Below are 475,264 nucleotides of genomic sequence, written 5' to 3' on the forward strand. Positions count from 1 at the left end.
TAATTTTCACTGGCAGTCCTTAATCCTTGTCCCCACTTCTGGGAACAGATGCTACAGATCCTCTCACTTCTAGATCAACCTATACTCCCACTGTCTCTGAAGAGATGGTATAGCCTCTTCTCGTGAGCCTCTACTTGACCAACTTTATTATGAGCAGATTCTTTCTTACTAGGCTTCTTTTGAAATGTAGGCCCATTTTTTTGTTCTCTGCTCAAAAGCTATATACACCCCTATGGTTCCACTCCCCATAACTGCTTTGTCCCAAGCCAGCCTACACCCTTCCAAGGAACAACTCCCTGATTTAGGAAATCAGATCCTCTGCACAAACTGGCCCTGCTGTTAATGCCCCTGTGGGCACAGGTTAAATGCTTCTGCTAATATCACTGTCAAGAAATCATGTTTGAGACCTAGAGACCTGGGTTGAGAAATAGGTATCAAGATCTACAGCTGCAGGCCTGTACCTCTAGACCAAGATTAGCAGGGCCACAAAGTTCAACATCCAATCAAGGATCCACTGGTCTTCCAATTCCTAAAAGAGACTGAGAAAAGTAAATAGGCTTGGAGAACTGCCTGGAGAACTGCCTGGACATTACTGTTGAATACCAACATCTAAGCCCCTTTTAATTATTTCTAACAAATAGATAAAAATCTAAACAAATCTCAAGTGAGCAAGGGGACTACTATCTTGAGTTCTCTGGAAAGCATTCAAGCTGTGAAGTTACTGGGGCATGCTGGACCAGAGACAGAGAGCTCTTGGAGGCCAGTGAGCAGGCCATGCCTGCAGGGCCATCCGACCCATACAGAACACCAAACTGACTCTCAGGAGACAGTATAGAGCTGGACCCCTTCAGTGTACCTTCCTCAGAGGACAGTGGCTAAACATTTGCATGAACAGCATATGCCATTGGAGGATCCCAGCACAAGATAATTTGTGCCTATGTTCTTTATTGACTTATCGCAATAAGCATTTCCTTCTGACTTACTACTAATATGTTAGCAAGTCCCCCATCCTACTAGCTTCCATTCAGAAGTTAGTATTCTCAATTTTAATCAATTATTCCAAATATTATTCTAAATAAGAATTATTTAATCTAACAAAAATTATGTTTATACCATTTTTTAACCTAGCACAATAAAGGATACCGGTGTTACATATATAGGTCTCTAGAACAAAGACATTCTGTAAGTTTCATCAACTTATGGTCTAGAGGTCACAGAGGCTGAACAAAAGCATCCAATCATATCAGTTTTTATATATACCCTTCCAATTTTCCTTCGAACACATACGTTTATACAGGCATGGCACTATTATCTATGAAATAAAAAAACTGTAAGCAACCTAAATGTCCAAAATTAGGAAAAATTTTTATCTAACTATACTATGGCCAATTGCTGAAATATTATGTAGCTGTTCCAACAATCCTTATAAATGTTATACAACAATGTTGGAAAAGAACTTTAATATACATTTAAGTGAATATGCAGATGAAGCAACCTATGTAAAAAGAAATGCACATGGTGGGGAGGAGGGTACTGGAAGGGTAGACACAAACCTGCTAATAGTTGATGTTTTAGGTAATATGCTAATAGATCATTTTCTCTTTATTTAAAAACAATGTTCATAATGTTGCTACATTGGCTTTACACAAAATTAAGCATATTATACACATACACATGTGTGCCTCTTTCAAGACAGTTCAGAACTGTGCTAGGCCTTGGATTTTAATATTATGTCTTAGAAATACAAGTAATAAAAGATTTTATGCAAACTGGATTAAACCTGAGAGAATGTATGAAACTGTATCACTGGAAAGTTCAGACTGTGGACCACTCTCAGGGTGAACTGTTCCAGAGATTCGTGGGGTCCTCAGTGCTGTGGCTCCCTTCCTCTTGACACTGCCTTCCTGCTTTTGTCACACTTCTTTCCTTGTGGTAGAAAAATGACTGCAGCAGCTCCATATTGGTTAGAGAAAGAACAAGATCAAGTCTTCTGCCATCATCAGACAACAGTCTCTGCTTCCCTCTGTTTGGACCAATGTAGATCAATTGCCAAGGCCAAGGAACTATTACATGGGCTTCAGGTTAAGTGATGCCATCCACACATCAATCTGTTCCTGTTCACAAATATTTGGCTGGCCCTCCCTATCAGAGGACACTACTTCTCTACCTCACTGACATCAGGTTTAGCTGTAACTTGCTCTGGCTATTGAAATACAAAATACCATTGTTCAACAACGAAATGCAACATAGTTGTTCAGCAGCACTATTGGCTTCACTAAAGCGGTTTTGTTCCTTCTCTCAGGTACTATACAAGCATTCAGAGCCAGTGTGTGGTTTTCTGTGCTCCCCTTCCCCTCTGCTACAACTCCAGACAGACAGAGGCTTCACTGTCAGCCTGAATTCTAAAGTGAATCTGTAATTGAGTGGAACCACAGTCCACCAACAATGCACACACAGCGTGAGCTACACCTTCGTTATTATAAGTTGCTGAGATTTGAGAGTCGTTTGTTACTGTACCATAACTTAGCCTATCCTTACTGGACTGAAGTCCCTGCTTAACCATTTCCTAACTTTATGACCTTGGGAAATTTTCATTTCTCTGAACTTTAGTTTCTTTATTGGTAAAATAAAGATAATGTGTAAAATTCCTGGTATATACTCAAAAATGACAATTACTATTTATTAATGCTAAGAATTATAATTCTCACTGCAATGGGGGAATTTTCTTCTAATTTATCTTCTGAAAGAGGAGGTATATTATATTGCTTTTTACTAAGGCAAAGTTACAGACTCAAAGTCTCGGTATATTCACTGATCATCTGTAGATAGAAAAAGAATTCTTCCCCACGATATGAATCTTAGTACCTTGGAATGCTCTTTTTTTTTAAGAAATAAAAAAGATTAACCTAAAATTTCATAAGGAAAAACTGCTTTTTCACGCTCAATACCAAAATGTGATATAGCTATTCAACATTACAGTTGACTTCACTGAAGTAATTTTGTTCCTTCTCTGAATTATCTATTATTGAAGATAGTCAAGCACAGATATTGAAATAGATGATTTTTCTATTCCATTGTGAAAACCTTTGTGTTCCCTGTACCCCTTCCCATAAAGTGATGAATTCTATAATGTGAGATAGAGAGTGACAGAGAAAGGGATTATAGTCAGAGAAATGCAATTTAAAAGTAAAAATTCCACTTTCTCTTTTAATTGAAATTGTAATTATATTTAGACTTGAATCTAACGTGGCTTGATTTCATAATCAATAATGTTTTTACATTATGCAACACATTTTCTATCTTAAACATCCATCATTGATGTCTAATACCTAGTAAACCCTTTCAGATATTGTAGGTTTTATCTTGCTTAGTTTTCTGGTATCCAGTATTTAAGATATGAGACAGTTGTTTGTCCCTTTAGATGAAAAATGTGTGCCTGAAAAAATTAGCACAAGCTAAATCATGTTTTAAATACATTACAGCAGTAGTTCCCACACAATGTTATGCAACAGAACAACCTGGAACTTTACACATACACCCACACACATTCTCTCTCTCTCTTCTGGGCCCTGCCCCAGGATATATGTATTACAATCTCCCAAAGCAGAACTCAAAACATTTTTTCCTAAAAAGCTCCTGAGACACCAAGATCTTGGTTTCTAAATACCATTGCCAAGATGGGCACGGTGGCTCACACCTGTAATCCCAGCACTTTGGGAGGCTGAGGCAGGAGGACTGTTTAAGCCCAGGAGTTCAAGACCAGCCTGGGCAACACAGGGAGACCCAGTGTCTACAAAAAAAAAAAAAAAAAAAAAAAAACCACTATTGCCCACTAAAAGAATTCAGTGACTCCTTAGTGAAATGGGGCTGAGGTGGGAAAAACCTGACCTTAGAACATTTTTTTGTGCCAGAAAGTAAAAAAAATCCTCAAAAAGATGGAGAACATGTCAAAGGAAACAGAAGCAAGCAGATTTTTGCAGGCCAGCTGTAGCAAAATTTGATCATGAAAATAAAACTAATAATAGGTGATAACCCAGTGAATAAAATGAGAATCAACACATCTATATTGTTAAGACAAAAGGATGAAGGAAGGAAGGAAAGCAGGAAGGGAGAGAAGCTCTTAAAACAAAATGCTAACTAATAAATTTAGAAGGAATGATGAAATTAGAAAATCACCAGTTGAGTTAGAATTATCAATAAATACTAAAACTAATGGGTGAGAATTGTGATGAGGAATGAAATATGTACATAGTCTTCCCACAAATTACTTTTTAATGCCAAAGAGAAAATAATAACTTGACAGTGAAACAAGCTGGCAGCCACCAAATGTACTAGCTTGAATGGTGACCCCCAAAAGATACGTCCACGTATTAATTGCCAGGACCTGGGATGTGACCTTATTTGAAAAAAAAAAAAAAAAGGTGGTGGCGGCGGGGCGGGGGGGTCTTTGCAGATGTAATTAAACTAAGGATCTTGAGATCAGATCAGTTGGGATTACTCAGATGAACCCTAAATCAATGACAAACATCCTGATAAGAGACAGAAGAGAAGACATGGACAAAGAGAAGGAGGGGACGACCACGCAGAGATGGAGGCAGTAATGAAGTGATGCAGCCACAGGAATGCTGGCAGTCACAGAAACTGGGAGGCACAAAAAGGATTCTCCCCTAGACCCTCCAGAGGGAGCAGGGTCTAGCAACACCTTGATTTTTGGACTTCTGCCCTCCAGACTGCGAGAGAACTTTCTACCTTTTATAAATGATCCAGTTTGTGATGATTTGTTATGGCAGCCCTAGGAAACTAATATACATCCTAACAAATGATCAGCGTTAACCTCACCAATAAAGGGATTTACCTTCCTCAAGTGGCCCCTGAGGAGATGCACTGAGAAGTTTACAGCATTACTCACTAATGTTTGTGCTAAAATTGCATAACACGAATCTAATCATGAGGAAACATCAGACAAACTCAAATCGAGAACCATTCTACAAAATAATTAGCCTGTACACTTGAAAAATGTTGAGGTTATAAAAAAACAATGAAAGGCTAAGAAACTATTCTAAATTAAAGGAGACTCAAGAGATACAACAATAAAATACCATGTGCATCCTTTATTGAATTGTGGACAGTGACGAAGTAGTCACAAGGGACATTTTGGGATAACTGGCAAACCCTGAATATGAACTGTGGATTAGATAATATTGTAGTAATCTTAAATTTCCTGTTTTTGCTAATCCTACTGGGATTATGTATGAGAATGTCCTTGTTCTTAGGAAATAAACACTGAATATTAAGGGGCAAGGGAGCATCCTGTATCCAACTTATTCCCAAATGAGTCACAGTAAAATATTTATGCATATATTTAGAGAAAGAATGAAAAGCACATCTGGCAAATGCTAACAATTGGTATATGAGAGTTCTGTGTATTATTATTGCAATTTTTCAGTAATTTTGAAATTATCTCAAAATAAGACTTTTAAAAAAGGCTTACTACATTATTATAATGTGTAACTAGTTATGAAAAACACTGTATTAGAACTCCCCTCATAAGGCAGTCATTCTCAAATGGGATGATTTTTGCCTCCCAGAGGACATTTGGCAACAGCTGAAGACATTTTTGATTGTCATGACCGCACAGGGTAAGAAGAGAAGGGTCTGGGGATGTGCTACTGGCATCTAACTTGCAGGGGCCAGGGATGCTGAACATGCACAGACAGCTCCCCACAGCAAGTAATTAGCTCAAAATGTCAATAGTGCCACTGTTAAGAAACCTTGCTTTAAGGAAATTATACATCTTCACTAATATAATCAGATTCTAAATACCCATGGGAAATAACACCAAGTTTGTATAGATTCAGATTATTACTACAGCAAAATTTTATGTCAACAAAAGATTCCCACTTTGTAGGTAAAAATACATTTGCATTTCAAGACTTAGCAATCACAAACAGAATGCATACAGAAAATCATGTCACCCCATACATCAGACAAGAGTAGTAGAGGATTGGAGAAGCATACTAGTTCAGCTCATTCATTTTAACAGCAACCAAGTGTCTTTTACACAATTGGACAATAAATCCACAGAAAATGTGATTTCAAGGCTTTAGAACAGCTCTGTGAAAAAGATGAATAGACTTTTCTCAAACTTATGACTGTACTCATAAAGCAGTATAAATATGTTACATTTACAGGTTACCTGGGGTAATCCATATCACTTCTTTCAAAACCTAATGAGATTTCCAGTTTTTATATTATTAGTATAGGAGGGCTACACAAATCTCACCATAGCTAATAAGGGATGAATTCGACAGTATTAGTCAAGTTTTTGCATAACAGATAACCCCCAAATCTTAGTGACTCTCAACAGCAGACCTTCATTTCTCACTCATGGGTCTGCACACCTGCTGGGTTGATTCGGCTTCAAGTTCAGGTCTGCTCTGCATGTCTGTCACTCTAGGACCAATGGTTACCAGAACAGATGGCTGCTACCTCATGGCAGCTAACAGAAGCTCAGGAACCGAGGCCAAACTCTGCAAGCACATTTAAAGCCTCACTCACATCACATCTGTTAATGTTCCACTGGCCAAAGCATATCATGACCCATCTAAAGACATCAGAGCAGGGATGCATACTTTGTAGAATACTACTGGATGACACTGCAATGTCATATCCACATGGCTATAAATGTATAATCCTGTTACACAGAAGCAGAGAGGACTTGAGAACAACAATATAATCTATCATATACTACTAAAGGTACAATAGTGGACACTTTTAATGAGACCTTTCTGATGCTACTTACACTTATTATGTTCAGGGGCTGGCAAACTTTTTTAGTAGGAAACTGACTAGTAATTATTTTCGGCTTTATGGGACATACAGTCTTTGTTAAAACTCTAATGTTGGAGCATGAAAGCAACCATAGACAATATGTAAATAAATGTACCTGCACTCCAATGAGACTTTGTATATGGGCAATGAAACTTGAATTTCATATAATTTTTATGTGTTACAAGATGTTATTTTTTTCAGTCATCTAAAAATGTAAAAACCAGTCTTAGCTGGAGGGCTATACAAAAACAAATGGTTCACCAAATTTGATCCATGAGCTGTAGTTTGGCAGCTCCTGAATTATACCATCAACCAGCAAAGCACTTGATGTTTATTCATCACAGAAGATAGTACAATAGAAGGAAAATGCAAGAACCAAGGAATTTACAATATCATTGAGGATATAGAATACACACATATACAAACTATTTTGAAATCTTTGAAAAATAATATATATGGTAACACAAGTCCTAAGCCACAAATCATAAGAGGCATGGTGCCAAGAAGAAGTTATTCACATATAGTAAGTAAGACAGAATTCCTTGCAAAACTACGTTTGTAGATGAGGACATGGATTCATTGAAAGTTTACTCAATTATTTCTTCATATACAGAGAAAAACACTTTTAGAAATAATAAGTTCCAATAGTATAGTCTATCTTATTTTATGAATTTTTCTTAAATATAAAGTATTTGACAAAAACTGTATATATTTTAAATGTACAATGTGATTTGATATGTGAATACATTGCAAAATGATTACAACAATCAAATTAACACATCACCACATATAATTACGTGTGGCAGGGGGGCAGTTGTTTTCTACTCTCTTAGAAAGTTTCAACCTAAATAAAACGTTGTTAAAGTTGTTAATATTGCAAAGTAATCAGTGTAATACCAAAATGTTGAAAATAGAAAGTCACGCTATCGTCTCACTACCCAAACATATCCTCTGTTAACAGCAGTATATATAATTTTAGTTTTCTCTATACATACACATACATATTTGATTGTTGCTTATTAAACTATTTCATTATACCTAGTGTTTCACAATTTGCCTTTTTTTTTTCCTAAAAACGGGATCTTGCTCTGTCACAAAGGCCAGAGTGCACTGGCACAAACACAGTTCAGTGCAGCCTCAACCTCCCAGGCTCAAGCAATCTTCCAGCCTCAGCCTCCCAAGTAGCGGGGACTACAGGTGCGCACCACCAAATCCAGCTAATTTTTATAGTTTTTGTAGAGACAGGGTTTCACCATGTTGCTCAGGCTGGTCTTGAACACCTGAGCCCAGCAATTTGCCTACCTCAGCCCCCTAAAGTGCCAGATTACAGGCGTAAGTCAGGGTGTCTGGCCTGCTTTTTTTGTTCATTTAGCAATATATCCTGAACATCTTGCCATGTCAGTATGAATAGATTTACCTAATTTTAATTGTTGCATATTATTTTGTAGCACATGATACCATCATTTATTAAGTCCCTTATTGAAGTATATGTAGGTTATTTCTAATTTTCCCCTATAATATGTAAAGTTGTGATAAACATCCTTGTGACTAAATCTTCAAATTAACTATTAATTTCTAAGGAAAAATATCTAAAGGTGGAATTTCTGGGTCAAAGCATATAACACATTCTTTTCAAAAGGTTTTTCTTACTGTTAACTGGTATTAAAATCAAGGTCGTTGGCCAAGCGCAGTGGTTCATGCCTGTAATCCCAGCACTTTGAGAGGCCAAGGCAGGTGAATCACAAGGTCAGGAGTTCAAGAGCAGCCTGGCCAATATGGTGAAACCCCATCTCTACTAAAAATACAAAAAATTAGCCGGGCATGGTGGCAGGAGAATAGCTTGAACCTGGGAGGCACAGGTTGCAGTGAGCCGAGATAGTGCCACTGCACTCCAGCCTGGGCGACACATGGGACTGTGTCTCAATAAATAAATAAATAAATAAATAAATAAATAAATAAAATCAAGGTAGTCACTGTTAGGCAGTCAGTTGGGGATAAGGGGATTTGCAATATTGACCACATAGAACATAAGTAATATAGTAATTAATGTATGTGGTTTATATGTGTATATAAATAGGGATGGGAGGGGACAAGATGGGAACAGAGATAAGAGAGGGAAAAAGAGAAGTGAGGAAAAAGAGGGGAAAAGAGATATATTGCTGCATTCTGAAACATTAAATCCAGTGTAGAGCACTACTCAGATGTTACAAAGACTTACTTGTGGAAGTGGAAGAACACTTTCTGAACAGCAAGTTTTACTCTTATTGATTTGTAAATAAAATAAAAAGCCAAACCCTCTCAAATCAGAAGCTCTCTCAGTGTTGTACAAACTTAGGTAGTGATTTCTATAAGATGCACAAATATACAGCTAGTGTTGTAGGGCTTTATAATTTTTAGCTGAACTTTATGAATGTTACTTATTTCCTTTTCTCAATAAATCATTACGAGCAGTGGTTCTCAACAGGGGTGGTGGCTGTTACAGTTTGTTGTATTTGCTATGTAATAAATCACCCCAAAAACTCAGTGGCTGAAAACAACCATTTATTATTACTGCTCTTCCTTGTGTGGGTCAGCTGGGCTAGAATGGGCTCTTCTATCCAGCTGCAGTCAGACATTATCTGAGGTCAAAGCAAAGGCCTCACTGGAATGAATGACCAGGATGGCTCTCTCCCACGGCTCTGGCAGTGGGTGTTAGTTGTTGGCTATGAGCTCTGAGTGTGCCAACCAGAGGGGCCACATGTGACCTCTCTTTGCAGCTTGTGACCCTAACAGGATGGCAGCTGTGTGGTAAGAGGGTGTGTCCCAAGAGCAAGCACCCCAAAACTCCCAGGTGGAAACCACAAGGCTTCTTATGATCTAATCTTGGAGGTCCTAGAAAATTTCTTCTACTGCATTCTTTCAGTTCGGCAAATCACTCAGGAATGCCCAGAAGCGAGAGGAAAAAACTTAGACTCTACCTCTTGGTGGGAGAGCAGCAAATCCCATGGCAGAAGAGCATGTGGGATGGGAGCTGTTGTTGTGGCTGTCTTCAGAAGATACCATCTGCCACAGTGGGAGAGTTGACAGGAGCCCTCTGAAATTGTGGACTAATTTTTCTCATGTTTACATCTGTTTCAGAAGGGAACCCTGACATTAATAAGATTCTCAAGCGGATCTGGGGAAGGGCAGAGGGAGGAAGAGGGAACGAGAGAAGGAGAAGAAACAATCACTGATCTAGGTAGATTATAGGCTATTACATAATTAAATTTAATTTATACACTAATATTCCTCTTAAGGTTTAAGGATATTTAACCTCTGCCACTTACTTGGAATTGCTCCACATCTACCTATTCACTAAGAAACTCAACCAATTAAAATTTTAAACAAATCAGAATAATTCTGACAGTGTGACTATAATAGTTAAATGAACCTGGATGGGTACACACACACACACATATAAATGTCCCAGATTTTTAAACGGGGGCCTGAGGGTGCTGATTAAGTGGGATTTGTATCACATTTTGGACCACGATTCCCATTAGAACTACCTACATTTGATAGAAAGAGAGCTGTAATCAAGTATTAGTATTCTGCACACAGTTAGGGTGAAATTTTTTAGACCCCTGAAGCACAATCTTGCACAGTGCAGAAATGGATTTCCATCATAGAGGATGAGATTTGATGACTTTTGTCTCAGCATGTGCAACTATAAGCATTGTTATTACTCACAAACATTATCTGGTGTATGTTATAACATTGGACTCTGTGATGCCCAGAATATATGACTACCTCAGACAAGCTCTATTTTGAGTTAGAACTGTTACCAGAAAGGGGTCCTGATCCAGAACCCAAGAGAAGGTTCTTGGATCTTATGCAAGAAAGAATTCAGGGTGAGTCCCTAAAGTGAAAGCAACTTTGTTAAGAAAGTAAAGGAATAAAAGGGCTGCTGGTTGCCCATTTTTATGGCTATTTCTTGATGATATGCTAAACAAGGGGTGGATTATTCATGTCTCCCCTTTTTAGGCCATATAAGGTAACTTCCTGATGTTGCCATGGCATTTGTAAACTGCCATGGCACTGGTGGGAGTGTAGCAGTGATGATGAACAGACGTCACTCTTGTGGCCATCTTGGTTTTACGTGAGTTTTGACCAGATTCTCTATTGTAAACTGTTTTTATCAGCAAGGTCTTTATGACCTGTATCTTGTGCTGACCTCCTATCTCATCCTGTGACTTAGAATGCCTTCAATGTCTGGGAATGCAACCCAGTAGGTTTTTTTACCCAGCCCCTATCCAAGATGGAGTTGCTCTAGTTCAAACACCTCTGACAGAACTATTTCTGTTTATACCCCTATACTTGCTATTAGTTTCATGAACTTCAATGCAGGTGAGAAGGAGAGGGCAGAGAATTTGGGAAGGAGTGCAGGAATCACAAGCTAGCTGCATTCTTCACAAGAGGTCAGTAGAAACACTAAGCACTCAACGTACTAACCACATTCTTTTGCTAGAATACATATGTACATGTGCACATTCAAGACACAGAAATAACTAGGAAGGTGGACGGTTTCTTTTGCTGTAGTTGAGGTTGCTCTTAAGTGTTTTTTGTCATGAGACAAAAGAGGTCATGCCTCGTGATAACCACAAGGCATGATCATGTTCCCAACTGCCGCTTATTCAAGCAGTGGCTTTTTTAAACAGACTGGGTAGCTGTCCCAGAAAATTCTGGATTCTGCAGATTTCTTTTCAATCTGTTTCCATGCCCTATAACCTATAAGTTACATATGAAGGCTTGGTTAGATTCAGGGCTAAAATTTGTGGCATGGGTGCTTCCAGGTGGTACTGTGTGCTTCATATTACATCCCATCAGAAAGTAAATAATACCCATTTGCCCTGCTTTCAATGGTGCTAAGACTTATCAACAGATTCAGGTGGTGACTGCCTGATCCCTGGTTGTAAAGTTGTTGTATGACCCTTTGGCACCCTCGGAATGTCCAGCTCCTCATTAATATTTTACTTTTTAGTCTTAGCAGCCATTGATATTCATTTCCTAAATCAGTGATTTCACTGCATGTTGTAAAATGGTGATTTTTCTGTCATTCTTTCTACATTTATTTGAATACTTCTGTCAGAACAGCTCTCTCTCATCAACTATTTTGTGACTTACAAATAGAGTTTTCACAGAAAATGCAGATCAAGACCTAATTTTTTCCTCTTAATTATTAATTTTCAGAGTACGAAGTTGATGGACTACCTCCAGCTGTGACAAATGAGTCGTGTTTGTTACTTTGGCTTTCTCTTTGGGGTATTATAAATTCATGAATTTTTATTTAATTAGTGAGTTTCAATAAATTGCCATCATTATTCTTTTTGATGGTGAAATTGCCCACCATTGGCCAGTGGTCAGCTTCCTTACTTCCCAGCATAATAAGGTGATTCATTTTCGGTTTGTCATTTCCCACGCCACCCCTGGAACCAGTTATTTCCCCCAGAACTCCTTGTTTTTAGTAGAGAATAGTATTCAGAGCCCATTGTGTAGGTATTAACACTCTCGTGTTACTGTGTTCTTACTGTTTCTGGGTTTTTTAAAAAACATTTTAAAGACATTAAGAACTTATATTTATATCCCAAATTCAAATATTCAAATATGTTTGAATATTTTATATATCAAATTCAAGTTTCAATTTCAATATTCAATTAGTTCACTTTCAAATTTAATAAAAAATAACCCAAGTTTTTCTTTTAAATTTTATACTCGTGGCCAGGTGCAGTGGCTCACGCTTGTAATCCCAGCACTTTGGGAGGCTGGGTCAGGCGGATCACCAGGTCAAGAGATCGAGACCATCCTGGCCAACATGGTGAAACCCCGTCTCTACTAAAAGTACAAAAATTAGCTGGGTGCAGTGGCGTGTGCCTGTAGTCCCAGCTACTCGGGAGGCTGAGGCAGGAAAATCACTTGAACCCGGGAGGCGGAGGTTGCAGTCAGCTGAGATCACACCACTGCACTCCAGCCTAGCAACAGAGCGAGACTCCATCTCAAAAAAAAAAAAAAAGGAAGAAGAAGAAGAATTTAGGCTGGGCACAGTGGCTCATGCCTGTAATCTCAGCACTTTGGGAGGCCAAGGACGGCGGATCATGAAGTCAGGAGATCGAGACCATCCTGGCTAACACAGTGAAACCCCATCTCTACTAAAAATACAAAAAATTAGCCGGGCATGGTGGCGGGTGCCTGTAGTCCCAGCTACTTGGGAGACTGAGGCAGGAGAATGGCGTGAACCTGGGAGGCAGAGCTTGCATTGAGCTGAGATCACGCCACTGCACTCCAGCCTGGGAGACAGAGCAAGACTCTGTCTCAAAAGAAAAAAAAAATGAAATTTATACTCATTATCTCCTTTCTCTTACAGTGAAAATTACGATTTCTAAAAATATCAACATTAATTTTTTATTTATAAGTATAGTATACATGTCTCAAAATAGAAATATAATATGGTTTATTAAAATATATAGATAATAATATTACTACTAACAAAAATTTGTGTTTTTGTCAGATTTTATTCCATTAATGATATGTAATATAACCTATATTCTAAAATACCCAGTGGACCTGACTAACTGCAGGTAGAAGCCTTTCCCTTGAGGAAGAGGAAAGGTCTGGCTAGGACAATGGTCAAGATGGCTTCAGTTACCTCATCTCCCCTCTCCCCAAAAACCCTGAGAAGAGAGGAAGGGCTAAGGTGAGCAGTGTGTGGGGATGTGTTAGCCTGTTGACAGGTAGCCCGAGAAGCTCTGAGTCCCACCCTCCAGGATAGTTGGGTGATGGTGGCAGCCCAGGAGATATGCCTGAAGACATGTTGAACAAAGACAGATGAAATAGGAGATGTGTGTTTATCTGTGCACAGCGTCTGTGCAGCGACTGCAACCATGAGATAGCCAGACATTTCACCACAGTGATGAAAATGTTTTGTTGCAGTTTGGCACTTAAAGATAGAATAAACTGCATAAATAAAAAGTATATACTCCTATCCCCACCCCTAGATCATCCAAAATATTTTACTGGACAGCATGTGGCACCAGCCTGACATTTTTGGGTGCATCACATGGCTCATTGCTATTATTTATCTTGTTCTTCTCAAGTTGACATTTAAGCACCTTATCACCACACATGAGAGAAAAGATCCCATTTCTTTGGACTGTGTTTTTTCAGCCTGTGATTCAGAAGCACTGATATGCTGCTCTTTTAATTTTGAACCGTACTCCCATTTGTGCTGGGAGGCAGCAACGTGGAAAATAACAGGTGAGGCTTGCGGCCTTCAGGGAAATAGCAGGTGGGAAGAGTGATCAGGAAAAGCAAGGAAGGCTTTGGTTTTCTTTAAACTGAAATGTTTCTGCCTCTTTGAGACACCATGAGCTGACAGAGGCTTGTTTTCTTCTCTTCGCACCTTCTCCCCTTCTGTTTTGCCCACACCCTTCTTTTCAGGCTCAGAGAGGTGAAGTAACTTGCTCAAGTCTGATTCTCTATCTCTAATTAATTAAGCCTGACCCCTAAGAGCCTGCTGCTTCACCTCACACAGTCTGCCCCCTGTTGTAATGCATCAACATTAATTACTGGGAGCAATTTGGACATTTTGTTTCCCATTTTTCTAGCCCTTTCCTTAACCCTTTATATTCATAAAAACTTGCTTAAAGAAGTAGTGTCAATTAATAATGTTCAGAAGCATCCTAAAGAGGGAGGTTGCTAGAAATAGCGGGTCCTCTCTCTTGTATTTAAATTCTGATCTGATCAGCTCAGATCTAGTAGTGGAGCTCTAGTGGTGCTAATGAAGGAGATCCAAGGTTTGCACCTCAAGGAACAATGGCTTGAATATTAAGTCTTAAAGTATGACGAGTGGAGAAAATAGCTAAAGGATAACTCTTAGATCCTGTCTACGCTCTCACTCAACTGGGGAAACCTCAGCAGTACATAGCAAATTTGTATGTACCTTGTACATTAGATTACTACTCAGAAGTAGAAAGGAATGAACCACTGGTACACACAACAGGGTTGAATCTCAAAAGCATTACACTGAGCCGAAGAAGCCAGACACAAAGGAGAGCATACAGAGAGAAAACAGATCAATGGTTATTTGAGGAAGGGAGAGTGTCTGATGGGAATGGAGTTTGAGGGAACTTTCTGGGAGATGAAAATGTCTGTCTTGATTGACGATGGTGTATATCACAGGAGTGCACGGCTTTGTCAAAAATAGATCTAATCGTACATTTATGATCTATGTACATCATCATAAGCAAATAATACATTAATAAGTGTTTTATGTTGAATTATATGGGGTAATGATAATTTTTTTACCAATTTTTATCTTTTAAAAGTACATAACAGGCCAAAAAAGAAAACTTACACATTAGAAAAAGATCTAATACAGTGCTGCGCACATGGTAAGCACTCAATAAAAATGTTATTTATGATGAATAGCTTTGCAAGAGTAGTTCATTACGAAGAGTTCTTTCTTACAAGATGTCTCCTTTCAGCCCAGCAATATAGTCCAATTCTGCACCGTTTACAAGATTAAAGTTTCCCAGCCCTATATAAATATTTCCAGTAATCCTCTATTCCATCAATCCAGTTATACAGCCTTTTCATGGGAGTACAATAAATAAAATCAATACATTTTATTACTTCACCACCAGCAACTGTTACTACACCCAGATTCAAAGGCATAAGGCTGTCTGCAATGTTGATCCAAACTTTAGGGAGTTCTTTCTGAGGAAAGTGCACTGCTATAATTTTGTATGAATAAGAAAAGCTATCCTTAAATCTTAAGGATTTCTTAGGTTGAAAATATATATATAAGGGCTATCAATCTCTATGCAGATCTCTACTGGATAAATATAGTGAGGGGAGGGGACACCAGCTAGTCTTCCAAAGAAGCACATTTTCTGAAAATATATAGTGGATGAATTTTATATTTCTATAATAAAAAAGTGTCCACTACCAAGTCTCAGGCAAATTGGACAAATCACTTAGTAGTACTTACTTTTCTTAATTGTGCTGTTTCTAGCAGTGACTGAGGTCATAATGTATCTGTGACTATCTTCCTTTATTTTTAATATTTTTACTCACTTTAAAGAGTATGACAAAGAAAATTAACTAACCAAAAAATCAAAAATGCAAACCAAATTGTAAGCTTCAGGTTAAGAGAAAATAATTTACTGTTAGGTTATATCTCCACAATGCTAAGTATGAGTCTGAAAACATTCTTTATCAACAAGAACTCCCCCAACATTTTCAATTGCTTTGTCTCTAGGGAATTCACATATAGAGAAGAAATAAGCAACAAAGCATTATAGGGCAGCTATTACAGGAAAAATATGATTTTCTGTTTCAATTTCTAGAATATAAATTCCTTTTTATTATTATACTTTAAGTTCTGGGGTACATGTGCAGAATGTGCAGGTTTGTTACATAGGTATACACATGCCATGGTGGTTTACTGCACGAAGATAAAATTTTTAAAGGAAAAAAATTGAAATGATGAAAAAGTAAGGGCAACTCAAAAACTGGGGAAAGTTTTAAATCCCGTGACCACATAGAAACATTTCCATTTTTTGGCCGGATGTGGTGGCTCACCACCTGTGATCCCAACACTTTGGGAGACTGAGGCAGGCGGATCACTGGAGGTCAGGAGTTTGAGACCAGCCTGACCAACATGGTGAAACTCCATCTTTACTAAAGATACAAAAATTAGCCAGGCATGGTGGTGCAAGCCTATAATCCCAACTACTTGGGAGTCTGAGGCAGTAGAATCACTTGAACCTGGGAAGCAGAGATTGCAGTGAGCCAAAATCGTGCCCCTGCACTCCAGCCTGGGCAACAGAGTGAGACTCCGTCTCAAAATAAAAAAATAAAAGAAAAAAGAAACATTTCCATTTTGTAATAAAAGAATTAGAACTTTCACAATTCAAACTTTATTTATTCCAGGAATCTCAAAATGGGATCTCCTGCACCAGCAGCACCCAGAGACTTGTCAGAATTGCACATCTCAGGCCTCACCCAGTCCGACTGAGTCAGAAATTCTAGGGGTGGGACCCAGCATCTGTGTTGCAACAAGCCCTCCAGGTGATGCTGATGCAGAGTAAAGTCCGAGAACCACTGACTCATTCGGAAAACATTTGTTGGGTGCCCACTGTGTGCCAGCCTCTGAAAAAAGAATTAGAGATACAAAATGGAGATTTATTACGATCTATAGTTTAATCGGTCACCAAAAAAGGAATATTTGCTCATCATTTTTTGAATACAGGAGAGTTGCCTGGGCACAGCTGGATCAGGTAGGACCACCAAGGATCCTGAGGCTGCTATGGAGGTTGTGGCAGTGGTGCTTAGTCAGAATCCCCTGGAAGGATTTTTTCACCAGCATAAGCCTTGTCTCTCCCCAGGCCTCTGGAATCACAGTCTCTGGGAGTGGGGCTCAGGAAAGCGGTATTTTGTTAATTCCCCCCAGTAACTCTGATGTCCACGCTGAGTCCACCCTGAGTTAATCATGCTGCTGCTGTAAAGTTGTGTGGGTTCTGTGGTTTTTTTCATCACTGCCCTCCCGTCAGCTTCTGTAGGTATGCTCTAGGGCTCACCTGAACTGAGTCACCTATGGCAGCACTGCTAGGGACAGGGGAATGGGTGTTTGCACATACATAAGGCACCATCCGCCCATTTGAACCATGGATCTACTGAATCTGAATCAGAATCTTCGAAGGGAGGACTCCGGAACATGTATTTTTTAAACAAACCTCCTGGAGGTTTTTTGTTTGTTTGTTTTGTTTTGTTTTGTTTTTTTCAGAGTCTCACTCTGTCACCCAGGCTGGAGTGCAGTGGCGCTATCTTGGCTCACTGCAACCTCTGTCTCCCTGGTTCAAGCAATTCTCCTACCTCAGCCTCCTGAGTAGCTGGGATTACAGGCAAGTGCCACCGTGCCCGGCCAATTTTTGTATTTCTGGTAGAGACAGGGTTTCACCATATTGGTCAGGCTGGTCTTGAACTCCTGACCTCATGATCTGCCCGCCTTGGTCTCCCAAAGTGCTGGGATTACAGGCATGAGCCACCGCACCCAGCCACCCCCTGGAGATTTTTAAACACACAACAATTTGAAGTGTACTGCTTTGTCAAGCCCTCTAAGGAGCTACTTTAACTGTCCATTACAGTCTAGTCCCCAGGAGTCTCTCAGAGAACATTCCCTTTGTCTCTTTATACATGTGGTAGGAAATAATAGCCCCCAACAAAGATGTCCACATCCTAATTCCCTGAATCTGTAAATGTTATCTTATGTGGCAAAAAGGACTTGACAGACAAGATTAAGAATTTGTGGTGGGCCTGAGCGTGGTGGCTCACGCCTGTAATCCCAGCATTTTGGGAGGCCGAGGCAGGTGGATCACCGGAGGTCATGAGTTCGACACCAGTCTAGTCAACATGGTAAAACCCCGTCTCTACTAAAAATACAAAAATTAGCCAGGCATGGTGCCACATGCCTGTAATCCCAGCTACTAGGGAGGTTGAGGCAGGAGAATCACTTGAACCTGGGAGGCAGAGGTTGCAGTGAGCCAAGATTGCACCATTGCACTCCCGCCTGGGCAACAAAGTGAGACTCCATCTTAAAAAAAAAAAAAAAAAAATTGTGGTGGATGGTTGATTCTTTGGATCATCTGGGTGTGCCAGATGTAGTGAGAAAGATCCTTATAAGAGGAGGCTCACAGGTTAGGGTCAGCACTTTGAAGATGTTCCAGTGCTGGCTTTAAAGATGGAGCAAGAGGCCACAAGCCAAAGAATGCAGGCAGCCTCAAGAAGCTTAGAAAGGCAAGAAAACAGTCTCCCCTAGAGCCTCCTGAAGGAATGATAACCTTGCTAACACCTTCTTTGGTGTTAAACGCTTTTTGGGTTTCTGACCCAGGTTTGTGGTAACATATTATACCAGCTGTTGTTCCAAACCCCATTGACTCCAGTGGGGGAAGGTACCAGATTCAAGAGGCCCAAGAAGAGACCCAGAGCCACCAAAGGAGACATGGGGTCTTACTGGGACCTTACATACAGAATAAAGAGTCCAATGGTGGTGGGCTGAACAGATCCGCAACTGCTTGCAAAAGGAATGCAGTTTATATAACATTTTTCTCCCCCTGGCAACCTTCACTTAACCCAAAACAATCCCCTGCATGGCTTGCATTCCATGGCCTGGGGTGGGTGCAGAGCAGAGAGGGGGGTGCTCAGATATTTCTTATTGAAAAGGAGTGAATCTCCCAGTTGGCCAGTCCCTGATCCCTTAGCTTGGAACTCCGAACACACATTCATGTGCGTTGCCATACAGGGTCATTCTCAGGAAATGCTTAAGCTATTGCTATCAAGTGCATTTACCATACCCCAGCAACAGGGAAATAATACAATATGTAGAAGATATAGAAGGGAAAATAATTTAGAGACAAGTAGTGCTATTAACTGAAGAAACTTACCTCGTTTGGAGATTCTAACACATAAGAGATGGCATCTTTAGTGTTCCCTTGGGATTTATATTTATTAAGCAATTTCTTTGACTAGAAGTCTTAACTATATCTGTAGTTACAGTAATCATAAAAAATTACAGAACCTTAAAAAAAAGAACCTAAGTTACTTGACAACAGTTCGTTTCCGATTCATTTCACCTTCACAACACTGTCAGATGATACAGAATACCATCTACTGTGTATAGCTAATGACACCATTTTCACTAGTGTCTACTCCCCCAAGAGCTGACAAGTCTAAAAATATTAATTTGGAGGAAGAATCAGGAAACTCATTCATAATGGACATATTTGGTGTGATGTCATCAGTTACCCAGTAAAACCTGTGAAAGAACATAGCACAGGGAAACAGCATTCAAATCCCTTTGTTTGGAATATTTAAAAATAGGTGAACAATTGCCACCTTCTCCCACTCACCTTTGCTTCACTCTTACCAGTCAAGGGTTCATTCCTCTAAGCTGTGGTTCTCATTCTGAGTGTGCATCAGAATCACCTGGAGGGCTTGTTAACCCACAGATGGCTGGGCCCCACCCCAGGGTTTCTCAGGCAGTAGGTCTAGGGGCAGAGCCTAAGAAGGTGCATTTCTAACATGTTCCATGGTGCCGCCCTGCTGCCTGTCCCGGGATCATGCTCTGAAAATTGCAGACCACAGTAGTGGCTCTCAACATTAGCTGTAGGTGAGCATCACTTGAGCACGTGTAGGAGCCTTAGTATCCAAGCCACACTGAGGCCAATTAAGTCAGACTTCCTGGCACTGAGATTCAGAAATCACTATTTTAAACTCCCCAGGTGATGCCAATGTGCGGCCAAAGTTGCTAACCACTGTTCTCAAAGTCAAAATAACAGTGAATGCCTGGCACGGTGGCTCATGTCTGTAATCCCAGCACTTTGGGAGGCCAGAGTGGGTGGATCACCTGAGCTCAGGAGTTCAAGACCAGCCTGACCAACATGGCAAAACCTGGTCTCTACTAAAAATACAAAAATTAGCTAGGTTTGGTGGTGCGTGCCTGTATAATTCCAGCTACTTGAGAGGCTGAGGCAGGAGAATTGCTTGAACCCAGGAGGCGGAGGTTGCAGTAAGCTGAGATTATACCACTGCACTCCAACCTGGGCAGCATAGGAAGACTCCATCTCTAAATAAATGAATGAATAAATAAATAAATAAAACAGTGAAGAAGGGGAGCAGGTAAATGTTAGGGAGAAGAAGCAGCAACACTGCCAGTGAGATGCCCAACCCCTCGGCTGCCCCTTGAGCCTAGGATGCCCTGCCATGCAGATGTTTCTCCTGCCTCACAGTCTAAGTTTAAAAACATCTGATCTCAAGGAATAAGAATATGATGCTACAACATACTGCCCAGTCAAAGGATATGACAGGGGAAAATGGTAACCTGTTGAAACAAATAATACAATTCTAAACACTGTCTATATAAAAATTTAGAATTGTTTCAAATTTTAAGAAAAGTCTTTAATCTTTACAGAAGGACTCAAAGGAACCAGTTTCTTAAATGAAATAAAAGTTCAGTGCTTTATCTCCCAAATAGCCTCCTTATTTTCGGTTTTTCAGGCAATTAATGTCCCGTGCCTCACATCCAAGTGTTTCTCTCCTTCTTACAAACACACACCCTATTTTTATTGTCATGAATAGTCATTGGTTCCAAACAATGTCTAATTACCAATTTGTCAGTAACCTGTCAATTCAGGTTTTGTTCATTTAAATTCATCGTTTTCTGTGGATATCTACCTGACCTAGAATTTAGGTCATGCTGCATGTAGAATATGCTACTTTTGCTCCTTTTTGAAATAACTGCAAGGTGGTACTACTTTCTAGCACAGTTTTCTCCTGCTGCCAATGCTGAAGAAGCTCGAAAAATAATTGCCTTTTGAGGGGCTTTTTCTTATCTGCCCCCTAAGAGTGGCTCCAATCTATTCATAAAAGTTTGATACATGAGCTGATATATGTACTCATTTTTATCCTAAATTTGATTGATCTATGTACAGAAAGATACTCTGGATTTTAGCATCTATCAACAAATATCATAAATCCCTCAAGCAAATACGTTTGTAACATACTGTGAGAAATAGGTGTTTAGAGTCACATTTATTTCTCCCAGTGTATTTGATGTATAAATTTCTTAAATATTTACTTATATGAAAGAAATTTACAAATTCTTTCTGCCTTTCCTTCATGGTAGGAATCAAGTTCTAAATGCCCTCTTTTCAGTTTTCTTTAGGTGATTGTGAAGGATAAGCTTGAAGGACTGACCTTTACTTCAAACCACACCTATTTTAGCCCATTTTTTTAAAAGATACTATGATCCTATGTCTTGTGTCACAGAGTTGAATCTTCTGCAGAACACAGACCAGATTTTATTTATGGTACTAACTGATTAATATAAATCAGTTCACAGGACAAACTAAACAAAGGTGAATTATAAGATTTAATTCATCAATGCCAAATTAAAATGTGAAAATGTATGTCAAATGGATTATTTAATATCAAATGTATTACACACATGCAAACAAATTTAACTATTTTCACACTTGTTTCCAAAGTATATATGTCTTTGTTGCTATTTGCCTGATAATAGGTAATGGCTAAAAGGAATTCACTGATTTCAGGAAAAGTAAAAGTTGGAACCTCTACTCTTATACCCTGTCTTAGTAAATTTGGGCCGCTATAACAAAATACTATAAATGAGTGTCTCATAAACAACAAACATTTATTTCTCACAGTTCTGAAGGCTGGGAAGTCCAAGATCAAGGTGCTGGCAGATCCAGTGTTTGGTAGGGCCTGCCTCCTGGTTCATAGAAAGGACAGCTTCTCCATATGTCCTCACATGGAGAAAGGTCAAGGCAGCTCTCTGGAGCCTCATTTATAAGGGCACTAATCCCATTCATGAGGGGCTCCACTCTCCCTCTTGACCACTCCCCCCAACCTCCCAAAGGCCCTACCTCCTAATATCATAACATTGGTGATTGGGTTTCAACATATGAATTTTGGGGGGATGTAAGCATTCATGTCATAGCATACACACTATGTTTTGGTAAACATATATAGGTCCATACCATAAACACCATACTTGAACTGCATTGTTGTTGTTGTTGTTGTTGTTGTTAGATAGTTCTCCATGTAACTACAGTAAGATTTCCATGGAAAGACTTGTAGACTATTTCTATGTTTGGATAGATCCTATTGTGATTTAACTAATCCCTTATTGATTGACATTTATTTCTATTATTCAATATTGTAAACAACTTTACAAGAAACAACCTTGTATCACATATCCATTTCCTTACAATAAATTCCTAGAAGTGGAATTGCTAGGAAAGACAACATAAATATTTGAAATATGAATAGGTTTTACTAGATGTCCCCAAAGATGTTACACCAAGTTTCATGCTTACCAAGTGCTTATTTTCCTCTGTGATCACTAGCACAGGTTTTTTAAAATTTTTTTTATTTTTCTTTCGAGGGAGACCAGAGTTTTATTATTACTCAAATCAGTGTCCCCAAACATTTGGGGAGCAGTATTTTGTTGTTGTTGTTTTGTTTTGTTTTAAGAGGGAGTCTTGCTCCCTCGCCAGGCTAGAGTGCAGTGGTGTGATCTCGGCTCACTGGAACCTCCGCCTCCCAAGTTCAAATGATTCTCTTACCTCAGCCTCCCAAGTAGCTGGGACTATAGGCATGCACCACCACACCAAGCTAATTTTTGTATTTTTAGTAGAGACAGGATTTCACCATGTTGGCCAGGATGGTCTTGATCTTTTGACCTTGTGATCCACGCACCTCGGCCTCCCAAAGTGCTGGGATTACAGGCGTGAGCCACTGGGCCTGGCCTGGGAGCAGAGTTTTGAAGGATAACTTGGTGGGTGGGGGGAAGCCAGTGAGCCAGGAGTGCTGATTGTTCAGGGATAAAATCACAGGGAGTTGAAGCTGTCTTCTTGTGCTGAGTCAATTCCTGGGTGGGGGCCACAAGATCAGATGAGCCAGTTTATCGATCTGGGTGGGGTCAGCTGATCCATCAAGTGCAGGGTCTGCAAAATGTCTCAAGCACTGATCTTAGGAGCAGTTTAGGGGTGGTCAGAATCTTGTTGCCTCTCCCTGCATGACTCCTAAGCCATAATTTCTAATCTTGTGGCTGTTAGTCCTACAAAGTCAATCTAGTCTGTTTGACCTTAAAGCATATAGCAAATCTGATATCTGACCTTAATTTAGACCAAATGTCTACATTTTCAAGGCTTTTTTTTTTTTTGAGACCAAGTCCCACGATGGAATCTCTGCTCACTGCAACCTCTGCCTCCGGGGTTCACTTGAACTGCCTCAGCTTCCTGAATAGCTGGGGTTGCATGCACCCACCACCACGCCCAGCTAATTTTTGTATTTTTAGTAGAGATGGGGTTTTGCCATGTTGGCCAGGTTTGTCTCAAACACCTGACCTCAGGTGATCCGCCTGCCTTGGCCTCCCAAAGTTCTGGGATTACAGGCGTGAGCCACTGTGCCCAGCCATTACCAATAATCTTTAAAACTCATTATTTCCAAAAGATTGCTAAAGTCACATGAACAAAAAGGCATTAAATTTTCTATTTTTCTGACAAAATATTTGATTTAAGTGCTTAGTTTTCAAAGCCAATTAATCAGAGTTCTTTTATATATAAACATAACACAGACACCCAACACATATAAATACAGACAGACAGAAGATTTGGCACTTGTAAGAGTTTTCATTTGCCGGTTTCTTAATTGGATTACTGGCTTCAGAGTGGAGCCCTTGGAGGAACAGAGCCAGGAAAGCATGCATTTCTAGGGCCAAATAAGCAGTAAATAAGCAGCTGAAGGCAAAAACATATCCCCAAAATTAAGCTTGCCATATTATACTGGATTCTGGATCCCCAGAAGGAAGGAAATACTACTGAAGAAGACAGTGCAGTGCTTTTACCATACATTTCATTGCAAGATAACCCAAAGCCAATCAACCTGTTTTGTCATCAGTCCATCCCCCATGGGGATCTTATCTTCCAGTGCAGGGTGGAGATGTTTCCTTATCTTCCAGGTGGACAGTAGCGTGCTTCTCTGATCCAAGTGTGCAAAGGGTCAAGTATCCCTCCACAACTATTATTAGCCATCCCTTAAAGCATATTTCCTACCTAGTTATTACACACCAAAGCTCTCTCACAATGCAAAGTAATTTCTGATACCCCTAAAACTCAAAACCATCAGATAACACAATGCAAAACAGAACAGAGACTTTGATTTTGAGAGGGATCTATCCGTTTTTAATTCCTGGGGTTTCATGAGGAAAATGGAGGTTTTTCCCAAAACGGGGTCTGTGGTGCCTTCTCCTTTTTCCCAATGAGTCCCAGGCTACCAGAAGAGCCTGTTGTGTGTGCATTAAAAGTGGACAAAGAAAGAAAATGGAGAAAAATAATTCCATCAACTGAGAAGAAAAAGACTTTTTTCCAGAAAAACAAGTTCCAAGAAGAGAAAAACATAGAGGCCTTTTAAATATGCCTATAGCTTGTTTATCCACTTTTAATTAAGCTGACTTTTAACCATAGCACTCTTTAAAAAAAGTTCTTTAAAATTTTTTTATTACCCAACTCTAGCCATGCCAAGTGGCCAATATTTTTGACTTTTGAATTCTACCACAGGTAACTTCCTACAAGAAATTAATCAGTTATAACTAAGGTTATAATTTAACCAGGGACACAGGTGTCTCAAAGACGTAGTAAGCAGTTTCTTTTTTTGCAAGATTTAGAATCTTCCCCAGGGTCGTTCAGAGAAAGGAAAATTCAAGACGGGAAATCAGAAACTATCCATGGGGGGAAAAAACCTCAATAAATGGCAAAGTTACATAAATAAAAAAACAGAAAGGAGTCACTTCAGAAGCCAAGGATAGAAGCCAGGCTGCCATTGTCAAAAAGCAAAGCTTTAGCTAATGACTTATAGCAATGAGCAGTTTCTATTGCTCTTCCCAGAAGGAGCCTAGAGAAGCAAATTTGAAGCTTGCAAAGGCTTTTAACTGCCCAAGGAAATTTTTAGGGTTAACTATGAGATGAACCTCAAAATTCCTGTCCTCTGATGGTGGAAACCAAGAGAAAGTATCCCCACTTGGTCACAAGGTTAAGCTCTTAAGGAAACAAAACAAGAGAGAGAAATTTCATACAGTATTGGTTTCAGAGACCTGTAGCAAAGTTTGTGACTCACAAGCCTGATGAGCTGACTTGAAAAGCAGGCTTAGAAGGGTCCTAAACCCATATTCTATCCTGTGATACTCCTTTCTCCATTACAGAATACAGAAAGACAAATTCTTAGCACAAAGTACACCAGATTTGCTACCGCTTAAGACTAGTCTCACAAATCCTTTTTCTTAATCAAATCTTTGTAGAGAGACAAATAGTGACGTTTACCATTTACCCAGAGAGAGAGAGAGAGAGAGAGAGAGACCAGGAACTTGGCTGGTAAGAATTTCTTATCATTTTTGCCGGTATACCAGGCTTCCGGGCTCCCTTTCTCTGCAGCTTCCAGAAGAACAGAGTGGCTTCTGCTGACCCTGCTCACTGCGCCATAGCTGTGGGGTTCAAGCCACTTTTCAAGAAAAAATCACCCTTTCCTGTTTTATGGAACCATAAGCAAGATTCTTACTTTGCCAGATGCTACCCAACAGGCGGTATGGGAAACTGAATTATCATTTCCCATCCCAGCAATACACACATCAGAACAAACATAGCACCTCCTTCAGCACCCAGTATCAACCTGGCAAAGCTCAAACTTTTTCCCATTGGTCCCTTTTGCCTTTGATCCATTGCAGGTGGGGATGGGCGACCTCCGAATGGTAATTCACATGGGGTCTCTGGGTAAAGTGAAGAGCAGAGACAGGCCCCAAGAGACAGGCCTGTTGAGCTTTCTTTAGGGCTCACTGAATGTGACCAGACAAATAAGGAGGGTTCTCTGAGTTAGGCCAGCTGGACTTCCATCAGCAACCCCTTCTGAGATCCCTTCCACATATGCGAACACACACAAAGACGAGATGGACAGAAGGCCTTCCAAATCAGATTCCCAACCAAGAACTCCAAGAGTATCCCTTCCAAACTATCCTCCTTTTCTCCGTCTGAGAAACCTCCTCGAAATCGTCCTGATGGAGAAGAAGTCTCCCAAACCAGGACTCTTCCTACCAGTTAGAAAGAGCCAACCTACTAGTTAGAAAGAGCCAAGACCTCCCAAGAGCCAAACAGACACCCAGCAATGAGGCTATAGACACCGACACCCCATGGTGAAGCTACAAAAAGACATCAGGCAATGGGGCTACAGACACCCTGTGACAGGGCTACAGTTAAGGGACATCTCCCCATGACTGTTTCTCCATTGCAATTAAATCCATGCACATTGGATCAGCAACACCCCGCCAGTGGAGAGAGTACCAGAGTTAGCTACCAGTCCAAGAGAAGTAGGCGGCCGCTTGGGCCGGCTTCTGGATCCATCCCAGCACAGGTTTTTATCTTAAAATGTTGTTTTGAGATGTAATTAACATATCGTAAAATTTACTTATTTGAACTATACAATTCAATGATTTTTAGTAAATTCACACAGTTGTACAACTCTCACCACCATCCAGCTTTAGAATATTTCCAGTACCCTGCAAAGGCCCCTCATGCCCGTTTGTAACTCCCACCCTAATGCCGAGGAACTACTAATCTACTTCCTGCTTCCATAGATGTACCTTTTTTGAATATTTCATGTAAATGGAATCATTCGTGAATCCCGAAGGCCCTACTTGAGAGTGAATGAGTGCTTTTCCTCGACCCTGATTCTGCTTTTGATAAGAAACTTTTCTGTCTGTTGGGGGGGCTCAGGGATGATTTTTTTTTTTTTTTTTTTTTTTTTTTTTTTGAGACGGAGTCTCGCTGTGTCTCCCAGGCTGAAGTGCAGTGGCACGATCTCGGCTCACTGCAAGCTCCGCCTCCCTTGTTTAGGCCATTCTGCAGCCTCAGCCTCCGGAGTAGCTGCTACTACAGGTGCCCGCCACCACCCCTGGTTAATTTGTGTATTTTTAGTAGAGATGGGGTTTCACTGTGGTCTCCATCTCCTGACCTCGTGATCCGCCCGCCTCAGCCTCCCAAAGTGCTGGGATTACAGGCGTGAGCCACCGCGACCGGCCTCAAGGGTGATTATAAGGCTCAGGCAGTCAATGGCTTTTTAAGTCTAGGCTTATGTGGAACCCTACCCAAAGTTCTTTCATAAACATAACTATTATCCGTTATTTCTTTCCTTGCTTCCTCAGCTTCATGCCTCTCTCACATGCACCCAATTTGATGCCAGCATCCCTGAAGTCACACGGTTTGGGAGAAAAAAACTACACCTTTAATTGTATTTCCTATTGTTTGGAATCTAAAAACAGTTGGTGTTTCAATCTCTTCGATGCCCCAGATTTCTTCTCTCTCTCTATTTATTTTTATTTCTGCTTGGAACCTGTCAAGCTATTTACTGATTCATTTTCTTTTTCTTCTAATACCTTCCTAATGAAAGCCAGTAACCACCAACACGTATCCCAAAATTCTGTTTTCCAATCTCTTTCCCTAGAGCTACAGGCTCTATAAGTACCTGGCTGCCTTTCTGCTATTTCCGGTGACAGTTTTAACGCAGATTTTATCTTCCATACTTCTTTTTTAACTTTTATTTTAGGTTTGGGGGTACATGTGCACATTTGTTATTATAGGTAAACTCATGTCATGGGATTTGTTGTACAGATTAATTCATCACCCAGGTATTAAGCCCAGTACCCAATAGTCATCTTTTCTGCTCCTCTCCTTCCTCCCACCCTCCACCCTCAAGTAGACCCTGGTGTCTGTTGCTTCCTTCTTTGTGTCCATGAGTTCTTATCATTTAGCTCCCACTTGTACGTGAGAACATGTGGTATTTGGTTTTCCAGTTAGCTCCATTCATGTTCCTGCAAAAGACTATGAGCTCATACTTTTCCATGGCTGCATGGTATTCCATGGTGTATATGTACCACATTTTCTTTAACCAATCTGTCAATGATGGGCATTTAGGCTGACTCCATGTCTTTGCTATTGTGAGTAGTTAACACATATTTTACCACTGTATTACATGAGTCTCCATCTTCCTATCCTCTGATATTAATGTCCTCACTACCCGATGCTGATTCCACATATTTTAGGTTTTTATTACAGAGTAGTACCTCAGTTTCAATGCTAATATCTCTATTAGTTAAGATTATGCTAGCACTAAAATGAATAATCCCCAAATCTCAGTATCTTAACATAATAGAATTTTATTTCTCAATCTGATATCAGTTCAAGCCAGTGGGAATGAAGGGTATGCTGCCCCACAGTTCTTCAGAAACAGCCTGACAAATGCTCTGCTGTCTTTCACAAGTGCCTTCCAAGCTCACCCTGCATTGACACACCATCAGCAAATAAGGAAGGAGAGAGCCTTGAGAATTGTGTAAGAGGTAATTTTAGGCCAGACCTGGAAGCATTGTGCATGATTGTATCACTTCTGCCACATTCCTTTGGGAAGAATTCATTCTCATGTCCTTACCTCACTTCCAGGGAGGCTGAGAAATGTAGCCTATCTCTGTACTCAGAAGAAAAATCAAGCAAGTTTGGCAAACAGCTAGCCAGTATTTACCAGAGCTTCATGTTAAACATTTAGCCTTTGACTCAATAATTCCAGTTGTAAAGATCTTTGCTAAAAAATATTCTGAAATACAAACATGTTAATTCTTAGGTCATTTAAAGTCACAAAAATAAATATATAAATAAATAGAACACTAAATATAGAGCTCATTTATGTAATGGAATATTACATAGCAATTAAAACTTATGTTTCTCACCAGGTATGGTGGCTCACGCCTGTAATCCCAGCACTTTGGGAGGCCAAGGCGGACAGATCACTTGAGGTCAGGAGTTCAAGAACAGCCTGGCCAACATGGTGAAACCCCATCTCTACTAAACAAATACAAAACTTAGCAGGGCGTGGTGGTATGTGCCTATAGTCCCAACTACTTGGGAGGCTGAGGCATGAGAATCGCTTGAACCCGGGAGGCAGAGGTTGCAGTGAGCCGAGATCGTGCCACTGTGCTCTTCACTCCAGCCTGGGTGACAGAAAGAGACTCTGCTTAAAAAAAAAAGTTTATTAAAAATTTTAATCACATAGGAAAATGTTGCTGATATAAAATTAAGAAAACCCCCAGAAACAAATGTATACATATAATATGTATATATTTTCTAAATAGAGCAGTAAAATTATTAGAAGGAAACATGCCAGAATGATGACACCTATAATCTCACCTACCATGTATGGTAGGAGTGCAGATTTGTCTGTTTTTTTGTGTGATTCTTATGATCCAAATTCGTTACAATGTAGTGCCATTATAATCAGAGAGAAAATAAATATTATTCTAAAACATAATAAATTTATAGCCAGATCTATGCCTTTTAGTACTCTAACCATCTCAAATGTCAATATCTTCTGTAATGAATTCAGCAAAGTAACAAAATAATAAAATAATGTATCTTTAAATAGAAGTCAATATTATCATTATTTAATTACATACATCAGAAAAATACTTTGAGGTGAATAAAACTAATACAATTTCCTCAGAGATGACAGTACTTTAGGAATGCAATTTTGACTTATATTTCCCTACAATATGCCTTCTGTGTTTTATGTTTTAATTTCATTTACAAAAAAATCCACAAATATTTATGAAAATATCTTCTAATAGTCTCTCTCTCTCCCTCTCTCACTACAATATACAACCTGTCAAAGTACACTTCACCAGCTGCTGGCAGATGGCCTTTATCACTCATCAAGGTTTTTAGTAGAAGTTTATTTTCTGTATGTCCATTAGCTTCTGCACTTGGGACAAACAGACAAAAAAGACCAAAATCACCAGATTATTATCACATTGTTTCTCAGAATATAGAATGGATGGTGGCCACATTTCATGAACAGTTTCTATCAACACTTATTTTCAATCTTAGACTCTTCATAACCAGATATTCCCAAATCCCTTATACTTACCTGAAATGAAGCTATTATTCTCACCTATGTATCAGTACTGTGAATCTATCGATTATCAGTATTTAAGAGCTGTTGATTTTTCTGATCACATTTGAGGGTTATGTGTATGTTAGAATAAATGATGCTCATCTTTTTCAGCCATTGTGGAAATAGGACTACTTATCTGAATTTTTGGCCACTTAACCTCCATGACTCATGCATAGCCATTCAAATGTGCTCCCATGGGACTTATTGTGCATGTGTGTGTGTGTGTGTGTGTAATATACATATATACACATAAGACATTGTGAAAATAAATCAGGGGATAGTATATAAAATGGTATGTTCATGCTTTGTTAATAAAGTACTTTGCACTTAATTTTTTTCTGTTTAAAAATGAATTCATATCGTTCTGTCACCTCACTCATACCCTAGTATTTAGATTGTTCTCTGTTGTGTTTTATTTATTTTTTCTTTTATTTGAGAAAAGACAAAACTTTAAAATCCATATATCTTATTAAATCTTTTTTTATTATTTCCATTTATGAATATATTTTTTATTTCTGACAATGCTTAATGTACAATGGGTAACTATGAATAGTAAAAGTTATATGGAACTACTAACACAATTCTGAAATCTAATCTTTAATATTTTGCCAGGGATTATGCAGAAACTTATAATTATGTTTTACTTTGGATTTACCCCATCTTTACTTTATCTCACATTAAAATGTAATCAAATCAGCCTGTTTCCAATCGGTTGCAAATCCCCTTCTTAAAGCATCTATTCAAAAGTTTCCCCAATTTTCATTTTCTCTGTCTTTTCTTATTATATTAAATCCTGATATCTGAAAATTGAACCATATAGTAGCATTGCCATATTCCTTTAGAAATACAGATCATATCTATTATTCCTGTATTTTCATATTATAACTGTGGTTTTTTAATCCTTGACAGGTTGCAATTAGATTTCTAGTATGCCATTGTATTACAGTAAATACCATTATTATGGTAGAAATAATTCACTTTGTTTAGTGCACTGTTCAGATAGTCTACTGAGATGACTCTGATACCAAATGTCATTTTCATTCTTTAATTATAATTTTTAATCTTTTCTAGTTTACCATTCTTTCAGTAGATTATTTTTATTCTAAACTTCAGAAATTGTCTGAGTTTAATAATGTTTATTAATAAGAATTATAATATCCTATTGCTTTTTTTCCCCCTGCAGAACAGTAGGAGTAATTTTGTTATTCTCCAACTCTCTGACTGCAATATACTGGAGCATTGTGTGGAAGAACAACCCTCAGATGCATTTAGTAGTTGAATGCATTTCTGAGCGTAGTTGTTACTTGCATTCCAAATAGTTAGCAGTTACCACCTGAAAAGTCACTCCATCAGGAACAAAGTTCCCTTTGTCTAGGGCTGTTGTTTATATACACAGTGTATAATTAGGCCAAATTCTGACATCACAAACAAAATTTAAAGCATGTATATATTAAACACATCCATAATAAGATTAGATGCCCTGTGAGGACAGGGACAATGTCTATCATGCTTAATCATTAAATCCCTAGGACATACTACAATGCACTGGCACATAGTAGGTGCTCATTAAAGATGACTTGGCTGAGTAAGCATGCACATGAATGACCCTCATCGAATTATGTGTTCAGTTGTTGTCTCTCTTGCTGCATGCATGGATATATCTTTATCTAAAAAGTTCAATTCAATCTAAGCAAATCATGTCAGTGAGCAATGCAGTGTAATGGAAGAGGATACACTCTACAGTCTCTTTAGAGCTAATTCTCCTTCTATTTCTCCTAGTGGTGTGATTCAGTCCAAGTTGTTTTTATCTCTCTTAGCCTTGATTGCTTTATCTATACAATAGAAAAAATAATGTCTACCTCCCATATTTGTTGTGAGAATTAAATGAAGCATTCTTTGAAAATTGTCTACTACTTTGGCTAATTTGAGCATTCATGATCATTAGGTTTGGGGGATAAATACTAGCAGCCTTGAATACCAGTCAGTGATTGTCGCATATCAAACAACCACCCAGCTGATTTCATCTGAGTGATTCTAAGCTGCAGTTGAGATCCAAGTCTGCTCCATATGTTTCTCATCTTTCTTGGACCAGAAGGGCACTTAGAACATATTTCTATCATGGTCTTAGCAGAGATGCAAGAGGGCAAGCCTACTGAACAAGCCCATTTTTAACCCCTGTCTTCGTCACAACATCACATTGGCTAAAGCATGCTCTGTGGTCATCCTAAAGTCAAAGCGTGAGGAAGTGTTCTTTATACACAGTACTTTTAAACAATAATCCAATGTAACACACTTTTCATAACCCTAGGTAGATGAGAGCCATAGGTCTTTTCTTCTAAATCCTGGCCACCAGACAGAATGATACAATGGAAAGAAGTCTCAGATGGCATGCTGCCACACATACAGATAAGTAGGCACAAAAGCAGTCATAGAATCTGTTCTGTAAGCTTGAGGAGGTCCCAGATCTCTACCTTTTTATGTGCTCTGATGACTCCTTGAATGAAAAGGTTTATTATAGTGGCAGGATTTACCTAATTTTTTAATAGAAATGGTCAGATTTTTCAAATCAAATAGAAATGATCTACTGGTTCAGTCAGAAGTCAGGAGTACCATTCTGAAAGCTATCAAGTATTGGGACTTTAAAAATATTATGTCCTATGCAAGAAAAATAGGAATTTCTGTGTAATATTTTCAGAAAATCCACATTTCCTTATCGTTACTAATTTTATCAATACAGAAATAATTTCTAATAAACAGAAACATATTTCTAATAATTTAGCCATTAACAAAATCTCTGGTGTTGATCAAAACTTAAGAAGAAAACTTGCTGAAGTGTCTCTGACTCATGTCTCTCCAGTGTTGCATAACCATTCCCAGTATTCCCAATTAGGATATATTCCCAATCAGGGTACTCCAAATGGTAACCAGCCTTCGCCTGAATAGACTTGTACGCTAACACTGTACACTAAAACTAAATCACTATGTTAAAGTATTTTAAAAGTAAATTACAGACAACACAATTAGATATCCAAAAACCAATGTTTGCTGGGTGATTTCCATACCTGCCATCTTACATTCAAAACTGTAAATTACTGTTAAGTTGTGTCTCTGTGATTCTAGAAAAGAAAATTAAATATGCAATAATCACTTGTTGTTGATCTAAGTATTTGGCAAAACATCATGTTGATCTTTTAGTTGCACTGAATTCATTCTTTTTACATCACAAAACCAAGGATGTAAAATTGGGCTAATAATTAATGAAAACAGCCATTTTGAAATCGTATCACACTTCATGACCACGAGATTTAATTTAGCTTTCACTTGAGAACAAAGTACTCAAAATAGCATTAGCATTTCACATTCTTAAGACTTTTGGCCAGAAAACTGAGATGAGGACAGTAAATCTATCTTGGGGACTCTTCTGTAGCTGTCAGGTTGTTCTGCTTAGATTGTCTAGATAGAGCTGGCGTGAAACTCCCCAGAATGTCCCTGTCATACAAATCTCAGGTGATTATAACTGTCCTTGATTATCCATTTATTTTAAAATACAGAAGAGAGATGGCAGCTGTCTTTAAACATCTGAAAGGTTGTCAGGCCAAAAAGAGAGAAGAATTATTCTATGTTTTCCAGAGGACAAAACCAGCACCCATCAAATCTAAGAAAGGTAGTTCTGCTCAGTGTGAGGTAAAGCATTCTAACAATTAGAGCAGTGTAAATTGTAAATACTGCCTTGAGTAGAAGTAAACCTGTGACCACTATCTACAATACAGTTGAGGAACAGGAATTAGGTGATCTCTATGGAACCTCTGCTGCTACGTTCTACGAGTCCATGATTTGTAATCGAGTATTTCGAAAAGAATCGAAAAGAATCGAGTATTCTCACTGGGTTTGTTATCTTTCCTTTGCCCTGTTTCCTCATCTTCCCTCCTTTCTTCTTCCCATATGAGTAAAATTTTCTGGCCAAGAGCCTCTTCCATTGTTCAGTGTCATACCTAACTCAGACTTGGGCAGCTATGTGACATTTTCTGACTCTATTTGAAGAGAAATCTCAATCCCAAATGGCTACCTTTTAGTTATTACGTGTGTGTGTGTGTGTGGGTGTGTGTCTCAATATACATATTGGAGACAGGATCTTGCTCTGTCACTCAGTGCACTGGTGTGATCCTAGCAACTGTAGCCTCAAACTTCTGGGTTCAACTAATCCTCTGGCCTCAGCCTTCTGATGAGCCAGGACTACAGGTGCATGCCACCACACATGGCTACATGTTGATTTAGGAAGATAACTCCAATAAAAATTTTTGACAAGTTTTCTATTTCTGGTTAGTCTTTAATTCCTTTACCAAAAATAGAGAGAAAATCAGATTTAGCTAAAAGTTACAGACAGGTTGCTAACGTTTCACAATCTTTGCTTGTATTCTTCCCTAAAACCAACACATTTCCCTCATTTATGAAAGCTACTTTCTCTTCCGCATGCAAATTGTAATCTTGGAAACATAAAATGTTTTAGTTAGAGAATTTTACTCTTATTATACATTTATAATACTTCCATGGTCTCTCTTCAATAAATTCCCTTCATTTTTTGCAATAAAATATGGACACTTTCCGAAGCATAAACCCAGTGGTGACTTGATGATATACAGAACCAGCAGCACTATTAAATTACTAGAACTGATCCCTTTTGTGGTTTCTCAATCCATGAAATACTGTTGTAACAGGTTTAATAAATTGGATTTTTGAAATTATTATTTTTCCAATAATAACTATTATTTGAATTATCAAGAATGCTATTTATTTGAAGAAGCAAATATCAAATAACAATTATGCCTTAGTCCTCCAATTTTGAAGTAGCAGTTAGTATCAGTTCTAAATCACCAGAAAGTCTGTCTCCCCCACATCCAGAGGGGTGTGTGTGTGTGTGTGTGTGTGTGTGTGTAAAAGTCTCACTCCAAGGCAGATGCCATAATGTTTAATGATGGGAACAGGCAACATTCTGATCAGGCAATGATGTTCTGTGACGTGTGGGACCCAGGACGAATGAGCTCTACGCTGAGAACTCCTCTGAAGGAACTGGAATTGGGTGGCTGGGCTTGTCAGATTCCCAGAAGTTTTCATGCAACAGTGGTGGGACATGAGAGTCAATACATATGTCCAACACCCATCTTTTCATTAGTGAAAAATTATTTTTACATCTCTTATGCTAATTATCAAGTCCTTCTGAGCAGATTTCCATGGCAATATTTGAAGTGCTTGGTAATCATGCCTGAAGTGTGTATTCCTGATCAGGATACTTCAAATACTAACTGCTGCTAGGATATAAAGGAAAAAGTAATTTTGTTCATAAATCACACTGTTTATCTCAAAGTATTCTGAAAGTAAAATTTTACAAAGGCATAGAATAATCTAAGGCCCAACTCAGGAATAGCTGTAACCTTTATCTATTTGCATGTGGGCTAGTTGAAAAACATTGACAGCATTCTTGTAAATCTCAAGGCTGGGTTAATATGAGACAAAATGGGGAAGTCAAGTTCTGCTTCCTTTATCCCCCACCTTAAACTCAGTGTCTAAAACTAAATGAGAAAACCAGCATCTCCTCAAATATTTCCTCTTCTAGGTATTTGCCACCACAATCTTACCATCTGTTCTGACCAGAGATTTGGGATTCATCCTTATTAGAACTCCTTAATCAAACAAATACATTCATGTGGTCACTGTGGTGAGTTAAATGGTACCCTCCATGTCCTAATCCCAAACTTGTTAATAGAACCTTATTTGGGAAAAGGGTCATTGAGTTAAAGATCTTGGGATGAGATCATTCTGGATTATCTGGATAGTCCCTAAATCCAGTGACAAGCATCCTTATAAGAGAAAGACAGAAAGAGATTTCACATGGAAAGAAGACAGAGAAAAGGAGAAGGTCATGTGAAGAAAGACAGGGCAAAGGTTGGAGTTACTCAGCTATAAGCCAAGGCAGACTTAGAGTCTCACAGGAAGCTGAAGAGTCGAGAAAGGATTCTCACCCAGGTCCTTTAAAGGAGCATGGCTTTGCTCACACCTTGATTTCAGATTTCTGGCTTCCAGAACTAGGAAAGAATAAATTCCTGTTGTTTTAGGCCCCATGTTTGGGGTAATTTGTTGTGACAGCACTGGGAAACTAACATAGTCACCAAATCCTCCTGAGACTACCTTTTTAATACCTCTGAATCCATCCTTTTCCCCTCGCTTTTATGCCACTGATATGACTCAGAATACCATTACATTCCACACACATTTTAATTGATAGAAAAGGAAGTTGATAGGTAGAGCCAAGACAACCTTCTGATCTGAGTTTTATGAGGGCCTGGTCTTAATTACTCTATGCTTTGGATCCACTATCTGTTCACACTGAGCACTTCTAGAAATGGGGAAATAATGACATACTTCATTATTATCATCAACTAACTTCTGCTCCACACCTGACAATTATACCTTGCAGCAGAAACATACATAGTTACATTTTCCAGAGTTTGAAAAACTGCAGCTATTTCTCATCTACCCCTGAAGAAGGAAAACAAGTTGCTTCATTTTTGCACACGTATTTCTGATACTGCAGCAGTGTGCTGGAGAACACAGACCTCTCACGAATCTAAATATTTCTTCCTTCTCCTTGGACTAAGGAAAAGCTATGGCAGAAAAAGAACTCCATTGCTCTGTGGGATTAACCAGATTAAACCCTGAGCTGACTGATTGGAAGGAGACGTCAACAAAGGCTTTCGGGCAGAGACAGCAATAATTCCGTCTGTAAGATTGATAAATAGTTGTTCAGTACCTGGAGGAATGTTTTTGAATTATTCTAAGCTTTAATGCCTACAAAAAAAATTTCTCTTTCCACTAAGGCAGGTGCCCATCGGCAGATGTTCCAGCAACTGTACCATTCTACAAAGTATAGAGATCCAGTCCCCTGGGGCTAATGAGGTTATTGATTCCTAAGAACTATCTGGCTTCAGGCAAACTACCTACTCCCAGAGACTGAAATCTATGCCAATGTGAATATTGTAGTCTGTTTTCTCACTGGTGTACTGCAATTTCAATAGTCGTAACCTATAACGTAGGAATTTAACAAATACCATATCAATGGGTTGCTAATTACAGATTATAGACAACAATGCCAAGAATAAACTCCTTAAACCTTCCCTAAGCACTAGGACGCTCAAAATTTCCCTTGATGGCTGTTTACACACTTTTAGAGTCTAATACTCTATCTCTTCCTCTCAATATGATTCATCTCCACCCTGACACTATAATAATAAGACTAAAAATATTACAGCATATCAAATTTGGAGAGAGGCAGTGAGAAAATCTGGGAGAATTTTCCGCTCGAAGCCTCTTCTGTTCATGTCTATCACAGCTTCTCATTACCTGAGAACGGAAATCACAATGAATGTTTCTGCTGTGAAGAAGTGCAAGAAATAACAAACTGGATTGTAAAAAACACAGTGTTTTTGATTATATATAATTTGGGTGAGTATAGAAATAGACCATGGAGGAGCATGTAGATGTGCATAAACATAGACATACATTTTGGCAAAATTAAATTGCATTGTCACAGAAGTGTGACCATAAAGTAATAAGATTAGTTTCCTTGTCAAACTTGTGGAAATCATTTGTCATTCTGTATATGTATCTATTCTATAATTGTGTTTCAAACGTAGCAACCCTTAAGTACCTGGTCTCACAAATACACTGGAGTCTCTTCTCAATTCCACATTGACCCAGTTGGATTTATGACTCTCATAAATAATCCAAAGATTCAGGGTCCATGATTAGAATGGACCCATAGACAAATTAGGTAGACATGAGGCATTAGGGCAAAACACATAGGCCCACCCTAATTGAGTAGGCAGCTACCACTCTCCATTCTGATGAGCCAGTTTCAGTTGTACTAGAAAAGTCCTCTTCTCAATAGGAGAAGTCCCAAAATTTCCATCATCTGCACGTCTGACATCTGCATGGCCGACATGCCTTTAACTACCATTTATGGACCAGGTACTTTATATCCCTAATCTCTAATCCCTATAGCCACTCACAAATGTGCATATTACTATCATCATTACTATTTAACACACGAGAAAATAGACTCATAAAGGTTAAATGACTCGCCTAAGGGCCCACAAGTGATGAGTGGATGAACACAGATTAGAACTTCTAATTACCAATCTTCTGTCTTATTTCCAAGCCTTGTGACTCAAAGACAAAGCTTGTCATGCCACAATTAATGTTCAAATGCAAATGTAGACAGCATAGGATAGTAAGACTCGGTGTAACTCACACTAAGGATCCAATGAGGAGAGCAGTGGAGCCCCCATACCTGGTAAGAGTATGGAAAGAAAAGGTTGCAGAGAAGTGAGTCTGAGGGTCTTAGGGACACAGTGTGCCTTCTCACAATTCTACCCAGGGGGCCGACTGAATTCTCAAAGTGTTGTCTTCTTTTATCTCATGAGGCAAAAGCTCACTTTCATTCTGGGCTTCAAAGGTAGCCAGCACATTTGAACTACCCAATTTGTCATAAAAATATTGTTAGGAAAATGCCAAAACTGTCAAAGATGAATTAAATTTTTCTGACAGCTTGAGTTGGACTCATGTCCCTTCTTTCATTTGACATGTTACTGCTTGGTTTTTCACAATCTTGATATCCTTACTTAGAAACAACATTCTCGGACACCAGATATCAACGAAGGGTTCAGGCCCTACTGCCTGAGTTCAAATTTTCAGAGTTTGGAGGAAGGCAGCCCAAGGGTCACTGGAATTATAATAACTAAAGGGAAAAAAATATATACCAAGTTAGGCTTATGGCTTCCTCCCTAACTACCCAAGGGAAAGAGATAGGGAGTAAGATAACTAGATGACATTTTTTGTCATTGTTCTTCCTAAAGGTCAACATTTCTTCAGCACTGGTTAAATTTTCAGCATTCTTACCTCTGCATGTTCTGTCCAGCCCCTCCTATTGCTATAATTTTGAGGAAGTCACTGAGAGAAAGTGCTGACTCATAAAATCAGTGACTGGAAGCCAGTAAGTGACAGCACTTACAGGCAAGGTTGTATTAAAAAATGTAATGAAGTCAAGAAATTTCTCTGGGGGCTTTGGTTTTTTATTGAAGTAAAATAATTTTCCCACACCTTTGTTGTCTCACTTTGTTGCTTTTCATATCTGCAACTTTGATGACCAGAAAAAAAAAAACCACAAAAAACCCAAAACAAAAACAAGCAGAGGAAGAAAGAAGGGAGGAGAGAGGGGGTGGGGAGAGAGAGAAAGAGAAAGAAATACGAGCATTAAAGAAAGGATTTGTTATCAGTGCCCTCTTCTGGAAACACATGAAAGTAGCTTGGAATCAAGCTGTAGCATTTCTTTGATGAGAAGGCAAAGAGATTTATGCTGGCAGACAGTGTCAGGCTTCCATGTGTCTGATGTTATTTGGGGTTGACATAATGAGGTAGAAAAAGCCCTAAACTTAGAAATCAAAAATTGTGGATTTAAATCCAGCCTTTGCTCCTAACCTTCTACGACCTCAATATTTAAATCATTTGGTATTTTAAGTAGGGTAGACCATATATCTGGATTAGAATCACCAGAGGCTTTTGCTAAAAGTGCAGAATCCCAGGATTCACTCCATCATTGGAATCAAATGGCAGGAAGAGGTATGAATCTCAATTTTAAACAATTTCCAGGGAAATTCTTAAGTAGTGTTCTGGCTTCGGTTATCTAATCTGTAGGTCAATAACTACAGATAACTGATGATTTTCTTAGATTAAGTGACATATAATGCCCCTTACACATCTAACGCTTCATGATCTTATACAACAAAACAGAAGGAATGATTCCTCAATGGATTAACAAATTGTGATAGGCCCATACTTTTACTCCTTAGGAATAAAAAGGAATAAAAAGGACCATGCAGCAACATGCATGAATCTCAAAATATTTATGCTAGGTGAAAGAAATCAGACCAGAAAAAATGATTCCATTTTCATAAAATCCTAGAAACTGCAGAGTAATTTATAGTCACAGAAAGCAGACTGGGGATAGGGGCAAAAAGAAGGAGGTTTCACAAAGGGGGCAACTATGAAACTTTAGGAGTGAAGGAAATGTTCATTATCTTGACTGAGGTGGTGGTTTCCTGGGTAAGTACATACATCAAAACTTGTGAAACTATACACTAAATCTCTGCCATTTACTATAAATCACTTACCTCAATAAAGTTGAAGAAGAAAGAAAGAAAAGAGAAGAAGGAAGGGAAAGAGAAAGAAAGAAAGAAAGAAAGAAAGAAAGAAAAGAAAGAAAGAAAGAAAGAAAGAAAAGAAAGAAGAAAGAAAGAAAGAAGAAGAAAGAAAGAGAAAGAAAGAAAGAGAGAGAGAAGAGAGAGAGAAAGAGAGAAAGGAGAAGGAAGGAAGGGAAGGAAGGAGGGAAGGGAAGGAAAGGGAAGGGAAGGAAAGGGAGGAAATGGACTAGGATCTTGGGGAAGTTCGGATATCCATCTTCCTGGATATCCAAGAAGATTTCCTTTCCACCTATAGCAGACAGGAATCTTTCCTGAGTTAGAGGACAGGAAGAGTGAGCGTCCCTGGACAGAGAGCAGGGAGGCTTTGTTAAACAGGGAAGGATCTGCGGGCATCCTAAATCGCTCCACTTCAAAGGCGGGAGAAGCAATTTGGAAGCTGTAAGAGCAGAGCTTGTGCAGTGGTCTGCATAAGCTGCAAGCCAGAAGCCTCTGCCTGCCGCCCAATCCATCCACAGCATTGTGAATACTCCCCACCTGTCTCCCTGTTTTGTTGCAGAGCTGGGTAGTGCCAGGATCAGTCCTCATGCTCATCACATTCAGCCCAGGCTGGCATCAGGGCTTTGGAGGCTGTATCATTGGGAAGGCAGTGTCTGCTTAAAATTACCTTGCTAGGCCAGGCACGGCAGCTCACTCTTGTAATCCCAGCACTTTGGGAGGCTGAGATGGGAGGTTCACTTGAAGCCAAGAGTTCAAGACCAGTCTGGTCAACAGAATGAGACCCCCCCCATCTCTACAAAAACACAAAAATAAAAACAAATTAGCTGGACCTGGTGGTACACACAGGTAGTCCCAGCTTCTCAGGAGGCTGAAGCGGGAGGATTGATTGAGCCCAAGAGTTCAAGGCTGTAGTGGGCTGTGAGGGTGCCACCGCACTCCAGCCTGGGCAACAGAGCAAGATCCCATCTCTTAAATATATATATATATATATATATATATATATATATATAGTACCTTGCTAGCCCAGAGGAGTCTCGAACTGGCGTCAAGTTGAGGACTTGCTCCAGGCTCTTCCAGAAGAATGTTCCCAGCTCCCCACTGCCACCTCAGCTGAAACTGGGATTGCAGTCTCTATCCACACACTCCCTTCTCTTATCCTCCCAATTGGTTTCCCCTCTCCCCCTCCCACAGAGCCCACTTTCTGAGCTCTGAGCTCTGCTTTCTGCAAGCTTGAAAGAAGTTTACTGGAAGCTCTGGCAGAAAGTTAAATTGAATAAAGATCAAAGTTAATAAATTTCCTGGTAAACCCACAGATGGTCCACTTTAAAGGCAATAGTCCCATTCACTTCTGATCAAAATAAAAATTGTCTGTAAGAAAACTTCCTAGAACAAAGTTGAATGATGGAACTATATTAAGAGAGCAGTTCATTACCCTTAAGTGAAAAATGCACAAAGTCGTCATTCAGAGGCAGTCATGGAGTGGTGATGGTAAAGAGGTAATTAAAGGGACAACCTACATTTAGCTGAACAATTTGGGAAATCCTCCAGGGCACTAGAAATAGAACAGTCTCCCCAAAATGCATACTATCTTCAGGCTACCTAGATGATCAGATTGGTGTCACATTTTATGCGTAAGTCCAGTTACCTTTGAGTACCAGAGTGCAAACATTAGAATCAAGTTCTGCCTATGGTCATTAGTTTGGTTTCTCTGTTTTTGGAGAAAGCATTTACTTGTATCCATTTCCTCATCTCCTAATATTTATCCCCATTAGCAGGTGCATGTTACCTGACCAATCTCAGGGGGGTATGTACTTGAATAATCACCTTTCTCCTCCCTACCCCCAGGGCCACCTCGCATTTTCCAACTTCAGAAACAATGAACTTGGTAGAATCTTAACAATTTTATTAAAGAATAGAAATGTACTGTTAATTACACAAAAATTGGTGGCAACATTAATTAGACTCTGGATCATTGATACTCCTCATTCCTTCCCCTTTTCTTTCCATGTCAATGGAGCATGCAACTTTATTTACACCAAAGACTTTCTTAGGAAAAGTATAAATTACAACATTCTATTTCTAAATTCCTCGGCCACAGACTCTTCTGTAAATCTTGGTGGGTCCACTTGTTTAGAAAAGATGAAAATCTCCAAGATTAACTGGAAATTTGTAGACAAACTTTGGTCCAGCTCTCCTGTGCTCTCTGCATTTTTTTTTTTTAGATGGAGTCTCGCTTTATCGCCCAGGCTGGAGTGCAGTGGCTGCAATCTCGGCTCACTGCAACCTCCACTACCTCCAGGGTTCAAGCAATTCTCCTTCCTCAACCTCCTGAGTATCTGGGACTACAGGAGCACGAACCACGCTTGGCTAATTTTTGTATTTTAGTAGAGACAGAGTTTCACCATGTTGGCCAGGCTGGTCTTGAACTCCTCACTTCAGATGATCCACCAGCTTCGGCCTCCCAAAATGCTGGGATTACAGGAATGAGCCACCGTGCCCCACCTGCTCTCTGCATTTTAGAAATGGAAAGTGCTAACTGTGGAGGTCAAGTATTTCATGAATATATGCAGATACAGCAAAGACAAGTCGAACCTGTATAGTGATAGTATGCTTTAGATTGTATGGCCAAAGCTAATTTTAACTAAACAAAAAAGGCCACCCAAATCTCCAAATTCTTATTTTAATTGCTGCTGACTTAGAATGATCCTGGGGAGGTCAATTACCATCCTCTCAACTCTGTTTTCTTCTGACACTGTCTATCAGGTTCCACTAAGTGTATCAAAAATTAACAAAAAAACTCTTTGACTTCCTTAAATGGGAAGGAATCCAGGCAGATTAATAGGACACAGTATTGCAATTCTTAATCATTGAGATTTCTGAAGGCTGGCAGGTGTAATTAAACAGTCATCAGCCCATAAACTGCAGGGTGAGAGTTCAGTGTCCATGTGTCAAATTGAACAAAGTTAACCAGAGGGCTCACCTGAGGAATGAAACTGGGAGACACTCAAGCTTTAGAGTGCCCCATTAGAATCAGGCAGTAATTAGAAAACAGGATTCACGGAGAGCTCTTTCAAATTCCAGTGAAGAGCTCAATTCTGAAGCCATTTGTTAAGTTATTGCAGCCGACTATTGCCATTGCTGCAATCGCTTTTGCAGAGCCAAAAAAGAAACTAATTTTAGCTACGTCTTCTTCTACCGCTTACCTTTCCTAGGAAAGAATTTTCTTCAGAGAATCTGAAAGTTGAATCTTCTAGTAATAAACACTTTAGAAGATAGAAAGCAAGAAAAATCTCAGTCGAAAATCTTTTCACAAAGTAACTAAAGAGGCATTATTGGAAACAAGCGGAAAGGAATGGCAAACTGTCACAGCTGTGGCTGCCTGCTCTTAAAAGTAGGAATGCAGTGGAAAGAAAATCCTTGTGGAAAAGTTAAAATGACTGTGGATGGTAGGGATGCTGGTGCTACCCCTGGGCCTGGGAGTAATCACCCACTCCAACCAGCATAAACTCCAGGGAGCATGAGATGTGGCTCCCCTTAGAGCTCATCAGACACTTCTGGGGACCCACAGAAAAAGGCGTTGCCCATCTGGGTGTATGATAGTGTTGTTTCGGTGGGGAAGCTTCTTCATTATTCAGGAACACGGTGAATAATTGAAACTTACTCCAACGCTTGGGGGCAAGCAATTTATGATGAACCTCCACACGTGGTTTTTAAAAATCACCTTAAAATTAATGCCTTCTATAGCCCAGAAGAAGGTGGTGGAGGAGACGTGAGGAAAAGTTGGATCTGGCTATAAACGGACCCTTGGGGTGAGAAACCTGGGGAACCTCCGATAGGATTGTGGAAGTGACTGCGCTGCCCCCATGTGGACAAAATGGTTCTCTTCATGGCTTTGCTCCTTTGACTCTGGGTTGAAGGTCACAGAGTACAGGATTAAAGAATATTCTGGGATCTGCTGGGAACAGAAACAAACATTGCTTCAGTGTTCACACCAACACAAGGCTGGCTTTGCCATATAACCTGGACCTGCTGGCATTCTGCAGTCTTCTTTTTTTTTTTTTTTTTTTTTTTTTTTAATTACTCGCCTCTTGCCACACGTATTTGTTGAGTTCTGGTCATGGGACCATGATAAGCTCCTGGGATGGTCAAAAGCCCGAGGTGCAGTCCTTGCTCAATAAGCAGATAAGATAACCCTCACATCTCTGAATGCGAGCTGATAAGGTGGCAAAGAGAACAGGGAAGCAAAGCTCTGTGAGCGCAGAAAGAATAGAGAAGGATTTATTCCTCCAGAGAAGGCTCAAAGAAGGCCTCGGGGAAGAAGAGAACTTTGGAACATGTTTTGAAATCCAGGAGGATGTCCCCGTGTGGCGGAATAGGAGGAAAGTGCTGTGAACAGAAGGAACAACATAAACCGTGGCACAGGGACCTCACTCCTCTCGGCAAAGTCCAGTAACCCTTCTGGCTAAAATGAGAGGTGACTGGGTAAAGGAAGGAGGACTCAGCATGAGACCACACAAGGAGATTGTGGGCAAAACAGGAAGTGTTTTACAAATGCTTGAACTTTATCCTATAGACAGCAGGAGCCACTGAAGTCCTAGAGCAGATAAGATGTGATCAAAGTAGTACTTTTAAACAGTCACTCTGGCAGCATTGTGGAGAATGAATTTTGGAGTTGGTGTAGAACCTAGAAGAAGGAAAGAAGAACAAAGGCTACTGTAGTATTGGCCAGGGGAGAAATGAGGAGGTCTGGGTGGGGTCATGAAGTGGCAGGTTTTAAAGCAATATTTCTGATAGACAAGTGGTAGGCTTGGAGATTTATTGGATGTAGAGGTTGAGTGAAAGGGAAACAAAGGATGATTCCCAGGTTTCTAGCTTGTATCTAGACTAGAGGAATGTTACTGCCATTAACCATGGGAGGAATTATTGAGAGAGGAAAAGATGGTGCAAGGGGGATATTGGGCATTTGCTTTTGGTCACATTGGGCTCATAGCCAGGGCTGCACCATGGGGAACTGCAAATGTAGGTCTGGACTTCAAGTATTTATGACCCATTTTTATATGGGTCATAATATGACTCTGGAATGTTGATGTGTCCAAAGATTCCTAATAGGTGGTGATGTTTAGCCATCCTTGTGTCTCTGGTTTTAGCATAGTACCAGAAATGAATAAATGCCATGCTGTTATCTGAAAGCCAGAAAAGAGACAGATGGCAGAACCTGGAAAACACCAGATTCCAAGGACAGTCCAAAGAAGATTGAGCCAGTAAGAAGGACTGAGAAAAAGCAAAACCCAGGAATGAGAATTCCAAGGAAGAGGAAGAGATTCACATGTCAATGCCTCAGAACTCAGAAGAATGTAAATGGGATATCTGAGGTCATTTTTTACCTTTAGTAGAGAGGTGAATATGCAAGCTGGTTTGGAAATGATTTGGGAAAGAGTGAAAGGTGAAGCCATAGGAAAAAAGATCAGACTAGACTTCTGGTGAATTTAGACTTCAAGATAAGGAGAGGAAGTAAAAGAGTTGTGAATTGGCAGAAGGATTTCTGGGCTAGATGGATGGTTGCTTTTAAAGAAAAATTAGATTTGAGTATGTTTATGGGCAGAGAAAAAGCTCCCATGGACAAAGAGAAGCCAGTGATAAAAGTCAGTGGAATACATGAGGATGGGCTAAAGAGAATAGGTGATGGGGTAACCTTACAAAGGAGCATTTACATCTAATCCTCCAAAACAGGAGGGGAGAAGAAAACACAAACAAGGAACCTCTCCTTAAAAATATCAGCTTCTAGGCTGTGGTTATTTCTTGATTACACATCCTGAATTTCTCCAGAAGTGCCTGATTAGAAGAATCTTCCATAGTACCCACTGCAATTGATGTTGAAAAGCCAGAAGTCCAGTTTTTCTATTTTATTTGGCATAGGGAAAATAGAGTTTTTACTTGCATTTTCTGGTTTTTATTTTGAGCTATTTCAGCTGCAGTCAACAATGGAAAATGTCAGACCAAAAAGGACATAAAAGGAAAGGCCTTCCATTTCACCATTAACTAGCCTTCCAGGAAATACCTACACTTAATAGCCACAATAGGCTGCACCGCAGCCCCTCCCCTCAACTCTTCATCTCTTAAGTTACCCTGGACAAGTGAGGTACCATTGACATTCCCCACAACGGAGTTCAAAACTGTACAATTGACATTACAGACAGTAAAATATCAATTGGTATCTATTCCTCATTTCACATTAGAGTCCTCTCCCTGAATATGATCCTCTAAAGCAGAGTGAGAATTCTGAGGTCTTTGGTCTTCACACTTTCAGTTTTATTATACAGTCCAATCAACGACAGTTCTAAACTTTACACACAGTTTCAAATGGCAAAGCAGCTCAGGATTTTGACTAAATTTATTTCTCTAATTTTATAATAATTACCCTACTTCCTTTGTTCCATGTACTATTTATATCCTGAGAAGATATCAGATCTGAGAGGTTCTACATAACTGAAGCTTTAGTTTGGATTTTGTCAAAATGGGGAAGAAATGCAAAGGATTTATTTTTCTGAAAGCACCTTTCCTCTTAACACTATGGAGGTTTGATAAATGTTGCATATACCACCTTCTGCGCCCCACTCCCACTATCCCCAAATGTACCTGACAAAGTTTTGCAAATGGCAAGTGATGAATGGTACAAAGACCATCTGCCTTTGGCTGGAAGAGCCAAGTCCAGGTCTTAACATGAAACACTTACTTTAGTGCTGATGTTCTCAATAGATATGACTTTATGACTACAGGGTATACTAAGCCACACTGCAAACTGCATCGGGATTCCTTTGCGACCAACCACACCACATCAAACTGCACTCTATTCCTGCTCTATCTACAAGTCTTCCCAAACTTACCTTCTTTTCTTGCTAAACTTCTATTTCAATTTTTTTATCTCCCCCCCCGCCTTTATATATCAGCATTCTCTAGAAGAAACTAGAGCATTTTAGGTGGAAAATGTAGCCTTTATGTAACAAAAAGAAATTTCAAAATTGCATCTCTTCCCCAAATCTTTCTAGGTCATATATTGTGTCACGAAGATAGCAGGCTAACGTCACCCTCTAATGGAAGAGTGTTTTCAGGCATTTAACTGCTCAAATGGACCATCCTTAAGGTCATTCAACTTTTTGTTCCGATACTATTTCACCAATCACCTTCTTAAAAAGAATTTTTTTGACTTCAAATTCAATTCTAGCTCAATTTTCTCTTATAAACCAGTTTCCCATTTTGACTTCTTTATATTTCATTTCTAACAGTTTTCTAATAAAATTAATATATGTTGGCGGAGCGCTGTGGCTCACGCCTGTAATCCCAGCACTTTGGGAGGCCGAGGCGGGCGGATCACTTGAAGTCAGGAGTTCAAGGCCAGCCTGGCCAACATGGCGAAACCCCATCTCTACTAAAAGTACAGAAATTAGCCAGGGATGGTGGTACATGCCTGTAATCCCAGCTACTTGAGAGGTTGAGTCAGGAGAATCGCTTGAACCTGGGAGGCAGAGGTTGTAGTGAGCTGAGATCGTGCCACTGTACTCCAGCCTGGGTGACAGAGCAACTACACTAATTATGCATTGTTCATATATAACTATTCCTCTAAAATAAATGTTTAAAGTCTTTGGATTCTAGCATATTAAGATACCACTGTTTATTTCATCAATCTCTTACTATCAAATATGTAAGTTGTACCCAATTTTTTCAAGTTATCAGAAATATTGCTATTAAAATCCAGCTATATTATTTAGTGAATCTTACTATTTCCTCAGACTGATTTCCTAGAACTGGAGGCAGACTGTTTGGATGGAATACTAGATTTATTCCTTTCTATTAGTGTGACTCTAGACAAGTTGTTGAGTCTTTCTATGCCTCGGTTTATCTGCAAAATGGAGATTATGATAACACATAATTCACAGGATTGTTGAAAAATTAAACTTAGTAAAAGTGCCGAATAAGTATTTGCTGTTGTTATAAAAACTGTTAAAGTTTTCAATGCATATACAACATTTTAGGATGTTAAAACTAAAGTTTGACCCTGCCACTTGGAAACAATAGACTCCAGAACCCACACTCTTAACTGCTATGCTTACTAACACTCATGAGCATAACAATTCCAGTTCTAGGAATTTAGGCTGAGGAAATACTTGACAGACACACACAAAGTAAAATACATGCAATAGATGTTCCACACCGAAGGTAGGTGCCTGAACACAATGTTCAAAAGACAGACAAAAAAGCTAGGCTTTCTACTTTAGATCACTCAGGCAAAGACTAAACAAGTGCTGAGTGTGGAAGAAGTGGATTTGGGAGGTGATGTCTTCAGCTAAGCTGTGCCTTGAGGGCCTGCCCACCACCGGGGAGAGGGGAGCTTGGTATCTCCCACCACAGGCTTAGTGACCTCTTCCATTGCTGTGTCCCATCCTCTGAGAGGCCAGAAGATTCAATTAACAAGTAGCAAGAGGGAAAGAGAGGAGTGAGAGAAGGTGACCAAAACCACCGTGCAAAGAGTAGGTGCCCCAGCAAACACAGACCTCAGGTGGGAGAAGTAAAGGAAACGTCTTACCTGTGAAATAAAAGACCGAAGTTTGATTAATAGCTTGGATTGTATACTGTTATTTCTGAATCAAGCCAGCATTTGTGGCTTAGACCATAGGCCAATCTATTCCCCAAGAGCAAGCAGAACAGAGGGGCATCCAAGTTCTCAGCCAGCGCATAGGGGAAACTTCCACACCAAATCAATTTTTAAGTAATGATAGGAAACGCAAATGAAGAACCCATCATGCTTGTCCAGTGGAAAGGCTCCACGTAATAATAAAACATTGCCACCCAGAAAACGTGTCTCAATGTATATTCCAATGAGCAGTGCACAGGAGTCTCTTCTTCCCTCACTACGAAATATATAATTTATAATTCGGTTTCCCAAATAGATTTTTTTTTTTGAGAGTCTTGCTCTGTTGCACAGGCTGGAGTGCAGTGGCACAATCTCAGCTCACTACAACCTCCACCTCCCGGGCTCAATCCATCCTCCCACCTCAGCCTCCCGAGTAGCTGGGACTACAGGCACCCGGCACCACGCCCAGCTAGCTTTTTGTTGTTGTTGTTGTTTAATATTTTTAGTAGACACTGGGTTTCACCGTGTTGGCCAAGCTGGTCTCGAACTCCTGATCCACCCACCTCAGCCTCCCAAAGTGCTGGGATTACAGGCGTGAGCCACCCTGCCCGGCCCCAAATAGGTTTTATTTGTGTGAAGAGAACAAACTAAATGGCTGACACAGATATATTGCTTAGCAAGTATATTTCTAATAGTAAATAAATAAATTGGCATTTTAATTTATCAGCCAGCCAGTGTTTTAAGAGATTAGTTAATACAAATAAGCTCCCTAGAATGAAGTCACTTCTCACAGAGATGACAATTCAAGTTCCCACCCGTGCCCAGCCGAGCAGGTCTCCAGCAGCCCCAGCGCAGGCGGCCTCCAAGGTCCTCCGGGAAGCCAGCTGGCTGGCAGGTTGGCCTGTCTTTAGCACCATTTAAACTGCAACAAGCAGAACAGCAGGCTTGGAGGAGTGAGGACATGAAATGTCCTCCGGGGACCAAGAAACTGGATGTTCACTGATCCAGTTTCTAATTGCAAAGCAGCTAATCGTAGAGCATCTAATTGAGAGGGAGCATTTGAACAAAGAGCAGAAATAACCCTGCCACCAATCAGTACGGAATGAGACCGGGGCCTCTCAATGAACAACTCCTTCCAACAAAAATAGCAAGTCTGCGGTGCCTAAATAGCAGTAAAGGTGCTGGCAATGGGGTGTGTGCACATTACTGTGACAGGCAAACACAGCATCAAGAAAACACTGAATCTTCCTGTTTATCCCCAGAAGGACTAATAACCAGAGTGAGAGGGAGAGCTGCATTCTTCTTCATTTAGAAACGAGCTCCCACTAATGCCTGGCTCTCCAAGTTTATAGACCAAATACCTGCTCGCACTAAAACTGCCACATATTGTAAACCTCACCAAGGAAGTGAATCCATCACGTTCTTGCTCCCTTAAGAATAGTTTTTCCCTGGAGTACATAACCCATTACTGCATATCTTGTAGAAATCAAATGCAGACTCTATCTTCCACCACAGAACAAATCGGTTTTGCAGAAAAATGCACAAATCATGACATTTTGTTTTTCTTTCGCTTTAAGGCTTTTATTTCATTATGGTTATTGTTTTCTTCTTTTTCTTTGTTTTCAGGCGGCAATTCCTAAGGCATCACTACACTTGAATTAGAGCCACAGCTAGGGAGGGGATGCCAATCCCCACTTAGTCTCTAGCCACAGGGATGGTACCGTGGCCCACTCCGGACCACATTGAGAAGCAGATTTAGGAGCCTGCAAACCCCGGTGATTTACTTTGAACCCTTTTCTGACTCTTTGTCTCCCACTCTTTCCTACATGTTCCTGATTTGATCCCTCCAATCAGGAGACATTTCTCTGTTATGTCACTAACACTGTCAGTCACCAGACTTGTTCTTTGGGTTCAAGGATTTATTATTCACCCTGTACCCCTAGGGCTGGTGCTGGATGTGGCACATGGTAAGTCATCAATGAATATTTGGAGATGCCAGGCACGGTGGCTCACACCCGTAATGCCAGCACTTTGGGAGGCCAAGGTGGATGGATCACTTGAGCTTGGGAGTTCAAGACGAGCATGGCCAACATGGTGAAACCCTGTCTCTACAGAAAAAAGATTAGCCAGGCCTGGTGGTGCATGCCTGTCATCCCAGCTACTCGGGAGGCTGAGGCAGAAGAATCGCTTGAACCCAGGAGGCAGAGGTTGCAGTGAGCCAAGATCACACCACTACACTCCAGCCTGGGTGACACAGCAAGACTCTGTCTCAAAAAAAAAAAAAAAAAGGAATGAAAGAATGAACTACATATATTTAAGGAGGACTAAATAAAGAATCCAAAGACTGACCCTAATGCTGGATTTTAAGGAAATTTATATTTGTTGAATGCCTACTGTGTATCAGTGATAGACAAGGCACTTAAAACTCTCATTTAATCCCTACACCCTCCATATCATACCACAAGTTCAGCAGTTTCTGTATATATCTGGGCTTACCTCTATGAAGACAAGCTATTTCTAGATATTGAGCTATTTTTATAAGAAATTAGAAACACAAAGAATGACTTTAAGAAATAAGGATCACAGTAGTTTCTTCAATCAACTTCTTCTTTGTATTAATATCAACGCCCAACTAAATATCTCTATCGTTATCTATCTATCCAACTATCATTATCTACCTACCTTTTTTTTTTTTTTTGAGATGGAGTCTCACTCTGTTGCCCAGGCTGGAGTGCAGTGGCTCAATCTCAGCACACTGCAATCTCCACCCCAATGGTTCAAGAGACTGTGCTGCCTCAACCTCCTGTATAGCTGGGACTACAGGCACGTGCCACCACACCTGGCTAATTTTTGTATTTTATGTTTATTAATAGTAGAGTTGGGGTTTCACTATGTTGGCCAGGCTGGTCTCGAACTCCTGCCCTCAAGTGTGATCCACCCGCCTCCGTGTCCCATAGTGCTGAGATTTACAGGTATGAACCACCACACCCGGCCTATCTTTTTTTTTAAAGGTAAGTTCGGTAGGGAAGAAAGGAGGAGTCAAAGGCCATGTTTTATCAGGGAAAACTATACACCTAAAGATTATTTTAAATACCTAGAGCTCATTATGGGTACTTAATATAGGATGATCGGAGATGGTTAGAGTCAGGAAAGCATGTGATACAAGTAGGAGAATGACACTGTATGCAATTTAATCTCTGAGCATGCACAAGTACTCCAAGTTTCTGCAGTGCTTTGGGACACTGCCAAGGATGTCACAAAATTGACATTATCTTCAGAATGGGCATTTAAGTCAAGGTGATCCCATTCTGTTCTGATGTATCCCTCCTAATGAACAACCTTAATTATCTCTTTCTCTTAAAGATAGAGTTTGGGGAGAAGGAATTATCTTGTTCTTCTGGTTGGTTAAATGTGGATAAACAAGAGTTTAGAATGCTTTACTTCAATAAACAAATAATGCATCATTCAGGCTGAAGGCCCTGTGTAGGAACAGCGCAGCCCTTTCTCAGGCCAAATTTTGTCAGGTGGACATCTTAAGATTATTTCAAATTTTCCAACCTTTGGAAAGCCATATTTCCTTTCAAGAAAAGTAGATTTTCTTCTCCTAATTTTCCTTCCCTTGTCACATTCAGGATGCTACAATGGTAAGCAGGGCCAACCATTGGAGTCTCTGATGGAGAACTTGAGTGCATGTCTGAGCAGTGGGGAGCTGGCAGTTGTAGCTGAAACCTCATGCAAGATAAGCCATTATCTCTCACTTCCATGGTTCTTCTCTGAAGCATAGCTGAGCCTTGCTCATTTCGGTCCAAGAAAGAAAACTTGATGTGCATAAGAAACCTTTTACATATTTGTTTTCAAAGGAATTACTCAAAACCTGCCTACCATTTCCAGTTTATGAGTAATTAGTTAACCATTTTAATGATATCAAAAACTCATGGTCAGCCAGGCTCAGTGGCTCATGCCTGTAATCCCAGCTCTTTGAGAGGCTAAGATATGCAGATGGCTTGAGCCTGGGACCAGCCTGGGCAACATGGTGAAACTCTGTTCCCCCAAAAAAAAAAAAAAATTAGCCAGGCATGGTGGTGCACATCTGTAGTCCCAGCTACTTGGGAGGCTGAGGCACAGGGATCGCTTGAGTCCAGGTGGTAGAGGCTGCAGTAAGCCGGGATTGTGCCACTGCATTACAACCTGGGCAACAGAGTGAGACCCTGTTCCACAAAAAAGAAAGAACAACAACTCATGGTCAAGCAAATTTAAGAGAATCCCCAAAGTAATTGTTTAACACAAAGTAATGTCAGGTTTTCAGTCTAGGTTCTTAGAAGAGCTTATGCTGAGAACTTCAACCTGTCAGTTCAGATGCAAATGGAGCACTGGGAGCTTTCCTCCTAGAAATCTGGTCTCCTTCTTAATGTTGTTACACAGATACCCAGAGATTCCATGGACCCCACTTCAAAATCTGCTTCAATATCTTATCATGTTCATGTTTTCTTTTTCTCTCTTTTAAAGTTTTTTTTTTAAGAGACAGAGTCTCACTCTCTTCCTCAGGCTGGAGTGCAGTGGTGCAATCAGAGCTCATGGCAGCCTAGAATTCCTGGACTCAAGCGATCCTCCCACTTCAGCCTCCTGAGTAGCTGGGACTACATGCGTGCACCACCATGCCCAGCCAGTTTATTTTATTTCATTTTTTGTGGAGATGGGGTCTCACTTTGTTGCTCAGGTTGGTATCAAACTCCTGGCTTCAAGTAATCCTCCCACCTTGGCCTCCCAAAATGTTGGGATTACAGGCATGAGCCACCACACCCAGCCTTGTTTTTTTTTTTCTTTTTTTTAATGCTAGATTGGATCCCTATGTACATCTTTTTGTCCTTCTCTATCTATCCTTTAAAACCTGAATCAGAGGAACAAATCTTTCATGGGCTAATCTTCTCAGGTTTTCTCTCAAATGTCTATCTTACCATGTTAACTAGCTGACAAGATGGCCCCACTGTTCCTCAGAGCCTCAGACATACACACTGGAAAAGCACATAGACTCCGCTGAACACAGCCCTCAGGTTTTACAGTCTAGGAGACTGAGGCCCAGTATAAAAGACGAAACAAACTAGGAAAGGGAATGCCTCCTTCCTTCAGGTCTTCATTGACCCTTTCTGACTTTCAGCAACCTCCCCATTCAAATCTGCACTTTCATCCGTCCCAACTCAGGATTCCACAGCTCAGAAATGTTCTTTGTGCCCTAAATGGAAGGCAAAGTTGGGTTGTGCCGTTTTATTTTTATCTATGTATGTATGTATGTATTTTGAGACAGAGTCTTGCTCTGTTGCCCAGGCTGGAGTGCAGTGCACCATCTCGGCTCACTGCAACTTCTGCCTCCCAGGTTCAAGCAATTCTCCAGCCTCAGCCTCCCAAGTAGGTAAGGCTACAGGTGCCTGCCACCGCACTCAACTAATTTTTGTATTTTTGGTAGAGACAGGCTGGTTAGCCAGGCTGGTCTTGAACTCCTGACCTCAAGTGATCCTCTCATCTCAGCCTCCCGGAGTGCTGGGATTACAGGTGTGAGCCACCACACCCAGCCTATCATGCAGTTTTAAATACCTTATTTCAATTATCTACTAGTTCAGTGCATTTCAAGTATTGGTGGGATATTTAATATGCCTATGTGAAGTCAGATTTTCTTTTCTAGAGCATTAGTGTATTGTTACTGCTTTTCGTATCTTTTGAAGGTTCTGTAAAGATTTCCCTTTCTCATCTCTAATGTTCCCCTCTCTTTACTGGTCACACACACACTTGGGCAGGTTCCCATTTTCACCCATGCCCCGTTCCCATACATCTCTTAGAGCCCATCAACAGCATTTGTGTCACTGGAGATGCATCCTCTCCACTCTCACCCCACAAAGCTTTGAAAAGGAACCCTATCTCTTCCCGAGGCTCCTTCTCCAACAACGCAAAATGACCTCATTTTTTTAGACATGAATATGCCTCAAGGGTTCCTTGAGGGTGAGCTATGTACACCTAATTCCTGATTGAATGATAATGACGCTAGCAGACATCCCAGAGGCTTCTCAGGGGCCTGGCAATGTGCTTAGCTCCCTGCAGAGGCTAACTCACCTAACCTTTATAATTCTCTCACAGCCTAAGTGCTAGTGAATTATCCTCATTTCACAGAGGGGACATCTGAGGCTCAGGGGACACCAGAGTTGGAGGGAGTTTAAGCAGAGTGACCCAGTGTGACTCAGCTAGTTTTTTTTTTTTTTTTTTGAGACGGAGTCTCGCTCTGTCGCCTGGGCTGGAGTGCAGTGGCCGGATCTCAGCTCACTGCAAGCTCTGCCTCCCGGGTTTACGCCATTCTCCTACCTCAGCCTCCCGAGTAGCTGGGACTACAGGCGCCCACCACCTCGCCCGGCTAGCTTTTTCTATTTTTTAGTAGAGACGGGGTTTCACTGTGTTAGCCAGGATGGTCTCGATCTCCTGACCTCGTGATCCGCCCGTCTCGGCCTCCCAAAGTGCTGGGATTACAGGCGTGAGCCACCGCGCCCGGCCGACTCAGCTAGTTAGTAGCAGAGGCAGGATGTGAACCCACGCAGTCAGGCCCTCAGAGCCACATTCTGACCACGGAACAGTCCTCTCCACACGTGCAAAGACAGACAAAGCCCTGTGGGCTACTTCACCCAGCAGGCCGAGGAATAATTACATATCCACCCAGGTATTATTGAGAGGAAAATTCAGCAAATATTTTGGTCTGAGCATTTTTCAATTCTAACCATTTAAAAGTAACTTTCGTTCTATGAGCAGAAGAATCACAGATTTCTATGCTGTAAACAGCAAAGGATCGGTCATACACGTAAAACCTTAACCATTTTCTTTATTTTATAGAGGAGAAAAGGAGTTTTCTTACGCTCATAGGCATTTTCTCTGTGCGTTAAGGAGTCTTTCCTTAGGCACACAGATGGGCCTTACGACAGCTTTAAGACTACTGGAAGACTTAATTTTCTGAATCATGCTCAAAGACTAGTACTCATTCTAGGCCCCACACAGTTTCTCATAAAACATTTTGCTTCTAAGTGAATTGTGAAAATGGGACTCACAAAATGATGACAGAAATACTGCTTTAAAAACGTTTCCAGAAGGTTTCATGGAAATACAATAGAATATATGAGAAGAAAATGTCTAGTTGTTATTACAAAGGTGTAAAGGAAATGAGAGAGGGTTACTTTTTACTGGAAACAGCCAGAAAGATTCACTTAAGACCATAATTTACTCATATAATCTGTTTTATTTAAAAATAATATTGAAATAGTACTAAAATAATTTTAATAGAAATTATGCCAGCCACAACTAACATTAATTCTAGTGATTTGTAGTAGATAAAAATAAGGAATTACTATGAGCTATTAAGAGAGAAATTAAAGGAACATTTTCATCATGAAATTTCAATCAAAGAGAATAACAAGAAGACATCTCAGTCATGCAAACCCTTGGAAAATATACTCCCTGACCACTATTTCTGAAATTATTAAGGATGTTCAACAAAACACATAGACAAATCCAATTAAGGAGGAAACTTATAAAGATATAACAAAGAGGGAAGCCAGCCAAGTGCAAACAAAGCCCACGGTGACAGATGGAGAGCAAACAGACAAGCAGTCCACACTGCACCATTCAATAGATAGTATGGTCAAGAGGGCATATCCTAGTGATATGACAAATGAGGCCTATTTTCCTCTAACAATTGATATAAAGTAAGGCCAATACGACCTTTAAAGAAAACGAAAATGTTTGCAAGAAAGCCATGTACAGATACAAATAAACCAATCATCGCCTGATCTTGAGCATGTTAGAGAACAGGATGCATTTGACCTTGACGACTGTCCTTATAAGGACGTGAAGTTAGTCACAGAGGATGACATGTCTTTCCTGCTGATCAATCACACCGCTCAGTTCTTCACTAAGTACTTTGTTTAATTATACCATCACAGCTCTTATTTACAGTTACAGGACTGAATGTAAATTACTAACTGTGACAACATAAAAATAGGGTTTACCCAGCCCAAATTGGGAAATTATGGAGAAAAGAGGTGCGGGAAAGTATGGGAAGATAATTTCTTCGTCTCATCTAATGAGAGGGAAGACATACTATTAAAAAGTAGAGACTTCAGTGTATTATTTAATTATGAAGGCAACAAGTATAGAGCAACGTCCCAAATTTAATAAAAATTTCCCCCGACACTTTACATGACTTAAAATTTGTCATTTACTTCAGGTTCATATTATCTTAGAAAAATAAGTGTTCTGGTTGGGCACAGTGGCTCACACCTGTAATCCCACTGCTTTGAGAGTCTGAAGCAGGAGGATCGGATCGCTTGAGCCTAGGAGTTCAAGACCAGCCAGGGCAACACAGAGAGACCCTGACTCTACAAGGAATACAAAAAAAATAAGCTGGGTGTGGTGGTACACGTCTGTTGTCCCAGCTACTTGGGAGGCTGAGATGGAAGGATCACTTGAGCCCAGAAGCTCAAGGCTGCAGTAAGCCATGATCATGCCACTGCACTCTGGCCTGGACCATAGAGTGAGACCCTGTCTCAAAAGAAAAAAGAGAAATAAGCATTCTGTCCCCTCTTCAGAGCATGATTCTCTCTCTGATTAAGACTCCTCTAATTTCGCCGGGTGCGGTGGCTCAAGCCTGTCATCCCAGCACTTTGGGAGGCCGAGACGGTCGGATCACGAGGTCAGGAGATCGAGACCATCCTGGCTAACACGGTGAAACCCCGTCTCTACTAAAAAAATACAAAAAACTAGCCGGGCGCGGTGGCGGGCGCCTGTAGTCCCAGCTACCCGGAGGCTGAGGCAGGAGAATGGCGTAAACCCGGGAGGCGGAGCTTGCAGTGAGCTGACTGAGATCCGGCCACTGCACTCCAGCCCGGGCGACAGAGCGAGACTCCGTCTCAAAAAAAAAAAAAAAAAAAAAAAGACTCCTCTAATTTCAAGAAGCTCTTCCTGATTATTCAAGATGGTTCAAATTTAGAAAGCACCCTTGATCCTCTTACTTTTTTGTGACTAGCGCAAGTACTGGGACATAAAACAGAAGGTCCTCAAAGAATAACCATATTCCCTCCCTATCAAAATCCTGCCATTCGACTGATCAGTCCCACCCCCCACACACCAAAGCATGCTGTGGTTCAATTCTAAGACTTTTGACTGGTGTCTGATACTTTTAAATGCCTCTGTTACCTACTTCTCTGAGACATCAGACAAGTCTGAACCTTGAGTTTCAGTCAAGTCTGAACAACTTGAGCTTCCCCCTGGTAAATTAGAGGCATTGGGATCCATCCCACAAGGTTGTATTGATAATCAAATGAGGTAACATGCAAAGCGCTCAGCACATTGCAGATGTTACAACTTCTTTTCTTCCCCTCAATGGATTAAATATGTTGCGTGAACTACGAAGTGTTCTTAATATGTTTTGTTCTTTTTTCTCCGTTTAAACATCTGTAGTTGTCAGAACTTTTGAGAAAGGTTCTTTCATGTCTAAACGTCCACGATTCTATGGCCAGTACACTAATCAAAGGAGAAGAACCATCCTAGTTCTGCCTCGCCCAGGCTAGACCAAAAAGTGGATTGCTGCTGCCACCTGGTGGCTACAAGATAATTTGAGGCAGCATTTCACAGAAGCGAGTGCTAAACTCCCAACCCCCACACACAATTAGTGGGGAGCCTGGGAAAGGGAGGACGCCCCCACTTGTTTTCTGTCTTTCTTTCTTTCTCTTTCTTTCTTTCCTTTCTTGTCGTCTTCCTCCCTCTCTCTCTCTCTCTCTCTCTCACAGGGTCTCGCTCTGTCACCCAGGCTGCAGTGCAGGGGCGCTATTTTGCCTCAGGGCAACCTCCGCCTACCAGAGTCAAGCGGTTCTCGTGCCTCAGCCACCCGAGTAGTTAGGATTCCAGGCACGCGCCACCACGCCTGGCTAATTTTTGTATTTTTAGTAGAGACGGGGGTCTCACTATGTTGCCCAGGCTGGTCTCGAATTCCCAGGCTCAAGCGATCCTCTTGTCTCAGCCTCTCAAAGTGCTGGGATTACAGGCACGAGCCACTGCGCCGGGCTGACCCCAGTTATTTTCTAAACGACGGTGTCAGTGAGGGGTGAAGAATATACACTGTTTTGTTTCCATCTTTCGGAATGTAAATCAAGGTTAAGACTGACCTTGGACAAAAATGTGAAGTTGGCCAATGCTGACTCTGAGATTCTTTCCTGTTCCTCTCCTCCACACCTTCTTTGGCTTCCCTAGTCCTCATGACATTTACTCTCCTTGTTCTTCCTCAGATCAAAAGCTGTTCAGAAAATTTTTTTGATAAAATGATTCACTCTAGGTATAAGTAACCAAGATAATTCATGGAGAGGCCATTAGCCTGAGCCAGCTCCAGGACCCTGGGTTCCTAGAGAAGCAAACTGAAACCCCAGTATCAATGGTCATATTCTAGGAAAATGCAACTTCAGCTTTAAAACTCAAGAGCCGCAAATTAACCCCTTTATAGCCTTCTCCTCTTACCCTCTTGGTGGAGCCTCGAGCCACCTGAAGTCTGATGCTGCCTGATTTATGAATCGTTTGCTCAAATAAACTCATTAATATTTTAATGTGCCTCAGTTTATCTTTTAACATTCATGAGGATTAATATGACTTCTCTCTGTAATGTTTGCCTTTTTAATTACTCTCTTTTTAAATAGAAGAATTATGTGTATATGACACATATTATAAAAGGTCTTCCAGCAGCTATCCAGAATATTCATACAGCTATTTCTTTTTATGGTTTAAAAAAGGCACATGCTATACCAGCTGTTCTGCACCTTGTTCTTTTTACCCAATGTCTTGTTTTTGTTTGTTTTGGTTGGTTTTGTTTGATTGATTCCTTTTTCTTCTTGATCAGGTTCATCATATTCAAACCTAATGTATTTTGCATATTATGCCATTGTATTTGCACTTTCACAGAAATATAAACTCCATCTTCCTCAGATAAAAAGAATAAATCTTTCTTTGTGGAAGTTGAGGAATCTTCAAGCAGAGATAGAGGAAGTTTCAGGTGGTGGATTTTAAGCTTTAAAGAGGATGTGGATCACCTGCAGAACTCGCAAAACGAAGTGAAGTCCTATTTCTGATTCAATAGATCTGGGGTGGAGCTGAAAACCAAATATTTAATAAGGAAAGTGAGTAACCCTAATGCAAGCTCTGTAATCATACTTTTAGAATCACTATATAACAGCAGAAGTTATCAGCCCTGGTTGCATATGAGAGTCACCTGGGGAACTAAAAAAAATCTGATTCTGATTAACTTGGTCTGGGCCCCCAGGTCAATCTAATATGTCACCAAGATACAGAATGCAGCAATTCTTAAACTTGGCTGCTTACTGCAATCATTTAGGCATTATTAAAAAATAACGATACCTGGGTCACACCTGCCCCCAATGACGATAATGATATAACTGGTGTGGAGTGTGGCTGGAGTACAAGGAGCTTCCAGAGCTCCCCATGATTCAGACGAGCAACCGAGGCTGAGAGGCTGTGGTTTAAGTAGATAGGCTTACTGTGAATTCCAGAGTCAAGTCAGGTGAAGCTGACAGATCCAGGAATGTGTTTGTCTTCACGCCACTCTATTACAGACACAGGAAAGCAGGAGAAAGATAACGTGTGGTCCTCCTCTGTTCTTTGTTAATAAACAGTTTGTGCTGTTCAAATAATTTGTTGAATCAGGACTTATTTTCTGTCATTAGTATGGAAGCAAGAGAATGACAACTAACTGTCCATCCTTGATCAATAAGATTGATCAAATGAGTTAAATCTGAAGAGAGGACCAAGCCCCCCCCCCCCCCGCCGCCATTTCCACCAAAAAACAAAAACAGATTTTGGCCAGTTGCTGACATGAAGGAGAGTTCCTGTTTTCTGGCTCAGTGCGTTCTCTTTTTGGTTTTTTGTTTTGTTTTAAACAAGAGTCTCACTCTGTTGCCCAGGCTGGAGTGCAGTGGCACGACCTCAGCTCACTATAACCTCCACCTCCTGGAGGAGGCGATTCTGCTACCTCAGCCTCCCAAGTAGCTGGGACTACAGGCATGTGCCATCACTCCTGGCTAATTTTTTTTTTTTTTTAAGTAGACATGGGGTTTCACTATGTTAGCCAGGCTGGTCTTGAACCCCTGACCTCCGGTGATTCACCCACCTCAGCCTCCCAAAGTGCTGGGATTACAGGTGTGAGCCACCACACCTGGCACAGTGAGTTATCTAGCTGAGAACTCTAACTTCTGCTATCTTTTCTGTGGCATTCCAAATGAAAGTATTACTTTATCGGCTTCCACTGGTCAGAAGGCATTGTCTTCATTCGTCTGGGCATTGATAATTTGGCAACATTGTGACAGGGGAACTATAAACCAGCTTTCCTGAAACTCTTCTGTAATGAGGTCCCCATCAAAAGAAGTAGTTTCCATATTTAGCTCCATTAGCTGCTTTCTACAAAGACCAGCTTAGAGCTGTAGAGCCGGTTTTCAGTTTCCAACTTCCAAAATAAGTTGACAGTTTTTTGTTTTTGTTTTTGTTTTTTGCAACCATCCTTTCTAATGACCTCTCTGGATGGCAAACGGATTACTTTCTTGTTTTTAACTTGATCAGGCATAAGAACAAGAACTGTTAACATTTCACCACTGTACGCTTTGGCAACATACCAGCTTAGGCTGTTTAATTTACAGCAAGATGGTTGCAGGCAAGTCAGCCTAATGATAGAGACTAAAGATTTAGAGTTAAATATTAAATTCATCTTAGTCTTTATTTTTTGCTGTTCCAACCAATAATAATAATAAAAAAAATGCCTCTGGGGTATTCGAGCATGAACACATCTAGCTTGTGGTGCCTTCTGTAGAGCCAGAAAGACATTTAACTCCATATTACACAGACGGCAGCCACAATATTTGTTTCTTCTTCGTTTTATTTTGGTAGTATAACCTATGCTGGTTGCGGACACATTATACTAGCAAACAGCTCACATCTAAAGTAGCTTGGCCTAGGTTTTCCTTTGCGGTTTTATTGATCATCTTTCTCTCTCAAGAATTTACTATAAACTGGGGCACTGGGTTAGAGAACCATCTGTGATGCAGGAGAGGTACTCTGATGAAATCTTTTTCTGATTCTTGAATTTTGCTGATCAAATGTAAGTTCATAGTTGACGAGTAAGTCTCAGTGTTACAATCAAAGAAGTTGGGCAGGGCATTCCCTTCCTTCTTACCTATTCAGTCACTAAAGCACCACAAACTCAATCCTGCCCTTAAGACTCTGGTGAAAGAACGCTCCCTAAAGATTCCCAATGAATTGAAGATGTGTTTTCGTCTCCAACCTTATCTCATTTAACTCGCCACCTGCTCTGGGTCCTGTGGACTGCTAAGTTCCCCTGGAGACCTGGCTTCTCTAACCTCCTCAGTTCCGATGGATAAATATTGGAGGACTTTCCCAACAAGGCACAATAGCGGGGCTCAAGCTTAATACTTTACCACCATTTCTCACACCTTCCCATGTTCTTGCTGTGCCAAACTCTTTCCATTACCTGAAACACTGTTCAATGTTATTCAAAAAACATTTACTGAGCATCTGTTATACCTCGAACTCTGAGCTCCTGCCAGAAATGCAATGGGAATGCAACATCTTCGTCAACTGTTCGTACTCCTGCTTCTATGGTGTGGTTTTCTTTTTCTTTTTCTTCATCCTTTTTGCATGATTATAATTATTTTGATGTATTTCGCCTGACTGGAATCTCTTGGTAATAAAGTAAAATGTGGATAACCAAATCTGTCAAATCTACTGAGGCTGGGCATGGTGCCTTGCGTCTGTAATCCCAGCACCTTGGGAGGCTGTGGCAGGTGGATCACTTGAGATCAGGAGTTCGAGACCTGCCTGGCCAACACGGTGAAACTCCATCTCTACTGAAAATACAAAAATTAGCCAGGTATGATGGCATGCACCTGTAGTCCCAGCTACTTGGAAGGCTGAGGCAGGAGAATCGCTTGAACCCGGAAAGCAGAGGTTGCAGTGAGCCAAGATCGTGCCACTGCACTCCAGCCTGGGTGACAGAGTGAGACTCCATCTCAAAAACTAAAAAAATTAAAAATAAATATTAAAAAATCTACTGAATGCGTTGAACACCATGTGATCCAAGGCCAAGGTGCCCTTGCACAGGCTGTTCTCATTTCTTAAAGTACCTTTGCCAGCAGTTAACCTTCCTTTCTGGTTCTCTCCCTTCTAGCCACTTCCACATACCTGGTGAATTCCTGCATGGAGGAGAAGAGCCAGGCAGTGGGTTGCTACTGAGAAGGAGGGCCATGCTAGCTGACCTTGACTGAGCACTGACTACCCGTCAGGTTCCGTGTCAAGTGCACTAAGCTCTTCGTTTCACTGAAGCCTCTCAGCAACCCTCTGAGGCAAGTTTTCATTGTATTATTATTTTACAGATGAGGAAACTGAGGCTTAGAGAGGTAAAGTGACTTTCCGGGCAGTTTAGTCCCACCACTGACACTAATGCCAACCCTTCACTACCTCCCACTCATAACAGGTGACAGATGAGCACAACCATATAAAACGTGCATAAGAAAGGAGACTGGTGACACCACGAAGGTTACAATAGTGGTTGTGTGAGGTGGTAGGGGTATTGAGCACACACTCCTCCTGCAGCTGAAATGTCAGCGGCTTGTCTGTCAAGATTGTCTGGTTTCCCCACCCCACAGGAAAGGTTGCCTACTGTGTTCTGGTGGCACTTTTCATGCAGCTCTACCACAGCACTTCTGAGGCGTTTTTTTGGTTTTTTTTTTAGACAGTTTTACTCTTGTTGCCCAGGCTGGAGTACGATGGCGTGAGGCATGATCTTGGCTCACCACAACCTCTGCCTCCCGGGTTCAAGCAATTCTCCTGCCTCAGCCTCCTGAGTAGCTGGGATTGTAGGCATGTGCCACCAAGCCCGTCTAATTTTGTACTTTTAGTAGAGACGGGATTTTTCCATGTTGATCAGGCTGGTCTCAAACTCCCAACCTCAGGTGATCCACCTTCCTCAGCCTCCCAAAGTGCCGGGATTGCAGATGTGAACCACCGCGCCCGGTTTTGAAGCACTTTTTACATTCACCGTGTTTCACCTGATAGATAGATCTCCCCAAGAGAAGAGGCTTTCTTCTGTATCTTTTGACCTCCTATGCTCTGCAGAGTGCCTGGTGCACAAAAGTGCCACATGGGTATTTGATGAATGACTGAAGGAAAGGTCTCTATTTTCAGCTCTGTGGGCCATGTTATATCTGTAGCAACTACTCAACTCTGCCTTTGTCATGCAAAATGAATCATAGACAATATGTAAATGAATAAGCAAGGGCATGTACCAGTAACATTTATGTACAATAAAATCTGAATTTCATATCATTTTCACATTATGAAAATTCTTTTTTCATTTTTTTCAACTATTTAAAAATGTAGAAACCATTCTAATAGTAGACTGTATAAAAACAAGATGTGTGTCAAGACCATCCTGGCTAACATGGTGAAACTCCGTCTCTGCCAAAAATACAAAAAATTAGCCGGGCGTGATCGCGGGTGCCTGTAGTCCCAGCTACTTGGGAAGCTGAGGCAGGAGAATTGCTTGAACCCAGGAGGTGGAGGGTGCAGTGAGCCGAGATCGTGCCATTGCACTCCAGCCTGGGTGACAGAGTGAGACTCCGTCTCAAAAAAAAACAAAAACAAACAAATAAAAAACAAGAAGTGTGACCAGGTGTGATGGTTCACGCTTGTAGTCCCAGCACTTTGGGAGAGCGAAGTAGGGACGGATAGTTTGGGCCCAGGAGTTCAAGACCAGCCTGGGCAATATAGTGAGACCCTGTTTCTTTTTTTTTTTTTTTTTTTTTTTGATACAGAGTTTCGCTCTTGTTGTCCAGGCTGAAGTGCAATGGCACGTGATCTCGGCTCACCACAACCTCTGCCTCCTGGGTTCAAGCAGTTCTCCCACCTCAGCCTCCCGAGTAGCTGGGATTACAGGCATGCACCACCACACCCAGTTAATTTTGTGTTTTTAGTAGAGACGGGGTTTCTCCATGTTGGTCAGTCTGGTCTCCAACTCCCAACCTCAGGTGATCTGCCTGCCTCTGCCTCCCAAAGTGCTAGGATTACAGGCGTGAGCTCCATGCACAATGTGAGACCATGTTTCTACCAAAAAATAAAAATAAAAAATTAGCCAGGTGCAATGGCACATGCCTGTGGTCCCAGCTCATTGGGAGGCTGAGGCAGGAGGCTGAGGTGAAAGGATTGCTTGAGCCTGGGAGGTAGAGGCTGCAGTGAGCTGTGATTGTGCCACTGTGCTCCAGTCTGGACAACAGAGCAAGACCCCATCTCAGTAAATAAAAATAAAAAGTAATCAGGAGGTGGCAGATTTGGTCCGAGGACCGTAGTTTACCAACCCTTGCTGCAAGCCCTTCAAATCACCCATCACAGTTCTTGGTCTCGGCTGTTCCACTGTCTGATCTGTAAAAACAGTTGTAAAGATGAGGTTATGGATGCAGCCCCCCACCTAAACGATGCAGCTTGCGGGTGCTCTAGGATGGTTTTGCAGGAATCTGAGTGGAAGTGACTGTTAGAGATACCCCACTCCACGGCATAAAGCAACCTGGTCTCACAAAAATACATTTCAAATGTATTTTTTTATGAAACCCTCATCTTTACTAAAAATATAAAATTAGCTGGGTGTGGTGGCACATGCCTGTAATCCCAGCTACTCGGGAGGCTGAGGTGGGAGAACTGCTTGAACCCAGGAGGCAGAGGTTGTGGTGAGCCGAGATCGCGTCATTGCACTTTAGCCCGGGCAACAAGAGCGAAACTCCATATCAAAAAATAAATAAAAGAAAAGAAACAGGGTCTCACTATATTGCCCAGGCTGGTCTTGAACTCCTGGGCCCAAACTATCCTTCCCTTTTATGAATAGAAAACCGTCTCTCTATTCAATGACAAAGTTACCAATTAATCTCTCTCTCTCTCTTTTTTTTTTTTTTTTGAGACAGAGTCTCACTCTGTCACCCAGGCTTGAGTGCAGTGGCACTATCTCGGCTAACTGCACCCTCTGCCTCCTGGGTTCAAGCAATTCTCCTGCCTCAGCCTCCCAAGTAGCTGCGACTACAGGTACCCGCCACCACACCCAGCCAATATTTGTATTTTTTAAGTAGAAACAGGGTTTCACCATATTAGTCAGGCTGGTCTCGAACTCCTGACCTCAGGTGATCCACCCGCCTCACCCTCCCAAAGTGCTGGGATCACAGGCATGAGTCACCGCACCTGGCCCCAATTAATCTCTTACAGACAGAATCTGAAAAGTCTGTGAATAGGTTTGCTATTTTAAACTGGGGGCAGTGGGCAGACCGTGAGTGGTTATCTGGGAAATACGCGAATGTGTGCATTAGGGAAGACTGAAAGATCCATCAAAGAGCCTGCATCCAAATGCAGGGTGTGTGCCAGATAGCTTTTGATCTGTTACAAATAAAGGCATTTAAAATTCCCAAACAAAGCAAAACTCCAGAGGATAATGTCAAGATAATGGGATTATAGCACTGAAAACAGGTCAATGGAAAGACACCTGCCTTTTAGATCACACAAATAGCTCAGAAGTGCTGGGCTGCTGCTTCTCTTAATCTAGAAATGTTTCTGGAGCTGGCTGGAAGGCCACTTTCTACATAAAACTTGTCTTTTCTTTTGAAAAGAGGCATTAGCTGCTTCTTGAGTATCTCTCAGAGAGGTCACTAGGGGAATCTGCCAGACTTCAAAGCAGGGGAAAGGAAAAGCTTTGTAATAACACACTCTGGCATCTGTATAAATATGTCAACTGCCCCATGGATCCCATGTTTATCTCATACTCTCTAGGGTCCTGAAAAGCTGAAGAAAGTGAATGCTGACATTTTAGGAGAGTTCAGTAGATGGTGCACTAGCAACAGCTGACTGCCACTGGCTATACTGTGGGACCACCCTTTGATTTCCTTATGCCTCAGTGTACTCAAAAAAAAAAAAAAAAGTGACAAAAAGACATGATAACATAAAACTATTGGGGTATTCGGAGTGATTTGACTAGGGACTATATGGTAAATAACATCTATGATATATAACTATATGTTATATATAATAGTGGTATTGTGGTTATATAAGAGAATGTTATTCTTAGGAAATACAAGCTGAAATGTTTAGCAGTAGTGTCATGGTGTCTGCAACTTACTTTCAAATGGTTCAGAGTAAAAAAGTGTGTGTGTGTGTGTGTGTGTGTGTATGTAGTGAAAAAGATAAAGCACATGTGGTAAAATGTTGGCAACTGGTGAACACAGAAGAAGGGTGTAAAATCTTCCATTGTGCTAGTCTATCCACTTTTCTGTGGGTTTGAAATTTTCTAAAATTAAATGTTGGGAGGAAGAAAAATCACGTGTGAGTCTTCCTATCAGGGCAGGAATAGAAGAAAACCGGGGGGAAGAGCGTTGTTTTCTTTGGGAGACGTTGAGATCTTGGACACATACTCAAAGAAAAATGAGGCCGGGCGCGGTGGCTCAAGCCTGTAATCCCAGCACTTTGGGAGGCCGAGGCGGGTGGATCACGAGGTCAGGAGATGGAGACCATCCTGGCTAACAGGCCGAAACCCCGTCTCTACTAAAAATACAAAAAAATTAGCCGGGTGTGTTGGTGGGTGCCTGTAGTCCCAGCTTCTTGGGAGGCTGAGGCAGGAGAATGGCGTGAACCTGGGAGGCGGAGCTTGCAGTGAGTTGAGATTGTGCCACTGCACTCCAGCCTGGGCGACAGAATGAGACTCCATATCAAAAAGAAAGAAAGATAAATGAGATCTTGGAGCCTGGGCTAGACAGATAAGAAGGTCAGAGGAATATTTTCACAGGTCCCACCATTCTCAGAGATGAGACTAGAAAAGAGGGTTTCTTGGGGCCCAAAGAGAGCTGAAAAGGAAGCCACATTTCTGGAGCTGACTAGAGTAACCCCCCATGGGGCAAAGGACTCAGGACCCTGGAAAACACTCATGAGGCCCTCTTGAAGCTGCAAGTGACATCCATAATTGGAGTGATTGGGACACACCTTGAAAATTGGAGTAATTCCTGTGTAAGGAGGATCTGGACAGATTTGATCAGGAAAGGTCAAAAGGTCACTGTGGCCCATTTGAAGCATCACTGGATTCGCTCTGAAATGACTGAGTTCCTGAGAGAGGGGATTGGAGTGACCCAAAGAACATGGCTGGCTAGGATGCTAAGGAAAGACAAGAAGCCAGTTACGACAGAAGTAAGTAGAGTCCAGGCCTGGGTGGACAGTAGTCCAATGGGAACCCCTGCCAGATGGGATCCTCCTCCTCAGCCTAGTGAGTCACTAGACAAGACTGACTGGACAATGCATGCTTTTGACACATAATAGTCCTTGACTTTATGTATGTCACTGCTATGGGCTTCACAGGACAAATCTTAGAGATGTTAGGAAAAAAGTCTGAATCTAAAAACATAGAGCAATAGTTCTTACACGTTTGTGAGCACTGGAATCACTGGGAGGGCTTTTAAAACCCAGCTGGGCCCCACCTAAGAGTTTCTGATTCACTAGATGTGGGATGTGACCCAAGTATGGGCATATTTAACAAATTCCCAAGTGATAAAGATGCTGCTGTTTGGGACCACACTTTGGGAACTGACATCGGGGAAAGAAAATGAAAGCAAACTGTACAAGATAGAGAAAGCACTTGGCTGAATCTTCAACAAAGGAGAACAATGAAGCAACAATGGGAAACATTCCCATTACAGCAAATGTTCCCCTGCTGTAAAGAGTAAGAACTCTTACTTCAGAGGTAGAATTGAAAAGTGAGGGAAGATAGCACCATGAGGGGTAGTCAGCTGAAGTCTTCTTTCTCAGCAGGCCCCAAAGGACTGGGCTTCAGCTAAGGAATCTGCTGAAGGCAATTCTCCAATAGAAACCTACAAACTACCTTTAGGAGATAAGATTTAAAGGTCTGAGCTGTGACTACCTCCCTCAGCCAATGAGACCAACCCCCTCAGGCAGAATGGCCTATTTCCTAAGAATTTCCATGACACCTGTACCAGGTAACTACCAGCTAAATAGCAAGTGAGTAAATCAATATCTCACTGGCTTCTACTACCATTTTCATTATACTAAGAGCTACTATTTATTAGATGTTAACTAAGTGCTAGGCCCTATGCCAAGTGCTTTACAAGCATTACACTTAATGCTCATCATCTCCTCATAAACTACATCATTACATTTATTCTACACATAAGAAATCTGACACTTGGACAGGTTGAGTATCTTGCTCAAGGTCACACAGCGAGTAAGAATTCAGGTAACAAGTGCCTCTTCATTTTTCCTCCTGGAGAGAGGAAGTTCCATCCAGGAAACAAGAGGGGTAGAGACATAAACAAAAAGAACAAAGAAGAAATGAGGAGTGGTAAAGAACAACAGGTGCCTACTGCAAAAAACAAGCTTCAGCATTCATGAAAACCTAGTTTCTTCTGAAACCAGCTTACGAGAAAATCTCACATCCACAAACTGACCTATTTTCACCTTGGTCTTCTAAGTAGAAATTCCTCATAATGTAAAGTAAATAAAGCAGAATTCCTCACTTTCATATTTCTCTTAAGCCTAACCAACAAGGCTGAGTCTTCAGTTCCAGTCGGTTTTCACTGCACAATGCCAACAGCTGAACCCCAAACTCTTCAACTGCTGGTGACCCTGTGAAGGCAAGAGCGAGGCGTGTGGGTGGATGCAACTGAGGGCTGAGTGGTGTGCTTTGGTTGGGCAAAGCAGGCAGGCATCACAAATACGCATAAAAGCCTGCAGCATGAGCTTAAAGAGCTTTGATCTGTTTGTAAAGCTGGTAAAAACTGCTCCACAGGAGCCAAAGCCAAATCCAATACTGTAGAGGAACATTTACTAGAGAGCAACTTTCCTCCAGGGTACACATTTGCATGAGGTGTAAAACTGCTACATATCTGAGGAATAACAGATCTGGGAATCTTAACTAAGAGTCACACTAATGCCCCAAGCCAACGTTAAAACAACAATGACTTCAGATCTCTACAATGACCTCGAGTATTGCCACTGTGAGAACTTATTTATTTTTGCCTTCTCTAGATTATTTCATCCTTTTGAGCAAAAGCAAAAGATTTATGTGTCAACTTTGGAAGGGAAATTTACTTCCTTCAGACCCTTTTGTGATGTTAAAAAACAAAAAGTAGAAATGCATCCCAACTTTTTACAATTCGGCAACAATACTTTATCTTGAATGCTTACCTTCTAAATGATTGGTTTCTTCTCAGGACACTGTAGGTCCTGGGCAAAATAACGAGAAAATACTAAAGAGCTATAAAGGGGTAAATGTCAATCAAACTAGCAAAGTACGAAGGGTGAGCACCTAGGAAGAGGGGCCTTTAATTTACATGGTACTTTCTAAAAAAATAAATGTCATGAAAAGATGTTTTGTCTATCACGCTGAGTTTCCTAATCAGGGAGATCATTTGATCTCAAGAGAAGTAGGAAGAAACTGCTGGCCACTGGAGTTTCACGAAAAGCAATAGGTAATCAACTCAAAATGAATAAAAGCAAGTTTTCTATTTTATGTCTTATTTTAATACTCTTTGCTGTATGTAGTATAATGATTAAAATCTATGTAGGCCAGGTGTGGTGGCTCACACCTGTAATCCTACCTAGCTCTTTGGGAGGCTGAGGTGGGTGGACTGCTTGAGCCCAGGAGTTTGAGACCAGCCTGAGCCACATGGTGAAACCCTGTCTCTGCAAAAAATACAAAAAATTAGCCAACTGTGGTGGCAGGTGCCTGTAGTCTTAGCTACTCAGGAGACTAAGGTGGAAGGATAACCTGAGCCCAGGAGGTTGAGGCTGTAGTGAGCCATGATCACACCACTGCACCCCAGATGGGGCAACAGAGTGAGACAGTAATTTCTCATTAGTCTATCAGTTGATGACATGCTATGGAGGAGTTGAAGCAAGTGGTAGACCGCAAGTTGCTGTAAAAATAGTATAAAGCCCTTGATGGAAGCAGGCAGAAGGAGAGTGTCATGGCTGGAAAAAGGACCTAAAATTGTATTATTACAGAGCACAAACCATTAGAAAGAGATTGTTATTTTTAAAATATTTTGCTTACAGTTGCAGGACAAAACTATGCAGACTGGGCTACATATGGTTCTTAAAGACATTAGGTAACTATTGCTTTCATTTTATGTTTTTTCTGGGGTAGAGTCTCGCTCTGTTTCCCAGGCTGGAGGGCAGTGGCAACATCTCAGCTCACTGCAACCGTCGCCTCCCAGATTCAAACAATTCTCCTGCTGTTAGCCTAATGAGTAGCTGGGTTTACAGGTGCACACCACCACACCTGGCTAACTTCTGTATTTTTAGGAGAGACGGGGTTTCACCATGTTGCCCAGGCTGGTCTCGAACTCTTGACTTCAGGTGATCCACTGGCCTCAGCCTCCCAAAGTGTTGGGATTACAGGTGTAAGCCATTGTGCCCAACCAGGTAACTATTGCTTTCAAAGTTTCTTCCAAGTCTTTTAGTAAGATATGACTTTTTTTTGTTGTTTGAGACGGAATCTCGCTCTGTCGCCTAGGCTGGAGTGCAGTGGTGCAATCTTGGCTCACTGCAAACTCCGCCTCCGAGTTCACACCATTCTCCTGCCTCAGCCTCCCGAGTAGCTGGGACTACAGGCACCACCACACGCCTGGCTAATTTTTATTTTATTTATTTATTTATTTTGTATTTTTAGTAGAGACGGGGGTTTCACTGTGCTAGCCAGGATGGAAGATATGATTTAAAGATCACTGCTGGAATTTCCGGAGAGGGAAAAAATTTTCCACCCCTAGAACAGTCACGCCCTGCCCCTCTGCACTTACTGCTACAAAGGAGTAATGGATCTCACCAATGAACTTGGGAAAAAGACCCAGTCGTGCTCAGCACTGCACTTCTCAGCCTTTGGAAGCAGCCTTCCTTCTGCTGCCTGCTACTTGGACATTTTGTGGCCTCCAGCCTGCTAGACGGGGGTGAGAAAGAGTCATTCAAGTAAGAAAATATTGGGGAGCCCACTGAGCAACAGATCTACACTTTGTTTACTGGTCAGCATTGTCTGTACAGGACGGAGCCTGGAGGGGTAAGAAAAGGAGTAGGTTTTAGGCCTAAGGAATATGAAAGGTCGCGATTCTAAAATTACCTTTGTCTGGCCAGGCGCAGTGGCTCACGCCTGTGATCCCAGCACTTTGGGAGACAGAGGCAGGTGGATCACCTGAGGTCAGGAGTTCAAGACCAGCCTGGCCAACATGGCGAAACCCTGTCTCCACTAAAAATACAAAATTAGCTGGACGTGGTGGCGGGTGCCTGTAGTCCCAGCTACTCAGGAGGCTGAGGCAGAAGAATCACTTGAATCCAGGAGGCAGAGGTTGCAGTAAGCTGAGATCGCACCACTGCCCTCCAGCCTGGGCAACAGAGCAAGACTCCATCTCAAAATAAAATAAAATAAAATAAAATAACATTACGTGTTCAACATAGGGAGTTAGAGCATATTTTATCTACCAACTTGTAAACCTGATACTGATTTTGTAACATGTAGGCGTATGGTATGTGGGCCGCCCATTTTTTTTCTTGCCCTGGACCCTGCACATGTTAGGAGCAAGCCTGATGCTCTGGCCCCTCACCAATGGGCACTTGGAAATTGTTTCTTTGTATTAGATCCCTCTTTAGTCACTGTAGCAGATTCTCTGTGTCCGCAGGTGCTCACAGTTCAGATTTTATCTATCGTCTTCATCAACTGTATTCGCTTTCCTCTAATGCCCCTCATAAATGCCTGGCGCTTATCACTTACTGTGGATTTGTATATGTCCAGGGGTTTAGAGTTTAGTACTTCGTTTTTTTGTTTTTGTTTTTTTGTTTTTTGTTTGTTTTTGGTGCGGGGATGCTTTCTATATTCTGCTCAGTCTTCTTAGTGAGAAGTGCAATTTCCAAATTGCGGAGAAGTCTCCAAAGTCACAGAGATATGTTCTGTGGAGCACTATCAGCTGCCCCTTGTAGGCTGAGGCAGGCTGTGCCTCAGTGTTAAACCACTTCACACCTATTCCCTGGCCCTCTGCTACCCACAGTGTTACGGGATGGCAGCGGAGGCCCTGACTACGCATACCTGGGGATCAAGGAAGGAGGAAGAATTGAAGCTTAGAATTGCAGGAATGTCTCTACATGTTGGGGAGTCCTCAGATTATATCCAGAATACATGAGGCACTAGATAGATTAATTATAAGCACAAGCAGAAAAAAAAGTCACATATGAATTTGCACTGAGGCAGGGTACGGTGGCTCACTCCTGTAGTCCTAGCACTTTGGGAGGCCAAGGCAGGTGGATCATTTGAGCTCTGGAGACCTGCCTGGGCCACATGGCGAAACCGCATCTCTACAAAAAAAATACAACAAATTAGCTGGGCATAGTGGTGCATGCCTGTAGTCCCCACCACTCAGGAAGCTGAAGTGAGAGAATGACCTGAGCCCTGGAGGTCGAGGCTGCAGTGAGCCAAGATCAGACCACTGAACTCCAGCCTGGGCAATGGGGTGAGACCCTGTCTCAAATAAATAAATAAAATTTACACTAGGGAACCTAACATATAGCCAAAGATTTTAATACGTGGTACAGAGTTGTAAGCTGTCTCTCTGAGTGCTGGCTCCTACATAGCAGAGAGAGTAAAGATACATTAATCGATAAAGCACTGAAAAACAAGAAATGATTTGTTCCTAGCAACATCCCTGTGGCTATGTCATATTCTTGGTGATAAAGATGATTCACTAAGAGATTAAGTTAGAGACAAGACAATTGTGGAATTCGGGTTATGGTGGCACTCACACATTTTGCATCCCCTAGTCCCTGTATAACCCAGAAAGAAGATAGTCCTGTTTCTAAATCTGTATGCAAATTTTTCCTCCATGGAAGTATAATATCTGAAAGCAAAATTGGTCCATTGAGTTAATCACTAAATAGGGCACTTCAGGGTGCTCTAGTTCTGACATCTAATCAGCAATACAGCTGCATTTAAATACTGAAGACTTAAAGGATTTTGGCTTCTGAAGCAAGGGATTTTCTAGATAATCTTGCCTATAAGATCCTTGACTTGTGCCGTCAAATACTGCCAACTGTGATTTGCAGGAAATCAGGAAATAACAGTGAGGTCTGTTTTTCTCCTGTGTACTGTGTAAGGTTGGGAGTTTTTCATTATAATTACCATTTGCTAGTGAAAAACTCATTTCTCAATTTTGCTGTTGATTGGATAGAAACCAAATTTACCAGAGATATGTGAGCACGTCCTCCTGTCCTCCGCAATGAACTCCAACACCAAGCAAGGCACAGTGTCACATGTGTCCTTAGAATAAGTCAGAAGCTTCTGCTCAAAAACCTCCAGGACTTGAGCTTGGGCCAAGATTTTGCGGTTTTTTTTGTTTGTTTGTTTGTTTGTTTTTTTTTTGGTAATCTCTTTGTTCTCTGAACAGGAAGAATCTAACAGAGCAAAAACCAAAATTTGAAATTATGCTAAAATAAAAATGCTTGTAGGTTATTGCAGTGTAGATTATGCAAAAAAAGAATCATTAGGATAGGGCAATCAGCTTCCATTAAATAAGCCTAAAAGAAGCAGCTTGGGGATTAAAAAAAAAAAAAAGAAGAAGAAGAAAAGAAAAAAGAAAAAGACACACTGAGACTTTGCCTTCGGTGCCCCCTGCTGGAACAACGGTAATTATGCTTGTTAGAATATTTAGCATAATTAGTCTTTAGCTGCCCATTTCAGTTTTGCTCAAGATATAAATGTCAAGTCAAAGCTATTAAAAACCCTGTTCTTGAGAAACAGATACTCAGAAGGAGAATTGCCCAGGTAGCAAATGCTCTGCTGGAAATCACAAATGCCACTGAATATTTGTATTGTTGTGCTGGCTGGATGCACTAATTACTATAATTTTTTTAAAGCATATGAACTCTAGGCTGTTTGATAATCACAATAAAATTAATTTTTATGTTAATTAGCCTCCCATTGAAGTGCAAACTAAAGTCACAAACTTCTCTGCCCTTCCTTCATGTGGGTTATTTCCTCTCAGGAGGCTGGTCAGCATACCCTAGGTCCGTGTTTCCTGCTAAGCGGCAGGGTTCCCTTGGCCTGGAGCTACTGTACACCAGGAATGAGATTTACTGTCTATCAACTCAGATAAAAATAGATCTTCCCCCCAGCCAGTGCCCCAGGCAGCATGAGTATCACTGGCTAGGGTCAACAGAAAGAACGGTCTGGTGTCACCAGCTGAGCAGAGGGCCCTTGTGCCTGTTTTGCATTTATCATGGTTGCTTCCCTTGAGGACAATAAGAAGAGTGAGGCAAGTGTCCCCCTCCCCTAGCAAGGAGACTGTCGTTGCCCTATCAGCTTTCTGAGCAGCTTTTATCTGAGACTAGTGTTGGGAATAGAGACTCAGAGGCTGGATGAAGAAAACAACCTGGGGAAGGGGATCCCTCCTCCAGGCAGTGTCGAGAAGAGGTTCCCTCTGAACAGGATGGGATCTACTGTGGATGAGGTACAGGGTTTTCAGACTCATAGCAGCTCGAAGGGCCTTTCCCTCTCCTTCATTTTACAGGTAAGAAAATGGAGATAAAGGAGGGCAGGAGACTTCCAACATCGTGCAATGAGTTGGTGGCAGAGTTGATGGGATGTCTGTGCAGGGCTCTTTCTGTTATGTCCCAGTTCACAAAAGTAAGAAAGGATGAGATCTGCTTTGATGAGATTGATAGTCAAGTAAACATGCCTATTTAAAATAATAATGCTTTTTAAATATGCAAATGGCACTTGAGAATAGTATGCAGATGCGAGCATGAATAAATGTGGCTCTATAAGTAGGGTGGATGAAAATATGTGAATGAGCAGGCCAGATCAGACATCTGGCACATTTTTCAAGCAGAGCTGCACCTTTTGGTTGTCTAATAATTCTTTCAGTGACTTACATGAGGAGGTTCCACAAGCCTTGTTTAAGGTGCAGGGAACCTGCCCACCTCCAGGCTCAGAAGCAATGGGTGACTGAAGGTCCCGACTGAACTTAAAAGATGAGAACTTTCTGGAATTGCTGAGGCGAGAAGAGTCATACTGCCCAACTCTGCAAGTGGAGCCCTGGGTCCTTGTCTGGTCACAAACCAATTTTGTTAAGTGCTACTGAAATTGCTTTTTATCATCCAGATAAGAAGCAGTTCACAAGTAAAATGCAAGGCTTGACACATAAAAGCTTATTGGTAAGCCTGGGCCTAGTGACTTAATAGTCATCTTAAGACCCACAGAACACATTTGTGAGTTGGAAATAAGTTGTCAAAGAGTAGGAGGGCTCTGGGAGATCACGGATATTAGAACTGCATAACAGCTCCTCAGCCTCCATAAAATCGTTTGGAATTACCAATTGCAGTTCTCTAATAATTCCACTGATGCCTGTGTCTACTTCTATCAAAGGAACTGATTCTAATCTGAATGTCTGGGCCACATTCCATGGTGAGGTCCAGCCTCAGCTGGATGAAAAACAAGATTTCCTCCAACCTAGAACAACTAGCTATTCGTTGTTTTTTTCTGCCTAAAATCTCCACTTCCTCGGGGGAATTGCTCCCCACACACCCTGACCATGTAGGAAATGATTCTGATTGGCTCCTTCTGAGTACTATGGTGCCATGCTCCCCTGGCCATAGGAATGGATTCTCACTCAGTTTTCCACAGATATCTATTGAGCGCATTGTCTTGGCACCGGGGCTTCAGCAGTGAGCAAGACCGGCAGCCTCTCTGCCTACGCAGAGCTTAGATTCTGCTGGAAGAGGTGGACAATAACCACAGAGTGAAAAGTAGATACTATAATTTTTAACAATGAGTAACAGGAATAAAATAAAGCAAGATGGCAGCTGTAAACCACCTGTGGGATACTGAAGCAGTGATAGTGGAGCAGAGACCCGAACGATGGGAACAATCCTGGCATGGAAATACCTGGAAAGGAGCATGTGACTGCAACCAGCCCCAACAATCGTTTCCTACACAGCAATTAGCCCAAAACTGGGCATGCCACCCAAGCCAGGCCAATCAAAATTTGAAGTCAAAGAGAAGAGCCTTATCTTTCAGTTGGGGAAAGACTGCCAAAATGCATCTTCTTCAAAGGTTGCAGAAAGCCCATCCTGCACTCAGACAGAATGAAACCAAGAGGGGTGAGTCCCTAGATACAGCACACCTGAAGTCAGACCACCCTGTAACAGACATGGAGTCAGATCCCTCTTCAAGAAAGGATATGCTTTCCATCTATGAGGAGTGTGCTTGGCTGTAGTTACTAAAGACAGCCTCCAGCTATTAGCTTCATGGGCCACCAGCCTTTAGACTGAGGTCACGCTCTTCTGAGGCTGCCCCAGCCCATGACTGACCAAGGCTCTGATAACCAAGGTCCGATTCTTTTCCAGGGTCCCAAGAAACAAGGCCTAGTCCAGAGATCCTCAAACTTTCTCAGTTCATGGCACTGTTAGTGCTCAGTAATTTTTTCATGGCACCCCAGAAGTCAAAAGAAATGCCTCTAGTTCCCTTTTTTACATAGTTAGGTCCAAACGAGTAAACAGTAGTAGTTTGTGCAGTGCCTGATATACGTTACTGTGTTTCCCTGGAAAATTAAAAACACCCTGCAGTGCCCCTGAGTGTTTTCCCTGGCACCCTGGAAAGTTGGGCTGTGCAGTTCAGGAATCACAGTCCTAGCCATTCCCACCCAATGCAGGGCTCCTCCAGAGCCCCATGTGGTGCTAGCAGAGGCTGTGGGATCTGTTTTGCAGACTGATGGCCTCTTCTGCCCACTCTGCTTCCTCCCTTTTCCTTTCACTAGTGTTACTACCCAAGAAAACTTCTGCACTCCTAATGCCATCTGTGTATCTGCTTCTAGAAGAAACCAACCTGCAACGTCCTTCTTGACTTCCAAATTTTTTGAGAAACAAATTCCCTTTTTAAAAAAAGATTTAAACTATTCAGAGTTGGATTACTGTCAAGGATTGTCAAAAGGGCCCTAACAATATGCCAAGACAAGTGTATGGCTTTAGTTTCTCCTAATGACAAATCTCAAAAGTGAGTAGAATCGAGAGAATCCAATAGTCATTATAATGAAGAGAAAAACAAGATAGTTCTGAGCATTTTCTCTTAGCAAATCCTCCAAAATTTAGCAGTCCTTATAACTTCTAACTAAGCCCATCCTTAAGACAAAGGATGTAGTAGACTATGTGCTCATTTTGAGCAACGGGAGAGAACAGACATGCAAGCTATACTGATATACAATAGCAATCATTTTATTGAAGGAAAGTTGAAAGTTCGCTTTCTCGAGATACTGTTTGTGGTAGTAGAATTGGCAGAAAATGTAGACCTTGGACCCCTTAGCCCAACTGGGTTATGCAATGCATAAGGAGATTGAAATTGGAAAGTAATGAATAGTCAATATTCATAATATTAAATAAGCTGCCCCACCAAAGCAGGGTTGCCAGGCCATTTTGACAGATATTCACCTCTGTATTTGATAGTGAAAACAACATCAGTGGGATAATTTATTTTGAGCAAAGTTCTCAGTAATCACTGTGTTACATCTGTGGCTTGTCCTTACACTCCAATACTTTAGCCAAGACACTTTCATTAAATCAACTCCCCACACCTCAAACTAACTGGTTCTTAATGAACATGAGCCTACTTTAGTACCTTGCTTCCTTGTTATTGATGCCTTTGTAAACCCCCAGAACCTTACCCTTTTAACTAAACTGATGTAAAGGTTTACTTGCATTAAGCCCAGCCCCAGTTCCTTATCTGTAGCAACTTAGTTTTTCATTCCAATTCTGCAGTCTAGGCTCCCAGCACCTCTTTTATAGAGGGCTAGAAAACGTTGCTATCCTCAGTCTCTCTCCCCTCCACAATGTACAGCCCCCTTACCACCATACTTTTCCTTCCACACATAAGAACTTCATTTCCCTGCTTAAAATCCTCTGGAATATTCCTCAAAGTGGCTGTTCCCGCTGTTCCCAGTTGACTTCTCTGCCCTCATGCCCAACCATTAACCGCCATGAATTCATTGATCTGGCCACACAGAGTCTCCCACTGTTTTCTAAACAGTCCATGCCTTTTCTTGCCTCAAGTTCTTCCCTTTTTGCTGTTCCCTCTGCTCGGCTTGCCCATTTCTCTCTTTGTTGCTCACACTCAACGTTTGAAGCTGACTTCAAATGGCCCCTCATCTCAAGAGCTCTCTCTAGGCAGCACATATCACCTGACTTCATCTGTGCTCCCTTCGTTCTTGGTGCTTAAGCTATTTCATATAACTTATTGTTTGCATGACTCTCTACCTCAAGTAACTCCTGAAGAAGACCATATGTTCTTTCACATCGTATCACTGCTTCTAGCACAAAGGTGGTTCAACAGCAGTTTGCGGAATTCAATTGAATGAGTTTGTATACGGGTCATATATGCTGTAATAGCTAAAAGGCTCAATGTATAAAGGCCGACAGTTACCTACAACAATGTAAGAGCATTTCATGAAATCTCTTCCCCAGGTCACATTTAATGAACATATTCCAAAAATGATTGAACGGATCATCTTACCAGATCAGATCTCCTTCTACTCCCACTTCCTTGTGACCATCTTATTCTCCTTGTACTGCCAGCCCCCAGCACACTGCTGGTCATAGAGAAAGTGCTCCATAATTGTTGATGAGATATTTGAGAAATGAATAAATCATGTACAAAAATACACACACATTCTTTATCAGCATTTTAATCAGTCTTAAATAAAAGTAATACAGCTACAATACGTTCAATTATTCTCTTCACCTTGGATTCACCTGAATCTTCAAAGAGTTCTACCTATCAATTATATTTTTCTCTCTAAAACTATGTTATAAATTGGCAGCAAACTTTCAGGCTGAAAATAAGAATTCAGGAAGGAAGCTATTTCTCTATCAAGTGAGTATTGCATCATTGACACTGAATGTAGTCGGCCTCATCAGTAAGATGAATAATAAGTAGACTGAGTTTCTTAAATATGTAAAAAACCCAAGTGAGTTTCATAACCCAATCATTAGTGGATGAAGCCAACCTTGAACACACAACTAGACAAGAAGTTATGTTTATGCTCTGTACTGTTTATCTCCAGGCACTTTACTGCCATATTTAATATACATTACAATAAACACTAAAAAAAAGTCTAAGAAAAAGAGCATTTAATGAAGGTGGGCCCAAATCAGGACAGAAAAATTTCCAAAAAGAGAAACATTTAATTATTTTTACAGAGAACTAAACCTGAGATAAAGTACCTCAAGCATTCCCCCAAATATGCATCATTGTACAAGCAAGGGATTTCTCTCCATCAGGGTAGATGTGAGAAAGGGATTGATTTGATTTGGACCCCCGTTCCTACCAGTTAGACTCACCTTCCTGACACTCCTCTTTCTTATTTAGAAGCAGCATGCATCCCCTAATAGAGAGAGTCCTTGTTATAAGTCAACCCAAACTGCACTTCTGTTAGTGCTAAATGCTCTTTTCAAGTTAAAAGAAACACAGTAGACAAAGCTCCCGGAACTCAGTCCTATAGTTCTCTTCCCTTTGGAGCCTTACCCGCAGGCAGCCGGGGAGAGCTACCGTACCATCATGGTCTTATTTAACGCTTCAGTCATTTTTCACTCTCTTCTGAAGCAACTCTAGGCTCTAGCTCAGGTGTATCCCCAGGTGCCCTGGGACTTTACACCTGCTGTGATGGAAGACATAAACACAAGTTAATTAAGTCTATTGTTCAAACAATTTGTTTCTCACTGAGGCTGACTCACTTGCAACTACATCTGCACAATTTTATTTCCAGAAGTAGCCTTCCACTTTCATTCTGGGTGTGAGGACTCTCTCTTTAGAAATTCACTTTATTTCTGAGACTCTTGGGTCACTGACAGAATAACACTTAACCAAAAAAAAAAATCGGCCGGGCGCGGTGGCTCAAGCCTGTAATCCCAGCACTTTGGGAGGCCGAGACGGGCGGATCACGAGGTCAGGAGATCGAGGCCATCCTGGCTAACACGGTGAAACCCCGTCTCTACTAAAAAGTACAAAAAACTAGCCGGGCGAGGTGGCGGCGCCTGTAGTCCCAGCTACTCGGGAGGCTGAGGCAGGAGAATGGCGTAAACCCGGGAGGCGGAGCTTGCAGTGAGCTGAGATCCGGCCACTGTACTCCAGCCTGGGCGACAGAGCAAGACTCCGTCTCAAAAAAAAAAAAAATCAGCAATTTAATCAGCATTTTAATGTATATATATATAGCTAATGGATGACAAGCTGTTTTTGTTTGTGTTTTTGTTTTTGGTTTAAAAAAAAGTATGTGATACTTGGGCTGGGCGCAGTGGCTCATGCCTGTAATCCCAGCACTTTAGTAGGCCAAGGTGGGTGGATCACTTGAGGTCAGGAGTTCGAGACCAGCCTGACCAACATGGTGAAACCCTGTCTCTACTAAAAATACAAAAATTAGCCGGGCGTGGTGAACAATGCCTGTAATCCCAGCTACTTGGGAGGCTGAGGCAGGAGAATTGCTTGACCTTGGGAGGCAGAGGTTGCAGTGAGCCAAGATGGTGCCATTTCACTCCAGCCTGGGCAACAGAACGAAACTCTGTCTCAAAAAAAAAAAAAAATATGTGATACTTGTAATTTTTTTTTCCTAGCCATAAAGTTCCTCAGGGTGACATCACTAAGGGGAAACTGGAATAAGTAGAATGTTGAAGATTTAGTATAGTGTAGCATTCTTACTCAAAGTCAGGACTGAAAACTACTTTTGAAAGGCTTTCATAGTCTCTTTGGCAGAGTGAAGCATAGAAAATGAATGGAAGGTTGAGTCTGAGGAGAAAAATATAGGCAAGACATACACAGAGGGAGGTTTGAAGCATGCTGCTTTGTTTTTGTACAAAAGGATCAAAGGACATTTCTCACATTAATTGCTTCTATTTTTACTTGCATCCTTATTGTGCTTCCATTCATCTCTCTAACTGATGTCCTGGACACTCTTTTTGTCCTTGTTCCTCTCTTGTCACATGCCACATAATTTCATAATTTCTGCCTTGGATCATCCACCCCCTCCTCTTCCCTCTCTCCCTCTCTTCTTTCTCTCTCTCTATCTCTCTCCCTCTCTTCTTTCTCTCTATCTCTCTCCCTCTCTTCTTTCTCTCTCCCTCTCTTCTTTCTCTCTCTCTCTTTCTCTCATTAGGTTCTGTATTCTAGAGCAGCAGGAAGTCCAGCTGCCACCCATATGCTGCCCTTCCGTGTTGTAAAGATGTCCCTGGGCAGCAGCTAACCAGCCAGAGCCCTCATTTCCCAGCCTCCCTTGCAGTAGGTTGAAGCGAAGTGACTGAATTCTTCCCAGTGGAAAGTGAGAGGAAGAGTGCACCCTCTCTCCAGGCCTCTATGCAATCTTCTGTGCAATGTATCATCTGTGGAATCTTCCACGCTCTCACTTTCTGCTTCAGACACCTGACGCTGATGCCCACCCATGGTCATATTGGAAGCCATCCGCTGAAGATGGCAGAACCTCTGTCAGCCTAGGACCCTCATTGATTTCCCCTTCCATCTACCTTCCTCCCACGGGTGGACTGTCTATAAGCAAGAAACAGATTTCATTTGTATTATGTCATCGAGATTGAAACAGCTAGCAGTATCTTAACTAATACATGAGGGCAATGAAAGAAATCAAAGCCTACTACAGCAATCAATCATTCATGCCACAAATATTTATGGAGCACCTACTAATATCCAGGGCCCCATACTAAGGTTGGGGCCTAGACAGTCATAGTCCAGCACTGACATAGCTTACACAGAAGAAGTCCTTAATTTCTAAATCATCTTGTTCTCCCTAAGAGCGCCTATTCTGCTGCATTTCACCTGACATCTCTGAAGTAGGAAAGCAATTTATGCCTATTTTACACATGAGGAAGCTACAGCCCAAGCAGAATGTGGCATTTGAGTAAGCCAAATCCATCTTTCTTCCTAACAGAGCTTCCTATACAGCATGGTCTGGAGAACCACCAAGTAAAGTAGAACTGGCTTCTTGATACAGTTTAGATATCTGAAGCCCAAATCTCATGTTGAGTTGTAATCCCCACTGCTGGAGGTGGGGCCTGGTGGGAGGTGTTTGGATCATGGGAGTGGATCCTTCATGGCTTGGTGCTGTCTTCATGATAGTGAATGAGTTCTCATGAGATCTGGTCATTTAAAAGTGTGAGGCACCTCCTCCCCCAACTCTCACTCTCTTGCTCCTGCTCTGGCCATGTGACAAGCCTGCTCCTCCTTCACCTTCTGCCACATTGTAACCTTCTTGGGGCCTCCCTAGCAGTTAAGCAGATGCCAGCACCATGCTTTCTATAAAGCCTGCAGAACCATGAGCCAATTAAACCTCTTTTCTTTATAAATTAGCCAGTCTCAGATATTTCTTTACAGCAATGCAAGAACAGACTAACACACTTCTCCATGAGCCCTACCAAGTCAAGAACATGAACCATATTTTCCAGCCACTAAACACACGCGACCTCAACTGCTCAGTGAAACACTGTGGTTTGAAGCAAAAAAGGGTAAGAAAAAAACAGATAACTAGAGGTTTTTTGGGTTTTTTTTTTTTAAGATAGATGATACAGAAATCCAGGGTTTTCTTTCTTGCTATCTCTTTATAGAACTTGAAGAAATAACTCATTTTACAAATCATCTGCTTTTAACCACTTGTGTATGCATTTTTAAAATAGCCTATATAAAGAAGTGAGATGTAGCTAACTAACTCAGGCAAGGGTGAAACCGAAAACCTATACATTTTTGAAGACTCCTTTTAAGGAAAATAATATGAAATTACAAAAGCAAAATTTGATACAGGGCCTGGAAAGGGCTCTGGCAAATGAAGCTTTTGTGTCACTGGTTTTATGGCAAATCCACACACGAGCTGAAATCTTAAAAATTAAGGGATGAATTAAAATAAGGGTTGAGAATTTTCTAGATATAATCTCACTTTGCTCCATGGCCCAATTAATTGTGAATCAGCTGTCTATAACCAGATATAGCAACAATCCATCAAAACTGTGTTTTTCAATTCTTATGTTCTGAACCGTGTATCATGTTGCATACTCCTGCTTTGAATATATTCGTATCTGCTTATATAAGAGAGGACAACAATAATTTCTTATTGAGAACACAAATAGGGATACTGCAACATAAAATAATGATGGCAGAAGTCTTGCCTTCAATTTAGAAAACTTATTTTAATGCTAATTGAAAAAAAATTATTTCTTCTCATTGATGGTTAGACCTAAGGAAAACCACCATGCCATTGTGTGTTAGTCAATATAGTGATTAGATAATGAGTTCATTTGGCCAGGTGCATTGGTTCACACCTGTAATCCCAGCACTTTGGGAGGCCGAGGCAGGTGGATCACAAGGTCAGGAGTTCAAAACCAGCCTGGCCAAGATGGTGAAACCCCGTCTCTACTAAAAATACAAAACATTAGCCAGGTGTGGTGGCAGGCGCCTGTAATCCCAGCTGTTCGAGAGACTGAGGCAGAGAATTGCTTGAACCTGGAGGTGGAGGTTGCAGAGAGCCAAGATCGTACCACTGCTCTCCAGCCTGAGCGACAGAGCAGGACTCCATCTCAAAAAAAAAAGAAAGAAAGAAAAAGAAAAAGATAAAAAGCTCATTTGGGCCCTGATCTCTAGCCACTTCCAACAAATAAGACTTCATTAAATAGATGTGCCATCTTCTGAGAACTAGTGACCTTAGCTTTGTTGACTTGGGAAAACTCAGTTGCCAAATGAGAATTGTCTACAATGAACTGTTGACTTCCATATCTGAAGATTACAACCCAGAGACCAATTAACAGGAGCTCACGGCTTATCTTTGCCACCAAAGGGCCTGTGGAAGCCCAGACCTGCAAGTCTTCACCTTGAGTTATCCTCAAGAGTAAATTTGTAACCTAGTTAGAAAGCAGACATATTTCTGCAAATGTTAAATGCTGTCCTATTAAACTTCAGCCACAACTTTGAGTTAACATTAAGGCAAAATTTTATTCTAAGATCCCAAAAAGTGAAGGGCTACCAAGGTATTTATTTTCTTGGTTATAACTTTCAATTTAGTTCAGGCAAAGCTATATATTCTACCATTACAAACTTACAAATTCTCACCATGCCTAAAAGTTTGAAACCATCTGTTCTATATGGTCAGCATATAGGAAACCATTATTGTTAGATCATCCTACCCTTAACCCCACCCCAAAGAACCTGGAACTACATTTTCTCTTAAAGAATCAACACATGATGAACATGGTTATCAATCTACAGAAGTAATCAGCCTACTTCTGTGGTCAGCATACCAGAAGAGCAGAACCAAGAAATTGAGTAACGGAGGCTTTGTAAAGGAGATTTGCAGATCTGAAGAAAGATCAGGTAAACTGAAAAGAAAAAAGAAAAAAAAGGTCCACTTCAAGCCTGGAACTTTCAGCAAGAAAGAATTCTGGGAGTTTAACCACTTTTGTTTATACCATATATAAAAATCTACTCAAAATCAATCATAGACCTAAATGTACAAGCTAAAATGATACAACTTTCCAAAGAAAACATAAGCGTAAATTTTTGTGACCTTAGATTAGGCAATGATTTCTTAGAACAATACTAAAAGTACAAGCAACAGTAGAAAAAACTTAATTAGGCCGGGCGCGGTGGCTCAAGCCTGTAATCCCAGCACTTTGGGAGGCCGAGACGGGCGGATCATGAGGTCAGGAGATCGAGACCATCCTGGCTAACATGGTGAAACCCCGTCTCTACTAAAAAAATACAAAAATTAGCCGGGCGAGATGGCGGGCGCCTGTAGTCCCAGCTACTCGGGAGGCTGAGGCGAGAGAATGGCGTAAACCCGGGAGGCGGAGCTTGCAGTGAGCTGAGATCCGGCCACTGCACTCCAGCCTGGGCGACAGAGCGAGACTCCGTCTCAACAAAAAAAAAAAAAAAAAAAGAAAAAACTTAATTAATTTGACATCATCGAAATTTAAAACTTTCATGCTTCAAAGGATACCACCAAGAAAGTGAAAGGACAATGCATAAGATGGGGGAAAGTATTTGCAATCATATATTCAATAACACATTCAGAATATATAAAGAACACTTACAACTCAACAATAAAAAGACAAATAATCCAACCACAAAGTGGATGAAGGATTTTTTTTTTTTTTTTTTTTTTGAGACAGAGTCTTGCACTGTCGCTCAGGCTGGAGTGCAATGGCACAATCTCGGCTCACTGCAAGCTCCGCCTCTCGGGTTCAAGTGATTCTCCTGCCTCAGCCTCCCAAGTAGCTGGGATTACACGTGCCCACCACCATATCCAGCTAAGTTTTTGTATTTTTAGTAGATACGGGGTTTCACTCTGTTGGCCGGACTGGCCTCAAACTCCTGACCTTATGATCCACCTGCCTCGGCCTCCCAAAGTACTGGGATTACAGGCGTGAGTCACCACACCTGGCCAAGGATGAAGGATTTAATAGTTATTTTTTCAAAGAAGATGTAAGTGGCCAATAATCACATGAAAAGGTGTGCAATGCCATTAGTTATTAGAGAAATGTAAATTAAAACCACGATACATGCCTACTAAGGATGGCTGAAATTAAAAAGATAATAACAAGTAGTGAAGAGTATATGGTGGCTGGGCGAGGTGGCTCATGCCTGTAATCCAAGCACTTTGGGAGTCCGAGGTGGGCGGATCACTTGCGGTCAGGAGTTTGAGACCAGCCTGGCTAATATGGTGAAACCCCATCTCTACTAAAAATACAAAAATTAGCTGGGCATGGTGGCACATGCCTGTAATCCCAGCTACTTGGGAGGCTGAGGCAGGAGTATTGCTTGAACCTGGGAGGCAGAGGTTGCAGTGAGAGGAGATCATGCCATTGCACTCCAGCTTGGGTGGCAAGAGCGAGACTCTGTCCCCTCCCCGCCAAAAAAAAAGTATATGAAGAAATTGGACATTCATACATTGCTGATGGGATTGTAAGAAGATGTACTCACTCTACAAAACAGTCTGACAGTTCCTCAAAAAGTAAAACATAGTTAAATATGACCCAGCAATTCCATGTCTAGAAATGAAATGAAAATACGTGACCACACAAAAACTCATATGTGAATGAATGTTCATAGCAGCACTATTCATGGTAGTTGAAAAGTGGAAACAACTCAAATGTCCACCAACTCAAGAGTGGATAAACAAAATGCAGTATGTCAATATGATGGAATACTACATAGGAATAAATAGAAATGAGTACTGATTCATGCTGCAACATGAATGAATCTGGAACACATTATGCTAAGTTCAAAAAGAAGCCAGACAAAAAACAACATATACTTATACAATTTTGTTTATATGGAATGTTCAAAATAGGCAAATCCATAGAGACAAGAAGTAGATTAGTAGTTGCCAAGGACTGAGGGCAAGGGCAAATAAGAAGCAACTGCCAAGGGGTAATTTTTGGGGTGATGAAAACGTTCTGGAATTAGAGAGTGGTGATGGGTGTGTTACTTTGTGAATATACAAAAACCACTGAATTGTACAATTTAAAGGGGTAGATTGTGTAGTATGTAAATAAAGCTGTTATTTAAAAACAAAACAAAAACACATTTATGTTCAGGAAAGAGGGTGGCTGATCACAATCCCTCTTAGCAGAAATGGTCAAGGAGACAGATGGCATCATTGTGTGGTGCACAGTATCTTCCAAATAACCTTCTTTGCTCTGAATCTGAATGTAATCTGGTTTCCCACTTAGGTTTTCCCACAGAAAATACACTTTTTATCAGTGTAAAAGTATAGTTTTTTCAGCATTTTAGTTCCCTTTTATTCATGCATTTGATACATATCTTTGGGCCTCCAGTGTGCTGTGCACTGCAATATGCACATGGTGTAGAGCAGTGAGTAAGACAGACATGGTCCCTGAGCTCACTATTCCCAAAGTGTAGTGGGAAGCACATAAAAAGGAAACAAACAAGGAAATAGCATTATTTTTCATTATTTATTGTCTCAAAACAACATCTCTCCTTACCCAAAACCCTACCCTGACCTCACACAAGTTATTATATCTACATAATCCTTGTATCTCTGTGTAATAATCTAATATATATACAGTCATATATATCAATATAGATACATATATAGTCTATTAATTGAGATAATATCTGTAAGCACTTAGACTATGCCAGGCACATAGCAAGTGTTCAGTGACTATTATGATGATGGTCATTGCATGATTTTCTCCCGAAGAAGTGTTTGTATGAACGGTGTTGTACGTAAAGATGACTTTAGGTCTTGGTTAGGCTGGTCTAACCAAGGGAGGGAGGGAGCCTTCTGGTGTCAGTCATCACAGAAAGAGGAAGGTGTCTATTAGGAGACTGGGTATGTCTTAGGCAGGGATGGTGGTGTTGCAGGGGACACCATTGCTCTCTCCCCGCTCTGTCCCTTGACCTCACTCTTTCAGTCCTGGATTTCAAGGTCTTTAACTTGTGTTTCCACAATCTAGTTGCTCTGAATCCTTGGGGGAGCTTTAATTTTTTTTCCATAGGTTATTGGGGTACAGATGGTATTTGGTTACATAAGTAAGTTCTTCAGTGGTGATTTGTGAGATTTTGGTACACCCATCACCCAGGCAGTATACACTGTACCCTATTTGTAGTCTTTTATAGCCCCCCTTCCACCCTTGCCACCAAGTCCCCAAAGTCCATTGTATCATTCTTATGCTTTTGCATCCTCATGGCTTTGCTCCCACATATCAGCGAGAAGATACGATGTTTGGTTTTCCATTCCTAAGTTATTTCACTTAGAATAATAATCTCTTGGCCAGGCACAGAGGCTCACGCCTATAATCCTAGCACTTTGGGAGGCTCAGGCAAGTAGATCACCTGAGGTCAGGAATTCGAGACCAGCCTGGCCAACATGGCAAAACCCCATCTCTACTAAAAAATATAAAAATTAGCCAGGCATGGTGGCACCTGCAATCCCAGCTACTCGGGAGGCTGAGGCTGGAGAATCACTTGAACCTGGGAGGTGGAGGTTGCAGTGAACTGAGATTGCGCCACTGCACTCCAACCTGGGTGACAGAGTGAGATTCTGTCTCAAAAATAATAATAATGATAATAATCTCTTAGGGAAGCTTTTAAATAAAGATACTTGAACCCAAACCCAGGGAGTTCCTAATACAATAAGCCTGGGGTTAGAGTGCTTAGAGTACTCCTGAGTGGTAAGGGTTAAAGAAAGTTGAACAAAGAGACAAGCCCAGACTGAATCTACACCACATTCCTGCTGATGGCTCCAAGTTCAAGCATGCAAACAGTATCTGGCAAGCCACATTATGCAACTCATGTTACTCTCCACAGCGTTGCTAAAGCTAATCAAAGATTGGGATCCATAGCCAGTCTGGCCAGAATAAAGGACTGAGAAGTTACAACAGTGACAGGGAAGCAGTCACTGGCCTTCCAGTAGTGAAGGAAGATTCAGGGCTGCCTTTTCCCAAACAGTTATATCCCATGACTTATCAAGAGGCAGAGAGAGTCACTGAACTGGGGCTTCACATTAATGAAGTCGATTTTTGGGTTTGTAGTCATAGAGACACACTGAGAAGACTGGATATTTAAGCTAAACTACAATTTTTGTAACCTTGAATTGGTATTTCTTTTTCTCTTACTATATTGAAAGTATTTCTTAAAATGTCTTTATTGTAATACCTAAATTCTATTCTTTTTATTATAAGATTGGCATTCTTGTTTTTATTTCAGTATAGCTGTGTAATTTAGAACTAATTATTTAACCATTCTGAACTTCAGTTTCTTCTTCTATAAAAATGAGAGCAATGATGGTCGGGAGTGGTGGCTCACGCCTGTAATCCCAGCACTTTGGGAGGCCAAGGTGGGCGGATCACTTGAGGTCGGGAGTTTGAGACCAGCCTGACCAACATGGGGAAACCCCATCTCTACTAAAAATACAAAATTAGCCAGGTGTGGTAGAACATGCCTGTAATCCCAACTACTTGGGAGGCTGAGGCGGGAGAATTGCTTGAACCTGGGAGGCGGCGGTTGCAGTGAGCCAAGATCATGCCATTGCACTCCAGCCTGGACAACAAGAGTGAAACTCCATCTCAAAAATAAAAATAAAAAAAGGAGAGCAATGATAAAATTGATCACAGGAAGTTAGTTGTTGTGAGGATAAAATAAGGTAATAGATTTAAGACACTGAGCCTGGCAGATTATTAAACCACTAATAAATGGTACCTATTAGGTGGGCATTGTGGCTCACATCTGTAGTCCCAGCATTTTGGGAGGCCGAGGCAGGAGAATCACTTGAGGCCAGGAGTTCATGACCAGTCTGGGTAACCATAGTGAGACCCCATCTCTACAAATAGTTTTTTAAAAATTAGTCAGGCATGGTAGCATGGACCTGTGGTCCCAGCTATTCAGGAGGCTGAGGTAGGAGGATCACTTGAGCCCAGGAATTCAAGGTTACAGTGAGCTACAATCACACCGCTGCCCTCTAGTCTGGGTGGCAGAGCGAGACCCTGTCTCAAAAAAAAAAAAAAAAAACCAAGCAAAAACCTATTATTGGTAGTAATAGCAGAAGAGCAAATGTTTGAGGTAGTAGTAACATCAGCAGTTGAGCCACAAAATCCAGGATCTGAATCTGTCAAGCTGAGGGCCAGACCTCAAACCACAGTGACTTCATCCATGCCAGTCAGGCAGCAGGCATCCTTCTTAAACTTCTTTGTTGAGTCTTTAGCTAAAGACTTTAGTAAGTTGTTTGTTTGTTTGTTTGAGATGGAGTCTCACTCTGTCACCCACGCTGGAGTGCAGTGGAGCGATCTCAGCTCACTGCAACCGCTGCCTCCTGGGTTCAAACGATTCTCTGGCCTCAGCCTCCTAACTAGCTGAAATTATAGGCTTAAGATACTACACCCAGCTAATTTTTGTATTTTTAGTAGAGTCAAGGTTTCACCCTGCTGGCAAGGCTGGTCTCAAACTTCTGAGCTCAAGCTATCTGCCCGCCTCGGCCTCCCAAAGTGCTGGAATTACAGGCGTGAGCCACTGCACCCGGCCAGTGTTAAGTTCTTTCTTTATAAAAAATGAAGCCATTCATATTAGTTCTCACAAATTTCAGAGTAGTCTTTTTTCTAGATATAAGGATGGATGGATGGATGGATGGACGGATGGATGGACAGACGGACAGACAAAAGATAGATAATCAATAGTGGAAAGTTTAAAATATTACAATTTGAATAGTTTTGGTTTATCATGCCAAATTTCACTATCCAGTCCCCCGACAAATATTTATTGAATGCTTATTACATGCCAGACATTTTGCTAGGTGCAGTGAATTTGATAGTGGGCAAAGCCAGGGATGCCCTCTGCCCTCATGAACCTTCGAAAACAGAACATCCCAATGTCATTTGCAGGGCTGTAATATATCAAGGCAGTGACCTGTATGATGCATTCCTTTTTCAATGTTTAAATCCTTTAAGGTCCTCCAAGAACTAGCATCAAATGATTGCTAGTCCTAATTTTCCTGGGCATAAATCACTCCAAGAGTAAATTTCCCATGTTTTGGAGATCACATGTTCAGGTTTTGCTGGGTGTCATTCATCAGTGCCCTGCGGTGGGAAATTTATAAAAGCATATTCTGGGTCACAGACTCCTCGTGTCAAAAATCACTTACAAGGTCATTTAGGCTACCCTCGCTCTCCATGAGGGAATGCTCCCATTATGTCTGAAAGTATTCTTCCAGCTTCAGATAAATACATTTACCTGCAAAAAAAAATCATTGCTCTCAAAAAGTAGCTTTTCCCTGATGGCATCATGCTAATTACTTGGAATGGCTTTCCTTTAGTGAACATATTGTCATAAAATGATAAATTCCCTGAGGCTAACATTTATCATTTTCCAAACCCTAGTCATGGACCTCACCGGGCTTCCTCAGTCAACTGTACTAAACAAATAAAATTACATTCATGACATTTGAAAAGACAGCATGATTACAGTCATCACTTAGAAGACAATGGGGCAAAAAACCGCTAAAAAAATTAAAAAACAATGAAATCGACAAGTCTAGACTCCAGCCAATCCAAAAGATTTAAAATGAGACATGTAAGGTATATGTGTATGTGTGTGTATATGTATATGTATATGTGTATATATGTATATGTATGTGTATATATAGGTGTGTGTATATATACACACACACACACATATGTAAATTGCAAACTAAATTGAAACAAAAAACATTAAGAAAATTTTAACTCTGGTTTCATTTTAAATCAAGAGAGAGAAAGCGTTGGAAGAAACAATCAAGTTCAAGCATTTGGGGAATGTTTGCTAGGATTACAGAATTCCAAAATGAGCCAAAGCCCTGATTCAGGGCCTAATTGCTCCTGATGGCTACACTAGACCATCACTAAATTCTCCTTCGTCAAAACCTCTAGTGAAGAGTCTTAAGTAAGAACATGTAGGGGGGAAATGAAGCGAACTTTTCAGTACCGAATGATTTCACTTTAAAAGAAATCTCCAAGTGCACTTTTAAAAACATAGTCTCCATCCTGTCAGCATAAATATGTGTTCTATAAACCTGCAGTTTGTGTTGTTAGAAAGCACTGATTTTTATCAAGTCATTTGAATTTTTTATCCACTCACAATCTTGGTAGGGCAGATAATTATTAGACCAAACATAAAGTTAAAGGGACCTTCCCAAGTGCAAAAAGCTATTAACTTTTTGCATTTGATCTGGGGTTCTCATTTTAACCCATGCAATGTAGACATTTAAACACCAGAGGACAGTGTGTGAATGAAAGCAAAGTTCAGTTGCTATTCATCTAATTCATTTACTTACTACATCAAAGTAAAATCTTAATTTTAAGTGCTTTTCCCCCCAAAGACATTTTGTGTCATTTCATGCTTCAGAAATTAAAAGTAGAGGTTGATAGAAATGTGAATCATGAGACCAACTAATCAAGTTAATTTGAATCATAATGGAAATTAGAAAGATTAATTTCATAAGCAATCATTAATAATGGAAGCTCTCATGTACGAATAATCAAAGCTCTGAGTATTATATGGTAATTAATTCATTACTATGGGTTACATATTTTAAAATAGCTCAAATCTTCCTTGCTTTGGTGTGCTTTTTAATAGCAATCCTTAGGGAAGAAAAGCTAAAAGGTTTCCTTATAAAAGTTTTCTGTATGTGTTTCTTAACGGACAAACAAGAAAGCTGAATTAAATTCTACAATAAATAGGCTTGCTCGTTTGGTAACAGGCCTTCTTTAACCATGGAATAAGTCAACTGTCAGCCCTTGATGAAAGAGTAGAAAATTATGCTATTGACAAAGAGATAGCCTAAGGTGGAAGACTAATTATATAATTTTGTTGTCCAACATTGAAACTAGTATTTTGTATATGTTCAATTTCATTTAAAAAGGTATTTGACTTGGGGCTTGATTTGGAAAGTGGTCTCGTATGCTCTCACCATTTACAGCAGCACTCATTCAAAGGTTAGCTGAATAGTTACATTTCTTATTTGCAATGTCCCTGTACTTTTCCCACATTCAAATTTGTACGCAAAATACTTGTTATTATGAGTCATCTATGCAAAAATCAAGGCACAAATGGACTTAGAATGTACTTTTAAATATTACCTCTTCTCATCTTAAGGAATGTTTTAGTATTATCATTAAGAATTATGAAAATTGTTAGTATATTGTTTCTTATGATAACATAATCTCTAGAATATAATGGATTCCTATCATATTAAAACATATCTTCTGTATAAATCTTCTCATATATATATATAGATCTGACCTTGTTTTCTACATCTCCTTCCATTTTTCTCAGTTTTCTAGGTGATCTGGATTTGCCCTGGTCTTGATAATACTTTGACTATATTTGACTTCCACAATGCTAATTTTATTCATTCCTCTAACCAACAAGCACTGATGTCCCCCACATACTTTTTTTTTTTTTTTTTTAAGACAGAATTTTCTTCTTGTTGCCCAGGCTGGAGTGCAATGGCATGATCTCAGCTCACCACAGCCTCTGCCTCCCGGGTTCAAGCAATTCTCCTGCCTCAGCCTCCCAAGTAGCTGGGATTACAGGCATGCACCACCATGTGTGGCTAATTTTGTATTTTTAGTAGAGATAGGGTTTCTCCACATTGGTCAGGCTGATCTTGAACTCCTGACCTCAGGTGATCCACCCATCTCACCCTCCCAAAGTGCTGGGATTACAGGGTGAGCCACCGCACCCGGCCTGGTGTCCCCCACATTCTAGCTGCTCTTTCTGGTACTCGAGATGCTATGGCAAATAAGACAGACTAGATCTGGAGAAAGTTCTACGAAGAGGCTTGCAAACGCTCTGTGCTTCTCTAAGAATCTAAAAGAAGGCTATTACAACTGACTCACTGAAGTGAATAAAGGAGAAAGTGACAGATGGCTGTCAGATACCACAGGGTCTTGGCAGACCGGGTAAGGGGCTTAGAATTTACTCTGACTGTGATAGGAAGCCACTGGAGTTTTTTAAGCAGGGAAATGGTCTGAACTGATTCCCCTTTTAAAGTATCCCTCTGCCAAGGAGGCAAGTGCAAAGGCAATGGCAGAGATAAAATGGTAGTTGGACTAGGATTGTAGCAGTGGAAATGATGGGAAGCAGGTAGACTCCGCGCATATTTGAAGGTTGGAATGACAGGGACTTCTTTCTTGATGGACTGGCCATAGCGTGTGAAGGACAGAGCAGAGTCAGTGATGGCTCCTGGGTTTTCAACCGAGGAGTCTGTGGGAGAGGCAGGTTTGCTGGGGTGAGGAGTTGTTTGGGCCATGATAAATTTGAGGTGATTATTAAATATCCAAGTAGAAAAGTTAAGTTGGCAGCTGGATGTAGAAATATGAAGCTCAGGCTGGACATGGTGGCTCACGTCTGTAATTCTAGCACTTTGGGAGGCCAAGGCGGGCGGATCACCTGAGGTCGGGAGTTCCAGACCAGCCTGACCAATATGGAGAAACTCTGTCTCTACGAAAAATACAAAATTAGCCGGGCGTGGTGGCAGTCCCATGTAATCCCAGCTACTCAGGAGGCTGAGGCAGGAGAATCGTTGAACTCGGGAGGGGGAGGTTGCAGTGAGCCAAGATTGCACCATTGCATTCCAGCCTGGGCAACAAGAACAAAACTCTGTCTCAAAAAAAAAGAAAAGAAAAGAAAAATGAAGCTCAGAGAGAGATATAGAGCCTCATGAAACTTATCAACTAACTGGAGAAGAGAGAGTTAAGCAAATAGTATGAGTAATAATTCTTTTCTAAAAAAGAGAGTACATCTGACACACAAGAAAGAAAAAAAAAAGAGCACAATGGGAGGAAAGCCATATTTAAATTGAAGAATTCAAGACAGTCTCTTTGAGAGTGAAAACTCTGAAGACTTCTTTAGCAGCATTGTATTTAAGAGTTAATGACCTCAGATTACAGACCAGACCTTTACCTGTAAAATGATAATTGCTCAGGGAAATAGATCCCTAATTACATGCACTTTCTAATTCATAGCAGCACCCTAGATCATTTTCCTACCAATTACAAATATCCTTCATAAATATTATATGGAGCATATGCTCGCACAATGGAATATGACCAAGTGGCTCAGCCCTGGTTGTCAGTTCTTTGATTTTTCTCTTGTTTGTAACTCTTTGTAGAGAAAAGAGGGGAACAACAGCATCAATGAATAAGGAATGATATATATTGAAGTAGCCTGTATCATATGCTTAAACTCTCCATTCCACACCTCTCAAAATTCCAAGTTTTCTTTTCTGTTTGGAATACCTATTATTATCACAAGTTAAAGCCAGTATCTCAAAATTCATTTTCCAATTTCTCTTTCTTTCTTTCTTTGGGAGACTTTAGCCAAGTTCTTTGTGTAGTCTGTCAGACTGTTCACAGGTAACAGCACTCTCCTGTGGCAGGAACTGCAGAACAGCTTGCTGTAAGTCTCATCTGTCACATAGTTCATTATCAGAAAGTTTAATATTTTTCCTCGGGAACAAGAAGTTGTACTTCAGGAAAAAAAAAATAGAATAACCTCCCAAATAATGGTTCATAATCTTCTTAAAAAGCCAACCTTGGTGAGGCTAACATTGCCATTTTCAGACTGATTTATTCTACCTAAGCTCCTCACCCAGAAATTACCGAACACACACACACACAGACACACAAATACAAAAATGTTCATAAAACAGACTAAATGGTATGCATGTATTTTTATGTTTTGCTTTATGCTGCCCTTAGATGCTGTCACAGAGGATCTAGTTGAACAATAAAAATATTAGAGATGCAGTTATTTTTACTGAGTTGATTGGAGCAAGCAGTTTGTAGCCTCAGAATGTAGCAAAGCTACCTAGATACTGTCGAGCTGGTAATCAAATACTTTTTTATTAACATCTTAGTTTCTAAACCATAAAACTTGACTACCGACAGTTTCTTTCATTTCTGTTTCAATGGATTATATCCTATTTGGACTGGATCATTCCCACTGAGCCTCTGACTTCACCCTTTTGTTTGCTCTCCAGCCTCCATACCCACTTCCTGACAATCCTTCTGCCCAGCTGCACCAGATTAAGATTCCTAAATGATCTCTTTGATCATGTCACCTTCCTGTTCAAAAATATTGATGGCTCAGTATTTCTCCATGAAGTCCAAACCGCTCAGTGTAACACCAGCTGACATCCCACTTCTCTCATACACACCCTCTGCAGCCCAGCTGAATGGAGGTATCCACCACTGCTGTGCCTCATTTGAGAAGAACTTGCCCTCCACATCTTTGTTGAAGTTTTAAGCTTCCTTTAAGGTCCAACTGAAATGCTGTCTTCAAGACATAACAGTGCCATTGAGGTTATCTAGGATAACGTGGTTAGGAGATCTCTCTGATCATTAATTCTTCAAAAATAGCTTATACTATCTGTAGCTATCAGTAGAGGGCCCCAAAGTGACACCTATTAAGTGCCTGTACTCTTGCATTATGGCTCCTGCATTTGCATCATTGTTGTTTGTTGGTGTTTTAATCTTTCCCAGCAGAGTGTAAGGTCCTTACATTGAAGCCAGCCTCTGTCTCCTTGTTTATCACTATATACCCATGGTATAGCACAGTATCCAGCACAATAAATGTTTCTTGGCCCAAATTACAAAGTTGTCTGAAACTTTAATAGTGACGTTAATTTTAGCCTGATCTGAAGAATCAGTTTTTAGAATATTTACATTGACAACAAATCTTATTTCCTCTCTTACTACATTTTTTGTTAATTAAAATTTTTGTGGTTTATGCTGTGCATTTTGTTTGCTTACTGTTGTCATGTATTCCATGAGAACAAGCAGGTTGTCTGTTTTACTTATTTATTTATTTTTATTTTATTTTTAGATGGAGTCTCACTCTGTTACCCAGGCTGGTGTGCAGTGGTGTGATCTCAGCTACTGCAACCTCCACTGCCTGGGTTCAAGCAATTCTCCTGCCTCAGCCTCCCTAGTAGCTGGGATTACAGGCACACACCACTATGCCAGGTTAATTTTTGTATTTTTAGGAGAGAGAGGGTTTCACCATGTTGGCCAGACTGGTCTTGAACTCCCAACCTCGATTGATCCAACTGCCTCAGCCTCCCAAAGTGCTGGGATTATAGGCGTGAGCCACCGCACCTGACCTATCTGTTTTACTTTTAAAAAGAACCATGCTTGACAGGTTTTTAGATTGATCCCCAGCCCTACTACCCAGTAAACCAATGGTTCAGCAATGGTGACATAGAGACTTTCAGCTTTTCAGCCTAAGGCTTTCAATTTTTACCCGCTACAAGACTTAGCTTGAGCCATGAGAAGAATTTAGCTTAGTTTTCTTAAGGGTCTCTAGCCAATAATGTTATCCATATGTCTTTTTAAAGCCTTAAATGGAATCGATGCAAATTCACTAGCATCCATTTATTTCAGTTCAGCAAAACCAAATTAGTAGAGCCATGGCAGCCAAGGTCATACTGTTTATTCCAGAGACTTCTTTCCCCTGTGTGCCTTTTCAAGCTCCCACAAAGGACTAGCAGTGTCATATTTGCCCAAAGTGAAAGCACAACATGAGGTTCTTGTGGTAATCTGTGCTCTCCTCCCTCTCTCTTTCCTTTCCCCACTTCCCCATTCCCCATTCTCTACCCATCCACTCAGCCATCAATGAGTTCCGTTCTGTCCCCACTCTAATAACTATAAATGACACCAATGCCCAGCAAGAAGCAAAGGTCAAACAGCTCTCCTGTATTCTTTATTTTTCTACCAAGATTGCAGGATTTATGTGGCAACAAAGGATAAAGAACTGGGCAGCAAATACAAATTGGTAAATTTTAAGAACAGAGGGATTAAAACACGGTGCCCATTGGGAAAAATATACATATATGATCATTGTTTCAAGTCTTGAAAAAGAAGTAATCTTTGCTGTGGTGAACAGGCAAATAACAACAACAGATTCCTGAGGGAATGTGATAGGCTTTGAATCAAATGAGTACAGGTCATGGATTTCCAAATATTTTTCTAGTGTGTCCATTACTTTCCGAAAGATCCATCTCTCTGCTGTTGCTGTTGCCACAGCTACCAGGTTCTCTAAGCAGAAGGAGGGAGAAAGGCTCCTGCAGCTTCCCCAGGGCAATCGACCCCTCCACCCACACACCTTCACAAAACATCCAGAAACCTCTCTGCTCAATTATATGTGCATATACCACTGCACAATAACTCTCCTGGCCACATGTTATCCCAAATAACCTCAATGGCATTGTCATGACAGACTACAAACAAGGCATGGGGACTCAGCCAGGATTGTGTCATAGGGTTTTGGCAATAAAGAGGGTTTTGGCCTGTCTTGAAGCCAGGAGTGATTATTTCTACTAATAATAGCTATCATTTATTAAATTCCCACCAGGTGCCAGCTGCTTGATATATGAAATAATGATGAGAGGTGGTAACATTTATTGAGTTGCTCATTATATGCTAGGTACTGTTACAGATTTGTAACATGTATTTTCTCATTTAATGCCTACTCCCCCCAACTACCCTAAGGGCTATATATTAATTTTTTAGCACCAGTAAATAGATGAGGAAACTGAGGTGCAGACAGTTTAAATAACCTGCCAAGGTCACACAAGTAGTAAATGCTGGAGCTGGGACATGAAGCCTGGAAGCCCAACTCCAAAACCACACCCTTAACCATCATGTTAAATTATCTTCCTGGTTCAGTTACTTTTAATCCTCATCAAAGCTCTACTTGATACCCAGTTCAGATGGGAAGCTGAGGTTCAGAGTTGTTAATTAATGTGGGTAGTAGCTGGGGTTCTGTTCAGGCTCATGAGACACCAAAGCCTGGGGATGCGAGGTACAGAGCTCTATCACCCCAGAAGCTTCTGTGGCTGTCTAGCCTTGGACAAAGGAGTTAAGTCACTGAAGTTTTCTTCAAGAGCTTCCACCTTCTATCCTTCCCATGTCTGATCACCTTTCCATCTCTGAACTCTCCCCAAGGCCCATCTCCCGCTGCCACCACCCCTACCCTCCCATTATAAAACTCTTCTTTGTCTCCTTCCTGAAGGGGTCTCTATAAAGGAACTCATAAATTAGCCCTTCCTAATTTTTCATGGTATAATTGCTGCTGAAAATGCAAATCTCAGGCCACACAGACATAGTGGTCCTGACTCAGCAGAGCTGGGTGGGCCCAAGGATCTGCGTTTTTCAGTAAGCACCCCATGATTCAGATGTGGACAGCCCAACTTGATTGACTCTAGTCCAGTGTGTCCACACCTTCTGACAGAAGATTTGCATCAGAGAAAGGGACTTTATGTTGGGAATTTCAGGCCAGGGCAAGTGGGGCCTTTGGGTTTTGTTTTTGTTTGTTTGTTTGTTTTGGGTTTTTTTCTTTTTTTCTTTTTTTTTTTTTTTTGAGATGAAGTCTCGCTCACCCAGGCTGTAGTGCAGTAGCGCAGTCTCGGTTCACTGCAACCTCCACCTCCCAGGTTCAGGCGATTCTCCTGCCTCAGCCTCCCAAGTAGCTGGGACTACAGACGTGTGCCACCACACCAGGCTATTTTTGTATTTTTAGTGGAGATGGGGTTTCACCATGTTGGCCAGGCTGGTCTCAAACTCCTGACCTCAGGTGATCTGCCCACCTCAGCCTCCCAAAGTGCTGGAATTACAGGCATAAGCCACCACACCTGGCCAGCTTTTGGGTTTTGTTTTCCTCTGGCTATCATATTGGTCAAATTTGGGTATACATTTTACTTATGTAAATTTTAAATTGAAGGCCTTTCAAATACTCTTCTCTTAAATTTAAATAATTGGTCTTTTAAAAAGATAGAATAGGCCGGACGCGGTGGCTCAAGCCTGTAATCCCAGCACTTTGGGAGGCCGAGACGGGCGGATCACGAGGTCAGGAGATCAAGACCATCCTGGCTAACACGGTGAAACCCCGTCTCTACTAAAAAATACAAAAAACTAGCCGGGAGAGGTGGCGGGCGCCTGTAGTCCCAGCTACTTGGGAGGCTGAGGCAGGAGAATGGCGTAAACCCAGGAAGTGGAGCTTGCAGTGAGCTAAGATCCGGCCACTGCACTCCAGCCTAGGCGACAGAGCGAGACTCCGTCTCAAAAAAAAAAAAAAAAAAAAGATAGAATAAAATTAAAACCTCCAGTGTATTACCACAAAGCTTACTAAATAATAACTTTTCCTTTATTTGGTCATTAAGTAGATGCATACACCACACAGGTGAAATAAACAGTGTTGGAATTCCTTTCATGCTGAAACCAGGCTTCTTTCCAGGTGTTTCAAAGGGTATGTCCTGAGGAATAATGTATAGTTTTTAAAGACACAATTTCTTGTGTGTGTGTGTGTGTGTCTCGCCCTGTTGCCCAGGGTGGAGTTCAATGGTGCGATCTTGGCTCACTGCAACCTCCACCTCCCGGGTTCAAACAATTCTCCTGCCTTAGCCTCCCAAGTAGCTGGGATTACAGGCACCTGCTACTACGTCCAGCTAATTTTTGTATTTTTAGTAGAGACGGGGTTTCACCATGTTGGTCAGGCTGGTCTCGAACTCCTGACCTCGTGATCTGACTGCCTCAGTCTCCCCAAAAGACACAATTTCTTTACCAATACCTTAAAAGTTATGTTTTGAAAAAATTGAGCATTTTTCTCTGTAGTATTTCCATGAACTTTCTTCCAATAAGATTTAGCATGAGAAAGTTAAAAATACTAATGATAAGAAAATATATAGAAAGTAGAAAAAATAGAGGATTTTTTTTAAGCCTCAGAAGGTTGAACACGAAGCGTTGTGAACCATTAGACACCACACAAAGGATGAAGAGTCCTACCCCAAGGGAACTTAACAGTTGGCAAAGACAACCATAATGTCATAAATAAATTAAGCTAGAATAAATATGAATGCATGCCCTACCTCTTTTATTTTAAGTGCAGAGCTTTCTTGCAAAATTCTTATTAGTAATAAATTCCCTTTGCTACCATGGTGACCTTATAGTTTAAAATGTTCAGTTCTTTTTTCCAGCCAACTTTGGATGTGTTCTGAAGGTTTTATCTGAACTTTTTTTCCAGATACTGTACTCTTCTGGTTGGCATTTGCATAGTCATTTGCATAATGTTATTCCTGATAAAGCTCTGGTTCTCTGAAGAAGAAAATTAGCAATTATTATTTTGCCATGGAATGAATGATAGCTCAGAATGTAAGCTACCAACCTCGTTTAAAAACTTTTGAAATAGGGCATAAAAATAATATGAAGACACACACGTAGGATTAAAAAAATTACCATCTCACCAAGCACGGCACAGGCTGCTCTTGCAGTGATTAAGGGTGTCCACGGAAGGTCTGGAGGCAGGGGTGGAGGGGCCAAGTTGTCAGTTGCTAGAACGGCAAAAAGAGCAGGCAAATTATTGGGAGCAAACCATTTAATGAAGGCTTTGTTAGCATATAGGACTGCCATGCTATATGACAGCTGGCACTTAAGAGTCTCATTATTAAGGCAATGTAATTCTGTCCACCTGCAAGCTTGGGAAAAGGGCAGTAATGGCTCACTATCGCCCAGAGCAACAGTGGCTCTAATTACGATTTTCCCTAGTGAAAGACACAGCACATACATGCTCCCCACACCCGTAAAGGCACCCATTTTTGTTTAGAGTAAGGGAGGATGTTTCTTTATCTCCACACTTCTCTCAGATGACTCCACATCTTCTTACAGCCATTAGGGAAGGCCGCTCTTGTTCCTGAGAAAGAAGTGCCCAGCTGCGCTTTCTCCCCAGGGTTATGGTAACAGCACATCAAGTCACATCATTAACAGGACTGACACAGAAGACAGGGTGAGGGAGAGGGCTTCCAGCAAAAGCTCATCAGTGTCATCTCACACATCCAAAATATTAAACAACCTTAGCATTTTTTAGTGGGTTGAAAAGGTCAAAGGTCAGGAACACTGATTTATTTATAGGATAATAGCAAAGTCTTTCATAAGAGGGCCCTTAAAATTTAAATTGTACCTTATAACTGAAATTATAGAACAGTTAGAACATGAAAATAAATGAAAAGAAAAAACCTTTACTTCTACTACCCAGAGACAATACCCTTATGACATTCTTTTATTCTATGTGATATATATATATAATACACACACACACATTTGTTGGGTATCTACCAATAAATGCCGTGATACTGATTTATAACCTGCTTTTTTCCATAAATAATATTCTGCTAACATGTTTTCCTTGTTTTTTGATATTTGACCCTACAACATAATTTTTAATGGCTGCCTAATATTTCAATTATAAAAATGTACTTTTTTTTTTGAGACAAGAATTTCACTCTTGTCTCAAAAAGAAAAAAAAAAAAAGTCTCACTCTTGTCACCCAGGCTGGAGTGTAGTGGCGCCATCTCGGCTCACTGCAACCTCTGCCTCCCGGGTTCAAGTAACTCACCTCCCTCAGCCTCCTGAGTAGCTGGGATTACAGGCACCTGCCACCACACCTGGCTAATTTTTGTATTTTTAGTAGAGACGGGATTTTACTCAGCTGGCCAGGCTGGTCTCGAACTCCTGATCTCAGGTGATCCACCCTCCTTGGCCTCCCAAAGTGCTGGGATTACAGGTGTGAACCACTTTGCCCAGCCAAAAATGCATACTCTTTCATGTACTGGCCCCCACTGTTAGGCTTTTAGGTTCTTTCTTTCTTTCTTTCTTTTTTGCTATTATATGAACATTTATTGGTTTCTGTTTGTTTGTTTGTTTTTGAGACAAGGTCTTCTTCTGTTGCCCACGCTGGAGAGAAATGGTGTGATCATATCACATTATAACCTCAAACTCCTAGGCTCAAGTGATCCTCCTGCCTCAGGCTCCAGAGTAGCTGGGACTGTAGGTGCATTCTGCCAAGCCCAGCTAATTTTTAATTTATTGTAGGTGGCAGCAGAGTGGCAGAGGAGAGTGGGTCTTGTTTTGTGGTCCAGGTCTTGGTCCTGGTCTTGAACTCCTAGGCTCAAGTTATCCTCCCACCTTAGCCTCCCGAAGTGCCAGGATTACAGGCGTGAGCCACTGTGCCCCGCTCCTTTCTTAAACATAAAAAGAGATTATCACAGCCACATAGTAATAGTTATATTTCTAGTATTTCACTGACTGAAGAAATTTCTAGAAACAAACAGCTACTATTAATTTAGCAATACATTTCAATGAATTTTTATTTCATTAATTACAATAGCATCTATACATATTTAACAGGTAGTCCTACATACACACAACTACAAAACCTATTTGATTCCCATATAATTCCCTGACATGCTATACCTTCTAGAGACTCTCTGGGGCCCTCTAACCCACAGGTGGGAGACATTTGGTTACAACACTTATCTGGGAAGGATCTTCCAAGTGTAGATGCAGAGGCCGGCATTAACATCTCCTTAGATTTTAGAATCACAGTAATATTGGCCCCTTAAAAGTCAAGTGTTAGGCCAGGTACGGTGGCTCACACCTGTAATCCCAGCACTTTGGAAGGCTGAGGCAAGTGGATCACCTGAGGTCAGGAGTTCGAGACCAGCCTGGCCAACATGGAAAAACCCCCGTCTCTACTAAAAATACAATTAGCTGGGCATGACAGCACATGCCTGTAATCCCAGCTACTCAGGAGGCTGAGGCAGGAGAATCACTTGAAACCGGGAGGCGGAGGTGGCAGTGAGCCGAGATTGTGCCACTGTACTCCAGCCTAGGCAAGCCTGAGCAGCAGAGTGAGACTCTGACTCAAAAAAACAACAAAAAAAAGTCAAGCGTTAATTTGTTTTCAGTTGTCCGTATTTGTTCTTTATGAAGTTTAAGAAAATTCCTTAAATCTCAAAGTCAGAAAAATTGCAATTTCGAACTGGACATGTCAGAAGAGGTCATGGGAAAGAAGGAAAGGGAGAAGCAAGTCTTCAGCTCCTGGTTAAGAGCCAAGTGCTCTGCTTGATGCTTTCACACCTGGTATCACAGGTCCATGCATCTGCTTGTATTAACAGCTGATATTCACGATCAGTATTTTGTCTTAAAAACAAATGAAGAGTTTTTATGTGCCAGGAAAATCCATCCATACTCAGTTTTGAAAAAACAAAGAAGTAAGCTAGATACCCCATTGACCCTGATGTGATTATTACATGATTATTACACATTGTATGCCTGTATCAAAATCTCTCATATCCATAAATGTATACACCCACTGTGTACCCATAAAAACTGTTTTAAATAAAAAATTAAAATAAACAAAGAAGTAAACTAGCCTCATGGCATAAGGAAGACTCAGTCTGTGTCTTCACCCTTACATCCAAGAGCTGAAGAATAGTGCAGGAGTAAGAGGAAAATCAATTTTGAAAAAGGAAAACAACCACACGAATCTGTTTGAATTGTCCACATCATTTAAACTCAGCACATTACATTTATTTTGAGGTTTTGGCACATTTTATGCAGCTTTACTACTTAAAATTTAAGAGGACAACTCATTGGCTATTTCATCATTTAGTTATTCATAGGTACACAATAAAAATTAAATATTTGTCCAAACCTACCCAAATGAATTTATAACAACTGCACAAATATCTTCCATTATCATCCAAAGTAGCAGACCTATAAAATTTCATTTTATGTCTTTGAATGGGAATAGGATATAAATCATAGCACAGTTTTTAAGAATTCAGATTTAGATAGAGTATATTTTCAAAAACATGAAAATGCTTATGATATGTGGGGGGAAGTACATAAAGCTGCACAGTGACATGGTATTTATTTTTCATTGTATCAATGCAGCCCAGGTGTCAGCTGATGCCTCCTGCCTTTAAGATTTAAATACGGCCGGACGCGGTGGCTCAAGCCTGTAATCCCAGCACTTTGGGAGGCCGAGACGGGCGGATCACGAGGTCAGGAGATCGAGACCATCCTGGCTAACACGGTGAAACCCCGTCTCTACTAAAAATACAAAAACTAGCCGGGCGAGGTGGCGGGCGCCTGTAGTCCCAGCTACTCGGGAGGCTGAGGCAGGAGAATGGCGTAAACCCAGGAGGCGGAGCTTGCAGTGAGCTGAGATCTGGCCACTGCACTCCAGTCCGGGCGACAGAGCGAGACTCCGCCTCAAAAAAAAAAAAAAAGATTTAAATACAATTGTTTTCACGTCTTTCCAAATTTCATGGGGAGCTTGAGGTTGTCTCCAAAATTCCTGTGCATCCTGGGATGTACTTTGTCACTGTCACTTGTGGTACCAGGTTTCTTCTATTAAACTTGACCTCATGAAAACGTCATCATCCATGGCACTTCTCAACCCCCTTCTTCCACCTTGACGCAGGCGTGGAATTCAGCCACTTTTATTTTCCCAAAACTCATGAAACCTTAGGGTATGAGGCTAGACAACACAGAGTTGGGGTATCCAAGAAGATCACATATCAGGAACACAAGTTCAAATGAAATGGTTTGTAAAAGTTCTCTAACTGCCCTACTGTAGGACTCTCTCCTATTGAATTCAGGCAATAGCTTTCTGGCTGGCTGCTCTGCTCTCCTCTCCTCTCATTGTCTCTCTTTCCTCCCTTCTCTTCTCTTCCCAAAGCTACACTCTTATTCATTTCACATGGAAGGCAATTTCACTGTCTCTACTGTTTCCTTCTAAATGTTCCCTGGAGCCTCCTTGTCTGTATATTAGAGACTTACTAAGCACTTTTCCTAAACAATATACCATCTTCTTCCCCTACTTTGTCCTCTCCCCCACTTCCTGTGCCACCTTCTCCCTTCCTCTCTCTCTCCACACACCACACATGCATAAATGCACACATACGTAGTGTGATAAATTTTCATTTTTTGGATTACATAAAATTGCTTTTATAGTTAGAGAACATTATTTAAAACACATATTTTGGAATAAAGATGTAATGGGCTTTCTTCTCTTTTTTGGTCTAGAGACTGCTAGCAAAGTTGCTTAGGGAAGGCCCATTGTTAGAATGAATGTAAAGTGTCAGTAATAAACACTGTTTATTCTTTATAATTTCCTAATGCCAAGAAAGTTGTACTCTTATGAGGTTTGTTTCTTTTCTTTCTATCTTTTTTTTTTTTTTTTAAACTAAGAGGTGTTTCATTCAAAGTTCCTATAGGTGTTGCGGGTGGTTATTTCTGCCAAGTTACATTCCAAATTGTTGAGAAGGGGTCTAGATTTTAAATAGAATACCCAAAAGAAATGACCTTTCAAAAACAAAAACATATGTACATGTACTCACATATTCCAAACCATATAACAGGTACTTTTGATTGCCAACACAATGGCCATCCCCTACTCCGCTCCTTTTTAAAAATAATGTCAGAGGTCTTATTTTATTCCTGAGGCTACTCTCCTCTCATGTGACTCAGGGATTCATCTTGATTGGTCTAAGCCAATTGTGGTGGTGTAATTTTCCTTGCTGGCACATTTTAAGCATGTTCATGTGATCCGGTTCTGACCAATAGGCTATGAGCAAATATTTGCTCGGGGTTGGGGGTGGGGGTTAAAAAGTGGTTTCTTTACTCTTGAAAAGAAAAAAAAAAAGCTCAAAGAAGAGAGACTCCCTTGGCCGGGCGCGGTGGCTCAAGCCTGTAATCCCAGCACTTTGGGAGGCCGAGATGGGCGGATCACGAGGTCAGGAGATCAAGACCATCCTGGCTAACACGGTGAAACCCCGTCTCTACTAAAAATACAAAAACTAGCCGGGCGAGGTGGCGGGCGCCTGTAGTCCCAGCTACTCGGGAGGCTGAGGCAGGAGAATGGCGTAAACCCGGGAGGCGGAGCTTGCAGTGAGCTGAGATCTGGCCACTGCACTCCAGTCCGGGCGACAGAGCGAGACTCCGCCTCAAAAAAAAAAAAAAGAAGAGAGACTCCCTTCTTCTTCTAGACGTTTTCACGTCTGCACATAACACCTGGTGCTGTGCCAGCTGTCTTGTGTCTATGAGTATGGGAAGTGAGGGGATGACACTGCCAAGAGGAAATGGCAGAGTGAACACACAGAAAAAAAAAATGGAATCCTTCATGACATCCTTTCACCTCTGAATTAAACAACCGAGCTGCCTGAGCACTTATTTTTTCTTAGGAAAAATAAATTGCCCTTGCCCTTCTTATTAAACCAGGTGAGTTTGGATTTTTTGTTTCTTGTGCCAAAAGCATCCTCCTGATATGCTGTGTTCAAGCCTATTGACTAAAACTAAACCCCTTTAACACAGTATTTATACTGAATCGATGTGAACTTCTATCTCAGGGATGCCATTTTCTTTTTTTTTTTCTTTTTTTTTTCTTTTTTGAGATAGAGTCTCACTCTATTGCCCAGGCTAGAGTGCAGTGGTGCCATCTCAGTTCAGTGTAACCTCCGTCTCCCAGGTTCAAGCAATTCTCTTGCCTCAGCCTCCCGAGTAGCTGGGATTGTAGGCACATGCCACCACCTCACCCGGCTAATTTTTTTGTGCTTTTAGTAGAGATGAGATTTCACCAAGTTGGCCAGGCTGGTCTCAAACTCCTGACCTCAAGTGATCCACCCACCTCAGCCTCCCAAAGTGCTGGGCTTACAGGTGCGAGCCACTGCACCTGGCCGAGGCTGTCATTTTCATCTACATGCTTAAAGATGCCTCTTTCACCAACCCCTCTGGAATTGCTCTGTTTATGTTGCCTTCCTGGCAATTAATAACAGCTATTTTGGCTCAGAAAAATCAACAACTGGACCCTGTGTTTTCTTCTTCATTGTACCAAACAGTCTCCAGAAGAAGAGTCCTATAGAGAAGACGAGTTGGTGATGTCACAGGAATGGCTCCCTTTGACTCACAGCCAAATTTATGGGAAAAAGAATCACCAAAGCAGTCAAGGTTTCACAGTCCGATGGAGGTCACTAACAGCATCTATTTATTCTGTCTTATATGCAGACCTAAATTTGGTTCAAAGATAACAGAAAGACATTTTATAGGAAATTGACAAAGACGCCATAGTAAATATTTAAAAGACGGACTTGTTTCAAATGTGCCTCTGTTACCCTATCCTTTCTTGTTGTCCAGCCCCAGGGGTTTTAGGATCAGCAATGCGGCTTTGTCACGTCCTGATCATGCTGGTTTGTAATATCTGTCTTACTAGCAACCAGCACCCAATGGCATGGGTGTGGTTAGAAGCAGTAATGGAACAATCCTGACAAGAGGCACTTTCCACACCTCCTAACAGGGGAGTCCCAACGCTCGTCTTGTAGCATGAGTAATTTCTCTGTGTTATCCAAAGTATTCTGTTTAAATGTTTAATTTAACCTTGCAAATAATTATGAAATATAAGCCACCCCACATACAGGCTGATTATCTTTCAAAATATCACAGAGGGAAAAAAAAAAAAAAAAAAAACCCTATGGATTATTTACATCTCTCTCAGTTCATCTCCTGAAGGCCAGAATTTGAGAGAGCAATTTATTATGTGCTTCTGCTATTCTTTGTTCCTAAGTCTCCATTTAGGATCATTGATATTAATCCAACTTAAACCTCAGCAATTGCTTATGTGACCTCAAGCAAGTTGCTTAACCTCTTTAAGCCTCAGTTTCCTAGTAAAATTAGACTAGTAATTTTATTGCAAAAAGTAAGATAATGTTGTAGGAGTTATTAAGAAATTATTTTAGGCAAATAGAGAGGAAAAGGGGTCCTTGGAAAGTTTTCATTTTTTAAAGCATCTTCGGAAAAGTCTCTTGTAAAGCCCCAGCTCTTATAGCCAGGCCAGCAACCTTTGATATAAAAATGCTGGCCATCAGAAAGGGTCCACCCAACATGGTCAGGCTGGCAACCTTCAATAAGCAAATGCCAGCCGTTAGAAATTGGGCCCACCCAACATGGTGACTCCTGCAGCCTTCTTGCCCTTGCCCCACATGTGCCTGGCAACATGGCTGCCCCCACATATCCCCACGTGTGTAGAACATGGTGGTGCCCTGCATTTGCATATTAAAAGGCTAGGGTAGGAGGGCCATTTTTTTCACGGGCTACGTGAATCACATGCCTTGTCAAACCAACCCCCTGAGCCCTACGCAAATCAAACATCGCCTCCTCCAGCCTCTTCATATACCTGATTGGTTTCCGTGGCAGGTGGGGCTCCCTTTCTTGGCTTTGGAGTCCCCCTCCTTCTGTCTCTGTACAGGGGAGCTTCTTCCTTCTCCCTTCCTTCTTAATCCTTCTTGCCTATTAAATTCTCCGCTCCTTAAAACCGCTCCATGTGTGTCTTATCTAATTCAATGTGAGACAAGAGCCCTGGTGTTCCTCCACTCACCAGAGCCTTATCCATAATTTAGGTGAAGTGCTTGGCCTAATGCTTTGCACAAAGCAAATGATAATAAATATCAGCTTGTTACTGCTGGAAGTTATCCACGTTACGGGTGGCAAATCCCTGTGGGTCTGTAGCAACCTCAATTCTTGACTCCTCAAAAGAAAGAATTCAACTGAGGGGCACAAGGCAGAAAAAGAGACTGAAGCAACTTTCAGAGCAGGAGCGGAAGTTTACTAAAAAGCTTTAGAGAAGAAAGGAAAGTACACTTGGAAGAGACCAAAGCGGCAACTTGGAGGTCAACTGACCCATTTGACCTTGAACCTAGGATTTCATACGCATTTCACTTCTGGCGTTGTGAGCCCCTTTTCCCTTGATTCTTCCCTTAAGGTGAGCTGCCCACATGCGAGGTAGCCTGCTGGCGCCTACGAGGTGAGCACGTGGCGTGTTTACTGGAGTTGTATGCATGCTCACCCTAGGCTTTCCTCCCTTTTCCAGTGGAAAGCCGGGAAGGTGGTACTCCAGCATTTTGCTTCTTAACGTGCATGCTGGAGACCAGTGCCCAATTGCCGAAAGCTGCCCATGACCAGTTTCAGGGGTTTTTATGTACAGGGAAACTGCCTCTCCCTGCAGCGCTGGCTGCAACCAATTATTATATTAAAAAGGTGGTGTTACAACTGCCTGAACATCATCCGATGGTCACCTGACATTCCTGATGAGTGGAGATGCCCCGTCCTGCCCTGCTGATGCCCGACTAAGCTACCTTCTGTAACAAGCTGTTGTTGTCTTGTATCATTGTTGCTAACAATTCTGCAAAGAACTTTGGAGTTTGGCTGAGGAAAAATAAATTTAGTTTTGGGCCGGGCGCGGTGGCTCAAGCCTGTAATCCCAGCACTTTGGGAGGCCGAGACGGGCGGATCACGAGGTCAGGAGATCGAGACCATCCTGGCTAACATGGTGAAACCCCGTCTCTACTAAAAAATACAAAAAACTAGCCGGGCGACGTGGCGGGCGCCTGTAGTCCCAGCTGCTTGGGAGGCTGAGGCAGGAGAATGGCGTAAACCCAGGAGGCGGAGCTTGCAGTGAGCTGAGACCCGGCCACTGCACTCCAGCCTGGGCGGGGCAGAGCGAGACTCCGTCTCAAAAAAAAAAATAAATAAATAAATAAATTTAGTTTTGTCATGGCCCTTCTTTTACCTTCCTTATGTAAACCAAAAATAAAATTATAAGCCCCCCCGCCCCCAACCATCTGAATGGACTTCCTTCCCGCCCAGGGTGCTGTTAAAATTTAACCTGAGAGACTGGTTCAGGCCAGGACAGGAAGTGGGGGCTGGACAGCATTCATTATAGCTCACCGGCATCAACATCAACTCAGACCTTAAGTCTGGTAAGAAGCATTTACAGGCCAGGCACGGTGGCTCACACCTGTCATCCCAGCACTTTGGGAGGCTGAAGCAGGTGGATCACAAGGTCAGGCGCTCAAGACCAGCCTGGCCAACATAGTGAAACCCTGCCTCTACTAAAAATACAAAAAAAAAATTAGCCGGGCATGGTGGCTTTCTCCTGTAGTACCAGCTACTCGGGAGGCTGAGGCAGGAGAATCGCTTGAACCGGGGAGGCAGAGGTTGTGGTGAGCCCAGATCTGGCCACTGCACTCCAGCCTGGGCGACAGAGTAAGACTGTCTCAAAAAAATTAAAAGCATTTACAATTCATTCTCTCTGAAGCCGGCTGCCTGGAGGCTTCATCTGCATGATAAAACTTTGATCTCCACAACCTCTTATTACAACCCAGACATTTCCTTTCTATTGATCCCAGGTCTAGATAAGCTCAACCAATTGTCAACCAGAAAATTTTAAAATCTACCTATTAACTGGACTCCCCCTCGCCCCCCACGCCCCGCCCCACACACCCGCCGCAAACCCCCACCACCTTTGAGTTGTTCCGCCTTTCTGGACCAAACCAATGTATTTCTTAAATGTGTTTGATTGGTCTCTTGCCTCCCAGAAAATGTATGAAACCCAAGCTGCACCCCGACAACCTTGGGCACACGTTCTCAGGACCTCCTGAGGGCTGTCATGGGCCATGGTCACTCATATTTGACTCAGAATAAATGTCTTCAAATATTTTACAGAATTTGACTCTTTTTGTTGACACTTAACCATAAAATGGAGAGGATATTCTGTCTAACGTTGAAGAATTAAGTAAAACTAAATCTTTAAGCACTAGATTTTACAGGCAGAATTTTGGTACTATAAAGTGTTAGATTAAAAGTTTATTTCTAAATACTTGTTCATTTCAGAAAAGTAAAATTTTTTCTTTGATAATTACAATACTGCTGTCTTTTCTTGCACAAAGAAAGACAATGAAGAGATAAGGTAACAAGAAGTCCCCATAAGTTTTCCTTTTATTTTAGTAAACTCTGTACAACCAAGAGGCAAAATTAATTCCACAAGAGGGAGACAGGTCCATGCTGAATTTCCTCAGGGAAAGAAAAAATAAAAATGAAACTATGATTCTGTTCAAGGACTTCTTGAAATTTCCAAAGACATTTTAGGTTTTGTCATATTTTTAAAGGGGTCATTTGTGTGCTCTTTCCTTTTTCTCTCATGTTTCAATGAGCTATTAGAGAAACGGGTCCTGTCTAAAGAGAGCCAGAAATTGAAACCTGGCTCCCAGGCAGACCTTTCAACAAGGGCCACAGCCATCTCCCAACTGGCCTTTGCTCCTCCAACTTGACATATGACACCAGTCCCACCAACCATCGCTTTCTGTGGCAACCAGCTTCCGTTTCTTCCCTTCGTTTTCTGGTCTCTCCCATGGCCAGCCCCCTCTCCTTCACCCTGGGGCCGGACGGGAAGGCAGGGAGGGAAGACCTGAAGCTGCGGCTGCTCTGGTGTGTTTCTACCAGACGCCTGGCAGCCTGTGGGCCTCCCAGCTGGCACACGGGTGAGGAGACCCGGAGCTCGGCGTGCGGAGGACAAGAGACCTACACGCAATGGGATTCCAGGAGATGAGCAATAACCCCACTTCTGGCTCAGTCAGCGTGTTTGGCCTGTTCCTCAACAGCTATAATTTGTTTTGTTTCTGTGCCAGAGTGGGCTTCCCCAGCATGGGAAAGGATTCATTTTTGGTTCATCCCCACAGTATCCAGAAGCCTCCCTACTTCAAGCTGCTGCAGCGTATGCATCTCTACTGAAGGATAATAAAGTTGTCTTTGGAAGGAGCATTCCTGACTCAGCCACTTCCTACCTGTGGGGCTTTGGCCTCAGATTCACCTTTCGTTGTGTGGGGATGATAACAGTCTGCAGAGTATCAGGATTAAAAGAGACTAGACAATTCTGTGATTTTCAAATTGTGCCCTGAGGAGCCCTAAGGTTCTGGAGGACATATCTAAAAAAAAAAAAAAAAAAAAAAGCTGCTCTGGCAATGCAGGGGAGCTCCAGCAGTTCGATATCACGCCCTTCACGCGCGCGCACACACACACACACACTTACTTTAATCACAATAGCTGGTTGGCCTTGCCTAGAAGAGCTTGACCCTCTCCAGATTACAATCCTCCTCTTCTTCCCTGTGCTTTAGAGCTGGCATTTCTAATCACTAGCCTTATGCAGCTATTTTCAAATGGGGCTTCCCTGGAGCTGCACTGGGGTTTGGATCCACAGCCTCATATCTACCCTGCTCCCGCCCCTTAACCCCACAGGGCAGCTCCGCTTTTCTCTGTTTTATGTAATGCACTGTGGTTCTGAGTAGCATTGGTAGGGAGGCAGCAGCCTAATGCTCTCAGTCTGAGAAGCCCCTGGTGGAGGGCATCTGGAAGCACTCAGGGGAGCAGTAGTGATGAGGCATGATGCCAAAAAGCATGGGGACTGTAAGCAAGAATTGGTGGGGCTGGGGCTGCCTCAATGCAATTGGCTTGCCAGCACAAAGTCTGCAAATACTTCTCAGTCCCAATACTTACTACTTGCCAACTGCCTGAGACTGCTTTCTTTCTTGGTTTCTGCCAGTTTCAACAAGAAGGAAGAAGGAGGCTGTTTGGCTTAAGCCAGAACATCACATGTTGTGGGAGCAGCGGCCCAAGAAGGAGTGGATATAGAAGCCCAGGTGGCAGAGTGCAGCTGCCACCCACAGCCAGCCCTGCCCCTGACAGGGGATACAGCCGGATGGCGTGAATGGTCCATGCCACCGTGCCATGTGAGGGACAAGGAGACTCCTCCTCAACTGTAAAACACACAACACACCACACTCACGTATGTGACACACGTTTTATTTTTGCCTCTATAACTTTCCTGTCATTTTACTTTATTTTTCTTTGAATTGTTTAATTTTGTCACCCAAAATGTGAAATTATGTCACCCAAAAGGAAGAAGCAGTCCAAGTGTCTGTCAACAGGTAAACGGATAAACAAAATCTGTTTATGCATATACATTCAATGCTACATTATTCATCCTTAAGAAGGAAACAAATTCTAACACATGATACAACGAGGATGAACCTTGAGGATATTATGCTAAGTGAATAAAACGGTCACAAAAGGACAAATATAGTATGATTCCACTTATTCGAGATATGCAGAGTAGTTGAATTCATACAGACACAAAGTAGAATGGTTGTTGTCAGTGTCTGGAAAGAGGGAGGAATGGGGAACGTATTAGTCCGTTTTCACACTGCTGATAAAGACATAACTGAGACTGCGCAATTTACAAAAGAAAGAGGTTTATTGGACTTACAGTTCCACGTGGCTAGGGAGGCCTCACAATCATGGTGGAAGGCAAGGAGGAGCACATCACATCTTACATGGAGGCAGCAGGCAAAGAGAGCTTGTGCGGGGAAACTTCTGCTTTTAAAAACCATCAGATTTTGTGAGACTCACTCACTGTCATGCGAATAGCACAAGGAAGAGCCACCCTTGTGATTTAATTATCTCCCACTGGGTCCCTCCCACAACACTTTAGAATTGTGGGAGCTACAAGATGAGAGGTGGGTGGGGACACAGAGTCAAACCATATCAAGGAGATAGTGTTGAATGGATGCAGAGATTTAGTTTAGGAGATGAAAGGAGCTCTGGAGATGGATCATAGTGATGGCACACAACAATGTGAATGTGTTTTAACGCGACCGAACTGCACACTTAAAATGGTTAAAATGGTAACTTTCATATTATGTATATTTTGCCACAGAAAAAAGAAGTTTTTAATGTTTGATTATGAAATATTTTAATCATACAGAAAAATACATAAAATATCAGCTACTTGTGTAAGTCCTTGGATTTAATAGGCACATTTTGTCATGTTTGTTTCTTTTTTTTAAGAAATAAATCATCACGGGTGCAGCTAAACCTTCCCTCCTCGTTCCAGTTGCATTCATCTTTTTCCTCCTTTCCTTGTATATTTTAATGTTTTACTGTATAATAATACACTATTTTGTGGGATGTTTTAATCAGACAAATAATAATGTATCTTCCACTTACTTTTTGTTGTATTTTTGGAAATCGTTCCACATTGACCTATGTAGTCCATTCATTTTTAACCTCTGAATGTTATTCTGTTGTTCAAATCCCCCTCTGATGGACATTTAGGTTGCTTCCACTTTTTTGCTAGCACTACAAGTGCTGCAGTGAATACCCTGTGCATGTCACCCTGAGTGCATGTGTAAGAGTTTCTCTGGTGCACAGTCCTGCAGTAGAAATTTTGGGTGGTAGAGGACCTGTGTTTTCCACTTCACTAATATTGTCAAGTTGATCTTTGAAGTGGTTGCACTATTTGAATTCCTACCTTCACTGAAAAAGATCTCGTTTCCACCATTGCCCTCAACAAACTTTGGAATTATTACCTTTTTTCCCATGCTAATGGATGTGAAGTGATATCTCACTGTGAGTTTAATTTGCATCCACCCTACCACAAACATCAGTGAGAGTGAGCAGGTTTTCACAAGCTTACTGGACATTCCAGTTTCTTCTTTGAAAAATTGCTTGCTTCCTAAACAGTAATGTCCAGACAGCCAAGGATAGTCTGTGTTATTTATAGTTGTATGTTCATTACCTAGCACAATGCCTGGCACATGATAGGTAGGCATCATTATCTACTGAATGAATGAATTGCCAGGCATACTGATAGGTGCTAGGTAAAAATATTATTTAAAAAACATTAATGACAGTAGGTGCTATAAATACTCCCGACCTTGAAGTTCATAGAAGTTAAATAATTTGCCCAGGCCACGCAGCTATTACACGGTGGAACCTGGACTCTAACCCTGCTCTGTCTCATGCCAGAGCTCACACCCTTAATACTACAACATCCTGCCTCCCCTCGAAACTCAGATGGAAGACAAAAGAATAAAAAACAAATATATGAAGGACCTTTAATGCTGTTAACAATTCTTTGTTATAATTTAGTTCCTTTATCTTGATTAGATCTCTCAAAATACAAATCAATTTCAATGTCTGAAAGTACAGTTGCTTTTGGAAAGTATCAGATGATTTTCTTAGTTTGGAGGCCTTGTACCAGGCAGAAAAAAAAAAAAAAAAATGCTTCTCTCATTTAAAAGAAAAGTTGGCACCAACTGCTACTGTCTCTAGATCATTTATATCTGTAACCCATACTTTTCACCCACATAGTAAGCTTACCCAACAGCCTATAAGATACCTCTTAGCTTGCCTCTCCAAAATTGAACTCTAGTCACCATCTCCCCCAAATCTGTTCCAGTCATAGCTTTCCCATCCCAGCCAATGACAGTTGTTGACAGCCCCACCCTTTCAGTTGCTCACAACAAAAACCTGTGCTCTTTCCTTCCCAGCTCACATCCCTTCCCTCAGCGGATCTGCTGGCTCTGCCTTAACAACACATGCAAAACTCAACCACGGCTTGCCACCCTCCACTTTCTCTCCCTGGTCCTATCATCTTTGTCTCTGTATTCATTTCCTAATAGGTGCCCCTGTTTCTTCCCTTGCCTCCAACCATCTATTGGCAACACAGCAGTCAGAGTGATCCTCTTAACATTCAGATTATGTTCCTGTTCTGCTCAAAAGCCTGCAGTGACTCTCCATTGCATTCAGTTTAGAAACTAAAGTCCTTCAAAGATCCTCAGGCCCCACTTAATCCTGCTCCTCACTCCTTCCCTGAGCTCATCTCCTATCACTCTCCCCTCATTTGCTCCTCTCTAGCTACAATGACCTCTTTCTTGTCCCTTTCATATGCCACAGCACTCCTCCCGTAGGGCCTTCAAGAGAGCCCAGAGAGCTGCTCCTCACATAGTCATGCGGCTCTCTTCCTTTCCTCCTTCAAGCCTTCGCTGAGATCTCACGTTTCAAGAAGTCCTTAATAGATTGATTCTTCCTCCATCTCCAACCCCTATACTTCCAATCCCCTTCTCTAATATTTCTCTTTTCCAAATCATTTATCACATTCTAGCATGACATGTTATCAATACCATATACTTCATCAATAATGTCTGTCGCGCCCCGCCCCCCCCACCCCGACACACACACAACTAGAATATAAGCTCCTTCAGGGCAAGAATATTTTCATTTTGTTTGCTGATGTATTCCAAACAACTAGAACAGTGTCTGGCATTGTTAGCACCCAGTTATTTGAATTTAACAAACAGTTTTTGCATATCCAATAACCTTCCTCTTCATCCCTTTCTTACTAAGAAAATTTCAGGTTTTTGTTTTTTTTTTGAAAGTCTCACTCTGTCACCCAGACTGGAGTGCAGTGGCGTGATCTCGGCTCACTGCAACATCTACCTCCCGGGTTCAAGCGATTCTCGTGCCTCAGCCTCCCAAGTAGCTGGGACTACAAGTATGTGCCACTATATCTAGCTAATATATTTGTATTTTTAGTAGACATGGGATTTTGCCATGTTGGCCAGCTGGTCTCAAACTCCTGGCCTCAAGTGATCTGCTCTCCTCTGCCTCCCAAAATGCTGGCATTACAGGCATGATCCACGGCAACCGGACAAGAAATTTCAGTTTTGATGGACAGAAAATATCAACCCTTAAGAACGAATCACAACCTTTGCCAGTAACTGGTCCTGAGGTAAGCATGTGGCCCCACTTTCAAAACTCTAAAAGTTACATTTCAAAAATTCTATTGCAGCCAGGCTAGAGGCATATGACCTTGGTTTGATCAAGTAGATTTAATGGTGTTAGACTTGGATTGTATATGTGATCACTATGGCTGATATCCTGGCATCCACGGGGATGAAAGAGTCTGGTTCTTAGGAATCAGCTCAGGTGGGGCTCTGGAATTATAGCTGCTGCAAGGTAGGTGGTAATCATAGGCGCACTACGTCAATAATGGCCCTGTAGTTTCATTGCGCATTGTCCTCTAGAGGCAGTTGCCCTAATTGCATTGTTCCTGGTTAAAAAGACTGTTTCCTGGCTTTCCAAGAAACTCTATGAACTATTTACTATACTTTAATAGGTCCTTTCCTTCTTAAATTAACTACAGTGAATTTGAATGTGTGCATCTAAGAAATGTGACTCCAAGTTAGTGCCATTGAGGACATCATTCATTAAGTCTTCAAATTAACCCTGGGACTCATTTCCTCCAGATTTCTTACAAGATAATCAGTGTCATAGTGATTTAGTAAAGAGTTAGTGTATTTTCTTACACTTTCAGTCGAACACAAACTGTTGTAAGCTGTACATGGTTCTTTACTCCTATAAAAGATCTTCATGTGCTCTTGTTTTATCCTGTTTTGTTTTTTGGTTAAGAAAAGTGAGGACACCTAACCATGGATGGCCTGGAATGTGTGAGAATGAAACAGAAAGAGAGCCGAAATTCTCTGCCTAATGGAATCAGAAGGACTTGCATTTCTGTCAAGAGCTTGAAGTAAGAAGTGAAAGATGTGTGTAGGTTACAAAGAGAGAAAGAATAAGGCACTTCTACCTAGTTTATAGAAAGCTGGGAAGAGCATCACTCCATATCAACAAGAAACAAGTGCAAAAGCAACAAAATAATAATTTTCTTGAACCTCGTTGAGAGCATAGGGAAACCAATTAACCTAAAATGTAAGGAAAAACAGGCCCTTCAAGAAGATGGGATGCAAGCATTGGCTCAAGACACAGCAAGGAAAAGGAACTGGTTGCCATCCACACAGGTAAGCTAAAGTGTTTAATAACCTGCTAAATGCCAATTCTGAGAATTCCCAGGAATTCCACTGACTCATGGTAAGATGGTAGCCCCACACAGGCTCCTCTCCACAAACCTCCACCTCACACCGGGCACTCAGAGAAAGGTTGGGGGCAGGGTGGGAGACCTAGCAAATCTCATTTTGTGGTGCATGTCTAAAGGAGAGGAGTGGTGGCCACAGCGGGAAAATCCACAAACCCTGTCTGGAGCCATCGCCCCTATGGAAAGAAAGCCTTAAGTTTCTAGGTGAGTGGGAGGAGCCCAGTCAATCCCAAGATGCAGATGAAACCCACTGGGGTGGCAGAAGGTAAGAGACACCCTCAATATAGCATATATTAGAGGACTTCTATCACTGGGGAAGTGGCAGGAAATTAGAGGACTTCTATCACTGGGGAAGTGGCAGGAAATTTTTTCCCTCATAATTCCTTTCAAAAATGCAAGGCAGTTTGGCTGCCGGTGGTAAAGAGGCAGGAGCATGAAAAAAATTTTTGACTCCCAAGATCCAGTGAAACAGGTTTTACCTAAGACTGAGGTTGGATGAAGGCAATATAGGACCACTCCCTGATCCCCTCCACCATCAGGCTAACAAGCACTGAGTAGTAAGCACAGCCATTTGCTGATGTGGCAAAGACAGGGTATGAAGAGACATCCACGCTGAGGTGTAGATATATGAAGAAGATATAAGCTGAAGGTAGAAAAAGAGCATTGAGAAAATCTCTCTAATAAAGACAGGAGACAGGGAAATAATGGGTAGAAGAGGGTGGTTCCCTGGCAAAGGCCCCACCCTCAAGCCTGGAAACCTGCAGCCCTAAATGGGAATAGGCATTTCTACCTTCATGCCCAAATGTGCCTTTTGGCCCACCACGTCCCCCTATCTTGTACCCATATAAACCCCAAACCCCAGGTTCCATGAGCAGACAAGTGGAAGAGCAGCACAGCAGAGAAGAAGAGAAGAAAAGGAGCACCTGAATGTTGAGAGGAGTTCAGATGGGGATGGTCGGAGAGGAGATCAGCTGCAAGACAACTGAACTCCAGGGGAAGAGTATCTTCCCATTCTATCTCCTTTCCAACTCCCCATCCATCCTGCAGTGAGCCACCTCCATCCAGCAATAAAATCCCTCGCATTTACCATCCTTCAATTTGCCTGTGTGACCTGATTCTTCCTGGACGCCGGACAAGAACCTGGGTACCAAGAGGGCACTGAGCTGGTTAACACTTAGGCTGTCTGCAGATGGCAGAGCTAAAAGAGCATTGTAACATACCCAGTGGGGCTTTGGGAACCACAAGCACCCACCCCTAGATGCTACCATGGGGTCGGAGCTCCAAAAGCACTCACCCCAGCTTCTGCACCTGCCTGTCTGTATGCTCCCCATCCCATAAGGGGTTTGAGTGCATGGTGACCAAACAGACGAGCCACATCCCTGTCAGACATCCTGCGAGGGGATCAGGGAACTCTCCCATTTCATCTCCAGCCACCCAGTCTCTACCCTAAACACAAGATAATACTAAAGGAATTTAAAGTTGGTGGTACACTAAGGTAATCACAGCAACAATAAAACCCAACCGAGCTCAAACTCTTAGATTGATTCAACTCCCCATGTGAATGGCCTGCCAGTTGACGAGGCATGCTCATTTTTAGGCATAAATTCCATTTAACTCAGTCTTTCCCATTCTATATGTCATATCCAAAATTCAAAAAACAAAGTTACAAGAGAAAACAAACCATGAGATAAAATAATTAACAAAACCAGGCACACAATATCAGACAGGAAATTTAAAATAACTATGAAAAGAAATTCAGATACTGTCACCAAAACAAAAAACTGGCCATCAATGAATAGCTCTGACAGAATGCTAATTCAGGGATTCAAGCATGGATGGAAGTTGGAAAAAAATAATGAATTAGTGTAACAAAGTTTTAGGACACAAAGTCAATACAGAAAAATCAGATTTATTTCTATATAATAACAGTAAATAATTAGAAGTTGAATTTTTTAAATGTACCGTGCATAGTAGTATTAAAAACATAAAATACTTAGCCATAAATCTAATAAAATATATGGAATATTTGTATACTGAAAACTAAAAATCATTGGTGAAAGTAACCAAAGAAGACTTAAGTAAATGGAGAGATTTGCTGTGCTCATAGATTCAAAGACTGAATGTTGCTACTAATTCTCCACAAATTAATCTAACAATTCAACTTAAATCAAAATCACAACAGGATATTTTACAGAAACATACAAGTTGATACTAAAATGTATATGGAAAAACCAAGAAAGTAGAATAGCCAAAACTATTTTGAAAAAGGACAAAGTTGTAAGGTCTTACATTACTTGATTTTTAAGACTTCCTATAAAACAACATTAATCTAAACTATGTTATATTAGTAAAAGGAGAGAACACTGGAACAGAAGAGAGAGTCCAGAAATAGAGCCACATATACATGGTCAATTGATTGTCATTGACCATAGTAATTTCATAAAGAAAGAATGAGGCATGGACTGGGAAAAATAGCTATAAAATACATGTCTGATGAAATGTTTAAACCTAAAATTTACAAAAAAATCTTCAAACCTCAATAATAAGAAAACAAAGCACCCAATTTATTTTAAAAATGGGCAAAAGATTTGAACAACTGTGGTATAGTCCTACAATAAAATACTATTCAGCAATAAGAATGAACAAACAGCTGGGCGCGGTGGCTCACGCCTGTAATCCCAGCACTTTGGGAGGCTGAGGCAGGTGGATCACAAGGTCAGGAGATTGAGACCATCCTGGCTAACACGGTGAAACCCCATCTCTACTAAAAAAACACAAAAAATCAGCTGGGCGTGGTGGCGGGCGCCTGTAGTCCCAGCTACTCGGGAGGCTGAGGCAGGAGAATGGCGTGAACCCGGGAGGCGGAGCTTATAGTGAGCCGAGATGGCGCCACTGCACTCCAGCCTGGGCGACAGAGCAAGACTCTGTCTCAAAAAAAAAAAAAAAAAAAAAAAAATGAATGAACAAACCACCAATGCGTGCAACATGACAGGAGTCTCAAATTCATTATGCTTAGGAAATAAAGCTATGTAATATATGATTCCTTGTTAACTCCTTTTTTATGAGTTAAAAATAATGTTTTTATTAAATTCTCAAAAGGGCAAATAGTAGGGATGGAAAACAGATCGGGGTGGCCAAGGGCTGGGGATAAGATAAGGGCTGCTAGAAAGGAGCACAAGGGAATTTGAGGGGGGCGGCAGGAACGGTGACAGAAATATTCTGTCTTGATTGCAGTGATGGTTATTCAAATGGAGCATTTGTCAAAATTCATAAAGCTGCTGTACACTAAAAAGTGAATTTTAACCATATATAAATAATACTTCAATATACCTGATTTTATTTTATTTTATTTTATTTTTTTTTTTTTTTGAGGCGGAGTCTCGCTCTGTCGCCCGGACTGGAGTGCAGTGGCCGGATCTCAGCTTACTGCAAGCTCCGCCTCCCGGGTTCACGCCATTCTCCTGCCTCAGCCTCCCGAGTAGCTGGGACTACAGGCGCCCGCCACTTCGCCCGGCTAGTTTTTGTATTTTTAGTAGAGATGGGGTTTCACCGTGTTAGCCAGGATGGTCTCGATCTCCTGACCTCGTGATCCGCCCGTCTCGGCCTCCCAAAGTGCTGGGATTACAGGCTTGAGCCACCGCGCCCGGCCCTACCTGATTTTAAAAAGAAAGAGTGGGAGAAGGACAGAGAGAGAGAGGAAGAGACAGAGAGAGAGAGGAAGAAAAAGAAGAGGAGGAAGAGGACAATGATGACACAGGTAATCCGGGACTTTGAGGAGATTAGATGTTCTCCATAAAGAAATGACTAAGACATTTTAAGAGAATAATGACTAAATTTCATTTCCATCCCTGGTTACCCTAATCCTTTAAAAAAAAATTAAAAAGTGTCTTTTACCCCAGAGAGCATAGTGGAAAATCCAGGATCTGAATGAATTTCTTTTTTTTTTTTGAGACAGAGTCTTGCTCTGTTGCCCAGGCTGGAGTGCAATGGTGCAATCTCAGCTCACTGCAACCTCTACCTCCTGGGTTCAAGTAATTCTCCTGCCTCAGCCTCCTGAGTACCTGGGACTACAGGTGCCCACCACCTCGCCCGGCTAATTTTTTTGTATTTTTAGTAGAGACAGGATTTTACCATGTTGGTTAGGCTGCTCTTCAACTCCTGACCTCAGTTGATCTGCCCGCCTCGGCCTCCCAAAGTGCTGGGATTACAGCCGTGAGTCATCACGCCTGGCCTAAGGATCTGAATGAAATTGAACATGGCAGCCTTTCCTTTATTGCCACTCTGCTCAAGATGGTAATAATAGCTGCATACTATTCAGGAAGGATATCGGAATCTACGGGGGTCCCAGGACTCAGGTGAGTGGGGGTATGAGTAAGAGGCAAAGCCAGGGGACACCAGAGAAGTGGGCAGGTTTGGACTGACCCTGGGGTAGAAATGGGACAAGCTCCCCTTCTTTTCAAAGCTACCAGAGATGATAATCCTTGAATAGACATAGGCAAACACTTGGATTATCATTCCCAAAAAACAATCCAGAAACTCCGATGTTCCTCTACTGCATACTATCAAGTTGTAATTAATCCACCTTTCATGATAGAATATAGAAGCATAAACACAGCCCTAATTCAAGAATTATCTCATTGTTTTACAGCTTTGCGAATTATCAGCACTACAGTAGATACATTAAGCATTTGTCCTACTTAGTTACAAGAATATAAAAATCCATCTTTGCAGATTGCTAATTGCATAGATTGCTAACAAATACGTCACTGCTCTTAGCTCATTTTATGTAAAATGAATGACATCTTTGATTGTATTTTTTAAAATGATGTAGGATTCAACTCAGACAAGAGTTCTAACGCTGCTCTTTAGAAATGCTTTCTTATAAATTAGTTAGGTTCAGGATTTTATTTGAATTAGGTCAACTTTTCATAAACAGATACCCTAAGAATAACTTGTTCTACTTGTAAGCTTGAAAAAAGAGAGAAGAAGCTTGGCAAATAAATCAGTTTGGAAAATGTGGCACAGCATTTCCCCTTGGTATTTACAATTCACATCAGTATGTTAGATGCTCTCAGGAATCTTGCAGTAAGGAAGCTTGTTTAGCTGTGTTCTAGTAGACTGTGAGCCTCATGTGGACTGGGACTAGCTGTATTTTGTTCAGTGCCCTGCAAAGCTCCTGAGACAAGAGGGCACTCTGTAACTCTTTTTCGAACAAAGCCGGTATTTCCCACACTTTATTTGATCAGAGAATTTTTTCTTGCTGTAACATCTGTTTAACAGCCTGCATGTCATATCAGGGTTCTTGGGAATTGCTGACTTCGCTATTCAAAAACATAAAAATCAATGCACAATTTAAAAGGAAAATTTGCATTGCCCAAAAAGAAGGAAAGAGGGAAATTTTTATTTAAAAAGCAAAAAGTGATGTTCCAACTGTCAGATGTAGTTGTATCCTTCCTCAACCATTTAGAGTTCAGCCGAATCTGGGGGCTTTTTTCCCTTGGGCATTGGGAAGTTCATTCAAATGATATTCTAACTTTTTACCACTGTCAGTTCATGTTTTTAAATGATGTGTGTGGGGGTGCGGGGTGGAAAATAATGTGAGAAGCTACAAATCATATATTTTATAGGGGTTAAAAAAGTTCAGTTAATCATAGTCCTTTCAAGATTGATTTTCACAACTAGTCTGGTCCCAGAAGGGACTGGAAATAGGAACTGTCAAAATAGATTAAGGAAGCCAGTCTTCAGCTCTGCAGATCAATTAGACAAAAAGTGCCAAAAATCTTATGGTACAGTTCATTTCTTTTGTGGGAGGTGAGGAGTGGGAGAGGACTTCGGATGGAGGGCCATTGCAAAGGCTTAGGAAAGGTTTGGGATGACAGAAGCATTGTCTTGTGGGCAGGCCCGCTAGAATACACCGCTCTCAGGTTTTCCCCAGCCCCCTTGACTGCCCTTTGCTGTCAGAATCGGAAACATTCTTTGTTCACCTGAGGAATCTTCCAGGGAGGTGCTGACAACACATATTACCTGCACATAGAGAGAACACTTCCTCGTTCCTCCTTTGACACATCGGTTTCGTATGAATTGCCAAATTCAGGGAGAGGTAAGTGAATTAGACTGCCCCGGGCTCACTATTCCTGGAGATCCAGCATGAATCATCAGGGGTCATTTAGGGGAGCAGAGTTACTACACCAAAGTGCTGTAGGATAAAGGACTTCTTAAAGGAATTAGACCTTTCACACCTGTGAGGGGAACTGAGCAAGTATAGGTGTGTAAGGGCGAGTTGGAGAATGAGGGAGTCATGAACCAGTCACAAAGAGGAGTTAGTCACATTCCAGTGACTAAAGTAGGACAGTGAAGTGGGGATTCATGGTGAGGTCTAAAATCATTGTATCAGCAGCTCCCAGTCTGCCACTAGAGCTGGCTTACAGTATCTAGTGGTACAGCCCAATATCTAGTGGCAGGCTTGGAGCTGCTATTGTTCAGCAGGGCCAGCAGTCTGGAAGAACTGGACGCAGAGCGGAATTTGGACAATTTTGTCTGTCACCACATAAGACCCTGAAAAGATTTTCAGAAAGTAACAGCCACTGGCTCTCTTTTGCCTTTCAAATCTCATGCAAATTCCATTCTGACCATCTCTAACCGGACTCCCGCAAGGAAGAGGACTTCGGAAAACAGTCCCCAGCTTAGATACTTTGACAGCACAATCTTCCACACAGAGTACTTGGCAGACTGAAAACATGAAATATGTGTGGAGCCCCTCTGGCCAGCATGACCAGTCAAGCCTACGCTCTGTACAGCTCCACAGGCTCCTCAGCTCACTGGTCTTTGATCTCCTGTTTTTATCCAAAATGCCATGAAGACATTGTCTTTCCCAATAGCTATGGTTATCAGAATGTGGCAAACCTCAAAAGGAGTGTGAATACAGTGTCATTCACAAAAGAATCTTCTGTCCTCTCCAATTACTCTACTTCAGACTACCAGAAGGCCCACGGAGACACCCTTATAGCTTCCATGGCAAAAACGCTGGATTCAGAAACACAGTACAGGCCTTAATTGGCAAATTATGTAAAATCAAGTGTTACCTGGTCTCTCTGCCTCAGTTTCCCTATATACAAGTTGAGAAGATGGAGGAGATGATTTCTAGGGAACTTTCTAGTTTGAACATTACATAATTCTACATCTGTGGCAACTTTATGTCTGGGGAGATGAGTCTGCCATTTCATGCAGAAAATGAAACTCCACCAAAGAAAACCTCTGGTATGTGGAAAAGAAAAGGCAGTAGTCATCTTTTCTCATTAGCAGCACTAGATTCTGCTACCTCAGCTGGATGCTGTTTAGTCATCTGCAGTAATAACCTCCATTCCCAGCTCCAAGCTGCTGCCTGGGCCTAGACTGAAGTCTCTGTGGTTATGAGTCACAAGCCCATTAAAGCCAGGAATTGACACGAGACCTTGAAAGGCAATTTGCCTTCCATACCTGGCTTCCTAGGAACTGGTTTCTTCCCAAAGAGAAAATAGTATATGTGGTTTATGAAATATTAAATAGTATTTCCTCATAAGCTCATGGCTCTAGAAATGAATTCCTAATTCTCCAATTGGAAACACCTAGATTTTTGATTTTAGCTGTTATTATCAGTTGTTGGATCCACAGCTCCTCATGGGATGTTAAGTCTAGTGAATGCAGTGCTGAACAGAATACAGTCATTGAACTTTGGGAGGCCGAGACGGGCAGATCACGAGGTCAGGAGATAGAGACTATCCTGGCTAACATGGTGAAACCCCGTCTCTACTAAAAAATACAAAAAACTACCCGGGTGAGGTGGCGGGCACCTGTAGTCCCAGCTACTCGGGAGGCTGAGGCAGGAGAATGGTGTAAACCTGGGAGGTGGAGCTTGCAGTGAGCTGAGATCCGGCCACTGCACTCCAGCCTGGGTGACAGAGCGAGACTCCGTCTCAAAAAAAAAAAAAAAGAATACAGTCATTGATACAATCTGCTTTTATCTGGAAAGTCTGCTGAAGCTACTTGTCCTTTTGGCATTTTCCCTTTGCTAAATGTTAAGGTATGGGTTCAAAGCAAGGCTTTGCAATATCAGCAAACCTCTAAGGGCAGTCCTTCATCCCCACAGGTGTGCTCACCTTAGCTCCTTGCTGGACTACTAGATGTCTAATAGATATTCACTGATAGTCCCCTCCCTGCTGCTACCACATGATAAATCAGGAAGGCGGTGGTGCCAGCCCTACTCTCAAAGTACTACAACCAGGTCAGCCTACACTCCCTAATTTCAAAGCCTGAGAAGAAGCAACACAATTTGCAGACTATAAAAAGAGCTTTGGGGATTGGATAGAAATGAAAACCCAAGTGGTATCTTCTGCGGAGCAAGCACAATGGGCCCGGGGGAATGGAGGGAAGTGGCTGCATGGACAGTGTTATTACTAAAATTTGGCCAAGGGAGATAAAGGGCAAGGCTGAGGGTGGGAGCATGATCCTGGGAATCCAAAATTAGTGCCTGAGAGGATAGAAGCACCAAAAAGAATGACAGTGAGGGCGAAAGAGAAGTGAGGAAGACCACAAAGATGCTGTATGGAATTTAAATACACAGCAAGATGTTAAAGATGTCTTTATCTAAGACATCCCAAGGGAAATGGAGAGGAGTGGGAAGGTTTTCTCAGAGTATCCATTTTCCTTCCAATTTCCCAGGAGAGGTGACTTTTGTGCTGGTATTAAGGACTGAGTTGGTGTGAGTTAGTGATGCTACACAGGCTATGAAGCCAGAGTCTGGGACCAAGCAGGGCCCTACTCTTTACTAGTTGCATCATTTTAGGCCAACTGTGCCTCAGTTTCTTTATCCATAAAGTTCATTCATTTGAAAAATCTTTGCTGACCATTACAATATACCACACAGCATTATGGTGAATAAAACAGATAAAAATTCCTTTTTCCTGTAGCTTGCTTTCTAATGGATGAGAATACTACTATTACTACTAGTAATACCCATCTCATAATGTTGTCATGAAGATTAATCAGTGCATACACATCAAGCACAGAAAACTGTGACAGCCCATAATTAATGCTCAATAAATGCTGGCTATTATTATCACTATGAGGTGGGCAAGCAAGCTGAGGCCATTTCAATAAGAGATGGAAAAGGATGTAGTAAGTGTGGAAATAGCAAGAAGTTAATTATGGTCATGTGGTGGGCACTTAAGGTAAAGATAAATTTGGACACTTGATTTGGGAGCAACTCTTCCCTGGCCCTTGAGCCATTTCTTTTATATCTTGAGAGGCAGAAGGGTTCAGGCTTTGGGGAGTGAATCTCAGCTCAATTACTCACTAACTTACATCACAGGTGACTCTACATAAGTAACTGGAGCTTTTTGTGCCTGTTTCCTTATTGGTAAAATGTTGAGATCTACTTCACAAAATCAAAGGGAAGATTAAGTGGGTTAATATTTGTGAAGCTCTTAGAACCCTGATGTCATAATTCAGGAAACATTTGATAAATCTAAGCTGCAATTAATTACCCTCATTAGTAGTATTTCTATCATCTTCCTCTACTCTCTAGTTTGGCAGCATGTACTATCATAATGTGTTATTCTTGTTCTTTGCCTTTCCTGCTATTCCCAAAATAAGTTGCCAGGAATTTCTGCTTCTTCCTTGCACTGAGTCTTTCCAATACTTCCTTTCTCTCCTAGGGCTCCTTTGCTAGTCTAGGCCCTTACTCTTTGTCCTAAGGATACAGCAACAGTTTCCCAGTTGGCCTTTTTTCGTAAGCCATCCTTAACCCAGTCTGTTTTTCACAAAGCTGCCAGAATAATCTTTCTCAAAGAGTGTCATCCACATGTGCATCAATCTGTCTTACCTATTGTACATCTTAGTCTTATTCTGGCATTCAGAACCATTTTATTAGCTCTACCATTCCCAACCATCACCACCACTATTCTACAACCTCCCTCTACCACTCGCAGGATGGCTAGTTCAAGTGCGAAGTAGAAAAAGGCACCTTGTCCTCAAGATATTTGACTGCCATCTGCAGCAGAATTGTTGCTATCAGCCAGGGTCTCATCAGGAAACAGATGGTGTGTTCAAATTGGGTAATTTAAGGACAGTTTAATAAAAGAACTACTTACAAAGCTATGGGCAGGATTTAGAGAAAGAAATCATGGGGATTATAGTACCTCAGGACTTGTAACAGCTGGAAACCATTATCACCCACTAGGCATTAAGGTTCAAGGTCAGGGCACAGTCACCACAATCCAGAGAAAGGTAACTCTAAGAAAAGGGCTATTTGACAAGAACTATGACGTTAAGTAGAAGGATGTGGCCAAACCATGGTGACCCAGCAAAGAGAAAATTAGGGGGAGAAATACTCCCATCTCAAATTTCTTTTGCCCTCTGATCTCTGAATCCAACCAGAAGTCAGAGAGCAAGACAGCCCATGGAGACAGTTCATACAAGGGCAACTTCTTGAGAAACAAAGAAGGGTAGAAAAGTGTAGAAGTGGATCAGGAGGAGTAAACAGGAGACATTCAGCATAATTGTAATAATAAATATAAATCTATGATGACCCTATAGTTTCACAACTGCACAACCAAACATAGCAGCCCTACCACTGACCTACGGCCATGCCTACCTCCACCTCCAACCAGTGTTACATTCCCATCCCCCTAACCTTCACCACCAGGGCCAAGACTTGCGCCAAGGGAGGTTTTGTGCAATAGAAAAAGACAGGTCTTTCCTCAGGATACCTGACTTTCATTTGATGGAAAATTATTGGAACATACTGTGTTTGTTAGAATAAGCCATCTTACAGCCATCTACCATAAAGCATTTATAATTATCAACATACAAATCTACTTTGCCTACAATGTGAATGTGGCCCATGACTTCAGTATGGCAGCAAGAGGAGTGCCGTAGACTCACTCCCCAAAGAAACAAGCAAAATTGGAGGGACCTATTTAAAAATAACAACATTTAAAGTCTCTGGAAGTTGTCCTATAAGCATATAGCAAATGAAGAAATATTTAGGAAAACCTACTACAATTTAAATTCAAGAACATAGAGATTCTATGACATTTTGTAGTAGCTTTGCCAATGCCCCACAATGTTTCAGTTTTGTTGTTTGAAGTAGGAACCGGAGTTCTTTGTCTCATGACCAAGAAAATTAAGGAGTGAGAACGCAACGGTGAGGTTGGATCTACAGTTTAATAAAGCAAAAGGAAAAAACTCTCCACAGCGAAGAGGGGGCCAAAACGAGGGTTGCTGTTCTACAGTCAAATACAAGGGCTTTTATAAATAGGATTATAGGGCAAGATATTTCATTTACATAAGGTGCAAAAAACTAGTTAGGACTAGTGTTTGGTTTACATCAGGTGCAAATTCCTGAAAGCTCCTCCGTGTCCTTTTAGTGCACATGTGGACTCTTATTAGGTTACTCCATTACTGTACATGTGTAAGGGGGTAGGAGTCTCCATTGCAGACATGCCTGGTTCTGTGTTACTCCTCTTAGTCATGTTTCAAGCAAACCTCCCTGCACGCCTGTGCAAACTCCCTTATCTAAGTATATCCAAAAAAGGAAAGGAATGGACTCACTGAAGCCTACCATGTATACGTGACCCTTGCTGGTTACACAGAAGGCATCTTTATGGTAGACCTTGCCTCCTTATCTTTGCTTGCAACCTGATCTTTCAGGCTGTTCCTATGTTAGAAAAAAATGAGTTCTACCACGGACTTGTCCTAGCTATCTGCCTAACTGGTTCCTTTCTCACTTTTCCCTCAATTTGAAGCATAGCCAACTCCCTCTCACAACCAGCATTATACTCCCTCTCCCCATCCTTCCCCTTATAGCTCAGTTGATGAAAGCTTTCCTCTGGAAGGTGTGGCCAAGAAGATGGAGCTCCCTCTCCCCTCGGCTCCCCATCAGAGCTGCCATATATCACCAGGAGAGGAAGGTCACCTGCATTTCTTATCTCTTCTTACCCTGGATTAAAGAAACTAAATTCCTGATGAGTGCAGCTGAGACACTGGGGACTGTTTTCTGTCAGTCACAGGACAGAGGTTCTATCTCAAGCATGGAAGGCCAGGAATACTGAGACCTGATTTCTCTCAATTCAGCTCACTTATAGGGAACATGGGTGTTCTATCCTGGAACATGCAAGCCAAGAAGATAAGAGGCTGTTGCCCCACTCAGCACCCAGAATATTTGCTTAGAGATTTTGACCAGGGGAAGAGGAAGTCCATAAAAAAAAAAGGGGTCTATCGCTCTTCCCAAAGAACTGGACTTTAAATGAAACAAAATGTAGCAAGTTTAAGTCTAAGGGTGCTCTTGAAAACAATAGCTCTTTTCAATATAGAGCAACAAGCTAAACAATAGACCACCTAGCTCACCAAGGAAAGAGACAGCTAAGGAGAGCCTTCTTGGGATCATTTTAAAAAACTTAAAACTATTCCTGCCAAAGAGCCTGAATTTAATTGAATCAGACTGCTGAGCAATTTATGCTCCAAAGGATTGTCATAAAACAATAGCACAATCAGCCAGTAATTAATGTAACCTAACAGTTGAGTGTGACACCAATTGAGGCAGACAGGTTAACAGAAAGATCAGGAAAAAAGACAAAGAAGGTCCTGCTAGAACCACTGTCATCCCAAGGTGATTGTGTACACATCCAAGCCTGCACCATCTGAGGAACATCACCAAAGGCTTCACACTCTGGCGGAAATAGACTACCCTAAAACAATCTAACCAAGTCACTAAACAAATAAATAAGCAAACAACAAAAGCAAGCTCCAGAGATGAGTGAAGGGAATCAACACCCAGAGTTGTTACAGTTTATTACCTAAAATAATTTTCAACAAAAAATTACAAGACAGGCAAAGAAAGAGGAAAGAGTGACTCATACAAAGGGAAAAAAAAGCAGGCAATAGGAACTGCCTGTGATAGGGCCCAGATGTTGGACTTAACAGATGAAGACTTCAAAGCAACCATTATAAAGACATTCAAAGAACTAAAGGAAGCCATGCTTAAAGAAGTGAAGGAAGATACGATGACAATGTCTCATCAAATCAAGAATATCAATAAGAGATATAAATTATTTAAAAAGAACTAAATGAAAATTCTGGAGTTGAAAAGTACAATAAGTAAAACAAAACATTGACGAGAGACAGCAGTAGATTTGAGCCAGTAGAAGAAATAATCATCACACTAGATGGATAGTGACTGTATAATACGAAGAACAGAGATTGAACAAAGAGAAATGAACAGAGCACCGACATATGTATAATGGGTGTGCCAGAAAGAGAAGAGAAAGAAAAGAGCAGAAAATTATATTCTAAGAAATAATGAGGCTGGGCACAGTGGCTCATGCTTGTAATCTCAACACTTTAGGAGGTTGAGGTGGAGAATTACTTGAGGCAATGAGTTCAAGATCAGCCTGGACAACATAGCAAGGTCCCATCTCTTCAAAACATACCAAAATTAGCCAGGCACAGAAGTACATGACTGTAGTCCCAGCTACTCAGGAGGCCGAGACAGGAGGATTGTGTGATCCCAGGTGTTAGAGGCTGCAGTGAGTTATGATTACCACTGCATTCCAGCCTGGGTGACAGAGTGAGATCCTGTCTCATTAAAAAGGAAGAAAAAGAAACAATGGCTGAAGACTTTCCAATGTCAATGACACCACTTTCTATGTTAAGCTTTTTGTGTAGCAAGAAGCATCAACACGCAACGTATACAGCTATACATGGCAGTCCTGAGTTCATCACAACAACCACCACCATCACCGTCCCTGAATCTTTTTTTCTTTTTCAAAAGAGCAGTTGTGCTCTAGCCAGGTCAGTCTTCATACTGTCACCTAAACTTGCCTTAATCATTCTAGTCTACATGTCTTTCCTTTGACATCTTTTACTTCTGGATTACCCTTTTGGTTTCTTTTTATCAACACAAACCCATCATTTTCCCCAAGCCTCCTTAGTCCCTGTATTTTTATCTTTTTTTTTTTTTTTTTTTGAGACGGAGTCTCGCTCTGTCGCCTAGGCTAGAGTGCAGTGGCGCGATCTCGGCTCACTGCAAGCTCCGCCTCCCGGGTTTACGCCATTCTCCTGCCTCAGCCTCCCGAGTAGCTGGGACTACAGGCGCCCGCCATCTCGCCCGGCTAGTTTTTTGTATTTTTTTAGTAGAGACGGGGTTTCACCATGTAGACCAGGATGGTCTCGATCTCCTAACCTCGTGATCCACCCATCTCGGCCTCCCAAAGTGCTGGGATTATAGGCTTGAGCCACCGCGCCCGGCCAGTCCCTGTATTTTTATCTAATTGCTCATATTGCTCATATGTTTTTTGGTGGTTGTTCTGTCATTTCCTTTAAATATCCCAACAATACTTATTGAATGTGTATTACATTTCAGGCATTGTACTGGGAATTAGCAAAGAACAAGACAGAGACTCTGCCCTAATTATTCTACACACAAGCAAATGAATAAGTAGCATAATTTTAGATAGCAATGGGTGCTCTGTAGAATGTAAAGCAGCGTGACCGAAATTACATGGAAGAAGAGGGCTATTTTAGATAGTGACCAGGGCAGGCTGTGCTGATATGAAAGCAGAGACTGTATGAGAACAAGGCGCCAGCCAGGTGAGCGTATGGAGAAAGGACTTCGCAGGCAGAGAAGGGACTTTCCAGGCAGGGGAAACAGCACAGGTGAAGGCCTTGAGGCAGGAACATTCACAGAGGTTCTAGAGAAGAGCAAATAGGACAATGTGATTGCAGAGTAGTAAGCCAGTAGGAAAAGGGTGGGAGAGTTTGAGAGGTGGTGGGGGCCTCTATCATGTAAGGCCATATTGGTGTGCCTTGTTTCTCCCTGAGATGTCAGTCTGGGAGTGCCAGGCACTGGTCATTTCCTGAAATACCCAAATCCTACCTTCTTCCCTACCCAGGGTCTATCTGCCCAGGGAAAGCAAGGCAATTTCCATACCCAGGGCTCAGAATCCTTGTTCTTAAAACTGAGCACTCGTAGAGTCAAGATTGAGTATCAGATTCACCAGGGAAGCAGGGAGAATGTTAGCTATGGGATAGAGACCAGCAATGGATGATGGAGAATGATAGGACCCCAGTAAGACAACAGCATACATTTATTGTAATATTATTTACTACACCCTTAATCTGTGTCAAGTCCTTTCTATACACAATGCCATTTAAATTTGACCACGATGCTGTGAAGGCAAGGCAGGGAAAAGCAAGGGATGGGATGAAATGGGAAGTCCCCTCAGGGTGCTGAGAATTCCCCAAACTGCAGAATCTTAACTGAAGTGCATCTGACAGGAAAGCCCAAACACGTCTAGAGTCTTGAACCCCTTGATCAGAGGCGTTTCTGAAAACTGCCCCTCCCGCTGGCTGCCCAACGTGTGGCGAGTTGAGAAGCCTTATTAAAGGCCTTTCTAAAAGGCTCCAGTCGAAAAGCATCTGCTCCTAGTGTGTGAAAGATTACACAATGAGTGATCTTGGCCAGGGAGACCTAGCCAGCTCCAGGCTCTGCTGGGAAGACAAGATTTCAAAAGGCAGCCGCTCAATTAGGGAAACAGCCTTTCCTGGCTGTGCCTCTGAATTTCATTTCCAGCACAGGCTCCTCTGGTTAATGATAAGAAGCCCGAGATAAGAGCCTGCTTGTCGCCTGAATGGCTTCCTTCCTGAGGGAGGGGAAAAAAGGAAAGAAAAAGATTAGCACAAGCATCAGAGTCCTGATTTAGCTTTCCTTCTGAAATAATAAGTAAACAATAAAGAGCTTTTTACCATCAGAGGCTGTGTGGATTTCTCTTCTTGCACTGCCCCATTCAGGTTGTGTTTTATTTTCTAAGGTTGACCCTCTGCGTTGTGGGGCATTGTGTTCTCTTTCTATAGGAGGCACTTAATGGATTAAATTTGCAAAGAGTCAATGGCAATCAGCCATCCATTAGAAAGGTCTATTTACATGCAGTCGCTCCTGTAGTTTTTGAAGAGCATAGAATTAAAAGAAAAAAATTGCTGGAAAATACAATTATTAGAATCTTTTGTCCCTCTTGGCTCCACCTGTTTATAACCTTCCATCTGCTAAGGGGGAAGGGAAGGCGCTGTGTAATGATGTATGGACAGATGCTTGAAGGCTGGGCGTGGCTTCTGGGTTAAAAAGGAGAATCAGTATCGGTGCAGTGTATGAGCCTCCTGGTTCTTAGAGTTTTCTGTTCAGCTGCCGGTGTTAACCTTGTGAGTGCATGGAAACTGTTTCACGTGTCCGTGTGAAGAGACCCCCCCAAACAGGCTTTGTGTCAGCAACATGGCTGTTTATTTCACCTGGGTGCGGGCGGGCTGAGTCCGAAAAGAGAGTCAGCAAAGGGTGGTGGGATTATCATTAGTTCCTATAGGTTTTGGGATAGGTGGTGGAGTTAAGAGCAATGTTTTGGAGGGAGGGGGTGGATCTCACAAAGTACATTCTCAAGGGTGGGGGAGATTATAAAGAACCTTCTTAAGGGTGGGGGAGATTACAAAGTACATTGATCAGTTACGGTGGGGAAGAAACAAATGTCATTAAGGCTATTTTCACTTTTGTGGATCTTCAGTTGCTTCAGGCCATCTGGATGTACACCTGCAGGTCACTGAGGATATGATGCCTTAGCTTGGGCTAGAGGCCTGACAGAAACCACCCTGAACAATCCAATTTAGAACAGCTTTTAAAATTCTTCACAAAAACCAAGATGGCCTCAATTAAAATTTGAGCTTCAAGCCTGTCAACGTGGTCACACTTTCCAAGTGGTTCAGAGAATTTTACATCTCCTATTCCATGTAGGATTTGCACTGGTGAAACGTTCAATGAAATGACCATGTTATTATTTGTAATGTTTGAAAATCTGCACATTAAAGATTCTGTGTTTTGCTTTTAGTGTGCTTTGTGACCTTTATATTTAACACTGTTATTAGCAGGACATAACTTATTAATGGAGAAAGCTGGTGGCAAACCTCAGGTCAATGCCTTTTCTAGGTCACATTCATTATGGTACAGAAATAAGATATTTGATTTGTGGAAATCACACAGCTGAGAGGGAATGCTGAATCAAGGTTCTTATCTCAAATCACTTTTTAGAGTAGAAAGATTTAAGTATTATAAAATATTAAATTAATACAAATTAGAAAGCTTTTCTAAAGTTGTATTGACAGCCCAAAGCAAAACGAAAATCTATTCAATTCAACAAATATTTACTGACTATGCTAGATACTTCTGAGAATATTAAGATAAATTTTACATGAACAAGTATCAGGTCTTCCATTTAGGTTCAATCAATTGCATAAACTTACAATGAAGCCGCTATGTTGTCTGGGGTATATAACTTGGGCTTTGTCTTTGCGTGCCAGGAAAATTTAGGACACGGACATACACAAGGAGTGGGTTTAGAAGCAGGAAGTTTAATAGACAAAGAAGAAGAGAGAGAGAGAGAGAGAAAGCTTACACATGCTGAGAAAGCAGGTTGCCCAAGAGAGGTCTCCAAGTGGAAAGGGCCTGCTGATGGCCAATGTGCCAAGTTTTATAGTCCAGTTTGAGCAGGCAGTGTCTGATTTTCATAGGGCTCGTAGATTAGTTTGATTAGGTATGACGTTTACACAGCACACAGGGAAGGCTAGTTGCCCCACCCTAATCTTCCTATGCAAGTTGATCAGTTCCATCTTGTCTGCTCCTTACAGCATACCGGACTGGCAGAGAGGGAAGATGGAGCCGCCATCTTGAAAATGTCTGCTCCTGGCGGAGCGCGGTGGTTCACGCCTGTAATCCCAGCACTTTGGGAGGCCAAGGCAGGCACATCACGAGACCAGGAGATGGAGAGCGTCCTGGCTAACATGGTGAAACCCCGTCTCAACTAAAAATACAAAAAAAAAAAAAAAAAAAAATAACCAGGCATGGTGGCGGGCACCTGTAGTCCCAGCTACTCGGAAGACTGAGGCAGGAGAATGGCGTGAACCCGGGAGGCAGAGCTTGCAGTGAGCTGAGATCGCGCCACTGCACTCCAGCCTGGGTGACAAAGCAAGACTCTGTCTCAAAAAAAAAAAAAAAAGAAAGAAAAAAGAAAGAAAATGTCTAGTCCTTTGTTGCTGCCAGCATTCGTCCATGCAAGCTCCGGCTTGCAGGCTGTTCTTTGTTAAAAATGATTTGGGGCTGCATTTCATTAAAAAGAAAAGACTTACTGAGGACTCACATGCCCTTGCAACCTGCCTAAGTAATTCCTTCTTAGCTCCTGTATAAACAATACATGGGATAGATTAATTAGCATTACATGGATAGATTAATTAAGAGTTCATGCAAACAAGGCCTTGAACCTATGGTGTGACTGGAAAACAACTCATGAAGCCTTGTGCTTTACCAATTGAAGTACAATATCCAGGTAAAGGATATTGCCTCAGAGTCTCCCCTCTGGTGGGAGCATGTCTGGAGTATTACATTCATTCTGGGTATCACAGTGCTCTATGCTATGTTTTGAAGTGCACGTTGACAAAGTAGAATCCACGCAACGGAAGGCACATGGGTGGTACATAATCTTGGAAAACATCGTATGAGGAATAGTTGAGGGAGTGGAGACTACTTAACCTTCAGAGGATCACATTTAGGGAAGACCTAGCATTACAGAATTGAAGAGTGAGAATAACCTACTCTACATCTCTTACCTAACCTCTATTTTTTACAGATGAGAAAACAGGCCCAAAAAAGGCAATGCCATGCTGGTCTCCATCTACAGTCTTGCTTAAGCCTGGTGGTTTTATTCCTGTAGTACCAGTATGCACTACACAGCTCAGTTTATGCTCTGGTCAGCTGTTGATTCCAGTTATCAGAAGGATGGACCTTTTCTGCCCTCAAAACGATCTGAGTGTTGGAAAGAAGAGCAGGCCAAGAGGCTAGTTCTTTTTCCTTTATCTATTGCCTGGCAAATCCCTGCTTATCCGTCAAGGCAGCTCAAATGTCACCTCATCCCTGAGCCCTCTGTAAAAAGTGAAGTAGGCCGGGTGCGGTGGCTCAAGCCTGTAATCCCAGCACTTTGGGAGGCCGAGACCGGCAGATCACGAGGTCAGGAGATCGAGACCATCCTGGCTAACACAGTGAAACCCCGTCTCTACTAAAAAAATACAAAAAACTAGCCGGGCATGGTGGTGTGCGCCTGTAGTCCCAGCTGCTTGGGAGGCTGAGGCAGGAGAATGGCGTGAACCCGGGAGGCGGAGCTTGCAGTGAGCTGAGATCTGGCCACTGCACTCCAGCCTGGGCGACAGAGTGAGACTCCATCTCAAAAAAAAAAAAAAAAGTAAAGTAGAGGTTCCTCTTCAAAGAGACTTTCCTCCCCATCTAATTAAGAACAAATGTAAATTATCTTAGAAGCAAAATTTATTCAAAGACCTGTGCTAACATTCTTAAATATCTGCTAGCCGTAATAAAAAAATCAATATACTTTGTGTTCTTAACTCCCACAATGTAGCCTAAATATTTGCCCTGGCATGCTTATACTGGTCCAAGCAAGCCTTAGGTCATAGCCTATTCCTCTTCCTTATTTGGAGGTGTTTTTACTTTCTAACACCTCACAGTCCTCTTTGAAAATTAATTGCATTCTCCCATCATTTCCCACAACTTTCTGGAAACATCTCATTGTAGCATCTATCACTTGAATTGTAATTGTTTACTTATACATCCATCTTTCCACTAGATTTTGAGCATCTGGTCCAGCATGGCTAAAGACTAGGCCTGGCTGATACTATGACTGGGCATCCACATATGACCTCTCCATTTGACAAGGGCTTCCTCACAGCATGGCTGCCTCAGGGTAGTCAGGACCTATGAACAAGTGTTTCTGTGCACAAGGCAGATGCTGCATGGCCCCTTACGGCATTTCCTTGGAAGTGTTGTCATTCCTACCACGCTGCCAAGATTCAAGCGAAGGGGCCATAGAAGTTACCTCTCCATGAAAGAATTGTCGAAGAATCTGCAGTCATGTTTTAAAACTGCCACCAGTTGACTGAAAACAAACAAACAAATACATAAAATAATATATGTAATATGTTTAGTGGTGATACACGTTATAAAGAAGAATAAAGTAATACTGGAAATAGAAAGGACTGTGACTTGGGGAACTAGAGTTGTGATTCTAAATAGGGTAGTCAGAGAAGGCTTTATTGACAAACTTGTGTTTGGGCAAAAGTTGAAGGAGGTGAACGGACTATGCTGATCCCTGGGCATGACCACACCAGTGAGAAGGAACAGCAGTGCAGTGGCTCTGGGGCAGCACTGAACCTGGCATGTTCACAAAGTACCAAGAGGGCCAGTGGGGTAGGGGCAGAAGAAAGCAGCAGTTGAGGGATGGAAGGTGATAAAGCGGGAGACACAGATCCTGTCGGGCCTTATAGGCCACTAAAAGGACTCTGGGCTTGACCTTGGGTGACATGGAAGCCACTGGAAGGTTCTGAGCAGAGGATTGAGTGTATGCCAACTGTTAACAACATCACCAGATCAGATATAGCTGAAGGGTAAAGCGAGGAGACTTTAGAAGGCCAGTGTGATGTTCTCAAGAGAGTTCATGGTGGCTAGGGGGATGTTGTAGAGGGAGTGAGGGAAAAAAGGCCAGATTCTGCATGTATTTTAAAAATAGAGCCTGTAGGATTATATTGCTAGAATGGATATAGGTTTAAGAGAAAAATACAACTCCAAGATAACTCCAAAGCTTTTGGTCTGAGCAACTGTTTGAAGTTGTTATGTTAACTGAGCTGAGGAACGTTTTAGGGAAAAGATTAGGAATGTAGTTTAGGATATACAGTCAGTTCTGCTATAGTGCGTGCTCCTAAATATTACCACAAAATTACACAATAAAAATCACCAGGCTGATGAAGGAAAAAAATGGTATTGAGGGCATAATACTCAAAAATGTCCTCAGTGATGCGTTTAAAAAAGAAAGAAACCTAATGCAAATAGAAATACAGTTTTACACATACTAAATGGTTAAGATATGCATAAATACTACAGTCAGTGAGTGAAGTACATCACCTTATAAAGATCTGAAGTTTGTGTGTGGAAGTAGGCTGCAGGGATGTTATTGTGAAGTGGTGAAATTGGGTTATCTGAAAAATAATAGGAAGTTTTTTTCAGTAACACCAGATGTGGATGGGTGTGGCCTCTTAGTCCTTTGTTCAAATTGGCATTGAACATCACAGTTAAGTGAGCTCTCTCAGGCTGGAATCCTGGTACAAGTTGTTCTTCCTTTGAGATGTAGGTCCTCAAACGTATGCATTTATAATAGTTACCTGTTTCATCAAAATTGCAAATTTGGTCCAACTTATAACTGTCTACTTTAACTTCTGCATTGCTGGAAATTTTTCTGCAAATTCTTCATATGCCTGATAGCTGGAGGCTTTGGAAATGGCAGCAATGTCCGAAATCTTGCAACCAGGCATCAATAGCATGAAAAGACGTCACTTCTGCAGGATTTGAGGATTGGAGATTTCCTTTCGAGTTTTTTGTGTATAGATAGTGCCTTCTCATGAGAAAGATTTTTCCTGTACTTTTAACTATTTGGTCCTTATACATTCAATTATCTTTCCATTTATTTTGTATTTCTAGTCTTTGTTCTTACTGTCAAAGTTGTCCTAAGCATGGGTTTTTTTAAATTTCATTTTTGTGGCGTTGTCTGTCATTGTCTACAATGTGAATTCCCTTATGCCTATTGCTTGGGAGATATCACATAGAGCCAGTCCTGCATGACGCTGTGTTAACAGAAACATGTATCAGAACTTTGTTCATACTAAGATTTGCCAACTACAAAGGGAGCACATCATTCCTTCCAATCTGCATGGGTTTCAATGAACTTGGTGCTGTGCAAAACGAAGATTGCTTATATCCTCCCAATTTTTTTTGTTGTTGTTGTTGAGACGGAGTCTCGCTCTGTCGCCCAGGCTGGAGTGCAGTGGCCGGATCTCAGCTCACTGCAAGCTCCGCCTCCCGGGTTTACGCCATTCTCTCGCCTCAGCCTCCCGAGTAGCTGGGACTACAGGCGCCCGCCATCTCTCCCGGCTAATTTTTTTGTATTTTTTTTTTAGTAGAGACGGGGTTTCACCGTGTTAGCCAGGATGGTCTCGATCTCCTGACCTCGTGATCCGCCCGTCTCGGCCTCCCAAAGTGCTGGGATTACAGGCTTGAGCCACCGCGCCCGGCCAACCCCAATTTTTTTTTTAAACCCACATTGCTATTTCAAGCATCTCCCTGATACTTAAATATTTCTCCAGGCTGGGTGTGGTGGCTCATGCCTGTAATCTCAGCACTTTGGGAGGCTGAGATGGGCGGATCACTCGAGGTCAGGAATTTGAGACCAGCCTGGCCAACATGGTGAAATCCTGTGTCCACTAAAAATACAAAAATTCACCAGGCATGGTGGCACATGCCTGTAATCCCAGCTACTCAGGAGGCTGAGGCAGGAGAATCACTTGAACCTGGGAGGTTGGGAGAAAGAGTCTGCAGTGAGCTGAGATCATGCCATTGCACTCCAGCCTGCGTGACAGAGTAAGACACCACCTCAAAGAAAAAAAAAATTATCCTCTTGTATGCACTGCTTGGTGTTTTTGAGCCAGGACACTTAGATCTATGTTTGGGATATAGAATGAGAGCTTTTTTTTGTTTTTGTTTTTATGTAGAAAAGTTCATGAAGGCAAAAGAATAGCCAGACATAACTTAGTGGGATAACACAATTTGAGGTGAGGTGGCTGATAGATGGTGCATGCATGTGTGCATTTTGTGTATTCCTATGTGGCTCAGCTGGATGTAGTTTTCTGCATTCACCTAGAATTTCTCACAGACAAAATTGCACATAAGCAAAGGTGAAATTGGTGTTATGCTCAAATTATACCCTAGTGTATCAGTCACGTTGGAAGAAATTAACAATTTTAAAATGTTAGAGCAGAACTGGCTGTATTGAGCTTGAGATGCTTATTGTCATGCAAATAGAGATAATGAATAGACATTTGTCTAGAATTCAAGGAAGGAATCAAAACTGGAGAGATAAATGAAGGCACCATCATTTTAAACATATATTTAAATCTATGAAATCATCCAGTGATTGAGTATGGATAGAGAAGTGATGCAGACTGAGGTCCTCTAACGTCTAAGGATTAGAGAGAGAAGGAGCAACTGGCAAAGGAACCTAAGAAAGAACAGACGGTGATGAAGGAGCAAAACTGAAGACGGTTCTAGACACAAAGAGATTAATATGTTTTAAGGAGGAAGGAATGACTAGCATTGTTAAATGCCGCTGGTAAGTCAAACAAGACAAAGACAGAGAATTGACAGCTGGATTTAGTCATGCAAAGTTTATTGGTTACCTTGAAAATAAAGGTTATGTGGAGTAATGGGAGAGAAAGCCCAGTTACAGAGGGTTTGAGAGAGAAAGGAAAGAAAGGAAAGAAACTAAAGGGTATGAATGACTCCATCAAGAAGAGCCAAGAATTGGGAAAAAAATTGGTATGGGATATGGGCTCCAAAAAAATTTTTTTTAGGGTTTTAAAAACATTTTGGTATAGTAAAAAGTATAGCAGATGTGTATGCTGATGGAAATGGTAAGAAGAAAGGGGAAAAAATGATGATGCTCTGAGGAGAGGAAATAATTGTAGGAGGTCAATCTTTCAGCATGTGGCAGGGAAGGATGGGATCCAGAACCCAAGTAGAGGAGCTGGCCACAGACAGGGGTGCAGGCAGTTGGTTCATGGAAGCAAGAGGGAAGTCAGAGAACAGAGGTACAGGTACGGGTAGGTATGTACACCAGGTGACAGGAGCTCTTCTCAAAGCTGTGTTTTCCTCAGTGAAACAGGAAGCAAATTCATCAGCATAAGGACTTGGGGGCTAGGGAGATTGAGGAGAGGTATAAAGTTACGAAACAGTTTTCCAGGAAATAGGAATAAACTAGGAAAATGTAGTAAGGTGGCTGGGCAGTGGTAAGGGGCCCAGCGGAAACTAGTGTTCATGAGAGGATAATGGAGGGGTAATCCTGTAAAGGACTTGGAACAGTGCCTGGCACATCATAACAGCTCAATCATTGATAGCCATATATTATTATCATTATACTACACTCTTCACTCTTAATAAATTTTTTTTTTTTTAGACAGAGTCTAGCTGGAGTGCAGTGGCGCCTTCTTGGCTCACTGCAAGCTCGCCTCCCAGGTTCACGCCATTCTCCTGCCTCAGCCTCCCGAGTAGCTGGGACTGCAGGCGCCCGCCACCACGCCCGGCTAATTTTTTGTAATTTTTTAATAGAGACGGGGTTTCACCGTGTTAGCCAGGATGGTCTCGATTTTTTGACCTTGTGATCCGCCCACCTTGGCCTCCCAAAGTGCTCGAATTACAGGCATGAGCCACCGCACCTGGCCACTCTTAAGAAATTTTAAGCAATCTTAAAAGGGTGGAAGGAAATTTAATACTGAACGAATGTAGCATGTTACAAGACTCTTTCATTACCATTTCCCACTACAAGCCCCTGCTTTTAACTAGATCAGAGCGTGTATACTGCTTGAGAGACATACTCTAGGGCTACTATGTAGACTGCACAAGCTGTGCTGTGTACAACTCTGGGGGTGACATTCACAGTGTGGCCCACGTTGAGCTTCCATAGCACCCTGCATCCCTGGTAACAGGGGTCAATCTTATGGTAGACATATGGGCCAATCAGATTATTTTGGTACATTGGTGTAAAGAGTTGGGAGAGAGAGTTTTCTTTCTCTCGGGTTGCTGAAGCTGGGAGATGCTGTATACCATTGTCCCGCAGATGCTTTCAACTGAGTTTCGACATACATCCAACTGATGCTCTCCATTCCTTCTTTAGAACATACTACATGATGCTAACAGTACTTGGAATATTTGCTCACTGCTTCTAGTTTACTCTCTTGTTTTGTTACGTCTGCTCTTACTGGTTGAGTTATGTCCTACATTCCCAAACCTGTTTATGATTCTGTTCTTTACTATAATTTTATAGTATAATGTATGCTGTATAAATCAATAATACATGAATATGTAACTTTTATTTTCTGGGTAGCCAATAACCTCTTCATGGCTAAATCCAATTATAATTGCTCTGTCCTCATCTTATTTGACTTATCCTCAGAGTTGTACCTGTGAAAATGAAGTAAAATGCTTTGGAAATACTTGATGAAGGCAAAGTATTGCACAAAATAAAGTTGTGATCAATTTAAGTGTGGAAAAGAAAACTTTACAAGATTGAAAAAAATCATAAAAATTTAAATTTAAAAGCATATGTAAGTTCTCCCTCCACTGTAAAGAAACCAAAACTAAAAATTATAGACAATGCACTATGGAGTGGTTTATGCAAGAAAGATAACTCAGAACTGTAATCGGAGAGAACTTGGTCTTTCATCAAACAATCGGTGAATAAATGTACATTAAAATGTTTTTAAGTAAAATAAAATGTTTAAGATATGTACATATCATTTTTATAATTTTGTGCTTTAATCAACTTTTTTTTTCTTCTTTGAGACAGAGTCTTGCTCTGTTGCCCAGGCTGGAGTGCAGTGGTGCAATCTTGGCTCACTGCAACCTCCACCTCCTGGATTCAAGCAATTCTCCTGCCTCACCCTCCTGCGTAGCTGGGATTACAGGCATACACCACCATGCCCGGCTAACTCTTTGTATTTTTAGTAAAGGCAGGGTTTCACCATGTTGGCCAGGCTGGTCTTGAACTCCAGACCTCAGGTGATCTGCCCACCTTGTGGTGGGATTACAGTCATGAGCCACCATGCCCGACCTAACTTTGTAATTTACCTATCAACTCCCAATCCTGACCTCATAGGATAAGAATGATTCTACAGCAGCTCTTAATAGCTGTATGTTCCAAATTCACTAGGAGGCAAGATATGGACAGTAGAAGGTCCCATAAGTGTCACACCAGCGCAGGCATTGAATGGGAAGGTAAGGCTTAAGTCAAGGTCTGACCAGGAGTGTAGTTTATATTGTTGATGGAGAGTGTTCCCTGATGCTTCTGTAGATCTAAAATGGAAAGAAAAATATTGAGGACTTTTAACTAAAACAGGAGGGTTGGTGTTTCCAGGCACAGTATGTAGATATGGGAGGTAAGACAGGCAAATAATTCTAAAGTTAGAATTCACTAGTCACGCAGACAAACAGCCACAGGTGACCACTGATTCTGGGGGAAAGACTTTCTGCTGTCTGCCTCATTTCATGCTGCTAATAAGACCTGAGTAGCCTCAGGCTCTAAGCTGCTACCCAGAGGCAGAAGGATATAAAAAGGCCTCAAGGTGAATCTTGACCCAATTCCAGAAAGCACGAGAGATGCTGAGATTAGTTCACATTGTGAAAGATCATAACATTCATTTTTAGCATGTAGCTTAGTCTTGTTGAACAAAATTATTTGAAAGTAGGAAAGCAAAATACTCTCTATTTTAGAATAATTATTTCAGGCCTGATTCATGACCTAGATTTTTCTGTATTCAAAACCAAGTCCATGTATACTCAACGCCAGCAGGCCTAGGAAAAGGTTTTCATTCCTATTCAAATGCCACATGAAAAAAGCAAGCTTTACATACCCACCTTGCACTTAATCATTGTATAATCATAGTCTTTCAAGTCCTCATCAGTTTTACTAAATGTCAGAGGCCTATTTTATGTATTTTGAGAATTATGCCATAAAGCTAGTTTGATCACTGATACAATAGAAGTCTAACTTGAATTCTTTGCTATATTCAGGATTAACTCTCCAGAGTTTTATGAGGTTTTCTCAGGCAATTTGACTACTACTTAGGTATAATTATACTTGGCAATCAACTGTTACTTTTCTAAAGACATCCACTTGCTATGCAGCAGAATTAAATAGTAACCATGGAATCTGAATATCTTTTTATTTCAACAAGAAATTTTGCAATCACATATGTTCCATTTGCTTGGACAGATACTAACCTGCTAGGCATCCCATGTTATTAACACCTATTTAGAGCAATGGCTAATATTTGTTTAAGGCTCTATGAAATCATTGCTCCATCTACAGAAGAAAGTGATTGTAATAAATATATAGAAGGAACTGGAGGTGTAACAGACTAAGTTCCTCCAAACATTTGGGGGATTTGCTCCTCAGTGGGAATCTGACTACACAGCTCCAAGGACAAGCAAGAAGTTCAATCAAGGAAGCTTCCTAATGATTTTAAAATTGCAAGTGAACATTTTCAGAACAGTTAAGTTATAACCTTTCATTTGTTTATTAGTTTTCTGTCTTCAACATCAAACATATTTGAAGGTTTTCTGAGGCAAGTGTAAAGATAAGATAGGACATGCTTATATGGAACTTAGAACGAGAGTTCAATTACACTATTAAAAAAAAGAAGCAGGCCGGCGGCTGGGTGTGGTGGCTCACACCTGTAATCCCAGCACTTTGGGAGGCCGAGGCAGGTGGATCACAAGGTCAGGAGATTGAGACCATCCTACCATCCTGGCCAACATGGTGAAAGCTGGTCTCCAGTAAAATACAAAAATTAGTTGGGTGTGATGGCACACACCTATATTCCCAGCTACTCAGGAGGCTGAGACAGGAGAATCGCTTGAACCCAGGAGGTGGAGGTTGCAGTGAGCCAAGATCATGCCACTCCACTCCAGCCTAGTGACAGAGCAAGACTCCATCTCAAAAAAAAAAAAAAAGAAGCAGGCTGGGCCCAGTGGCTTACGCCTATAATCCCAGCACTTTGGGAGGCCGAGGGGAGAGAATCACAAGGTCAGGAGTTCAAGACCAGCCTGGCCGACATGGTGAAACCCCGTCTGTAGTAAAAATACAAAAATTAGCTGGGTGTGGTGGCATGCACCTGTGTTCCCAGCTACTCGGGAGACTGAGACAGGAAAATCGCTTGAACCCGTGAGGTGGAAGTTGTGGTGAACCCAGATTGTGCCACTGCACTACAGCCTGGGCAACAGAGTGAGATTCTGTCTCAAAAAAAACTAACTAAATAAATAAATAAAATAAAAAAATTAAAAAGCAACAAGGCAGTCCAATTCTAATTGCTGGTTGAGAGGTGCCCGACAATAAGTGTCATGAATTACAGGGAGGAATGAATCTTCCTAAGTTACCGTGCAGGACGGCATACAGGAAAAGCTAGGACTTCAGCATGGTCCTGAAGGGAACACTAGAATAACCTGGGTAAAATGCATAGGATGAATGAGGAAAAGGAGAGAACAAGACAAGGGGATGGAAATGATGATGCTTGTTTAGAGAGCATTGACTCATCCAGGCTGCCTGTGACAGAGGGCTTGAGAAAGGAAGTTAATGACTAAATTGGTTTGCATGTGGTTGGTACTTAATATGTTTTTGTTTAATTTAACTGAAGGCACACTGGAGGAGAGTCTTGAATGCCAGCCTTCAGGTGATGGAAAGTCTCTGAAGTCTGTTGAGCAGGGGCCTGGCAAAATGAAATGACATCAGGAATTCCTGCTGTAGTTCAGGAATAACATAACAAAGGCCTGGACTGGGCCAGTCAGTGCATTAGCCACAGAGATTGGTTCAGGAAAGTGGAAATATGTATCAAATGTATCCATGCAGAGTGAATCCCTAGATTTTTGTGAGATGTTTAGGAGAAAAAAAATTGGCCTCCGTGTGACAAAATTCTGGGCAATGAGATATTAATTTGAAGTTTTAGAGTGGGACTTCCAGGGAAACTCCTTAAAAAGTTAAGTTCCACAGGTATGCACCATTTTTGCTCTTTTTGCTTTTTCCCTCATTCCTGAAAAGTGGAAGTGCTGACTGGAGCCATGAAAGAAGGGCCAGGAGACTTACTGAGACCTTGGTCTTGATGCTGAGCCACCCAACCAATACTAGCAAATATCTTTCCGCCTCGTACTTACTACATGAGAAAAACTAATGCCTATCTTACTAAAGCCACTGTTATTTGGATTTTCAGTTACAGATAGCAAATCAGCTTCTGCTCACTTCTTGACCTTAATTTTCCAGTCTCTTCTCCCTCATTCCATTCCCTTATCCTTCGTTTACACTTTCTGCTGTAGCAACAGCAAACTACTTTCAGTCCCACCAAGAGCCATGTCTTCTTGCTTACAGGCCTTTTATTAACTATATACTATTCCCTGAGCTCCCCTCTCAATCTCACACTCTTCTCCTGGTTAATTGCTCTTCAACCTCTAGGTCTCACTCGAGATGGCACTTCTTCCTTAGAGATGTCACTTTCCTAACCCCTACCACCACCACCATTTCACCTGTTTTCTGGATGTAAAGCCTTTCCTATGTATTCTAAAGCATGTGTTACTCTCCATGAGAAAAGTTATACATCAAAGGGTTCTTCTGAGAATGCCATGCCTTCAATATGCTCAACATATGGGAAAAGCACAGTGGGGTAGGAAGGTGTACACATCCAGGTTAGTGGTGTAGTTTCAGTCTTTCCCAGAGAGTCTTTCCCATGCTGCCTGATGACCTGTCAGAGAACTGCTGGATTCCATTACTCCCAAGAGATGATCTTTTACCCAATAGAGTGGAGAACAAAAAACGGAGCAGCTTTGTTCTTATTCTTGACCATATTGTTCTGACAGTCCACTTAAATCATAGGCAGGCTCAGCCTATCCTTTCCCTCTGGAAATTTAATCTTTAGTTCACTTTAACATTCTGTGATGTAAAAGAGCCAACAGCATCTATTGTCAGTTTTATTCTTGTTTCAACCTTTATAGCAATATATTTTATATTTAAAAATAGCATTGTGTGGTTGAATAATTTTCTCTACCTTGTATTCCTTCCTTTTGCTTCTCTCTTTTCAAAGTGTGGGTCAGTCCTACTCTCATGGTCTCCAAAAGCATTTGTAGCAGGTCTGGAACAGTTGAGGAAGTTCTGGCTGTGTCCTGCAAAAGTCTGAGCCCTTAAGGAAATGCTTCTTTGCCCCTTTTTTCTCTCTCTGTAGACCAGAAGAGGATTACCTGTCCCATTTGTGGGGAGAAAAAGCAGAATGTGAGAGAGAGAAAGCAAGTGAGAGTGAGAGGTGGAAACAGAGTTGAGGTCTGAGAGGGTGAGAACCAGGAGCAGAGGGCACCAGTGCAGCCCTTTCCAGAAGGCCAAGGGAAAATAGCTGCACAGTGCATCTGGGGAAGGACCACATACTTCTGAGCAAACATTTCACTGGCGCACATGAGGCATGGAAACAGCAGAGAGGCAGTCTTTACACAGACAAGCAAGATGGATGTCACCATGGTGACGCGTATGAACAAGCAGAAGTTGTTCTTCTGCTCTCTCACCACCCCTTCTTGAGGTCTGGGAACTTCTGGAACAGAGTTCAATGTCCAAGAACTCTGGCACCTACACTGGGAGGAAGGGGGAGAAGCCCAGGGAAGATCAATGTTGTCAGGGTGACTGACATCACCCTGTGTTGTGTTGGTTGTGTCCTACACAAAAGTGCCTGGCCAAGGGATGGGGGTAGAGGACGGGTAAAATCCAGTGTACTCTGCAGCCCGAGCACTGCACCTAGAGGAAGAGGCTTTGTAATTTGCCCACCCAAGGTGTGTTTTGTGATTCTACTATCTGGAAGAGGTGCTTTCTGGAAATTATGTGCTTGTGGAGCCCTGAAAGTTAACTACTCCCACCCACCCAGAGTCAGAAATTAATGTAAGTTATAGAGAAGTTCCATTTTCCACTCCTGAATTGTGAGTTCCATATTTGTCATATAATGTTTGCCAGGCCTACATGATGAATTGCTGAGAAAATCAAAGGAGATAACATATGTGAAGAAATTGTTTTAAAACTGATGAAATGCACACAAATTTAAAGCATTATCATCAACAGCTTTGAGCTTTGGGGCCAGAACACTTCCTTTTGGTTCTTGTTATCAATATAAAACATTAAATTTTTCTTTGTATTTTACTTGGAAGTGGGAAGGGCTCTGCCTACAAAATTGCACATGCATTTTATTTATGTCATTGCAATTTGCTATGGAATTGTCATTCTAGGCCCTTAGATCATTTATTTATTTAACAAGCACAACACATGTTCTATGTACTATTAAATGAACACTGATGACACTAAAATTAAAAAATACAAAGTACCATGAAACTATTATATTGTTCTCAAAGGAATCAGAAAAGCAAACTGTCACAATGCCAAAATAATTTCCTCTTTTAGAACATCAGAACAAGTTTAAAAGGAAAATATTGTTTGTACATAAAACTAACTGGTTTTGCCCTACATTGCCACAATAAGTTGAATCATATCCATAGAGCTGTACACAGGAACTCTATTTTTGGAATGGAATCCAATAAAACTTCTATCTTGGCTTTATAAAGGTCTTTCTCTCTTTTCCATTCCTAGCTCATTTTATTTTTTAAGCTCTAACTAAAATTACTTAGTAAATTATTTTTCGAGATGTGAATTCATTTAAAAAGTTGGTCTGCTGTAAAGTATCTTTTTGCCATCAAAGTTGAATGAGCTTCCCATATTTTTTTGTTTAAAAATGATGGAAACTGGTAGGAGAGAGAACTTGGTGGGGGGAATGTTCGGAGCCTTCAGTACAGCGTGTGACAGGAAGTCCCAATGGAGTAATCCACAGTTACAGGAAGTGAGGAGCCTTTCTTCCCAGAGTCTTCTGCAGCTGTGTGGATCGAGGAGGCCACATTCTTGATTTGACCTCCACTTAATGACTCTGACTAACAAGGCCTCAAACTTTGTCCCAAAGTTGTAAGACTATTAAGTAATTAATTAATTGATTTTTTTTTTTTTTTTTTCCAGACAGAGTCTAGCTCTATCGCCCAGGCTGGAGTGCAGTGGCACAATCTCAGCTCACTGCAACCTCTGCCTCATGGATTCAAGCAATTCCTCTGCTTTGGCCTCCCAAGATGCTGGGATTACAGGCACATGCCACCACACCCAGCTAAGTTTTTTGTATTTTTGGTAGAGACAGAGTTTCACCATGTTGGCCAGGCTGGTCTGCCGGTGTGGGCCTTCCAAAGTGCTGGGGTTACAGGCCTATTTTTTGATTTAAAGAAAAGTTTTAACCTGGGTATGGTGGCTCATGCCTGTAATATAATATCATATGATTATATGTTGATATCATATATGTTATATATTATAATATCATATATATATGTTATATATCATATAATTTTTATTTATAATTTTATAAATGTAAAATTTTATGAATTTTATAAATAATTTAAATGTAATAATATTATAATTTAAAATTTTATAAAATCATATATATAATTATATATTTTATATATATAATGACTTTTCTAATACCCAGGGTGGGATAAAATGTCCCAACAAGATACATTTACTTTTGACCTTCAGAGAAAAAAAAGGGATTTCAAGCCTTTTAAAATAGAGGTACCTTTAAACAAAAGGAAACATATTAAAGTTGAGAGAAAAATTTTCAGTGATAGAAATGAGATATTCTGAAATGATTGCCTTTGTTTCCAACATCACAGTGCTCAATGGCCAAATAAATTAGGACCTTTGGGGAAACCATAAAAGCTCATCATTTAAATGTACATTAATTCTTCTAGATCCCTGGGTGTCATTAAGTAAATTACCATCCCAAGACACCTTAGGGTCTTTGGGGCCTGAAAATATATATGCTTATATGCTTTTCTCAAAGAAGGACCAGACCCCAGAATGGTTGGCCTGCCTGCCCTTCTCCCTGGGAATATCAAAATCAATCTATTTTAAACTCACGTTTAATTCTAGGAGGTTGCTGTATATCAGTGCCAGGAAGCAGCTTTTGCTGAATTGTAATTGTGTGCTTTATAAAGGTTTGATACAATTGACTCTTCACCATGAAAGTTTCCTAACACTAGACCAGTGTTTCTCAACATTATAAATTATTGTTCTGATAAGGAGTCCCTCTAGGCATTTATTTTTCTAATTGCCACTGATAAAGACAGAAGGCAGGGAAATATGGGTAGAAGAGGGTGGTTCCCTGGCAAAGGCCCCACCCACAGCCCTAAATGAAAACTTCACATCCCTGTTTTCCTGCCTGAATGTTGCTTTTTTCAAAACCACCCTGGCCTGCCACACCCCTGATCCTATACCCATAAAAACCCTAAACTCCTCTGGCAGACGAACAGAGTGGCATGGCAGAGAGAGACAGAAGAGAAGAAGTGTCTGAATATAGAAGAGGGAGCTGGATGGTCAGAGCAGAGTTTGACTGGGGACAGCAGAATTCCAGGGAAAGATTATCTTCCCACTCCATCCCCTTTCCAGCTCCGCATTCCACTGAGAGCCACCATCATCACTCAATAAAACCTCCGCATTCACCATCCTTCAAGTCCATGGGTCCTGATTCTTCCTGGATGCTGGACAAGGACCCAGGTACCAAAAGGGCAGGGTGTAAAAGGCTGTCACCTTGACTCTCCACTGAGCTGTTAATACTTAGCTGTCCATGGATAGCAGTTGCTAAAATAGCATTAATTGTAACACATCCCTAGACACTACCGTGGGGCTGGAGCCACAAAGCACTCACCCTGGCCCTGGCACCCATTCACTTGTGTGCTCCCCCTCTCATAAGTTTGAGTGCTGCGGCCAAGTAGGTGAGCCACACACCTGTCACAAGTCCTATAAGGGGTCCAGGGAACTCTCCCATCTCACCACCCCATCTCCAGAAAATAAATACTGGAAAATAAGATTCTGTCGGGTAGGTGGAGCCATATTTAAGTTACTATCCCTGTTGAGAATATATGCATGAGAGCAGGATTTCTCAATCTTGTCACTTATCGACATCTGGGGCCAGATAATTCTTTGTTGTAGGGGCTGACCCACGTATAGTAAGATGTTCATAGTAGGATGCTTAGAGCATCCTTGGCCTTTGCCCACTAGATGCCAGTAGTACCCTCTCCCTGCAAGTTGTGACAAACAAAAATATCTCCAGACATTGCCAAATGTCCCCTAAGAGACAAAACTACTCCCACACTGCATCAGACATGTAAACAAGAAGAAGGTACATAAAAGTATAAGAAAAGTCAGAACTGCATTTTTGGCAAAGTGCAGACAAAACTATTTTTTAAATGTGAACTAAGGAAAAGGCTAGGTAAGAGAAGGTGAAAGGCAGAAGACAATACTATAGCAAGAAAAGTGAAGTGGGAAAGGCAAGGCTGTGTGGGGACAGGGGTAAGAGAATGCTTGGGAAACCAGATCATTTATTATTTGTCCTGGAGGGCAGGCAGCTGACCTCACTCTGCTCACCTATCCTGCCCCCTCTGTCCTCAGGGCTCCCAGCACATTAAGGGCCTGATGGCAGTTTGTTTGCTTATGTTTTATTTATAACTCTGTGGATTGGTTTCTTGACTTTTAATCATTAGCTCTGCCTCTTTTACTGAAAGATTCTTAGGGAAATATTGGCAGGGTTTGTCCTGACTGGGTTGAGTTGCCAGGCAACCAGGCCTCAGGTATAGCTGGAGTTATCCAAGTGAATGAGAACTTTGACTTCCTTGCCAATCCCTTTTCGTGATCAGTAGCACTCATCCCTTCCTAACTGATTCTCAACAAGTTAAGAGATGATCTAGACCAGTCTTTTGCAAAGAGCTCCACCTCCACAAAATTTTGCTTTAATCTGTTTGGTGCATATCTGTAAGATTTTATTTGAAAAAAAAATTCCTCCATTTAAAATAAAAACATTGATCTTTTAGGGACTGTTAATGACATCCTAGGCCCTAACTTTGCATGCAGTGCTGATAAAAGGGCTAAAGGTATTACAGCAAACACACATAAAATAAGCTACACGTACCTTACTACATCTTATCGCAAGGAATCCTGTGAATCTGAGGGACCTCATTTGAAACCAGCAATCAAAATGGTTTCATTAGGAAATCCCTATGCTGATGACAGGCCCACCCAAGAATGGACATCAGTAGCTTAGCATCATCAGTAACAGCCCTACTTAGATTGGTATGAGTAGATTTAATCTCTACCTGTAAGAGCTGGATAATACTAAGGACATTTAGGAAAAGTATAGCAGAAATGTGTAAAAGGTAGGAACCAGAAGAAAAGGATTAAATAATGTTAGTTTGTTTTCTTGAAAGGGAAAGGCCAAGAGATAATTTAATACACAAAAGGGATAAAGATGGTTATTAGTTTACATGTTTTTAGATGTCATGAATCTTACATTTAATCTTTACAGTAAACTAGAGTGGAAGGTTACCATTTGGCCCCTAATAGTCATTCTACCCTTTCTTGCATGGTAATAAAATTTTCAGCTGCCCTGATGGCCACGCAAAACAAACACTAACTTTTCCAGCCATCATGTATGTGGCCATTTATCTAAGTTCTGGTTGTTAGATGAATGTATTGTGATAGACTTTGAGACCCTTTATTCTCTGTTTCTTTCCTCCTGGCTGCTGGCTGGAGAGTAAGCATAGTAGCTCAACCAGAAGCAACTATATTGGACTTTGGGGGACTTTGGAATTGAGGGCCACTAAGGGCAGAATCACAAGATGAAAGGAGCCATGGTCCCTAAAGGCATGGAGTGCTGTACTGACTCTGGACCAGCCTCCAGACATACAGATAAGTGTCTATCTTCTTTGAACCACTGTTATTTGGGATTTTTCTGTCACTCCTAACTTAACCTAATCTTAACTCATAAACCTGGATAATGGCCGTTATCCTCCTCTCCAGATAAGGAAATAGAGGCTCGGAGTTGTTAAATAACTCAAAGCCAGGTAGCTAATAAAGTTCAGAGTGCTTTGTACTACACTGTGTTTAAATTATTGTATAAATTTAGAGCTAGATGGTAGAATGAAGCTTATTATTGCTGTTTGCTATTTCTGGTACAAACAGGACATAGGTTTATCTTACAGTAAGAATTTGGTAAATCTTTCTTATCACCCAGTCCCCAATTAGGAGAAATCAAGCTCCATTAGTAAATTTGTATCTATGGTTTAAATGTAGACCTGCCTAACAAAGAGGGGTGATCCAAATTTACTCAATTTTCTTTGCACAAATGTTCAATGAGTATCTTCTAACTGCAAGGCACTGTTCTGGCACTGGAGATAAAAATGAACAAAATAGAAAAAACTCTTGCCCTTACACAGCTCTTTTTTTTCAGTAAAAGTAAACATATGATACATAAAATAATAGTCAACTGATAATATTTTAGGCGGTGGTATAAGTGTTGTGAAAAAAACTAAAGCATGGAAGGGAGATAAGGAATGTCATTTTTAGTAGTGATGGTAGTGGGGTGTGTTTGTGGAGGGATGGGGGAATGCATTTTTAAAAAAATATTCAGGGAAGGCCTCACTGAGGTGACATTTGAACCAAGACACAATTTTGGTAAAAGAGTGAACAAGGTGACTATCTGTAGGAAGAGCATTTTAGGCAGGTGAAACAGTCAGGACTAACACTCTGAGGTAGGAGCATGCCTGCTATGTGTTAGCATTGCAAGGAAGCAGAGTATGAAATATGAGATATGGTCAGAGAGATGATTGCAAAGAGCTTTGTGGGTCATTGCAAATAATTTGACTTTTACTCTGAAGGGGGTGAGAAATAAATAGAGGGATCTGATCAGAAGAGTTAATGATTGTGCTTAAATATTAAAAGGAGACTGCCATGTAGAAAATGGACTAAAGAGGTAAGAGAGGCAGCAGGAAGAACAACAGGAGGCTACAAGAGTACTCTAGGTGAGAAATGATGGCAGATTCTGGTTCCAGGAATGGCAGAATAACAAGTATCAGATTAAACCTCTCACAGATAACAAGTATAAACTCTGAAAATTTTTTTTTTTTTTTTTTTTTGAGGCGGAGTCTCGCTCTGTCGCCCGGACCGGAGTGCAGTGGCCGGATCTCAGCTCACTGCAAGCTCTGCCTCCCGGGTTTACGCCATTCTCCTGCCTCAGCCTCCCGAGTAGCTGGGACTACAGGCGCCCGCCACCTCGCCCGGCTAGTTTTTGTATTTTTAGTAGAGACGGGGTTTCACTGTGTTAGCCAGGATGGTCTCGATCTCCTGACCTCGTGATCCGCCCGTCTCGGCCTCCCAAAGTGCTGGGATTACAGGCTTGAGCCACCGCGCCCGGCCTGAAAATTTTTTTTTAATTTTAAGGCACATAAAGTGACTCAACCAGGCAGAAATGGCAGTGAATTCAACCCTTAAAACAAGGGAACCGTGCTAGGCGAAATTGTGGATTTTCACTGGGCAGCAGGGTCTAATCTATATGATACCTAGCACTCACTCAGAAAGCATAGTCTTACTGACCTAGGGAGACAGAAGACAGAGTTTAGGGGTTGTAAAAGCAACTGAAACATGAGCAGATAAATGTCAGAAAAAAAAACACAGAGTAGAGGACCTAAAAATCTGCGTATAAATTCCATGCGAGTCTTTGGATGATCTCTGAACTGCAGCAAGTGGACCCCATGGAAAACAATAGATTTAAAAACATAAAAACTGACTAGAGATTTTAACTAATTTGAAGTTTAAGTTCAGGTAAGTTAATTGCCTACTAGAAAAACTGGATAACAGAATCCAAGAATCTCTGTAACAGATCATCCACAATGTCTAGCACACAATCCAAATTACTAGACATGTAAAGAAACAGAAAAATGTGATTTAGTTTAGAAAAAAGTAATCAATAGAAACTAATCCTAAGATGACCAGATATTAAAATTAACAGACAAGAACTTTAAAGCAGCTATTAGAAATATGCTCAGGGACTTAAAGGAAAATGTAGTCATAATTATTGTGAATCTCAGCAGTGAAATGGAAATGATAAAAAAGTGAAAGTTTTAGAATTGAAAAGTATCTCTCAAATGAAAAATTCACTAAGATGGGGTTAACAGTAAACTGGAGACAAAAGCAGAAAATTCAGTGACATTCAAGATAGATCAATAGAAATAATCTAATCCATGGAACAGATAGAAAAAAAAAAACACATGAAAAAAGTTTTGCCTTTTTTTTTTTTACTTACTAGAGTTTAAGTGACATATGGGAACAATATCAAACAGTGCAGTATCTATGTAGTTAAAGTTACAGAAGAAGAGAGAGAGTACAGACCTGTACTACTAAAATAACAAGAGAAGACTTTTTTTCAAACTGAAGGGAAGTAACACCAGATAAAACCATAGACTTTCAGGAAAGAATGAAAAGTACTAAAATGGTAAACATGTGAGTAAAAGCATTTTTAAAATCTTTTTTATTTATTTAAAAATTTTCTCACTTTTTAAAGCAAATAATATTGTATTATTAAATTATGGAGTTTATAACATACATAAATATAAAATACATGTGATGGATGACACAAAGATAGCAGAAGGTAAATGTTGGAAGGCTCTTACATTTTACCTAAAGTTGAATAATATATACATATTTCTAAATTAATAAGTTAAGGATACATATTGTAATCACCAGAGTAACCTCTAAAAAAACAATTGCAAAGACGTGTAACCAAAGAGCCAATAGAAGTATTAAATGGGAATACTAAAATATATCTGATTAACCACTCTCCTCCCTCCAAAAATGACAGGAATACTAGAAATGGGGGGTGGGGGTGAATAAGAGACATAGATTACAGGAAAAAACAACTAGCAAAAATGGTAGTCCTAAGTTCAACTGTATCAATAAATACATTAAATGTAAAAAGGTATAAACACTCCAATAAAAGGGCAGATATAATCAGACTGGAAAAAAAGTAAAGACTGCCCTATATGTTGTCTACAAGAGATACATATTAACTATAAAGACACAGATAAGTTGAAAGTAGAAGGGTAGGCCGGGCACAGTGGCTCACGCTTGTAATCCCAGCACTTTGGGAGGCCGAGGCGGATGAATCACGAGGTCAGGACATCGAGACCATCCTAGCTAACACAGTGAAACCCCGTCTCTACTAAAAATACAGAAAAATTAGCTGGGCGTGGTAGCAGGTGCCTGTAGTCCCAGTTACTTTGGGAGGCTGAGGCAGGAGAATGGCGTGAACCGGGAGGTGGAGCTTGCAGTGAGCCAAGATCGTGCCACTGCACTCCAGCCTGAGTGACAGAGCGAGACTCCTTCTCAAAAAAAAAAAAGAAAAAAAAAAAAAAACAGAAAGTAGAAGGGTAGAAAAAGGCATACTATGCAAGCTGGAAGCATAAGAAAACTGGAGTGGCTGTATTAATATAACACATTGTGGTCTTCTAGACAAGAACTATTACCAGAGATGAAGACTTTTCATAAAGACAAAACAAAGTCATCAGAACGACATAATCATAAATGAGGATGAGTATGCACTTAATAATGGAGCTCCAAAATGCATGAAGCAAAAACTTACAGAACTAAAGGAAGAAATAGAAAAATCTTCAGAGTTGGGAATTTAACACTCCCTTTCCAGTAACTGCAGAGCAGATAAACTAAAAGAAAATTAATAAGGGTATAGAAGACCTGAACAACCCTATCAACCACCTAAGCTCATTGATATTTATAGAACACTACATCTAACAATTCTAGAATACACATTTTTCTCAAATGTACATGGAACACTCAGCAAGACAGACCTTATGCTGGGCCATAAGATAAACCTCAGTATACTTCACAGCACTTAAATCTTACAAAGTATATTTGCTGATCACATGTAGCTAAATTAGAAATCAATAACAATAAGATACTTAGAAAAATTCCAAATACTAGGAATATTTAATATTCCATATAATAAAATTCAACATAAATTCCATATAATAAACATGAGTCTTACAAGATATTACAAGGGAAATTAGAACATTTCAAACTGAGTGATAAGAAAATACATCATATTTATGACATACAGCTAAGTCAGTTCTTAAAGAGAAATTTATCACTACAAATGCTTATATTTTATAAAGATAAAAGATGGCCAGGGGCGGTGGCTCACACCTGTAATCCCAGCACTTTGGGAGGCTGAGGCGGGTGGATAATGAGGTCAGGAGTTCGAGACCAGCCTGACCAACATGCTGAAACCCTATCTCTACTAAAAATACAAAAATTAGCCAGGTGTGGTGACGCGTGCCTATAATCCCAGCTACTCAGGAGGCTGAGGCAGGAGAATCGCTTAAAACTGAAGCAGAGGTTGCAGTGAGCTGAGATTGCGCCAGTGCACTCCAGCCTGGGTGACAGAGTGAGACTCCATCTCAAAAAAAAAAAAAAAAAAAGATAAAAGATTTAAAAATCAATGATCTAAGTTCTACATTAAGAAGATGGGGGGGTAGGGAGAGCAAATTAAACCCAAAGTAAGGTAAAGGAAATAATAAAGAGTAAAACTAACCTAATATAAAATAGATTAAGAATAAAGAAAATCCACAAAGCCAAAAGGTGATTCTTTGAAAGAATTGAGGAGGTTTTTGAAATGCTTTGCAAAAATGATTAAGAAAAGAAAGGGAGCAAACAGGAATTACCAGTATCCATACTGAAATATACCTTTCAGGCATTAAGGGATAAGGGCATATTATGAACAACTCTATGCCAATAATCTCAACAATTTGAATGACATGGAAGTGACACAAGTAAAATGGAACATAGCCTACATATATTGAAGAAAATATGTTGATGCATTATCAAAAGAATTCCCACAACAGAGACTGCATGCCTAGGTGGTTTTACAAGCAAAGTCAACTAAACATTTAAGGAATAAATAATACCGGTCCAACACAAGCTCCTACAGAAACTAGAGGAAGAGAGAACACTCATTTTATGAGGCCAGTATCACCCTGATAACAAAACATCAAAAGAAGAGAAAATTGCTGGGTGCAGTGCTCATTCCCATAATCCCAGAACTCTGGGAGGCGAAGGCGGGTGGATCACAAGGTCAAGAGATCCAGACCATCCTGGCCAACATGGTGAAATCCCGTCTCTACTAAAAATACAAAAATTAGCTGGGCATGGTGGTGCATGCCTGTAATCCCAGCTACTTGGGAGGCTGAGGCAGGAGAATTGCTTGAACCCGGGAGGCAGAGGTTGCAGTGAGCTGAGATTGTGCCCCTACACTCTGGCCTGGCGACAGAGCGAGACTTCGTCTAAAAAAAAAAAAAAAGAGAGAGAGAGAAAAAATTACAGAACAATATCCTTCATGAACACATTTTTACAAAATCGTAGAAAATCAAATCCAGTAATATGTAAAAAGAGTAATATTTCATGACTGAGCAGGATCTATCTCAAGAAAAAGAAGTTGGTTTAACATTCAAAAATCATGTGATACAATTACCAGGATTAATAATTAGAATTAAGGAGAAAAAATATATTATCTTAATCAATACAAAAAAAGCCTCATAATTTCAAAACCAACTCATGATTTTAAACAAACTAGGAATATAAGGAATTTTCTCAATTTGATAAAGGGCATCTATGACAAACCTACAGGTATTAATACCATCATGCCTTAATGATGACATATTACACCTTTTGCCCTAAAGAGCAAGAACAAGGCAAAGATACTCACTCTTGCTTCTAGTTAACATTGACTAGAGGGGTTAGCCAGTGCAATCAGGGAAATAAATGACATAAATGTTGAAAATTCAGAAGTAAAACTCTGTTCACAGACAATATGATTATTTATGTAGAAAATCCTAAGGAAACTGTGGCAGACACACCCTAAAGCAGGGGTCTCCAAGCCCCAGACCAGGAACCAGTACCAGTCAGCAGGAGGTGAATGGCTGGCGGGCAAACATTACCACTTGAACCTCCTATCAGATCATTAGCAGCATTAGATTCTCAGAGTAGCATGAACCCTATTGTGAATTGTGCATGTGAGGGGTCTAGGTTGTGTGCTTCTTATAAGAATCTAATGCCCGATGATCTAAGGTGGAACAGTTTCATCCTGAAATTATTCCCCACCTCCATCTGTGAAAAAATTGTCTTCCATGAAACCAGTCCCTGGTGCCAAAAACACTGGGGACAGCTGTGCTAAGGGACCCCAGTGAGTTATACCTTTATATAATCCCCTCTTCTTCAGTGTGCAGAACCTGTGACTTGCTTCTAGTCAATAGCATATGACTAAGGTGATGAATTGTTTCCATGATTATGTTACCTTAGGTAAGACTCTGTCTCAGCAGACTGGAGAGACAGATTCTCCGGCTGGCCTTGAAATAAACCACTGTGTTGTGAGAGGTCTATAAGGTTCCACGGAAGTATTATTGGGCCAAGGTCATTCTGTCTGTGCACAGCAAGCCAATTGTTGTGATGACGGGTTTTGCACAAAAGTAAGAGTTTATTCACAAAGTAGCCAAGTGAGGAAGCAGGAGAACAAGTCACAAGTCAGCCTCCCTGAAGATGGGGTTTTAGGAATATTTATGGAATGGAGGAGCAAGGTGATCCAAGGTGTGGGAAAGGTGATTGGCGGACAGGAAATGTGAGATAATTGGGGTTTCTGCGCAAGTGTAATTAAGCTACATGGCTCTTCATATGATGCATGTTCATAAAATGGTGGTGTCAGCATGATCTGAGGGTGGGGTTTTGGCTCTCTGACGTCAAAAGGTCACTCTTCGGTCACCCATACAGACCCGGAGTGGAAGGGTGGGTGGTCTCAAGCAGCTTGAGTCGGAAAGATCTGCTGCCTAGTTTCTGAAAAACAGCTTTAAGCACCTGTTGCTATAGTGACCCACCGTCAGAGATGTTATCAATGAGGAAGCTAGTGGGAGTTATGTATTGTTTGGCTTGCTAGTGGGAGTTTTAAGATCATCTAGAAGTAAGTGATTAAAAGCAAGCAAGGCCAGTATCCTTGACTGCATCCTGTAACCTTGCAAATTTTACATATTAATTATCATAGCTGCTGTGTGAATTTTCTACTGTTGCAAAACAACCACAAAATTAGTAGCTTATAATTGTATTTTAGCTTACGGTTTCCATGGTTCAGCCTCTGGGCATGGCTTACCTGAGCCCTCGGCTCAGGGTCTCACAGGTTGCACTCCAGGTGTCAGTTGAGCTGCATTTCTCTCTGGAGATCAGGGTCCTCTTCTGAACTTCTGCTGGTGTTGAGAGAATTCAGTCCCTGTGGTTGTAGGGCTGGGGCCTCTTGTTTTCCTGCTCAGCTGACATTTTGAGTGCAACCTGAGAGACCATGCCCAGAGGGCTCAGGTAAGCCATGCCCAGAAGGCTGAACCATGGGAACCATGAACTAAAACACAGTTATAAGCTACTAATTTTGTGGTTACTTGTTTTACAACAGTAGAAAATTCACATAGTAACTATGATAATTAATACGTAAATTTTGCAAGGTTACAGGATACAGTAAATACACAAAAATTAATTGTATTTCTGTATACTAGTTGCAAATAACCGAAAAAATAGAATTTTAAGAATTCCACTTAAAATATCTTCAAAAACTACACAATTATTAGGAAAAAAAAAAATATATATATATATATAATGTATTTTAGACGGAGTCTCACTCTGTCGCCCAGGCTGCAGTACAGTGGCATGATCTCAACCCACTGCAAACTCTGCCTCCCTGGCTCAAGTGATTCTCCTGCCTCAGCCTCCCGAGTAGCTGGAACTACAAGCACACGCCACCATGCCTGGCTAATTTTTGTATTTTTAGTAGAGAAGAGGTTTCACCACGTTGGCCAGGCAGGTCTTGAACTCCTGACCTCCAGTGATTCGCCCACCTTGGCCTCCCAAAATGCTGGGATTACAGGCATGATCCACCAAGCCCAGCTATAAGTAATTTTTTAAAAAAGAACATGCAAGATTTCTACACCAAAAATTACAAAACATGGCAGGGAAAACTTGAAGACCTAAGTAAATGGAGAAATATACCATGCTGACAGAAATATACCATGGTTGAAAGAAAATAAAGTCATAGCCCCCTTCCTTTAAGGTGGAACAATTCTGAAGGGCCATCTCAGCTTCAGAGCTCTCTATAGAATGGATGGAGGCCCTTGTTGCAACTGTGTTGCAGTTCAACTTCCCCCTCTGCCTAATCCTTCTTTCCTCAGGCCTCACAGGTATTGTTCATAAAAGCACTAGGTAATAAACTGCCTGGTTGTAAATAACAGAGTCTTAGCGTCTGTTTCCTGGGAACCTCATATAATAAAATACCTACATTGATCCATAGATTTAAATGCAATTCCAATCAAAATTGCTCTAGATTGTTTTCTAGAAATAGGTAAGTTGATTATTAAGTGTATAGGAAATGTGAAAGACCTAGAAAAGCCAAAATAATCTTTAAAAATAAAAGCAAAAATAGAGGACACACACAATCTAATTTCTAATCTAACTCTAAAACAAAAGAATCAAGAAAGTATGATATTGGCTTAAGATAAATATGGAATAGAACAGAATAGAGAATCCAGAAATAAACCCAATTTGGCAAATTGATTTTTGACATGGGACCAATATGCCAATTTAATGGAAAAAGGAAAGTCTTTTCAACACATAGTTCTGGTACAACTGAATAAATATATAGAAAAAAATTAGTTTCAACTTCTACTTTATACCATACACAATAATTAATTTGGGATGAATTATGGACCTACATGTAAGGGTTAATACTGAAAAGTTTTTAGAAAAAAACAAAATAGAATATCTTTGCAAACTTAGAGTAGGTAAAGATATGTTAGAGAGGATATAAAATGCAATAAACATAAAAGAAAAACTGATAAATTGAATTTCATTAAAGTTAAAAACTTCTCACCAAAAAAATAGCATTAAGAAAATAAAAAAACGGCCGGGCACGGTGGCTCAAGCCTGTAATCCCAGCACTTTGGGAGGCCGAGGCGGGCGGATCACGAGGTCAGGAGATCGAGACCATCCTGGCTAACACTGTGAAACCCCGTCTCTACTAAAAAATACAAAAAAACTAGCCGGGCGAGGTGGCGGGCGCCTGTAGTCCCAGCTACTCGGAGGCTGAGGCAGGAGAATGGCGGTAAACCCGGGAGGCGGAGCTTGCAGTGAGCTGAGATCTGGCCACTGCACTCCAGCCCGGGCGACAGAGCGAGACTCCGTCTCAAAAAAAAAAAAAAAAAAAGAAAATAAAAAAACAAGTCATCAAAGAGAAAACATTTGTAATACATACATCCAACGAAGGACTTGTATCCAGAATATACAGAAGCTTCTACAGATCAATAATAAAAACACACACAACTCAGTAAAAATAGTGGGCAAAATATCTGAACAGACCATTATAAAAATATACCAATGGCCAACAGGCACATGAAAAGATGATTAACAGCATTTGTCATCAGAGCCATACTCATTTAAACCACAATGAGACATGTATCCTACTAAAGTTAAAACACTAAAGTGGCTTATGGGCCAGGCATGGTGACTCATGCCTGTAATCCCAGCACTTTGGGAGGCTGAGGTGGGTGGATTGCCTAAGGTCATGGGTTCAAGACCAGCCTGGCCAAAATGGCAAAACCCCCATCTCTACTATAAATACAAAAATATTAGCCAGGCGGGTGGCAGGTGCCTATAATCCCAGCTACTCTGGAGGCTGAAGCAGGAGAATTGCTTGAACCTGGGAGGTGGAGGTTGCAGTGAGCCAAGATTGTGCCATTGTACTCCAGCTTGGGCAAAAGAGTGAGACTCTGTCTCAAAAAAAAAAAAAAAAAAAATGCTTAAGTTAAGTGCTGATAAGGAAGAACAATTGGAATTCACATACATGACTATGGGAATGAAAAATGGTACAAAAACTTGGGGAAAACTGACAGCTTATTAAAAGTTAAACCTACCTCTACCCTATACTTTCCTAGTTATAGAGTAACTTTCTAAAATAAACTACTTATACATGCAACAACATGGATGCACCACAAAAACATGGTGCTGAACAACAACAAAACAGACACAGAAGAATACATACTTCATGATTCCATTTTTTTAATGTTCAAGAACAGGTAAACTAACTTATGATGATAGACATCAGCACAGTTGCTTATGGAAAAGGTGAGCATTGACTAAAAGTTATTAGTTATTAGTTCATTTTCATACTGCTATGAAGAAGTACCTGAGACTGGATAATTAATAAAGAAAAAGAGGTTTAATGGACTCACAGTTCCACATGGCTAGGGAGCCCTCACAATCACAATGGAAGGTGAAGGAGCAGCAAAGGCACGTTTTACATGGCGGCAGGTAAGAGAGCATGTGTCGCGGAATTGCCCTTTATAAAACCATCAGATCTTGTGAGACTTATTCACTATCATGAGAACAGCATGGGAAAAAACCCACCCCCATGGTTCAATTACCTCCCACTGGGTCCCTCCCATGACATGTGGGGATTATGGGAGCTACAACTCAAGATGAGATTTGGGTGGGGACACAGCCAAATCATATCAGGGTCATTGGGAACCTTCTGGGGTGATAAAAATATTCTGTATCTTGAGTTGGTTGATAATATATACATTTATCAGAACTCATTAAATTATAGAATTAAGACCACTTAATCTCACTGTATATAAAGTGAGATTACCTTTAAAAAATCCATAAAAAATGCTGAATCCAGCAAGCACATATTCTTTTTACAGCAAGTATGAGTTAGCAATTCTGAAATTATTTTATTTGTGAGCAAATGAACATTTTATGTGTGAGCAAATGAATGAGTGAGCAAATATGTGAGCAAATGAATTATGTGTGAGCAAATTAGCATATGAGTTAACAATTCTGAAATTATATGTGAGCAAATGAACATGAATATATATATATATATTCACTTATGTATATAGAGGATGGTGGGAGCCAGGTTTCTCACTGCTAGAGAAGGCAGTTTCAAATCTGGACAATGGAAAGACTTGAATGGATCCTGCAGCATTGAATTAGAATTGGGAGTATCTGTATGAACTTACGTTTTTAAAGATAGGTACATAAGTACATGATAAAGGTAGGTAGATAGATGATAGATTACATGATTGATGGATAGATAGATAGATAGATAGATAGATAGATACAAGAGAGATGTTTTCTAATTTATGCCTACTGAGAAGGCCTAGAAGCAATAGCTCCTGTAACAATGAGCACACAAAGAGCCTATAGCTTTGTTTCTAAATACTTTTCCCTACTTGAAGGAACCAGGGCTCTTTGCAGAAGTAGCTGATTCCAAGGCTGGGGCAGGAAAAAGACAAAATGAGCCTGGAACATCATGCCAGAAAGTAAGGAGGAGCTTCAAGATAAACAGGAACATAGCAAAAGGACATAGGAGCCGGTTTAAAAAGGCTATCACTAGCCAAATCTGGCTCAAGAGAGAATCAAAATGTATTGGAAAATGTAAGGACTATAATATGCTGAATAAGATGAGTCATTAAGTATACATGGATATAAATAAATATGCGATACATAAATAAATGGGAGAGAAAGGAAAACTCTTCTGTACAGAATAATAGCAACGGATAAGTGTAGAAGAAATACTGGAATTTGAAAATCACCAATGGAAGCTAAAATTAGTGGTTGAGAATTTCATGAGGAACAGCATATTTATATAGTCCTTAAGAATCTTCTCACAAAGTATTTGTTAATTATAAAGGGATGGTAGCTCACGCCTATAATCCCAGCACTTTGGGAGGCTGAAGCAGGTGGATCACCTGAGGTCAGTAGTTTGAGACTAGCCTGGCCAACATGACGAAACCCCGTCTCTACTAAAAATACAAAAAAATTAGCTGGGTGTGGTGGTGCACGCTTATAATCCCAGCTACTCGGGAGGCTGAGGAAGGAGAATCCCTTAAACCTGGGAGGCAGAGGTTGTAGTGAGCCAAGATCATGCAACTGAACTCTAGCCTGAGTGACAGAACAAGACTATCTCCAAAAAAAACGAAAAAACAAAAAAATTATAAAGGGAGAAAAAAATAACAACACTGAAGAACCAGGCAGGTACCACTTTAATCAAATAATCAAGGTTCAGAATTAAGTATATATATGTGTGTTTATGTGTATATCTGTGTGTATGTGAGGGGATAAGTATATGAGAGAAGGAAGAAAAAAGAGGTGAGAGGGAATGATGAAGCAACTAAAGCAAAATATAGAACATTGATACATCTAGGCAATAGGTATATGGAAATTCTTTGTACTATTTTGGCAACTTTTTAATACATTTACAATTATATTGAAATAAAAGAAAATGATGGCTGCTTGAACCACAGTGGTAGGGGTGCATGTCATAAGAAACAGTCAGATTTCTGAACATATTTCAAAAATAGAGCCCAAAGGATTTGCTGACAGCTTGGCTTTGTGGTGTGAAAAACAGAGAGGCATCAAAGAGGACTCCAAGGTTTGGAACTAAAGCAAATGGAAGGTAGAAGTAAACATTTATTTAGATGGGAAAACAGTGGGTGGAGAAAGTGTGCGGAGGTGGGAATCAGGATGATCTAGGACCTAGGATGTTTGAGCCCTCTATCAGCCATCCAAGTAGAGCTGTTCAGTAAGCCATTGAAATACGTATCTGGAATTTGGGGGAGAAGTCTGAGCTGCAAATATAAAGTTGGTAGTCATCAGTTTATTTAAGGCCATGAGATGATTTAGGAAATTAACATAGAACACTAGATTGAGACATTCTTGATAAAGACCTGCCTACTCTCAATCTATAAATAGTATGTAAACCCACAGTCTGTATTTACTATTTGCATCCTCATAGAGGAGTTCAATATCTTCCCCTAATTTATTCACTTACATTTTCTAAAACAAGTATTTATTATTTTCAGTATGCAAGGCACCATTTCCATATGCTTATTATGCAAGCACCAACATGTCTATAAGATTCCACCTAGGTGATATGAATTAGTAGGTAGCAAGAACAAACAATCTAGAGTCATATATCTTTTCATTCTGCCTATGCTGCTTAACTGTCTCATAAAAATTTATTGCCCTGATAAACTACAAATATGTTTTAGGTAATATTGTGCAATGCCTTTGCAAGAGAAAACACATAACTCTATTTTCTCACCACTTCTGGGAGAGCAAGGGACAAAGCTTATCACTATTTTGTTCACTTGTTTTTTAAAAATAAATCTACTGCTCATGAAAGGTTACAATAAATTGGAGAAAACTTAACCCAAAGTCCCCTAGAAGTGAGTTTTCTATGTCAAATCAACCCATGACCTCTGTGAGGCATTGCCTTCCCAAACTAAACAGTTATAGAAAAATTTATTCAACCCTTTGGTTGTTTTGGGTTCTTTTTTTTTTTTTTTCTCACCTTTCCTTTTACATTTTATTGTAAAATTAAACACGAATACAGAAAACCACACTTTTCAAATGTGTAGCTAACTGAATTATTATAAGACAAACACCTCCAAGGTCATGAAACAGAACTTCACCACTTGGCTTGGAAACCCCCTCAGTGTGCCCAGCCCAATCACAGTCTCTCCCTTCTCCATAAATAACCACTATCCTGACTTGTTCCTCTGGTCTCTGTATTTCCTGCCAATAGGAAGCTGAACAACAACAGGGTCCGACTCAGGTTCTATTCGCTTGACAAATTTATAGGCAGTGTTTTTGAAGACTATAGAGGCACATTGTATTTGGTTGTCTCTGTGATTTTAGAAACTGTTGATACTTAAAGCCTATAGCCACTCATTAGAGGTTGCAAAATGGTGATATTCTAGTTCTATCATTTCTTAGTTAGAATACTTTCATAAAGTGACACTTCCTTTTATCCACTATTTGTTTACAGAGTAAAACGTTTCATATAGGAAATGAAGGATGAATGTTTGGTTTTTTGGCTCTATTTACCAAGATAATGATTTCATTTCTTATCATCCTCCAAAACTAATAATTGCTTTTTTATATTATCATGAAATCATAGATTTAAACTTATCTGATGAATTTTAATCCATTGCAAATATCATTACTAACTCAAAATTTTCCATCTTTGGCAATGGTAGCCTCTTCAAGTTGACTCCTGAGTCCTTTAGACATGACCCTTGTTGTCTTGGACAGCTCCCTTACCATCTGGTATGACAAGATGTTCCAGGGTCTTCTTGTTCATCTCCTGAATTACACCTGGAATCAGCAATGTCTCCAAAGAGACCTGGTCCCTTGCAGTGAGGAATGGTATTGCAAAACCACAATATAGATGCTAGAGATGTTTTTGTTTTTTTTTGTTTTTTTTTTTTTTTTTTTTTTTTGAGACGGAGTCTTGCTCTGCCGCCCGGGCTGGAGTGCAGTGGCCGGCTCTCAGCTCACTGCAAGCTCCGCCTCGCGGGTTCACGCCATTCTCCTGCCTCAGCCTCCCGAGTAGCTGGGACTACAGGCGCCCGCCTCGTCGCCCGGCTAGTTTTTTGTATTTTTTAGTAGAGACGGGGTTTCACCGTATTAGCCAGGATGGTCTCGATCTCCTGACCTCGTGATCCGCCCGTCTCGGCCTCCCAAAGTGCTGGGATTACAGGCTTGAGCCACCGCGCCCGGCCAGATGCTAGAGATGTTCACTGCTGCTGTGTAGTTGTTGTCTCTAGGTCTTTTCCTTTTCTTTTTCTTTTTTCTTTCTTTCTTTCTTTTTTTTTTTCTGAGACAGAGTTTTGGTCTTGTTACCCAGGCTGGAGTGCAATGGTGCAATCTTGCCTCACGGCAACCTCCACCTCCCTAGTTCAAGCTATTCTCCTGCCTCAGCCTCCCGCGTAGCTGGGATTACAGGCATGCAACACCACGCCTGGCTAATTTTGTATTTTTAGTAGAGACGGGGTTTTTCCATGTTGGTCAGGTTGGTCTCAAACTCCCAGCCTCAGGTGATCTGCCCGCCTCGGCCTCCCAAAGTGCTGGGATTACTGGCATGAGCCACCACGCCCAGCTTCTAGGTCTTTCCAGTGGACATATCTGGGAATAAAATAAGACCAAGAATCTCATAGGTTTATACTGATACCTTCACTGAGGTTTTATTTAATCTCTTCTCTACTTTAGTATCACTTTTCTTCCATATCAAGGAAGAATCTTGGTTCTCAAGGATAAAGGAGATGATAGATTTAATATCTCAGAATTATTCATTTGTTTTATTCCATCTTATACACAGTCTCAGAATGGCAATAGTAAGACTAATACCAATAAAATCAATGAAATTTTTCCCTCTCTCCATTTTGAACAGTTGATTAGCATTCTTTCTTGGCCCTCAGTTAGTCTTCATTGTAGGGACCCATGTCCTCAATGCTCACCAACAGTCCGTATAGTACTCAATATTTGTCTAGTTATTTTATCTGAACCTCATTTTTGAAAAGATTTTTCAGGAAGGGCTCATGAGAATAATATTCCCGGAGTTCTGTTGGTGCCTATTATATTTGAAAGCCATGCTAGATATAGAATTCACACTTGTTTCCATGAGGATCTTAAATATCTTAATCCATATATTTTTGCATACAGCATTAGTGTTAAAAAGTATAATAATCTAATTTCTTTTCCTTACAAACAATGTGCTCATTTTTTCTTTTTTTTTTGACACAGAGTCTCACTCTGTCGCGCAGCCTGGAGTGCAGTGGTGCGATCTCAGCTCACTGCAACCTCCACCTTCCGGGTTCAAGCGATTTTCCTGCCTCAGCCTCCCGAGCAGCTGGGACTACAGGCGGTTGCCACCACACCCGGCTAATTTTTTGTGTTTTTTGTGTTTAGACACGGGGTTTCACTGTGTTAGCCAGGACAGTCCGATCTCCTGGCCTCGTGATCCACCTGTTTCGGCCTCCCAAAGTGCTGGGATTACAGGCATGAGCCACTGCTCCCAGCCAGCAACGCGCTCATTTTTTCTAGATACTCAAAGGATATCTTCTTTTTTTTTTTTGGCAGAATCTCACTCTGTAGCCCAGGCTGGAGTGCAGTGGTGCAATCTCAGCTCACTGCAACCTCCACCTGCCGGGTTCAAGAGATTCTCCTGCCTCAGCCTCCCGAGCAGCTGGGATTACAGGTTCACTTCACCACGCCTAGCTACTTTTTGTATTTTTAGTAGAGACGAGGTTTGCCATGTTGGCCAGGCTGCTCTCGAACTCCTGACCTCAGGTGATCCGCATGCCTGGGCCTCCCAAAGTGCTAGGATTATAGGCATGAGTCACTGCACCCAGCTACTCATTTTTTGCTTTTAATTTTTAAATATTTTATATTTAAAAATTTTTTTCGTTTGGAAGTAACTTCATATTGGCAGAGAAAGTTGTAAAATATAGGACAAAAATTTCTATCTACTGTTTACCTATTCCTCAAATGTTAATATCTTACATGCTTATAGTACAATTATCAAAATCAGGAAATTAACACTAATATAACTCTAATGTGTAATGTACAGACCTTACTCAAATTTTATCAATTGTTCCATGATGGTCCTCTTCTTCATCAGAATTCAGTCCAGCATCACACATGGCATTTAGTTACCTCTCACCTTATTTTCTTTTAACTTTGAACAGTTGCTCCATCTTTGCTTGTCTGTATTTTTGAAAAGTGTAGGCCAGTTCTTTTGTAGACTGTCCCCCACTTTGGGTTTATCTGATATTTCCTCATGATTAAATATCAGTCGGGATTTTTCAGCTTTGGTGCTATTGATATTTTGGGCCAGATAATTCTCTGTTATAGGAGGCTGTGCTCTGCATTGTGTTTATTGTATGTTTAACAGCATCCTTGGCCTTTACTCACTCAGTACCAGTAGTATTTTTCCAGTCTTGACAATCAAAAAGTCTCCAAACATTTTCAGATGTCTCCTGAATGTGAGAGGAAATTAATCCCAGCTGAGAGCCACTAATTTAAGTTATGTATTTTTGGCAGCCAATATATTCGACTGATTGGATGAGGTCCATTCACATTATGGAGGGGAATGTGCTTTACTCAAAGTTCACTGATTAAAATGTTAATCTCATCCAAAAATGCCCCTACAGAAACATCCAGAATAATGTTTGACCAAATACCTGGGAACCATGGTCCAGCCACGTTGACATACAAACTTCACTATATTTCAGGTTTATGTGATTTACAGCCAAAATCATTCCTGATACATAGTGCTATTTGAAATTTATGAAATTACTTTGATATTCCAAACATTTCTTATCCTAGTTCACCTTAGCCACAACCACAGAAAGTACTTCCCTGATCTGTTTTTACTTATTCTTCATCACCTACATTCTCAACCAAGATCGATGATTCTGAAAATCTTACCTCTCTATTGTATATCAAAGGCACTAGGAAACACTCATAAATATTTACCTATCTCTAGACAGAGGATTTCTTTCCTCACTTTTATTCAATAATTTGCTGTGGTATAGACCTGTAATATCTAATATGATACCTACTAGCCACCGGTGGCAACTGAGCATTTTAAATGTGACTAGTTTGATGTGAGGTGTGCTGCAAATGTAAAATACACAATGAATTTTGAGCGATTAATGCAAGAAAAAATGTAAACCATCTCAATATGTTTTTACATTGATTTCATGTTGAAATGATAATATTTTGGATATAGAGGATCAAATATTATAAAACATTAAATATTAAAATTAATTTCACTTGATTCTTTTTACTTTTTTAATGTGGCTGTTAGAAAATTTAAAATTACAGGCTGGGTGCGGTGGTTCACGCCTGTAATCCCAGCACTTTGGGAGGCGGAGGTGGGCGGATCACGAGGTCAGGAGATCGAGACCGTCCTGGCTAACATGGTGAAACCCCGTCTCTACTAAAAATACAAAAAAAAAAAAAAAATTGTTGGGCGTGGTGACGGGCGCCACGCAGGAGGCTGAGGCAGGAGAATGGCGAGAACCCGGAAGGCGGAGCTTGCAGTGAGCCGAGATTGCGCCATTGTACTCCAGCCTGGGCGACAGAGCGAGACTCCGTCTCAAGAAAAAAGAAAGAAAATTTGAAATTACATGTGTAGATTGCATTTGTGGCACACATATTTCTATTGGACAGTGTTAGTATATACATAGAAATAATTTTTTGTAATTAATCTGTCAATATTTTATGTACATTTTATTGGCTTTTACAAATTCATTCAAAAATATAAGTTGATTTGTTTTATTTTTATTCTTTTAAAAGGGCTATCTGGAGCATTGTTAGCAGTTCAGAAAAACAAAAATCACAATGAAAAATCAAATGGGTAAGGAAAGGGTTATACGAACAGGGACTCGACTCAGCACTTCGTGTTCAAGAAGCTTAGCAATTTTCCCAGCTCACTGAATTGTGGGAACTCAGCTTTTCCAGGGAGTAAATACGCTATTTTTAACAATTTTATTATACAATTTGTCACAGGCTGTCTCATGAGAGTATCAACAATCAGTTTCAAATAGAATCCAACCACAAACACTTCTCCACATGGGACTCGGAACATCTGGCCTGCTGGAGTGCCCTCTGCCTCAGGCGGTGCCCGCGGTCTGACTTTGATTCTCACTCTCCTGGAAGGCTTTGTCATACTTCCCACACTGGAAATAAAAAGGGAGGAAACCGTCTTTCAGAGGCCAGTCTTCAGCAGGTCTGAGAGCTAGGCTTCTATTCCCCCCGACTTAGGACGGCAGGCCCTTCCAAAGGAGGCACGTGCTGCATTCCACAGATATCACTGACTTGACGATTTATGTGGCATTTTCCCTAATGGTCGAGATGACAGCTTTGGTCTAGGAAAAGAATCAGCCAGCTTCTCCAAGCTGAAGAGATTTTTATATCTGCCCTGAGCAGAACGCTTCATATAGGAGGCTCAAATTTGTAACAGGCATAGGGCTGCTGCGTTGCCCACACCTTCACATGAGGCAGAAAAGGCTCATGACTGGAAAAATGAAGCAAGTAAATGTACTCATTCATCCAGGGGCACCAAAGCAGTGAAAGACACTGAAAGAGGGTGATCTAGGGAAACATGGGAATTATGTAAAGAGACCCCAGGTGTCTTACCTCTTCAGCAATATCACCCTGAAAAGTTAGAAACTGAACATTAAAAACTCACTGATGTGGTTGGCTACGTGGAAACGCCCCACAGAACCAGGCTGGGTGTTTCAGGCCTCACGGAAGGGTGTGATCTCAGCATTTTGGGAGGCTGAGGCAGGAGGAGAATTGCTTAGCCCGGAAAGTTGAGGCTGCAGTGAGCAAACATTGTGCCACTGCACTTCAACCTGGGCAACAGACACCCTGTCTCAAAAAAAACAAAACAAAACAAAACAAAAAAAACAGAAAGGAAAAGAGAAGGAAAAGGGCCGCAGTGGCTCATGCCTGTAATCCCAGCACTTTGGGGGCCAAGGTGGGTGGATCACTTGAGGTCAGGAGTTCGAGACTAGCCTGGCCAACACAGTGAAACCCTGTCTCTACCAAAAAAAAAAAAAATTTTTCTGGGCATGATGGCACACACCTATAATCCCAGCTACTCCAGAGGCTGAGGCAGGAGAATCACTTGAACCCAGGAGGCCAAGGTTGCAGTGAGCTGAGATTATGCTACTGTACTCCAGCCTGGGTGACAGAGCAAGACTCTGTCTCAAAAGAAAAAGAAAAAAAAAAAAGAAAGAAAGAAAAGAAAAGAAAAAAAAAAAAGGAAATGACCCATGATACGTTTCTTCCTAGTGGGAAGAAATCTTTAAGGAAGCAAAAACTGTCCAGAAATCATATTTTCCAAGTACAGGTCTCAATACAAATGTGCCTTTAAATGAGACATGTAGAAGAGTCTGGCATGACGCTTTGGCTCACCCGTATTCAGTTGTTCCACGCGCTCTCACTATCCTGTGATTCACATGGGTATACCACACTTAGGTGTTCTCAGCAACGATAACAACACTCACAAGAAAGCATTTGCCTCAGCGGAAAACAGATTTTGTCTTTCATGGAAAGAGTCATTATCAAAGTATTTGAAAATATTTAAGCAGAATTGATGTGAATAAAAATTTACTAGAAGATTAAATATATTTGAATGAATATATGCCATTCCATCTTAAATATTAATACACCTTTTGCTTTCTGCCACACTTATAATTATATAAAATAAGTGACAGAGAAGATAGTGAGAGTTTCGACTTGTTAGGTTCAATTTAGAGTCACTGCTACCATAACTAAAGTCTTTTAACTGCAATGACAATGTAACATGCAGCATATGTACATATTCTGTACACAAGGCACAATTTTGCTTTCCAGGCTTTTGGGGGGAGTATTATACACTTTTATGTTGTTATATAGTTTTCACAATATTCCTTTCTATGAATATTTGATGGATAAATGAATGAATGAAAGGGAAGCAATAATACAGGAAGATAAAGAAAATAAATGCAATTTTGCAAAAGCAAAATAGTGGCCGGGCACAGTGGCTCACACCTGTAATCCCAGCACTCTGGGAAGCAGAGGTGGGTGGATCACCTGGGGTCAGGAGTTCGAGACCATTCAGCCTGATCAACATGGTGAAACCCCTTCTCTACTAAAAACACAAAAATTAGCTGGGCATATGGTGGCGCATGCCTGTAATTCCAGCTACTTGGGAGGCTGAGGCAGGAGAATTGCTTGAACCTCGGAGGCAGAGGTTGCAGTGAGCATCACGCCATTGCACTCCAGCTTGGGCAACAAAAGTGAAACTCTGGCTTGAAAAAAAAAAAAAGCAAAATAGTATTTATATTGGAAGGAAGTTCTTACAATATGCCTTTTAACTTTAATACCTCACAAGAATTCATGTGATTTGCTGAAAAGTTTTGCCTACCTTTTCTAGTTGGCAAATAGTCTTCCCACATCAATAGAGGTGACAGCTATTTTGTTTGTTTGTTTTATTCCCTTTGAAATGGGAGAAGCCTGTGCGATGGGCCCTCAGCTGGGAAGGAGATAGCACTAACACATTGCAGGACCATGATTGAGTTCTCCCTCTTGATAATGATGTTGGGCGAAATGAGTAGATGAAATATTTACGTCTTTTATTTTTTAAGAGCCAAGTTATTAACACTCCGCAATTCCTCTTTCAACAGTTCACGGTGTTTTGCCTGTGCTGAAATTCCCTCTCACCTTAGATAGACTGTATTTCCAAAGTTAACTTAGTGCATTGTTAGAGACCATGAATATCTTTTGCCATAAAAGCTGTTCTAAAAGATGGTTGGGTTCCCTTGCTCATCTCAGATTTATCCATATACTGTGGCTGAAACATCTCATGTTTGCAATGATATGTAGTTGAAAATAATAATATTAGTAATTGAAAGAGAAAAATAATGAAGTAAAATAAGAAATATTTCCAATTGAAAGCTTAGGGAGAGGCTGTTTTTTTTTTTTTTTTTTTTTTTTTGAGACGGAGTTTTGCTCTTGTTGCCCAGGCTAGAGTGTAATGGTGCAATCTCGGCTCACTGCAACCTCTGCCTCCTGGGTTCAAGTGATTCTCCTGCCTTGGCCTCTTGAGTTGCTGGGATTACAGGTGTGTGCCACCACGCCCAACTAATTCTATATTTTTAGTAGAGATGGGGTTTCGTCATGTTGGTCAGGCTGGTCTTGAACTCCTGACCTCAGGTGACCCGTCCATCTTACCCTCCCAAAGTGCTGGGATTACAGGTGTGAGCCACTGCGCCTGGCTGGGAGAAGCTTTAACTAGAAAAATTGAGGAGATATAATTTTATATGTATTTTCAAGTATTTTAGAGGTTGATCATACTGGTTTTATTATGTTTATTTTCAGTTAAAATGCTTTTTCTTTTATTTAGAGGAGGATAATTTAATCTATTCATCGATTAGAATGTAAGCTTCAGGAGCAGCCCAGGGACTTGTCAATTTTATTTGCCATATGTCCCCGGCACCTTACATAGAGAGAAGTTCAATAAATATTAGGTTGGTGCAAAAGTAATTGTGGTTTTTGCCATTACTTTTAATATTTATTGCATTCATTCATTAATTCAGTAAATATTTATTGAGCGTCTGCCATGTGCCTGCCACTATAAAGAAGCTGGGAAATAGCAAAAAAGAAGTTGAGCGAAACTGAAGCTGTCTCCACCTTCATGGAGTTACCTTCTTATAGGGGAGAGAGAAACTCATAGAAGAATCACATGAATGAATGTAAACCTGATTTAAAGTTAACTAAGTGCTCAAAAAGAGAGTTACTTCACCATGATTGGCGCATATTTTTGGTTCAAAGATTTTAATGAAATTGAGGAAGAAATATCACTCTTTCGAGGAAACCGACAGGCTAAGGAGCAAGAAGGAAGGAGATCATAAGAATGTGTGCATGCAGAAGAGAATGAACTCTCCAGACAGGCAGTGAGCTGAGCTAAGAGAGGAGAAAGCAGAGATGGAGTGCGGAGCACAGCCGAATACAACACCCCTAGGAGGGATGGGGAGAAAGGAAGCAGAGAGGACATGTCCTCCCCGGGCATGCAGCAATGCTGTCCAGAGTGGGTCAGTGGGAATGGAATGGGGGTGGGGTGTGGGGAGACAGCACACAACTTCATCCAAATACACAGGATGTTTCATGATTTAGAAAGTTCCCATGCTGATTTAAAAAAAAAAGCAAAACAAAACCCAAAATCATGTCCTTTGCAGCAACATGGACTGAGCTGGAGGCCATTATCCTGAGAGAACTAATGCAGAAACTGAAAACCAAATACCATATGTTCTCACTTTTAAGTAGGAGCTAACTATTGAGTACACATAGACCTAAAGATGGGAACAATAGACACTGGGGCCCACTTGAGGTGGGAAAGTGGAAGAGGAGGATTGAAAAACTACCTATCAGGTACTGAGGCAGGAGAATAGAGTTTGGAGACAAGGAACATAAGGTCTTCGTGGAACTAAATCAAATGGAAACACTTCAGCTATAACAGAAGGTATCCTCCCCATTGACATAGGGCGTACAACAGTAAATGACTTTGTAACTTTACTTCATCCTCTTCATTTACATGGAGCATACACTGAGTAACCAGTGGAAACCTCTAGAGGGTATTTAAACCACAGAAAATTCTGTAACAGTGCACTTGAGCTCCTGTGCTCAGGCCCACTCCTACCATGTGGAGTGTCCTCTCATTTTCAATAAATCTCTCTTTTTGTTGCTTCATTCTTTCCTTGCTTTGTTTGTGCGTTTTGTCCAATTCTTTGTTCAAGACACTAAGAACCTGGACACACTCCACTGGTAACAGTACTATGCTCATTACCTGGGTGACAAAACAATCTGTACACCAAACCTCTGTGACACACAATACCCATGTAACAAGCCTGCACATTTGCCCTCAGAACCTAAAATAAAAGTTGGAAGGAAAAGAAAAGTTCCCATGTTGACTCTTTCTGAAAAGTTAATTGTATGATTTAGATAAGTAACTTTACATTTAATAATAAAATAATCATTTTTCATAATTGTTCTAGCAGACTAATGGGAAGGATAAATTTTAGCATGTAATTGAACACTTTATTAATTAGATAGTATGTTAAGGCATCCAATTTGAACAACCTTTTTGCCATTGCAGAATATTTCCTCCCACTTGTAATCTCCAGTCCTTTAAACCCCCATCCTTAGTTCTGCCTTGCCTGCTGCTCTTTCACACAGCTTGGGCGTGTCCCTCTCTCCATGATATCATCATCAGTTCTGCTATCTCTCTCACCCTACTTCACCATGAATCTGTCATAATGGTCTATAGCCACAAGGCTAATGCTAGTCCATGCCACAGAATAGAAATGGAGAATTTTCCCCATGGCATGAAAGGAAGTTAAATTTTTCCAGTAGTGGGGAAGGAATTAACAGTGACCTCTTGGGGCCTGACATCTGGGACTTTGGATGAGTAGGGTGGATACAGTCCAAATTGGCATCATGGAATTGTGTTTTGCTTTTTTCAAATGTTAACCCAAGTGTCATGGTATTTGAGGGACAGGACATATTTTTAAGGAAGGCAGAAAGACACAGCCTTATGTTGCAAAAGAGTTACAAAAATAACTTTAGTACTTCCTGATTAGACACATCACAGATGAGATCTGCCTGTTTGCAAGTGAAGTTAAAGTTCAAGGAAACCAGCACATAGCGAGATTTTCTGTTTTCCTTCTTTGTAAATATATATCCATGTGCATATGTACACAGGCGTGCACACACACACACCATGTTTGGAGCTAAGGATTTTGGACACTTTTTATTTTAAGTAACACGTTAGCCTCAAGAGACTATAATATAGTTTTACAGAATAAAATATATTTGATTGTTTTAAATATCCATCCATCAGTCATAAGCACATGGAAATCTTAGAAACAGTACTGCTAAGTCAAGAAAGGTCCCCCCTACCCCCGCCCGGATATAACATTTAAATGCAAATAAGGCTTCCCATGTTGCAAAAGTGCCAGAATAGAAGGAGTAAGACTCTATATAGTAGGCAGCTGAACCCCAAGAGTTTAAAAGGGAACAGTAAATTGTTCTCTTACAAATCTTAAATGAAACACATGTAAAACTCTGCAGATGCAATTATTTCTCTTTATGGTCCAAAGCATCAGCTGTGTAGGTTCAAAGCCATCTGGGGCTCAGACAGCAGTTTGCCAGTCTACCTCATCTCTACCAGCTGTCATTTACCCCAAGTGCTGAAGGACAAGCTTAAGATGCTCACACCACTGCTCTCCTAGTTGAAACTCCAGTCGCTGAAAAAATATTTTCAACTTGTGGCCATTTTTGTTTGTAAAAAACATATCTGATCATATTATTCTAATTTTCCTCTGTAACGTAATTTTATTAGAGAGTCTAGAAAACAAGAGGAAAGCAACAGAGAAAGTAATAGCCTGCTTAAAGAACCAACAAACCACGTGTTATACAGAATACATTTCTCAGCAACCAAATCTATCCCCAGTGGCATAATACAGACATGCCTTTCTTAGGCATGTTCTGAAAGTGTATCATTTTTGTAGATTTTATTGCTCATCATTTTACTTCCCTGCAATAGCTTGTGTTTTTGTTTTTCTTTAACTGGAAATGGCTTCAAACATGTCGGCTCTTTCAGAAGTGAGGAACTTCAGGTTGTCACCCTGATGAGCATTGTTTTGTTCTGGAGGCCGCATTTTAGAAGGGACACCAGTTGCCTTGCATGCAGGCCAGCTGGGGCCGGGATTCATACCATAAAAGAGCAGAGAATTGGGAGGTATGAAGCTGATGCTTCTTGTGGGAGGAAACGATGCTGCTGTCACGTGGAAGAAAGCAGAACTCCAGAGTTGCTTCGGAAGACAAGGAGGAAGGTAGTTTTCATACAGTCATTCTTCAATCAAATTTTCATCTGTGATACATTTTGCTGTGTGTCATTTTCATCAATTTAATTTTGAGTTACTAATTTTTCATGAGAAAATTGTGAGCAACTCGCCTCACATGTCTGACTGCTTCCGGGCCAAATACCAAGGCCAATCATTTGAGTTCCTGCTTTGCATCTGTCCTGAGAAGGTTCGGGGGTGGAGAGAGAAGAGAGATTAAAGAGGTTGAGAAAACCGAGAAGAACGGGGCAAAGTGAGCATTAAGAATTGTCATTGAAAAATAAGCTTCTACAGAAGTGCATGCTACAAAAGCTCTGGGGCGCGTGTGTGTGTGTGTGTGTGTGTGTGTGTGTGTTTATAAACCAAGATTAAGATCTAATGAAGCCAACTCTAGACAGAACTACCAATCTACTCTAAAATGTTCTCCCCCCAAAATTAAAGATGTTAGGGCTCTCGAGTCTCAGCAGCATATATCTGTGCAAAATCCCACCATGATTTTGCCTATCAGAAGTAGCTAATATTGGCTCAATTTAGCCTCATGATAATCAATTTCGCTTACCCTTCCTATTAAGTAAATGATTGGGTTGCAAGCAGCCACAATTTTTCTATAAACAAAGGTAAGGACCTCATTCTCATACAGACTTAAAATTTATTTCTTTATACATGAACACTATCAACTTAAAAATAACCATTAGGAAACTAAGAGCAGAAGTATCTAAATGCCCAATGTCTCTTTAGGCAGCCAGAGGTCTCTGTTCTTTCCTGTTTCCTTTGGGAAAAATTAGGAGTATCACTTTGACTTGTCTGAAAGAGTGCTGACTCCAGGAAGGAGCCATCTGAAATGCAGTTTGCCTAACAAACCTACTCTTCAGGTGTTTAAATAAGCGTAAGGCCATTAGCCTGAGGTTATGTCCATACTTTGAGATTCTACCTAACAAACTGCAACCTCTCTTAGGAGTATAACAAACAGCTGTTTCAGCCAATCACAGGCGGTCAGCTCATCAAACCATACCCAGATAAGGCAGAGGCCTAGCTATAGTCAATCAGGTGATTCCTCTACTTTGCTTCTGTGTCCAGCCTATAAAATCTCACTGCTCACACTCCTGGGTGTAGCTCTCCATACCTCTTCTGGTTCTGAGTACTGCCCTATTCATCAATCATTCTTTGCTCAAATAAACTCTGTTAAAATTTGTCTGAAGTTCTTCTTTTAACACATGCGGCCGGGCGCGGTGGCTCAAGCCTGTAATCCCAGCACTTTGGGAGGCCGAGACGGGCGGATCACGAGGTCAGGAGATCGAGACCATCCTGGCTAACACTGTGAAACCCCGTCTCTACTAAAAAATACAAAAAAACTAGCTGGGCGAGCAAATGTGTTTGTGAAATGGGTGTTCGTACTGCAGGTTAGTTTATACTTATGATGTAGATACAATTTTGTTTTGGAATATGCACCATCTTAAATAGCTTAGAGATAACTCCTATTATACAGGGAAAAAGAAAAGACCAAGGAAAAATTTATGTAATTGTTCATATCAATATTACTTTACTTAGGACAGATTGGTAAAGAGGACATCTACTTGTGCCCACTTCCTGCCAGAGGGATGGTCCACAGGAACCGAAGATCAGCCCCTTAAACTGATATTACAGAAAGCTATAGGGGTGGGGAGGGTAGAGGGGAGTGGAAGTTAAACTACCATAAATAATTATATTTGGGAAAAGCAGGCCTGAACATTCAATTGGACAACTTGAGTGAACAAGGACAATGAGAGCTTCATGTTTTAAAAAAACCAGAATGATTAGGAAAGTAGAGGGTTAGATATGGGAAAGAAGTTATGCTTCTGTCTGCTCCATTTATTGAACAAGATGTGCCAGGCACTGCCAGTTTTGGCTTCCACATTGGGGTCCCATTTTTCCTGTACTTAAAGTCAGCATCTTCCATTGATATCCATCACCTATAATTTCCTAATTGAAACAAGTGTTTGGGCATCTTTTCCTAATCCTCCTTGGGGAGCCTATAGGAGTGGAAAACCGGAAGACATGAATTGTAGTCTAGTTCTTCCAGTAACCACAAAACCTTGGACCAATCACTGCATCTCTCTGGACCCTGATTTTTATTTTGTTTATTTGTTTTATTCGAGACAGTTTCACTCTTTTGCCCAGGCTAGAGTGCTGTGGCGTGATCTCCGCTCACTGCAAGCTTCGCCTCCTGGGTTCACGCCATTCTCCTGCCTCAGCCTCCCGAGTAGCTGGGACTACAGGCACCTGCCACTGTGCCCGGCTAATTTTTTGTATTTTTAGTAGAGACAGGGTTTCACCGTGTTAGCCAGGATGGTCTCGATCTCCTGACTTTGTGATCCACTACCTCCCAAAGTGCTGAGATTACAGGTGTGAGCCACTGCGCCTGGCCTGGGCCCTGATTTTTCTTCTCTGCAAAGTGAAGGGATTGGAGGTTACAGTTCAGCAACTTCCAGCCTTTGGAGTTTTGATAAAGGATCTGTAAGTTCACATGAACCAAGTATTGTTTGTTGACTATATTAAATAAGACCTGTAAACACATGTAATGACATTTTCCAAACATATTTAAGTGTGCTATAATTAAGAAAATGCAAATTTACTTGTCTTGAACTTACACAAATTATATATTTGGCCCAATCAAAAGATGCTAAAAGCATGACTACCATTATGCAGGTGTTCGTGAAGACATTAAAAAATGGTCTTCGTAGTAGAAAATGTTGGGAAACATCTAACTGGATGACATAATTTATTAATATTTTGTTTTTAATATTTTGATATTCTTGAAACCCAATGTATACAGGGAAAATACTTTTTAGAAAAAAGTGCTTTCCTTCACTATCACAATCCTCAGCATCCATATTCTAAATCAAGGTGGCTACCTTCGAGACATTAATGTACTTTCATTTGAACAGTAGTGTAGGGTTTCTGCCAAGCCATCAGCTGGCATTTCTGGCTAATGACACAGATTTGGCAAGACTGGTTGAGGTGAACTCTAAGAGCAAAATTGCTCATTTCAGGGATCTAATTTCAGTCTAAATGCATTTTATTAGATCCATGGAAAGAACAAATAGTGATGCAGTTATTGGAAAGTGACTGACTTGCTCAACCAAAGTAAGACTTAATGGCATGATGTAAGAATGTAAATTTCTACACTCAATACAAACCAGTTCCCATTACTAGAATGTACCATGTCTCAGCAGAAAATATAATAAAATCCCAGTGTTGCCCCAAAGATGGTACAAAGATGGGTTTGTTTTGGGAGGCAAGTGGCAACCATGTGACCGATGCTGACTTACTGCAATCCAGGAGAGTAGAGAAGAACCATACCAATCTCCCTTGTCACATGTGCTCTTCAGAGATGACAAGGATATGTCACATGTGCTCTTCAGAGATGACAAGGATATGAATAGTGTGTCTGCATCTACACTATCAAATCACACTTCTGAAATGGACTTTTTCAAACAAAATTTGCCCATGTGCCTGGTGTGGTTTGAGGACAGTTCAAGACACAACACAGGGCATCTTCATCTGTGGGGCTTTTTTTTCTAGTGGAAAGAACAAATTGGTGGGTGAATTTCCTTCCCTTTTAGTAGTGTTTCTGTAACAGCTCCCAAGTACTTTCCATTTAATGCTACCAGTTCCCATTTCTTTTTGAGATCCAAGTCCGATTTGTGCTAGGAAGTAAAGAGTTACCAAATAGTCTCCAAGATGAGCAGAGAGACTAGATTCCAACTACTGCCGTTTCCTGGATCTTCACACTCATTCATTCATATTAATACTGAGACACAAACATTTCTGCCCCATTTAAATTCAAAGCCACAGTAAAGTGAAGGTATTTTCCAACAAAAACACGTAGATATCTATAAATAGCTTCCTATTTTTGTTTATAGTCATCCACATGCTACAAAATAATGCTCAAGGTGGGAGTAAGTTTTCTCCCCTTCTCTGTAAATGGTATGGCCATCTGAATAGAAACTTACTTGATTTCCCCCTATCAGAAAGTATTAGGTAGTTTTATTTGACAGTGTTGAGTCCAATCTAGTAGGATACAATCCTAACCTCTAAGAGCAGCTGTCCCCAGCCTTTTTGGCACTAAGGTCCAGTTTCGTGGAAGACAATTTTTCCATGGACAGTTGGTGGGGTGGGGGGCATTTCTTAGAGATGAAACTGTTTTACCTCAGATCATCAGGCAATAGATTCTCATAAGGAACGTGCAACCTAGATCCCTAGCATGCACAGCTCACAATGGGATTCGCCCTTCTGTGAGAATCTAATGCTGCAGCTGATCTGACAGGAGGCGGAGCTCAGCAGTAATGCTAGTGCTCCTTACCTCTTGCCGCGTGGCTGGGTTCCTAACAGGTCGTAGACCGGTACCGATTCGCGGCCTGGGGATTGGGGACCTTAAGAGCTTCTATTCTAAAAGCTGCTGTTTTCAAACTTCAGGAAATGCATTTCAGTCATTTTGGAGACAATATCACAGATAATTAGTCTTGATGGCTGCTCTGCTTAAATACAGCATTATTCTATTCTAGAAGTTACGATTTAAGAGACAACAGAATGGAAATATTACCATATCAGTTACATTGCTGAATAAAGAAAGAGGGTGAATTTGTAGTATACTGCAGCTAAAAGACTACTTTCAGGTTTCTGAAGGATGGAGGAAAATGTTTGTTTTCTGCTATGCAATGCCTCAACAACCTTCCACTTCCTTTCAGTATATGAATTTAGACAGACACAAAACTTATTCATTTCCTATTTGACTTTCTCAAGCAATTGATTCTTATTGGTATACATAAAACGACTAAGTTAAATATGTTTTCCTTTGACTATAATTTGCTTCTCATGAAAAAATAAATGACGCATATGTCTTTACTGCTACTAACAACAGTTACTCTGCCTTTTTGGTACTGCTCCTCTCTGTCAACTAAAATCCCAATTTCAGGAAAGCTGAGCTGGCAGAGATTATTTTTAAAAAGGCAATTCTGAATTTAACTAGCTCAGAATTGCACACAAGAGATGGATTACTGGGAAATGAGTTAGGAAAATCTCTTTAAAAAAAAGGGTGGGAGTATTTAAAAAGCCAAACAGAGATACGAACTCCACTTCTGGAACCATCTGGCCTCATCTATAAACTATTATCATTGCACAAGATAACTGACTATAATATTTAAAGAATTAGAAAAACCTCAGAGGTCTCTCGTTACCCAATACTAAAGGAAGAGGGAAACATGCAGCCTCACCTAAAAACAAGAGAAAACATTCACATGCATTTATATAAGACAGTAATTTTAGGAAGACTTTAGGGAAAACTTTAAATGAAGATGACTAGTAATATGGCTAGAAACCACTGAGTCAATGGAAATCCAAAATATCGCATAAAATTAGAAACTGTTAATTTACTTCAAGGAAACATCTCATATTTTCCCCATACAATTCCATTAGGAACTCCCATGCTCAAATCCCTGTGGCAAAAGGAAAGGGCTTTATGTTCATATTTTTAAAACTCTGATGAACTATCATTACTTCCTATACCTGAAAAAGTAAATTTATTAGTTTTAATGCCTTTTTCCCCTGCCTAGCACCCAGAGCTTAGGACCTGTCACTAAGAATTACGAATTTCACTTTTCAATGACTATGCCAACATATTTCAAAGCCGTACTAATGAACACAGTGTAATGTTGATACAAATAAACAATGTAATAGAAAAGAAAATTTAGAAACAATGCAGTGAAAAGGCAGGCCTTTTCAATAAAAGGTGTTGGGTCCACTAGATATGGGGAAAAAATGAATCTTGACCCCCTACATCATTAAAAAAAACTTTAAAAGAATGAATTAGGTTTAGGGCTAGAGTTGGCTCAAGGTGGTCAAGTTATAATTAAATCTTCCAGGTGTAAGCTGGATGCTTTCAGGTGGACTGAAATTCTAAATGCGATGGGTAAAACAATAGAGATTCTAGAAGAAAACATAGACAAATATTTTCATAATATTGGGTAAGCAAGTATTTCATAAACAGAAAAGAAAAAGTACTCACTATAAAGGAAAGAATTGATAAACTTGATTATATACACCACAACAGAGTTTCTGTTAATCAAAAGACACTGGTAGAAGAAAAAGGTAACCACAAACCATGAGAAAATACATATCACATACATAAAGAGCTCATATTCAAAATATATATACAACTGCAAATAAAAAAAACTAGACAGAAAAATTGGCAAAATACTTGAACAGGCACTTTGCAAGTGCTGATATCCAAATGGCCAATACTGAAAAGGTAATTGAGCTCATTAGTCATAAGGAAATGAAAATTAAGGCTAAGATCCATTAAGAAGAATCTTTAAAAGATGGACAGTACCACCTACAGCAAGCATGTAGAGCAACTGTAACCCTCATGCACTGCTGGTGGGAGTGTAAACTGGTATAGCTCCTTTAGAAGTCAGTTTGACAATCTACTCAAGCTGTACATATGCTTACCCTATAATACAGCAGTTCTACTCCTAGGTATATATTCAGCAATGTGTAGGCATATTCACCAACAGACGCGTACAAGAACGTCTGCAGCAGCACTATGTACAACAGCCAAATGGCCATCAACAGTAAAATGGACCACAAAATTGCAGTGTAACAACATGAATTATATATTCAACAACTTAGCTACGTGCAAAAAATACAAATGAAATAAGCCAGGCAGAAGACTATATATTGTATGATTCAATTTATATAAAGCTTTAAAATGGGCACAATTAATAAATGTACTATAAAATGAGTTACTTTTGTGGAAGGATTATGACTAGAATGCAGAAGGGGGCCCCTGGGTGCTGTCTTTGGGGTGCTTGTTTTGGGTGCTAGTCACATGGATGCATTTCTGATGTATATATTATTAAAATGTATATTTTTAAAGGGAATATGACAATTCTGTTACTCAGTGGGCCCCCTCCCCCACCAGAAAAAAAAAAGTTGGGGTGAATATAAAATAACTGAAATAAGATAGCTAGTGATCTTTCCCTTAGTACTGCCAGGCCTCTGGGTGAATATGGAATTAAATTCTGTTCCCTATTCCTCCTTGAAATACTGAGAAGCTGAGACTATTTTCCTTGGTTATAAAGTTAGAGATTTTTGTTGAATTTCATGGAACTGACCAGAGGTGATCTAGCAACCATGCCAGAAAAAAAGTTAATGAGGAAGAGATTGTGGCTTATGCTGTACTGTGATTAACTCCAGATTTTGAAAATGATCTTCAAACCAAAGAAAATGAGGCAAACATTCCATGATTTGGAGGAAACCAACTCAAAACAATTAATTTTCTCCTGTGTGGCAAATGAAATAAAAGCTGAGGAGACCAGAAAGCATGTGCCACCTCATCAAGGTCACGGCTTCCTAGGGTTTAGCTAACAAAAAGCTAAGAATCAAAGAGCACATAACAGAATTATTAAAGTAAGACTCAAAGTGCTCCTACAATAATAACCCAACAGAAACTCTTCAAATGTATGATGAAAACTTACAGCTGTTTTTCTCAACAGGAGGAAAGAAAAGCAAAACTACTGCCCTTCTTTCTCTTCCATTCTACTGTTTTAGTGAACTTGAGTACCACAATATTCATGGAAAAACAATGCCCAGCTTAAAAACAAAAGCTCTTAATATGATGCATTCTGGTTAAAAGTCATTGTGAGAACAGACACATTAATGAACTGACTAAATTCTTCCCCAGCAACTTACACCATTTTAGAGTACTTGCTATTTCAAGATTTCAATGAGTCTAAGAAATACCTTCCCAAATAACAGATAAGAAGTTTTGCCTTTTATATTTGGCCTAAAAGAATTTTGAACCATGCTCTAATTATCATAATTATACTCAATTACATGAACTTGAGAGTTCTCAGCATACTGACACGGCATAATAATCAAACAGTTCATTCTCTTAGATTTCTGCCAAATCCATAATACTGAAGATATCCCTATGATTCTCAGAACTCTTGGCCTGCTTCTTTGCCATTACAGACACACCCCCATCACCCCTGGGTATGAGCAAAGGTTTTCAAACTTGAGCTGAAGGCCTTACATTTGAGTTCTGGGTCCAAGTTATTATTGCAAGAGTGTACAATACAAAACTGCAATCAAGTTATTAGAGAATAACTATTCCCATACTCCCTTCTTGTCCTGTGGCAGATGGAAATCAAAGTCAAGAGTAGCTGCATCAACTACACTGCATACCTTGGCAACTACCATGGTCTATTTGGTATCCATTACCTATTTACTTTTTTGAAGCCCATCAGTTAGTCACCCCAGGGTCTGGCCACTCCTAGTCACTACTGGACTAGATCTAAGAATCTAGGTCCTAGGTGACTAGGTCTAGTCACTCCACTCACTCCTAGAAGTCACCGCAGAGGCCAGGCAACCTTCTAAGTTATGGGCGGGCACAAGTAAGGGCTGTGAGGCCAGGCCAGAATACACAGGAATTCTGGAGTGTCACCAATGCTTTAACTTTCCATTGCAGGACAGTGACAGAAACTGAGATAAAAAAGTATCAGTTTCTTGCTCATTGTAATACAGTGATGCCACAGTTATCAGTAACCTCTAGTCAGGCACTAGGGTTGGCAGTATTGGCAGGCACGGCTCACTGGGCCACATGCAGCCAGAGGGAAGCTTTAGACTAGTGGTTCTCATATTTGGGTGGCAATCAGGGTCACCAAAAGAGGACTTTTTAAAGGCATAGACGGCTGTGTGTAGCTATAGAGAAGCTCTAGTATTTCCCTTGGTGGTTCTCAAACTTCAATGTGTGTGAGTCATCTGGAGATTTTTCTTTTTTGAGACAGACTGTCGCCTGGGCTGGAATGCATCTGGAGATTTTCTTTAAAATGTCTGTTTTCAAACTCTATTCGAGATCCTGATTCGGTTAGTATAGGGTATGGCCCAGGAACTGGCATGGGTTTTTGTTTTTTGTTTTTTAAAAACGAGCTTTCTAGCCGGGTGCGGCGGCTCACGCCTGTAATCCCAGCACTTTGGGAGGCCAAGGCAGGTGGTTCACTCGAGGTCATGAGTTTTTGAGACCAGCCTGGCCAACATGGTGAAACCCTGTCTCTTCTAAAAATACAAAAAGTAGCCGGGCATAGTGGTGTGTGCCTGTGGTCCCAGCTACTCAGGAGGCTGAGGTAGGGAAATCGCCTGAACCCAAGAAGTGCAGGTAGCAGTGAGTCAAGAACATGCCACTGCACTCCAGCCTGGGTGTCACAGCGAGATTCTTGTCTCAAAAAAAAAACAAAAAACAAAAAACAAAAAACTTTCCTTGTGGTGTTGACCCAGACTGACACGCAGTGCCATTTTGGGAAACACTGCTCTATGGTGGGTTACCTGGGCCGCAGTGGCACTCTCGTTTGCAGTGTGCTCAAGTTATTATTGCTCTTCCCAATGGGGAATGTGAAGGGCTTTCACCTTGGTACATAAGGAAGCTTTCTGGCTGCAGTTCAGCAAATATTTCCCAACACGTCAAATCACAACCCATGCAGAATGGGTTCCATGACCAAAACTTACTGAATACTTCAGTGACAAGACTGATTGAATAATCTGCAAATAAGGTATTTGGAACAATCTAACAAGTAGACCCATGGGATATTTCTCCTTTCCATCCTAGTCTTCCATTCTCAAGTTCCATTTAGGAAGCAACCCCATGATAATGAGTAGGAGACCAGGTAAATCCACCACAGCACATCCATACAACAGAATAATGAGCAGCTCTTCATGATATTTTGCTAGGTGAAAAAGGCAAGATAAAGAACAATGGCTACAATATAATATACTAGCTTTTGTCTACTAACGCAGAAGAACGTAAGAATCTATTTTGATTTCCTCTTGCAAACATATGGACAAAGTAATACAAAAGCAACTAACAACAATGGTTAATGTTTCAGGGAGGGTGGGAACTAAGCAGACAGGTGGTTGACAGGATGGAGAATTTGTAATGTATTTCTTTTAATACTTACTTATATGCTGAGCAATGTGAACACATTGCATATTATTTAAAACAACACACCCTCTCATTTCCAAATTTCTACTCACCAGTATCAGGAACTACTAATCTACCACTTTAGGCACACATCAAGAAGAATCTAAGTAATTACATCCTCTACCTGCACCAATAAACACAAAGACTTCTGAGAATTTCTTTATGTGAGCAATTTTTAAAAATACAAAAGTTGAGAGAAAATCCCCAGAAAATATTTTCAATTAATGTTTCTGGTTTATAAGAGATAAGTGAAATTCAGTTACACAGAGAACATATAATGTTTGGATTGTAAAGCCTTTCTGAGAGATGATACATTGACACACAACATATGAAAATAGCTTGAGATACAAAAATACAGTTGTGATTCAGCAAATGGCACCAAATTAGAACAATTTTATTATTTAACATAATACCAATGTATATACATTATCCTCCCAAATAAGAAACAATTGGATTCCAAAGTTTAAAATGTAGTTTCCAAAATGAACCCTTATAAATTTGAAGGAATAGAAAGCCCTGCAAATTACATAAATTTAATTTTGATCCATGACTAAAATAGGCACCCTGTACCAATCACCTTTCTCATACAAAAATGTGTATTATAAATAAAACTTTCAAAAAAGATCTTGGATGTTTTATTGCACATCATACAGAATGTTTACTGCTATCCGAATGGCTTTTAGCCCTTTACTTTGTTAGGTGTTTAAAATATCTACTCAAATTTGGGTGAAAACAATATTCTGGAGATATTATCATTTCGAGGATCATATATGACATTTACCAGAAACAGAAACATATAATCTTACTGGACTGCTTCTGTCACTTTTTCTAAAATAAGAATGACTTCTATTTTCTACTGTTACAAGTAATTACCAGAGGTTTAAACAAATTAAAAGTCTGTTCAAATGTCAGTTTTCTTTTTTTCAAACAGAAACCACATGTAGAGGGATTTAACCCTGTTGTTCATCTCTGCCCCCTCTTAGGACCAGCCCTTCTTGAAGCCTATATTGTTAAATATCATACTACAGGGTTCCTAATAATGCTGTCCATCATTAACAGTTATTGTTTTGGTCTCAACATTTCTAAACCTTCTTAGATGTTGTTAAACCAGCACACATCAGCCAGAATGCAATGGTCTCAAAAACAAAAAGGTTCCTAATAAGTTTTCATACCATCTAGCACAGGGCTCAGCATAGAGTAGGCATGGAATAAATATTTGATGAATGAATGCAGTATCTTTTAAGACCATTTCCTATACTTATATGAATTAATGATTTATGAGTAATATGCTGATTTAGGGTACACAGATTTAACATGATGACTAAACGAAGAACACATCAGACATGAAAATAGACACTGTTAGTTTCTACAATCCTGCTCCAGGACAGAACATGTATTTGAAAGGTTAAAACTATTCCGATAATAAAAATTGATTAGTCAAATATTTTTATTTTGCCAAAGAACTCTAAAAGTCTTTGGTGATTCCCAAACATACAATGAACCCCAAATAAAACAAAACCAAATTGCACTATTACAAAGAAACAAGTCCATGAAAGTAGAGAGGAGGCGCCAGTTAAGGGACAGCAACTTCAAGGAGACGGTTGTTTTTTCGTTTACATGTTGGGACACTCCCATTTTTCTGGTTTCCCTGAATAAACTTCACACATACTTTGTCTTGTCTGAACTGTACCAGGAACCTAGGCGAAAAGAATAAAACAAATTAATGTATACACAAAACAGCTCATGATTATAGTAACACTTGCTTTTGTATTTTAATGGATACTGATCTTGGCGAGTATAGGCTGCGCATCCCTAACCTAATCCAAAAATCTGAAATGCTCCAAACTCTGAAATTTTCAAAACACTGATATGATGCTCAAAGGAAATGCTTGTTGGAATATTTCAGATTTTAGATTTTCAGATTAAGACTGAAACGTTAAGTATAATGCAAATACAGTCTATGTGCTACCTAACAACGTTTCAGTGAACAATGAACCACATACATGATGGTGGTCCTGTAAGAACAGAAAAATTCCTATGGCTTAGCGACGTCATAGCTCTCCTAATGTAGGGCAATACACTACTCACGTTTGTGGTGACTGATGTAAACATACCTAATTCACTGTCAGTCATATACGATGGGGGTCCCATAAGATTATGATGGAGCTGGCCTATACAGTCGTACCATTTTTTGTTTTTTTATACTGTAGTTTTACTGTACTTTTTCTGTTTAGACAGACAACTATTTACCATTGTGTTATAATTGCCTACAGTATTCAGTACAGTAACAAGCTATGAGCAGTTGGCTATACTATAATATATAGCCTAGGTGTGTAGTAGGCTATACCATCTATGTTTGTGTAAGTACACACTCTGACGTTTGCACAAAATCACTTAGTGACGCACTTCTTAGTACATATCCCCATGTACATGACTGCATTCCAAAACCAGAAACTGGAAACACTTCTTGTCCCAAGCATTTTGAATAAGGGAGAATCAACCTGTATCACTTCTTCCCATGAGCACTTCTTACACAGAATTGTATCAATGCAATTTACCTCCAGTAGTCTTCATTTAGCCCTAAGAAAACTAAAGTTCATTAACTCATCATATTCTAGTAAGGTAGAAAGGCTAAGAATTATTTCTGTGTTTCAAATGGAAAGACCAACATGTTATATTTCCATTTTTCCATGGCAAAAATATTGGAGGGGGCTCCTATTATCAACAAATTGGCTGGGCGCGGTGGTTCACGCCTGTAATCCCAGCACTTTGGGAGGCCGATGCGGGTGGATCACGAGGTCAGGAGACTGAAACCATCTGGCTAACACAGTGAAACCGCATCTCTAATAAAAACACAAAAATTAGCTGGGCGTGGTGGCGGGCTCCTGTAGTCCTAGCTACTTGGGAGGCTGAGGCAGGAGAATGGCGTGAACCCAGGAGGCGGAGCTTGCACTGAGCCGAGATAGTGCCACTGCACTCCAGCCTGGGCGACAGAGCGAAACTCCGTCCCCCCCCAAAAAAAAAAAAAAATCAACAAATTGAGGAAATGAGGTAAAGAATTTCACAAAAGGAAGAGGCCTGGCAACCCTCTAGTCTATGGCTTCTAAACACCGGTTACTCACATATGTCCTACACAGTTTTTGTCATATATGCATAGTATGCTAATAGCTATTGCTAACTTAGATGTCTTTCAAAATAATAGTGACCTACAGAATATGGATAAAATCATGTGTTTGATCTACCACATATATCTTTAATACCCATTAAAATATTTATATACAAATTATAAACATTTAGAATATCCATTAGTGTTTAGAAATTAATTAATGGATTAAAAAGTCCATGAGTGTATTTTTCCCTCAGTGTATCATGTGGGCCACTGCTGGGATAACAGACGACTTTAGATGTACAACTGAGCATCCACAGAGTGTTCTTCACACCGTCCCTGTGCTGGTGCAACTGTATATGATGAGATCCCTGAACTGGGGACAGCGTCACTGGGGGACATGAGAGCTGCATCATTGGGCCAGAAACCAAGTCTTCCAGTGGCAAAACCAGTCATCTCTTCTCTCCACCATCATCATTAGCATAGCATTATGACATTTTCCATATTCTCAGGGATGGTTTTCTCAGTCAATGGCACATTATTAAAGTGAGTCAACCTAACAACCACTGACCACTTACTGACATCGCCCAGCGATGTGAGGATCCACAGCTCTACTCTGTAAACATTAGTTTCAGTGTCAAGGTCTAAAGAGGCCACATTTTGCAAACATTATCTGCTAGAGTGAAACAAGGCAAATGTGCTTCTAATTTATCAGTTGTTTTATAAGAATAGTGCTTCTGATCTTTTAAATGGGTTCTTTCTTTTCAACTTGAAAGCAATGAGGAAAGGACAGCTATAGTTTCAGATTCAACTATCTGAGATATATCTCTGGTATATATACTTATACATATGTGTCTCAAAAAAGAATCTTTCAGGTTTATTGAAAATTCATACATTTAAATAAATCAAACACTTTTACACTTTTATTTTCAAAGACCACTTGTGGCCGAGCACAGTGGCTCATGCCTGTAATCCCAGAACTTTGGGAGGCCAAGGCAGGCAGGCAACTTGAGGCCAGGAGTTCGAGACTAGCCTGGCCAACTTGGCAAACCCACGTTTTTACTAAAAATACAAAAATTAGCCAGGCATGGTGATGCATGCCTGTAATTCCAGCTACTTGGGAAGCTGAGGCAGGGGAATCGTTTGCAGCTGGGAGGCGGAGGAGGCTGCACTGAGCCAGAATCACACCACTGCACTCTGACCTGGGTGACAATGGGAGACTGTCTCAAAATAAATAAAAAAGACCACTTGTAAGTGTAATAAATGTATAGGAACTTATTTCCCCAATAATCTTGGCATACATTAACTGTTTCCATGTCTATAATTCATGATTAAGCTTCACACTAGAGGCCAGGCACGGTGGCTCATGACAGTAATCTCAGCACTTTGGGAAGCTGAGGTGGTCGGATCACCTGAGGTCAGGAGTTTGAGACCAGCCTGGCCAACATGGTGAAACCCCATCTCTACTAAAAATACAAAAAATTAGCAGGGCATGGTGGTGCACGCCTGTAACCTCAACTACTTGGGGGACTGAGGCAGGAGAATCCCTTGAACCCAGGACGCAGAGGTTGCAGTGAGTCGATATCTGGCCACTGCACTCCAGCCTGGGTGACAGAGCGAGACAATGTCTCAAAAAAAAAAAAAAAAAAAAAAAAAAAAAGATTCACACTAGAAATAACAATAGAAAAGATATACTGAGGATTTGCTACATACCACACTGTTCTTGGCCATTTACTATGTTATTAGATCAGGCTTTAGGACAATCCTAGGAGGTAAGCACCATTATTTATCTTCATCTCATAGAAAAGAGAACCAATTGTATAACTTAAATGATATATGTGTGTGTATCTATTGTATGCACCTGTATACATATATGTATATACACACATATATATTTGAAATGTTTAATGAAACAAATTCACTTTAGTTTTTACTCTATTTGGGAACTTAATTTTAGAAATATAGTCATGGATCATCTAATAAAAGGGATGCATTCTGAGAAATGCATCATGAGGTGATTTTGTCATTGTGCAAACATAGAGTGAGTGCACTTACCTAAACCTAGATGCTACAGCGTGTTATTGTACTGTAGGTAACTGTAACACAATGGTATTTGTATATGTAAACTTAGTAAACATAGAAAAGGTACAGTAAGAATATAGTATAAAAGATAAAAATTAGTGTTCTTGTCTAGGGCCCTTACCATGAATGGGGCTTGCAGGCCTGGAAGTAGCTCTGGATGAGTCACTGAGTGAGTTGTTAGTGAATGTGAAGGCCTAGGACATTACATTACTGTATACTTTATGAGTAATTTTTTCTTTCTTCAGTAATAAATTAACCTTTGTTTAATGTAACTTTCTGCCTTATAAACTTTACAATTTTAAAAACATTTTTGACTCTTTTGTTTTTGAGACAGGGTCTTGATCTACCTCCCAGGCTGGAGTTCACTGGAGCAATCATGGCTCAGGGCAGCCTTGATCTTCCCAGGATCAGATGATTCTCCCACCTCAGCCTCCTGAGAAGCTGGGACTACAGTTGCATGCCACCATGCACGACTGGCTGATTTTTAAATTTTCTGTTGAGAAAGGGTTTCGTCATGTCACCCAGCCCGGTCTTGAACTCCTAAGATCAAGCAATCCACCGCCGTTGGCCTCCCAAAGTGCCAAGATTACAGGCGTGAGCCACTGGGCCCGGCTGTTTTGAGCTCTTTTGTAGTAACACTTAACTTAAAACACAACACTTTGTACAGCTGCACAAAAATATTTTCCTTCTATGTAACCTTATTCTATAAGCTTTTCTCTATTTTTAAAATTTTAATGTTTTTATTTTTACTTTTTAAACTTCTTGTTAAAAACTAAGATACAAACACATTAGCCTAGGCCTACACAGGGTCAGGAGCATCAATTTCACTGTCTTCTATCTCCATGTCTTGTCCCACTGGAAAGTCTTCAGGGGTAATAATATGCATGGAGCTGTCATCTCCTAAGATAACAATGCCTTCTGAAATACCCCCTTTAGGACCTGCCTGAGGCTGTTTTACAATTAACTTTTTTTTTTCTCCTCTTTTTTTGAGATGGAGTCTCACTCAGTAGCCCAGGCTGGAGTGCAGTGGCGCCATCTCGGCTCACCGCAAGCTCTGCCTCCCTGGTTCACGCCATTCTCCTGCCTTAGCCCCCCGAGTAGCTGGGACTACAGGTGCCCACCACCTCGCCCGGCTAATTTTTTGTTTTTTCAGTAGAGATGGGGTTTCACCACGTTAGCTAGGATGGTCTTGATCTCCTGACCTCGTGATACACCCGCCTCAGCCTCCCAAAGTGCTGGGGTTACAGGTGTGAGCCACTGCGCCTGGCCTACAATTAACTTTTTAAATATGTAAGCATACTCTCTAAAATAAAGATAAAAAGTATAGTATAGGCTGGGCATGGTGGCTCACACCTGTAATCCCAGCACTTTGGGAGGTCAAGGCAGGCGGATCACAAGGTCAGGAGATTGAGACCATCCTGGCTAACATGGTGAAACCCCATCTCTACTGAAAATATAAAAAAATTAGCAGGGCATGGTGGCGGGCACCAGTAGTCCCAGCTACTCAGGAGGCTGAGGCAGGAGAATGGTGTGAACCCGGGAGGCAGAGCTTGCAGTGAGCCAAGATCACACCACTGCACTCCAGCCTGAGCAACAGTGCAAGACTCCATCTCAAAAAAAAAAAAAAAAGTATAATATAGTAAATACATAAACCAGTAACATCATTTATTATCATTTTCAAGAGTTACATATTGTACATAATTGTATGTGCTTTTACTCATATACAACTGGTGGTGAAGTAGGTTTGTTTACACCAGCAGCACCACAAAGATGTGAGTAGTACCTTGCACTATAACATTACAACAGCTGTGACATCAATAGAGAGAAGAATTTTTCAGCTCCATGACAATCTCAGGGGACCACCGTCATCTGTGTGATCCACTGCTGACCAAAATGTCATTATGCGGTGCATGACTGTATTACACATCTTGCAGGTTATCCTAAAAATGCAATCTATTGACACACTGAACAGCTGGGAAGTTCAAGGACTAGAAATTATAAGGCAGATGAATCTCTCAATGAATTCAATTCTCACCTCTATATGTGCACGTTTAAATTCCACTGGAGGCTGGGTGCGGTGGCTCACGCCTGTAATCCCAGAACTTTGGGAGGTCAAGGCAGGTGAATCACTTGAGGTCAGGAGCTCAAGACCAGCCCGACCAACAGGGAGAAACCCCGTCTCTACTAAAAATACAAAATTAGCCAGGCGTGGTGGTGCATGCCTATAATCCCAGCTACTCAAGAGGCTGAGGCAGGAGAATTGCTTGAACCCAGGAGGTAGAGGTTGCTGTGAGCCAAGATCACGCCATTGCACTCCAGCCTGGGCAACAAGCGTGAAACTCCGTCTTCAAATAATAATAATAATAATAATAATAATAATCCACTAAAGAGTTAATAGGACTTTGATTCTCTTTCCATAAACTGACATCCACTTATCCATAACGATTACAGAATCTGGGTTTGTTAGAGTAACTACTTCTACTTCTGGGAAGGATAAAGGAAGGAAGGGCTTAGTCACTAAACTGCATATGGTTTTCAACACTGGTTCTACAGAGCTGGTGAAGCCACTTAGGGCTATAAAGGAATAGGAGCCCCTGCCTATGACTTTGAACATTTTTGTTTAAATTTAAAATGCTCCCTAAGGAGATTTATGATCCTTACCTACAAACTTCCTCTCCAGGCTTCCTGTGCCACCTGGGGAAGGGACCCATGGGTGCTACGTAGAGTCCTATGAACTGTTTTATTTATTTTTATGAGACCAATCAATAATGAGGCATTGGAGAAGGAAAGGCATTATAATGCTACCCAACGTTTGTTTTCTTCATGTGGCCACACTATAAATCTTGGCTCAGACAACTATGTTTACTGAAAGCTTATGGCATCCAGAACATCACACGCCCTCTGTGACAGGGCAGGACCCTTGCTGCCCAAAAGCGAACTGTCCCCCTTTCCCAGATGGCATCCCTTTGCACACAAGCTGTGAGAGCTGCTGCAGGGGCTCTGCGGTTGGCTACGTTTAGGAATCACACCACACGCTATCCCCGCAAAGCTCCTCAGGAGAATCACAACAGGATTTCAGGGGCTCTGAGAAGTGATGTAGTGAAGAAAGATTTTAAATTTCCATCAGATAACAATTTCTTCACAGTACATCATTATTAGTGTCCTGTATGAGCAATGTTCCTAGAATCCTGGTTTGGGAAATGCTTAAAAGTAGCAGTCCTTTGTGGTCTGGATGTTGGTGTGATTTCCCTTCTGTGTAAAGATGAGTTTATTCACGTTGTGGGACAACTAGGAGACTGCTTCGTCTGTACACTGAGGAGCTTCTGCTGTCTGGGATACATACGATCTTCCATGATGAGTGGGAATTAGCAGCCCGACGAAGCCCATTCTCCCAGATTATGAGAAACTTCAACTATTATAAAGGGATTTTAAAGCTCTAATAGGCCCTAACATGTTAAATCCTTAACTGAAACACACCAACTATTATCTTTTTTCCTAATATTCTTTGTTTTATGAGAAAGGTCTCATTAACAAGAAAAGTTGTTTAGTCCAAACAACAATTTCCAATATAGAGTATAAAGCCCAACCTCCCACCCAAATCTAAACACTTCAATGAGAACTTAAGAAAAGCCCGCAGCATGCAAAATCCTAACATATCAAAGAGAGTCTGATGTAATACAAATGGGCAGAAATGGTGTAAATTTATTTTAGAAAGACTTTTAGGAAGAGTTGAAACAGAATAGACTAGAAATTCTTAATTAGAAAAGAATAAAATTTCCTGAGCAATCTAGATATGCAAAGAAGTATATAAGCAGGTAAACAATCTATTGAAAGGTAATCAATTAAGTATAATCAACATAGTAACTCAGATTTGTCCAAAAAACTTACAGACAGATTACATAGACAGATTCAGTAAATGAGGGGATGCCCCAACGTGTATGCAAATAACCAGCTTCTATAATCAGAACCCTAATGAGAAACTGAAGAAGCAAATTTCAAATTGATACCGGTCTCAGATGTCACCACATCAAAGAGGCCTCCCTCACTTCCCTAACAAAAATACTCTCTGACGCTTTTTTTTTTTTTTGAGATGGAGTCTCACACTGTCACCTGCGCTAGAGTGCAGTGGCATGATCTTGGCTCACTGCAATCTCCGCCTCCCGGGTTCAAGAGATTCTCCTTCCTCAGCCTCCTGAGTAGCTGGGATTACAGGCACCCGCCACCATGCCCAGCTAATCCTTTGTATTTTAAGTACAGACAGGGTTTCACCATGTTGGCCAGGCTGGTCTCAAACTCCTGACCTCGTGATTCGCCTGCCTTGGCCTCCCAACGTGCTGGGATTACAGGTGTGAGCCACTGCGCCTGGCCTACTCTCTGACTCTTACCCCCTTTTTTCCTCCATAAACATTTGTTGTTAGCTGAAATCTTATCAACTATTTCATCATTTTATTTGTACATAGTGGTCTCTTCCACTAGGATGTCAGGTACATGAGGTTGAAGACTTGGTCCAGTGTCATTCACTGCCCATTTATCATGTGGAACAACTACTAGATACATACTTGGTACTTAGTGAGAGGTTGTATTAATGAATGAGATCAGAGAGCAGAACTAAAACAAGAAAGCTGAAAGAGAAAAAGCGTTTTCAAACAATACATGAACGTACTCATCGGAAATCTCAATATTGAGCTTCTGTTTGGTTTGGCTGAGAGTTGTGCGATAGAGCTTGGTGGCCATTTCAATCAGGTGATCACTGCTGAAGAGAAAATCTCCTTTACTAGCTGCTTCTGAGCCCTGCAAGGACAAACCAAGAGTCGGTCATAATTAAAGATACCTCAGGAGGTCAATATTTACAGGCTTGGCTGAAAACATATTTACAGTCTTCTTAAAACATCAGATCCTGGAATCCATTCTCCCAAGGTAAACAATAATGACAAAAGCAGTGTTTCTTCCAACTTGCTCAGAGCACTTTAGTAAGGTTACTTAACCCCCCTCCTACCCAAAGTCAGTGGATGCAGCAGAAGCACCATCTGCATCACTTGGAGCTTGCTAGAAAAGCAGAATCTGAGGCCCTACCACAGCTCCAGTGAATATGAAACCACAACCCTACCTCCAGGTATGGGTTCACACATTCAGGTTTGAGGAGCATGGACCTAACCTGCAACTCTTCTGAAGGACTTGATTAAAAAACTTTTCAGTGATTTGGTTAAAACCCTAACGACAACACTTCTAACAAATATCCCAGGACAGTGGCTCTCAGCCTTAGCTGTGCAAGGGAATCATCTGGGTTTATTTAAAAAAAAAAAAAAAAAAGAAAAAAGGAAAAAAGAAAAAAAAAAGATGCTTGTGCCCCCTTCTGAGAAATTCTAATTTGATTGCACGGGGGTATGGCCTGGGCATCAGCATTTTTAAAGTTCCCAAGCTGTTTAGATGTGTCACTGAGGTTGAGAATCACTGTCCTAGCATTTGATATGCCCCCTTTAAGTTAAGATCCAAAACAGGGTAAACAGGCTAAGGAAAGCTTTGGGGAGTTTTCTAAGCTTAGGGTCGGCCAGAGAGTAATATTATCAGCTAGACACACGCTCCTACATATGATCAGTATTTGGTAGCTTTTGTTTACTCAGTGACTATGTGTTATGTGACAGGCCCTGTTCCTCCAGTGTCTCAATTAATCCTTACAACAATGCTATATGAAGTAGGCACTCTTACTATCCCCATTTTAAAGATGACAAAAAGTAGGTAGGCACACACAAGTTAAATGCCTTGGCCAAAATCATCATAAAGTGAGTGAGACCAACTCCAGAACCTACACGTAACCACTGCATCCAAGCCAGGAGTCCTGGTTAAGCTAAAGGCACAGAGCACTACAAATTATTTAGGTTAAAAATTAACTGGCAGCTATTTTATTTTAGTTGTATCCTTTAATATAAACCCCCAGATTAGAGATGAACATTAAGACATTTACTAAGTTCATACATAGAAGAAAAAACAGGAGAAAACAAAATTTAAAGCATCTTGATATTCCTATGTATTAGTCTCAAAAAGTGAAGTAAACTGGTCAATAAAAGTGATTAACTTTATTCAGTTACTGAAAAACCGAGCCCGAGATTTTATATAGGGGCGAATATCCAAAATTTGCAAATCAGCAAGGCAGATATATAAACTGCCATAGGATTAGTCAGATATGGAAATTTTTAAAATCAATGGCTGAGAGAGAGATGAAGTGCAGAAATCTTTTGTTGAACCTTTACCTCTTTGAGGTGGACGGCGAAGAAGCCATCATTTTGTGAGCTCATTGATACCTTGGTCACATCCACCAAGGGAACCTCTGACTTGATTTGTCCAGACTTTTGGTCAGCAAGAAGGAGATTATTATTTGTTAAGAGGAAAATCCGAGATGTACTCTAAAACAAAATAAAAAATAGTAAAAATCCAATGATCAAAACTACTCAAAAATGGTCTATGAGTTAAGGCATTATTTGCAAAAATGCATGTTTTATTCCAATAGCCTTCAACAAACATACCTATGTAAACCAAGAACACAGTAAGGAACATAAATAATATGTGTTATTTCATAAAAATGTCAGAGAACAAGCAAAATTCCATCTAAGCTTAAAGGCGAGGGGAAATAGCTCCCTTCACAGTTAACTCTACTGAGAACATGGAATGCAATTTTTACATTCAGAAAACAGGGTGACTATCCCAAGTAATAAGTACTTCTTTTTTTTTTTTTTTTTTGAGACGGAGTCTCGCTCTGTCGCCCAGGCTGGAGTGCAGTGGCCGGATCTCAGCTCACTGCAAGCTCCGCCTCCCGGGTTTACGCCATTCTCCTGCCTCAGCCTCCCGAGTAGCTGGGACTACAGGCGCCCGCCACCTCGCCGGCTGATTTTTTGTATTTTTAGTAGAGACGAGGTTTCACCATGTTCGCCAGGATGGTCTCGATCTCCTGACCTCGTGATCCGCCCGTCTCGGCCTCCCAAAGTGCTGGGATTACAGGCTTGAGCCACCGCGCCCGGCCGTAATAAGTACTTCTTATCAGTCTTCAAGGTTAGCATTTTTACCTTCCCATTAGCACGGTTAATTTTGTTCACGACTTCAGCAATGATAATCTTTTCTTCAATGGCATCTTTGAGTTTCTTATACTTGGGGTTCTTGTTGATTTCCAGGTAAGCCCCTTGGAATGGTTGCCCAACACTAAAGGAAAAAAATTCCTGCACATTAGAAATAGTTTCAAATGAAAGTTCTACTAAAAAAAGGAAACCAGATCACTTGATTCTAAGGAATAGCTGATAACTTCATAAAAGTTTATTTCAATTTATTTTATATATTACACTTCCATCTGTCCTAAATATAAGTTGGAAATGAAACCTTAAACCTATTTCAAATATATTTTTGAGGTGATCATGGCATTTGGTAGGCAGGACTTTGATAACAATCTTATCATATGGAACAACCAAGATAGAAATCACTCATAAGAATAATAGCTAAGACTCAAGTACATGGTCTCATGTGAAGGAAAAGGCAATTTCTTCTAATCTGTTAATATAAAGTTAACAGCTGCTCACAAAGGATTTACTAACGCCTTCAAACAATATGTGGCAGTGAAAAAAGAGCTGAAATCATTACCGTCACCTGCTCTAGAAAAATTTCATTTCTTGCAGAGAATAAGAAAATCAAAAGATCTTCTGGGAAAGAGTAGATCCAGGGCAATCACTTTAGAAGAAAACTATAGAACACTTAATATTAACATGTAACTGTGGTTCTAAGTAGGCAAATACAGATGGTCCCTGACTTCGTTTGACTTAGGGTTTTTCAACTTTACAATGGTGCTCATACAACCATTCTGTTTTTCACTTTCAGTACAGTGGTCAATAAACCATATGAGATATCCAACACTTTATTATAAAACAGGCTTTGTGTTAGATGATTTTGTAGGCTGCAGATGATTTTGTAGCCAACTGTAGGCTAATGTAAGTGTGCTGAGCATGGTTAAGGTAGGTTAGGCTAAGTGATTGTGTTCAGTAGGTTAGGTGTATTAAATGCATTTTCAACTTATATTTTCAACTTCATATGACATATGACAACTTCATAAAAACTGGTTTCAATTTATTTTGTACATTACACTTGTATCTGTCCTAAATGTAAGTTGGGAATGAAACCTTAAACCTATTTCAAATATATTTTTGAGGTGATCATGGCATTTGGTGGGCAGGACTTTGATAATAATCTTACCACATGGAACAATCAACACAGAAATCACTCATAACCCATATGATGTGTGTAATTGCATCATAAGTTAAGCAGCATCTGTATATGAAAGGAGAATCAAGCCTCTTCTCCTCGAATATGCATTTAAATGGACAGACGTAACCAAAGCAAACATTCAGAATAAGGGCAATTTTTTTTCTTCCGAATAAATTTTTGTAAGAGGTTAACAGTACACTTATCACTAAGATGTCAATTTCCCTAAAGACTTGCCGGGGGACTCTTTCAGGACAGCTTCATCAAAGGCACTAAGGAAAAACTGCTGCTTCAAGGGATCTACAAGCTTCATTTTGAGCTACAAAGTTCTGGCAATTTGCAAATACAACTTTAAATGCTTATGTTGTGGGTGGAGGATCAGGGAAGAAAAATCCACGTAGGTGGTCAGCGTTTCACAGCTCTCAGGATATAAAAGGCCAACTCCCATAAGAGCTGCCACTTCGCAGGGTGGTGGGAGGCTAAGTTATTCCACCTCTCTCACTGCTGTGGGGTGAGTGTGCCACTATCCCTGAAAACTGATAAGACTACCCAAAAAGGACTTGGCTTGAAGTTAACTTTTTTTGGTTCCTATTCAAATGTGTTTTAAATTATAAAAATGCTAACAGGCTTTTAAATTGTTTCCTCAAAGATGTATTTTCCAGCCTGTAGTTTCTGAAGAGTCAGCCACAGGAAATGCTCATTAAGAAGGTTACTCTCTAATTTAAAAATGTATAAATAAAAGCTGAATAAAATTAGTTGCTGAAGTAAGCATACAGACAAATTCTCCTGTTTGAAAATGCTTTATATAACAGGCACTTTAGGCCGGGCGCGGTGGCTCAAGCCTGTAATCCCAGCACTTTGGGAGGCCGAGACGGGCGGATCACGAGGTCAGGAGATCGAGACCATCCTGGCTAATACGGTGAAACCCCGTCTCTACTAAAAAAATACAAAAAACTAGCCGGGCGCGTTGGCGGGCGCCTGTAGTCCCAGCTACTTGGGAGGCTGAGGCAGGAGAATGGCGGGAACCCGGGAGGCGGAGCTTGCAGTGAGCTGAGATCCGGCCACTGCACTCCAGCCTGGGCGACAGAGCGAGACTCCGTCTCAAAAAAAAAAAAAAAAAAAAAAAAAAAAAAAAAAAAAAAAAAAACAGGCACTTTGGACAACTTTGGATTCAGACACTGTGTTTGACTTAAGGGAGTATATATCACCTCAAGTAGCCACATCAGCTAACCAAGGAAGTTGTACAATTTAAAATATTTAAACCCAGTGAGTCTGGCAATGTACGTTCATTTAATCCTTTAAAAGGAAGATATTTGAAATGTGTGTAACGTCACAGAGAATATAAACATAATTTATTTAATAAACGTGAATATACTCAGCATATAATACATTCTTTCGAGGCCATTCTTTGGCAGAAGCTTAACGCTGTTATAGATTTGGCTTGAAATCGTACAATCTACTTTTTTTTATAAACACCAGATGAAAATGGGTAAGAATGCTGGGAGGAAATGATGAATGCAGGAGACGTAAGACTATTTGGATAAATAGTCTTTACCAAGGACTTCATTTGCTGAACTTGGGATTGCTGTTCCTTCTTTTTCTGAGTCCACGGTGTCTAAAATAAAGGAACTGAACGTGCTGTACAGGCCACAGAAGTCATATCCGTTGAGTTAGCAGACCAAAGGGCACCACGGACCAGTGCTCGAGCAACACTCGAAAAGTACTATCCTGGCTCGCGCTTTCATTTACCTTACAAATGAGTTTCTGACCTTGCTTGTTATGGCAGGAAGACTGGAATGGTGATTAAAGTATACTGCCAACAGAAATTTGGCTAGTTTTTGAAAACTATGGAAAAGGAGCAGGAATTTACAATGCAAACGTATCTTAACAGCCTATATAATTTTTATGTTAAATGACTTCTAATTATTTAGTAAAGTGTTTGAGCTAATGCTAATGGAGTGAAACCAACAATTGTAACCTCATTTCATTAAACTGCACTACAGAAGCCATGGCTCAAACAAATGTGTTTACATCAAGCTGATTATAAAATGATTCCCAGAACTAAAAATTGCACATCTAAGACTGAAATCAAACACCACGCAAAATGGCGTACAAATATACTTGAGAAACTTTGAAAATCCTGAATTTTATGGGTAAAGCAAAGCCATAATACCTAGATGGGTATAAAGCCTTCTTGTCTTTGAAGAGTTCACTGGCTTCTAGTTTCTCTTCATAAATAAGTTTCTGCTGGTCTGTGAATTGGTCCCTGTATTTTTTACACTGTGAGATATGAGAAGAAAGAAACAAAACATCATTTATATAAACAAATCATTATTCATTCTTAAATATGCTAAGACAATTTACCAGCAAGAAGAGTAAGGGAGAAAGTGTACAAAACATTCACTAAAAAGGCCAAAAACATTTTTCCCTTGTGGGTTTTAAAAAGTTTATCTCGGAAAATGTCAGAGTATTATTTGTATTGCAGAACCTGGGATGCTTCTTCAAAACACACCAGGGTCTAGTGGGCATGAGCTTTGCAAGTACTATTTCCTCCCACTATGTCAGTCCTTGGAAATCCTCTAGTCCTGCAGCTGTCACTCTTCTAGAGAGACTCACAGTAAAAATATTGTGCATCACAATCCACTAAGCACATTTTCACACACATACACACACAGAAAATTGACATAAAAGCATCACAAAACAATACTCAATCTTTTCTATATATTGTACACTCTTGTTATTTTCTATTCTGTTGCATTTCATTGAAAAACGCTGGTAGTAATCTACTAAATTGATTTCATGACCCACAAATATGCTATGACCTACAGTTTGAAAACCACTGCTCCAAATCCCCCCACTACCATTTTACAATAGGGACGAGGGACCTGAGATATCCCCTTTCACTCTGTTCCTGAAGCTGCAATGAGAGGAGACAGTGGCCAGAGGAGCAGGGCCAGGTTTTTTAGATGAGCATTCCTAGAAATTCAGTTACAGGTGGGGTCAAGTGCTACTGAAATAACTGCATGAAGAAATGTTAGCACTGCTGCTGACCCTCTTCCATGGAAAGGCTCCCTTCAGGAATAAACAGCCCTCATCTCCCACCTCCAATCCAATGGAGGAATGGGTGAGATGGCGAAGCCAGGGGAGAGCAGAGGTGGTGCAGATCCCCAGCACTGGGCACTCCCTGTCATTATTTATGAAAACAGTTTCTGGGTTAGACTCAAAAAAGGAGACAAGCCATTAGGAGGTTCACGAATCTCGCCAAATTGGCAGTTAGACAACAGAAGTCAGACTCCAGTTCCTTATGTTGTACGGTACCACTTATCAAGCTAATCAGTGATAATGTCACTCTATACATATATGACTCTGATAAAAAACAAGCCCACCCTGCTGGGCAGGAAAGTTTACTGGAGGATGTATGCACTGAGCTTGCATCTACTAAATACATGCCCTTCCATCTAATGATTTTATTACATCTGATAACTGCATATATTTAACATTTCACATATCAACTGACGAGGTTACCGAAATAAGGTCAACATCTATACAAGTGCCCCACGTGCTCCATGCTGGGAAACATCTAAATTACATGCCATATTCTCATATAAAATGAGAGAGCTAAAATAAAAGGCAATATAAAACAGATTTCCAGCTTCCCTGTAATTTAGATAGAGGATGTGTTACTATCTTTAGGGATAGGGAAAAGCCTTTTTTCCCACCCATCAAAGTGTGTGTGTTCACATGCATTATCTGATTATGTGTTCTGTACATCTGATAAACTCTTCGATCTGCAGGATTTAACTCTGTTGCCTGAAGGTGTCCAAATTTTATGATTTCTCTGTCCTACCGTATTCCTTTAGACAAAGAGAAAAACATATGAACAAAAAACTGAACTACTTGAGAGCAGCTGGAACCTGGAATGGAAAGAAAATGCAGCCCTGTGCTCCCCGTTCCAGCCAGGGCCGAGAGGCGACTGCACAGGGAACGCTTGGGCTGGTGCGGTGGCTCTCACAGAAACTCAATATGGTGCATGGGGGAAAATCACCAAAGTTCTCAAGTAATCCTCTTTGAGGTAAAGGAAGAACGTGTTACAGTTTTGATTTTACGTTAAGTTTTCAAACACTCAAAATAAGTAAGAAAGTGTCTGAAAAGATGTAACATGACATTTTTTACCCTCCACAAGTGGAAAATCCTTTTTAGCTCCTTGTGAGTAGAATCCAAGAATAAGTAAGGTCTTGAGGGCCAATTCTTGTCTATTGGAGATAAGGAAGGCATCTTATTTTTCATTTCCAAGAAGTATTTTTGCACCTGTGTTGGGTTTGACAGAAAATATTACGTGAGGAAAATATACCACAAAAGACACTGTTTTATATACATCATGATCAAATAAACCAGACGATAGTGGAATTTATTTAACTTTGGAATTTATAAAACGGTAACTCATCTGGGAAGTCTCTATTCCACTCTTTCATAATGGCTGGGGAAATATGAGTTCCACCAAATGGTTAAGAGATAAGAGGAATACTAATGCTAACACTCATATTAACACTAATACTAACGCCAGCCGGCTCTATAGAGCTGTATTGTCTAAAACGCAGCCACTAGTCACACAGGCTATTTATATTTACATTTTAGGTAATTAAAATTAAATTTAAAAATCCAGTTCCTCAGTCACACTAGTTACACTTCAAGTGCTTAATAACCACATGAGGCTAGTGGCCGGCTACTCTATTGTACCTCAAAGTTATAGGGCGTTTTCCTCACTGCAGAAAGCTCTACTGGACAGTGTTGTTCTAGAGTACGTGATATGTGCCCAGCCCTGCACTCTATCATTACTTCATTTTAATCCTCACAACAACTCTATGAGGCTAGTGCCACTATTATCCCCATTTTACAGATGAGAAAATGAGGCTCACTGAAGTCAGAATTTGCTCAAGTCACAAATCTCTAAGCGACAGTGGAGGCTGACTCCAGAGTTTGCAGTCTGTTCAGCACTACATATACCTCTCTGAAAGACGGAGAACTCCAGAGTCCCTGCGGGTGGAGCTGCACAGCCTGGCTCCCGGTCACCCCTCTCCCCACTAATTTGCTTGCCAGCCTTGCCCTGCCACAGCTCATGGCAGTTTCACAGGGTAAGGCCCTGGCTTTCTTGAGTCTACTTTCCCCCAAAAGTTCTCTCTGTCAAATAAGACAAACATTGATTAATAATATACGGGCCACTAAAAACTCTTTCTGACACAATTCTACCTGAATTTGGGAGACGATTTCAAAAGATCACTCACTCTCAGTGTCACAGCTATGATTTAATTATTATTTAAAAAATCACGTCTGTCATTTAAGAAAAGGCACATTTTATGGAGTTGGTGATATTAAGTGGGTAATTCCATATTAGCCACACACATAAAGTGTCAACTTACAATTCTCTGAAGCGTGAACTCATAGATTTTCTTTCCGGCATTGGCTCTGAAGAATTTTCTGTATTCTCTACGTACCTTTAAAAAGAAGACGCAGGTTGCAGTGGTTAACGTGTGGCTGGTACAGGTGCCTAATGATACACCTCTATTAAAAACGAAAAAGTGTCAAACAAGTCAACTTATAAGTGTCCTTTCTGGATTTAGTACAATAATTGAAGCACATTCACATAGTGGATCTTAAGCCAGAGAGAAAGAAATTGAGAGATGTAAAATGATGAAACCAGAATGAACTGATGTTTTAAATCCTCTTAGTAGTTTCTGAAGAATCTGATGATTTGACAAGAAACATTTTACAGGCACAGCTGCAAACTCATCCCAAATTAAAATACATTAAAAAACTATATAAAATAATGTTCTCTTCAGATTGTTTTGTAAAAGGCAAAAAGAAAAAAAAATGTCTGAAGAATTGTATCAGTTTCCAAAAGCCTTGCATAGAAGATCAGGCTTTAGTACTACACACTGAGAACTGAATATGGCTAAAAATAAGAATTTAAAAAGAAGCTTTGAAACTACCATTACCTTCCATTTCATTGCATTAATTTTTCTCTATCATCTCTACTCTCACCAAACTTTATACTTAATGCTATCAGAGCACTTAAAACATCATATTATAGTTTTAGTTCACACATTTTTTCCTTGCTACATTGTCATATTTACTTCATATACTAATGTCTAACAAATAACAGTAACTAAGTGGAGTGTTTGCATAACAAATGAATAAATTATATAGTTAAATTTTGAAACTGAGGGAAATATATCTTTATTTATTACCATCCAGATATAAATGGGAGAGTTAGAATTTAGCAAAATATTAGCCTATCTGAATAATTCAGACATTACATATCTTTTTTCTTTTCTCTCTAGTTTTCTAGGTTTAACTGCACATATTCAAAATATTTCTACATTAGGGGATGTAAGCCAGTAATCTTCTAAACAAATTCAGTTTATAGATAAATGTTTTGTATGCATATTTATAAGTTAAGAACTTAATATAATAATTCTGCAGATTTCTCTTAAAGTTGTCTAAGATCTAGCAACATTGAGGCCTAGTCCTATAAAATAAGGGCCAGGGAGACCAAAGCAGCTGCTGTTGCCTTTAGATGAGACATGCATGCTCCAAACTACACAAGTCCCCCTTGCTCCTGATCACCTCCCATCTGCTGCTTTCTTCATCTGTGTGACCAACCTGGTCCCTCAGCATTTGCACACCAGACCCATTCTCTACATCTAAAGATTATTAAGGTTTAAAAACTGTAACATATACCATATGGGCAGTTTTTCCTTTTACAGGCATACCTCATTTTAATGCACTCTGCAGACATTGCGGTTTTACAAATTGAAGCTTTGTGGCAACCCTGCATCAAACAAGCCTATTGGCACCATTTTTCCAACAGCACGTGTTCATTCTGTGTCTCTGTGTCACAATCTGGTTAATTCTCACAATATTTCAAACTTTTTCATTATTATTCTATCTGTAAGATGGTGAACTTAAGAGACAGTGTGTGTATTCTGACTGCTCCACCCACTGGCCGTTCTCTCATCTCTCTCCCTCTCCTCGGGCCTCCCTTATTCCCCAAGACACAGCAATACAGAAATTAATTAATATTGAATTAATAACCCTATAATGGCTTCTCAGTGTTCAAGTGAAAGGAAGGGTCACAAACTTCTCACTTTAAATTGAAAGCTAGAAACGGTTAAGCTTAGTGAGGAAGGCATGTCAACAGCTGAGGCAGTCCAAAAGCTAGGACCCTTGTGCCAAACAGCCAAGTTATAAATGCAAAGGAAACATTCTTGAAGGAAATTAAAAGTATTATTCCAGTGAACACACAAATGATAAGAAGGTGAAACAGCCTCATTGCTGATAAGAAAATTTTAGTGGTCTAGATATAAGATCAAACCAGCCACAACGTTCCTCTAAGCCAAGACCTAATCCAGAGCAATGTCCTAACTCTCTTCAATTCTAAGAAGGCTGAGAGAGGTGAGGAAGCTGCAGAAGAAAAGTTTATTAACTTTTCATCAGGGTTAAGGAAAGAAGCTGCAAGTGCTGATATAGAAGCTGCAGAAAGTTATCCAGGAGATCTAGCTAGATCACTGATGAATGCGGCTACATTCAACAACAGATTTCCAATGTAGACAAAACAGCCTTCTATTGGAAGAAGATGCCATCTAGACTTTGATAGCTAGAGAGGAGAAGCTAATGTCCGGCTTCAAAGGACAGGCTGATTATCTTGTTATAGGATAATACAGCTACTAACTTTAAGCTGGAACTAATGCTCATTCACCATTAGAAAAATCCTACAGCTTAAGAATTATGCTAAATCTACTCTGCCTGTGTGCTCCATAAATGGAACAACAAAGCCTAGATGATAGCACATCTGCTTAGAGCACGGTTTATTAACTATCTTAAGCCCCATATTGAGACCTACTGCTCAGAAAAGAGATAACCTTCAAAATATTAATTCACACTGACAAGGCACCTGGTCACCCAAGAGCTCTGATGGATATATACAAGGAGATTAATGTTTTCACGCCTGCTAACACTACATCCACTCTGCAGCTCATGGATCAAGGAGTAATTCCCAGTCTTATGATTTAAGAAATACATTTTTCAGTCTATACCTGCCACAGACAGTGATTCCTCTGGTGGATCTGGGCAAAGTATATTAAAAACTTTCCAGAAAAGAATCATCATTCTGGGTGCCATTAAGAACATTCGAGATTCATGGGAGGAGGTCAAAATAGCCACATTAATAAAAGTTTGGAAGAAGTTGATTCCAACTCTCATGGATGACTTGGGGCTCAAAACTTTAGTGGAGGAAGTAACTGCAGATGTGGCAATATATCAAGAGAACTAGAATTAGAAGTGAAGCCTGAAAATGGGACTGAATTGCTGCAATCTCAAGATAAGATGTAAATGAACAAGGAGTTGCTTCTTACGGATGACCAAAGAAAGTAGTTTCCTGAGATGGAATCTACTCCTGATGAAGATGCTGTGAACACTGTTGAAATGACAACAAAGGATCTGGAATATTCCATAAGCTTAGTTGACAAAGCCAGTGATAAGGTTTGAGAGGATTAATTCCAATTTTGAAAGAAGTTCTACATTGGGTAAAATGCTATCAAATGCCAACATACGCTATATAGAAATCTTTCAGGAAAGGAAATCAATCTATGTGGCAAACTTCATTGTTGTCTTGTTTTAAGAAACTGCCACAGCTGGCCGGGCGCGGTGGCTCAAGCCTGTAATCCCAGCACTTTGGGAGTCCGAGACGGGCGGATCACGAGGTCAGGAGATCGAGACCATCCTGGCTAACACGGTGAAACCCCGTCTCTACTAAAAAATACAAAAAATTAGCCGGCCAGGTGGCGGGCGGCTGTAGTCCCAGCTACTCGGGAGGCTGAGGCAGGAGAATGGCGTAAACCCGGGAGGCGGAGCTTGCAGTGAGCTGAGATCTGGCCACTGCACTCCAGCCTGGGCGACAGAGCGAGACTCTGTCTCAAAAAAAAAAAAAAAAAAAAAAAAAGAAACTGCCACAGCCACCACAACCTTCAGCAGCCACATCAGTCAGCAGCCATCGACATCAAGACAAGAGAAGACTCTCCACCAGGAAAAATATTACAACTTGCTGAAGGCTCAGATGATGGTTAGCATTTTTTAGCAATAAAGTATTTGTAAAGTATGTACTTTGGTGTTTTAGACATAATGCTATTAGACACTTAATAGACTATAGTAGAGATAGCGTAAACATAACTTTTATTTGCACTGGAAAACAAAACATTTGTGTGATTCACTTTATTGTGATATTTACTTTATTGCAGAGATCTAGAACTGAGCCTGCAATGTCTCTGAGGTATGCCTGTATTCATATTCTAGTTACTGATTACCATTTGCCTTTTAGCCACGGAGTTGTCAGATCCACAAACATTTCTAATCTCAAACTAAGGTGAGAAGGGACAAGGAGAAGAAAAATGTTACCTAACAATTGGCTCCTGAAATTATAATAGCACATGAAGGCAGACAAATGAAGTTACGTAAGAATATGTCCTTAAAAATATACCTGAAGTCCTACTATATTTAGTTGAGCTTCATTATAACTGAACTCATTGCTACGTGCATTTTGATATTCCACAGGGCAGGTTATTTCTCCCAAAATACAACTACAGACCTTTAAAGCCCAGTGACAACATGCTGGCATATATGATGGTGCCCCCTGGGGGAAATGGGAGTCTTAAAAAGGCTCACTGCACTTTGTAATTATTTCCACAAGAAAAGTCAATCATTTGAGAGGGCAAAACTATCATTCATATTACCATGATTCTCTTTTAGAAAAAAAAAAAACAAAATTATTATATTCTTGGACTTCAAGTAAGTTTGATCTTATTTCATACAATACTGGTAATATAGTAAAGTACTTCTGTTTTGTTGGAGACTGAGAGGAAGAAAGTTATGTCTAGAGTAAGCCCAGTTAGCTTCTGCTAAAATAATATTCCCCTACAAACTGAATGTGCTTTGTAAGTTGGTAGTGCACACCCCTAATGCAAAAATGTTCTGAAATCATATGCAGTTAAACCCAGAAAACTGAAGATAAATTATTACTGATGGACATCATTTTATAGAGTAAAAATCCTGATTCAATGTTAATTTTCCTTCCTGTTATGAAAATTAGAATGCAAATTAGAGGATGTGAATTAAATGGAAAAATGTTTACTTTTGTTTGACTTTAAAAGAAACCGGTTATGGAGCTTGTTTGGAGTTCTTCGAACAGAACATCTATTAAAATTCATATTTAAGTTACTTCTTCATTACTTCAAATATTACTTGGTGAATACTCAGTATAATCAAAAAGGATAATTTACTAAAATTTATAGGCTGAAGTTGCAGAAAAAAATGCAGATTATTCAAAGCAGGATTCAGGGATATTTCTAATGGTTGTTCAGATTTAGAGTCAATGATCTCTCAGATAATATTCAAATATTTAGAGTAAGATTAAATATCACAGGATTAAAGTAAAAACAATGATAAGAAATACTGTCAAAAAGGGGCCTAATTATCCCCCAAAGGCAATATGGATGGCTTCCTATGGTGATTAATTATTGAATTTGGAAGACCAGATCGTTACATGGCGTAAAGAATATTCTAAAGCCTTTTCAGAGCTTGGAGTTATTTACTTATGTGTAGTTCTGGACACATAAGTGTACCCTACTGTAGTAAGCACACTTTGAAATAAACCCTGCCATAATCACAAGGTATTTGAATTCGAGGTTCTCTTTAACATGAATGATCCACTGGTCTCTGAATCTCTGATCTTATTAATCAAAATCTGTAAGCTTAGTGATGCAAGACCCTTTGGTTCCTGCACTGAACAATTAGAACAATGGTCGCTCTGAAGAAAGCTCTACTCCAGGCAGCCATTATTGGGGCAGAATTGGCATAAAAAGGGAAACAAAAGCCTGGCATCCCTAGGCTGGTCAGTGTGGATGTAGGGCAGCTTTTAGCTCAACTATTGTAACCGTGTCTCACAGATTTTAAAAAAACAACTTTACACTCATAAGGATAACAAACTAGAACTTTGATAACATAGTATCTTGAATAAAACATGCCATATTGCTATTACATTAAACCCATTATTTAAAGAAATAGAAATCACAAAATCAGAAAAAAAATTAGTGTATAGGTTTCTTCTGAAAAATGTAAAAAAATTAAGCAAGATGACATTCTACAAGACTGTGCAGACCATCAGCAAGCATAATCAGTCGTTTTCTCAGGGTTAGTAGGTGCTAGGCTTTATGAAGTTCACCCTGGACAGAAACAAGTGGTTGAGAAGTACCTTCAGTCCAAGCCAGTAAGCCCAAATGACAGCAACTGCATGCTTACGCCTAGCCTCCTCCTTCAAGCGTTTCAATTCCCTTCGAGCCTAGAATGTTTTAGATAGTAAATAAAAGAGACAGCCCAATGCAGACAGCACAAATGACCAGAAAAAGATACCCCACCAAACAGAAGAGCCAATTTATGAATAAGGATTTCAGAATGACAGAAGAACAGTGCATAATAATTCAAACCCAAAGAATTGGTGCCAGGCTGGTGCAGCGCTTGTATTTTCAGTGCACTGAGATTCTGTTCCAGAGGAGGGCAATCTGTGTGGTTCCCAAGGGAATCATTTCCCACCCCTTACTTCCATTCTTTTTCTTTTCTCTTCCTTGTTCTCTCTCCGTTTGCTGTCTTCTCTACACCCTTTCACTCCCATATCAAAGCCTTCAAAGTCTGAGTAACAGCCCCAATGACGTCATTAGACTCCCCTTTGCTGACAGCACATTGGGCTGAAGAAGCTATGCACTCCTGTCTGAGTTCATCCCTTTGGATGGAAAAAAGATAACTCTTGTGAACAATCATTTAGAAAACTGGGAGGAAAAAAGGTTATTTCTCTGAAGTGCAAACAAAAACCAAAACTAACAAAACTCAAAAATTACTTCTAGTCAAAAAATGAAAAGTGGCATGTATAAAAATTCAGTTTTAGCTAAGGTCCCCAAAGTGAAATATACTGAAGACTGAAGCAATTATAGATTAAACTTATAGGTTTAAAAATTACTGTCAGGGAAAAAATAATCTTAGACAAGCTATTCTAAAGGATATAAATAGGCACTAATTGTTCAAGATATTATAGTACTGAGACTGGGAAATGAACTCACTGGATGGAGAAATCCTAGCAAGACCCATCTAAGAGTCCTTTTGCTTCTGCTACAACATTTCCCTCAGTTGACTAGAGGAACAAGTTTGTTCTTCACAGATTTTTCAGGAAAAGCACAAATGAACAACTCTGGTTAGTTTTTGGCAAATTTAGCTCTTTATTCAGGCAGATGTTGACTTTCCTCATTTTCTCACAAGATAGGCTTATAATGTTGACAAGGTGGACTTCAAAACACAGGACTCTGTTGATGTTTGTGTTTCTAACTGGAATACACATTTTTAGCAAAGATGACCTTTGATTTTCTAAGTAACAAAAACATCTAAAAATCTTGTCCCTTGGGGTATGTGAAATGTTCACAGAGCCCACGACTATGCCTGGGGATTAGTAAGAGTATTTCAGGAGGCCTTTGTTTCTGAAAACAAACAGCTGATGCTGAAATTCCTGGGATTCTTCAGTGGCAATTATAGCTAGCTGTGCATGAACATAGTTTTCTGTTAAATCACAGATGATAATTCTTTGCACATGTAATATTTTGCTTATAATAATCAATAGCTGCCACAGTGAGCCTAAAAAAAACTTCATTCATAAATTAATTTTTTGAAGACGTATGTTAGAGGCATTTCCATTGTCAACATGTTGCAGAGACTGATTGAAGCCCAAACTTGAACATTCCCAACATGCGCAACCCCTCCAGAAAACCTCTAAAAAACTGCTAGCATTCATCAGTGGGGAGGGGGGAACCTAAACATGCATGTTATTTAAGAGTTGTTTTGTTTTGTTTTAAAGAGCAATGGTACTAGTGCCTTTTTAGTAAGCAATTAGTTTTATTGGCCTACGCATGCCTAAGCTTCCTATGCATACTACTGAACTAATGTTTCCAGGTGTGTTAAATCTGGCGGCTACGACATGCACCAGTGTGAGCCACTATTAATTGCAGTCATTCATCCCCTAATAGTCTAGAGATAAGGACTGATTATTGCAGAATTCCCGGATGGAGTGTTGGGATATGTGCAACAAGTACCTTAGATCCAAGCCAGTAAGCCCAAATAACTGCAATAGCATGTTTATTCCTAGCCTCCTCCTTCAGCCGTCTCAGTTCCCTTCGCGCCTGTGATGCATTTGAAAAGGAGTTACAGAAAAGTTTAAGGCAGGAAAGGTTACTGCTGGTTTTCAATGAAGAAAGAAAAAGAGAGACACTCATCACCACCAAATGGTAAATGCAAAAGCATGTGCCACCACCCCACAACACAATGTTGGAAAGAGCAAGAGGCAAACACGTGCTCAGTAGCTCAAGCCAGTGAAACACTTTCTGCCCCTGAAGCCGAGGGTTTATGGTTCCACATGACATTACTGCTGACCCACCGCCTTCCTGGGGGTCTCCGGCCTACCTGGGTCCCGTGCCAATATGCAGCAATGGTCGTGACTGCTTCCTTACAGCGCTTTTGATGCTTCAGTTCCCGCAGAATTTTTCGAGCCTAAAGGGCAGAATCACCCAAAAGAACGTTTAAAAAAATGGAATTGACAGTGACTTGAAAAAAAAACCTGAAGAGATGATTGTCCTAACACCTACGATATCGTGAAAAATCACAGGTTAAAGAAGGTGAAGGTGACTAGCCCCAAACTGACTATGAGAAGGTGGACAATGAAGACATCATCAAGCATGACAGTGTAGTTTCCACTTGACTGGAACAGCAGCTTCCCATACCCTGATACACAATAGGAAACATTTTTGACGACAGCACCACAAGCTGGCACACATCTGTGGGATGAAACAGTTCTCAGAAGGTGGCCAGAGAATTCCAGTGATCCTCTGAAGGCCACTGTATCTCTTTCCTTATTATTGCCTGGAATGTAACTGTAGCTGTCCTTCTTATTCAAGAGATTTTTAAAACTGCAAAACCAAAATAATCTCATTGATCCCAAACCAGCGGTTTCTTTCCATTAGTTGCTGGAAACTGATCATATGGGGGCCAGGAGGACACCTGGTTTGAAGGTGGACTTCTAGTCCTTCCTCTGAGGTCCCTAGCCTACAAACGGGGCCCCAGGGTCCAGTCATGAGGCCAGGGAAGAAGCTGCAGGCAGCAATTTCACTTACTCTACATGTTCAGATTTGTGTTTTGCCATTTGCCGTGGGACAACTACTAAGCCCTTAACTTGTCGAGGGCCTGGGCAAGGTCAGTCAGTGTTGCTGGACCCGGGACCGAGGGGCTACCCTCTGAAAGGGCTCCAGGCCTGGGCACTAGCCCTCTGGATCCAGACCATGCCACAAAATCTCCTCACAGGAAAGAGGTCAGAACATGCTCTGAAGTATCGTTGACCTAGATGAGGGATCCGTAAACTTTTTCTGTAAAGTGCTTTTGGCTCTGAAGGTCACACAGTCTATTGCTACGACTTGACTCTACCACTGTAGTGCTAGAGCAGCCAGCCAATCTGTGAAATAAATGAATGTGGCTGTGTTCCAATAAAACTTTATTTATGTACACTGAAATGTGTATTCCATAGACTTTTCATATGTCATGAAATCATCATCTTTTCCTTTTTTAAAAACAACAGTTTAAAAATATAAAAACCATTCTCAGCTTGCAGGTTGTATAACAGACAGCAGGCTGGATTTGACCTGTGGCCTGCAGTTCATTGACCCTTGGCCTGGGGCCCATAGTTCATTGACCCTTGAACCAAGTCTTGGCAGGAAGGACCTGGAACCAGGCTGTCCACTGTGACGGCTCCCCCATGTCCCCACCACTAGTCCTGGCCAGATCTCAGGATCTTTCAGTCGTGATGGCAAGCCTGCAAGATGGTTACTGGACAGTTATGGAAGTCACTGGGGTAGGGGTTCTGAGTATGAAAGCAATGGCTGTGAGATAGCCTTCTGTACTACAGCTTTTCTCAAAAACATGGGGCAAAGGGATATTGAAATCATGTACGGGTATTACTTCAAGGACTTCCTGCTTAGAGAACAAAAGCGCTTAAAAAGAAAGCTGGTTAGAAGGAAGTGGCCAAGACATGGTCACCAGGGTCCCTGTTTGGCCCATAATATTTATTCTTTCCATCTGACTGTTTACAGGCCAGGCAGGACACACAGGAGCCCTCCCCTGCAGGGTGAGCCTAAAGACATTATCCTTTGTGAAAAACCAGAAAACCCCAAATAAATAAAGCATACTTCTTTTAAACTCACCTTCCAACCCCGGATATAAGACTGAATTACTAAGGCGGAACTCTTTGTCTGCTGGTACCTCTTTTGTTGCTGTAGGATAAAAGGGGAAGATATTGGCAGTTGTAGTTACATATCTGTAACGCACACAAGGATTGAGAAAGGGTATTTGCTCACATCGTCTGACTGACTCTTAATTATCCATACTCCTTCTGGAAACCAATACATAAAGAAACCAAAATATCAAATAATCCAATATTATTACAGTTAATCCAAAGTATGCTTTAAGGATGCTGAATAAAATAATTCCTAAATGACTCAGGACACCGCATTATTATCATTACTTTCTTCGTCTCATGCTGTTATAATACAGAGTTCCACACACGGCAGATACTCAGTAAACGCATATTGAATGAAAACTCACTGAGTTCTGCATCTGCTTTTGAGTGTTCTCTCTTCTTGGTATCATTTCTCACCATGCTACTTACTGGACTCACCTCTAAACCTCCCTAGCTTCTTTTAGGTTTGCTACTTTTACTCTGCCTCAAGCTGGAAAATCAGCTAAAAATTTAAGTAAACTGCTATCAATCAACTAAATATTTCTATATTGAGCCTCTACTATGCATAAAGCCTTTTAATAGAACCATGAGGATATAAATGTGCATCTGACTCCATCCCTGCCCTCAAGGACTTGAAGTAGACACAGGTCGACAGTATAAAGGATAAACAGTACCCTGGGAGAGACGCAGCACAGAGAGCACAAGAGGCAGGCTCAGAGGCAGCAGAGGTTACTTCCAGGTGGGGAAGGTCAAAGAAGACCTAGTGAGGCTCCCAGCTCTGGCTCAACAAGCTCAGTGCCCAGAGGACTTTCTTTCTTCTAGGGCTGACGCCTTGGAGTGGAGGCTGCTGGAATACTCCCTAGAAAAGTGAGCTTTTACAGTATTCACTTTGGAATATACACTGAAACATGGGCATCCCTGATGAAAATTCACAGCATTTCAAAGTACTAAAGTCACATTATGAATTCTTCATGTTAGAAGTGCTAGATGGCTCAGCCCCCATTCTCTGAGGTGGGAGATGCCTTCCCAGGCTGCCAGGCTTTGTCTTGGAAAATCAGAGGTAATGGGTGATGGTATCAATAGATGGGCAGAGGAACAAAAAAAGGATGCCAGGGAGAAAATCCAAGAGGATCCTGGGACCTCAGACAAGGCACTCACCTTCTCTGAGCCTCAGTTTCCCCAGCTGTTAAATGAGGAGATGTAAAATCTCTAGGATTCTTCCCAGAGTAATATTCCACAGATGTATGAACAACCTACAGCTATGGTATCTGACTATCACTCTGACATCCATTTGTAACCTCTGTGTTTTTTGTTTTTTTTTTTAATTCATAAATGTCTTGAAAATAACTACATCTCACTTGAAAATTCATCTCTAGGAAACATGAAATATCACAAAATATGGAATAACTTAAAAGTAATCAGCAACTAAAAAGGGGCATTCAAGAAATCTTTTGAGTTATCTGGTTGATGGAAAATAATGAGTTTAATCACTGGCTTGAGTAACACGCAGTGAGCTGGTTGAGGTATGTAGTTCAAATTTTGAAAGAGATGTTAACACTAGAGCAAAGTGAATGCATTCTCTAAAACTGGGGCTATTCTTAGTTTTCATTCTACAAACTAATATTGCTTATAACTCCTGACATCATGAACTAATGATACATAGTGACATTTTAAAATCTGGTGATATTAAAGATTTATATTGGGAGAAAAGGTACAAATAATACTTAATCTTCCTGGTTCTTGGCATTGCCTGTTCTTTCTCATCCTTCTGATCAAATGGCCCCTCCCAGAAGTTTCTCCTTGACCACTCTTAGGTCACATCCCGCCTCCCCATTATTCTTTATCTCAGTTCTCTGTTTCCTTCCTAGCACTTACAACAGTCTATAATTGTTCTGATTATTTGTTTGCTTAAATGCATATTGTCTTTCACTAGATATAAGCTTTAGGAAGTCAGGAATTAGGTTGTTTTGTCCACCTTGCTAACATGTTTTAAAAATATTTGTAGAATTCAAGACAGATGAATCCAGCACACTTGTAAACTTTTCTTAATGACCTCAAAATAAGAAATTATAAAAAGGGCTCCTTGAGGACTGCTTACTTGTTGGTCCTCCCTTTCTCAGCCAAACAGAAAACAGAGCATTATGAATCTGCAGCAGAGTTAAGGATGCTACTATGTGTACAGAGGAGACTCCATGGCCACCAGGCTGGGTGACAACAGTCCAAAGTGCCTTTGCAGAATGCATATGAATGACTCTATCATTCACATGGCTGTGCAGATTCATATTTTAAGACTTATACTGCTGGTTATAATCTTAACTAGCATGAGCCATTGTAAAGATACTCTCAAGCTGATTTTCTTTAGCTTAATCACTTAAGTATCTCATTAATTTGTAAAACTTTGAAATAATAAACCAAAATGTATTATGTGAGAATAGGTCAGCGTAAATTATGTCTTGATTATATACAGTCCTATAGCAAAGTCTCTTTATGGCTGAAAAAGAGGAAGAATACGAGAAAGGAGATGTGAGTGCAAATCTAATTCATTTTGTGAGAGCACAGCCCAAGTTTCAATTAACCTTAAGGCAAACCTTCAGGCTTCTCTCAAACCTGCGGTATGCCTTCAACAAAACCTCTACAATCAAGTGAGGAAGGAAATGCCAAAAAGAAACTTCATATTAATTAGGTAAACATTATTTATTATTGAATCTTTCCCCTATAGTTAACAAAGCCAGATACCTAAGGACTAAAGAGAACGCAATCCTTTAACCAACACCAGAAATCTACAAAAACATGCCATTGGCTTTCTGGAATTAAAGCCACTTTCAAAGCTGCTACAATAAAGAAAAGCCAATTACTCTGAAAAACTAGCCCAACCAAATCAAAAGTTTAAAGGACATTGTCTCTTCCAATCTGATGACCAAATTAAAAATGTATTTCCAACCAAATACAGCTAGATCAGTGAAAGGCGGTGTGGTACACTGAACTTGAGCTCTAATACTGTCTTGGATTAAAATCCCAGCTCTATCACTTATAGCTATGTGGCTGTGGGCAAATTACTTAACAGCTTAGTGTCTTAGTTTTCTCATCTTTAAAAAAAACCATTAAGAACATCTATTGTCTCATGAGGTTGTTGGGAGAATTAAGTGTGTAAAAATCACATACATAGTAAGTGCATAATAAATGTTGGCAAATGAGCATTGTTATTACTGATTTAAAATGACTGAGACTCTTACCGCATATCTCCTATACCAGGCAGCAATCACAATTTGGCTTTTTTTCATTAGCAGGAAGTGTGTGCGGCATTTCCACCCCCGGTATATCTTCTGAATGAGAGTGGCCAAGTCCTCCAGGCGTTGCTTCCTCAGGTCTTCTAATTTGAATAACTAATAAGAAATGATAGATGGTCTTATTAAAAATCCTCTGAAACCTCACAGCACACCGAAAGGAATTTTCAAGAGACAAAAATGCCATCATGTTGGAGTCAATTACATTGAAAAAAAGAATTGAATAACCATATTCATTATACATGGTATGGATAATGGTCCGTGAAAAAATTATTTTGATGAATTCATGAAAGACTTACAATTTTTATTCCAGTGATTCAGAATTTATGACAAATCAGAGAGGGGCTGAATTGAGCTTAAGTTTACTTATGGAAAACTAATGGAAGGCAGATGCTGGAAAATTCTCTCTTAAATGAATTAAACACTTTCCAAAATCTCAACGTTTCCAAATTACCAGTCACCTGCTATACTCATTATACTTCGCACTCATCTATTCATTGACAAAAAGATTTCCTTGGGGTTCTATGAGGTATAATGTGAAAAGTATTTTTTTACTTAAAAAATTTTTTTCATTTAGTGCTTTCCTGTATCTCTAAATAATAGGGCTGTAGTTCTTAAAATTAACATATAATTCAGGTATTACAAATACAGACTGAATTTACATAGCAACTGCAGTTGCTATGAATGTTGTACTGTTGTCCTAACAGTTTCTTTGTGATTTCTTAAGTGTTATAAACTCTGTCAGAGCAAAGACTTTGATGGTTCATAAAAAATCCACATTCTTCCACTACCCCTTATCTGTCCATGCCTCTTGGTTATTTGTAGATAAACACACAAGTGTTTTGTGGCATTCATGGTAGCCTCTCATGTAATGTTATAAAGTTAAACATATTTTAAGAACTTTCCTATATGATTCCAACTTAAGTTCAGAGTGCAAAGGTTTTGGTTACATACTGTTCTTGGGTTTCGGATGAAAATCTTTGATCTACCAAAGGAGTATTCTTCCACGGGAATCTCTAATTCATTAAATAGGACCTCCACACCAGACCTAAAAAAATAAAAATAAAAACAGTGAGTTTTCTGAGTTACAAAAAGTTTTATCTTCTATCACGGTTATCAGGTTGTCAGTGGTATAAAACATAGCTTCATTTCCAAGTGTGACTGCTCTTTCAGTAATCATCCTTCTATCAAAGAATTTTCCACAAATTAAACCAAGTCCAGTAAACACTGAAAAACTAAATTTGGGTTCAGAACTATGTATTCTAAGAAAATGTGGTATTAAAGCCAATTTCTTGATTTCATTAGTAGAAGCAATACTTGTATCAAATATATGTATAACGGTGTACCAACCTGGGCCAGGAGGGTGTGCAAGAAACTCAGATCTATTTTAAACTCACTCAGTTAATTCCTGAAAATATTTTAAACATTGTTTCTGTCCCTGAGAATACAAGCAGTCCAAGAGACAATCCCAGACCAATCGTGGGCCTTACCCAGTGGGAGCAAGAACTGGACTTGGCCCTGACCTCTCTATCCTTGACCCTGGTTTCAACATCAGTCTTTAGAACTAAACCTCACTCCACCTACCTGAGGACTAGATGCCAGGCAGGGAGTGAATACATGTTCTGTATTATGGTACCTGTTTACCATAATACTCTGGAAATTAGCAATGGGAACTGAAACAGTACCCAGATCCTACATTAAATTAGGGTATTAAATTAGGCATCAGAGACCACACCATACATCTGTAGTTTCTAGATCTTCTTATAATACAAGGTAAGTGTCCTAAGAGTGCTGATGTTCCTGTGAAAGGCCAGGTGCACTGAGAATGTGTAGGCAATATCAGTATAGTTAAATGAAAATCGCCCATATCCTGCCCATGCCCATGGAACAGGCATGTCAGCCCTCCAGCAGTATTCAGGGGCAAGCTTCTTCAGCCTGCAGAGGAGCAGCCTCTCTGATTGGTGAGAGCAGAAGGAAAGTCACTGAACAAGCAGGGTTCCATTTCTCTCCTGCAGCAGCTGCCCGTCAGTACACAGTTCTCTCTGCCCAGGGAGAGCTTGCACGACTTGGGGATGCACCACTAGGCCTGCGGTGTCCAGCACTCTGTCTGGGACTGGATGAGTAAATGCAATTCAGGACAGACAAGCTGAAAGCTGTATAGCACCAGGTCCAAGCTAAATTCTCTAATCTAGCTTTCCCAGCAGTAACACTGACATTGTGAATCCTACCTGCTTGTATTGTCTATCGATTAACTGGTACAGATCTAGGCAAAGAGAGGGACCTTCACTCACCCACTGATTCTCTCTGCAGCCAAATTTTTCATGGGAAAAGTGACAAGTGGTAATTCAACCTGTCTCTAATTCTACCCTTCTATGATTCTACACAAATATAAATGTATCAAATTACAAATCACCTCCTACGAACCTACCTTGGAAATATTCTAAAAATTAATGTTATTGCCATACAAGTCCCAAATGTGGATTTGATAAGTCTTGTTTTGACCTTAGCACAAAATGGTATCCTAATGGAAGAAGGTCCAAAACAGAGGTTATACCCAGTTTCTCATAAAATTCTGTTTTATGAATTTTATGTGGGAAAAAACCCTGTATTATTTGACTACTTAAAACATTCATTATTAAATATGGTCACAGAATTCCTTACCTGGCTGGTCCTTTCCAATGAGGCCATGTCTGTTTACAAAGCATTTTGTATCTTTCTAGGCAAGGTTCATAGGCCTGTCTGAAGGCGTAGCCTGCCCTCCGCACTCGGACGTTCTCCAAAAGCCCCAGGTACCTGATCTGATGACACACTAGAGCCTCGGTGAAGATGTGTGCTGCTTTTTTATCATTCGGTTTGATACACCTTAAAGATTACAAAGATTTTAGGTTACAAACTGCCTCTTATGGATATAATTGTCTATGTTTTAATAAAGTATTATATATAACTGTTTCATAGCAAAACAATTATTTGTTATTCTTAAGAAACCCAGTCATTACTTTTGAAATTATTTCAAATCATTTTACAACAACCTAAAAATAAATACAATACTGCAGGCACAGTAATTTTAAAAAGAACACACTAATAAATGCAATAATGTGGATGAGTATCACTGACATTTCATTGAGTGAAAGTCCAACACAAGAGTACATGCTCTAGTTATGATTCCATTTATATCAAGTTCAAGCAAAACTAAGCCATGGTTAAAAATCAGTATTGCTGTTCCTCTGGGGAGAGGTAGTAGTCGGGGATCGACATGCAAGGGACACAAGGGAACCTTCTGAACTGATGGGAATGTTTTACCACTTGGTCTGCATGGGGTAACACAAGCACATACATCTGTAAAACTTCAAGAAGCTGTATAGTTAAGATCCATGCACTTTAATATATATGTATTATACCTCAATAAAAAGATTAAAAACATTGTTTCCTCCCTATATCTGCTCTCCTTTCTTAACAGGGCACTTTGCTGCCCAGGGAAAAGCTTTATTTTCCAACCTCCTTTGCAAGTAGGTGTGGCCAGGTGAGCAACTTCTGGCCGCTAGGATCAGAGGGGAAGTAATGTCTGCAGCCTCTAGTCAGTGTTCTTAAAAGAAGGGACGGGGCTGGGCGCGGTGGCTCAAGCCTGTAATCCCAGCACTTTGGGAGGCCGAGGCAGGCGGATCACAAGGTCAGGAGATCGAGACCATCCTGGCTAACACGGTGAAACCCCGTCTCTACTAAAAAATACAAAAAAAAAAAAACTAGCCGGGTGAGGTGGCGGGCGCCTGTAGTCCCAGCTACTCGGGAGGCTGAGGCAGGAGAATGGCGTGAACCCAGGAGGCGGAGCTTGCAGTGAGCTGAGATCTGGCCAGTGCACTCCAGCTTGGGTGACAGAGCCAGACTCCGTCTCAAAAAAAAAAAAAAAAAAAGAAGGGACGGGCTCTCTCCTTGGTCTCCTCCATTTTACTGCTGGCTGCAAATGTTGACATGGTGGACAGCCATCTTTGACCATGCAGATGAGGAACACGTCCAGGAAACGGCAGGGCCACAAAACAGAAGGAGCTGCCCTGTCAGCTCTGGAGTCCTCATACTTAGAAGTTACTCAAGAAATAAACATCAGTCTTGCTTAAATCATTGTTAGCTTTGGATCTTACCGTAACAATCCTTGTGTCCTAATACTTAAACATTCATGATTATGGCTGCCTAACTACAACTGTGAAATTACACACTTACGTGGACAACTACATCTTAGGTTGTTTGGCATCAGTGTTAACTATGCTTTCTCTTTTACCATTTATAAAAATAATGTCTACTCTCTGGCTTAAAGAAAGACGGACAAATAGATAAATGGAACAGCCTAGTAAGTTCAGACTCCCATATATACATTCAACTGATTATCAATAAAGGCCACAAAGCAAATCAATGGGAAAAGGAGACTGTTTTCTTTTCAATATGGTGTTACTGCAACAGGATATCTACACTGGGGGGAAACAGATCTAAATATGAAATCTGAACCTACAAAGCTTCTAGAAGGAAATATACAATAATATATTCACAACCTTGGGGGTTTATTAAGATTTCTTAGAAAAACTGTAAAAGTTAAAAAAATGAGGGGAATGAAGAAGCTTTCTGAGGTAATGGAAATGTTTTATGTCTTAACCTGGGTGGTAGTTATTAAAGTATATATAATTGTTAAAAAAAAATTGAACTGTTCACTTCAGAACTGTGCATATCACTTCACATAAATGACACCTCAATAAAATATACTTAAGATGCAAAAAAAAAATTCATTCAATTGAGAATAACAAAAGCAACTCATCACAGAAAGTTTCTTGGATTTTTTTGAAACTAGGATCCTCTCCAACATATATTCTAATCCGACGGCAATCAAACCAGAGGGTTTTGTCTACTTACATTTCTGTAAATATAAATATCAGGCACACAAACTAAACACAAAAATATCCTTCACTCTAGTTTCCTCATAACTGCATTTTCAAAGACAACTATAGAAGGTATTTGTGGGTATGGGTGTGCTCTGTGAAATCTGACCCACCAGACACATTCCTTCTATTATCTAGCTCACCAAATACACACATAGCAAACTCTAATCCTAGCTGGTCTTCACTAAATCTAGAGAGTTTTGTCTAAGATGCCCTAGAAGCAGAAAAAGAGAAGAGCCCAGACGTCTTTTTTTTTTTTTTGAGACGTAGTCTTGCTCTGTCGCCCAGGCTGGAGTGCAGTGGTGCGACCTCAGCTCACTGCATCCTCTGCCTCCTGGGTCCAAGCGATTCTCCTGCCTCAGCCTCCCAGGAAGATGCGATTATAGGTTCCCACCACCACACCTAGCTAATTTTTTATATTTTTAGTAGAGACAGGGTTTTGCCATGCTGGCCAGGCTAGTCTCAAACTCCTGACCTAAGGTGATCCACCCGACTCCGGCTCCCAAAGTGTTGGGATTAGAGGTGTGAGCCACCACGCCCGGCCCCTTTTAAGAAGTTCTTTCTACTGCCTTGAAAAAAATTCAGATTGCTTTAGGAATCATAACTTCCTCCAGGCCTACACCTCTCACAGGGAAGAAAACAGTGCATGTCTCCTAAGAAGTGCCAGAGTTGTAACTAAAGCACTTGCTTCAATGCTGTGCTCTAAGCTAAAATAACAAGAATCCCAAATGAAGCCAACAAATTTTCTGCAAAACACTGACGAGAAAAAACACTTACATTTTGTTAACTTGCCATTAAAAAAAAAATAATAAACATACAGAAAGTTGAAAACACCTAGGTGTCAACCACTGAGCTTCATTAAGTATCTACTATCTTCTCCACCACACTTTACTTTTTTACTTTCTTATTTTAGGGGAAAGGATAGTGGAGCATTTTTTAAGTCAATCCCAGATAAGGTATTATTTAATCTGTAAGTACTTTAGTTACCCTCTGCTTGGGCTACACTCAGACTGAACCAAAGGGAAAAATGATATTCCTTCGGGGTGCTCTCACATTTAAACTGTGAAAGTTTTATGTGCCGGAAATACCTAATATAGTTTGGGTTCTTGGTCTGTAGGTTCTTCATCAGAGTGGCCACGGATGCCTTGAACTGTGAGCCTGCTGTAGGAGGCCTTTTCAGGTTGATCTTGGCGGGATTCCCTTCGGGGAACAAAGACTTGATGAGGGCATGGCTGGCCTTCCACATGGCTTGGGACAGGTCTCGATAGAGAAGGTCGTTGTTTTTGTCAACAAATCCTTCCACTTGGTACAGCACCTATAAGCAGCACATAGAACTCAATGACAGCACAATGCATGCTATAATGTCAAACAACTATTAAAAATACTCCAAGACTATCTACACTGCAGCCTCTTCCTTCACCATCAAAAAATCCCTGACACGTTAGTCACACTCTCATACTGAGTTCGCCTCCAAGTTTAAATTCCATCTGTCTAAATCACAGACAAGATCAAAATAAATTCTATTACCATTCAGGATTTGCAAGAATAAACTCCAAAAACGTTATCATAACATTTTCAAAGGATTTTGCATTTTTTTAGGAGTCTGAAAATATTCTGGGGTTTTACTTTTATTTTTTAGTTCTCATATGCCAATTCTAGTCTGTTTAAAAGTAGATGGGGCAAAATAGAAACAATACTGACATTTTCATAAATATCCTGAAGCAGTAGAAAAACTGATCAGAAATTATCTTTTAATAATATAGGCTAATAAAAACATAAAGTACCAAGTTCTAACATTCTGAAATTAAAGATAATTCAGGTACTATATACTTAATTTTTACAAATGTATAATCATGAATGTTTTCCCCTTTGAAGTTTGTAATTTTATGAAAAAGGAAGTATTAGCTCTAATCAATAACCTTTCAGGATTCTAAAGATTAATCAATTTAAGATTGTTTTTAGGGTTGTCTTTATATATTAGATGACATAAAATTAATTCCCCCAAATATTAATCAAATAAATAAGTACTTTTTTAAAAAAGTAAATATTTTCCCTAACATCATTTCAAAATCTCAAACAATTCATTATTTTTGCTAAATGGCTTGTGTTTTTAAAGCCTTAAGTCTTTACTGACTCCTAATTTGTACTGGCAAGTCTCCTTCAATAGTGTTAATAGATATTTTATACAGGATAGCTTAAGAGTTTGATTCAAAAAACATATTTAGACTCTTCATTAAGTCCATTAGCTTTGCTTTTGGTTTTCTATATTAATAAGATTTTAGTCAACATGGCCCAGATTCTATTTCTATTGAATATTTATTGATTCAACCACTTTAGCAGCTCAATTTGTCCTCACAAGTTAATGGGGTTTCGAATGCCCATCTCTGAGGCACAGCCTCCTTGCAGGGGTAACTTGGCAGGCCTGACTGGGTGCTCACGGCTCCCCCATACCTTTCCAGCATAATGTTGGATCCTGAAGCAGCTGTGAGGCAGAGACGTGTCGTTGAGGAACCGAGAGCACTTGCTCATCCTGCTCTCAAAGTGCTGGTGGGTGGCACATACTTGGTTCAGCTTTTCTAAGAAGGTCTCATCAGTGACTGTGCCAGGTCTGAGGCACTCCTCATCCAGCATGGCCAGGATTCCATTTGTGTTCTGGGAAAAAGGAAATAAAAAAGTTTCCTTCCTTCCTCACTGTATTGTTTTAATAATTATTCCTAATGACACCATCAAACACAATCAACTTAGTCACAAGAAAAGTCTGTTCAGTTATAACAAAAAGCAGAGAATCAAAACAATAACAAAAGCCTCAGGAATCAGCTCTTTCCTGAAGGATCCCAGGTGTGTGTATGGTGGTGTGGTTGGGAAGAGTGTGTCTTCTTGGTTTCTCTCTCCCCGCATAACAGTACCCGGGAGTTGCCTCAGACACCTTAGCCTGATGATGACTGAAATTTATACTCTTAGGAAAAGACAAGTTGGATCTCAAAGATTCAAAAACAAATCTAAAAGCAGAAATGAATGTGACAATACAGCCTCTATAACATGTCTCAAATCACAAAGCACAGTCTTCTAAGGCCATTATTTGATTCACTCCTAAGAAGGAAACTCGTTTTCTATGTTTCCAAATTGTTCATGTGTTCAAAATAAAGCTAATTTTCTAGAAAAAAATGCTGTGATTTGAGATGCTGCTTTTAACAATCACTGCAATCAAGCTGATTTCAAGAATATCTGTTTCATATAGATTCAGATTTTAGAAATTCGTGTGGAATTTCTAAATGGATGTTAAACATAAGTGAAAATTTATTTGTTGCATATCTAGACCCTGTGGTCATTTTTATTCCAAGAGTAGTCAGCCCTAAACTGAACCAGAAGTCAGGAAGCTTCTATTTTGCTAAATAAAGACTGCTGCTCCATGGACTGCCCCTATGGGGTCATAAGTCTTAATTCCAAAAACAATCCACTCCACTGACCATCAACCCCACCTACTTCCACCCAGGCAAAGTCCTCTGGTTCCTCTCCCCTTCTGCTCACAAGGCCACGACATCCTCTGACTAGCATTTATTCATTCCACACAAAACCCTGGGGAAGTGTGGACTCTCAGGAATCAAGTGTATTCATAACATCCCCCCCAGAACAAACATTATTGTTTAATGATGCTGGAAGGAAACATTTCCTTTATATACCCAGGTTCCTATGTGAACATGAGCTTCTTCAATCATATTGCAAGGGAATTTTTGGCTGAGATAATCTACTTAAATTAAGTGTATTACCACTGTTCTTTTTCTTCCCTTCTTAAAAGAGAATAATTAAATGCAAGATTATATTTATCAAGGAAAACATACTAACCAGAAATTCTGAAACTTAAGATTCCCATAGCAAATTACCTCCTTCACAAAATGTACCAGGAAAATTTTTAGGAAATTCACTTTTCAGAGCCAAAGTCAGAGATCTGAACTGCTTACATAGAATATTAGTGTTCCCATTCAACATTGTTCAGATTTTTTGAACCACAGTTTATTTCTTATTGAAAAATAGTGATGCCTTAGAATATTGTTTCTAATGTTCAATTTAACTAGAGAAACAACTTTTAGGAATATGCTGAATACTGAGGAAAAAAATACTGGCTAATTACATATTTCCCAAAAAGCTTTGTAAAAGATGAGTAGAAAATGATTTGATACTCATTCAGAGCATGTGACTGTATTCCTTAAACACAGCACTCACCTCACTAAACTGGTCTTGCTTACTGCAGGACAATAAAGCTTATACACTGTTTCAAATTACTTATTCAAAATCAGGTATTAGGAATCCCAAGCATAAATTAGTTTCCTGTTTTCCACACACAAAATTAGTCTTCCTACATTTAATTCATTTATAATAAACTACAGAATATGATCTAAAAACAAAAATCTTGGATTCAGAAAGCTTACTCGAAATTATCCAATAATTTTTCACACTTTAAGCCTTTTCGCATATGCACATACTTGGGTCACCTGAAAAATTCCAGGTCCCTGGCCACCCGCAGTCACACATGCAATGCCCTCTGCATGTACAATCTGAATCAATGCTACAGCTGTACTAGAGCCACTTCTGGGGTCCCACTTAACTCAGCTCCAGGGGTCGTCCCTTTATGTCTCTTAAACTTAATATAATACCTGCTGAATAGTATGTTAAGAGGTCATTAGAGCTTTGGGAATGAAATGAATATTATGATTTGGCAAAAAACTGGATGGTTGCTCAGAGCCTACTCTGATCAGTACTCACATGCCCAGGAGCCATGGAACAGACCTGGAATCCAACCATACAAGAAAGGCTGGTACCTTTAAGGCCTGGTGTCTGAAGGTCATAAAAGGGTGTTGTGATATGGCCACAGGGGACCCTGGCTAAGTATCAAAACATCCAGCTGTCTATTTATGTGTTCAAGAACTGTGTATGATCTCTTAGGGCTACAATAAAATCTCTAGAACTCTGCAGTTCCTTAACATATATGTGTGTGTGTGTGTGTGTGTGTGTGTGTGTGTGTGTAACAGTGAAAATACTAATGCTTAACATTGAGGCACTGAGAACATTTGTAAGGGTGAATTATAGTACTAAAACATTCTTTAGAAAACTGTACCTAAGTACTCACATTTTCTATTAGGTCACAAATGATAGCATTATTGAAGTAGTCGATGTGAGTCCATTCTATATCCTAAGAGACAAAACAGAACAAAATCCAATGACACAAGATGAAGCCACGACACTACCATCCATAAAGCAGACTTTGCTCATCTTACCATATTTCCCTTCCTCTCTGAATTTATTTTCTTTACAGAACGGGTACTGCAAATGTCACAGGCAGTTCCCAAAACTTTCTCAATGCAGCTGCCTATCACTGACATAATCTGATTGAAGCAAACACCCTTGACCTGTTCTGAGACTGTCTTCCATTCCACTCTCCCATCTGCAGCAATTTCCCATGCACTTCACTGGCCCTGGGCCAAATATTTACTCAACAGGCCCTTGGGTCAATATTACTTTGTGTATGTTTACAATGTTTATAAGGAAATAAGTTAGAACTTGATCCCAAGAATTTAAGGCCTAGATTCTTCTGTTCTGAATCTGTAATCATAAGGAAAAAAATTAATTTTAGAGTCAATCTTGTGTTTTAGGGAAGTTAACTCTTTCAAGTGTTAAAAAAAGGCCAGCGCTACCATAAAGTATTTTCAACATAAGGAAAGACATGAAAACCTATCCACTGGTTCTAACACTGGCTACAAAGCCAAATCCGTAAAGACAAATGTAATCTTTCTGTGTCTACTTACATTCTGTCTATAAATGTAAACATTTATTTGTCTTCTATTCATAAAGCAAGGAATCTTTCTATATATTCTTAGAAGCGTTTTAAACGATCTGTACAAACTGTTTTAAGTTACCCATCAAAGTTTGGGCATTCTCTTCATGATGAGAAGACAGGAAAAGAATGAATCGTGCTTTTAGAATATTTATGTTACCAAAAGGTGCCAGACAAGTATAAAACATTTCTGAAGCATAATGAGTACTCTAAAAAATAAAGATGAAATATTTATGATTTAGCTTTCGAGTAAATGGGTTGTTTTACTAAGTCACTGGGGATAACAATCACATTAGAAAAATCTATATGGAAAGAAAGATAAAAGAGAATTCAGTGTCCTTAATGGCTTTAAATGATACTAAGAAAATAAAGGAAAATAGGTAATATCATTACTAAAATATTAAGGCAAATAAACAAAAAAGGAAATAAAAATATAAACATAACAATTCCTCCCTTTTATTTTTTGAAATAACTAATTTTATACCTGGAAAAAGATTGGCCATTTTAAAAAACAAAAGGTTTCGTGAAAAGCAAATATATATTTTTAAATTAATGATGAAAAGACTCTGCAAACACGACTTCTGGTTATTTTAAGATTCCATTAAATGAGACAAGCCATACACAGCACTTAATACCTGCTATGTAGTAAGCGCTCAATAACTGTTACCTATTTTTACTATAAATTTGAATACTCAATACTTTTTGATATGGAAAAAAGTCTCAAAATATTTTCAAATCTACTTACAGTGATACTGACTTTTTTTGGTATACAGTTCTCTAAGTTTTGGCAAATGTGTAATGTCAAGTAACCACCACCATCATCAGTCCCCACAATTCCCTCGTGCTGTCTCTTTGCAGCCACAACCCTCTCACGACTCCTATCTCCTGGCAACCCCTGACTCTACAGCTTTTTACAGGCAATCAGTCTCTGTAGCTTTGCCTCTTCTAGAGTGACAGATGGAATCATACAGTTTGTAGCCTTTTGAATATGGCTTCTTGTTTAGGCTATCTTCTGAATTAGAATTTATATTATGAGTAAAAAAGGACCAACACTTTAAAAAAGCATTTCAACATTACCTCCCGTATATACTCCTCCTGCTCTTCTTTAAGAGTAAGTTCAATGAAGATTTGTTGCAGCTTTTCATTACAATAATTAATAATGAACTGCTCAAAGCTGTTGTCCTATATGGAGAAAATGAAAAAAAGCTTTATAAACCATGCCACTAGCTCTCCCAAAACAATGACACTCAGACATCTCAATCCATGAGAAATGCCACACATGATCTCTCAGATTTAACCGCAGCCCAGCACACGGCTCCTAGGACAGATGCTTGCCCATTGCAGGTACTTGAGGAGTGGGTCATGAGTAAGTGATGAATGAAGTATACACAAATGATGCAATATTTGAAGGATGAAGATTTTTAGTTGACAAAGAAGCACCCCAAACAGAGAAGCTAGAAACAATCGCACTTCCTTTGCTGAAAGATCAGCAAAGACACAGTGAGCTCCACAATCTCTGTCACCAAGTTCTGAACCTACCATTCTTAGGTGAAACTTCAGAGCTCAAGGAAGTCCTCCTGAACTGACCTCTTACTGTCCCCATCCAGAGACAGATCCCTCACTCTGACTCTTACCTCCTAACCCTTTTTATAGATCATGTTATATGAACATGTGTGTATGTGTAAGTGTACACATGTACAGATAACTTCACATACATCTGCCTCACTAGCCTGTACACTCTTATGGGCGAGGGCTGACCATGCTCTCTTGTTCACTGTATTCCTACTCCTTACATAGCACCTCACACCTAGCAAGCTCTCAGTATGTACTGGCTGAGTGAATGAACAAATAAAGTTCCTTCCAAATGGAGACCCAAATATTAAAACATCTCCCTGACAAGAAACAATCCCTCTCTCTGTAGAAGGCCCACACCCCTGATCACTCTTACAAGTCTCAGCAGCCTCTCCTTCATATTAATCTCTCATGAATTCACTGACAGAAGCTTTATGTCTAAATCATTTCTGAACAATCTGCAGGGCTTAATGTATTGCTGTACATCCTGAGGGCACCAAATGAATAAATTTATCAAGAACCACATCATCCAGGAAGAAGTAGATCTGACCCTAAAACTTGTTGTTTTCACCTCTATTTTTCTTTATTGCCCAAAGATGGTGGCAGCGGGAGCAAGGGATAGTATGACTCCACCACTGGTAAAATGGACTCTTCTCCCACAGTGGTGGCAAGTCCTGGTCTAATGAGCAAGGACAGCCCACATGTAATGGTGCGGCCAAAGCTCACTGCTCCTTGTGAACAGGCAGAGCCACTGGCCTTCAAATCCCTCCACATATGATAGAAGTGGAAAAGTCACAGAGTCTTCTGAAAGTTGATCTTTAAAAATCAATTTTGGTCCTACTTAGGAAAACTTAAAAATGATACTTATGCTACAGCATCTAACTACATTCTTTCCTGGAAGTCAGCTAGGAATTTCTAATCACCAGTGATGCAGTGATCAGAGGAAATTTTAAACTCGAAGTCATAAATAACACATGTGAATATACTATCAGTGACTTATCTTGTTAATGCTAAACTTAGTCAAGGATAAAAGTTTGTTTGTTTCATGTCTTGAAGGGTCTTACTAAAGGGCAAACATTTATTTTCAACATTTTTGATAAATATAGTCAGATACAAAGGGCACTTCTCAGTCCTCATTTTCACACAAATTTTTAAAAACCCTGTGCTCAAATTCACAGAGTTAACAATTTCAATTAGAAACTGAAGTTGGTCTAGTATAGATGCCTTATTATTATTTACTCAGCATAAAGGCATTCTGTATATCATAAAGTCTCAATTGCTTTGCCAAAGTATGTCCCTATATGATGCAACTATAAATAAAACCTATAAGTAAAAGTAAAACATTAATAAGTAAAAAATTAATAAAAGCATATCTTTGATTTTTTTTAGATAACAGTCTCATGGAGCAAATCTGTTATTTGGCAAGTCTGTGCCCATGGAGCTATTTCAACCCAATTATGCTAAATCATCAAACAGCAAATAATGAGAAGGAAAGGAAAGCACTAGTGTCCTCAGACACATTGTATAGCTATGAACAGCTCAAAGTACACTTCTAAAACAGGACTATGAAACACACACAAGCAGATTAGAAACCAGAGGCAAAGCTTCACAATTACAAAACAATTTAAGGATTAAATTACAACTAAACTAAATTTGCCCATAACCTTTAAAAACTCCTGTATGGATTCTGCATTTTATATCCACACGGTTATTCAACAACCACTTACTGCAAAACTCACATAGCTAGAGAAGCTATTAACACAGGAGCATGCAACAGACCAGCACTGCAAACAGGTCATACTTACTGCATTCTGGTGCAAAAAGGGACAAATTACACAAAATGCAGTCAGTTCTCAATTAGCAATAAACTTCTAAAAGTGAGCACGTATTGACAGTTATTCATGGTTACAAATGATGGCTTTTACCATTCAGGCTGTATTTTTGATGGTGTAAAACTTTGGATCATGACCCATATCCAGTCAATTCAAAAGACAGGACCACAATACCTTCCTGTGGTGTCTGAATGGTGGTTTGCTAGGGGAGAGTTCTTCAGGATAAAAACGGTTTGACCGAAATAATGATAAATCATGTAACCTGCCTGAAATTTTAAGCCTTCAAAATCCAATGCTTCTAATTATAAATTATCAGGAAAAAGAAAACATGCATGACATGTATCCAAGGTCCACATCCACCCAAAGAGTCAGGGGCAGTGGTGGTTGGTGGATCGCCGAACAGGGAAGAGATCTATCAAGATCCAAAAGTAACTCCCCTTTCCCACCCCAGTGACACATCCCTGTGTCGTACTGTGCTGAGGCTCCTTTTCAAAAACCAACAAAGAGAGAGTATTCTCCTGGAGATGCCCTAATAACAAAAACTTGCCTGTCTGACCTTAGAGCTAAAAAAACACCCCCCGCCCTCGCGAAAAAAAAAACCCGAACAAAATTAGAATAGCACAATTACTGATGTAGAAATTAACTTACTTCCCCACAGAAATCAGCATCTATTGCAAACACACCTCCAAAGTCTCCAAAAGACATCATGGGTCACCCAGATGACCATTACTGCTCCTAGTGAAGGCTAAAGACACACACCTCTCTTGTGATCTAAGCTGAAGTTGATGGCACTGTTCAAATGTGGAGGAAAATGGGACTTCACATATGATTAAAAACTTGCAAAAATTTAAGGAATAATCAATAACCTGCAGAAAATTAAGGAATAGCCTGATAGCAGTTCACAGAACTCCAACTTATATATGTCTAACACATTTTTCCATTAATATGAATATTAAATTAATACCTGGTTTTCAACCTGGGCCTCCCCTCCTTCATAAAATAGCGAAACTGAGACTAGAAACCACCAGATGAATATGAAGACCCCAAAGCAACTTTATATTTGCAGACTTTTTTGGTTTGTCAAGAACTGTGTGAATAGCCAGCAATCCCTGAGCCAGGCCCTCTCCCATGTGTCAGGCTCATGAATCAAAGCCTCCAGAAGAGGAAGTGGGCAGGAACTTGCCCCAGGAATGACTCATCTCCTCTCTCCAGTTTTCCACCCATGCTCCAAGCATGCAATTTTTCTCTACTGTCTTACCCACATTTATCTCTGAAGACTAAGGAATAAAACTAAAACTTAGAAACATCTTCAAACAAGTACTTTCTGGGCTTTCCATTACATAACCTCCCTACATGAAGCTGAGGCTGCTTCAGAGAACAAAGGCAAAACAGCAAGGTGTCTGTTCTCTGCTACTTCACACTATAGTTACCAACTATAGATTGGGATAGTGAGCACTTACTTTGTTTAGAAGTATATAATATAACCAAATTTTAAATGCTGGGGCTTCTTTTAAGAATTCTAGACTTTGAGTTCATCCTTTCAACATCAAAACAAACAACAACAAAAAAACAAAACCCAGGAAATCATATTCCCAGTCGGTTCATAACTAGTTTATACTCACAAGTATCAATCATAAACTCTCCAATATAAATTATTTAAGATGTATCAAAAATACTAGCCCCTTTGTATATTCTCCTTAGCCACACAGGAGGCTGATGACATTTTATACTCTTTAAGGAAGACAGATATTTTTAAAACTCTTAGGCTCTTTAAAAACAATAAATATTGAAAGGAAGACAGTAAATAGAAGGGTCAGCTCTGTCCCTCTGTATTTGGGACACAGAAATGGGAAGGAGTCCGCAGGTGAATATAACGTATTAGAAACAGCGAGTAGTCCAAACACAGACTATGACTTATCTGAGCAAAAAAAATACTGTTTATTACATATTAGTGTTTCTTAGAGTTTAGCACTCTCATTTGAGTTCAGATTTTGAATATAACATGCTGGCTTGGGGGTTTCTATATTTTTACATACAGTAAAGTCTCCTGCATAATAAATGAGTCAATACCTTTAATAAAAGTTATAGAATTTTGAGTGTATATCACTATTTTAGGGAAGTTGAGCTATATTATTGCTACAAAATATGCTGTTGGTCCTTGCAAAGATTTATTTGGTGTTAAAGTCTTTGACAGCTTCTGATTATAATGCTGTTCCTACGGGAAAATATGATGCACTTAACCACAGTCCATTTTTAAATATCACGGCGTCAAGAAATAGGCTCCAAAACAAGAACCGCTTTTCTTAGAATGTAAACTTAAAAAATCCTCAAAATATATGAGAAAACCATTTAATATGAAATAGTCTCCTTTTCAGACATTTACCAAATTGAATGACTAGCTAAAGGTTTAGAAAATTTCCCTTAACATTTTTTTCTTCCAGGTATATACTAAAATACAGCCAATTTTAAGAAAAACAACGTTATAGTGCTCTTCTTAAATATCTTAAAATAGGCTTTCATCTAACAACTTTTTATACCTGGAAGAAATACACACATATTATTAGATAGAACAGAAGTCCTACTTCGCAAAGGAAGAAAATTATAATCCAAATATTCCAATTAATCCACACATTTAAGTTTGAATTTTTTTTTTTTGATACAGAGTCTCGCTGTTGCCCAGGCTGGAGTGCAGTGGCATGATCTCGGCTCACTGCAACCTCTGTCTCCTGGGTTCAAGTGATTCTCCTGCCTCAGCCTCCCAAGTAGCTGGGACTACAGGAGCATGCCACCATGCCCGACTAATTGTATTTTTAGTAAAGACGGGGTTTTACTATGTTGGCCAGGCTGGTCTTGAACTCCTGACCTTGTGATCTGCCCGCCTTGGCCTCCCAAAGTGCTGGGATTATGAGTGAGCCACCATGCTAAGTTTGGGAATTTTTTTTTTTTTTTTTTTCTGAGACGGAGTCTCGCTCTGTCGCCCAGGCTGGAGTGCAGTGGCCAGATCTCAGCTCACTGCAAGTTCCACCTCCCAAGTTTACGCCATTCTCCTGCCTCAGCCTCCTGAGTAGCTGGGACTACAGGTGCTCGCCACCTCGCCCAGCTAGTTTTTTGTACTTTTTTAGTAGAGACAGGGTTTCACCGTGTTAGCCAGGATGGTCTCGATCTCCTGACCTCATGATCCGCCTGTCTCGGCCTCCCAAAGTGCTGGGATTACGGGCTTGAGCCACCGCACCAGGCCAGTTTCGGCATTCTTATAAACTGAAAAGATGGTCTGTGATTTCTGAGAAATATTTACAACACATCTATAAAAGATACACTATAAGACTTTGATTCACGAGACTGACACATGGGGATAGGTGCCCAGCTCTGGAATTCAGGGATTGCTGGCTATTCACACAGTTTGATCTATTGATCCATCTATCGATCCATCTATCTATCTATCTATCTATCTATCTATCTATCTATCCATCCATCCATCCATCCATCTATCTTTTATAAATCACAGCAGTTGTCATCACTTTTCTTTCTAAATCTACTTTAAATTGTTTCCTTCCTCTTCAATTATAAGCTTTCTACCATAAGAAGGACCAAATGAAGCCAAGAAACTAGAGGAGAAGGTGCTGACTACAGCCAGAATTTCTTTCAAAAACAATTTAGAAAACAAATCTTATAATCATGAGGTGAACCTACTAGGCAACAATGACTGCTGCCCAAGTATTAGATTTTTTATTTGAAATAATCATTGCATCTAGCCTATCATACTCTTACCATATATGGGTCCCTTTCAGTGAGGTTCATGAGGGCAAGATAAATAAGGAGTCCATAATTGAAAGTAATTAGCACTTTGCCTGTGTTAAACTAGCTCCACTGAATGAAAGGTGAAATAATCAGCTACTACTGCCTACTTTGGTCTATAGAACACTAATGACCAATCAGATTTTCCTAGTAAAATATCTGCCAGTTTTAATACCTGTCAGATAAGTATGTAGAAAACGAGCTAAAATCAATGTAGATTGCTCAACTTACTTTTTAACTTAGTATCTTTTTTTAAAAAAAAAAAAAAGAAAAGCAGTTCTTTTATGGATATGCTATAAATATTGCTCAGAAATCACAGACGGTCTTTTCAGTTATAAGAATGTCCAAACATAAATGTGTGGAATTGGAGTATTTGCATTATAATTTTCTTCCTTTGGGAAGTTGGTCTTCTGTTCTACCAGGGTGTACAGCTAGATTTTTTTTCCTCTATGAATTTTAATTCACTTCACCTTATTTTTGGTATCATTGTTCCACCGATCTGTTTTCCAAACTGACATCGGATCACATGTGGCCAGCCAGGCAGCACTTCCAGCTGGTACTGGAATGTTTTGCAGTCAAATCCATGTGTCATCAACCCATGGTTTAATGCATCAGTTTCCCTCTTTCGTTTAGAGACAGACCACAGGGAAAGGTTTCCACCAGCTCAGCTAAAAAAGGCATTTTCATGGGAACTGTGGGGCCATGGGACAATTAGATGCATTTTTTTAAAAAAAGTCTCTCCCTTTACTGTCCAGTTTTTAAAGAGATGCCCAGGGTATTCTAAAAGGCAGAACTCTTAATTCCTACAGTCAACTGAAGAACAACAGAACAAAGAAAAAAATAAATGTTATTTATACTCCAGCAGTTTCTTTTCACTTGGGTAGAAAATATCACAGAAATTTTCATTTTTGCCTTGATGTGGATCTGAATCTTCTTCCATACTCTCTCTGACCCCTTGTACTTCAACTTGCGGTACTTTTAAGTTCTTAATTTTCTTGGTTTCCTAATACTCTGAGCTTCCTGATGTCTCCATGTGTTCTAACATCGCTGAGAATCCAGGAAAATATAGGCTGTCATCTGGGAATGTTATGTGAATAATTTATTAAACGAAGAAAAAAAAACTTCTGTAACTCTATTAAAAAGCAGGTAAAAGTACCTAAAAATCACCAACCAAATCTCTAATCTAACCTCCCCACAAATAAATTTATTTATTTTAAAAAAGTTATTAAAAATCAAAACTGAAGATTAATTTGAGAGGGCTTAGAAAGGAAAATGGAGGGAACAATTAAATATAATGAAAAACGAATCTTGATTCTCTCAAGGAACTGGGGGGAAAAAAGAAAAAGTATTTACTGCATGGAGAAGGAAAGTTAACTTTTTATAATTTGATGGCTATTATAAGAGTTGCTACAGACATATAACTGATTGGATTTGGCCTTGGCTGAAAGTTCTGTTTAAATGGAGTGAAAACTGCCTCCCAGGTTCAAGCGATTCTCCTGCCTCAGCCTCCCAAGTAGCTGGGACTACAGGCACAAGCCACCACGCTCAGCTAATTTTGTATTTTTAGTAGAGACAGGATTTCACCGCGCTGGCCTCCCAAAGTGCTGGGATTACAGGCGTGAGCCAACGCGCCCAGATGAATAGTAGGTGAGGCCCAATGTTTTACAAGGGTGTTCCATACAGTGGCCAAGCAGCATGAACACCACATGCTTGGAATTTGCAGTTTACTCCAGAGATTTCTGTCTAATAGAGCATTTGATCTCAACCTTGAGTGCACACTGGAATCACCTCAGAGCTTTAAAAATATTGCTGCTGCGGCCCCATCTCCAGAGATTGATATAATTGCTCTGGGTACAGCCTAGACATGTGAATGTGCAAAAGCTCCCCCAGGTGATGCCAATGCACAGCTCTCTGAGAACCACTGAAATAGAGTAATCCTCTGAAGAAAGGAAGAATATTTAGAAATATAATGCAGGCAGCCAGGCGGGCGCGGTGGCCCATGCCTGTGATCCCTGCACTTTGGGAGGCTGAGGCGGGTGGATCACAAGGTCAAAAGACCGAGACCAGCCTGGCCAACATGGTGAAACCCTGTCTCTACTAAAAATACAAAAATTAGCTGGGCGTGGTGTTGCAGGAAAATCACTTGAACCCGGGAGGCAGAGGTTGCAGTGAGCCGAGATTGCGCCACTGCACTCCAGCCTGGTGACAGAGCAAGACTCCATCACAAAAAAGAAAACAAAAGGAAATATAACGTAGGCATTTTCATAAACTGAAGTTAAGTCTAGTTGAAACAGTGTTGAGAAAAATGATGGTATAACTTGCAGAAGGAGGACACATTCAGCAACACAGGTATGGAGAGAAACTTGAATTAACCAGAAGTGAAAAATATTCTTGGATTGCTGAAGGGTATAGGGTATTTCACCCAGCACCAAGTTAAAGGATGTTTACACGGGAACATCTGACTTCTGTTCTGATTAGGTCTGTAGCAAACAAACTTTTATAACATAATGTAGTTTCCTGATTAGACTTTTCTACCTGACAGGATGTGTCCTCTGGCAACAAGAGACTCTCAATCTTAGGGCCAAGACTCTAAAATCCAGGCAGACAAGGAATATCTTAGTTATGTTTACTACTGGTATCTGGTAACTCAATAAATACTTGAGAAATGACTCAAATTGTTTATGAGTTATAACTCAGTTTCCTTTGAGTGTTATAAGCATTTCTTTTCCCAGGGCTAATTAGATCTTAGGACCTACTGGAAGACAAAGTCAACTAGATATCCCATCATAATCTCATTAACCTATTTTTTTAAAGTTTCCATGTGTTGTGACATGATATTAAGCCCTTGCCCATTAGCTTCAGATCAATAATCTTTTTCTAGCAAAATTAAAACAAAATCAGTTTCTTTGACTTTAGAAATGTCATTGAATGTATCTTCTTAATCTAACTTTCCAGTGCAATCTCTGCTTACCATCTCCCCTGCTCGTGAAAACATTTAAATCTACATCAGCACAGCAATGTGTTAGGTAATAAGTCCTTTTCCCTGCCAACTGTAAAGAATGACTTTGTCACTCTGCCCATTTAGTGACAGTAACCTGAGGTCTCACTAGAAAGAAATTAATATCGGCAGTCATTTCTGAGTGTACTCAAGCATTACTCTTAACTCAGAAACCTCTTCCCTTTCTACCAAGGAACTGGTAGCTTTCCTTTGTAGATTCTGCTAAATAGGCAACAATACAAGCGGATGCTGTGTTGAAGAACTCTGTTCCAGGGACCCCATGGGCACAGCCACCAGCACACACACTTCCATCTAGGAAGGCACCCAATGCTGGCCAGGAGCTTGGAGTGATGATGACGGCGGAGAAATAGGGGAGTCAAGACACTTACCATATTTCTTTCTTTCTTACTTCCAGATACTGGGGAACCTGTTACTTTGGGAAGAAAGGTGAGGAAGTGCCCCTGGTCTCAATCTTAGTAAGAAAGAAAAGCAATAAATGAAAATATTAAAAGGGCCTGGAGTTTAGGTGCTGAGTCTGCCACTAAGTAGCTGTACAACCCTAGGGAGTTACTTGACCTGGGGAACTTTACTTTCTTATCTGTAAAATGGGATTCGTAATAATAACAGCTACATCATGAGGCTGTTTTGAAAAGTAAATCAGACAATACATACACCACTTGCCACAATGCTTACAAAGAGTGGGCCCTCAATTAGTACCTTCCATTAACTATTAAATATAGAATACGATTGAGGGAGAACACACTAACAAAAAGGCATTCGCTAGCAAGGTCTGGTTTAGGTGAAAGGAATGATCTCATGTTTTTTTCTGTGATTCTGTGACCCTAATTTTCTAGAACATGTAAATTCTTTGGGAACATTCTGGGCAGAGCCTGGTTCCTTAAAGAAATTCACAAATCTTACTTGTGGGGGAGAATTAAGAAATAAGGAGCCTGATCTACTTCTTATTTCCCTGAACCAAACTAAAATGCCACTCCTAAAAGTGAGAATAAATGTTTTAATAGATCCTTAAAACTCCTTCTAAATGTCAAAGTTAGCAAGGGGGCAAAAAGGAAATTTTTACATAAGTACATAATGATTATTTTATTTTCCAAATCACTTTTTTCAGGGGCCATGCTCATCTTCTCTATATCATTCTAATTTTAGGTATATGTGTCGCTTAACCAAGTACAAATGGTTTAAATACTTAATCTGTAAGAAGCATAGAATCATTTAAAAAATTCACTATGAGCTTCAGCAGAAATTATTTCAACCTCTGCAGCAGAGTTCATTATCACAAGATCACAATGATGAGACTCAACAAGTCACCTAATCCAAACCCTCTTTCCCCGAGTCTCACAGATGAAATGACCAGCCCTGGCCAGGCCAGAACCAGTGTCCAGCCCTCCTGTGGCTTTCTTTATGGCACCAACCTGCCACACTTTCTAAACCACACACAAATGGCCACAGCCATACTCACGTAGCTTGCTGGAAGCCTCACAGTTAGAAATCTAAATACGCAATTTCAAAAGTCAGGTACTAATACAAGTTCTTTTTAAGCAGCACTGTCTCAAAAATGATGGCTCTCAGCATACACACAACACACACACACACACACACACACTCTCTCTTTCTCTCTCTCTGGCACACATGCAGGAATACACAACCAAATGTTGTTACATCTACACAAAGATCACCTGGTAGATTCAAAGTGATACTGTGTTACATCTACACAAAGATTATTTGTAGATTCAAAGTTACAGTTACTTATAATGTCTATATAAGACAGGATTTAATTTCCAACCATTCCACTTTACTGAAGACATTACAAAAAAATTTTTAAATCTTACCTCGAAAATCTCAAAGCCATAAATGTCCAAAACACCCATGACCTTCTTTCTCACTTTTGTTTGTGCCTTAAAAAAGTTTCAAATTAAAGGGTTAATTAAGGCATGAAATGTAACACTACAAGCATCTAAGGAACATAGATATATATCACAAGTTAATCATGTTTCTTAAGTAAGAAAATAACTGTAATTTAGCTGTTTTTTTAAAAAACTTATGAGATGGGGCATTGCTATAGAACTTTTAGAAATTTTAATAATAGGTGATATATTTAAAGAAGGCACTAGTGGTACCTTTCGAAATCACCTAGTCCAACACCTTCATTTTAATAATGAATAGATTATGATCTAGTGAAGTAAAGTGACCTTTTCAGCGAAGTGTGTACAACTAGTTAGCAGGTGAGCCAGGCCAGAACCTGTGGCGCCGACCCCCAGAGTAACTCCACAAAGACCATCCGACTATTCACCAGTCAGAAGCAACACAAATGGCAAAACAAAATAAACCAAATCCCTGACAAATTTCAATCTTATACATGGTAAACTCTTTTTAAGGAATAATCTTTATAAGTGGTAATCAATTATTTGATTATAAATTTAAACTTTATTCAACTTAATGTTTATACTGTGAATATCATTTATTACAATTGATTTTGCTCATAGAAATTCAGTACCTTAATGCTTTCATTGATTCGATTTACCAACCACGAAAACAACCTGCTGTAGAGGTTTTTAGCCAGAGCATCACGGGCATAATAAGCCTATTAAAAAACAAATAAACAAAACTTAACACTCACAATTCCACAATACGTACTTTCAATAAAATCATAAAGATATTTAAAAAAAATATTCAAAGCGCTTTTATTTTACATTTCTTTGCAGAGCCAGTTTTATTGTGCCATAAACAATCAAGTCGTTAAGAGAATAAGGCAAATTGTTTATACACAGTTACACTTTTTCACAAACCAGGAAACTAATTTTAAATGCTGCAAAAAACTTTCACCACAAAGATATTTATTTCAATGTCATGGAACAGAGAAAAATCAGACGCAATTTAGACGTCCAACAATAGGGCGTAGTAAGAGAAACATGCCCTGAGAGTAATGTTACAGTCATCAGAGAGTGATGGTTGTGAAAATCAGGTAATGAAATGGAAATGCTCATGTAATGCAAAAATTAAACAACTGTATACTTAATATGATAACATTTTTTAAAACCCTTATACACAGAAATGGAAATTCAAAGGAGATATATTAAAACGTCTTTGACTGATGGAATCTGTAAATTTTTTTTCTTCACTCAATCTTTTTTTTATTTTTAAATTTTTTTGGAGACAGAGAGAGTCTCACTCTGTTGCCCAGGCTGGAGTGCAGTAGCACAATCTCAGCTCACTGCAACCTCCGCCTCCTGGGTTCAAGGGATTTTCATGCCTCAGCCTCCTGAATAGCTGGGACTACAGGCATGTGCCACCACGCCCTGTTAATTTTTGTATTTTTAGTACAGGGTTTTGCCTTGTTAGCCAGACTGGTCTTGAACTCCTGGCCTCAGGTGATCCACCCACCTCAGCCTCCCAAAGTGCTGGAATTAGAGAGGCATGAGCCACCATGCCTGGCCACATTAATTGTTTTGAGTATTAAAAAAAAACTTCCACAATGAGTTCTTTTAAGTTATAGAATGAACATAACCCCCTTATGTGCTTATCTACTTTTAAAGCTATTCAGAACTACTTGACAAAGAGGCAGAAGACATATGCATCTCTATGACTCTTAGAATCCAAAGGGTGGAGAAAGTCAGGTTTGGACAGCAGAATCTAAACACCCTTAAATGTACTAAGTGCCCAGAGCATACAGTAGGTAAGTACTAATGAGATGTTTAATACCAGCATCCTGGGGAGGCCTGGAGGTTGGGTGTCAGCAGCCTAACAAGGAACTGGCCTTGGGAGAGAAAAAACTTGAGGTTTTTGTTTCTATTTTCAACATGCTGGCCATATGTGTGTATTTTGCTGCTTGTAAGTAAAAAGTTGGGTATTACTGTCAAAATTAATCAGTACATTTTTATTTTACAAAGAGCACAACTTGTTAGATTATGTGGCAATACTTTCTCTACATTTCTTCCTAAATAAAATGTAACAACTTTAATTAACACATTCACTTCCCTGGCAACATAACACAGCTGAAGATAACACCTTTTCCCTTCATCTGACATTTCCATGCAAATTCCAAACCTCCCTTCCTACTCCAATTAGGGTTAGAGAATATACCTAGGAGTTGGCAACAAACAAACAAACAAGGGAGGGAATGCTTTCATAGTAGAAAATGCACGTCAAATGCTCAAACAGAGAAATCAGAATATAATTGAGATGCATCTTTCCCCAGTACCCTTTCTTCTAGCTTTTGCTTTCTTAAAATAGGTCATTTAAGTGCTTAGAATAATGCCTAGTACACAGTCTACAGATGTACTTATATTGCTTTCTGAAGTATCCTTTTCATCTACTACTACCTCATGAGCCTATATAATTTCCAAATCCTTAACTTTTTCTTCTTATGAATTGAAGTTATCTCAAAACACCATGTATTTGTTGATGAGCCCTTTTTTATCTTAATGTCATCCAGCTTTTTTAGTTATATGATGTCTACTTTCAATAAGCCACCATTTCAATAAGCAACTGAACTAACAGTGACAATTTCTTCTGGTAAACTGCTTTATATTTTTTAAAGTGTATTAACAGCCAATATTAATCTTCTTTGGTTCCTTCAACAATATTTATTCCAGGGGTCTCAAACTCAAATGCTTCCAGAGACTGTGTGATAGAAATGAACAGGAAATGATGGCTCTCCCTGCCGGGGTTAGAGGATGCATTCCAGGCTAAAGGCACTCAAATTCAACATTTAAAGAGCAAACAAAACCAAAGAAAATACTACCCTTTAGTCAACTAAAAATACTGAGCTTTACCTGGCCCTAGGGGCTGCCAATTTGCCACCTAGCTGCCAATGTGCCACCCCTGACTTCCTGAGCCTGATTCACGCCACCTAATCTCCACAATAATATCTTATATAGCAGTAAGGGAAGGAATGTCTATTCCCACTTAAGGACCACTAATATGGTGTGTAGAAATGAGGGAAGACTCAAAGTGCACTAATTCACCATCTCAGTTTCCAAGCACCCTATGAAAAGACCATGCACTTCTGCAGCTGCACGAAACTCACAGAGGAAAAGTCCAGGTGGAACGTGCTGCAGACATGGACAGTAACAACAGGCATGGTCCAGGACGGCAAGTGACAAGCAAGGTGGAGACTCAGAGATGCAGAGACATGGGGCCCACCCTCCAGGAGCTTAGAATTGAGCTAAGAAGATCAAACTAACACAGAGGAAACAAGCAGAGGGCAGGTGCCAAACTGCAAAGAAAAGGGGGTTCTGATGGGGGTGGGGGGTGTCTCAGGAGGCCTATTTGATCGAAGAAGTCTCCTTCGATGGGGCACAATCAGGTAGAGCATTTAGATGGGCAGAAGGAATGAGCATGGCATGGGGGGCGACGGACAGGCAGGAGCAGAGGCACCAGGTAACAGAGAACTAGCAAGGAATAAACTGAGGTAAGCTGTGTGGGATCAGATTTCAGAGGACATCAGAAGCCAAGGAAAGAGTATTTAGGAGAAGCTGAAAAACTCTTGTCTTGAGTTTCTATTATTTCAGTATTAGTCCTCCTATCTAGAGAAAGGTCTAAACGTCTTGGGAAAAGGAGGCATGGGGCAATAAAGGTGATGCTGGGGCCCAGGAATTGGAACTATGAGGAAAGGCTAGTAAAAAAAATCACTTTTCACAGGAATCAAAACCTCCCAGACAATAGATCAGTGGAACCAGATACTCTGAATACTACATAAAACACAAAACAAAACAAAACAAAAAACCCGGTTGACTAAGGAGCCGAATAGCTGAGGATCTCTAGCCAAATTCTTTTATGCCAAAGGTTAAGAAAACGTGGAAGTCTTCTTCAGTGATGTAAGGTGCCTAAAATAAGCTTAGAAAGTCAGAGGTACCTGGGCCTGGTTCCCATAAAGGATGATTTAAAAAGCAAGAGTAAAACACACAATTTTAAAAAGATCCAAAATATACATATTCCTAAAGGGCCTTCCTAAACAATACAGGCTTTTTCATGGCTTCCTTACAGACTTAACAATTCCCACTCTGGCTACTGAAAATGTCCAAACTCGGTGGCTCTCAAAATGTGATCCTGGACCACCAGCAGCAGCAGCAGCAGCAGCAGCAGCGTCACTTTTGAATTTATTAGAAACGCAAATTCCTCAGTCCTACCCCAGATCCACTGAATCAAACACTGGGGGTGAGGTCTGCAAATCGTGTTTAGTCAGTCCACCAGGTGATTTTGATGCACATTCAAATTTAAGAACTACTGTTGCAGATTTGCCACTCTGGCTGCAGACTTCACCTTTCCAGCCACATTGCTCTGAATCCCTTCACATAGCTACAGCTGTAGCCAAGCCTGATCAATCCAGGTTCTCAAATCTGGCTTTTCTCAATGTTTTCTTTTTGATATGCCCTTTCAGCCATACTTTACACATCTAAATCCTTTGATTGTCTCCATGAGGTCTTCCCTAATCCCTTACTTCCCTACCCACGGCCTATGTGTGGGCTTGTGCTGTACAGGCTCTCAGCAGCGTTTTCTTAATTAAGTAAGCTACTCCGTATCTGACTGTGAATTAGTGAGGATGACCTGGACAGATATGACAGCAAAAGCAGTAACTTACGAGGAAGGACAGGCAAAGGCTATAGCTAGGAAAGGATTGCTACAAACCCAATTTCCATATATATAAAGTTATGGTATTTGCCACAGCCAAAATAACTCACCTAAAATAAGATATCAATGTTGAAAGCTAAGAAGACAAAGGCATTCTTGCATTATAGTAGGAAAGGCTGGTTCAGCAACAGAGAACAAAAGCCTGGCTCCACCCTACTATTAATGGAGGCTTTATGGATAGTTATAAGGAGGATGAGACAGCAAGAATACAGTTGGACAAAGGGGGCCTGAGTGGAAGTCCTAAGTTAGTAACTGAATTCTAGTCTGAGTCATTGACTGGTGGGAAAATGTGCAAGCCATAGCACAAAGGGTTTTAGTGAAAGGGACTGCAGAAGCTGCCTGGGTATACATGTATGTACACAGGCATGCAACCATCCAAACACCCACCCACTGAACCTGAAGCAAAAGGAGAGAAGGCAGCAGCTCAGATTTGTGTCTTAGAAAGACTAACGACTTCACTGGCCCCAATATCAAGGGTAGAGGGGGTTCAAGAAGTAAGGCAGGGAGGCCAATTTGGCCACTTGACCACAAAACTGTCTTCTCCAAATCAGTAAATGACAACTCCATGTTTCCAGTTGCTTGGGCCGAAACATTAAATCACCCTTGATTGTTCTCTTTCTCTTAAACCAGCTAGCACCAGCAAGTCCTGTTGCCTCTACCCTCAAATAACATCCACAATGTGACCACTTCTCACTGACTCCACTGCAACTACCTGGTTCAAGCCACCATCTTCTCTGGCTTAGTGCGCATCTCCTTGAAGGTCCCTCGCTTTCACTCCTTTTTCCCTGACCCTCTGCTCTCCACATCACAGCCAGAGTGACCCTTTGAAATACAAGGCAGTCATGCCACTGTTCTGCTCAAAACCCTCCAGTCATCTCCCACCTCACTTCGAGTCTCCTTCCCTGGCCCAGGGAGCTCACTGATCTTACCTAGTTTGCTACAGCACTTATTTCTTACTTCTACTGATTATTATCTAATTCCCTCTACCAGAATTTTAAGCTCCATGAGGGCAGGGATCCTTATCTGTTTAGTTTACTGCTCTGTTGCCAATGCCTAGAATATAGTACAATGATTGAGATAACAGCTTGTAAACTAAAATCTTTCTTTATACTTATATGAAAATAGCACAGACTTTTAAGAAACTTTCTTCTGTACATTATGTTTCACCCACCTGAGCCACATTCAGTGTAGTTGAAACTTTCTCCTGTTTGGCTTCAACTGTTCGGAAACTGAATGCTCGTTCTAGAACTGATTGATCAATGCCGGTCAATTCACAAATTTCTTTTAACTCTGTGGGAAGGTGGGGGATGGACACAAAAAGTGACTGTACACGTGCTGCTAGTAATAATTTTGAAGGCTTAGGATGTTCTTTCTAAATCATAATCAAACAGATCAGTATAAAATGTATACATCAAAAAACAAAGCTTAGCTACAATTCTATTTCTGCTCAGTTTCTTTAGAAAGCTTTCTCACACCAATGCAAAGCAGAAGTTTTACTTTCTACATTAAAAACTGGGCAGAAGTTCAAAGCAAGTTTCCTAAACAAAGTTGATTCTCCGCGGATGTACCATTTTTATCTTTGATTTTGCTTTCATCTAGACCATTCACTCGAGATTCAGGCTTGAACTCAATGTTCCCCAGTTTCAACACCGCTGCCACCACCGCCAAGACAGACTCAGATTCATGATCCATAAAGCCCACAATCTGCATGGCATTCTGGGGGAGAGAAAAAAAAAGCAACTATTTTTTTCCCGTAGTTCTTTTCTTTTCTGTTCTTTTCTTTTTTAAAATGAATCATATTACAGATTTATTTCTGGGGGAAAAAACCCCATAAAAGACAAAGCTATATCGAATTCAGAGCGTTCCAACTGTGATTCGAGGAACCCTGGGGGACCTCTGGTGCTGTGGCGGGGGTTGGGGGGCATGTAAAGAAGAAGACAGAAGAAACAGGGGGATGAGAGCAGAGCCTTGGGTGTCCACCTCCACTTCAACCACAGCAGCTCAGTTTGTATCTATGTTGTTTTTTTTACACTGAGGTTTTGCTACTAGAAACAAAACCAACTTGCACAACTCCATACAAAGAAAAGCTCTTCACTCATTTTACATATCAGAAAAACTGTGGTTTGCAAAGGTGAAGTGCCCAGCCCAAGATACTGGGTAACAGGAGGCATCTGTTCATTCATAAATTTTTACGGAGTGCTAACTACGTGCCAAGCAAAGTGGTTCTAAAACCGGTCTTGGACTCAAGGTTTAAACAAAATCATGTCCAGGGATCAACAGACTATTGCTTCCATATGAAGATGTTTATATAGTTTTCTAAAATGACATACTCTAAGAGATACTTTCTTTTTGAGAACAGCTGGCTTTTTAAAAATGGCTAGGCTACATAGCAATGGGAGTAATGCAAGTTTTGTTATTGTTGTCAAACATATACAAAAGCAGAGAGAGCAGGAAAAAATCACATGTCCTTTCACTCACCCTCAACAATTAACGGATGCCAATTTTGTTTTATCTATAATTCATCCTACTCTCCCCTTTCCCCATCACCACAGCTGTCTCATTTGCAAGTAAATCCCAGTTACCATATCATGTCAAGTGTATCACACATTAAGACAGAAAACAGAGTATAGTGTTATTTAAAATCATCTTTTCTAATGAATGTGGAATGCTAAACGCTCTGGTTTATATATGAGTTTCTAAAACTGTATAAAAATGAGATTTTTTTCTGTCTCAAAAATTGTTTTGATTTAACATGATCCAAAGGCAGTTGGAAATTAACTTTTGCCATAAAAAAATTTGGAATTTAAAAATAACCTTAAAGGAGTCAAACCCCAGGATAATATAGTAAGAAAGCTCCTTATGATAAATGGTAAAATCACACGCTCTAATAAAAGCATGGCCTTCACAATCTTGTGTGATTTTTGAGCTAGTAAAAAAATCAAAGTAACAAAAATAGAATTCTTGTATAATTCTAAAACCTCAGGGAGAATGAGCTACACTTTAAAGAAAACTCAGAATTGGTACCAGCTCCCGCTGAGCAAAGCAGTGGCATGCAGTTTAAAGCCTGATGAAAGCACTACATCTTACCCGCACAGTTCTAAAATTTGCTGCATCATCCACTCCATTCACTTTGGCCGAATCCAGACTCAGGTAGTTGTATCTGCTGAAATCTCTCTCAAGCTTAAGTTTATCTATTGAATCAAAGACACAATTTGTTAGGTTGCTTCAATAAATCCAATCTTTAATATCTCATTCCCTTTGATATCTTGTTCACATCGGTAAAATGGCTTTGGGATTAAGTACTGAATCAAAAGAACAAAAATTATACCCAAATATCAGTTAACGGCATATTCTTAAAATGACTTTTATCACTGTGATAGCACACTTTGTTTTACACTTATCTAGATAAGTCTCTTTCGAGTTTTTATCATAAAAAATATCTTCAATGCATTATTTCATTATAACATATGATATCTGCCTGGTGATTCCTTCACCATTGGATATTTGGGTTCTCTCTAGTTTATAATAATAAATATAGGGCAGTGATAAATGTCTTCATACCAATTGTTTTTTGGCTTCATTTGAATTATTTTGTTGGACTATAGTCCAAAAAGTGGTGTGACTGGATGGCAGCCTCTAATTGTAAGAGGTCCTCGCTTTGAAGTAACACCCACAGCTCTAAGCAGATCAGTATACCACAAGCTCCAAGCAGATCAGTGACAACTCTGCTAGCTTGATCCTTAATACCTTTTGCTAATATACGCATAGTAGATACTTCAGGGCTGTTTTAATTTGCATTTGTTGATTATTAGTGAAGATGACTTTTCCTAAGTGGTATTGACTTTTCATAGCTCTTCTTGTTTGAACTATTTGTTCACTACTTTTCATCATTTAGCTATTGGCTATTAGATAGTATCTTTGTGGTATTATGCTAATTCTCTAAAATTCCAGAGGCCAGATTTTTATCTCTTGTATCAACTGCAAAATGTCTTCTCCACTATTTTTAAATATTCGCCTAACAATTTGTTTTTATATAATTGTACTCATTTAATTAGAACGCTGATAATTTTCTCTCCCCAAAGAGAAAAAATATATTCTTCCATTTTATATTTTAAATGTATGATCAGTCCCTGCCCTACTAATCGGCTTTGGTGAAGTCCAGACTGAGGTAGTTCTAGCTGCTGAAATCCCACTTGTGTCGACAGAATCATCTGCACAGTCCTCAACACATTGGAGATGTATGGCACAGTATCTGGTGAGGTACAGGAATATTACACATACCCTGGGGTGTGGCAGAAGCAAACACACCATGTTCTTCACTTCAACTAGAATCATGGAAAATTCTTGAGAAGGAAGGGGCAAAGCATATGGAGTATGTTTTAAAGAGAATGCTTCAGAAAGTGCTGTGACACTGAAAATTAAAACACAGAAACAATTCAGGCACGAGGCCTGTAATCCTAGCACTCCGGGAGGCCAAGGCAGGAGGATCACTTGAGCTCAGGAATTAGAGATCTGCCTGGGCAACATAGTGAGACTCCCAGCTCCAACAACAACAACAACACAACAACAACACAGAAATAGAGACTTACTGAGGAGCTCTTCAGAGGCACCAGAGAGCAGTTGATAGAACACATGGAAGTTTCTTTCACCTCTTGGCTGTTTAACAACCCGAGATTTCTCTAAAAGATCTAAAGAGAAGAGTTAAATCATAGTATGGCATTTGTTTCACCTTCAAATCCACCATGCTTTTTTTCCTTCTCACTTTCTTTTTCACTTTCTATTCTGCATTAATAAAATGAAATAATAAAGGAAGCTGTATTTTCAGTTCTACCTTCAGAGAGAAGCACAATTCTAATGAAAATCACCTTGAGTTTCATTTTCACATAATGAAAATCCTACACAGGTCACATTCTTTTTAAATAATGAATATATAAATAAGTTACATTCAACACGTTGATTAAAGATAATATCATTTGTATTTTAATAATGCTCTTGATTTTTTATGACATTAAATTCCTGAAAATGTAACATTACAAATGTAAGCAATGAAATACAGCCATTCAATTATGAGTCTACCTAGTAATTATAATAAAAAATGAGTTAACACTTTGAGATCTAATTATTATGTGCTAACTGCTTTACAGAAAGTATCCCACTGAATCCTCACAACCATTTTATAAGGTATCATTCTACAGCTGAAAAACACTGATAGTTCAGGAGTTTACATAACTCAGCTAGCAACCTGTGGAACTAGGATTTGAAATCAGGACTCTTGCACCCACATGGCCCACTACCTGGGAGATGCAAAGCAGAGTTTGTGGATATCTTGAAGTCTTAGAGAAAGATGGTTCTCATTGATTTGATGTCATTTGATATTATATTTTCACTGACCCCAGATAATTTTCAACCCATAAATCTGAGGTTTTACCAAATTTTCAAATGGGGAAGGGGTAAGGAAGGGAGGGACGAGAAAGGAATTCACTATGGCAGTACACAGCACGAGGCAAAGTACAATGGAAGAGGATATTCTTGCCTGGAGCCCTGCTTATCACTGACTAGTGATACAAAAGGCTGTGGGCAAAGGCAAACTCCAACTACAAAATTCCAAATTAGTAATGTCATCATTGAGCACTAATTCTAGAGAACACACAAATTTGACGTCCCCTAATCAGGCTGCAATCTAAAACATCACGAAAAATGCTTGGTAAGGGAGAGAACGATGTGTCATTTAATCTAGGAACGATCATTCAACTTTTTAATTTGTATTTCCGGAACCTACACCAGCATTTACGGAGGAGTTTAGGTCGAGTGAAAGGGTATATATTTGATGAATCAGAAGTCCTAGGGTGCTCCAAATACATAAGATTGTAAGAATAAAGAGATGCAGCGTAAGAAAGCATAAAAAATTAAGCCAACTGAAAAAGAACAAAAATATGTAAGTACAAAAATTATTAGGTGCAGGATGCTGCAGATTTTTCATGTTCTCCAGCTCTCATATGACTTGGAAGACTGCCAGTGTCCTTAAATCATAGATGGAAAATAATGACGCCTTCATATTTAGAAAACATGAAAACAAAACAAAAAAACCCCAAAGGTTGAAAAGTACCAGTGGGATATAACTTAGGTAAAAAAGGATTGTGTAATAATTACCATCTCTAAACAATGGAATGTTTCAGTGAATTAATATGTAAAAACTGACGTGCAAAGCAGAAGACAGACTAAATACATAATGTTAAAGATGTAGTACGATTTTACTTATCATGTGACTGAGCTTCTGTGCGATCCTGTAACAGTTTCAGAAGAAAAAACCCACAGGGCACGGGCACATTCTTCATTGAAAAGCTAATTTTTATAGGAAATTCCTCCAGTGTAGAAGAAAGTAGCTTGATTACATAAAAAATATAAACGCTACATTTGACTTCATCCATTCATGCACAAATTTCTTCACACAGGTCATCTACTGCTAACGCACTATGTGCCAGCGATTTGGGAAGAAGCCTGGCAACCAGCTGGACACATGCTGACCTTCCACTTGGCCTACAAAAGTCATACGTGTTCCTGGCTGCTCTTGCCACCCAAACCAACAGCAGCAGCTCTCTTCACAGTGAGATGCCAAGGCCTTTGTGAGTGAGGACGAGGTGAGCTGCTATCCTCTCACCTTACAGTGGCACCTTATAATGATGACAAGCGATTGTTTAGCAGCACTTCCACAATCACATTACAGGGGGGCCGGGCGCGGTGCCTCACGCCTGTAATCCCAGCACTTCGGGAGGCCGAGGCAGGCGGATCACCAGGTCAGGAGATCGAGACCACCCTGGCTAACACAGTGATACCCTGTCTCTACTAAGAATACAAAAAATTAGCCGGGTGCAGTGGCGGGCACCTGTAGTCCCAGCTTCTTGGGAGGCTGAGGCAGGAGAATGGCGTGAACCCAGGAGGCAGAGCTTTCAGTGAGCCGAGATTGCGTCACTGCACTCCAGCCTGGGGGACAGAGTGAGACTGTCTCAAACAAACAAACAAATGAACAAACAAACAAAAAAACAAACAAACAAACAAAAAAACAAACAAACAAAAAACCACAATCACATTACAAAAGCAAACTGTAGTAGGTCAACACATGAAATAACACCTTCAAAAAGCCCATGACAACACTACACTGTGCAACAGCAACACACTGGCCAGTCTAGTGTTCGACACCTTTTGAATAAATGCTCATAGACATTGCAGAGTGCAGAAATGGCAATGGCTGTAAGAGTCAGCAGATAACAACTACCAAGTTAAAGAATAATATTCACTTGTGTGCGATGTGAAAAGGAATGCTGGCCAAATGTACTTCGTGAACTGTGCACACTGAAATCATCAGTGATTACTCTCATATTCAAATGTGAAACATGATACTATCATATTCAACCCTGAACACCTTCCCTGAGGTTGGTTTTATAATCCCTATTTTACATACAAGAAAATGAGGCTCGCATCCCAGTCTTGGTAAAAGCAATAGAGCCAGAATTCAAAGCTCTGGGTGACTAGGGATCATGCTTACAGTCTTTACAATTTTCCAGCCAAAAAAAAAAAAAAAAAGGCTATGTCCTTAAACACTTGGAAATGCTGTACTTTGTATAAATACATGAATTCACCTAAGCAACTCAATCACAAGATGAGGAATCTTTTATTACAAAGCAGCTGAAGGTTTTACCACTTAAAATACTTACTCTATTACTCTAGAGCCTCCAATTTCAGTTTCTTTATGACTTTTCTCGTAAGTCACAAGCTTCCAGGTAGAAAAGTAATCAGGGAAAATGTTTGCCCCCAAACAATTTACTCATGCTTAAGACCATTCTTTATTGGTTTTCTTCCCCTAAATGTGCATGCACCAACATAATCTAACAGCTTGAAGCCATACCAAATAATTACTCAAAGTAGAGAACATAAATTCAATTCACTATAGGGATTCACCACCTACTTTAATTTACTTAAATGTGCCCCCGAATTAAGTCAAAGCAGAACTTTTGCACAGCCTTCTCTTCTGCCTTAGGTGTACTTCTACCACCACCAGTTGAGCCTCTGCTAGCAAGATTTAGTAAAGAAGAGTTATTATTAGACACTGGATATTCAGTACAGAAGAGATATTCTAGATATTCTAATGCAGCTACATCCTCCTCACAAGATACGAGTTTAAGTTTATATTAAATTTAGCATAAATTTCTATTTTAAGGACAGAGATAAACATATTAAGCCACTCTAATGGGGAAGTTAAGGGGGCAGGGACAAAGAACAACGAATCAGAACCTGCCCCCTGCCCTACTGCACTGCCGCTGCCTATAAACACGGAGCCTGGCCGTCAAGTAGGGGCTTTCCTAGTTCGACTCGTTACCAGCTAGTCCACAATAGATACAGTGCCTGTGCATGTCAGAGACAGCCTCCCCAAGGCACAAGGTGTGAAAGAAATAGTCTAAGACTGTACCTGCTGGAGGATGAAGTTTTTTTTAACAGACAAATAAATAAAAAGACATGTATTGGTTGAGAAGAAAAAAAAAATCACATCACATACTTTGGGATGTAACAGAGAAAGGGTTAAATAGTAAAAAGCTTCATTATTTTATGTATACTCTCCTCTCCTGGAAAAAGAAGTGGTCCAAATTCTTGATTAAGGCTAATTATGAAAAAAAATCAGCTTTGTCTTGTGAAGTGAGAAAGACAATGAAAGACTGATTGAAAGACTATCACTCAAACTGATGGCCTACAGAGACCCCGTGCCTCCTCTCCAGTTGCTCCAAGACGAATATTATGAAAAAAGCATCTCAGCGGCATTTAGGTTCTTTCAGTGAATTTATGCCTCCTCAGTAAAGCAAAAGGATACATTAAACAACAAGCATGTAACCATGATCTAAGTAACTATAATTTATCTACCTTTTTCCTCTTGTCTTAATCACTCCCGAAGAAAAAGTACCAAACAACTAGTGAAGGAATGGGCATAACAGATGGTAGTTTCAGCGGAAAATTCTGATTATGAACTTATGTTTACTTATTTATTGGGATATATATTCTAAAATCTATTCTATACTTTTTCTGAAAAATAACCCTCAAGATTGACAACTAGGAAGGTTCACTCATGACAAATTTTAAAGATTAAAAAAATGGGGCAAACATCTTCTTACAAATCATTCATTCACTTTGTATGTATACTATAGTAAACGAAAAAAGGTATGAACATTGACCTCAGGGCTCCGACAGCCGTGGTCTCACATGATTCTCTATCTATTTGCAGGTTTGCTCTGAGGGATCTAAAGCATCTGGCATGCCATGATATTACAATTCTTCCCCTACTTCCACCGCACTTGGCAGCATTTTAAGAAATCAACTTCAAAGTTTTCACTCAAAAGTCAGTATCCTGAAGTTATAAAATCAGCATTAAAGATAGCTAGACCTATTGCATTCAAGTTCTGAAAGGGTTTCCAGTGTTTGTACAGGAAAAATTACCTTGGGCTCTAAAGCACTAAGAAAAACGTAGCTTATTATATACGTAATTACTGTTTTTTATTAGGATTTTGTTATATACATATAGAATATATGTATTTTCACAACAGATTATTTTCTGATGCAAATTTAATGTTTATCTAATAATTGAAAATTTGTTCATGAATGTATCTGAATCTAAAATTCTAGACCCAATCCTGAAATAAAAGTAATGAAATATCTGGTCTTTACTATCTTGATTTACTACCCTAATAAACACAGATTAATGAATTAATTAATCTGAGGTTAATTTAGATATATTTCAACACCCGGCTTCTTCAATATTTGTATATAGTCTCATTTAATGATAAATAGTCTTTTTTCATGACAAACATATTTTGTAAAAAGAACAAGAAAGTAAAACTGAGATAAAGGGAAAGCATCTACTTTCATATAAAGGCACCCATTACGAAGTCACAGCACTGCTCTTTCGAAATTTCAGTATTTCAGTTGTATTGCTACAGATACTTCACAAACAGTGATTGACTATTTCTGTCTTCTTCAGGAGCTTTAAAACTCAAAACTCAAAAAAAAAAAAAAAAGCTCAGCCTTGTATGGCCTTGTATGTATTAGAAATTAGGCAATGTATTGACTTAAGTTTTTGATTTGTGACCCTAAAAAGGCAGATTAAAAACAGACACTTTATTAAGGAATATCCACTCGCTACTGAGAACTGACCCATAGACAGGGAGTCTTCTATTTCACCTCAGTACATATATTCCCAGAAAACCGATCAGAGTTTCCTTTAGGAAGTGTTCTAACAGGCAGTTTCATGCCTTTTACTGATGACTCTCCATCAATAAAATCAAATATATGACATAAAAGGAAGAACAAAGCTGTAAATCTCAAACAATTTAAAAGAGTAAAATCACGTTCCATACAAAATGGCATGAATGCAGCACACACACAGATTAAACAATGTGCCACAAGATAGACAGCACATAAAGGTATAAGCCAATTGTGTCATAAATTCAAAAGAAATGCGAAAAAACAACGCAATCCAGAGTAATCTGTTCCATCCTCCATCTCCATTGTGAGAAGGGTGGCCGTTTCCTTTTGCTTTACGTTTCCATGTGGAAGGATCTCCTTAGAATAACTCCCCCAGCCTGCTGGCCCCTTACTCACTCCTCCCTAGGACAAGAAAAAAGACTGTGCCGAGCAGTGAGGTTTGCAGAAGAAAGGGCCATGCACAGAGGACTTAGTTCTCTGGGTTCCCCACACTGTGCACACATCTGGCTCTACTCCTCAGTGCTAAAAGACAGATGGGGCAATGCACACGAGGAGAGGCCAGCAGTTGCTTAATATTGTCAATCACTGCCTCACTACCAAAGTGCCAAAGGACTACTAACACACCTACTTGGGTGATAAACCAAAAGACACTTTCCTCAACCTTGCCTTTAACAGTAATAAAGCCACTTCTTCTCCAGCTTGATTCTTGTGCCTATTTGACAAGTGCTTCCAAACTGGGTGAGGGAAAGGATATATTATCAATCACACCCCTGTATTGATTAGTTTTTGCTGCATAACAAATCACCCAAAACTCAGCAGCTCAAAACAATACCATTTATTAGCTCATGATCATGAGTGTCAGCTGGATATTTCCGGCCTGAGCCAACTTGGCTCATCTCTGTTGGGCTTGCTCACGGGTTGGTTGTCTGCTGGCAGCCGTCTAGGCTAAGACGTCCTCACTCCTATGTCTAGCAGTTCATTCCATGTGTCTCTCCTCATCCAGCAGACGAACCCAGGCTCATTCACATGATGGTGATAGTAAATTCCCAAGATCAGCAAGAGAGGACAAACTCCAATACATCAACAATCCTCAAGTATCTGGTTGTGCTGTATTTGCTAATTGTTCCATTGATCAAAATACATCTCCCAGCCAAGCCTTGAGTAAATGAGAGAGGGGACTCATCAAGGATGTGGACACAGGGTGAGAAATTATTGTGCTATTTCTGAAAACAATCTATCAGACAGTGGCTGTCTAAAATAAAATGATTACAAATTGTTTGACACTCTTTCTGTTGAGAGGTATGATCTGTGTCTCTGCCCCTGAAACTGTGCAAGCTGGTGCCCACTGTGACTACACAGAGTACAACAGAAGTGGCATGCCATATGCTTTCCCAGACTACTTCAGGCTTCCTCCTCAACCTCTTAGAACACTGGTTGCCAGGATATTACTTTCCTCTCCAAATCTAGTTGTAATACTGTGAAACACCCAAACTTGTTGTACTCTAAGTTTGAGGTTGTAGGGGGCAGGGGTTGTTAGGCAGTACAGCAAGAATAACAGGAACATAGACCAATCACAGCATTTGCCTCCCTTCATAATTAGCAGAATTTTTTTTTTCAAGTTGAACAAAGTCAGTACCAGGAGAAGTCTGACTACCAATAATTTTGTTTGCCTTTCTGAGATTTAGGAAAAGTATTTATTTAGAAGTATTTTTAAATGATTAGCATAGAATATTCAGACAAAATTTTCTAATAAAGCAGAAGCTTTATTTCTCAAAAAAACTCTCAACTGTACATAATTACTTCTGTGATCATTAATTCATCCAACAAATATATATAAGGTGCTCAATACTGATTTTTTTTTTTTTTTTTGAGACGGAGTCTTGCTCTGTCACCCAGGCTGGAGTGCAGTGGTGCAATCTCGGCTCACTGCAACCTCCACCTCCCAAGTTCAAGCGATTCTCCTTTCTCAGCCTCCTGAGTGGCTGGGATTACAGGCACGTGCCGCCACGTACAGCTAATTTTTGTATTTTTAGTAGAGTCGGGGTTTCACCATGTTGGTCAGGCTGGTCTCGAACTCATGACCTTGCGATCTGCCCGCCTTGGCCTCCCAAAGTGCTGGGATTACAGGCGTGAACCATGGTACCCAGCCTATGTTCGACACTACTTTAGTTGCTGGTCATTCAGTAATGAACCAGACTAAGGCTCTGTCCTTATAGAGCATGTATTTGATGAAAGGCTAGAGACAATAAACAACTAACTATACTGAAAAAAGCAAATATTTATTGAGTGTTCACTATGTACCAGGCACTATTACAAGTGCTTTAGATACTAATGCATAATCTATACCTCAAGACAACCTATGCAATCGGTCCTATAGTTATTCTCATTTCAAAGTGAAGAAATGGAGGCACAGAGAATGAAGTAATCTGCTGTCTTTTGTTTAGACACTGGAAACCACATCATAAACCAACAAGAGTTGCAAAAGTAGGCTCATGGGTATGCCCCAAATAATGGACAAGGAAAAAAGAGCCTGCCTTTATATGCACTTACACACCTACTGTGTCAGGTATTACACTAGGCTCTTGACATGTTAATGTGAACAAGACAACCTCTCTTGTCCATTGTTCGCTCAGGTATATGCACATCTGAAATAACAGTTTCTTCACAGCGTATATTTCTCTGTGCTATTCTTCTTTTAGAAGATAGAATCCCTTGCAACTTGTACCATATGTTCTCCACTGTCTAAACTGCCACCAAATGCCTGTGATATTAATTTTAAAAATTGGTTTCCAAAAGCTTCCAGTTCATAACACCAGATGCAAAATCCCCAAATACAAAAACATAAATATTGTCAGACCAACAAACCTTAACAAAGTAGAAGTATCATTTTACATTACCCAAACATTTGTATGTGTTTCTATATTTTATCTTCTCTATTGAAGCAAATGTTTTGCCATCTTCTATTTTAATACCTCTCTTAAAGACACTAACCTTAGGGATATGTAGTTTTCAACTGAGTTCCAGACTTAATTTGTCTCTTTTACAAAAAGAGAGAGAAATTACTGGGCTTTCTTTTCCTTTCCACTTTCTGGGTACACAACTGGCTCAAGGGATATTGTGCCTTTTTCAAGGTAAGAGTTTTTGCCAATGACAATCTATGCTTTCACTAGGCAGCTGCGAGAAAAGGAGGCAAAATATACTTCCTACAAAATGGCAAATTTTGTCTTCTTTTCTATGCTACAAGAAGCTAACTTTTAGCTTCTTTAGTTTGGAGAGAACACAAGATGGTTTATCCATTGCTTTAAACTCCCTTCTGCCAGAAGGCAGCAGCTCCCAATGACCACCTATGAGTCAGTTCTCTATACAGGATGAAATTTCCTGCTCTTACCACTAATATATTCCTTTTCTCTCCAAAGCAAAGGATACTCTTAAATACCAGGGTGTTCCCACTACCACAAATTTCAATATAATTTCACTGTGGGAACAAATGGTAACAAACACCATATGAAATCCATTCATGAAGATATATTAATCTTAATTGGAAAAAAACTGAGTGTTTAATATTTATTCTCCACGGATACTGCAAGAATCAGGGGATAAGACATTTGTGCTTAGAACTTAAACTTCAAAATTTAAAACCAAAGTTGTTTTCTAATCCTTATAATAAACTTATCCTGAATTATTTTCCTAAAATCCTCAAGAGTAATATTGATTAAATCATTCCAAAATGTTCAGCTGTAAGTTCTGTAATGAAAACAATAGTAAACCTACTCTCATTTTTAAAAAGTGTTTTATTAATTTTATAGCTAGAGTTAATTTGTCTTGTAAAAAGAAACCACTAAAGACTCATGAGTATCATTCAGAATAAATACTAATCATTCCTTAAAATGGTGATCTTAAAACTGAGGCACACCACTAGCTGGACAGCTCTGATCAGCTGCCATATACTGTAAAAGCAGTTTTCCTAACAAGTTTGGCAGGGGTTATAATCATTCACCTTTGGTTATATCATACATAATTTGCATGAGTACTTTTACTCCCATATTTTGTGTATGAAATCATTTAACTGAAGTAGCACTATCCCATTCAACTTCAATTCATATTAAAACTTTCTCTTCAAGGCATTTCTCTAACAATTAAACATTCTTATAAATATGGACAATCCCAACACATGGCATACAAAACTGTGTAGTTGGGCAAACTAAAATGGAAACTTTATTTATTTATTTTTGAGATGGGGTCTCACTCTGTCACCCAGGTTGGAGCACAGTGGCTCAACCTCGGCTCACTGTAACTTCCGGCTCCCAGGCTCAAGTGATTTTCCTACCTCAACTTCCTGTGCTGGGACCACAGGCATGCGCCATCACATCTGGCTAATTTTTTGTATTTTTGGTAGAGACGGGGTTTCACATGTTGACCAGGCTCGTCTCAAACTGATGAGGTCAGGTGATCCCCCCGCCTCAGCCTCCCAAAGTGCTGGGATTACAGGCATGAGCCATTTGCGCCCAGCCAGAAATTAAATTATTTAAGAACTACAGAATGCTGGAAATGGGAAGAACCATGGAATTCATCCAATTCAATCCTATCATTTTAAAGGTGAGAAAGCTCTATCCCTAGATGGTTACTCTCTGAATCATGATTTAAATTTTTTTTTTAAATCAGCTGCATAGTTTGACCAAATTAACTAAATAATAATTTTCAAAGGGCATTCTTCTGCTAGGGCTAGTCAGGAAGATCTCAGTGGCATCTGAGAGTGCCAGGATTCTGGGCTACCCATCTCCTCTTCAACCAGATCAGGTCTCATTTTACCAGTACCATCTTTGGGGTTCAGCACAACATTTTCTTTGAAGACAAAATGCCACTGTTATAAGAAAAATAAATGTGCACACTTTGGATACTTCAGTCAACTCTTTTTTTTTCTTTTTTTTCTTTTTTTAGGTCTAAACATAAATTTTTTCATTCTAACAATCCCAATAGCACCATGGGATGGTGAGGCAGGCAGGGGTAGGAAGAGATTCAGTTCTATGGTCCTCCAAAAACCCAGAGGACTCAAGAGGACAACCAGACTGTGGCTGGGGTGCACAAAGCCCTGAGTCATCACCTTACATTTTCCAAACTAATCAACCATCAGTCAAGAGGAGCAGGGACATCAGGGTTGTGCCGTGGGCGCCACAGCTCCCAAGCACTGACAGCACTGTCATTTTTATAAGAGACACTGAAAACCCCGAGTGGCGCTCATATACCCACTTTAGAAAACTCTGCACCTAGGCTAGTATGAGCAGACCTCATCTGACTGTGTTTTTTTTTGTTGTTGTTGTTTTTTTTTTTTACCTTTCACATAGAATATTTCACTTCCACAGTCAAAAATCATGTCTAAAGAAAGTTAAAAAATCTGTTTTACCTAACAAGTGTATCACATTCCAATCACTTAAATACACTGGAAGAGAAGCAACATTTCTCAAAGACTGAAGTACAGGTCTACTCCTTTTATTGAATAAATATTACTCCAAAAGTTATTAATTTAAAACCAATTATTTATATTTTGCCTTTTTATCATAAACGTTTTGTTAAAGAAAATAACACTTAGAGGATCTTTTATCATACAGGATTCCCTTAAAGACCTATAGGATTTTAAAAAGACCTATAGAATATAAAAAACAGTAAGGCAAATATTTATTTAGCAAACTCCTAAAAAGTATTCCCAAGGTAAAGATGTTAAGTGATCTTTTAAAAGATTTATAAATTACATTATATTATAAAACAATCTGAAATGCAAAGCTTAAAGTTTAAAAATAAAGCAAGGAAACATATTCTTATGCCTCAAAGACACAAGTATCTAAACTATTCTACTATAAATACATGTTTTAGTATTCTGAACTTCTTTACAAGGACTCAAGAAAAATACTCACAGTTACTTATTACTCCTCCTAGCGGATCGCCTTTAAAGTCAAATTCAATATCCATATATTTGCCCTGCCAAAGAAAGATTTTGTGAATTTTCTAGTTCATCTCAAAATATTCACTCAGTGTACTTCTTAGAGAATAGCAGACTAAGCCCATATTTTTCTACATTTGTTTAAATGTAACTAAGAAAGACACAGTTTATATAACCAAGATGCAAAACAACATGCCTCCATAAATAATTCATACTAAATACCCTATTAGTTCAAAGCTAATATAACCCACTGCTAATTTAGGAACAAATCTTCTCAGCCACCATGTGACTTTTCCATTTCAGATTACCTTTCAAACTACTGGAGGATATGTACTCAATTCAAAAATAAAAACAGAAGAAAAATAAGTTGTCTGTGTATACAGACTGGTTGGGAAGATAGTCTTTTTTTATTCGCAGAATGTTTTAAGCCATTGCTAGGAACTTGAAACATATCAGTAAATGAATTGAAACATTCAGAGATCTGTTTTTACAACTATGCAAATCAAATACAAGATTATGTGTTATGAACAGGTCAGAATCACACTGATCATTATTCCTTTTTTTGGCTTTTCACCCAGATTATAATAGCAATATATAACACAGGTTCATTTTACACTTTATAGACAGTATCTTAAACACACAGACACACACACGAAGTTTAATATTCTGATTGTTAAAGAACTGGTCCATAATTGCCTAAAGAGTAACAAGTATAACAGAGTAACTGTGACAGGTGTTTCTTGTTTGGAAAAGTGTGTGTGGTTCTAATAAGTAAAGTCTTTAGTTTTGTTTCATGTCCTAAGAATTACTTTAACTCATTAATTTTCAAATGAGGGTAAGGGAGAACAAATACAATCACATGGAACCCAGTCAACAATGTAATTTGTGCCTTTGTATCAGCTTATGCATGCTCCTGCACCTTCTCTTTTTTCATCATCATGGGTCATCTAACCTTTTAGGTCTGCATTTATTCATAAGGATATGTCTGTTAACCACTTCTTTAAAGCTGAAGTAGGCACAAGCGAAAGCATGGCATGGCTCCTGCCTTCAAGGAGCTTACTGTCTAGTGGGGGAATTGAGACAGGTCAACCGGACACTCCAGTCTAGGAGGACATGTCCTACAGTGGGTCCTGGTGCTATGCCAAAGAAGCAGGAACAAAGGGAGTGTAGGAAATCTGCCCCACCTTAATTGCAAAGTATCAGCAGAAGTGAGGCGGGCAAGGAGGTGGGAGACCAGGAAGGAGTAGGCATTAAGAATTGGCAACCATGAGGATGAGTGGGAAACAAGGCTGGAGAGGGAAGTTGGAGCACATGGTTACTTTGAGATATTCTCATCACAAAAAAGCCCTGTCCTTAAAGGCTCCTAAACAAGGATGCCATGATCAAACCTGCTTATTTACAAGATTTCCCTGGCTAGCATGGAATGAACAGGAAAGAAGCAAGAGTGCATGTAGCTGACAGGAGGTGGCTACAGTGATTAGTGGAGAAATGTTGGTGGCTTTAAGTAGAAGTAGTCAAAGAGAAAAAGTAAACAGAATTGAGAGCTACCTGGAGAGTCACAGTAACAGGCCCAGGTTGGATGCAGGAGACGAGAGAGGATAAAAAAAAAAAATTCAGTCCTGTGGCCCAGGTCACTGAGTGGACAGGGAGGACGTCCAAGAAGGTGGGAGACCAAGGAGGCGAAGCAGCTACAAAGGAGGGGAAGAATGGTTACTCTGTCAAAGGAGTCAGAGGTTGACCATGTAAGAGGGGATCCTTTTGATAGAAGGTGGTCCCTGGCCACAGGAGGCGACAGAATCTAGACCCTAGGTAAAAGAAGCGTACATAGACATATGGATAGGTCAGGCACCAGGAAGCAGGATTAACTCAGTTCGAAGGCCTGTATGATGACGATGGTGATTTCTGTAAAGTAGGCATAACATCAAGAGCTGAGAGTAAAAAAATAGGAGGTTTGAGGAGAGTAGAATAAACACTGGAGAGAATGGAAAAGGATGCCAACCAGGGATAAACCAACTAGTGGCCAGCCCTGAGAATTCGGTTGATAGTGTAATGACATTCTTCCCACTAAGCCACTTCCTGATTACTCGCCAAAAGCTGGGTTCTGATCATGTCACTAGTCCACTCAGAAATAACTCATAGCTTAGTATGTCAAACTACAGCTGCTGTGGTGGGGAGGGGACCCTGCGAAGCATCTCCATGGGAACACTGGTTCAAAATGTGAGCTACACTAGAACACAGCAGGGTCTATCAGACTACTCTGTGAAGAGGTCAAGGATTTCATTCCAGGTTAACCAGACCAACAAAGACTGGTTTACAAGTCAAAGAAATTGCAATTTCCCCGGAGCACAAGTACATAAACCACTGTTATGTACAGTAGTAACTTTAAATACAGCAGAATCCTGCTATAAAATTAAAACATGGGTATATTACTAGTCAAGTCACAGACCACAAAGCAGAGCAACTGCTAAAAACTGGGCATGAAATGATTTAGCCTATAATCAGGTATTAATCTCATATCCTAATACCCATGTTATAATAGGATTTCTCTGAAGTTACTTAATAAACCAAATCACCTGCCAAGCCTTTCACTAGATTTCAAATATCACTAAGAAGTAACAGCCTTTTAAGTAATATGGGTTTCTACATTTTTATGGTCTATAGACTAAATGTATTTGCAAATATTAAATGCTGTGTGTGCATATAATTTGCAAACAGCAAAAATAAAATCTGTATCACATAAAGGAGCTTGATCATTAGAATTACTTCTATCACCCACACTTCACTTCTAATTCTATTTATGTAATGAGATTAGCCATGTTACCACAACAGGAAAAGGCATGGATCAAATCAGTTATAACAACTTAAGGGGCCAATGTGACGGAAAAAATTCACAGCCTTGGAATTAGGAACCTTATTTAGCCTGCCATTTTCTAAACCATCAAAACTATCTCCACCTGAGGTCACTGTCCTGCCTTAAGCACAAAATAACCTTAAGGAAGAGCTAAATGGGATCTAAAAGAAGAAGGTGGAGAAAGGTCAGGAAGCGTCTCAAGTAAGGAGGCATAAAAGATCATCAAAATTGTCCCTGATGGCAATCAGTAATGTATGTGAGAAGACGGTTCATAAAACAAATGATTTTTTATTATAAAAATGTATACATCAATTTCAAAACACCACCATCAGACTCAACATTTCCTGCAGCTGCATTCAGGCAGCTGTGTCTCTGTAAAGGGCAGAGGCACCAAAGAGCATGGCCTGGCTGGAGGAGCCCACTGCGTCAACATGCAAGGCACAGGCCAGGGAGTAGTGGGGGATGAGGCTGGGAAGATGGACCCTGTCGGGAGAAGTAGCATTTTCCAACTCAATCTAGCTCAAAACACCAGATTTGGTTTTTATTATTCAGTTCTACTCTACAGCCCCACACTCACCCCACACGCTTGCATTTGTTGCCAAGCCTGTGGACTTCACCTCTATTAATTTTAAAATACATCCCATCCTTTCTGGACCCACTAAATAAGGGACAAGGGCTACGGTGCACCCTAACCCTAAACTTGAGACCCAGTTTATCTTTCTCTTAATTTCTGATTCTTGATTTCTAAATACTACACTCAGATAAGAAAGTGTTACTCTAAATAGCCTCATTTAAATTGCTTATGGGATTTTATGATAGAAGACGTCAAGAAAACATGATAAAAATAGCTTGTTACTCCAAAAAGAATTCAAAAGGAAAATTCCAGAAACCAAGAGTCCTTATAGAACTTTGAGTCTCAATAGAGATGATGTTCCTCTTATTTTAAAAATGTGTGTATTAAGAAATATTAAACATCTACTGGTTGTTTAAACATACATGAGCTAAATATTAGTGTTAACACTTATGCTTATACAAATACTTACAAATCTAGAGGAGTTGTCATTCCTTACAGTTTTGGCATTTCCAAAAGCTAGAAGGAAAGAAACAGATGTATGGTTAAAAAAATAATAATAATCTCAAGCAGAAAGATAAAGCAAATACAGCATTTGAAATCTATGATTTCTGGAAAATACAACTTGTAGCAATGATATTTCTGTCCAAAACTTCCACAGAAATATACTTAACAGAAGTCTTAGTAAGTTGCTAAAGCTTCCATGTCTTACAAGTTCATAGAAAAAAAAAAAATCATTCCTATGATTCATGGAATTCAAGTATTACTGTAAACTTAATCTTATCTAATTCAACACCTTTTAACACTTTTAGAGTAGTCAATTGAGTGACCAGGAAGCAAGGCTTCATGCTCTTCTAGGATTATCATCACTGAATAAGGTTATTTCAGAGATTACTTATCATTATCAAAGGCTTTATGGAACTTGAAGTTTCCAGATCACAGGGAAAGGCATGTGAACCTTTAAATTGTTTAATTTTAAAATAAAGCTATTTAAATATTATTAATTATATAGCTCTGGAATACAGTAAGAGTAAAATATTTGGAAACAATAGTCATTTCTAACAGGCTAAAAGTGCTTTCATCAGTTTATGTATATCAGACCTAGGTGAAACTTTCCAAACAACGAAGAGAAACAATTTGGCCCATAATGCAAAATAACAAATGTTCCAATCTTAGCTGTTTCCTGGAGACAAATCCCTCACAAGACTCCCTTTTAAATGAAGGCATTTAAGAACCCCAGGTTGATGCTGCCCCAGGCACAGAGCTCCTGTTTAACACAGGGAACAGCACAGAGTCATAGAGTGAAAGGATTGTTTCACCAAGCCTGTGCACAAGATAGGAGCAAATTAACCTGGGCCATGGTAGTAGAAGATTAAGCAGCCTAAACGTTAAGTCGTATAAGTAGAGGAGATCCCTGTTTGATGCTCTGGAAGCCCCGCCCTGCCCATCTTTACCATTTCAAACCTTAATGTGCAAACTAATGACATGAGGCTAAAGTGCAGACTCAGGTTCAATGGGTCTGGGAAGGGGCATGAGATCCTCCATTTCTACCAAGCCTCCCACCCGCCCAGTCTATTACTGGGATCCAGGGCCCACACGGCAGCTAGCATGATAATGTGGTGAACAGAAATAAACTTTTGGGGTCAGAGACTACGCATCAAATCTCTGGAGGTCTCCATAACTTCTTCAAATTAAACAGGGAGCATATTAGACTACTGAGTGTTCAAATGAGACCTATGGGCTAAAATCTGGACCGACTTTTGAAAGCAGTCACCTGATCAAGGAGAGAGGGTGTATGTTTACGTATGTTAACTTTGGTAATTCAGCAGCCACACCTGATGCATTGTCTTTTATATGGGGTGGCTTTTTTGTGTTTTTGATTCTTAAAAAAATAGTTGCTCAAGCTCGGTTAAGACAACATTTACAAAGTCAACACAGGCAAAGTTCTTTGCCTTAGAGATGCTGCTTGGGCTGAGTATGGTTTGGTAGGTCCCGGGCAGCAAATTCTGTCTTCAACAGAAGATGAGCTGAGATGCTATACAGAGTGAAGAAATCTGTACACTAAAAATATTCAAAAAAGGATGCTTGCTGGAGAGGTTCCCGTGCTTATCCCATGTCCACCAGCAGTTAAAAGGCTTTCATGAATGTAACCTTGATAATGGTGTGTATTGACCTAGTTATCATGAAGACTATGACATTTCTTGTGTTTTCACAAGCTAGTCTTTTGTGGTGGGTGTGAACATGCAGGGCTGCCAAGTTAGCTAACTTGCACAGCCCCAAGTCCGACTAGAGATGTTGATGCATAAAGGGCAGTTTATTGTGGCTTGAAGGTCAGGGGCAAGTGAAGGAATTGCTTCAAAGAAACTTTATTCAGGGTGTTATTTGCAAGTCATAAACCATCTTTTCATCAAACAAATCTGAGTTGCACATTACTAAACACAACCCTAAACACTAAAGTCTTTTATTGTGAGCCACAGAATAAAAAGCAAGTGTTCCATTATAGAACACTTGAGACACATTCCTCAATTGGCTTTTTTTAAGTTCATTGTTCTAAATGTTCATTTACAGTAGCAGCTCCAGCTAAAAAGTAAAGCATTCCCATAAAAGATAATGCATGCCCACAGTAGACATTTCTTCCATTTCCTGCACTAGAGCCTAGTTCCAAATACCACTGAATAAAGAGCCAGATTCTGGTCACAGATGCAGGCTACAGCATTCCTCAGCATTTCTCCTTTACATCACAGCATTCTTAAAATAAGCATATACAGAAATACAGCAAATGTATAGCACCCTAACTTAAAAGCAAAAGACAATAAACAAAAAGTCAAATATTGGAACAATAAAGTTGAGAGATACAGTTTTCCATAATAGCTTTGTTATTGATTAAGATACTGAAATGGAGGAAAGATCAAAAACAGCATAATAGATGATTTGCCTTATTTCTCTCTTATGCTACTAACTGGGAATACAGATGCATGGTGTGTCCTTGTAATGGTGAAACTGAAGCATGGGAAGTGTGTCTTGGGGTCACAGTGAATACTCAGTGTTCGGGAGCCTCTCTGAAAGGGCAGGAGAGGCTGAGCCTGAGTACAAACCACAACAGGGCAGGGTTTTAACCCTTCACACTGGGAAAAAGCACTTCTGCTTTAATCCATGTTGAATCTCATCCTTCCATGACTTTCCTTCCATGACTTGGACCAAAAGATCCCACCAAACTACTTATCTAGGCTAGAGATTCTAATCGGGGTGGTTCTGACTCCCCAGGGGACATCTGACAATGTCTGGAGATACTTTCAACTGTAACAACTAGGGGCAGGGGTGCAACTGGCAGCTAACAGAGGTCAGAGGTGCACAGGACAGGCCATCCTACAATACACAGGACATCCTCCCACAGCAACATGCAACAGCATGTAACAGCAGTCCAACAGTGCTGAGGCTGAGAAATCTTACTCCACCACAACAAATATGTGAAGTGACAGTAAAGACATGCTTACAAGATAAAGCATTTTTTTTTGAGACAGTCTCCCTTTGTTGTTTACAATATAAAACAAGTTTGCTTGTTTTTTTTCTTTCTTTCTTTGAGACAAGAGTCTTCCTCTGTTGCCCCGGCTGGACTGCAGTGGCGTGATCTCGGCTCACTGCAACCTCCGCCTCCCAGGCTCAAGCGATTCTCACATTTCAACTTCCCAAAGAGCTGGGATTACAGGCATGTGCCACCACGCCTGGCTAATTTTTGTATTTTTAGTAGAGAAGGGGTTTCATCATGTTGGCAAGGCTAGTCTCGAACTCCTGGCCTCAAGTGATCCACCCACCTTGGCCTCCCAAAGAGCTGGGATTACAGATATGAGCCACTGTGCCCAGCCATAAAGCAAGTTTAATGGCTTGCCATCAATAGGAAAGACTTTGATGTACTGTTTCTAACGCCAAGGTAGTTCATACTGATGTTGTTTGCCATTCTCCCTGGCATTAAGGAAACTCGTTTCTGGTTTTGTTTTCTGATGATGTTATGGGCTGAATGCTTATCTCCCGGCAAAATTCACATGCTGAAGCCCTAACCCTCAAAAAGCTAGCACTGGGACGGGGGGCTTGTGGGAAGGAATCAAGGTGAGATGTGGTCCTGACGGGTGAGGCCCTCAGGATGGAACTGGTGGTCTTAGGAGAAGAGATTCGAGAGAGCTTGCTCTCGTCTCTCCCGACTCAAGCACAATGAAAAGGTCACGTGAGCCTACAGCAAGATGGCAGTCACATACAGTCCAAGAAAAGGGGCCTCAGAATAAAACCTTCCTGGACAGCAACTTGATCTTGAACTTCTAGCCTCTAGAGGTTTGAGAAAATAAGTTTCTGTTGTTTAAGCCACCCTGTCTGTGCACTTTGTTATGGCAGCCCAAGCTGACTAAGACAGAGAAGTAACTAGAGAATTTGTGCACTCTCCAGTCAGGTTTAGGCTTTCTACGGCCCTAGAAAAAATGGGTCCTTAAGTGTTTCTCTGGGTGAGCCCTCATTTCTCTAACAACAAAAATAATCAGCCACAGGTGTTATCCTGAATACTAAAAGAGCACTGCACCATCACATGCAAATAATTGGTTGATTATTTTTAATCAAAATCTAAGTAATTCAAATAAAAATTGGGTGGGGAAGTGATTGTTAAGTGAGGAAGCTCATTTTACATTAGTAAACTATTCTGCTAAACACTTAGGCCAAGAGGTTCTAGAACACGGCTTATTTGCTCCGCAGGTCTTGGCCTGAATCTCTTCGTCCTTCCTCTTCCCTCCCAGAACACCTCCCAGCAGACCAGGTACTCAAAGCACCCGTATAACTGAATCTACTGTTCGAGTCACACTGACTGCATGTACATAACACATCCTACCTTCCAGGACAGGGTTGGACTGTAAAAGCTGTTCTTTAACTTGATTAACTTCTGCTCCTTTTCCACAAACAGCTGCCACATAGGACATGACAAGCTTGCTGGCCTCTGTGGATGAAAATAAGCCATATTAATCAATAACACAGAAATTTAAAAAATCTTTTTGGGGAGGAGGAAATGTGGAGGAGAAGACCCATTAATGGCATTTTTAAATGTCTTTATTCCTAGAGAGGTAAATAATGTTTTGGAAACCTTTTAAAATATTTGTGCTTTCCATTCAGTGACATGTCATTAATTCAGACATAATAAAAATTGTGTTTAAAGTTTATCACTGGGCTATTAAAAAACTGCTTAGTAACATGACCAACAAAATATCAGAATTATCTTCTTAAAGCAGTCATTTATATGCAATTACTATATTATATACTGATAAGCCAAAAATAACTTGGTAACCTGGGTATCTTTACCAAACGTATTTTTAAAGTTTAGAAGACTGCTCTTCTTCCAAGACATGTTCCAATTCATATGTTCCAAGTCGTTTGCTCGGCCAGGTGCAGTGGCTCCCACCTGTAATCCCAGCAACTTTGGGAGGCTGAGGCGGGCGGATCATGAGGTCAGGAGTTTGAAACCAGCCTGGCCAATATGGTGAAACCCCGTCTCTTCTAAAATACAAAAATAAGCCGGGCATGGTGGTGCACGCCTGTAGTCCCAGCTATTTGGGAGACTGAGGCAGAAGGAGTGCTTGAACCTGGGAGGTGGAGGTTTCAGTGAGCCGAGATCGTACCACCGCGTTCCAGCCTTGGTGACAGAGTGAGACTCTGTCTCAAAAAAAAAAAAACACCAAAAACCAAAAAACTGGTTTGCTCATAATTAGACCAAATTCATTATTCTTCAACTTAAAATTCAAAAACTAAGCGGCCAATGTAAGGATTTAATAAGAAAAAAATACAGCCTTTTACAGGCATGGTAGTCTTAACAGAAGGCTTCACTAGTAACCCTATTACAAAAGCTGCTAAAGAATAGGCCACATGAGGCAAAGGATAAAACCACCTAAAATTTTTTTAGCTCAAACTGGGGAGGTGGACAAAACATGTCTTTGGTGGTTTTATCCTTTCCCTATCAGTCCGTGTCCCCTCTGTCAGCATCTGCCTACTAGCTTCTGATTCTTTTAACACTGAATTCCAAGGAATGTTAACAGATATTTAAGGAAAATGAGGTCCAAAGTGGATGTGGAGCCACAGCGAGTCAGATGCAGTGAAACCACTTTCTTTATCAAAAGGCATCTCAGATCGTGTACACTGCTGAACTCTAGAAAAGGATCTGGAATGCTGTGTTTCCCTAATTTATTTGCTATGGAATCTGTTTTCCATAGAGCTGTCCTAATTAGTTGTTCTAATGTTCCATAACCAGGTCCCAGAAAACGCTTGACTATTTTATGTTGGCAGAAGAAAACATATTCCCTGGTCTGGGTGGCTGAGGTAAGGAAACCAGTCTCTCCAAATCCTGCTTTGTCTCAAGTCTTTGCTCTACTGCCACTGTCAGTGGGCAGGTGAGCCTCCTCCAAGTCGGAGGAAGGGTCTCTCTGCCTACAGGTGTAATGAGGCAATCTTAACTGTCTCACAGAGATCTGCAGATGGATTCCGGTCCCATCACCCACCATTGGGAAAATAATACATGAACAACTGGAACGTCACTTTAAGCACATTGCCCAACGTGTTCCTTAGGGCTTTTGCACAACCTAAAAGCATCAACCAATAGGAGCCACTGAAGACCAAGAACCTATGCAGGTCACATAAAGCTCTCAAGTCCTAAGATGTCTGTTTCTGGAGTACTGGCAAATACATTTCAGTTTTTCAAGGGGGGAGGAAACAATCTTATGGAGCACAGAACTATGGTGGGACATTAGGTACGTCTTCAATGGTTGGAGGTAACTCTCTCCAATTTGCTTCCTGGGTAATGAAAAGGAATCCAAATAGGTTATCTGGTCATCCATGTGGTTGATTTCTGCTGTCTCCCTTTAAAGACTGTAACCGAGAAACAACCATCTTTCCATCTTTGCAGTACCCTTCTTTCACAGGGCACTCACTGTCCACATAACACAACCTCCAACGCTTAAAGTTCCTCAACTACATTTTCCATTATTCTCATGGTTTAACTAGAAAAAAATGTGTGCATTATACATAGATAATCCTATTAAACCATTCAGGCTGTCCTGAGCCATCACTTACGGACAAAGACTTTATATACTACCATATTTCATTTCACTCCTGGGGACCACATTGCCCTCTACCCTCCAGTCCCAGGTATAGCTCTTCTCTGCTCACTTCAGGATACTTTCTAGGCTCTCTTTCAATTCAGGTGAGGCTGTCCTGCTAGCAGATTCCTAACATCCGTTGCTATCTAGTCTCCAGCCCTGGGGCAGCTCTCTTCAATCACCCATGCATCCAACTCTGTAGTCTGGCCCTGGAAGCAATCCCCTCCAGGCCTGCTTTCTCATCTTTCTGCTTTCTCAGGTGCATTCTCTGTTCCCCATCCCCAACTGAAATCTCACATATATTATGTACATGCTTCTTTCTTGACATAAATTTCTGACCTGTCTATCCATTGTAATACCAGGAGACTGAAAACATTTATCAGCAAAGTAACTGCCTTAGACAGTGGCAAATATACAAACATACTAACGCGCACACACACAAATACACAATCACACATTTTAAATGAAAAGTTTTCTTTTAGGTAAACTGACAAAAAATATACAAAGTTTAGGTCAGGCTCTTTTGTTTATTCTAGTAATTATAGACCTTACTGTGGCCAAACCTCAAAACCTCAAAATTCAGATTCATGGCTACATCGAGTCCTCTGAAAACCTGTTCTGGTCCAGGATGAACTTAGAAGACAACTGCTTTAGCAGGGTGGTGGTGGTGGGGTAGGGGGTGGCGATCAGCCAACCAAGAATGAGAATCTTTTGGTGGCTACTAGAATTGATTTGACCTCTCAGAGACCTTTTTAATGGCCAGAACAAGATGGGATCAAGTTCTCTCAGGGTCAAATGTGTTTGAAAATGGCACCAGGAGCAGATCTCCTGGAATTTGGGTCAGGCTTACATCATTTGGCTGTTAAGGTATATATAAACCCATAATATCTCCTGGCATATAAAGATGGATTAATTTAAACTGAAATTAAGAATCACTTTATTAACTTTAAAACCTATTTAAGCAATTCAAATAAAATTTTTAAATATAGTTTGAGGATAAAGTTCAAGTTGTTTAATAATTATTTCCAAGTTGTTAAAAATATCTTCAGATTCTTAACCATTTTCAGGAATTGTACTACTGGGCTCATCTTAATAAGTCATTTTTGGAAGCTGGTATTAACAGTATTTTCTCCAGAAAAATCACACTATTTAAAAGAGGCAATTCTTATTATTTTTTTTTCCTGACATAATACTTGACCTTTAACTCAAGTAGTTCATTACACAGGCACTACTTTAGAGAAATTAATAAACCAGTAAGGATGAATTACAAGGTCCAACATACTTTAAGGAACTGTTTTCATAATATTTCACCACGCTGGAAACCAGAAATAACAGTTATCCCATGAGACTTTCTACTTCATTTTCTTTCGACTCTTTGGTGCTAAAGTTCAAATAAATTTGAATCTGTATTCAAATATTATATACTTATATAAATCAAATCTTTACATGATAACCTCTATAATGAAAAACTATTTCTGAGAAGAATCAAAAATTGAATATCATCCACCATATTTCAAAGTCTGGTTTTTGAATTATGTTGACTGTTAAATATAAGAATAGTCATTTAAAATAGATAAAATATAACAGCATTGTTTAGAATCAATTCTTGGTTCATCATTTTCTCTAACTCATAGATACTTTACATATATAAACTTACGTACATATATATATTTTATATATATATATGTTTGAATGTAACTTGAATCTTAAAATTCATCAACGACTGGACTAACAAAATAAATGAAGTCTTTGGGGTCAAAATCTCTTCTCATCAGAAAATGGCAAAACATTTAGGGTTTAACACATATTCCTCACTAATGGACAAAGTGTCTGTTACAAAATACTTCTGGATCAGAGTATCTAGATCAGAATTAATTTCTACAAACAATGGAAAGGAAGTATAGATGACAGCTTAAATCTGTGAGGATTTTAAAGTCCTGTAAGGGTAAGAATAACTAATGGAATTCTGTATTCTCTGACACCTTGCACTGTACTGTGAATAATATGTATTATCATGTAATTATCACATAACATAGAATTAGATACATTCATACATAATAATCTTTTTAATGAAAGAAAGCACTGTGAAGTAGTGGAAGGTGAATGAGAAAGGGAAAACAATTCAAGGAAAGACAATTGTGATGATGACAAAAGGATGGGAATCTCACGCCTAAGATACCTAAACCTATGTATGTTAACGGAGCAGGCTCCACATGGATTCAATCACTGTGTCAGGGGAAAAAAGGCATGATAACAGGCAAGGCTTATTCTGCACTTTTTTCACAGAGCTTCTAATAAATTCATTCAGGAGTAACAGGTCTCTATGGATAAATTCATAGATACAGGCAACATCACATATGTTGCATATTGATCTACAGGTCATATGGCATATAGAGAGCACCATACATTTATTCATACACATTTATTTATCTACTTCTTCACCCCTCCATCCTTCTAGTTAAGACACCAAAGTTTTTCTAGGAATTGAGCTTTTGTAGGTCTGGTGGTTCGGAGCCCTAAATGCCTAAATCAATGAGGCCACGTTTGTGTGCAACAAAACAAGCACTCTGCAGCTTGGAGAAACCACCTTTTAGCAGTCCAGAGTCTGCTGTGCTGCAAAATAACCCAGCTCCTGCACATCCAAATGGATCTAACAGCAGTGAACTGTTCCAGAGTACTAAATGCATGGGCCCTGAAATGAGAGATGTAGTCTTTGCTATAAGGGAAGTCACAACTGGTGATGTTTTTACTGAAATAAGCCTGTATGTCATCCTCTTCTGAAAGAGGGCCACAAAATGTCTGATAATTTATATAAAACACACGGATAGAAAGGGGTCTTTCTCACACAGGGGAGAAACAAAACAAAAGCTCACTACATTTTGGCCTTGACGTCACGTATCTATTCTGCTTCAATGTGGGCATTTTCAACACTGTGAAATGCTCGCCAATGTTTAGGCTACAGTAAGTCAGTGGCATCTCTGTCACTGTCCAGTTGGAGAACCACTGCAGATATGTAAGGTCATTTGGGCTTTAGAACCAAAGGTCTTAATGAGCAAGGCAGGCTTCATAACTCTTCTAGCCGATGGCTGAAGAGTTCCTAGGAACTGAAGTAACTGTAAAATTAGAAACCAAATAATTATGTTTCCTAATGTTGGGATCATCTTCTCAGGCCCAGAGATTTACTCTGACGTCCCTGGAAAAATGTAGTTTTCATAGTTCCCTCATATTCTGCCTCCCTGCCCCCATTAGTGCTTAAAAGGTTCTCCACAAACCGTTTGTATCCATGGGAGTGAATTTTGAGTTCAACGCCTAAAAATACTTGGGCACTTTTATGAGGTCTGATGAATTTTTTATTTAGCACAGCAGTAATGAATTAAATAGCACCCCAAAGGACTCAAAAGAGTTCATGCCTCTCCCTAAGTGGCCACGTTATATAACTCTGCAGCTTAAGAGTGTCTCCAATGTTTAAGACCAATAACATCATCATCTGCCAAGAAGGGTTTACGACCCAGTTAAGTTAATTACTTCTTATAAAATAAGCCCTCTAATACTACATGGTGGTTCTATACAAACTATTAAGTAAAGACTTTTATTGAAAGGAGATATTGTATCTCAAGCACACAGCACATTCCAGGCCTTCAATAAATGTTAATCGTCGTCTTTATTTACTAAAACAAAATTTTCAATAAACACATGTACACAAAAACAATTTTAGTGCATAAGATGATATGACATTTCAAAATGGCCTGGCATCCCTCTTCTGCTCAAAACTGAGATGAAACCCCCACTCCAAATTCCTTGTACAACTATACACTGAAATTTATATATTATCTTCTATCATTTTATTTTCCTGTAAGTAATCTCCACAAAACAGAGACTTTAAACACACACATTTTTGGCTTTACTCAATTTGATAGACTAAAGACAATTAAAACCATCAGAAAATATTAAGCAGTTTTTGTATCACTGCTTTAAAAAAGAAAGAAAATAGAGTAAGTCAGCAAACCACTGTTACGTCTACAGTGGACTGAGAGGTAAAGAAGCTATTGGGCTCTATAAGTGAAAAGGACTCAAGGGCTAGGTGCTACCAAGCATGTAGCTAAGTGGGTTTCAAAAGGAACCACTCTCAGGAGCAGTATCCGCCTCCTGGCACCAGGTGTCTTAGTGATAACAGACAGCTGAAGCACCCAAGACGATAGTTCATCACGGGGTCCAAGAAGCACAGAGGCTCAAAAACAACACAAATGCTTTGAGTGACTTCTAGGCAGTGTTACTCAAAGTATGGTCCAAGGACCAGCACGATTCAATGTTGGTCAATCCACAAACTATTACTGATCTACACATGCAAGCAGGCTTTTAAAAGTTTCTGTAGTAATTTGGTTGGTTGTTCTGCCTGTTGAAACTAAAAGAAAAAATTAAGGTTTAAATGCTCTATTTTGTCTATTATTTCATTTTTCTAGTAATGATGAACATGAGATTTGGAACTGGTGCTTCACCGCAGATTTGAGAAGCAATGCTCTAGGGTCTCTGTTGTACCCTTCTCCAGCCTCCTCCCTGAAGCAGTACCTAATTCTATGTGCTGGAAACACAATGGCCCTACCAGAGGAAAGGATGACAAGCCCTGGGAAGCACTGTCCATTTTCCAGCTTATGATAAAGGGCAACAGGATCCCCAGAAGGACTAAGTCTAGGGAAGATGACAAGGAGAAGAGGATTTCACGTGGTGATTTGGGCACTGAAACCAATAGGACAAATTGTCAAGCAGAAAAATACCAAGAGAAAACTACAAAAAAGAAGAATGAACTCCATTCTACTACTAGAGTTCTACCAGAGAAATAGGGTAGTGTTTATTTTTTTCCTAAGAAAAATGGATGCCAATTCTCTGAAACAGCACTAGCAACCTCCACTCAGTTTTTCAGTAAGCAAGATACATGAGCCCACCAGGAGATGGAATCTGGCTCCAGGAGGAAGTAGTAGTGTTAACAACTCTCTGAGAAGGCGGATGTCACATACTGACATAGCTAATTAGTGGACGTGCTGTCTTCTCAGAACACATGTTCCAGAGGAGATGAAGAATTGGCCAAGACCCATCAAACCAATGACCGCAACCCACTTCTGACGACTCATTTAGGAACGAATTGATACAATTAGAATATCCTTAAAAAAATCATTAGTCACAAAGAAGGCTGACTAAAAAGCTAAAGAACATAACAATGAAAGAGGCTTAGGAATATTTTCTTTTCTTCTTCCAAGTGAAAATAAAAATGAAGCAATATGAAGTGAATATGTGTGCTTGTAAATAGAGTCAAACAGGACGGGGGGAGGGTTGGGCATGAGATACAGCATCAGTACAAATGCCTTCAGCAAGGAACAGAGTTTCTAACTTGCCTTGCCACCATTTTCATTGGTCAACCTGGAGACAAACAAAAAGCTGTACTGCTTCTAAGAATTAAACTCTGTTTCACCTGAAAGAACTGGTTAGCGACATGGAAGGGGTAAAAGCATTTTCTCAAGATGCCCGTGTCCTGTAAAGTTTCCCACAGGTTCAGAGACAGAGAGAGAAAGAGAGAGAGAGAGATCTGAACAAGCAAAGACTGGGGTCTGTAAAATGGAATTAGGGGTAATCAAGAGAGAAAGGAGAGAAAACCATTAGACATTGCTACAAATAATCCTCATGAGCGAGAACGGTAGTTGGCTTGTGAGTCTCCATGTGGACAAAAAGAAAAGGAAGAGAGAGCCTGGTATGAGATATATTCCAGAGCCAGAACTGACAAAATTGAGAAACGGATTTGATGTGGGAAATACAGGAAATGAAGAAATCAAGGATAACAAACATTTCTAGTGTGATAACTAGGTTGACTAGTGGTCTCATTTATTGAGATCAGAAAGGTTGGTTACAGGAGGGTAAAGACAGAAATCAAGAGTTCCATTTTGTATATGCTTAGTCTGAGATGCATGTTAGACCCCAAGTGGAGATGTGAGACAGGTACTAAATACACTAGATGGGAGATCAGCCAAGAGGTATTTTAATTACAAGTATAAATGTAGAACACATTAACATTATTGAATAGTTGAGACTGCCTAAGGAAAAAAATAGAGAAAGATACAGATACCCAGAACTAAGCAAATCAACTAATTTTTAGTAAGATAGACTTATATTTTAAATGAGACTTGGCAATTTTCATACACATCAGTCTTTGGCCCGGTCTATTTAGTGTTTTTGTCAATTACTTAAATAAAGACAGGAGGCTGGCTCCTTGGATTAGTACATGGTGTTCATTCAATTATTCAAATATGTACTGATTGCCTACTGTATGGCAGGCATTAAATTAGCTACTAGAAACACAATATAAAATCCATCCCTTAAGAAGTCATGGGAAGCTAGCTGAAGGAGACTTACCAACACGGGCAAAGTAGTATGGCACTCAGAAAGAACCATGTTCAAGGTACAGAGATGCAGCTTAGTACAGTGGATAAAAGCAGGGACTCTATGACTACATTACCTGCATTCAAACTCCCAGCTCTGCCACTTATTCACTGTATAAGTTTTGACAAACTGCTTAACGTTTCTGTGTTCCTATTTTCCCATCATAAAAATTGAAATAACAAAAATACTTATCTCATACATGTAAATAAGCACACCACCCAGCAAGTGATAAGTGCTGAATGTGGGTTAGCTAGTATCATTACCCAGCAAAATGACAGCAATCCTAAGAGAAGGGAAAGAATCAGCATTTGTCAGCTTCTCAAGAGGTTATAACAATGGACCAAAACTAATAAAAATAAATACAATATTCTACATGTAAGTTTAAAATAATTTTGTTCATCAATACCAGATTGAGCAGATCTGACCTAATGGAAGTTACTGTGGGAAAAAAAAAAAAAATCCTGTAATATCTTACTTGGTTTAAAGACCTGTATGAGTCAATACATGCTTTATATTAATAGAAGCCCAGGGTCCACATTAAGACGGATAACAGGCCAGGCACGGTAGCTCATGCCTGTAATCCCAGCACTTTGGGAGGCCAAGGTGGGCAGATCATCTGAGGTCAGGAGCTCGAGACCAGCCTGGCCAACGTGGTGAAACCCCGTCTCTACTAAAAATACAAAAATTAGCTGGGCGTGGTGGTGGGCACCTGTAATCCCAGCTGCTTGGGAGGCTGAGGCAGGAGAGTCACTTGAACCCAGGAGGTGGAGGCTGTAGTGAGCCAAGATCGCGCCATTGCACTCCAGCCAGGGCTACAAGAGCGAGACTCTGTCTCAAAAAGAAAAAGAAGGATAAGAGTTCCACCACAACCAGGACCAAATCTCAAGTATTCTGTTTACTTTTTGGTATGCAATTACATGAAGCATATTGACAAATTAGGATGTTTCCAGAACAACAGGACCAAGACAATGAGAGATTTGTAAGATCCAGTTCTTCTTGTAATGTGCTCTCATAAGCACCATGTGATTTTCCTTTACTCCCTTATGTTTTGCATATAATTTGTATGTATAGGTGCATACATATATGTCTATGCAAAGAGCTATTATTTATCTCCCCTACTAAACTAAATGTGATAAGGGCAAGGACAGTGTCTATGTCCCTAGTACAGTACCTTTCACCAAGTTAGTACTCAGTAATTTTTTTCTGGATGAATGAATAAGTCAATGTGTAGAAAATGAGAAAATTTGAAGAAAAGGGATTTTTAGCCCTAGGAAGATAAAATGGTTGATTTCAAATAACAGTGATTTTCCTGTAGAGGATAAGGCAGACTAATATGGTAAAGTTCAAGATAGCAGACTGAAGACCAATGGGTAGAGGCAGAATTGAACTCTAGGTAAGGAAGAATTTTTGTTAGCTGAACCTCTACGACAATTCCAGGGGGGCGCCATTCAAAGCGGTGAGACTTCATCACTACAAAAGGAGTTTGGCTGTCCCATGTGGAGGAGCCTACACCAGATGGTTTACAACAAAAATCCCTTCAACAATATGACACCATGTTTTCTGTTACCTAAGGCTCTTACATGCCAGTCCTTTTCCCTTCATTTCTGACCACCTAGAGCCTAGAACCTGCCTAGCCCTGCAAAACAATGGTGCTTAGTGTCTCCAAAGGGCTCAAGAAAAGGGGCTGGACACACTCATCTAACCACTCTTTCTTCAGCTGCATGGGGTGCAGGGAGGAGTTACTCCTAAGGAAAGCGGAGGAAAGAGTAGGTGTAGAAGGAAAACCATTTCGATGCAGATAGTGAGCCTTTCAAGGCACAAATCTTTCTAAGAGCTTGTGAATAAAATGGATTCAGTCAGTCGACTCAACACCTATGGCAGATTTTCTTCTCTTGATCAATGGGAACTCAAAATGTGTAAATGTGACAACTAAACAGCCATGCAGAATAGAAACATTTAAAATCTCACCTTTGAATACTAAAAGAATTGACCAATTATCAGATTCTTATCTATAAAACAAAAGCATTTTACAGATGAAACCTTATGAAAATACCATCTCCCTCACCATCCTCTTCCTCCACAGACTCATCAGTTCCATCAAAAACCAAAAACCAAAAAACCCACTGACAACAGCAGCTTTAACCTTTCTTTTTTTTTTTTTTTTTTTTTTTTTTTTTTGAGACGGAGTCTCGCTCTGTCACCCAGGCTGGAGTGCGGTGGCCGGATCTCAGCTCACTGCAAGCTCCGCCTCCCGGGTTTTACGCCATTCTCCTGCCTCAGCCTCCGGAGTAGCTGGGACTACAGGTGCCCGCCACCTCGCCCGGCTAGTTTTTTGTATTTTTAGTAGAGACGGGGTTTCACCGTGTTAGCCAGGATGGTCTCGATCTCCTGACCTCGTGATCCACCCGTCTCGGCCTCCCAAAGTGCTGGGATTACAGGCTTGAGCCACCGCGCCCGGCCGCAGCTTTAACCTTTCTAAGGTTGGATTCTGAGAATGTGGCTCTTCTGAAACTTTTCCAGGTAGCTAGGCACCATCTGTAAAGTCACTTTTCTCACTTAAGACCACCAATCATATGAATTGCATTTATTAAAAGCGCAAGGGGAAAAATGCATAACCCTTCCATTTGGAGGGTTGTTTTATGCAAAGCTGGCCAGGTCTAAAAAATACATATAAAAATTTCAATTCTTCAGGCTTCAAAGGAAAACTCTTGAGTAAAATGTTAGCATTTTCCTGGTACCTTCCCTCACTTTTTAGCAAAGGTAGAGTGTGTTTGTACTCTCTTAAAACCTAAATAAATTGGCATTCTTGGGGAAGCAGTTTGAATCTGCAAGAGCACATAGGTTTAATGTCTTGGGAGAAAAGTAAAAAGGTCTTGCACCATCCAGAGACTAGGCTTAAAAGGTGTAGAATCCAGCATTAGACTTCATTTGGTTGGAATCCCCTTGGATAGGCACTCCCCACTTTCTGGGGAGTCCAGAGAACATTCTGTGATCCTAACCAGTATCCTCCTGCAAAAGTACCCTCACAGTAGCCTTGTGACAGATCTTACTAAGGAGGCCCCACTTATTCTCTTTGCTGTTGTCATTCTTTGTTTGCTGTTGTCATTCTGTCATTTACCTTCTGCAGAGTTGCTTGGTAGGAGCCTTACCTGTTTTTCCTGCTCCGCTTTCCCCAGTAATGAGAATACATTGGTCCTTATCTTGATCTCGTAGGGATCTGTATGCTTCATCCGAAAGGGCAAAGCTGCAGGGGAAAATGGGAAAAAAGTCCTTAGAATTCAGATCTCTTTTTTTTTTTTTTTGAGACGGAGTCTCGCTCTGTCGCCCAGGCTGGAATGCAGTGGCCGGATCTCAGCTCACTGCAAGCTCCGCCTCCCAGGTTCACGCCATTCTCCTGCCTCAGCCTCCCGAGTAGCTGGGACTACAGGCACCCGCCACCTCGCCCAGCTAGTTTTTTGTATTTTTTAGTAGAGACGGGGTTTCACCGTGTTAGCCCGGATGGTCTCTCGATCTCCTGACCTCGTGATCTGCCTGTCTCGGCCTCCCAAAGTGCTGGGATTACAGGCTTGAGCCACCGCGCCCGGCCTCAGATCATTATTATGTGTTTATCAGATGGAACTACAAGCTCCTTAAAGGGCTACTGTGATATGCTTACGGACAACAAGCTATCACCTTTTATTTCCCTTTAATTCTTAAAATCCATAAATAAATAAACCCATCCTTTGTGGCCCATGTTACCTTCCTCCATGTATTCTCTATTAACCAAAATAGTACTGTTTTATTGTACTCCAATGATATAATTTATTATTTATATAAATAAATACATTGTTTATTTATTTATAAACCCAGCAAGCTACATTTATGGGTTGTTAAACTAAAATCCAGGTAGCTCAGACAAACAAGGAGAAAAACATTACACCACATGTCTAAAATGGGATGATATTGGGATTTTTCAGGACAATACACTGAAGTTTCAATATAGTGGGGGAAAAAATCTTTTCAAACATTAGAAAAATACTATCAAATACCAAATAGCTGTGTTTAACTACAATAAGTTAAATACAGAACTACTGCCTTTACAAACAAATGACTGAAACTCTAAGATCCATCAGAGGCAAAATGGGGTTTGCCAGGGTTTTTGTCCGGCCCAAGCCTCCCAAACTTCTAACCCTGCCTTAGGATGACAAAAGGCCTCTATCAAGTAAGGCCAGGGCAGTGCTCCTGTTGCTCTTCCCCACTTCAAAATTTACTAAAGTAAATTTTGCCCCTTCTAGCTAATTGAAAAAATGATTCTGACAATAAGATAATTTAAAATAGGTAAAGTCCTCACTTCATTTATTAACAAGTATTTGTTGAGAGTCCACTATGTGTCAAGAACAAGCTGGGAATGTAGACAATTAATGCTTGACCCCTTCTTTCAGGAGTTCTCCATCCAAAGCAGGAAAGAAAGAGACAAAGAGAAAATGGAGCCAATACATTAAGCCCAATGATAAAGGTATGTGCAAAACATTGCAGATCAAGACAGAAACCTCAAAGGGGTGGAAATTGGACTCAGAAACTCAAGAGGTAGAAAACTCAGTCCTAAAGAATGAATGAGCAAGACAAATGCCTTTTAGGCAAAAATAAAGGCCAAAACATCAGGTGGGGTGAAGGATAATGGGCAGTTCCATGTAGCTGGAAGGCAAAGCAAAGCATAATGAAGAGAGGATAAGAGATGAGCTGGGAAGAGAGATAGGCAGGTTCCAAATGAAAAACAAAAGAGCTGATAGGAAGCTTCAGCACAGGATGATAAACAGCCAGTAGCAAAGTCACACGGTAATTAGAATTAATAATATCCACATTTACCACGTACCAGAACTGCCTCCAAGCTCTTTACATTTAGTCATTTTAAATCTCGCAATAAGACCAACACAAAGCAAAGGCATAACTTGCTGAGGTCCACTGCCAGTGTGACACAGCAGGGCCAGAGTTAATGCCTGAGACTGACCACTGGGATACAGCACCTCTGCATTTTGCACAGACCACAGGGTGATAAGGGTGCATGTGAGAGCAACCAGTCTGCAGCCAGGAGACTGGTGAAGGACTGGGATACAGGAATAGTGTGCATTTGGCTAACTAGATCACAGAGAGCTGTTCATACCAGTCAAGGACTTTGGCTTTTCTTCCAAAGGCATACGGAACCATAAATAATGACAATTTACTGAACACCTTCGATGTGCCAGGAGCCCAGTAAAGTGTCCTAGGATTCACAGTTGGACTTACTCTTCAACACAGATCTGCAAAATTAAATGCCAGCCTCTTTAAAGAAACATGGTCTTAAAGAGATGACATGAGAAGCCCGTGATCCCATTCTCAGAAGAGTCATAACTTGAACCCAGAAATACTGGGAATCACGTTCTTCCCTCTCTCATCATGTTCTCTTATAATTATTTGCCAGCCTATCTTACCTTCCAGCTGAACTACTGTGAGAATCTCAAGGATAGCCACCCCTACCTAGTCTTACTTTATAACCCTCATATCAGTGAGTCTGCTGCCTTGCATATAATAAGTACTGTATACTCTAAGTACATTTGTTGTGTGATGTATGAATAAAAAAACGACAGACAGAAAAAAAGTAATAAAAAGATCTTGACACTAGGGTCTTTTTTGAATAACAGGTTGTTCTAGCTTGTTCCTTTGAACAATGTACACTCATCTCTTTCTGTCTCTCAAAGCCCTTTCAACCATTCTCTACACAACCAAAGCCTTGCTCAAGCTCCACAGCAGCTTGCGGCCTTAACCTTCTCTCATATTCTCTGATTCCCCAGTCTGTGCACCATTGCATAATGGGGATAGTGGAAAACAATGAACACAGAGGCAGAAAACATCTCAGATGCAATTCCCTGGGTCCTACAGATGTATCTCAACACCTACTTGACTTCAAGCAAGTCATCACCATGGCTGAACTTCAGTGTCTTCATCTCCAACATGCAGAATGTAGCCATATGCTTTAGAAGATCAAATGAAAGTGCATACAAGCACTTTGAAAGTTTTAAAGCTCTGAATAAATGTCAGAAATCTTTCTGTGTTATAATTAGTTATGTACACACCTTCTTATTCCCTACCAGAATATAAACTCCTCTAGGGCAGAGCCGTTCTAATTAATCTTTATGCCATGTTTATGCCACAGAGACGTAAGAGACATAAACATGAAATGTAACCGATACCAAGTCATAAATGAAGGGATGGATGAATGAGTGGATTCTCTCGAAGCAGTGGCAAAGTCTCTACTGGAGTGAGCTCCATGAAGAAGGATAAACATTGGGAAATTCATTTCTTCTATGACCTTCATGCAGGGAAGGAAAGCATTGCTTATATTTTTTGATGAGCCTTCCTCCCCTTCTGCTCCTCCAATGTCCAGACAATATTTCAAGATGCCACTTTCATTATCATCATTGGCAAGAAACGTAGGAAAACACATTACAGCAAAAAAAAATATGTTTTCCAATATATAATACGTATTCACTGAATTCTTTATGTATTGTTGAATATAGACCTTTTTCCCATGCTCCCAGGACTACAACTTTGCATTATATTTACCACTGGTTCCAAAATAATGCAAAAGTACTTAAAAAATGAGTAACATATATGGCACATACATACACACACACACACACACACGAGGCTTTGGAAGATCACCAAATGACCCTGTAGTGAGCTCATTTTAAGTCAAAGAACCTAAGTTGAATACTTCTTTTTTTTTTTTTTTTTTTTTTTTTTTGAGACGGGAGTCTTGTTCTGTCGCCTGGGCTGGAGTGCAGTGGCCGGATCTCAGCTCACTGTAAGCTCCGCCTCCCGGGTTTACGCCATTCTCCTGCCTCAGCCTCATGAGTAGCTGGGACTACAGGTACCCGCCACCACTAGTTTTTTGTACTTTTTTAGTAGAGATGGGGTTTCACCGTGTTAGCCAGGATGGTCTCAATCTCCTGACCTCGTGATCCGCCCGTCTCGGCCTCCCAAAGTTCTGGGATTACAGGCTTGAGTCACCGCGCCCTGCCTAGAGAGTTTAATTTTAATAGAAGACAAAAGCTAAAAGGGATTTATTTTTTCAGGATTCTAGAGAGCCACTGAGTTCAAAGTGACAAGAAAATTTACCAAATAAAGTACTTAAGCACTGGAAAAACTGGCTTATAACTACTGGCATACCCATCTCAAGGACAGTATAAATGTCATCACACTTATTCTTATAAACACAGATCTTCACTTTCTTAAAAAAAAAAAAAAAAAAAAAGTAAAGGCAAAAGGGAGGCTCCCAAAGAACACGAATGCCCCTCTCAATCTTGTTCCTCTCCCTCACTGGCAATATGAGCACGTACCCATCATCAGCTCCAACATTTATAACTATAAACTGAAACCACATGCCAGTCTTCCAAGCCACTCTGTAATTAAGGAACCTAAATAAATCTTTAGAGAAGTCTTTAGTTAAAAACAGTTGTGACCCATATGCTTCATATTATTTTGTGACCGTGTCAGCATTGTTATTTACCACACAGAGAAATGAATGGTTAATTATAATATAATGACGATAGCGTAAGGGGGTAAACATGGTTTTAGTCCTACCACATTAAGGGCATGGTTTTATCCTCTTCTTCTGTCCTCTAGTTGAGCTCTAAGAATAGGGTCAGCCTGATGTTTAAAGGCCATCTCCCCTTCATTTCCAGATCAGCTACACGGCTGTTCTTTGAGAGCCAAACTTTCCCCAGCGCTAAGTATGTTTCCCAACAGCTATCACTTTTAGGTTTTAGAAGTTTCGTTTGGGGCTCATCTGCTATTTTCTGTCAGGGTGGAATGCTGGGTTGCAAGTTCTCAATTGTCTAGCTGGTATTTATCTTCCTCTCCCATCTTATTTCTGTTCAGAGTGTTCATCAGAGTGGTTCTGCTTTCATGGCCATCAGACGCAATGGCAGGGCTTCTTTTCCCAAAACTCCATGTTCTCTACCCTGCCATTTCCTTCCTAGGTTTGTTTCACCTCAAGTGCAAAGCAGAAAAGATGTCTGTGACACCCAAATAGATCCAAAGCTTATGCTCTTTCAAACACGGCCCCATGTTTCAGCCTCTCCAGCTCTTCCCTATAGAGTTGCTTGAGAAATCATTCTCCAAAGCTAATCTAACCCATTCTGAGGACCGGTAATTGCACCTCTCCATTAGCCAAAGTGTTTAACAGAACTAAATTTGTCTCAGGAAACTTACCTGAACTTAGATAACTGTTTCCACCTTCTTATTTCAAGTCATTTTCTTCAAAAGCTCTCAAAATGGTATTCCTTTTCATTAGAGTACTTTCAAATAACACCAGGAAATTCTCCTTTTGAATTCAACTCTCTCAAAAACGCTCAGTCTCAAGAATTCCCACCTACAATTGAGATATACAAGTCTCAACTATTTCTTTTCCTTTCTAGCTCTGGTTTAGTCCTAAAACTGGGTGTTTCTAAACTAACCCCCGAAAAGTTTTTTAAAAATGCTCAACCTCCATGTGCTTCCCCAATTCTAACTTCACGTTAAGCCCAATCAGGATTGAGGTGATCCACAAGGACATGGAAGAGAAGGAAAAGGAGAAAGGGAATTATGTGTGGTGTGTTTTGCATGGAAACCTTGAGTTTTCTTAAGGAGAAGTATTACATTGGCCCTCCTTATATCTTTACATCTGTAATTGTCTCATATTCTTAATTCAGAAACATTTGCCCGCTTGGAAAATACCCCCAAGTTGATATTTTGATGTCTTTGTCAAGTTAGTGTTATGCCCTTCCTCCAGACATTCACCTTATCACATCTTAAGGTCAAACTTTAGGGAAAATAAGTCTTTATAGTTATTTGTACCTTTATCCTGGAAAGCTTCGCTGCAGTCTTGTCCTATGCCAGTATAAGTATGGTAAATTAATTTATGTACACATTACAGTTACCCCTGCTAGCCACAACACTGGTAAACATTCCTAAAGAGTCCAAGCTTCAGGGCAAGAAAAGGTAGAGAAGCCTTTCTTCATAATAAATGACAATGGGCAAAGTGTGCACTATGCAGTAAAAAGAAAACAATGCGAAAACAAACATAACAGATGGGACTTGGGGGAGATGGATGGTAAATACACCTAAATGGTTGGAAGGTTTCTACATTTCACATAAAGCAGGACAATGTTAACTCTATATAGATTCTAAAAAGTTAAGGTATATTATAATCCCTAGAACAACCCATGAAGAACTATAGCCAAAATAACTAAAAAGTAAATGGAATTATAAGAATAAAAAATTCAAATAATCCAAAAGAAGCCAAGAATAGGGGAACAAAAAACAAACAAGCAAAAAAAAAAAAAAAAAAAAGAGGGAAGAAACAGAAATAAATAATTGAATGACAAATTAAATCCAACCATGCCAATAATTACATTAAATGTCAGTGGACAAAATACTCCAGTTAAAAGGCAGAGAATGTAAGAATGAATATAAAAACAAGACTCAACTATATGTGCCTACAGGAACGACATTTAAAATATAAAATCACAGATAGGTTGAAAGGAAATAAAACAGAAAAAGACATACCATGCAACAACAACTTATTTTTTTTTAAAGGCACTGCACTTTCATTTTTATACATCTAATCTCAAAGAAGTCCCTAGTTGCCATTCCAATATAACAAAGATGTATGCCATAGCATGACAGATGGCAGAATGCAGGTGAAAATTATCTTAGAAAATGAACTACAGTCATTTTTTCTAAGAATGTTTAATCAACATGTAATTTTCTAATTTCACTTACATTCTTATATCCTAAACATAGGTGGCCATGTTGCTTTCCTTTGGCTACATAACTGGAAAAGGATTGTTTTTACTGGCTACAAAACTAAAATAATATCATCAAGATAAATCAGTTTAAGATGACATTTGTTTTAGAATGACAACATTAAAGCATCGAATAAAGCTCGAAAGTAAGGCTTTAAAATAGGATATGATGAATATGCATTTTAGTTTCTTCTTCCTTTAGAATCACACTTGTTTTCAAAACACAGCTCTCACAATATTTTTGTGAAATTTCATAGATTACCTAGGTCAGCCTCAACATATAACATATTTCACATTTTTTTAATGGGTCACTCAAAAATATACTTTAATCTTGGCAGTCAAATGTAACCACTAAGAAAGAAAATCATAGTATCTTAATGTTACGTGTCTATAAAATGGTTCACGTGTTACGATGTTTTAAAAACTAGAAATCCCTGTGTAAGACACCTTCAAAACAGAGCAATTCCATCTTGAATAGGGACTGGGTAAAATAAAGCTGAGATCTACTGGGCTGCATTCCCAAGAGTTTAGGCATTCTTAGTCATAGGATGAGATAAGAGGTTAGCACAAGATACAAGTCATAAAGAACCTGTTGATAAAATAGTATGTGGCAAAAAAAAAAAAAAAGGGCCGGCCAAAACTCACCAAAACCAAGATGGCAACAAAAGAGACCTCTGGTCCTCCTCACTGCTCATTACACACTCATTATAATACATTAGTATGCTAAAAGATACTCCCACCAGCACCATGACAATCTACAAATGCTATGGCAACATCTGGAATTTACCCAACATGGTCTAAAATGGGGAGGAACTCTCAATTCCAGGACTTGCCCACCCCTTTCCCAGAAAACTCATTAATAATCCACCCCTTGTTTAGCATATGATCAGGAAATAACCACAAAAGAAAAAAAAGCCAACCAACAGCCCTTGGGGCTTCTCTGTCTATAGAGTAGCCATTCTTTTGTTTCTCTGATTCTCTAATAAACTTGTTTGTCACTTTACTCTGTGGTCTTACCCCAAATTCTTTCTTGCACAAGATCCAAGAACCCTCTTCTCGGGGTCTGGATTGGGACCCCTTTCCCATAACACCTGCATAATTAGACAAGAAACTCATCTACTTCAGCATTAGAACTAATAAGCAAAGTTCATTATTTCAGGAGTTCACATCCTAGTTACAAAAATTAATCTAAAACACAAGGGGTCGATTTTAGAACTTGTATTTGTAATCCTCGCAAGAAAGAAGCTTAGGGACACCCCAAAATTTTTTCTAGCCTGGAGGCCTGACCATTATCAAATCATAATGGAGACCCTCAAGTCTGCCCCAGTCAGCTTGCTAAGAGTTACTCAACAAAATAAGCATCTTTCCTTCTACTGGACTTGTAAGAATGTGAACTGGGCCAAAGAGTGACTCTTTTGCAAAGGTGGATTGCAAAAGCCAGGTATTGGAGACACACATTAGAAAGTAGATAAGGGATTTAGAGAGACTAAATTATCCCAGGAAGGAAAAGGACTGAACTTAAGATATAAAAGCAGAGAGAAGGAAACATCTGTCTTGAGGGCCTGGAAGCCACTCTTTGGAATTTAGTAGCAATCCCCTGTGCTGCTGAGGACTTCCTTCTGAAACTTGCTTCAAAGAAAACAGTACCTAGAAATGCCTGCCCTAGGCACAAAACCACCACAGCGGGGGGAAAGTTCCCCACAGGAGCATCCTGTTGGGGTTTGGCAAGAGGTCAAAAGCAAAAAGGCTATTTCCACTTCTTTATCTGCCCTTGCTACTGCAGGCTGTTATCTCACAAATTAATGAAGCATGAATGGCTTCCACTGCCTTGATTTAATCCCTTAATAACTAAAATGGAAGAGTGTGTGGAAGCAGGGGTGAGGTCATCCAGAAGAGCAGGGCTCCCAAAGGAGTTCATGGATACTCATGAGGTTTAAGAGGCACTGTACTCACTGTGAGGGCTCTAAGGATGATGATGAAGAGAATCTGTCGTCTAGAAGCTTAAAATCCAACAAGAAAGATATTTAGGTTGCCCCACAAAAAGGGGGTAGAAGGTAATAAACATATCTGCAAACTCCTAAAGATATTCAGAAAAGGAAAAGATGACTTTTACTGAAAGAAGCATGTCATGGAAAGCTGCAAAATCTGAACTCCAATGCATATGCAAGGAAAGAGGCTGGGAGGAAGCAGACAGCCAGGAGGAAATTATGCTATATCCCCAATCCAGAAATTAACAAAACACATCAATTTGCGGAAAAGAACAAATATGCAATTGGGGCTCTTAATTCAAATTCAGTAAGCTCTTAAAGCATTTTTACTATCTCTTTTAACAAAAGAATTCTAACAATCACCTTTTAATACCCAACTCTTTTTAAAAGAATTGCACACTTACGGTCTACAAGAATAGCCTTTCTGGTTCAAGGTAAGTACACTTTAAACAAATTCCCAACACAAATGTTTCCAAACTTTTTGGCAAAAATGGCTTATTTCAATTAATTTCATGATCAATTTTTATGACTGTTACAGGCAACTAAATCATGGAAACACTTATCCCAAGAGAAGTTACTCTATAGACCTTGCTAATCACCTTTAGAACTTAATGCTAAATTTAATGTTGCACTCATTAAAAAGAATGGTTTCTGCTGATTTTTTACAGACAGATGTTCCCTACTGATTTAAAAGCCTTAAAAAGCACCACCTCATATGCCACTTTTTCTTTGTCTAACTTAGAAACACATTCTGATCTAAAGTACGTCATATCCACATCCCAAAGAGTTAAGACTGCTTGGCTCAGTGAAGTTTTCATGTTTACAAGAGTCAAATGTAAAACACTCTCCTCTAACTTTGACAGCCCCCAGTGCCTCATCTGCCCTAGAAAGCACTATGCTGGGGACGTGAACAGCACCATATACTGTGGAAGTGCAGAGAGATCTGGCTCAGGTTATCACAGAAGGCAATGGGTAGAGACGCCATTTGAACTGGAACCCCAAGTACGTACTATCCAATTTTTTTTTAATGCATAAAGGAGAGAAAATGGGCAGTAGTAAAAGGTTAACAACTTCTTCAAGTTTTGGTTTGTGCTTGAAGCCGCACAGGGCTGTGCAGTGGATGTCTGTAAAGTGCCCTGGGTCTGAAATGCAGCAGGTACTCAACAAAAGACTAAAAGGTATGCAGGGGCTGAATCTGTGGGTGTGCCTTACAGAATCAAGGTCACCAATCCATTCATGTTTAGGAAAATCAAATCTGTAGCCATTTCATGGACTGGCTGCAAAATTCAATTAAATCTACCAATATTAATGAGACGCCTGAATATAGATAGATACTTGCACATACATACACACAGACCACTGTGTATGTACCATGAAATGTCTGAGCTTGCATATACTATTGTACAGAAAGAAAAGTGAATTGGCAAAATAATAAAAACAATAATAATAAGAGTCTTCCTTGTTAATAGCTAAATTCGTATCATGATACTGTAAAGAAGGAAGCATTCTGGGAATAATTTTAAGATAATTCAGTACTCATTAATTCAATGAACATTTTATGTGTCAGGAGAGTGTCAGGCAGAGGCATACAAAGGATACTGTCCCTACCCTCAGGAGCTCAGTTTAGAGAAATCATGTACTATCTAACTAGAAAATAATTTAGTTATGTGAGGGCAAGTAATTTGCTCCATGTTGCCTGTTGAAAACAACAACAAAACCTTTCCCAGGAGAGGAATACTAGAGAGGAATACTAGAACCAGAAAAAAGTTTTTTGAATTAAAATTTTGCTTTTCTTCTTTCATCCAGCCACCCAATACCTTCCAAAGCCACCCTTTCTTTACCATCACCAGCTTGCCACTCTTAGAGGAGTTTCTCATTTTTGGCCTTCAGGAACCTCTTAATGGGGATTTCTATATCGAAGCAAGACATTTTCACAAGCCATCTTGATACAATGCTGTCAAAATACGTTGCTTTTTTCATTACCATGACTCCTTCTCCATTCCTAATCTTGTCCCCCTTGTAGCCAGATTTAACTTCATACTTTTAAACATTTCTGTAAGAAATTTGTTAGAACTCAAAGCAAAATTGTATCAGTTCTGTCCCCCAAAACGATAGTTCAAAGGTGTACTCTGATTATAAGCATAATGCATTTATTTTGCTTAGGCACCAGAGAGATGTCTTAGCAGCAGGTCCAAGGATTTTGGGGGCAGTCTTGACTGAGATGATCCTAATGTGGTCCGGAGGCTCAACATCCCGTCATATCCAGGGTTTATGATGTATCTGTTCAAACAAGGTTTGCAAATCTGGAACAGAGACAAAATGTAGAAACCCTTCCTCTAGACTTTCAAATAGAAAACAAGTAAGTTCCATCAAGACTTAACCAAATCCATGTCTTAATTTTAAAAAGAAAATCAGTGACTCAAAGGACATCAGAGGATGATGATTCAGATCATGGAGAGAGAAGCCTCCTCAGAGACTGAGCAGGCTCCAGGCCTAGAGTGACTGACAGCTTTCTCTGAGAGGATTGTGTATGGCCAACATAGTTGGGCTTATATGAGAGTATCTTCCAGAGGGTTTCCACTTCCATTCCCTCCCTTACCCTAGTCCTGGTTGCCATTCTAAAGAAAGGGTTTCAACAATAAGGAAGCTCAAGATGCCAAGTCTGTTCTACATATTATTTGCGATTGCTTATGTTTATGGTATTTTCAACGTTAAAATGTCTGCATAACAAAATGACTCCAAAGTGGTCACATAAGAATGGGTAAAGCAAAAATAACATATACCACTCTGCCTGCAGGCTCTCTTCCCTGCAGCCCCCCTCCCTCCTCCCTACTGGAGTTAGCCTAAAATGCAAAGAGGCCACTCCCTCCCTCATCGGTTTACAAGCTTCCTATGCTCTCCACCAATCTAGGCAGAGCCTGGCCCTGGACTTTAGGCAGGGAGTGACTAAACAGCCATGCTTAAACTATGTGACTGCTGGAGGAAGATTTAACATCGGTACACGGAAAGTGCCCTGATACAAAGGGCTTCAAACAACTCTTAAATGCTTCCATCACAGAGACAGCGCTGCTTCAGAACACATCCAAATGCACAGCACTCAAATATCTGCTTGAAAGTGTTTTAGGTCATGTCAATACGTCTCAAAAGTGGCTACAAGAAAATGACTGTTGAAATATCACACACAGATTACATACATATTTTTTGAGAGAAGCACACACTGGGATCTGCAAGCAGAAGTTGGTATTTATTACTACATATCTGCAGGGGCTTAAAGTTATGGATAAAAGACTAGAGACAATCCTCCCAAAACAGCTGGGGAGAAGTGAGAGACCTTGGATCAGAACAGAGACTGCTTCAGGGTAATCTGGAGACAGGCATCAGGTCCTTGGGAGCTCTACATAGTACATATATTTTTATTACAAAATATAAGCTTGATCTTGTATCTTCAATATGAAAGCTTGATCTTATATCTTCAATATGAAAGCTCCATTTCTACATACCCAGACTGATTTCTGGTTACCCAGAAAGGTCAAAACCAGGCAAGATACACTCATACAGAACCAAATCCTAAAAGCTTGATTTCTCACTGATGTGCTACATATTACAAAGCAAGCAAGGCCCTTCTCTAGAGCTGGCCCTGCTACTTTTCCTGGCTCATTTCCTTGGAACTCCCTGCCTCTCAGTTCGCTCTAGGAGTCCCTTACCTGTACACCTATAAAATCCTATTTCTACATCTATTACAGCCTTGTAATATGGTGTGTAATATGTTGTGTTTTAAGTTTGGGAGACCTTTTTGTTTACAGTTTCTCTCTCTTGAGTGTGGGAATAAAGACTCACCATCTTAATTCCCTAGCGCAGTGCAACACATGGTATATGCTCAGAAAAAAACTGGTGTAATTAATCCTAACATCACTTTTCTCCTATTCATGCAAAAAAGGAGATAAAATTAATGTATGACATTTTCAAAGTCTATGTTTGCTTGCCAACTATTTACAAATAACAAAGAGGAAATGAAATAAAGTGTTGTTTCAGTAGGCATATATAAGTGCACATTCATATGCTTACAAAGAAAGAGCTCTGTGGATTTAAAATACTCAAAGAATTAAGTTAAAGAGGAGTGAGGCTCTATTTTACACTCTAGTTAAAATTCCTCATTTGGGTTATTTGGATTCAGCAATCCTCTCTAATGCTAGTCTGTATAAATTCAATGCGAAAACATAGGCACCTAACTCTCCTTTTAAAAGTCAAAGTGTGATTACATTTGCACTAGTAACATTGCAGGTCCTTGCTAGTTCTCCAACTAACGAGCAAAGGCAATTAGAGTCATCTTCAGAGCTGGCTAATGAGAATATGCTGTTCCTCTCCTTCCTACCTTGCTTCCAGTTCCCAGCTGATATGCCCACTCATCTCCAAAAACTGTATGGTCAGTTCTCTAGGTCCCCCTTGAACAAGTATCACATTTATCCTCATTTCCTTTTTGAGTTCTATAGCCGATGTATCCAGCACCTACAATCTGCCAACAACTGTGCCCAGCATCGGACGGGATGCAAAAATAAAAATGAGGCTGCCCCTGCTCTCCAGATCCTCAAGTCCAAGGCTCTCCCTCCATCATGGCTGGCTAAAGCTACCAAGAGCTACCTATCACAGTTCCCTTCTGCCTCCGCACATCAAAATATGTCCTCCAAAGAAGGATTACTTTCGGTGTTCCAAATTTATGTTGAGAACAGGTTTTCTGCACCAATAAAATCACCGAACCTTGCAGAGGTGCGATGTTCAAAATTTTCTTGGATGAATGAACCAATACATCTTCAAAGACTCCACACGTTAAATCTTTCTAACTTAAATTGCTAGGAGACTGCCTAGAAAAGCTACAGTGACAACCCTCTGGTCCTCATCTGCATGCCATTCTTCCCCCTGAGATCTGACATGCTGTTACATCCAATCAACTCAATGACAAGTCCTAGGATGATGCCAGAGGACCCTCACTGGAGCTTTCTATATGCCAGTGGCAGGCTTGCTGACAGAGAAGAAAATCTACAGAGATTTGGAATGAAGCCATATGTCTCCAGAGATTTTAGAACTGAACACCTGCTAAAGGGAAGACATCCCTGAAATTTTTATAAACTGTCAAATAGGAAATGCCAATTTCTAAAACTATTCTAGACTAGTAGTTCTAGCCTTATTGCTTAAAGGTTAAAACACACACACACACGCTCACACTCACACTCACATATGACGGTTCTCTTCAAATATGTGTACTTCAAATACCTACTGATTGAGAAAACAGCAATCTCTACAATAACTCCGGGGGCCCAAAGACTGGGAATCATTATCGTAAATCAGTTCCAGTCTGGAGAGCTTTCTATTTGTCATATGACTTATGGTCCCTAATCTCTGTAGAAATCTCTGTAGAGATGAGGGGCCATCTATTCAAACGACTCTAGGTTTGCTTCCTAAATTTTCGTAAAATGAAGGCAAACCAATCTATTAATGAATTTTAAAATTAAGGATCTTTTATTGGCAGTGGAAATTGTGTACTCTAGGCCCTTACCAGAGAATAAAACCTCCAATTATCTGAAGACCATCTTTAATTCAAAGCCCATTTACGAGAAAACAGAAAAGAAATAAATAACACAAAAAACTGTCACAGAACTACGAGGCCCCTGAAGGAAACACTGCAATCTATCTGTTCCTTGTACTCTTTAATTGAATCAAACTATCAATAAGCTCAGCACTTGTACCCATGATTCCCATCCCTGGATGTATAGTATGCACCTAGGGAGCCGAAACCTTGTTCCCCCTCCACAACCCTATACATTCTAAGGGAATTCTGCACTGGTTCTAACAAACAGCCAAGGATGACGGCCACTTACTTAAACCTCTTATAGATTTGCTTCTCCTAAACTGTGCTTTGGTGTCATGTCCGCTGCTTCCACTTAGTGACACGAGAAGCAGCTATCTAAAATGCATTACTAATGATGACACCCTTCACATAGTCTCATAGGAGACATCTCTTTGATGTCTCCTACGGCAAGGAAAACTTTGCTTCTTTTGAGCAAATGCGCTTTGATCTTATATGCAAAAATAATGTGACTGATCACATGTCCCTTTTTTGCTTTGACTACCAGGAAATGAAAAGTTCAAGTTCAGTAAGCTTCGAAGATGCCATAGTATTAACTTTCACTGGGGTCTCACTTATTGTCTATGCTTCCTTTGCTCTGAGTTTTAGAAAGTTATTCATTTTATTACATTGACTATAAAATACTAAACTGCCTTTGGTCAGTTTACTATGCAGCCTACTATTTTGAATAGTAGGGAAGATAATTTTGAAAGTGAGGAATATAATAATTAGTTCACACTGATCTTCTTCATATGTATCTAAACTATAAAATCTAGAAAAGGCAATTGGTATGACTAAAATATATGCATACAAGAAGAGTTTTGCTTTGAGGGAGCAGGGGAAGATGAATGGATGGATGGATGGATGGATGGATGGATGGATGGACAGATGGACAGTGGGAGGATAAGGGGTGGGGGCATGGATGAATCTGCCTCACAATATATAAACCCCCCCTTATAAGAAGAGCTATACATTTTCCCAGATAATTTCTGTTTATTCACTTACACCTGTAACATTTGCAACTCTTACCAAATCTAGAAAAATCTTCAGTATGCAAACAGACACACACAGGTTTAGCAGAATAAAACATCTACAATTTAAAAATATAGCACCACTGAGACAAGAGAAATTTTGAAAGCCTATTGCCCTGACTCATATTATGGAAATAGAACTCTTAATGCATTATCCAATAACCTGAAACTTCCCCATCTCACCTGCGAAAACCCATTATTCTCCTTTCTTAACAAAAATATTCTTCTGTAATCTTTTCTAAAATTTTCATATTTCTTCACCTTCTTTGACTATAGTCATATGTGGAAAAAGAACTTAATTAAAGTTGTCCTTAAACACAACTTTAAGTTCTTTAATATAAAGGAAACTGACTTTTATTTATTCATCACCCATCTGGGAAGAGTTGAATCCAAAAACATTAACATTGTATTGGCTTAAGTTTCAAAGCTGGTTAGAACCATTTTACCAAAATTCCCAATGGATGAATATGTGAATGAATATAGAAGAGACCAACATCTAATTTTCTAATAATTCCAATAGACATATTGGTTCCAAGAAAATCAGTAATATGAGAATTGGAACAAAGATGGATCTACTCCAATAAATTACCACAGCACTAAAACATCTTCAAATAATCACCAATAATCACATAGTATCAACTATTTCTGTAAGCAATAGCAACCAAATGTAACACTACTAACAAAGTCTTTGTTCATAATAAACCAAAAAGCTACTAAAGTCTGCTAAACAATAGTGTGAAAGAAAAAAAGTAACAACAGAAACATGAAAAATGGATGAACAGTTTTACTTCTGTAGAAATGCATTCAAATAAAATTAAACTGGAAATGTGGAAATTCACCATGATTACAATTATTATTTTTTAAAAAACTGAAAATATTTTAAGAGGGCTTTCATTCTAAATGATACTACTGAACTCAAGTTTAAATTCACATAGAAGCTTGCTTTACATGATATCCACAAGTTAAATTATCAAACAGCAACAACCTTACCGAAATAATCCTAGCAGACAGGAGACCATGTGATATATTAACTAAATCCCATTACATTTTCCCTTCCTGGGCACAAGGGCAGAATGTATCTCCCAGTTTCCTTTGCAGTTAGGCTGGGCCCATGTGACTACGCACTGGTCACTGAAGAAGACCTTATCATGCTCTCTCTTCACCTTCCACAGCAATCTTAAAAGCCGTGTGGGCCGGGCACAGTGGATCACACCTGTAATCTCAGCACTTTGGGAGGCTGAGGTGGGTGGATCACCTGAGGTCAGGAGTTCAAGACCAGCACGACCAAAATGGTGAAACCCCGTCTCTACTAAAAATACAAAACATTGCCAGGCGCAGTGGCTCACGCCTGTAATCCCAGCACTTTGGAGGCCGAGGCGGGTGGATCACAAGGTCAGGAGATCAAGACCATCCTGACTATCATGGTAAAACCCCATCTCTACTAAAAATACAAAAAATTAGCTGGGCGTGGTGGCAGGTACCTGTAGTCCCACCTACTCGGGAGGCTGAGGCAGGAGAATGGTATGAACCCAGGAGGTGGGGCTTGCAGTGAGCAGAGATCACACCACTGCACTCCAGCCTGGGCAACAGTGCGAGACTCCATCTCAAAAACAAACAAACAAAAAAATACAAAAAATTAGCCAGGCATGGTGGCAGGCACCTGTAATCCCAGCTACTTGGGAGGCTGAGGCAGAATTCCTGGAACCTGGGAGGCAGACGTTGCAGTGAGCCGAGGTCGTGCCACTCGTGCCACTGCGCTCCAGCCTGGGCAACAAGAGTGAAACTCTGTCTCAAAAAAAGAAAAAAAAAAAAAGCCATGTGTTCCAGATATTGTAATTACAATATAGAAGCAGCTTGGATAGCTGAACAACCATTTTTAGTAGAGCCTCTGAGAAAACCCAACTGAGCTCCATCAAACTGTGTTTCATGAGAAACAAACCTTTGTTGTGTTACGCCTTGAGCTAGGAAGGCCTGCCTAAAATATTTTAGGCCGCCCTAAAATAACCTACCTTATTCTGACTAATCATTCCTTATACCCCCTTACAAGGTCTCAAACATGCTTAGACTATAAACTCAAGTTTCATTTCCAACAGGTGGGAATTTTGTTAGTAAGCAGTACAGAATACCTGAAGGCTAAAAATAACTATTTGTTGAATACCTACTATGTACCTAATGCCAGGCCTCTGAAGTGAGGTGTGGGCATCCCAGAGCATGCCCAAGATGAGCCACTGGAGTACAAATATAAACATCAGAACTTCTATTTATACTTCAGTATTGATCACTTTTTAAAAATTCCCAGTCTTGTGTATGTTTTATAATACACACAATACATTAAGATGGTGCTGCCTGACAAGTTAACTGTAGATAACCAAACACAGGCAGATTTTAAGGCCAACGATCTTGAAGCAACAAAGTATAATGTGTAGTCCCTCTTCCAAAAATGCCCACTACTGTAGAAGTCCAATACTCATTCAAATAGGAGACAATCAATGAGATATATAAGATAAATAAAAGTCATATGATTAATAAAAATCATATATAAAAGGTCATGGTTGTGACAGAATGCATAATATGGACTACATGTTTGAGGACCACCGAGTGGCCTTTAGAAAAGAGGCTTCAAAAAAGAGGTGGTTTCCCATATACCGCAAAAGATGAGTAGGATTTCAATATGTGGAGTGAGTAAAACAGAATATAGACCAGAGTGCCTGTGAAAGAGGAGAAATGAAGCAAACAGTGGGATTTCACAAACGGCAGGCCACCAGAGGCCAAGTGAAAAAAAAATTTACAACTGATCACTAGCTACAAATCTATCAAACTCAATGTCTCTCTTCTCACAGCCAGAATTTTTAATTAGCGCTGGTTTTAAGAGTCCTATTCAAGATCAATGCAATATATAGGTAAACATCAAAGAAAGTTAAAGTCTCTAACTATAGAAAATGACAAAGATTTTCAAAATTTAAAATGTGTCTATGCTACCTAAACTATGCCTGTAAGACAAAGTATGACATTAAAAATCATAGATATAATATTCTTATAATAAAAGTTATGCTAAGTTATAGAAAGGACGCAAATGTTCAAAGTGTTATATATCGTTTTCTATTTGTTTTAGGAACAATGCCCAACACCCATGCACACGTTTCCACACTTCCTCCTTCCCTATACCCACATTCCAGGTAATGAGTAACCAGATAGCCATGACTCACTCTATCATGTAATCTTAAATAGCTACATGTGTTCATTTTATAATTTATGCCTTTAACACCTTTATACTTCAGTAACACTTTTCTTTAATACATTTCCCTGACCTTAGATGAGATTCTGCCATTTTGAATGTCTCTTTAATCCATAATGCTATTCACTTGATAAAAATATGCATAAGCCTCTGCTATTAATAACGGCCAAACCAATTATAAATATAGATAGAATCAGGAGCAACACTCCATGACCAAATGTGAGGTAGGGTGTATGAGTGTGAAAATATGCCTTTTGAAAGCAAAGCAACGGCTTAAAAACCAGCAATTTCTAAAAAAACATCCAAGGGCCCTTAGCGACCCTTCATAAAAATATAGAGGATAAAAGTAGAAATGAAACCCTCCGGTCTTAAGCCGGTAACCTAAGATCTTCCGCAGGTAACCTATGATTATGCCTGCATGTGTTTTCCCAAGGTAGAGGTCTGTGGTGCAAACCACCCAAATCATCTCTCCCTCCAGGTGCTAAAACAGCCTAAGTTTTGGCTGTTGATGTGGACTGATGGAAAAAGATTAGCAGAAAATGTATATACTCTAACTTATTCCTCTGTTGTTAAATTTATGTGAAAGTAGGCTAAGTCATCTATAAGGCTTAGGAAGTTCCTACGGTAACTGAGGATACAAGGAAGGATATTCTTTTTGGATCTCAAGCTGACCACCTATGCATCCAATGAACACTAATATCCTAAGGGGATGGCTTCAAAGGGCTTTGTAAGAGTTAATTAAGGTTAAACTCAGTGTTCTTCATATCAAACGCTGCCCCTTCCTAAATAACATTATGACTCAACACCAATAGCAACTAGAAATTCTGTTGCAAAACAAATGAATTAACATCTGTTTACACTTATATCATTTCAACATTAAATCATTCACCACTCATTCATTAAAACATCGCATTTACACACGTATACATTTAGGCATATTTAACAAGTCTGAAAATTTTTTCCAGTTGATGACTGAAATGTAACATGACAATTTTTCCAGACACATAGCTTGTAATTTTAGGTAATTTCCTTATCCCAAACTCTCCTCCTATTACTTTGGAATAACCTTCATAATCCTTCAAACTTCCCAATGATTCAAGCAGATTGGTATTTGAATGTTGTATTAAAATTAAAAAATAGCTCTACATTCTCAACTCTAATACCATTTCCCTTTCCTAACATCCAGGGTCATTATGCCATAGCCAAAACTGTTTTTTGCCTTATCTTCTATAAACTACAAAAGTCACCTACTTCAAGAATTCCTTCTTCAGGATGGGCACAGTGGCTCATGCCTGTAATCCCAGCTCTTTGGGAGGCTGAGGCAGGCAGATCACTTGATGTCAAGAGTTCGAGACCAGCCTGGTCAACATAGTGAAACCTCACCTCTACTAAAAATACAAACATTAGCCAGACATGGTGGCACACGCCTGTAATCCCAGCTACTCAGGTGGCTGAGGCACGAGAATCACTTGAACCCAGGAGGTGGAGGCTACAGCAAGCCAAGATTGCGCCACTGCACTCCAGCCTTGGTGAGAGAGTAAGATTCTGTCTTAAAAAAAAAAAAAAAATTTCTCCTTCAAGACTCAACACAAGTGGCACCTTCACAATTTCTGAACCCACCAATTTTTCTGCACTTCTAACTTGTTCCTTGTAAGTATACTGTTACATTAAAATGTGGCTTATGTAGCTACCCCCAACCCACAACTAGAAGACAAAACCACATCTTCTACAGTTTCTAACAAACAGCAGCCCTCCCACCCCCCGCCAATCTATTCATTCATTCACTCACTCCACCAACATTTATGGAGTGGCTGCTCTGCACCAGGTATTGTTCTAATTACTATGGATACAGGGATGGTAAAATAAACAGCACAAGTGCTCATGGAGATGACATTCTAATGCAGAAGACAATAAATAACAACAAATGAGTCTATGGTGAGATGTCAAGTAAGTACAAATGCTCTGAAGAAAAATAAAGTAGTCTAAGAGAATAATAGGTGATTGGGGAAGGAACTGCTATTTCAGGGATTGCTATTCCTGATTGCAGTAAGAGAATAAGTCAGCCCCTCTATGGTACAAGAATGATGCTGAGAGTGGCATGTTCAAGAAGCAGCAAGGAGGACAGTGTGGCTGGGGAGAGAGGGTGAGAAGTAACAAATGCAGTCAGGGAGGTGGCCACAGCCCAGATCAAGTGGAGCCATGCAGGCCATGAGGGAGTCGCTGCAGGTTTTTTGAGCAGTAAAGAAAAACAATCTGATGGAGATCTTTAAAAAAGATCACTCTAGGAAGTGGCCATAACATTCATAGAGATAAGACAGTTGGCGGTTGAGGGGATGGAGGCAGAGGCAACAGGAAAATTAAAGCAGGGATGCATGGAGGAGGTCACCACCATAATCCAAGCAAAGGAGGGTGGTGGCCTGGGGCGTGCACGAGTGGTCGTGGAGGTGGTTAGGATGATCAGGCTGGGATGCATAAGACCTGATGATGGACTGAGTGTGCAGTAGGAGAAAAGGAAAAAAACAGTTTTGCATCAAGTAACCAAAGGATGATGCTGCCACTGACCAAGGTGAGAAAGAGAAGAGGGAGTGGGGCAATCCTAAGTCTGGTTTGAAGCATGCTAAGGTTTGAGATGCCCCTTATCCAAAGAGATGTTGCAGAGCTGAACATAGCTGGATTGCCTGCAGGTCAGGCAAGAAATCCAGCTGGAGATCTAAATCCAGGAGGCATTGTCAGCACATAGAGGGTATTTGAAGCCCACGTGGGCTCATCTAAATAATGACTACAGGGGAGAAAAGCAAAAATCCCAGAGTGGAGCCCCTGGACTTGCCACAGGAATGCGGAGCCTGGATATGGAGCAGCGCAAGGCAGGGGGAAAGACAGGAAAGTGTGGAGGCCAGTAAGCCACATTTTAAAAAGGTTCCAGGAAGGAGTTAGTCATGTTGTCAAATGCTGCTGATGTAGGAAGAGGAAGATTCAAAATTGACCACTGGATTTGATAACATGGAGGTCAAAAATGATGTTGAAAAGAAGTTTTAGTGGAGTGGGAGATGGAAGCCCAATTAGAATGATTTACAAAAGAAAAAGAGATGAACTAGAGACAATAAGCATACCCAACTTTTCAAACAGTTTGGTAATAAAGGAAACAAATGGTATGATAGCTAGGAGATGTGGAATCAAGAGAAATTCTGCAGCATGTTATGTTGGTGGGAATGGAAGAAGAAAGAAAAAAGATAAGGCAGTAGAAGAGGGGAAATGACTTGGAGGGGTCGGATGCGATCCTGGGCACACAACACTCAAATGTTTATTGAGTTGAACTGTTATTACCCTTAGACATGTCTTGGAAAAAGATGGCCCACTAATTCAGGTTTCTAAAATTCTATACAGAAACTCCAACAATAACCTGGCTACAGGAAGCCAGCATTCGAGTATTTCACGACAAACTTTCTATGGCTTCTTAAGAACAATGTATACACATGTCCACATCTGTGGTATAAAAAGAAATATATCCGGTCAGGCTCCCGGCACAGGGCTCCTAAAGCCTTTGGAATTTCCTGGGTGATAGGAGTATCTTGTATTATTCACAACAAGTCCCTTTCGCCCATACCTGAGGCTATGCAAATGAGGGGACTCAGGTGGGGCCCCTCAGTAACATCAGCATAGGGATGTTTACCAGAAAGACCAAGCCTGTGATTAGAGGGGAGGATCTTTCAACCCCACCTCCCCACCTGCAGGGAGGGGAGGGGAGCTGGAGACTGGGTCATAAAAACTTGAACACAATTCTTTTTTTTCTGGAGGAGTGGGCGGATCTAGGCTGGTGAATAGACTGACATGCTGGGAAGGTGGTATTCCCAGAGTGCACAGAGGCTCTGCATACACACCCGCACCGTGCCCTCTGCAGCTCTTCCATTGGACTGTTCCTATGTTGTATCCTTTATAATAAACCAGTAAACGTTAAAAAAGTATCTTCCTGAATTCTGTGAGTTGTTCTAGCAAATTCTTGAACCTGAGGATCATGGAAATCCACAAATGTATGGGGTAGGCTGAGCAGAAGTGTGAGTAGCCAGGGTACCCCACTCGTGGCTGGTGTCTGAAGTGGGCACTTTTGTAGGACTAAGCCTTTGACCTGTGTGGTCTGTGCTAACTGTATAGTGTCAGAACTGAACATGTAGGAGGTGTTCGAACCAGAGCAACTCCATCTTGAATAAGGGCTCAATAAAATAAGGCTGAGATCTACTAGGCTGCATTCCTAGAAGGTTAAGCATTCTTATTCACAGGGTGAGACAGAAGGTCAGCACAAGATACAGGTTATAAAGACCTTGCTGATAAAACAGGTTGCGGTAAAGAACCTGGCTAAAACCCACTAAAACCAAGATGGCGAGGAAACTGCCCTCTGGTCATCCTTACTGCTCGTTATACACTAATTATAATGCGTTAGCATGCTAGAAGACACTACCAGCAGCGCCAGGACAGTTTACAAATGCCATGGCAATGTTGGGAAGTTACCCTATGTGGTCTAAAAAAAAAAAAAAAACAAAAAACAGGAGGAACCCTCAGTTCCAGGAATTGCCTACCCCTTTCCCGAAAAGGCATGAATAATCCACACCTTGTTAGCATATAGTCAAGAAATAACCATAAAAATGGGCAACCAGCAGCCCGCAGGGCTGCTCTGTTCATGGGATGAAATAGCCATTCTTTATTCCTTTACTTTCTTAATAAACTTGCTTTCACTTTACTCTGTAGATTCACCTCAAATTATTTCTTGCACAAGATCCAAGAACCCTCTCTTGGGGGACCTCTTTCCAGTAAACAAATTGAATTGTTGGACACCCAGTCAGTGTAACTAGTTGGTGTTGGGGGGAAAATGTCACACACCTGGTATCAGAAATGATATTAGAAACATACAATTATCTGCTGTCAATTACCTGGAGCCATGCTCTTCTAGGTACCAACTGCTGCTTCACAAGACTATCTCCAGGCTACCGAAATTCCAGGGGTTGCTTGGGACTCTGAACGTCTCCATCCCAGCCAGGAATTGTGACTGGGCTCTGATCCCCCTTTCTCCCTCTCCGCTTTTTCTGGTCAGCTACTGCATCCTATGGATTTGCCTCTAAAGTGTCCCTCCCATCCCCAGATGAGCCTTCTGTCCTTGTCCCTTACTGCAAAAGCCTACCAGGTCCCTAAACCTAAATCTCTCATTGAGTTTCTCTTTCCCTGTACACCCACAGCAGTTCAAACCCCAATGCTCATATTCTCTCTCCTCCTACCTGCTTAAAAATTCTTAGCACAAACATTCTTTTTTTTTTTTTTTTTTTTTTGAGATAGAGTCTCCCTCTGCCGCCCGGGCTGGAGTGCAGTGGCCGGATCTCAGCTCACTTCAGCTCACTGCAAGCTCCGCCTCCCGGATTCACGCCATTCTCCTGCTTCAGCCTCCCGAGTAGCTGGGACTACAGGCGCCCGCCACCACGCCCGGCTAGTTTTTTGTATTTTTTAGTAGAGACGGGGTTTCACCGTGTTAGCCAGGATAGTCTCGATCTCCTGACCTCGTGATCCACCCGTCTCGGCCTCCCAAAGTGCTGGGATTACAGGCTTGAGCCACCGCGCCCGGCCAGCACAAACATTCTTTGTGACCTGAGTCTACTCTTCCTCTTCCACCTCATCTGCCCATCCTCAGCTTGCACCCTAGGTTCCAACCTTAGGAAACCACACAAACTTAGATCACTAACGTGCCACGCTGTTCTAGCTCTGTCTGTCTCCCCTTCAGACCTTGTTATCTGCTGTTGCCTCTGCCTAGAACATTCTTCTCCCAACACATCACATGTCTCTACCTCTTACCCCTAGGGGATGATACTGAAATACAACATCTCAATAAAGCACTCCCTGGCGACCCTATCTAAAACAGTAAACCACCCGCGACTCCCCCACAGCCCTAATGCCCCTTCCCTGTGTTAAGTTTCTCCACAGCACTTGTTACCATCTAAAATGCCATTTGTTTTATTAACTTCTTGTGTTTTGTCTCTCTCTGTGCTAGAATGTAAGCACAAAAAAGCCGAGATTTTTGTCCATTGTGTCCCCAGTATGTGCACTAGTACATGGCTCACAGTAGGCACTCAAATAACATACGATGAATGACTGAGTCAACACTGTTCCCTCTGACTAGAAAATTCTCTCCTGAGCCTAGAGTCCTATTCTTTATCCATGCAGCAAACTTATCACCCAAGGGTCCTCCATCCCATCTCCAGCTCCTCAGGCAGGGCTGTACCCCATTTCCCAGGGGACCACACCACTTACTGCTCCTTCTCAGACTCTTCTGTTAATTCCAAGAGCACTATCAATAATTATGCTGCTACAACAGGAATCACCGGGGCTGTCCAGGGCAAACCAGGACATGCCCCACCTTTTTTTATGGCCGCTTTCTCCCTTTAGTATTTATTTATCAGTCTGTCTCCCACACCAGACTATGAATCCTTAAAGGCAAATTCATCTTTGTATTCCCAGCACCTCAACATATTGTGGATGCTTAATCATGTTTATCAGATGAATGAACAATCACTTGCACTTGGGAATCTGGGATCCCTGGGACAGGCTGGAACGGGAACGCAGGGCTGGTACGCCTGGGCCTGTTCCCCTCTATGTGAGTTTCTGCCCCTGTGGTGGCCTCATCCTCACCCTCAGTTCTGCAGTCTCACGAGTGGGGCCTCATATTTGCTCTGCTGAACTCTTTCATTATCCCTGGCTTTGCTAACTTCCCTGGGCTGGCTGGATGGGGACCAGCTTTTGTCAGTCCCTGTTCAGACGAACCCCCACATGGCTCCTTTAGTCCTACCTACCTAGCCACACCAGTCCCAGCAACAGACTGTGGGAAAGATTCCAATTTCAAGAACAAAGGGTGGGGCCAGCACCCCTCCCACCTCCCTCGACAGGGGTTTCCAGGTGGGTTCCAACTATAGCTCTCTCTGTCAGGGATGAAGTAATTATACTAATCCTTCTCAGGGCCGAGGCCTCGGTGCTGCTTCTCCAGATGAAATGGAACTTTTCCAGCACATTGCAGAACTTTGCAGAGTCTGTCACAGGCCAGCCACATTTTGGCAGGAAGCAGCTGTTTTGCTGAGAACCAAACTTTTCCCTTTAAGATTATATCATTGAAATGATCATGTATGCCGGTGTGAACACACGCTTGGCTTCACAAACAGCATTTTTACAATAAACTCTTTCGAGTCTGAGGTGTGCATTTGGTGAGAAGGGATATAAACTCTAATTGGGGGTCTAGAAATTAGGATTCTGAAACTGCCCAGATGTACCGGAAACACGTTTCAATTAATAAACATATTCTTACATCATAAACAGTTTTCATGATAAAAACATTAGGCTGGCATCAAACCAATCTTCCTACTTGAGTTTTAAAAGCTTCATGATCTGGAAGAAAAATCAGCTGAGGTCTCTTTCTGCTAAGAGTATATATCCTGAAAGAAACTTTTTTTTTTTTTTTTTTTTTTGAGATAGAGTTTTGCTTTTGTCGCCTAGGCTGGAGTGCAATGGCGCAATCTCGGATCACTGCAACCTCTGCCTCCCAGGTTCAAGCAATTCTCCTGCCTTAGCCTCCCAAGTAGCTGGGATTACAGGCATGCGCCACCACATCCAGATAATTTTGTATTTTTATTAGACAGGGTTTCTCCATGTTAGTCAGGCTGGTCTCAAACTCCCGACCTCAGGTGATCCACCCACCTCGGCCTCCCTAAGTGCTGGGATTACAGGCGTTAGCCACCACGCCCGGCTGAAAGAAATTGTTTTGAAAATAGTTCCAAAAAACAATATACTGGGAAGAAAACTTTGAGAGTCAAAGGCAGCAAGTTCATGGAGCATTTACAGAAGCTGATTAGGTGCAAGGCCCAGAGATGTTTCCCACTGCAGACCCAGCCTCAGGAAGTTTCAAGTCAACAGCGGAGCTTGACCACCACATACATGGACACTGCACTGCTGATATGAAACTCGCCTAAGTCAAGAAGTTTTCTAATCTTTGTTGTCCGGAATCAAACAAATATCCCCCAAGACTGACGGCAAACACAGTGTCTGCCTTCTGCTTATTTTGACCCATGACAGTCATGCATAAAAGGAAAAGGGTAATTTCAGCTATTTTCAAGATGGTCTCATTACACATGAGATGTTTACTCAAGGCATCTAAACTGGAGAGCAAACAAAGCTCTGATCCCTTTCTGTACAAGCTACTTGCATAGATCTGAGGCCTGGAGAGATACAAAGCCCTGCAGACCACAACCCATCATCTACTGACTTAAACTGCCTTAGATATGGCTCAAAGGGGGTTTTATAAGAATATCCTTTAAGATTCAATTTTCTTTTTCATGAAGGCTTCCCTTCCTCTGCTCTTCCCTTCTTCCCTTCTAACCAATGGTGTGAACAATCTTGACTTCTAAATACTTAAGCTGGAGTTTAGCCTCTCTCATGAAGACAGGAATTTTATCTGTTTTGTTCACTGCTGTATCCCAGTGCCTGAAAGACTACCTGGCACATGGTAAGCTCTCAATAAATATTTGCTCAGTAAATGAATATCTCCTCTACAGCAATAAATAAAAAGAATGCTAGACGAGAAAGCATAAAACCCTTTTCTGCAACTTATTTTTGGAGATGTACTGGATCAATTTAAAGGCTCAACTATTCCAAAAGTAAAACGAAAGAACACAACAGCCTCAGCAACATCACATCAACACACACACGCACACCCTTGAGAAAGTGTTTTCACATCCAGTTGCACAAGGAATCTCTACAGGAGAATTCAGAATCTAGTTGCAATAAGAGCTCTCAAAATAAACACAGCTTCAATTCACAGAATTTCAACTCTGTTGCAGAGAAAAATGTACATAAAAGCAATAATGTGTGAGCCTTCTGCCCTGGAATCTTAACCTAAGCTCTGTATACTCAACCACAGCACTGGCACATTTTGAGATATAGTCAGAAATGTTCTTTATAACATTATTCTGGTTCACCTTGAATGGAGTAAAATGGCAACAGGATCCATAAGGACTCAAAACACACAAGCATTATAGCAACATCATACACGGGCAATGGCATGTGGTCCGGAAAAATTAGTCTGGCCCAAAAGTAGGAGTCAAAGAGTCCACAGACAGAGGGCTCACGTCTGGACAACTAACATTAGCACCATACCAGGTGCTCCCACTAATTACTTACCCATTTTTAAGTGAGGGTAACCAGAAATTATTCAAAGCTGTAAGCCACTTTTCTAAGTTTTAACATTTGTTGCTGAGTCTTTCATTTAATAACATGGAAGGACCACTTCACATTGTGATTGCAATGCCTAAGGTAATATGGCCACCACATTATATCCTAACTTAAGAAGGACACATTTCAGCTCACTCCTGGGCTATGACCACCAGAGGGCTTGTTGCCAGGTGCCACAATACACTCTTCTTCTGGTGGCAAGTTCCTTCCAATAGACAGACAACATGAACAAATCGAAGCTGAAAAAATACTTAAGAGTTGAAGAGCATCACAAAAATATTTTTGCTTCTTTTTTAAGAAATGAAAAAAAATTGTCATTATACTGCATGAAATTTTGAATAAACTCTATAAGTATCCTATCAAGTACATTTTGATTTCATTGAACTCTCAGCCATAACACAGGCAAAATGTAACGAAAAATCACTTAAAACCCCTTTTGTTTTACAGTTGTTGAGCTCTTAAGAGAAAAGCACTGGAGACTACCACAGAGATGTGCAGGATAAAGTTTCTAACCTACAGAAGCTTCTATCTCATTCAGGAGGGTGACACCAAAACCTAATCAACCATAGTAAAAAGAGGTGCTGTGTAAGAGCACATGAGTGGTCTGATAACTCAGGGCCAGTGCAAGTGCTGGTGGATTATGCTGGGGTTGACCAAATCTTTCAGACTGACCATAGGAGACTGGCAGGATTTTAACAGTGGAGACAAGGTACAGGGTAGGAGACGTAGAATGGAAAAGACATGAATGGCTCTGACTCAAGAGGAGATTACACAAAGGAGAGTAGTGGGGTTTGGAGAAGAGCAGGGAGGAGAGCTAAAGCTGGACTGTAAAGGACCTTGAACACTACATCAAAGGAACTGGGAGTAAGAGGGAGCCCCTGAAGATTTCTAGGAAGGTAAGTAACATGATCTGATTTTAGAAGATCCATCTGTTGGTGATAAACTGAATCAACTGCTGCAAGGTTAAAAGGCAATCACCCAATAAAAAAGGCCAGTGGATTTGGTAACTAAAACATCTGAAGGTGCACTGTCACAGTGCTATTCCAACTAAGTGGAAGGAGATTAAGTATCGACTGAGTATCCCTTAACCAAGATGTTTGGGACTAGAAGTGTTTTAGATTTCAAATTTTTCCAGATTTTGAAATATCTGCAGATACAAAATTATCTTGGGCATAGGATCCATGTCTAAACAGGAAATTCATTTATATTTAATATGCACATTATACACATAGCCTGGAGGAAATTTTATCTTTCTCTTAGGGACACAATCAATTCTATGTTGCGTGACTGCATTTTTACTGCATTTGGAGGTCAGGAGTGGTGTTTTCCACTTGTGATGTCATGTCATGATCAAAAAGTTTCTGATTTTGGATCATTTAAGATTTCAGATTTTCAGATTAGGGATGCTCAACCTGTGGTTTGATTATTTCCCTCGTCTCTCCCTTCTCAGTCTTTCCTTATCAATGCCGTTTGGGAATCTGAGGCAGTTTTCAATGAATCCAGTTACTGAGTTTTCTGAAATGTACTAAGTCCTCCCTGGAATACATTTTTTACATTCATTATTTTCAAAGAAGTTAAAAATCATACTGGAAAGACATCACTTACCTAACTAGAAAAGCAAATGGTGGTACAGACTCTGCCACGCAGCATGGCCACATTTCCTTGGGGATGCCACCCAACAATATCCTGCTCAAAGATGTGGCTTACCACCTAATGGGGACAGGAGTTCAGAGAAGGAAAGGAGCTGCAGAGGAGTCATCCAGCTGAGAAGTTACATGTTTGGGGGACTAACAGACCCACAAATATAACAGAAAGCTATTTTTGAAAGGAAAATAGGTAAGAAACCAATCTATACATTTCTATGATCTGAAAGTCATATATTTACACAAAATGGAATTTTTTAATTATCTAAAATTTAAAGAAAGATAAATTGTAGACACCTTCAAAAATATGAATTACAAAATTATCTGGGTGCTTTTGCAGACTAACAGTGAACACAGCTCAAATTAAATTCCAAATGTAAGCCAGGTGCAGTGGCATGTGCCTATGGTCACACCTACTCAGGAGGCAGGAGGATCTCTTGAGCCCAGAAGCTGAAACCAGCCTGGACAACATAGCAAGACCTCATCTCTTTAAAAAAAAAAAAAAAAAGGCTGGGCACAGTGGCTCATGCCTGTAATCCCAGCACTTTGGGAGGCCAAGGCAGGCAGATCACGAGGTCAGGAGATCGAGACCATCCTGGCTAACACGGTGAAACCCCGTCTCTACTAAAAAAATACAAAAAACTAGCTGGGTGTGGTGGCGGGTGCCTGTAGTCCCAGCTACTCGGCAGGCTGAGGCAGAAGAATGGTGTGAACCTGGGAGGCGGAGCTCGCAGTGAGCTGATATCGTGCCACTGCACTCCAGCCACAAGACTCTGTCTCAAAAAAAAAAAAAAAAAAGAGGCTGGGCACAGTGGCTCACTCCTGTAATCCCAGCACATTAGGAGACCGAGGCGGTCAGATCACAAGGTCAGGAGTTTGAGACCAGCCTGGTCAATATGGCAAAACCCTGAAACCCTGTCTCTACTAAAAACATAAATTAGCCGGGCGTGGTGGCGCATGCCTGTAGTCCCAGCCACTCAAGAGGCTGAGGCAGGAGAACTGCTTGAACCTGGGAGGCAGAGGTTGCAGTAAGCCAACATCACGCCATTGCACTCCAGCCTGGGCAACAAAGCGAGACTCTGTGACTCAAAAAAAAGAAAAAAAAAATTAACAAGTAAATTTCAAATGTAACATTGGGTAAGTTAATTGGCAATGTTTTCAAAGTATGTAGTCTGAGCAGCTGCTTAAGTTGTTTTCTATTCAAACTGGAACTAAATTCATGAAATATTTACAGTTAGAATGCATCGAAAGCTAAGGCCATCTTACCCTCTTACATCACAAACATCCTGTTTGAGAATGCCAGGCTGTTTTAGTAGGGAACCAAGTGAGTACTGACTCTGTTTTAAAATACTGTCAAAGATGAACATTTGCAAAGAAAAATGCAGAAAAATACATTAAAGGAAGTGGAAAATGTCCCACCATGCAGAAAGTGGTGAGACAGAGCACATGAGAATGTTAGAAATGTGTCCCACATACGCTATTATTACAACAATTGCTATAATTCTCATTGTTAATTGAAGCAGCCCTGCTTTCCCACAGAATTATGCAGATTCCACGCTAAGCACTTTATACATATTAGATCATTATATTATCTAAATATCAACTACATATTTGGCCTTCACAAAAATCCCAGAAGTTAATTAATTCTTTTCCCACTGAATAAGCTAATTACTTATTTCTCTGAGTTGAAGTTTTTTCAAGTAATTTGCTCAAGATTATATAGCTTGTAAATGGAAGACCTGGGACTTGAACCCAAGTCCTGTTCAATATGTTTTTACTGAACTCTTATTAAACCCTTAAACAAACATGAAATAGTAAATGTGGCAAAAGCAACAGATCTAGCCTCAGCAGGGAGCAAGTGAGGAAGGTTCCTCCCTGAAGAGGCCTTCTGCAATTTGAGGTTTGAAGGAAGAACACGAGTTGCTTTGGAGAAGGAGGGAAAAGCATTCCAGGAAGAGGCACAGAATTCTATGCAAGGATGCTCTCATAGGAGGGAATGTGGCGAGGACTGAGAGAACAAGCAAGATGGGAGGGAATGAGAGGGATCTGGCAACTTCAGATGCTTTAGTAAAACCGTACCTTGCTCACCACATAGTGCTTTACAGGCCATGGTAAAAAGTCTTTTTCTTTATCCTAAGCACATTAAGAGTGTATTTTATTTTAGTGCCAGTGGTGGTTCTTTTCCTTGGGGTTGAGGGGTGTGAATTAGAGTAGCAGTGCCATGCTGCCTCCTATAGGAATCTTCCAGGTGCTGGGATAAAAATGTATATTCTGGACCATGAACTTCTATGATCTAGAACAGATTTCTAAACATTCTCTATCTACCCAAACATTATATATCTAGACATTCCCAGAGTGGAGATTTAAGCTGAAAATGCAAAGAGCATGTGGACAATTGCTGGAGGTAAACTGAGGCACAGTCAAGCTTATCCTGGAGGGTTTGTGGTGCAGGAACACGGGCGAACCAAGGGTAGCAGGGTGGAAGTGCACAGGAACAGGCCCCATCACGAAAATGGCAAGCCCATTTCCAGCTAAGAGGGGCAACCGATGTTAATACCCCAGCTCCACTCCCACCAGCTGTGTGGCTTTGGAGAATTTACCTGATCTTTCTGTGACAATTTCCCCCTTTGTAATAGTGCCTACCTCACAAGATTATTTTGAGAAAGAAATGAGTTATAAAACATATAAAGTATTTAGAGCAGTACCTGCACATAGTAAGCACTTAATAAATATTAGCCATAAATATTTTTATTAGTAGTATTATTGTTAAAGATCATAAATTGCAGTAAGTAGCTAAGGAAAGAAAAACATCTCAAATATAGATCTAAAGCAACACGTTCTCAGACTTACATACGCCTAAGAATCACCCAGAAGGCTTATGAAAAATGTAGATTCCTGGCCTATGAGAAGTAAGACCTAGGAATCCAAATTTTTTCAAAAGCCCCTGTGGGGATTTTGATACAATTGGTCCAAGCACCATACTTTGAGAAGTGGGGCTTCAAGGACTAGAATTTAAAATATTCAGGTATCAAATAAAGTATTTCATCACAGGAGTTTAACTATCAGGATAACTTTATAAAACAAATTTCAGATATTATTTGTCTTAAGGCAAAATGAAATAAGATCACTTGCAATATCTACTTCGAGAAGAAAACTAAATGATCAGAATTTGCTTGACTGGTAAAATATACCAGCAGATTTATTCACTAATAACCATTTTCATGCATTTAAATAATAAATAATCTTTAGTTCCAAACAGTCCAAATATATCACTGCATGCTGCATTATCAAGAGAAACTAAAATAAGCAACTGGATACTGGTATATATATGTTCCTTAATTACCAGATTTTATGTTCTATCAAAATTAATAAAGCCAATCTTTAATCATACAGAGAAAATCCTTTCTGCTAGGACATAATGAAGACTTTCTGCAAGTTCTTTCACTTCAATTCAGGGTTTCTCAACCTTGGCACTGTGGACACGGTTAACAGATAATGCTTTACTGTGAAGGGCTGCATATGCTTTGAAAGATGCTTAGCAGCATCCCTGACCCACTAGCAGCAAGCACCCTCCCACCCCTAGTTTCACAACTGAAAATGTCTCCAGACATTGTCAACTGTCCCCTGGGGGATAAAACTGCCCCATTTTGAGTATTACTGCTTTCGGTAAAAAGACTGAAAATGTCTCAACTCTAGAAGCGACCCAAGTTGGCAGCTTAACCATTTTCAAATGCCCCGCTACCAATATGCCAATGACCAATTAATCTTTTCCACGGCCAAGACATTTTCTGAACATTTCCTCATCAATATCTACATGCACATGTATTGATGTGCATTTCATGACAATTTGGGGTTGTTTTCAGCGTATCAACTGTTTTGAGAGAAAGAGGACGACGCTACTGTGAAAAAGTAATAGCAATGGTGGTAATAATAAACAACATAGCTTTGTAGAATGTTTGACACCCTCCAAGGCACTTCTGCATACATTAGTCCCAGCCCACGTTCAGCAGCAGTTCACAAATACTCTAAATCTGCATTCAACAGCTTATTGCATAAAAGGTGTTATGCTGTATCAACCAACTCCCATCTGCAAGACACCATGGGCCACTTGTAGCAACTGACAATCATAAGTACATGAATTCTGGTAAAATGCTTGCATGCCCACAAGAGAGGAGGCAGGAAATGTTTCTGCCTAAGCAACAAGCGGAGAAGTCTGAGGTTCTCAACTCATTACACTGACTTGGCCCAACTCAGCATATTTCTCTTTCCTTTTCTTTAAACTCAGTAGTGGGCATGAGAATGTAAATAGTGAACATATCAGTCTTGAATCAGTAAATGTAACATAACTTGAGAAATAAAAACTTTAAGGTATTGTTTGTGATAACTTCTGGGCATTCTCCCTCCAGCTTTCTTTTTCAGATATTTTTATTTGGAGGAATAAAAGTTCGTTCTAGGGTTGAATAACCCGGTTCTACCCCTGATCTACCAAATCTAGGAAAACTTTTCCAGTGTTATGTTTCAGTCATTCAGACTAGAAAACAAAATTCTAGTGGTAAGAAGTGGCTAAATCATTTCGGCATCTCTTAAGCACGCCAACGAAGAACTCTGAAGGAGCAAACAAACAGAATCTACAGGTACTGTGAAGGAATTATTTACACTAACAAGTGACCTTCTTCAGAAAAATCAAACAAGTGACTTTCCAGAGTAAGTGAAATCACTGGCCTATCCCACGCATCTGGTGAACAATGTCCGCAAAAATTACAAACTGAAGGTATTGTTTGGTCCTTTTACCCAAACACCATCACACAACCTAACACTTGGGATTTTTCTTGGCCCAACAAGACTATGAAAACGCTGCTTAGGCTCTTTATTATAATAAACAATGCACATTCCTGTTTTATTTGCAAAAATAATTAGCAGCAGCTGCTACTTGCACAGAATTTTGAACAGAAAATATTTTACATCCCGAATCCAAGTATTTCAGAAGTGTCTAACGTCAAATGAAGTATTCTGCCTTTTTTAAATTTAAAACAAAGAATAACAATTAAAGTCTTCATACTTTTATAGAACTTTAAAAAAAAACTGACAAAAACATTTTCTGAAACTCAAAAGAGACAGCTGCACACATCTGTCAACAACACATCTCTGGAGTAAAAGAGACACTTAATGCTTTAGTACAGTACTTACATGTGAGGGCTCAGTTCATAAAAATTTCTGTTCCTGTATTCTTCCACTTTCTCTGGTGAATAAATGGGCAAAGACCGGTATGGGTTAACAGATATAACCACACTTCCAATGTATGTCTGCAAAAGAAAGAACAAAACATGCTCATTAGTTAGTACACAAAATGTATTTTAACGCCTTAAGCTTTAGTGTCGTATGGTTTTGACCTTTTAAAATCAACACTAGTTCTGCTTCACCATTCATTGTATACATTTTAAAAATGCTTTGCATCTCTGAAGACAGATGGTCAACAATGTCTACTCATTTTGCTGATAAATGGAAAGCATACATTTATATATTTAAAATCCTTTCAAAATATATCTCTGAACTAATCTATGGTTCTAGGTAAGAGTTCTCCAAAGCCCTGTCATATTTTCCACAAATTCTGCTACCAACTACTGCTAACTGTAAGCAAGAGCCATGCTCTCCCTGATTCTAGATAGAGCGATAGTTCCCTTCTTCTCTCATCTTTTTCCACCTTTTCAGTCAACAGTAACCCAGGGTTCCCTTCCTCCCTACCCACACCTCATAGGGCCTTCCCTTTGGTATTGGCCCTCTGCAAGTCTGTCAATCTTTCTACAATGGGCTCAGATCACATTCAATTCAGTATCAGAGCTACAAGTATCTCTTGGACATTCAAACCACATAATCTCATTATATCCAATATAATATAATATTAGAATTTTAGTGTCAAATTTAAATGTACTTTCCAGAAAGTACACTTAACGTCAACATTTAAATTTAATGCCAAATTTACATTTAATGTAAAATTTAAATGTACTTTCTGAGGGATCAATGCTGTATTTTAGCATGCACTAACTTTCTCTCACTGAACTTTAAACCAAAACACAATTTCTCTTCCTTTCTACTTCGACCCTAAATTCCTGGCAGCATCAGTGGTGCTGGTTTAGTTCCTTTTGTGCAATGCCAAGGACAATGCCACAAGCAAAAGTCACTTAACTGTAAATTATCTTGGCAGCTCCATTTTTCCCTTCAGTTTCAACATCATAAAGACAGAAGGGGGAGAAAAAGATGCCAACAAAAGTGGTAAAGTGATAAACTAAGTGATAAAGTGATGAGCGATAAAACTTTTAAAAAGAAAAAGGTTCATAAAGGAAAGAAAGAAACAAGGGGAAAAAAGACCTCCAACTTCCCACCTTTCCAATGTCATCCCACAAAAGGTTGCATTTTTAGAGCAACAAGTTTTTCCAGCATTACCACCACTGGGATTCAAAAAGACTGTCAGATTTTTCTAGAAAATTAAACAGAATAGAAAATGAATGAATGTAGAAAAAAGTCAGAAATGCTGACTTTTTTTTTTTTTTAACAGGGGTCATAATGATATTAATTATGAAGGACTTTCTCCTATCTAGGAAAGCTGAACAGGTTATATATATATAAACACATTTTCATCCTGTAAGAATATAATCTTGTCAAGGGTGGACAAAATTGCTGTTGTAAAAGGAGACTCTCAGTTCCCATGTAATTTTTCACATTTATTTCTAACATTCTATCACCAGGACCCAATTAATCTGGCCTGACAAACAATGACAAGACTTTCTCAAGGTTTTCTGGTTGTCCTCACACTGCAAACCACTTGGGAGATGGGAGATGTCTCCCAAGGACAATGTCACAAGCAAACATTAGAAGGGAGGTGCCTGACACTGAATACTTGTCTGAATAGCTTCTAGCTAATACATTAGAATTAGTAGCCTTGGTAAATATGAAAATATAGCCACTGGTTATTTCTTTAACATCTGCTGGTTAAAAAATCAGCCTTCTTTAAGTAGAAAAGTACTATTTGAATCCTTCTCCCTTTTTAGGTAATTTCTTGAATATAACAGTTTCTAAAATACATTGATTTGCTATTAGCAGAGAAACCACTTACTGAGTTGCTCTTTAAAACCAAACTTCACAGTGGCTAAATTCTTGATGAAAATCTTCCTCTGTGGCATTCTTGCATAGAGAACAAACTCGTGCCTCAAATTCAAAATCAAAAACCATAGCAATAAGTTGTAAGTTTCTCTTTGTTCCATGTGACTGTTATACATACTGAATTACGTATGTTTGTTTTCCCCCAGCTGCATCTCCATCACCTAGAACAGGGTCTGGTCCACCACAATGTAAAATAAATATTTGTTAACCAAATGACCGATCACATGGGGTATGTTCATCACTAATTGGAGGGTACAAGCCACTGAAACACATATAATTACTCCTGCATTGAAATATAACACCAAATATACTATACTCAGTGCTTAGTATTTTAATCAGCCTGTATGCCATGTGTTACTGTCAGAGGTATTTGAACCACAGCAACCCCATCTTGAATAGGGGCTGGGTAAAATAAGGCTGGGACCTACTGAGCTGCATTCCCAGATGACGACGCATTCTAAGTCACAGGATGAGGGAGGAGGTCAGCATGAGATACAGGTCATAAAGACGATGCTGATAAAACACGTTGCAGTAAAGAAATCAGCTCAAACCCACCAAAACCAAGATGGTGATGAGAACGACCTCTGGTCGTTCTCAGTGCTACACTCCCACCAGTGCCATGGCAGTTTGCAAATGCCATGGCAACGTCAGGAAGGTATCCTATATGATCTGAATATGGGAGGCATGAATAATCCACCCCTTGTTGAGCATATAATCAAGAAATAACCATAAAAATGAGTCTGCATATGGAGCAGCCATTCTTTATTCCTTTACTTTTTAAATAAACTTGTTTTCACTTTACTGTATGAACTCACCCCAAATTCTTTCTTGCATGAGATCCAAGAACCCTCTCTTGTGGTCTGGACTGGGACTCCTTTCCGGTAACATTACCATTGAACAAATCCCTAAATGTCGTTGGACTCTGGTAGACTGTAAACAAACAGCCAGAACAATGCTTTCCATCCCTGCATGCACTTCCCATTTGAAATGTGACTTTGTTACTTTAAAGATAGTTTATTTCTCCACTCCTTCAATTTGAATTTGTCCCACTCCTTGAATTTGAATTTGTCCCTGTGACTTGATTTAACCAAAGGGACCTTAGCAAATGAGACACAAGTAGAGGCCTGAGAAACGTTTGTGTATTAGGATGTGTCTCCTTTTTTATGACTGTGGCTGGAAGCCATGATGTGAATGAGCTTCAGCTAGCCTGTCAGAGAGGTCCTGTGGAGAGCTAAGGTATCCTGACCTACAGACTGCTAACTATTAGACATGAGTGAGGCCATCTTAAACCATCCAGCCCCAGTAAGGACACCAGATGCCTAAAGCCACATGAGTGATTCCAGGTGAGATGAGAAGAAAATATACAAAGATAAATTCAGGCTAACTTGCTATCCCAGAGAATCATGAGCAAATAAATGGCTGTTGGTGTAAGCCTTAAATTTCTGAGAGGTAGTTTGCTAGATGGCAACAGTAATTGATACACCTATGTAAACCAAAAATAAAATTCTAAGGCCCCCCAACCATCAGAATGGACTTCCTCCTAAGCTAGGGTATTCTAAAATTTAACCTGAAAGATTGGTTCAGGCCATGATGGGAAGTGGGGGTCGAACATGCCTCATTATACCTCTCCAGCATTAACATCCACACAGACCTTAAGTTTGATAAGAAACGTTTACAATCCATTGTCTCTGAAGTCGGGTGTGATAAAACTTTGGCCTTCACAATCTCTTGTAGCAACCCACACATTCCTTTCTATTGATAACTCTTTTAACCAACTGCCAATTAGAAAAAATTTAAATCTACCTATAACCTGGAAGCCTCCCTGCTTCGAGCTGTTCTACCTTCCTAGGCTGAAGTCTCATGTCTGCCTAAAATGTCCCAATCATCTTGGGCGTATGTTCTCAGGATCTCCCACGGAGGGCTGTGTTATGGGCCATGCTCACTCAAATTTGGCAATAGAATAAATCTCTTTAAATATTTTAGAGTTTGACTCTTTTCATCAATACCTACATGACTCAACAAACTAAAAATGGTGCCAAGCAGGACAAATTTTATCCACCTAAACAAGTAAACACTAAAAGAAACTACGCTTTCTCTCTCCATTCCACTTTATACAGTACTGATATCCTCTTTATCCTCTAACCTTGAACTCCTAACAGGTTTGTCCTATATCTGACCTTTCTGTTTATGGATTTCTTCCTTAAAGTTCTATGTGCATTAGCCAACGGTTTAAATATTCCTACACGGGCCAGTAGAATAACTCAAATGTTCACAGTCACAACTCTCCTTCCTCTCAGACGCAGAGAGACATTCCTGATAGCAGCTGATTGCTGGGTGGGGTTTAAAATTCTACTCTAGTTTTAGGTAGCTACCAATTCTACATTCGGGTGACTACAGCACCAGATTAAATCTCCTTTTCACGGATCAGAACAATAGTGATCAGACAGTTCATTTTTACATCAATTAACATTTGGACTTGTGAATCAGATGCATTTTTTTAAACAAACAACTGCATACTATTTACAGTTGGTATTTTCTTATTGCATCACGCTGTAAAGAGGATGGTAAACCAACTCATTATGAAGTAATCAGCCCAGCCATTTCTGGGATCACCCTTCCACGTTTCTGAACCTCAGCTCCCCTAAGCTCTCATACGCCACCACCAACATGACAGTGGAAAGCTCCCTCCATGCCACTGCTCAGGGGGCCAGCCTCTGACACCCAGGAAGGGAAAAGAAAGGAAAGAGACGTGGGAGAGAAGAGAAGCAAACAAGAATGAAAGAGAAGAAAAAGGGGAAAGGGAGAAGAAAAAAGCTCTACCTTTCTATAATTGGCACATACAGATAGCAAGGTTATACTTCATTTCTCAAGGGCAGACACTGAATCAAGAATGCACAAACATTCTTAAGTCAAAACCATCTCGACCTTCCTATTTCAAGTATCTCTAGCATTCCAAAACAGATGTCTTGTAAATAATCAAGTAATACTTGAGTGTTCCTAGCATAATCACCATGAAAACAGAGGTCTTTTCTGGAGGACATTCGATCTAGCCACTTCCACTCTCCAGACCACAGTTCAGAAGCCAAAAGAAAAGCCCTTGAGTAGTCAAAATATAACCTAAAGGCCACGTGTGTTATTCTATAAGAAAGTTCTTTCAGAACTCCAATCCTCAGAGATTCTACTTCAATGATGCAGGGAAGGGCCAGGGGTCAGTACTTTTTTAAAAGAGACCCAACATAAACTAATGTGGAACCAGGGTTGAAAACCAATGTCTGTAGCCCTTCCCTTCCAGACTCACAGGACCAGGTTTTACTTTCAATTGCAGTAACCTGCTAGTGCTGCTGCTGGCTCATCTTCTACCTCACCTTCCCCTTTAAATACTCCTATGGAATTAATTCTGAAGCAAAAGAAAATTCCTTCTAGCCTCACTCTCATTTTAGCCACATTTCTAATAAACTTGGCATAGTCTCAACAGATTACAGAAAAACTGCAGCAACATCAGAAAATTGGAAGAGGCAAAAAGGGCCGTACTATAGCTGTGTATATTTGAAATGTTTGATTACAACTCATTATAAGAAATAAAATTTCTGTCACAACCAGGTATGTGTATGTATGTCTATTTATGTGCACACACATATACAAGATAAAAACCTCACAAAACTAAAAGTATCCTTTACCGTATGTGATACATTGATATTTTTTGTTGGATTCTAATATTTCTTACAAAATTTTTAAAAAACTGTTGGCCCTAACCCACTAAATGATTTTCATGAAGCAATTAATGATATGAAACTTACAGTTTAAAAACCTGTGCTACACAGCACTCCTTAACCTTTCTTTAGTTGTTGATCCCCTTTGAGATACCAACAGAAGCAATGACTCTTCTCTTTGGAAAAACACACATGCACATCAAAGTCTGCATACATGTGATATACCAGGTTAAGACTCCCTCTGCAAGCGGAGAAACAACGGCCACTAATAGAAAAGGTAGAGTAGGGAGGGACAAAGAAAGAAGAAAATAAGTGAAGTGATGAAGATAATTCAAAAGTATAAAAATATTTGTAGTAAGACCCAACAGCCCCATGGCTTAGCTGGCCCTGACTTCTTTATTATGGCACTAATTGGGAATGCAGGGTAATAATCAATAGCCAAAATGAGTGTACTCTGTTTTTGATGACAAGGATACATGCAATACACTTTAGAACGATATCTAACCCAAAAGTTAAATATTTTAGCACAGCTTTAAAATTCTGTGGGTCTCAATAATGTGTAACATTTCTTCGCAAAGTCAGATACATGAAACATTAGCACACATACACAGAACAGTCAGAATATTTCCAAGTCTGTATATAAAACTTTTTTAAAAAGTCAGAATAGTTTTCATATCTCTTCTATCATAATTCTTTCCAGAGTAAGATAGAGATCTTTAGAAGTCCTAAATCCTGAAAGTTTACATTTCAGTTTCTCATATATTAAAATTTATAATTAACCATAAATAATACATGTAAGAAAATCCCATAATGACCTATTTTTGCCATCGTGTACTTTGATGCTTTTTTTGAAATATCGAATTCTCCCAAAATCTATTTTTAAACTTTCCGTTTGCTGGGCTCTAACTAGGCATCCAATCTGTCTACCTACCTGCTTCCTTATTTTCTTCAAGATGAATTTCAGTTATTTGTTTACATGTCTCTGGAGTTCCTTAAAAACTCATCCTCAACCTATTGAATAGCTGGCACAGAATATACACTTACACACCTTTCTGCTAAACTACTCCCAAATCCCCAAGAGATAGATACAAATTCTCTATCTTAATGTCCATAACAAAGGAGCACAAAGAAGTTAAGTGATACCACCACATTAGCTAGCAGAAGTGAAATCAAGACAAGGAGACGTCTGTTAGGCCTGGGAAGCTTTGGTAAAAAGCACACAAGAAGAACGGAGGAAACTTGCATTGCACAATGCCATACAAAGCATCATCAACCTTAGTGTAATAAAGCACTCCTCTGTTAGGCAAAAGCCTCCCATTTTACCACCTAAGAAATCCTTCTACCACCAGAAATAAACAAAACAGGAATGGAAAAGATCTTCTAGTTACAGGGAAAATGTTTGATCTCACCAGAAAAGATTCAATCATAATCATTCTTTAGCTTTAAATCAGGAACGTGGCGATGTAAAGGCAATATTTATTTAAATATCTTAATATGAACTAGTCTAAAATAACATCAAAGAAATATTAAAGAAGGTATAGGAATCTTCTGCATCTCCAAGAGTCTCCAAGTCATGTTACTTTTGCCTCTAAAGCATTGGGCTGGCGCAAAAGTAATTGCAGTTTTTGCCATTACTTTCAATGCAAAAATCACAATTGCTTTTGCACCAACCTATAGTTCAAATCCAGGATGGGCCAGGATTCAGGTAAGAATAACCCATCACAAGGCTGCACAATCGCACTGACTGATAGAGTAAGTTTAGGCTACAAACCATTTTACACGCAAGCAACAAGTTTATTAAGGGCTAACTTTATGCAAAACATCATGTTGGGCATGGCAGGAAAGATATTGAAGTTCCTACTGTCTGTGTGCCTGGGGAGTTTATAATATAGCTTAGGAAGTGAGTCTTTTAGATAGAAAAACATAAAATTTAAGAGTTAACTATTCTAGACATTAAAACAGATGAAACAGGATGTGATTCCCGGCTAAATGAGCCATTAGTCTGATTATCTTACTGTCCAATGAGCGCTCCCGGGTTAGATAAAGAAAGGTCACTATGAACTGCAGAGGTCTAAGAAAGCTCCAGAGAAGACAGAGAGCTTGAGCGGTCTAAAAGGATGGGAATGATTTGGGCAAAGTAAAGTTCCCCCAAAGAGTGACATAAGATGTTAGGTTTCAGGTGATAGCTGAATGCCACCCACCCACCACCTTTCTTTCTTCTTCTTCTTTTTTAAGCTAAGCTATCGTCTTCAAAATATATATATTTTTAAGTATAATTTGCCAGGGACTCAAACAGATATCTGCACACCCATGTCTGTAGCAGCATTATTCACCATACCCAAGAGGGGGAAGTAACCCAAGTGTCCAGCAACAGATGAATAGATAAAGAAAATGTAGATACATACAATGGAACACTGTTCAGCCTTAAAAAGGAAGGGAAGTCTGACACGTGCTACAACACAGATTAAAACACGGGAGAGGCACAAAGGCCTACCCAAACACATACCAAAGACAGTGAATGGAACAGCTTCCCTAAAACAAAAACATCCCCTGAGTAATTACGACTGAAATAAAAAATTCTTACTAAAGACAAGCCAGGAAAAAAAAAAGACTAGAGGGCTTTGAACTTCACATAAGGATTCTGAGCTTGAGTCCAAAAGCAGTTTTGAAGCGAAAAGTCAGTGGGGGTGAGGGGCTTAGATGATGAAACTGATGGGATTTTGAACCCAGATCATTCTGACCTAAGTATGGTGTTTAAGCTCTTTACTCAGATTCCACCTTGGTCGTATAATAATAATAATTCTTCAATGTATTTGAAACATTGTGTAAGCCTTGGCTCCAAATTAGCTGGTAAAATTCTTCAGTTTTGTGTGAACATGGGCACATTATTTAACTTTTCCACGTCCCCAGTTTCCTCATCTCTCTTTTTTTTTTTTTTTTTTGAGACAGAGTTTCACTCTTATTGCCAAGGCTTGAGTGCAATGGTGCGATCTCGGCTCACTGTAACCTCTGCCTCCCTGGTTCAAGCAATTCTCCTGCCTAAGCCACCCGAGTAGCTGGGATTACAGGTGCCCACCACCATGCCCAGCTAATTTTTTTGTATTTTCAGTAGAGAGGGGGTTTCACCATGTTGGCCAGGCTAGTCTTGAACTCCTGACCTCAGGTGATCCACCTGCCTCGGCCTCTCAGATTGCTGGGATTGCAGGCGTGAGCCACCGCACCTGGCTTGAGTTTCCTCATCTTTACAAGAAGAAGCATTCTAGCTCCTCCCTCATCTAATTCTGAGGATTAAATGAGGTTGTGTGTCAAAACACCAAACACAGCACCTGACACACAGCAAGCATTCCATAAATATTACCTATTATAATTATATAAATTTAGCTGGGCTCTACTGGAATCTATTGGCTACTGTAAAGAGCCAAATCAGGACTTGAAAGTCTATATAAAATATGTTAATATCATGGCTAATTTCATTAATGAGTCCTACCATACCAGCATCTTGAAAACTTTTATAAAATGGTCTGTTTTGTTTTGTTTTGTGTTTTGAGACAGGATCTAGCTCTGCCACCCAGGTTGGAGTGCAGTGATGCAATCCTGGCTCACTGCAGTCCCGATTCCCAGGCTCAAGCCATCCTCCCACCTCAGCCTCCTGAATACCTGGGAACACAGTTACACGCCACCATTCCTGGCTAAGTTTTGTATTTTTGGTAGAGACGGGGTTTCATCACGTTGCCCAGCCAGGTTGGTCTCGAACTCCTCGACTAAAGCAATTGGCCCGCTTCAGACTCACAAAGTGCTGGGATTACAGGCGTTAGCCACAGCGCCCAACCCAAAATGGTCTTTGTATACAGGAAATTGATGAGTTTTCAGATAAGCACATAAGGCATGTCTTAATAGAACTAATATTAAAAGTCTAAGATACTAAGAAAATGACTATACAAGACAAACCAGTGGGAATCCTCAAAAGTGACAACATGCTAGTCACTCCAATATGAGGAATCTACTTCCTCCTTGGGTCTCAGACCCTGGGAATTTGATCACAAGACATTAAGATGTCATACGCCATGGTGTTTTTAATTAGACATCTGTAAGATTTCCAAAATTTACTTGCAGATGGCTTTGGTTTTTTTTTTTTTTTTTTTTTTTTTTTTTAAAGACACAGTATGGTCTATGAAACGCTTTGGTTGTTTTTTAGACATAGTTCAAAACTGTGCAAAATGCCTAAGTAAAAATTACAAGTATAAGGTGAATAACAGACTTAGGTGTCTATTTGGGCCTTATATTTCTAAAAAAATGTAATTCAGTGTATGCATCTCATGTCTCCAGCCTCAGAAACATATTTGTGATGCATATGCAATAGATATATAAAAATTGATGCTAATAGCCTAATTTTACAGGGGGAAAGAACTGGAAACATTAGAAGGTTTTAAATAACTTGCCCAAGGTTTCTAAATCAGTGGCAGAAGCAGAGTTTCATCCCAAAGCTCTGCATCAAAGACTATGACAACAGGACAGGGAACAGTGACTTGGTCAGGCTCTTTCAGCTGCTTGGCATCTAGGTCTATTTCCTGTATTAATAAACTCACCTAGGAACCCCTGACAACTATTCCAAGCTATAACAAATCTGGGACCTGACGGTGATTATGGGTCCAGGACAGCTCTATGAACCAACACAACCCAAGTTTGTGAAGATTTCCTCTCCAGTTCTGGTATCAGTGATCGCCCCTGCCCATATCTCTGCTTCCCCCCTTGTTTCTTTCATGCCTGCTGCAAGTTGGTTCCCTCACTTTCTACTCCATCAGCTGTTCACTTCAAAGCCTCTTATTCATAGGTTCTGTTTTGCCTGTGGCCTATCATGTCCTCTTCTCGACTTCGTCACCCCCAGCATCTGGATCCCATTGATTTTTTTTTTTTTTTCAGTATTTCTCAATTCAAAGTTTGAGGAAAGAATCTAGCCTTGCTCATCTTTTTATCTAAGTTGTGCCTTAAATCACTGGCCTTGGGTCAGGAACTCATTCAGAGGCCAGGACGTCCCACAAACCGTGGCTGCCGACGGTGGCCGCAAGTTTGTCAGGCACAGTCTCTGCTGCCTCGTCCAAGACGTGCCTACACTACCATCATATTATACTCTTGTTCCTGGGCTGCAGCCAGTCATTTCAGACTATGAATTAAAGAACTATATATGAGTTCAATGCCACGCTGAAATACTGGCTAAAAATATCACCTCAGGCAGTCTTTATTTTAGAGCAGGATAATACAATACTGCCATATCTTCGTTGAGACAAACTGTGTCATGAGACAAGTATTTTCCAAATATATACCATTCTCCAGACTTAATAAAACTCTCTTAACTAAGATACAGCATGGTCCTGTGGTCCTGTGTTAAAGGGATAATACTTGCAATACATCTATAAAATAATATTTCTATGGTTAATTGAAAGTAGTAATGTAACAAAAATGAAATCTGCTATGAAACAGGAACTGCTATGAAAGGAATACAGAAAGAGGGAAACAAGTCGGCAGGGAGGGGAGAAGAGAAAGAATCTAACTAATGAAAATATCAGGGTCTTGGCTAGGCTCGGTGGCTCATGCCTACAGTCCCAGCACTTTGGGAGGCCGAGGCTGGCGGATCACTTGAGGCCAGGAGTTCAAGACCAGGCTGGCCAAAATGGTGAAACACTGTTTGTACTAAAAGTACAAAAAAATTAACTGGGTGTGGTGGCATGTGCCTGTAATCCCAGCTACTCAGGAGGCTGAGGCAGAAGAATCGTTTGAACCCAGGAGGCGGAGGTTGTAATGAGCCAAGACGGTGCCACTGTACTCCAGCCTGGGGGACAGAGCAAGACTCTGTCTCAAAAAAAAAAGAATACATCAATGTCTGAAACCCTGAAAAAAAGTGATTCTGATTTCCAAGTTTTTCAGACAGTCGGGGCACCTACCATGCACTCCACTTCCATCACATGACAGGCACTGGACTAAGATGTCCCTTAATCCCTACCACAACTCAACAAGATAAGTACCACGATGACCATTTATGGGTGAGAGAACTTCTATTCCTTACAGTGGTCACAGTGACTATAAGTCACCAAGGTTCAAACAGGTCTGTCAGCCAAAAGCTCACACCTTTACCAGTACGCGATGTCATTTCACCCTCCACTCCTTCCAAAGCAGAATTTGGACAACAAAATAGCCTCTCTTTAGAAATCAGGATGATTAAAATTTTTCTGCACTATGGATATACAACAGACACAGATGTATGTGTAGAGGGGACAATTGAACTGGCCACAGAATTAACTGGCCATGTGTTCTCCATGCTGAACTGCTTCCTTTTCCTCCTCTCTCTTGTGCTCATGAAGGTGAAGGACCATGTGCAGCTGTCAGTTACTTGCCATCCTGTGAACATGATGAAATATAATCTCCTCCCAGTATCTTCTCCCACCCTCCACAGTGGGGAAAAATCATTGTCACAGCTGCTATCACTTTTCCTTTGACTTGAGAGCACCATGTAATGATCACCTTTGACTTTAGAAATGAATGTCCTTGCTCCATGTCACGTTGGTTCATGTCACTGCACTGTTGAGCAGCTCAATACATGGCAGGAATACTGATTATCATTTCAATTATTTGTGCAGGTCATTTTCAGATTGCCTCGTTCCAAACCTACACATTCTTCAATATCATACCCAATTATTTTGAAAATTGAAAGGGCTTCTGTATCAGTAGTATCCTTTGATGCTCGCAGCAACCATGGAAAGTCAGCAGGACTATCATTAAGAGCATGGACTCTGCAGCTGGACTTTCTGGGTGTGAATTTCAGCTCCATCACCTACTCACTATGTGACCTTGGACAGTTACTTAGCCTTTATGAACCTCAGTTTCCTCATATGTAAAATGAAGATAATTTAAAAACCTATAGTACATAGGACTCTAGTGAAAATTAAATAATACATGTAAAGTGCTTAGAACAGCAGCTGGTATCAATAAGGAAATAAAAAATGTCCTTTGTTATCATTTATCATTTTACCCACCAATAAGAAAACAGTCTCCAAGGAGTTAACTTGTCCCAGGTCTCACTAAGTGGCAGGGCCAGGACTAGACATCAAGTTTTTGCTTCTTAGTGCCACCATACTGCTTCCAAAAGATCTGACGTCAGGTTTTAATTTCTTCCAAATCAAACCTTAGGTTTAGCTTCAACCAGAATATTTAAGTTAATGCACTGTAAGTATTATACAAATATTTCAAGTCCTATACAGTGCCTCCATGATGAAAAAACTCTCTAAGTTTGGTAAACAGCAAATATGTGTCAACTTTGAAAATTCTAAGAGGACCATTTGACCCAGCCATCCCAATACTGGGTATATACCCAAAGGATTATAAATCATGCTGCTATAAAGACACATGCACACGTATGTTTATTGAGGCACTATTCACAATAGCAAAGACTTGGAATCAACTCAAATGTCCATCAATGATAGACTGGATTAAGAAAGTGTGGCACATATACACCATGGAATACTATGCAGCCATAAAAAAGGATGAGTTCATGTCCTTTGTAGGGACATGGATGAAGCTGGAAACCATCATTCTCAGCAAACTACCGCAAGAACAGAAAACCAAATACCGCATGTTCTCACTCACAGGTGGGAACTGAACAATGAGATCACTTGGACACAGGAAGGGGAACATCACACACCAGGGCCTGTTGTGGTGTGGGGGGGAGGGATAGCATTAGGAGATATACCTAATGTAAATGACAAGTTAATGGGTGCAGCACGCCAACATGGCACATGTTTACATATGTAACAAACCTGCATGTTGTACACATGTACCCTAGAACATAAAGTATAATAAAAAAAAAAAAAAGAAAATTCTAAGAGGAAGAAATTTTCCAATCACCAAAGCTTGTAGGAAAGTTTGCATGAGTTAAAGCTGGCAAGTTATTAGCAAAAATGACTGTCCAAGAGATAGACTGTGCTCAGAAATTAGACACATTTCCCTTCACCTTCATGATTTGCTGTTTTTCAACAGCTTTATCTAGGCTTCTAAAGCTGTGCCTCCATTTCCAACATCAAAGCTACACTCTGGAAGGCACACACAATTTGTTCTCAATGTTTACCTTAATGGTCTACCTTGGCAGCGGCCAGAGTAAGCTGAGCACTACTGATGGCAAACCACTCACATACAACCAAGTCTAGGCATTCTATGTTAACAGGGCTGGGATCCCTCCTCCTTCCTTCCCTACCTCATCTAGGTGGGATTAAAGGTGGCATTAAAGATTGCTCTTCTTCCACGTAAACTCTGTTGGGTCTGGATTACCTGGGTCTGCCTGTCTAGATAAAAGAGAAACTCCTCCTACTTCCAACTCTAGAACAAGAAAATTAGTTTTTAATCACCCAACATAATCTTGAAGATTACACATCATTCTATTAATTACTGTTCACTCTGGGAATGGGCCTGTGGTACTGAAGGAAGACAACTACATTTTTATGATATGTCTGGCTGTACTATTTGACACTTTTTTTCCCTAAAAGTATTTGTTATTTTGTAATTTAAAAAACCTTTTAAGGAAAATTTTATAAAGAATAAAACTTGGGGCCGGGCGCGGTGGCTCAAGCCTGTAATCCCAGCACTTTGGGAGGCCGAGACGGGTGGATCACGAGGTCAGGAGATCGAGACCATCCTGGCTAACACGGTGAAACCCCGTCTCTACTAAAAATACAAAAACTAGCCGGGCGAGGTGGCGGGCGCCTGTAGTCCCAGCTACTCAGGAGGCTGAGGCAGGAGAATGGCGTAAACCCGGGAGGCGGAGCTTGCAGTGAGCTGAGATCTGGCCACTGCACTCCAGTCCGGGCGACAGAGTGAGACTCCGCCTCAAAAAAAAAAAAAAAAGAATAAAACTTGGAGAACAGGGCTGAGCAGCAGGAATAACACTCAGGTGGTTGTCTGAACTCCAGTCCTGCTCTCCGCCAACACCACCACGAGCCTGCAAAAGGTTCAAGCCTCAGATAAGATTGCAGCCCTGCTGAAACCCTGACTACAGCTGGGAAAATCCTGAATAGAGGACTCAGCTAAGCCAGACTCCAACTCCTGACCCCGGGAATAGCAAGATAATATACGTATGTTATTCTAAGTTGCTAAGTCTGCACACTTCGTTTTGTTGCAAGAGAAAACTACTACTCCATCTATGCCAGATTCCCAGGAATAGAGAATATACCCATGAGGTGGAATTTTCATGTGTATAAATGAAAAGCGGGTTTGAAACTTCAAATAAATGTGTTAATCTGTATTGTTTTCATTAACTTTACAATATTTTAAATCAAATATATGGCACTTATATCTTGGTATCTTTCATAAAAGTATCTAATCTCATCCTTCTGGAAATCCTAATTCTAGTATTAACTTCTAAAACTTAAGACAACTTTTCCTATACTTTTAAAGGAGTCACTCTTAAACTACAATTAGTTTAACACAAGATCCAAAAATTAGACTAACTCAGGCCCCTGTATCTAATGATTTCCCAACCTTGCAATTCAGATAGAAAACAAACTAAATTTACAGGTCAGCACCAAATATACTTCTCGTCAGAGAACGGACACCTTGGTTCTCTGGTTTCCAAATTTGTACTGGGCCTTGTTCTTACCTAAATTGTAGCTTTCCTGTTCCTGAATAGAACCACAGTCCTTACCAGTCACCCTAAAAACAGAACATGTCTGGCCGGATCTCAGCTCTGCCATCTCCTTTATCACAATAAAAGTCCACATGAAATCCTGCTACCATCCATCTGGCCTGGGGACAGGGGAGGGGAGGCCGGAAGAAGGTCTGACAAAGGACAGACAGCAAGCAGAAAAGCAGTGCTCAGGAATGTCACGACCAGCATTTCCCAGCCATTGACCCCATAGAGCCTGCCAGACCAAATGGCATGTCCTACTGCTGGGCCCAGCTTGAACCACACTCCGCCAAGATGGAGGAATAAAAAGCAAACAGTCTCTGACCCTGTGTGTTGCACCATCACTTCAGCATTTCCCCCATCTCATCTCACCTGATGCTCCTCCATCTCCAACTGAATAGCCCAAAGCCCTAACTGCGAACACCACGTCACTATCTGCCACTGTCCCAGATTTAGAGACTCAACCAGGCCACAAATGGCTATGAACCAATCCAGTGCTATTTAAGCAAGCGTGTCAACCCACCTCAAAGTGAAGAACAGATATTTCTGGAGCATGCAACTTACTCAAAGAAGGGTTACAAGGGGTATACTAGTTCAAAACAACCCATCTGCACTAGAGAACAGAGTAAAGCTTTGAATTACATTTGAAAGTAAAGATTTCAGCAAAATTTCCGTAAAGCAGACAGACTTCAACCATGCTCCAGAGTCCCTGGGGGAAGCTGTTTACTCTTCTCTGACATTAGAAGTTCACCAGTAGAAAAGTCTGAGAAGCAAGCCATTGGGCGCACTTGAAACCTAGAACTCAAGTGACCAATGCTTCCCATGGACACATCCTTTAACATGAAAGCAACATCAAAAAAGCCACTTCATTACAGAACTCCCTACCAAACCGGTAAGGAGTTGACAGTGAGTGGGCTCCTCGGCATCCATTGCCCCTTTTCTCTTCTTAGTGTGTGTATAGATACATTTGGATGGGAACCCACTCCCTCACATACAGCCTATCTACTTCGGAAAAACCTGGTTCAACTCCAATCTTAAACATCATTTTCTTAAGTCGCTCAGGTCATGCCATCGCCAGGCCACAGTCAATGGTTTGAGGAGGGAGTGTGACTCCGGCAGCCTAACCAGGGTGAATCTCAGGACTCTGACTTGGAATGCCAGAAGAAAAGCACTGCCTCTTCTAGCCAGCACGGTGCGGGAATGCAAAGCCTGGAACGCGGCAGCTGGTTGCTACTATGAAGCCTCAGAATGAAGAAACAGCCAAGGAAGGCAAAGCAGACAGTAAGTCACAAAGTCCTTAGTGATACCAATGAGCCACTAAATCAAACCAATTCTGAAAGCAAAATGACTTCTGGACTTTCAGGTGAATAGATGTGGGTGTGATGGCTACTTGCAAAAAGCACATTCTAACACAACCTGACATTTCCCACTAACTCCAGAATGCCTCGTTCTACCCAGCGCTTCAGGTTTATTACGACAGGATGACAATAGAGTCTGCTTCCAGGGTCAGCTGCTGCAGATCCAGAGGATCACTAGGGGTTGTGAATGTTCTAGAGAGTCGATAACTCATACCCAGGGGCAAAGCAATCCCTCAAGAGAGCTCTGGGAAGGTACAGACTATTTTTCATTTCTAGATATGTTGGGGGAGGGAGGGGAATAGGAGATGGATGGCAGGATGTTAGAACTGAACCCCCCGATTTAGAGCTGGTTCACATAGGAGATTGCTGAGGCTATGGGTATACCCAGAGTTCAAAAGTCTGGGGCAAGGGTCTTTCTGTTCACTGGCCCCCTTATTAGACATAGCTCTGAACATACAACACTGTTCAATATGCTCACATGATGGATTACCCCTAGACAGTCACCCACTTTTATAATATAAAATGAAGCTATAAGACCATAAAAGATTTTTTTTTTTAACTGTATCTTCATTTTCTTGGAAAGACCTGAAAAACATAGTGAAGTACAAGACAGTAAAATGTTGCATGTCACATTAATTTAGCCTTGGGCACCAAGCTAGACAATTTTGCAGCAACCTATGAACAAAAGCAAAGCAGGAGTATTATCAGAATAAGAGCCAGAAAGAGATTTCCCCAGGGAAGGACACATGGCATGTGGGGCTGGAGAGCGTGGTAATCAAATTTATCATGCAGCTTTTTTTTAATTACAAAAGCAATATATGCTTGACTTAAGTCCTAGCATATATTTAGACAGACGTCTAAAAGAGTAACCTTCCCTGTCCCCGTGCCCTATGCCAACCCACCACACTATGGTACCCAAAGGTAACACGCCTGTCTCTCTGTACATAGAAATACATACAAACATATGTATATATTCATAAACCCCCACACACATCTTTTACAAAAGGATCATACTATACACATTACAAAGGCACACATCTCCTAGAAACAGTAGCCCTGAATTATCACGAAAAACATTAACTGACATGAATATCTAGAAGCTGAAATCAATTTTCTGCTTTTGTTTTATAACCAGAAAGGGCGTTTAGAAAATAAAATTACCTAGGGCTGAAATGCAGACATTTCGTCTGCTAAAGACTCATGAATGTTAACACTTGGCATTCTATTAAAAAGGTGATTGTTTTATTTTTAGTGGCCACAACAAATCAGGTATTTGAATGCATGTAATGTTCTACTCTCCATTTAAAAGTGAATTGTGCTTCTCAGAGCCAAAAAGAAAAATGATCGGTAACACTAGTTACAATATAATTGATTCTGCCTATCTCCATCTCAAAGACCAATGTTTAAAGTCTGTCTTTTATTTGATACCAGACCACACTTTCAATTAAAGCTGCAGAACTCCCAGCTTTCCCACCTGAAAGCAGAAGTGCTACACTTGGAGGGAAGGTGACACCAGGCGGCACTGCCAAGCCAAACAATGCCACCCCCTGCTCTGCAGCAGCGTTTTATACCTTCTCCATTTGGATCAGCACTTTAAATAATCGCATCTCTGAACTGTAAACACACTTCAGTTTAGTATCCAGTTATCAAATTAAGACTCCAAAAGCAGTATTCACATGCCTCATATTACCATCAACCTTCCCCCACCTCCACCCATACAAATTGAGAAGAACGAAAAGGTCAATTCCTAGATGATGACTACTCTCTCATAAATAAATTACTCAAAATCATCCTTGAAACATGGTTGGTGCTGTGGTCTCAATGTTTCTATCTCCCTAAAGTTTATATGTTGAAAGCTAGTCACCAATGTCATGGTTCTAGGAGGTGGGGCTTTGAGAGGTGACTAGGTCATAAGGAAGAGCTCTCGTGAATGGGTTTAGTGCCCTCATGAAGGAGTATTCCTCTTCCGACACGTGGGGACACAGTGTGAAAGCACCATCTATGAACCAGAAAGCAGACCCTCACCAGACATTGAATGTGCCAGCCCCTTCATCGTGGATTTCCCAGACTCTAGAACTGTTGAGAAACACTTTTCTGTTGTTTATAAGCCACCTAGCTTATGGCATTTTGGTATCGCAGCTCCAACAGATGAAGAGAGTTGGCTATCTAGAAAAGAGAGCTATCTATGACATAAAATAATATAGCTGATAATTTGCGTATAATTTTACAAAACATATTAGTTCCACAAAAGTTAATAACTGATCCTACTTGTATCACTGTATTATCTCTTTTATTTATTTATACTTCCTCCATAGAATGATAGACAGAAAAATATTAAGCATGCCCAATAATCCAGTTCTTCTCCATGCACAAATGCACATTTTAAAAAGGAGGAAAGGAACTCAGGAAGTGAGGCAGAGTCCACTAAAACTCCTCCCATCCAATACATTCTGTTTCCTTCTCAGCTGCAGGTACAGGGAATCAATGCCTCATTTCTTTGGTTAATTAACAGCTCACCTTTACTTCTACAGATGCTTTATGCAAACTCCAGAAAAGCTGCAAATAAATGTATTTTTTATTCATGTTTTAAAAATATTTAGAGAACCTGAACCCTGTGAAATCCTTTATAAAGACTTTTTACAACAGGAAATTTTCTCCTAGTATTGCATACACGTATTTATGCTTCTGTTTTTGTATATGGCAACAGACTTTTGTATAGCAGGACATGACTATAGCCAAATCTTCAGGGACCAAGCACATATTATTATCTGATAATCTGCTCCTGTCCCTACTAACTACAGATGTCGAGAAAGTTTATGTCTTTTTTGACAGTTTACTGCCTTGCATTTCAATGAGTAGCTTCTCCCTCATTAGACTTTGTTAATCTTATGAAGGTATTCAAGAAGATAGATGCCTATGGATTTCAAAATTCCTTCTAAATTCCTCAGAGGGCAGTATTCTACTTGCTTTAGAATGCCCCCAACATCCACTACAATACTTGCACACAGTTGATCATAGAAAGCAGACTGACTTGTCTAATCCACATTACTCATGTGCCAAATCAGAAAAAACTCAACTCTTTATGAGGGTATAAGCAAATATTGCTGGACTCAAACAGAGAGAAAAAAGAAAGAAGAGTCTGAGGAAGAAAAGACAGCTCTCTGGCACAAAATACAAAGTCTAAACACTACAGATGACCTTCATGTACTTACGTATATTTCACTGTGGTCAAAGCGCTTCTTGAGGTTGTTGATGAAGGTCTCCTCATTGAGAGGTTCTAAAAGAACCATATCCCCAACTCCAATCATATTGTCCAGAAGTGATGTTTTCACCTCCATTTTGGCCATGGTCTCCAGCTGTAGGAGAGAGGAAAAGGGGTCAATTTAAATGAGCAAAATAATTTCAAATAGGTTCTTGGTACTATTGCAGAAATCCAACACTGGTAGTTCCAAATGACTCTCACCAGCCTTAAAAAATGTCATAACCTCTCCTACCTATGAACTACTTCAGGAGCCTCTGACTTGGCTGCAGCTGCCCCATTTGCCAACCTTCTGTCACAAATGAACCTCCTTCCCAGTCCATCCTCCCTAGTAAAGTCCACCTACAGAAAAAGCCACTAGAAAGCCATGGTCTTCTCACCAGCAGAGAGTCGCAAAACTCCAGGGGGGAAAAAAACCAACCCAACTCCACTTTCCCTCAGCCCTTGTGTACCAATGTCAGACTATATGAACCAGCTTCCTCGAAGATGATAAAAAATGATGCTGCTAACATTTGTTGTCTATTTGCCACATATCAGACACTATACCAAGAACTTTACGTTAATTTAACCCTCACAACAACTCTATGAGGTAGGTAGTGTTATTCCCACTTTAACATAAGAAAATTGAAGCTCAGAGATTATGAAACTTGCTATGGTTACTTAAAAATGTTTTGCATTTGATGTGAAAGAACTCAATCACCACGTCTAACATGGCATCTATGAGAGGCAATTTCATTCCAGACATTCAATACTGACATAAAAAGAAAAGAACACAACCCACTTGTAAATCACAGGCTGCCAGTATAACACAACCTGCTAAAAGTGGCCTCCACATTCTTAATTCTCGTTCCAACAGACATGCTACTATAACAGCAGGATCAAATTAACATGCAGGAAACAGACAAGAAATACTACAGTTTCCCTTTGGCTCAACGTGAATATCTACCAAGCGGAAACAGAGGCACGCTACAGAGGCAGCATTCTACCCTGCTACTAATGTGCATGGTGCCACCCAACAGCAGAATGCTAATCCCCATGGCTTCCAATCTGATCACTATCAAGACCACTAAAAATCTTTCAAATTTCTGAGCATAGGAGTGTGTGGGGTATGTGTGTGTGCACACATGTGTCTGTATTACTTTTCCTAATATTACCAGAACTAAATGGTAAAATGGTAAAACTAAATTCATCTGGGCCTAAGTGTTTCCAATGTAGAAGCCAGTTTTATATAACTTCACTGTGCTGATACTCAATCACACTTCAGAATACTAATAAATGCTTACATATATGCCTGCCCCGATAATGAGTGGAAAGGACATTTGATTCTTCCTATTAAGGAGTCACTCCAGCACACTATGTCTTATAAAGGTTGATGTCCTTACTGAAATCTCAGCAACTTAAACAAATGTCCTCCAATTCTAGTCTAGAACATCCAGTAGGTCTTGTAGAGGCAACAGAAACTACATTTAGTTGGTCTGGTTTAAAGAGAATTGGGGGGGGGGGGCAAAAAAAAGAGAACTGGGAAGGGCTAGTAATTAAGAAATTCATTATTATTAATTACTAGCAATTTATGTGAACCCACAAATATATCCTTTTTTACTGATCCTATTAAAACAAGTTTTTGGCTACGAAAAGCCAAAAAAAAGAGACTAAGATGAATTTATGAGAAGTTCTCCCATAAATAACAAAATAAGGAAGTATTTAACATTAAAAAGAAAAACAATAGAGTAACTTTTTTGTTACTGTATATTTTTTATAATTTTATGCCAAATATACCTGGAACGAAAAATCCCAGATAGGCCAGGTGCGGTGGCTCAACGCCTGTAATCCCAGCATTTTGGGAGGCTGAGGCAGGTGGATCATGAGGTCGGGAGTTCAAGACCAGCCTGGCCAAGATGGTAAAACCCCATCTCTACTAAAAATGCAAAAATTAGCCAGGCATGATGACAGTGCCTGTAATCCCAGCTATTAGGGAGGCTGAGGCAGAGAACTGCTTGAACCCGGAAGGCGGAGCCTGCAGTGAGCCGAGATTGTTCCACTGCAATCCAGCCTGGGCGACAGAGTGAGACTCTGTCTCAAAAAAAAAAAAAAGAAGAAAGAAAGAGAAAGAGAAAGAGAAAGAGGAAGAGGAAGGAAGGAAGGAAGGAAGAAGGGGAAGGGGAGGCGGAGGCAGAAGTGGAAGGAGAAGGGTAGAAAGGAAAGAAAGAAAGAAAGGAAAGAAAGTTAAGAAAGAAAGGAAAGAAAGAAAGGAAGGAAGAAAGGAAGAAAGAAAGAAAAGTCCCAGATATCACTAAAACCCAAAAATATCGGCCCAAAGAATTGCTCTGTGTATTTTCAAGTTGGCTGGGCTCTGTTTCAGAACAAAACTGGTGGGGGTGGCAGGCACGTGCCATGCTATGGAAATGCAGCAGGAGCCACAGAGACGGTGGAGCCAGAGCTAGAGTCCACAGAAGGACTTATACAGGGAGAGGACCATTTGTCACAATAAATTTGTCCACAATAAATTAACATTTGAATCAAAGTTCAAGTTCTCAGGCTCATGTAACGCCAAAAGCACTCTAGCTGCCATGCATTACATATAATTTGGCAGATGAGGGAAGAAGGCTTAGGGATTAAGGGGGAAGTCAACCTGAGAATGGTTTCAAAAATAACTACCTCAAACCAGCAATTTAAATTAAGCAAAGAGGAACTCTGCCCTGAGGTAGATTCCTGTATATAGTCTATTTATAGGAACAGCTGCAGAAAGACAACACAGTTTCCCTGCAGGTAACAATAATTAAGCAGCCAATCTTTCTCTGTAATTACCCGCTTCACCATCTTTCCAATGGATATTTATATCTTTACACCTCATCCCAACTTTCTAATCCAAAGAGGAATAGAGGGTAAAATAAATGCTGAGTTACGGGTAACTGGTAAACAGTGAAGACCTCTGAAAATTGTATTTTGCAAACCAAAATACAATAAAGCAAGCCACACTGAAAAGGTGACACCAAGAGTCATTGAGTCATGCAAACAGTTTTGCTTTGTTTTGCTTATCTTTTTAGCATTTAGGGACGTTGGGAGAAGATCCAGTAACAGCCTACCTCATTCTCAAGGTAAAAATAGGACACTAAGGAAACGGTGTGGGGTCCTTCCATATCTTCCTACGGTGGTTTCTGGTATTGTGACCACCATTTCTAGCCTTGGTTTGGCTCACTTTGTCATCTCAATGAAATTAGTTGGTATATTTGCTCCACCAAAAGGATCCATTTGTTTTTTTCTCTGAAGGAGCTATGTGCTTACCACGGGCACAAGTTTTAGAATCACTTGCTAACTCCACATTTCCATAAACCATCAGAAGAATTCACATGGGACTCTAGGGAGAATTAAATGAGAATGTATGTAGAGCACTGGGGATACTTTTTGTTGGACACATACTGTTATAGATCTACGTACTCCCTTCCAAGAGCCCCCAAAGGAATCCATGCTATTCTGGGGAAACCAATTCTACCCAAGTACCAAAAATGAGCATGTGATCTAAGCTAAGTCAATCAACATATTCTCATCTTCTAGCCACTGTAACTGATTCAAGGCTGGACATGTGAATGAGCTTGAGACCGTGGCTTGGAATACTAGGACAAAGGTTCTCTGTCTCTGGATGGCGTGACTTGCAAACGTGACACTTGGAACTACGGCAGCCATCTCTACTTTCATGAGGAGGGTCGGTAGGAAGAGGAACACCACACATGGAGGAGGACAGGGCAAGAAAGTTAGCTAGAATTGGTTAGGCACGGTGGCTCACGCCTGTAATCCCAACACTTTGGGAGGCCGAGGCGGGTGGATCATTTGAGGTCAGGAGTTTGAGATCAGCCTGGCCAACATGGTGAAACCCTGTCTCTACTAAAAATACAAAAATTAGCCGGGCAGTAGTGGCGCATCCCTGTAATCCCAGCTACTCAGGAGGAGGCTGAGGCGGGAGAGGTGCTTGAACCCGGGAAGTGGAGGTTGCAGTGAGCTGAGATCGCACCACTGCACTCCAGCCTGGGCAACACAGTGAGACCCTGTATCAAAAGAAAAAAAGACAAAAAGAAAATTACCTAGAATTATTAGTGCTGGAGCCTTGATGACATCGCAAACTTCTGGATCAAACTGCACTTGAAGCTTGCCCCCATCTCTCAAGTTTTCAGTGATGTAAGCCAATTAGTTCTTTTTATTGTCTAAGCTGTTTGAGTTGGATTTTCTATTATTTGCAACAAAAAGCATTTTACCTAGTAAGAGACTGGTACTAGGAAGTGAAGGGTTCTAAATAACACACCAAAAAGCAAAAACTGGCTGATCTAAGGCACAGGCTGGAGGGCATGAGGACCTGCTGTCTTGGACTGACAAGATAATCATCTTTGCTATTTAATAATGAAAGAGTGGACTAAACCATGGTCCATTGTATCTTGAGACTTGGACCTTTGTGCCTGTGGCATTAGAGAATTTGAGAAAAATTCAAGATGCCAGAGTATGGGTGGTCTATTTCTTAAGGATTTATAAGAAAAAGACAAGCTTGTTGTGAAACTGGACTGTCTGAAAGGCCAGAGAGGAAAACATATGGCACTGCTTAGAGGGCTCGCTCTGCCGGGAGGTGAGAGACATAGAGATGTAACCTATCCCAAGCACCACCTCTGCCTCTGTGGCCTGAGAAAGAAATAAGCACTCCTGCCATGCAGATGTAGCCCAGGAGCAGTGTCACCTCACTCTACTGCTTCTTAATGCTTCTTACTAGCCCCAGGTGGATTCTACTACTAAGAACTATGGCAAACTGCAAAGCACCAAGGCCAGGAAACAAATTATCAGACCATGTTCTAGTTTCAAAACTTTGGGACTTGGCAGTATATTCCGTTTGGGTTACTAGCCCAGAAAAGCAGTCTCTCTATCTAAGGGTACCAATTTAGGCCAGCCACAAGCCCACCAACTGGTGCCAGGCAACTCCACAGGCTGTGCCAATTCTTTTCAGTTGTTTGCTCATCCAAGAACAAAATATATTATTGCAATTGTTCCTTCCCCTAACTACTGTCATCTCAAGAACTTCCAAAATACTACCTATATTTCAACATACACTAATTCATTTACTGGTATCTTTTGTAAAGTTAAAATGCCATTTAAAATACTGACAGCAGCATTTCAAAAGTTCCTCAAAATCCAAGAGAATGCAGCATAAACATCCTATAGCATCTGAAAATGGCCATCTGTGACCTACCACGTAAACTTAATGAGTCTACCCAATCACTAACCTTAAATTGCAAGCCACTTACCATATGTCAACATCATCTGCACTTGGGAATGTCAAGACCAACATAGCCCCCCAAACACACAAAGATGGCTACGCTAAACAGCACATCCGTGTGAACTGCATGGTAATTCCACTATTCAATATAAAAATGATACTACAAAGGAGTTATTCCAAATTAATAATTAAATAATAACTAAGAGGAGATGGAGGATAAGCTAAAATAAAATGCATCTTGTTTCATGGTCCTCCATTGAATTTGAAGTTCTCAGAGTACCACAGATAAGAACAATGTATACGCTGAAACACTTTTATTATATAATTTGAAAGAATACTCACAAATCAGAGCTGTGGTTGCAATGATTAATAAGAATATTAAATCACTAACATGGTTTTAAATTTGAAGGAACTTCTTTTTTTTTTTTTTTTAGATTTAAATAGAAAGAGGATCTTGCTATGTTGCCCAGGCTGGTCTTGAACTCCAGGTTTCAAATGATCCTTCTGCCTTGAACTCCCAAAGTGCTGGGATTGCAGGCATGCGCCACTGCACCCAGCTTAAAGGAACTTTTACAACAAAGCCAAAAGAGCCATTTGCAGGAAAACTTAGTGAAAGCAGTTATCTATTGCTTTGGTATATGTAAATGAGGACATTTAAAACACATATATTATAACATCATTAGCAGTATAAACATCATTAGCAATATACACCAGAGGCAGCACCTACAGGGATTCTTCTTCGTATAGTAACAAGTGTGTTTTATCTGACTCCAGTTCCACTCATTAACCTCCCTGTATAGTGGTCATGTATGCATGACAGCATCTTTTCCAGAAAATCAGCTCTTTGGTGTCAAGAATCACGCCTTATTCATCTTTATTTCCCGAAAGCACAGTGCACAGCCTCTTGCACATGGTAGCCATTCAGTGATATACAAAGGGAAAACAAGTATGCAAATTTCCGATTGACAACTGAGTCATACAGCAATGCACATCCTCACAGCTGCCATCCTTTGGTCACAGCAGACCAGAAGGCAAAACAATGACAGTGACTTCAAGCCACTTTGATCCATTCCTCCAAAAACATATTATCAACAAAGGGCAGGAAACAGAATTGAGCCACTTCGTTCCCAACAAGATCCTAATGCTTTTAAGAATAACATGAGAAACATATTTAGGTAAGAAAATGGAGCCAATGTGGCAAGATTTCATGAACACAATAACTCTCAGCAAATTCTGATGGCAAAACAAAGGCAAAAGAGGGGCCAAGTCTGTAGGATGTGGTTCGGTACCTAACATAATGAGCTAAGGGAGTGAGAAAAACTGGAATTTCCTTCCTAGATCTTTTAAAATAGCACCAAATCTCATCTCTCTGAGACGGGTTAGATTAAATTTCCATTCAATTCAGTTCAACCAGCTTTTACAGTATTGAGGCCTGTTGTGTTGCTGGCACGGTGTGAAGTGTTAAGAACACAGTGAACATCATGGTACCTCCCCCTCCCTGCATCACCCTCTAGGAACTCACAGTCCAATAGAAAAAAAGACAAGAAATAGGCCACTTATGAAATTTTCAAGAAACTTTTTAATAATTAAAAGTAATACATGTTCACTATACAAAAATAAAACTAGAAAATATAGATAAGCAAAAAGACTGTAAACCATATTCAACATCCTTATGCTTTGATTGAAATCCTTTTGAATTTATTAGAATCCTTTTGAAAACTGATTTTTACAACCAATGAACTGGCCACCTTTCCTTGTTTTGTAAATTTTGATATGTTGTCTCAAGGTAGGAATATGACATCTTTCCGCAGGAGCTGAAATTATAGTGCTGCATCAATCATGCCGCCACCACTTTTAAATTCAGCCAAATTGCATGGCCATCTGCTCCTTTATTCTTACCTTCTCCTTTACCCCAAACTAGCAACCCATATTATTGACAGCCTGCCTACCAATCATCTCAACCACTTGGCTGTGTCTAACATCTCAACACACTTCCAAAATTTGTATCAATCATCCCACAACAAAATATAAAAAACAAACAAGAAAAATCTTATTCCCTCTAAATTCCACAAAATAACAACTGACCCATGCAGGTTCTCATCCTTGGCTTCTCCCTGTCTCTTACTTCCTCCCCCATATCCAATCTGTCTCACTGATTGCATCACTTTGACTACTCTCACTTCCATATCCCTTCCCCTCAAGAGCCTTCTAAGGGGTCTCTCTGCCTTGTCTCGCCACCACAGCCCTGCCAGTCCTTTCCTTTCCCCCATCCCATACCACCCAAGTTACTTTTTCAAATCACAATCTGATTAGGCACACCCTGTTTCAAACCCTTCAATAACTCTCTAGTGCCTTTCCGCCAGCATTATGATTCTTTAGCAGAGCCTCCAACAAATTAAACATAGAGTCCCTATGTGACCGAGAAATTCCACCTCTGGGTATATACCTAAAAGAAGTGAAAGACGGAACTCAGACAGATATTGGTATACCCATGTTCACAGCAGCATCATTCACAACAGCCAAAGGGTGTAAGTAACCCAAGTGTCCATCAATGGATGAACGGATAAGCAAAATACGATACATACACAAAATGGAACATTACTCAGCCTTAAAAAGGAAGGAAATCCTGATACATGCTACAATATCAATGAACCTCAAGGGCACCATGTTATGGGAAATAAGCCAGCACCAAGAGTCCAAATATATGATCCCACTTATATAAGGTACACAGAAAAGTCAAATTCATACAGACAAAGAAGAATGGTGGTTACCAGGAGCTGGGAGGAGAGGGTAATGAGAAGGTGCTATTTAATGGGTAGAATTTTAGTTTGGGATAATGAAAAATCTCTAGAGATAGTGGTAATGGCGGCACAACAGTGTGAATGTACTTAATGTGACTAAACTGTACACTTAAAAAAGGTTAAAATGGCAGATTTTATGTTACGTATATTTTACCAAATTAAAAAAAAAAGTCCTTAGCAAAGAACACATGATTCCACAGTCTTTCTCCTTAGTCTAATCTCTCCCCTGCAAAGTCCCCCCTTACATACACACAAAGATACCAAGGCCTGCCGCAGCACCTTCAACCAGCCCACAGCTAACTGAGTGGTGGGTATACACCAGCCCAAACAAAGCTTCCAAAGATCTGCCATCAGGACACAGACACCACAGCCAGTTGGCTGTGGGCAGCAGAATAGGGAGCTCACAGAGATCCAGGGAACAGGATATCACGCAGGGAAACCTTCCCAGACTCCTCCAGAGGAAGCCTGTCTAAAGAGAAGAATGAAGCATGATGACAGACCATGAGGGGCAGACAAACAGCTGCCTTTGCTGCCCAGAGTGGTTCTAGCTGTAGGCCCTCAAGAGGTTCCACTGAGCCTTCTGTCAGACATAAATACCCTTCGACTTAAACCAGTGTCAATAACCATTCCTCACAGGAGACATGCTGTGAGCATGCCAAGTCTTACAGACTAAATGCTCGTGTCCTCCCAAAATCCGTTATGTCGAAGCCCTAGCCCCCAGTATGACAATAGTTGGAGGTGGGTCCTTTGGAAAGTAATTTGGTTTAGATGCAATCAGGAGGGTAAGGCCCCCATGAAGAGATTGGTGTCCTTTTAAGAAGAAAAGAAACCAGGGCTCACTCTTTTTCTGCAGTTTGAAGACACATCAAAAAGGCAGCCATCTGCAAGCCAGGAAGAGGACCCTCACCAGAAATTGAATCTACCAGCAACTTTATCTCCCACTCCCCAGCCTCCAGAACTGTGAGAAATAAATGTCTGTTCTTTAAGCCACCCAGTCCATGGTATCTTGTTACAGCAGCTTGATCAGACCAATATGCCAAAATACTTCCCTTCCCTCACAATTGTGAGTTTGTCTGTCTGCTCTTCTCCTGGAGAAGGGAGACTTAAGTTCTCAATGTGCAAAGGCCCCATGCCTGGCAGCGTGGCTGACACACAGGGCTCTGGTGTATAGAGAAAACGACTAAATAAATGCACATTAGAGAGGCACAGCCCATTCTTCTGTCCAGGTCGGTTTCCATCATCACTACCCTTCTGCTCCAGGTCACAACTGGCAAAGGACCATCAGAGAGCCTCGATGGCACAACATGAATGTTCTCACAAAGGATTAAAGTTAGAAACCTAAGGACAAGACACTTCCTTAGTATTCACCAACCAAAAAGGGAAACTGGGTGAAAACTGGATTCCATAGGACAATTTACTCAAGCAGCAATATTCTCAAAGGTGATGGGGCTGGTAGGCAATACAGAACCACACGGGGTGCCCTGCAGGGCTCCCTAAAGCATTGGAGAAAGTGGGTACCCTGACATGCATTTGTGAAAAGAGTTAGGTGATGGTTGATTTTCATTCCCACCTACACACTTGCTTAGAGATATTTATATAAGGTGTGTCTATTCATGGCATTTACCTCACCAGTTATAGTTCTCTCATTTTCCAATCCTTAATTTCACTGTGAAAGCCAACTATATATTGAGAAACCCCTCACCCCATTTTCTCTAAAGTTTTCTGCTGAAAATGTCTAATGGAATGCTAGTAGGAGGGCTTTTGTTAGAATCTTGCATTATGGAAGAAATAGGCACAACTACTGGGCAATTTCCATATAGTATGTTGTTGCCTTGTGTTCAAATTCTAGCTAATACAAAGGACATGAAATTACCAGGCAATGAGGAAATCCAATAGATTTAAACACGAAGAGAAAACAAACAAATGGATAATAGCAAATGGAAGCCTATATGCTATACCTGACTCCAACCTTAAAAAGCTGTGAGTGGGACGGGCTATTAATTCAACATTCTGGTTATCTAAGGGTTAACACCCTAGGTTGTGTCTCTGCATAGGCAGAGAGGGGTCAGTACCACCAAGATCAAGGTCTGTTTCTGTCTGAGTGTAGAAAAGCTGGCCTTATCAACAAAAGCCATCAACAAGGAGATACTCTCAATCCATCACGCTCAATCCCAGGCACAGGCCAGTTATTAAGGACTGAAAGACAGCATCTAGAACCTTACAATTCGCAAAGTGACAAGGGGGGAAAAAGTTTTTTTCCCAACTGTGTAAAGTGAGAATGACAAACTACACCATCTAGACTAATTAGAAGAAATTCTGAGTCAAAAATAACAGCGGCTGCTATAACAACACGGAAGGTTTTGGATTACCAGTTACCAACTCTCACTTGTGACGTAAGGGCAAAATTTCTAAGTGCCTTTGTTTATAATTAAAGAGCAAGGAGAGAGACCTTAGAATCCCAGGCAAAACCTTCTTTTAAAAAAGAAAGCAGTGGAGCCAGCTGGTTTCTAGAAGAGCCAGGGCGAGGATGAAGCTTTTCTGATGGGTCTGAAAATGGTCTTTCACACCTATTCTATTACATATACCCTTCAGTCTAATTCCTAAACATCAAGCTCTTCACAACACTGCACAGTTTTTCAAAGACAGTTTTTGCTTCTATATTACAGAAGGCTTGCAGCAATAGTTTACCACAAAGGATCCTTTCGATCCACCCCAATGTGGTATGGCACAGGCTGTGGAGCCACAGACCCAGGCTCGAATCCAAAAGAATTCATCTCTGGAATTCAAATTTCTAATCTAAAAAATCAGGGATGACAACATCTATTCCACAGGGCTGTTATGTAGCCTGACCGAGAGAGCAGACTCATTAGATGAATTTCTCCCTCTCCAATGCCCCTTTCTTTTTCTCACCCTGAAGAGCTTACCTACTCTTCTGTCCTGTCTCCTAGCAGGTACGTCCAGGTAACTAACCTAGTGAGTGGCTTCATTTGCAGTTGATCTGGCATGAGGTTTAACACCCCGAGGAGGAAATGCAGCCAACATGACTGTCCCTACAGTCATTTCCCAGAGGAAGCTCTGCAGAGTCATGGCAGGAATGGCTGCCAAAGGGCAGGTCAACTTCAGAGAGCACACCCCCCACTCCAAGACTGGGTCTGAAAGTCGTGCCCTGCCTCCCTCTCCACGCCCTCAACATGGACCCCTCACCTGCCACAACCCTAGAAGGTCCAGAATGGGCAGCATAAAGCCCAGCTGTAGGGGAACCTGTCGTCATACTATATGGCTCACAATGACTGGAGAATTAATGAGCTAACGTCTGAAAAAAGGCTACAAGTTCCTGAGGGACAAGGTAGCCAAAAACTATAAACCGTTGTTATATCCAGAAACACAAACTCAGCTGTACAGCGGAACGTGCTAATTATAACGCACGGACTTTTCAATGTGTTCCTTCGAGGCAGATTTTAAAAATTCCAAGAAGTCAATGTGTTTAGATTGGCAAATCTGAGACCCTGGAACCCCTAGGTGAACGTAAAACTCTTCAAATATAACTGGCACACCCGACTCTGATTTGTTCCTGGTGGGTGCACAGACGCCAAGAAAGACTGGTGATTACTGAATTGAATACAGCCACCAGGAGAAAACCAACTTCCCTTCCAAATGAATCAGCTTATTAATCAGAGGGTCCCAATCTGGTTCCACGTGCTAAGATCCTCACCAAAGTCTTACACCACTTGTAGATTCATTTCTCTGTTCTCTTTATGCTTGATCAGATCACGCAATCACTCAAGGCACTCCCTCATTATAATTAAAAGTACAGTGATTTACACCTGGTAGGCACTCACATAGGGTTTCCCCTACCCATTAGTTTTGGAGGCCACTCCAGATTGGTTCTGAACAAAGACACTCACATAAAACAGCCTGGGATACACTACCGCAGAATGACCTTCTCTTAAAAAAAAAAAAAAAACCAGGGGCCTTCCCATCGTTCAGGCTCTTTTCAGTGATAATAGAGAGAAATGTACTGAATTTAGTGCACTATTCTTGTTTGTAGGCTAAGGAAGCAAATTATCCCTCCAGACAACAACAGCTTTGGCATTCTGCAAAAGATCAGAGGTTACAACGACTACTGCAGTGGTTCTGGAAAAAACATCCACAAGATCCAAGTTGCAGACCCAGCTCTGCAGCTAGCTCACAGTGAGACACTGGGCACAGTGCTACCTTCGAGCCTCAGTTTCCTCACAAAGCATGTAACACATCATCTCCTAAGATCTTGTCCTGGCTTCCAATGCTGCTGATTCAACAAAAAAAAGGTTCAACTCTGGAAAGACTGAGTTCACTCATTTTGGGGTTAGCATGCATCCTGAATCTGGTTATAGAGAATGTTAAAAACCAAAAAGCCAGCAAATGCCAGACCACAAGAATCTCTCTCAATGACATTACTCAGAAGCAAAGGAAAGCAGCTCTGTTTATTCTGACCTCATAATCAAAATAAAATTAGGAGTGTAACCATACACAGCACAGAAAGATGCACAGAATAACCAGATAAGTTAGGCCATCAAGGCACATTTGAATATGGTTCCTGTGTGTTTACAATACATGGTTAGCTACAAAATGGAACTGGCTACTTTAAAAAATTCATCTAGTTAGGAAAGCAAAAAAAAAGTCTAACGATTACAAACTAAGAAATCTACATGCAAAGGAAGGAAAAAATGTGCATCACTCAGCAGTGAAGCTTTAGTCATAATCAAGGTTCATAATCAAGGTTTAAAAAAGTCTTTTAGAATAATAAAAATTCAGAAGCTTCCTCAAGCAGTTATCCACTAAAATAAAGTCTAATAAACCATGTAAACAAAGGGAGAGATATTTACACATTTACATTAGGATTTCATGAATGTTTATTAGTTGAGAATTGATCAAACAAAAATAGCTAAGATGTTCCAAAAAAGACACTGATAATGTAAACTGAGAAATATTTTTTAAAGAAAATAGCTAAACTGCTGCAATGGGTTACTTCACCTACACTGATTAAAATCAACAATCATATTAGAATTTGGAAACATTTTCTAGGTAAATTTCTAGTTTTTCTAATGTTGGGAGCATTAAAAATCAAAGGCACCATAATTCCTTACATATCCTTAAACACATTCTGAAGTATTTACGAAGAACAAAAGACAATCCAAACAAATCAACCTGTAAGACATGCCATAACTAATCATTTTTAAGTCACAAATAAAATGCTCACTGAATTCACATTTGTAAATGTTAACTAAATTTGAATAACAGTTCTGCTAATTTCCAAATATTCCACAGGATACAGCAGTTATTTCATATATTTATATAAAGAGACATACCTACAAGCAACACCCCCCCCCCCCAGTTTTTTCTCCTTGAATATAGCACACGTTACTAACCTGTAAAGCTATAGGATAATTCATTTTTAAAGTTAATTACCTTGACCATGTGCAGAGCAATACAACAAATTTTCCCAAGGAAAGTTTTGGTAAGAAATAAAATACACAATAGTGAACTATCTTATAAAAACCTGATTAAGAAAAGGTAACTTCCTTCTACAAGTAGTTTATCAAAAAAGGGGCTTTCAAAATACATTATTATATTACAAATCATCAGAACTTAAAATTTAAAGTTCTACCCTTACGTTTGTCTCTCAATAGGTGGGTAGAAAAACTAGAGTTCTTTTTAAATGACAAAATTATAAGGCCCCTCTAGTTTAGAAATTAAAACTGCTTACCAACTTTTCTTCTCCATTGTTTTTTCCACTGATTTAACTAGCACTTTAGCCTTCAGTTCATATGAAAGAGAGAGACAAACATTCGTTGTGACAGGGAGAACACACTAAGTACAACAAATATTTTGCAAACAGATAAGAAGAGGAAAGTAGGTCAATATTCTGTGGCTAGGAAGAGGCGGCCCCAGATTCAATCCAGGGCTGTTTTATATGAGTTAATCATATAAAATTGATCGAGAGTCCATCATGGTTACATGCTGGACTCTCTTCTATTGACAACCTCTCACTCGGACCCATGCTCCTGGTATTCAAAAAGCACTAGGCAGGCAATGAAAGAAGAAAGAATGAGAGACACATCTACTGCTTCTCATGCATGTGCAATCTAGTTGAGGAAAAAATACTTAAGAGTAAGCTAACCAATATAATAATATGCTCACATAGGGCAGGCGATTCACCTCAAAAGAAGGAATATAGAGATGAACATTTCTGTTTAGAGGTGGAGCTACTGTCATGGAGCAGGAGAATCACAGAAGGATAGCTGAAGAGGTGAAACTTGACCTTGAAAGGTGAGTTGGATGTGACTAAGCAGAAAAGAAGTTTAAAGCAAGAAATAAAAAACATATTCAGAAGACGGTGACCTGGCAAAATGGTAGCAGAGGACGGCCAGTATAGGGTCCCGACGAACAGTGAAGCTGGGATGAAAGGTAAGCCAAGGCTAGACTGGGAGTCAGACCTAACAAGCTCACAGTTGGTAGAGTGGTGGGAATGGGTGGGCGGAGAGAGAGCAGCATTACACAGCCCAACCAGCTTACTTATGTCACACATCAAGATGGCAACAACTGAGGCTCAGTCACTGGTGATGGTCCCATGGAAGATAAAACTGAGGACAGTCACTACATACAGAGGACAGGGAGCCACCAAAATGACTGTGAGCACAACAGAGACAACAAATTTAATGGAAGCTTAAGCAGAGGATGGGCAGTCTGAATTTGTTGGGAAACTGACTAAATGCAGGGAGGACTGCTCCGTGCAGTTGTTCAGTTTGTGTACCACATAAAAGTGGGCCAGCCAGGGTGGGAAATTAGGTGACTAAAATAAAGTTGAGCTCCTGTGGGATTGTGTCTGCCCCAAAGAGTGCCTTTTTCTCACTGCATACAGGCCCTATACAAGATAGTATACCAAGGAGTTCATTTGAGGTACCAATCTAGTAGTTGAGAAACGAGAATTAGGATAATGCTAATGCAAATGAAACAGGAGATGTGCCAAGGGAAATCATAGATGAGTCTATCATAAAAGGTGTCAAACTAATTTGATAGAGGGTATGAAAGAGAAAGGAGGGTTTAAGACTAAAGTAGAGGTTCTCTTACCCAAATGCATCAGGATTGACAATTTTGTTGATTTTTTTTTAAGTCAGTTAAATTTGGAAGTCATAAAAAATGATACATACCTAAACATGTCATTTTAAATGAAGTTCTATAAATATACATTTATTGTCAATCTTTTGTTATAGAGCTGGAGCCTTTTCTTTGAGTATATGTCCACTATTGCACTCAATGGCCTTTCTTTCTATAAACCATCCTCAAGGCATCATCCTCCAAGTCCAATTTCTTTAAAGAACGGTAATGGTAAGGCTCTAAAGAGCCCTGGAAAGTGATGTGTCGTAGACCTCGTTACCCCTTCACAAATGCCCTGTACCCCTCTCTACATCCTGCCTTGCTGAATTCAGGCATACGGCCAGTGAGAGCTTCACAGCAGGTGTCCCCTCTGCCACAGGGACCAGCAATGTTCCAGAAGGTACTGCCCCATCAGACTGTGCTCTGGAGTAAGGTTAAGGACAAATGGAGCAGAGTCCCCATCTGATCCACAATGGACACACAGTGTGAACATGGGTTACTGCTTTGAGCCAGTATGACTGTCAAGTTTTACACAATCATGACTTAATCCACCACTCATGAATGACTGATAATATCAGTGAGAATACTTTTATTTTATGGTCCCCCAATCTTTACTTATCTCAGCCGCTCCGAAATTAGCTGCAGTCATTTATGGAAATTCATTCTTATCAGGTGATTTCCAAAGCATTCAAATGAATTTTCATAGAAACAACAATTCTTTTGGCACACACGTTTAAAATCATTACATTAGGCCGGGCGCGGTGGCTCAAGCCTGTAATCCCAGCACTTTGGGAGGCCGAGACAGGCGGATCACGAGGTCAGGAGATGGAGACCATCCTGGCTAATACGGTGAAACCTCGTCTCTACTAAAAAAAATACAAAAAAAAAATTAGCCGGGCGAGGTGGCAGGCGCCTGTAGTCCCAACTACTCTGGAGGCTGAGGCAGGAGAATGGCACGAACCCAGGAGGCGGAGCTTGCAGTGAGCTGAGATCCGGCCACTGCACTCCAGCCTGGGCGACAGAGCGAGACTCCGTCTCACAAAAAAAAAATAAATAAAAAATAAAATAAAATAAAATAATTACATTAAACTATAATAAGTACACCTGGCACACACAGGTCTGGGAATTAACACAGTCAGGTCTGGAGAAGCATTCATCTCAACTGGTGGGAAAAGAAACTCAAGAGCACACTACAGGGTAGCCCTCTAGCTTGGAGTATTAGTGTATACATGGCATCGGCTGATCCACTTTACAGAGGAAAAGAGAACACCAACGAATCCAGCAAGTCTGGGAGTCAATAAAAGCTCATACTGTTTTCTAAAGCCGTGAGTCTGGACAATTACAAGAATAAATAGTACTATCATATCACCAGGTTAAAAATCTGGTTGGCTTTTCAAAAGTATACCCAACTACCATATTTATTCTGACCCAAATATATGGTCATAAGTGCTTACGTTATTTAGGAAAGCACAAAAATAACACTTCAAATCCACAACCAGACATAGAGTCAAGAGTACAAGTCACATGTCATTCTATAACTTGGCTCTTAAAGATAGAAAAAACACAGAAATTACTATTAAAAACTAAATTTGAGTTTCATAATTTAAAATCACATACTTCTTTAAAATTGTCAACACAGACAAACGTTTCTCTGAAAAGGAAATTCATTCTCTTGAAAAAAGCAAAGGCTCCCAGAAAAATCTGGGTGCTTCCATTATAAGTAGCTAAATGGTATATCCATTCATGATTGACATACTTTTAGAAATCTGACATTCACTCTCTTCAAAAGTATGTTCTTTTACGTAAAAATGATATTGATGTATTTCAATAGACTACCAAAACACTGTGTAAAGACATATACACCAGAAACCCCAAAACAACCAATATTTTGTAAACATATACACACCAGAAGCCCAAAACAGCCAAAGAGTTTAACACATACATACAAGTCAATCCTGACCCTAGCACCAGGCATGTAAGGCTCCCCACTCAGCACCAAATAGAATAACCTTAACTTCTATATAGCTCTAATTCAAAAAAAAAAAAAAAAAAAGCCTATCTGGAAAAAAAGTAATATTATACCCTCCAAAATAAATCTGCCCCCAGGCTCTACAGGGATAGCTACCCACTCAGTCTTATTTTAACTAAAGTAAGCTCTTGAAAAGAAAGGAAACCCTGGCTGTCCACATCCCACCCCCGGACACTCCTTATTTTCCTTAGTGCTTCTCCATCCTCTACTTGTCACAGAAAGATGTTCCCAGACTTCTATCCTCCACCTTCCTCTCTTCTCATTCCACCCTCTAAGCAATCCTAACATTATCCACACCTTCCACCACACGTAGCTGCCCATGATCCCCTCATCTGAACCCCAGGTCCTGGCTTTTCCCTAAGCTCCAGACCTTGCATTTCAACAGTCCCTGAGGCTCCCTCACTGCTGGATGCCCCGCATCCCAAAATGAACCCCTCACCTGCAACCCTGTCTATGCAAACCATTCCCAACATCACACAAGCCAGAAACGAGGGAGTTAAACCAGACTCCAACTCACCCTGCCCCACCAACCAAGTCACTCCAACCATTGCCTGATTACATCAAAGAGTTCACAGCAATCTTTGACTCAGTCATCTCATTCTCAATATCTACTGTTAGAAAATCACTCAAAATATAGAAAAGGTTATAGGTACAAAAAGGCTCATCACAGTATTACTCACAACAGCAAAGTGGCAGAAGGAACCCAAATGCCCAAAAATAAAGGGATGTTGCAGAAAATGATGGTACTCAATGGAATAATACACAACTAGAAAATTTATTTCAAATACTATGCTGCAATATAGAAAATGTATGTACTCTATGATTACGATCACATTTTAAAACATTCACATAAAAAGCCTGGAAAAGAATATTCAGAAATGACCACAGTTGATACTTTTAGAGTGGTAGGCTCATAAACGTCTTTTTAAACTCCATTTTCCTGCATCCCTTCAGCTGCTGGTCCACCTCCCGCTACATCTGTTGCAAAACCAACTCAAACTCCCATAAAATAAAGTTCCCCCTAAATCCTATTATATTCATAGCCCTCAGCATGAGATCCTCAAAATTGATTAATTCTTTCAAGAAATCCAACTGGACAAATCAACAGCTGCACAACTGGGCTCCCAACATCTGTAGGGGTTATTAACTGTTCTAGTCAGAAAAGTTCACCATGCACAAGCTGCTGCCAAGACAGCAACTGTAAAACTGGAAGCTAAATCACAGAGTAGGTGAAGTCGACTATGTATCAAATGTCCAACCTGGCTCACTGCCTGCCAGGTAACGAAGGGGCATTTTCTCCATGCGAGTTGCAGAGGACAGTCAGGTATTACAGCCCAGAGTCGATGAGACACAAAACAGGTCATGTCGAAGGAGGTAAATTAGTACAAGTTTCCTTTAACATTTTACCTATACCTCTGTGTTGTTTTCTAAACTGGCAACAAGTACCAAGTATTAAGACTGGGCTGACGGTTCTAGCATTATGTCTTCCATGCCCATGCCATACCCCTGGCATGCCTAAGCTAAACCCAACAACTTGATTCTCCTCCACAGTATTAGTGCGTATGAAATGAAGATACAAGGTCATGCCAACATCATGTAGCTCTGTGACAAAAGCAAACAAGCAGCTATAACTGCTGCCCTATTCAAAAAGGGTATATAGTCATACACCACGTCCGTTTCCGTCAATAACAGACCACACATATAATGGTGGTCCCATAAGATCAAAATGCCGTTGAAAAATTCCTATCGCCTAGTGACCTCATGATGCAATTACTTTGTGGTTTTATAAATTTAGGGTAGCATAAGTGTACAGTGTTTATAAAGTCTACACTGGTGTACAGTAATGTCCTAGATAGACCCTCACATTCACCCATCACTCACCGACTCTCCCAGAGCAACTTCTAGTCTTGCAAGCTCTATTCATAAGTGCCCTAGAGAGGTACAAGATTTTTTATCTTTTATATCACATCTTTACTATTCCTTCTCTTTGTTTAGATACACAAATACTACTGTGTTATAATTGCCTATAAGATTCAGTACGGTAACACACTGTACAGGTTTGTAGACTAGGAGCAATTGGCTATACTTGTGTTGGCTGTACCTGTATACGTGTGTTGGCTATACCTGTATACGGCTATCTGTCCCATCTAAGTTCGTGTTAAGTCCACTTTGTGGTGTTTGCACAATGACAAAACCGCCTGACGACACACTTCACAGAATGTATACCCATCATTAACCGATACATATATTGTTTCTAATTTTAAAATTTCCTATGATGTCTTTTTTTGAAAACCCAATGCTAAAGTCTAGCTATACACATTCTATAAAACTAGGTTTTACTGTAATTGTCCCAGACTTCCTTAAAGCAGAAAAAGAACTATCATAAATGTTTATGATATATTCAAATTAGGCATTTGTCACTGGAGATAAAAAACCTAAATTGTGGAATAAGGTACAGAAAGGCATCACCTTACTTCCGTTTATTTAAATGGCCTCAACTAGATTTTACACTCAACTATGCAGCATCATTAAATTAGCAATATTCCTCATATAAACAGCTCTGCAGCTGATACCAGGTAACATTACTGTAACCCACTACCTTCTTTCAAATCTATGTCAGCATTATTTTTAAGATACTTATAAAATGCCACTGCTAAGAACAAATTCCTGTAGATAAACACACTTTGCAGGAAAGTCCACTTCTCCACCCACAATTACATCAAAAGAGCAGCATGAAAGAAAAGCTGGAAAGTTCGCTGAACTTTTCAGTGATTAAAATCAATGGGCTTTTAAAGAAATTTGTCAGATTTGGCATGGTTTCTTTGTAAAAATGTATTTTGGTAATTTTCCAGAATTCTGTTGGAAAAGTTCAAAAATTCTGACACATACCAAAATGGCAGCAACACAGATAACCCTAGGCAAAATAGGCAAAGAGGAAAAATTTAACTTCAACATCCCCTCAATCTTCCCTTCCTTGCAGCCACCCAATCTTCCAAGATTCCTGGTGCTTTTTTTTTTTTTTTGAGACGGAGTCTCGCTCTGTCGCCCAGGCTGGAGTGCAGTGGCGCGATCTCGGCTCACTGCAAGCTCCGCCTCCCGGGTTTACGCCATTCTCCTGCCTCAGCCTCCGGTGTAGCTGGGACTACAGGCGCCCGCCACCTCGCCCGGCTAGTTTTTTGTATTTTTTAGTAGAGACGGGGTTTCACCGTGTAGGCCAGGATGGTCTCGATCTCCTGACCTCGTGATCCACCCGTCTCGGCCTCCCAAAGTGCTGGGATTACAGGCTTGAGCCACCGCACCCGGCCTGATTCCTGGTGCTTTTAAGAGGCCACAGACCCCCAGAGTTCGTTAATTTGTCAGCAAATAAATTAACTGATCAATTAATTCCAGGTGTAAGTAAAGGGCAACTTCATTTAGATTTCTGAGAGTGAAAAGTTATATTTACCTATTTTGACAATAAAAATAAAACTGATGCTTTATTTTGAATTGAATAAATGAGTGCATCATTTCTGCATGACAGCAAGTAAAGAAGATGGATTAAAAGGAGAGACTTTCAAGGGGATGGGGGAGGAAGAGGGGACCGGATGAAAGAGAGACAGATGGCAAGAGGCCCACTAAGGGAGCACAGAAGAAACAAAAAGGGAAAATAATGACAGACAAAAAAAAAAAAAAATTCACAGAAAAGGGGGATTCACAAGGAATAGCCCTATCTTCCAACTTTTGGGGATACTTCTGCTAAAGACTTTTCAATACTGTTTCTTAGTTTCTGCAACTATAAGCACAAATGAGAAGGTCCTTCACCTGTGAATGCCACTAGAGCAGGCCCACCCCTGGCTTCTCACTCTCTCCTGTCCCTTTTTAGCAAATCACTTGGAGACTGCCAGCCTGACTTTTCTTTCTTCAAATAATTTTATTATATTATTAGTACAGAGGTAACATAACCAGATTATAGAAGATTTAGAAAATAGAGAGTTAAAAGTAAAAGTCACCCCAATCTACTATCCTAACACAATCACTGTTAACATTTTGGTTTCTTTTCTTTGCCATGTTTCTCCCTGTATTTTCCAAAGGAGTCCCCCGTACGAAATCCTAAATTATGTGCACTGCTAGGATTCAAACAGGTTTAAATATCTGGTGTGGGAGAGGAGGAACCCCAGGAATGCATCGCAGGAAAGGCTGAACAGTAGTAACTAACATCTACACCAAGTGCTTGCTCTGTGCCTGACACTGTTCTAAGGACTGCACATGTGTTGATTCATTTAATCCTTACTATAACCCAAAGAAGGCAGCTCTGCAAAATTACCCACATTGTGCAGACGAGAAAAAGGAGGCAGACAGTTTAAGCTACAAGGCCAAGGTCCGGGGGCTACCAGGCAGAAGAGTCAAGTTTCAAAAACCAGTACTGTCTCCAGAGACCAGCCCGTAACCACTGCACCACACAGCTTTTCACTATAGAGAGGACTCATCTCAATGTAAGCTCAGTCATGCTTGCCCCAGAGCAAAGCCTCAATGACCAAACAGAGCACGGATTCTAGGTAGAATAAGGTGTGTATAACTCAGCTTGGATCCCAGCCCATTGTCATGTCTGAGCCCTCAGTGTGTGTTTAAGAGACGGTGAAGGAGGGAGAGTGAAGGCTGAGATGCTGGACAAAACATAGAAGGCCCTGTTCACCACCCCTCCCAGGAAGGGCAGAGCAATCTTCTTCCGACCTGACCTGACCTAAAAGGACCCAGCCTATTAGTGCAGAGCTCGGGAGGAAACTACTGAGCAGGAGACTTGTGTCCCGCAGACGCCAGGACCCAAAGGCTGCAGCAGTGGCAATATTCAAAATGCAGAGGGGGTTGGGGCATGGGCAGTGGCCCCATTCAAGCCTCATCATGGAAGTAGCTCTCTGAATCTAGGCAGCTTCATTTGGCAGGACGAGGAAATACTGACCAAAAATAAATATCTTCACTTTGTCATAACAGTGTATAAAACATTGTTAAATACCACTATTATGATAATTTACTAAGAATTAATAACTTGATTTAAGTCATCAGTCACTAAAATTCCCATCCTTATATCATTCAGAGTAGAGTCCCACCTTGGGGCTTCTGAGCCTCTTTTTATTGCCTAGAAAGTTCTTCCATCCTCCTCATTCTCTAACACCAACTCATCCTTCAGGCAGCTGTGTGAATGTTTATTTCCCAAGCCAGGCTTGTACCGCAATCTAATTTTCCCTCTCTCCGCCTTTCTCACAGCCCCCTGTCCTTTTCCTTCACAGTATCGATGCCAGTTCATGAGTATATATTTATCTGTGTCCATTTCCACAATGTCTCTTTCCCTTCACATTCATGAGAGCAGAAACCACATTGTTTTGTTCAACATTAAAGACTCAGTACAGGACGGGTGTGGTGGCTCATACCTGTAATCCTAACACTTCAAGAGGCTGAGGAGGGAGGATCACTTGAGGCCAGATCAAGACCAGCCTGGGTAACAAAGCAAGACCCCGTCTCCACAAAAAAATGTAAAAATTAGTGGGGCGTGGAGATGCTGCCTGTAGTCCTAGCTGCTTGGGAGGTGCAGACAGGAGGATCACTTGTGCCCAGGAGTTTGGTCCTGTAGTGAGCTATGATCACACCACTATACTCCGGCCTGAGCAACAGAGAGACCCTGACTCTAAAACAAAAACAAAAATGCAGTACATAGTACAGTGCCTGAAACATACTAGCCACCTAAACATTTGATGAGTTAATAAATGAACACATTACATAACTAAAAGTCACCCTTCCTTACTTCTAAAAGTATTACATATAATTTTTAAATTAGGCCAGGTGTGTGTGGCTCACACCTGTAATCCCAGAACTTGGGAGACCAAGGCAAGAGAACTGATTGAGGCCAGGAGCCTGGGACCAATGAGACATATCTCCACAAAAAATTTTAAAATTAGTCAGGCATGGAGGCACATACCAATAGTCCTAGATACTTGGGAGGCTGAGGTGGGAGGCTCACTTGAATCCAGGAGTTTGAGGAAACACTGAGCTATGATCATACCAGTGCATTCTAGCCTGTGCAACAGAGCCAGACCCTGTCTCTAAAATAAAGTGAATTATGACATTTTCAATAAAGGCTAAGTTATTTTGTGCTCTATTAGAAAAGCCACCCAACTGCAGGCTCCCATAGCAAACACAGGTTTAGACGTGAACTTGATCAATCAAGAACTATTTATAAACAAATACAAAATCAATCCCTTTTCTTGTACACCAGCAACACTAACGAGAAATGTACTAAATAATTCATTCACAATGACCACAGAAACCTTCATGGTGCTTCATGCACCTTGGCAGGAATCTAACAAAAGGTATGAAAGAGTTTTACACATAAAACGATAAAATTTCACTGAAGGACATAAAAGACCTATTAAAGAGGCTTACGAGGTTTGTGGATGGGAAGCCATGAAACCATAAAGATGTCAATTCTTCCTGAATTTCTATTCAAATGCAACACAATTTGAATAACACAAAATTAAAGAAAAAAGCCGGCCGGGCGCGGTGGCTCAAGCCTGTAATCCCAGCACTTTGGGAGGCCGAGACGGGCGGATCACGAGGTCAGGAGATCGAGACCATACTGGCTAACACGGTGAAACCCCATCTCTACTAAAAATACAAAAACTAGCCGGGCGAAGTGGCGGGCGCCTGTAGTCCCAGCTACTCGGGAGGCTGAGGCAGGAGAATGGCGTGAACCCGGGAGGCGGAGCTTGCAGTGAGCTGAGATCCGGCCACTGCACTCCAGTCCGGGCGACAGAGCGAGACTCCGCCTCAAAAAAAAAAAAAAAAAAAAAAAAAAAAAAAAAAAAAGCCCCACAAGTGACAAGCTTGTTGAACATATGTGCAAGCTAACCTGTGGGGGAAACAGAGGAGAATGTGATGTGCATGTGATGCGCCAACTGACGCAAATATGGAAAATGGAATTTTGTGGGAATTCCAATAATTTAACTGTATGAATGTGTAAGTTATTTTCAACATTTCATTGTGCTTCAAGTATTTTCTTTTTCTTTCTTTTTTTTTTTTTAATTGTGAAACAGTAAGTGTTGTAAGTTCAGAAGAATAAGGGCATCCTGAGTCTAGGAAAACTGACAGAGAAGATGGGCACAAAGCTGGGCACAGAAAGATGTGTCAATGTGATAGGGGAGAGGAGCTTCTAGGGGGAAGGAATGATCCAGAACAACAAGGTAAAAGCACAAGACACAGTTGAGAGTGAACCAAGTATGGCTCACATGGAATGCACTTTCCCACAGGAAGCCAGGCAGTGACAGAACCTAAAAAGGTACAGTGAAGTGACCACGGCAGTGTTATCTACAAAATGATCCCCCCAAAACATGGTACAATGGTGACATAAGTTGGGACATGTGAATATTATATCTTTCTCTTGGGAATTCATAGTACACAGTCACAAATGAAGGTCAGGAGAAGTCTTTCTACAAAGAAACTTAACCAACTATTCTAACATGTACCTGGCCAAGGATCCCTTTTTACAGGAACATCTATCAACTTTATGGGTGGGGTTTTTTTTTTTCCCAACTTACTAATTTTGTACGGAACAACTCACTTTGGGTAACACTATACTATAGTAACTCAGCCTTTTAAAGGTCTGAACCAGAATGAGGGCTTGAGGATTTGCAAAGGGCAAAGATAGCAGGGAACAATAAATCAGACACAGTGACTGACAGGAGGAATGTAAGGGTCACAGAAAATGGGGAAGTAGGTGATGTTCTAGAATCCAAAGTCAAGATGGTGATGAAAAGGCTATTAGCACAAACAGTGAAGTCCACAGGGGACCAAGTATTATGTAAGAGGTAATAAATTTGGATTTCGACAGGTTTGGAGAGACAGGTATCTCCCTAGAAAGAAAACTAAGCAAGAGGTTAAGACTTGGAGTCAGTTTCTCAGATCTGTCCCCTGTTAACTTTCAGAGCTGAGCAAGTCTCAAGTACAATAAAGGAGTTACAGTGGTGACCTTCAAGACACTTTTCAATAGCAACTTTCTGCCATTCCAAAAATTGAAAATTTGAAATAAAAATACCAATATAATCAAGTTCTATCTTTAAAGTGTGAAATGTGTGAATGTAGGATAAAAATAAACAATTCAAGATGAATTTCAGTAAATGGATGAGAGGTTTTTAAGAGATCATGCAATCACAGCTACTCAAGAGACATCTATGAACCTTTATAAAGCTGACATCAGGAGTCTAACTCTGTTTTCCTCCCTGAATGTCACAGAATACCTGCAGAATACTACGGCAAATAAGCCCTGAACCTGACCAATGTGGCAGTTCATATATTTTTATGAATAGCTCTCAACAGTTTGAAAATTTCAGGCAAGTGAGAACTTTTTCGTAAGTAGCTCACTATATCAGGGGTAGCTCAAAACTGTGATCTACCTATTATGACTATTAGCAGATTATATGAGGATCACAAAAATAACAAGCCACTCAAAATGGCATAGGCCCAATGTCTATGAAAATTAAGCTTTTCCTTAAAGCATTTAGACTATGGGTCTAAAATGAATAAAATAGTGACCAATCACTCTGACGTACTTTGAAGGGAAAAAATGATCAGTTAGGAAGCTAGTATATTTGCAATCTGAACATCACAAATAGCACTCAGGATCTAACATAAAATTTAAAGCAAAGCAGCAATGATGGAGGAGAGGGAAGGTGTACACTGGAAAACGTAAGTGGCAACACCAGGAATCTTGCAATTAAGGTTCTTTGTGTATTTTGGAGGAGCTTTGTTGTTGTGGTTGCAGTGTGAAAATGCTTTCATGTAACCAGTGAAAATTAAGTAGGCAAATGACGTGTATACATACTATAACGTCAATAACTAATAATCTGTTCCACTGTCCTTTCAATTCAATTTTCTAAAAAATCTTTAAAGACATTGCATTCTTTTTTTAAACAAATTTAAAAACTTGTAATGTACCATTCTGAACTACATTACTACATTTTCATTTTAACACAAGAAAATTAAGCCATCTGTGCAATCTTAAAGCATTTTGAGTCCAGGAAGAATTGGACTGAAAGTCCCCAGAAGGCAGAGATTTGGTTTCCTCTTAAGCCTCTCTTAAGTTATCAAGGCAAGACAGGCCCCTTGCGTTTTCAGAAACTTATCAGGTGCTTATCTGATAAGCAAAAGAAGAATGTCAATTTTTACTTTTCTGCTATTTCTAAAACTGCCTATCTTGGGAGAGTACAAATTCCACACCAACTCTCTTCCCGAAACCCAGCTCTGCAACGGCATCCACACCGCTTCATTCTCACACATCAAAGATCTGAGCTCCAAGACTGGATGCCCTGTGGCATGCTGCTCGCAGGCAGACTGGAGACCAGAGATCAGTCAAACTCCCTGAAACTCCCAGATAACAATCTACTCCTGAGGATAAAGGCATGGCCAGTGAGGGGGTAAGAAAAGGGACCGGCTATTCAGTCTCTCGCTAGCAGGCTGAATCTTGTCTCCCTCAGGTGAGGAAGGAGAATGATACAGGACTGAGAAGCCAAAACACTCAGAAAAGGACAAACTGAGAAGCAGTTCAATCAATTCTCCTAGCTTTGGACCAGCCAAGGACACCTGCAGGAACCCTGACTCCAGGTGACAAAGGAAACAAGCCAGGAAGGAGAGGGACAATAGGTGGGCTCTCCCTCTAACTCTTAAAACAAACTCCTTAAAAGTGACCAAAGCATCAACGTACTCACCCAAAGAATCAAAGTATTTGCCCAAAGCTTCACAGTACTCATTCAAAGCTACACAGTACACCCTACCTGGTGGCACTTTGTTGTTCTGGGAAGCAAGTGGTCTCTGAGGCTTGATCTCTGGGCTAGTGACTCAATTTCCTCATCTACAAATATCTCCTACTCAAGGACAGTGATGAGAAGGAAATCAACCTACAGAAAGTACCCAGCATGAGGCCTAGCACAAAGCAAGCACCCAATACTTAAAAAACAGTAGCATGAGTTATATCATATAACTCAATATGAATGATTCATTCGTTGGAGACTTAGCATGTCTGGTCCACAAGAGCCTTTTAAAATGCAAGTATGACTGAAGTCTATTAACAGCCTTAGTTGACAGCCACATTGAACACAGGATGAGGAAGGGATGCTGGCAGGTGTGCAGAGAAGAGAGTTGGCAGAGGTACCAAGGACCTGCCATGCACCAAGGAAGACACTCTTATTCAAACCTTTTCCCATTGAATGGTAGTTTATATATCATTTTTTTGGACCTCAGTCAGGGTTCTGAACCTGAACTCTTTCACATCATTGGAGGTTGGAGGAAATAAAACCTAAGTCGGAGAAGAAGCTGGCACCTGTGTTCAGTTTTCTTCCACTCTCTTGCTTCTGTTTGTTCCCAGCTTTTGTCTCAAAGCAAGTGTTCCCCTGGCTTTGGTCACTACAGCTGTCATAGCCATTTTCATTTCACCAACATCCACTCTTGGAATGCATCCCCCTGCCCTGCTAAAACGTCCCTGAAGGCACAATGGATTTCCTTTCTTCCTTTTAAAATGTGTCTAATGCATTGCCTTGCATGACCTGTGTGCTTAATAAAATATGAACTGGGCTGGGCACGGTGGCACAAGCCTGTAATCCCAGCACTTTGGGAGGCTGAGATGGGCGGATCACGAGGTCAGGAGATCGAGACCATCCTGGCTAACACGGTGAAACCCCGTCTCTACTAAAAAATACAAAAAACTAGCCGGGCGTGGTGGCGGGTGCCTGTAGTCCCAGCTACTCGGGAGGCTGAGGCAGGAGAATGACGTAAACCTGGGAGGCGGAGCTTGCAGTGAGCTGAGATCCGGCCACTGCACTCCAGCCTGGGCAACAGAGCAAGACTCCATTTCAAAAAAAAAAAAAAAATATGAACTGATGAAGAAGAGGCTGAGAACTGCAAAGACCTACCAAAGGCTGTAACAGTGTAATGCTGGGAAACATCCTTTTTCCTCCTCTATGCTGCTTATGGTAAGTTGGAAGGTGGTCACCTGCTAGAGTTTAGCAAACCATGGGTCTGCCTCTCCTCCAGAGGCAAACGTCTAAAACAGCCAATGGAGGAGAATTTCATTGCCCGAGGAGACTAAAGTTACTGTCACCTATACCACAAAACTTGAGAACCAAATGGTGTCCTAGCTTGAAATAAACAAGGCAGAACTTCCAGTCTTCAAATTCTTATCTTAGAAACAAAACAAAACAAAAAACCCAATATTGACTTTTCCATTTGCCCAGGAGCATTCTGAGGAATCCACAAACAATCCACGATGCCAAGTGTTAAACTCCATTCTGCTCCTGTACTTGGTGTCAAGGTCTGGTACCTCCTGCCCAGTGCCACTGTCAGTGTCACCCCAAGGACAGACACCACTGCTATTCCCTTTTCATGCAGATGCCTAAACTAGTTTACTTCCCCTGTGGGGAAGGGATGAGCACAAAAATCATGCGGAATGTGTGTTCCCACAGAGCTCAGAAAGTTGATGATCTCAGAGGATATTGTACAGAAAGACCCTTGACACTTCCCTAAGGAAGAACGTCTTCTGTAAAAGGCTACTGCCAGGACAAAAAGCATGTGCTGAGAAAAATCTACGGCCTGCTGCTGCGAGTGTTTCCAATTCTGATGTCCCACTTCCTCTTTATAAGCACATTCCTTCCCTCCTTATTTCTCTTCTTAAAAAGACACTCTGGCATTGGGTCTCAGTTAAGAAGCAAAGTGCAATGTTCTATTAAAGGCTGTAAGATAAAAAGGGCTTAAAATGGATTTCAATAAACATAAAAGCCTTGAATGCAATATAAGATCTACTCTGTTCTACCACTTTTAAATGTTTGGAAAAAAGAACTTATTTTTAAATGTTGGCAGCCTAACTTTTTAAAAATAAAGTTTCATTCACTTACAGCTTATTCACACAGGCCATAACATACAGCTCTTTAGCAATACAGTTCTAAGAGTTGTAATGTCCTAACCTGGCCTTCCAAACCTATCTCACAGTGGTTTCTGGAAGAATCAATAATAGATGTGAAAGTAATTTGAAATCTGCCAAGGGCTAATCAACTAGATAATCAAACTGTTGTTATTCCTATTATTAAAATATATCATAGCATACAGTATATACCTAAAGAGTATGGACTTTGGAATTCCAAATCGCACTTCCACCACTTACTAGTTAGCTACACAAGCACAGACAGTCTTCAATTTAAAATGGTTCAACTTAGGATTTTTTGACTCTACAATGGTGCAAAAATGATAGGCATTCAGGGGAAATCGTACTTAGAATTTTGAATTGTGATGTTTCCTGGGGCTAGCCATATGCAGTATGATACCCTATCGCAATGCTGAGCAGTGGCAGTGAGCCGCAGCTCCCAGTCAGCCACACAACCACAAGGATGAACAACCAATACTTTACAGTGGACCGTGTTACCAGATGACTTTGCCCAACTGTAGGCTAATGTAACTGTTCTGGACACATTAAAGGTTCGGTAGATTAGGTGTATTAAATGCATTTTCAATTTACAATATTTTCAACTTATGCTGGGTTTATCAGGACATAACCCCATTGTAAATCTAGGAGCTTCTGTATGGTGTAAGGGGCAAGTTACTTAACTCCTCCAGGCCTCAGTTTCCACTGGAAAATGGAGATAACACCCAGTTTATCAAGTTGTTGTGATGATGACTATAGTAATGTATGTAAAATTCTTGGCACGTAATGAACACATATTAAATGATAGCTATAATTATTGTTAGGCTAATTAAAATCCAAATGTTGCGCCGGGCACAGTGGCTCACGCCTGTAATCCCAGCACTTTGGGAGGCCGAGGAGGGCAGATCACGAGGTCAGGAGATCAAGACCATCCTGGCTAACACAGTGAAACCCCGTCTCTACTAAAAATATAAAAAATTAGCCGGGTGTGGTGGCGGGCGCCTGTAGTCCCAGCTACTTGGAAGGCTGAGGCAGGAGAATGGCATGAACCCGGGAGGAGGAGCTTGCAGTGGGCTGAGATTGTGCCACTGCACTCCAGCCTGGGCAACAGAGCACGACTCCGTCTCAAAAAAAAAAAGAAAATCCAAATGTTCAGCTATTGAAAACAGTAAAAGGGAGATAGATGAGACGACAATCTTACCCAAAGGAGGACAAATGCTAAAAACATGGATGCTACATGCTGAAGATCCCTTCTTAGCCAAACACCACCCACCCACCTCACTCCCTCTTCTTCCCCATGATGTCAGACGTTCCTCCTTGCTTTGCATAACTGTGCAGCGATCAGGGAAAGTTAGTCTTTAACTCCAGGCTTGACAAAGTGATGATTCATCCTGGGAAGGGGGTACAGCCTGTTGCCAGCCTTATCACACAATCAGGCATCCACCAGAATGGCCCAGAGGCCAGAGACCAGAGACCAACCACTTAGGATTCTGCTGTCTGTCCCCATCTCCAGTAGTGGCAGTGTTCAGATGCTTTACATTTTGTTAATGTATAGAACAATGAGTACTTGAGAGAAATTCAATTGTGTTGTATCTTATAAAACAATTCACAGCATAAGTGAAACGTCCAAAATGGTAAGACAACAACAAAACAAGTCTCCCTCTGTTAGCTGTTAGCTGCCCCAGCACAACGTTTTGCCAGGCAGTGTGTTAGTTCTAATGACAAACAGCTTGACGGTTGGACACCATCCCACTTCAGCTTCACATCATAATGGCTCCTGAGGACAAGTCCCAGTGCTTTTCAGCCTGGCCTGAAAATTTGACCACATCCCCCACGAAAAAGACAAACCCTCAGCAGTAGCTTACACAGCTCTTTTCCATTACCATTTAGTGGGCAGGAGACATTTTTTCCCCCACAGCAAGCTCCTAATTCGCCTTCTCAGGTTAAGAGGCTTTCAAACTTGGTTCATCTCAAAATAAATGGCCAAAGGGGTGATTTAATGGCGGACCCGCAGCTTGTCAAAGAGGCAGCTCTGGGCCACTTCCCAATCCTGTCTGCAGCCAGACTACTACAACAGAATGTCTCCTAAATTATCACCACAGTAATTCTAACCTTCAGTCCGACTTTGGGAATCCTTCCACCAGTGTCCCATAGGTACAAACCATGAATGCCTGGAAATGTCAGCCTCCTCCCAAAACAGTTTTGCTTGGAATACCCCATTCAAAAAACACACATCATTCAATCCCCCATAGCTTCCTCCCCAGGTCAGCCAATCCTTTGGGGATTCTCGATTCCAATCTAGGAAAGGGTCGCTTAACAAATGTCTGACATATTACGTTTAATTCTACCACCTCTAAATGATCCTCACACAGAGAGTGAAAGCACAGAACACTTGAATGCCAGGGCTCCTCAGTTCAAACCCCAAACGCTGGTGTGTGTGGTGTGTTTTCTGGGACAGACTGTAAAAGTGTTTTTCAATTGTGTTACATAGTCTGATTCATTTATAGCAATGTCTAATTTTCTGGTGGTTTCTGCCCTCAAACAGTCCTGGAAAACTGTTGTACTATATTATACTATAAAAAAATTATGTCAAAATTGATTCTATAAAATGTCTCCTACCCACTCCAGCCAATATCCACTAGCTACACACACAGACCCAGAGGCACACACATACACACCATAAGAGTTCATAGCAACATTTTTTCAATTCTCAAAAAAAAGGGGGGGGCTTCTTTCACTGTAATTAACAAGAGTTGCTTTGAGCAATCTAACATTGGGAGCGCCTAGAAACTCAAGAAGCACACAACTTGTTGCAGCAACAAACGTTGGGCCAAAGCCTGAACAAAGCACTACAAATAAGCTCCAGAAACTCACAGGGCCCTTGAACAAAATGTTGTGTGTTTGCAATTACCTCTCCAGCGCGCTCTCATTACCCTCTCCCAACCCTCTCCCCAACCCTCTTCCCGGTCCCAGCACCCTTCGTAGCTCCCGTCTCTAATCTGCTTTCCATTCCAGCCCCGCCCCCTTCCCCTTCCCTCTCTGGGGACCGTGAATCAATCCCATCCCGGGCAGGAAACGAGACCCTGGGCAACCCCCTCCGCTGCGGCGGAACAAAGGAGGCGAGCGCAGCTGCACGCGCAGGGAGGCCCACAGCGTCCCGGGCCCCTCCTCCCCCGCCGCCGCCGGGGCACACCGCACCTGAACCCCACTCCCCAGGACGCCCCATTGTTCTCCCTCCGCTTTCCTGCCCGGAGGAAGCAACACCGTGTCTTTCCAGGGAGCCAGGAAACAGCTGTGGGCCAGAGGGATGGAGGGGCTGTGGGTGAACACGAGGACAGCCGAGATTCGACTCTCCCCACAGGTAGGAGAGGCATGAGGCAAAGAGCGAGCAACTTAGTTTACAAGACCTTCTTCCCTCCCGCCACCCCCGACGCCACTGCGGAGTCACGACCACCCTCCGCGACCTACAGCGTGCGCGGTTCCCGCCGCAGCGCCGCCTCCCCCGAGACAGCGGCAGAACCCGCTGACCCCCGCCCGCAGGGGGCGACGGGGCCAGGGACCGAGGGCACAAAGGCGCGGGGCGTGCGCCTCGGGAGCCGCGGCCGGACGCAGCGAGAAGGACAGGGGAGAGAGAAAGCGCTCGCGCTACCTTGCCTGGCGCTACCTCGCCGGGCGCCACTCCGCCTCCACGTCGTCCTCGCTCTCCGGTGGCGCTCCGGGACGCGGGCCCAGCCCGGGGCTGCGGGGCTCCCGACGCGGCTGTTCGGCCAAGGCTGTCCCGCGGCTGCTGGCCGACTGCGCGCCCCGCGCTCCGGCACTGCCGCCACGCGCCGCGGTTGAGACTCCCGTGCGCACCCGGCTGCGGAGTGCTCAGCGGCGGCGGGAGGAGCCCGGCCACTCCCCTCTAGCCCGCTGGCGGAGGGGCCGGCCGAGGGGCGGGGGCGACGACCTCGCTGCCTGGGATTCGCCCCTCGGCGCGCGGGCAGGAACAGGAGCCACCGCCTCCGAGCCGACTCACCTCCGGCCGCCCGGTGCCGGCTTCACAGCGCCCCCCGGTGAGCGTCGTGGCGGCCTCCGCGCCTTGCGTGTTTGCGGCCCGACCCTCCCCACCCGGGACGAGCCTGGATGGGACGAGGCTTGAGGGAAGGAGGGGCGACCGTCGCGGCCCCCACGGAAGGCAGTCTTTCTACCTTTTTTCTTCCAGACTTACTGACATAAAATGAGAAATACAACGTTTGACAACTCGAAGCCAGCCTGGGGGCACGTTCCGGCAAAGAGTGGAAGTAAGTCTCAATTTTTCCTCTTCCCCAAGATGAAAATGTTTGGATGCCAAGAATATCAGAAAATATTAATTTAACAGAAAAAGAAAAAAGAATACTGAATGGTGTGGTGTTTCTTCATTTACAAGGCTTTTAGTATCTTTTAAATTACTTGATCTCACATTGTGGGTAATACCTACTGGCCAATTCTTTATGTTATAGATAAATGAGAGGTAGTTTAAAAGAAATTTGAAATATCCATACATATTTGAATAGAGTGTATTAACTGGCCTTGAGTAATGATCAGTGATGAGGTATATTATACAGGCATGTAGGGGCCAGAGAATCGGGACACCCCCCCCACACACCTTCTCACTCAAGCCCTATTGCCTCATTGGAGAATTTAGAACAATCCTCTTGATCCAGGTCCTGGTTTCTTCATCTCCGCACAGGGAAGGGTGCGCATTCAAACTTACTCACTGGGTGAGGTGAGGATTACTTGAGTGAGGTGTTAAAAGCACTGTAGACACAGTAATTATTACTCATGGTTCTAACTACTTTATCCTGTAATGAAATAAATTGCCATAAATGGGACAGGTTTAAATGGACTGACCTGTATCTGGAAACTGTCACTAAAGTGAGGTGAGCTAAAGAAATCAGACCATATATAGTAACTGTTCCCACTGGCATAAGAACCACAGGCGCTGGGATTTGTTAAATGCCACTAGTAGAGTTTGGAAAGGTGGGACCTTCACAGACTGTATCTGCTGGGAACTGTCCCATCATTAGATGTCACCATCAGCATCACTTCAGATGTACAGGTGGTGCAATAATGTCCTAAACTAACACATGCTGGGTACCAGGGACTGTTCTTTGTTTAATTCTCACAAAAACTTTGTGAGGTAAGTTTCTCTCATTATCCTTGTTTTACAGACCAGCAAAGCCAAGGACAGAGAGGTCTTCAGGGAATACATGGCTATGGTGGTTTGAAGACTCCCATTAGAGAGTGGATATTAATTGCCCTCCTTTTGAATATGGTCTGGACTTAGTGATTTTATTGTAACAAATAGAATACAGCAGATGTGATGCTATGTGACTTCCAAACCTAGGTCATAAAAGGAGACAAAATTTTCACCTGGCTCTCCCTTGGGACACTCACCCTTGGAACCCAGCTGCCATATTGTGAGGAAGCTCAAGCCACAGGGAAGGCCATGTGTAGGTGCTTGGGCTGATGGTGCCAGCTGAGGACCCAGTCTACTGCCAGTACAACTTATACCAGGCATGTGAGTTGGCAAGCTTTTGAAAGAACTCCAGCCACAGTCACTGACTGACCACGCTGTCTGAGAGACCTAGAGAGAAAACCTAGCTGAGCCAAGTCAGGCCCCGGAAACGTAAGTGATAATAATAAAAGATTGTCATCCGGGTGGTGGTTGCATAGCAGTAGACACCTAGAACAATGGCAGAGCTGGAATTTGAACCTAGACAATCTGACTCTATAGTCTTCACCATAAACTATCAAGCACACTACCTCAGACCTTGATAACCTAGCATAATGAAAACCCTGGAGATCCCAGCCTTCACAACAGACAACATATGAACCTGCTACCTGGTGACGTATGTTAGACTCACTGCTCCATTTTGCTTGTCTGAGTTTAGGTTCTGAAGTAACTGCTTATAGCAGTTTGACAGTTCATGGAACTTCTGACCTCTACTGTTCAGTTCAGCTTTTCAAAAATAGCGGAAATGTAGATGGCAGGTTCATGAATATAAGATGTAAACAAATTGAAGAGTGGGGAAATTCTATAAACTTTTGATCTTGGGATGTGGCCAGATTTTAGAAAAAGTAGGTTTGAGGCAACTGTGTGCTGAGTAGGTCTATTGAAAGAGCTAGCTGCTAGAACGAAAGTGTTGAAACTCCTAACTCAAGAAAGGGGTAGGACACAATTACGTCAGAACAGTTCTGCCTCTAGATGGACCTAGCATGGTGGGGACAATTAAGACTTTCTGCTTTTAGCAAGTTCAAAAAAGAAAATAATAGAAACTGTAGAACACATCCTAATAAACACTAAGAAAATGAACCAAGTTATTAGCTAAAAATATTTCTAGAGAAAAACCGTGCCTCTCTTTTAAAAATACTGTTTACCTAGTTTTCATAAATCTCAAAACCCAAGCTTCTGAAGACATACCATGAGGTTTTAAAACACTTTTACCTTCCTGGCCATTTTTTTCAAAAACCAATCAATCAGCAACTTTTGAAATTATAAAAAGCAGATTAAAGTTATTCTCACAATTGTCAAGAATAGGTAACGGGCTGGGCTCAGTGGCTCACACCTGTAATCCCAGCACTTTGGGAGGCTGTGGCAGGCAGATCACAAGGTCAGGAGTTTGAGACCAGCCTGGCCAATATGGTGAAACCCCATCTCTACTAACCATACACAAATTAGCCAGGCGTGGTGGCACGCTCCTGTAGTACTAGCTACTCGGGAGGCTGAGGCAGAAGAATCACTTGAACCCAGGAGGCGGAGGTTGCAGTGAGCCAAGGTCACGCCACTGTACTCCAGCCTGGGTGACAAAGCAAGACTCCACCTCAAAAAAAAAAAAAAAAAACAAAGAATAGATAAAAAATCCATTAATTACAAAGGCATTTTTTACTTTCTCCTCAATCTATTTGGAGGAAACAGAAAGAAATAAAAAGTAGAAAACTCTTGAGATTTAGGGTGAAAAACATAAATTATCAAATTATAAGAATACAGTAAAAGAATACAAGAAGTGTGCTTTGCCTCAATGGAAACATGCAACAATTTAAATTCATTCAGTTGAAATCTTGCCATCCTTGTGGAAAATGTAGAATTAAAAGCATATCTCAGTGTGTCCCAGGAAGAGAATTACCACTAGGCATGTAAGACTTATTTTTTTTTTTTTTTTTTTTGAGGCGGAGTCTCGCTCTGTCGCCCGGACTGGAGTGCAGTGGCCGGATCTCAGCTCACTGCAAGCTCCGCCTTCCGGGTTTACGCCATTCTCCTGCCTCAGCCTCCCGAGTAGCTGGGACTACAGGCGCCCGCCACCTCGCCCGGCTAGTTTTTTTGTGTTTTTAGTAGAGACGGGGTTTCACCGTGTTAGCCAGGATGGTCTCGATCTCCTGACCTCGTGATCCACCCGTCTTGGCCTCCCAAAGTGCTGGGATTACAGGCTTGAGCCACCGCGCCCGGCCAAGACTTATTTTTTCTTAGTTGGTTTTACTTGAGCCCTTTCAAGAAAATTAAAAGGAGTTCAACATTGAGAAGAAGACTGATGAAAGAACTGTATGACCTGCCTCTGCCTCATTTTGATGTAGCAAACAGAAAAGTGGACTAGAAGTCATACTTTTAGACTTTTCTCACTGGCTCTGTCTTTGTTCAACTAAGTTTACAGTTTTGGCCAGAGACTCATACTGTCTGTCCTTAGTTACTTTACATCATGTGTTAAAGACTCTCTGTCTTTAAAATTCTCGGTCTTTGTTTTTGCTGTATTTTCTGTCTCACATACCCACCCAAACAGTTTTCACCTGCTTTACTTATCTTTTTTTTTTTTTTGTTGTTAAATAAAGACAGGATCTCGTTCTGTCACCCAGGCTGGAGTGCAGTGGCACAATCATAGCTCACTGTAACCTTGAACTCAAACAATCCTCTCCACAATCCTCCTGCCTCAGCCTCCCAAGCAGCCAGGACTACGGGTGCATGTTACCATACTCAACTAATTTCTTTGTATTTTTTGTAGAGATGGGAGTCCTACTATGGTTGCCCGGGCTGGCCTTGAGCTCCAGCCTCAAGTGATCCTCCTGCCTCGCCCTCCCAAAGCACTAGGATCACAGGTGTGGGTCACTATTCCCAGCCATTACTTATCCTTTCAAACTAAATTCAGTTTTCACCTATTCCTAACCATCATCTTGAATTCAATTCTGCTTTCTTTACTATGGTAGCATCTGAATGCCACATCCTCTCAGTACCTATTAATTTGCCCCAGGTCATGAAATCTTTTTATGTATCCTCTTCTGGATGTTTGACTTCTCCAACTAGATAGTAGGCCTATAGATAAAACTAGTCAATCAGTTTGAAAACACCAGGACTGAGATAAGATCAGTCTTAAAGAGCTGACTGTCCTAGGAAATATTCTAAATGCTCTACATATGTGTTAACTCTTTGAAGCCGCACAGCAGCCCAACGAGTTAGGTTATATCATAATCCCATTTTAGAGATGATGAAGCTGAGGCAGGCAACTTACACTGAGTGTGGCTTCCTCTCCTGCCTCCTTTCCACCTCTTCCAGCTCTTCCTCTTCTGCCACCCCTGGGACAACAAGACCCACTCCTCCTTTTCCTCCTCCTCAGCCTACTCAACGTGAAGAGGATGAGGATGAAGACTTTCCACTTAATGAATAGCAAATCTATTTTCTCTTTCTTATGATTTTCTTAATAACATTTCCTTTTTCTCTAACTTACTTTTTTTGTAAGAATACAATATATGATACAATATAAAATATGTGTTAATAGACCATTTACGTTATCAGTAAGGCTAATATGTCAACAGTAGGCTATTAGTAGTTAAGTTATACGTGAATTTTTGACTGCATGGAGGGTCAGCATCCCTAATCCCCAAGTTGTTCAAGGGTCAAGTGTACTGTATTATTTCTTTAGTATGTGTCTCTTAGTTTAGGATAGTCCTCTAAATGCAGTAAGCACTGAGTTAGCTATTTCTTAAATAGCTTCATACAAAAGAAAATCTTTTAAAATATATTTAAAGAGTGCTTTAAAAATAAGAGCTTCATGTTTAAAGTATTATTTGAAATTCAGATTAAGTATTACCAAAAAAAAAAAAGTTTCTATAGCATTGTCAGCCTCCAAGACTCAGCGGTAAAAACACAACTCTTGTTCTAAGTATTTAACAAACTATAGATAAATGACATCAAGAATATTTGAAGGTAAAAAGACCAATGGAACTTATCCCAGGCAGGGAGAAAATTTACTAAAGCTATTTGAGGATAAAAAGAGGAATTTGAAAAGCTCACAAATAGGCTCCCTTGTAGGTACTGTACTAGACTATTTGAAAATCAAGAACAATTCTTTATTTTTTTTAAAAAAAAAATGTAATTCGAGCACTAAAATCAGGCAGTGAAAAAGTATAATTTTTTCTCCACAAAATGCATTTCTCCACAGCTCAGAGTACTCTGAGCCTCAAATACATTATAGACCCATAGCCAGGAAATTTAAATTGCCTAAATTTTTTCCCCTGACATTTTATAATTTAGCATTCTGTCATTTCAACTAGTAAAATAATTGTCTCGTTTATTTCTTCTCATGTTACAGCCAGTTAGGACTATGATGGCAAAACCTAGCTGTGAAACAATAAATCAATCTGAAAAATGGCTATACTTTTTCCCAATCTTTTTAAAAAATCATTTTCATTTTTCTAATGATAACTCAGGAGCTGTCATCTCGTTGCTGGGGAGACCCTAGGAGTACTGCAAGGAAAAGCAAATATTATGGCAAAGAAAAAAAATACTGGCCGCCTATACCAAATGAAAAGTAATTTAGCAAATATATGATGTAATAGTCTGTTTCTGCTTCAGTCCCTAAAACTAAATCCATATATTTGATCTGGCACATACATTCATCACAGGTGTTAGCATATGAAAATGCTGATAGAGAAAGGTAATTGTGATAACTCAAAAATATCCTATTGTATTAACAACCAAAATGGCATAACTCTAGGTTTAGGGGCCATTGACGGAGTAAACCAAAATTTAAATTAGAAATATAAGCAAAAGGTTAATTGCCCATTATTTCAGCTACATTGACATCTGTACAATATGAGAAGCTCCATGAAGTTGGAGTTTGGTTCACTATTGTGTCCTCAGAGCCTAGGAACATAGAAAGTATTCAGTAGTGTTAGATTGATGAACTAACTTCATGAGTTATTATGTTAGGTAAATCAAGTTAGCCTATAATATCAGCCAAGAATTTCAGATATCTTGTTAAAGACTTTCCAGAGTGCAAGGTAGGACAAAAGCAGTTCTTGCTGATGGATTCGTAGGAATGCTCTTCTTAAGCTTTGAATAAAGCTGGAAAAACTTTATAGAGAGTAGCACCAAAAGCACAGCCCATCTCATGCAGAGGAAGAATCAGACCATGGAAGTCAGGGTGTTGGCAAGCAACCCACCTCCCCAGGACAAGCATGGCCTTTACTAAATAAAGATACTTGCATAGTCCTTCCCATTAGACACATGCTACACTATGGGTATTTTTCCTGAAACCCATTCGTGCCAATATGAGTAAGAGCAGGGAGCAGAAGCTTGTCTTACACTCTTAGGGGCCCTCTTGCCAGGCCCCAACCTCATATGCCCCCAAGGCCCCTCTCAGTGACTGGGAATGCTACAAAGTTCCCATAGATCTTGAGTCTGGACCTGAGATAATCTTGACACAGCTCATGGGCCCCAAACATTTTCCCCTCAGGGGCATTGGGTCTATAAATTGCTTCAAAAAGTCCTTCGTTCCTAGTCTCCTCAAAACTCTTATCTACTCTCTGAGGGGTTCCTTCAAAAACCTGCATGTTTCTTCACGTCCACAGTTGCATTAAATTGAAAATCATGTTTTATAATTTTATAGTTTGCTTTATAAATCTTTATCAGTCAAAAGCAGCTATCACCCTGAAGGTTTACCCTGGGCAGGGGAAGAAGAAGCTCTTTATTTTTGGTACATAAGCTCCTTGGTACTTTTAGTCCCACTGGGTAACTTTGATGGGGGTTGTAATCGTTCTAGATTATCAGACATATAACAGTCTCAACCCTGAGGACTCCTTCCATTCTAGTGACTTGTGATCAGGCACTACTACCCCAGGGCCACAGAGTGAAGTAGATGAAATTTGTCCTACATCAAGAAGTATTTACTGAGTATCTATTTAATCCTGTGCTAGCCCTGTCACTACAACAGGATGGTAAACATGATGGTAAGGGTCTTTGACCTCCTAGAAGATAGGGTCTAGCTTCAGGTCTTTGTCTCCTCGGATATACTGCCTCTTCCTTTGTAACGTCCCTCCAGTCCCAAGGCAGCGAGGGCCCTGATGCTGTTTCCAGGCTCCCCCAGGCCTCACCAGCCCCCTTGACCCCTTATGTGTTGTTCCAAGTGTTTTTAAATCAGTAATGTGCAACCTAGGGCTCAAGGGCTACAGCACAATCCAGGATTTCAATTCTGAGTCAAAGATTAGAAAACAGCTTTTCCTCTTTTCCAGACATTTAAATATCGAATTTCAAATATTCAAAAATTTAGTGACTAAAAGTCACTCATCAATATTTTTCTAGCCAATCAAGTAAAATATTAAAGAAACTACTTGAATTGCCTTTTAAACTGTGGCCCGCTATGGACTTTCAGATTTCAAGCTATATTTACTTCTTTTCATACAAATAACTTTCAAGTTTTGTAATAATAAATATGTATTATTTTTATAATCGGGAAAAAATAATAAAGCTATTTTCATCTTGGACAAAATATGTGGCCTGCAAATTTTTGTTGTTTTTCTGAATTGGCCCAACTGAAAACATAAATAGATAAATATTGCTTGAGTGGTTTTCCAATATTCTTCCATCAGAACATTTCAGTACTTGGTGATCTTTTCCCATTAGGTCATGTTAGAGACTGGCAAATCTGATAACCAAATCATGCTGAATGAGGGTTTATACTAATCACCCGTGGAGAACATTTGCTTTGAGTACAGGGTCCTTGGATTTCTTTATTGCACTCTTTTCCAGAAGAGATTCTTCTTTCCATATCATAATGTCATGTGTCCAAGGTAGTAGACAGGGTGGGAGGCATGGGTAGGAGTGCTGAGGGAAGTCTCCCCATTGCAGGCTTGGTGGTTGGCAGTGAGGGCCACTTTAAAGAAGAATTTCAAAGAAGAAACACAATCTGCCAAGGGCGATGCATCCAAGATCCTTGGGCCAGTTTGATGAGCTTGCCTTAATGCAAAAGAAAGAATAAAGTCAAGATTTTAGGTAGAGCTGATAGAGATGGGGGAGGGGGTGGTACATGTATCTGCTAGAGCCTTCAAAAATGGCTGGCCCAATACATATATGTGATGACTTATATATGGTATTATGGACTGCGTGTTTATGTCCTCTCAAAATTCATATGTTGAAACACTAACCCCCAATGGGATGGTATTAGAAGGTAGGATTTTGGGAGGTGATTAGGTAGAACCCCCATTATGGAAGTAGTTTCCTTTTAAGAAGAGAAAGACCAGTGTTCACTCTCTCAGCCATGTGAGGATACAGCAAGAGGGTGACTGCCTATCAACCAGGAAGCAAGCCCTCACCGGTCACCAGATCTGTCAATGACTTCATCTTGGACTTCCCAGTCTCCAAAACCATGAGAAATAAACAGTCCCAGTCTCCAAAACCATGAGAAATAAACATTGTGTAAGTCACCCCACCTATGGTATTTTCATTATAGCAGCCCAAACTAATACATATGAAATCTTCAAACTCCAAACTAGCTGTTTCCTAACCTAGTTGCTATTGCAACCAACATAGTTCTACCTGGTTTCTGTTCAATAGTTTATCCATAACTTTTTGCTTTTGAAATAAATTTTGTAACTTAAAGATTATACCCCCTCCTACCCCTAGCACTGAGATGTCCAGGTGAACTCTATCTTCATTAGTAACCTTAGTGTGTGGAGGGCATATCAAAGTCTTAAGTATTGGATGATGTTTTGTAATATACTATATGATAAATATATTTTTGAAAAAAAGATTGCTTTTATAATAAAATAAGCAGAGTTTTAAGAAATCAGTTTGGTAGGTGGAAGTATCCAGAAATTTAAGCTGTAATCTTCTGGGAGAAGGGGGCTCTATCTGATCAGAATTTAGAGGTAACAAAGTGAATTTTTTATGTTTATTGAAAAAGAAGCCTGGATCTTAACAGCTCTCTACCCACCAGTCAAGTTTTTTAAAGTTTAGTATGTGGTTTCTGTCTATCTCACTTCCCTTTCACACTCCAGTTCTTTGCTCTTATGAGTACATTAAAACTGATCTTGCCAAGGTCTGCAGTGCTCTGTCAATTGCCACATCTTTTTCTTTTTTCTTTTTTTCTTGAGATGAGGTCTCACTCTGTCACCAAGAATGGAGTGCAGTGGTGCAACCCCGGAATCAAGTTATCCTCCCGCCTCAGCTTCCCAAGTAGCTGGGACCACAGGCACATGCCACCATACCTGGTGACTAATTTTATTTTATTTTTTTAGGGAGGAGGTCTCCCTATGCCCAGCCTGGTCTCAGACTCCTGGGCTCAAGTGATCCTCCCACCTCAGCCTCCCAAACTGCTGGGATTACAGGTGTGAGCCACCGTGCCCCACCAGTTGCCACATCTTAAAGGGAGTTTTGGGTCCTTGTAGCATTTGACTCCTCTGACACGTGGCATCCTACTGCCTTCTTTTTCTTTTTCTTTTTCTTTTTCTTTTGAGACGGAGTCTCGCTCTGTCACCCAGGCTGGAGTGCAGTGGCATGATCTCGGCTCACTGCAACCTCCGCCTCTGGGGTTCATGCGATTCTCCTGCCTCAGCCTCCTGAGTAACTGGGATTACAGGAGTGTACCGCCATGCCCAGCTAATTTGTGTGTGTGTGTGTGTTTTTAGTTGAGACAGAAAACGTTACCTCCTCTGAAAAGGTCTCCTGATCCCCCAAACAAGAAAAGAGCACTTATTCAGTGCTCCAATAAAATTCTGTTGCCTCTATCATGGAGTATATCACACGATGATCAAACTGCCTATTCAATTATCAGTCTCTTTCACTACACTGAGACAAACTTGAGGGCAGAATCATGTCTATTTATTTTCCAATGCCGTGTTTAACGTAAGTCCTGGAATATAGTGGGAACTCAGTAATGCTTGTTGTATGCATGCCTGTATGCATGCGTGCATGAATGAATGAATACCAAGTGTTTCCAGTATCTTCTTTCATGGCTCCTTCTTAGCTGTTATCATGCACTTTGAAAGATTACCCCATCTTCCTATAGCAAACCCCAATAATTTTTGTGTAATAGTTGTAAAACGCAAAAATATAATAGCTACGATGTTTAAATAAAGCAGATATTTTATTTCTAGACAGTGGTTGAATTGATATCTCCTGTACTTCTGCTATACACTCTCATACCTTGATGCTAAAGAATTCCCACTTCTGCAGAAACAGATGCACTAGGCTGACCCCACTCAACTTATCACTAATGTTTCATAATAACTTATATCTCTATTTCAGAGCCAATACATATATTTTTCCTAATCTTCCTTCACAAGTCAATCTATAAGTATTCTAAATTTCTAAATGCTTAAGCTCAAAGAGAAGATTTATTGGGACACTTTAAATACTTATTTCTTGCTTACATAGGATTGAATGATCACAATGACTCAGGATCAATTGCTTTTCACCTTTTCAGTGCTTATTTCACAGCTGAGCACTTCTCAGAGTTACGAACATGAGTCCAGTTTTTGACAAGCCACAGCAAAGGCCAAAAGAATGAGCAAAATTATCCACCCTGGAACCCACATGGGACAGCAGGAAGTAAATCGACAGCATCTGCCGTGACTTATTACAGCGTACATGTTACACTAGGCCCCAAATCAATCCCAAAATGGAAGTTTTGGGTTACGGGTCTTTCACCACAGGAAAGCAACATACACATATATTCAACAATAACACTTCATAAATCTCTGCCCCAGTCACCGAATTTTATCTCATGTGGTGCCAGTAAGAAAGGGGAATATCTTAAAACAGCAGGAGGAAATTACAGTTTCACATACAGAATCCTTTAATATCACTATAGAGACATCTTTTTACACAAGTAAAACATGGAACTATCTTCCTTAGGGTGAGTGCAAAGTATCTGACACAAAAATAGTGTCTGACAGACTCCATGTTTTGAAGTTTAATTCATCACTTAAAAGGAGGTAAACTGGAAGAAATTAAGTTATTTATGAAACTATAGTTACATAATAGGCACTACCTAGGGCATCCTGAATGTGGACAGAAGAATAATATATGGCCAAGGACCATACATGGTAGGGGTGGGGTTCTGAATCTGGGATTGACAAGCTTTATGCCAAAGTGTGTGTCGTTGCGTGTGCATGCACCTCATGAACATACATACATGTACACAGGCTCACTCACAATCATGGTATGTGTGCATTTTTCTCTGCGGAAAGGATTTTGACCATCCCTTAGATTCTCCCAAAGGCCTTTGACTCACAAAGTGCTACAAATCACTCCTCCATAGCAAATATTTCCCACATTTATAAGCCAGGGGATGCTGCTATCAGGTGAGATTCAAAATTATTACACATGTGATGATGAAAAACACATTACTGGAGGACAGAGGCAGTGGTGCGAAGCAGACAGGATGTGCCCGCTCAGATGGGAATGAAAGGGAAAGTGACTTGCAAATCTCATGAAACATCTTGCTGTAAAGTCCATATCAGCAAGGCAAAGTCAGAAAATCCTCTGTTCCATGTCTGGGAGAGTGAAAACCACAGATGCCCCAGGTGCACAGAGGAAACAATGCTCCATCTGCTTCCTTAGTCTTTCTCATCTCACCTCACCCCAAACTTACCTTGGGCATTGAATTTTAATAGCTGTTTGTTTTTGTGGCTTATCATGTGTATAAGAACTCCAAGGAGCATAGAATAAAGTAATACTGTCCAATGTTCTGCTCTAGAGAACTGTTATCTGAGATGTTGTAATCTTGGACCCCCTATTTTGGTCAGGGCCCAATTAAGAAAACAGAAACCACTGTAGGTGTCTCAAACATGAGGAATTTAATACAGGAACTTGTTTTTTGGTGTTTTTAGTTTGGTTTGGTTTGGTTTTGAAACAGGGTCTCGCTGTGTTGCCTAGGCTGGAGTGCAATGGCACAATCACAGCCCACTGCAGCCTCAACCTCCTTGGCCCAAGCAATCCTTCCATCTCAGCCTCCCAAGTAGCTGGGACTACAGATGTGTGCCATCGCACCTGGATAATTTTTTAGTTTTTTTTTTAGAGACGAGTCTCACTTGGTCAGTAGGTTGGTCTCAAACTCTTGGGCTTGAGCAATCCTCCCGCCGTGGCTTCCCAGATTGCTGGGGTTACAGGCATGGACCACCATGCCTGGCCAGGAACTTGTCATACCTGTGATGGAAGAAGCAGAACCCAGGAATTAAGCAGTGGGATAACCAAAAGAATAACAGCAGTCAGAAGCCACTAACTCCCCTAGGGCTGGAGAAACTCAGGGAGAAGATGGTGTTACCAAAGCCTGGAAGATAGGAGAAGTCAGAAGCACAGTGGGGAGCATTCCTGACAGATGCTGAGACTGAAGGGAGGGGCTGTTGGCCAGCAGCTAAAATCATAGAGAAGCAGCCACTGCCAGAGACAGCATCAAAACAGAGAGGAGGTGAAATTCCCTGGCTTCCTCCCTCTTCCCACCCTCCACTCTTCTGCTTATGCCTTCCTTCAGTTCAGCCTATGTGGAAGCCAGAGGGCCAGGGAACTGGAAGATGCAATCCCCTGTGATAGACAGCAGAGCAGAGGAAAGGCCAGAGCAACCAGGGACATCACCAGCACATTCCCTTTTTTGAAGATAATGTTGGGATGGGTTTGAAGAGGAAAGCCAAATCGTTATGGAATTCTTCATTGATATGGAGTGGGAAATGGAGGTGAAATGAAGAAAGGTACGGAGGAAAAGGGGGGTTGGCAAAGATTGGAAATGAAGAAAATGAAGAGAGAAGTAGTGGAGGAAGAGGTGCGAGGGAATCTCTCTCCAAGGTTGCTGGGACAGCTGCTCTGATTAGAGGCTTCATTCATCCTCCCGGAACAGCAGTAGGCTACAGTAGGCCAATAAAAGAGTTAGAGAGCTGCGAGCAACCTTTTTAACCAGTAGAGAACTAAAATCCATACTTTGATGTTACTGAAGTTTGTTTAGATTGAATTCATTATTGATGAAAATTAATGTGAATTTAATTCTCTCCTGTCAAAATGGAATTTAAATATCTTTCAAGAAACTTATGAAGGGATTTCAGAAAGCCAAATCACTGCAGGCCCTTCTGTTCAGCACAAAGGGAAGAAGAACTGAGAACAAACAAAGCAGCAGAAAACATGTGTGGGGGGATAGGGTGTGGGAGAAAAGAGCCCAAGGGATTTCTTTAGTAATGTTTGTTTATGGCTGTTTCAAATTAAGGAACTAATTTTGGATTGGGGAATAAATAAAGTTCTTTGAGAAAAAGACTATTGCTAAGAACACAACGCCGCCTAGAGTTAAGAAAAAAAAACTCTAATCACACTTATAGTTGGCTTTATTTTTTTGATGTTAATGTGTTTGTGAAAAGAACCCAACTCTTGCTATATTTCTTAATGTTTCCTGTTTGTCTGCTCATCCAGATAAATAACCCGCACCTCTGCCTACTTTCCTTACTCAAGTCTTTGATGATATCATCTTTTCAGAAGAGGCAGGTGTGGCACCTCTGGAACCTGCATTAACTCTCCCAGCAGGTCAGTAGTAATTCAAAGCCCAGTACTACACTTCCTGGATTCCATGGACTCTACTTCATGGGCTGGTGCGTGGGATTTTTTCAGATGAGTAAAGATGTCTTGGCCCAGCAATATGCTTTGGTTAAGAGCTTAGTAGAAGAAAGTCCTTATGAAAACAGTCAACTTTTAAAAGGACAGTTATCTGGTTTGAAATAGAATCTTCAAAGTGGGATTGCTAGAGCGCCCGCCCTGGCACACCTGAGCTGTGGCTGAGGAGTTTGTATAAACGCCAGAGGATTGTTGTTGGCTTTTACTGAGCCATGCTCAGCTGTGTAAGAAAGGAAGCAGAGGCCTGTCTGAAGCTATAAAGTGTTTCATGAAATCATTCTGCTAATATGAAGACCTCATCCAGGAATAGTTTTTGTTTTTGTTGTTTGAGCCAACCAAAGAGAATACTGCTATGAGAAATTTCCCATGTAATATTCAGTCTCATCCGAGTTATTAATAGAAAGTAGTTCATGGCAACCATTTCTAATGTGCTGATAAATGCCTAGTATTACAACAACCAATGAAATACTGATCTTCTTACGTGGATTTTCTTAAAATCCGAATTTGGTCCTACCTTTTAGAATGCTGAAAACGTGCCATTTCTGAAATACATCTTCTTAGCCATTCTTGTTGTAGCTTACAGGCCATGTTTTTCAAACTCCTGAATGCAGGAATCCATGCTAAGTCAAAGAGATGTTGGTACTGCAGAAAGCGTAAGGTGCTATTCCCACTTTAAGGAGTTTATGATAATCCACTAAATCACCAATCCTAGTTATCAGTTCAGTCCTTTTTTCTTCTCTACCACTAAAGCTCCTTAAAGGTAATCATTATAATATCGACAAGTTATCAAATGCCTACAATAATAAGCCAGGCCAATACTGACTTGATTTAATGCTCACAAGAATCCGAAGTGATAGGTAAATTAATCATACCCCTTTTAGAGAAATGGAAGTTGAATTTCAGCTGGATTAATTTCCCCAAGAGTTACATAATCTGTATGCAGTGGGACTCAAATTTGTATGCTGGGACTCAAACTCATAATTTCAAAGCTCATGCACTTAACCACTATAGCTAGAGCTGGCTTCATGGGGTGGGACCTGGGCCATAGCACAGGGCCCAATGCCTCAGAGGACCCACACTTGGATTAATGCTCTGTTATCACTGTCTGGAAACTCTTTTTTTTTTTTTTTTTTTTTTTTTTTTTTTTTTTTTTTTTTTTTTTTTTTTTGAGACGGAGTCTTGCTCTGTCGCCCGGGCTGGAGTGCAGTGGCCGGATTTCAGCTCACTGCAAGCTCCACCTCCCGGGTTTACGCCATTCTCCTGCCTCAGCCTCCGGAGTAGCTGGGACTACAGGCGCCCGCCACCTCGCCCGGCTAGTTTTTTGTATTTTTAGTAGAGACGGGGTTTCACCATGTTAGCCAGGATGGTCTTGATCTCCCGACCTCGTGATCCGCCCGTCTCAGCCTCCCAAAGTGCTGGGATTACAGGCTTGAGCCACCGCGCCCGGCCACTGTCTGGAAACTCTTAAAGAGGGGTCCTGCATTTTCATTTTGCTCTGGGTATCATAATTCTTGTACCCAGTCTTGACTACACCACATTTCCTGACGTTCTAGATGAATACTATATGTGGAGATTTTAAAATGTGTCCACAAATTCTTCAACAGTTCGTCCTCCAAAAGATAGAACCTAATTCCCACCCACCACTTAAGTGTGGGCTAGCCTACTGATTCATTTCTAAAATATGACAGAAGTGGTGGTGTGTGTGTGTGTCTTCATGATTAGTGATAAAACACATGGTGGCTTCTGGCTCTTTGGATCACTTGTTCTGGGAAAAACCAGACGTCATGTTGTGAGGACACTAAGGCAACCCTTGGAGACGTTCATGTGGTATGAATCGAGGCCTCCTGCCAGCAGCCGTTTTAAATGAGCCATCTCAGAAGCATTCAGACAGATGTTCAAATGACTGTATCCCCAGTTCAGGGCTCAAATGCAGGCTCATGAGTGACCCTGAGACAGAACCATCCAGACAAGCATTAGATAACTACTATATCACAGAACCCTGGAATTTAAAAAAAAAAAAATGAGAGGAATACGCAGTTAAAAGGTGAATATGGCCAGGCATGGTGTAATCCCAGCACTTTGGGAGGCTGAGGTGGGCACATCGCTTGAGCTCAGGAGCTCGAGACCAGCCTGGGGAACATGATGAAACACCATCTCTACAAAATATACAAACATTAGCCAGGCGTGATGGTGAGCATCTTTGGTCTTAGCTACTTGCGGAGCTGAGGTGGAAGGATAACTTGAGCCGGGGTAGCAGAGGTTGCAGTGAGCTGAGATGGTGCCACTGCACTCCAGCCTGGGCAAACAAGTGAGACCCTGTCTCAAAAAAATTTTTTAAAAAGGTGAATACGTCCTATGTCCTCCAATATTTGGTGCAATGTTAAAATTAATTTTAGATCTCTTCAGAGCGTATAGACATTTTATTCTTTTGTTTTGTTGTGTTTTGTTTTGTTTTGAGACAGAGTCTCACTCTCTCACCCGAGTCTGGAGTGCAGTGATGCCATCTCGGCTCACTGCAACCTCTGCTTCCCAGGTTCAAGCGTTTCTCCTGCCTCAGCCTCCTGAGTAGATAGCATTTCAGGTGCCTGCCACCATGCCTGGCTAATTTTTTTGTATTTTTAGTAGAGATGGGGTCTCACCATATTGGCCAGGCTGGTCTCGAAATCCTGACCTCAGGTCATCCACCTGCCTCGGCCTCCCAAAGTGCTGGGATTACAGGCATGAGCCACTGTGCTGGCAGAGATATTTTATTCTAGGGGCCATGTTAACAATGCATTTTAGTGAGTATCAAAGGTCTTCTTTCTACATTGTGTGAAGGCCTTTCTTTAATTTGAGACACAGCTTTTGATTATAACACCTGACATTCTGTCCTGATTATTAATTTACAGACAAACAGACACATTTCTTTCACAAGAGCCACCTCCCTTCTAATGGAGAAGTCTGTTGCTCTTGGTGTTCCCTGGCCTGCCACGCCTATGCTGTGTGGCCTGGAATTGTACCCCAGGGTGCTCCAATAGCATTTCTTCCACCTGCCTGGCATGGAACCGGACCACCTAGCATTGCTCTTCTACAGCTACCTGGCTTTTCTGCTATCATCGACTGCATGATCCTGCCCAGGAGAGTGACAAGGAGTAATCCATCCCCAAGTGCTGCCAAATTGGCTCCATCCCATACCCATGTTCTTCAGAATCTGGTCACACTGGTTAATAGGAGCAGTAACAATGGTTCACACATGCAACAATGGATCCACTTGCAAAATAGGTTCAACACAGGCTGTGCAATAACATCCAAACATCTGACTCCTAAGTGTGAATTCCAGTTCAACAGCACAGACATTTAAAATCTAATGCCTAAAGTCAGATTTTAGGCATCTGATTTTAATCATCTTGGGGTGGTGGAGGTTGCAGTGAGCTGAGATGGTGCCACTGCACTCCAGCCTGGATGAAAGAGTGAGATCTTTCAAAAAAAAAAAAAAAGGTATGTCCTACGTCCTCCAATATGTGGTACAATGTTAAAATTAATTATAAATCTCTTCAGAGTGTTTCAAGCAATCCCTTGGTCAGGAACTTCCCTCAACATACATATATAACACCCAAAGGGCATGCCTAACCAGGACCACAGGGAATAGATGAAGCCAAACTTAAGCTTCCTCCTTCTGCATGGTAGAGAAACCTTATATATCAAAAGCAAATTATTACACTTTAACATAGAAGATTAGAGGAACACAGCATCCTTTTAACAGAACCACAAATGAAGTAGAATTTCTGAGAATAAGATTGGCTAAGCTTATTAAGATGTGGACTCCAGACTTTGTTTTTTCACTAAACTATATAAGGCAGTTTAAAGGAGGAGAGTGGTGATAAAGGGTGGGGAGAAGGGGAGAGGAAAGTCAGGAGAACTGTATGATCATCACTGTTCTACAGAACCAATCATAAATCCATTGTTCTCAAGGAAACCAATTCACTTTAAATTGCCTGATTATTCTGATAGCAGGTATGGCCAAGTATAACTAAAGCCTAATACACCTAAATGAGTGTTTTTCAACAGAAGCATAAAAAATGTGTTTATTATCCTGACAGTTTTTTTTTCCCCCAGTGCAGTGGTCCTATTCTAAATCTCATTTTTTTAATTGAGTGCTTCAGATGTTGAAGGTTGGGCCAGTCAGTCCCATAAGACAGGGAACAGGGTGGGCGGAGCTCCCAAGAGAAGGCTTCTTTGTTGCTTCTCACATTGTGCATGTCCTAATCTCAGTGCAGACAGGACCAGAGCCAGGAAGATTTGTACTATCTGTACTACCTGTGGTTATTGACTAGCTTATGATTGTGCTTTTTGTTTTGTTTTGTTTCTCTCTACCTTTCTTTTTCTTTTTTCTTTTTTTTCTTTTTGTTTTTGAGACTGAGTCTCATTCTGTTGCCCGGGGTGGAGTGCAGTGGCACCACCTCAGCTTACTGCAACCTCTGTCTCCTGGGTTCAAGCAATTCTCCTGCCTCAGCTTTCTGAGTATCTGGGATTACAGGCACCCACTGCCACGCCCAGCTAATTTTTTATATTTTTGGTGGAGACAGGGTTTCACCACATAGGCCAGGCTGGTCTCAAACTCCTGATCTCAAGTGATCCACCCGCCTCGGCCTCCCAAATTGCTGGGATTACAGGCACGAGCCACCACACCTGACCTATTTCTCTCTACCTTTTAGCCTGTCAGCTCCACAAAATCCAGTGTCCGTGATGTTCATGGTGTATTCTGAGGTCCTAGGGACGGACCCTGGCACATGGTAAGCATCAATAAATACTTATGGAATGAATGAAGGAAAGAAGCGATAAACTCACACCTAAGGGGATTAAATGATTCTTATTACTTCTGGAGTATCCCTAATGGCTCTAAACACAACGCTAGTAACATTCTCCAACATGTATTCATCAGACATCTAATGACTGCCTATTATTTGAGTGTAATGAAGGCATTACCTGCCATTGTTAGTGCATTCCACTTCTCATTTCGTCCATTCAAATATCATCTCCCTCCAAAAGTTGCGGCTGAAGCAATCCCGTTCTCAGTTCCAGAACAAAGTTCTACAATGTTAGTATTTTTCGAAGTATTTTTTCAGGGAAGGGCTGCCTGTTTTACTACAGAAAGCACTCCTGAGCAGGCACCAACTACCTTTATGATTAATTGGCTTAAAAATTCACCATATAGTTTACATATGAATTCTTACTGGTACATCAAGATACTTTCACTAGATGGAAGTAGTTTTTCTACTTAATGTGTTTTAAGTTATTATTGTTATGGGAATGTTAGTGAAAATCAGGCAAAATTCATATTTCAAGGACCTAGCCTTTCACCCCTTTCTTTTAATTAATTTTACTTCCCCAGAGAAGAGTAGCAATTGATCTCAAGTCAGTGTAGTGGCCTCTGCTGTTTCTGTGTCTAATTCTGGAAGTAAACATTAAGAAAACATTTTAAAGAATAAATAGGCTAGGTACCAGGCAGTTGTTCTCTTAAAGGGGACTTTTTTTGCATCTTTTATGATGTATGAAGAAGAAAAATGATATGATGCTCTTTAGAACCACATTTTATCTATCATATGGCAACTGTCACTCTGAATGAAGACAATATGCATAGAATGTTTGAAAAAATTATTCTGAGACATTATCTTCTTGAATGGCCTCTCTCAACACATGGGTTAGCTGTCTCTTTCAGGCAAATGGGGGGACTCCTTTGGGATTCAGAAAACGTTTCCCATCCTAATACAGGTCTTTGTAGGACATCTAGAACGGCTGAGGGAAATAAAAATATTTTCCCAAGGCAGAAGACTTCTGGTCAATAGGAACAAATATGGAATCTGGAAGGATTCCAATCAGCTTACTTGAAGTAAAGTAATTCCGAGGCTTTTCTTATTTTTAAAACATATATTTCACTCATGTAGGCAACATGGACACTAATTGATAAATGTCATGAACATAGAGTACGGATCATATGGGATAAAACTATTGTCTTTGAGAGCAAGTTAGTTTTTAAATTCTTAATGTCCTCTACTCTCAATTTTATTTAGCTTATTGATAATGTTATGGTTTCACAGGTGATTTCATTGTTTTCATGCACACAGACAAGATTTGAATTACGTATTTTCAAAGTTGTATTAAAAGTCTATTTCAAAACCCTCTCAATAAAAATAGTCACTGCTTGGGATGGTTCTGACTCTCAGTGGAGTTCAGTAACCTTAATTTGCATCCTTGAACAGGGCTCTGCATGAGAGAAATCCTTCCAGGGACCTCATTTGGAACCCTCAGCAGGGGTAAAATTATGAATGAAGCAAGAATTTCTTTTGTTTGCTTTTCCAGAGAAGAAAAGAGAGTTGTTCTGCAAAATAAAATGTTTCGCTAAAGAAAAAAAAAATATGGTCGCTTTTCTACCTCACCTCCTGCCTCAGTGGTTAAAGGAAAGGACAAAGAGCCAGGACTCTACTCTCTGGGGACCTTAACAAAATCTCAGGAATCACAGAGTTCACAGCACCCTCCCTGGGCCTCAGTTTCCCAATCTGTTAAAGAAGATACAATATCCACTTCATAAAGTAGTTTAAATAAAATGTAAAGACCTGGAACAAAACCTGGCACATATTAAGTGCTCAGTAAATATTAGTTTGTGTTAAAAGTAGAAATGACCTTCTATAATGTTGATTGTAAGAGTTAATATTTTGCTATTAGAATTTGTTCTAGATAGCTCAGTCATTATACAAGACTCTGGGGGTAGGGGAAGCATTTGGTCTGGCACTTTCCATAGCTATTGTATCTTCCAGCAAACACCTGTGATTGCTTACTGTTTATGAGCTACTCTGCTAGGAAAGATGGAGGCCAGGATCCAGGGCCTGCTGTCTAGGTGTTCACAGTCCAAAGAGGGAGTCATTCCTAAACCAGTCATTGAAATGCAATATGGCAAGTTCTGTAATAATAATAATTACACTTACTATTTATTGACTTTGTGTCTTGGGGTGGGTCAGCACTTTACAAATACTGTCCTACTTTGCTCTCACAGCAACTCTATAAAGTAGGTGTTATTATTACTGTTTCACAGATGAGGAAATGGGTTCAGAAAGGCTAAATAATTTGTCCAAGGTCACATAGCTAGCTGGTAGGGCTGGAATTAGACTTCAGCTGTTTAAATCCAAAATCTATGTTCTTAATCATAACACTACTCTTCTTCCCTTAAATATTACATAGAAATAATAGTATATATTATTTTATTAAAATAATGAATATATTATTATAGATAGACAGTACAAATATTTGGGAGCACTGAAGGACTAGCTGGCTAATTCTGCCTGAGGGACTATAGGAGATTGTCAGTGAGAATGTGACCTTTGAGTTAATCAACAGAACTATTTTCATGGCTATGTCATGGATCAGATTCAAGTATATATTTTATTTGGTTTCCCTCCCTACCCAGCTGTCAGAAACCTGAATTTCAACCTTTTCTAATTGCAATACATTTTCTAGTTTATTTCATCTGTGTACCATATTTGGTCATGGAATACATTTGGTCAGTGAAACTCTAATAATAAGATCTTCCCATTTTCAGAAGAAAACAAAAATCACACACACACACACACATGCACTCACACTCATTTACTGTAGTATATCAGGGATTTCTTTAAATAACAAATTCCAATAGATCATGATACAGTTTTACAAGGCATATATAATGATATACACCAAAATGTTAACATTGATTACCTCTAATTTTACAGGTTCTGAGTTTATGGGTACAATTTGTTTACTTCTATACTTTGCAAGTGTTCTCAACTAAACATTCATCACTTTTGCACTCAGATTATCCACATATTTAAAAACAGGCAACAAAACCTCCTAGGTGTTGTGCTAAACTCAATGCATGTTCAATGCAATCAGCTATAACTTGTCTATATCTCCAATAAGAAGTTCCTGAGGACAAGGACTACATCCCCCGGGAGAGGTAGAAGTAAGGCCTTGCCTGTGGTTGTGCTTGACAAATTTTTATTTCTTAGTGTGAAAAATGAATACTTGGGGAAAACTGTACAACTATAAATGAAATCAGAGCTGAGAAACCCTTGAACTGATACTCTAGTTAATCACGTGTAAATGAAACAACTATTCACATCCTATTCCATAGGGTTTCTCTCAAAATGTGTCTTGTTATGTACAAAGTGCTTAGTGGAAAGAAAAGAGGGTAGGAATGGGCTACTCTGGAACCTTGAATATCTTGCAGTCTAGCTCTGGAGACCAGACATGAATGCAGGAAGAAATAACTAGCAATATGTGTGTAGAATGTGAATCTCTGTCCACAAACTCAAGTGGGCAAGAAATATGAAGTCCATTTCTAGTTTTAAAAAGGTGCATTTCTTTAATATAGAAAATAGTGAATGTCTACAGTTCATATCAGATTTAGATTCATCCGAGCGGCAGAAATGTAATTGTAGGCAATTTAAAGACCTCCCTCTCTCTTTTTCCGTGGTGTCAGGCCTAAGTTTGAGGGATCAAGATGCTAGGAAAAATAGACGGGTATCCAAGTTGGCATCTACTGAGATCTGCTGTCCCACTGGCCTGCAGGGATTGAACTACTCAGACTGATGCTTGGATGGGCCTTGCACCCATCCAAAGAGCTCCTTCTGGTCCAGTGACTGTCCCTGCTGACAAAGTTCTTCCTTAGGCCCCTGCATGTTACTGGACGTGGGGTGGGGTTTGAGAGGCTATCCAAGGGCCTTCAGCAATTCTGTGTTCTTCATGAGCATACAGGAGTCATTCATTAGATGCACATCAAGTTGGGCTGGGGGCACTCTGTGAGGCAGCCCTCAGGCCCATGCATCTAGACAAACTCCATAGCCATACCCCATAGCCATTTCTATTCTGACATCTTGAAGCCTCTTCAATCTCTCTGTGCCACTAGGGGCAGCAGTCTCTACTTCCCTGAGATTGCTGTTGTCTCCCAGCCAAAACAAACCAGCAGCTCATGTTTTTTATTTCCCCTCTGATAGGGACACTTACTACTCTTGACCCATCAGATGATCCTTTGCAGTGGGAAATCTTGTTCCTGCGTCATTGCGTATCCTCTCAAATCTACTAACTTCTCCTGAGAATGCCTTGTTCCCTGTAGGCTTTATATATTTGAATTCAAGTCAGAGAAACACTTCTTTTTTTTCTCTGAGCCAGTGGATGGCCCATCATCTAGCTGCAAAATGGAAGAAAGGCCATAGGGTTACAAGAAAATACACACACAGAAAATCCTCAGGTAATAGGTTAAGCCATTTTGACACCAATGAATGTTCAAGGTACTCACAGAAGAGATGGGCAGGTCTAGACTTGAGATAGACTCGGGCCTGCTGAGCAACTGACCTTCTCTTCACTTAGTCTGGCAGCCAATACTCAAAAAGTGCAGGGGTTGCTCTGCACCCACTGCTTGTGAACAGGCTTGCATGTACTTAGAGTTTCCACAATGGTCAGGCAGAAGGAGAGACTGGAATAGGATAAGACCTCTTGCAATTGTGGAAGAGGCCATCTGGCTCTGGCACAACACTCATTCCATGGGAGAAACCCCAGGGGAGACTTCAGGGCGTAGCAAACCTCCAAACCTCCAAGATATGTTCCCTCCTGTTTTCTATCACCATCTCTTTAAATTTTTGTTTTCTTCACTACCTATTGTATCTGTTCATGTCCTTCACTCATTATGACATACACGAAAAATGTCACAGAAGCATAAAGCTTAATGAGTGTATTTTATAAATATTAAATTGTTATTTTTGGTAGGTTCAGTTAATGACTTTGGGCAAATTGCTTAACCCCTTTATTTGTCCATTCATTTAACAATTATTTATTAAAAGCACCTACTATGTGCTAGGCACAGTGCTAGTTGTTGGAATATAATAAGTAGCAAAACCTACATAGTTGCTACTCTTCTGGGGCTTACACATTTGTGGGAGAAACACAAAAATATTTTTTTAAAAAGCACACAAATACAAATAACTTATAATGATTGCTATGAAGGAAAAGTTCATGGAGCCACTCTGAGGGAAAAGGAGGCTCTTTGAGGCAGTGACATTTAGCTGATACCTAAAGACAGAACGTTGAGTAGAGATTAACTTGATAAAGCTTTTGTGCTAGGTGAGGGCATTAGTATTTCAGGCCAAGAAAACAGCACTTGAAAAGACCAGAGTGACTGGGAAGAAGCATCATGAGGTGAGACCAGAAGGAATGAGCAGGCCTTATAGACCATGTTAAGGATTTTTAAAATCTTTTTACTCAGAGCAACTGGAAAGTTTTATATATAAGCATGACACATCCAAATTTGCATTTTAAAAGGTAACTGGTTGTCATGACATCATCTCTCCTTCATTTCAGCCATCCATTCTTAGAGCCACATCAACATTTCACATCAGGAACTCAGAAATCTTAATCTCTGCTCACAAGCTCCTATTCCATGGTTGTAGCAATTACTCCAGGAATTCCAGTTCTTTCATTTCATCAACACCTCCAGTAGCTTCCTCACTCTGTTGTCGTCCCTGATCCCTTCACTTTTCTCTCTATCTAGCTAAGATCCTGTGGCCATCATTTAAACCACTCTCATTAATATCCTGAATTATCTTGTCCTAATCTTGTTTGTATGACATCCACCCAGAAGAACTCTGTATTAATCCATTTTCACACTGCTAAAAATATGCTACCCAAGACTGGGTAATTTATAAAGAAAACAAGTTTAATTGACTCACAGTTCCACCTGGTTGGGGAAGCCTCAGGAAACTTACGGTGATGGCAGAAGGGGAAGCAGGCACCTTTTCACAAGACGGCAGGAGAGAGTGGAGTGAAAAGTCCAGGGGAAATTGCCATTTATAAAACCATCAGGTCTCATGAGAACTCCCTCACTATCATGAGAACAGCATGGGAGAAACCACCCACACAATGCAATCACCTCCCTCCAGGTCTCTCCCTCAACACCTGGGGATTACAATTTAAGATGAGATTTGGGTGGGGACACAAAGCCTAACCATATCAAACCCAGCATGTAGCAGAGCATCTGGCACAGAGCAGACACACAATAAAAATGTGTAAGTGAATGAATCTAACTATATTCAGCATTTATCATCATCATTTTCTCACGTTATATTTAGCCTTTCAACTCATTGCAATCTGGCTTCTGCCTTTAGTGTTCCATAGAAACTGATCTTGCTAAGGTCACCAAGATCAAGAATATGTTTTAGTTTTCATCATCTTTGACTTTTCAGGAGCTTTCAATACCATTGACCACTTCCTCTTTCTTTATTATTTTTGGGGGAAGGCACTTGAGCCTTCTGATTTTGCTCTTGCACCTCTGACTGTTCTTTCTGTTTTCATTACTGAGTATTGATCCCTCATCTCTACTAATGTAGAAAATGGTGAGCTTCCCTAGAGTTGTGACCCAGGACATCTTCTTTTCTCACTCTTCACTTTCTCCCTAGAAAGTCTTATCATGCTTCAATTTATAGCTATGGTGACAATTCCTAAATCTACTTAAACAACCCCCGTCTCCCTTCAAGCTCCATACATAGAAGTACTTTATTAACAGTGTCTCTTTTTTTTTTTTTTTTTTTTTGAGGCGGAGTCTCGCTCTGTCGCCCGGACTGGAGTGCAGTGGCCGGATCTCAGCTCACTGCAAGCTCCGCCTCCCGGGTTTACGCCATTCTCCTGCCTCAGCCTCCCGAGTAGCTGGGACTACAGGCGCCCGCCACCTCACCCGGCTAGTTTTTGTATTTTTAGTAGAGACGGGGTTTCACTGTGTTAGCCAGGATGGTCTCGATCTCCTGACCTCGTGATCCGCCCGTCTCGGCCTCCCAAAGTGCTGGGATTACAGGCTTGAGCCACCGCGCCCAGCCAACAGTGTCTCTTGAATATGTCTTTGGCTTCAAACTCATCCTATCCTGAAATGAACACATTAACTTAAATATCCAAAACTGCTACTTCTCCAATGTTCTCTGAATCTTGGGAAATGGTAATACCATCAACACTCTTGTTTAAGTCAGAAACCTAGACTCCTCCCTTCCACACATCTAATCAACAAATCTTGTCAAGTCCACATGCCTTAAGTGTTTCTCAAAGCCATTTACTTCCTGCCACACTGGTTCAGGCTACCATCATAATCAGGCTGAAATAATACAAAAGGTTTTGCCTTGGACACTCTCAGTACAGTCTTACCCCATCAAACTAGCCTCTTTATCTCTTCATTTCAGTCATAAAGATCTTTTATTTTAATTTAATTTTTTTAGAGACAGGGTCTCACTCTGTCACCCAGGCTGAAATGCAGTGGCATGATGATAACTTACTGCAGCCTAAAACTTCTGGACTCAAACGATTCTCTCACTTGAGCCCCCTACCCCGAGTAGCTGGGACTACAGGCATGTGGCACCACACTCAGCTAATTAAAAAAAAAAATTGTGGAGATAGATTCTCACCATGTTGCCCAGGCTGGTCTTGAACTCCTGGCCTCAAGCTATACTCCCACCTCAGCCTCCCAAGCTGCATAATGACCTCTTAAAAAGTGCAGTTCTTAGAGTACAGCATCTGATGTCACTTTTCCGTTTAAAGCCCGTTAATACTTCTTCCTGCCCAGTAAGTAACCTCTCCATCTGCCAGCCTCTCTGTCCCACTTTTTCTCCCCTTCAGCTACACTGGACTTCTCTCAGGTGTTTTAGTTTAGCAGGCTTTTTTTCCACTTTAAGGCCTGTGCAAATGCCAGTTCTTTTGTCTGGAATGCTTACCCACTTTCTTTTTGCTTCATTACCTGATTCTCTACAACCACTTCCTCTTGGAAGCATTCCCTGACCCCCCCATACTAGGTTAGGTCCATCTGTTTTACATTCCTGTGTACATTTGTAATTGTTTACTTTTATGTCATTATTTATCTTCCCTGCTACATTATATGCTTCATGGGAGTGGGGATAGGACCTGTCTTGCTCATCTTTGCAGCAATAGCACCTAGGGAAGTGACTGACTAGCTCACTGGAGATGCTAAGTCAATATTTCTTGCTCTTATGACTAATTTACACCCAGTAAATAGTCATAGCTTGACTTTACCATTTAAAACTGAAACTTGGTAGGGTGCAGTTGTTCATGCCTATAATCCCAGCAGTTTGGGAGGCTGAGGTGGGACGATCATTTGAGGCCAGGAGTTCAAGACCAGCCTGGGCAACATGGCAAGACCCCATCTCTACAAAACACAAAGTAAAAATTAGCCAGGTGTGGTGGTGCATGCTTATAGTTCTGGCTACTTGGGAGGCTGAGGTGGGAGGATCACTTGATCCCAGGAGTTCAAGGCTGCAGTGAGCTATGATTGTGCCACTGTACTCTAGCCCAGGAAACAGAGTGAGACCCTATCTCTAGAAAATAAACAAACAGTAACAACAAAAAAGCCTGAAACTTAAGTTCATCTCTTTGATGGTATATTCTGAGCCAAGTAAAATTTTAATTGCATTTTAATTCCCAACCACTAAAGGGTCACATAATGAATTCCATTTCATAGTACATTTATCTGGGCCCTCTGTGAGCAGAGGACTATTAAAACAGGCAATTGAAAATAAGGTAGGTATAATGATTGTCCCCATTTCACACATGAGGATCTTGGAGCATAGAAATGTTTAGTAACTTACCCAAGTCATACAACTAGTGACTGGTAGGCCTAGGATTTGAAGAAACCTGTGTTTGAATTTGCATTTGAAACAGAACCCTACATGCATCAACTACACCATACTGCTATGCCTCTGAGAACTTCCTCTCCTTTATAGCAAAAAATAGGCAAGGTGCACTTGTGGGTGTCTGACAGTTCAACTCACCCTGGATAGAAAGCTGTAGGCCCAGGAAACTAAAGGTCAGTACTTGAATCTTTGCCAAGGGTGCTGACAACACAATCAGAAGTGTTTCCACCTCAACCTGTGCCCTTCATCTAGAGGGATGAGTGCCACCTGGTGGACATAGTTTTGCGCTATGTTAACTTCTCCACAATACGTATTTAACCATGAATGTAGCTCCACATCCACGTAGGAATGAATTAAATAGACTGTTATGCATTGATAAACTTAGGCACTGTGATGAGCTTCTGAGGGATGAATTCCTCTTTTTTTCTCTTTCTGTTTACATTTAATTTTTGTTGAGTCTACAATGAAGTTTAATTAAAAACAAATAGAAGGAACTTTTTTTGTCATTGCCGTTCAGCACCTTTGTCTGTTTTAATAGTAAGAGAGGAAATTTATAAGCAAGTAGACTTAAATTCTCTGCCATGTTTTCTTTATTTGTCAAGTGGGCTGGCAGTGCGAATTAAATCAATTAATCTGTATAAATGATGGGACAGTGCCCAGGACACAATAAACATTCAGTAAGTGTTGTCTATTATTTTTATTATCCTACAGAAAAATTGGATTCCTTTCTAGAGGTTAAGACAAAGATAAACATTTCAATTTCTGGGATGCTCCAGCATTATTCCTTTTGTAAACAAAGATAGCACAAGACAGAAGCTTAAATATTACAACTAGCCATCAAATTATGGATTAAAGTTTTCATTTATTCTATATATATTTCCTGATTCTCTACTGTATGCTAAGATGGGCTGGAAAGCAATGGTGAGGGACAAGGGTTCATCCCCCCAACTAACTGAGGGTCTCGAGACAGATTTTATTTGCCACCAGAGGTGCCTAAGCAGTTTTATGGGGAAGGTTAGTGAGAGATGAGGTCACAGTTGTAATTGGAGAGGTGGAGCTTGTTCTTAGTAGTCCTGGTTAATGCTCCCTCTCCTCCAGAGGTAGGGTAGTAACTTCCTTTACCAACCTAAAATTCCTCTCCTTTTCAACAACTGCCAACTAATCCATGCCAAGATGTTAACTATTACCTCTTAAGCTATTATTTAGTTACATAATCCTTCAAAGGAGTATCTGGATTTTAAGAGAGGACTCTAGAAAAGTTTCTCACAGTCTGGGCTCCCAACCAAAAGACCACCAAATGTCCTTTTTGACCTTAAAATTTTTAGTTAAAAAGTTAGTTCAACAAATACACAAACAAAACCCTCAGGTAATAGGTGAAGCATCTATAACCTGGCCTACAGGATGGTAGCCAAATGTTCATTAGAAAAATGAAATTAACAATGAATTTTAGTAACTGACACAATTTCATGTACCAGTAGATGTGAAAGGGCTTTAAAAAGGAAAAAAAAAAAAAACCACTATGCAAATACATGATATTATTTTCCCCACTGCATGCATACTCATGCTTGCAATGCCATGGATATTGAGAGGTTCAATTTGGGACCTTAGGTCCAGACAGCATGGTTATGACAAAATTCAAAACCAAACTAAGCTAAACAATCATATAAATGAGCAGTCATATAAATCATAGCAGTCATATAAATGAGTTCCATAAAAAAAAAAAAAAGGTTGCTTTTATAAGATAATACTGCCCAAATTTCTGAAAAGATCTCTCTGGATAAAGCATTGGGTGAAAGATTTAATTATGCCTCTGTTACTCTTCAGTACCAAACAATGGATCACAACTCATAAACAGCTTTCTGTTCTGATTTAAACATTAAAATTTTTTTTGTCATTTTTTGTCAGCTTATCTGTGTGCTTCCTGTCTTGTCCTTCCCCTCCTCCCCATCAATCATCAGGAGGTTAAAAAATTTTAAAATACAAATAAAATATTCAGAGGAGAAAATGCCAGAGTGCAAGTATATATTAAAATAAAATGAATGGGTGGGTGAATAGGGATGCAGAAGAAATGTGTGCCAACCCATAAAAGTGGCCACTAAATCCCGAATGCATTATGTCTTGTTAGGATTAGGTCATAGATCCAGGATCAAATAATAGATGCTAAGATCTTATTTTTTAAGAACCTTCAACCCACCAAATCCCTTTCTTCACTAGGTTCCCCACCCCAAGTTTTTCAAAATTTCCATGGGGTAGAATGGGACAACGGAGTCACAACCATCAAGTTCTCTGATCATGGTGACCCACACCCTCCCTCCTTTTTCCAATCAGTTCAGCTTTGGGGGAGACAAATAGATAGAGGACCCTGTTATAAACTGTTTGACATTTCCCCAAATTGCCCAGTCCCTTAGGAAAGCATTATGGTATTATCAGGGTGCCAAGTACAGAACTTTTACATAATAGGCACTAAATAAATGTTAGTTTAATGGAATTAAACAGTCTAAGAGGCCCACAGCCAAGTGATGACATGCAGAACCACTGGGGCCTGTTTGAATTCCACTACTGCTGAATGATGCTAATTTATCCTAGACATTTTATCTCCTAGTGACTGGGTTCCCTAGTCTGTGAGACAGTTTGTTCAACAACCAGTCTGGTTTGAACTAAAGAAATTGCTCAATTAAATAATGATTTCGGGAAGTGAGAAGAGTATTGACTCTCCAAAGGTGGCTTAAATTAACCTGACATTTATTGTATTCTACCTGCGTTTTCACCAGTGATCATTTTGTAGTTTTTAAACTCCTGCTGTCTAGCTGTTTTTTGACCCAGCAAGTTGAACCAGTTTCCGAGTCTAATTGGCATAGCGTGAGTGTCCTCCTGGCTAGAGAATGCTTCTTCCAAACCATTCTGTTTTGCTCAAATTGCCCAATCAAGGTCAGCTTGAGGACTTGGGGAGTACCCAGACACCCACTTCCAGTGAGTGACCTTTTTGAGCCAACCATAAATTACAAGTCTCATTAAAACTGGCGAATTCAATCTCTTGTTTTAAAATTGAAAATCTCCCTTAATGTAGATAGCATTAAATTAACTGCATTTTGCAAATATTGCCCAAAGTGTTGGGGCTTTCCAAAGTTACTCTGAAAACAATAGCAATATTGTACAGATTAATGACAGAAATATGGTGAGATTTTTGTTTAAAACTAAATATTGGGAAAGGCTGGGTGTGGTGAACTTAAAAAACAAATTCAAGACATGGCCTAGGGAGAAAGACTTGTTTTATAGTTAAAATACCAAGATCTGCATATTGGTTCAGCTGCCTAGTTGGATCATAAAGAACCACACCTTGAATAGTCTTCAAAAGTACACAAGATGGCTTTTACTTACTAATCTTTAAAAGTCAATGTGCGGACCTTCTAGGATGAAGGCCTATGAGCTTGCTTTTCTCCGTTCTCTGGAAACCACAGGGAACCACTAGCACAACAAAGATCAAAATACAAAATACTTATGTCAATAAACTAAACAAACACTTTCATATTTCTACCATAAGAAACATTATAAAGGGCAGTTTCTAAAGAAGCTCTTACTAAATAAAACGTTACTTTAAAATAATTCCTTGATTTCAGTAATTCTGCCTTTGAAATAGATCACATCCATTCTTCATTTTCCCTACTCAATCGCTCTCCCCTCCTTAATCCAAGTTCTTCTAAACATAGTCTTTTCTGAATTTCTAATTCTGACAATCATCTGCAAAGTGTCCCTTCCTCCAGGCTTGCTCCTGCACCCATCTTTTTCCACAAGGCTGCCACAAATCAAAATCTAAAATCAAAACCAAACTAAGCTAAACAATATGCTGTTAGTGTGTGTGTATATATATATATATACACACATACACATACACACACGCACACATATATATATACATGAAATAAGACAATTCTTCAAAAAGCAAGGGAACAATGAATACAAAGTGTAGGATTGCACTAACCTTTTGGGGAGACAAGGAGATGACACAGGGAAGAATCATACAAATAAAGTAATGGCATTGGAAATGTTTTCATTCTTAAGTTGGATAATAAAGTTCTACTTATACTGGAAAATGAGTTTGCAAGTATTCATTCTACTATTCTGATTCATATATGTGATAGGCATCCTTTTAAAAATAATCCAATATTGCCTGAGAAACTATTTTAAGTGAAGTGAGTTAAAGTTGATTTTTTAAAGTGTTAAGTAAACACTGGTACAGATATTATACAAATATGTGAAAGTGGAAAGTATATGACCAAAAATTAGGAAAGTTTGGCTTATGAGAACAAATGCATATTTCTTAGACCATAAAATGCAAAGTCTGATTCAGGTTCACTTTCCCGACAATTTCCTCTCACTGCCGTCCTCTCAGGCATACCACACAAGTCATAATCTTTCATGCCTCTGTGTCCTTGCGTGTTCTGTATCTTCTTACCGAACTATCTATATTTCTCTGTTGAATGGACTCCTACTCATACTAGAAGACCCAGTCTAGACATAACCTTCTCCAAGATACTGACACACCATACTTCTTCCCTCAAGCAGAGTTATTCCCACTTTGCATTTCCAGGGCATCCTCTTCGTTACCCACCCTTTGTTATTGTACTCTGGCACCGTATGTTCACTTTCTGTTTGCTTATCAATCTCTCCATTTAAACAAGACATTCCTTAAAACCAATGCTTACTCAACTTGGCATGTCCAGTACGTAGGACGGAACATGGTATTGGGAAGGTGTTTCACCATAAAGAGCTGAGGAACTGATTTCAATTAATACCCTAAAGTGCAATAATAAGCCTTCCTCTGCTTAAGTTGCACTCGTGACCCTCAGCTCACTTAGCCTTCCAAAGCATATAATAATTTGAAGACTAATTCTGCAATCAGAGTGTGGTTAAAGACAAGTAAACAAGCACATTAAAGAGAAGAAAGATTAAAGAAACAAAAAGCCACTGAGCCCAGCATGCTTAATGCAAGAAGCTGCACCAAAGAGGGATGGAAAAAATATCATTGAAACGCACACACTCCTACTCTCCATGCGTAGGTATATATACAGAAACTACTGAAAACTGTCATCTACAACCTTAACTTATAGAAACTTTCAGACCCTTAGTGATTGGGGGATACTGGAAATGGGGTAGGGGACTAGCAGAGAAATACAACAGAAGAAAGGGAGAAAAAAAAATATGAAGCCTTACCACCAGCGCAATGAACATTCACTCTCCATGACAACGCAGAGTAAGAGAAGTTGGCATGAGCTTCAGCCACATCAGGAGTATTGACCTTTGAAGAACACATTCAGAGAACAGTGATGCCTGTATTACTAGACTCAGTGGTTTAGGAAAAAGCAGTGGATTAAGTGAAGATTGTCTCATAGGCCCTTTTATTTTCCTCCATCATTTATTCAATAATGACTTACTGAGCACTGTTGACAGGCACAGTACAAAGTGCTGGGACAGCCTAAAAATTAAGATTTAGTCCTTGCTTTTCATAAACTCACAACCTACTAGGGAGAAAATTTGACATGTACATAAATAATTATAAAACAAATTAGAATGTGTAAATATCCCATGTGAAGTACAAACAGAGATTTGGAAACACAGAGGAGAAAAAGTTAAGTCTTGATTTAAATATATTGACAAGAAAAGGATAAAGGATGTGACATATTATCTGAATATTGAAGACGGGATGGAACTTTAACAGATATAGAATGAGATGAGATGGGCAAGGGAGAAGGAATAGCGTGAGCATGGAGTAAATTCTGAAAACTTAGTTCATAGTACACCCTTATCCTGCTGGAAGAGTTAGTCCAGAAATCTTTGAGTCTGTCCCAAATAACAAATATTCTTATTCTATATCATACCTCTTTATAATACTTAGGGGAATTAGGCCACAACAGAGAAAAATAAAGGTCATATACCAGCCCCACAATTGTGTGTTGTAGCAAAAATTATATATTGCTAAGATGTGGGCTTTCAGCATTGTGTGCAATACTAAAGAACACAAATGTGAAATTGCTTTTTAAAAAACTTATTTTGAAAAGGACTTCAGGGGTGTGGGATTGGATTAATCATAATTCATGCTTCATGACAAACTCTTCTTTGGTTAGTGTATGGAAACCCTTATTTATTATTTGCTTTTTAGTTGGATAGTTATTTTTAATAATGTAATGAAATTTCTGCTTCTGGCAAAAGTGACATAGTAACTGGTACTGAACTTGCACTATGACTGTAAGCAACTAGAAAACTGAACATAATGTAGGGAAACAATACCTTCAGATATTGGAAAATGAGCAGTGCATGTAAGTGATCCCTGAGGAAAAGAAATCAAATAAAGTGGTCCTATGATCATTCTGGCTTTCTATATGGAGACACACTCTAGACCATGCCACAGGACAGGGAATCCAAGCAGAGTACAAACATCTCACAAAGTTGAGGAGACAGAAATTGGAAAGAAAACAAAATCCAGACATACAAGAATGTAGAACAAAAATGTCCAGCATCCAATAAAAAATACTAGACGTGAGAAGCGGCAGGAAAATTTGACCTATGCCCAGGGATAAAAGTCACTGGAAACAGAATAATAGTTAATTTCTTGTCAAAACTATGAGCCAGAAGATAACATCTCTAACATGCTGAAAATCAAAACATAATTTAACATGCTGAAAGCAAAAAAAAAAAATATTGTCAACCTAGAGTTCTATACCCAGGAAAAATATATTTCCCAAACGAAGGCCATGGCTATAATGAAGTAACAGGAACTGGGTTGCCCTCCTGCATTAAATCACTAGAAAAACAGGTAAATATATATACTTAGATGGTTTTTAGACGCTGAACAATAGTCACGGTAACCTCTGTGATTATTCCAGAGAGAGATTCCAGGCCATAGTGCAGAGAGAAAAAGCTCAAACTGAGCCTGGTGGTATGAGACTCCAAATGCAGTCCACAATGTGAACATTAAAATGATAAGAAGATAAATACACATATTTTAGAAATCAAAATTAAACTTCCAGAAGTGAAAACTATAATACATGAAATGCAAATTACTGGATGGGATTACTAAGAGACAAGATAATTCAGAAGAAAAGGTTAGTTAATTTGAAGACAGAACTATCCAAAATGAACTACATGGAGAACAAAAAGACTGAAGAAAAAAATAACAGAGTACCAATGATCTGTGGGACAATATCAAGTTTTCTAAAATATATGCAATTGGAATTCCAGAAGGAGAGGAGAGACATGGAGAGACAAAAACAATTTAAAGAAACAATGACTAAAAAATATAAAATACAGTGAAAAGTATAAACAACCATATTTAAAAATTGCATCAAACACAATAGAGTAAACAACAACAACAACAAAACTACACAAAGGCACATTATAAAGTTCTGAAAATCACTGACAGAAAAATCTTAAAAGTAAGCATAGTGGGGAAAGAAGACACAGAAGCACAAAGATAGAAGACAGCTGACTTATTGTCAGAAACTACATAAGACTGAGAAAATGATTTGACGTCTTTAAAGTATTGAAAGAAAAAGAAAATTGTCAGTGTAAAATTTTATATCCAGAAAATCAGACAAACAAAACCTGAGAGAATTCATCACTAGCAGATAAATGTTCTCTACAAGAACTGTTAAAGGAAATTTTTTAGGCAGAAGAAAAAAAGAATCCAAGAACAGACGGGATAAATAGAATACAAAGACAAATAAATGTAAAATTATTTTTAAATATTAGTAAACTATATTCAATCATATTTTAATCATATTTTTAAAAGATAATACATCATGAAAAAGTGGAATTTATCCCAGGAATCTAAGTATACTGTAATATTCAAAAATCAATAAATGCAGTTCACCATATAAGTGTATTAAAAAACAAACCATACGGTTGTCCCAATAGATACAGAAAAGGCATTTGAAAAAGTTCACCATCGGGCCATGATAAATATACTCGCAAACCAGGAATAGAAGGGAACTTCCTCAAATTGATGAGAGCCATCTACAAAAAAACCTATAGATAACATCATTCATAATGGTGAAAAACTGAATACTTTCCCATTACGACCGGAAACAAGGTTAAGATGTCCATTGTTACCATTTCTAATTAATATCATAATGGAGGTCCTAGCCAATGTAATAAGGGAAGAAAAGAAAATCAGAGGGCTACAGAATTACAAAGGAAGATGGTAAAACACACATGTACAATGATTGTCTGCATAGAAAACCTGAAGGTGCCTAAAAAGTGATATAAGGATTATAAGGCTACAGTTACTAAGATAAGTTTGTATTTGTGAAGGGACAGATAAATTAACCAGTGGAATAAAGAGCCTAGAAATGTCCCTCCACATGAATCAAAATTTGATGATGGCAGAAGTAGTATGTCAAGTCAGTAGGAAAATAAAAATATGCAAAAAAGTGGTATTAGATTCTCACTCTTACCACATACAAAAATCAACTCAAGATGGATTAAGGACTTAAATTTGAAAAATAAAACCTTAAAATTCATATTAGAAAATATAAGTAAATATGATTTAGTCCTTAGGATAGGGAAATATATGCAAGATTTTTCAAAAGTGTCTGCTACAAACATTGATCAATTGTATTAAAATTAATATATTTTGTTTATCAAAAGATGTATTAAAATGAGAAAAATGTCAAATTGAGAAAAGATACTTGCAATACACACATTATTAGTATCAAGAATATATAGATTCTACCAATTGACAAAAAAATACACAAAATAAGAAAAAGAAATTATAATAAAATACATTTCTCAGAAAAAGGAAACAAATACAATCAAACATACAAACGTATGTTCAGTATCATTAGTGATGAGAGAAATACCAATCAAGAATGCAATGTGATACCATTTTATGCCTATTTGATTGGCAAAAATACAAAAGAAATGGTATATTTTCAAGCAATAAGAGTCTAATGTATTCCAGTTTGGCTGAAGGGTAGTATGTGTTTTACATAACAATCTTATAAGAGCGGTTTGAGGCTAACCCATAGAGAATATTAAATGCTACTAAGTTGTGTAATTCCAAGTACCTGAGGTTGTAAGGTAACCTCTGGCTACTCAGATTCTCTCACTGAAATGGAAAGTACCTTTCCCCAAAGTGGTGATCTGTGACTTAGCTCTTCAAGGCATCTTCTCTATTCTCTTTACAAGCCACTGGTCACATGTTTTATATTACAGAATGTAAAACATGAAAGAAATGCTCCATTTTTTATATAACTTTTTATTTTGGCATGCAACTTTCAGTACTTCAACTTAAAGGAATGAGGAAGATGGGGATTTCAGATATTTTGGTAAGTGGAAGAAATTTTTATTTTTTTGTTTCAATGAAACAGACACCTTTATTGACTGAATGAAACTGTTGACATCTCTCAAATGCCTGGAAAGCCACATAGAAAATAATGGATTAGATTTCATTATTTAGATTTAAAAAATGTGTTTAAAGGCTTAAATTATAGAAAGGGTAGCTGTGATTAAACAATATCTGTGTGAATAAAAATGACATATGATATTACAAAATATACACATTTTTTCAAAGCCCCTTCATATACTTTTTGTATTGAAAAAAATTCCATGAGGCAGGGTAAATATTATTATTTCCATTTGCTGAATGAGATATTGAGGGATAAAGACTAAATGACTTAGCCTGAACTGGATGGTCTCTTAATGGTAAAGCTAGGATTAAAGCTCAATTATCCTGATTCAGAGTCCCATCTTCTTATTCTTTCTCTCCTGTCTTTTCACCTCTCTCTGTTCTTTCTTCCTTCTTCCCACCTTTCTTTCCTATTCTTAATATTAATTTTAACGGCTTTTAAAAATACATATTTATTGTTGAGAATTTTGAAAAGCATGAAGAAGAAATTAAAATTACATCCTACCATTCAGATAACCACTATTAAAATATTAGTGCACAGTTTCTAGTCTTTTTCTTTCATTCTTTCTTTTTCACAGATAGGGTCTTGCTCTGTCATCCAGGCTGGAGTGCAGTGACACAATCATGGCTCACTGAAACCTTGACCTCCCAGGCTCAAGCTATCCTCCCACCTCAGCCTCCCTAGTAGTTGGGACTACAGGCATGCACTACAATGCCTGGCTGATTTTGATGTTGTTCTTGTTGTTGTTGAGATAGGGTCTTGCTTTGTTGCCCAGTCTGGTCTCGAACTCCTAGGTTCAAGTGATCCTTTCACCTCAGCCTCCCAAAGTACTCAGATTACAGGTGTCAGCCACTGTTCCTTACTCTAGTCTTCTTTGTTCATGTACATTTTAAAAATAGGAACCACACTTGGATATAGCTTTTGTTACATGCTTTTTCACTTAATAACATAATGTAAATATTTTCCCAAATGATTAAATATTTTTCAGAAACACCAAATGTTGGCTGCTTAGTATTGCAATATATAGATATACTAGAATTCATTTAACCAGTTCACTCTACTGTTGTAGATTGCTTTTGACACTTCACCATTAAGAACAAGACAGGCCTGCACATATATATAAATAAATCTTGATTATTTTGTAATGATAAACTCTTAGAAGTGACATTCTGGCATACTTTTTTTTGTACTCTAAAACATATTGTCAAGTTGCAATTTAAAAAAACTCTACCATCCGCTATGAGTGAGGGAGGTGCTCATTTCCATGAGTCTTTGCCAATATTGTTATTACCATAAAAAGTGATGGTTAGATCAATCAAAGTAATATTTATTCTTTTAGCAGATATTTAATGAGCAATTATTATGTGCCAGGCACTGTGTTGGGTGCTAAAAGTCATCTCCCTCCTCAAAGAATTAGTCTATTGGGAGTTATATTCAAGTAATTTTTTTTCCTTGAGACAGGATCTTGCTCTGTCACCCAGGCTGGAGTGCAGTGGCACAATCATAGCTCACTGCAGCCTCCAACTTTTGGCTCAAAGAATCCTCGCACACCAGCCTCCCAAATGGCTGGAACTTTAGGTGCTAGGCTATTTTGTTTTTCTTTTCACTTTGTATAGAAATGCGTGGGGTTGAGGGGGCATCTCGCTTTGTTGCCCAGGCTAGTCTCGAACTCCAGGTCTCAAGTAGTTCTCCCCCTCCCTGGCCTCTCAAAGTGCTGGGATTACCCACATGAGCCACCACACTGGCCCAAGTAAGTTATTATACTTCTATTCTCACACAGTACTATAGGAGCACAAAGGAAAGATGCCTTCTCTTGAGGGACCATAGAAGGCCCCCCTAGTAGAAGTATGCCTGAGTTGAGGCTTCACAGATGAGTAGGAAAGAGGAGATAAAAGGTCATAAAAAGGTTCCAGGCAGAAGAAACAACACATACAAATAGAGAGGTGAATATGGTGTATAGGTTCAAATGCCTTCAAGCAAATAAAGCCTCACTCAAGCTAGTTAAGCCATGAGCCAGTTATTATCTTACATAACAAGAGGTCCTCTGCAGTATGGCCTCAGACAGAGTCCCTATGGCTAAGCTCCTCTGCTGTGTGTTCTCCGGGCTCTTGCCTCCTCCCTGTGTTCTGCTCCATCCTCGGCATAGGAAGATATATTGTCTTTCCCACGTGACCCTTTAGGAATAATTTTTTAAAAAATCTCTTTTTATCCCAAGCAGACAACTTATCATGTCTTATTGGCCAGGCTTGGATCACATACTTCTTCCGGATCAAATTGCTAGCTAGGGGAGTGAAATCACTATGCTTGGTTTAGACTAATCACTCGGAGAGTTGAGGAGTCAACACCCCATCCAACACATGAGGAAGTGCCAAAAACTGAATAAGGCTGCAGCACAGACAGGAGGTGGTGAGTGGCAAGAGATGAGGCGCCAGAAGCTAAAAGAACAAAAGGCCGTTTCATGAAGGGGGATGGAAAAGTGTCCAATGCTGCAGCGAGGTCAAGTGGCAAGAGGTTGACAGTAATTACTGTCAGCTTACTGGGTGCATAGGAGAACAATTTTAATTGTGATGGTTGAAGTCAGATTTTAGAGGTTTGCAGACTAAATGTGAGATGGGGTGGAATAATCGCGGCGTAGATTCTCTCACAGGAAGTGATGCCTTGAACGGGGGAGAGAGGAGAGAGTGACAGGAAGAGGTAGAGCAGAGTCAAGAGAGACGCTTTTTAGATGAGAGAGGTTAGAAGAGGCTTAAATGACAAGGGAAAAGAGAAAGGAGAGAGGAAGAGTGGAGGAGAGAGGGAAGAAAATTGAAATTCTCATTTCCCTGAGGAAGGTGAAAGGGTGGCCATCCGTTGGTGGGGAGGGAGTTCCGAGGAGAATGGAAAGCTTTGAAACCTCTTCCGGGAAGGGAGCATTGATCCCTAGGAGCACTGCGGAGGGTCCAGGTGAGGTTGGGGCATATGAATTTGGAGCAGCCCAGGTGGCGTGATTTCTCTCTAGGAGCACTTGGTAGCTAGCATGTTGGCTCGGAGGTGGCAATGGTTGGCCTGATCCAGGATGAAGTGACAGATCACAGAGCTAGGTGTGATGGGAAGAGAAAGGGAATGCAGCAACCAACTACTAGGGGAAGGCGTGAGGGTGTAATGGGAGTAGTTGGATAAAAGTTATGGACGAGGTGTATGTTTGAATTTTGCATTTCAGAAGCTGAACAGTTTGGGGCTGTTGAGTGTGTGAGCATGGAGGTGGATGAAGAAACCGAAAAGTAAAGTTTTTATGAAATAGGATGATAGCACTGTATACATTGATTGTGATGGTATAATGTGGGCTTTATGAAGGGCAATTTGGCAAGCTTCAAAAACTAAAAATATGTGCATCCTTGAATCTAATAATTCTAACTGTATTTATTCCATAGATTTACTTCCACATGTGTGAAATGATGCACAGTGAGAGTTATTCACTGAAGCATTATTAATAAGAGTAAAAGACTAAAACCTAAATCCATCAAGGATTTGGTTAAAAAGAAGGCAGTTCCATATGTATTGATGTGGAAAGTTATTCCGATTACAGTCTTAACTTAAAAACAAGCAAAGAGACCAGGTGTGGTGGCCTGTAATCCCGGTACTTTGTGGGGGCTGAAGCAGGCGGATCATCTGAGGTCAGGAGTTTGAGACCAGCCTGGCCAACATGGCGAAACCCTGTCTCTACTAAAAATACAAAAATTAGCTGGGCTTGATGGTGGGCACCTGTAATCCCAGCTACTCGGGAGGCTGAGGCAGTAGAATTGCTTGAACCTGGGAGGCGAATGCTGCAGTGAGCTGAGATCACACCATTGCACTCCAGCCTGGGTGACGAGAGCAAAACTCTGTCTCAAAAAGAAAAAAAAAAAGCAAAGAATAAAAGAAATTATAAAATTTTACTGTTTGTGTTCCAATACACACACACAAACACATACATATACCCAATAAAATACCTATCCATTTTCATAGGCCACCTATCCATTTTCATAGGCTGATTATAAGAGTCGCCTTCACTGAGTGTGGTGGCTCATGCCTGTAATTCCAGAACTTTAGGAGGACAAGGTTGTGGGAATCACTTTAGCCCAGGAGTTTGAGACCAGCCTGGGCAACATAGTGAGACCTCGTCTCTACCAAAAATTAAACAATTAGCCAGGCGTCGTGGTGAACACCTGTAGTCCTAGCTACTCGGCAGGCCGAGGTGGGAAGATCCTTGAGCCTGTGAGTTTGAGGTTACAATGAGCTATGATCGTGCTACTGCACTGTAGCCTGGGTGACAGAGAAAGACCCTGTCTGTACAAATAATAAAGAAAAGTAAAGGGGGATTGTCTTTAGAGAGTTCCTGCAGAGCTTGGTGGCTGGGTGAAGGTAGAGGGGAATTCCTAAGTTTCATAATCCCTTTATTTGCTTTCAGTTTTGTTTTTGTTTTTTAATCACGTGTGAGAAGTGGTTCTTTGTAGGAAAGAGGGGAGGGTGGACTCTCAGATCACATTACATACCCAGGTGTCCACTGATACCCACCTGCAAAGTTTTGGGAAGACAAGATCCAAGAGGGAGAAATAGTGAATCAAGCGTGCGGATCAAAGCTCCAATTCTGCTGCTTCTAGGGGCATGACATGAAAATGGAAAGAAAAATATTCTTACCTCTCAGGGTTGTTCTAAGGAAGCAGAGAAATTATAAAGTATTTCATAATGGTAAAACAATATTAAAAAGCAAGGTATTTGTTAGCAAACATTTATTGAACATTTACTATACTCCAGGCACTGAATTAAAATGGTAATTATTTCAATACTTTATTAATAATTCTCTTTTCCTCATCTAAATGAGTGTTTACCGTTGTTCATTATTATGGTTGTTTCTTGCTAAACATCAGTTGCCTTTCTTTCTGTGTTCCTAATATGTCCCCAGGCTCCCACCCACACCTGACTGGCCTTTGTGTATACTACATTAACTAGAACATAATTTCTTAAGAGGCCCAGGGACCCCATTCAGCCTCCAGACATGTTTTATTTGCCCACAGATTGTTTAAATATTTTTGAGATGGTAGATGACATTGGGAAAAAAAAAAAAAGGCAGATACTTTTAAAGTCCAGATTTTGAACTTTTCTAGAAAAATCAGAAGACCTGGCAACAACATGCCTCAGGGCAGCAGACCACTGTAGCCAAGCAGGGCCGGCCTGTTTGGCCAGGCTGTGAACATTCTTTCTTCTGACATGATGCTCACCCATGCTGTGTGTGCTCCTGCCTGTCCCCATGGACAGTAGAGTTTCCCATACCTAGACTAATGCCAGGGATGACTGTTCCCTACTTTCTTGACTTACAAGTGAGTGTGGAAACAGGGGGGCTTTCCTATTCCTGTCAGCACAATCAGGTCCTTGTTCAGGGACCAGGTCCAGGTCTAAGAGGAAGCAGGGGACTTGGCCAGGGCACACAAAAGACACAATGATTAAAGGGCTGGAAAACAGAACCTATGAGGTAAGTTTTAAGGAACTGGATTTTTTCCTGGAAAAAAAGAGGATAAAGGATGACTCAATTGTCTTCTTTAAGTATATGGGGTAATTATGAAGAGAGTGATACCAGCTGCTCTCCACCCCCAAACCCACTAGAGGAAAAGTGTGTGTCCTGTGGCAGGAGGCTTGCAGCTGAGCCATAAGGGACTGCACTAAGAATTTAGGTTGAGAGATGAGGCACCTCCATCTGCCTCATCTGACCCTTATGAGGGTCAGGCTAGACTCTTCTATCTGAAACTCAAAAAATAAACTGGGTAACTCCTTAAATTCTTTCCCAATTTTAATTCTTAATGCCTTCCTCTACCATATTCTCTTTTATTTCTGTAGGCTTATCAGAAGAAAGTTAGAAAAAGCTTTCCTGAATAAGAAAACAGGGCATGAATCACTTAAAATTCTCTTTAGCAGCATCTATCCTTGATGTTACCACACTAAAAAATGTATGTACACTCTTTCTAAACATACAATTAGAACACAGCTGGGAAAGTACTTAAGATTCTTCTCCCGAGTTAACTTTTTACCAGCCAAATTGCTACGGGTATAGTTTGCTCAACTGATGCTAGGAGAATAGTTCAGAGGACTTAACCGAGTGCAGTGCTTATGTAGATAAAAACATTGCTACATTATACAGTCTTAGTTGTTTTTACTTAGTTTAAAAGATTATGGTGAGTTTTCATGTCTGTTCCTGTTGTGAATTCCATGAGTCAATGCAGAGGAGCTGGAGGAGTTTTCCAGGATGTCACAACTACTAGACAACATCCGGTACAGTAAATTAGAACACAGACTCTGGTTGATAAATGGTGATGGGACATTTAACACTTCAAAATAACAATCAACCTTTGTTGTGAGCCAATCGGGTGCTGAGTGCTTTTCATGTTAATCTTCATAATGACCCTGTAAGGTCGGTATCAATATTCTCATTTGACAGATCAGAACAGAGTCAAAGAGAGGAGTAACTTTCCAAGGCCACATGGACAGCAAGTGGTGACATCCAGATTTAAGTCTAAATCCAAATTCAAATTGCATGACTCCAAAGTCTGTGTTGTTATTTATTTATTATGATTTTTTATTTTCAAGATGGAGTCTCACTCTGTCACCCAGGCTGGAGTGTGGTGGCATGATCTTGGTTCACTGCAGCCTCTGCCTCCCAGGTTCAAGCGATTCTCCTGCCTCCGCCTCCCAAGTAGCTGGAATCACAGGCGCCCACCACTACACCTGACTAATTTTTGTATCATTTAGTAGAGATGGGGTTTCACCATGTTGGCCAGGCTGGTCTCGAACTCCTGACCTCAGGTGATCCACCCACCTTGGCCTCCCAAACTGTTAGGATTACAGGCATGAGCTGCCATGCCTGACCCATCTGTGTGTTTTCATGTGACTACTCTGTGTGGATTCACTTTGTTAGGGTGTGCCAGCCAAGGTGTCCAGAACAGAACCATACAATGGAAGGGGTAATTTGGGTCATTCTCTCTCACAAAGAGAGCTCACGAGCTCCCAAGACAAATAAAGGTACTGGTTGCCGAGTATATCACAATTAAACAGCCTCATTACCTTTCTACACCTGCAGTTCCATTTCCTACCTTGTTCATGCAGTTGTCTGTCGAAGTCTTTTGATATACAACCGTAAGTCCTCAGAGCTACAGTTTCTTACTTCCCACCAGTAAGCACAGTCCTTCCTCAAGACTATTTAAGTGGTCTGGCTCTAAGTATACTGTGTTCCTTGTGGAGTGGCCCATGGGTCTTATGCTGCAGTATTATCTGGACTATTGGCTAAAAGTATGATTTCTGAGCCTCACCATTGATCTACTGAATCAGAATCCCCAGGAGCACATCTGACCCTTAACAAGTATCTCAAGTCTTTTTCACACACACTTAACTTTTAGAATTATTGCTCATAAAGCAGTGGTTGTTAACCTTGGATGTACATTGCAATCACCTGGGGAAATTACATTCTAGAGATTCCAGAATCTCCACCCCCAGAGATTCTGATTTGCCTGGGATATGGCCTGGGCATCATATTAAGAACTTTCCAAGCGATCTTAACATACAGCCAAGACTAGCATCACTGTCTTAGATCCAGAGCACTGCTTCTCAAACTTGGCGTGTGCATCAGAATCATCTGGAGGTCTTGTTAAAGCACAGGTTGCTGGGCCCATTCCCAGAGTTTCTGATTCAGCAGGTCTTAGGTAGGACCTGAGACTCTGCATTTCTAACAAAGTTCCCAGTTGATACTGATGATACAATTTTAGGAACCTACACTTTAAGGACCATTGGTTTAGAGACTCAATAATAGTATGCACCACTGCTAAATTTTAAATAATTAAGGACAAATCTTGTTGCTTTGAAAGCATCAGGGATATTTTTTAGCTTCCAGCCCTGATTTAAATAATTTTGCACATTTTGAGCCCACTGTAGACTAGATCAAGTCATCCTTGTTAATAGAAGAATTATTAACCTCCTTTTCCTAGAGGAGATTTAGATTTAGATTCAAGGGAGTGAAATCAGCATTTAATTGGAATCAGTAATTGTGCTTCTTGGGCAAATTGCCCCTGGCAAAGCTGGAAGGAATCTGAAAAGTGGATATCCATGAAAGTCACTTCCAATATGATGTGTACTAGAACAATAAAACGGTATGCAAAATAATATATCTTTGCATAAGCACCTGAATAAATCTTGGCCTTGTCATTATTAGCCCTGTTTCCATTCCTGCTATTGCCAGAGATGGTGAGTATAGTGATTGATTCCTCTGGGACTAGGAATCACTGGAAGAGGGAGGGTCACTGTGAATGGTCATGCAGCCTGTACACTGCGCAACACCAGGGGCATCATTCACATAGACTTTAGTGGGAATTGCACCCTCCAGAGCTGTGCTACATGGCTTACCTGCGAGAGGGCTATATTTCTTCTGGAGTTATAGAAATCTTAACCTCTCTCTAGGAACCAGGACCTAGAAAGCATTATAACACATGTCCAGAGGTCAAAGTTCAGTCCACTGTTGGTTCAGTCCACCATACCTGCTTCCCCCATTTCCACGTGCTGGCTCTGGATAACCCACTGGGGAGGTGTATTAGTCAGCTTTCATGCTGCTGATAAACACATACCCGAGACTGGGTAATTTATAAAGAAAAAGAGGTTTAATGGACCAACAGTTCCATGTGGTTGGGGAGGACTCACAATCATGGCAGAAGGCTTACATGGCAGCATATAAGAGAGAATGAGAGCCAAGTGAAAGGGGAAACGCTTTATAAAATCATCAGATCTCATGAGACTTATTTACTACCACAAGAACAGTACGGGGGAAATCACCCTCATGATTCAATTATCTTCCACTGGGTTCCTCCCACAACACGTGGGAATTATGGGAGCTACAGTTCAAGATGAGAGTTGGATGGGGACACAGCTGAACCACATCAGGAGGAATGGGGAGAACAAGAAGTTCCCATGGTGTCTGTTCACGTGCACAAAGAGACATGAAAAATCTTGTTGGGTGAACCCTGATCGCAGCTTTGAGGGCTAGGGGAGGGACAGACGGGAGGCCTTTGTGGAGGGGTAGGTCTTGCTCTTCAGCTGGATCTTGCTCTTCAGCCAGATTCCTTTATTCCTTACATCTTCACCTTTACACAGCCCTCTATTTTTTTTTTTTATGTCCCCTGTACCACTCTAAAGCAACCACATACGACATATTTTTTGGATACCTTCCTATTTTAAATATTCTTATCTGAGTCCCAAGGTCTGTCTGGTTTCAGCTCTGGACATGGGGTCATTCTTGAGGGCAGTCTGGAGTTCAATCAGGACATCTTTATCTCAGCTCCCCCCTCAGGCAGTCACTCCTTCAAGAACGGGCATGAACATCCTCCATCTCCTCGTGTGGAAGTAGGTCTGAGGCTGAGGTTCTAAGCTAGGAGATGGGGGAGCCATGCCAGTCTGAATAATTGAAGTGAATAAACCATTGGTTTTTATGTAAATCTTTCAGATAACGAGAATGAAATTTTGGAGGTGGATTGATCCATCTGGGCGTTTCATCTCAAACCTGTTATTATGGACTAAATTTTTGTGTCCCTCCCCAAATGTATATGTTGATGCCCTAATCACCAGTGTGGCTGTATTTTGAGATGGAGCCTCTAAAGAAGTAATTAAGGTTAAATGAGGTCTTAAGGATGGGTCCCTAACCCAACAGGATTTGTGTCCTTGTAAAAAGAGATACCAGACAGGTCTCTCTTGCTTCACCATGTGAGGACATGGTAAGAAAGAGGCCAGCTGAATGCCAGGAAGAGAGCTCTCACTAGGAACTGAATCAGTCAAAACCTTGATCTAGGACTTCCAGCCTCCAGAACTGCAAGTAAATGAATTTCTGTTGTTTAGGCCACCCAGTCTGTGGCATTTTGCTATGCCATCCCAAGCTAATATACCCATCCTTTCCCTTCTTGCCCCACGTCAACCTGAGCTCCTCCACAGCCAGAGCTGGATCAGGCCAAGATAAGTCCCTCATCGTACTCACCATGGCTTCTCCCCACCTCCATCACTAGCTTATAACACCTGAAGCAGGGACTGGGTCTCAGCCACTCTCATCATGCCCTAGTGCTGAGCAGGCTCTTCCCCTGCAGTCATGAGTGAGTGCATAGTGATGGTGCATGGTTGTAGAGGGTGCAGCAGGGGAGCCCCTGTGCTATTCTTGTTACCTCAACTTTTACTTGTTTAAAATATTTGTGCAAATTTATGGAATGCATAAAATTTTTTTTATATGTATATAAGTTGTAGTGATCAAGTCAGGGTATTTAAGGTGTCCATCCCCTTTTACTTTTAATGCTACATTAAGAAAGCATCTACTCTCAGTGCTAAAACATCACGTGAATTCATTGAGGCAAGGAATGGCTAAGACACCAGAGTAAAACAAAGTGAGCACAGATTGTTATGTCAAATGTAGAAGACAAAGAACTTTGCATCATCTGCCCCAGCTCAGGCACCTATCTCCTCGCACTTGGCTGGGATTGGCAGACTCTTACTATGGTGGACAGCTTGAGATGCAGGAGATGGCTGTGGAGTGGGAGGGCCAGGGAGCCAATTTCTTCTCAGAAGGCTGGAAATCCTACATCAGGAGCCCCTGACATTTAACTAGAATGATCTACCCAATCCTTAGCAGGAAGATACTCAAAACATCTGACACCTGGTAAGGTAGTTGTACACAACCCATGCAGCTGTATTAGTGCATAACTCTGCAGTGAGTTCAACATTATTTCCAATTTTCCCATTTGCTTCAGACACAAAAGCCATGTTCATGGGCACAGCTAGATCAGGGCAGTTCAAATCCAGCCTGTGCAATTCATCAAAGGACTATGAATGCCACCATGAGAGTTACCCAGAGAACTAATTCACTCAAGAAGATGGGGGCACAAGACCCAGCTCTAAATTGGATATGTTTAACTAATGCAAATGTTGCTTCTGATTTTAAACCAAATATTGGGGAACCAAAGAAATAATGCCCATAGCAATCCTTGCAAAACACAAATATATCAAACACACAAATTGACATCTTATTTTCATGAATACCTTCTTCACTCCAAGCCTTCAAACATTGCAAGGAATCAATTTAGAGAGACATAGGGAATACTCCAAATAGAAGGTTTTGTTTATACTCTAGGAGTTATGTAATGTAATGTGAAAAAATTATTTCTAGTAAGTCCTGGCATAAATTGTGCAAGCTGAGAAACAGTGATAAAGGAAGTGGATGTAACTGAATATAAGGATCCAATCCAAATTGTTCAGGCCATATGTAATTCTTGCACATACTGGAAGCACATATTTTGAGAGGAAACTTTGGAATTCATCTACACAATATGGCAAAGTAGAATTGCTTGAATTCTGCTACAGGATTTTATATAAAAGTATTCATTTCAGTCACAGTAGTACCTCAGTTATTCAAATGCCATTTATGTAGCAAATGTATTAAGAACCCAGAGAATCTGGAAAAAAAAATTGAAGGCCTTGTGATGATTAAAATATGTAAGTCCATGTACTAAATGCCATTCATTTTACTTCCTAGAAGAGATCCACATTACTCAAAATCCATACATAATTTTCTAACAGGCTTGGATATTTGATATTGGAATATGGCAGAGGCTGCTAGTGGTTGACCCCAACAGCCCTTCTTCTGTTTTTACTTGGTATCAGAAACTCAATTTTATTCAAGGAACTCATGTACTCAGATAGAAACTACATTACTCAGTGTTCTTAAAACTATAAGTGTGACAAACTTTTGAGCAATGGGATACAAACAGAAATGTTGTTGTAAAGGAAGTCTAGGTTGTACCCCACCAAGGTGGGACCCAGCCCTCTGCGTTCCTGCCTTCCTGCCTTCCAGTCTGCTGCCCGGAATTCTGGTCTGTTGTCTCTAGGAACCATCTTGACCACATGAGTTACACCCTATGGATATTGCCACAGAGAGCTAAAGGAGCCTGAATGCCTATGAAATTCAAGATGTGCCATACTGGTCTTGTGCTGCATATCTCTGGAATTTGCACGGCACGTAAATAAAGTTTCTTTCTTGTTTTAGTCACTGTTAGTTTATTCTAAATGTTTACCTGTGCATATAAATTTATATATGTGCTCAACATAAATAAAAAATAGTAAATTGTTAGCTTTCTGGTTACTAGAAACAGACATCCTTAATAATGAAAGAGATGTTAAAAAAAACAAAACCCCCAAACAGCCAAACCTATAAATGAGTTTTCATGGAAACACTTTTAAAGGATAGCATTCTGTTATTCCTGTTAAGGCAAATTGTCCTACAACTCTCTCGTAGGCACTGAAGGCATCAATACATAACAGAAAATCAGAATCACCTGAATTAATAATCATGGCTCGGAGTCATCAAGAAAACAGCAAGTTATGTTTGGTTTAAGAGAGTTCATAGAAATAGTTTAAGTCAAAATATCTTAGTTTTTTTTTTTTTAAATCCCCTAATGAGCAAACAAAAGGAGCACACTTTCTGGAAATTCTATAATATGAAATAGCACTTTTTAAGTTTTTAAAATAATTGTGTTTTCACTGTACATATATGGTTTTGTTTGTTTGGACATTGTGTTGATTTTATGTAAACATTATTTTCTTAAAATATTTTTCCATTTTAATAATTTTATTTTGGTCTGCATTCCAATTAGACATACTTTTTTCCCACAAAAAAATTAAAATGAAATTAAACCAAAATGATAAGAGAACATAAAAATCTCAAATAATAGGCTTGAGCTTTGGAGGCAACAAAACAGTTATGCCTTTCTTACTCCTTTTAGTTACTGGAGAGTTTTAGTTCTTTTATTCAAATTGTGTGAAAGTCTCACCTAAGTAAAAGGTTTGCACAGATGAGTGGAGAAAGGGTCAGCTCTTTCTGGCAAGGATCAGAAGTCAGCCTAAAGGCAATTTGATCTTTAAGCCAAATCCAGATACATGAGAAACCTATGACAAGTGGAAAATCTACTGAGAACTTGCTGGCTGTTTGCCATTCTCCAAACAAGACTAAAGATGGCAGGAGCATAAACAATGGAAGCAAAAGATTAAAGAATAAAAACTTGTGAATAAAATCCCTTCATACTATCTTCATTCATGCAAAACAACAGGAACTCTTCCCTCTAATGCTTTAAGATCTTCCATAAGGTAGATGCCATCACCACCTACTCCCTTGCAATCCTCCAATTTCCAGTATTTTTCAGGTGTCTTATCAATTATCATAATTTTTGCCCACTAAAGTTATTAGCTCCATAAAGCAAAGGACTGTGTCTCTATCAGTCACAGTTATATATACCCATGACTTGCCTAGCACAGGGCATGGCAAACAGTATTATACTCATTTGGACATTGGATGGTTAGATAAATGGAAGAAGGAAGGAAGGGAGGAAGGGAGGGAAGGAGGGAGGGAGGGAGAGAGAAAGGAAGAAAGGAATTTGGAGGAGGGTATGATTAGGCACATAATAGGCAAAGGAAATTTAACCAAAAAGTTATCTTTATCTCTTACTGTCTTCAACCTAACTTTTATTCTCTGAAAACACTGGGGTTCATTGGGAAGAAAAGCAGAAAAAATGTAAAGAGGAAATAGCAGAAAACTGTAATGAGATGTAAATGAAGCTATGGAGAAGGTTGACCAAATTAGGTTCTCTAATCTTCATCCCTACACACACACACAACACACACACACACACTTCTAATATATATATATAGCTGTCCAACACAGGCCAGACATTGCCCCCTAAGAAGAGTTACTCTGATTAGACTGTGTGAATTAGCTAATAGTCAATAATATGCAAACTTCAGACAAGTCTGACAATAAGCCCACTGAAGGGACTTTCCTGAGTGGTAGGGCAAGGCCCGGAGACCACACTTGAAGTGAATGAATTTGCATTATGCTTCACTTTCCCTCCAACTCTTTAGTGCTCTGCTTGAAGAGTAGTAACAAGTCTACAACCTGGACACGAAAAGCAGAAAAAGGAGGTAAAGAGGCCCAGCTTATCCAGAAACTGAGCAATACACCTATAAGAACATTGAGTAAACCACAACTTTGCAACTCATTTCCTTAACTAGGGACATAAAGCTCAACAAAAAGCCACAGAAAGAGATGAACAGAAGAATGATGCAACATGCGATAGACATTATGGCTGCTTACCGGTGTTTCTTGTTCTCTTCTTCTAGGCTCAATGAGGACTGCTTCCTCCCCCATCTACTGAAGTTAGGTGTGGTCATATGATTTTCCATGTCAATAAAATGTGAGTGGAAGGGACAGGGGTTACTGCCAGGTGAAACATTTAAAAACGAGTGAGAGTTTCTCCATGATCCTTTTCCCTTCTGCCACCATGACCGACAGTATTCCAAATCATGACGCCTTCACCACTCTGGGTCCTGGAGTGAGGATGATATACAGTGGGAGTTAGCTAACTACAGCCTGTGGTCACCTGTTTTTGTAAATAAAGCTTCATTGGAACATAGCTATACCCATTTGTCTATGCATAATTTGAAATGACAATGGCAAAACTGAGTTGTTACAACAGGGACCATATAGCTTAAAAGCCTAAAATGTTCATTAAGTGGCCTTTTAAGAAAACATTTGCAGACTCCTCATATAGACCCTGATCCTCCCATGCCCACCTACTTCAAGGGGATATGTAGGTTGAAGGGGAAGACAAACCTTTGTTACTCTACACCAACAAAAATTGGGGGCTTTTTGGTTACTCGTATATAACTTAGGTTATTCTGACTGATACAAAATTATTTAAAAATCACTTAATTTGTATGCATGCTATTAATAGAAATATTCTTCAAAACCTAGTAAAAACAACTAGGATAGTACTAAACACAGAGCAAGTACTTGGGTAGTAAGTTTTCCTTTTCTTGGTTTGATATCATCATAGACGAGGGGTGCAGAGCACAGGTGCGATCAGGAATGGGCTATGTGGCAGCTCCCTCAGAATGCATTGTCACTGCTACTATAGCAGTAGCTTTTCAACAATTTTAAAAGAAAAGATATTGACATAACAGTTATTAAGATGGTTCACACCTGTAATCCCAGTACTTTGGGAGGCCGAGGCGGGTGGATCATGAGGTCAGGAGATCAAGACCATCCTGGCTAACATGGTGAAACCCCACCTCTACTAAAAATACAAAAAAATTAGTCAGGCATGGTGGTGGGTGCCTGTCGTCCCAGCTATTCGGGAGGCTGAGTCAGGAGAATGGCTTGAACCTGGGAGGCAGAGCTTGCAGTGAGCCGAGATCTCGCCACTGCACTCCAGCCTGGGTGACAGAGTAAGACTCCCTCTCAAAAAAAAAAAAAAAAAAAAAAAAAAAAGGTGGTTAAAAGACATTAGAAGAGGCTGAGTGAAAGCAAACATGGGTCTGTTCCACACTGGGTGGAAATGTCAATTGTCAGAACATGAGGGGTGCAGAGAAAGGAGGCAAAGAGTGATCCTTTTGTTATGATTGCTTCTGTAATGCTGAAGCCCAGCTATGCATTTGAAGCAGAGGTGAAAAAAACTGGACTTAACTGGCTTCAGTAATAAAAATGATTTTTGAATCATCATGTAATAATTCAGTAATGAAAATGAAGTTTTGAATGATGTAAATAATTTTTTTTAAAAATTCTGGAAGTTTAAAAAAATTTGCTAAGTGTTTAATAATAATACCAACACTTTAATGCTGTTATAATGTTCCAAGTACTCTTCTGAGCACATGACATATTTTAGCCCTTATTATAATCCTAACCCTATGAGTTAGGTATTATCATTTTCCCCAGTTTACTGATAAAGGGGTGAAGCACAGAGAAACTAAGTAACTGACCCAAAGTTAGCAATTAAAAGAGGTAGAGTGGGGTTCAAATGCAGGCATTCTGAGTCTAGTGCAATGTCTCTTAACCACCTTTCGCTATTGAATGTTCACAGGTGTTACTACTGGACTTGGGACACAGTATGAAGGCAAAGACTCATGGCTAGGCTGCTGTGTTGTCTATGGTGCTTTTGGCTCTAAGTGTCACAAAACCCAATTCAAACTGGCTTAAACAATGAGAAAATGTATTATTTCATGGAACAGAAGCCCAGAGGAAGGACAGCTACAAAATTGGTTGAATCAGTGATTTATTGATGTCATAAAGAACCCAGGTTCTTTTTTGCCTTTTGATTCTGTTGTCCACAGCATTGACTTCACCTAAGGCTGGTTGCCCTATGGTCAATAATAGCAACCAGAAGCAAGGGGCACATATGTTCTTCTTTGTTGCTACCCAGCCAGAAAGAGAAATGCTCCTATCCTCTTCCGTTCTTTCTGAGCCAAATTAGCTCACATGTTCATGCCTGGAGGGTGGAGGGGAAGGTAACCAAGGCAATGTCACATGTTGTTTGTCTTAGAAAAAAACAAGATTCCTAGAGTTGGAGAAGGGGTAAATTTCTCCTGAGTCAATCCTACGGCTAACTAAGGAATTTAATAACTGAATAAAGTCAGCCTTTGGTTAGCAAGGAGGATGAAGTTTGATGGGAAAACAACCGACAGTGTCTACGATATAGCAGATATTCAGCTGAAGCACAATCACATCTGCCAACTTGATTATTTCTGCTACACTTTTCCTGGGGTTCCTTCCACAGAGACAATGTATTGAGATGGTAAAATTCATACTCTCCATTGCATCATGAGTTTCAATCTTAATTCTGAAATCTGTTCATGAGCAAGTTGTTTCAAATCTTGAGAGACTAGATATACAAATGGACAATTGCCAGATCATACATAGAAAATAAAATTCTGACCCACAACCCAAGTCCAGAAAGTCAGTCTACTATCTACAGTAACCAGTTCAGGAAGTCAGACTACTATGTCTAGCAGGCGGTCCTTGAAATAAACAGTAACTCCCATTGGCCCCAAATGGCCAGGGCTTGATTAATAACTGACATCTTCTACATTTTTGCCCCTCACCCACCTGGGCTTCCAACTTAGGACCAACTAGAGAAAGCCAACTACGTACATCTGAACAATCACATAGGATGCCCCACTTCTAGTTATCTCACCTGCAGCTTCCCCATGCCAGCAGCCTCCAGTTGGGGTGCACCTGAAGCCTTCCCTTTGTTCTGCTATAAAGCTTTCCCACTCCTCTGCCTGCTAGAATCTCTGCCCAGTGCAAGTGATGGTGGCCAACTTCCTCACTGTAGCAAGTTCTCAATAAACAATTTTTGCTTGTTACCATTTGGGTGATCTTCATTTATTTCCACATTTTCTGAGCTTCAGTTTCCTCATCTGTAAAAGTAGGGATAATAATAATACCAGCTTTGGAGGGATGCTGTAAAGATTAAATGAAATGAGATTATGTATTAAAGCCCCTAGCATGCTAATTGTTATGGACTGAAAATTATCTCTTGAGAAATAATTACTCATTTGACTGGTGGACATATTTATGGGGAGCAAAGAAACTCTGCAGGTATCACCATACGGCATGATTCAGAAAGCGAAATAAATACTATGTGGTCTAAGCAGAAAGGCTTAGGGTCACACAGCTGTTTTCCTGTGTGAGCAAGGAGCTCTTTTGTACACTTTGCCTGAACTGCCCCATAATGAGTGGGTCCTTCACTGGCCTCTCTGTGTGTTGCTTAGGGCAATGAACCTGGCCTGGATTGTGGCAAGTCAAAAATGCACAGAAACTGTTGACAGCTTCCAGTGCCAGCACTATATCTTGTACATAGTAGGTAGATAGTATACACTTATTAGGTGACTGACAGAATAAACATATGCTATTTAGCACTGCTAAAAACCTGAGAATATGCCAAGTGTGGTGGCTCACGCCTATAGTGCCAGCTACTTGGGAAGCCAGGGTGGGAGGAATGATTGAGCCCAGAAGTTTGAGGCCAGCCTGGGCAACATAGCAAGACTTTGTCTCTAAAAAGTGTATTTTTAGTTTCAATTAAAAAAAATATTTGAGAATAGATTTGCTGTTGCATGTGGAAACTATTTTCCTGTAGTCTAAGAAGCTAAAATTTCAAGGATCTGTGATGGAAACAGGTGCTTTGGTCTTCACAAATATTTCAAACTACAAAAATTAGAATTGATTACTACAACTGAAAAAAGAACAAGAAGAAATATGATTAAAATATAATGAGGAAGAGGAAGACATGAAGTGGGAGAGAGAGACAGAATGAGAATGAAATTTTTTTTCCCATGGGAAGCAAGAGGCTGCCGTGGGAGGCATCAGAGGACAGAATGGGATAAATGTCTTAAGGAGCAGGAGGAGAAAGAGGTGATTCATTCTCTCAAGGTGAATTAAGAACATTTTAAATGTGTATTTATTTATTTATTTATTGAGATGGAGTCTTGCTCTCTCGCCCAGGCTGGAGTGCAGTGGCACAATCTTGGCTCACTGCAACCTCCACCTCTTGGGTTCAAGTGATTCTCCTTGCCTCAGCCTCCCAAGTAGCTGGGTTTACAGGTGCCCACTACCATGCCTGGCTAATTTTTTTGTATTTTTAGTAGAGATTAGGTTTCACTATGTTGGCCAGGCTGGTCTCAAACTCCTGACCTCGTGATCTGCCTGCCTCAGCCTCCCAAAGTGCTGGGATTACAGGCATGAGCCACCGCGCCAGGCCATTTTAAGTGTTTATTGTGTATGCCCATCTATGTTGTAGATTATTCTGATTAAAAAGAGTTTAGTATCTAAGAGAAAGGAAAAGGTGGAAAGAGCGAAGGTGAAAGTAACTGTGGTTGGGAGAATTCCAGATTAGAGTCAGTTCATCCTCCAAACACTGCTCCTAATGATCAAAGAATATGAGAAGTCATGTGATCATACTGATTCAGGGAAAATACAGTGAAGTACCTGCCTGACGTAAGGTGAGTCAGGGCTTCTCCTCACGAAAATGATTTATGAGATTCCTCTGGTTCATAATGACCTCTCAGCATGAAAAACCTAAGAGGCATGCCACTCAGCCACCAGTCTGAGCACATGCAAACACATAAGCACCTGGGAGTTGGGGTGGGGGAAACAGTACTTTGAAGGTGATAATTGTAGTCTTGGGTGCAATGGTGAATGTCATGTCCCTCCAAAATTCATATGTTGACATCCTAACCCCCAGTGTGATGGTATTAAGAGGTGAAGCCTGTGGGAGGCAATTAGTTTACAAGAATATAGCCCTCCTGAATGGGATTAGTGCTGTTATCCAAGAGACTCAAGTGCTGTTATCCAAGAGAATGCTGGTTCGTTTACCCCTTCTGTCCTGTGAGGTTACAGCAAAAAGCAGCTGTCTGTGAGCCAGGAAGAGGCCCCTCAGCAGACACTGAATCTGCTGGTGCCTTGATCTTGGCCTTCTCAGCCTTCTTAGCCTTCGGAGCTTTGAGGAATAAATTTCTGTTGTTTACGAGCCACCCGGTTTATGGTATTTTGTTATAGCAGCCAGAACAAACTAAGACATCTGGCAAGCACTGAAAGCTCAAAGACTAAAAATTAGTCTTTGATTATCTGTGGCAGAAGATAGTATGGAATCAAAAGAGCCCTGTTTCATTTAAGTGATAAAACAGCGAGAGACTACTGGGAGGCAGAGACTTCACTACAATCTCCTGCTGCATGCCTTAAACAAGAGTAATTTTTTTTAAAAAAAAAAGCTCAGGCCTGATGTTTCAACAATTGCCAGACAGATGTTTGCTGTAAGGGCCAGGGTCTGCACTCACTCACTGCTTCTCCATTTGGATCCATTACTAGAATAACTCCACTTCTTCTCTTCTTTCATGACTAACTCCTCATTCTCCACCTCTCCATGTGGCAAAAGGCTGTTGACATCCATAAATAAGACTCACACAAATATATTTAGCTGATTTTTGATAAAGGTGCAAAGTAATTTAATGGAGGTACCTTCTGAACAAATGCTGCTGGAGCAACTGAACATCTACCAGCACACACACAAGAAGATATTTGAACAAAGTCTTGCATTCCACACAAAAATTAACTCAAAATACTGTGCTTCAGTGAGCCAAGATCATGCCACTTCACTCCAGCATGGGCAACAGAGTGAGACCCTCTCTCTAAACAAAACAAAACAAACAAACAAAAACTCAGAATGGATCATAGACTTAAATGTAAAACATAAAACTATAGAATTTTTACAGAAAAAAACTCATAGTAGGAAGTCTTTGAGACCTAGAACTAGGTGAAGAGATCTTAGACATGACACCAAAAGCACAATTCATAAAAGGAAGAATCAACAAATTGAACCTAATGAAATGTAAAACTTTCTGCAAAAGTTCACGTAAGAAGATAAAAAGCTATAAACTGGGAAGAAAATATTTGCAAACTGCATATCTTGCAAGGACTAGTATCTATAATAAGAATTCTCAAAATGCAGGACTTAAAAAAACAAACAATCCAGTTAGAAAATTAGACATTTCACCAAAGAGGACATAGAGATAACAAATGAGCACATAAAAAGATATTCAACCTCGCTGGTCACTAGGGAGATACAAATCGAAACCACAGTAATATATCACTGCATACCTATCAGAGTGACAATACCCAGTGCTGGGGAGAATGTGGCGACATTGGCTCACTTACACATTGCTGGAAATGTAAAATGATATGGCTACTTTGGAATACAGGTTGGCAGTATCCTATGAAACTAAACAAGCAACTACCATATAATCCAGCAGCAATTGCACTTCTTGGGTCGTTATCCTAGAAAACTGAAAGTGTATGGTTACACAAAAACCCATGTACAAATGTTTGTCACAAGTAAATCAGCTTGACTTGTAATAGCTGTTACTTATAAAAATGGGAATCAACCCAAGTGTCCTTCAACAGGTCAATGGTTAAACTGTGATACAAGCATAACATGTTAGCACTACTAAACAGCAAAAAGAAACGGACCCTTGAGGTATCTAAAACAACCTGAATGAATCTCCAGGGATGTATGCTGAGTGGAAAAAGTCAATCCCCAAAGGCTACATACGGCATTATTCCATTTATGTAACATTTTTGAAATGACAAAACTTCAGAAGTAAAGAACAGATTAGTAGTCGCCAGGGATTAGAGACTGGGGGAGTAACACAAGAGAGGTGGAAGTGGTTATAAAAGGGTAACATGAGGGACCCTTTTGGTGTTGGAACTGTTCAGGTCTTGGCTGTGGTGGTCGCCAACCTATACAGGGGATAAAATTGTATACAACTTAATACACACGTGCTCACATGCAAATGAATACAGGAAAACTGGGAAAATCTGAATAAGATCAGTAGATTCTATCGATGTCAATATTTTGGTTGTGATATGATATAAAGACTACAGTTTAACAAAATGTTACCATGGGAGAAAACTGGGTAAATTGTACTAAAGATCTCTCTGCCTCATTTCATACAACTTCGTATAACTCCATAATTATCACAATTTAATTAGATATTATTTTATAATTAATTTAGTTATATACAATTATATTACATTTTGGATATTACATAATTATATCAAAATATGTAAAATTATCTATATAAATATAAACATTGTATATACAATATGTCTATAACATTTATTTACATATATAGTTTGATGGAGTTATGGTTTAATGGAGTAACAACCAAATCAACAACACGTCAGTCAACTAAACCAGCCTCTCTTAAGGGTAATTCTGACCATCCTAGATATTCAGGATTTGTGTTGTTTTTTGTTTTGTTTTGTTTTGTTTTGAGACAAAGTCTCACTGTGTTGCCCAGGGTGGAGTACAGTAGTGTGTGATCTGGGGTCACTGCAACCTCTGACTTCCGGGTTCAAGCTATTCTCCTGCCTCAGCCTCCCGAGCATCTGGGATTACAGGTGTGCACCACCACGCCCGGCTAATTTTTTGTATTTTTAGTAGAAACGGGGTTTCACCATATTGACCAAGCTGGTCTCAAACTCCTGACCTCAAGTGATCTGCCCACCTCAGGCCTCCCAAAGTGCGGGGATTACAGGCGTGAGCCACCACGCCTGGCCCATTCGAGCTATTTCTTTTTTTTTTTTTTTTTTTTTTTTTTTTTTTTTGAGACGGAGTCTGGCTCTGTCACCCAGGCTGGGGTGCAGTGGCCAGATCTCAGCTCACTGCAAGCTCCGCCTCCTGGGTTCACGCCATTCTCCTGCCTCAGCCTCCCGAGTAGCTGGGACTACAGGCGCAGCCACCTCGCCCGGCTAGTTTTTTGTATTTTTAGTAGAGACGGGGTTTCACCGTGTTAGCCAGGATGGTCTCGATCTCCTGACCTCGTGATCCGCCCGTCTCGGCCTCCCAAAGTGCTGGGATTACAGGCTTGAGCCACCGCGCCCGGCCCATTCTAGCTATTTCAATGCTTACTCTCAGGCTGTGTGTTCATGGCATACCAAAAGAAACCTTTTGTTTTCTTTTCTTCTAAAAAGATTTTTGTTTTTATCATAAAAGAGATATTAAATGGTAGATCTGAAAATATGTAGAAATCAAAATAAGTAAACTAAAACAAAGATCACTCTAATTCCATCAGCCAATAATAATTTGAATAGTATGCTTTAAGAGGTGTGCTGTTATTTATTTTTAGCCATTTTTGTATTATAGTTAATGCACCCATGCATATGCTTTCATGAGTAGCTGAGATTTTGTTTCTTAGAATCTATTACTTTTAAAGAACGTATACTTTCTTGATGGCACGATTTCTATGCATATCAGTAAGATCAGTAGACTGTACCAATGTCAGTATCCTCATCATGATATTATACTACAGTTCTGCATTTATACAGACACGTGCTTGACATGGTTTCTCTACTTCAATGCATAGTGCTAAAAAAAAATTCCTGGTCCCCATTTTGGTGATAACTTTGCATCCATGTTTGTGAAGAGGTTGGAACCCTCAATATGCACTCAGAGACAATATCTATCATAATATCAGACATGCCAGGAATATCACTAGTGCTGTTACTCAAATTGCTTTACTAAGGATGTATCTTAAAGGAGAGACAGAAAGTCCTCCAGTACTTACTGAAGACTTAGAGACTGCCCCTTCTGGATTTCTGTAGGCTTTACTGCACCTCCAGGGAAGCCCAGGTTTGAGAAGCATGTGTATTCAACGAGTTTCCTTGTTAAGCATACATAAAGAAGGAGAGAAAAAGCCGTGAGAACACAGTGCTGGAGGGTACAATTTAGCAGTCCTTGCTCAGTCTCTGTTAGTGAGTAAAGACCTATTTTTCAGCTCCACTTGTGCATGCCTGTAATAGATTTTCCTGGGCAGCAGGTAATAGACTCTGACACTTCAGAAAGCCTCCACAGTAGAATTCACTGGAAAACACATCCTGCGTAATTCAGGAAACAACAAAAAATGCATGATTATATATTTGTCAGTCTTCAGCCTCATGGTGCCACAGGAGGGCAATAGCCTTTCCCCATCTAAAAGGGGTAAAATAGGTTAATCTACATATACAGAAGTAAGTGCACTATTACCTCCATTCCAGGAGAGGTTGTTTTCAGCATCAAGAGTAGCACCTGGCAGGCCCTGGAAGTGAGTATCATTTCCACGGTAGAATCACTATTTCAAATGCTTTACTTGCATTGCTGATATGATAGTCTTGCCTGGAAACTACCTAAGCTTTTTCTCACACTTCACCGAATCGTATGTAGTCTGTATTTTTCCTGTTACATATCAATGGATCCTTCTGGAGTGGAGAGGGCTATTAGGAGAAGAACTGACAGACTGAAGAGACTGTTTTCCTTCCTGTCTATAGCTGTCTTCTCATTCAGGGTTTGATGTGCCATGAAATCAGAAGTGAAATCCTGCCTTTGCCAGAAAGCATCCCAAGCCAGCGCCAGGGCACACCGTGGTTGGCACCCACTTGTGGAAATTTGAAGCCTGCTCATCAGTTTTTCCCTACAGAGGTGGAGCAGATATTCAAACAAATTAGTCCCTGGCTAATTTAAGACATGACAGGAAATAGATTTTAACAAGCAGATTTTTTTTTATTTTCTCAGACAGAAAACAAAAACAAGAAATTTTCTAGGATAATATTTGGAACATGGAGGAAGATGGGTTCATTCTATTGCAGCTTCAGTAGCCACAGAAATCAAGGCTGTCAGAAGGTGGAGTTCAGATCTTTATACCCTTTAGTACATGTGTCAGGAGGGCAACAATTTCCAGATGTCACTGTCATTAATGTGTCCACTAAGAGCAAAGCAACTAGACTTGCTAGAAATGAGGCTGTTTTCAAGAGACAGGCAGCTTCTGCTCTAGCTGCTTATTGATCGTTACCATAGCTACAAATGTCAGCATTATAGCTGTGCTAAAGAGGACATAGAGTACTAGGTTTCCACTTACGGGTGAATGCAAAGATCACAGGAAGATCTCTGAGCCAATCCTTGTAAATTGCTTAACATGACAGCAAAAACCTTAATTACTTTTGCACCAACCTAATCAATTCAGAATTAAAGGGAGGTGGTTGCGATCTGACATGCTCACTTTTGTTTGTTGGCATTCTTTCTTTGTATTGTACTCTATTTCACTTCCAAAGATGAGGTTCTGCCTCTGGAAACGTAGAGGTTTATAACACTCACTCTGATTCATCAACAAAGTAGGCTGGCATTGTTTTAAAAATTTTTGTTCCAAAACCAACAATTGCATTTCAAAATTACATGACATCTTTCCTTCAGTGTTCTTAAAACTGCTTTGAGACATTACCTCACTAAACCAACACCTTCATAAGACTTTAATAAAGGCAAAAGTGGAGTGCAAATGACTCCCCCTTCATCTGCTTTATCAGTGTGATATTGTAGAATGAGGACTGGAATGAAGACAGGCCTTCTTGTTTCCCCATTTACTGTTTAACTTAGCTTTCTAAAGCTTGTGCTTCTCTTCTGAAAAATATGGAGGCTGAACCAAATGATTTGCACAGACATTTCCAGTCCTGTGAGTCTATGAAATTCTAAAATGAGGAAAGGCTCTTATTAAGAGAGGTAGAGCACAAACTTGTTATACCTTTAGGAAGTGGGTTTAACTTTAACATTCAGCTTTACTTCCTTAAAAAGAAAATGAATATACCAGGCCCAGTTTATGTGCCATTCAGATCCACTCTTTCTCACTTATTGCCCCCAGAGGCTGGCTTTACTTATGGTCCTTCTCCCCTAACCAGGAATATCCTAGCAATAGCTCATTCCATTGCTGCAGTTCAAAGTCTGTTTCTGCTCGGGTCATCCCCACAGAGGAGAAGCTTCAACAGACATCACCAACTAAGGAAGAAACCACTGAAGCCACACACTGCCTGGAATGAAGCTCCAGAAGCTCTAGGGTCTGCCTGAGGTGGTGCTGAGTTGATGCAACTCAGATGTGAGAGAAAGTAGACAAAATTCGTGAACTCTTACCAATGGAAGACAAGACCTGAGGGAATGCCTGCACATAAATTACTTGCCCTTTAGAGTTCCTGGCCTGATGGACTATTTCAAGATGCAATCATTCTCCTATGGCCTTTCTGGAGATGTCTTCTCGAGACTGAGAAGCCAGTGTGTCTGCTATGAAGCTCTGGCTAGCTGGGTAATGCACTTCCTTGTATTTGCTCTTCCTCATTCCCTGTCTCATGTCTCCTTTTCCCTGGGATTTTACCCTATACTGAAGTAATAGCACACAAATTTTTGTCTCAAGTTCTGTTTTCTAGGGAACCCAGGCTAAGAAATGGTTCAAGGGGTGTCCTTAGAAAGCAGACCTCCAAGAGAGAACTTTGGGTCCCCACAATGGTGGTAAACTGGGTGGCCCGGATTCCTGGCATACAGTGATAGTACAATTGCTAATATGCTATGTGGTATAGGCAGAAGGCAAGGTATTGGCATATCAAGTGGCTGTGTACTTGATCAGTACAGAGGGAATGATAATCATAAGGATTTTGTTACATGGTGGTTGCCTTTGATGGCTTTAGAAGATTTGCAAAAAGGCATAACAGGCTCAGGAAAGCTAATTGCCCACTTAAAACATGCTGTGAAAGCCAGAGGGTCTCTATGGCAGCCTTCTGAATCCTCTTATCTACTGTAGCTGCAGGGCAAAGGAGGGAGGAAGAAAATCATGTTCAGGGTTTCATGGTATTGTGTTGCAAACCTACAAAGGAGAAAAAGTTCACAGCCTTAAAATGTCTCCTACGTCAATGTGAAGGCTTTGATAGGGAAAGAGTAGGAAACCTGCAAAGTGAACATTTGAGTGGACAAATCTAACAATCTTGAATGTCCAAATTTGCCTGCCTCTCTGGAGATTATGCAGTCTCCTCAGTTGGAGACTATGTAGTTATATCACCCGAAGTACTATAAGACAGTACTTGTTCTCTTCACGATCTGCCTACCACCACATCTCATTGCCTCCAGGCCAATGATCATGGTAACATCTCAGAACAATCTGGCCAGGGAGATGCTTTGATTCACAGAGACTGTAGTGATGGATAATGGATTATAACATTACTAGCAGTGAGTTGGAGAGACAGCCAACTAGATGTTGGATTCATCTATCTCTCTTGTGCCAGCATCTTTCCGTCAATCCATTCCTATGTCATCACTGAGGATTTCCTGTGACCAACTGACAGAAAGACAAAGGGCTCGGTTTACACAAAGGTTGGTGAGATATGTTGGTGCTAGCCAGAAATGAACTGTTGCTGTACTAAAGTCTCACTAAAGATTGACCCTGAAAAAACGTAACTAAGAGAAATTCTCCAATTGGGCAATAAAATTGATTATCATTTCATGTTGAAGGAGAAGTGGCCTCAGGAAAGAATATATACTGAGTCCTGAGCAATGGAAAATGATTTGATCAAATAGTCAAGACTCAAGGACATGGGACAAGGATGTCTAGCAGACATTCATGTACAGAGACTTATGGGAGTGGAAACAATACATGTGGACGTTTTATCTCATATGAATACCCATTAGAGAACAGCAATTTCATACAAAACTCTCAACAACCAAGTTGGCAGCATGACCCGCACTGTAAATGTCAGCCAGCTTCCTACTGAGTCATCCCAGTGTTTGTGCAATGGGGCTGTAAGTTATGGTGGTAAGAATGGAAACTGAGCGTGGATCAAACAACATCGACTCCCTCTCACTAAGGCTGTTCTAGCTACTGCTGCTGCTGAATTCCCTCCCTGCCAGGATCAGAGACTGATGCTGAGACTTTGATATGGCTCCAATCTTGGAAAGATCTGCCAACCAGCTAGCAGCAGGTCAAATACATCAGACCCCTTTCACCTTAGAAGGGTAGTGATTCATACTTACCTGAATTGACACTCTGGAGAAGGATCTGTCTCCCCTGCCACAGGAAAGTGGCAGGTGTTATCTCTGCCAACACCACCATCTAAGGACCTGCAAAATGTCTGATCTACTAACATTGTACACATGACATTTCCTCAGAGTAAAGAACTAGAGGAAGTGCAGTGACAGGCTCATGACTCTGGTGTCATGAGTTTTAAACTGTATTCTATTCCTTAGAAGCAACTAACTTGAGAGACTAATGAAAGGCCCATGGAAGGCTCAGCAGAAGTACCTGCAAAGAGATCACACTTTGTGAGTTGGGTTGCTGCCCTTCATGGTGACATTGATTGGATAGAGGAGAGATAATATATAGATATATAACATATTAGATAGCTAATATATATTAGGTAGATAGATTGCATATGTAATACATAATACGTATTAGATGGATTGATTGATTGGTAGGCAGACAAATGGGTGCTAGATGGATGATAGATATAGGATATAAGATCAACCTGTTCTACTGTAACTCCAAGTGATCCACTTTCAGAATTTGGTCTCCTCACTCTCATAAACTAAGTCTCTGCTAGATTAGTGATCCTAGTTCCCAGGGTGGAAACTCTTCTGCAGTGAGATTCACTGAAGCCACCTTGGACTCTCCATGCCAGTGTTCAAAAAAAGGAGCTACTGTACTGCCAGCCATAATTGATGATGATTCCCTTGAGGAATTAGGGTTGCTGCAACAGAGAGAAGCATGTCTAGAGCCCAGGGGATTCACTGGGGCTTCTCTTAGTTCTTCTGTGTCCAGTCTCATTGATCAAAGGCAATTGTGACTGAGCACAGTGGCTCACACCTGTAATCCCAGCACTTCGGGAGGCAGAGGCAGGCAGATCACTTGAGGCCAGGAGTTCAAGACCAGCCTGGCCAACATGGTGAAATCCTATCTGTACTAAGCAAAACAGACAAAAAATTTTAGGTGGGTGTGGTGGCAGGCCCCTGTAATCCCAGCTACTGGGGAGCCTATGGCAGGAGAATCACTTGAACCTAGGAGGTGGAGGTTGCAGTGAGCCGAGATCGCACCACTGCACTCCAGTCTGGGGGATAGGGCGAGACTTTGTCTTAAATAAATAAATAAATAAAACAAAGGGAAATCGTATCAAAAGTGACTTGATAGGAATAAGACAATTAAAGGCTGAAATTCCTCAGGGATGAAGGTCTCTATCACCACACAGGGCAGGAATGCAAACCAGATGAAAATATTGGTCAAGGATGAGGAAAGTCTAGAATGGGTGGTAAGGAAATACATATCAGTAGTGCCCTGGGACCAGCTGCAGCAGTAAGACTGTTCCTTGGCCTGCTAACCTTCCTTAAGCCTTTGCAGAGATTGTAACTGCCCATTACCTCGAAGGACTGCACTTGTGCCTTCCCCTTAAGTAGGAACTTCCTGTTACCGTATGAGATCTAGATATCAGATCTGAGTGGCACAAGAAAGGATTTTTGACAGGCTTCTCCTCCCCTCTTCCTCAGGCTCCCTGTGAGGTAACAGTACTCATGGTGCAAGAATCACACTGGCCCCCAGGCTCAATCGTGATGTCTCTCCACCCTCAAGGGGAGAACCAAGATGTTTCTGTGAAACCAGTCCAAAGAGTATGTCATGATGAAGTGTAAGTAGTGAAAGCACTGGGGCATGGCGGTGATTCAAGAGCCACATGTTGATTCCAACATTGGTTCTCGGAACAGCCTGCGCGTACTGCCCCAGGAGTGTATGTTGGCTAAGATTCTCGTGTTCTTGACATACAGTAAGGAAGACTCTTCTGAGGCTGCTCATCCTGTTTCCTCTAAGAAAGACAGAGTCATTGAGGAAAGAACAGCCCCTGCCAACTAGATCAGCTGCCTCGGAACCAGGATGTGGAACGAAGAAAACAAGGAGAAGGCTTTTCCACATTTGTTCATATTAAATGAAAACTCAAATAGTGTGTATCTCTGTGTCTGTATGCATATACAATAGTGGTACAGGGTAAAGGCAAGAAAACTTTATCTCTCAGAAGAATACAGAAGAACACACTGGGGAGATTCCAGGAAGATAATAAATGCACATCAGTTTGATTATGAATTGAAGAAGAAGAGGAAAAAAGGGCTAGAACTCTGTTAATCTTGTTAATTTAAGCTGATAAGCCACTGGATTAAGATTCAGGTGGCCATGAAAGGGGCTGTACCTGGGACTAAGAAAGTAGAAACTATGAACCTAAGGAGCCAAGAAATAACTCAGTCTATGTGATGAGTCAAGATTCAGTGAAGTAAGCTGGGTGTCTGTAAAGGATGTCCCTGCACAGTATGTATCCCCACGTCTTCTGCTCATACGGTATATTGGATTTGTATTCAAAATACACAAGTGTGTGATCAGCTACAGGAGGATTCAACAAATATTTAATAAAAGTGGTTATTGCAAAATTTTGGGGTAATGCTGGAAATTCCCTCTAAGTTTTAAAAAGTCCAAACAAACAACTTTATCCGGTTATTGGTTTCTAATAAGATCTTTTTCTTAATCGTAATAGGTACATGAATAGATAGATGATAGATAGAGATCGATATAGATAGATAGATAGATAGATAGATAGAGATAGATAGATAGATAGATTTTAAGGAATTGTCTCACATGATTGTAGCAGTGCAGGTCCAAAATCTGCTGGCTGGAGACCCAGGGAAGAGTTGCAGTTCAAGTCTGACAGCTGTCTGCTGGCAGAACTTTCTCTTCATCAAGGGAGGTCAGTTTTTTCTTCTATTAAGACCTTTAGCTTATTGGATGAGGCCCACCCACATTATGAAAGGTAATCTGTTTTACTCAAAGTCTTCGGATTTAAATGTTAATATCTTACAGATATACTCACAGAAACATCTAGAATAATGTTTGACCAAATATCTACCATGCCTAGCCAAGTTGACACAAGCTGTGAGTATTCGTGTATATTTAACTGGATTATCCACTTGGTTTTTTTTTGCATTGAGACAGTGAGTATACTTATTGAGTTTGTAACAGGAAGAATGTAAATGCTATGACTTGGTTGTTAAAGAGCACATCTAAAATATATAACAATTATTTATGGTCTGTGAACTCCTATGGCAGCATCTGGCCCTAAGTTTTATAGATCAGTTAACACCCTAAAGTTTTGTGGTGTGTTGGGTTGTAGTAAGATGACCAATTTGTCCTGGTTTTCCTGGAACGTTTTTGGATTTAGTACTGAAAATTCAATGCCCTCCAAGACCTTTCAGTCCCGGGAAAACCAGGGCAAATATTGCCATAATGGGTTGTACTAAAATCCTTCCTACTTCACTAAATGAGCAAGGATTTAGGAGGGGTCAGTACTGGCCTTAAAATGACCTGTGTTTGAATGGCTGTGAATCACTTTATGATGCCTTCTATCACCCCTTGGAAGGAACTCTAAAATAAGCAGGGGACCAGCAATGGGACATTATCCCTGGGTGACTTTATCATCTCCTGGGGGCACACTTTGCCATAAAACAGTCTTGGCAATCTCCCATCCAAAATAAGGTTTAATCTCTTTATTTGTTTCTGTGGACTCTGAGGACAAAGGTCAGGACCTCTCTATGAAGGTGGCTTGCAGCTGACACTAAACCACATCCATGATTGGTTCTGCCCTTCTCTAGGTCATAGGAGCACCCATGACAACACAGGAGTGGGTTCACTAGGTGGCCAGAGCCCTTCTGCACAGCCACAATATTCCACAAGGGCAAAGAACACCTCTGTATAACATTCGCTTGCTTCCTGGAGCCATTTGCTTGTGGTATGTAAAAAAAGTTTGTGAGTCTAAACATGATTTGGGGCCATATATGAGAGCCATGGAGTTCTTGAATTTTGAAAAGACGGAGAGGAGAGATGTGGTGATGTTGATGCTTTATGAACCTCTCACTTCCTACTGACTTGAGCAGCTTCCCTTTCATTTATCTTACATATTGAGCAACCACACCAGGTTTTCTCTAAAGATTGTGTTCTTTTTATTGCTGTAATGTTTTAAATAAACTAAACTAAACTAAAATAAAATAAAATAAAGGATACAGAATATTTACCTGCATAAATATATTTATAAATTCTTTAAACCACTTGAGTAGTGAAATGATCCCACTAGGCAAATCCTCAACGACATAAACATTGGTATCTTTTTCTTTCATTTTCACATACAGAACTCTCCTTCTCCCCCTTTTCTAAATTTAAAGTCTGAGAACTTCAACCGTTAAGTTCAAATTCCAGCTTTGCATTTTCTAGCTTTATGATTGTGGCAAGTAAAATGAAGCTATTTGAGCTTCTGTTTCCTTATGTATAATAAGAGTGCAATAGTATTGACCTTCTGGGTTCTGTGGGGATTAAATGAAATAATGCGATAAACTACCTGGTATGTGGATAATTAACAAATAGTAGCTACTATTCTAGAAAATTGAGCACCAAACTTCACAGTCATGCTTCGACATACCTCTCTGGTCTAATCTGTCAATATCCTCCCACAGTTCACTTTATTTTGATTTGGGTAGCCGTTAAATGTCTGGCAGAGGCTTAAATGACTTCCAGAATAAATAATCGAGATATTTTCTGAAGCCTTGCTATGAGTTTGCAGAAGGGTGGCAGAGGATGCTTGAAGTGTGAACCTGTAATACCATGCTGCCCAAGCATCTCTTCTCTACCTGTGATATGCTGTTTCATTCACTGGTGGTCTCATTTCTCTTTTTCTTCACCTGAATAATCTTTAGCTTTCCCCCAAAGTTCAGCTCAAATGTCACCTACTTGGGAAAAATCTTCTCTTCCTCTCCTTTCAGTCCTGGGATTAGAGGCCCCTCCTCTGTGTTTGGCCACAAAACACATCATAGAGGACTGTAAGCCTATGTTTAAGTATTTTACCCCTCACAAGACTAATGTAGCAAACATTTCATGCTGACTTTATGGCCAGGGTACTCCCAGGTCCCTGGCTGGCCATGTTGCATACAGTGTGGCCATACCTGCCCTTTATTTCCCACCTTTGGTTGAAACTGACTAGAGTAGTTATGAGTAGCTGACCCCAGGTCTTCTCTAGGAGCCATAACCTATTACCTGTCACTGATGGCAGTGGCTTCAGTACGATTTGTGCATCAGTATTGCCACTGGAACTTAAAAAAATACAGATACTGAGCTTTCCATCCTCAAAGATTCTGAGTCACTAAGTCAAGGATGGTTCCATGCACTGGTATTTTTTTAAAGCCCTTCAGGTGGTTCTGATAAGCAGCCAGCTGTAAATGACTCTCTGAAGTAACATGGAAAGAAGAACTGATTTCATTAGATTCTCCTTTTTAAAAAATATTTTTTAGTTTAAAAAATTGTATTTACTCAGAAGCATTCAGAATGTCAACAAAGCAGCTGCAACTTTTTTTTTCTTGCAATAACAGAGTGATGTCCAGTTAACAGAGCAGCAATTATTTCATATAGGCTGCATCAGAGACAACTGAACATGAAAAAAATGACCATCCCCATATATGATTAATTTGTGCTATGGACCAAGAAGAACCTGCTTTAAATTTCCATACCATTTACACCCCCCCATACTGTATCAGCCAAGGTTAGTGGCCACTGAAAATGCCAATAGTAGAGGGCTATCTACACAATCGATAGCTTCACTAAACAAAAGAAAGACACTGTACAGTTTAAAAACAAATCTTACACAGCCTTACATTTCCTTTTTATTTTTCTTTAAAAGGAGTGAGTTGTATGAGGGTTAAATGCTTTATAGACAAGGAAAAGAAACTGTGCTAAAACCAACTTATTCACCATCATCTTCTTCTTCACCATTTCTTCATTTTCCTCATCTTCCTATTCTTCCTTCATTGTCCTGCTTTTTTTCAGCCTTCATGGCTCCCTTTTTTGCTGTATCAGGCTTTTCTTTAGCTCGGTATGCAGCAATATCCTTTTCACATATTTCCTTCGGCTTAGCAGCCTTCTTTTCATAAGGCTGCTTGCCATCTGCAGCAGTGTTATTAACGTCTCTCCCAGTTTCTTTGCTACGTCATCAATGGGTAGGCCAGGGTGTTCTCCTTTGATCTTGGTGATACTCAGAACAGAACAAGAAAAAGCCCAAAAGAGGCCTCTTGGGAGCACTGGTTTCCTTAAATTCCTCTTTTGTTTCCCCTTTAGGAGGGATTAGATTTTCATTTATCTTTCATAACAGGCCTTGTCTGCCTTTGCCATGTCTTCAAATTTTCCTTTCACTTTAGCAGACATGGTCTTCCACTTCCATGAGCACTCCTGAGACAACACTGAGAAGCCAACCGAAGGAGCTGGATGCTGCTTCTTGTGCTTCCTCCCAGCAAGTCTGTACAGAGAATGCATATGATGACATGTTGCCTCATGGCCTCTTAGGATCTCCTTTGCCCTTGTTTAACATTTTTTCCTTAGCCACTAACAGAGTGGCCCAGTGCCTGTGGACTCTCACTTTCCCCAGCACTATTTCTGTGGAGCTCAATGTACTGCAATGGCCATGACAGTGGGAGCCAGATGCTGCCTCTCATTAGATTCTCTTTATTGGAAATTTGAACAGAAAAATATGGAATGAACTTTATAATGAACAGTGGAATGGGAAGTGAGAGAATTTCAAGGGAATGAAAGCTATGGAAAGTCAAAGGCATGTATCATCTTGAGTTACCAGGGGGCAGAAGAAGTTGGCCATTATAGAGAGGAGAATGGAACTGATGTGTAGAACGAAGCTGATACCATGAAAAAGCAAGAGACAAAAGACAGATATAGAGTGTCTCAGAGAAAAACAGAAATAGAAAAAATAGAGGCAGAGAAAGAGAGAGAGACTGAGAGAGAAGCAGGCAGATGAAGAGATAGAGGTAGATAGAAACCTCACTCAGAACTGCCACCATCAGCTTAATCCCCCAAACTAGAAACCTCTACAGACATCTCCCTTATCACCCACATCCAGTGTTGTCAATTCCACCTTCCAAAGATGTCTTCGAGGGCTAGGCAGGGTGGCTCATGCCTGTAATCCCAGCACTTTGGGAGGCTGAGGCAGGAGGATCACCTGAGGTCAGGAGTTCGAGACCAGCCTGGCCAACATGGTAAAACCCTGTCTCTAGTAAAAATACAAAAAATTAGCTGGGCATGGTGGCAGGCACCTGTAATTCCAGCTACTCAGGAGGTTGAGGCAGGAGAATAGCTTGAACATGGCAGGAGGCAGAGGTTGCAGTGAGATCGAGCCACTGCATTCCAGCTTGTAAGATAGAGAGACTCCATCTCAAAAAAAAAAAAAAAAAAAAATCACATCTTGGAAACATCTTTTTTTTTTTTTTTTTTTTTTAAATCCTGCTGTCGCTGCCATCCAGATCTTCGTATCTTCATAAGTACTTGCTGGGACGATCGCAAAAACCTCACAGCTGATCTCTCCCTGCCCCAGTCTATTTCCAGCACTGTTGCAGATCACACCATCTTACACTTTGGTAGCCAGGTCTTCGGGCCTGATGAAACCTGCCTCATCTCCTCTCCTGCGAGTGCTAGGCTCCTCCAGATCCCATTCTTCTGCCACAGCAAATCAGGCCCTGACCTTTGTAAATGGGATTCCCTTGGCTTTCTCTTCTGCGTTGGGCAGTCTTCTATCCTGCCTTCAAAATCTGGCTCAAAAATACCTCAGTAATACCTTTTCACCTCTTTCAGGCAGAGTTATCTTATGATAAAGTTCCTACCTTTCCCATTACACCGTGAGGTTTTTTTTTTTTTTTAGTTATCTGTGAATTCCCAGGGCACAGCAAATGTGTGTTGTCATGAACTAAACTTGTGGAATTTCAGGTAATGAGGGAGCCGGGACACTACTGGGTGGGTGGCCAGCTCTTATGATTCTGCCCCCAACCTGTTCCCCAGAGCCAGTCCCTAGATTTTCAGGCTTTTGTCTTCATCCACGTTTATCCCCACAGATCCTCTGAAAGCTCCAAACAAAATTTTCCCCACAGCTTCATGGTAACCTCAGCAGAGGCTCCTGGAGGTGACAGTTCTGGGATGCAAAGAAGGGCGAATGAAGTAGGGCAGCTATTTGTCCATGTGAGTATCTGGACTTCCTTGACACACATAAGAGCAATTTCCTTCCTTTTTACTTTGAATCCTAAGAAAATGCCTCAATTAAAAAAAAAAAAAAACTTAACCTTGGAAAGAAAGGATGTAAATTAACTCACTTTCCATGACCTGAACCACTTAGAGCTTCCAACAAAGCTTTGGGGGGAAATCTGTATTTAATCAATGTTGAAACAATCACTCTGATGCAGAAATGCATGCAAAAAGAGCAATTTCTGACCAGCTTTGATTTTGCATATTGTATTCCTTTTGCTAGTGATGACAAATGGAATAAGATTTTTGTTCACTACAAGAAGCTCAGTAACATGTACCAGGGCAATTAACTTGGAAATCTGTGAATAAGCATGATTCAGGGGCCTGTTGAACATCAACTTGAGGACTCATGAATCCTGGTTGCTTCCACTGGCTGAAAAAATACTGTAAAATCTTGCATTTTGCAGTAAAAAAAAATTCATTGTGGTTGTGACTCCTACTTGAGTCACATGGTATCAGATGGAAAATGAGTAGGAAGGAAAGGATCGCTGCCAACTTAAAGGAGAGAGTCTAGTCTGGACAGAGCATTTTGTAGGACACAGATTTGATAGTAAGCCAACTATTTTAAAAATCCTCATTCTTGCAAGCTAGCACATGACCTCTTTCCTAAGGGTGAGGAGACTCCAGAGGTACATATTTGCCATCTGGAGTGGACTGTGCAATTAATCTAGAAACCTGCATCATTGAAATTAATCATCATGATGAACAAGGAGAGCATGCTGGGGCAGGGAGGTCAGTTTCACTTGATAAGAATAGAATGCACATTCTAGCTGGGAATGTGCTGACATTCATTGCATTCAGGAAAATTCTGCACAAAGCCTCTCTCTCTGGAGAGGATTCCTGAGAAAGAGAAGGGCTCCCTGTGTGGCATAGAAATGAGAACCCCCTCAAAGCCCTGACTTTTGAAGGTGTCCAGAATCACAGTGATTCAATGCCATTGGATACTGCTCTCTTTCTTCCTGGAAGGGAAGCATCAGTCCATCAGTTCAAACCCCACAGGGTTTTCCTTGTTTGTCCTAATCATATTAGAAGCAGAATGCCTAGTTAGTAATCAAGCACCAGTTGGAGATGTTTCCTACCAAACGTATGGTTTTAATTTTGAAGCTCTCCATTCATTGTTCTTTAGCACTATGAAGGGCTTGTAACCAGCTAACTGCTTCTCCTACTTTGGTCTGGGAAACTAAACACAAATCTGGCTTAAACTTCAGTTGGGTTAGGGTCAAATTTTGTTGGGTTTTGTTAATGTTGTTACTTATTTTTGAAAGAGGCGTGGACAAAAGAAGGGCAAGAGTTGGAATGGTGTTTGAAGCCTGCCTGTGATGTTTTGGGGAAACAGGAATATATCCCTAAAAAAAGATATTTCCTTCAATATGGGAAAGAGTTCCTTATTGTTTCAATGGAGCTCTTGAAATCTGAAATGTTTAGGGAGCAGTAGAAATTTGATAGGGGATCATAGACTCAAGGGGATGAGAGAAGATTTGAAAAGACATCGAATATAACTCCTTGATTTAGTAAAACCATAATTTGTAGTTTTCCTCTGATGAGTCACGGCCAGGAAATAGATATTGTAGATGAGTCTAGGTCCTTGCACTTCTCAGCTTCTGTCATTTACAAATTCTACTTTGATGTCTCTGAAGATGACATCTGAATGTGCTTATGCAGAAGAAATGGCATCAAATAGAACTGGTTTAAAATCCCTGATTTGCTACTTAATTACTGTTTGAGCTTGCATAAGTTATTGAACCCTCTAACCCTCAATTTCTTCATCTATAAAATGGGATAATAATAACTACCCTACAGGGATCATTTTAAAACTAAATTAGATGATGCCATATAATATTTATATCTATATTCCTACTTTCCACCGTACACAGCACAAATTTTTTAAATAAAATAAAAATATAATCTATAATATTTGAATGTAAATTTAAGATAATGGATGTTGTTTTGCTGAAATTAAATGCATTTACAATGTGAATTTGAAAGTTATATGAAGGTTTGTTTGAGTTTAGTCAGCCTGTATCACCAAATTCCACTGTGTAAGTGTCTGGAATTTAATCAGAACCCAAAGAGATCTCTCAGCCTGTTTGCCATGGCATAATGGGTTGCCAGGTGCTATTTCACCTCTGCTCAGACTGTTGCTTGGATCAAAGAGGGCTCTTGTTTATCCAGCTCCCTATGAGACCGGGCAGGGTCACTGGTGACCCCCCAGACTGAGCTCAGCCAGAGGGAACCTGTGTCTTGGTGCTCCACTGTGAACAGTCTCATAGACAGCCATACTTGAGTGGGCTTAGGGACCCATACCCTTCTAAAATCCACTGAGATCCACTGAGAAATCTTCAACAGAGGAGTTATGTGTTAACTTTATCTTTTAGAGGAATCATGTTGGCAGCAGCTTGAGATAGGCTGGAGTGGCTAAGAATGACGAGGGAGTGGCAATTGGATCGTAGAAATACTTCAAACTCAGGCACCTGGCATTTAAAACACAGCACTTCCAAGGGTCACCAGCTTTACCTGCTTCTATTTTCCAGTATGAAGCTTCTGCTCCTGCCAATATGTCTGTTGACCTTATTGACCTTCCCTGAACATACACTGGGTTTTCCTGCCTGTTGAGCCCGTACTCACGTCTTTCTCTTCACTTACATATTCCCCTAGTCCTTATCAAAAATCCTAACCATTCTTTTAGGGTCCATCTTCTTCACTCAGTCTTTCTTAGTTTGTTCAAATTACCTAATATGATTCATAAATTACCTTGAATTGAGGTATTTACGTTCCATACTATGACTTGTCTCTTCCAGCAATTGGGTTCAAATGTGATGGCAGGCACATCTCTTGCACAAGTTGGTATTTTACCTGGTTTTAACTTATGATGGCTCACTGTTCAATGTTGGCACTCTATAATTTGCTGAATAAATAGATGACTAAATAAACCACCCATTGACTCATCTTATAGGCACCTCTATATAGCTGTAAGGGAATTATTTAGTAACTGCTCAAAATGTATTCAAATAGAATGTTTTACATTAGGTTCATAAGTGAAAAACAAGCTTGTCAGAGATCTTCAAATTAAGCTTATTTAATGAGTTATTTTTTTTTAAATCCTATACAATAATGCAAAACCACAGAAAGTTGATGTGATGGTAGTTTGAGAGCAACATTTTAAAGGTTTATAAGAAAAGTTAAAAATAGAAGTGAACAATAAAAAGACTGAAATAATTTATCCTCCATATGTTTTGTTTTATGTTTGTTTTGCTTCTGGACAAGACACAAATGAAGTTGCAGATAAAAGATAGCCCTTTTAGTTGGTAAGAACAGGGCACTGATTAGCAGCAATATACTGAAACTATATAAAGCAATGAGTTTAAAGGTACTTTAGGAAACCTGAGATCTTCAATCAAAGCTGCAACTGTAAGTTTTTTTAAAAGCCACAAAAGAAGCCAAGTCTTTAGTAAAAGGGCTGTTTTGAAACATTAAATTATATTTTAATTTTTGTCCTAATTTATACCAAATCTTCAAAGTAATCAGGACTTAGTTACATCTTGTTATTTTTTTGATAATTTTTTTAAATAGAAAAGGCAGTTCTGATTAGTTAATGATCAAAATGTTTTTCAACTCTTCTATTATGACTCGGGAGATGGCAAACTATGTCCGTCATTTTAATTTTATTTATTCCTAGTAAATTACCTTACAAAAATAAGGCATTTAATATATATTTGGTGAATGAGTGAATGAATGAATAAAGAATGAAGAAATGATACTATCACTAAGTGACAGGTCTTTGAATGATGGGCTCAGATTCTCAAAGGAATTAAACAATCTTCATAGGCTCATGCTTGGAAATTCAATTTTTTAAAGGACAGCAAATGGCATAAAATCCTAGATGATCTTTTTTATTTATTTATTTTTTGAGACGGAGTCTGACTCTGTTGCCCAGGCTTCAGTGCAGTGGCACGATCTCGACTCACTGCAACCTCCATCTCCCAGGTTCAACTGATTCTCCTACCTCAGTCTCCCCAGTAGCTGGGATTATAGATGAGCACCACCACATCTGGCTAATTTTTTAAAAAATAATTTTGGTAGACACGGGTTTCACTATGTTGGCCAGGCTGATTTCAAACCCCTTACTGCAAGTGATCCACCTGCCTTGGCCTCCCAAAGTGCTGGGATTACAGATTTGAGCCACTGCACCTGGCCCCTACATGATCTTATTCTCTGGGCATTAGGCCCCTGGTTCCAGGTCTGTCCCCACTTCTGACCTCTACCTCCTTTGTTCCTGCTTTGAGACTCCAGTCTTGCCATGGTTTCTTAGGCTTAGCTCTGTACCTGTGCTCCCAGATACCTCTGGTCCCAGCTCTAATCCACAGATACAATTTACCTATTGTTTGTCAATAGATTAAATTGTTAGATTAGTCTGACAGGAAATGTTGTTCACGTAAAGTCAATATCTTGTTCTATTCCCATTATTTATTCAGTGTGACAATTTTTTTCCCTTGCTATAAAAGTTGAGCTTAGAAGTCTTTAATTTTCACAACCAAACCTTTTATCCTTTTATTACACAACCATTTTATGCTGGCTCTTTTCCCAGTGTCCTGGCACTTCCTTAGTTCCCCATGAAACGCTAAAGAGCTAAAGAGTAACAGATGTAACCCAGCAAAGGCCTCAACCAATTCAGCAAGTACTCTGTGAAGTACGTCATACTCCTCATAAGTTTGAACACAGCTTCTTTACAACCACTCTACCGTTCGTCTCTTGCTCTCTTTCTGGGGCTCTGTCCTTATCTCTAGTTCATAGTTTGGTACTATCTTTTTTTCTTTTTTCTTTTTCAGATGGAGTCTCCCTCTGTCACTCAGGCTGGAGTGCAGTGGCATGATCTCAGCTCACTGCAGCCTCCATCTCCCGGGTTCAAGCGATCCTCCTGCCTCAGCCTCCCAAGTAGCTGGGATACAGGTGGCTGCCACCGTGCCCTGCTAACATATGTATTTTTAGTAGAGACAGAGTTTCACCATGGTGGCCATGGTTGGCCAGGCTGTTCTCAATTTGCTGACCTCAGGTGATCCGCCTGCCTTTGCCTCGCAAAGTGCTGGGATTACAGGCATGAGCCACCGTATCTGGCCCATAGTTTGGTACTATCTTACATTGTATCAAGGGTACAAAGATATGACTAGATCTAGTGACGCATGTGGGCTTTGCTCAATAATGTATTTTATAGACAGGGGAAGAGGCCACTGAAAGCTTCAGGCCTACATGGTTTTTACCTTACACAATTCCCACAGAGAGGGAGTCAGAGAGACTGGGTCCTACCACCAGTCCAAAAGTATGAGTCACTGTAGGAATAAAGTGCTAGATTGAGACTTCTGGTTCCCTGACAACAAAGATCAAAATGAAGTAGGTATCCAGCAGCCATTCTGGATAATTCTAGTGTGTTACTCTCAGATATTATAAAATTCACTTTGAGAATTTGAATTAGCCGTATATTTGAACATAAGAAGAAAATATATCCAGGAACAAGGTTATTATAAAGACCAACACCCAGGGCTGAGAAACCAAGTGTTTCAGCTGTGCTATTGAATAAATTCCGTCAGGTGAATAAATAAGCCTGAAACAATAGCCCTTTCTGAGCCAGAGTTTACACAATACAGTACACAGCAAAGGTGAGAGACTCTCCGCAGGATGACTCTTTAGGAGTTTTCTCCTGTGTTGGCCTTGTCTTGTCAAGGTGTTCTCAGTGGTAACCCAACCTTGAGTTTTGCACAGGCATCATTTACAAGAGTTAATTGCCTCCCACCAGATAGCATTTACTCCACTGGTTATCTCCAAAGGAAAGAGCAACACTGTGTTGGAAGCTCGTGTTTAAGGAATTAAGTAGGGCACAAGTACAGCCAACTAAAACAGATTCAGTGCTCTGGCAGTATTGCAGAGAAGACAACAAAATCAGTGTGGTTCCTACTACTTGGCCCTTTGCCTTAAATGAAGTGTTAGATTCCCTATCTAGAGATTCTGCCCTTTGCTGGAAAGACCAATTGACTGGATGATCTAATCATTTTGCTCCCTTTGCCAACCTGTATGTAATCCATTGTTATCATTATTAAGCAACATCCACTGGAATTCTCTGGGAATGGTATAGGAAGTTAGAAATACAAACAGAGGGAACACAGCTTTCCCCTATGATGTCAGCTTCTGTTTTAGCCTAAATACTTTTAGAGGATATCCCAGTTAAGCCAGACATCTTGTTTACAATGGGGCAGTATTGCAGAGTGTGGGTGAGAGGACAATGCACTCACAGTACAAGCTACCACTGTGCAGTTGGTTCTGTCAAAGTCTCATGTTACAGCTGATTAACTGGCTGCTTCTGACAGGGCCAAACATGACAAGCTTCTCCACCCTGAGAGAATCTGCAGACTGAATGCCATCTAAAAGGGAGCCTCAATAGACAGCTCTTTGATACATTACCATAGATCTTTTTGTCCCTGATTTGTATTAATCTTTTATATAGAGAGAGCAGCACTTGACACGGATGACTACTGCCCTTGTGATTTCCTCGTGGGTTTTTCTAAACCTTGGAGCAATGAGGAAGTGAATGCAGAGTCTATGCCTTTATATGGGAAGTGAATTGGATTACTAGAGAAAATTCTCTGGAAAAACCGACCAACCAACCAGCAAGCAGTGATGGCTCTAGAATTTCCATAAAGGACTTAAACGGGGCAACTTTTTTGGGACAGCCAGGGAATTTGTCTTAAAGTTGTACAGCAAAGAAACCACCTTTACCTAGATAACATGGGGTGATATGGTGGATATTGGAGACAGGCAAGAGACCTCTGAGCTATCTCTTGTCATCACCACCCTGTGTAAGTTTGACATACCTAAATACTTAAGGAACAAAGGCTTTATCTAAATTACAACTAAATACCCAGGTGTGAATCTGTCCAATGTCACCATTCAGGTGCTCAGGTTAAACAAAGACAGGAATAAATCCTCACAATCCTTTCACGTGAGCACTATTGCTTGCATCCTCTCTTCTTCTTCCACATCCGTCCTGGTGTAAAGTAAGACTGATAAATTTGCCATAGCCATAGAGCAAGTTGGTAGGGGTCTAGTTTATTAATCCTATAAACCTTGTGACATCTCAGGACAAGTGATTATACAATCACAGATGCCAAAAGGCTAGAGACTAAAACTGGTCTTGTTTAAATGTGAAAGGCACTCTCTTACAGAAAAACTCAAAAGAAACTTCGGTTTTTAGTCGCGCCATGAGTTGGCTTTCACGTGAGAATAGTGCCCTCTGGTGCTTTTTTAAGTTCCTGCCTCCAAAACTGGCTAAGGAAAAGAAGTCCTTTGCAATTTGACCAACTTTAACAATTTATGGGAAAGGACTGACTGTTGTTAAAATAGTACTTTCCTTTTCCATTTTAAAACTGTGTTCTATGTTGTAAGACTATTCCCCATTGCTCTCATCTAGCATAAAACAAAGAATTTGTACTCCACCCAGAAAGATTAATGGAAGCAATAGTCAAATGGAAAACTTGCATTTATTCCAGCTCCTCAACAATGATGTGACTCTGTGAAGCCAAACAATTCTCAAGAGAAGGAAGATACCAACCCTTCATTTTTAAGATTGAGTTCATTATTTTTACACTGAGTGAAGCTACAGACATAGGTTCATCTTCTGTGGAATGATCTAATTTAGTTTAGTTTGGTTTCCCTTAGTTTTTGGACCGCACATCCACTGATCATCTCTACATATGGAAGAAAGAATGTCCTATTCTTCTCATGACAGATTTTCTACAATTTGGGTATTTGTTTCAAGTGGTTATTTTCTTTGGATATATATTTTTGTTATAGCAAGGAATTCCAAGCTGATGATGATCAGATAAAGCCTTTTTCTGGAAAGATTTATTACAGCCCTCACTGTCTCCAGATAAGGATCCTGGCCTGCAATTTTGCGGATGAATCTATTGCCCCAACCAGTTACAGGTTGCCTCATTCCTTTTTTTTCTGGTGGGGGGGCTATTATACTTTAAGTTCTAGGGTACAGGTGCACAATGTACAGGTTCGTTACATAGGTATACATGTACCATGTTGGTGTGCTGCACCCACTAACTCGTCATTTACATTAGATATATCTCCTAATGCTATCCTTCCCCCTCTCCCCTCCCCCCACTCCACGACATGCCCTGGTGTGTGATGTTCCCCTTCCTGTGTCCAAGTGTTCTCATTGTTCAATTCCTACCTATGAGTGAGAACATGCAGTGTTTGGTTTTTTGTCCTTGTGATAGTTTGCTGAGAATGATGGTTTCCAGCTTCATCCATGTCCCTACAAAGGACATGAACTCACTCTTTTTTATGGCTGTATAGTATTGCATAGTGTATATGTGCCACATTTTCTTAATCCAGTCTATGATTGATGGACATTTGGGTTGGTTCAAGTCTTCGCTATTGTGAATAGTGCCACAATACACATATGTGTGCATGTGTCTTTATAGCAGCCTGATTTTTAATCCTTTGGGTATATACCCAGTAATGGGATCGCTGGGTCAAATGGTATTTCTAGTTTTAGATCCTTGAGGAATCGCCACACTGTCTTCCAAAATGGTTGAACTAGTTTACAGTCCAACCAACAGTGTAAAAGTGTTCCTATTTCTCCACATCCTCTCCAGCATCTGTTGTTTCCTGACATTTTAATGATTGCCATTCTAACTGGCATGAGATGGGATCTCATTGTGGTTTTGATTTGCATTTCTCTGATGACTAGTGATGATGAGCATTTTTTCATATGTCTGTTGGCTGCATAAACATCTTCTTTTGAGAAGTGTCTGTTCATATCCTTTGCCCAGTTTTTGATGGGGCTGTTTTATTTTTCTTATAAATTTGTTTAAGTTCTTTGTAGATTCTGGATATTAGCCCTTTGTCAGATGGGTAAATTGCAAAAATTTTCTCCTATTCCTTAGGTTGCCTGTTCACTCTGATGGTAGTTTCTTTTGATGTGCAGAAGCTGTTTAGTTTAATTAGATCCCAGTTGTCAATTTTGGCTTTTCTTGCCATTGCTTTTGGTGTTTTAGTCATGAAGTCCTTGCCCATGCCTATGTCCAGAATGGTATTGCCTAGGTTTTCTTCTAGGGTTTTTATGGTTTTAGGTCTAACATTTAAGTCTTTAATCCATCTTGAATTAATTTTTGTATAAGATGTAAGGAAGGGATCTAGTTTCAGCTTTCTGCATATGGGTAGCCAGTTTTCCCAGCACCATTTATTAAATAGAGAATCCTTTCCCCATTTCTTGTTTTTGTCAGGTTTGTCAAAGATCAGATGGTTGTAGATGTGTGGTGTTATTTCTGAGGCCTCTGTTCTGTTTCATTGGTCTATCTCTGCTTTGGTACCAGTACCATGCTGTTTTGGTTACTGTAGCCTTGTAGTATAGTTTGAAGTCAGGTAGTGTGATGCCTCCAGCTTTGTTCATTTTGCTTAGGATTGTCTTGACAATGTGGGCTCTTTTTTGGTTCCATATGAACTTTAAAGTAGTTTTTCCAATTCTGTGAAAAAAGTAATTGGTAGCTTGATGGAGATGGCATTGAATCTATAAATTACCTTGGGCAGTATGGCCATTTTCACAATATTGGTTCTTCCTATCCATGAGCATGGAATGTTCTTCCATTTGTTTGTGTCCTGTTGTATTTCGTTGAGCAGTGGTTTATAGTTCTCCTTGAAGAGGTCCTTCACATCCCTTGTAAGTTGGATTCCTAGGTATTTTATTCTCTTTGTAACAATTGTGAATGGGAGTTCATTCATGATTTGACTCTCTATTTGTCTGTTATTGGTGTATAGCAATGCTTGTGATTTTTGCACATTGATTTTGTATCCTGAGACTTTGCTGAAGTTGTTTATCAGCTTAAGGAGATTTTGGGCTGAGACAATGGGATTTTCTAAATATACAATCATGTCATCTGCAAACAGGGACAATTTGACTTCCTCTTTTCCTAATTGAATCTTCTTTATTTCTTTCTCTTGCCTGATTGTCCTGGCCAGAATTTCTAATACTCTATTGAATAGGAGCGGTAAGAGAGGGCATCTCTGTCTTGTACTGGGTTTCAAAGGGAATGCTTCCAGTTTTTGCCCATTTAGTATGATATTGGCTGTGGGTTTTTCATAAATAGCTCTTATTATTTTGAGATACATTCCATCAATACCTAGTTTATTGAGAGTTTTTGGCATGAAGGGCTGTTGAATTTTGTTGAAGACCTTTTCCGTATCTACTGAGGTAATCATGTGGTTTTTGTCATTGGTTTTGTTTATGTGATGGATTACGTTCATTGATTTGCATATGTTGAACCAGCCTTGCATCCCAGGGATGAAGCTGACTTGATCATGGTGGATAAGCTTTTTGTTGTGCTGCTGGATTTGGTTTGCCAGTATTTTATTGAGGATTTTCGCATCGATATTCATCAGAAATATTGGTCTAAAATTCTCTTTTTTTGTTGTGTCTCTGCCAGGCTTTGGTATAAGGATGATGCTGGCCTCATAAAACAAGTTAGGGAGGATTCCCTCTTTTTCTATTGATTGGAATAGTTTCAGAAGGAATAGTACCAGCTCCTGTTTGTCCCTCTGGTAGAATTCGGCTGTGAATCCATCTGGTCCTGGACTTTTTTCGTTTGGTAGGCTATTAATTATTGCCTCAATTTCAGAGCCTGTTATTGGTCTATTCAGGATTCAACTTATTCCTGGTTTAGTCTTGGGAGGGTGTCCAGGAATTGATTCATTTCTTCTAGATCTTCTACTTTATTTGCCTAGAGGTGTTGATAGTATTCTCTGATGGTAGTTTGTATTTCTGTGGGGTTGGTGGTGATATCCCCTTTATCTTTTTTTTTTTTTTTTTTTTTTTTTTGGGTCTATCTGGTTCTTCTCTCTTTTCTTCTATGTTAGTCATACTAGCGGTCTATCAATTTTGTTGATCTTTTCAAAAAACCAGCTCGTGGATTCACTGATTTTTTGAAGGTTTTTTTTGTGTCTCTATCTCCTTCAGTTCTGCTCTGATCTTAATTATTTCTTGCCTTCTGCTAGCTTTTGAATGTGTTTACTCTCACTTCTCTAGTTCTTTTCATTGTGATGTTAGGGTCTCGATTTTAGATCTTTCCTGCTTTCCCTTGTGGGCATTTAGTGCTATAGAATTCTCTCTACACACTGCTTTAAATGTGTCCCAGAGATTGTGGTATGTTGTATCTTTGTTCTCATTGGTTTCAAAACACATCTTTATGTCTGCCTTCATTTCATTATGTACCCAGTAGTCATTCAGAAGCAGGTTGTCCAGTTTCCATGTAGTTGTGCGGTTTTGAGTAAGTTTCTTGATCTTGAGTTGTAATTTGATTGCACTGTGGTCTGAGAGAGTTTGTTGTGATTTCTGTTCTTTTACATTTGCTGAGGAGTGTTTTATTTCCAATTACATGGTCAATTTTAGAATAAGTGTGATGCAGTGCTGAGAAGAATGTATATTCTGTTGATTTGGGGTAGAGAGTTCTGTAGATGTCTGTTAGGTCCCCTTGGTGCAGAGCTGTGTTCAAGTCCTGGATATCCCTGTTAATCTGTCTCATTGATCTGTCTAATATTGACAGTGGGGTGTTAAAGTCTCCCATTATTATTGTTTGGGAATCTAAGTCTCGTTGTAGGTGTCTAAGAACTTGCTTTGTGAATCTGGGTGCTCCTGTATTGGGTGTGTATATATTTAGAATAGTTAGCTCTTCTTGTTGAATTGATCCCTTTACCATTATGTAATGGCCTTCTTTGTCTTTTTTGATCTTTGGTGGTTTAAAGTCTGTTTTAACAGAGACTAGGATTGCAACCCCTGCTTTTTTTTCTTTCCATTCGCTTGGTAGATCTTCCTCCATCCCTTTATTTTGAGCCTATTTGTGTCTCTGCACGTGAGATAGGTCTCCTGAATACAGTGCACTGATGGTTCTTGACTCTTTATCCGATTTGCCAATCTGTGTCTTTTAATTGGGGCATTTAGCCCATTTACATTTAAGTTTAATATTGTTATGTGTTAATTTGATCATTAATATGTATCATTAATGTATCATTATGGTGTTAGCTGGTTATTTTGCCTATTAATTGATGCAGTTTCTTCCTAGCATCAATGGTCTTTACAATTTAGCATGCTTTTGCAGTGTTGGTACCAGTTGTTCCTTTCCATGTTTAGTGCTTCCTTCAGGAGCTCTTATAAGGCAGGCCTGGTGGTGACAAAATCTCTTAGCATTTGTCTGTAAAGGATTTTATTTCTCCTTCACTTATGAAGCTTAATTTGGCTGGATATGAAATTCTGAGTTGAAAATTTTTTCTTTAAGAATGTTGAATATTGGTCCCCACTCTCTTCTGGCTTGTAGGGTTTCTGTCGAGAGATCTACTGTTAGTCTGATGGGCTTCTCTTTGTGTGTAACCTGACCTTTCTCTCTGGCTGCCCTTAACATTTTTTCCTTCATTTCAACCTTGCTGAATCTGACAATTATGTGTCTTGGGGTTGCTCTTGTTGAGGAGTATATTTCTGGTGTTCTCTGTATTTCCTGAATTTGAATGTTGTCTTGCCTTGCTAGGTTGGGGAAGTTCTCCTGGATAATATCCTGAAGAGTGTTTTCCACTTTGGTTCTATTCTCCCCGTCACTTTCAGGTACACCAATCAAATGTAGATTTGGTCTTTCCCCATAGTCCCATATTTCTTGGAGGCTTTCTTTGTTTCTTTTTACTCTTGTTTTCTCTAACCTTTTCTTCTTGCTTTATTTCATTAATTTGACTTTCAGTCACTGACATCCTTTCTTCTACTTGATCAAATGGGCTATTGAGGCTTGTGCATGCGTCACAAAGTTCTCATGCCATGGTTTTCAGCTCCATCAGGTTATTTAAGGTCTTCTCTACACTGTTTATTCTAGTTAGCCATTCGTCTAACCTTTTTTCAAGGTTTTTAACTTCCTTGCGATGGCTTCAAATATCCTCCTCCTTTAGCTAGGAGAAGTTTGTTATTACCGACTTTCTGAAGTCTACTTCTGTCAACTCATCAAAGTCGCTCTCCATCCAGCTTTGTTCCCTTGCTGGCAAGAAGCTGTGATCCTTTGCAAGAGAAGAGGCACTCTGGTTTTTAGAATTCTCAGCTTTTCTGCTCTGTTTTCTCCCCAGCTTTGTGGTTTTATCTACCCTTGGTCTTTGATGCTGGTGACCTACAGATGGAGTTTTGTCGTGGATGTCCTTTTTGTTGATGTTGATGCTCTTCCTTTCTGTTTGTTAGTTTTCCTTCTACTGGTCAGGTCCCTCAGCTGCAGGTCTTTTGGAGTTTGCTGGAGGTCCACTCTAGACCCTGTTTGCCTGGGTATCACCAGCGGAGGCTGCAGAACAGCAAATATTGCAGAACAGCAACTACTGATGCCTGATCCTTCCTCTGGAAGCTTCATTCCAGAGGGGCACCCACCTGTATGAGGTGTCAGTCGGCCCCTACTGGGAGGTGTCTCCCAGTTAGGCTACACAGGGTTCAGGGACCCACTTGAGGAGGCAGTATCTTCCTTCTCAGAGCTCAAACGCCATGCTGGGAAAACCATTGCTCTCTTCAGAGCTGTCAGACAGGGACGTTTAAGTCTGCAGAAGTTTCTGCTGCCTTTTTTTCAGCTATACCCTGCCCACAGTGGTGGAGTCTATAGAGGCAGAGGCCTTGCTGAGCTCCTGTGGGATCTGCTCAGTTTGAGCTTCCTGGCCACTTTGTTTGCCTACACAAGCCTCAGAAATGGTGGAAACCCCTCCCCCTGCCAGATTGATCTCAGACTGCTGCGCTAGCAATGAGCAAGGCCCCATGGGCATGGGACCTGCTGAGCCAGGCATGGGAGAGAATCTCCTGGTCTGCTGGTTGCTAAGATCATGGGAAAAGTGCAGTATTTGAGCAAGAGTATCCCATTTTTCCAGGTACAGTCTGTTATGGCTTCCCTTGGCTAGGAAAGGTAAATCCCCCCAACCCCTTGCACTTCCTGGGTGAGGCAATGCCCTTCCCTGCTTCGGCTTGCCCTGAACCAGGTACCTCAGCTGGAAGTGCAGAAATCACCCATCTTCTGTGTTGATCACACTGGGAGCTGCAGACCAGAGCTGTTCCTATTTCACCTCATTCTTTAAAAAAGATCAAACTGCTGAATGATAAGAGGGGTGAAAGTAACTGTTCTGGTTCACATCCTCCAAAATACTTACATTCACCCACCTGACTATAAAGAGTAATATTTGGTTTAGTTCTCCTCTTCCTTCCTCTTCCCTTTCTCTCCCATTTTTGGGAGACTCCCAGTAGATAATAGTGACAGTGCATAGGATGATTAGGGCTGGGAAATATTGCTTTCAAACAGAGAAGGAAATTTGGCAGCATTCACACCTATAGATGTGTGTTATTTAGTTAGAACACTGTGGGTCTATACTGTGTTTTGGTTGTGTGTGTGTGTGTGTGTGTGTGTGTGTGTATGTGGTTAAGTTCTTTGAATTATACTAACAATTGAAATGCAGGTGATTTTTTCTTAAAAATCCAGATTTGCAGCTTCCTGTTAGATTCTCTGGCCGGATGCAGTGGCTCAAGCCCGTAATCCCAGACATTAGGAGGCTAAGGCAGATGGATCACTTGAGGTCAGGAGTTTGAGACCAGCCTGGCCAACATGGTGAAACCCCATCTTTACTAAAAATATTTAAAAATTTAGCCAGGCATGGTGGTGCAGGCCTGTAATCCCAGCTACTGGGGAGGCTGAGGCAGGAGAATCATTTTAACCTGGGAGGCAGAGGTTGCAGTGAGCCAAGATCATGCCATTGCACTCCAGCCTGGGCGACAGAGTGAGACTCTGTCAAAAAGAAAGAAAGAAAGGAAAGATGGAAGGAAGGAAGGAAGGGAGGGAGGGAGGAAGGGAGGGAGGAAAAGAAAGAGAGAAAGAGAGAAAAGAAAGAAAAGAAAGAAAGAAAGAAAGAAAGAAAGAAAGAAAGAAAGAAAGAAAGAAAGAAAGAAAGAAAAGAAAGAGAGAAAGAAAGAAAGATTCTCCATAGGCCCCATCATCTGGTTGTCCCAGGAGGGCTTTGAGTTCACAGTGCTTGATTTAGGGGCCACTCTTTATTGGATAGCACCAATATTTCAGACTGTTAATATTCAGACCTCTGAGTGCTGGTGCTGAACTTTGGAGGGGTTCTATCGCATATTAATCTAAAGTCCTATCAGCTCCATCTCACTTCACCTACTTTGTTCCCCCCAACTATAAAACAAATTTCATCCTGTCCCTTCTCACCCTCTTCTGCACAATAGCCAGGTACAGGATGCTCACCGCTCAGAGATGATGTATCTTCTAACATCTCCACCCATCTCTCCCCATAGTGACTCTAGCACTAAAAAAGCTGGGTCAGAGTAACAGAGTCATCATACCACAGTTACTCAGAAGGAAGACACTGAAGCTCCCACCAGGGCCTCAGATGTCCCACAAGGTACATTCAAATTAGAAAAATCATTTCTTCCTCCAATTGGCTGCAGCCCTGCACCAACACTTATGTCTTGGGAACTGAAGCACAGTTTAGATTTCAGTCCTCACTCATCCCCCTCAACCAGTCACTCTTGCATAATGAGCAAACTAAATAGCTATTCTCAGAGACACTGATGCCAACTGATCTTGTTTGTAATGACCCTCCATAAATCTTTGGTTTAGATTATTCTTCCCCCTGTATAAAAGGATGCCAGTCTTAGTACTGGGTCCGGACCTGACCTTCTCTAAGCAGGCTGAGCATCACTGTTCTGCATACCTGAATACAGTTCTTTCATCCTTCACTTTTTTTATTAAACTCATCTTCTGGCTTTTCTGACTACTTCAGTTCATTGTGGTCATTCTTCTGAATTCCTGTGGCATTTACATTTGGCATTGCCATTCAACTGAGCATTATTAATTTCATATGCTTATTTTGTCTTCTCTGCCAATTCAACCCTAAATTATTCTCATTGTGATGTATGAGCTTAGTAAATATTTCATACTGAATTGAATAGATTTCCAACAAGTACAAGCTCTAGCACCTAAAATAGTTTCAGGGGATTTCTGCCTTTGGACATAATAGATTAACAGGGATTAGGGTTGCCAGATAAAAATTCTGGAAGCCCACTGAAATTTGAATTTCAAACAAACTTATACTATAAATATGGGTCATATATATACTGAAAAAACTATTCGTTGTTGGTCTGACATTCAAATTTAACTGGCAGTCTTATTTTGTTTTCTTTTGCTAAATCTGGCAACCCCTCCATAGTGGATTACCCACTTACGTTAAATACACAGCTAAGCAAACAAACACAAACCGTGAAACAATGATTTTTCAGAAATTGACAAAGAGGCAGTGCAAGAGAAGTGAACAAATGAGGCAATCTTTATTATTCTCCTAGCTTACTTTCTAGAGAAAGTTTCCAAGCTCCAGCACAGAAAGAGGAAACTCGAATAGAGCCTGGCATTCTCTCAGAGTTGAGGAGGCAGAGTTGAGAGTTTGGTGAGGCCAACCTGGCCAGAATTTACAGGGCAGGAAGAAGACTGCAAAAGGCTCCCCTTGATTCTTCAGCTGAGTACTGAATAGTCCATGTTTGCAAAGGAACTACTCAAAGATGAGGCGTGGGGAGGAATCACTAAAGAGGAGTAGGTGGAAAAATTTCTGGAGCTCACACAAGGCTAGGCATAATTTATATTCTCAACAGCCAGAGTGGAAAAAGCTCTTCATACATGATGAAAGCAGAAATTGTTAAATTGGATAAAAAGGCGAGACCCAATTATATGCTACCTACAAGAAATACATTTCAAATATAAATAAATAAGTAAAAAGTAAAAGATTGGGAAAATAATATGCTCACACTAATCATAGAAAGTTGCTGTGGCTATATAAATATAAGACGAAGTAGACGTCAAGAGCAAAAAATATTAACAGGGATAACAAGGGTCATTTCATAAAAGTAAAAGGAAAATCATCAAAAGGACAAAACAATTCTAAATGTTTATGCACTTAATAGCAGAGCTTCAAAATATGTGACATGAAATGTGAAAGGACTGAAAGAAGACAGACAAATCCAGGATTATAGCTGAAGATTTAAATATTCCTCTGATAATACATTGAATAAATGGGAAGAAAATCAGGAATGATATAGAAGACTTGAATAATACTATCAACCAACTTGACCTCACTGAGACTGCAAAAACTCTTCACCCAACAGCAGCAGAGAACACATTCTTTTAAGTGTTGTAAACATTGACCAAAATATTCTCAGCCATAGAACAAGACTCAGTAAATTTTAAATAATTCAAATAACAAAAAAGTATGTCATCTAACCACAATGGAATTAAATTAAAAATGGATATGAGAAAAATATTGGAAAATGATCCATATGTATGGAAAGCAAAAGTCACAATGCTAATTAATTAATTAATTAAAACCCAAACATCATAAACCAAAGAAGAAATCACAAGGGAAATTTTAAGTAGCATAAATGAAAATTGAAATACAACATATCAAAATTTGTTTGATATAGCTTAAGCAATGGAAAGGAAGAAATATATAGATGCTTATATCAGGAAAGAAGAAAGATCCAATCAATGACCTAAGTTTCTGCCTTAAAATATATAAGACCTGTAATCTCAGCACTTTGGGAGGCTAAGGCAGACAGAACACAAAGTCAGGCATTTGAGACCAGCCTGCAACATGGTGAAACCCGGTCTCTACTAAAAATACAAAAATTAACTGGGCATGGTGGTACGTGCCTGTAATCCCAGCTACTTAGGAGGCTGAGGCAGGAGAATCGCTTGAAACTGGGAGGCGGAGGTTGCAGTGAGCCGAGACTGCGCCACTGCACTCCAGCCTGGGTGACAATGCAAGACTCCATCTCAAAAGAAAAAAATATATATATATATATAATATATATAAATATATATATATATAAAAGAAAGAAAAGCAAACTGAAACAGAAGTAAATAAAAGAAAATGAAGAGTAGAAGTCAATGAAACAGAAGGCAGAAACACAATAGAAAAAAATCCATGAAACCAAAAGTTTGTTCTTTGAGAATATAAATAAAATTGATAAACTTTTAGTAAAACTATCCTGGGAGAAAAAAAGGAAGACACAGACTACCAATATCATAATTGAGAGAGGTGAGATTATTACAGATTTTCTAGCTATTAAAAGAATAACTGGAATAAAAGGGAATTAAAAGAATAACTTGCTAAAAGGGAATATTATAAACAACTTTATGTCTCTAATAACAGCCTAGATGAAATATATAAATACTTTGAAAAACACAAACCAGCAAAGCTCACTCAAGAGAAAATAGGTAACGTAAGTAGTCCTACATCTAATAAATTGAATTTGTAGTTTAAAAATTTCCCACCAAAAAACTCCATTCAGAGATTACTTCACTGGTGATTTTTTTCAAACATTTAAGGAAGAAATAATACCAATTCTACCCAAGCTTCCAGAAGACATTACAAGAAAAGAAAACTGTAGACAAAGTGTTTCCAGCCCATGGGCTGCATATGGCCTGGGATGACTTTGAGTGCGGCCCAACACAAAAACGTTATGAGATTGTTTTAAAGCTCATCAGCTATTGTTAGCTTTAGTGTATTTTATGTGTGGCCCAAGACAATTCTTCCAATGTGGCCCAGGGAAGTCAAAAGATTGAACCATGCACTGATCCTCTCTTCTTTGGAATTCATGTTTAACTCATCAAACTTATTTCCTCTATAGCTGTCTGAGCAAGTTATTGCTTTTCTCATAAGAGCAGATAAGAGTTTTAGTAATGCAGAATGGTTATGGGCATTGTTTCTGAGTCAGACAGTCCTGCATTTGAATCCCAAATCTGTCCTTACCTCTGATTAGCCTCACTAAAGCTCACTAAACCTCTCTCCCCTTATCTGCCAACTGGAGAAAATCTTGATATTTAATCCTGTGGAGTGCTATGAGGATTAACTAAAACAATGCATGTGAAGTTCTTGGCACTATGTCTGGCTTGGAGGTATATGAATATGATTTGTAAATTGCAACGCTTCTGAGATGGCAGTAGAGGGAGCAGAGTCATTGGGAACTGGACTTTAGAAAATTAACAAGATTGATATTAAGCCCTTTTACAAGACAATGTTCCTGTTCTGATAGAGCTAGAGCAACCTGCACATAGATGAGTTGATGAGATTCGCACCAGGCCATCTTATCCCAATAATCCTTACTGTCCCACTCATGTGGCACTAACATATGCAACCAGGGAACTCAACGCATCTTTCTGTGTGTGCATATTGTCTGTCCAACCTCCAACTCCAGCTCACCCCAGTTCCTCAGGACACTTAAGAGAGGAGAGGAGAAGTATGGTGATACCACAAAACTGAAACCAGCAAATGTTTATATTTTTTGTACAAAAATTGGGAGAAGGTGGAGCTGGTCTACTTCTCTTACAGCAGCAAGAGCGATATCCTCTCTCTTCCTCTCTCTGTTTCCCACAAAAGCAGCTCCACTGGGCAGAGTGGGAAAAGCACAGTCAGAACTGATTTTGAATCTACCCTGTCTTCTATTTACGACTGTCAACCTGCCTATCCCACCCGGCCTCTCTTTTTCTCCATTTCCGCTCTGTACAGGAAGGTAGCAGAGAAGTTGGAGGGTTAACCTGGTGATTGCCAAAGTTACCCATAACTTGTTTATTATTCTGTTATTAACAGCTATTGATTCAGCATTTAACCTGATCCCATTTCTTACATTATATCTTTGACTCTTCCCAGCAATTTCAGGTGGGATATAATATCCCCACTTTTATAGACAGGGAGTTTTGGGGTTAGAGAAGTTAGATAACTTATACAACTTTGTACCGCTAGAAATTGACACACCAGAACTAGAATCTACTTTTCAGAAAGTCTTTAATCTGGGATTTTCTTCTTAGGATGACGCAGCAAAAAAATGAGATATAGGGCTTATCACCAGGGCAACTGGGTGGCTGTTTTAGAAGGCAGACAGGAATCTGTGGGGGCCTTTGAATTTGGAAAACCTTACAGGGGTTTCATTTTACCATTTGGTTTGTTCTTCATTTTACTTCAAATTTCTTTTTTTGTTTTGTTTTGTTTTTGTTTTTGTTTTTGTCTCTGAGGGACTGACGAGGCCAGGGCCAGTGTAGGGCCAAGAAACTGAGGACCTGCTTATTTAGTTTTGATCCTAAAAAAGAGAAGAAAATTGGACATAGAAGTGCCCTTTCTTAGATGTCTTGCTCCACTCATGAAATAGAGAAGGAACACAGAGGTTCAAGGCAGAAGCTTTAACTAAGAAAAAAGTGTGCATTTGGGCAAGTCCCTCAAGATGGACATCTCTGGCTAAACAAGCTACAGTTGGCAGCATATGGCAAAAAGAGCAATGGTTCTTTAAGTGTTAACATGGATATCCCTGGGAGTGGCTCCCGAGATCTTTATAGGGCATCTGCAAGGTTAAACGATTTTTATAATAATACTAATACGGTTTTGTCTTTTCACTCCTCTGCTAACATTTGCACCAATGGTACCAGAGCAATGGTGGGTAAAACTGTTGGGGCCTTAGCACAAAACAAGGAAGTGGTGCCAAATTATACTAGCAGTTGTATCTTTCACCACCATGCACTTACAATAAAAATTTTAAAATGCCAGTTTGACTTAAGAATGTTTTTGATGAAGCGGTAAAAGTTATTAATTTTATTAAATCTCAGACCTTAAGTACATGTCTTTTTAATATTCTTTGTGATGAAATGGAAAAGGCACATATTAAAGGATGGTGATCATCTCAAGGAAGAGCACTTGCGTGATTGTTTGAGTTGCCAAGATGAGCCTGTCACTTCAAGAAAAACACCTGGCAGTATCTGTTGCCAATAATAAAACTGAGCTTTCAGGCTCTCAAAAATTAGAATTTGGAGAGCTTGTATCCATCATCATGAGCTTGACTGCTTCCCAGTATTTAAACTACTTTACATGATGAGATCAACATTGATATTACATGAATTTCTGAATATTGTATGATGAAATATGTCAGCATTTAGAAAATCTGCATACTTCAGTGGACTAATGTTTTTCAAATGACCAGTGTCTGACATTGCAAAATAATTTGTGGGTAATATTCAAAATATATACAACAAAATATTTGAATGTAACAGTATACATAAAGTATATTGATAAGATTTCAGATTTGACAATGCAACTAGCCCTTCAGAAACTACCACTCGTTAAGTTTTGATGTGATATCAAAGAAGAATAATTATTTGAAAAGATCATTATAATACTCCTCTTTTCCAACTACATAAATGTGTGAGTCCATACTTTCTTCAAATATGTCAACCAGAATAATACTTTGCAGCAGATTAAGTGCAGAAACAGATATGAGAATCCAGCTGTCTTCTCTCAAACCAGACATTAAAGAGATTTCTAAAATGCCACTCTTCTCATTAAGTTTTTCATGCTGGAAGATATATTTGTTTTTCCTAAAACATGTTTAACACATAGTGGGTTTATTATTGTCATTTTAAAGGAATAAATTAAATACAGATTTTCATTTTTTCTCAGATTTAAGTTTTTTTTTTTTTTTTATTATACTTTAAGTTCTAGGGTACATGTGCATGACGTTTATATCATGTATAACTCCCCAATGCAATCCCTCCCTCCTCCCCCCTCCCCATGATAGGCCCCAGTGTGTGATGTTCCCCTTCCCGAGTCCAAGTGATCTCATTGTTCAGTTCCCACCTATGAGTGAGAACATGCGGTGTTTGGTTTTCTCTTCTTGTGATAGTTTGCTAAGAATGATGGTTTCCAGCTGCATCCATGTCCCTACAAAGGATGCAAATTCATCCTTTTTTATGGCTGCATAGTATTCCATGGTGTATATGTGCCACATTTTCTTAATCCAGTCTGTCACAGATGGACATTTGGGTTGATTCCAAGTCTTTGCTATTGTGAATAGTGCCGCAATAAACATACGTGTGCATGTGTCTTTGTAGTAGAGTAATTTATAATCCTTTGGGTATATACCCAGTAGTGGGATGGCTGGGTCATATGGTACATCTAGTTCCAGATCCTTGAGGAATCGCCATACTGTTTTCCATAATGGTTGAACTAGTTTACAATCCCACCAACAGTGTAAAAGTGTTCCTATTTCTCCACATCCTCTCCAACACCTGTTGTTTCCTGACTTCTTAATGATTGCCATTCTAACTGGTGTGAGATGGTATCTCATTGTAGTTTTGATTTGCATTTCTCTGATGGCGAGTGATGATGAGCATTTTTTCATGTGTCTGTTGGCTGTATGGATGTCTTCTTTTGAGAAATGTCTGTTCATATCCTTTCCCCACTTTTTGATGGGGTTGTTTGTTTTTTTCTTGTATATTTGTTTGAGTTCTTTGTAGATTCTGGATATTAGCCCTTTGTCAGATGAGTAGGTTGCAAAAATTTTTTCCCATTCTGTAGGTTGCCTGTTCACTCTGATGGTAGTTTCTTTAGCTGTGCAAAAGCTCTTTAGTTTAATTAGATCCCATGTGTCAATTTTTGCTTTTGCTGCCGTTGCTTTTGGTGTTTTAGACATGAAGTCCTTGCCCATGCCTATGTCCTGAATGGTACTACCTAGATTTTCTTCTAGGGTTTTTATGGTATTAGGTCTAACATTTAAGTCTCTAATCCATCTTGAATTAATTTTCGTATAAGGGGTAAGGAAAGGATCCAGTTTCAGCTTTCTACTTATGGCTAGCCAATTTTCCCAGCACCATTTATTAAATAGGGAATCCTTTCCCCATTTCTTGTTTCTCTCAGGTTTGTCAAAGATCAGATGGCTGTAGATGTGTGGTATTATTTCTGAGGACTCTGTTCTGTTCCATTGGTCTATATCTCTGTTGTGGTACCAGTACCATGCTGTTTTGGTTACTGTAGCCTTGTAGTATAGTTTGAAGTCAGGTAGCGTGACGCCTCCAGCTTTGTCCTTTTGACTTAGGATTGTCTTGGCAATGCGGGCTCTTTTTTGGTTCCATATGAACTTTAAAGCAGTTTTTTCCAATTCTGTGAAGAAAGTCATTGGTAGCTTGATGGGGATGGCATTGAATCTATAAATCACCTTGGGCAGTATGGCCATTTTCACGATATTGATTCTTCCTATCCATGAGCATGGTATGTTCTTCCATTTGTTTGTGTCCTCTTTGATTTCACTGAGCAGTGGTTTGTAGTTCTCCTTGAAGAGGTCCTTTACATCCCTTGTAAGCTGGATTCCTAGGTATTTGATTCTCTTTGAAGCAATTGTGAATGGAAGTTGATTCCTGATTTGGCTCTCTGCTTGTCTGTTACTGGTGTATAAGAATGCTTGTGATTTTTGCACATTAATTTTGTATCCTGAGACTTTGCTGAAGTTGCTTATCAGCTTAAGGAGATTTTGGGCTGAGACGATGGGGTTTTCTAAATATACAATCATGTCATCTGCAAACAGGGACAATTTGACTTCTTCTTTTCCTAACTGGATACCCTTGATTTCTTTCTCTTGCCTGATTGCCCTAGCCAGAACTTCCAACACTATGTTGAATAGGAGTGGTGAGAGAGGGCATCCCTGTCTTGTGCCAGTTTTCAAAGGGAATTTTTCCAGTTTTTGCCCATTCAGTATGATATTAGCTGTGGGTTTGTCATAAATAGCTCTTATTATTTTGAGGTACGTTCCATCAATACCAAATTTATTGAGCGTTTTTAGCATAAAGGGCTGTTGAATTTTGTCAAAAGCCTTTTCTGCATCTATTGAGATAATTATGTGGTTCTTGTCTTTGGTTCTGTTTATATGCTGGATTACGTTTATTGATTTGCGAATGTTGAACCAGCCTTGCATCCCAGGGATGAAGCCCACTTGATCATGGTGGATAAGCTTTTTGATGTGCTGCTGAATCTGGTTTGCCAGTATTTTATTGAGGATTTTTGCATCGATGTTCATCAGGGATATTGGTCTAAAATTCTCTTTTTTTGTTGTGTCTCTGCCAGGCTTTGGTATCAGGATGATGTTGGCCTCATAAAAAGAGTTAGGGAGGATTCCCTCTTTTTCTATTGATTGAAATAGTTTCAGAAGGAATGGTACCAGCTCCTCCTTGTACCTCTGGTAGAATTCAGCTGTGAATCCATCTGGTCCTGGACTTTTTTTGGTGGGTAGGCTATTAATTGTTGCCTCAATTTCAGAGCCTGCTATTGGTCTATTCAGGGATTCAACTTCTTCCTGGTTTAGTCTTGGGAGAGTGTAAGTGTCCAGGAAATTATCCATTTCTTCTAGATTTTCTAGTTGATTTGCGTAGAGGCATTTATAGTATTCTCTGATGGTTGTTTGTATTTCTGTGGGGTCTGTGGTGATATCCCCTTTATCATTTTTTATTGTGTCTATTTGATTCTTCTCTCTTTTCTTTTTTATTAGTCTAGCTAGCGGTCTGTCAATTTTGTTTATCTTTTCAAAAAACCAACTCCTGGATTCATTGATTTTTTGGAGGGTTTTTTGTGTCTCTATCTCCTTCAGTTCTGCTCTGATCTTAGTTATTTCTTGCCTTCTGCTAGCTTTTGAATGTGTTTGCTCTTGCCTCTCTAGTTCTTTTAATTGTGATGTTAGAGTGTCAATTTTAGATCTCTCCTGCTTTCTCTTGTGGGCATTTAGTGCTATAAATTTCCCTCTACACACTGCTTTAAATGTGTCCCAGAGATTCTGGTATGTTGTATCTTTGTTCTCATTGGTTTCAAAGAACATCTTTATTTCTGCTTTCATTTCGTTATGTACCCAGTAGTCATTCAGGAGCAGGTTGTTCAGTTTCCATGTAGTTGAGCGGTTTTGATTGAGTTTCTTAGTCCTGAGTTCTAGTTTGATTGCACTGTGGTCTGAGAGACAGTTTGTTATAATTTCAGTTCTTGTACATTTGCTGAGGAGTGCTTTACTTCCAATTATGTGGTCAATTTTGGAATAAGTGCGATGTGGTGCTGAGAAGAATGTATATTCTGTTGATTTGGGGTGGAGAGTTCTATAGATGTCTATTAGGTCCGCTTGGTGCAGAGATGAGTTCAATTCCTGGATATCCTTGTAACTTTCTGTCTCGTTGATCTGTCTAATGTTGACAGTGGAGTGTTGAAGTCTCCCATTATTATTGTATGGGAGTCTAAGTCTCTTTGTAGGTCTCTAAGGACTTGCTTTATGAATCTGGGTGCTCCTGTATTGGGTGCATATATATTTAGGAGAGTTAGCTCTTCCTGTTGAATTGATCCCTTTACCATTATGTAATGGCCTTCTTTGTCTCTTTTGATCTTTGATGGTTTAAAGTCTGTTTTATCAGAGACTAGGATTGCAACCCCTGCTTTTTTTTGTTCTCCATTTGCTTGGTAGATCTTCCTCCATCCCTTTATTTTGAGCCTATGTATGTCTCTGCATGTGAGATGGGTCTCCTGAATACAGCAGACTGATGGGTCTTGACTCTTTATCCAGTTTGCCAGTCTGTGTCTTTTAATTGGAGCATTTAGTCCATTGACATTTAAGGTTAATATTGTTATGTGTGAACTTGATCCTGTCATTATGATATTAACTGGTTATTTTGCTCGTTAGTTGATGCAGTTTCTTCCTAGCCTCGATGGTCTTTACATTTTGGCATGTTTTTGCAATGGCTGGTACCGGTTGTTCCTTTCCATGTTTAGGGCTTCCTTCAGGGTCTCTTGTAAGGCAGGCCTGGTGGTGACAAAATCTCTAAGCATTTGCTTATCTGTAAAGGATTTTATTTCTCCTTCACTGATGAAGCTTAGTTTGGCTGGATATGAAATTCTCGGTTGAAAATTCTTTTCTTTAAGAACGTTGAATATTGGCCCCCACTCTCTTCTGGCTTGTAGAGTTTCTGCCGAGAGGTCTGCTGTTATTCTGATGGGCTTCCCTTTGTGGGTAACCCGACCTTTCTCTCTGGCTGCCCTTAAGATTTTTTCCTTCATTTCAACTTTGGTGAATCTGGCAATTATGTGTCTTGGAGTTGCTCTTCTGGAGGAGTATCTTTGTGGCGTTCTCTGTATTTCCTGAATTTGAATGTTGGCCTGCCCTACTAGGTTGGGGAAGTTCTCCTGGATGATATCCTGAAGAGTGTTTTCCAACTTGGTTCCATTTTCCCCCTCACTTTCAGGCACCCCAATCAGACGTAGATTTGGTCTTTTTACATAATCCCATACTTCTTGCAGGCTTTGTTCATTTCTTTTTCTTCTTTTTTCTTTTGGTTTCTCTTCTCGCTTCATTTCATTCATTTGATCCTCAATCGCTGATACTCTTTCTTCCAGTTGATCGAGTCGGTTACCAAAGCTTGTGCATTTGTCACGTATTTCTCGTGTCATGGTTTTCATCTCTGTCATTTCGTTTATGATCTTCTCTGCATTAATTAGTCTAGCTGTCAATTCTTCCACTTTTTTTTCAAGATTTTTAGTTTCTTTGCGCTGGGTACGTAATTCCTCCTTTAGCTCTGAGAGGTTTGATGGACTGAAGCCTTCTTCTCTCATCTCGTCAAAGTCATTCTCTGACCAGCTTTGATCTGTTGCTGGCGATGGGCTGCGCTCCTTTGCAGGGGGAGATGTGCTCTTATTTTTTGAATTTCCAGCTTTTCTGCCCTGCTTCTTCCCCATCTTTATGGTTTTATCTGTCTCTGGACTTTGATGATGGTGACGTACTGATGGGGTTTTGGTATAGGTGTCCTTCCTGTTTGATAGTTTTCCGTCTGACAGTCAGAAGGACTGTCTGTTGGTCTGTTAGAGATTGCTTGAGGTCCACTCTAGACCCTGTTTGCCTGGGTATCAGCAGCAGAGGTTGCCGAAGATAGAATATTGCTGAACAGCAAGTGTACCTGTCTGATTCTTTCTTTGGAAGTTTCCTCTCAGGGGTGACGTCACCCTGTGAGGTGTGGGGTATCAGACTGCCCCTAGTGGGGGATGTCTCCCAGCTAGGCTACTCAGGGGTCAGGGACCCACCTGAGCAGGCAGTCTGTCCGTTCTCAGATCTCAACCTCCGCCTTAGGAGATCCACGGCTCTCCCCAAAGCTGTCAGACAGAGTCGTTCGGGTCTGCAGCGGCCCTGCTCTTCCCCTAATGGACTGCAGCTGTGCGCTGTCCGCAGCGGTAGAGTCTACAGAGACAGGCAGGCTTCCTTGAGCTGCTGTGAGCTCCACCCAGTTCGAGCTTCCCAGCGGCTTTGTTTACCTACTTAAGCCTCAGCAATGGCGGGCGCCCCTCCCCCAGCCTCGCTGCTGCCTTGCGGATAGATCGCCGCAGACGGCTGTGTTAGCAGTGAGGGAGGCTCTGTGGGCGTGGGACCCTCCCGGCCAGGTGTGGGATATATTCTCCTGGTGTGCCTGTTTCCTTAAAGCGCAGTATTGGGGTGGGAGTTACCCGATTTTCCAGGTGTTATGTGTCTCAGTTCCCCTGGCTAGGAAAAGGGATTTCCTTCCCCCTTGCGCTTCCAGGTGAGGCGATGCCTCGCCCTGCTTCAGCTCACGCTGGTCAGGCTGCAGCAGCTGACCCGCACCGATTGTCCGGCACTCCCTAGAGAGATGACCCCAGTACCTCAGTTGAAAATGCAGAAATCACCGGTCTTCTGTGTCGCTCGCGCTGGGAGTTGGAGACTGGAGCTGTTCCTATTCGGCCATCTTGCTCCGCCCCTCCAGATTTAAGTTTTAACACAGTAAATAAAAATTTCATCCAGAACAGTAATACACAAACATTCCTTGGGTTTGTCAACAATTTTTAAGGGAATAATGGCATCTTGAGAACAAACAGTTTAGGAACTGCTGTCGGAGCCCCAAGGTAAGGCCCTGAAAAGGAAGAAGAGAACAAACTCTCTGTTTTGTACAGCGGGCACTCAACAATTGAATATGATAATGATAAGGACATGTGTGACTAACACTATGAGGCAGGAAGTGAAAAGTGCTGAATAAGTGGTCTAAATGTGCACTGTCCAACATGGCAGCCACTAGCCACATGTGGCTTGGAATGTGGCTAGTCCTAACTGACATGCCCTGTAAGAGCTAAATACACAGCAGACTTCAGAGATTGAGTATGAAATAAAGAATGCAAAGTATCTTATTAATAATTGTTTATATTGATTATATACCAAAATGTTAAGATTCTTGTATATACCGGGTTATTTACAATATTAAAATTAATTTTACCTGTGCTTTTTTCCTTTTTAATGTGGCTATGAGAAAATTTGCAATTACATATGTGGCTTGCATTTTATTTCTCTTGGAGAGGGCTGGGTTGGACAGGAAGTATGACAAGAGTTTGGAGCAGGGAAACATTGCTGTGGGTTCAGGTCATCGGGAAGTCTTCACTGAGAACTATAGGATTTCACTAAGTAGGTAGGCTCAGGAAGGAATATCCAGTTGAAGAAAGCATCGATAGTGAAAAATGAGGTTAATCTTGGTAGCTGAGGTGACTGTTTTGGGTCACATTGTGGGCTCTTATAGGAGAGAAAAGTTTCCTGGATAGGTCGGGACCAAACTGTACAGAACTTAAAGTGCCAAGAATTTGGATTTTTTTCCTATAGGCAGTGACAGCTTCCCCCGAAGAAAATCAGACTTTGCTTAGTAGCTTATGGACTAGCCTGAAATTGGCACTTTCTCATGTAGGGTCAGAGCAGCATAAACTCCTGGAAACTGCCCACTGAACAAGCAGTGGGGACCAGGCCTACTTAACCAGGAAATTTAGAGTGATATGGAAAGTGTGACTTTGGGTTGATTGACCTGTTTGGGGGTGGGTTGTAAGTTTAAGCACATGATAATATGTCACCTGGAAGAGAAGAATCCAGAGAGTGTACCTGTGTGATACTGGTCAGGGGAGAGGGAGGCAGGCGTTTTACCTTGGTATAGTGCTCTAAGCATGTGTATAATCAAATTGAGTGACACTTTCTACCTTTCTTTCAGTCTGTCTGCCTTTATTTTTCCCTTTATTTTACTAATTTTACTTTT

At 40.4% G+C, this 475,264-nt stretch overlaps 1 protein-coding gene, 1 long non-coding RNA gene and 1 other non-coding gene across 10 annotated transcripts; 1 reads left to right on the forward strand and 2 right to left on the reverse strand.

Moving 5' to 3' along the window:
• Positions 1-190,457: 190,457 nt before the first annotated feature.
• Positions 190,458-373,894, reverse strand: MYO1B (myosin IB). 6 transcript variants are annotated; one of them, XM_033230805.1, is made up of 31 exons: positions 373,655-373,894; positions 340,809-340,952; positions 320,891-321,006; positions 286,281-286,375; positions 274,455-274,559; positions 270,060-270,106; positions 266,140-266,203; positions 254,575-254,673; positions 253,073-253,176; positions 251,554-251,701; positions 251,157-251,275; positions 245,850-245,936; positions 245,185-245,250; positions 234,218-234,322; positions 232,436-232,498; positions 229,762-229,962; positions 228,399-228,625; positions 225,053-225,253; positions 223,346-223,439; positions 222,341-222,490; positions 219,073-219,141; positions 217,286-217,372; positions 216,919-217,005; positions 215,040-215,126; positions 209,155-209,229; positions 207,911-208,045; positions 205,911-206,017; positions 202,558-202,690; positions 201,748-201,900; positions 200,163-200,290; positions 190,458-192,008 (listed from the first exon to the last, which is right to left on the reverse strand). In XM_033230805.1, exons 2-31 carry the CDS (start codon positions 340,941-340,943, stop codon positions 191,885-191,887), a joined length of 3,411 nt encoding a protein of 1,136 aa, XP_033086696.1. In that variant the 5' UTR covers positions 340,944-340,952; positions 373,655-373,894; the 3' UTR covers positions 190,458-191,884. The 6 variants fall into 6 exon arrangements, with proteins under 6 accessions (XP_033086696.1, XP_033086702.1, XP_033086697.1 ...); XM_033230806.1 differs by lacking the exon at positions 373,655-373,894 and adding an exon at positions 354,654-355,045 and having other exon boundaries at positions 190,524-192,008; XM_033230808.1 differs by lacking the exon at positions 216,919-217,005 and having other exon boundaries at positions 190,524-192,008; positions 373,655-373,871.
• On the reverse strand, positions 244,419-244,521 carry LOC117095476. Its single transcript, XR_004442015.1, has one exon. It is a non-coding gene; the product is annotated as a U6 spliceosomal RNA (small nuclear RNA).
• LOC117094710 lies at positions 373,088-428,145 on the forward strand. 3 transcript variants are annotated; one of them, XR_004441655.1, is made up of 7 exons: positions 373,088-373,366; positions 374,210-374,288; positions 375,198-375,655; positions 392,578-392,655; positions 410,848-410,894; positions 425,172-425,245; positions 426,911-428,145. It is a non-coding gene; the product is annotated as an uncharacterized LOC117094710 (long non-coding RNA). The 3 variants fall into 3 exon arrangements; XR_004441654.1 differs by lacking the exon at positions 373,088-373,366 and having other exon boundaries at positions 373,848-374,288; XR_004441656.1 differs by lacking the exons at positions 373,088-373,366; positions 410,848-410,894 and having other exon boundaries at positions 373,848-374,288.
• Positions 428,146-475,264: the final 47,119 nt, after the last annotated feature.

Source organism: Trachypithecus francoisi, unplaced genomic scaffold, assembly GCF_009764315.1.
Source record: "Trachypithecus francoisi isolate TF-2019V2 unplaced genomic scaffold, Tfra_2.0 Lachesis_group13, whole genome shotgun sequence".
NCBI lineage: Eukaryota > Metazoa > Chordata > Mammalia > Primates > Cercopithecidae > Trachypithecus > Trachypithecus francoisi.

What these genes read in the sequence shown, in the direction of transcription:
- MYO1B (XM_033230805.1), bottom strand. Translation starts at nt 340,943, where the DNA reads ATGGCCAAAATGGAGGTGAAAACATCACTTCTGGACAATATGATTGGA. An exon ending in TGCCTCTGAAGAGCTCCTCA is followed by an intron (nt 253,177 to 254,574) that starts GTAAGTCTCTAT and finishes TTGATTCAATAG; the next exon opens with ATAAACTTAAGCTTGAGAGA. An exon ending in CATTGGAAAGGACCAGCCAG is followed by an intron (nt 223,440 to 225,052) that starts GTAAGGAATTCT and finishes TTATTTTTTTAG; the next exon opens with GTCTGGTGTGGAGGTCCTAT.